The following is a 574,199-nucleotide window of genomic DNA, read 5'->3' as shown; positions in this document are numbered from 1 at the left end:
TGCATTAAATCTGTAGATTGCTTTAGGCAGGATGGCCATTTTGACAATATTAATTCTTCCTAGCCAAGAGCATGGGATGAGTTTAGATTTGTTAGTATCCTCTTTAATTTCTCTTAAGAGTGTCTTGTAGTTTTCAGGGTATAGGTCTTTCACTTCCTTGGTTAGGTTTATTCCTAGGTATTTTATTCTTTTTGATGCAATTGTGAATGGGATTGTTTTCCTGATTTCTCTTTCTGGAAGTTCATCGTTAGTGTATAGGAAAGCAAAAGATTTCTGTGTATTAATTTTATATCCTGCAACTTTGCTGAATTCAGATATTCTAGTAGTTTTGGAGTGGAGTCTTTAGGGTTTTTTATGTACAATATCATGTCATCTGCAAATAGTGACAGTTTGAATTCTTCTTTACCAGTCTGGATGCCTTGTATTTCTTTGCTTTGTCTGATTGCCATGGCTAGGACCTCCAGTACTATGTTGAATAGCAGTGAGGAGAGTGGGCATCCCTGTCTTCTTCCGGATCTTAGGTGAAAAGCTTTCAGCTTCTTGCTGTTAAGTATGATGTTGGCAGTGGGTTTGTCATATATGGCCTTTATTGTGTTCAGGTACTTGCCCTCTATACCCATTTTATTAAGAGTTTTTATCCTGAATGGATGTTGAATTTTGTGGAATGCTTTTTCAGTGCCTATGGAGACGATTATGGCTTTTGTCCTTCTCTTTGTTGATGTGGTGGATGATGTTGATGGATTTTCAAATATTGTACCATCCTTGCATCCCTGGGATGAATCACACTTGATCATGGTGTATGATCCTCTTGGTGTATTTTTGAATTCGGTTTGCTAATATTTTGTTGAGTATTTTTGCATCTATGTTCATCAGGATATTGGTCTGTAATTTTCTTTTTTTGTGTTGTCTTTGCTGGATTTTGGTATTAGAGTGATGCTGGCTGTATAGAATGAGTTTGGAAGTATTCCATCCTGTTCTATTTTTTGGAAAACTTTAAGGAGTATGGCCATTATGTTTCTCTATGTGTCTGATAAAATTCAGCGGTGAATCCATCTGGCCTGGGGGTTTTTTTGTTGGATAGTTTTTTGATTACTAATTCAATTTTGTTGTTGGTAATTGGTTTGTTTAGATTTTGTGTTTTGTCCTTGGTCAGTCTTGGAAGGTTGTATTTTTCTAGGAAGTTATCCATTTCTTCTAGGTTATCCAGTTTGTTAGCATATGGATTTTCATAGTATTCTCTTATAATTCTTTGTATTTCTGTGGGGCCCATTGAGATTTTTCCTTTTCTTGTTTCTGATTCTGTCTATGTGTATAGATTCTCTTTTTCTCTTGGTAAGTCTGGCTAGAGGTTTATGTATTTTGTTTATTTTCTCAAAGAACCAGCTCTTGGTTTCATTGATTTTTTTCTATTTTATTCTTCTCAATTTTATTTATTTCTTCTCTTATCTTTATTATGTCCCTTCTTCTGCTGATTTTGGGGCTCATTTGTTCTTCTTTTTACAGTTTCAATAATTGTGACTTTAGACTATTGATTTGGGATTATTCTTCCTTCTTTAAATAGGCCTGGATTGGTATATACTTTCCTCTTAGAACTGCCTTCACTGTGTCCCACAGAAGGTGGGGCTTTGTGCTGTTGTTGTCATTTGTCTCCATGTATTGCTTGATCTCTGTTTTAATTTGGTCATTGATCCATTGATTATTTAGGAGCATGTTGTTAAGCCTCCATGTGTTTGTGGACCTTTTTGCTTTCTTTGTACAATTTAGTTCTAGTTTTATACCTTTGTGATCTGAGAAGTTGGTTGGCAGAATTTCAATCTTTTTGAATTTACTGAGGCTCTTTTTATGGCCTAGTATATGGTCTATTCTGGAAAATGTTCCATGTGCAATTGAGAAGAATGTGTATCCTGCTGCTTTTGGGTATAGAGTTCTGTAGATGTCTATTAGGTCCATCTGTTTTAGCGTGTTGTTCAGTGCCTCTGTGTCCTTACCTATTTTGTCTCTGGTAGATCTGTCCTTTGAAGTGAGTGGTGTGCTGAAGTCTCTTAGAACTAATGCATTGCATTCTATTTCCTCCTTTAATTCTGTTAGTATTTGTTTCACATATGTTGGTGCTCCTATATTGGGTGCATATATATTTATAATGGTTATATCCTCTTTGTGGACTGTTCCCTTTATCATTATGTAGTGTCTTTCTTTATCTCTTGTTACTTTCTTTGTTTTGAAGTCTATTTTGTCTCATACAAGTACTGCAACACCTGCTTTTTTCTCACTATTGTTTGCATGAAATATCTTTTTCCACCCCTTGACTTTTAGTCTGTGTATGTCTTTGGGTTTGAGATGAGTTCTTGTAAGCATCATATATATGGGTCTTGCTTTTTTACCCATTCTGTTACTTTGTGTCTTTTGATTGGTGCATTCAGTCCATTTACATTTAGGGTGATTATCGCTAGCTATGTACTTATTGTCATTGCAGGCTTTGGATTTGTGGTTACCAAAGGTTCAAGGGTAGCTTCTTTACTATATAACAACCTAACTTAACTCTCTTATTAAGCTATTATAAACACAGTCTGATGATTCTTTATTTCTCTCCCTTCTTATTATTCCTCCTCCATTCTTTATATGTTAGTTGTTTGATTCTGTATTCTTTTGTGTTTCCTTTGACTGCTTTTGTGGATAGTTGATTTTATTTTTTTGCCTTTATTTAGTATTTGGTTGGTCTGCCTTCTTTGCTGTGGTTTTACTTTCTCTGGTGCCATCTATTTAGCCTCAGGAGTGCTTCTATCTAGAGCAGTCCATTTAAAATACCCTGTAGAGGTGGTTTGTGGGAGGCAAATTCCTACAACTTTTGCTTGTTTGGAGATTATTTAATCCCTCCTTCAAATTTAAATGATAATCGTCCCTGATACAGTATTCTTGGTTCAAGGCCCTTGTGTTTTATTGCATTAAATATATCATGCCATTCTCTTCTGGCCTTTATGGTTTCTGTTGAGAAGTCTGATGATAGCCTGATGGGTTTTCCTTTGTAGGTAATCTTTTCTCTCTCTCTGGCTGCCTTTAATACTGTCTCCTTGTCTTTGGTCTTTGCCATTTTAATTATTATGTCTTGGTGTTGTCCTCCTTGGGTCCCTGTGTTGGGAGTTCTGTGGTCTTCCATGGTCTGAGAGACTATTTCCTTCCCCAGCTTGGGGAAGTTTTCAGCAGTTATTTCTTCAAAGACACTCTCTATCCCTTTTTCTCTCTCTTTTTCTTCTGGTACCCCTATAATGCGACTGTTGTTCTGTTTGGATTGGTCACACAGTTCTCTTAATATTCTTTCATTTCTAGAGATCCTTTTATCCCTCTTTGACTCGGCTTCTCTGTATTCCTGTTCTCTGATTTCTATTCCATAAACAGTGTCTTGCACCTCGTCCAGTCTGCTCTTAAGACCTTCTATCGATTGTTTCATTTCTGTTGTCTCCCTCTAGACTTCATCCCTTAGCTCTTGCATATTTCTCTGAAGGTCCATCAGCATGGTTATAACCTTTATTTTGAATTATTTTTCAGGAAGATTGGTTATATCTATATCACCAGGCCCTCTCTCTGGGGTTCTCTGAGTGATTTTTGACTGGACCATGTTCTTCTGCTTTTTTGTGATGATAGAAGTGGTTGCAGGCAAGTGGTGTGTGTGTGTCACATGGGAGAACACCATCCCTTCCTACTTGCTGGTCACCTTGCCCTTCTCCGCTGCCTGTGTCAGTTATCTGCACACAGGGAGCATTCTCTGGGATAATCTCCTGAGCTGCTGTGGGCAGGGCAGCCCTCAGGATAGCCTAGAGCCATGCAGGGTGTCACAGGCTCACCAATTGTGTTCTCCTGTGAGAACAGCACCCCTTCATGCCTTCTGGACCTTGCTCCAGCTTCCTCTGTCTGTGCCAGGCAGTTGCATGCCGGCAGCATCCTCTGGGTCTGTCCTGGTTAGGTGCATCCTGCAAGAAGACTTTGTGTGGTTGCTGTGAAGGGGCTGTTCTCCAGCTGCTCTGCAGCTGTGGTGGGTCAGCTACAGCACCTGCTGGGGGCAATGAATGGTAGGCTGCTTATTCCTGTGAGGGGCTTCAGGGGTGCATTACTCCCCAGGGGTTGGGTTCCTGAAGTTCCTTAAGATTCCCAGCCTGCTGGGGTGAGTGTGCCAGGAAAATTTTGTCCAGCTGTTAAGCCCTTGTCCCTTAAGACTTTTAAAAAGTGCCTGCTTTTCTTTTGTCCCAGGGGAGCTGGCCAGGGGGACCCGCTCACAGTCTCCTTGGATTTTACCTTTCCATTTCTCTAATATCCAGCACACCATGCAATGTGTGTCTGTGCTCCCAGGGCAGATTACTAGGGCTGAGTATTTGGCAGTCCTTTGCTTCCACGTCCTCTCCACTCTGATTCTTTTCCTCCCACTGAAGGTCTGGGGTGGGGGAGTGCTCAGGTCCCTCTGGATCATGGTTTTGGATCTTACCCTGTTCGTGAGGTGCTGAGTTCTTGCAGATGTAGATGTAGCCTGGCTGTTGTACTGTATCTTCTGGTCTCTCTTCTAGGAGTAGTTGTATTTGTTGTATTTTCAAAAACATATATGGTTTTAAGAGGGAATTTCCACTGCCCTACTCATGCTGCTATCTTGAGCCCCTGTCTGAATTTTTCATTTTTATAGAGTCCATTTCTGATTTAATTATAAAGTTATATTGGCTTTATAGCATGAACTATGAGTATTTCCTCTTTCTCTGTTTTCTGGAAAAAGTTTTTAAAGTTGGAACAATCTACTCTTTGAAAGTTTGTAGAACACTTCTGGAAGATATTTTGAACCTGTTGTTTTATTTGTTGGAATATTTTTAAATGTAGTTTAATTTCTTTATATATACAGGAATACTAAGATCTTCTATTTCATCTTCAAACAATTTTGGTTACTTAGAAGTTCCCCTTGCCTGTAGAGATGTATCCATAAAGAAATTTTTCATGTTGATGTTCATGTGAGTTTTGCTTATATTTTCTTCTTAGAGTTTTATGACATCATGTCTTACATTTAGGTCTTTAACCCATTTAAGAGTATACTTCTGTGTATGGAGTTAGACAGCCCTCTAGTTTCATTCTATTACATGTAGCTGCCCAGTTTCCCCAACATCACTTATTGAAAAGGCTGTCTTTTCTCCACTGTATATTCATGACTCCTTTGTCATATATTAATTGACTGTGGATGTGTGGGGTTCTTTTGGGCTCTCTAGTCTGTTCCATTGACTTATGGGTCTGTTCTTGTGCTAGTATAATACTGTTTTAATCATTGTAACTTTGTAGTGTAGCTTGAAATCAGAATCTTTGTTCTTTTTCAAGATTGCTTTCACTATTCAGGATCTTTTGTGGATCCATATAATTTTAGGATTGTTTGTTCTAGTATACTGGAAAATGCTGTTGGTATTTTGATAAGGATTGCATTAAATATATAAATTGCTTTAGGCAGGATGGCCATTTTGAAAATATTAATTTTCCTATGCATGAGCATGGGATAGATGTCTATAGATGTCTTCCTCAATTTCTTTCACCAGTATCTTATAGTTTTTAGAGCACAGGTCTTTCACTTCCTCTATTAGGTTTATTCCTAGGTATTTTATTCTTTTTGATGCAATTGTAAAAGAAATTTTTTCTTGATTTTTATTTCTGCTAGTTTGTTATATGTAGGAATGCAGCAGATTTCTGTATATTGAGTTTGTATCCTGCAACTTTGCTGAATCCAGTTATTAGCTCTAATAGGTTTTGGTGGAGTCTTAGGGTTTTATGTATGTAATATCATGCCATCTGCAAATAGTGACAGTTTTACTTCTTCCTTACCAATTTGGATGCCTTTTATCTCTTTATCTTGTCTGATGGCCATGGCTAGGGCTTTTAGTACTATGTTGAATAAAAGTGGTGAGAGTGGGCATCCTTGTCTCGTTCCTGATCTTAGAGGAAAAGCTTTCAGCTTCTTGCTATTGAGTATGGTGCTGGCTGTGGGTTTGTCATAAATGGCCTTTATAATAATGATGTTGTTCCCTTTATACCCATTGCCTTGAGAGTTTTTCTTTATATCATGAATGGATGTTGAATTTTGTCAAATGCTTTTTTGGCATCTATTGAGATGATCATGTTGCTTTTATCCTTCCTTTTGTTAATGTGGTGTATCACATTGGTTGATTTGTGGATATTGTACCATCCTCGCATCCCTGAGTTAAATAAATCCCACCTGGTCGTATGAGTGATCTTTTTGATGTATTTTTTAATTCAGTCTGCTAAAATTTTGTTGAGTATTTTTGCATTTATGTTCATCAGGGATATTGCTCTGTAGTTCTCTTTTTTCGTAGTATCTTTTTTTTGTTTGTTTGTGTGTGTGTATATTCTACTCTGTCCTCGGACCTGTGTCACACCACCTGGGGTAGCGAAATGTTACCAAAGGGGCATATGTGTGTGGTAGTGGCTGAGTGGCATTGCTGGGATGCCATGAGATATTTTTCCCGGACCATCCTCTCAACCTGTTTTGTATCTGTGCCCCTGGGTAGAACACAACTTATGGTGTCCAAGGAAACTTTTCATGAAATAGAGGATGTAGTGGGTTTGGAGATCTAATGCTTCTAAAGACAATAAGGTTAATTCCAGAACAGTTAAGCCACTAGACCAGGTTTGGAATTATTTGTGATTCTTTCCTCCCCAAGAGAAGTATCCTGTAATGAAACTTCAGATATGAAAAAAAAAGGCTCTCAATGAATCTAACGAATCTAACTTATCTCAAATTAGTAACCCAGAAAATGAAACTTTCATCATTAAAACCAGTCAGAGATTAATGAGTAGAATAATTGCTACTTGGGATAATGGAAATATTTTGGAAATAGGTGGTGGTGGTGGTTTTATAACATTATAAATATAGTCAGTATCACTGAATTATGTATGTAAAAATAGTTGAACAGGCAAATTTTATTTTTTACATGTATATAACCACAATTTAAAAAGTCAGTAATAGTGACCTTCTCAAATTCTTAGAAACAAAACTAAGCAGATACTAGAATGTGCTTTAGTTCTGCTCAGGGCATTTCAAAAACTAGACGGACAGAACAGTAAGGTAAAAGTGTGAGATCTAGGATGGGCTGTACTCCTGGAGGAGGCCCCAAGAGTCCACTCATTTAAGATCATTTTGCATTAAATCTTCTACTGGCATTCTGGGAGTGGCAGCAAGCTCTTGGCTTTAGTGTTGACTGGGTTGTGGATGGTTGTGTCACCTATGGGGAATGGAGAGAAAAGCTTCAGTTGGGTGAATGTAGCTAATGAGTAGCATCAATCTGCACTTAAAGGTCAGCTTTTGTCATGGAAGATACTTAGGAAGATGGAAGCCTAAACACACATGTATAACATTATCTGTTAGACTCTGTGCTTGCACAAGCAACACACCTGGAGGGTAAAATTGTGGCCAAGAGCTCCAGGGGATCTGTGGTCCCAGGATACAAACTTGGGCCCAAGAGTCAGGGAGAAAGAAGGTTTGTCTCAGGGGAGACCCTGGGAAGGCTCATATTTTAGGGATACCCAAGATTTCTTGACCAGTAGACTGGCTGGGGAAAGGGTGTGTGTTAGGGAAAGTGATCCCCTTATGCTGATGACGTTACCAGATTAAAGGGAAATATAGCATTCAGCTGAGTTCTTATTTGTTAGGCGATTATCAGAGGATTGTCTCTCTATGTCCAGAAAGCCTAAGAACCAACCCTCCCCACATTTATCCAAACACCTATGTTTTTGAGCTCCTTGCTGGCGTTTTACCCCTTCAGAGATGCCAAAATTCTGACCTATACAGGTAGAGAGAAAATAAATTTGAATGGATGGGCAACAAAAGAAAATTGGAACACAAATGAAGAGTCTCTGAACAGAGGGTCTTATGAACAAAACTAATGAAAGAGACAGAAGAGAACCTTAATAATAATATCTCAGATTTGTTCTGGAAAACATTCCAAATAGCCTAGAAGATTGTGTGGGTATAAGAAGCCCTGGAAAGACTGTTTACAGGAATAATTCCTCTAGTTCAATACCAGAGAAGTTTTTCTTAGAAATAAATTGTAGGGAATGTAATGCGCAGCATGATGACTATAGCCGACACTGCTGTATGATATAAAAGAAAGGTATTAAATTCTAAGACTTTTCATCACAAGGAGAAAAAAACTTTTTCCTTTGTTTTGCTTTTTCTTTTTATTGCCTCTATATGAGATGATGGATGCTAACTAAACTTACTGCAGTAATCATTCACAATATTTGAAAGTCAAACCGTTATGCTGTACACCTTAAACTTACATAGTGAAGTATATCAATTATATCACAATAAAATTGGGAGAAAAAAAGAAGCCCTGGAAGAGGAAAAAAATCAAATCAACTCCTGTGATATTGTGCTTGATCAAGTTTTACTCCCGTTTTGAAAAATTGGATTTCTGTGAACAACTATTGGCTTATAGTTCCTTATACAATGTGGATACAGGTCTTTATGGGAAATATGTAATACAAACATCTTCTGCATTCTCTGTAGCTTTCATTTCCATTCCCTTAATTCTGTCTTTGATGAATATATTTCCTGTTTTGTACAAATACTTAGAATTGGAATTTCTAATTTATAAAACCTGCCAGAAATTTTCCCATGGATTTTTGTATATTGACATTGTATTCAGAGATGCTAATGTAATTTATTAAATATAATAGTTATATATAATATAAATATTTGCCTGTAAATAATGACATTTTATTTCTTGCCTGTAAATAATGACATTTTATTTCTTCCTCTATTATATTTTTACATTTTATTGCTTTGTCTTGTCTGGCTAGAATCTCCATTCAGTATTTAACAGAAGAAGTGATTGTGGTCATCTTTGTCTTATTTCTGATTTCAGGGGGAAACTTTGCAATAATTTATTATTAAGTATGATGAATGAAGGTGGTCAAAAGGTACAATCTTCCAATTATAAAATGAGTAAGTTCTGGGGATGTCATGTGCAGCATGTAACAATCTGTATTGTATTCTTGAAAGTTGCTAAGAGAATAGGTCTTAAATTTCTCACCCCCCTGTACAAGGTAACTATGTGAGACAAAAGATGTGTTAACTAACCTTGTTGTGGTAGTAATTTGGAACATATACATATATCCAATCATACACGTTAAACTTACACAGTGTTACATGCCAATTATATTTCAATAAATCCAGAAAAAAGTTCATCTTGAATTTTTTTAAAAAGCATGATGTTTGTTCTTTTCTATTTCATGTTTGCTAAGACTTTTGAAAAATCATTAATGGGTACTGATTTTATTAAACGCTTTTTCTATATTTGTTGTAATGATTCTGTATGTATTTTTTCTCTTCTGTAAATTATTATGGTGTATAAGTTTATCTATTGCCATGTGACAAATTACCCCAAAATTTAGCACCTTAAAACAACACTTACTTATTTTCTCACACAATTTCTGAGAGTTAGAAAACCAGGAACGGCCCTGGGTGGTGATTCTGACTCAGGGTCTCCCAGGAGGTTGCAGAAAAGATGAGGCCACAGTCACTGTCATCTGTGGTCTTGCCTGGAAGACGTACTTCCCAGGTGGCTGACTCCCAGGGCCATGGGCAGGGGGCCTCAGTTTCCCAACAGTGGGGATTTTCACATCTGCTTGAGTATCACCACTGCAAAGCGATGAGTGATTGCACAGAGCTTCTTACCACCCAGTCTCCACAGTCAGATGCTATCATTTTCCCCACTGATTAGAAGGGAGTTTAAGTCCAGCCCAAGCTAAGGGGGAGGAGAATCATGCTTTACTGTTAAAGCATTTGTGATCATGTTTTAAAACCCCAGTGATGTTGAATATTTTAAAAACATGTTTAGAACAACCAATGATGTTGAATATTTTTCGAATATGAATATTAAGCTGCACTTAATTTCTAGGAATAAATTTAATTGGCAATAATACTTTATTCTTTTTTTATATCTCTATACTTGATTGCTAGTTTTTTTTGTTTTTATTTTTTATTTTTTATTTTTATTTTTTTTTGAGAGGGCATCTCTCATATTTATTGATCAAATCATTGTTAAAAACAATAAAATTCAGTATAGAGAGGTCAATGCTCAATGTACAATCATTAATCCATCTCAAGTCTAATTCTTGTCAGTCTCCAATCTTCTGAAGCATAACCAAGAAGTTCTTACATGGTGAACGAATTCTTACATAGTGAATAAATTCTTACATGGTGAACAGTAAAAGGGCATTCATCACAGAAACTTTCGGTTTTGATCACGCATTATGACTTATAAACAATCAGGTCAAATATGAATATTCATTTGATTTTTGTACTTGATTTATATGTTGATCCCACATTTCTCCCTTTATTATTATTATTATTTTTATTTTGAATAAAATGCTGAAGTGGTAGGTAGATGCAATATAAAGGTAGAAAACATAGTTTAGTGCTGTAAGAGGGCAAATGTAGATGATCAGATGATCAGGTGTGTGCCTATGGACTAAGTATTAATCCAGGCTAGACAAGGGCAGCAAGACATCCACGGATGCAGAAGATTTCTCTCAAAGCAGGGGGGGTGAGGTTCTGAGACTCACCTCTGTTGATCCCCAAATTCTGACCTGATGGCCCCCCTGTGACTGTGCCTGTCTTAGGTTGTTCCTCCCTTGAGGAATCTTACCCGTCTCTGGCTAACCAGTCATCTTCCGGGGCCATCCAGGGAAATGTAAAGTTGGTAAGTGAGAGAGAAGCCATATTGTTTGAAATGTTTAGCTTTTTACTTCTTTGCAGATTTATGCCCTGTGGCTTCTATGCCCAGCACTTGTCTTGAGGTATCTTTACCACCTGGAGGAATTATGATACTCGGTAAATTCGATATGAGGCACGAATTCTATTTAAGGGTTGTAATTAGGAAGAAAGAAGAAAAGCTACAGATGTAGCATATGGAAGGAAACATGGGAGGATTGATTATTTCTTTGACATATCTTCTTGTAGAGTACCTTAAGTATGTATAGGTTTTAAACTACTAACTAATTTGCACACACATATTAATATAATAGGAATACGGTGACATAAACAAAGCAAATCTATAATTACCATCCATCTCCAGTGAAGCCAAGAAAACCATTTAGGCACCCTAGGCATTTGTGAAAATTTGTCTATGATATGATGGATATTGTCCAACTGTACTTGAACAGTCTGAGAGAAATCAGACAAATTAAAGCAGCCCATTTCTGGGATCTGTTCACATCCCATATGTTCTTTTAACCGTAGATAGTCTAGTCATAAGATTTTGGAGTGCTACACCTTGCACCCCTCCCAACTCCTGGTTGAGTTCCAACAGTACAGATCCGGTCAAATTCGTTGTCTCACTGTATGCACATGGCAGCCTAGACATCTCCCTTCTCATTCCCATGGCAAGTCCAGGAGACAGTGGGGTGGATGCAGCCACGACCGCAGCATCGCCTAGATCCCTGTGGAGGCTTTTTGATGATCAATCCCCGGCACAAGTCCTCCAGAGAGTGCTGATGCCAGAAGCTCCTCCTCATATCGTATCTTAGTTCATTTTCTGGGTATCCAAGCTAGGCCTTGATCTTCTGCATAGAAATAAACAGACTCTTTGCCCACACTTTGACATGCCCTCTATATCACTGTGCAGAACTCATTGGAGGTCAGCACACAGTAACTGCTTTTTTTTTTTTATTAAGAGAAAGGAATATTATCAGAAAAGAGTACGTCCATAGCTGATCATCTGACACCCTTTAAGTGATCAACATTAAGGATATTTAAAGCATGCGTTGATCTTTGATTTACCAATAGTTTTATCCTTTCAAGGAGTAATCCCCCTTTTCTTTCTTTCTTTCTTTCTTTTTTTTTTTTTTTAATTTTTAATCTACACTTACATGAAGAATACTATGTATACTATGCTCTCCCCTATATCAGGTCCCCCCTAACAACCACATTACGGTTACTGTCCATCAGCTTAGCAAAATGTTGTAGAGTCACTACTTGTCCTCTCTGTGTTGTGCAGCCCACCCTCCCCTTTCTCCCTCCCCCCCATGCATGCTAATCTTAATACCCCCCTTCTTCGCAACCCCCCTCTTATCCCTCCCTGCCCACCCATCCTCCCCATTTCCTTTCCCTTTGGTACCTGTTAGTCCATTTTTGGGTTCTGTAATTCCGCTGCTGTTTTGTTCCTTCAGTTTTTCCTTTGTTCCTATAATCCTCAGATGAGTGAAATCATTTGGTATTTCTCTTTCTCCGCTTGGCTTATTTCACTGAGCATAATACTCTCCAGCTCCATCCATGTTGCTGCAAATGGTTGGATTTTTCCACTTCTTATGGCTGAGTAGTATTCCATTGTGTATATGTACCACATCTTCTTTATCCGTTCATCTACCTATGGACATTTAGGTTGCTTCCAATTCTTGGCTATTGTAAATAGTGCTGCGATAAACATAGGGGTGCATCTGTCTTTCTCAAACTTGATTGCTGCGTTCTTAGGGTAAATTCCTAGGAGTGGAATTCCTGGGTCAAATGCTAGGTCTGTTTTGAGCATTTTGATGAGCCTCCATACTGCTTTCCACAATGGTTGAACTAATTTACATTCCCACCAGCAGTGTAGGAGGGTTCCCCTTTCTCCACAGCCTCGCCAATATTTGTTCTGTTTGTCTTTTGGATGGCAGCTATCCTTACTGGTGTGAGGTGATGCCTCATTGTAGTTTTAATTTGCATTTCTCTGATAATTAGCGATGTGGAGCATCTTTTCATGTGTCTCTTGGCCATCTGTATTTCTTTTTTAGAGAACTGTCTGTTCAGTTCCTCTGCCCATTTTTTAATTGGGTTATTTGTTTTTTGTTTGTTGAGGCGTGTGAGCTCTTTATATATGCTGGATGTCAAGCCTTTATCGGATGTGTCATTTTCAAATATATTCTCCCATACTGTAGGGTTCCTTTTTGTTCTATTGATGGTGTCTTTCGCTGTACAGAAGCTTTTCAGCTTAATGTAGTCACACTTGCTGATTTTTTCTGTTGTTTTCCTTGCCCGGGGAGATATGTTCAAGAAGAGGTCACTCATGTTTATGTCCAAGAGGTTTTTGCCTATGTTTTTTTCTGACGAGTTTAATGGTTTCATGACTTACATTCAGGTCTTTGATCCATTTTGAGTTTACCTTTGTATATGGGGTTAGACAATGGTCCAGTTTCATTCTCCTACATGTAGCTGTCCAGTTTTGCCGGCACCATCTGTTGAAGAGACTGTCATTTTGCCATTGTATGTCCATGGCTCCTTTATCAAATATTAATTGACCATATATGTTTGGGTTAATTTCTGGGGTCTCTAATCTGTTCCACTGGTCTGTGGCTCTGTTCTTGTGCCAGTACCAAATTGTCTTGATTACTATGGCTTTGTAATAGAGCTTGAAATTGGGGAGTGAGATCCCCCCTACTTTATTCTTCTTTTTCAGAATTGCTTTGGCTATTCGGGGTCTTTGGTGTTTCCATATGAATTTTTGAATTATTTGTTCCAGTTCATTGAAGAATGTGCTGGTAATTTGAGAGGGATTGCATCAAATCTGTATATTGCTTTGGGCAGGATGGCCATTTTGATGATATTAATTCTTCCTAGCCATGAGCATGGGATGAGTTTCCATTTATTAGTGTCCCCTTTAATTTCTCTTAAGAGTGACTTGTAGTTTTCAGAGTATAAGTCTTTCACTTCTTTGGTTAGGTTTATTCCTAGGTATTTTATTCTTTTTGATGCAATGGTGAATGGAATTGTTTTCCTGATTTCTCTTTCTATTGATTCATTGTTAGTGTATAGGAAAGCTACAGATTTCTGTGTGTTAATTTTGTATCCTGCAACTTTGCTGTATTCCAGTATCAGTTCTAGTAGTTTTGGAGTGGAGTCTTTAGGGTTTTTTATGTAGAGTATCATATCATCTGCAAATAGTGACAGTTTAACTTCTTCTTTACCAATCTGGATTTCCTTGTATTTCTTTGTTTTGTCTGATTGCCATGGCTAGGACCTCCAGTACTATGTTAAATAACAGTGGGGAGAGTGGGCATCCCTGTCTGGTTCCCGATCACAGAGGAAATGCTTTCAGCTTCTCGCTGTTCAGTATAATGCTGGCTGTGGGTTAATCATATATGGCCTTTATTATGTTGAGGTACTTGCCCTCTATTCCCATTTTGGTGAGAGTTTTTATCATGAATGGATGTTGAATTTTGTCAAATGCTTTTTCAGCATCTATGGAGATGATCATGTGGTTTTTGTCTTTCTTTTTGTTGATGTGGTGGATGATGTTGATGGATTTTCGAATGTTGTACCATCCTTGCATCCCTGGGATGAATCCCACTTGGTCATGGTGTATGATCCTTTTGATATACTGTTGAATTCTGTTTGCTAGTATTTTATTGAGCATTTTTGCATCTACATTCATCAGGGATATTGGTCTGTAATTTTCTTTTTTGGTGGGGTCTTTGCCTGGTTTTGGTATTAGGGTGACGATGGCTTCATAGAATGAGTTTGGGAATATTCCCTCTTCTCCTATTTATTGGAACACTTTAAGGAGAATGGGTATTATGTCTTCTCTGTGTGTCTGATAAAATTCCGAGGTAAATCCGTCCGGCCCCGGGGTTTTGTTCTTGGGTAGTTTTTTGATTACCATTTCAATTTCTTTGCTCGTAATTGGTTTGTTTAACTTCTGTGTTTCTTCCTTGGTCAGTCTTGGGAGGTTGTATTTTTCTAGGAAGTTGTCCATTTCTTCTAGGTTTTCCAGCTTGTTGGCATATAGATTTTCATAGTAGTCTTTAATAATTCTTTGTATTTCTGTGGAGTCTGTCGTGATTTTTCCATTCTCATTTCTGATTATGTTGATTTGTGTTGATTCTCTTTTTCTCTTAATAAGTTGGGCTAGATTTTTATCTATTTTGTTTATTTTCTCAAAGAACCAGCTCTTGGTTTCGTTGATTTTTGCTATTGTTTTATTCTTCTCAATTTTGTTTATTTCTTCTCTGATCTTTATTATGTCCTTCCTTTTGCTGACTTTAGCCCTCATTTGTTCTTCTTTTTCCAGTTTTGATAATTGTGATGTTAGACTTTTCATTTGGGATTGTTCTTCCTTCTTCAAGTGTGCCTGGATTGCTATATACTTTCCTCTTAAGACTGCTTTCGTTGCGTCCCACAGAAGTTGGGGCTTTGTGTTGTTGTTGTCATTTGTTTCGATATATTCCTTGATCTGTATTTTAATTTTTTCATTGATCCATTGATTATTTAGTAGCATGTTATTAAGCCTCCATGTGTTTGTGAGCCTTTTTGTTTTCTTTGTAGAATTTATTTCTACTTTTATACCTTTGTGTTCTGAAAAATTGGTTGGTAGAATTTCAATATTTTGGAGTTTACTGAGGCTCTTTTTGTGAGCTAATATGTGGTCTATTCTGGAGAATGTTCCATGTGCACTTGAGAAGAATGTATGTCCTGTTGCTTTTGGATGTAGAGTTCTATAGATGTCTATTAGGTCCATCTGTTCTAGGGTGTTGTTCAGTGCCTGTGTGTCCTTACTTATTTTCTGCCCAGTGGATCTATCCTTCGGGGTGAGTGGTGTGTTGAAGTCTCCTAAAATGAATGCATTGCAGTCTATTTCCCTCTTTAGTTCTGTTAGTATTTGCTTCACATATGCTGGTGCTCCTGTATTGGGTGCATATATATTTAGAATGGTTATATCCTCTTCTTGAACTGAGCCCTTTATCATTATGTAGTGTCCTTCTTTATCTCTTGTTACTTTCTTTGTTTTGAAGTCTATTTTGTCTGATATTAGTACTGCAACCCCTGCTTTCTTCTCACTGTTGTTTGCCTGAAATATGTTTTTCCATCCCTTGGCTTTTAGTCTATGCTTGTCTTTGGGTTTAAGGTGAGTTTCTTGTAAGCAGCATATAGATGGGTCTTGCTTTTTTATCCATTCTATTACTCTGTGTCTTTTGATTGGTGCATTAAGTCCATTTGCTTTCAGGGTGACTATCGAGAGATATGTACTTATTGCCATTGCAGGCTTTAGATTCGTGGTTACCAAAGGTTCAAGGTTAGCTTCTTTAGTATCTTACTGCCTAACTTAGCTCGCTTATTGAGCTGTTATATACACTGTCTGGAGATTCTTTTCTTCTCTCCCTTCTTATTGCTCCTCCTCCCTTCTTCATATGTTGTGTGTTTTGTTCTGTGCTCTTTTTAGGGGTGCTTCCATTTAGAGCAGTCTGTAGAGGTGGTTTGTGGGAAGCAATTTCCCTCAGCTTTTGCTTGTCTGGGAATTGTTTAATCCCACCATCATATTTAAATGATAGTCATGCTGGATACAGTATCTTTGGTTCAAGGCCCTTCTGTTTCATTGCATTAAGTATATCATGCCATTCTCTTCTGGCCTGTAGGGTTTCTGTCGAGAAGTCTGATGTTAGCCTGATGGGTTTTTCTTTATAGGTGACCTTTTTCTCTCTAGCTGCCTTTAAAACTCTTTCCTTGTCCTTGATCCTTGCCATTTTAATTACTATGTGTCTTGGTGTTGTTCTCCTTGGATCCTTTCTGTTGAGGGTTCTGTGTAATTCCATGGTCTGTTCAATTATTTCCTCCCCAAGTTTGGGGAAGTTTTCAGCAATTATTTCTTCAAAGAGACTTTCTATCCCTTTTCTCTTCTTCTTCTGGTATCCCTATAATACGAATATTATTCCTTTTGGTTTGGTCACATAGTTCTCTTAGTGTTGTTTCATTCCTGGAGATCCTTTTATCTCTCTCTATGTCAGCTTCTATACATTCCTGTTCTCTGGCTTCTATTCCTTCAATGGCCTCTTGCATCTTATCCATTCTGCTTATAAATCCTTCCAGGGATTGTTTCACTTCTGTGATCTCCTTCCTGACATCTGTGATCTCCCTCCGGACTTCATCCCAATGCTCTTGCATTTTTCTCTGCATCTCATCCCATTGCTCTTGCATTTTTCTCTGCATCTCTGTCAGCATGTTCATGATTTTTATTTTGAATTCTTTTTCAGGAGGACTGGTTAGGTCTGTCTCCTTCTCAGGTGTTGTCTCTGTGATCTTTGTCTGCCTGTAGTTTTGTCTTTTCATGGTGATAGAGATAGTGTGCAGAGCTGGTACAAGTGACCACTGGAAGAGCTTCCCTTCTTGTTGGTTTGTGGCCTTTCTCACCCCCTTCGCAAGGCGCTGGGTTGTTGCAGGTGTGGATGTGGTCTGGATGTTGTCCTGTGTCCTGTGGTCTCTATTTTAGGAAGATTTTTCTTTGTTATATTTTCATAGCTCTATGTGCTTTTGGAAGGAGATTTCCACTGCTCTACTCGCACCGCCATCTTGGCTCCGCCTCCCCTAGTTTTTATTTAATATTTTTGCATGCATTTATTTTGTAATGTGTTTGTGAAGCTTTGGTATCTAAGCTATTCTGGCCTTTAAAATATGTAAGATTTTTGATTTCTTGTATTATTTTTGGTAAGCAGCATTTTTCAAGGAATTTTTCTATTCCATATAAATTTTCAGAATTAGGGTTGTAGAGTTGTTTGTATTTTTCTCATTACCTTTACAATATCTGTAGGATATATGGCAATGTTTCCTTTTTCATTCCTGATATTGGTAATTTGAGTTTTTTTCTGTTTTTTTTCTTCATCAGTCTTGCTAATGTTTATTGACTTAATTAATCTTTAAAAAATAACTTTGCCTTGTTTTTCTCTTTTTAAACAGCTTAACTGGGATATAATTTACATATTGTAAAATTTGCCCACAGAAATTATACCATTCAATTTTCAGTAAATTTTAACCAACCTTGTAATCCAGTTTTGACATTAGCAAAACATCCATTTTCCTCCAATATTCTGATAGTTCTGGTTGACTTTTTTACTGCAATCTCATGAATGACCTTGAACCAAAACCATCAAGCTAAGCCACTCCCAAATTCCTTATCCCCAGAGATTATGAGACGATGAGTGTTTATTTTAAATTTTAGGGTAACATCTTATGCAGCAGTACATAACACACATCACCCTTTTCTAACACTTCTGCTTATGTTTCCAGATGAGTTTCAAAATCATTTAAACAAATTGCTCTCAAAATTCCATTGTTATTTTAAATTAAGGTTTCCATATTGAGTAGTGATAGGAGATGTAGCTACAAGTATGCTCAGTGGAAAGTCCTACGGTCTGCAGTCCGCAAGCTGGAGGCTCAGGAGGGAAAGTCAGGTGTGTAGGCTCTAGTTCACAGAAGTCTGAAGGCAGGAGACCGATGTGCCAACATAAGGGCGTTCGGGCAGAGAGGAGGAATTCTCCCTTACTTGGCCTACATCTTCTCTTCAAACTTGTCATGGAGCAGATGAGGCCAACCCACATTAGGAAGAGCAACCTGCTTTATTCAGTCTACCATTCATCTCATTTAGGAACACTCTCAGAGACATACCCAGAAATGTTTAACCAAATAGCTGTTCACCCCATGACCCAGTAAAGTGGACACGTAAAATTAATCATCATAAGTGATAAGAGCACAGACTTTGGAAATGAAGTAAACAGAATTCAAATTCCTGCTCTGCCAGTTATTAGCTGTGAGGCATAATAGTTATCCATATTTGCTTTACAGACAAACTTTTATCAAGAACCTTATCCATAGTCATATTTTGTTGGGTTTTAACTCCCACCCTGAGATTTTAATTACTGGTGTTCCTTTCACACCAGGATCCCTATTGCTATAAGAATTCTGACAAAGTCCAAAATATTTGGGAAGAATTTATTACCTCTTTGAACATACCAGGTCCTACCGCTTTAGAAATTTCTTGACTTACTCTTTACCTACTTCCTGGCAAATACCTTGGGGATAATGTCCAGATTGGTGCATGACTTCCAAAAACAGTATGAATACTGAGGAAAAAGCTGGCCAAAGCCCTTTAGTTGCTCTCTGGTTTGAGGTTTCTAGATGGCCCCGGTGCTGATCAGAGAGCAGGCAGGCTCCATGAAGAGAATGAATGGTTTCCCTTTGTTTGCTTTGATCCTTTTGCAATGAGTCTCTCTTAGAGCTTGAGGTGGGAAAGTGCTAGTTTTGCACAACTCACTTTCATGCTGGTGAGAGGTTTCCAGGGCCCTAGGTATTGCCCAGAAGCAGGGCAGTTTGTGTATTGTTTGTGCCCTAACACTGAGCCTCGTGGGCAAGGGGATCTCAGCACCAGGGCTAGGTACCCAGTCTGCTCAGCACCAAGGCATTACCTGTTGTGTGACAGTAGGACTGGTTGTGTGAACTTTTTAAAGGTCTAGGATAAGATTTTTTATTTTGCTGTACTCCTTTACAGTCTAAAAATATAGCTACTCCCACGTATATACCTGAATTTCAGATACAGACTACGAGATGGGAAATGCCATCTTGACAGGACTTATGCAAAAACAAAAACAAAAACACACCAAACCCAAAATACCAAAGACCCTAACTCAGGTCTTAATGTAATTTGCCTTAGTTCATTATTTGGCAAAAAGCAGAGTTGGAACTGAAACCCATGTCTTTATTCAGTCTGTGTTTAATGTGGGAAAATATCCACATTGTTGCTCTGGATTTTCTAGATTTGTTAATGGGATTTTTGTTACCTTTGATCTTTTCTGCCACACAACTGCTTTTCAACAGGTGATCTTGGAGCTGCATGGCACGGCCCACAACCCACCTCTCCCCCGATAACCCTGCCGGAGCCTGTGCCAAAGTGGCCATGTCTGCATGCTTGGTGCCCAGCCTTCACCAGCACCCCTTCTCCACAGCCAACCATGTCTCAACCTCAGCTTTCTCAGCCACCCCGGCCTGCTTGCCAGCGGACTCCTCCCTCATCTGGGACTCTAGTATTCAGTGTCCGGGTCATTTGCAATCATGCCACCTGCCTGTGGTGTTCTCCACTTGGCCACTTTCAGGCGGCTCACCTGGTTCCACAGTGGGGACAGGTTACACACAGTCCCAGTCATGGATTCATCACAGAGAAGCTAGGAAACATTTTCCAGCCCCCAACTGAACCTCTGGGACTGAATGCACCAAACTTATCCACCAGCCTGACCAGTCAACTTGCGCTTGTGGTAGAGGCCCTCACATGGAAATCAATTTTGGGGTGGGAGGTGTCATACCAGGTGCTAAGTAAATGTGAACCTGCTTTCTTTCCTTTAAACACAATAATGAAAACTACAGGAAAGACCATAATTTCATGCTGTTGTTTCTGGGTGACTTTTTTCTATCCTTTATCTTCTTTGATACTGTTGTGACATCTGGTCCTGTGGGCTCCTTGTTTCTTGAAGAGTCTCTTCTATCTATATTGGTTCCTTTGATGGCTTCTCCTCACTTTCAGGACTTTTATTTTGGGGTTTCTTTTTCAGCAACTCTTCTTATTTCTCTTGAAATGCTGATATTCTCCAGGGCTCTCTCTATATCCTGAATGACCTCATCCAAACTTGGCATAACTCTTTCTTGACTTCTTATTTCTTCCAGCTAAGAAAACATGCGGAAGATTGATAGAGCTGAATATCAACATCTTTTCAGCACTAATGAAATAATAAATATAAACACTGCTGGATCTATTAATGGCTGCTAATATAAAAAGAGAGGCAATAAAACATGTACATATATTTTACCAGTTTCCAGGAAACACAGAGGATAGTCTACAATCAGCAAAGTCTAGAATCTGTAAAATTCTACAGGACAAGCTACTTACTTTCTTTAAAAAAGAAATTAGGAAAGAGGTGAGAAGGAAGAAAGGAAGAGACAGAGAGAGACAGAGAGAGAGAGAGGAAATGGAGAATAGATTTAAAAAGAGCCTCAAGAGAGATTTTTGTTGGATCCTGATTCAAACAAATCAAAAAAAATATTTACTGGTCATTGAGAAAATTTGTAGCTCGATATTGGATAACATTAAGAAATTATTATTAATTTTTTACATGTGATAAAGGCATTGTGGTTGTTTTTTGAAAAACAAAAAAAATCTTACTTTTGACTCGTTTGTGGGTGAAAAGAGAATGTCTGATACCTAGTTCAGAATAATCCAGGTTGGAGCACTGGTGGGGACATGGATAAAGCGAGACTGGCAGTGAGATGGGAAATGTTGAAGGTCTCAGAGGAGGCCTCTGGTGAAAGTGGTATTGGAGCACAAACTTAAGCCAGTTGACGTGGTGACCTGTGTGCCATCTGAGAAATTCCAGGCTGGCGACAGCAAGTTCAGAGGCTCCAGGAGTTCGCCCGGGAGGGACTTGCTGAAGGACAGCAAGGAGGCAGCGGGCGCTGGCTGGAGGGAGGAGGGGCAGAGGCAAAAGAGCCGGTGGGTCATGTGGCCGCAGTTGGTGAGGCTTCCTGGGCTATCGAGGAGACTGGCTTTTACTTCTCACCTGCTTAGGAGTCACTGAAGTGTTCTGGGAGGGGTCATCCCATTAGTGACTCATATTTAAAAGAGCCACTCTGGGCTGTTGTGTGGAGAACAGACAGAGGTGCAGTAGGAGCAGGTGATCCCTGGAGCGTTCTTTCAATAATTCATGGAGGAGATGGTGATGGCTTGAGGCAGGTGCTGGTGTCATGATGAGAAGTGGTAGATTCTGAATACATATTGAAGGTAGAGCTGAAGGGATTTGAAAAAGATAGGATGTGGATGTTAGAGAAAAATGGCAGTCAAGGATGAGATGAGTTATCATAGGTCTGGCATGTACACAATACACATTTGTTCATTGAGTGAGTGAATATCATATTCTAATATATTCTTCTTCATTAAATTGAAATATCCTTGTGAGAGAATGAAACTGGATCACTGTCTAACCCCATACACAAAAGTAAACTCGAAATGGATCAAAGACCTGAATGTAAGACATGAAACCATAAAACTCTCAGAAGAAAACATAGGCAAAAATCTCTTGAACATAAGCATGAGCAATATTTTTCCTGGACACATCTCCTCTGGCAAGGGAAACAAAATAAAAAATGAACAAGTGGGACTACATCAAACTGAAAATTTTCTGTACAGTGAAGGACACCACAACAAAACAAAAAGGCAACCTATATTATAGGGGAATATATTAGTAAATGATTTATCCAATAAGGGGTTAACACCCAAAATATATAGAGAACTCATATTCCTCAACACCAAAAATGCAAATAACCTGGTTAAAAAATGGGCAGAGGACCTGAAAAAACATTTTTCCGAAGAAGAAATTCAGATGGCCAACAGGCACATGAAAAGATGCTCCACATCGCTAATTATCAGGGAAATGCAAATCAAAACCACAATGAGCTATCACTTCACACCAGTCAGAATGGCCACCATCCAAAAAACAAGAAACCACAAGTGCTGGCGAGAATGTGGAGAAATGGGAACCCTCTACATTGTTGGTGGGAATGTAAATTGGTGCAGCCACTATGGAAAGCAGTACAGAGGTTCCTCAAAAACTAAAAACAGAAATACCATAGAGCCCAGTAATCACATTTCTAGGAATTAATACCAAGAAAACAAAACCCTTGATTTGAAAAGAAATATGAATCCCTATGTCTATTGCCACATTATTTACAATAGCCGAGATATGGAAGCATAAATAGATGAATGGATGAAAGAGATGTGGTACATATACACAATGGAATGTTAAAAAAGAAAGAAATCCTGCCGTTTGCAACATGGATGGCCCTAGAAGATATTATGCTAACTGAATTAAGCCAGGTGGGGAAAGACAAATACTGTATGATTCACTTATTTGTGGAATCTAAAAACAAAACAAAACAAAATGAACAAAACAACAGTAGACTCACAGGCATTGAGTAGTGACTGGTGATTACCATGGGGGAGGTGTTGGGGCATGTGGGTGGGGAGGATGAGGGGGATTATGAGGCACAAAAATTCTCAATCACAGTATAAGTTTGTCACGGGGAGAGTAGTGCAGCATACAGAATACAGTCAATGATTCTGTAACATTTTCCTATACTGACAGATAGTAACTGCACTAGTGGGGGTGAGGATTCAATAACATGGGTAACTGCTAAACCACTGTGTTGAAACCTTGAAATCAATATAATATTGCATATCAACTACAGTTCAATAAACACACTTAAAAAAAGACATTTTTAGACAAAAAATCAGGAGTTTATCACCAACAGAAAATAATCCTTAATGCAGGAAAAAATGGTAAGCAAAGAAACTGGTAAATAAGTGTTTAAAGCTAAAAAGTATTTACCATATAAAGTAGTGATAATACATAATTTGTGTGGTTAGTAAAGTAAAGCAAGGTAGAACTAAAAAAAAGTACACTTAAGGCTGGGGATGAAGTCTCACTTGGCCTGACAGCACTGCCACCTGACTTATCCTGACTCATCAGGAGCCCACCAAATATTTCCTCTGTAATCAAATGTTCACATTATCCAGGTTGGGTGGATAGAACAATTGCTGCAGGAGGGACTGGCAGATGTAGACTGTCTGCTGGTCGGACTTCCTGCTTCGGGGCCTGCCTGCCCCCTGTGATGCCTCTACGCCACGGTCCCCAGTACCCAGACTCCACTGGTGGGGGACATGCCTGTCAGCTGTGAAGCTCATAGCATGCAGTCAAGAGCTACAAACATCCTTCAGACGTACTTGGAGACCTGATGTGGGAAGAACAAAGTGAGTTCAGTGGGAAATTAAGACCACAGAGACAGATGCCCTGCTTTTTGTAGGTTGCCAAGAGTTCAACTGAGAGGAAAAGGAGCACAGCCATTGTTGCTGGAGAAACAAAGAGGAATCTTGCCCAAAGGGAAGAATGGGCAGGGCCCTGCTTCTGAAGGTCTCATTCAAACGGCCCCTGGTGTGTGGTGGGTGCAGATGAAGGGCTGAGTGGGAATGGCCAGGATTCTAGCCTGACCTACTAAGCCCCATCTGGGAGGCCAGCTGCCGGGTTTGACTAGAGTCCAAGGTGCTGGACCCAGAGAAAAGGAAATCACAGGGGCCAGGACTGGCCTTTTTAATTTTCTATTTCGGCATCCCAGAGTGGCAGAACCCAGGACTGGCAAGACTCGCGATGTCCTGCCCCTCCTGTTTCTCTGTGCTGTGGTGAGTGCAGCTTCCTTCAAGCTTCCTGACTGATGTTAACAGTTACCCCGGAAATTAGCTCTTAGAGGGGGAGGCTGGTGTGGCTACTTCCAAGTCTCCCGAAATAAAATAAAATAAAATAAACGTGTTCTATCCACACCAAAGTACATTGTCAGGCAGTATAAATATCACCGTGAAAGGGCTCAGTTTGGTGGAATGACTGACAGAGCGGGAGAAAAGTGCTTTATATGCCGCGTGCGGCCCATGTGGGAGCCTGACTGTGGCAGATAACAAACCATGCCGGGAGCGCACTTGTGGAATCTCTGTCACCCTCCCTCTCACACGCACAAACTCTTATTGTAACATCACACAGAGTCGGAAGCTATTCTCGGGGCTTTTAGTTTATTTAGATGAGTAAACAACTAGGATTGTGAATAATAAGTCACCAGTGAAAAAAACTAATTTGACAGGCCCAGGACAATGGAGTATTCAGTTCAGATTCAGCAACAACCAGATACTTACTGACAATTTCCTTTCTCTTTGCTAAGATTAATTAGTATTAAGGAAATAAATGAAAATAATGTTGAAACATGTTAACCTATGTGACAAAGTGCAACTAATAAATTTAAAGGCATTTGAATAGATTTCAAGTCAATTCTATGCACACTGTTTTATTCAAGGATCTTCGTGGTTCATTTCATTTGGTCGGTTTCCATCGTGAGACCTCACAGTCATAACACCTAGAGATCTGTTGACCAATGTGCATGACACCCTCTAAAACGCGAATTACAGTGAGCGCAATCAAAGCCTCAACCAAAAGCCTTTCTGGGAAGAATTGAGCCATGAGCATTCTCGTGCATCTGTAGGACGTCCGTGGGACCGACCCCAAGGGCTCACGGCTCTATCAGAGCACCGAGTGTCCACTCAGACAGTATCTTGAATCCCTGGACCACGTACCTTACTCACTGGACCCATTATGATCTGTCAGAGAGAAGCTCTACTGAGATAAACCTCTCAATGCACTCTGCTGCTTCAGGAACCTGTGGGTGCCCAGGACGTGCCTCCTCCCGAGCCTTCTGCTGTTGGGCTGGGGTTAGAAATGTGGGGATCTGACGGCTTTTTATGTGGCCCTTAACTAATTCCGTATCTGCAGCCGCACTGTGAACCTGGCCTTGGGAGGCAGCTCTGCTGCCGGCCGCGGAGCCTTCCAGGGCTCCCAGGCGCAGACCAGCTTGTTCCTGGTTGGTGCCTCCACCTGCCCCCACTGCCGGTGGCCTCCACCTCCTCCGTCCTGCTAAGCCACTCGCCGCCGCCCTCCAGCCTTCTTCCTTCTGACAGGCCGCAGCAGCCCTTATCTACTTTCTTCCCTCTCTCATTTCCTTTTCCTTTTGGAGAGATTTAGATAGATACATTTTCCAATTTCTTAAAAACTTTTTTGGTATTTCAGGAAGTCCTGGAGATAAATTTATGGTTCCAATCTGCCAGGTTTAACCGGAGTATGTGTGCTGAGCTCCTTTTCCTTCTGTAGGTCCAGTTTATCAAGCTTGGATACTAAGCCACATTGCTGTGCATCCGCAGGCAGAGACCCTGGGCAGGCTCCTCCCCGACCAACGAACACACACTCTGCCTCTAAGTGACCCATGTCACAGTCTCAGGTAACGGAGGTGAGTGAGTTTGATCAGGTTACACAGGCTGTATAAACGACTTTGGGGAGATCACTGTCCCATTAATTATTTTGGCATTTCTCTGTAGATTGATACTGTTTGTTCAGTCCCTGCAATACTGTAGAACTAAAAGAATTTAGTTTTATAATATGACAAGGACACACAGACATAACACAGCTTGCAAATCTGAGTGAAGTATTTTGTTTGTAGCTGGAAGAGAAAACTTCAGCTGTGGTTGCCATCGTCACTGTTATTTGATTTTATGTTCAGTTAATAGTTTCTTAATGCTTTTGTAAGCTGTTTATTTGAAATTTTTGTCTCCAGTGATTTTTATCAAACCGTTTCCCTGATGATTCTATTTTCATTTCTCAATACAAAGTTTTCTGTTATTCAACAGATACATTCCTAAATTTTCCTTTATATTTTTGCTCCTGTGTCTTCCTTTGCCCACGCTCTCTGCCTGCACTCATCCCAGGGGGCTCTCATTCATTCACAGGCTCTCTGTCACATGTGTAGGCCACATGTCTCTCGTTTATGACTCTAGTAAAGCCTTTCTCCCACACTCCAGGCTGTATAACCAGCTGCTCATTTGATATTTGATAGCCCCTCTTGATGTCCAATAGGCATTTTATATTTAGAATGCCTGATACTGTGGTACTCCTGATCTTCCCACTGCAGCCAGCTCCACCTGCTGCTTCCTTGTCTCGATTGCTCAGGCCCAAACACTGCGGCATCCTTTACTCATCTTTGTCTCTTAAACCCCAATCCAATCTTTCTGGAGATCTGCTGGGTCTCTCTTCAGTCATTTCTGGAGATGCCCCTCTTCTCTGTCTCCTCCTTCCTGTCTTGAGCTGCACCTTTGCTCACCTGGGACACTCACCAGCCCCTCACAGGCTCCCTCCTGCCACTCCTACCCTCTTGCCTCTGGGTTGATCCAGTGCAGCAGCCAGAGTGGTCCCTTTGGATCTGCTTAGAACAGACCCCATCTGCTCAGAGTAAAAGCCAAACTCCTTGCAGTGGCCTACTGCGCCTTTGATTTTTCCCCCTGCATCTCTGGCCCTACATCCTGCCATCTCCCTCCATCTCCCTCCCTCCCAGCAACCCTGGCCTCTTTTCTACCTAACACACCAGGGACATTCTTGCCTGAGGGTCTTTGCCACAGCAGTTTCCTTTGCCTGTTAGGCCCTTTTCCCTGCATTATCCCATACTTGACCCTTGCCTCCTTCAGCTCTGCTTAAATATCACCTTCTTCTGGTGCCTGAGTGCTAGATTCCCAAATCACATCTCATCTCCTGACACACTGCAAAACTTAGCTATTTTGTCTGTTCTTTTAATCATGCATTTGCCTGATATAATGTAAGCTCCACTATCAGGGCAGGATTTTGGCATTATTTACAGATGTATCCCACATAACTAGAAAGTTCCTGACATTAAGAGGATATTCAATAGATATGTATTGACTCAATGAGCCCTTAGAAAGTTCTCCATGCTAAGGCTATAATTTCATTTATTTTTTATTATAATTTTGGTTTCATATGGCATATTTGGTTCAAGAAGTGAATAGAAATTTCTAGCTTTTTTTCCTTTTGTCAGATAACTATTTCTATCAGCAGCATTAATTTTACTTCTAGCCATTCCCCATTTGTTAGGAATACTAGTTTTATGATTTGCTTAACTCTTACATGCAGCTGGTTTTGTTTCTAGAATCTTATATATTTCACTTTTAGTCTATCCAAACTCTAAGTATGATGATACAAATCATCATGGCCTTGTTAATTCCACATAGATATTTGCCTAACACCCCATTCCTCTGTCTCGAATTCAGAAGCCGTAATTTCAGTAGAGGACCCCATGCCGTATGTTTGGTTAGGCTCGATCTTTCTTCCACTTGCCCAGCCTCTAGAAGCTACTGGTAGCTGTGGCATCCCTCCCTTTGGCTCTGGGGGTTCAGCTTTAGTCAGGTGACTCCGAGTGGGCCATCAGGAGGGATGAAGCATTGCCGTCCCGAGAGTGGGCCTGTCTCTGGGGTCCCGACCTGGGAGGATGGTGTAGGTGTGGGGCTGCGGAAGCCCTCTTCCTGCCATGTGGAGAAAGCCTGTCTGAGAATGAAGGCAAGCAGAGCAAAGGACAGAGATGAGAAGACGGTGCTCAAATCCTTAGATCCAGCTGTGCTTTTATTTCCCAGTCATGTGAGTAAATGAATCTGCCCAACCTCCACTTTCTTTTCTAAAACTAGTGCATGGCTGTTACTTTCACTCGAAGGAACCTTGTCCAACAGCAGGAGGCCACGTGAAAGGCTGGGAACTCGGAATTTGCGGATAGTAGACATGGCACATGTGTTCCCACAAATGAAATAAAAATTTAAATGAAATGAAAATGTACCTATTCCAGAAAACATGAAAGATGACATGTGCACATCAGAAATTTTGACATATCCCAGAGAAACAGAAAGAAATGAGGTAGAAATGGTATATAAATCAGAGTAGTTTCACTGATTAACACACTAGAGGCTTCCTGGATACTCTCAAGAGAGCTGTAGAGAAACCCAACGCTCACAAAGGTAGAAAGCTGGTGGGGCCCAGAGACTGTTCAAAACTGCCTTGGCAATAAATAGATGGGGTAGTTCCTGTGCACATGCAGGCCGTATTAATCATTGCGCTAAAGTGTGTGAATTGTACCTAAATAAGTGGGCATCTGCTTTGGGAGGGGCTTCCTAGCAATGGAGTCAAGCCTGAACAATGAGCAAAGCAGAGCTTGAAGTTACCTTTGGATTTCTACAAGCAGAGGCATTTCCTTCAAGTGGAAAGAATAGCTTTGAATAAAGGGAGGTTCACCTAAACCAAAGGTGTTAACCCAGTTTGTGAATGGATATTTTTAATGGCTGTATATGAAAGAAAAATGGTAAGTGGGCCTTCATCACAATTTAAATATTCTGCTCTTCAAAAGAGACTAATAAGAATGCCAAGATATAAAAAGACAAATATATCATGGGAAAGATGATTTGCAAATTGTGTATCTGATAAAAGACTTGTATCCAGAGTACTGACAAAATGGGAGGTTGTGTAAGTGTGCTAATCTCTCTTTTTTTTTTAGAAGGATCAGGTGACTTTGTTGTAAGTAAAGTCTGGATGAGATCTTGGTGCAAAAAATGGTATTAGTGGAAAATCCAGTGAAATCTGAATTAATTCTGTAGTTAGTTAATAATATAGTACTGATGTTAATTCCTTAGTTTTGATAATTGTTCTATGGTTATGTAAGATGGCAATATAAGTGAAAGCTGAGTGAAAGGTATTTTTTTTTGCAATTTCTCTGTAAGTATAATTACCTCAATATTGTTTTAAAAGTTGATAAATCAAGTAATAGAGCTATAAATTTATTATTAAAACTCATACTGCCACTCATCAGAAGAAATTAAAGCAAAATCTTAACAGTGGTCACCCTAGGAAATGGAATTGGGGTACAGGTGCCTTCATGTCAACCCATGTGTATAAGTTATTTTAAAGTAATTTTAATTTTAAAATGTTTTTAAAACTTTACTAGTCTGCAAAATGTGGCAAATAATTTAAAGAATATGTTGTATGTATAATTGATATTATATATATTTATTTTTGTTCTGTCTTGTTAGACAATTTAGGTTGCTTGCAAATGAGTTGAAGATCTATCACGGCTTTTGTTTGTCATGTATTGTTGAATTAGACTCTTTCATATATTTAAAGGATGAGAAAGAAAAATTCATGGGATAACTTGGGTAAAGGTTTTATGAAATATTTCACATTACCTCCTACAGTCTAATTTTCCAGGCCTGTGCTCTTCAAAATATTAATGACTTATTATTATACTATCACGGAGATTCCTAAACTAGGTAAATAACATGTATTCTATTCCTACGCTGGCATGTTACCACCATAATTTTTTTTTTCAAGAGTACTGTTAAGTTTTCTCCTTAAGGTGAGACAAATTGTTAAATAAAAGAATTTAATGCCATATTTCCAGGCTTTTAATTTCTGAAACTTACAATTTACTAATGGTGGATTTTTAAGTGCAGTGGTTGTGATTGCATGGACTTGTTACTTTCTCTTTGCCTGGGCAGCACCTCTCTTCCTCTACAAAATGATTACATTTTAAACCATAATCTGTCCTTAAAACTAGACTTGATGATGGCCTCAGAAGGCGCTTGTGCATGTAAATGTCAGCTGGGGGTTGGGAGAAAAGGAAAGTCTTCTACAAGTCAGACTGAAAATACATTTAGAAAAAAGTTGATTCAAATTCAAGAGACATTTTTTTCTTCTGAGATCTTCTTACAAAGCCACAGATGCAGGACCAGATCTATACAGTTAAGGAAACCCAACAAATAGATGAGAAAAATGTAAGTTTGTGGATTTGAGAAACCACCTTTTTTTTTTTACTTACCTTCTCAAAGGAAAGAAAATAAATAGGGTAAAGAGAATGCTGACTCTAAAATATGAGGCCAAATACACCAGTAGTCATTTTAGTCATGGTTTGAGAAATAATTTAAAATATTTTAACCCAAAGAATTTCACTTGGATGCCTTTACCTATCCAGCTGGCAAATGTACTTTTCAGTGTTAAAATAGAATCAGAGACCCAAGATTGGTGAAAAGAAGTTGCCTGTCCAGGGATAAAGATTGTGCCTAGGAATTGGTTTTAGCTGGAGGTGACTATAATTTAAAGAGCAAAACAAAGTGTAGCACTTTTTTGGAAGTATTTTTAACATAGTTGGCACATTTTAAAAGGTAAACTCATCTTAAAATTGAGGTAGAAGTCACATGTCATAAAATTCAACGCTTCAAAATGTACAATTCAGTGGTTTTTTAGTACATTCCCAAAGCTTTGCAGCCATCACCAATATTTGCTCTGAGAATGCCTTCATCATCCCTTCAACATCTATTAGCAGTTTCTATCAGTTCCTCCCCCACCTCTAGCCCATAGCAAACACTAATCTGTTTTCTGTCTGTAAGGATTTGCCTATTCTGAACATTTCATACAAATTAAATCATAAAATATGTGTCCTTTTGTGTCTGGACTTTTTCATTTAGCAGTAATGTTTTTAGAGTTCATGCATGTTGTTGCATGAATCAAAATGTCAGTCCTTTTCATGGCTGAATAATAATCCAGCATATGGATATACCATGGTTTGAGTGGATATATATTCTATTTGAGATGCTTTCAATTTTGAGCTATTAGGAACAATGCTGCTATGCTTATTTGTGTACAAGTTTTTGTGTAAACATTTGTTTTCTATTCTTTTGTGTACATCCTTAGAAGTGGAATTGCTGAGTCATATGATAAGTTTATATGTAATCTTTTGAGTAACTGCCAAACTGTTTTCCAAAGAGACTGCACTGTTTTACACTTCGACCAGCAATACATAAAGATCCAATTTCTCCATATCCTTGCCAACAGTTGTTATTTTCCATTATTTTTTTTATTATAGTCATCCTACTGGGTATGAAGTGGTATCCCATTGTGATTTTGGTTTGTATTTCCTTAATGACTAATGATGTTGATCATTTCTGCATGTGCCTTTTTGGACATTTGTATATTTATTTTTTTTGTTTTGCCTATTTTATTTTATCAAATGTACATCACAGTGGTTTAGTATGTCCCCTAGTCCTCCCCTTGTATATCTTTTTTGGAGAGATGTCTCTGTAAGTTTTTTCCCAGTTTTTAATTGAGTTGTCTTTTTGTTGTTAAATTGAAGGAATTCTGTGTTCTGGATACTGGGTCCTTATCTGATATATTATTTGCAAATACTTTCTCCCATCCTGTGGGTTGCTTTTCACTTTCTTGATCATATATTTGATGCACAAAAGCTTTACATTTTAATGGTACAATTTATCTTTTTTTACTTTTGTTTTGGGTATTGCATTTACTAAACCATTCTCACAGATGAGTTAATGAAGATTTGCCCCTAAGTTTTCTTCTAAGAGTTTTGTAGTTTCATATCTTACATTTAGGTCTTCCATAAGTTTTGCATTAATTTTTGTATATAGTGTGAGATAAGAATCCAACTTAATTTTTTTTGCATGTGGATACTTATTTCTTCAAGAGATTATTCTTTCTCCATTGAATCATTTTGGTACTCTTGTCAAAAATCAATTGGGCAAAGACACCCAGGTTTATTGGTGGGCTCTCAGTTCTAACACACAGATCTACATGTCTGTCCTCATGCCAGTATCACATCACCTGTTTACCACTGCTTTGTACAAGTATGCCTTCAAGATATTCTGGGTTTGGTTCCAGACAATTGCAATAAAATGAATATCACATTAAAGTAAATCAAATGAATTTTTGGTTTCCCAAAGCATGTAAAAGTTGTACTGTAGTGTGTTAAACATACAATAGTATTGTGTCTAAAATAAATGTACATACCTCAATTAAGAAACACTTCTTTGCTAAAAAAATTCTAACCATCACCTGAGCTTTCAGCAAGTCATAATTTTTCAGCTGATGGAGGATCTTCCCTTAGTGTTGCTGGCTGCTGACTGATCAGGGTGGTGGTGCTGAAGGTTGAGTTGGCTGTAGCATTTTCTTAAAATAAGACAACAGTGATGTTTCCTTCCTTTCGTGAATAATTTCTCCATACCATGTGGTGCTATTTGAAATCATGTTATCCACAGCAGAGCTGCTTTCAAAATTGGGCTCAGTCCCCTCCAGCCCTGCCACCGCTTCCCCAACTAGGTCTATGCCACATTCCAAATCCCTTGTTGTCGTCTCAGCAGTCCTCACAGCAACTTCACCTGGAGGAGATTCCTTCTCAAGAAACCACTTTCTTTGCTCATCCGTGAGAAGCAGCTCCTCATCCATTCAGTTTTCATCATGAGATGCAGCAATTCAGTGACATCTTCAGGCTCTACTTCTATTTCTAGTTCACCTACTGTTTCCACTCCATCTGCAGTGACTTCTTCCCCTGAAGTCTTGAACCCCCTCAAAGTCATCCATGAGGACTGGAAAACACATCTTCCAAACTCCTGTTCGTGTTGATATTTTGGCTTCTTCCCATGAATCATGAATGTTCTTAATGATGTTTAGAATGGTGAATCCTTTCCAGAAGGTTTCCATTTACTTTGCCCAGATCCATCAGAGGAATTGTTACCTATGGCAGCTTTAGCTTTATGAAATGTATTTCTTAAATAATAAGACTTGAAAGTCAAGATTACTTCATGATCCATGGGACACAGAATGAATGTTGTGTGAGCAGGCATGAAACAACATGCATTTCCATCAGAGCTCTTGGCTGACTAGATGCACTGTCAATGAGAAGTAATATTTTAAAAGGAATCATTTTTTCTGATTTTTGCAGTAGGTCTCAAAAGTGGACTTAAATATACAGCAAGGCAGGTTTAGACAGATGTACTGTTATCCAGGCTTTGTTGCATTTATAGAACATCATAATATAATAATGAAAAGTTTGAAATATTGTGAGAATTGCCAAAACATGACAGACACAAAGTGAAAAAATGCTGCTGGAAAGATGGTATTGATAGACTTGCTGGATGCAGTGTTGCCACAAACCTTCAATTTGTAAAAAATGCAGTACCTGTGACATGCATTAAAGTAAAGGGCAATAGAACAAGTATGCCCCAAGGAGTCTGAAAATCGTGGGAGTCCTCCTGCTTTGTCCTGGTTGTTCGGCCGTTCTGCAGCACTTGCAATCCCGTATGAATTTCAGAATCAGCTTGTCAATTTCTACAAAGGAGTCAACCAGAATTCTGAGAGAGATTAAAACTGAATCTGCAGATTATTTGGGGGAGTGTTTCTTTCTTAAAAATGTTAAGTCTTCTGATCCAGGAATGTGTGATGTTTTTCACTTTATCTAGATATTCTTTATTTTTGTTCAATGATGTTTTGTGTCAGTGCAAACTTGGCACTTATTTGGCAAATTTAATCCTAAGTATTTTGTACTTTTTGATGCTACTGTAAAAAGGATTGTTTCCCTATTTTCAATTTTGATTGTTTATCGCAAGTGTATAGAAATACAATTGATTTTTGTGTATTAATTTTGTATCCTCTATGCTGAACTCATTTATTAGCTCTAATTATTTTGTAGTTGATTCCTGAGGATCTTCTACATACAAGTATACGTCATTTGTGTTGTGAGTACAGATAGTTTTACTTCTTCCTTTCCAATCTGGGTGCCTTTTATTTCTTTTTCTTTGTAGTGTATTGACTGGAACCCCTCTAGGACAATGTTGAATAGAAGTGGCAAGAACTGACATCCTTGTCTTGCTCCTGCTATTAAAAGTATCCAGTCCCTCACCATAAAGTATGATGTTGGGTGTGAGTTTTTTTAGATGCCCTTTATTGGGATATGGATGTTCCCTTCTACCTTAATTTGTTGGTCACTAACTGGCCTCACACACAGAGGGCAGGATGAGACCAAAGAGAAGGCAGGGCACTTCCCATCGGTAGGTGGCAGTTCTAAGAACTAACTTACTTATGAGACCTGTCTTTTTAAAAAGAATTATTGGTATGTGTCTCCCATTTGTTGATTTCTAGGTGTCAAGCCAGTCTTACACACCTTGGGCAAACCACACGTTGGCATGGTACGTAACACCTTTCATATGTTGCTGGATTTCATTTGTTACTATTTTGGTGAATATTTTTGCATCCATATTCATAAGAGATATTGGTCTGAAGTTTCCTTGTGATTTCTTTGCCTGGTTTTGATATGAGGGTAATACTGGCCTTATAGGATGAGTTGAAAAGTATTCACTGTCGCATTTTTTTGGAAGACTTTTTGGAGAATCCATACTAATTCTTCTTCACCTGTTTGATAAAATTCAGCAGTGAAGCAAACTAGATGTAGGATTTTCTTCTTGTGTAGTTTTTTATGACTCATTTCATCTTTTTACTTGTTATAAGTCTCTTCAGATTATCTATTTCTTTTAAAGGCAAGTTTGTGTTTTTCTATGAATCTTTCCATTTCATCAAATTATCTCATTTTTTGGCATGCAGTTGTTTATAGCATTCCTTTATAATCCTTTTTCTCCCCCCTCTAGGTTACCTACTAATGTCCCCTCTTTCATTTCTTGGTCTAGTAATTTGAGTCTTCTCTCTCTTTAGTTTGGTTAATTTATTTAAAGGTTTGTTGATTTTGGTCTTTTTAATGAGCCAGCTTTTGTTTTTGTCAATCTTCTCCTCTGGTTTTCTCTTTTATATTTCATTAATTTCCATTCTAATCTTTATTATTTCCTTCCTTCTGTTTGCTTCTTTTTCCCAATGTCTTAGGTGGTCAGTGTTTGGCTATTGACTTGAAATCCTTTTTCTTTTTTATTTAAAGCTATAAATTTCTCTCTGAGCACTACTTTAGATTCATTCCATGAGTTTTGTATGATATGTCTTTACTTGAGATGTGTTCATCTCAAAGTATTTGCTAATTTCCTTTTTTATTTTTGTCTAGTTTTTGACAATTTGAATGTGATTTGTGTAGGTGTGGATCTCTTTGTATTTATTCTTGTTAAAGCTCATTCAGCTTCTTGAATGTGTAATGTTTTTAAAATCAAATTTGGGAAGTTTTGGCAATTATTTTTTTCAAATATTCTTTATGCCTCTTTTTCTTCTTTCTGTGGATTTTCCTTTATGTATATGTTCCTATGCTTGATGGTGTCCTGCTCTCCAAGGTTCTGTTTTTATTCATTGTTTTTCCTTTCTGTTCTTCAGGCCAACCAATTTCATTTGATGTATGTTCAAATTTGCTGGTCACACCTGGCTTGAAACTACTGTTGAGCCCATCTGATGAACTTTTCATTTTCGTTATTGTAGTTTTCAGCTCTAGAATTTCTATTAGGTTGTTTTTAATAATTTCAATAATGATACTCTCTATTTGGGGATATATTATTTTCATACTTTAGTTCTTTAGTTTTTTTGAGTATATTTAAAATAGCTGATTTAATGTTTTTTCTAGCAAGTACAATGTATGTGCTTCTTCAAGAAAGTTTCTATTAATTGCTTTTTCCTTTGTCTATAAGCCATGCTTTCATGTTTCTTTGCATGTCTCAGAAATTTTAGTTGGAAATTGGATGTTTTAAGCAACATATGTGGGACTTTTAGATATCAGATTCTCTTTCCTTGGGCCTGTGATTATTGCTGTTCGTTGCTATTGTTTGTTTAGTTCCTTTTATGAATTAATTCTGTAAAATCTATATTCTGCTCAGTTGGCCTAGTGGTCAGCTAATGGTTGGACAAAGATTTCCCCAAATGCTGGAACTTGTACATTTCCCAGTCTTTTCCAAGGGGCCGTGTGTGTAGGGGCTCACCTTCCACACTCAGCTGGCACCGTACGACTCTCCTTAGCCTTTACCTCCAGCTTGGCAGAGCTTCAGATGTAGCCTGAGATGGGCACTTGGAGGCCTTCACAAATCTTTTCTGAGCATGTGCATGACTATCTTGTTTCTCTGGAATTTGTAGGAGCTTTTCAAATCTCCTATGGACATATCCTCCCCAACTTTACCTTTCAAGCTCCTTGATTATCCTATTGTTTACCCCAACTGTTTTCTACTGTCTCATCATCCACAGTGTTAAAGTATTGACTGATTGTTTTTGACAGACATCTGTGGAGAAAAGCTGCTCTGCACTGGGCAATCTCCACATCAAGCAAAATAAAGACAGCCTGTGAGTGGGGTTTTTCGAAGGAGCCCGTAGGCAGGTCAAATAATGATAATCTGGAAATGGAGGTGGACATTTAAAGGAGATCCAAACATTTTCTTTTTCCACGGGCTGCCAGACGGCTTGCTCCACCTATTACTGCAGGCTCCTGACTTCCAGGCTGCTGCGGAGTTCAGGAAGTGTGATGGGAAGAGGGCATGTTAGAATGCCGTATACCTGCTGTTCTTGCTGGGATTGAACAGTCTAAGAGATGTTTCCTAGATTGCTGAAAGATTTTGGTTAATTTCCAGAGTGCTGAAAATGTTAATTCTGGCAATTTTTGCCAGTGTTCTCATTGCTTTTATGGGGAAGAGGATTTTAGGATTTCCTTACTCTGCCATTTTCACTGACATCACTCACTAAATTAATTTTTTAGTATAAAAATATACACTTAATTACATATCTTTAATGCCACGGATTACTACATTAGACTAATATTTGTAGGAAGCCAAATAGTTTTAGAGGCTGTGTTTATGAAGTCTGGTGTTTGAAGCATTAGAGCAACATAATAAATGCTAATTTTGACAACTTATATGGACACTCGAAATGCTGGGTCCAAATCAGTGAGCTAGAAACTGCACACCACCTATTCATGTGCTCCTCCCCTAACCCCTTCAGAATGGGTACATTCCAAAGATGCAGATGCAGGCTGCAAGGAAGAGGCTGTGACCCTGCTCCTACCAGTACAGCATGAGCTTCAGAATCTGAGAAGCCACGAAAGGCCAGGACTCTTTGGTGACCTGGTTACTGCCTCTCATTTTTATGTGACTCTGGACAAGAGAGAATTTTCAAAATTTCATTCCTTCATTTATATACACACACAAACACACATGCACACACACGGATGAAAATAAAGGATAAATAGTAGATGTCTATATATTCAAGCAGGAAAATAGGAAATGCATTTCTATCTGGTTTCCAGTTCTAAGAACCTACTTTTTAATTACATCTGTCAAATCATTTTGATTTGTTCAAATAAAAGGCTTAACTCCTTGGATATGAACAACAAAACACAGGCATCTTTCCTTGTCACCTTTATGCCCTGCCTACAGCTCCCTTCCTAGACACACCCAGAAATTATATATAATATTTTTTTCCCATCCATTCTTCTTTGAGCCATTGAGGAGAATGGGGAAAACTGAATACCATGTGTTGAATGAAATCTTTCTTTCAGGGGTTTTGGCTTAAACCCCACTTTTTTGAGCAGTAAAATTGACAGGGATTCAGGAAGAGTCTTTGTCTAGACTCATCCTGGAACACTTGGTGCCACACCTATTTCAGAACTATACAGCCCAGGTATGCATGAGGTGCGGCATGCAGGACTGACCTCAGCTGAAGTTAAGGGACATGATCCCAGCCTCCTCTTTGCTGCATGATTTTCTTCTAATTATAGCTTCTCTGTGATCTAGCATTTCTACCCTCTCTTTTTAATAAAACTGCTTCCAGTAAAAAGATTTGAGAAATTCATCAGCTCCACAGAAGGTGAGGGATCTGGTAGAATGAGTATTTTAAGTAACAGAAAGTCAAACCTTAAGCTAAAGAATAAAGGTTTCCTGGTAGATTTGCTAGACAAGTATGACAGGCTAGAGAAATGTGGTTGTGAGCTAGCGTGTCCTGCCTGTCATCCTTCTGCCCAGATGCCTTTCTAAGGCAAATACAAGTGGTTGTATACCTCCTGCCTCAGTGAGGGCCTCCTCTCCCACCCTCCTTCCAAAAGAGCAGCAGGTGACTTAGTTTATGACACACCCTATCTACTAATCAGCAGAAAGCTCCTCAAAATTCCCTAAGGGCTTTAGCACTGGATTTCTTTCCTCGTCAGTACCTCATACCTTTCCACCACTTTTTGATCAGCTCCATTATTTTTGTATTTTAATTTAACCTTACTTCAGTTCTAATCAATAACTTATATACTAGAGCAGGCATTGATCCTTCCCTGAAGTGCTTTGCTCCCTCTGACATAATAATCTCTCCTATTGTTACCATTCCCCCAATTTCCTTGATCAACTCTGCCATTTTTATAATTTCTAGGAACATGATCTCTTTCTATTATCCCACGATATCATCTACATCCTGAGTTCCTCCTTCAAGCCTGATTTAACTCACACCCTAAATGTTGTCTATGGATGAACCTTCTATGAAATTGGCCTTGCCCATATTAAATCTGGTGCAGAAAGTCATGTAATATGTTGACTTTTTCTGCTAGAAATTAACATCTCTGTAGTTCATTTCCTTAATTTCATCTTATACTTATTGTTCTGTCCTTTCATTTGCTTCTAAGTCCTCACATGCACTTTATTCCACTTAATTCCAGCAGGTTTCTTTCCCCCAATTTTACCATGAAACTTCCCATATTCAGAACAGTCCATTTGAGATGAATTTTCTTGCTGTTTCTTGGATACAATCACATTTTTTTCCCATTGCTATCCATTCTATCCTCTTGTCCTTTAGAGTTAGAGGAATAAATGTTTCCCATTTTAGTGTTTAATCCCCACCTTGACCAGGTACATTCATCTCTCCCTCCTGTATGCATCAACCTCCTTCAACTCCATGATGTTAATCTCAGTCTAGTTTGCTGCTTGTCATGTTCGTGTTTTCTTTCAAAAATCTGACGCAATTGTTGTTTTATTTTTTATTTTATTTTTTTCAAGAAAATGAACATTTTTATTACCTAAAAAGTTCTCCTGTGCCCCTGCAATTGTTGTTTTAAAACCCTTATCTGTCAGTTCCAGCCTCTGGCCCTTCTGGATCTGTTTTCATTCACTGTGTTTCTGCTGGTTATGGGTCATAGTTTTTCCATTTTATTCATGTTTACTGCTTTTAAGTTAAATGCTGTACAATGAATGCCACAATGTTAACATCTGATTTTGTAATCTTTTTAAACAGGCACTGAATTTTTTTTGGCATGCAGTTAAATTCCTTTTGGATCAGCTGTATCTCCATAAGGCTTTTTGGCATGTTCTGTTAGGGCAGGTGTACAGTAACCCCATGCTACGGACAGTTTCCTTCTACTATTAACTCTTGACTTTCTGGGTTCTCTACTGGATACCTTTGGTGTTCAGTGGGCTTTCTGCCCTGCACACGCACCAGTGATTGTTCAGTTTCAGTTCCTAGTAGTTCTTTCTGCAGTAGTGTTTGGTCTAGTCTCATGGAATCATGCTCTCTGAAGGCACAGTCTTTGGCTGCAGGATTCAGCCAAAGAATGAAGGGGACCATATGCAGACTTCTGGGGACTTTTCTCCAAATTTTTCCTCCCTTCTTGTACATTTTGCACATTCCAGATGTTTCAGATTTTCTGAATTCCAATCTCTGTCTCCTCACCCAAACAGAGCTATTGTGCTCTGTTCGGGTTCTCTTGTCTCATACTCTGTGACTTTATGTTAAACCTGTCTATTCATGGATATGGTATATCCCTCCATTTCCTAAGTCTTATTTAATGTCTTTAATAAAGGGTTATAATTTATCTCCCCCAAATTTCTGTATCTCTTGTTAGACTTATTCCTGTATTTTCTGTAGATATCGTATGTTGTATCTTTATTTTTCAATTTTTTTCTAATAATTTCAAACTTAAAGAAAATTTCAAATTACAGAAAAGTTACAAGAATAGTGAAAAGAATGCTCATACAATCTAGACTTGACAATTTTAAACATTTTACCACATTTTAAATTCATCTCTATCTATATCTAGACATGTAGTAATGCTGAAAACTTGAGCCATTTGAGAGTAAATTGCATACGTCATGTACCTTCATTCCATAAAAATTCAATGTTTATTTCTTAAGAACAATAGTATCTTTTTTTTTTACTGAAGTATATTGACACACAACCTTATATTTGTTTAAAGTGTATAACACAGTAGATCAAAAGTTACCCATATTACTAAATACTCCCACTAGTGCAGTTACTGTCAACATAGAAAGATGTTGTAGAATCATTGGCTATATTCTCCATGCTGTACTACTATCACTGTGACCAACTTATATTATGATTGAGATTTCTGCCTCTTTATTCCCCTCACCCTTCCCACACACCATCCCACTCCTTCTTCCATGGTAACTACTAGTCACTTCTCAGTGTCTATAAGTCTACTGCTTCATTTTGCTTTGTTTTGCTTTGTTTTTATATTCCACAAGCAGCTGAAATCATATGGTATTTGTCTTTCTCCACCTAGCTTATTTAACTGAGCATAATACCATCTAGGTCCATCCATGTTTTTGAAAATGGTAGGATTTCTTTTTTTATGGCTGAATAGTATTCTACTGTCTATATATATCACCTCTTCTTTATCCATTCATCTATTGATGGAAGCTTAGTTGCATCCATATCTTGGCTATTGTAAATAATGTGGCAATAAACATAGGGGGCATGTATCTTTTTGAATTGGGGGTTTTATTTTCTTTGGGTAAATTCTCAGGAGTGGAATTACTGGGTTGAATGGTATTTCTATTTTTAGTTTTTTGAGGAACCTCCATACTGCTTTCCACAGTGGTTGCACCAATTTACTTTCCCACCAATAGTGTGGGAGTGTTCCTATTTCTTCACATCCTTGCCAACACATTATTTATCTTTTGGATAATGGCCATTCTAACTGGTGTGAAATGATATCTCATTGTTTGGTCTGCATTTTCCTGATAATTAGTGATGTGGAGCATCTTTTTATGTACCTCTTGGCCATCTGAATTTATTCCTTGGAGAAGTATCTGTTTATATCCTCCACCCATGTTTTAATCTGATTATTTGCTTTTTGGGTGTTCAGCATGTGAGTTCTTTATATGTTTTGGATGTTAACACCTTGTCAGATGTCATTTATGAATATTTTCTATTTTGGATATTAACGCCTTGTCAGATATGTCATTTATGAATATTTTCTCCCATCCTGTAGGATGCCTTTTTATTTTACTGATGGTGTCCTTTGTTGCACAGAGCACTTCAGTTTGAAGTAGTCCCACTTGTTCATTTTTTATTTTGCTTCCTTTGCTGGGGAGAAGCGTCCAGTAAAAAGTTGTGCATGCTTATGTTCAAGAGATGTTTGCCTATGTTTTCTTCTAAGAGTTTTATGGTTTCATGACTTACATTTCAGGTCTTTGATCCATTTCGAGTTCATTTTTGTGTATGGAATCACACAGTAATCCAGTTTCATTCTCTTGCATGTAGCTGTTCAGTTTTCCCAACAACAATTACTGAAGAGGCTGTCTTTTCCCCATTGTACATTCATGGCTCCTTTATTGTATTTTAATTACCATATTTGTGTGCGTTTATATCTGGGCTCTATTCTGTTCTATTGATCCATGGGTCTGTTCTTGTGCCAGTACCATACTGTTTTGATTACTGTAGCTTTGTAGTAGAGCTTGAAGCCAGGGATCTCACAAATTTTGGACTATTGAACCCGTAGCTTTGTTCTTCTTTCTCAGGATTGGTTTGGCTATTTGGGTTCTTTTGTGTTTCCAAATGAATTTTAAAATTATTTGCTATAGTTCATTGAAAAGTGCCATTGGTATTTTGATAGGGATTACATTGAATCTGTACATTGCTTTGTGAAGGATGGCCATTTTGACAATATTAATTATTCTTATTCATGAGCATAGGATAGATTTCTTTTTATTTGTGTCTTTTTAAATTTTTCTCATGCATGTCTTGTAGTTTTCAGAGTTCATGTCTTTCACCTCCTTGGTTGGGTTTATTCCTAGGTATTTTTATTCTTTCTGGTGTAACTGTAAATGGAACTGTTTTCCTGATTTCTCTTTCTATTAGTTTGTTGTTAGTGTATAGGAGTGCAACAGATTTCTGTGCATTAATGTTGTATCTGCAACTTTTCTGAATGCAATTTTTAATTTTAATAGTTTTTGGGGGGAGTCTTTAGAATTTTCTACATATAATATCATCTTACCTGCAAATAGTGGCAGTTTAACTTCTTTCTTACCAATTTGGATGACTTTTATCTCTTTATCTTCACTGATTGCTGTGGCTAGGACCTCCAGTACCATGTTGAATAAAAGAGGTGAGATTGATCATCCTTGTCTTGTTCCTGATCTTAGAGGAAAAGTTTTCAACCTTTTGCTATTAAGTATGATGTTAGTTGTGGATTTGTCATATATGGCCTTTATTATACTGAGGTGTGTACCCTCTATTCCCATTTTGTTCAGTTTTTATCATGAATGAATGTCGAATTTTGTCAAATGTTTTTCAGCATCTATTGAAATGATCATATTTTTTTATCCTTCTTTTTGTTAATGTGGTGTATTACATTGATTGATTTATGAATATTGTACCATCCTTACAACCCTGGAATAAATCCCACTTGATCACAATGTATGATCCTTTGATGTATATTTGAATTTGGTTTACTAATATTTTATTGACGATTTTTGCATCTATCTTCATAGGGGATATTGGACTATAATTTTCTTTTTATTGTTGTGTGGTTTTGATATTAGAGTGATCCTGGCCTCATAGAATGAATTTGGAAGTATTCCCTTCTTTTCTACCTTTTGGAATATTTTAAAAAGTATGAATATTATCTCTTCTTTAAATGTTTGGTAGAATTAAGCTGTGAAACCTCTGGTACTAGAACTTTCTTTGTTGAGAGTTTTTAAATTACCAATTCAATTTCATTGCTAGTAACCGGTCTGTACAGATTTTCTGTTTCTTCCTGAGTCAGTCTTGGAAGGTTGTGTTTTTCTAGAAATTTGTCCATTTCTCCTTTTGTATACTTTTTCATAGAATTCTCTAATAATTCTTTGTATTTCTGTGGTATCCATTGTGACTACTCCTTTTTTGTTTCTGATTTTGTTTATTTGTGCACTCTCTCTTTCTCTTGATAAGTCTGCCTGGGGGTTTGTCTATTTTGTTTATCTTCTCAAAGAACCAGCTCTTGGTTTCATTGATTTTTTCCTATTGTTTATTCTTCTTTATTTTATTCATTTCTGCTTCAATCTTTATTATGTCCCTCCTTCTACTAACTTTTGGTTTCATGTATTCTTCTTTTCCTAGTTTCTTTAATTGTGAGTTCAGACTGTTTATTTGGGATTGTTCTTATGTCTAGAAGTAGGCCTATATCACTACACAGTTCCCTCTTAAAGCCAATTTTGTGGGATCTCACAAATTTTGGACTATTTAATATTTTATTTCTTTGGTCTCCATGTATTACTTGATTTCTGTTTTAATCTGTTCATTGATCCATTGATTATTTAGAAGCATGCTATTTAACCTCCATGTGTTTGTGGGTCTTCTGGTTTTCTTTGTGTAATTTATTTCTAGTTTCATACCATTGTGGTCTGAGACATTATTTGATACAATTTGAATCTTTTTGAATTTGTTGAGGCTCTTTTTGTGGCCTAGTATGTGATCTATTCTGGAGAATGTTCTGCATACACTTGAGAAAATATACATCTTGCTGCTTTTGGGTGGAATGTTCTGTAGATATCTGTTAAAGCCATCTGATCTAATGGACTGTTCAGTGCCTCTCTTTATTTATTGTCTTTCTGGTTGATCTGTGTATTGATGTGAGTGGTATATTGAAGTCTCCTAAAATAAATGTGTTGCCATCTATTTTCCCCATTAGTTCTGTTAGTATTTGTGTTATATATTTGGTTTCCCCTATGTTTTAATGGTTATATCTTCTTGTTGGATTGTCTCCTTTATCATTATGTAATATCCTTGTTTGGCTCTTGTTATTTCTTTGGTTTGAAATATATTTTGTCTGATGTAAATACTGCAACTCCTGCTTTTTTCTCCCTATTATTTGCATGAAATATCTTTTCCCATCGCCTCACTTTCATGTATGTCTTTGGGGCCAAATGAGTCTCTTGTAGGCAACATATGGATGGGTCTTGTTTCTTTGTCCATTCTGCCATGCTGTGTCTTTTGATTGGTGCATTCAGTCCATTTACATTTAAGGTAATTATTGATAACAATACACTGAAAAATGTAATTGACTATGAAGTGATGACATTTCCAACGCTAGCTGGCAGGTGTTGGTTTTTCCTGGTTAGACTTGGGCACCCATAAAGGGATTAGTGTCCTTATGGGAATAGGAAACGATACCAAAGCTTTCTCTTTCCTGGAGCCCAGAAAGAAGAGGCCATGTAAGCACACAGAGAGATGGTGGCTGCCAATAAGCCAAGAGAAGAGGCCTTAGAATGAAACCCTTTCTACTGTGGTTAAAATGCTATCAAACAGCATCACATGCTATGGAGAAAATCAGTCATGAAAGGAAGAATTAATTGACATGGAAAACATCACTGTTGTCTTATTTTAAGAAACTGCCACAGCCAATCCCAGCCTTCAGCAACCACCACCCCAATCAGTCAGCAGCCATCAACACTGAGGCAAGATCCTCCATCCCCTGAAATTATGAGTTGCTGAAAGCTCAGGTGATGGTTAGAATTTTTTAGCAATAAAGTATTTCTTAATTGAGATATGTACATTTATTTTAGATACAATACTATTGCACATATGACACACTAAATGTGATATTGGCATGAAGATAAGCACATAGATCAGTATGTTAGAGATGAGAGTCCACAAATGAAACTGTGAATCTTTGTTCAATTGATTTTTGACAAGAGTACCAAAATGATTCAATGGGGAAAGAATGAGCTTTTGAACAAATAGCTGTCAACATGAAAAAGAAAATTAAGTTAGATTCTTATCTCACACTATGTAGAAAAATTAATGCAAAATTCATAAAAGACCTAAGTGTAAGATACAGTACTATAAAACTCTTAGATGAAAACTTAGGAGTAAATCTTCATTAGCTCATCTTTGAGAACGAACTCATCATCTTTTGAATTTCCTAAATGCAATACCAAAAACACTTGCATTAAAAGTCCTTGTTGACTCAGAGAATCACTACTGTTTCATCATCATCTGTTAACCTTTAACTCTTTTTACATCAGTTATTCTAGAATTAAGCCAATGTATTTTTTCTCTTTACATTTTGATTTGGTAACCTGTATTGCACAATTAATTTTGCTAATTCTGCACTGATAGCTTCATGTGGCTTCTCTCAGCACTATTGTTGGTTTTTGGTCTCTGTCCGGAAGGGCATTCAGTGTGCTGGGAAGTCCACTGTTCCAAGGCTTCTTAGACCTTCTCGGCACAGTTGGCAGCAGTGATCTGTGTTCTCACCTGGTGTCACTGGAGGGTTTGCAGGATAGCAGGAACTGCAGGGTCGAGATGGTCCAGCTTCATGACTAAGACCTGTGTTTGTGACTCAGTGTTCGGAACATTGCTGTGTCACCACACATTAAAATGACCCTGATTTTTTTTCAGTTTTCTGATTGTGAAGAAAGAAACTCCCTAGCAATAGAGACACATTTGAGGTTTCTCCCCCAAATTCCTGCAGCTACTATGAAGTTCTTCCAAGACCAGATGAAGAAGCCATTTCTGCTGGCAATCCACACTCACCATGGGCTTGTGCCCATGGAGCAGGTGCACAATCAGACTCAGAAGTTATAGTTTTTCTGCATCAGATAAAGCCATTTTTTCCACATGTCTGATATCCAGAGGGTTTGTCATACAGTTAAAGGTCTACTCAGGTCTCTCTCAGGAGGATATGATGGAACTCATCTGAGAAGGGGGTGTTTTGTGAAACTTAGAATGAGGGTTTTTACTCCAGAATGATGTAATTTTAGGAAGTGATGGACTGTTTGATGGACCAAGCCCTTCCTGGAAAGTTACAAGTGTCACACACCTAAAACTTCTTGCTTTGAAGTAAACTCGTACACCATTGAAGTGGCCAATGACCTGTAAAACCATCCCAGTAGGCAGAGACATGACAAGAGGCTGATGCCATTTATAATGCCGTCTACACACATTTCCTAATGGCTGTCTTTCCTGTTACATCTGTCTTTGAGAAAAGACCACCTTCACCATTGCACCATCTTTAAACTGAACAAAGAATATGATAATATGGAAAAATCCATATCAGCACTGGAAACATTTCAGGAAATAAAAGGAAACTCTCTCAATATAGAACAGCTTTAATAAATTGAGCCAAGAACCTAGTAACTATAAAGATGAATGTTGCTTTGTAAGTAAATGGAAAATATCTCAAACCTTCTTAGGACTTTCAGTCTGAACTTCAGAAGGAGGAGACACAGCAGCCATGGATCAATTTTTGCAGGGTATGTCTTGATTATATCAAAATTCTTGAGAAGAGCTTCAGGTGTCAGAGCCCACACAGAACAAGGAATCTTCAAACAAACAATGGCACTGTGATTTGAGGGTTGAAAAAAAATTTCCATTTCAAGATTTCCATTTTGGAGCATGAAATAAATAAATGTGATAATTAACTGGAATGCATGTTCAGGGCTCCTGGTGGCTTGTTGGCCCGCTTTGGATGAATTGGCTCACAGCCACAGCGCTCCAGTCTCTGTCTGTCAGCACCTGACATCCCCCCTCATGTGTCTGTGTGCCTGTGTCTCTCCTTTTCTCTAAGAACACCAGTCACACTGGACTAAAAGGCCATTATACTCCAATATGAACTCAGTTTAGGTCAATGTATCTTCAACACCTCTTTCCAAGAAAGATCATAGTCTGAGGTTCTGGAGTTTATGACTCCCACATATCTTTTGGTGAGAGAGGTGGAGGGATACATATGTGACCTTGGAAAAAAAATACCTAAAAATTTGTCTTGCAAAGAGATAATCACAGTAATTTATTATAGGAAATAGATTTAAAGGAAATGATGGTAAACAATTAGACCTGGCACAGCTAAGTAATTGTCCATGTTGTTATAAAGCAACATACATTAAAGTAACGTAAAAGTAAAGATGTATGATATAAAAAATAAAAATTCTATACATGACATCGGAGAAAATGCCTGAAAAATATCAGAAGGTATATTAGAAAACAGAGATATAAAAGCATCCTAAGACTCTCATCTTTCACAGCCAGGGATATTGATTTTTACCTTCTTCACATTGACATCATTTTTCAAAATTTATAAAAAATATTTAAAGTTAACTACAAGTAGCATAAAGATAAGAATTTTTAACTTTCAAATCAGAAAAAGAACTTAAAAGTGCAGAATGATTGGTATAATGACAGATAAAGAGAAACAAAATGAGAAAAAGTAGGAAAAAGTAAACATAATTCACAAGACTAAACACACCAATATACATACAAATACACGTTAATGTATGCATTAGTATATGCTGATGAAATTCATATTAAAAGACAAATATTGAAAAACAATACAAATTTGACTTATATACGAGAAGCACATAACAAAATAATAGAGAATTAAACAAAAATGATGTGTGAGAATATACTGGAAAAGTACAATGTAGAGAGAGCAAGTGGGGAGTCTTGGTGCTAATGGAGGTAATTTTAAAATCAGATTAGAACTTATTGGGGTAGCACAGACAATTCAATGGCACCAACACAGGATTAGGTTATATTAATAAAAGATGGTCAACTCTACAGTGGAATTATGATATTAACAGGTTTTTATGAGAAATGTTACAGCATCAAAATAAAACTAAAACTCTTAGAAAAATAAGAAGAAATTGATGAAGTAGCAATTGCAGTGTGGCACTCTAATATTTCTTTAACAGACAAATAGGTAATAATAAGTAAAGATAGAACAGATTTGAAAAATATAATCATTAAGTTTATTAATCATTAAATTCCTTTAGTAGGCATATTAGAATTTAGTATCTGATAAGCAGAAAGTACACTTATTTTGCAATACGTAGGAAATAATTATAAAGACAGATCAAAGATTTTAATGAATTTAAAAATACAGAAGTATCACTGGTCACATTCAACAGCAATGAAAAAATTTTAATATTAATAACAAAAGTTTAGCCAACCCCAAACAAACCCCAAACCATTGGAAGTTTTAAAATAAAAACACCACCATTAGTAACAGTTGTCATATGTAAATGTTAAGTAGAAGACATAATTAAAACTCCATTTCCAGACTCTTTAGGAAATACCATTTTAAAAATATTAAATATTCAATATTGAATGTAACATGCATGTGTGAAGAATCTTCTTACGGTTTTATTTAAGGAATGAATGTAAGTCAACTAAGTGTTCATCTCAAGTGAGAAAAGGATAAAATCAACGTAAGGCAAGAAGGTAAAAGGGATTAAAATTACAAAACAAAGTAATTAATTTGAAAGGAAAAACTGAACTTAAAATTTAAATTTAAAATAAAAATGAACTCATAAACCTTTGTCCCAGGGTGAGGAGGTATCACTGTGAATTTGGTCACAGACTCACTCACAATGCTTTAAAAGACACATTCCTAGGTTCCCCTCCAGGAAAGCCTGACTTATAGGGTCAGAGCTACAATGTTCGCTATTTTTAAAAAAAGCTTTTAACAAAGAGTTGATGTTGATGTTTTTCTCAAAAGACAGTAAATGTGGATCTCCTTGAAAAGGAAAGGTATTGATATATCCTATGTTGATACATTATTTCTGTTCTGTTATTTTCATATGCACAAGTTCTTACACATCTGTAAACCAAACACATTACCAGGTAGGATAACTGGGAAAGGAACTTAACTCATAGTGACTAGTAATGTTTGCTAAAGCTGGAACATTGTTGGAATTCTTAGTTGGAAGATTTGTAATATTTTGTGTTTTATATTTTCCTCTTTTAACTCTTAATTTTGAGCATGCAACACCTTCACACAAGTTATCATCCTCATTTAACCACTGTTACATTATTTAGATGTGGTCAACAGTTGTTGCAATTTAAAATGCATCATTCATTTTTAAAAGCCCTATTAATACAAATCATTGCTCAGTAACTAGTATCCCTACTGGCACAAAGATGACTAAATTCTGCACCAGCACAGTGAGGCTCGGACTGCTCATTTTCTCTGGCCTCATTATGCTGGCCCACTCGGCATGCTAACACAGTTTTCCCACAGCATTGTTTTATTCTAGCAGCTTCACAACCTTCATTAGCCCACTGTGCTGTGACATCACTTAGCCTGCACTTGGCTCAAGGGCATTGTTCTGCAGGAAGATCACCTCTGTTCTTTTCGCTTTAGTTCACAACAGTGACAGCCGCACGTCACACCGCTGCAGTAAGGGCTCTCCTGATGTCAAGTGAGGGTCTCAGCTGAGGAAGCTCAAGTCTTACATCCCGATAAGGCTTTTCCCTGGCACGAGTCTGTTTTCATAACTAGTAGCCTGGGTACATCTGGGATGGGGTTAATTATTGGCATTTTAACATTAGGCCTTTATCCTCTGAATGGGATCTACATATATTTCTTTATCAAGATATTCATTTTAAATAATGCATCTTTACATTATCTCTTGGTAGTGAAATAATTGTAAGCACAAATGTACATTCAGATGTTGAATTACAAGGCAGTTCTTGGTTTTAAGTTGATCCGGGATAAACCAACATTATTTTTCTTTCTGGCATTAACAATATAATCAATAAATAAAATTTAAAATGAAATCACTTTACAAACTTAAACTTTATTCATTCAGTGAACCCAAATTCAGCACAGAGGCTTTAAGAATGTTTCTGTCATAAACACACAACATAGGCAAGACAGACAAAGATTCAGATTGCTTTCGTGTGTCCACGTGTGAGGGCTGGTTCACCTCGCCGGACCCGTGCCTGCTCTTACGCCTGGATAGTCAAGGAACAGGAAAGGAGAGAACAGACTTTAAATTGTCCAGTTCTTGTCAAAAAACACTACGAGAGGCAATGTTTAGGGTATCATCTCAAAGCTTGTAAAAAGAACGAATTAAATGCTTCTCTCAAAAAGGAAGGAAAATACGAAGATAAAAACTGAATTTAATTAAATAGGAAATTAATGTATGATAAAGAACGTAAGGAAAACACTGGGATACTTTTTTGGAAAAATGTATTAAATTGATTGGTTTTGTTAGGAAGTTATCATTTTTTTTCAGTCCAGATTGACAATTTTGCATATTACTTGAAATAATTTATCCACTTACATTGAATGTTATCATATATATACTTAAGTTGAAATCCATTTTCTTATGAATTGAAATAGCTGAAACCCATTTTTTTCCTACTTGTCCTCCTGTTTTGTTTCCTTTTCTTTCTTCTTTTGCCTCCCACGGATGATTAGCATGTTTTACTATTTCATCTCTCTAACCATTAACTTGTTAGGTATACTTTTCGGATTCTTTTAGTGGCACCCCAGAGATCACCACATATATATCTTTGTCTTATAAGCATAACAGAAAGTAAATCCTTTTATTACTTCTTAGGCAGTGTAAGGACTTTACATTTGCTCCATTTAGCCTACCATCTCTTGTGTTATTTTCATATATTTTTATTTACAAGTATTTTACACAACACAAGGTATTATTGCTGCTATTTTATAAAACTGACATTCATTTGGTTTATCCATATATTTTTTCTTCCCTTTGATTTTCATTCCTTTATGCATTTCGGTTCTGATTGGAATCATGTTCCTTCTGTACCAAGAGTTGCTTTTACTAATTATGCTGACATTGGTATGTTAATATTAAACCCCAGACTTTATTCAGATTTCATCCGTTTTTTCAGCGATGTCATTTTCTGTTTCAGGACTGCACATTGGATTTCATGCCATGTTTCTTGACTTTCCTCTGGTCTGTGACAATTTCTCAGTTTCTCTTATCGTTCATGACCTTGGTACATTTGAAAAATACTTGGTATTTTCAGTTTTTATGTGTATGAATAATAGCTGTGTAATGGTATTCATTATGATTTTAGTTTACATTTCTTAATGAATAATCATGCTGAGCATCTTTTCATGAGCTTATTTGCCATCTATACATCTTCTGTTATGTTTTTGCATAAATCTTTTGCTCATTTTTAGAAACTGGTTTTTTGCTTTTCTAAATGTTAAGTTTTGAAGAGTTCTATATATATTTTGATTACAAGCTCTTTGTCAGAAATGTGATTTGTAAATATTTTATCTATTTCTCTGGCTTGTGGTTTTATTCTCCTAATAGCATCTTTTTAAGAGCAAAAGATTTTAATATTGATGAATCTAATTTATTGTTTTTTGATGTCATATCTAAAAACTCTAACTCAATATAGCAAAGATTTTCTCCTGTATTTTTTTTGTAGTTTTGCATTTTAAATTGAGGTCTATGATTCACTTTGAAGTAAACTATATATGAGACATGAGATACATGTCAATTTGTTCTTTTGCATATGGTCATGTTTGTTGAGAAGACTGTTCTCCAGCAAATTACCTTCATAACTTCGACAAAAGTCAGTTGAGTACATTTGTGTTCTGTTCCTTTGATCTATGTGTCTGTCCCTTTGATGTCATCACACTCTTGACTGATGTAGTTTTACATTAGGTCAGAAACTAAGGTAGTATGCATTGTCTAATTTCAAAATTGTATTGGCTATTCTGGTTCCTTTGAATTATTCCACAAATTTTAGAATCACTTTGTCAATACCTATAAAAAACTGTGCTGGAATATTAACAGCCATTGTAGTGGATAGATAAATGTGGGGAAAACTGACAGATTTCATAGTATTGAGTCTTTCAATTGATTCTGTCTTTCCATTATTTAGGTTTTCCTTCATTTCTTTCATTAGAGGTTTGTGGTTTTCAACATGCAGAACCAGAATACTTATTAGATGCATATCTAACCTTGAATGTGGTCTAACTTGGTGATTGTTCCGTATATACTTGAAATATTCTTCTCTGGTTTTTAGTGGATTGTTCTGTGTGTCAGAGTGGTTGATAGTGTAGATCAGCTTGTCTACATCCTAACTTTCTCTGTGTTTGTTCTATCAACTACAGACAGAGACGAAGTCTCAAACTGTAATTGTGGATCTTCATTTCACCTTTCATTTCTGTCAGATTTGCTTCATATATTTTAAAGACTGTTAGTTGTTAGGTGTATAGACAATAAGGAATTTTATATCTTTTTACAGAATTAACTTATTTATCACTATCTAATGCTCTTCTTTATCCCTGGTAATGCTGGTAGTATTACTTACTCTGAATCTACTCAGTGTTGTTACAGTACCCACTCCAGCGTTGTTCTGTGTGATGTGTCGCACGGTATCTCAGTTTTCATTCTTTTAGTGTTAGCTCCTGTAAGCATGCATGTTCTAGGTGGCTGTCTTATAGATGGAATATAGTTGGATCTTGTTTTTTTACACAATTAAAAGAAATAAAAAACTAACACAGCTCTGGGAAATTTAAACATGATAGCAGAAATGAACAACTCAAGAGAAAGTTTGGAATTTGAAGTTGAGAAAATAACCTGAGATGGAAAATCGGACAGAAAAATAAATCAGAGAACCAGGACACTATGGGTCAACATCTGAATAAGCGTTTCAGAAAGAAAGAACAAATGTAAGAGGGCAGAAAGAGTTCACCAATGAAACAAGCCTAAACTTTTTCTAGAATGAGGTTGAGTAGCGAAACTGAAAAGTCCCACCAAGTGTCTAAACAAAAGTAAACAAAAACCAGAAGGAAAAACACAGACCATGCCCATTTTAGTGGCGCTACAGAATACTTGGAGCAGACATATCGTTATATTATTTTTCAGGGAGAAATAAGGTCATAATTAAATAATGAGGAATAATAATGTTTCAGAATTCGAAATAATAACACTAGAAGCTAGAATATGATGAAGAAATGCCTCATTGCTCTGAAGGAAAATTATTTACAGCCTGGAAATCTATTTCTGGGCAAACAATCGTGTAAATCTGGGAGGGAGCCCAGCAGCCCCCATCCTTCCGGATTCCGTATTTGCGCGCTCGCCCGCTCTGGTCCCCCCGCCGCCGCGGGCGGTGTGCGCGCACAGGTGGAGCCTGAGCTGCCTGCAGTCCGCGGTGCCAGCGGAGGTTGAACAAGGTAACGTTGTTTTCTTCTTTAGCTCTCATTCTGCAAATAAGCATCCTTTTCATGATCTCTTGAGCGACCCACTTTTCACATTTTTGTGTTTTTCTGGTGACTTTGTTGCTTAAAATGGTCCCAAACACAATGTCGTGCCTTCTAATTTCCTAAGCAAGAAGGCTGCAGTGTGCCTGCCTCCGGGGGGAAACACATACAAGCGGATGAGCTGTGTTGGACGTGAGCTCTTGTACTCTTGGCCCTGACGGCAGTGTCACTGAATTAGCTGCGTACTAAGCAGGATGTTTTTAAACAGAAACACCTGTCAAACAAGGTAAGGATGGAGAGGTAGACAGACCTACTGCAAACAGACCTCACGGGAAACTGACCCTGGGCCTCCTCCAGGAGCGGTTGTTCAGTATTTGCTGGTGGAGTGTTTGTGGCAGCTTTACACAACAGCTACTGCCGAGAAGGAGAGTCAACTGTGACTATTTTCAGCCTGTCTGCTCCCAGGCAAACTTTTTTCAGAAGTTATCAGATGGGTTCCACCAAAATGGGTGAGAGAAAATGCAGGGAAGATGGAGGAAATGGGAAAGGGCCGGTGCAGCAGGAGGGGAGCAGCAGGGATTTCACGGTGATTGTGAGGATGAGTTTGAACTCTAAAACAGGGCCGGAGAGCAAAGAGGTGGAGATTGTTCCTGGAGGTTGGCTGTGCCACGCTTAGAAGAACACATACCCCATTCCCACTCCCTTTCCCACCCTGTTCCTGTGGGACCACACCATAGCCTTTCGAAAGGTTCCAACTTTTCCATAGGTTTCCTCTCTGACCTTGCCCACTGATTTTCCAAAATAGGGTTTTTGTAATGTCTTAGGCAAACTGAAACCACACTGTGATCCTGGGAGGCGTGCAGGTCAGCCTCACCTCCTGGAGCCTTTACTGACAGTGGCAGAATTAGCCTTTCCTTAGAAAACAACCCTTAAAGTATCTGAGCAACATATTATGTACACACATACACATGGAAAAATTACAAATAAAACCGTGAGGAGGATCAACGATGCATTCAGCAGAGTGGTACCCTTCGGAGGAGAGAGAGGAGCAGGGTAACATGAGGGAGGCATTTCTAAGGTCTGGGTAATGTTCTGTTTCTTAAACTGAGTGATGTGTCCATGGTATCTGTTTTATTGCTACTCGAACTATACACAGGAAGACACACGAACACAAGCAAATATGCAGCACTGTACACTTTTCTGTATATATTATACATTTAAGAGCATAATTTTAGAATTGCAGTCTTTTTAAAATCCTCAGAGAAGTCAAGAAGTCCTAGTTGTCCCTGGACTCCCCGAGGGCCCGCTGTGGCCGGCATTGTCGGCTGCCCCGGGACAAACGCTGTCCAGCTGTTCCTGTGGCACCTGGGTTGACATCGATCCCCTGTTTTTACACATAAAGCCTTTCTGTGCAAAAGGTTAAACTGTTCATGTAAAGTAGAGGGAAAAGCAGGTCAGAATCTGAGCAGCATTTGATTTCAAAATAAATCAGGCTACTGGCCTCATCCTAAGGACTCTTACCAGCATCCCTTTCCACCAGGGACCTATTCTATATTTTCTTCCATTTTCTGTGCTGGTTTTATGGCTCTTTGCTTACTGTAGCAGTTTCTTCCACATACAGATTTGCTTCCATGTGATCAAAATCTATTTTTTTTCTGTAGAAGGAGGTAAAGGAGAAATGTTTCAAAGAAAAGAAATAATATAGATGATAAACCAATCATCTAATTGCAGAGTATAGGAAACTTAATCTAAATGGGCACGTGTGTATGATGGAACACACCAAAAATGATGGAACACATTGAACTAATTATTTAGAAAGTTCCAATTATTCAAGATAGAACAAAATGGCCATTCGCTGAAATTGTGAAATACTCTATGTGCTCACCATTCCTGACAGTCTTCCCGAATTCAATTCTCATGAGATATTTTTGTTTTCTTTCTTTGCATGTGGAATTCATTTTAATTTTGTACAAATAGGAAGCCAAGACTGTGTCAGGCAAATCTTTTATTCCCTAAGTTACTGCACGTGTGCAACTTCTGTTCTAGGGTCCTATTCTGTCAATGAGTAAGGAAACAATATTCCATTATTCAGAAATGAAATAAGTTCAGGAGTATTGCCCAAATACTGGAAATTAGTCTCTTGAGAGCTAGGTCAGTGGGATGTGTTTACTGATAAATCAGCTGAATTCAGTTTAGGAATAAACTCATTTGCTCAGGAGGTCGATGAGTGGATTTGCAGTAGATTTTCTGCAGTTTTTCTGTCTTCCCAATTGTGAAAAGACCACCGTGTTCAGCGTCATTATTATCACGTTTCCACATTGAAAAGACATAGCTTGGTTGGTGGGCCAAGTGATTGTGAAATTTCTAGAATTCCAGGAAAAAGGCAAATATTTGAATGACACCTCTGAAAAGAGATTCATTAGAATCTTTCCCTGGCCTTTCTTGCTTACACCACCATTTATATGGGTGAGGTGTAGGTATGATGATTTAGAGAAAAGTCTAGCTGGCTTCAAAAAGATAAAGAAAAAGTTTCCAAATTCTACAAGCCAAATTGATCTTTTTCTTTACTTCATTATCTTGGAACATTAAGTAGATCAATATTAGAGAAATGGGGATTTGTCTGTGCCCTGATATAAGTATTCATATATGCTTAAACTTTGTAGAATGTATGTTATTTTCAATAAACAATCCTGATAATTTTCTAGTTATCTTAGCATTAGCACTTGCCTTCCATCCTTCAAGCATCCTCTTAAGGGATGCCAGGCATGCCCTTTGGAACACTTGAGTTTGCTGTTAATTGTGTGCCTAGTCTATGATTTCTATGCAATCGGGACCTGACTCTCACATCCCCAATTTCCAGCCATTAGTGAATGCTGCAAGTACATCTACTGAACATATGAATGAATATTGAATAAGACTTACCAAATTCACCATGACAATATTATGTATGTTTTATAAATGAATCATTGGAGTGTGCAGTGTTTCTGAAAATATGTTTCACAGAAAATTGATTCTCTGAGATTTCAACAGATACTCTCTCCTCTTATTTTATAATTAAAGCAATTTGGAGAATTGTAAATTGCTGCATTAAGCAAAATTAAAAAGCTTACCTTTTTATGGAACACAGGAATGCATTTCATAGGTGCAAATCTATTAAATACAGCACAGATCTAAAAGGACAGAGTGTACATCACATCTAAGACTATGTCACTGGAAATGGCCTTATCAATAAGATTCCTGCAGGAATAATATTCCACTTTGGGAACTGCTGTGTTATAACATGGTGTCCATTCTTGTTTAATTGATGCCATGTTAATTCATCCGCACTTTGGCCTCATTATTATGTATGATCACATAGGTAGCAGATGTAGGAGGGGGACACAGACTGACGGAGAATCCATTATGAATGATGTCTGGTGGGACTTCAGCACTTGCAGCAACTCCATGAGGAAGGCTTCACGACCCCTACCTTGCAGGTGAGGAAACGGAGGCCCAGAGAGGGCAATAACCTTTTCCATGTCAGTTCAGCCAATGTGCGAGAGGGGACAGGTGTCTGACTCAAGTTCACCCGATTCCAGCACCATTTCATGAAGTTTAAGCCTTGGGCCTTTCCATGACGACTGTCCTCATGACAGTGACAAGAGCCTTCCATGGCACCAGTAGTATCCCTGAGAGGCATCTGGGAGTGTCCCCTGTCAGAGACCCTGTACCTTTGCTGCTCCGCAGGGAGGTCTCCTGCTTTCCTGTTTTCAGTTCCAGTTGTCTGCAAGACTGGCTGTATTTCCTGTCCTTAAATTCTTTGAGATATACCCACTTCCTTGGGATGCCTCCTTAAACCAGCTCCTGTGGATTTCTCCTTTCTGAAGTAGCATTACTGCCGTCTAAGACAGAGCCTGAAAGAAGGAGGGATCTTACTTGAGCCCATGCCAGGTATATACAGCACTAGGCTTATTATGGGCACACACAGGAGGGCATGAGCCTTGCAATCCCCTTGTGAGATCATGTGACAGAGTCATGGCCAGTGACGGACCTGCAGTCTGGCAGGGGTGGCCCTGGACATGGAGGGAGCTTCCTCGCCACAGGGATGAGCAGTCACAAGTCAGTCATCTGTATGAGATTGGATGGGACGAGCCTGGCAGGCAAGCAGAAATCAGGGGAGAAAACTGTATTGAGCAAGCTGACACCAGGGGTGGAGGTCACCCCACATAAGCTAATGGCTTCTTTCATACCCCTGTCTCAGTTGTCTGTCTCCTGCACATCATTTGAAGGGGAGTGATCACCTTTCTCTTACTAGTTGCAACAGGTTTTTAACTACAAAGAATATTAACTTGTATTTTATATGGATTACATATCTTTTCCCTGTCATTTTTCCCTTTTAATTTTGTGAATGGATTTTTACAGTGAATGTATGATTTACATTATAATTAGATTATATATATTCCCTAACAGTTTCTTCTAGGATGTTTTATTCTTATGTTTTTTTCTTAGAAAATTTCAGTCTATTTGACATTTGTTTAGAATCATATATTCCTTATTTATTTCTTGATGTATTTTATCATATGGTAATATATACCAAATGCGGCTTTAAGTACATTTTGGAACAAATCTGAAAAACATAAATAATATGTTATCCCAGATGTCAGACTCTTTTCTATGTCCTTGGCACCTAGAGGGGGGCCGAGCCTGCCTCAGAAGCTCTATAGTAGCTGCGGAGTCAATGGCTGGCGAATAACAGACTATAAGGTTTACCTTCTTTTACACTGGAGAGGCAACCTTCTTTTTACACTATTGTTTGTGTACAAGGGCCTCAGTAGAAAAGATTTTGTTGGCTTTTCCTGGGACTCGTTTCTTACCTAGAAGAATCATATAGAAATGAAGGTTTCAGTCCTATTCAGATATCCAAAAATCAAAAGTTGTCAAATTTAGCAGATAAAAATACAAGATGCCCAGATAAATATGAAAAACAGCTCTAACTGGTGAAGTTTTGCAATTTATTAACAGAAGCTGAATACAGGACATTTAGGGCACCCTGATTAAATCCATACAGATGCAAGAGGAACACATAGGATGCTTGGTAAACCCACCATGACTGTCATCTCCCCCATCCCTGCCCTCTCCCTGCACCAAGTACCACCACATGGTCTCACCAACCCTGCTTCTCCTGCACGCTGGGGCATGCACTGCTCATGCCTACTCTAGATGCTCCAAAATGGTTCTCTGTGAAACAGTACGTTCAGTCACATTTACTGAGGACTTACTACATGGGAAGCATCTGCAGAACATGAAGAGACATGAAAATGGTTGAGAGACAGTATTGCTATGGATTGAATATTTGTATCTCCCCACCACAAATTCCTATGTTGAAGCCCTGCTCCAGTGAGATGGTATTTGGAAGTGAGGCTTTTGAGAGGGGATTAGGTTTAGACATGGCCATGAGAGTAGGGTGCACATGATTAGTATCCTTTTAGGAACAGGAAGAGATACCAAAGCTTCCTCTTTCCTGGAGCACAGAGAGAAGGGGCCATGTAAGCACCCAGAGAGATGGTGGCTGCCTACGAGTCAAGAGGCCTCAGAATGAAACCTAACTTGCTGACATCTTGAATTTGGACATCTAGCCCCCAGGACTGTGAGAAATAAATTTCTCTTGTTTAAGCCACCCAGTTATGGTATTTTGTTATGGTGGCCAGAAGAGACTAATACTAAGTTTGAAAGGAGACAAATGTTTAACCTCCCTATGATGTTATAAAGACACCATGTAAGAGATGAAGTGTTGTATTGGAGAGGTGCTCAGTGACTTTCAGATTTTCCTCCTTTCTTACTTCTCCATGCTCACAGGAGTGTAAGCTCCGTGGACCAGTGATTTTTATTTCATTGACAGTTGTATCCCCGGTACCCAGAGTAGTACCTGGCACATAGTAGGCACTTTCCATATATTTGTCAAATAGAAGAGAGAGTTACTGAATGATAAAAAAGGAAAGATAAGTGAATTCCAATGCAAAGGATGAGAGATAATTCCATAAAGAAAGGTTATGAAGTTCTGCATAGTGGAGACGGAAACATAGTCCAAGCCTGGGAAAAGAGCGTATGCAAATATGGGAAGCAGTGAATTTTATGGAAAGTCTGAGAACAGAGGAAGCTGATAAGTGGAGCAGAAAGATTTAAAAGGTAATTTGGATTCATATTGTATAGAAACTAAAAAGTCACAGTGAAGCATTTTGAACTTCATGTTAATGTAATATTTTTTTACTCTGTGCTCCATGGAATTAAGAGAGTAACTGATGTTACGTGAAAAGGATGCTCTATAGCCACAAAAATTAATTACATATTGTTTATTTACATACCCTTAGAGATCAACGCTTGTTTAAGGGCCCTACAGACTCCTACAGTAAAGCCGACTAAGCTTCCCAGCCAATCACACACACAATCTGTTGCCTCTGGGTGTTTCAGTCAATTCTCACCTTATTTGCCTATGGGATCTTTTTCTCAAGGGCAGTCTTTTAACTTGTGATCAAATGATCTGTTGAGCTCAGTTTATCTCAGGTTACTGGAAACTGTGGAGATCTGAACTGTCATGTGGCATTGCCCATTCAATGGTGAGCTCAAAGAGCCGGGTTTAAGGCAGAGATCTGCCTTCTAGTCTAGCTTGCAACTGATTCAGGCTATTTATTCAACTTCCATGAATACTCTTTTGCAGTTGTAAAATGAAGAGATTGAATGAGACCATCTTTCATTTCTATGAGTTTATGCTCAACTATTCCCTCAGGAAGCCTAGACTTCAGCTCAGAAAGAAAAATGTCCTTGAGTTTCAAGGACAAGATGACCTCAGATACGGCATGATGTTACAATTTCCTTAGAGGCCATTTCCAGGTTTTTACACTTCTTCCTCTATGGGCACATTATTTATATCCTGAAATCTAATGGTTGAATGTAAAGGCCATCCTGGCCCTATTTCTCAGGAGAAGCAAATGGGGCTCTCTAGTATTGGCTTGGTCATAAAATTTTGCCAATTAATTTTAGAATAAAACTATTAAGGTCAAAACTCTTCTCCAGATGATAAAGTTTTTCCACACTGCAATCCAATTTTTGGAATCTGTGAGGTTGTTCAATCCTGATTATTATGATTAACATATAAATATTTTAAACATTTTAAGAAGTAGAATAAACATTTTAAGAAGTAGAACTAGACAGTTTGGTCAATTGTTTAAAAGGTGACTGACCTAAGTTACCTAAAGGAAATAATTATGCTTGATATTATATTCAGAGGACATACAATAATGCAAGAGCCCTGATTCTGAATATCATTGAACAGATAATTATTCTCTGCTCCTTTTACCCCACCAACCTAGCAAAGTGTGAATTTTGTATTTGTATATGCGGTTAAGTAATATTTCCTACCAAAGTTGAAAATGTATGAAAGGGAAGACACTGATAAATCAAGGCCTGATAAATGCAAGATTGTTCAAAAAATAGTTGGTGATTGAATAAATGGAAATAGAAAATATCAGTGAAGAAAACAGATCACACAATAAACTTACTTGTGTCTAAACCCAAGATTTGTAAGGAAAATAAGCATGCACATCACACAACCACACAGTTCACCTGACCAGCCTCAGCCCCCATGCCTTATTGTGAATTAGAGTAAGAATAGCCCCTAATTCGTAAGGTACTCGTGAAGAAAAAATGAGTATATACGTATATATGTCACATTTAAAACAGGTCTTGAAGAAGAATGTAACAAATGTTAATTATTATTTACTGAACATTGATAGAGATTTGGAATCTGGAGTAATCCGGTTCAATTTGACATCATTAACAAATTCATGTATAAATAAATAAATAAATAAATAACTACTTTTAAACCTGTCATTTCCATACTTCAATGAAAAGGTCATAACTTACCCATTTTCTCAAGGCAAAAACTTGGGAGTTGTCCTTGATTCCTCTAGTGTCTCATCTGCCCCCTCCCTCCATCTAATGTCACTTAATTGAGATGATTCCATCTTCTAAATGTGTCTCAAATCTGTTCACTTCTTTCCAACCCCCTGCCAGCTGCCCTATTCAAGGACACAGTATGTCCTCTGGACCACTTTAGAAACCCCTAGTCTAATCTTGCTCTTTCCAGGCTTGTTCCTTTTCTACTCCATTTCTAGACTGCAGCAAGATTAAGTTTCCAAAGACGCTTTTTTTAAAAATGATATCCTTCTCCACATGAAAACCCTTCTGTGGCTCTCCTGAGGTTTGAGTTCCTTAAATTGTATTAACAACTGGCAAAATATGTGGTCTCTGCCAATCCCTCCCATTTTCTGTCATTTCCAATCTTCTACTCTACATTTCATCCATACTGTGAGTTCTTACAATGGGTTAGGGCTCCTCTTGAGTCTAGTACTCTGCTGAAACAGTTTATTTTTTCTCCTTCACTCCCTATTCTTCAAATCTCTTTGGAGTCCTCAATAATTTTTAACAAGGGCAAAGAGATCCTCATTCCAAAAACCCAGAGAGCTGCTGCCCTAGGTCAGTGACGTGGTCTGGGCAGCCTAGGGTGAACTCACAGCCAGTAAGCCTGCCGATACCCCAGGGCTTCTAGTCAGGAGGAAGGAGACTTCAAAGGCAGTTACCACCAATATCCTGAGCAAGGAGAAAGTTACTGAAAGCATGAGATGCATGAAAAGAGATACTATTAAAATAAAGAGAAGAAGACAGAGGAGGTTCAAAGTACCAAAAGAGCTCTTTAAAGTTAAAAATGTCACAAAAAATGAATGATAGAAAGATTGAAAGACACAGCAGAGGAACTCTCCAAGAGAGCAGAATATAAAGAAGAGAGAATGTCAGAGGCCACAAATTCAAAGACTTTTCTGAGTTACCCAACAACTGAACAGAAATTCCAAAAAGGAAGAAGAGAGGAAATAATGAAAACAGTAATAAAAGAAATTTCTCAGAACTGAAAGTCATGAGTTTCCATCTAAAGACACACTGTCACCAATCTTTGCATCACTGTGAGTTACGCATCACTACAAAACTCAAAAATGCTATGAACAGAGGGAAAGATGCTAACTGCTCTCAAAGAAGGTTCCCAAAGAACTAAGGATCAAAATAGCTTTGGCCTTGTCAACAGCAACACTGAAAGAAAGAAGATCATGGAATGATGTCTGCAGGGAACATCCACATATTGAGACAATGTTTTCCAACATGAATTTGTACAACCAGACTCTCAATTACTGTAAACATAGAATAAAGACATACATAGACAGCAAATTCTTAAAATTTGGTCCCATGTATCCTTTCTTAGGAAGTGAGTAGAGGATGTGCTGTGCCAAAAGAAGAAGACACCCAAGGAAGATGAATTCCTGAGGCCCAGGAAATAGAAAACCCGTATTAAAGAAGGGTAAGAGATGTCCCCGCAATGAAGGCAAGGAGCGGGGAGCCTCGGGTGACTGCTGGGCGACCAGGCTGGAGTTCACCTGGGGCCACGTGGACTGGGGCGGACTGTCGCGACCCTTCAGGGACTGAAGCAACACACCCAAGGTCTTGATTCTTCTCTAGGCTTTATTGTCTAATCTCTCGCGGCGGTTACAGCAGTTGTCGGGAAGCTTCTCTCCCTCCTGGTGGGCTCCCTTATATTCAGTCACCCAACCAATCCGGGACAGTATCATGCGTGACCTTTAAGCGGATAGGTGTCACGCGCCACTCTAAGCGGGCAGCACGAGCTGTGCACGGGTACGGAAGTCTGCTGGGCCAATCCCCAACAGGGAAGAGGGGAAAGAGTGGTGAGCAGGAAGCAGGCGCCATCTTTAGGGCGTTGTCCAGCTAGAGTGGGGCTCAGCCTTGGCCATAGGCCGGGCCCCCACACGGACGCTCACAGACCTCCTCAGGGTGGTGGAGTTGACAAGAGTAGCTAGTGGAGGTCCCGTGATATGGGAGGTAGGAGTGCAGACTCCGGGATCAGATCGCATGGATTTGAACAGGCTCTTTCACTAATCAGCTGTAAGGTGGTTCTCTTTATACCTCCCATTAAGTATGGGAATAATAATATATCTACCTGGTAGCGCTGTTGTGAACTTTAAATGAATCTATAAGTGCTTAGAATAGTTCCTGACACAAAGTAAATACAAGACTTCTTATGTCACCTTAAGAAGAAGTAGATAGACAGATGATAGATGATAGATAAATTGATTGGTAGACAGAGATAGATAGATAGAAGGAATAAAAACATTATATATCAGGAGCTAGACTGAAGGATGAATTAATGAGAATTATATAGAAAACTGGGAAAAAATAAGAAAGACTCCAAGGAAAATAAAAGTTGTGTACCAAAGGAAAAGTAATCAAATTATAAGGCTTAGCTGTTGATAGCATTTACCTAATAATTGCAATATAAACCATAAATATAGGGCTAACTAAAACTATGGAATAACTGTTTGGGGAATAGGGGACAGGAAATTGAGTAAATTGATGGTGTGGTGTGTGCACAGAAGAGCTACATCTTACTCTTCCATAATGGGATGTTATTTAGCAATATGAAAATAAAAACCAAAATAATACATTGAAGAATTTGAAGTAGTTGTATCTGGCAAGTAAAATATCAGAGTATACTATTTTTTTCTAACAAGCATTGTATAACTATTTGACTATTTAAAATATGTATATTATTTTATAAAATATGTATTTTATTTAGGAAATTAAAAGTGCAAGAGAGAAAAAGAACAAGATTAATCAGAAGAGCAGGAAGAGAAGACTACTCTAGAAGAAAGAGACATAATGAAAGAGAGAGAGAGGACTTAAAAACAAGCTCCAATAATACCCATAGAGATATTTTCAAGCTTAATGAGCTAATTTGTAACATGAAAACAATTTGCAATGAAAATGGAGCAAAGAGAATTTCTGGTAATTAAACAAGCAATACACATGAATGCTGAAATAAAATATTCAGTGGTAAGGGTGGGTAATTGAAAGCCAATCTAGTAAACTGGAAATAAAGATAGATGAAATCTCCCAAGGTGTGGATTAAAAAGTCAAATTTAAAAGATTAGAAAGATATAAAGGATTACAGAAAAGTTTCAGGAGATCCAATATCTGTCTCTTAGTTTGAAAAAGAACAGAAGAAACTAATCCAAGAAGTAATCAAATAAAAATATCCTGGATCAAAGAAGTGATGCCTCCAGCTGGAAGAGGAAATGAAATGCTGAGGAACAATAGTGAGTCCAGACAAATCCTGATATTTCCAATCTTCAGTGATAGAAAAATCTAATAGCTTTCCTATAGGATGACAGTGGCTATCATAGGAAAACAAACAGAGAAGACTGAAGACCTAGGATGAGACAGTTGCCAGAGCTCCGACGGCAAGACAGCCCCGCAGGGCTTTCAGAGGGCTTAAGGAGAGGAATTTTCACTCCTCTGTAACACTCTGCAAAGCCGGCCATCATTATTATTTCAAGCATGGAACACTCAGCTACTCCTCTCCGAGAAGGGAAAAAATTACTTAGGGATAGAGGCAAAATAAAAGGTAAACCCAGTGGAGAAAGTTAGATATGAAATATAAGAAAGATTGTTGAAATAAGAAACCAATAAAACTTGAAGTTCAAGTGATTGCTAATAATTAGGCTGGAACTTTTGATACAATGGCAGGGAATGGATTGTTACAGAGAAAAAGGATATGATGTAAACAAATGAAACTAATATTCCACATGTTTTTAACAAGTTCTGATTGGTGTCAGAGGAGAGCTAAGAAACAAGAATACAGATTCTCACCTGGTTTGTGTGGGTGATCAGCTATTGGCTCATTCCCAATGCTAACTGACCAGCAGGTATTTACTGACAGCTGAGGTCAACTATTAGAAGAAACAGAAGTAGGATTTATGACTGCAAAAATCACTGGAGGGAAAAAGAAAGTCATAAAGGAAAAAAAACACTCTATCCAGCAAAAAGAAGAAAAAGAAAGAAAAAGGAACATTTTTAGCTCGTAGAAGAGGATTAATGTTCAGTCACAAAAATATTAGAAGTTATTTTAGTTTCAACAGCAATACATGAAGAAATAATTCACATCTGTCTTTATGTAATGTTAGATATTTCTTATTATTTCCTGGTTCTTTGGTTACAGTTAGTCTATCTTACTGCTGTATCTTTATACAATTTATAAGACTGTCCTGAGTTAAGAGTATGGCCACCCTGGATGACGGTTGCTGTCATCTTCCCCGTCCCCTCCTGTGTCTTCATCCATTGGTCTCAATTCTATTGCCTGGATTTGTTGCTTCATCCTATTCACTCCCAGCTGGGATTGGCACTTCCTCTTTGTTCATCAATGAATCTCTGTTTAATTCTTTATTCTGCTAGGGGTGGTCATGCATGATTAATTTTTTATTACCTAATAGTTGATAACAACAAAAACACATGCAAATAATGAAGCATAGCAATGAGATGAAAAGCTGGGAACCCAACTACTAACTTGAAATTGAGTATTACTGACTCTGTTGCATCAACTTTCTTAACTCAGTCCCATTCCCCTGATACCACATGGAGGCAACCACTGCCCTGCACTGTTTTTCTTACTCCTTAGATTTAAGAAATCTATTGAAAGACTATTTAAATACCCATATGACACAACTAAAGCATTTTTGCTTTAAATATTTCTAAAATCAATTAAAATTAAAAAGAATGCAAATACAGGAGGAAAAAAACTTCTCTTTAATAAAACAAAGAAATAGATACTAATACAACCTTAACCACAAATTATGAAGCTAAATAATGTGAAATCATAGAGTAGAAGGAGTTGCAAGCTAGCACTACTGATTTATACTTGAAGCAGAAGGCAGTTTCTTTAAGGGTGTTATCTAAAAATAGCTAGAAAAGCTCATCCAACCATCTTCTTAAAAATTTTTTTATTTTGGTATCATTAGTGTACAATTACATGAGAAACATTATGGTTACTAGACTCACCCTATTATCAGGTCCCCACCACATACCCCACTACAGTCACTGTCTATCAGCATAGAAAGATGCTATAGAATCACTACTTGTCTGTCCTGTTATACCGCCTTCCCTGTGTCCCCCTCCTACATTATGTGTGCTAATCGTAATGCCCCTTCTTCCTCCTTTTCCCTTCCCACCCAACCTCCCCAATCCCTTTTCCTTTGGTAACTGTTAGTTCATTTTTGGGTTCTGTGAGTCTGCTGCTGTTCTGTTCCTTCAGTTTTTGCTTTGTTCCTATACTCCACAGATGAGTGAAATCATTTGATACTTGTCTTTCTCCACCTGGCTTATTCCACTGAACATAATACCCTCTAGTTTCATCCATGTTGTTGCAAATGGTAGGATTTGTTTTCTTCTTATGGCTGAATAATATTCCATTGTGTATATGTACCACATCTTCTTTATCCATTCATCTACTGATGGACACTTAGGTTGCTTCCATTTCTTGGCTATTGTAAATAGTGCTGCAATAAACATAGGGGTGCATCTGTCTTTTTCAAACTGGGCTGCTGCATTCTTAGTGTAAATTCCTAGAAGTGGAATTCCTGGGTCAAATGGATTTCTATTTTGAGCATTTTGAGGAACCTCCATACTGCTTTCCACAATGGTTGAACTAATTTACATTCCCACCAGCAGTGTAGGAGGGTTCCCCTTTCTCCACAACCTCGCCAACATTTGTTGTTGTTTGTCTTTTGGATGGTGGCCATCCTAACTGGTGTGAGGTGATATCTCATTGTGGTTTTAATTTGCATTTCTCTGATGACTAGCGATGTGGAACATCTTTTCATGTGCCTGTTGGCCATCTGAATTTCTTCTTTGGAGAAGTGTCTGTTCAGCTCCTCTGCCCATGTTTTAATTGGCTTATTTGCTTTTGGTTTGTTGAGGTGCATGAGCTCTTCATATAATTTGGATGTGAACTCTTTGTTGCATATGTCATTTATGAATATATTCTCCCATACTGTAGGATGTCTTTTTGTTCTACTGATGGTGTCCTTTGCTGTACAGAAGGTTTTTGGTTTGATATAGTCCCACTTGTTCATTTTTGCTTTTGTTCCCCCTGCCTGGGGAGATATGTTCATTTAGAAGTTGTTTGTTTATTTCTAAGAGATATTTGCCTATGTTTTTTTCCAAGAGTTTTATGATTTCACAACTTACATTCAGTTCTTTGACCTATTTGGAGTTTACTTTTGGGTATGGGGTTAGACAATAATTCAGTTTCATTCTCTTACATGTAGCTGTCCAGTTTTGCCAACACCAGCTGTTGAAGAGGCTGTCATTTCCCCATTGTATGTCCATGTCTCCTTTATCATATATTAATTGACCATGTATGTTGGGTTTATATCTGGCCTCTGTAGTCTGTTCCACTGGTCTATGGGTCTGGTCTTGTGCCAGTACCAAATTGTCTTGATTACTGTGGCTTTGTAGTAGAGCTTTAAGTCAGGGAGTGTAATTCTCCCCTGCTTTATTCTTCCTTCTCAGGATTCCTTTGACTATTCAGGGTCTTTGGTGGTTCCATATGAATTTTAGAACTATTTGCTCTAATTCATTGAAAAATGCTGTTGGTATTTTGACAGGGATTGCATTGAATCTGTAGATTCCTTTAGGCAGGATGGCCATTTTGATAATATCAATTCTTCCTATCCATGAGCACAGGATGTGTTTCCATTTATTGGTATCTTCTTTAATTTGTCTCATGAGTGTCTTGTAGTTTTCAGAATATAGGTCTTTCACTTCCATGGTTAGGTTTATTCCTAGGTATTTTATTCTTTTTGATGCAATTGTGAATGGAATTGTTTTCATGATTTCTCTTTCTGCTAGTTCACTGTTAGTGTATAGGAATGCCACAGATTTCTGTTTATTAGTTTTGTATCCTGCAACTTTGCTGAATTCAGATATTAGATCTAGTAGTTTTGGAGTGGATTCTTTAGGGTTTTTTATGTACAGTATCATGTCATCTGCAAACAGGGACAATTTGACTTCTTCCTTGCCAATCTGGATACCTTTTATTTCTTTGTGTTGTCTCATTGCCGTGGCTAGGATCTCCAGAGCTATGTTGAATAAAAGTGGGGAAAGTGGGCATCATTGTCTTGTTTCTGATCTTAAAGGAAAAGCTTTCAGCTTCTCATGTTTAAGTATAATGTTGGCTGTGGGTTTGTCATATACAGCCTTTATTATGTTGAGGTATTTGCCCTCTATACCCATTTTGTTGAGAATTTTTATCATGAATGGATGTTGAATTTTGTTGAATGCTTTTTTTAGCATTTATGGAGATGATTATGTGGTTTTTGTCCTTCTTTCTGTTGATGTGGTGGATGATGTTAATGGATTTTCGAATGTGATGAATCTCACTTGATCATGATGGATGATCCTTCTGATGTATTTTTTAATTCAGTCTGCTAAAATTTTGTTGAGTATTTTTGCATCTATATTCATCAGGGATATTGGTTTGTAATTTTCTTTTTTTGTGGTGTCTTTGCCTTGTTTGAGTATTAGAGTGATGTTGGCCTTGTAGAATGAGTTTGGGAGTATTCCCTCCTCTTCTACATTTTGGAAAACTTTAAGGAGGATCAACAATCTTTTGATTAGACAGAGGTGTGAAGGCATGAATAGGCCATGGAAGGTGGAGAACCAACCTGTAGAAATAGTACTAGTATTGATGTCAAAGTAAAAATAAAACTGACACAATAATATAGCGCAGGAGGTGAGCTGGATTGAGGTAAATTGCTCTATATAACCTACCAGTGACATAAACACCCAAACTGGAAGGAGATGCCCTCCAAAGGGAAAGGAAATAACAGACCTGAAGAGAATGAGTTTCAGAAGAAAATAGCTGAATCAAAGTTCCAATTTATCCCAGCCTCATCTCTTGCTAATTATCAGCTGCCCCATTAAAGAGGTGTGTCACAGTGAAGAAATGCAGACAGGGCCTATGCAGAGATGCTGCAAAGAAAAGGAGGCAATAAACAAAAGGCATACAAAAAAGCATGCATTGAATGAAAAATGACCTGGTCAAAAAAAACTTAATACGTGGTCTCCTAGAATGAAAGGAAGGAAGGGAGGAAGGGAAGAAGGGAGGGAGGAAGGAAAAAGGAAGAAAAGAAAGACATTCAAAGTGGAGACTGTAAAAGAGTGGGAGGAGATAAAAGTGAGCTGGCTGCTTAACATTGCTAGTAACCTGGGAAATGCAAATGAAAATACAGATAAGACACCATTTCACAATCAGATTTGTCAAGAACTAGAAATCAGACACTGTTTAGTGTTCTCACTGAGAGCAGAAAAAAGTTGTATCACTTTCCTAAGACAAGAGGAAACTGCTACACGCACTTGGGGAGCACACTCGGATCACAATGCACAAACCTCAAGATCCTGCCATTTCATTCCCAGATCTACACACTGGGGAAACTTCCTGAGCTGTACAAAGATGTGGATTCATATGTGTGTGTGTGTGACTCTTAATGGCAACACTGTAACACCAAAAAATAGAAATAACCATAATGTTTTTGATAGGAGAAAGGAAAGATATACTATGGTATGTTCTTAAAATGGAATTATATATAGCAGTAAAATGCAACAAACTGGAGGTATATGTATCATGTAAATATCACAAACAAAATTTAGTTAAAAATTACATATAGATACATATAGATTTGTACACTTGCAAAAAATTATATATTCATTTATTTATTTAGAAAATTAACCAAGTGTTCTAGACTCTAGAGATAGAACAGTGAACAGGACACACAAAAATTTTTTTACCTCATGGGGCTTCCATTCTAGGAGAGGATGACAGATAATAACCAAAATATATGTGAGTGATACAGCCTAAGAAAATGAGTGATATGGGGAAAAAACAAGCCGAGCAGGGGGCCAGGGAGAGCTGAGAGTGTTGCCATTGTAAACAGTTGGTCAGGGCAGGCTGGGGCCAAGGCTCAAGGATGTGAACGAGTTGGCTCTGCAGATACCTGAGGGAAGAGGGCTCCAGGCAAAAGGAACAGTAAGTACAAAGCCCAGAGGCAGGTGCCCAGCAGGCTGTGTCAGTAAATAACAAGGTCCTCAGCACAGCAGGAAGGGAGGAAATGGTAAGGAGTCTAAGAGTAGGACAGGGTGTCTAAAGGTAGGCGCTGGGGAGGGTGGGCACGGCTGGCAGGCCTTTCAGGCACCCTGGCTTGGCCTGGCAGGGACCCTAAGATGTGCACCTTGGAAGGTTGTGTACAAAGGAATGACATAATCTGATTTACAAAAAGTTTTGTTTGGAAATAATTTCAATTTACAGAACAGATGCAAGAATAGGACTGGTATAAAATACTTCACTGTAGATATTGGAGAAGAGAATTTTCTTTTTTTGTTGTCTAGAGTTCAACAGTAACAGCATTCAGCTAACAGACAGAGGTGTAGAATCTGTATGAACATGTTATATCAAAATTTAAAGTTTGAGAGCAAAAAAAATACTTCACTATATCCTTCAACCTGATTCATCTACTGCCGACAGTTTCCCTCATTAGCTTTTTCATTTATGTGATTGATCTCTCTGTTTCTCTACACACACACACACACACACACACACACACACACACACACACACACACTTCCTAAAAAATAAAAGAAAAAGAGATGCTTGTTTAAAATGGCGCTTATAAAACTGCAAAAGAAGTTAATGTGAGCTGGAATGTTCAACTTCTCTAGTAATGAAGGAAATTCAAATTAAACAAAAATGCGATTCCATTCAAGTATTAACAGATTTGGAAAAACTACATCTGACAGTAGCAAATGTTAGTGATGTAGAGTAAGGGAAATTCATATATAATCTGTTTTCTGTACATTCAAAATATGTTATATACATCACGACCCTTTACCCCTAAATCTTCAATGTCTACTTTCTAACTCTAGTGTCTATTCCTATAGATATATTCTCTTACATAACCACAGTACATTTATTAATTTCAGTAAATTTGACAGTGATACAATACCTTAATCTTATGTACATACTACAACCTGTCAATTGATCCAATAATATTCTTTATAGCATTTATTCCCTACTCATACAAGATTCACTCTAGGATCAGCATTGACTTAGCTGTTAGGCATCTTTAGTCTCATTTAATCTAGAATATTTCCATTGCTTTACTTTCTGTTTATAACATAAACATACAAATGGCTTGTGTTTTAAAAGGATCATTCTGGGGCTACTATGCCAAGAACAGATCATAAGTAATAAAAATGGAAAAAAGAAACTTTAGAAGTTATTGAGAAATATTTCAAATGTAGATTTGAAGGTCTGAATGTACAGTGTTAAAAAAAGGTTGAGGAGTCAAAAGCAACTTGAAAGAGTTTGACTGGAGCCACTGGGAGTCACTGGGAGCCATTGGGAGCCTTTGGGAATCTAGAGTTGCTGTTACCTGTAATGGAGAAGAGGGTGAGTCAGTTTCAAGACTTGGAACTTGCAGTGAAATCATCAGTGTATAGATGATATTATGAAACAGAGATGGGGTAGAATAATTAAGGGAATAAATGTAGGCAAAAAACATAGAGGTTTAAAGGTTTAAAGATTGAGCCCAGTACTGACAGTTTGGTGACATAAAGAGGGACAAAAAAAAAAAAGTGGGGGAGAGACAGAGATATAGCTCTTATTGGAACCAAACCATCCTGGCACCTTGATCTTGGACTCCCAGTCTTGAGAACTATGAGAAAAATTTCTGTTGTTTATGCCCCCTGGCTGATAGAATTTTTGGTATGTCTGAGTCACCTGCCTCATAGCCAGACACATGATAGAGAGCACAGAAGATAAAAGAAACAATGGAATAGAAATTAGTAAGGAATAATTTCAAACAGATAAACAAACACAACATATATAAATGGATTAACTTTCCTACTTAAAATACAGAGACTCTCAGATTGAGTTAAAAAATATTATGAAAGCTAACATCAGGAAAAACACTGTACATAGGAAGTGCATGTTAAAAAAATTAAAAGATGAGAAAGGATGAGTAATATACCAAGTAAAGTATAACAGAATAAAATGAGTGCCAATATTAAGATAAACAGAATCAAGATGAAAAATATAAAATATGAGAAAATGGGATATTATTTATTTACAAAAATCATCAAGAAGATATTAGTAATCAACTTTTGTGTCCTCAAAAAAAATTAGCATGTATAAGGAAATACTACTAGCAACACAAGGAATTATTAACAAACCCAGTCAGAATGTAGAGAAAAACTCAGAAACACAACTCAAGTATAAAAAAAACCTACAAGAAGAAATTAAAGAAGACAGAAATAAATGAAAATCTATTCCATGCTCATGGATAGAAAGAACTGATATTGTCAAAATGACTATCCTGCCAAAACGAATTTACAGATTCAGTGCAGTCCTTATCAAAATACCAAAGGTATTTTTCAATGAACTAGAGCAAATAATCCTAAAATTCATATGGAACCAGAAAAGATCCCCCAAAAGCCAAAAACAATTCTGAGAAAGAAGAACAAAGCTGTTGTGGGTATTATGTCCCTGACCTCAAGCTATACTACAAAGCTGTGTAATCAAAACAGTATGGTACTGGCGCAAGAACAGGCCCATATATCAATGGAACAGCATAGAGAGCCCAGATATAAACCCACACATATATGGTCAATTAATATACAATAAAGGAGCCATGAATACACAATGGGGAAAAACAGCCTCTTCAATAACTAGTGTTGGGGAAACTGGACAGCTACATGTAAGAGAATGAAACTGGATTACTGTCTAAGTCCATACACAAAAGTAAACTCAAAACAAATTAACGACTTAAATATAAGACATGAAACCATAAAACTTTTAGAAGAATACATAGGCAAAAATCTCTTGAACATAAGTATGAGCAATTTTTTTTCTGGACATACCCCCCAGGCAAGAAAAACAAAATAAAAAAATGAATATGTGGGACTACATCAAACTAAAAAGCTTCTGTACAGCAAAGGACACCATTGGCAGAACAAAAAGGCAACCTACAAGTAAGGGAGAATATACTTGTAAATGACTCATCTGATTAGGGGTTAAAATCCAAAATATATAAAGAACTCATATGCCTCAACACCAAAAAAACAACCCAATTAAAAAATGGGTGAAGAACCTGAAAAGACATTTTTGCAAAGAAGAAAGACAGATGGCCAACAGGTCCATGAAAAGATGCTCCATATCACTAATCATCAGGGAAATGCAAATTAAAACCACAGTGAGATATCACCCCACACCAGTTAGAATGGCCACTATCTAAAAGACAAGAAATAATAAGTATTGGCCAGAATGTGGAGAAAAGGGAGCCCTCCTACACTGTTGGTGGAAATGTAAATTGGTGCAGCCACTATAAAAAGCAGTATGGAGGGTACTCAAAAAATTAGAAATAGAAATACCATGCGACCAGTAATCCCACTTCTATAATTTACGCAAAGAAAACAAAATTTCTGATTTGAAAGAACATATGCACCCCTATGTTTATCACTGCATTATTTACAATAGCCAAGATATGGAAGCAACCAAAGTGTCCATCAACAGATGAATGGACAAGAAGAGGTGGTACAATGGAATATTATTCAGCCACAGAAAAGAAAGAAATCCTGCCATTTGGGACAACATGGATGGACCTAGAGGATATTATGCTAACTGAAATAAGCCAGGCAGAGAAAGACAAATATCATATCATTTCACTTTTTTGTGGCATCTAAAAACAAAACAACCCAAATGAACAAAATAGCAGTAGAGTCAGAGACACTGAGAAGTGACTGGTGGTTACCACAGTGAAGAGGTTGGGGTGGGTGTGGGGGAGGGTAAGAGGATAAAAGGACACAAAAATCTCAATCATAATATTAGTTGGCCATGGGGACGGTAGTGCAGCATGGAGAATATAGTCAATGATTCTGTAACATTTTCCTGTGCAAACAGATGTTAACTGCACACTATTGGGTGTGAGGATTTAATAATGTGGGAAACTGTTGATCCACTCTGCTGTACACTAGAAATCAATATAAGATTGTATATCAATGATACTCCAATAAAAAAAATGAGGATGATAGTGTCTACCTCATAGGATTGTTGTTACAATTAAATAAGAGAATATGTATAAAATTCATTGAACAGTGCTCAGTAGATGTTAAAGTCTGTTTCCCTTTTCTTTGTGTGCAATAATGTATACATTTTTAGGTGAAGTACTTACTACTTCAGTAACGTAAAATTAATGAGAAGAAGGGTTCCCTATAAGAAGAGAGGAGAAACCATTACTGACCTTTGCTATGGACCAGCTGTGTGCAATGCCTGGGTTGGCTTCCAATATATTTTCTATGGCCTCAGGCTTGCAGGGGAAGCCAGGAAGGTGGGGCATCATTGGGGGAATTTGCTCTCTTGCCTTACAGATTCTTTCAGGATGTTCTTTAAAGGAAAAGAAATATGATTTTCTTGTAAACAATACAAAAAGTGTAAAAATAAAATAATACAAAATAGTGCTTTTCTTTTGAAACATAATTTGATGCTTTATCATGCAATAGAGTGGGAATTTTTATCATGTCATTTATTTATTGCCTTAGATGAAATATTCTTTCTTGCTACACAGAGCCACTGCAATTTCATAAATGTTATAATACGTATTTTAAGTCGTAGTTAGCTTAGTCTGCCACCTAATACACAACCTCTATGAATCCTGTTGGTGTATATTTTCACCTTATTTGCACATAAACATTTCATTTAATGTTATTCAGAGTGAGCTATATCATTTTATACCTTAATTTTGAAATTTAACAAGACATTGTGAGCATATTTATATGTTCCTATATGATGTTTAAAGCTGCAATATTGCAGTGCTGTATTCCAGGTTATATTGATCAGTCGGGGTTACAGGGAGCTCCCCGCGTTCAACCGCACTTTGGTCCTCCCTGCCTGCGCCTGGGAGAGGGTGAGCGGAAAAACCTGCTGAGACGTTTCCAAGACACCAGGAGACACCACTGCCCCAGAGTGTGCTGATGGATGCTTGCTCTGATTTGGGTTCTCTCGCAGGGAAGTAAGGGATCGAGTCCAGGGCCAAGGACAAGGCTTCCCTCGCTCGGTAGGCAGCTAGATCGCCGGTCTGGAGGCGGCTCGGCGCGGAGGGGCCGCGTAGTAGGGCGCGTCGGCAGCCCCGAGCCCCCTCCCCGCGCTCCCGCCGGTCCCTTTGTGCGCCCTCTTTGGGACTGCACAAGGCCCGGTGCAGCTGCTCATGGTGTGTCAAAACTGAAGCGACGACTCCATAGTGATTCGAGGAGGCTGCCAGAGAACCTGCGGGGCGAGATCCCGCCTGAAAGAACAGGAAAGTGACACTAACAAGTTCGTGCCCAAATACCCGTTGAGTAGAAGACTGAGTGTGTTACAGAGCAATATAAAGAGAGAAAATGCAAATCAGTCTTCCTCGAGTGACTACACAAATTATATTAAACCAACAAATAGCTACGGGCCCCCAGGACTCCAGCAGTCTGGGCTGGAGGCTGGAGAGCCGCCCGGGGAGTGGGCTGAGCGCAGGCCCGGTGCAAGTCCCAGCCCCAGGGTTTGGTGCAGACGTCGGCTGTTCTGTGGATCTGTGATGCATTTGTGAAGTAAATACAGTAATGTTTGCCTTAAATGAAATATGGAGAAAATTAATGAAAAAAACCAGGTGTAAAGTGCTGGAGGCATAAGGAACAGGGGTACTTCCTTAGGGAGAAAAAATGTTAATTAAGGGATCATTGGTAATTGTGGCCCCCAAAAGTGCAAAAGCTGAAATGCCTTGTGAATTATGAGAGAAACGCTAATTTCTGTGTGTGTAGTTTGGATGTTGGGCTTATTTTATTATGTATTCTTGAAAGGCACTCTGTTTAGAGTATGCATCAGAAGTATTTAATTATCTGAAAATTAAACTAACCAGTATTCTCTATCTTATTCTAGATAAGTAATTTACTATTATTAATTCTAACATAAAAGCCACATCCTTTCTTTCCTGGTTATTTCTAACAATAAAGGAATTGCATACTCAGTGGAATATTGGAAGCAGTTGAAACTGCAGAGAAAAAAAATCTATAGCTCCACACCCAGGAAACCAATAGTAATATCTGGAATATTTTTTTAAGAGTTTTCCCTACACATTTTTTTTAGAGTAACTGGAGTCTTTAAATTTTGCTTTTGAAACTTGGTGTTATTTAAAAGCATTTTCCCCCTCAGAGGGATGCTTGACAAATGCAATTTTAAGCATTGTATAATGTTTTATTTTATTGGTATATTATGATTTAATTGTCTATGCTCATATTATAGGGAATTTTTAATGTTTGCTTCATTAAGACTAATCCTAGATTATATGTATTTGGCTTAAGTGTTTTTCCACATTTCAGATCGTTTCTCTAGAATAAATAGACACCTCTGAAGTGAAATAAACATGCCAATAGGCATAAAAACTAACACCATTTTTGTTGACATCACCAAAATTCTTTTCAGAAAGCTTCTTGACGCTCCCTTGCAGGACCTGAGGGCCACTCCCTCTGTCATCCTCATTGCTTTAATCTGTGTCTGAACATATGAAATCTTACTCTTAATTAGAATTATTTTATAGTTAGGAAGCTGATATATTTCAAATGCTTACCAACTATTTATAATTTATTTTATATTGTGGTTTATTAGCTCATGATCTTCGTTTAAAAGATGACTTTGCTTATGTGAAAAGGATGGGTAAGTAATTCAGACCAACTTGTACACTAAAGGCAACTAGAAAATCTGACACAGTATCTGCCACATAGCATTGGAGAGTTAATGATTCAGTGAGAGACTGTGGGGGAGTGAGGTCAGCCAGATAACCTTAGAACTTAGGGGTCTTTATCTCAGGAATCCTTTGCTAGTTTCAGAGGAGCAGCTGAGAAGTCAAGCTGTCATTTGGGTAGGCTCATGAGACAGAGGAACCAATACCTACCAACGGGAAGGATGTATCTGGTGAACTCTTGCCACTTTTTTTTTATTAAGGTATGATTGATATACACTCTTATGAAGGTTTCACATGAAAAAACAATGTGATTACTACATTTACCCATATTATCAAGTCCCCACCCATACCCCAGTGCAGTCACTGTCCATCAGTGCAGCAAGTTGCCAGAGATCCACTATGTGCCTTCTCTGTGCTACACTGTTCTCCCCATGATCCCCCACTCCATGTGTACTAAACATAATACCCCTCAGTCCCCTTCTCTCTCCCTCCCCACCCGCCCTCCCACACCCCTCCCCTTTGGTAACCACTAGTTCATTCTTGGAGTCTCTGAGTCTGCTGCCATTTTGTTCCTTCAGTTTTGCTTCATTGTTATACTCCACAAATGAGGGGAATCATTTGGCATTTGTCTTTCTCTGCCTGGCTTATTTTACTGAGCATAATGTCCTCCAGCTCCATCCATGTTGTTGCAAATGGTAGGATTTGTTTCTTTCTTATGGCTGAATAGTATTCCATTGTATATATGTACCACATCTTCTTTATCCACTCATCTACTGATGGACACTTAGGTTGCTTCCATATCTTGGCTATTGCAAAAAGTGCTGTGATAAACATAGGGGTGCATATGTCTGAGGAGTTGTATTCTTTGGGTATATTCCAAAAAGTGGCATTCCTGGGTCACATGGTATTTCTATTTTTCATTTTTTGAGGAACCTCCATATTGCTTTCCACAATGGTTAAACTAGCTTATATTCCCACCAGTAGTGTAGGAGGGTTCCCCTTTCTCCGCATCCTCACCAACATTTGTTGTTCTTAGTCTTTTTGATGCTGACTATTCTTACTGGTGTGAGGTGATATCTCATTGAGATTTTAATTTGCATTTCCCTGATGATTAGTGATGTGGAGCATCTTTTCATGTGTCTGTTGGCCATCTGAATTTCTTCTTTGGAGAAATGTCTCTTCATATCCTCTGCCCATTTGTTAACCGGGTTATTTGCTTTTTGGGTGTTGAGATGTGTAAGTTCTTTATATATTTTGGATGTTAACCCCTTGTCTGATATGTCATTTATAAATATATTCTCCCATGTTGTAGGATGGCTTTTTGTTCTATTGATGGTGTCCTTTGTCACACAGAAACTTTTTAGTTTGATGTAGTCCCATGAGTTCATTTTTGCTTTTGTTTCCCTTTCTCAAGGAGATGGGTTCAGGAAGAAGTTGTTCATGCTTATATTCAGGAGATGTTTGCCTATGTTATTTTCTAAGGAACTCCTGTCACTTTTAACTGGGACCCTAAAAAGCTGCTCCCAAGGAAGACTTATCGGGGACTCATCCCAATTTTTGACATTGGACTAAGGTCATCAAGAGCTAATGCCACCAGCCATCTTGCAAAAACAAATGTAAATCACCCTAGTTCTGACCTTATTTCTATAAGGAACTGTTCAAGTACAATTTGAATTAGATGCTTATTTTATGTCACTCACATTTTCTCAGGCCCACCTCTTACCTGAGCCACAGGTAAAGCTGTCATTTCCACCTGGGCTACTGCCAGGTTCCTACAGGTGCAGCCTGGTAGTACCCCACTTGGGGCTTCTCACTTCGTGCCTGGGCTTCTCCACTGATGTGGTATAACCCACAGAGGACTCACCCCGCACAACCCAGAAATGGAGGAGGCGATGCCTTCGGAGCCTTCACTGAACATGGACATTAAGGAGCTGGACATTGCTACTCACATTCCTTCCTCAGAAATGCATTTCACAAAGCTCTTCGGGAGCTCTGATGGGCCTGAGCACCAGACATTCACACCAGGTGCGAGGATGGCAGGGCACCTTGCATCGGCTACCAGCCTGCCCTGTTTCACCTCCTATACCTCATTCTTGCTTCTTGGGCTCACTCCCCAAATAAAGCTCTACTGTGAAAGCTACAGTCTCAGGCTCTGCTTAGGAGGGAACCTGAATCAATATGGTATCAAAAGGAACCTCAGAAAACAGAGCCTCAGGGTGGGTTTACCTGATCTGTGTGGTCAGATGGAATTAAAGGCACCCTTTCTGGTTGCAAATGTAGTGGCAGCCCCCAGCATGTAGTGCCATCACAAGTAGTATTGTCCTCTCTGCAACACTGGGTTGAAGTACATTTGGAAAGGGAAGCCATGGGTTAAGTGCTTGCTGTGGCCTTTGAATGTTATGGAAAAATGGCAATTAAAGCCTGGCTTTTGTTAACTGCCTTGAAAGCCTTGAAAACAATGGAGTGACACTCTGTACCAAACCAGTTCTGAGCACTGTCACATTCAGAGGGTCTCTGAGGCAGTCTTTGTGGGGTCACTTATTTCCTGCAGACACATGGGCCCAGCATCTAACTGCTAAGGTTGTAGAGCTGTAAAGGAGAATAAATGAACACACAGCTATAACAGGATTTTGTAATTATAGATTATAAATCTAATTTATGATGTCAGAAGTCAGGATAGTAATTACCTGGGAGTGAGTATAGAAGTAGATTGCAAGGGGGTTATAGCCGCACCCGCAGGGCTGCCGTGCCCTGACTCTTGACCTGGGTTCTGATTTCATGATGTGATCATTCATCATGCTGTGCACCTACATAATTTACTTTTCTGAATGTATGCTATTCTTTAATACAGGTGGTTTTAAGACAGGAAAGAAAAGAAGTAATTTGCTGGTGGGTAAAGTTTAAACATTCAGGGGTAGAACTAGCTTTAAGCTCAGTTAAATCTTGTTGCTAAGAAATTGTAATTCCGGGGAGAGAAAACCCTGGGGCAAAATACCTAGCTGAAACTGAAATCAGTCAAAGGGAGATATAAAGTTTAAAACCTGTTTATTGCTTATAAGCAGTCGTCCTGCATCTCTCTCCCCTGCTGCAGCAGAAGCGAGCAAAAAACCTCCCCTCAACCTCTCTGGTCCAGATAAGCCCCACTTGCCCATGTAATTACCCATTGATATGGAGATGGACTACTTCTCTGCATCCCTTGGAAACACCTGTTGAAATGGGGATGAACTAAAGTCAGGTGAGAGATTCTGGAAATATTGCAATTTACCCACAGAAATCTTTATTAAATGTGCAAGTGTAATATTAGCAATGATGTTAGGATGATGAGCCAGGATATGGTAGGTGTTTTGCATTTATACAGTTGTCTATCTTGACCTTCCTTCTTCCACCTTTACTTACACCCCATGGGTATTCTCATCTAAGCCTATGGTGTTAACTACTGCCTACATGTCTAAGTCTGCGTAGCAGGTATAAAAACAGTAGTTAGAACAACTGTTTAGCTGCTTTTAGTCAAGGGTAACATTTTCACTTTTATAGGATATATTTTCTTGTGCTCACATAAAGTCACATAAAAGATAGTTTGGTTGATGAATGGTCCCAAAGTAATGGCCCCAGAAATTTAGTTACGATATTTAGTTAATAATGAACTATGCCACCTTCACCCAGGATTGATCAGAGCTGCTTCTGTCATCCCTGGAGGACCCTTCTTCTAAGTAGTGTAGTGCCCAAACTATCTTCTAAAGGATGTTTTATAGCAAATAGCCAGACTGGGTACACACAGGTCTCTTTCTGGAGCAGAGGGAAGATTTGTTTAACGTCCAGTATGATAGCGATGATGTCTCCCTTGGGGAAAAGGGCAGGTAGATTTGTTTGCTGTCCCCTTATACAAGACTGGGGTTTCCTAAGCTTGCTGTTCTTTTGCTATTATGTGACCCCACAGCAATACAGCATCCATTTGTCCCCTCCTCATTACCTACATGACTTATGGAGAGAGTGGAACTGATACAAGACTGAGGTTCATGTTGCCTGATGTGCCCTGAATAATAAAGTTCAAAGTTCTTTGTCTTTGACCCAGAAGTCTCACATCTTCTGCCAGCATCCATCAAACTGTGGCTGGTCAACTTGATAGCTTTTAAGTAGTATAAATCCTCAGATGCTTTGTAATTCTTGAAAGATATCCTTGGCTTCATCTAGTATTGCTACAATGTTTGCAATGTAATCCAAGAGAGATTTTGAATTTAATAGTATCCTGAATAAGTTCCCAAATACAGTCGATATAAATTGCATAAATTAGACAGTGACAAAATGGTTCCATTTACTTTTCCTTTGGTCGGGGCTGTGGGCTTAACACCATCACCTCTCAAGTGGTCCAGGAGCCCTCATCTTCTGTTTGGGGTCAAGAATCCCTATTCTGGCCAGTGGTTGTCTGTGGGAGAGGAGACTGTGCTTCCTCCCCAGTGCGACTCCAGCTCAGGCGCTCAGTGCTTGATGAGTGAGCTGCTGGGGGTCCTCTGGAGATGGTAACACAAGGGTAACTCAGCACTTCCAATAGGCCTCCCAGTCTTTGCTGTTTCCTTTGATCTTTCTCCTCAGGTTTGATCTAACTCAAATCAGAGAACAAACCCCCACCCCCCCCTCCCAGGATGTATGTCAACAACAGGTTTCTGTTTTCACACAATAGACTCACTTCCTGGGCATGTCATGGGGAGTGATGGGAGAGGACTCTTAGGAAGTTCATCCCCAAAAATATATTAAAGAAATATCTGCATTGATTTGAGTTCTTGCTATGAATTCTCATTTCTGAATGTGATCAACAACAGATTGGTTTCTGTTTTCACACAATAGACTCACTTCCTGGGCATGTCATGGGGAGTGATGGGAGAGGAGGGCCTGCAGCATAGTTGAAAGAATTTAATGTATTTGTGTAGAAAGGATACACATTAATTTTCAGACATATTTTCCAGTCACAATTGTATTTCCAATCCAGAATTTTCTTCTGACCTTTAGAACCATTTACTCAACTGTGTGACGCATATTTTCTCTGGACTGCTCTACAGGAATCTAAAGCTCCACATGTTGGAAATGCCACTCATTGTTTTCACTCCAGTCCTACTCCTCTCTTTGTGGTCCCTGTCCCAGTGATTGACATTTAGGCCGATTCAAAATAGACTGTGTGCCAGCTCTTACTGAAGAGGGTGATTAGAATGCTAATGTCAAGGTCTCTTTGAATCTAATGAGTGCAAAAGGGAACAAAACAACAAATGTAGTACTTGGAGCCCAGAATTTTGTTTTAAATTACTGAAATGAAAGTCACCCCAGTGACTATTTTTCCACTTGAGAGAATATGTTCATATTTCACTTTTATCAAGTTGCTACTAACACTGTTAATGGTTCTTACTGTAACTCTCTTCAGTGACTAAAGTCAGGATTATAGTATGAGACTGTTTTAATTTTTAGAAGTAAAAGGAAAAGACTTGCCATCACACACAGGTTTCATTACCTATGTTCACCTGTGACTCGTGCCATTGACATTACTAAGTAACGTGTGCTTGCAGGTTTCAGGCAAGGGAGAGACTCTTAGGAAGTTCATCCCCAAAAATATATTAAAGAAATATCTGCATTGATTTGAGTTCTTGCTATGAATTCTCATTTCTGAATGTGATCAGCACAGTATAAATTACGCAGCCTATTTGACCTTTGCCTTGTCAACACTGGCTGATGGACGTTGTTTTTGGTTCTGATAAAATAACCATTTGCAAACAAGATACTGTGATTTAAAAAGCCATAGTAAAGGTGTGCTGCTGGCCCCAGTGTAAAAGTGATAAAACAGAGGAGTTTGGAGACACACTCGGTCAGAAACTTGTTTGACTTCGCTCTTCAGGGACAAACTGCTATCACAGGAAAAAAAAGTAAAAAGAATTGAATAAAAGTAAGTTCTAAATGGTGATTCTCCTTCTTTCCTTAATGCTAGAAAAACCACTTTAAAAATTTTGTTCAAATGTCATTTGATAAAAGTTGATACCTCTACTCAAACACATGTTTTTACTGCATGGAGCTCTCTATACTGGTCTTCAAGATAAGTTTTACAAGAACAGGACTGGAATAAAAACACAAGTGATATCCCTCCAATGTCATTCTCAATACCACAGCACTGTCTACTACACTGTCACAAGATTGGGTTCTGGTCTCATTACCCAGTTTTAAATCCCTTCAGTTCTTTCTCTGTTTGATCAAAGAATTATTATGCAGAATTTATTATGTCATTCCTCTGCTTACAAGCTGCAGCAAATCTTCAGTTGCAAATTAAGTAACATCTCCTTGGTATGTCATTTCAAATAATGCATAGTCCAGGCCCCACCTATTCTCAGTCTCATCTCCTGACACTGCTGTCATTTCCCACCCCTGCCGCATTGTACCCCACAGTTGTGCAGCACTGCCTAACCTTCCCTGAACCTCCCCACCTAGTTTTCCAATTCTCTGCCTCTGTGGCCTTTTTCTATGGACCTGGATTGCTCTTACCTCCTTTCTTTAGGTACAAACTATCACTGGAGATCTAATAAGGCTCAATTCAAATGTTACCTTTCAGCTAGGCCCCCAAGGAAGGATAAATTGCTTCATCTTTTAGCTTCCTTTGAAACTTTGCATTTCTTACTAGTGAAATGCACATATTATGTAGCATTATTATAATTTCTAATTTGCCTGTACTGTGATTTGTGTTTCCTGCTAGCTCACAGTCTATCTCCTAGAAGGAATTTTTGTTTCTTCTTCACAAGGTATAATAAGTTCATTTTTATGTAAAAATTTTAATCAATTATCATAATGACATTTATTGAATATTTTCAAAGTAATTATTCAATCATTGTTCTGCTCCTACTATGCTTAGTAAAGCAAGGTAAGCCATAGAATATGCATTGGACTACAAGTTCACAAATAGAGAATATTAAGAGTTTGATAAATTGATGAATGACATACAAAGTGTGATCAGACCATGGGTGGAAGCAAAGGAGCTGTTCGAATGCTAGAGTCCCGAGATAACAGAACACACAGGGAGAGAAAACTAAAACAGATAAATAAAAATTAAAGGACAACACTGTAAGAAACAGTAAGCTGCTTCCTGAAAAACAATTAACCATAAAATTAAAATATGACACAATTTTAATTCTGATTATGTACCCCAAATAAGTGAAAGTGGAATCTTTTGTACACCAATTGTACAGTCATTTGTACACCAATGTTTATAGTGGCATTTTTCACAATAGCCAAAAAATGGAAACATCCTGTCCATTGATGGTTGCATGGATAAAGAAGATTTTGTATATAATGCAGTGGAATATTACATAGCATTGAAAATGAATGTAATTCTGACACATTACAACATAGATGAACCTTGAAAACATTTTGCTAGGTGAAATAAGCCAGACGCAAAAAGACAGCTATGATATAATTACATTTATGTAAGGTACCTAGAATAGGCAAATTAATAGATAAGGAAAGTAGAATAGTGGTTACCAGGGGCTCGGACTGGGGGGATGGGGAGCTTAATGGAGCACTACAGAGGTTCATTTTGGGATATGAAACAGTTCTGAAGATAAATAATGTTAATGGTTGCACAATAATGTGACTGTACATAATACTTTTACATATGGTTAAAATGGTATATTTTTTGTTATATTTTTCTTTACCATAATAAAAAAAATTGACACAGAGTCCTTCTAATATCTAGAAGCATAACCTAGGAACCTACTCTGTTTAATACACTTCTGCTTCTGCTGAATATTAATAGTCTCTTCAGAAATGTTGGTTTCACTCACTTTATTTTCACTGACATACATCTTTATCATTTCACTTTCTTCTGTAACAAGCAAACTTTCACACCAAATAGCATCCAACATTCAAGTTGAAAATGTTAGGGGGGCGTTGTTTATTATCCTTGGTTCCTGTCTTGCTGCAACAAAGAATTGAAGGGCAGAGACACAGTAATGAAGTGGAATAAAAGTTTTATTTAAAGTTATGCATAAAGAGAAAGTGCCGGCAACCTCAGAGAGAAGGCAGGCTGAAAGATTGGGGGTTTCCCCTTTTAAGGATTCTTCAGGAATGTGACAAACGGCTAGAGGGTATAGGGTGTGTGACAAAGAGCTAGGGTGAGTGGCCTCAAGATGTTTATCTTTGATGAGAGACATTGCTTCCCTCTCTTGTATTATCAGTCCTCCAGGTAATTCTGCAAAATTAACACAAGAAATTTACTGATGCAATTTCTTCCCAGGATAGCAGCTTCCCTCTGGGATCATATCAATCAAGACCACCTGCCCTGCCCCCAAGGTTGGCTGAGTTATTGACTATTTGCTAAAGAATATGTTAGGAATCTTACTTCTTAACTTCCTGGATTTTAAAATGTAATCTTAGCTTTAAGATGAAATGTTTCCTGTTTTTAGTATGCTCTTTATAGCTGGGCTTGTTTGGAAATTAATCATGTTTGTCTCCTGCCCAGGTTGCAACTTGATTAGGGGCTGGAGGAGGAGGAAAAAACAGCAGACAGGTTAAGTTAAAGAATAAGCTGGGCCATTTAGCAGGCTAAAGTAAATCTGACAATGGCATGATCTAATCAGTCTGATGAAGACAAGGGCTGTGCAGGGATACTTTTCTTTATCTGGAGAATATTCACACATTCCAGGGCAAGTTGCTCCTGGCCTTTCCAGCTTCAACTGATTAACTCATTAACTCTGTGAGTCTTTTCTAGCACTCCAGTTTTATCTGGTTCACTCTTTGAGTCCCTTTTAGTGGGCTTACTGGCATTATTCTGTCTCCACCCCATTCATATCTATTTTTCTGTCTAACAAAACGACCGTTTTTTGTCAATATGAGCAGTTCCTTTGCTGAATTAGGAACTAATCTGGCATTTATTTATTATCTGATTTTGTTACACTATTCTTTAACAGTAGAAGTATTAGATTAGTTTTTACAAGAAATAGCAAGTCACACTGAAGTTATAGGTGTATGGAATTAAGGTAAAGAATATATATCTTTTATTATATTTGTAAATTATTTGACATTTCCTTTATATTAGTAAAATTTTAACAAATGTATGTGAATGTACTCTTGCCTATATTTCCTTTTTGGGGAACTTGTTAAACATTTCCCAGCATACCACTGCTTTGGGCTCTAAACAGACTTCTCCATAGACACACACTGAAAAGGCCACATATAAAAGGCTCATTTCTCTGTTTGGTAGGTTAAGAGTATGGGCTCTGGAGTTCAGCTGTCATACATTCTGGGTGACGTACCTGGTCAAGCTTCAGTTTCCTATTCTGTAAAATAAGGACAATAAATATCTAGTTTGTATAGTTATTGTGAGAATTAAATGTAAATCTTATGAGTGTGTATGTAGTTATCTTGCCAATGGGTTTCAGCCCATGGCAAGTTCGCTATGGATTCAATGTGACCAAAGAAATAGACAGCAAAACGTTCTTTGGGGTGAAAGGGTTTATTACCCGGCTTGTTCTCCTGGTGGTAGGTCAAGCGCTAGCGTCTCTGCCTTTGCCCAGAGCACTGGGCAAAGCTCTCTATATAGTGCAGTAATAACTTATTGCCTAAAGGTGTGGAAGCGGTAGCCTAGCAACAGGCCACTTACATCATCAGGTGATTTAAGTTCAGTGAGGATACTGGCCATAGGAACCCCAACTTCTCCATACTCTACCCCTCCAGGATTCTTGCCTTACAATCTACATGCTTTCAATCTTCCATGAAGGTCCCTGTGTGAGAAAGCTGGAGCACTGTAACCAGATTCCACAATACCAACAGAGGATAACAATAACTTAGAGATAATAACAAAAAGTAAGATACAACAAGATTTTGATACAGGTGAAAAAACTATAGTAAACCTCAAGCCAGAGGAAGTTCCCGATCCACAAAGACTTTAGGGGCAATAAGACACATTTTAATGACATCAACATAGGCAAATCTTGTCCATTAGCTAGGATGCATGCAAGAGAGTGGTCCTGCGATAGGACTGTCGCAGGAAGGGGGTTCCTTCCAGGTCTAGTATACCATACTTTTACTCCTTTCCCCATGGGGGTTACTGAAGGGTCTATATATAGTGCTACTGGAGGTGCATGCACTGGCCATAATGATAAAACAAAACTCCCAGTAAGATGCTCCTACCTTCTGGCCATTCAGGATATACTTCTAAGACCTTTGGCAGCCACTCTGCTGTTACTCCAGGAATACACAGGAGGCCATCTTCCAGGCCTTGTCCCCAAGGTGCCAGGAGAGCCACCTATCGTTGGTCCATGTGTCAAAAGGTCCAAGGCCACATCCACTCAATGGAGTCTCCAGGGTTCAGTGCAGTTGGTGCTGGCAGCAAGATGTTATTCTGGTGACTGAACCTCAGCTTCAGTGATTCTTCTTGGTTTGTACTTGCAGTTGTATAGGGGAGGCAGCCATATGTGTTAACATGTCTATGGGGCTCAGGACTCCCTTTCAGAGTCTCTCGTTCAAACACTGTAGCACGGTCCATAAGTGGACTGACCATCCCCACAGACTATTCATATCTGACTTTAGTCTGGATTTTAACAAGCTATTGTGCCTATCATGCCTGCTGTGGTAGGATTGTATGGCACAAGAAACTTCCATTTGATTCCCAGCTGTCACACCCATTCTTATAGTGTATGTCCAGTAAAATGGGTGCCCTGATCACTCTCAATTACCTGTGGTCGACCATAGGCAGCAAAGAGACGCTCCAGGCCTCTTTTGGTCATCTGCCGGTCTGCACAATGGGTAGGAAAAGCAACCAGAAGTCCAGTAGCTGTGTCCACACAAGTCATGGCATACCGATATCCTTCTGACACAGGTAGAGGCCCAATATAGTCTATCTGCCACCTGATGAGGGGTATGGGCCCCTTAGCTATTGTCCCACATTGCTGTGGAACTTGGTGTAAGTCTCTTTTGGAGAACACGACACACTCCTGCTAGGCTCTGCTAACTTCTTCGAAGGTCAAAGGCAAGCCCCACTGATGGGCTACAGCCCACATTGTCTTTTGCCCCACATGCAACAAACGCTGATGTAACTATTGGGCTACATTAGAGGCAGGCTTTCCTTCTAACCAACGTATCTGGGCCAATTTATCTGCCTCATCATTTCCTGGGGATGCTAGTGGCAAATGGCCTGTCACATGGTGTACTGTATTTTAGTCTGACCACAGGCCCATAAGTCTTGCCACAATCCTTGCCATCAAAGGGGTCATGACCAAATAGCCAGTTGGCATTTGGTAGCCACAGGGTCAATTCCCAATAGACAGCCCAGCTGTCAGTAAAGACAACTATAGGGGAGGGCTCCTGGCTGATTACAAGCCACACAGCCCAGAACTCTGCCCATTGGCTGCTCTTCCCCTCACCGTCTTCTATCCATATTGTCTCAGTCTTAGGATGGAAAGCTATGGCCCTCCATTTTAGGGGCTGCCCATGGCTGGAGCCATCTGTGCACCATGCATCTTTGGGTATAGGGGCTCTTCCCTCCCGATAGGGACTCTCTGCTACTAATGCTTCAAAAGGAAGTTCTTCCTGCTTTTCACTAGTATGTGTCACTGGCTCCAATAAGCGCTGGAGTTCTTCACTCAAGGGGCTACTAGAGAGAGCACTATGCTGCTGTAGGTAAGCACCCCACTTGGCTAGTGTGGGCGTTTGTGCCACACCACTCCTTGGCTTTTGGGTCCAGTTTCATACCCACCCCAAGGTTGGATAGGTGGTTATAACCTTTATCAGGGCCATTCCAGTGATGGGTTCTGTAGACAGCAAGGCATGATACATGGCAGCCAGTTGTTTTTCTATCAAAGTGTATCGTACCTCTGCCCCCTTCCAGAGTTGTGACCAGAATCTAACAGGTTGGGGAGTTCATTCAAGCTGCTGCCAGAGACCCAAACCATAACTGTCTTGTCACATGAACATCCAGCTCACAGGGCCTTGATGGGTCTATCACACTCAAGGCCTGCACAGCCTTGACTACCCGTTTTGCTGTAGTAAAGGCGGATGCACATGTCTCATCCCACTTCTACCTGACGCCCTTTTGTAACAACCAGTATAAGGGCTTCAGAATTCATGCCAAGTGAGGGATAAACACTGTCCCGTAGCCTAGAAGACCTAGAAACTCCTGTAGCAATGCTACAGTTGTGGGGGTAGGAAAGGCCTGGACTCTATCTATACCTGTTTCTGATATAACTGGTCTTACCTGACCAGACGACCCCCAAGAATTTGACAGACAAAACAGGTCCCTGAACCTTGGTGCTGTTCACAGCCCATCCTTTCTCCTGTAAATGTTGCAGCAGTATAAGTGCTGCACCTTCTAGATCTGAAAGAGAATTGGACGTGAGCATGACATCATCAATATAATGGTACAACCGCACTGCTGGCAGTTTCTCCCATGTAGCCAAGTCCTGGGCTACAAGTCCATGACAAATGGTGGGGCTGGGGAGGTATCCCTGTGGGAGGATGGTGAAAGTCCATTGCCATCCTTCTCACGTGAAGGTAAACTGTTCCTGACTTTCCTGCTCAATGTCAATGGAAAAGAGGCATTATTTAGCAAGATGTCCCACATCATGGTATGTTCCTAGTTCATGGCTGAGGGTCCATCAATAGAGGGGACTGCAATAGAGGGGACAGCAGCATGCATAGGGGGTATGACTTTATTCAGTTCTCTGTAATCCACAGTCATACGCCAGGAGCCATCTGGCTTTTTTACTGGCCATACTGGGGAATTGGAAGGACTATGGGTGTGCTTTATAATACCTACCTTTTCCAGTTCCTGGAGAGTTTCTCAAATCTCTTTATGCCCTCCAGGCAGTTTGTATTGTTTGGTATTAGTCACCCGCTGAGGCACAGGCAAAGCTATGGGCGGGTGCCTAGCACATCCCCTCAGAACTGCCTTCACCACACGTATTCTCAGTCTGAACTCACCTGCAGTGATCTGCAACCATAGACCCTGTAGGATATCAATTCCCAAAATATACTCAGGGATAGGATATATTTACACAGTATACTCTTTTGGGGGTAGATGTTCTATTCCCAAAGGGATGTGGGCTTTTTTCACTCTGATAGCCTAACCCCCATATCTATCTATGATAGCGGGCGTCCCGGGGAACCGCTCAGAGTTACCATGGATCAGTGAACATTCAGCCCCTGTGTCCAGCAGAGCCAGGACATGTTGTATGTTCACTGGGGACCAATGGATAGCTATTTCAACATGTGGCCTCTGGTCCCTCAGAGCAGGTACCTCAACCTTCCCCTCAAACCTTGTTCCCCAATCACCTTCCTGTATGGGTTCAACTGAGGTTGGCTTGCTTTCCAGCAGGAAGTCTTGCAAATACACAGGCTGGACTTGTGGCTCTGTCTCCAACCTCTGCCTCATTGGTCTTAATGGCTGGAACTGCTGCTCTGGTTTCAGCTGTTGCCATAGCCCAGTAAGATCCTATTTGACTTCCCATCTAATTTCCTTCTATCTTCTCCTGCCCATATTAAATCAACTCACATCTGGGTCCTTGTAACTTTCACGGTGCCCTGTAAATTCTTCTTGTGAGTAACAGATCTTATTTATTTGTGGGTTTTCATTGCTTCAGCCTCTCCTAAGTCTGCTACTGTGCATGTCATCTCGCTTATGGGTTGCCTAAGTGAGGGGAAAGAATGGCCACTAGAGACCCAAAGAGGGATGTGGGAGCCTTTTGAAGTACAGTATTTCTCATTCCAGTAGAGAAAATCTCTTCATCTGGGCCATAATTCTCTGGACTATACATGGCATTTCTTATGCCTAGCTCTCATAGCACCTGTTGGAGTTCAGCATATGTCTGCCATTAACAGGAGAGGATGGAAGATCACCTGGATTGGGCCACACAGCACGAAGTGCAGCCATAAGGCTGTCGAGGAGGGAGTGACTCCCTGGAGTCTGATGTGCATTTTGTAATTGCTACCTCAGGGAAGACAGCTTTCCCATCTCTGATCCAAACAAACAATTCCATCCATCCCTAATTCCCACAGACGCAGGAGCTGAAAGCTGATATTGATTCCGAGGGGTTCTACCTAAACTGGGAGCCCAAATCCACTAGCTCAACCTGAGTAAAGGGACGGAGCATAGAGTGCTCCATGACCTGGCGTGGGGGCTGCTCCTCTCCTTGGGGAACTTTCAGCTTCTGGGTCTTTATTTTCTTTACAACCACTGTGCATGCTTTCAGTACAGGAGGGGCCAGAGCCTCCAGCACCACCCCTTCATCCTTCCCCAGCTCCTCCATTTCTGGGGCTGATGGCACCTTTCTCTCCCCTCCTCTGAGTGCCTCCTCTGCTACAGCCTTTACCTTTTCTAATGTGTCTTGCAGCAATGCTACCTCAGTCTTCAGAAGCTCTCTTACCTTCACCTCAATGCTTCGCAGCTGATGTTCTTGTGCCACCTCCTCCTGTGCTTCCCTCAGGAGTTCGTCTTTTTCCTTTATGGCTTCTTCCTCCTTCAGAACACCTGGCAGTACAGCCATCTCATTCTGTAAGGAAATTTTTACCTCTTCAATGGCACCTTGCTGCTGGCGTTCTCATGCTGCCTCCTCCCGCATCAATGCCATCTCCTTCTTCAGGGAATACACATAAGTTTGCAACTTGCAATCTTGTGCTGCCATTTCTTGGGTCTCTTCTGTAGACCTTTTTTAATACTGTGAGAAGCAGCCAACCCACAGTCCCCACTGCCTCACAGGCACTGTTTCTCAAAAAACATACTTACTATACCAAGGGCCACCCCTACAGCCTTAGGTGTCACCTCCACTTGCCTCCAGTCCTGGGATGGGGCCCAGTCCTCTAGGAGGCAAGCCACCTCACACCACATGCCCATTGGGGGACTATCCACTGTCTCCCCATTCACAGGGGCAGCCCGCTGAAGCACCCCTCCCATAAGGGCAGCCTTTTTCCTTGGTCAACAATGAACCCTGCCAACTTTCGCCAATTGTCTTGCCAATAGGTTTCAGCCCTGGGCAAGGTTACTATGGTATCAATGTGGCCAAAGAAACTGACAGCAAAATGTTCTTTGGAGTGAAAGGGTTTATTACCCGGCTTGTTCTCCCAGCGGTATGTTGAGCACTAGTATATCTGCCTTTGCCCAGTGCACTGGGCTGACCTCTCTATATACAGCAATAATAGCTTATTGCCTAAAGGTGTGGAAGTGGTAGCCTAGCAACAGCCCAGTTACATCATCAGGTGGTTTAAGTTCAGAGAGAATGCTGGCCATAGGAACCCCAACTTCCCCACAGTAATATATATAAAATTCATAGGCCTATGCTGAACACATAAGATGTTCTTAGCAGATGCTAATTATTATTATAATTCTGTTCCAGTGGTTTTTGTTTTATACTCATTTGGAAGTTATCACAAATAACTTTTTAATAACACATGTCAATGTAATGCTGAAAGAATCATTCAATCTGATTTTGAATTCCTGTATGAGAATTTTCCAATTTCTTTTAGTAATATAAGCCATTATTAAAAACAATTTGAATATAATCCCAATACATAACTACTTATAAACTACATATTCTACTGAATTATGCCTACCTTATAAAAGATATAGAAAGCAGAATTTTAAAAAGAGCTAAAGACTGAATTACAGTTTAGATCGTTTTAAATTTTTGTATATTCTAATGATAAATAGCAACATTTTAGCTTTCACCCTGTTGCAGGTAGTATCTTCCAAAGGTAGTCATAGCATATCATCCCCTCCCATGCATTCTTCTTCAGTTGTATTGACACTCCTTCCATGAGCAGTAGAGTCTATGTCCCCCTAGTGAATCAGGTGGGCCTCTCACTACAGTCTAAATGATACTGCATAATTTTCAAAGCTAAGTTATAAAAGGTAGCTCATAAAGCTTCTACCTTGTACTCTTAAGACATGTCTTGGAAGACCTGAGGTGACATTTGAAAGGTCAGAAACCCAGAGCATATTAAGCATATATGGACAGGCCACAAAAAGATAGACTGAAGGATCCCAAGTTATTTTAGTCTCCAACATCATTCATCACAAATATGAATGAGTGAGCCTTCAGATTATTCCAGTTCCAACCTTTAAGAAACCCACCTGACTTGGAATAATGCAGAATCAGTCCTATGGAGCCCTGCCAAATTGCAGATTCATAACCAGAATGACATTGTTATAAGACATTAAGTTCTGTTGTGATTTTTTAATACCCTGATAACTAAATACAACCCTCTAAAACTATTATACAATCTGCATTTTTTATTGAGAGCAATGAATATGCTTCATTAATTTTGAAACTTTTGATTTAAAATCATATAATATTGGGGGATAATTTCCAGCATGGTGGCAGAAGTGCCTCCAAGAACCCTTATGCCAGTAAAATAACCTAACTGGAAAACGTTAGAAAATAAACCCAATCTTCAAAAACTCCGTAAATCATTCTAAGTCCATACAGAAAAAGAAGCAGCTGTATTTAAGAAAATCTACTAATCTTGGTAAGAATAGAGAGAGTCTGTGGCATTTAAGCTATGACTCACTCTTTTTCCACTCTAGTTCAGCAAAAATGAAATATTCACTCAGCAGTGAAGTCAAGATCATAGGGCCCTATTGCCCATCAGTTCCCAGTTAAGGGCTATGATATCTCTATGAGAAGGGCAGGCCACCAGCTCAATGTTGTAGAGGCTTTATTTGAAGCAAGAGCAGGGAGAGGTCTGTGGATCTATTTTTCCACCTGGTCCCCATTCACAGGGCAGAAACTATACCACAATCATGGCAGGCCAAGAATACTGGGGTCCCAACTGTACTCACCTCAGCTTACAAGTCAGAGGTCCACACTAGGGGAGGAAAGCCAAGACCACAGGCTGCTCCCTAACCCCATGCCCTGTTTGTGGAGATGTGTCACCCTGAGGGAAGTGAGCCACTTGCCTGGTCTACACCTCCAGAGCAGTAGTACAGAGGTCTTGCCCTGTAGGCTATGTAGGTAATGAGAACACAGAGCTTTAAAGCCCTATCCAAGGAAACTACTTGTAATAGAGTGTGGGGAATTTCAAGCCTAAGAGCGCTCTGGGAAACAATGGAGGTTTGCAATGATGATAAACAATTAAGTTGAAGCTTGTGGCTCCATGAGACCAACATACTACAGAGTAAACAAGCAAGGAGTTTATCAGACAACCAGAGAAAGAGATTGCTAAAAAGAGTCCTCCTGTGGCCAGAGCAAACCTCAACAAATGGATTCAAAGATTTGGATCAGCCTAGGTAGCAATTTATGTCCAGGGACATTACTGAACACAATAGAACAAACAGCCAGCAATTAAGGTAGGCAGTCATCTTAGCATAATCACAAGGAAACAGAAAGTCAGAGAGTTCTGTGAAATCCACTATCATTGCAGAGTAATGGCACAGGCCCAAGGCTGCACCCCCTGAGAAGTGACAATTAAAGCTGCACACTAGTTTTCAACAAAATTTACAATATATGCAAAGAAAAAGAAAAAATGTTACCTATATATAAGAAGAAAAGCAGGCAACAGAAACTGCATTTGAGAGAGCCCTGATACCAAACTTGGCAGACAAAGACTTCAAATAAGCTATTATAAATATGTTCAATGAGTAATGTAAGCAACGCTTAACGAAGTAAATGAAGGTAATAATGACAATGTTTAATCAAATAAAGATACCAATTAAGAGAAAAAATGATAAAAAAGAACCAAATGGAAATTCTGAACTTGAAAAATATAACTGAAATGAAAAGTTAAATTGGCTCAAAGTAAATTTGAGCTGGTAGAACTAAGAATCACTGAGTTCTAGAGTAATAGAAATTATATAATCTGAACAAAAGGGAGAAAAAGGAATGAAAATAAAATAATCAGAAAAAAATTTTATTAAGCACACCGACATATGTGTAATGGGAGTATCATAAGTAGATGAAAGATAAAAAGGAACAGAAAACGTGTTCAAAGATATAATGGCTGAAAATTCAAGATTTGGTGAAAAACAATCTACAAATTCCAAGAAACCCAACTAACTACAAGCATGATAAATCCAAAGAAATCCACACCCAAACATACAGTAAAAATGTTAGAGACAAAGAGAAACTCTTGAAAGCAGTAAGATTTATGTTTTAGGGAATCCCAGTAAGATTAGGAGCTGACTGTTCATCAGAAACAATGGAGGGCAGAAGACAGTGGTAAGACATTCAAAATCCTAAAAGAAAATTGCCAACCAAGGATCTGTTATCTATAGAAACCATTTCAAAAATGAAGATGACATGACATTCCAAGATATACAAAAACTGAGAGAGTTCAAACTTAGCAGGCTCGCCTTATAAGACCTAAAGCGATTGACTCCAGACAGTAACTCAAATCTGTATAAAGAAACAAAGGGCACCAGTAAAGAAAACTAAGCAATTGTGAAAGACTGTATAATACACATTTATTTCCTTTTCCTCTTTTAACGTATAAAAATCAGCTGTACAAAGCAATATGCATATATTTGGATTACTGGGCCTAAACATACAGAAATATATTTGACAATACCAGTACAAAAGAAATGGATGAGAGCAAAGCTATATTGCAGTAAGAAAACAGCAGCAGATAGAAACTCAAATCTACAGGAAAAAATGGAGAGAAGCAGAAATAGTAAAAAAGAAAGTTAACATAACAAACAATATAAAATACGTATTTTCTTTCCTTTGTTAGCATTTGAAAATGACATAAATTAATGATAACAATGCAAGATTTATGGCATACACAAAGGTAATAGCAGCACAAGAGATGAGAAGAGGGAAAAAAGGCAAACAAAAATGACATTTCAGTATCTCATGGAATTAAGTTAGTATAAACCTGAAATATACTCTGATAACATAAGATATATATGGTAAGCCCAACATACAGAGAATAACAAAATAACAATATAATAAAAGGATTTTACTTATTTAGTTTAATTTTATTTTTTTATTGAAGTATTGTTGATATACAATCATCTTATATTGGTTTCAAATATACAGCACAGTGGTTCAACAGTTACCCACATTATTAAATCCTCACCCCCGCTAGTGCCGTTACCATCTGTCAGCACAGGAAGATGTTACAGAACCACTGACTATACTCTCCATGCTGCACTTCCATCCCTGTGACAGAAGTTCTTTAAAGGAATTAAAAGTTACACTGGAGAACATTTGTTTAATACCAAAGGGAGCAGTAAATGAGAAAGAGTCGAGAAATAATGGAAAGAAATATATAGAAAAAAAGTAAAATGTCAGATATAAATGCAACTGTATCACTAGTAACATTAGATGTAAATGGATTAAACAAGTCATTATCTTTATCCAGAACAATATTCAACTTTATGCTGCCTATAGGAAACACACTTTAGATTCAAAGATGCAATTACAAAAAAGTAAAATAATGGAAAACAATATATAAACAGCAACCGTAAGAAAGCAGAAGTGGTATACTAATACCAGAAACAGACTTTAAAACAAAAATGTGTTACTAGACATAGAGAGATGTTTTATATATATTATAATTCTATGAATTTTATAAAAGGGCCAATCTCTCAGGAAGATCTAACAATTATAAACATATATGCACCAAACAAGAGTTCCAGAGTACATGAAACAAAATTAGTAACAGAATTGATTGGAGAAATCAACAATTCAATTGGAGACTTTAATACTCTAGTTTAAATAATGGGTGGAAACCAGGAGAAGAACAGGGAAATAAAAGACTTAAAGTCTAGTCAACTAGACCAAACAGGCATCTGTAGAATACTCCATCCAACAGTAAAGAATACACATTTTCCTCAAGAGCATATGGAATGTTCTCCAGGGTAGACCCAAATGCTAGTCCATAAAAAAAAGCCTCAATAAACATAAAAGTAAAATAAAACAAAGTATGTTTTCTAACTAGAGTGAAATGAAATTAGAAATCAAAATGGAAATAAATTTAGGAAATTCAAAAATATGTGGACTTTAAACAACACACTCTTATATAACAATCAAAGAAGAGATCACAAAGGAAATTCAAAAATAATTTGAGATGATTGAAAATTAAGACATAAGATACCAAAACTATGGAATGTAGTTACCATATAAAACAGAAAGATTTCAATTCATTAACCTAATTTTCCAGCTTGGAATACTGGTAAAAGAAGAGCAGTCTAAACCCAATGCATGAAGAAGAATAGGAAATAACAAAGAGTAGTTTAAATTCATTATTTAGAAAATAGAAAACAATAGAAAAAGGGTTAGTTCATTGAAAAGATCAACACAAATGACAACCTTTTAGCTAGACTGGCCAAAAAAAGAAAAAGAGGGAGAAATTCATTATAGAAATTAGGGGTGAGAGAGAGGGAATTACTGCCAATCTTAAAGAAATAAAAAAGGATTATAAGGGAATATTATGAATAACTGTATACCAACAAATCAGATAATTTGGATGAAAGGGAAAAAATTCCAAGTAAGACAAGCAATCAAAACTCTCTCGAGAAAAAGAAAATCTAAATGAAGCTATAACTAGTAAAAAGATTGAATACATATATGGGTGAAAGTTGAAACTTGTGTGCTGTTTATGTGAAACCATCCTTTTTGTATATTGGTGATACTGTAATAGAAAAAAGATAGAATTAATAATTGAAATTCTCCCCCAAATGAAGTCCGAGATAGATGCTTTTACTGATGAATTCTACAAAACCCTAAAAGTATAGAATAAATCAATTCTTCACAAACTCTTTTGAAAAACAGAAGAGGAGGGAGCACTTAGAAACTCCTTCTATGATGTCAATATTACTCCGGTACTGTAACCAGACAAAGATACCACAGAAAAGAAAATTACAGGTCTTCATTTATGATGAATATATAATGCAAAAAATATTAACAAAATACTAGCAGAGTGAATTCAAGCAACATACAAAAAGGATTATGCACCATGACCAAGTGTATATTTATCTCCAAAATACAATGTTTAACATCCAAAAATCAATTAACATATTCAGTAGGATAAAGGAAATACCACATGCTATTTCAGTAGATACAGCAAAAAAGTGTGATAAAATATTACACCTTTTTATGATAAAAAGCACTCAACAAAGAAAAGAAACGAACTTCTTAAACTGATGAAGGCTTCAAATAGTAAGATTACATGGTAAAAGATCTCTATGGACTTGTATTTATATACCCAAGAACCATATGAACATGAAATTAAGAAAATAATTCCATTGATAGAACATCAACTCAAATACTTAGGAATAAGTTTAACATAAGACTGTAAGATTTTTCTACTCAATAACACAAAACAACTTACTAAAACATTTTAAATTTAAAACATTAAAACATTCCCTATTACAACTCAGCAATAAAAATACAAATGACCCAATTTAAAAATTGGCAAAGGATATGAATACTCATTTCTTGAAAGAAGAGACACTAATGTCCAAAAAATATGTGAAAAGATTCTTATCATTAGCCATCAGGGAAATACAAACAAAACTTTGTTGAGATGCCACCTCATGCTCAAAGGATGGCTATGATTTTTAAAAAAACATGACATTTGTTGGTGAGGATGTGGAGAAACAGCAGCCCTCCTACACTGCTCATGAGAATGTTAAATAGTGCAGCTGCTTTGGGAAAGAGTCTGGAAGTATCTCAAAAGGTTGAAATTGAGTACATGACTCGGCAATTACACTCCTGCGTATATATACAAATTTTAAAAAATGTGCACACAAAAACTTGCACACAAATGTTTATATATTTCTTTGTGTTATTTTTATTATTTTATTTTATCTCTACTATTGGCTTAATATTTACAAATATTTTTTAACTTAAATTTTTTCCAGGTTTATTAAGGTATAGTTGACAAATTATGTATATTTAAGGAATACAACCTGATGGTTGTATACACATATTCTTTTTTTTGTTATATTAATTCTATTTTTATTTTTTTATTTTTTATTTTTGAGAGGGCATCTCTCATATTTATTGATCAAATGGTTGTTAACAACAATAAAATTCTGTATAGGGAACTCAATGCACAATCATTAATCAACCCCAAGCCTAATTCTCAACAGTCTCCAATCTTCTGAAGCATAACGAACAAGTTCTTACATCGTGAACAAATTCCTACATAGTGAATAAGTTCTTACATGGTGAACAGTGCAAGGGCAGTCATCAGAGAAACTTTTGGTTTTGATCACGCATTATGAACTATAAACAATCAGGTCAAATATGAATACTTGTGTGACTTTTATACTTGATTTATATGTGAATCCCACATTTCTTCCTTATTATTATTATTATTATTATTATTATTATTATTATTACTTTTAATAAAATGCTGAACTGGTAGGAAGATGCAAGATAAAGGTAGAAAACATAGTTTAGTGTTGTAAGAGGGCAAATGTAGATGATCAGGTGTGTGCCTATAGACTAAGTATTAATCCAAGCTAGACAAGGGCAACAAAATATCCACGGATGCAGAAGATTTCTCTCAAAACAGGGGGGTGAGGTTCTAAGCCTCACCTCTGTTGATCCCCAATTTCTCACCTGATGGCCCCCCTGCGACTGTGCCTGTCTTAGGTTGTTCCGCCCTTGAGGAATCATACCAGTCTCTGGTTAACCAGTCCTCTTCCGGGGCCATACAGGTAAATGTAAAGTTGGTAAGTGAGAGAGAAGCAATATTGTTTGAAAAGGTTAGCTTTTTACTTCTTTGCAGATTTCTGCCCTGTGGCTTCTATGCCCAGCATTTGTCTTGAGGTAACTTTACCACTTGGAAGAATTATGATACTCAGTAATTTCGATATGAGGCACGAATTCTACTTTTAAACTACTAATTAAATTGTGTACACACATTAACATAATAGGAATACAGCTACATAACCAAAGCAGACCTACAATTACCAGCCATCTCCAGTGAAACCAAGAAAACCAGTTAGGCACCCTAGGCATTTGTGAAAACTTATCAATGATATGATGGATATTGTCTAACTGAATTTGAGTAGTTTGAGAAAAATCACACAAATTAAAACAACACATTCCTGGGAACTGTTCACATCCCATATGTTCTTTTAACAGTAGATAGTCTATAGTCACAAGATTTTGGAGCGCTGCAACTTGCACTTCTCCTAATTCTTGGTTGAGTTCCGACAGTAGAGATCCAGTGAAATTTGTTGTTTTACTGTATGCACAGGCCAGCTTAGATATCTCCTTCTTCATTCCAATGGCAAGTCCAGGAACCGGTGGGATGAATGCAGCTACAACTGCAACAGCGCCAGGATCTTTGTTGAAGTTTTTTGATGATCATCATCTGGAATGAGTCTTCCAGAGAATGTTGATGTTGGAAGTTCTACTTCATATCGTATCTTCATTCGTTTTCTGGGTAGCCAAATTAGGCTTTCATCCTCTGTATAAACACAAACAAACCCTTTGCCCACACTTTGATATGCCCTTCAAACCATTGTGAAGAACTTATTGGAGATCACCACACAGGAACAGCTTTTTTTTTTCTTAAGAGAAAGGAATATTATCAGAATAATGTATTTCCATAGCTGATCATCTGACACCCTTTAAATGATCAAAATTAAGGATATTTAAAGCATGCATTAATCGTTGACTTACAGTTAGTTTTATCCTATCAGGGAATAATCCCCCTTTTCTTTTTTTTTTTGTTATCATTAATCTACAATTACATGAAGAATATTATGTTTACTAGGGTCTCCCCTATACAAGGTCCCCCCCAAAAACCCCTTTACAGTCACTGTCCATCAGCATAGCAAAATGTTGTAGAATCACTACTTGCCTTCTCTGTCTTGTACAGCCCTCCCCTTTCTCCCATCCCCACATTATGCATGCTAATCATAATACTGCCTTTCTTCTCCCCCCCCGCCTTATTCCTCACTACCCACCAATCCACCCCAGTCCCTTTCCCTTTGGTACCTGTGAGTCCATTCTTGGGTTCTGTAATTCTGCTGCTGTTTTGTTCCTTCAGTTTTTCCTTTGTTTTTATACTCCACAGATGAGTGAAATCATTTGGTATTTCTCTTTCTCCACTTGGCTTATTTCACTGAGCATAATACCCTCTAGCTCCGTCCATGTTGTTGCAAATGGTAGGATTTGTTTTCTTCTTATGGCTGTGTAATATTCCATTGTGTATATGTACCACATCTTCTTTATCAATTCATCCATTGATGGACACTTAGGTTGCTTCCAATTCTTGGCTATTGTAAATAGTGCTGCGATAAACATAGGGGTGAATCTGTCTTTCTCAAACTTGATTGCTGCATTCTTAGGGTAAATTCCTAGGAGTGGAATTCCTGGGTCAAATGGTAAGTCTGTTTTGAGCATTTTGATGAGCCTCCATACTGCTTTCCACAATGGTTGAACTAATTTACATTCCCGTCAGCAGTGTAGGAGGGTTCCCCTTTCTCCACAGCCTCGCCAACATTTGTTGTTGTTTGTCTTTTGGATGGCAGCCATCCTTACTGGTGTGAGGTGATACCTCATTGTAGTTTTAATTTGCATTTCTCTGATAATTAGTGATGTGGAGCATCTTTTCATGTGTCTGTTGGCCATCTGTATTTCTTTTTTGGAGAACTGTCTGTTCAGTTCCTCTGCCCATTTTTTAATTGGATTATTTGATTTTTGTTTGTTGAGGCATGTGAGCTCTTTATATATTTTGGATGTCAAGCCTTTATCAGATCTGTCATTTACAAATATATTCTCCCATACTGTAGGGTTCCTTTTTGTTCTATTGATGGTGTCTTTTGCTGTACAGAAGCTTTTCAGCTTAATATAGTCCCACTTGTTCATTTTTGCTGTTGTTTTCCTTGCCCGGGGAGATATGTTCAAGAAGAGGTCACTCATGTTTATGTCTAAGAGGTTTTTGCCTGTGTTTTTTTCCACGAGTTTAATGGTTTCATGACTTACATTCAGGTCTTTGATCCATTTTGAATTTACTTTTATATATGGGGTTAGACAATGGTCCAGTTTCATTCTCCTACATGTAGCTGTCCAGTTTTGACAGTACCATCTTTTGAAGAGACTGTCATTTCCCCATTGTATGTCCATGGCTCCTTTATCAAATATTAATTGACCATATATGTTTGGGTTAATGTCTGGAGTCTCTAGTCTGTTCCACTGGTCTGTGGCTCTGTTCTTGTGCCAGTACCAAATTGTCTTGATTACTATGGCTTTATAGTAGAGCTTGAAGTTGGGGAGTGAAATCCCCCCTACTTTATTCTTCTTTCTCAGGATTGCTTTGGCTATTTGGGGTCTTTGGTGTTTCCATGTGAATTTTTGAACTATTTGTTTCAGTTCATTGAAGAATGTTGCTGGTAATTTGAGAGGGATTGCATCAAATCTGTATATTGCTTTGGGCAGTATGGCCATTTTGACGATATTAATTCTTCCTAGCCACAAACATGGGATGAGTTTCTATTTGTTAGTGTCCCCTTTAATTTTTCTTAAGAGTGACTTATAGTTTTCAAGGTATAGGTCTTTCACTTCTTTGGTTAGATTTATTCCTAGGTATTTTATTCTTTTTGATGTCATTGTGAATGGAATTGTTTTCCTGATTTCTCTTTCTATTGGTTCATTGTTAGTGTATAGGAAAGCCACAGATTTCTGTGTGTTAATTTTGTATCCTGCAACTTTGCTGTATTCCGATATCAGTTCTAGTAGTTTTGGGGTGGAGTCTTTAGGGTTTTTTATGTACAATATCATGTCATTTGCAAATAGTGACAGTTTAACTTCTTTACCAATCTGGATTCCTTGTATTTCTTTGTTTTGTCTGATTGCCGGGGCTAGGACCTCCAGTACTATGTTAAATCACAGTGGAGAGAGAGGGCATCCCTGTCTTGTTCTCAATCTCAGAGGAAAAGCTTTCAGCTTCTCGCTGTTCAGTATAATGTTGGCTGTGGGTTTATCATATATGGCCTTTATTATGTTGAGGTACTTGCCCTCTATTCCTATTTTGCTGAGAGTTTTTATCATGAATGGATGTTGAATTTTGTCAAATGCTTTTTCAGCATCTATGGAGATGATCATGTGGTTTTTGTCTTTCTTTTTGTTGATGTGGTGGTTGATGTTGATGGATTTTTGAATGTTTTATCATCCTTGCATCACTGGGGTGAATCCCACTTGGTCATGGTGTATGATCCTTTTGATATACTGTTGAATTCTGTTTGCTAATATTTTATTGAGTATTTTTGCATCTACATTCATCATGGATATTGGTTTGTAATTTTCTTTTTTGGTGGGGTCTTTGCTTGGTTTTGGTATTAGGGTGATGTTGACTTCATAGAATGAGTTTGGGAGTATTCCCTCCTCTTCTATTTTTTGGAAAACTTTAAGGAGAATGGGTATCATGTCTTCTCTGTGTGTCTGATAAAATTCCGAGGTAAATCCGTCCAGCCCTGGGGTTTTGTTCTTGGGTAGTTTTTTGATTACCATTTCAATTTCTTTGCTCATAATTGGTTTGTTTAACTTTGGGTTTCTTCCTTGGTCAGTCTTGGAAGGTTGTATGTTTCTAGGAAGTTGCCCATTTCTTCTAGGTTTTCCAGCTTGTTGGCATATAAGTTTTCATAGTAGTCTTTAATAATTCTTTGTATTTCTGTGGAGTCTGTCGTGATTTTTCCATTCTCATTTCTGATTCTCTTGATTTGTGTGCTCTTTTTCTCTTAATGTTTGGCTAGAGGCTTAACTATTTTGTTTATTTTCTCAAAGAACCAGCTCTTGGTTTCATTGATTTTTGCTATTGTTTTATTCTTCTCAATTTTGTTTATTTCTTCTCTGAATCTTTATTATGTCCCTCCTTCTGCTGCCTTTAGGCCTCATTTGTTCTTCTTTTTCCAGTTTCAATAATTGTGATGTTAGACTATTCATTTGGTATTGTTCTTCCTTCTTCAAGTGTGCCTGGATCACTATATACTTTCCTTGTAAGACTGCTTTCGCTGCGTCCCACAGAAGTTGGGGCTTTGTGTTGCTGTTGTCATTTGTTTCCATATATTCCTTGACTCTTTTTTTGTTCGTTGATCCATTGATTATTTAGGAGCATGTTGTTAAGCCTCCATGTGTTTGTGAGCCTTTTTGTTTTGTTTGTAGAATTTATTTCTAGTTTTATGCTTTGTGGTCTGAAAAGTTGGTTTGTAGAATTTCAATATTTTGGAATTTACTGAGGCTCTTTTTGTGAGCTAGTTTGTGGTCTATTCTGGAGAATGTTCCATGTGCACTTGAGAAGAATGTGTATATCCTGTTGCTTTTGGATGTAGAGTTCTATAGATGTCTATTCGGTCCATCAGTTCTACTGTGTTGTTCAGTGCCTCCGTGTCCTTACTTATTTTCTGCCCGGTGGATCTATCCTTTGGGGTGAGTGGTGTGTTGAAGTCTCCTAAAATGAATTGCAGCCTATTTCCCCCTTTAGTTCGGTTAGTATTTGTTTCACATATGCTGTGCTCCTGTGTTGGGTGCATATATATTTAGAATGGTTATATCCTCTTGTTGGACTGAGCCCTTTATCATTATGTAGTGTCCTTCTTTATCTCTTGTTACATTCTTTGTTTTGAAGTCTATTTTGTCTGATACTAGTACTTCAACCCCTGCTTTCTTCTCTCTGTTGTTTGCCTGAAATATGTTTTTTCATCCCTTGACTTTTAGTCTGTGCATGTCTTTGGGTTTCAGGTGAGTTTCTTGTAAACAGCATATACATGGGTCTTGCTTTTTTATCCATTCTATTACTCTGTGTCTTTTGATTGGTGCATTAAGTCCATTTACATTTAGGGTGAATATTGAAAGAAATGTACTTATTGCCATTGCAGGCTTTAAATTCGTGGTTACCAAAGGTTCAAGGTTAGCCTCTTTAGTATCTTACTGCCTAACTTAGCTCGCTTATTGAGCCATTATATACACTGTTTGGAGATTCTTTTCTTCTCTCCCTTCTTATTCCTCCTCCTCCCTTCTTTATATGTTGGGTGTTTTGTTCTGTGCTCTTTTTCAGAGTGCTTCCATCTAGAGCAGTCCCTGTAAGATGCCCCGGAGAGGTGGTCTGTGGGAGGCAAATTCCCTCAACTTTTGCTTGTCTGGGAATTGTTTAATCCCTCCATCATAATTAAATGATAATCTTGATGGATACAGTATCCTTGGTTTAAGGCCCTTCTGTTTCATTGTATTAAATATATCATGCCATTCTCTTCTGGCCTGTAAGGTTTCTTTCAAGATGTCTGATGATAGCCTGATGGGTTTTCCTTTATAGGTGACCTTTTTCTCTATTCTGCCTTTAAAACTCTTTCCTTGTCCTTGATCTTTGCCATTTTAATTATGTGTCTTGGTGTTGTCCTCTTGGGTCCTTTCTGTTGGGTGTTCTGTGTATTTCTGTGGTCTGTTAGATTATTTCCTCCCCCAGTTTGGGGAAGTTTTCAGCAATTATTTCTTCAAAGACACTTTCTATCTCTTTTTCTCTCTCTTCTTCTTCTGGTACCCCTATAATACGGATATTGTTTCTTTTGGATTGGTCACACAGTTCTCTTAATATTTTTTCATTCCTGGAGATCCTTTTATCTCTCTCTATGTCAGCTTCTATGTGTTCCTGTTCTCTGATTTCTATTCCATCAATGGCCTCTTGCATCTTATCCATTCTGCTTATTAATCCTTCCAGAGTTTGTTTCATGTCTTTAATCTCCCTCCTGGCATCTGTGATCTCCCTCCGGAGTTCATCCCTTGGCTCTTGTATATTTCTCTGCATCTCCGTCAGTATGTTTATGATTTTTATTTTGAATTCTTTTTCAGGAAGACTGGTTAGGTCTGTTTCCTTCTCTGGTGTTGTCTCTGTGATCTTGGTTTGCCTGTAATTTTGCCTTTTCATGGTGATAGAAATAGTTTGCAGAGCTGGGACAAGTGATGGCTGGAAGAACTTCCCTTCTTGTTGGTTTTTGGCCTTCTTCTCCTGGGAGAATAGCGACCTCTAGTGGCTTGTGCTGGGCAGCTGCGTGCAGACAGGGCTTCTGATTCTTTCCAGGCTGCTATGGGGTTTATCTCCACTGTTGCTCTGGGTGTGGCCTGCCTTGTGCTGGTATTCCAAAATGGTGGAGCCGCATTGGAGGGGGAGCAGCTGGGAGGCTATTTATCTCTGTGAGGGGCCTCCGTGCTCCCTGCTGCCCAGGGGGTTAGAGTGCTCAGAGATCCCCCAGCTTCCCTGCCTCTGGACTAAGTGTCCTGGGATGCTTCCGTCTGGTTTTGAGGTCCCTGTCCCTTTAAGACTTCCAAAAAGCACTCTCCAAAAAAAAAAAAAATTAAATAAATAATGAGAGAAAAAAAAACTTCTCGCTTTTCTTTGTCCTAAGGCGCAGGCCTCAGGAACCCACTCACCAGTCTTGCTGACCTGTTTCCCTAGTATCCAGGACTCCCCGCATGCACTGTGACTGCGCTCTGGTGCGGATGGCTGGGGCTGGGTGTTCAGCAGTCCTGGGCTCCCTCTCCCTCCCCACTCTGACTCCTCTCCTCCCACCGGGACCTGGGGGGAGGGGCGCTTGGGTCCCACCAGGCCACAGCTTATATCTTACCCCCTTCATGAGGCACTGGGTTCTCACAGGTGTGGATGTGGTCTGGCTGTTGTCCTGTGTCCTCTGGTCTCTATTCTAGGAAGAGTTGTCTTTGTTATATTTTCATAAATATATGTGGTTTTGGAAGGAGATTTCTGCTGCTCTACTCATGCCGCCATCTTGGCTCTTCCTCTTATACACATATTCTTGTGAAATAATTACCACAACCAAGTTAATGAACACATTCATCACCTCACATAGTTAGCTTTGACTTTTTTAATGGTGGCAATATACTTAAGGCCCTACAAATATCTTAACAAATTTCAAATATATATTATTGCTAATAGTTGTCATCATCTGTATCTTAGATCTCCAGAACTTACTTTTCTTATAAATGAAAGTGTGTACTCTTTGACCAACATCTCCCCACCCACCCCACACTTGACCACTGGGAAACACCTTTCTATTGTTTCTATGAGTTCAACTTTTTTAGATTCCACATGTGAGATTATGTGGTACTTGTCTTTTGGTATCTGGTTTACTTCACTCAGTATAATGTCCTCCAGATTCATCCATGTTATTGCAAATGGAAGGATTTCCTTCTTTTTTAAGTCTGAAAGTACTCCACTGTGTATATATGTGTGACAGTTTTTTTTAATCCATTCATCCATCAATGGACATGTAAGTTGTTTCCATATCCTAACTATTGTGAATAATGTTGCAATGAACACAGAGATTTCTTTGAAATAATGATTTTATTTCCTTTGGATATATACCAAGAGGTGGGATTGTTGTGCAATAAGTTCTTTCTTAAACTTTTGAGGAAACTCTATACTCTTTTCCATTGTGGCTACAGCAATTAATATTCCTATCAACAGCATAGGTATTCATTTTGCTCCACATCTTCACCAATACTCTTTATCTTTTGACTTTTTTATAAACAGCTATCTGAACAAGTATGAAATGATACCTCATTGTGGTTCTGACTCACATTTCTTTGATGACAGTGATGTTCAGTACCTTTTTTATGTATCTGATGGCCATCTGTATGTCTCTTTTGAAAAACTTTTTTTTCAGTCCTTTGCCTATTTTTTAATTGGGTCATTTGGTTTTTTTGCTATTGAGTTGTATGAGTTGCCTATATATTTTACATATTAACTCCTCATCAAATCTATGGTCTGCAAATATTCTATTAATCTGTAGGTTGGCTTTTCCTCTCATAGATGGTTTCTTTTGTTGTGCAGAAAATTTTTAGTTTGATGTGGTCCCATTTGTTTACTTTTACAAAGTGTCATATTCAAGAAAATTATTTCCAAGACTAATGTCAAGGAAGCATTCTGCTATGTTTTCTTCTATGAGTTCTGTTTTTTAGGTCTTATATTTGTCATTAATTCACTTTGAGTTGACTTCTGTGTATGGTGTAAGATAAGGATCCAATTACATTTTTTTTTGCATGTGAATATCTATATTCCAACACTGTTTATTGAAGAGACTGTCTTTTCCATATCATCTATTTTTGGAGCCTTTGTGGAAGATTAGTTGACTATGTATATGTGGCCTTATTTCTGGGATTTCTATTCTTTCCATTGGTCTATGTGTCTGTTTTTATGCCAATACTATATTGCTTTGATTCCTATACCTTTGTAATATATTTTGAATTAAGGAAGTATGATGCCTCCAGTTATGTTCTTGCTCAAGAATGCTTTAGCTATTTGGGATTTTTTTGTAGTAGGTCCATATAAATTTTAGGATTTTTTTTTCTGTGAAAAAAAGCTGTTGGAATATTGATAGGGATTGTGCTGATTCTGCAGATCAGTTTGTGTAGTACAGACATTTTGAAAATATTAAGTCCTCTGATCAATGAACATGGTATATCTTTCCACTTATTTGCATCTTTCTTAATTTCTTTCTTCAATGTTTTATAATTTTCAGGATACATGTCTTTAAACTCCTTGGTTAAATTTCTTCCTAAGTACTTTAGACCTTTTTCTATGCTATGGTAAATGGGATTATTTTCTTAACTTCTTTTTTGGATAGCTTGTTGCAAATGTATAAAAATGCAACTGATTTTTGTATATTTATTTTGTATCCTGCAACTTTCCCAAATTCATATATTAGTTCTAGCAAGGCTTTGGTAAAGTCTTTAGGGTTTTCTATATATATGATCACATCATCTGCACACTGAGACAATTTTACTTCTTCCTTTCCAATTTGGATGTCTTTTTATTTATTTTTCTTGACTATTGTCTGGCTGGCACTTCCTCCTGTAAGTATGTTAAAGTACTGGTAAAAGTAGGCATCCTTGTCTTGTTCATGATATGAGAGGAAAAGTTTTCAGATTTCACTATTGAGTATGATATTGCTGTGGGCTTCCTATACATGGCTTTCATTATGTTCAGGTACATTACTTCTATACACAATTTGTTAAGAGTGTTCATCATGAAAGGAAGTTGAATTTTGTAAAATACTTTTTCTGCATTTATTGAAATGGTGATGTGATTTTTATCTTCCATTTTGTTAGTGTCATGCATCACACTGTTTGATTTGTGTATGTTGACCTACTACATCCCAAGGAAAAAATCTCACTTGGTCATGATACACGATCCTTTTAATGTGTTACTGAATTTGGATTGCTAATATCTTGATTAACTAGGGATAGTGACCTGTACTTTTCTTTTCTTCTAGTGTCCTTTTTTGGCTTGGTATCAGTGAAATGCTGGCCTTACAAAGTGAGTTTTGAATTGTTCATTCTTCTTCTATTTTTTGTAATTGGTTGAGAAAGATATTATTTTCTTCCTTAAATGTCTGGTAGAATTCACCAGTGAAGCCATTTTCTTTGTTGGGAGATTTTTCAACCTCCTGATTTAATCTCTTTCCTTGTTATTTGTGTGTTCAGATTCTCTATTTTTTCATGACTCAGCCTTGATAGATTGTATGTGTCTAAAAACTTATCCCTTTCTTCTAGGTTATTCAATTTTGTGGCATTTAATTGCTCATAATAGTCCCTTTTGATCATTTGTGTTTCTGTGGTGTCAGTTGTACTCTTCCAATTCTGATTTATTTGAATCCTCTCTCCCTTTCTTAGTCTTACTAAAGGTTTGTCAATTTGTTTATCTTCTCAATAAACCAACTCAATTTCTTTGATATTTTCTTTAGTTTTCTAGTTTCTGTATTATCTATTTTCACTATGATCTTTGTTATTTCCTTCCTCATAGTAACTTCAGGCTTGCTTCATTCTTCTTCTGGTTTATGATGGTGTAAAGGTAGGTTGTTTATTTGAGAACATTCTTTTTACTCCATGTAGATACTTATTAGTAAGCCTTCCTCTTAGAACTTTTTCTGCTACCTCCCGTAAGTTTTGGTATGTTGTTTTCATTTTTATTTGTCTCAAGATATTTTTTGATTTCCCTTTTAATTTATTTTACCATTGATGATCAAGAGTGTGTTGCTTAATTATCACATATTTGTGAATTTTCCAGTTTTCTCCTCTTATTGATTTCTAGTGTTATAGCATTAGTCACTATACAAGATGCTCAATGGTCAGAAAAGATGCTCAATGTTCTTATATTTGTTAAGACTTGTTTGTGATATGACATATAATCAATCCCAGAGAAAATTTAGCACTGGAGAAATATACGTTTTTCTGCTATTAGATGGAATGTTTTGTTTATGTCTCCTATATATATTTGGTCTCATGGATAGTTCAAGTCCAAAATTTCCTTATGGGTTTTCCATCTGGATTTTGTATCCATTGTTGAACATGGGATATTGAAGTTCCATACTATTGTTATATTGCTTTCTTTCTTCAGATTTGTAGTGTTTGTTTTATAAATTTGGATGCTCCAATATTTGGTGCTTATATTTTTACAGTTGTTATATTTTCTTGAGGAATTGACTAGTTTATCATTTGTAATAGCCTTTTTGCTTCGTGACAATTTTTTACTATGTCCATTTTGTCTAATATATGTATATTTACCCTGCTTTCTCCTGGTTTCCACTTTCATAGAGTATCTTTCCCAGACCTTCACTTTCAGTCTATGTGTATTCTTAAAGCTGAAGTGATGCTTTCTTGGGCTGCATACAGTTGGATCTTTTTTATCTTTGTGTGTTTGGGGTGGAGGGCCCATGGTTGGTGTATTAAGTTAAGAATAGGGAGATTATAAATTGCTGACTTAGGATGCATAAGCCACCCATACTGGGTCTGCAAGTAGCTCCTTCAGCATCTGAGCTCCCACTTTGGAGAAGTGAAAACCCCAGGGTTTTTTTGATTGAAGACACAATTTCAATACATTCACATGAAGGAAGTAATGTTATAAGATGTATTACAAATCCTAGAATGGAGGTAGGGGTTCATGAGCTGATGGAAGGATAGTCTTCCACCTGAGGTCACAGGCAAGCAGGAGATAGACAGCAGGGTAACAAGAACCTATTACTTATAAGGTACTTAAAAGTTAAAGTCATTAATTTTTTTCAGATTCTACATTAAATAGTTATTTTAAAAGGTGCCCTGGGAAGAGGAAAGTGGGAATTTGGGACAGGAATCCTAAGCTCATGTCCTTATCTAAATGTGCAGACTATGGGTGTGAGGAAAGTTGTCATACTGTAAAATGCCTAAGCAGCAACTCAAAACTGTTTTATCATCACATATTAATTAGAGAATTTAAAGATTTACATTTAAAGTAATTACTGACAGGTATGGACTTAACTCTTGCCATTTTCTTCATTGTTTTCTCTTTTGCAATTCTTTTGTTCCTTTCTTCCTTTCTTTATGTCTTCCTTTGTGATGTGATGATTTTCAATAATGGTATGTTTTCATTTCTTTCTCTTTAATTTTTTAAATATCTACTATAGGTTTTTTTCTTTGTGGTTACTACGAGGCTTTCATAAAATATCTTATAGTTATTACAGTCTACATTGAGCTGACAATAACTTTGATCACATACAAAAATTCTGCAGTTTTACTCTCCCTTCTGCATTTTACGTTTTAATGTCACAATTTAAAATTTTAATATTACATATCCATGAAATTATTGTAGCTATAGTTGTTTTTAACATTTTTCTCTTTCCCCTTATACTAGAGTTATAAATGAATCTTTCACATAGTTTTATATATTTTGAATTTGACTATATACTTTCCTTCACCAGCAAATTTTATATTTTCATATGTTTGTCATGTTACTAATTAGTGTGCTTTTGTTTCAGTTTGAAGAACTCCATTCACCATTTCTTGAACAGCAGGGCTAGTGATGAGCTACTCAGCTTTTTAAATGGCTTGGTTGGGAGCATTTTCATCTCCCCTTCGTTTCTGAAGCTTTGTTGGGTGACATGCTCTTGGTCAGCAGTTTTTTGTTTTTGTTTTCTGGCACTTTGAATATATCATGCTGCTCTGTTCTGGTCTGCAAAGTTTCTGCTGAGAAATCTGCTGATAGATTTCAGGGGCTTATCTTGTATGTGATGAGGCTCTTTTCTCTTGCTGCTTTGAAAATTCTCTCTCTGATATTTGACAGTTTGATTGTAATGTGTCTTACTGAAGTCTTCTTTGGGTTGAAACTGTATGGAGATGCTTGAATTTCATGTGCCTGATATTCTTATGTCTCCTCATATTCGGGAAGCTTTCAGCCATTGGTTCTTTAAAATCTGCTTTCTGTTTTCTCTCTTCTCCTTCTCAGACTCCCATGATGTGGATTTACTCTTTCTGACGGTGTCTCACTAGCCACGTAGGCTTTCATTTCTTCCCATTCTTTTTCCTTTTATCTTCAATTTCAAATGACTTGCCTCTAATTCACAGATTATTATTTTTTGCTTATTCAAGTCTGCCATCATGCTCTCTACTGCATTTTTCACTTCATTCATTATCATCTTCAGCTACTTAATTTCCATTTGGTTCTTTTTCATGATTTCAACTTCTTTAGTAAACTTATTATGTTCATGTATTGTTTTTCTGAGTTTTTTCTGAGTTTTCTATGTTCTCTTGTAGCTCACTGAACTTCCTTAAAATAATTATTTTGAATTCATAGACCTCCATTTTGGGCCAGTCTCAGCCTATCAATAACAATGGTATCAGAGGCCCTTGTGGGCGTCCCACAGATATGTCCCCTTTCTGAACCAATGGTATATCTGGGCCAACCCTGTGGCTCTTACTATGACTGCAAGACTCTCTTCAGCAAAAGCCTTTAGAAAACTTTGAAGAAAAAAAGTTTATTACTTAACTAGCCCTGGAGCATTAAAGTCATGCTAGGGTGCACATGGCGACGTCATGGGGAAAGAGAGAAGATGGGCCTGGGATTCTGCCTTTATGGAAGTCAAGGTCAGGGGCCTGGGTCCTCATTTACTGACTCTTCATTGGTGAATTTAAGATAAAAGAGCAGGAATGTGGAGGGTGAGAAGAGAAAAAAACCAATTGGCCCAAATGATCAGTTATCAAATTACCAATGAAGATCTCTAAAACAAAGGGCCTTCTGTGGGTGAAGGCAGCCTGGCCCTTTATCCAGCTGTGTGGCTGGCAATGTATTTATTCAAGATAGCGTCTGTTGATGTATAAGCCTCTTCAGAACGGATGCCTCTTTGAAGTGGATGTCTTGGCAGTCAAAGCTTAACTCAGGCACTTGTATTACAAAAAGAAAAGCCAGCTGTAGGGGCTTATGCGACATCAGAGTCAATGGTGAGGATGCTAATGGCCTGGGTAAAAAGTCAAGCGTAGAGCACATTGTAACCCAGAAAGTGTACATACAAAGAAGATTGTAATAGCAAATCCTATGATAATTATACAGGCAATAATCTGAAATTCAGTTCCTAGCCATTTTCCAAAACTTGAAGAGTCCAGTCATGAAAATAGGTCAGTGATCTTGGGGCCTCTAGGAATCTGTTCAAAGATTTGGGTAAGATTGTGGATTATTTTAACATCTTGGGTCAACTGATACAAGTAGGTTTGAACCTGTCCTGAGTTGCTGATGTAGATGCAGCAGGAGGTCCCAGGGAGAGTACAAACCCTTCTTCTTTGGCCAGCAGATAATCTTGGGCCAAGTGCTCATCTAAAACCATTTGGACAGGAGACTCATGAGACTGTTGGGACCATGCCCAGTGTTTTATGGCGTCATTGCACATGTTGGTTTAAGGTGGCCCATAACTGTTGGTTGGCCTCAGCAACCCGACTCTGGGTGGCTAGGGCCATTGCATTTGTGCCCAGTCCAGCTGGTCCTAGTAGAATTGAAATGTCCATGACTCAGGGTTGGGAGTAGGTCGGAGAGTAATAAATGCAGGGGATGTGTGACCTGCAGGAAAAGTTTCCAGTGGCAAGTCAGGGAAGACAATGGCACATTGTAATATGCAGTCCAGGGAAGCCAATCAGAAGAGAATAAGACACTAGTTGCTCTCACTGGTTGGTCCCAAGAATGCCTAAATATAGACCCACAATAAAATCCAAAGGCAGAGTTTCCCAGTGTTAAGTATTCATTAGAGCCTCCAATGAGAAACTCAGGATCTCATACCCATTTGTTGTCTATACACTGCTATATGAGTCCTACTGGTACAATAAAAAAGGTCTACGGGCCAAGAACTGTTTGTGCCTGGGTATAGAATGACCAAGGTGGCCTCAAAGGCTACTCCAAAATTATTCCTCGAGGAGCAACTGGGGCAGGACACATTGAGCATCTAATTGAAGGGAAGCCCAGGACAATGATATTGTTCATTGGAGTTGGCTGGAATTGAATATATCAGTTGAGTAAGCATTTACAGCGAGGTACATGTGACTGGAGACAAGATGACAAGTCCAGCAATTTCTGACACCTAAGGTATGAGCAGCCTTCTCAGCCCACTGGATGAAAAAAGGTTAGTGGAATCAACAAAAAGAAAGACAAAAACCACATGATCATCTCCATAGATGCTGAAAAAGCATTTGACAAAATTCAACATCCATTCATGGTAAAAACTCTCAGCAAAATGGGAATAGAGGGTAAGTACCTCAACATAATAAAGACCATATATCATAAACCCACAGTCAACATTATACTGAACAGCGAGAAGCTGAAGCTTTTCCTCTGAGATTGGCAACTAGACAGGGATGCCCTCTCTCCCCACTGCTATTTAACATAGTACTGGAGGTCCTAGCCACAGCAATCTAACAAAACAAAGAAATACAAGGAATCCAGGTTGGTAAATAAGAAGTTAAACTGTCACTATCTGCAGATGACATGATATTGTACATAAAAAACCCTAAAGACTCCACCCCAAAACTACTAGAACTGATATCAGAATATAGCAAAGTTGCAGGATACAAAATTAACACACAGAAATCTGTGGCTTTCCTATACACTGATAATAAACCAATACAAAGAGAAATTAGGAAAACAATTCCATTCACAATTGCATCAAAAAGAATAAAATGCCTAGGAATAAATGTAACCAAAGAAGTGAATGACCTATACTCTGAAAACTACAAGTCACTCTTAAGAGAAATTAAAGGGGACACTAACAAATGGAAATGCATCCCATGCTCGTGGCTAGGAAAAATTAATATTGTCAAAATGGCCATACTTCCCAAAGCAATATACAGATTTGATGCAATCCCTATTAAATTACCAGCAACATTCTTCAATGAACTGGAACAAATAATTCAAAAATTCATATGGAAACACCAAAGACCCCGAATAGCCAAAGCAATCCTGAGAAAGAAGAATAAAGTAGGGGGGATCTCACTCCCCAACTTCAAGCTCTACTATAAAGCCATAGTAATCAAGACAATTTGATACTGGCACAAGAACAGAGCCACAGACCAGTGGAACAGACTAGAGACTCCAGACATTAACCCAAACATATATGGTCAATTAATATTTGATAAAGGAGCCATGGACATACAATGGGGAAATGACAGTCTCTTCAAAAGATGGTGCTGTCAAAACTGGACAGCTACATGTAGGAGAATGAAACTGGACCATTGTCTAACCCCATATATAAAAGTAAATTCAAAATGGATCAAAGACCTGAATGTAAGTCATGAAACCATTAAACTCGTGGAAAAAAACATAGGCAAAAACCTCTTAGACATAAACATGAGTGACCTCTTCTTGAACATATCTCCCCGGGCAAGGAAAACAACAGCAAAAATGAACAAGTGGGACTATATTAAGCTGAAAAGCTTCTGTACAGCAAAAGACACCATCAATAGAACAAAAAGGAACCCTACAGTATGGGAGAATATATTTGTAAATGACAGATCTGATAAAGGCTTGACATCCAAAATATATAAAGAGCTCACATGCCTCAACAAACAAAAATCAAATAATCCAATTAAAAAATGGGCAGAGGAACTGAACAGACAGTTCTCCAAAAAAGAAATACAGATGGCCAACAGACACATGAAAAGATGCTCCACATCACTAATTATCAGAGAAATGCAAATTAAAACTACAATGAGGTATCACCTCACACCAGTAAGGATGGCTGCCATCCAAAAGACAAACAACAACAAATGTTGGCGAGGCTGTGGAGAAAGGGGAACCCTCCTACACTGCTGGCGGGAACGTAAATTAGTTCAACCATTGTGGAAAGCAGTATGGAGGCTCATCAAAATGCTCAAAACAGACTTACCATTTGACCCAGGAATTCCACTCCTAGGAATTTACCCTAAGAATGCAGCAATCAAGTTTGAGAAAGACAGATTCACCCCTATGTTTATCGCAGCACTATTTACAATAGCCAAGAATTGGAAGCAACCTAAATATCCATCGGTAAATGAATGGATAAAGAAGATGTGGTATATATACACAATGCAATACTACTCAGCCATAAGAAGAGGGAAAATCCTACCATTTGCAGCAACATGGATGGACCTGGAGGGTATTATGCTCAGTGAAATAAGCCAAGTGGAGAAAGAGAAATACCAAATGATTTCACTCATCTGTGGAGTATAAGAACAAAGGAAAAACTAAAGGAACAAAACGGCAGCGGAATCACAGAACCCAAGAATGGACTCACAAGTACCAAAGGGAAAGGGACTGGGGAGGATGGGTGGGTAGGGAGGGATAAAGGGGGGGAAGAAGAAGAGGGGTATTAAGATTAGCATGCATCATGGGGGGTGGGAGAAAGGGGAGGGCTGTACAAGACAGAGAAGACAAGTAGTGATTCTACAACATTTTGCTATGCTCATGGACAGTGACTGTAAAGGGGTTTATAGGGGGGACCTGGTATAGGGGAGAGCCTAGTAAACATAATATTCTTCATGTAATTATAGATTAATGATAACAAAAAAAAAGAAAAGGGGGATTATTCCCTGATAGGATAAAACTAACTGTAAGTCAACGATTAATGCATGCATTAAATATCCTTAATTTTGATCACTTAAAGGGTGTCAGATGATCGGCTATGGATGTACACGTTTCTGATAATATTCCTTTCTCTACACAATGTTATAAAGGGCATATCAAAGTGTGGGCAAAGGGTCTGTTTGTGTTTATACAGAGGATCAAAGCCTAATTTGGCTACCCAGAAAACGAATTAAGATACGATATGAAGAAGATCTTCCAACTTCAGCACTCTCTGGAAGAGACATACCAGCAGATGATCATCAAAAAAACTCAACAAAGATCCAGGCAATGCTGCAGTTGTAGCTGCATTCATCCCACCGGTTCCTGGACTTGCCATTGGAATGAAGCAGGAGATATCTAAGCTGGCCTGTGCATACAGTAAAACAACAAATTTGACTGGGTCTATACTGTTGGAACTCAACCAAGAATTAGGAGAAGTGCAAGTTGTAGTGCTCCAAAATCTTACGACTACAGACTATCTACTGTTAAAAGAACATATGGGATGTGAACAGTTTCCAGGAATGGGTTGTTTTAATTTGTCTAATTTCCCTCAGACTGTTCAAGTACAGTTGGACAATATCCATTATATCATAGACAAATTTTCACAAATGCCTAGGGTGCCTAACTGGTTTTCTTGGCTTCACTGTAGATAGCTGGTAATTATAGATCTGCTTTGGTTATGTAACTGTATTTCTATTATATTAATGTGTGTGTGCAATTTAATTAGGAGTTTAAAACCTATACATGCTTAAGTTACTCTACAAGAAGATATGTCAAAGAATTAATCAATCTTCCCATGTTTTCTTCCATCTGCTACTTCTATAGCTTTTCTTCTTCCTGCCTAATTACAAGCCTTAAAAATAATTCATGCCTCATATCGAATTCACCAAGTATCATAACTCCTCCAAGTGGTAAAGATACCTCAAGACAAATGCTGGGCATAGAAGCCACAGGGCAGAAATCTGCAAAGTAAAAAGCTAAGCTTTTCAAACAATATGGCTTCTCTCTCACTTACCAACTTTACATTTCCCTGTATGGCCCCGAAAGATGACTGGTTATCCAGAGACGGGTAAGATTCCACAAGGGAGGAACAACCTAAGACAGGCACAGTCGCAGGGTTCCATCAGGTGAGAAATTGGGGATCAACAGAGGTGAGGCTTAGAACCTCACCCCCCCTGTTTTGAGAGAAATCTTCTCCATCCATGGATGTTTTATTGCCCTTGCCTAGCTTGGAGTAACACTTAGTCTACAGGCACACACCTGATCATCTACATTTGCTCTCTTACAACACTGAACTATGTTTTCTCCCTTTATCTCACATCTACCTAGCACTTCAGCATTTTATTTAAAAAAAAATAATAACAATAAAGGGAGAAATGTGGGATTCACATATAAATCAAGTATAAAAATCAAATGAATATTCATATTTGACCTGATTGTTTATAGTTCATAATGAGTGATCAAAACCAAAAGTTTTTGTGATGACTGCCCTTGTACTGTTCACCATGTAAGAACTTATTCAGTATGTAAGAATTTGTTCACCATGTAAGAACTTGTTTGTTATGCTTCAGAAGATTGGAGACTGACGAGAATTAGGCTGGGGGTGGATTAATGATTGTGCATTGTGCATTGACTCCCCTATACAGAATTTTATTGTTGTTAACAACCATTTGATCAATAAATATGAGATGCCCTCTCAAAAAAAAAAAAAGGTTAGTGGAGTTTGTGAAGCATCTGTCCAGTGTCATGGCAGGTTTAGGGGAAAGTGTGGTGGAAGACGTCATAGCGGCACTTGGGGGAACTGTGGAAGAGATCATGCTAGAGTTGGAGGAAAGCAAGATGAGGGTTTGTGACCGCCAAAGGTTGGGAATTCCCATGTAAGCACATACAATTAGAAGGTAAAGGGGAGCTGGTGAGGGCAGTCTTGTTGGGCTGTGCATGTAGGCAGGGGAACTGTCTGGTTGTGGATGCACATTTTGGCCTGCAACAATGGAGAAATGTGGTACAATGTTGCCCCGTAGCCAAGAGAAAATACTCATGGTCTGACTGGCATTTGGTACAGGGTAAGGTCATCCAGCCAGTACCAGGAAAATTCTGTAAAATAATATTCCAGTGAGGGTCATTCCCTGATTCCACGAGGGCACTACATCTAACCAGTGTTTCCAGAGAATCTTAGTCTGCATTTGGGAGTTCTGCTGAGTTCACCATTAACAGGGAAATAGATCCATCTGGGTGTGCAGTGAGGTCTCTGATGTAGTGATGCATACCTGGTGTGTCATCTCTAGTGCAGGGGCATACTTATCTCCAGTGGCAAGTTCTCGGGTTGAAGTGATATCATCTGAAATGGTGTCCTCTCCTGCACTAAGTCTGTCTCTCTAGGAGATGCGGTCCTCTACATTGGTGGCCACCCTGGGAGTGGGTGACCCTTCCACATCACTATCCAGTTAAGGTATTGGTCATGGGCTGGGGTATTGGTTACCAGTCAGTTATACCTTGATATAACTTGATGGCTTCCCTAAAAATTGAGCTGCATATCTGATGCCTACTGCTACTGGAGTATATTGTTAAGAGTTCTCTGGGTCATTAGGGATACATTTAGCAACAGAATGGTGGCTGCTCTTTCATTTCTTGCAGTCTTCATACAAAGCACATAAGGCTTCTGGGTACATTTATATCCCAAGGTAAGGGAAATTTATGAATGCTATTTAGGCATTCTTGAGACCAACCAGTGAGGGCAATAGACAAATCATGGGAGCATAGTCCCTATAGCCAGATGGATTTTATGTGTCAGCAATCGTAGGGCCAGGTAGCTTGTAGCAATATTCAATGCACAGAGGTTGGAAGTAGGGAGGGGTGAGTGTGATTTAGACATGGCCCATTCCCTGTTAAGGGATTCAGCCCCTTTGTTGCCCCCTTGTTAGCATGCTGGCCCGAGTCTCTCCAACAGGGCTTTCCAACATTCCCCGCCTTGTTACCCTGTGGCGCAACTGCAAGCTGGAGCAGTATGTTCTAGCATTGCATCTGTACGATGGTTAAGCCCAAGGGGTCTGCCAGTAATCTTCATCACGCAGTCTGTACAAAGCAATAGGAATGATCATAGCCAGATAGAGCAGGGACATACAATGAGCTTGGATTTGGCTCCTTCTGGCTGCTGTAGGTATATTGATTGATGACTGAGGGGAGCTGCTCTCTGAAAGAAAACATGGGTCACCTCCTCAAGTGTGGGTAAGGTCAGACCTGCAGCTTTCTCGCCATGCTCTCATCTCCAAATCTGCCAAGTGGAGGACTTCTTTCCTTCTTTCAGAAACCCAAATTCTTCCACTGGTTTGGTCCTGGGGTGATGATCTCTTTCCTGTAAATCAGGAGCGGACGTTAGTTCCATCAGCCAGGCCTCACAGCTGCAGCTGGGGAATCGTGGCTGGCATGGAGGCCTGGCCACTGTCAGTGCTTCCAGAGGAACTCTCTCACTGACTCTGGGCTTTTGGCCTGGGCATTCAGTGGTGAGAGGGTCATACTGATCCTTGATCAGGTCACCAGTGTGAAGCAGAAGCTCTTCTATGTCTGGCAACCATTTCAATGTCCTTCAGTGCCTTTTGGATGGTTTATCCCAATAAACTGTAGTAGTGTTGTCCTATAAATTAAGGGGAATGCCCTCTAAAAAATGCCCTCTGGACTCGGGGTCAAATAGGGCCTTTTCAGGGTTGGACTTGAAGAGGGGCTCCGTGGGTCACTGTGGCCATGGAAACGACAGACCCAGTGGACCACACCGGTTTGTGCCACGGGGGACGGGCCTTGTCTGATGTCTCCTGCTCGCTGGGCCTTTGCAGTGATCACCATATGGATGAATGGGCACAGCTCCAGGCAGTAAACGCCCACCAGGAGTGGCAGGGCCTGGTGTGAATGCCAGTGGCTCCAGGGGCTGCTGCCTACTCTGCTCCCTCTTTTCCCTTGCTAGTGGCCTCAGTATCCCTGTGAGTTTTACCCTTGGAAATCAGGACACCTTGTGAGGTATGTTCCTCGATTCTGTCCCTTTCAGGGGAAAGCAGAGGGCGCTAGGGATCTGTGGTATCACAGAGAAAACGAGCATGTAGCCCAGAAGGTTATTTAAGAAGGTAATGGATTTTAGGGTCTGTAGGGATACAGTGATTTGACACATTTTGGCCACCACAAATGACAATTCAGAGCCCATTCCCAAAACCTGCAATAGCCAGTCTGGTCCCCTCTCTTCCTGTTGCATAAAATGTTTAAGAAACGTTTGAATTTTAGTTAAGGTACAGTTTCTGATTTCTGTGTTATGATCCTTGATTTTCCCCCATTACCTTAATCTTACATATTGTTGCTGGAAAAATTTGTGGATGATACCCCTGTGAGTGCCCTTCATAGGCGGCCGCTCTTCTCCCCAGGGTGTGCCGACCCACCTCTCTGGCAGGGGGACTCGCCTCTGCTAGGGTGACCCACACAGGGTCTCTGGGAAAGCTCCTGGGCCTCTGCAGCACACTCCCAGACCCTGGCATGTTGCTGGGCTGCAGAACGTAGCAGGACACAGGGAGCTTTCCTGCGGCTTCACACTCATCCAGGAGTTGGGATACCTGCTCAGGTTTTTAGGAGGCAAGGCCTAGATGTTCGGGATAGTTATATTTGTCCATTAACATTTTTAGTAACATCACACCAAGAATTGGACCTGTGATATATTATCAAATCAGGGGACAAAGAGTGATGGCAGTGAGTGAAATGGTGGCACAGAGACTGTAGGCCTCTGATGCATGTCCCTTTCATGGTGCCACTGGTTTCCACAGTGCCACTGGTTTCCAAATGGAAGGCAATTTCACTCTTTTACATTAGGACACGTAGTCCAGGGACAACCCACCAACTCAGTGGTCTCAGGCAGAGGTCTCCTGTTCTCCTGTCTAGCAGAATCTTTTCTCACACCTTTAGTCCACAGCCTCTCCTTGGTGGGTGACAATAGCCTCGTGATCCAATCCACTCTTCTTAGCTCTCCTTGGCCTGGAGGCACAGTGGGCCCTCATGCATATTAATAGACAGTTAAGACCCTTACAGTTAGTGACGTAGTTGTGTCTGTAGGTCAGGTGGCCTTGATCTCAGTACTCTGGGGAGACCATTGGGTCATTATGGGAGCTGGGACATGTGGGTGGGATACTGCAGACAACATGACAGAGGTGATCTGAGAAAGCACAGCAGCAGGACAGACCCCAGCAAGTGGTTCTCCTTGTCCCAGTGATGTTACCACTTGAATTAGTAAGCCAGGTGCAGCTACAGTGTGTTCCCTGGGCTAATTGTGAGGACAATCATGCACTCAGGCCAGCTATGCCAACTGGTCTATATTAATCTCAGCCCATTGAGAGTACTGCTATCAGTTATGCATGGCGGCAGCACCTGAGCCCAAGTGAGCTTCCCAGATGTCTCCCCTTTCCATACCAACGTTACAACTGGACGAAGCCTTGTGGTTCTTATTTTGATGGCAAGATGCCCTTTAGCAACAACCATCAAGAAACTGAAAACAAGAGCGTTATTATTTACGAGACCCAGAAACTACACTGCAAACCTGGGTCCACACAGCAAGGTCACAGGTAGAAAGAGAGAGCACACAGGCCTGGGTTACTGATTCTATTAGGGTTGAGAGTGGGGACATAGGGTTTTGTGGACTTGCTCTTTATTGGTGAATTCAAAACATAAGAGCAGGAGTTTGAACCTCAAGAAAAGAAAAAAAAAAGCCTTCCAAATAGTCAGTTATTGAAACCAACCAAGATTTCTAAAACAAAGGAGTCTTAGTTCTAGGAGGTAGCCTGGTTCTTTATCTACACTTGTATTTCCATTTTCACTTCTCTCAAGATATTTTTTTCTCTTTTGATTTCTTTGTTGACCTATTGGTTGTTCAGAAACATGTTGTTTAATCTCTACATACTTGTGAATTTTCCAGTTTTCTTCTTGTGAGTGATTTCTAGTTTCAACCATTGCAGTAGGAAAGTTGTTTTATATGTAACCCTACTTTAAATTGTTAAGACCTGTTTTGTGGCCAAACGTATGATCTATTCTGAGAATGTTCCATGTGCATTGAGAATAATGGGTATTCTGTTGTCTTTGGATGGAATGTTCTATATATATCTGTTAAGTCCATGTGGTATAATGTGCTGTTTAAGGCAAATGTTTCCTTATTGACATTCTGTCTGGATGGTCCACCCACTGATGTAAGTGGGGGTATTAAAGTCCCCTACTATTGCTGCACTGCTGTGCATTTCTCCTTTTATGTCTATTATTATTATTTGCTTTGTATATTTAGGTGCTCCTATATTGGGTGCATAAATATTTACAAAAGTTATATCCTCTTGTTGGATTGACCCCTTTATCATTACGCAATGGCTTTTCTGGAAAACTCTCTTCTTCAATTGTGGATGATGATTGTTCCAGGTAGAGTATTCTTGATTAGGAGTTTTCTTTTTTTTTCAGCACTGTGAATATATTGTGCCACTTGCCTTTGGCCTACAAAGTTACTGGTGAAAAATGTGCTGATAGTCTTAGGGGACTTCTTTTGTATGTAATAGTTTGTTTTTCTCTGGCTCCTTTTAAGATTCACTCCTTATCTTTACCTTTTGACACTTTAATTATGATGTACCTTGGTGTGAGTCTCTTTGGGTTCAGCTGTTTGAGAACTCTCTCAGCTTCCTGGACCTGCATGCCTGCGAGGGGAGTTTTTAGCCATTATATCTTCAAATAAGCTTTTTACACCTTTCTCTTTCTCTTCTTCTGGGACTCCCATAATGCAAATATTACCCCCTACATGTTGTCGCATAAGTTCCTTAAGCTATCTTCACTGTTTTTCATTCTTTTTTCTTTTTGCTATTCTGGATTAAGTTCCTCTATCCTGTCCTTTAGTTCACTCATCCTTTCTTCTGCATCATCTGCTCTGCTGTTGAACCCCTCTAGCATATTTTTCGGTTCAGGTTTTGTATGTACTTTTCACCCTGTGACTTCTGTTTGGTGCTTTTCCTACTGTGCTCATTCATTCTTCTCCCAAGTCTCATGAACATCCTTATGACCATTACTTTGAATTTTTTATCAGAAAAATTACTTATTGTCATTTCATTAAAGTGTTTTTCTTACGGTTTATATTGTTCTTTCTTTGAAACATATTCTTTCTTTGAGTGGCTTGACTCTCTGTGTTAGTTTCTATGCTGCATTAGATGAAAGCCACTTTAAGTGTAAATGTAAGGTTAGGATAACAGTTGAAGTTTTGTAAAGATATACCATGCAAATAATTAAAAAAAAAAAAGAAGCTGGAAAGCGGGAATGGCTATACAATATCAGACAAAGCAGACTTCTGAGCAAGGACTGTGACCAGTGATAAAGAGAGATATTACAGAATGATTAAATACTTAATTCACCAAGAATATATAACTATTTTAAACATGTATTCTCCTAAAAATAGCTCTTCCAAATATGTGATTAACATAGATGCAAAATTTCTAGAGAAAATAGTAACAATTCAAATTTAGCAGTATATAAAACAGATAACACATCTTGAACAAATGAAGTTTATCCCAGGAATGCAAGCCTAGTTTAAAATTCAAAAATCAATTAATGCAACTTATCATATCAGGAGACTGATGAAGAAAGAATTATGTGATTATTTCATCAGATGCAGGACAGATATCTGACAAAATTCATAAATGGTAAATGATGATGTTAAAACTCTCAGTTAACTAGGATAAAAAGGGAACCTGATAATGGGCATCAACAAATACTGAATATTTCTCCTTAAGATCAGGAACAGATAGCAATGTCCACTCTCAATACACTTATTTAACATTGTACTGAAAGTTCTAGTCAAAGCAAGAAAAATAAATAGAAGGCATACTGGCAACTGGAAAGGAAGAACTAAAACTGTTTCTATTTACAGATGACATGAATGTCTCTGAAGGCAATCCGGAGAACTCACAAAAAATAAAAATGCTCCTAGAACTAATAAATGATTTAGCAAGGTTGTAGCATCAATACACTAACATCAACAGCATTTCTACATATTTGTGTATTACTTACCTACTGCTGTGTGACAAATTATCTAAAATATTGTGTCTTAAAATAACAAACTTTCATTATCTCTCAGTTTTTATAGGCTAAAATGTGCATAGTTTATTGGCTCTGGCTCAGGGCTTCTTGTGAGGTCACAGTCAAGATGCTGGCTTCATGGGGACCAGAGGGTCCGCTTCTAGACTCAGTCACATGGTTTTGGCAGGAGGCCCCAGTTCCTTTTTGGCCACTGGCCAGAGGCTCTAGTTCCTCACTGTTCCTCATGGCATAGCATCTGGTTTATCCTAGAGTGAGTGACATGAGGGACAAGGAGAGACACAGGGAGAACTCCGTATTACTTTTTATGGTCTGGTCTCTGCAGTTACATGTTCTCATTTTCACTTTGTTTTGCTCATTAGAAATGAATCACTAAGTGCAGCTCACATTCGAAGGGAGAGAAATTAGTCTCCACTTCTTGAAGTGATGAATGTCAGAGAATCTGTGGGAATATTTTAAAGCCATGATAACTGACAATGAACAACTGGAAATTGATATTTTTAAAAGGCATCATTTAAAATAGCAACAGAAATGTTTAAATACCAAGTAGCAAATATAACAAAACCTGTGCAGGAGCTGTATGCTAAATAGTATAAAACACTGATGAAATAAACCAAAGAAGACTGACCTAAATAAATGGAGAGATGTGCCATGGTTATAGCTTGGAAGAATCAGTGTTTTTGTGATGTCAATTCTCAGACTCACCTATTGACTCAACTCCACCACAGTCAAAATCATAACAGGAATTTTTTGTTGCCATTGACAGGCTGGTTCTGAAATTTATTTGGCATGGCAAAGGAAACAAACAGCCAAAATAATTTTGAAAAAGAACACAGTTTGAAAAATCAAACTGATTTGGGGGATTACTATAAACTACAATAGCGGAGACAGTGTGCTATTGACAAAAGGGGATACACACACATCAATGGGACAGAATCAACTGGCTTGGCAAAGTACAAAGACAATTAAATGGAAAAATGATATTCTTTAAATAATAAGTTAAACTAGAACAATCCATAGACAAAAAGAAATGAACTTCAACCTTATTTAAAAATTAACTCAAAATAGATCATAGAATCAAACTAAAACAGTTAGTTGGATAAACAAACTTTTTTATCATTACAATAGAATACTATTCACCAAAGAAACAAAAGACAAAAGGAACAAACCATTGCTACACACAACAAATATACAAAGCTCAAATAGTTTCTGGAAAGGACAAGAAGTCAGACTTACAAGGCTGCAGAGCAGGATTTCATTTATACGCATTTGGGTGAACATAGATTATAGGAACAGAAAATAGATTGGTGGGTTGCCAGGAGTTGAACTTGAGGTCAATTACAAAGGTGCAGTATGAAGGAAGTTTTTGGGATAATGCAACTATTTCTGTATCTTGACTTTGATAGTGATCACATGACTATGCATTTGTGCAAATTCACAGAAATGTACACTAGAAATAGTGATTTTATTGTGTATAAATTTAAAAAAGTGAATAATAAATAAAACAAAGGAAACACATTCTTAAAAATACAAAGAGGTACACACAAAAGAAATTCCCTTTGCTTCTCTGGATGCAATCATCTCTTTATAAGATGCCTCCAGCTGCCTGGCTCCATGCTCACTGATTAGATAGTTTCCCAAACTCTGGAACTGGCCTGTACCTAATCTTTTGCTTTGAAAGATAATAAATAAATTTGCTTAAGAATTTGAAATCATGAAAAGAAAAATCTGTTTGTTGAAAGGTAATACTTTGGGGGAATGTGCTAGGGAGAATAGTTTCACCAAGCATGCATGGGGACAGGGAGATGGGTCAAAAGGCATGGGAGTTACCATGAAGGAAGGCAGGTAACTAGGCTTGACAGGGCATATGGAAGGCCTGTGAACACTACGATGCTGGTTGGACGATACTTCAGATATGATCTGGTAGTCACTGAGTTGGGTAATTAGAGATGGATGGACTTTCTGTTATGACTGATGGGGGCATTTCTCCTTCCAAAGCAAATCTCTAAACTGGGGAAAAGTGTTGGCAGGACTAAGCAGTCATACCCATCTTCCAGACTATTTTTGAGAATCCAGGGCCCTGAGTACCCAGGACACCAATTCCAGGGTATGGACAGGTCCATTATAGGAGGTTCCCCCAACCTACCCACCAGGGCTGGCTGAGGGTGGCCATGAATGCAGCAGGCACAGAGCTTGGAACGGCAGACCTGTGTCCCCACAATGACCGCAAGGCCTGTTTTTGAGTTTGGGCCAGGGGCAAGGGGCCAGGGAAGATGAGGGCATATGCTTCTGCCTCTGCTGCCGAGTCCCATGGAGTCCCAGATTCCTGAGGAATCCTCAGATTCTAAATTCTATCCTGGCCTTCAGGTAATTATGGAGGCACACCTCTCCACACAGGAGACTGAAACAGATCTTATTGAATAGTTAGCTTGACTTATCTCTTCAAAACATTTAGAGACATGCTACGTGGCCTCCCTTTGCAATTCTGCCCTAGGCCTGGTTGTACGCGATCCAAGTCCTAAGGTACGTTACATGTTACTCTCTTAGTCGGTCCGCTGTAATAATCGTACTGAGCGGCAACCACGTCTGATGGACCCTGTCCTCACCGTGAGGCTCTCTAGTGAAATTGGACCCTGCTTAATACAGAAACCAGTTTACTGGACCTTACTGGCCCTGCTCGCCTTTAGCAGAAAAGGGTGGAAGGCATTTTAAACATACTTTTTTATTTTCCTGGTTATAAAAATAATTGTAGTCAATTTTGAATTTTAGGAATGTATATATAGGGAAATGGGATAAAATGGCCCATAAATTCACAACCCAGATAATGTGAAGGTTTAGACATTTCTTCTGGGGACTATTTTTATGTACATATACATATATGTACACGAAGCATAAACACACTGGCCACCTCCTCTTCAATTAAATTTTACTATATGTCAAATCTGTTATGGAGTTTTACATTCAAATGTCTATTTCAAAATAAAAATTTCCTTATGTCATTATTTGTATTTAAAAACGACCTTTGATGTAGCTGCTTAAAATATTTTAATGAATAATAATATATTCTGTATGGTAGGATATTTGATGCAAATTATTCATTATTATAAATACACTGTAATGAAGACCTTGGTTCACAGACGTTGGCAACTCCTTAATATCAGGATTTAAAGGTGAAGGCTTTTCTCATCTACCAACTTTAGACGGGAGGAAGCCCGAGCCTGCTCTGTGCCACAGCAAACATCACGCCACAGCTTCCCTGCTTAGTTTCACTTCACCTGAACCGAGACGGTAAAGCATCCATGCACTGATTTCATGTGGACTTACTTGAAAAGCTATCTGCTGGAAAAGAAGGTTGCGCAGGGCTGAGACGTCTTTGCCCAGGCGGGCATGAGTTTGGCAGTCCAGTCTGCGGTAATGGACAGTTCTAGGAGGGGTGCAAAAAAATTATCTCACCAAACTATAAGTAACATTCAAACACACACAAAACTTCTAAACTTAAGCCATGGGGCAATATATTTACCAGTAATATCATATGATAATGTGTAAAATATGTATTCTTTTAAACAAGGGAAAACTGAAAAATATGAGTGGCTACTTTCTTGAGGCAGAAGGATCATAAGATATTAAAATGCTCTAACAATATTCCTTGTAATAAGTACAATATACATTATTGTGATGTACTGTTAATTGTTGGTAAATTAATTTTCTTTCTTAATAGATGTTAAAAAATATATACCTTCTTTTTTTCTGTTGCATCTGCCAGTTGGAGGCGGAGTAGCCTCTTAGTTTAAAGGAAACCACATATTAACTTTTAATGATACAAGGTTTACACTAACAACACAGGCCTACCTTATCTCCATGCTCAGGTTCAAGCAGCTGTGTACACAGAATCAATCAGTCACTGCCAATGGTAGTGCAATTAGGTCACTGCAGCTTCTAATTCTGTCCCTTTCCTGCTGTCAGAGCTTTGTTGTCCTCAAAATATTTGCGGTAGACCTTGAAATGTATTCTTTTACTTAATTACTGAATTAAGTTTACTAAATTACTGAATTATTTTACTTAATTACTGAAACCCAAGATGCCTGAAGTTCTCAGTAATCAAGAAAAGAAATTCCAGCTGCTGTCTGCAACATCTTAATTCATGTTTGATGACTCACTCAAAGAATGTGTCACATTCCCAGCGATCCATGAGACATACATTAAAATGAACAGCACCGTTATTTTGGGATGTCTCTGAGTTACCTCTTTGAGCCTGTCTGACCTGTTTGCTGAGGGAAGCCATATGGGACACCAAATGCGTGAAGCAGTGGACTAATAGTCAAGGAGAAGGCCTGATTCATGGTCCACAAAGAGGAAGCTGCGAGATCTCGGTGAATAACCTCACCTCACCTCACTTTGGCCTCAGTACTTTCATCTAGAAATAAGCTGATTATACTAGATGGCCTCTAAGAGTAGTCTTTTTAGATTGGCTAGCTTTTTGTAAAGAATGGTGCAGTCCCCAGCTTGTCACCATCGGTCACCTCAGTCGGCTGTCACAGGTGAGCACCCCAGCTATGAGGCAGGCCGGAGGAAGGGGGCAACAGGCTGGGAATGCGCCTGCCTCAAAAACAGCCTGCAGCACAGGTCCCAGCACGAAGGAATAGCTGTGTCCCTTAAGCGCAGAAGAAAGGGCGCGCTCACTGTCTGGAACCTTGCCTAAAGGAATCTTTGTGTTTCTTTTGAATTAAAGATGGAAGAAAGAAGGCACTAAGGTGAACCCAGAAGAAATTTACTCACGAATACATTTCTAAAGAACACTTGCAGTTTAAAAAAAGAAAAAAAGGGATTTATTTGTCCTACTAGATATTGACATAGTATCAGATCACTGCACTACTGGCACAGGAACAAAGTGGACTTGACTTGAAAACAGGTCTGGGAAACGGAAGCTATGTGAATAGGAACTTAATATACCAAGAATCAAACAGATAAAAAACTGGATTGTTTCATAGATTCCACTGGGAAAACTGGCTCCCTGTATGGAGAAAAACAAAACTGAGTAATTCCTCAACAACATTCAAAAAGGTGGATTCCACATGAATTGAGACCTAAGTGGTAAAGTTAAAATTACAAAATCAATAGAAAAAAATATGGAAGAATATCTTTTCAACTGAGGACAGGAAAATCTTCTTGAACAAAATTTTAAGAGGATAAATCCAAAGGGAAAAATAGTGGTGATGTTTTGACACAGATTAAGGATTTCTGTTCAATGAAGGGTGATTACTGGTAATTGAAAGACGTTCACATGAGAAAAGGTATTGACGATATCTATGTGTGACATGCAACTTCTGGTTTCTGACCCAATATATAAAGATGTTGGAAATCATAACTCCTCTCCTCAGAAGGAGAAAAACTGCAGAAGAAACTAAAAATCAACAACTTTTCTTAGATCACTCAGAGAACTGAGGTCGCAGTGAAACGAGTATCCCCCAAACTGGAGAGACAGCCAGGCAGACACAGAGACTCACAGCTCCTGGGGGGCAGAAGCTGCTGCCAGAGCCAGCAACTGGTAGCCCAGAGCTTGAGCATGGGGCAGCGTGACAGGTAAGAGCTCCTGGGGACCCAGCCTTCCTTTACCTCCAGAAGCCCCACCAGGTTCTCACAGTGAAGACCAGAGAAAAATCCCTGTCATGCTTCTGGTAGGGGCAAGGGAAAAATTACTACTGTAAAACACAGTCAGAACATTCTGTTCTTTTTAACAAAGACACACCTCAAGGAAAACTTTATTTAGAGAGCCACAACTTGGATTCTACCAGAGCCTAAGCAATGTGCAGGGAAGGAAAAACCCAACTCCATCTCCTTCTCGCTTTCCCATCTCACTTAAGATTTCACAGGTAGGAAGGGGAAGGGAAGCTGAGAAGCATTGGTGAAGGTCACAGCCCAGGAGCACAGGTTCAGTGAAAGACCGAGACCAAACAATAGTATTACAGAGTGCTTCTCCTCCCCTCCACCATGCTGCCACATCAACAGGACTCCTGTGTAATGACAGCGAATTAAAATTGAAACCACCACACAGGGCTCTGACTCTACTTCAGGAGCAGCGTCTAGGAAAAACCAAAGACAACAGGGGAGATAAAAGCAAAAGCACTAGAGGAAATTTTACCTCTGATCTCTACAGCTACAGCAAACATTAAATACAGACTAACTCCTTTCCCAGGAAAAGAAAACCTCACACTACAGACCTGTCTACCCAGCTTTTTCATGTCCAGCTTTCAACAAAACATTACACACCATGCCAAAAGGCAAGAAACACAGTCTAACATTACCAGAGACGGGTTCTTGGTTTCATCACAAGAACGAATCCAAGGACAGACACAAAAGTGGTTGAGTTTTAGGAGTTTATTGGAGAACAGGAGTTTAAAGAAAAGAGAATTACACATTGAGAGTTGAGCGGAGGAAGACAAGTGAGTGAGTTTTCCTGAGGACAAAATAAGGAGCTTTTTTATGTAAAGGAAGATAATATTTAGTAAGTGGGAATAGATTTCCAAGGGAACAGGTGGAGTCTTCTTGGAGTTTGGGCTTACTCCACACTCACTCTGGGCAGAGGAGTTTTTGGCTGTGTTTGGTTCTCCCTGGAAGTGTCATAGTACAGAGGCGTGACCTTCACTATGTTAATGGTGGAGGGGTGTGATTTTTCTAAGTTAAAGAGTGTGTGATGTACTTGGGGGTCAATATCTCCATGTTGGAACCAGCTGGTGTCAGCTGGTCTGTTCGCTCCATTCTCACTCTCCCCCACCCTGACAGAATAGTTTACATGGAATGTGTAGAATGTAAACCACCAGCCAGGGTCCCTGCTCCTCCCCCTGCTTATATCTGGCTGTCTACCTACCCTATCTCAAAGAGACAAAGCAAACATCAGAACCAGATTCAGATATGGTAGGGATTTTAGAATTATCAGACTGAGAATTTAAAATGACTGATTAATATGCTAAGAGCTCTAGTGGAAAAAAAAAAAAGGTCTGCACATAAGAATAGGTGAGTAACATAAGGAGAGAAATGGAAACTTTCAGAAAGAATCAAAAGGAAATTTTAGAGTCAAAAACACTGTAGCAGACAAAGGACACCATCAAGAGAACAAAGAGGCATCCTACAGTATGGGAGAATATATTCATAAATGACAGATCCGATAAAGGGTTGACATCCAAAATATATAGAGCTCACACACCTCAACAAACAAAAAGCGAACAATCCAATTAAAAAATGGGCAGAGGAGCTGAACAGACAGTTCTCCAAAGAAATTCACATGGCAAACAGACACATGAAAAGATGTTCCACATCACTAGTCATCAGAGAAATGCAAATTAAAACCACAATGAGATATCACCTCATACCAGTAAGAATCGCCACCATCCAAAAGACAAACAACAACAAATGTTGGTGAGGTTGTGGAGAAAGGGGAACCCTCCTACACTGCTGGTGGGAATGTAAATTAGTTCAGCCATTGTGGAAAGCAGTATGGAGGTTCCTCAAATAGCTCAAAATAGAAATGCCATTGACCTAGGAATCCCTCTAGGAATTCACACTAAGAATGCAGCAGCCCAATTTGAAAAGACAGATGCACCCCTATGTTTATCACTGCACTATTTACAATAGGCAAAAAATGGAAGCAACCTAAGTGTCCATCATTAGATGAGTGGATAAAGAAGATGTGGTACATATACACAATGGAATATTATTCAGCCATAAGAAGAAAACAAATCCTACCACTTGCAACAACATGGACGGAGCTAGAGGGTATTATGCTCAGTGAAATAAGCCAGGCAGAGAAAGACAAGTACCAAATGATTTCACTCATTTGTGGAGTATAAAAACAAAGGAAAAACTGAAGGAAAAAAACAGCAGCAGAATCACAGAACCCAAGAATGGACTAATAGTTACGAAAGGGAAAGGGACTGGTGAGGATGGGTGAGAAGGGAGGGAGAAGGGGGGGAAGAAGAAAGGGGGCCTTACGATTATCATGTATAATGTTGGGGGGCAACAGGGGTGCTGTGCAACACAGAGAAGACAAGTAGTGATTCTACAGCATCTCACTATGCTGATGGACAGCGACTAATGGATTATGTGGGGGGGGGGACATAGTGAAGGGGGGAGTCTAGTAAACATAATGTTCCTCATGTAATTGTAGATTAATGATACCAAAATAAAAACAAACAAAAAAAAAACACTGTAGCAGAAATGAAGAATGCCGTTGCCAGGCTCCTCAGGAGACTGGACATGTCTGGGGAAAATCAGTGCAACAGAAACTTCCAAAGCTCAAAAGCAGAGGAAAAATATACCCAGAATATTCCAGAACTGTGGGACAAAAGGTATAAAAGTGACATAGAACAGCTATCCAGAATACAAAAGAAAATCCTGCCAATCAGTAAAAGCAACAGTAATAAAACATTAATCTCTATTTTCAAGAAACCAGTACATTCCAGGAACTAGAAATGGATGAGGAGGAAAACAAAGTCGACCAAGCAGATGGAAAGATCCTCAAACTCATCAGTGATCATTCAAATAGAAACTAAAAAAAAATTAGGTATCATTTAATGCTTCCTAGATGGGCAAATATTAGAAAGCTTTGAAATGCCACGTGTTGGCAGAGATGGAGGATTTAGGAATTTCACGTATAAGTGAACGGAGGGGTAAGCTGGGCAACCAACCATTGGGGAGTCATCTGTTAAGTCAGATGAAGAATATGTATTTTCTCTATTTTACTCCTCAACGTATACATTTCAAAGAAGTTACTGCAAAAGGGTACAAGACAAATGCAGGTGGATGTTCACTGCAGCATCACTGTGATGAGAAGTAAGGAGTCACCCTGGGTGACATCACCAAAAAGCGGATAGGAAAGCTGTCCCTGTGCCATAGAGAATGGAGTGTGAAACACGATGACATATAACAATACTGCTTACCTAGATAAAGAATCAGGAACTACTCCCCTGCTACCAAATGTACATTTTTAAGAACATATCGAACAAAATGTACATATTAAACACATTAGAAAGGTTGATTGTGGGTAAAGTGGGAGCTGGAAGTGGAGAATGGATATGAAAGAAAAATTTTAAACACAACAAAAGGGGACTTTGAAGGGTCAATCATGACAATGTGGACTAAGGCTAGGAAAAAGCTAACAAAAAGTTCATAAATGAGGCCAATAAATGTAGGGAAAGCCTGTACAAATTACTGGGGCCCTATGCTAGGGGTGTATCAATTCACTTCCCTTCCCATTTCTTTTATTGGCCAAACTTACAGTGGCCATATTGGGAAAAGGAAAAGATTATAAGTCTCTTAAAAGTCAGCTATGGAAGTAACTCAGTGCAGTGTTGTCTGAACTCCAAACACATATTTCCAAGAACCTACTGCATGTTGCCACATCGATGTCCTGAAGGAACTTTAAGTTTAATGTTCCCCAAATCAAACACCCTCAGCTGTCCTGAGAGCGGCTCTCTCTGGGCACTGGCCCGCCACCCTCGCTCCTTCCTAACTCTTCCTTTCCCACCTAAGATCTACCTTCTGGAGGCCCCTGAAATCCACTGCTTTCCTCTGTGCCCACTGCTGCTCACTGAATTAGCCCTGAGACTCTTCTCTGGATAACTCTAAGGGCATCTGCATGGGCAGCCTCAGCACACTTTATAAAACAGATCTGCTTCTATCTTCCCTTCTTAAAAAGCCCTCAGTGGGATTCCATTGCCTGTGGATTACTCAGCGTATCTGTAACGTGTGAGAAAGACTCTTCTATACAATTAATTCTACCTCCATTGCACCCATCACAGAGCCTACACACTCCAGCCAATGGGCTGAGGGGCTGGGGGGATTCTCTGAAAGCCGGATGCTGTTTCTTGTCCCCGTGCCTTCGGTACACATGGTGGTGTCAGTCAGAGTGGGCTGGGGTGCTAGCTTCTGCTGTGGTCAGGAATTGTGGTGGCTTGTGAAAACAGAGGTTTATTTCCCACTCATGCCGCATGTCCCTTACCGGCCAGCTGCTGCTCCTATCCGCATTGCCTTCCCTCGGGACTGCAGGCTGATGGGTGCCCCTCTGGGTCCTTTCTAGTCAGAGAAAACAGGAAGCATGGCAGACCAGAGGCCGGCTACCAAAGCTTCCCCATGAGTGCTGTGGGCCATTTCTGCTCACACTCCGCGTAGCCACGTCTACCAATGAGATGGGGTGGCAAATATTTGAGATGAATCCTCACAGCCTGTCACACCTCGGCGATCTCCTTTTTCCCGGACACCTGCCCGGCAGTCCCTAGGCATTCTTCACATTTCTTAACCTTCACTTCCTCTGCTGTTGTACTGCCAACTTTGCAGGTAGAGTTGTTTCATTGCTCTGTGTTCCTGGAGCACAGGGACAAGCCGCACTAACACTTCTGCAGTAAATTGTATAATAATAAACAATTAGTTGTATAGTAAGTGTATAGTAATTGTGTATTTCCATGTTTTCTTCCCCATTAAATTTTGAGCTCTGCAGGAGTAAGGGTACAGTCTTCACCATGTTGCCTTCTGTGCATGTGCATGTTTTTATGTGCTGTGAGCCTGGTACTTGGTGCCCAGTGGCTTGGTATTTGATTGTAGAATTCATATTTATTGAGTACATAATTAACCCAAGGGCTTTAGCTGCTGTGCTCTGAAATTCATTGTTGAGTTTACATGGAAGCATACCTCCTGTGTACCACGACTTCCAGTCCATGACCTAGTGCAGCAAGGATTCTAAGGCAGGCTGGCTCCTGAAGGATGCAGAACCCCTCTACTAGCCAGTGTTGGCTCTAGGACTCCCCTGCAGCCTTATAAATCCCTCTTTCCCTTGCTCTTTCACTGGGGGTGAGACTTGCATCATAGTCTGCCTGCAGTCCCAGCTGCCTTGGCCCCTTCCCTAATTTCTCTCACAGGTGTTTCTCCATAATTCTATTTATTGCATATTTAATCCCTTTCTCGCATCTGCTTCGTAGAGGATCTGGACAAACACAAGGAGGTTCCATTATTATAATCGACACGGAAGAATATTAAAATGTCACTGGAGTTTAAAAGACAGTTGTAACTGGTAAGAAAGTCAAGAGATTACTTCATGGCAGAGGTAGATTTGAATCAGACTTTGTAACTCGGGTTTGTGTGTTGGTGGGAGGTATGTTGGGAGGAGGACAAGTATGGGAATCGTCTAGACTGATGTCTTCATCCATGCATAATGTGGCAATTTTACTTTTTAAATCTTGCCTCAGATTTGTTTTTACTATTGGAGAAAGACTCTTCTTGTACACAGCTTCTTTTCTTTATTTTCCCCTGAATTATTTCTTCTGTTCCTTTTGTCCAGCTTTCTCCTTTGGGAAGACTGTTCATCATTTGCATTTGTATGAATGTTATTTTCCTTCTGATATCTTTCTCTATTATCATTTCATTCTTCACTCTATATTCTGGGATCACTTCTCACATTTCTTCTCTATATTAACAATCTGACCGAATACTATATCAAATTTGCTATTCTCTCCAACAAACATTTAAATTTGGCTCTTGTGATTCTGGTATCCATGCAATCTCTTCTTGTCTCAGCTCAAATTTGTCTTTTTTAAGAGTATAGAACAAATATAATTTAAAACATTCTTCTGTTTCCTGCAGCAAACCTATTTGAGGGAGTTTTCCCTCCAAGTTCTGAAAATGTTCTCCTTCTCTCTCTGTGCATTATTCTGCCCCTGCCTTCCCACTAATTGGGGTCTACAGCTTGGGTGTGGGGCTGAATGCTGATGGGAGTCTGTGAGCATCCCTGGGATGGAGCCCCTCTTGCTTACAGACATTAGTATATCAAGCTAAGGAAGCCATTTGGGAGCAAACGTGAGAAGCAGATGAGGAAATTGCTCACTCATACCATGGATGAAGACGGAGGAGTATCTGATTGTGAGTCCATGGGACAGAAACCAGAGAAACCAGATGAAAGAGTAGCAAGGAGTGGGAGGTGGGGCCTGGAGAGCTCCTGAGCCAAGGTTTGTCAATAGTGACTTTCCATACAGGGCAGGCAGCCCTGGCATGGGCAGCAAGGACACTATTAGGAATACCAGGCTGGTCTAGATGTGCTTGTTGATTATTTATTTATACTAGAATGGAGAAAAACTCTTCCAGACCCCTTTTTAAAACAGGCACCATACAGGGAGTCTCTTTAGCTCCCTTACAGACCACTCAGGTGTGGCTGAGGCCCTGACAAGTATTAATCAAGTGTCAAAGGCTCCTTTAAGGCATACAGACAGGTTCACTCAGGCCTAAGCAGAGAAAAGACGGAGCTCACTGCAATGCAGTTGGACTGTGGTTCAGAGAGACAAGGCAGGGAACACGTTATCCAGGCTATAGCCAGGTTGGATAACGAGAGCCTAACTTCTGCACACTCCTACCTCCCGCCTCCAGATGCACAAAGGCAAAGGTGAGCTTTACAGGATTTTCCGGGATCCTTTCACCACTCATCTCCCACCCCCACCTTCTACCTCCTGTTAGTTCAGCTCCAGTGATCTACACCCTGGCTTCTCTTTAGACCCACTGCTTAGTTCTCAGATTGCCTCAGCTCTTTCTGTTTTAAGGGAGCTCCACAAATTTTGTTTTTTAAAAAGTTTGCTGCATTTATATTTACAGCAGGGTTTTATAACACTAAGTTCCAGGGGCTGATGCTGGGACACAGGCAGGAACTGAGGCCGGGACCAGCGGTGAGTCAGGCCCCATGTCCGGGCTACATGGCTTTGACTCGGGAGCAAAGTACGCGTTGTCCATTATTTATGTTCTAAAATCTGATCCAATTGGTGATTTATTTAGTAAAATGACCTCCAGTTTTTTGTATATGTTGACTATTATCCTTAATTCTAATAACTGGTGCAGGGCTTCTCCTATTTGTTTTCATGGGTATATTGGTCAAAATTGGTTGCCATCTTTTATTTTGTTCCCTAGAGTTTTTTTAAAATGATAACTGAGAAAAAAACTACTGTTTTCAATTTTTTAAAAATGTATTTTCAAAGAACCCTCAGGCCTTCCTACAATGATATTACAGACTGTTGAGGCTAGGGCTGAATCCTGAACAACTGATGTGCGGTAGAGAGACTTCTGCTCATTACAAAGACTAATTCTAACTAATTATTTGTAATAACTAAGAGTGGGATGTTTCTTCTTTCAGATAGTACTGAGGCACTCTATATTTAAAAAGTTATGTTTATTCTTACTACCACTAACAGTTATTATTTAAGTGAATAATTTATATTAAGCATTTTATGAACACATTCATCTTCATGGCAACCCTCTGAAGTGAGCTCCCCAGCAGTCCCTGTTTCCCTGTGGGAGAACCAAGGGTTCGAATGTTCAATAACTTGCCTGAGGTCCCTGGCCAGTAAATAGTGGAACAGGGGTGCCAACTAAGGTTTAGCCACCTTCAGAGCCAGTTCCCATTTCTACCATCACACCCTCTTTAAGGCCACCAATGCTGACTCTAAAGACCAGCTCATTGTCTATGGTCGTCGTCTGCCTTTAGATCAATGCTTTGCACAAATATTGATTGAACTGAATGTTCATGTTGTACCACAGAAGCATGAGCTGGCTGTTAGCTTAAGTCATTCATTCACCCATTCGTTCATTCAATATATATTTATTCAGTGCCTACAATTTGCCAGGCACTGTTCTATTTTGTTAAAAACAAAGCAGACAATAATCTCTGCTTGCTGAGACCTTACATTCTAATCAGGTAGATAATAAACAAAAGATAATAAGTGATTAATGAGAAATAATAAAATGCATCAGTTATATAGGATGTTGGATGTTAAAATTCTATGGAAACAACAGCAGACTAAAGGGGACTTATGTACGGGAGTAGGGGGTGGTGAAGTAACCCTGCATATTTAGCAGCAACAAGAAGCCCATGGGTCAGAGTGGAATGAGCAAGGTGGGGAATGGGAGGAGACAGAGTCAGAGATGTTAACAGGGAACCAGACCACCCACTGACTCACAGCCATAGTAGGTCCTTTGGGTGAGATAAGAGCAGGATTTTGAGAAAAGGAATGACTTGAGTTACGTTTTCTAGGGATCCCACTGGCTGCAGTGTTGAGAATATCATGGATGGGGTGGCAATCTAGGAGACAGTTTCAGAAGCTATTGCCAAAACCCAGGTGAGGCAAGATGTTGGCGTGGACCAGGATTCCAGTTCACAGCCAAGGGCTTGATTTCAGAAATGGTGAAGAGTGGTTGAACACTGGATATGCATTAAAGGTAGAAGCCATTTAAGCCATTGGTGCTAAGTTTTACCAAGGACAATTCCAGGTACCATAAGGTAATTGCTGTGACTAGAGTCATTCTTGTATTATATCATCTCCAGAAAAAGGTGAAATGTCTTCTTTCCTTTTGCATTTTTTTACTTTTAGAAATGCTATACTTAGAATCAGTTGAAAGTAGCATGTCTGAAAATGATAGGTATTGGTAAATTGCTATCACTTGAGTAACACTACATTATGCATAGATTAAATTACACTAAATATGCAGCAGCTGAGTAGTAATCAATGACTAAATGAATACAAGCATGTGATTGCCAACTTCTTAGGAAATGCTTCAATCGGATACAGTATTTTTCCTAGGACTTTAAATTCAATTGTCAGTGATTTTACATCTACTCAAATCCAAGTACAATTGTTCTAAAGAAAGGTCGATTTCTCAATGTCAAAAGTAAGTAAATACATAATTTAATTGTTCATCTTTGCTCTGAATGTTCTTAAAAGAGAGCCCCATATGTATATTCAGATTAAATTGATGAACATTTTCACATGGAAAGAAGACCTATAGTGTTTCAGGAAATTTTTAGCTTACCAGGAGATAAACCACCACAGTCTGAATCATTACACCATTTTTACTAGTTGTGACCTCCTCTGTGTTGATGTCCTCTTCTGAGAAAGGAAATGCTAATGCTGTGCCTATGCTTTCACTGAGGTCATGGGAGCTTGTCCCTGCACCGGTTGGTACAGAGCATGATGTATGGGAAATCCACCGTCAGTGCTGTATTCAAACCATTCTGAGAGTTTCAAGGACCGCATCTCATCAATGCACAATGTGACAGCAACAGCTCAGTTACTTCTTCTAATTATCATTAGTGCCATAAGCCAAGAAACTTCTGGCTAAGCACTCAGCAGTACTTTGTCTAAAGCAAGGAAAACAACAGTTTGGTACTTAATTTATTGATACCTGAAAAATTTCCCTACCACTGAGACTATTTCATACATATACTGGAGTAAAAGTACTATTCCAGTCATAACTATACCGAATGTCAAGGCAAGTATTCCTTCCAAAGGAGGAAAAAATTCCTTATGGGAAGTGGTTAGAAAAAATTCAGGAGAACTTGCAGATGCCACATCATTTCCTAAGTCATTCCTTTCTACCTTGCTCTGCATTTGCCTTCCCTGAAAATGCTCTTCCCTAAAACCCTGTCAGCTCAGAGTAATATTTCTAGTGAAAATACATCTTTACAAAGCAAAAACAGATTCTTCTTCATTATTAGATTTAGTTGTAATTTTTTTAGTTTTTGTTATGGTTGCATAAATATTGTTCACTCAAACTAATAAGAGAAAAGTCTTAAGGAGACCATATATTTACATTTGTTTGAAAATTTTAAATTCCCTGGAATTTCCTAAGTATATATTTATGACTGTGTATGTTTCTGCTATAAATAACTAGATATAACATATACATTATGTTGGCATGTTTATATGTCATTATGTATGTAGCAATATTATGTAAGTTTTTCTTGAAAAATAAAAAAGCAAAATAGCCAAACAAAAACAAAAGTGATGATCATGAATGATTCACACACTCACATTGGGCCAAAGAAAACTGCGGCACAGTAAAACCATGATCAGGGAGGAAACACATGCACCTTGTGGAGAACAGCTAATGCAGAGCATGGGGGTGAGGCGGCTGGTGTCTTCTTTCAGTCACCGCCAGTGCCGGGAGCCAAGAGGTCCAAGTCTGTTTGAACAAAGCCACAGAGCAACTGCTGGTGGGAACCAACTTCAGGCTCCGGAGAAAGCCCTTCAAAAGCAAAGGATCTGCTCTCATGCGGGGCATGGGATTTTGAAGGCATATTTTGGCTGTGCAATGGTTTTGTATTGACATGAAGGAAAAGGGGAGTAAGAAGAGGGTATTTTTCCAGAGCACCAGCTAAAACATCAGTAGCCTGATGCTTTTACAAACCAATCAGACACAGCGTCCTGTTCCTTCACAAAACGGTTTCTCTTAGATGATTAGGCCGCCTTACGAAATGGATTTGAGGTTTAAAATGCAGTAAAATCTAAGTGGGCTTGGTCGCAACAGCCAGACTTCTGTGTCTGTCTGGGCCCTGCCATTCGTTCATCCTGGTTTTCCTTGGATTTGCTGCGGCCAGGCTTTCCCACTGTGAAAAGGAAGCTCATAGAGTATTTTCTTTGCCTAGGTGCTTATCCTTCGAAAAAATCAGTTCCATTTCCAAGAACAACCTTTCCCCTGGATGAGGGGAAGCCTGTAGTTTTTGAGACTCTCCTGGCTTCCTTTAAGTTTTGGCAGACATCCTGGTGTGCTTTGAGGCCCCAGTGCACTGAAGAAGTGGAGAAGACAGAGATGAAAGTGTTTTGTTAAGGCCGTGGCAAACTAAGGCCAATGACCCACTGTACGTGGTCCTGCAGCCCTCCAGTGGGTGTGACGTGCAAATTTCAGTGTTCATGGCTGATTTGCCATGGATATAATTTAAAATCTCCCAAGTGCATGGCATGTGTATGACAGATATAAAAACTATCTCTAAATGGAATGAAAACTAATTGAGATATTCAAAATGATCATAAAATATTATACCGGTGATTCTATTTTTTTCCTCTATATAAGTCCTCAGCAAAAGTTGCAACAATCCAAAGGAGAATTTTCAGTGTTTCCCCAAAACCACAGCTCCTTCTTTCATGGAACATAATGAAGGCAAATGTCCGAGGATTATTCTCTGGGAAACACTATTAGAATGGATGACCTTAAACACAAATAAATACCAATGTAAAAATGTTTCTATGAATTAATGTTTCAAGAAATTAGATAACATCTCCAAGTGAAACAGTCAACGCAAGACATACAAGAAAGCCTCACAGTAACTGTGTGAAAAACTCACTTAGAATATCTCTTTCCCTTGTGATCCTCCAGAGAACTTAATCCATATGTCTATCAATTTTCCATTAAATCCTTCCTCTAATATCACAAAACCTTTGTATCTTTTTGTCCTGAGTTAAGAAGGAAAGTAGAATTTTATCAGGTGATGTAAGCTGGAGCATCTTAAAGTGTCTCTATCAACACTAAATCCACTGAAATTCTAAGTAAAATGTCTGAAAGCACATCTTCAATGATAATATAAAACCACAAAATACAAAAACTTCAATGTGAAGGAGGGAAACCAAGAAAGCACAGCGTGAACAGTGTCCCTCTTTCCCTTGCATATATACAGATGCTCTCAGGTTCCTATAATCTCGTGGCATAGAGTTTATAATCTCGAAGTACTGAAAGATTTTCACTTCTTCCTATGTTTTATGTCAGTTTTTCAATGAATATGCATTCTATACAATCATATGTAGATTATATTTCTAAGCATCATTACATAAAATGTGCACTAATAATTTTGTATATCTCAATTGGATACCATGTAATATTCCAAAAAGTGATAGTATCTCTCTGGGGGTTGGGGATACGGCTGAATTTTGTGAAAAAGTTTTTGTTCTTTTTTTTCATACTTCATATTTTACATCCTTGTTCACATTAACTTTTTAACAGAAAGACATCTTTTAGTTTTTATATATATCATAATCATTGTGTGAATTACTGTGAGACCCAGATTGCCAGGGTTTGAATCCTGGTTTCTGCACTTCTTTCTTGTATGATCCTGACCCTTCTGTTTCTGTTTTAACAACTGTAAAATGAGGGAAAATAATACAATCAACTTCCATAGCTGGTGTGTGGGATAAATGAATCAACATGTTGAAAGCACCTGGAACATGGTCAGTAGTCTGAAAATGTTAGCTATGACGAGGACGACTCCTTTTAAATTACCAAAGTGTTTTTGTGGTGACCTTGCAAGTGCACTGTCACTGTGAGGACTTTTCGAAGAAACACAATTTAATCCTGGAGGGGCCCAATCCCTCAGAAGAACCATTTTGGGGCTTAGAGTTCTAATTCTGCCTGAACTTTGCTCGTTTTTTTTTATAAGACAACTACTTTTTCAAAAAGTGTTTTTGTAAGACAAATTCTTTCTTTAGTCAACTACACTATATTGTGTTACCTTGCATACCGTCTGGAAACATATATATATACATATATGTATGTATATATATAAAACAGCTGTAAAAGAGTTTCCACAATCCCGACTTTCTGAGAGTGCCTCATGGAGAATTCCCTGCTTCAGATCTTAACCTAGAAATGAATTCCTGCAGAAGACCACCCCTGACTCCCCAGGTTTGGGTCAGTTGCCACCCCCAGCGGCCCCATTTCCTATAGCACAGTTCAGCATGTTGGAGTTGCCTACTTAATGACTGTAACACACGCTGACTGTGGGTCCAAGAGAGTTGGTCATGATCCCTGGTGGCTGCTGAGCTGCACCTAGCATTGTGTACATAGTAACTATATTAAACAAACAGCTGCCTTTAGCTTAACCTTTAGAGAATCCTAGGCTACTTAATCAATGTCTCAGGGAAATGAGACTTAAGCCTCCACCCTCATACTCTTAAATATTCCCACCACAGACCCTTTCTGTCAGTGGGTGTTTTCAAAGTGTGGTCTCTACCCAGCAGTGGTTGCATCTGGGAACTTGTTAGAAAGACAGATGTTCAGGTGGCACCCCCGACTACCTGCCACAAAAACTCTGGGGGTGAGGTTGGCCATCTACAGTTTAACAAGCCCCACAGCTGATTCTGATCCACCTTAGGTGCTAGGAAGTCTGACTCAGCAGGTCTGCTTGGGGCCCTGCCAGGCCCAGCTGGGGGAGATGTACCCCTTGCCACCAGAGGGAGTAAAGGGCAGAGGGGGCAGAGGCCGGCGAGTGGAAAGGGAACACCCAGCAGGCTCTGGCCAACGACATCCCAGGCCAAGTGCAGAGGCAGCTTACAGAGGAGGTGACCCCCACGGTGGAGGAAGCCCAAGTTACTCATGCTGGGGCAAGCTGGGGACATAGGGTGTGGGTAGACCGTGGAAGGACTGAACGAAAGATGAGCTAAAAGGAAACCAAATTTGACATAGAAGTCAGCTAATCGAGCAAAGCATGGTAAAGCTGGGAGGATGCATCTGGGACCCACGTTGGATCTGCCAGAGATTTTTTCTCAGTTGTCACCCAGAGAGGCTCATAAGCCCACCTGTGGGACTTGTATTTCCAATTCTTAAGTTGACAGTAATACTGGAGCAGGGTTTCCTGTACTTCTGTCTCCTGTTCTTTGTCCCTGAGTCCTTTACTTGTCCCTTACTGTATCAGCACTTAAATTTGTAAAGGTTATAAAGAATAAAGAGTAATGGTGATCTGAAATTTGGCATTCTATATTTTAGCAAGTCAGTCTTCTGAGTTCTCTACTGCTTTCACTACTGTTGTGCTTATCAAATGATGTTAGGGGATGTGGAAACTCTTTGCAAACTGTGTGCACTATATAAATGTGATCTGCTGTTTTTATGAGGGCTCCAGTGACTAGTTTTGTGTACCTAAATCCCCATGATTGGTCCATCCTCTGAAAGATTCATTTATTTTGTGAAACGTGGTATGGTTATTAGATCGAAGGTGGGTTCAACCCTCCACCAGTTTACTTTCTACAGGACTCTGTGGACAAGTTGTTTAGTCTTGTTAGTCTCTAGAATAAAACTGAGATCATAAAATCCATCGCTGGAATTAAGTGGGATGCTGCCCTGGTAGGCCTGGCATGAGATAGGCACACCGTCACATTAACTGGCTTTCTCTTTTCATGACAACTCAGGCCAAGAAAGGGCTCCAAACAGCAGACAAAGTGAGAAAGCTAAAATTCATGCCATTCTTCTGTTCAGAATCCTGCAGTGATTGCCCATCCTAGTAAGAATAAAGGCCAAAGCCCTTAAAAGATCATCTATAGCCATATCCTTACCTAATTTGGCCTGTTGCCCTCCCACTCTCACAAAACATGCACACTTAGATGGTTGCACTACCCTGGCCCCTCCACTTTACTCAGCTGTCACTGCCTGTGGAAGGCCTTCTCTGCCACCTTACCTAAAATTCCAGTCCTCCCATACTGTCAGCCCCTCTTTGGGGCTTTATTTTTTTCCTTGAACATCTTACCACCTAACACAAAATGTTTTTTTCCCTTCACCTTACTAGTCTCTTGCTCTCTCATTAGAAGATCCAAGAGGTTAGGAATTTTGTCTCTGTTCACTGTTCTATCCATGGGGCCGGCAACACTGTCTGGTATGTGGTAAGTGTTTATTTTGTAGAATAAAAGAATGAAATGCAGTTCTTATGCCTAAAGACCAGAATTCTGCTGATCATAATCATAACTAAGATTATATAGGGCTAGGCATTGAAAAGTGTTTTACATGCATTACCTTGTTTTATCCAAGGGCAGATGTGCAATGGTTTCTGTACAATTGTGGGCTAATTCAGTCTGCATTTTTCTTACAAAAAAACAACAACAACCCTACTGGAGATGCCTGGCATTGTATTGGTTGTTTCGATGGAGGGCCATGTTTGAGTGTTCAGGGATAATTTGCAATGGTTCCTGGCATCTTAATTTGTACTGTACCCCCAGGATGTCGGTGTTGACCAAGGACAGGCACCTGGACCCAATGTGTGAGTTGGTGTCACTTGTGAGTGGGTTCAGTTAGCCTCATCCCAAATTCCCGAGGTCTGCAGTAACTTCGGTGTGACATCAGGGACACACTGGAAGCTGGGACAGCAGCTCTTCCCTCCCTAAAACCCTCGTCTAACTCAGGACACTCTACTCCACACCAACAATTCAGCTTGTTGTTGGTAACATGCATTTCAACTTGGCAAGGACGCTTTTCCAGTCTCTCAGGATCTCTAACACCCACTCCATAAAGAGGAAAGCAGGGCAGGGCTGTTTGCTGGGAGGCAGTCTTTAGGCAAGGATGGACAAGCTCACTCCAACTGGCAAAAAATAAGTATATATGTTTTTTGTTTTGAAACATAGAGATTTGTTCCATTGCCAGAATAGTTGGGTGGTTTTGTTCCTTAGCATTATAAAAAAGGCAAAGAAAACAACTATAGCAAGTCAGACCTCATAACTCTAAGCTGCTCCCACATTTGATAGTAGAAATGTAAAATTCATCTGTGCTTAGAAAAGTTGGGTAAAGCTCCTAAACTGGAGTTCCCTTGCCAGAGGCAATTTCCTGAGAAATATTTTCAAAATTTACATTGCTTGTTGCTATTGTGGAAGTCCCACACAGTGATGTTCCTTGGACGGACTGCCATAAATGCATTTGGGGTTATCTCTAATATAGTTCCCTGGGCCAAATCAACGCTCCCAGGCAGGCTTGAAAAGTCAGCTGCCCCATTAAAAGGGACGATCCTGGGCATGTTGACTCTGACCCACTGCCCTTGGTATTGCACATCATCAGTAGACAAAGGTGAAGATCCTTTCTCTCACGGAGGTTGGGGTCTAGTGAAGCAGAAGCTCTGTGGCCTTTAAAAAAAAATACTTTCAGGCAAAGAGTCTTGCTTAGTGAGTGCCTTGTGCAAATTTCATTCCGCACCTCTTTTTGAAGACCTACTCTGTTGATGCTGGGTGTGAAAGGCAAGCAGAGGCACAGACACGCCCCTTGGGGCTTAGGGTCTAGTAAAGGGGCAAAGAAATCTCCTAAGTACAGCGTAAACTTCCGTAACTTACATCTGTGATAAACATTACCGGGTGGCCGCGCAGGGTCCGAGTCCCCGGCTGCCTCAACCACAAGAAACGGCCCTCTGGGGAGAGGCCCCTGGGCGTGCGCTGAGCCTTTGCTTAGAAATGCCTGCCGACTGCCCCTCGGCCCGGCCTGTACGCCCAGAAATCTCCGCGGGCTCAGCCCAGGGCTGAGGACAAATAAAGCCCACGCTTTGCAGCAAAGAAGTTCTCAGGGTCAGCAGCGTCGCCAAACCAGGAGCTTCCGGAAACCCAGGCAGCCGCTCCACGGCGCTGACCACCTTGATCCCACAGAGCACGGGGGTCAACCTGCGGCTGAACTCAGGCGACCGGGCCGGTCTCGCGGGCCACCCGCAAGCGCAGCCGCTACGCGACGTCAGCTTCGCGCCGCCGCACAGCGGCCCCGCAGCCCCGGCGGCTCTTCCCCTAGAGCCCCGCGCCTCGCGGTCCTCCCCGTGCGCCGCCCCCGTCGCCGCCGCTCCGCCGGCTGCCTGGTCTTGGAAGCCCGACCCGGGAGGGGGCGCACAGCCACCCGGTCCTCAGAGCTGGCTCACCCCTCACCGTGACGAGTCAGCGTCCCGCGCCCGGCGCCCCGCTTGTAAACCTGCGGCAGCACCGCTGTCGTGGCCCGGCGGCGGGAAGGGCCCGGGGTGCGCGGGAGTCCTGCCTGGGCTGCGCCCATCGCCGCGCCCCGGAGGCAGATGTGAAAATCATCTTCCTCTGCGGCTTTCCTAGGAAAGCACCGCGGTGGGGAGCTTTTTCTCCTTTCTTTGAAATAACATTACAGCTTTCCCGAATTTGAAAGTAATGCATTATCAGTACTAAAAACTCAAGAAATATGAGGAGGAAAAGAGTGTATGTATAACCAGGAAATAATTTCTATAATCTTAACTCCTAAAGACAATTTCTGATACTTCTGAGAATGTATTTCCTTTCAGATACATATATATTATAGAGAGAATAAGGTACATTTTAATAATGGTTTAATCATTTTTTGATAATGTTTAATTGCCGTGACTGATTCCATCTGCTATAATCTTTTAAATATTGTTTTGCAAAAAACTCAGAATAACTCCTAACTCTTTTCTCTTTTATACCTTCTTTTCTATTTCTTTGGATCTTTCAAACTTGTGGGATGAATTCTGAGGGACATGGACTTTTTAAGAACATACGTATCTGAACAAATAGCTTCCACAGTTTACTGTGTTCCTGCTCAGATTGTTTGCTGGTCAAGAAGTTTGCTTTTTTTCTCCTCTTTAATGCAGTACACGTGCCCCACTGATCAACTTAAGGCCACTGAGGCAACCTTTCTCTAAATTAAAAATCGGAGTGGTTTCCTTGTTTTTCTGCTCCCTCATCTCTCCCTTCCTGAGAGCTCATTAGTTCCACTGCACTTAGTTTTGAGCTATCTGTGACTTGTATTCCCCACAATCAGAAAATCAAAGAGCAAAGGGAGTTTGTTCATATGACCTTGGGTATTTCAGCCTTTTAAACAGGCTTATCACCTACGTTCCCCTCTCCCTCCATGTTTTTGTTTTCTTTTTTTTAATCTTGGTTAAAATGGGCATAACAAAAATTGCCATCTTAACCATTTTTAAGTGTACAGTTGAGTGGCATTAAATACATTCACATTGTTGTGCAACCATCACCACTATCCATCTCTAGAATTTTTTCATATAGAACGGAAACTCTGTTCGCTTGAAACACCAACGCCACATTCTCCCTCTCCAGCCCCTGCCACCACCATTCTACCTTCTGTCTCTGAGAGTCTGACTGCTCTCTGTACCTTGTGTAACTGGAATCACATGACATCTCATCTCTCCTTTGTGACTGGTTTATTTCATTTAGCATAATGTTTCTAGGGTTCATTCATGTTTCAGCATGTATCAGAATGTCCTTCCTTTTAAAGGCTGAATAATACTCCATTGTTGTATTGACCACATTTTTATTTATATCCATTCATCCCTCAATGGACCCTTGGGTTTCTCGCATCTTTTGGCTAGTCTGAATAGCACTGTTAGTGAGCACTGGTGTGTACATACCTGTTGGGTACCTGCTTTCACTTCCTTTGGGTATATACCCAGACGTGAAATTGCTGGATCATATGGTAATTCTATGTTTAATTTTTTGAGGAACTGCCATACTGTTTTCCATAGTGGCTGCACCATTCTACATTCCCACCAACAGTGTACAAGTTTTTAAATCTCTCTACATCCTTACAACACTTCTTTTCTATTTTTTGTTGCTTATTTTTGATAATTGTCATGCGAATGGGTGTGGTGGTAGATGATGTTTTAAGAAAAACCAGCCTTATTTGTGGAAGATAGCAGAACATAGCTGTCTAGGGGCTGATATTAAAGTCCCAAAACCTGCCATGTTTTCCTCCTGACACTGTACTGGAGACTCCAACCAGGGAGATCAGGCAAGAGAAAGAAAGAAGAGGCATCCAGACTGAAAAAGAAGTAAAATTACCTCTGTTTGCAGATGCTATGATCTTGTACATAGAAAATAATAAGAAACCCACTAAAAAGCTATTAAGAGGAAATGACGAACTTAGGCAAAGTTGCAAAATATAAGATAAGTATACAAAAACAAGGTATTACGATACATCAGCAATGAACAATCTGAAAATGAAACTAAGAAAACAATAGCATCTAAAAATAATGAAATAGGGATAAATTTAACAATAAAAACCCCCACAAGACTGGTACAGTGAAAACTATAAAACATTGTTCAGTAGAAAAATATTACATGTTCACAGACTGTAAAACTTAACAGTTAAAATGGCAATACTCCCCAAACTGATCTATCTATTCGGTGCAATCCCTGTCATATCTCAAACAAATCTCAGATAACTTTCTTGTTAGTCACAAGCTATATGTTATCCACAAACAGGATAATTATGTCTTCATTCACAAGTAGATTTTGTTCTCATCTGAGAAACTGGTCATTGACAGCTAGTATTTCATATTGTTTTTTTCTTACCAAAAAATAAAAAATTGATCCTAAAACTCATGTGGTAATGCATGAGTCCAGAATAGACAAGACACTCCTAAAAAAGGACAGAAATTGGAAGATGCACACTACCCAAATCACATTTTACTACAATGCTCCAGTGATCAAATAGTATGGCCCTGACATAAAGAGAGACATGTAGATAAATGGAATAGAACTCAAAGCCCAGAACTTCTATATTTATGACCAATTAGTTTTCAACTTATGGGATGCCACAAGCAAAAGAATGAAGGTTAGTATCTTAACATACACTGTGTACAAAAACGAAGTCAAAATGGATCACAGACACAAATGAAGAGCTAAAACCCTAAAACTCTTAGGAGAAAACAAGCATAAATCTTTGTGACATTGGGACTAGGCAACAGTTTATTAGATATGATCCAAAAGCACCACAACAAAAGAAACAAACAGATACACTGGACTACATCAAAATAAAAAACCTAGGCTCTTCCAAATACACCACTAAGAAAGAAAACACAACACAGAGAATAGGAGAAAATACATGCAAATCATGTACCTCACAAGGGAATTGTATCTGGAATAAGTAAAGAACTCTTGCAATTCAACAATAAAAAGACACCCAATTAAGAAATGGATAAGGTACTGAAAACACATTTCTCTAGAAAAGATACACACATGACCAATAAGTACATGAAAAGATATTCGACATTATTAACCATTCCGGAAATCCAAATCAAAGCCACAGTGAGTTACCATTTCACATGCACCAGGATGACTATAATCAGAAACACCATCCCAAATACAGGTCAGGATGTTAAGTCACTGAAGTCCTCAACACCTTGCTGATGGGAATGTAAAATGCGAAAGCCACTTTGGAAAAGTTTGGTAGTTGCTCAAAATGTTAAATCACAGAATTACCATATCATCCAGCAATCCCACTACTAAGTGGAAATGCAAAGAGATGTCCACAAAAATTTACACAGGAATGTTCTAAGCAGCACTGTTACAGTATCCAAAAAGTGGAAACAACCCAAATGTTGTGGAAACAACAATGAACAGATAAACACAATGTGGAATATCCATACAATGGAATGAATGATTCAGCCATAACAAGAAATGAAGTACTGATACATGCTACAACATAGATTAATCTTGAAAACATCATGCTAAGTGAAGGAAGTCACAAATGCCACTATATGATTTCTTTATATGAAATGTCCACAGTATACAAATCTATTAAGTAGAAAAATAGGTCTTATTTTGAACGAAGGGAAAGTGTGAGAATGGAAAGTCAGTGCTAAAGAGGACAGGGTTTCTTTTTTGGATTGATAAAAATGCTCTAAAATTGGATTGTGGTGATGGTTGCACAACTTTGCAAATATGCTAAAAACTGTACATTTTGAATTTTAGGGTATGTGGATGATACCTCAGTAACTATTTAAAAATAAATATATCTATCTCAATAAACATATCTTCATCAATATATAATTCACTGCCATAAAATATACGAAAATTTATTTTTAAAACATGAGGGAAAAAACATGAAAGAAATCAACCTGTCTGAAAAGAAAAGCGAGGATATGTACTAAGTCCAGCTAGCAGGCCTCTACAGCAGTCCACTTTAGACATGATGCTGGCTTGGACAAGAGTGGTGCTGGTAAAGAAAATGAAGGAGAGTAAAACAATTTCAGAGACACTCAGGAAGACTTACTAATCTAGATGTGAATGCTGAGAAGCAGCAGGTATCAAGGAAGATCTGCCCTACTATGCATTTGCTTGTGTGTTCTATTTCTGCCTGGTCTTCTGACCTGGTTCACAAAGATGATCTTTGCAGTGGGTCACAATTACGAGTAGAATCTTCCCAGACTTGGGAGAAGGTTGGTAGGGAAGGGAGAGGTGCGACTGCAGGAAGACGGGCAGACTGAAGGCCTGCCAGCTGTACGGGAGGCTTACAGAAACAGGGAGCCACTAGAGGTTTTCCACAGAGCATGGAAGTCTAGGCCTTGAAAAAAGGTAACCCCAGCACTGCGTGAAGATTAAAGCAGGAAGGATCGTGATTAGAGAGCAGTTGACCTATAAAGGAGGCCACTCATTCACTGTAAGACACCAGGAAAAACCTTTAAACCATGCCCAGGACTGCGGCCATGAAACTCCAACTAGGCTGGGTAACACTGCAAGAATAACCACTAAATAAACTTTAGTGATTATATAACTAAATCACTTTGTTGCCTCCACAACAAATTACAAATATGGAACCCAGGCAACGGATGAGGGCTGATGTGGTTCTGCACTCACCTACATCCACCAGCCTAAAGAGGCCTAGGGAGCAGAGGGCAGTTTGGGGCTCCTCTGACCCGGGACAGTTCTCATCTTCTCGGCAGGCTGCTGAGAGCACTGAAGTTTGGACCCGCCTGTGTGAGAAGCAAAGGCTCAGGGAGACGCCTCCATCTGCGGTATCCTTGACACCTCATGTTTTCCTTTGCACTGCTTACTGCTGGTTAGGTAACAAAGCAAAGCACGTTCATAATGTTAGCCAAGCCTCAGCTGTCATTCTTGATGATCCTCAGAGGAAGCTGGGTCAATTTCCTTATGAAATGAGGATATCCTAACAGATGATTTTTACATTTCAGGTAACTGAAAACATCTGAATTTAATTAAACTGTTTTGTATGCTCTGATTTCTTCTCTTTCCATTTGGATCCTAACTTAAGGACTTTCCAGATACTTTATGAAAATTTTCTTTCAATCTGTACTTAGATCATAACGACAACAAAACTGAGTATGTGCACATTACCAACTGTACTTGCGTTCCCTTTGTATCTAATGTACTGTTGATACACCTAATATAATTGAAATCCCAGCAAGACCAAGCTTAGCCAAAAGATGATGGCATTCACGTCTCTAATCACCCCAGTGCCCACCTGCTTTCTGCTTGCATTTCTCACTATTCTGCTTGTCATGCCGCACTACAGCTACACTCCCCTTAGGTTATTTTCCAGAAATGTCACACATATTCACATGCCATGCCTTTGACCATGCTCTGGTCTCTGTCTGAAATAAATAAATAATGAAGTGACATACTCTGGAGTACCCACTATGATCTAAACCTAGAGAGCAATTTATATTTATGTTCTCATCTAATCGTCACAGCAACCATACAAAGTTGGTGATATTTTTCCTATTTCACACATGAGAAAGTGAGGCAAAACTAGTTTAAAAACCCTCACTGATGTCAAATTCCAGTGCCTAAGTAAGCAGTGCCTTGGAACCCATTTCATCTGGCAAAACCCTAACCTGACCCTCAGCATCTCCTTTCCTGTTCCAGTCTCCCCAAATATAAATGATCACGTGCTCTCAACGAATCTTTAAAGTTAGCATAGCCTTTTGGTGACCATTATATGCTTCACTATACTCACAGATGCTTAAGGACAGCAATCATGACCTAACACATTTCGCACTTCGGCCTAACAGATCATAGGTGCTCAATTAACTGCATGTCAAATTAAATGACTGGTCTAATGGCAAAATGTTACTTCTATTTTCAGGATCCCTTTAGCTTTTCCCAATGCGTCAAGTGAAAAGGAATGAAGGTCAATGATCTTTCCCAAAGGGCAAGCACCCTCCTTCCCAAGTTTTTCTCCTGTATTGTGTTGCTAATTCCTCGGTCTCCTCCCAATGTACATTGCTCAAAGGCAAGATCAGTATCATCCACAATAACATCTCCAGGGCTAAGAGAGGAAACTCAAAGAGAAAAAAAGTTTCAAAATTTTTTAACAAGAGGCAGAGCCAGGATGGCGGCGTGAGTAGAGCAGTGGAAATCTCCTCCCAAAAACACATAGAGCTATGAAAATATAACAAAGAAAAATCTTCCTAAAATAGAGACCACAGGACACAGGACAACATCCAGACCACATCCACACCTGCAAGAACCCAGCGCCTTGCGAAGGGGATAAGATACACGCCCCGGCCCAGCAGGACTTGAGCGCCCCTCCCCCTGGCTCCCGGCGGACTGAAAGAAACCAGAGCGGATTTTATATTTTTTTGGCGAATGCTTTTTGGAAGCCTTAAAGGGACAGGGACCCCGTTGCTAGGGAGGCAGGGTGGCAGGACCAGTGAGCGGGTGCCTGGGACTGATGCCTGAGGACGAAGAATATCCTGCATTTTTCCCTGCGTGACCGGTGGGCGGGTGCCTGAGACCGGCGCCTGAGGACGGAGGAAATCGCGCATTTTTCCCCCCTTTTTTTTTTCTTTCTCTTTTTGGCGAGTGCTTTTTGGAAGCCTTAAAGGGACAGGGACCCCGGTGCTAGGGAGGCAGTGTGGCGGGACTGGTGAGCGGGTGCCTGGGACAGGCACCTGAGGACAAAGAATATCCCCCATTTTTCCCTGCGGGACCGGTGGGCGGGTGCCTGAGACCGACACTTGAGGAAGGAGGAAATCGCGCATTTTCCCCCTTTCTTTTCCTCTTTTCAGCGAGTGCTTTTTGGAAGTCTTAAAGGGACAGGGACCCCGGTGCTAGGGAGGCAGGGCGGCGGGTCTGGTGAGCCGGTGCCTGGGACTAGTGCCTGAGGACAAAGAATATCCTGCATTTTTATCTGCAGGAACGGTGGGTGGGTGCCTGAGACCGGAACCTGAAGACGGAGGAAATCGTGCGTTTTCCCCCCCCTTTGTTTTTTCTCTCTTTTTGGTGAGTGCTTTTTGGAAGCCTTAAAGGGACAGGGACCCTGGTGCTAGGGAGGCAGAGCAGCAGGACCGGTGAGCGGGTGCCTGGGACCGGCAACTGAGGACAAAGAATATCGAGGGTTTTTCCCTGCGGGACCGGTGGACAGGTGCTTTTTGGAAGCCTTGAAGGGACAGGGACCCTGGTGCTAGGGAGACAGGGCAGCAGGACCAGGGAGCGGGTGCGTGGGACCGGAGCCTGAGGACAAAAAAAATCGAGTTTCTTTTCCTTTTTTTTTTTTCTGTTCCCTCTCTCATTGTTGCTATTGTTGTTTTGGTTTGGAGAGTGCTTTTTGGAAGTCTTAAAGGGGCAGGACAGGTCACTTAGACCAGAGGCAGGGAATCTGGGGATCTCTGGGCACTCTAACCCCCTGGGCAGCAGGGAGCACAGAGGCCCCTTACAAAGATAAATAGCCTCCCGGCCACTCACCCTCAAACGGGACTCCACCATTTTGGAGGAACAGCCCCAGCCAGGCCCCGCCCACAGCAACAGCAGAGATAAACCCTATAGCAATCGGGCAGGAAGCAGAAGCCCTGTCTGCACACAGCTGCACAGCATAAGCCACTAGAGGTCACTATTCTCCAGGAGAGGAAGGACACAAACCAACAAGAAGGGAAGCTCTTCCAGCGGTCACTTGTACCAGCTCTGCACACTATCTTTATCACCATGAAAAGGCAAAACTACAGGCAGACAAAGATCACAGAGACAACACCTGAGAAGGAGACAGACCTAACCAGTCCTCCTGAAAAAGAATTCAAAATAAAAATTATGAACATGCTGACAGAGATGCAGAGAGAAATGCAAGAGCACTGAGATGAGATGCAGAGAAAAACGCAAGAGCAGTGGGATGAAGTCCGGAGAGAGATCACAGATATCAGGAAGGAGATCACAGAAGTGAAACAATCCCTGGAAGGATTTATAAGCAGAATGGATAAGATGCAAGAGGCCATTGAAGGAATAGAAACCAGAGAATAGGAACGTATAGAAGCTGACATAGAGAGAGATAAAAGGATCTCCAGGAATGAAACAACACTAAGAGAACTATGTGACCAAGCTAAAAGGAATAATATTCGTATTATAGGGGTACCAGAAGAAGAAGAAAGAGGAAAAGGGATAGAAACTCTCTTTGAAGAAATAATTGCTGAAAACGTCCCCAAACTGGGGGAGGAAATAATCGAACAGACAATGGAATTACACAGAACCCCAACAGAAAGGATCCAAGGAGGACAACACCAAGACACATAGTAATTAAAATGGCAAGGATCAAGGACAAGGAAAGAGTTTTAAAGGCAGCTAGAGAGAAAAAGGTCACCTATAAAGGAAAACCCATCAGGCTAACATCAGACTTCTCGACAGAAACCCTACAGGCCAGAAGAGAATGGCATGATATACTTAATGCAATGAAACAGAAGGGCCTTGAACCAAGGATACTGTATCCAGCACGACTATCATTTAAATATGATGGCGGGATTAAACAATTCCCAGACAAGCAAAAGCTGAGGGAATTTGCTTCCCACAAACCACCTCTACAGGGCATCCTATAGGGACTGCTCTAGATGGGAGTACTCCTAAAAAGAGCACAGAACAAAACACACAACATATGAAGAATGGAGGAGGAGGAATAAGAAGGGAGAGAAGAAAAGACTCTCCAGACGGTGTATATAACAGCTCAATAAGCGAGCTAAGTTAGGCAGTAAGATACTAAAGAAGCTAACCTTGAACCTTTGATAACCACGAATCTAAAGCCTACAATGGCAATAAGTACATATCTCTCAATAGTCACCCTAAATGTAAATGGACTTAACGCACCAATCAAAAGACACAGAGTAACAGAATGGATAAAAAAGCAAGACCCATCTATATGCTGCTTACAAGAAACTCACCTTAAACCCAAAGACAAGCATAGACTAAAAGCCAAGGGATGGAAAAACATATTTCAGGCAAACAACAGTGAGAAGAAAGCAGGGGTTGCAGTACTAATATCAGACAAAATAGAATTCAAAACAAAGAATGTAACAAGAGATAAAGAAGGATACTACATAATGATAAAGGACTCAGTCCAACAAGAGGATATAACCATTCTAAATATATATGTACTCAATACAGGAGCACCAGCATATGTTAAGCAAATACTAACAGAACTAAAGAGGGAAATAGACTGCAATACATTCATTTTAGGAGACTTCAACACACCACTCACCCCAAAGGATTGATCCACCAGGCAGAAAATAAGTACGGACACAGGCACTGAACAACACACTACAACAGATGGACCTAATAGACATCTATAGAACTCTACATCCAAAAGCAACAGGATATACATTCTTCTCAAGTGCACATGGAACATTCTCCAGAATAGACCACATACTAGCTCACAAAAAGAGCCTCAAGAAATTCCAAAATATTGAAATTCTACCAACCAATATTTCAGACCACAAAGGTATAAAGGTAGAAATAAATTCTACAAAGAAAACAAAAAGGCTCACAAACACATGGAAGCTTCACAAAATGCTACTAAATAATCAATGGATCAATGAACAAATCAAAATAGAGATCAAGGAATATATAGAAACAAATGACAACAACACTAAGCCCCAACTTCTGTGGGACGCAGCGAAAGCAGTCTTAAGAGGAAAGTATATAGCAATCCAGGCACACTTGAAGAAGGAAGAACAATCCCAAATGAATAGTCTAACATCATAATTATCAAAACTGGAAAAAGAAGAACAAATGAGGCGTAAAGTCAGCAAAAGGAGGGACATAATAAAGATCAGAGAAGAAATAAACAAAATTGAGAAGAATAAAACAATAGCAAAAATCAACGAAACCAAGAGCTGGTTCTTTGAGAAAATAAACAAAATGGATAAGCCTCTAGCCAAACTTATTAAGAGAAAAAGAGAATCAACACAAATCAACATAATCAGAAATGAGAATGGAAAAATCACGACAGACTCCACAGAAATACAAAGAATTATTAAAGACTACTATGAAAACCTAAATGCCAACAAGCTGGAAAACCTAGAAGAAATGGACAACTTCCTAGAAAAATACAACCTCCCAAGACTGACCAAGGAAGAAACACAAAAGTTAAACAAACCAATTACGAGCAAAGAAATTGAAACGGTAATCAAAAAACTACCCAAGAACAAAACCCCGGGGCCGGACGGATTTACCTCGGAATTTTATCAGACACACAGAGAAGACATAATACCCATTCTCCTTAAAGTGTTCCAAAAAATAGAAGAAGAGGGAATACTCCCAAACTCATTCTATGAAGCCAACATCACCCTAATACCAAAACCAGGCAAAGACTCCACCAAAAAAGAAAATTACAGACCAATATCCCTGATGAATGTAGATGCAAAAATGCTCAATAAAATATTAGCAAACAGAATTCAACAGTATATCAAAAGGATCATACACCATGACCAAGTGGGGTTCATCCCAGGGATGCAAGGATGGTACAACATTCGAAAATCCATCAACATCATCCACCACATCAACAAAAAGAAAGACAAAAACCACATGATCATCTCCATAGATGCTGAAAAAGCATTTGACAAAATTCAACATCCATTCATGATAAAAACTCTCAGCAAAATGGGAATAGAGGGCAAGTTCCTCAACATAATAAAGGCCATATATGATAAACCCACAGCCAGCATTATACTGAACAGCGAGAAGCTGAAAGCATTTTCTCTGAGATCGGGAACCAGACAGGGATGCCCACTCTCCCCACTGTTATTTAACATAGTACTGGAGATCCTAGCCACGGCAATCAGACAAAACAAAGAAATACAAGGAATCCAGATTGGTAAAGAAGAAGTTAAACTGTCACTATTTGCAGATGATATGCTACTGTACATAAAAAACCCTAAAGACTCCACTCCAAAACTACTAAAACTGATATCGGAACACATTAAAGTTGCAGGATACAAAATTAACACACAGAAATCTGTAGCTTTCCTATACACTAACAATGAATCAATAGAAAGAGAAATCAGGAAAACAATTCCATTCACCATTACATCAAAAAGAATAAAATACCTAGGAATAAACCTAACCAAAGAAGTGAAAGACTTATACTCTGTAAACTACAAGTCACTCTTAAGACAAATTAAAGGGGACACTAATAAATGGAAACTCATCCCATGCTCATGGCTAGGAAGAATTAATATCATCAAAATGACCATCCTGCCCAAAGCAATATACAGATTTGATGCCATCCCTCTCAAATTACCAGCAACATTCTTCAATGAATTGGAACAAATAATTCAAAAATTCATATGGAATCACCAAAGACCAAGAATAGCCAAAGCAATCCAGAAAAAGAAGAATAAAGTAGGGGGGATCTCACTCGCCAACTTCAAGCTCTACTACAAAGCCATAGTAATCAAGACAATTTGGTACTGACACAAGAACAGAGCCACAGACCAGTGGAACATATTAGAGACTCCAGAAATTAACCCAAACATATATGGTCAATTAATATTTGATAAAGGAGCCATGGACATACAATGGCAAAAGGACAGTCTCTTCAACAGATAGTGCTGGCAAAACTGGACAGCTACATGTAGGAGAATGAAAGTGGACCATTGTCTAACCCCATATACAAAGGTAAACTCAAAATGGATCAAAGACCTGAATGTAAGTCATGAAACCACTAAATTCTTGGAAAAATACATAGGCAAAATCCTCTTAGACATAAACATGAGTGACCTCTTCTTGAACATATCTCCCTGGGCAAGTAAAATAACAGCAAAAATGAGCAAGTGGGACTACATAAAGCTGAAAAGCTTCTGCACAGCAAAAGACAGCATCAATAGAACAAAAAGGAACCCTACAGTACGGGAGAATATATTTGAAAATGACAGATCCGATAAAGGCTTGACGTCCAGAATATATAAAGAGCTCACACGCCTCAACAAACAAAAAACAAATAACCCAATTAAAAAATGGGCAGAGGAACTGAACAGACAGTTCTCTAAAAAAGAAATACAGATGGCCAAGAGACACATGAAAAGATGCTCCACATCGCTAATTATCAGAGAAATGCAAATTAAAACTACAATGAGGCATCACCTCACACCAGTAAGGATAGCTGCCATCCAAAAGCAAACAACAACAAATGTTGGTGAGGCTGTGGAGAAAGGGGAACCCTCCTACACTGCTGGTGGGAATGTAAATTAGTTCAACCATTGTGGAAAGCGGTATGGAGGTTCATCAAAATGCTCAAAACAGACCTACCATTTGACCCAGGAATTCCACTACTAGGAATTTACCCTAAGAACGCAGCAATCAAGTTTGAGAAAGACAGATGCACCCCTATGTTTATCGCAGCACTATTTACAATAGCCAAGAATTGGAAGCAACCCAAATGTCCATCGGTAGATGAATGGATAAAGAAGATGTGGAACATATACACAATGGAATACTACTCAGCCATAAGAAGTGGAAAAATCCAACCATTTGCAGCAACATTGATGGAGCTGGAGAGTATTATGCTCAGTGAAATAAGCCAAGCAGAGAAAGAGAAATACCAAATGATTTCACTCATCTGAGGAGTATAGGAACAAAGGAAAAACTGAAGGAACAAAACAGCAGCGGAATTACAGAACCCAAAAATGGACTAACAGGTACCAAAGGGAAAGGAACTGGGGAGGATGGGTGGGCAGGGAGGGATAAGGGGCGGGGAAGAAGAAGGGGGTATTAAGATTAGCATGCATGGGGGGGAGGGAGAAAGGGGAGGGTGGGCTGTACAACATAAAGAGGACAAGTAGTGACTCTACAACATTTTGCTAAGCTGATGGACAGTAACCGTAATGTGGTTGTTAGGGGGGACCTGATATAGGGGAGAGCATAGTAAACATAGTATTCTTCATGTAAGTATAGATTAAAAATTAAAAAAAAAAAGAAAGAAAGAAAGAAAAGGGGGATTACTCGTTGATAGGATAAAACTATTGGTAAATCAAAGATCAACGCATGCTTTAAATATCCTTCATGTTGATCACTTAAAGGGTGTCAGATGATCAGCTATGGAGGTACTCTTTTCTGATAATATTCCTTTCTCTTAATAAAAAAAAAAAAAGTTCCTTTGTGCTGACCTCCAATGAGTTCTGCACAGTGGTGTAGAGGGCATGTCAAAGTGTGGGCAAAGGTTCTGTTTGTTTCTATGCAGAAGATCAAGGCCTAGCTTGGATACCCAGAAAATGAACTAAGATACGATATGAGGAGGAGCTTGTGGCATCAGCACTCTCTGGAGGACTTGTGCCGGGGGATGATCAACAAACAGCCTCCACAGGGATCTGGGCGATGCTGCGGTTGTGGCTGCATCCACCCCACCTTTTCCTGGACTTGCCATTGGAATGAGGAGGGAGATGTCTAGGCTGGCATGTGCATACAGTGAGACAATGAATTTGACCAGATCTGTACTGTTGGAACTCAACCAGGAGTTGGGAGGGGTGCAAGTTGTAGCGCTCCAAAATCTTATGACTATAGACTATCTACGGTTAAAAGAAAATATGGGATGTGAACAGATCCCAGAAATGGGCTGCTTTAATTTGTCTGATTTCTCTCAGACTGTTCAAGTACAGTTGGACAATATCCATCATTCCATAGACAAATTTTCACAAATGCCTAGGGTGCCTAAATGGTTTTCTTGGCTTCACTGGAGATGGATGGTAATTATAGATTTGCTTTGTTTATGTCACCATATTCCTATTATGTTAATATGTGTGTGCAAATTAGTAGTTTAAAACCTATACATACTTAAGGTACTCTACAAGAAGATATGTCAAAGAAATAATCAATCCTCCCATGTTTTCTTCCATATGCTACCTCTATAGCTTTTCTTCTTCCTTCCTAATTACAACCCTTAAATAAAAATCGTGCCTCATACCGAATTTACCGAGTATCATAATTCCTCCAGGTGGTAAAGATACCTCGAGACAAGTACTGGGCATAGAAGCCACAGGGCATAAATCTGCAAAGAAGGAAAAAGCTAAACTTTTCAAACAATATGGCTTCTCTCTCACTTACCAACTTTACATTTCCCTGTATGGCCCCGGAAGATGGCAGTTAGCCAGAGACGGGTAAGATTCCTCAAGGGAGGAACAACCTAAGACAGGCACAGTCGCAGGGGGGCCATCAGGTGAGAAATTGGGGATCAACAGAGGTGAGGCTCAGAACCTCACCCCCCCTGCTTTGAGAGAAATCTTCTGCATCCGTGGATGTTTTGCTGCCCTTGTCTAGCTTGGATTAATACTTAGTCCATAGGCACACACCTGATCATCTACATTTGCCCTCTTAAAGCACTAAACTATGTTTTCTACCTTTATCTTGCGTCTACCTACCACTTCAGCATTTTATTAAAAATAATAATAATAATAATAATAATAATAATAATAAAGGGAGAAATGTGGGATCAACATATAAATCAAGTATAAAAATCAAATGAATATTCATATTTGACCTGATTGTTTATAGTTCATAATGCGTTATCAAAACCGAAAGTTTCTGTGATGAATGCCCTTGTACTGTTCACCATGTAAGAATTTATTCACTATGTAAGAATTCGTTCACCATCTAAAAACTTGTTCATTATGCTTCAGAAGATTGGAGACTGATGACAATTAGGCTTGAGATGAATTAATGATTGTGCATTGAGCATTGACTCCCCTATACAGAGTTTTATTGTTAACAACCATTTGATCAATAAATATGAGAGATGCCCTCTAAAAAAAAAAAAAAAAGTTGTGCTTTGCAAGTGAATGAAGACCTGTGAAACAATTCATTTTGCAACTCTACACGTGGAATCTGCAGCTTTGTTCAGATGCAATGCCATTACAGAAGAACAAAAATTCCCAGCCATTTCTCCCAAGCAGAGAGCCGTGCTGAGTGCCGTGCTGACGTCGGAGCATCTCACGGATCTGCAGTTTGCTGGGGAGGTTCCCATTTCTGAAGCAGGTCTTGGCAGTGGATTCTAAATAATGGACGCAAGTCTCTGTGCACATTGTGTTCTGACTTTCTGTGCGATAGTGCATCTACATATTCCACCCCTGGATGAGGTTTCTGTGAAGCCATGTGAGGTATCTGGGGGAGCTCTCTGGATGAGGTCTAAGTGAAGGCTTTGAGAGGTTTGCTGACAGATCTCTGTGGGAAATGAGGTTTCTGTCTAAGGATCTGTGATGCACCGTAACGGCCCTGTGTGAGGTTTAAAGTCTCTGGGAGACACGTGGCCTCTGTGGAAGGTGTCTGAGTGAGAGGTCTCTGTGGAGAACTGTCTCTGTGTGGTCTGTGCGATCCCTGTGTGCATCCCGCCTTTCCACTTCTGGCCGTACTGCATGGTGTGGAAGCCTGAGCTGAGAGGGCAAAGGGGTTTCCCCTTCCTGTTGCTGCACTATCAGCATCACCATCTGTGCTACGTCTCCCTCCTGTGTCCATGTGCAGTGCCCCCACCTATGTGTAACTATCTTTTCTAGAATGAAGAGAATTCAAGGATTGATGGGCAAGCTTGGAATACTTTGTCAAGGGATGAACTTGCTCTGATTTGCTTTCCTCCTGGATGTTTGGTCCCCTGCCTGTGAGCCAATGGCTTAGCTAGGCCTGTGATCTCAGAGCTGGAACAGTATGGAGACCACAGGGTGGGGCCGGGATGAGCCACTAGGCTCTTAAATTTTCCTTCTGCAGATGGCGGGAGGACCCCAGGGGGCTCCTTGTTCTCTGCACATTCATGGGCACCTCCTTCCTCCAATCCCAACTTTTCAATTCTTCACTCCCAGAGATTCACAGTGTACAGCTGTCAGATAATCACTACATGGTGAAGCTGTGGGGGGTCAGTGTTCCTGGCCCGGGATGAATAAACCAGTGTGACTGAAAGGCTAGACTCTCAGCGTCAATGGTAGAAACATGTTTATCGCTCACAGTGAGGCTGGCTCCGTTTGTCCCTTTGGGCTGCTGCTCTCACTCTCCTCCTCGGTGGGCTCTCTGCCCCACCCTCCCCTTTCAGGAGAAACTCTGAGAACAGGTCCCTGGCTACTGAAAGGTGCCAGACCAGTTACACAATGGGAAGAGAGAACAGCCTCTCTCCACGCCTTCCCCCAGAGTCTGCGAGAAGCTGAGCGGTGTATGTAAAGAGACTAATGCCAGGGGAGAGATTCTTGAAATACTGCAATTTTACACCACACCACACTCAAGGCCCTCTTTAATTCATTCCAGAACTCCTTCTCTAGGACTAACAAGGGAAGGTGGGTGATCCCTGAGCATGGCCGTTCATTTATTTGGGACAGGGGTGACCAGGGCCCTGCAGCCTTCCTGATGCTCCACCCCCCACTGTGCACCAGGTGACGGTGCCATCCTAGCTGAGGCTGCTCTAAAGTGTGGGAAAGAGGGGTGGGGCTGGGTGCACGTCCATTTCTTTAAGGCTATGCCAAGTCAGTTTCACAGGGCACCTCCCAATCCAGGCTTCATCAGAGAGAAAAGGGGCCCCAGGGGGCTGGTGTCATCTGTTCCCTCCAAGAGATCCAGGTGCCAGATTTCTCCTGCTTCTGACCTCAGGACCCAGCACCCCCTCCCAGACATGCACTCTTGTGGCTCTAATACTTTCTGGAGCCTGAGAGGGATGCCCAGCTCTGTAATGCCTCCACACACCTGCCCTCCACAGCCGCCTGGAGTTCAAAGTGGCATGGAAGCAGGAGAAATGCAGTCAAATAGACCCTGCAGAGAATGAGACCTTCATAGGGTAGTTGCCTCATTTTCAGTTTTTTGTTGTTTGTGTAATAACAGTGGTATGAAAATATGGGCAAGGAAGAGACGTGGGGTAAGGAGCGATCCTGCAGAATCCCACATCCCTCTCTCCCTGCCCTCCCTTCTGCAAGCCAAAGCACATCATGAGCACAGGAGCCAATACACAATCCTTTTATGAGGGAAAAAAACATGTTTATTGGGGAGCTTAAATATGTTGGATGTGCTAATGAGAAAAAGGTTTGCATTTTTTCTTGGAGACTTGAATGAGGAAAGGTTAGAGCACCTTGGGGTTGCCCAGACTAGACACCTCTGCAAAGAGGACAGTGCCGCAGGTAGTGTATCATCTGTTGGCCTGGGACGCATGGCACAGCCAATCCACCCTGGCAGTGACTGACTGGAGAAGACAGAGTCTTCTTGTGGTACAAGGACGTGGAGCTCCTCAGGTCCAGCTGCTTGTTGAATATGACTCTTTTCAAGGACTCTTGGTGTTTGACTTGACTTTCCTTGACAGGACAAGTCTGGCCCTGCTGGGTGGCTTGGTGACCACAGTGTGTATGACTAATTTTCACTGGCTCTCAGTAGCCAGGCTGCCGGAGGAAGTGGCAACACCCACGTACTGGGGCTTAGAATTGACCATGGGAGTGGCAGCCCCCATGTACTGGGGCTTGGAATTGCCCATGGGAGTGGCAACACGCACAGACTGGGGCCTGATATTGCCCATGTGAGTGGTAAAACCCACAGACTGGGGCTTGGAATTGCCCATGGAAGTGGCAACACCCACGTACTGGGGCTTGGAATTGCCCATGGGAGTGGTAACACCCACGTACTGGGGCTTGGAATTGCCCATGGGAGTGGTAACACCCACGTACTGGGGCTTGGAATTCCTGTTGATGTTTACTTAACTTTGTGGAATGAAGTCCACGGAGAATTGCCCTTTTCTCATCTAAAGTCTGTCCGACTGCTCTCATCAGCTCCTTAGCATCAGGATCCGCGTTCTTCAAAATTGATCTTCTTGGGCGTGATCCCTGGCTCTGGGCGGTGGCTGATGAGAGTTTAGATTTGCACAGAGTATCCTGATGTTCGTTGTTTTTATGGTGAAACTTCTTATGGAAGAAGAGCCTCAACCTTCCTCCAAAGGAGCTTTCTGGAGGCCTCCATTCCTCCCCTGGTGGGCACTGAGGGCATCTCTTCCCAGCAGGGTGTACTGCTTCCCGGACCCGGGCAGGCTGGCCCGTAGTCACAGCCTGACGTGGGCCCAGTGCTCCAGACCCCTCTCTGTGCTTTCCCGTAGGCCCTCTCTGGGGACAGCACAGGGGTGCCCGAGAAGCCACGTGGCCTCTGATGAGCAGTGTGTGTTGGGGACAGTCTGGGAGATGGTTCCCTGACTGTACCTTCACCTGGGGCTTCAGCTCACTCACAGCCTCTGTGCTGGGAAATGGTTGTACTGGGCACAGGGTAACAGACTTTCTATGGATGGGTGGACTTTGACTGGTCCCTGGAGCTTCTGAAATCCTTGTATGCACGTTTAAGGTCTGCGGTTTTGTTTGCAAGCTGACTCTAGATGGTGGCTGGAGAGCTGGGAACCCTGTGGCCTCCCACGCCTCTGCGGCCCTCAAAGACCGTGATGTTGAGCTCACCTCCAGTACTGTCACGTTCCTGCAGGGGTCCTGTGAGGACCGGCTCCCACCGTCCTTTCTCAGCTCATCCCTGGCCTTTGCTGAACTGGGACACAGCTCTGGGCCGCCCCTCTGGGCCTGCTCCCCAGTCCCATTATGCCAGATTCTGCCCATGGCACTGAGCGTGCGGCGCTGAATAGGCGGCCTGCTCTCCTGCCCAGTTGGACAGGATTTGGGCCGCCTTTGGTCATCACTGAATGGGCTTCCTCCCCAGACCTTTTCTGCACACACATGTGGGGGACTGAGGGGTGGCCTCCCCATGGTGGAAGCTGACTCCCCTGTTTCCACCATCTCTTCCGCAAAGGCCTGAAGGGGTTTTCTCACAAAGTCAGGAAACTTGACTATCGCAGGCATGCCAGACACACAGGTGCCTGGGGGTGATGAGGTCAAGTGCAGAATGGGCAAGGGTAGAGCCTTTTTGAGGTTGAAGATGTTTACGGTCTTCAGGACCTTAAAGAGTACCCGCCACCTGTGCTTAGCCTGAAACCTTGTGGTATGTGCTTCCAGCATCTGTCGCTTGTCCAGCTCAAGAAAGGGGGTCCCATGGCAGGTGTTCATATGGGGTTTCCAGCCCTTTAAGACTCCTCGATTCCCGGTTTCTGAGTGGGTGTCCAACTTCGGATAAGCAAAGCTGTCAGCAAGCCGGGATGTGTGCCCACTCATTGAGCTCAGACCTTCACCGGTCTTCCTCAATGTCCTTCTTGGGTGTCTTTTCGGGATGTTTTCTACACTCTTATCTAATTCCCCTAGTATATCGTGACTCGGGAGACTCAAGTCACTTTCTGACTCCTCTGAGCTCACCACTGGCAACCTCAATAGGGGGCTTCCTGAGTCCCTGGGGAGATCTTCTGGGACACACACCATGAAGCCCCTTGGCCCTCTGCCCAGGTCTTGGCTGTGCCACAGTCCCACCTTCTGGGAATCCGGGCTGCTTTCACGAGGGAACGTGATGGTCCGTGAGGGTCGGTGAGGCTCCTGTGTCTGACTTGTGGCTGGTAACTCACCCTGGAGCCGAACTTGTTCCAGAGTCTCCCAGATCTTGCCAGGCAGCTCCCATGGGGGGTGAATGAACTGCTCTTGGAGGTGCTGCTCCAGTACCTTCCGCATCTCAGGACTGATGGGCAAATTCTCAGGAAGCATCGCAGTCACCCTGCTGTCCTCAGGACGGGTGGAAGTAGGGACACTGCAGACTTCCTGAGGCCTTTTGACTCCAGAGGATAGAGCCCGCTGTCTTTCTAGTTGCTTCTGCAATGTGGGCCGTTCTGGGTGTCGAATCTCAGTCCAGATGAGAGATTGTGGCTTATTCTGCAAAGTAGAACAAGTTACTCGACAGGCCCTAATGTGGTGTGGACAAGGTGGTATGTTTGGGAGAGGGGATAGGAGATAGGCTGGGATATGGACATGAACCAGAACTGGTGGTTCAAATTGAGGTAAGCTTGGAATCGAGTGTGGAGACTGGAACTCCAGTTGGGACAGAGGCTGGGACTGGAAAGATGATGGAGAAATTTTAGCCTGCATTTGAATTGGGTAACGTTTTGAGATTACATTGAATAAAAAAGATGGAGACTGTAGTGCTGAAGGGCTCTCAGAGGTCCAGGCAGTGGCCCCAAGGGATTCACTATGTAGGGAAGGGAGACCCCAGAAAAGCTGGTTAGTTGTGTGCTGTAGGTGGCCCTCCAAGACTTTTGGATCTGACAGCTGCTCAGGACCAGGCAGCTGTTCTGGTTGGCCTTTTGTGCTGCAGGAGAGCTGGGGGTTGTGGTGTCCTGCTCAGCACCCAGTGGATTCAATGTGCTCCCCAAAGAATTCAGGTTGTAGGCTGAGCCCATTTGTTTTGGATGTGATATGTCTTTTTCTTTCTCCTTGCAGATCTTGATCTTGACTCTCTTTGTAATTTCTATTTCCAGGAGATTCTGGTCATCACATCTTAGCAAAGAGGGGATACCAGCCACTACCTGTAGGCCTGGGTCTCCCCAAAATGACGCCACTGCCTGGGACCCATGCTGTGAGGAGGTGGACGGGCTTTAGGCTTTGGCAGCCACCTGCCACCAGGACAGGGCCAAAATTGGGTGACCAAGGCCCAAGGTGGCTGGGGCAGGAGAAGCTGCTCCAGGGGTGTGTGAGGACGGACTCTGTGGGACAGTGCGCAGTGGGTGTGCTATTGGGTCACACTGAGGAAGCGTCAGGGAGGAGTCTGGTTGGGGGGGTGGGGCAAAGGAGGCTGTCAGAGATGGAGGGTGCAATTCCAAATCAGAGGGAAATAGGGGTGCAGGGGAAGAAGGGGCGGGGATGAAAGGCTGTCCAGGAGAAGAAAGAACTCTGATGGTGGAGAGGCACTCAGGGAGGAGTTTGGATGAACAGAACATGTGGAGGCAGGTGGGCCTGGTGAAGCAGTGGAGGCCAGGGTCAGTGTTTGCTTCAGGAGGGGGGTCTGGAGGCTGAAGGGGACATGGTGGGAGGAACACTGCCTACGAGCTCCCTGCATGGCAGACGGGCTCCACTACTGTATGCTTTGCATACCTCACCAGTGGTGTCCTGATGTGATCGATGATCGTCGCTCCTGTCAGGGGTCCTGCTCTGGTGGCTGAAGAAGACAGGAGGCCCAAGCTGCAGCCAGGAGCAGACGGGGCCAGGAGCGCCAAGGCGGCCAGGCAGAGGTGGGCATCTGGGGCCCATGGCCCTCTGCAGCCCCCACACTGACTTCATGGTGCTCCTGCTGTCCCCACCCCAGGACTTTACCCACCCCTGGGCCCATGGCTGCCCCTCCCAGGTCAGCCCCAGGCTGCAGCAGCCCTGGAGTCCCATTACAGGCTCTGGGAGGAAGGACCCGAGAGAGATAAGGGTAAGCTTCATTACCATTCTACGTGTGATATCAGGCTGCTTGCCACCTCCTGTTCTCGCAGGCGACCTCTGCAAACTGGGAAGTGGAAGACAGGATTGTGGTAGTGAAAGCACGGACCTAGGGGTCTTACAGCAGTCTAGTGCCATGTCCATGTCACTTTAGGGGAGACTTTGGGGAGCTTAGAGTCTGGAGCCCAAGCCTCCGTGCCCAAGGCCACAGGATCCCTGATGTCGATAGCAAGACTCATGACGGGGAACGCTTTCTCATTTGGTAGGGGCTTCCACATCCATTACCCTCTGCGGCCCTCACAGCTACCCTCAAAACCATTCTTTGTGGGGGACAGGGCAAGGGCCACTTAGAGAAGCTCCTGAGGGAAGTTTAACACGTCCACACGTGGACCTGGCACTCTTGGGCCACTCTAGCCCACCCCATCTGTGCTGGGTGACACCCACTTCTGGCCCCTCCCAGCTTTGTTCCAGCCCAGAATCTGGGGAGCTTCCAGGCTCAGATCTCCTGCCCAGCAGCCTCCCCATGGGCTCCCTTTCTGGATGGACAGTCCCTGCCATGGGGACCCTCAGGGGTGTTGTGGAGCTGGACCCTCGGGCGGCAGCGATGGAGGCTGCCTCTGGTGGGCAGGGACGGCGGGCATGCACTCACCTCTCAGAGCTGCCCCTCTCTTCCTCCTCCTGTTCTTCTCCCTGGGCTGCAGGTGACACTGAGAGACCAAAAACCCAAAATCACAACGAGGTGGTGCCAAGTCCCACTCAGCTCCCTAGATGAGCTGCAGATCTCAGTCTCTGAGCATTACTGTCTACATGTAACTAATGGGCCTTGGGGTTTCCTTTCTTGTACTCTTTTAAAGTAGATAAAAATATTTTCAGTTTTACTTCCTTGAAGAACTTAAAGAAGGATTTTCTATGTGAGATCTGCCCTGGATTTCTTGCATCAGTGTATTTCTCTGCCCAGGAAACACACACGTGCTCAGACCCACAGGCCCCTCTCGCTCTGTCAGGCCGCACGCTGCCTCCCCAGGCCTGCGCCCCGCTGCAGCCCCTGCTCAGAGGCGCTGCGGGCTCAGCACTGCCCTTGGTTTGGCCTGGAGGAAGCCCCACCCCAGACCCCTACCCCAGGACCCTCCCCCAGGAAGGCAGCTGGGGGATCAGTGCTCAGGGGCCTGTCCTCCTGCAGGCATCAAATTCTTAGGATCCCGGCTGCAGCTACAGGCCCCTGGGTTTGGCATTTAGGCCTGGAGCCCTTTAGCCCACCTGCATCCTGTCTGGGATCTTCAGAAAGATTCTCCTGCCAGAACTCGTGCAGGGCCTGGCTTATGCCTAGAAGGAGGATCTTGTATTCTCTCCTGAGAATAAATGTTCTCTTCTTTCCCATCCCAGGAGCCTCTACAGCTGACTCCAAAAAGCAGCAGTAATCATAGAAGAGAGAGACTCATATTCTGTCAGGCCTTTGCTAAGGGCGCCTTACCTTCCTGATGTTTCTAGGTGGTGGTGAGTATAGATCACTTGGGTGGAAGTGGAGTGACAGGAGGAGGAGCCCCACTCCGCACAGGATGCCAGTGATGATGGCAGACCCCCAGGAAGTGGAGCTGAAGCTCAGCCAGGTATCTAGAATGCTTTTCAGAGATAGGAGAGGATACTCCATAATCTGATCCGCACTGCTGCCCTCAGGCAACTGACCACTGGGCTGGTGCTTGGGCACAGCACAGCAGGCCTGCATCACAGAGGGTGGCCTGGTCACAAAGGGCTCCTGTGGGTGGGGGAGGGGACAGAGGAGGAGCAGGGTGGACCACAGCCCCTCCCCCACCGTCCAGTCCCTCAGGGCTCTGCACCCTAATGGGCCTTCTGGGTCCTTCTTTCCAACCCTAATCACCTTGTCAGGGAGCCGGTTTTTCCATTCATCCAGACATTATCTGATTCACGTTGTCCTTTAGAGATCTTGACTAGAGGCACACCAATATCATAAACCTTGAAATTCTAAAGTTGACCCTGGAATTTTAGCTATTTCCCAAGGATTTTACTCAGTATTTCCTCTGTCCACCTTCCCCACATAATGTTTGTCTGGTATAAACCAAGGCATAGAACTTAAATTTATTTTACACTTACTTAGATTTTGAATTATGAACAGTGCTTTGTCCCATTTTCAGTCAGGTGAACTGACACAAAAAATTAAAATAATTATTCAAAATTCATAAATCTGTGTATGAAAGAATTATAAGTAGTTAATTCTTGAAATGATATTTTTGTAAGTTTGTAGCATTTAAAATTATGGAGTTAATAAAGCTTTAAATTGTGTACTCTTGGCACTTGCTGGACACACACACACACACACACACACACACACACACACAGACAAACATGTCTTTTCACAATCCAATCTGGTATTTTCAAATCCAAGAATCCATAATTATCTACTTAGAAATGTTTTTTCCTATGTTGTCTTGATGGGTCTTATTATTCTTATTCTGCCAAAAGATAGTCCTAACTTTCCGTGTATGTTTGAAGCATGTTGTCTTAGTAAGTCGGGCTGCCATCACAACACGCCACAGACTGGATCAATTAAAAACAACAGAAATGCACTTTTCACAGCTCTGAGGCAGGAAGTCCAAGATCAAGGCCCCTGTATGGTCACCTCTAGTGACGGCCCTCTTCCTGGTTCATAGCCAGAGTCTCCTCACTCTGTTCCCAGTGGGAGGGGGTTAGGGACCTCCTGGGGCCTCTTTTATGAGGCACTCTTCCCCTGAATAAGGGCTGAGAATCACCTGCCTATGGCCCCACATCTCAACATCTTGAGGAGTTAGAATTTCAACCTGGGAATCCTGGGAGGTCACAAACCTTCAGACACGCACATGTGCTACACCCAGAAGCCGGGAATGGGTGAGGGCGAGCTAAGAGGAATGGGTAAGTACAGACCCTTAAGGTCTGCGTGGTGGAGGATGAGACTAGGAGTCAAACCCCGGGGCTGAGTCAGGTCTTGAGCAGCCTCATCAGATATCCCTAGTGTGCATATTTTTTTCTGGATGAGCCTTGCTTCCCTTCCCCTCCCCTCCATACCACTGGAGCCTCAAGGCCAACCTGAACCACAGAGAGAGGGAGCTTCGAGTCATCTGTGTGTTCCCTTATGGTACCATCCTCCGTCCCCTCTGGGGCAGTAAGTCAGGAGTCACTGAGGGATTCACGTGGTGAATGTGTCTTGATGCTCCATGTGGACTTAATGTGTATCCCCAGCTCGGTGCTCATAATGTTTTTCTACAGCTCTGGTGGGAATGGTATTCAAGTTTATTTGGTTTTATTGTCATGAATGTGCAGAGTCATTAGCACATTCTGCACCTACTGTTGATTCTGTGGCCTATAGATCATTTATTTCCTCCTTTATGATGTTCTCATCTTGAATTTAACCTTTTGTCAAAATTTGGACTTAGGTCTTTTTTGTATGCATATTTGACCTCTTTATTTTTTCCATAACTCTATTTTCAATATATTTTATCTGATTTTTTTATGCAACTTAAAAATCTTGCCCAGCTATCTTCCCCTTTAACTTGTTCTATTATAATTTATTTCTATCACCTTATTTGATGCTTTATTTTCCAAACTTTAGTCTTTTTTCCTGCACCTTTTGCATGTTCCCTTTTACAGATCAACTATTTTTCTGTTTAAATTTGGAAACTTTTAGTATTGTAATGGTTTTATATCATTATTATGTGAATTTCCTCCTCAGTTTCTTACATGTGTCAATTTTAGCATCATCTCAGCAAACCAAGAAAGTATTCTTACCTCCTCTCACCTCTTCTCACCTCCTCTATCCATCATCATGGCCCTTATTTCAAGGGGATATTTTGTGAAGCTGTACTTGTGAACTGTTTTGGATATGCTACATTTTGTTGTATTTTTTAAATTATACAACAAACATCACTAACATCAATCCTTATTTCCACAAACCTAATGGCATATTCCTAGGTTTATTTTTTTTCCTACTGGAATATTTCCTCTATGAAAATGTTCAAACTGATTTCTGTGAGATAATACTTTTGAGGTCTTATTTTCTGATAACATGTTTTTCTGTGTCCTCATGTTTAAAAGACCTTGGCTGAATGTAAAGGCTTAAAACTTCTTTCCTTTCAATTTTTTAAACATGTATTGCCTTGTCTTCTGATCTCCAGTGTTGCTGTTGAAAACCCAGATGTCAATAAAAATCAATTTTTCTTTAAAGGATGATCTAACATTTTATCATTTCATCAGGATGTTACAAAACACAGTGTAAATCATTTTACAGCTATAAAGTTAACCAAAATATCAATGCAGTATGAAAGGAATTAAAACCTTCTTGAGGCATTGAAGTATACAGGAAAATTAAGTATCACACACTGAAAAAAAAAAATGAAGGAGACAGTCATTAGAACCAAGTATGGTTTATACTTGGAACTTCCAAGGAATGAATGCTGACAGCTGGCAGCCAGCCTAGAAGCTATCTGTCCAAAATTAATCATTTGTTAAGGAGAATAAGAGGAATTAGGTTTTGTTGGTGATGAGAGATGTCTTATATTTCTTTTTAATAATTAAAAATAAAGGTAAGTAAAACTGGAGAGTAAGAAATAATGTACCTTTTATGTACTAAATTTGAGGAGAACTACCACATTTTTATGAATTTGAAATGATATCTATTGTAAGTTGCATCCCTTTTCAGAAGTGTATTTTAGAATTGATGGTATGTTATTTAAAAATGACATGATTCCAAACAGTTAATGGAAAGAAGATAATTATCTTCTTAATTCTTAGAACCTGGATTTTTGGAAGCTTAGGTGTATTCACACGATTTGTATTCATAAAAACTGCATCGTAACACCTGCACCTGTCGTTAAAAAGCAGACAAACAAACAAACATGCTGCAGATTCATTGGAGATTCCATGATCAAAATCAACCTATCAACAAAGTATGGAAGACTATGATAATTTCAAAAGAGAATATAAATAACATAAGGCGAAAAAATAATTCAACCAAGTAAATCTGAAGATCTAAAAGGCTTTATTAAGTGATTCATGAATTGGGCAGCAGCCCATCTTGCAAGTAGAGGGGAGCTCTGAGGAGTTGTACAAAATGGAAGGTGTTTATAGGAAGGACGATGGGATGTAAAGTTATTAAGGAAAGAAAGGAAGGGTCTGTTGCAGGCGAGGACCTGTTTTTGGTGGAAAAGGAATGACAGGGTTTTATCATGCAGGTCACCTCATTAGCACTGGTCAGGAAATTTCAGATTGTGAATCAGGGAAATACGTCGTAACTAATTGTCTTGCTTTGTTTTTGTGATGTGGGTGGCAAAAGACTTCATTTGGGGCTTTCTTGTTTTTAAACAATCTCCTTTGTAATCACACTCTCAGCCTAATAGTTGTGTTTAAAAAAATAAGGCATAGGTACAGCGGGCAGCAGGAATGCGCGGTGGGCGCGGCAGCGGGGCGGCGGCGAGGCCCTCGCTCCCCTCGTGGCTTTGCCCTGCGGGGTCCTCGCGCGCTCCCGCCGGCTCCCGCTTCGACGGCGCAGATGCGAGTCCCGTTGCCGTAGAAACGCCGGGGCCCTGGGTGGCGCGGGGGCGCACGGGGCGGCCGTTAGGAGCGGCGGCTGCGGGGTCCTCGCTCCCCTCGCGGCTTTGCCCTGCAGGCGCCCACGCGCGCTCTCCTTGGCTCCCGATTTGACGGCGCGGATGCGCATCCCGTTGCCGTAGGAACGCCGGGGCCCTGGCAGGCTGGGCGGCGGCGGCGGCGGAGACTAGCGCCCTAGCACTCGTTCAGGCGGCGCGGAGCCCCAGTCCTTGGGCCTCAACCTGGGGTCCCTAGCTGTGCGCGAGGCAGGATATTGAGGCGCAGCTTGGAAAACCGGGATGCCCAAAGCAGACAACGCCCACATGCCCTCACAAATGTGGACTGGACACCTCTGCCAAATCTTTGCTGCTTCTCTGCCGAAAACTGCCAGACTTCGAGACAAAGCCGACCTCCTGGTGGTATCACAGGCTAAAATTGCACCTGCTGTCATTTTGGTTTCTCTCCGTCTTGCACTTGGGTATCCCGGAGACTCCTCAAGAAGCATCTGAGGCCTGCAGTTCTTCTGTCTGCTATTCCCTGTTATTCTACAAGGGTCCTGTTGACATGCTGGGAAGGTGCAGGAATACATGAAGCACTCCTTACTTACATCACGTCATGGGCTCTTAGCGAACCTCTTTTCCTGGGCTGTGACCTTCACAAGTGCTTTGCACCTTCCTTCCTCTCCCTTCAAGGAGATAGAAAGACTATGAGGGTAGTTGTTCAGTATTTCCCTTCCCCTCTGTGGTTTAGGCTTTAATAAACAAATTTCCCTCCAGGTCAGGATGTTCTTAAGGAGAATAGAGGGGTCTAGGCTCATTTCAAAAGAGTAACTTTTCACTTCTTCCTGCTGGGAACAGGACAGCATTTTTCTCCTCCCTTTACCCTGATAGGACTCCCCAGGTAAGACCCATGAAAGTGTGCTGGCCTCCCTAAGGTGACCTAAGGGGAGGTTTCTTTATCTAATTTTTCAAATTGAGGTATAACTGATATATAACACTGTATTAGTTTCCGGGGTACAACTCAATGATTTGATATTTCGATATACTGGGGAATGATAACTACATTAAGTCTAAACACCCATCCCTCTACATAGTTATAAAATCATTTTTAGTATATGAAACTTTTAATACTTATTTTCTTAGCAACTTTTAAATATATAATACAGTATTATTAACTCAGTCACCATTCTGTACATTATATCCACATAACTTATTTATTTTATAATTGAAAGTTTGTACTTTTTGACCCCCTTGGCGCATTTCACCTTGTGAAAACAAAACAATTTCACAGGTATCCATCAATCTGTATCTGCGAATTTGTTTTGTTTCGTAGATTCCACATATAAGTGATATATGCAGTATCTATCTGTCTTCCTCTGACATTTCACTCAGCATAATGCCCTCATCCGTGTTCATCCGTGTGGTCACAGATGGCAAGATTTCATTCTTTTTATGTCTGAATAGTATTCCATTGTATATATGAACCACATCTTCTATATCTGTTTATCCATGTATGGACAGTTAGGTTGTTTCCGTGTTTTAGTTATTGTAAATAATACTGCAGTGAACATGGGAATACAAATATCTTTTCAAACTGGTGTTAATGTTTTCTCTGGATAAATACCAAGAAGTGGAATTTCTGGATCATGTAATAATTCTATTTTTAATTTTTGAAGGAACCTCCATTCTGTTTTCCATATGCCTGTACAATTTACACACCCACCAGCAGTGCACAAGACTTGTTATTTCTTGTCTTTATGATAATAACCATTCGAACAGGTTTGAGGTATGAGGTGATACCTCCTTATGGTTTTGAGCTACATTCCCCTGATGATTACTGATGCTGAGCACCTTTTCATGTACCTGCTGGCCATCTGTATGTCTTGTTTGAAAAAATGTCTGTCATATCTGCCTATTTTGTAATTGGATTGTTTGGCAGGTTTTAGTTATTGAGGTGTGTGAGTTATTTATGTATTTTGGGTATTTACCTCTTGTGAGATACATGATTGGCACATTTTTTTCCTTCAATCAGTAGGTTGCCTTTTTATTTTCTTGAGCTGAGGAGTGCTGACTTCATGCCCCACGAGTTCAGATCAGGTCCCACACTCACAGAGGTGAGCAGTGCTGCCTCAATTCTTCACTTTCAACCATACCTTGGGGCACTTCCATCTGTTCTCTGTTCCTTTTTCACAGAAACTGCTCTACCCAGGATGATTAACCTGCTCCCTGAAGCTTAATCCAATAGATCATTTTAAGCTGTTTTATGACTTCTAGGTAGTATTTGATAGCACTGAACATTATCTTCTAGTAATCCTCTCTTCCTTCTAATTCCACATCCCATTCGTGCCACTGTGACCTCTAGGTCACCTCGTTGGGCACCTTTCTCAGACTCCCCTTCTTTGAGCTGTCCAGAAATGTTGATGTCCAACAAACTTCCATCTTGAGTTGTCTTCCTGTGCACTCCACCTAGCACACCTCAGTTGTTTCCTCTATTCGCATGGCTTTGATCATCATACATAATCTGAGGTTTCTTCTGTCTGTCCTAAGCCTAGATCTCCTTCCTGAGCCACAAAGCCCTGCAGACCCTGTGCTGGGTGCGTCCCCAGAGCTCTCCTGGGGAGAGAGCTTTGGCCTTGCTCCCTCTGGAGGCAGAGCACGAGCTTCGGACCTGCAACCAAAGAGGAAGCTGGTATCTGGTGATCTCAGATACTTTGAATGCTTGGAGGCCATTGCCAGGAGGAGTCTTTGCATACTTGCCATACAAGGTCCAGAGAAGGCCACCGCGTCCTAAATTACCTTACTGAAAGAGAAACAATTCAGCCCTGTTTAGGGAAATAAAAAAAGCATAGTGGAATAAGATGCTCTTTATAAGAATCACACATAAAATAGACAAAGTAACATTGAAATTGGACAAAGATAAACACATACCATTTAAAAGAAAATGAAAAGAAAGTAGAGTGTACAATGTTAATATTTCATCGATTGGCCTGAAGAACTGAGATATATAATAACAAGATGCATAATTAACAGAGAAGATCCATCAAAACATCATGAACTTTACAATGGAGCAAATTAGCAAATACACAAATACTTAAGTGCAAATAGATCTTGAGACAAAAATTGTAGCATGAAATGTTAATATACATTTTTTCAGAAACATCTTAAGTAGGAAAGAAATAAGCATGCATGGTAAGGATTCAAATCATTTAATCAGCAAGTCCCAATTAATGAAGATATAACAGATAGTACTCTTTAAAAGAGAATATATATTATTTATGTCCATAGGGTATTTATAAAAGTCCATCATTTATCTTGATACAAATAGAAGTCTTGCTAAATGCCAAAGCAGAAATTCTAACAAATAAATTATCATAAAATGTGGTAACAGGAGGATACATGTAATAGTTGAAAATACAATTAATAGAACGGTAATTATAACCGAAATTTGGATCTCTGAAAACATCCTGGAAGTAAATAAAACTCTGATTTGCTTAGCAAGAAACATATGATGAGAGGAAAATATTTTTAGAAATTAATAAGAATAAGAAATGAGATAGAAATGAAATAATTAAGAATATCTTATGACAATACAATATAAATTTTGGAGACAGTAATGTGGTAATATGTGAATGTATATAATAAACATTACCCAGAGGAGAAAATCTGAAAAGGTCACTACTATCAGAATACAATATAAAGGTAATTAGAGATCTGCTGGGCTTACTTTCCAGCTTAGCAGTGTAAGAAGGCTGTCATGTCTAAGAGGGTCGCACAGATGTTCACAATTGTGTCTGATTTTGCCAGATTCTTGGTGTGACCCTCCCAAGCTGGATCTTCCTTCACTATCCGGGGCAGTGGTTGATTGTTTGGTATTTCTCCTTTCTCCACTTTATAATTCTAACTAAACCAAACAAAATCATCCTGAATGGAAGAATCAGATTAGGACTTGGAACCTGGATGAGTTGAGACAGATGTTTCCCCTCATGTTGCTGATATAGCATTTTAGGAAACCTGAATGCAAAATGCAAGAAAAAATATCACAAACGCAATGTAAGAGGCAAGTTCCAAGTGAGGCTGGTATCACTCTTTCTGGCTTCCTAAGTTCATCAGCAAATCAAGAATGCACTGTGCATCCTGGCTAGTTATGCCCAAGGCTGGCAGAGATGGTTTTCTATGCCATTTGTAATGTTGTTAAGTAGAGGAGCTAACTACATCAGCTAAAATATGGGTGAAGACGTGAGTAAAGTTTTCTCTGCATTTATCTCTATCAGCAATGCCAGGTTTGGTAATCATTTCTGATTGTATATAAATTTGGAGATGGATTTTTCCATTTACTTGAGCACATCTATCCATCCAGCTAATGGCCTTTCAGGACAGAATTCATGTGCTACTCTATTTGTTTTTAAATTTTGTTTTTATATTGGTATCATTAATATAAAATCACATGAGCAATACTGTGGTTACTAGATTTCACCAATATCCAGTCCCCACCACATACCCCATTACAGTCACTGTCCATCAGTGTAGTAAGATGCTATAGAGTCACTACTTGTCTTCTCTGTGCTCTACTGCCTTGCCCGTGCCCCCGACCCCACGTAATGTGTGCTAATTGTGATGCCCCTTATTTCCCTTCAACCTTCCTTTCCACCCACCCTCCCCACTTCCTTTCTCTTTGGTAACTGTTAGTCCATTCTTGGGTTCTGTGAGTCTGCTACTGTTTTGTTCCTTCGGTTTTTGCTTTGTTGTTCTTATACTCCAGAGGTGAGTGAAATCATTTGGTACTTGTCTTTCTCCACCTGGCTTATTTCACTGAGCATAATACCTCTAGCTCCATCCATGTTGTTGCAAATGGTAGGATTTGTTTTCTTCTTATGGCTGAATAATATTCCATCGTGTATATGTACCACATATTCTTTATCCGTTCATCTACTGATGGACACTTAGGTTGCTTCCATTTCTTGGCTATTGTAAATAGTTCTGCGATAAACATAGGTGTGCGTATGTTTTTTTGAAACTGGGATCTTACATTCTTAGGGTAAATTCCTAGGAGTAGAATTCCTGGATCAAACGATATTCTATTTTGAGCTTTTTGAGGAACCTCCATACTGCTTATCACAATGGTTGAACTCATTTACATTCCCACCAGCAGTGTAGGAGGGTTCCCCTTTCTCCGTATCCTTGCCAGCATTTGTTGTTCTTAGTCTTTTCTATGTTGGCCATCCTAACTCGTTCGAGGTGACATCTCATTGTGGTTTTAATTTGCATTTCCCTGATAATTAGGGATGTGGAGCATCTTTTCATGTGCCTGTTGGTCATTTGAAGTTTTTCTTTGTAGAAGTGTCTATTCAAATCCTCCACCCATTTTTTAATAGGGTCATTTGCTTTTTGGGTGTCGAGGCCTATGAGTTCCTTATATATTTTGGATATTAAACCCTTGTCAGATACGTTGTTTACAAATATATTCTCCCATACTATAGGATGCTTTTTCATTCTGCTGATGGTGTCTTTTTCTGTATGGAAGCTTTTTAGCATAATGTAGTCCCATTTGTTCATTTTTGATAGGATGCCTTTTTGTTCTGCTGATGGTGTGTTTTGCTGTACAGAAGATTTTTAGCATAATGTAGTCCCATTTGTTCATTTTTTATTTTGTTTCCCTTGCCCAAGGAGATGCGTTCAGGAAAAAGTTGCTCATGTTTATATTCAAGAGATTTTTGCATACGTTTTCTTCTAAGAGTTTTACGGTTCATGACTTAGATTCAGGTCTTTGATCCATTTTGAGTCTACTTTTGTCTATGGGGTTAGGCAAGAATCCAGTTCTCTTTCATGTAGCTGTCCAGTTTTGCCAATACCAGTTGTTGATGAGGTTGTCATTTCCCCATTGTATGTCCATGGCTTCTTAATCATATATTAATTGAGCATATATGCTTGGGTTTTTATCTGGGCTCCCTAGTCTGTTCCATTGGTCTACGGTGTGTTCTTACAGTACCAAATTGCCTTGATTACTGTGGTTTGTAGTAGAGCTTGAAGTTGGGGAGCATGTGCTACTCTTTAATTTAGGTTACTAGACATATATTTTTCTGCTATTGAAACAGGAAAGGTAACTGTGACCTTGAGAACATGGTCTCTCAGTCTCATTTATAAAATGTGGATACAGTTTGCAGAATTGGAATTAAGAAGGCGAAGCATCTAACACATAGAGTGAAATCAATAAACTACAGATGCATTGTACACACACCATGATCCTTTGTAAATCTTTAGAACTGGAACCTCATAGATATCCATTTGTATAGCTTAAGTATAGCTTTCATATGTTATATTAAATGATAGAGGATTTCTTTGTTTTTAGCCAAAAATGTTTGTATTTTAAATGGTATTTAAAAAACATCCTTTCTCATAAATGTTAAAAGTATTTAAAACATTGACATTAAATGTGTTCCCCTTTGAATAGGGAATAAAACATGTTACTAACATATATACATCATCTTTGTAATAATTTTATACTATCCCAATTATTAAATATTTTTTATCTTAACTTTTATCAACGTATTTGCATTTCACATTTCTGGAGTTTTGAATTCTTTTTTCAGCTATACTGAGGTACAATTGACAAATGAAATTGGAAAGTATTTAACATATACAATATGATAATTTGATGTCCCATACATATTGCAGGAGGCTCCCCACCACCAAGTTAGTTAATACATCCACCACCTCACTAATTAATTTATTTATTTAGGTGGGTACACTTAAATTCTCCTATCTTCCTGAAGGTTTCAGCCCCAGGCAAGTTCACTATGGATTTAGTGAGATAGAGAAATGACAACACAACAATTTTGAGGTAAAAGGGCTTATGCCTGGTTTTGTTCTCAGGCGGTAGGTTGAGTGCTAGAATCACACCAGCATCCACAGTCTGCATGTCTGTAATCTGCCTCCATCACTGCCTCCACCCAGTGTACTGGGTAGATTTCCTTCTATAGTGACTCAGTCAATAATAGCTCATTGCTTAGAGTGTTCAAGCAGTAGCCTAGCAACAAGCCAGCTACATCATCAAGGAGTTTAGGGTCAGGAAAGGATTCTGGCCATAGGAACTTCCCCACATCTACTCCCTTAGAAGGTTTCAATTATGTAGTGAGACATTATCCAATTATAGCTACTATGTTATAATTAGATCTTCAGACCTTATTCATCTTAGACATATCTTCCTCAAGTTACAATAGCATTCGTTATGCCTTGGTAAACCCATCGTAAGTTGAAAATATGTCAAAATGCATTTTATAGACATAACCTGTTGACATCATAACTTGTGTACCCTACTTGAATGTGCTTAAAACATGTATATGAGTCTACAGTTGGGCATAGTCATCCAATATAGAGCCTACTTTATAATAAAATATTGAATATTTCATGTAATTTATTGAATATTGTGCTGACATGGTTACATGGGCACCGCACGAATGTGAGTGTATTGGTTGTTTACCTCATGACCGCATGACTGACTGGGAGCTGTGGCTCATTGCCATTGCCCAGTGTCACATATTGTTGGTCTAGGAAAAGATCAAAATTTGATATTTGAAGTAAGGTTTCTGCTGAATTCTTTCACACCAACATAACATTGCAAGTTTGTAAGTCAAGCATCCTAAGTCAGGGCCCATCTGTAACTGAAAGTTTGTGTTCTTTTACCAGTTTCTCCCTATTTCCCTTGGCAACCACCCTTCTAGAAGCTGTTTCTATGAGGTTGACTTCTTTTTTAATTGCCATATAGGTGATACCATGCATTATTTGTTTTTCTCTGTCTGGCTTGTTTCACTTAGCATAATGCCTTTCAGTTTCATTCACATTGTTCCAGGTGGCAGGATTTTCTTCTTTTTTAAGGTGAATGTATTTCAGTGGGGATATGTACCACCTCTTCTTTATGCATTCATCTGTCAGTGGTCACTTAGGTTTTTTCCATGTCTTGGCTATTGTGAGTAATGCTGTAGTGAACATGAACATACACGTATCTGTTCAAGATAGTGAGCTCATTTCCTCTGGATAAATATCCAGAAGTGGGATTGTTGGGTCATATACTCATTCCATTTTCAATCTTTTGAGGACCCATCTATACTCCTTTTCATAGTGGCTGCACCAATTTACATTCCCACCAACAGTGTACAAGTGTTCCCTTTTCTCCAAACCCTCACCAACACTTACTTTTTGTCTTTGTGGTAATAACCATTCTCACTGGTGTGAGGTGATACCTCCTTCTGGTTTTGATTTGCATTTCCCTGATGATTAGTGATGTTGAGCATCTTTCCATGTACCTATTGGCCATTTGTATGTCTTCTTCTTTGATCTTTTCAAGTCTTTTGATCATTTTTTTACCTGAGTTGTTTGTTTTTTTTGCTATTGAGTTGTATGAGTTCCTTGTATATTTTGGGTATTAACCCCTTCTTGGATGTGTGGTTTGCATGTATGTTCTTCCATTTCATAGGCTGCCTTTTCATTGTAGTGATGGCTTCCTTCACTGCACAGAAGCTTTTTAGTTTGATGGAGTCCCATGTGTTTATTTTTGCTTTCATTGCTTTTGTTTCTGATGTTAAATCCCAAAAACCATTGCTAAAACCAATGTCAAGAAGCTTACTTTATGTTTCTTCTAGGAGATTTATGGTTTTAGTTGTTCTTTAATCAATTTTGAGTTGATTTTTGTGAATGGCATAACAGAGGGGTCTAGTTTCATTCTTTTACGAGTGGCTCTCCAGTTTCCCCATACCATTTACTGAAGAGTCTATCCTTTGGGGTTTTTGTTTTTTATACTTTAGTGGATTGTCTTCTTTCAAACACATGAACCCATTCCATGTCGAAGCTTAGGGTAGTTGTAACTTCAACAACCACACAAGTTGTATTGCCAACGGGTTTCAGCCCCTGGGAAGTTCACTATGGACTCAGTGTGACCAAAGAAATGACAGTAGAATGCTTCTTTGGGGTTTATTACCTGGCTTGTTCTCCTGGCAGTAGGTCGAGCACTGGTGTCTCTACCTCTGTCCAGAGCACTGGGCCAAGCTCTCTATACAGCGCAATAATAGCTTATTGCCTATGGGTGTGGAAGAAGTAGCCTAGCAACAGGCCAGTTATGTCATCAAGTAGTTTAAGTTCAGTGAGGATCCTGGCCATAGGAACCCCAAGTTCCCCACACTCTATCCCTCCAGGATTCTCACCTTACAATTTACATGCTTTCAATCTTCCATGAAGGTCCCTGTGTGAGAAAAGTGGAGCACTGTAACCAGATTCCACAACAGTAACAAAGGATAACAACTCAGAGACTATAACAAAAATTAAGATACAACAAGATTTTGATACAGGTAACAAAAATTATAATAATCCTCAAGCCAGAGGAGGTTCCCAATCCACAAAGACCTTAAGGGCAATAAGACACATGTTTTAATGACATCAGCATAGGCAGATCTTGTCCATCAGGTAGGATGCATGCAAGAGAGTGGTCCTGTGATAGGACTGTCGCACGAAGGGGGTCCCTTCCAGGTCTAGTATACCATACTTTTACTCCTTTCCCCATGGAGGTTACTGAAGGGTCTATATATAGTCCTACTGGAGGTGCAAGCACTGGCCATAATGATAAAACAAAACTCCCGGTAACATGCTCCTACCTTCTGGCCATTCAGGATATACTTCTAAGACCTTTGGCGGCCACTCTGCTGTTTCTCCAGGAATACACAGGAGGCTAGCTTCCAGGCCTTGTCCCCAAGGTGCCAGGAGAGCCACCTATCGTTGGTCCATGTGTCAAAATGTCCAAGGCCACATCCACTCAATGGAGTCTCCAGGGTTCAGTGCAGTTGGTGCTGGCAGCAAGATGTTATTCTGGTGACTGAACCTCAGCTTCAGTGATTCTTCTTGGTTTGTACTTGCAGTTGTATAAGGGAGGCAGCCATATGTGTTAACATGTCTACGGGGCACAGGGCTCCCTTTTGGGGTCTCTTGTTCAAATGCCGTAGCATGGTCCATAAGCGAACTGACCATCCCCGCAGACGATTGGTATTTGACTTTAGTTCAGATTTTAACAAGCTATTGTGCCTCTCTATCATGCCTGCTGCAGTAGGATTGTATGGCACATGAAATTTCCATTTGATTCCCAGCTGTCACACCCATTCTTGCAGTGTATGTCTAGTGAAATGGGTGCCCTGATCATTCTCAATCACCTGTGGTCGGCCATAGGCAGCAAAGAGACCCTCCTGGCCTCCTTTGGTCAGCTGCTGGTCTGCACAACGGGTAGGAAAAACAGCCAGAAGTCCAGTAGCTGAGTCCACCCAAGTCATGGCATGATATCCTTCTGACACAGGTAGAGTCCTAATATAGTCTATCTGTCAAGTGACGAGGGGTATAGGCCCCTTAGCTCTTGTCCCATGTTGCTGAGGAACACAGTGTAAGTCCATTTTAGAGCATATGGCACACTCCTGCCAGGTTCTACTAACTTCTTCAAAGTTCAAAGGCAAGCCCCACCAACGGGTTACAGCCCACATTGTCTTCTGCCCCACATGCAACAAATGCTGATGTAACCATTGGGGTATATCAGAGGCAGTCTTTCCTTTTAACCAATATATCTGGGCCAATTTATCTGCTTCATCATTTCCTGGGGTTGCCAGTGGTAAATAGCCTGTCACATGATGTACTATAATTGTCATCATTTCCTGGGGATGCCAGTGGCAAATGGCCTGTCACATGGTGTTCTGTAATTGTTTTAGTCTGACCACAGCCCATAAGTCTTGCCGCAATCCTTCCCCCCAAAGGGGTCGGGGGCCAACCAGCCAGTTGGCATGGTACCAGGTTGATAGCCACAGGGTCAGACCCCAATAGACAGCCCAGCTGTCAGTGCAAACAACTATAGGGGAGAGCTCCTGGCTGATCACAAGCCACAGGGCCCACAACTCTGCCCATTGGCTACTCTTCCCCTCACCATCTTCCATCCATGTTGTCTCAGTCTGAGGATGGAAAGCTATGGCCCTCCATTTTGGGCGCTGCCCATGGCTGGAGACATTTGTGTACCATGCATCTTCGGGTGTAGGGACTCTTACCTCCCAACAGGGGTCTCTGATACTAATGCTTCAAAAGCAAGTTCTTCTGGCTTTTCACTACTATGTGTCACTGGCCCCAGTAAGCACGGGACTTACTTCTAGAGAGGCACTATGCTACTGTAGGTAAGCACCCCACTTGGCCAGTGTGGGAGTTTGTGCCACACCACTCTGGCTTTTGGGTTCAGTCTCATACCCACCCCAAGATGGGATAGGTGATTATTGCCTTTATCAGGGCCATTCCAGTGATGGGTTCTGTAACCAACAAGGTGTGATACATGGCAGCCAGTTGTATATCAAAGTGTATCGTACTTCTTCCCCTTTCCAGAGCTGTGAGCAGAATCGAACAGGTTGGCGAGTTTGTTCAAGCCACTGCCCGAGACCCCAGCCATAACCGTCTTGTCGCATGAACATCCAGCTCACAGGGCCTTGATGGGTCTATCACACTCAAGGATCTGCATGGCCTTGACTGCCCATTTTGCTGTAGTAAAGGCAGATGCACATGTCTCATCCCAGTCCCACCTGATGCCCTTTTGTACCAACCGGTATGAGGGCTTCAGAATTCATGCCAAGTGAGGGATAAACACTCTCCAGTAGCCTAGAAGACCCAGAAACTCCTGTAACAATGCTACAGTTGTGGGGGTAGGAAAGGCCTGAACTCTATCTATAACTGCTTCTAGTATAACTTTGATCTTACCTGACCAGACGACCCCCAAGAATTTGACAGACAAAACAGGTCCCTGAACCTTGGTGCTGTTCACAGCCCATCCTTTCTCCTGTAGATGTTGCAGCAGTCTAGGTGCTTCACCTTCTAGATCTTAAAGAGAATCAGATGTGAGCATGACATCATCAGTATAAGGGTACAGCCACACCGTTGGCGGTTTCTCCCATGTAGCCAAGTCCTGGGCTACAAGTCCATGACATGGTGGGGCTGTGGATGTATCCCTGTGGAAGGATGGCGAAAGTCCATTGCCGTCCTTCCCATGTGAAGGCAAACTGTTCCTGACTTTCCTGCTCAATGTCAATGGAAAAGAAGGCATTAGCAAGATGTCCCACATAATGGTATGTTCCTGGTTCATGGCTGAGGGTATCCATCAGCCCTGCAATAGTGGGGACAGCAGCATCCATAGGGGGTATGACTTTATTCAGTTCTCTGTAATCCACAGTCATACACCAGGAGCCATCCGGCTTTTTTACTGGCCACACTGGGGAATTGGAAGGACTATGGGTGTGCTTTATAATACCCACCTTTTCCAGTTCCTGGAGAGTTTCTCCAATCTTTTTATGCCCTCCAGGCAGTTTGTATTGTTTGGTATTAGTCACCTGCGGAGGCACAGGAAAAGCTATGGGCGGGTGCCTAGCATGTCCCCTCAGAACTGCCTTCACCACACGTATTCTCAGTCTGAACTCACCTGCAGTGATCTGCAACCATAGAACCTGCAGGATATCAATCCCCAAAATATACCCAGGGATAGGAGATATATACTCAGTATACTCTTTTGGGGGTAGGTGCCCTATTCCCAAAGGGATTTTGGCTTGCTTCACTCTGATAGCCTAACCCCCATATCCATCTGTGATAGTGGGGGTCCTGGGGAACCACTAAGGGTTACCATGGATCAGTGAACATTCAGCCCTGTGTCTAGCAGTGACAGGGCATGTTGTATGTTCACTGGGGACCAATGGATAGCTGTTTCAACGTGTGGCTTCTGGTCTCGCCTGGTCCCTCAGGGCAGGTGCCTTGACCTTCCCCTCAGTCAAACCATGTTCCCCAATGACCTTCCTGTGTGGGCTCGAGTGAGGTTGGCTCGTTCTCCAGCAGGATCTTTTGCAAACACATGGGCCAGACTTGTGGCTCTGTCTCTGACCTCTGCCTCTTTGGTCTTAATGGCTGGAACTGCTGCTCAGGTTTCAGTTGTTGCCATAGCCCAGTAAGAGCCTATCTGACTTCCCTTCTAATTTCCTTCTGTCTGCTCCTGCCCATATTAAATCAACCCACACCTGGGTCCTTGTAACCTTCATGGGGCCCTTCTTGTGAGTAGCAGACCTTATTTCTTTCCTTGCTCTCATTGCTTCAGCCTCTCCTAAGTCTGCTACTGTACATATCACCTCACTTATGGGCTGCCCTAAGTGAGGGGAAAGAATGGCCCCTAGAGACCCAAAGAGGGATATGGGAGCTGTTTGAAGCACAATATTTCTCATCCCAGTACTGAAAGGCTCTTTACCTGGGCCATGATTCTATGGACTATAAATGCCATTTCTTATGCGTAGCTCTCATAACACCTGTTGGAGCTCAGCATATGTCTGTCGTCCAGCAGGACAGGAGGGTATATCATCCTGATTGGGCAACACAGCATGAAGTGCAGCTAAAGGCCAATTCAGGAGGCAGTGATTTTCTGGAGTCTTCGTAACTGCTGCCTCAAGGCGGGCTGAACCATCAGGGAAACCAGCTTTCCCATCTCTGATGCTGACAGAACAATTCCATCCACCTCTAAGTCCCACAGATGCAAGAGCCAAGCTGGTATTGATTCTGAGGGCTTCTGCCTAAACCAGGAGCCCAAATCCACCGGCACAGCCTGAGTGTAGGGGTGGACCATAGAGTGCTGCACGACCTGGGGAGGGGGCTGTGCCTCTCCCTGGGGAACCCTCGGCTGCTGGGTCTTTATTTTCTTTACAACCACTGGGTATTCTTTCAACACAGGAGGTGCCAGTGCCCCTGGCACCGCCTCTTCATCCTTCCCCACCTCCTCCATTTCTGAGAAAGATGACACCTTTCTCTCCCCTCCCCTGAGTGCCTCCTCTGCTACAACCTTTACCTTTTCTACTGTGCCTCGCAGCATTGCTACCTCAGTCTTCAGAAGGTCTCTTACCTTCACCTCAATGCTTCACAGCTGATGTTCTCGTGTCACCTCCCCCTGTGCCTCCCTCAGGAGTCATTTTTTTCCTTGCTGGCCTCTTCCTCCTTCAGAGCACCTGGCAGCACTGCCATCTCATTCTGTAAGGAATCTTTTACTTCTTCAATGGCACCTCGCTGCTGCCATTCTCGTGCTACCTCCTCTCACATCGATGCCATTTCCTTCTTCAGGGAATCCATATAAGTTTGCAGCTCATGTTCTTGTGCCACCATTTCTTGGGTCTTTTTCAGAAGTGTGTCCTTCTCTTCTGTAGACATTTTTAATACTGTGAGAAGCAGCCAACCCACAGTCCCTGCTGCCTCATTGGCACTCTGTCTCTCAAAAGAATGCATTTTAGGAGATAAAAAGTCAGTAGCCACAGCATGGGACAGTAGAACTGGGAATTTAGCATCTCCAAACTCCATAATGATAATATCCATGTGTTACCTACCCCTAAGCCCCAGGTAATGGAGCTACAATCTGAATCACATCGATGTGCTGTCTTTCAAGTGCAGCTTCAATAAAAGTCTTCTGATAGCAGCCATGAGCCCTCCCAAACTGAGGGCTGTTCCAGAGTCCCTGCTTTATAGAAATTTTGGAACAGCTAATGAACAAGCAGGAATACTTGAAGACAAAGGTCCTGAAATTGCAATTTGGAGGGTAGTGAATAGATAACAGTGGTAAAATAGGTTGAGAGCCTTAAACTTTGAGAGGGACGTGAGCGGAGCTGTGCTTTAGGAGGTTCACTTTGCATCAGAGGGAGTTCGGGATGTGATAGAGACTGAAATCACGTTAAGGGGTATGAGGTTTCCTGGAACAATCTATGTGGTTAGGACATAAGCAAGGGTGGGAAAAGAAAGCTCTGACCAGGGAGGCCTGTTGTGGTCATGTTGTGGTCGTGTAGCTGTGAACTGAGAAGGCCTACCACTTAGCCATGCTACCACTTGGCATTGAGTTTTCCTTTAAGAGAAATGCTCTGTTGACTCCTGCTTTATGGGGGCAATGGTGTGTGCAGAGCATGGGATTTGCTCCTTCAGAACAAGCTCATTTCTATAAGGAATTTATTTTAGAGTTTAAAGGAGTATTTTGCACCATAATGAAATCCTTTATAACACTGCTGAACTGGAGGACAGTGGTAAAAATCAATTCATTTTGCTTCAGAATCACTGTGAATTATTTAGAATATAACTGTGTGTTATTAACTTTTGAATTTCTTGCCAGATTTTAAGACTGAATTCTGCCTTTGAATAATAGACTGCTATTTGTTTTTCAAGGATGAAGACTGAAAGAACACTACACAAACATTTTCAGAGTTTTTTTTATCAACTGTGTAGACTGTGCTTTTCTTTAATTTTGAAACTGTGTCCCATCATGCCCATACTGACTTTCATTTCTGAGCTAAAGAGAAACGTGTAGTCTACGGTGTGGTGTGAGAGGAGAGGAAACAGCCGTGGAGACTGTTCTGAGTGACCCTAGAAAAGAAGCTGAAAAGTGTCAGCTGGCAAGAGCTAGTGTGTTAGAATCACCTGGAGAGTTTTAAAAAATAATGATTCACAGAGATCCCGTCTCAGACAGAGTGAGACAAAGAGACGAGGAACAGAGAAGAAATGACCGTGAAGGCGGTATATGGCTCAGGGAGGATTATTTTCAAAGGAAGTGTCTACTGAAGTGTGTGTCTGAGAGAAGTGTGTTTGTGCGGTATCCCAGAGCTGAGGAGTCTCATTCTTACCACACAGAGGCCTGTAGGAATGGAGGGACTGCATGGACACCTGAATCCAGATAGAAACAGGATCCTGCACAGTTAGCCATTTTCAAAGGGCCAGTGGCCTTAGGTAGGACACAGCCAGGTGTAAACTGGGAAAAATGTTCTGAACACACATATTTGACAAAGGATGTGTATCTAGAATATACAAAGAATGCTTCCAACTCAATAATGAGAAAACAAATGACCTCTAAAAATGGGCAAAACACTTAACTGATAATAAATTAGTACACGAACAGATGCTTACCATGATTACTCATCAGACAAATGAAACTATAATTATTCTTTACCTACTGGAATGGCGAAAATTTTTGTTTGACTGACAATTGGTAGGATGTGGAGCAAGAGGAACCTCACTGTGGCTGGTGGGGACCTAAAATGCCACAGTCACTTAGGAAAGCAGTTTCTGTGTTTCTTAAACAGTTCAATATACACTTAGTGAAAGACCCAGCAATTCCTTGACAAAGCATTAACCCTCATCTCCAAAATGAAAACTAAGTCTACATAAAGCATTAGCTTGAATGTTTATATAGCTTTCTTTTTAACAGCCCCAGACTGAACGTAACCCAAATGTCCACCACTAGGTGATTAAATAAATTTGTAGTATAGTCAAACAATGTAATACTAGCCAGAAATAAAAATGGAAAAAATGTGAATACTTGTAATCCCACGGATGAACTTCAAAAACATTTTATTCACTTAGTGAAATAAGCCAGACTTAAAAAGCCTATCGATGGATTTTAATCCTCAGGACAGGATAAAGTCTTGAAGGGGCTTCCGTAAAGAAGAAAACGACTCCGTATTACGTCTGGCATTCTCTGGTGCTGTCAGCCAAGGGGAGGCGATCCGAGAAGGAGCAGCCGCACAGAAGGAAGCCCGGAGCCGGTGGGACGGAAATCCCAGGAGAGCAGTTCGGGGAAGGAGGCGGTGCTCGTCTTTACCTGTCGCTGCTGAGACAGCAAGTGAGCCTGGAAGCCAAAGGGACCGCCGGACACGACACAACGGAGCCCATCGGTGGCCTGCACGCGAGCTGCCGTGACGAGAAGCTGGGGCCCGAAGCCTGGCTGGAGACGCTTGCAGAGGAAACACGAGAGGGAGAGGGAAGGGGAGACGTCAGTTCTCGGCAACACCAGCAAGGCCGTGGCTCTGAAAGACGGCATGAAAATGGAGAAGAGCTGATGCGAGATCGAGGAGGTTAAGTTCTTTTTTATTCGTTTGTGTTTTGTTTGTTCATTTTAGGATTGGGGATACCAGTTCGTGTTTGTAGGTTGGGAATAAACTAGTAAAGAGAGGGGAAATAGGTGACTCAGAAGAGATTAATTGCAGGAGAAATGGAATGAAACTGCTACAGTTTGAAGCGATTTAAAAATACATGTGCAATGCCCACCATGTCCTTATTAATAAAAGTATTATATCAAGATTCCCCTCATTACCCATTTGCCAGGAAACTGGGATTCCAGGTACTCCTGTTGCATTCATTCTACAAACACCAATTTGATTTTACTTGCTGAGATAGTCAGTCACACAGTCTCTCATACTCATTCTGGTATATTCTGAGTATAATATGAATATCAGACAGCAGATAACAACAGATACTTACAAAACTAAAAATGTTCTCAACACTTAAGACCACGACATTCCAGGTAACTGTAATATTTTATGATTCTATAAGAGACTTTGATTATTGTAGTAAGAAACATCGAGCTGTTATCGAACTGTTTACTTGAGAACAAGAGAGCAAGAGAGCCAGAAAAGATGCATGGAAGTGAGGGATCTAAGGGGCTTCGGCCGGGAATTACAACCCTGCCCAGGTTTACTGAGAAATGATGAACATGCATCACTGCACAAGTTTAAAGCATACAGCATGACGGTTTGCTTTACACATATGGTGAAATGATTACCACAGTATGTGCAGCTAACATCCATCATTCATATAGATACAATAAAAAGAAAAGAAAGAAGAAAAAAAATTCTCCTTATTATGAGAACACTTAGGATTAACTAATAATTTTCCTAATATCATACAGCAGTGTGTAACAGTCATCATGTTGTACATTATGTCCCCAGCACTTATTTGTCTTATAACTAGAAGTTTGTACCTTTTGATCACCTTCCTTCCCTCCTTCCCCATCCTCCACCTCTGGTAACCACAAGTCTGATCTCTTTTTCTATGAATTTTGTTTTGTTTTGTTTTGTTTCATTTTCCATGCATGAGATCATAGTGTATTTGTCTTTCTGTGTTTGACTTATTTCACTTAGCATAATGCCTTCAGGGGCCATCCATATTGTTGCAAATGGTAGGGATTTCCTGTATGGATGAATAATATTCCATTGTTTATTATACCACAATGTCTTTATCCATTCAGCCATTGATGGACACTGAGGTTGTTTCTGTATCTTGACTACTATAAATAATGCTGCAATGAGCATAGAGGTGCATATGTCTTTTAGAATTTGTATTTTCATTGAATATGTTCCCAGAAGTGGAATTGCTGGATCATATAGTAGTTCTATTTTAGATATTTATAATTTGCATTTCCACCAAAAGTGCACAAGGGTTCCCTTTCCTCCACTTCCACACCAGCATTTGTTATCGCTCATCTTTTTTGATGATAGCCATTCTAACACGTGTGAGGTGATATCTCACTGTGATTTTAATTTGCATTTCCTTAAGGACTAGTGATGTTGAGTATCTTTCATGTACCTCTTGGCCTTACATGTATCTTCTTGGGAAAATTGTCTGTCAGGGCCTTTGCCCATTTTTTAATTGAGCTGTTTGTTTTCTTTGCTATTGACTTATATGAGTTCCTTATATGTTTTCTATATTAATCCCTGATCAGATACATGGCTGCAAGTGTTTCTTCCCACCCCACAGACTGTCTTTCTGCTTTGCTGATGGTCTCTTTTGCCCCTTAGTTGGATGTTGTTTCACTTGTTTTATTTTAATATTGTTGCTTGTGCTTTATGTGTCATATCCAAAAAATCCTTAACAAGACCCATGTCAAGGAACTTTATTTATAGGTTCTTTCCTAGGAGTTTCATGGTTTCAGGCCTTACAGGTAAGTCTTGAATCCATTTTGAGCTAATGTTTGTGAGGGTGCCAAACAGGAGTCCAGTTTCATTCTTTTACATGTGAATATACAATAATCCCAGCACCATTTATTGAAGAGACTGTCTTTTTTCCATCGAGTGTTCCTGGCTCCCTTGTCAAATATTTGCTGACCATGTATGCTTGGGTTTGTCTCTGAGTTCTTAATTTTGTTCCACTGGTGTATTTTTCTGTTTTTATGCCAGTGCGATACTGTTTTGGTGACTGTAGCTTTATAGTATAGCTTTAAGTCAGGGAGTGTGATGCCTCCTGATTTTGTTGGTTATTTGTATGTGTGGAGGTTTATTTTTGTGTGAATGTCATTCCATATACATTTTAGGGGTGTTTTCTCTACTTCCAAATACCACTGGAATCTTTAAAGGGGTTGTGTTGACTCTATAGATAGCTTTTGGTAGTATCAACATTTTAACAATGTTAATTTCTCCAGTCCATGAACACAAAATACCTTTCCATTTATTTGTGTCTTTTTTTATTTCTTTGTGTCTTTTTGTTTTTACTTCCCTGGTTAAATTTATTCCTAAGTACTTTATTGTTTTTGAGGCTATTGTAAAGGGATCAATTTCTTTCTCTCTTTTTCAGAAAATGTGTTGTTAGTTATAGAACTGCTGGTTTCGTTCTCTCCCCAAGTGAGGCTCGTTAGAGAACCATCCTAAGCTTCTACGGTTGCCAGGAGTCTCTGGCAGGCTTACTAGATGGTCAGGATTGGGTACCATATTCAGTAGAACAAGAGACTATGAATGAGCCTCCCTGCTCTGGCAGGGCAGCAGGATGGGACCCAAGGCTAGTATGGCTCATTGTTTGCACACCCAGATGCAGGTAAGAGTGTGTGCTGAATTCCCTGGTCAGGTGGAGCCACTGGTTTTGCTCTGCAGATGGGAAAGCCACAGGCTGTGCTCTCTGTTCAGGTGTCACTGTGAGCAGAACTATTGCACGGGCTACACAGCTTCGTGTGTGCTCTGGTTAGACAGGCTGGAGGCCGTACTCAGCAGTGAGCAAGGCTGTGAATGCTTCCCTGCCTGGGCACAGAGGGAGAAGCTGCTCTGCAGCTGATAAGACTTTGTTGTCTAGATTCAAGCTGACCTGTGCCCTGAGTTCCCTGGCCAAACAGGTCCGCTGGTTTGCTCTGCAGACTTTAGCTATGTCTGCCTTTCTTGCCAATGGGTTTCAGCCCTGGACAAGTTCACTATGGAGTCAATGAGACCAAAGAAATGACAATGGAATGTTCTTGGGGTGAAAGGGTTTATACCCAACTTTATTCCCATGGTGGCAGGTCAGTCACTAGAATCCTGTCCCCTCAGAGTAAGGCTACATGCAGCAAGCCAGTCTCTGCCTCCGGTCCTCTCTGCCCCCGCAGCCGTCTCAGTCTCTGTCCTCGGTGCTGCCACCACTCCAGTCTCATCTCTGCTCCCCTGCAGCCTTACAGCCCGGCCACCTTGTCACCCAGAGGGCTGGGTGGAGCTCTTTCTATAGAGTCAGTAACAACGTACTGCCCACACATGTGCAGTGAGCTAGCCAACCAGGGCCAGGTGAGAATCCTGTCTACAGGAACCTTCACTTTATCCACACTCCATCCCTCCAGGATTCTCACCCCTCAATCTCTGAGCCCTCAATACTCTGCAGTGGGCCCTGTGCAAGGCAGCTGGAACATTGTAAAGAACCGTGGTTGGGCTTACCCACCTTCTCCAGTCTCTCCAGCAGACACACAGGCCGATCTTGTTGCTTTATCTCTGGCTTCTGCTTCCTTCTCAGCAGCTGGAGCCACTGCTCCAGTTCAGTTGTTGCCACAGCTCCAGTCATTCAGCTTCTGTCTGCTCCTGCCATTTCAAACCAACCCACATCTGGGTCCTCGTGCCCTTCATGGGGCCCTTTAAATTCTTCCTTCCTGAAGCAGACTGTATTTCCTTCTGTGCTTGAGCCTGGGGATGGAAGCAGAGCACAGAGAGCCCCACAACCTGAAGAGGGGGCTGTGCCTCTCCTGGAAGAACCCATGGTTGCTGAGTCCCTCTGGTTTTCCACCAGCTTTCAGCCAGGTGGGGTTCCAACTGAGGAGGGGCCGATGCCTTCGACACCGGCAGGGCTTCCTCCCGACCTGTTCATAAACCTCCGCTCCTCCATTTCTGGGGCTGACGGCTCCACTACATCCTTCGCCTGCCCCACAGTGCCTGGCTGCTGGCTTTCCTGTGCTGCTGCTTCTCGGGCCACTGCTCCTTCTCCTGCTGCTTCCTGTCGGGCCACCACAACATCCTTTACCATTTCCACAGCACTTCGTAGTGAGGCCATTTCAGTCAGCAATGAATTTTCTTTCTCTTGGAGTGGAGCCCAGTCCACCCCTTCCCAGTACCACATGCCCACGGGGGACACTCGAATGTCCCCCCATCCATAGGTGTAGCCGCTGAAACACTCCTCCCGTGAGTGCAGCCTGTCCTTTTCCTTGGTCAACAATGAATATATATATTTATATTCATCACTTCTTTATAAGGGAAAAACTATCTTTCTATGATACTGATACACAAGCAGAAGGAATAAATAATACTATTCCTTTAAAATAAAATGTGGCTACTATTGTCAAGATTTTGTTCATTTCCACAAAAGCTATGTTTATATATATGTGCAGTTAGTATTGGTGGTAGAGGCTCTCCAACTTTCAAGAAGTAAATGATCCTAATTCCATATAAATATATCCACAGTATAGAAAAAGTTACAAGAGCATGCAATTCAGTATTTTCCCCTTGTTCCCAAGCTCTATTTGAGTTATTTATTTTTATTGAAGTATAGTTGATATACACTATTATATTGGTTTCAAGTATACAACACAATGATTCAACAGTTATCTAAACTATTAAATGCTCACCCCAACCAGTTTACTATCAACATAGAAAGATGTTACACTACTACTAACTATATCCTCTATGCTGTAGTTTCACCCCATGATTAATTTATGTTATAATCGAGATTTTGTGACTCTTTATCCCCTTCACCTATTTCACCCATCCAACCCCCATGGTAACCATTACTCTCTTCTCAGTATCTACAAGTCCATTTCTCTTTTGATCATTTGTTTTGTTTTCAGTTTTAGCAAGAAAATGTCACAGACATAAATCCCAGCTCATAACCTGGACCCTGCCAGAAGTGTACATTTCTTTGTTTTTGCTTTCCTTTTTCAATTCAGGTTGGCTGAATTTTAATCCAGGTTTGTGTTGCCATTCTGGGAGTTTACCTGGTGCCACAGTGTCACGGGTGACCATCTGATGCTCCCTGACATTCATTCACTCACACATCCTCGGCTTCATCCCAGGCATCTTCAGGTGTGTCAATCACTCCAGCTGACCAGGGGTCCAGACAGTTAGTTCCCACAGGGGGCCGCCCCTCGTCTCCACCCTCAGGATCTCCCTGGGCTCTGAGGTGCTGCCACTCCATGCTGCTCCTGTGTGCTTGGGAGTCATTGTGTTCTCCCTGTCTCTCCAGGAAACCCCGAGGGTCTGAGACCCACAGATCAGAGTGTTTTTCTGTCTCCCCCATGGGCCATGGTCTGGGAGCAAAGTGCCAGGTTGCTCTTTCTGAGAGCGACTCATATTTTCATTTTCATAGTAACCCTTCAGCTCAAATATACCTCCAGCCCATGGAATCATTTTATAATCTTGGTAAAGAAGGTTCGCTGTTAATAATTTCCTTACCATCTCATAAGGACTCTCCTCTTGAAATAATCTTTCTTTTTGGCTATCACATGCCTTTCCTGGGGCAAAGAGCACAGGTGGCTTGGATGCGTGGATGCAGGAGACAGCCAAGGGAAAGGCTAGAGGAGTTTCCACATTTAAAAAAGAGTTCTGGTCCCCAAACTGGAGCTGAGATGGCACACATAAAACTGAAGTAGTCGGCACTCAGGCTGGCTGCCCCATGCCAACTCTCCTCTGAAAACTGTCCCCCACAGTCATTACTGCCAACTGTCCTGTCATGTTAAGTGACCCTATCCCCAGGCCAGTCAGTAGATATTTGACTCAGACTGGGCCAGTCAGATTTTGTGCCAGGAATGTGTAAATTTGGGGCTGAGAGTCTAGAGACTTGTTGTACACAGTGGATGCTGCTGACCCCACGCCACCTATCGGGAAGCGCTCTGGAGAGAGAGCCTTTAACCCTGCTGCCCAGGCCTCAGGGCTTCCCAGGCTTCCTTTCCTCAAGTCTCAGTCCTAGAGCTCTTCTCTGGTTCTGTGAGATAATCCAGGATCTTTCACATAAATTCCACTTCTGCCCCAGCCCATGTCAGTTTCTATTACATACCATGTAAACAGCGTTGATTAAAAATCATAGAACCACCTAGCATCTGAATACAGAATAACAAATCTTAATGAAATATTGGAGAATGTTACTCAACCAAGTATTAATTGAGTTGGGAATTTGGGGTGAACTTGGAGCCAATTTCCTGGTGTTTTATTTATCCTCTACTATCGTCTCATGGAAAGATGAATGAATGGCCATGAGCAGGCACAAGAGAAAAATCAGCAACATCCCTGGAAAAGGGAGGCTATCTTATGCCCCAATGAGAATTCTTACTAACTGCATCATGAATGAGGATATATAAAAAAATACATGTTGGAGTTACACACTGAACTCTTGGAACAAGTATAACATGGGGGGTGGCAAAGCTGATGAAAAATGTGACTATGTCTTTCAGGCCAAAATGTTTCAGCTTCACTGAACATAAAATGAAGCAGCCACCCTGTACTAAGAGCAGTGCTCAGGGTTGGCCATACTGTGACTTCTTCCAATCACGTCACCCCCATTGGCTTAGATCTGCGTAAGGCCAAAGAAGTGCCAGTATTCAGGAAGCCGGACTGGCAGGGAGTGGAGGGGGTGTGAGTCCTGCCCGAGAATGTGTAGCTGGGAAGTGCGCTTGTGGACAGCAAACACTGTGTGCTGGGCCATGCAGGCTTTCCCCTCTGATACGGCAGGGCACTGCAGGCTCCTTGGCAGCAGCAGCAGGGAGAGGCACCCCGGCAAAGGGGGACTGGCAGAGATCCCACTGAATGGCAGCACACTCCGGGCAGGGAAAGAAATGAGAAGAGAAACAGAGTCAGGGGGCTGCAAAGCAACCTATTCTTCCGAGTCCTGTCTGGTTAAGAAGGAAAGAGGCTCTGAGGAGCAATGGTACAACTGAGGACTTTATGCACAGCCCGAGACACAGGGCTGGGATGCAGGTGGACCGTGTTGCTTTTTCTAAACTGGATCACTTTGCAAGTGAGAGGGTGCTCTTAACTCTACACGGAACAAGAGGTGTCATCTGGCATGCCATGAGAGGCGGTCGCCCTGCCAAGACTGTGCCTGACTTAATTCCCTCAGAGCAAAATCGGTGACACAGATAAGCCAGTCTGGACCCATCCAAAAGGAGCAGGAGAACAGAGGAAAGGGAAGAGCTACAAGTCATCTGATCCAGGAAAACTTACCTCTGAGGAAAACAGAAAATTCTGGAGCATACCTGCCTGGAGTTGTCAAGAAGATGCAGGAGAATATAACTTCCGTGATAATAGAGGACAAGTGCACCTGGGCCAAGCCGAAGGCAGATATGAACAGGGAGTTGGATGTTTTAAGCGTTTTTGGCAGGAAGAGCTGCTTCCTCCTTGGCATCAGAGCTGAAAGTGGATACACCATCGTTCAGCACTGCTTTGCTTCCTATAAACACAGTGCGCTTTCCTTGGCAGCAGAGTTCTGGTAGTGACGTTTCCCACTTCACATCCAATGTTCTGTGGTCTGCACATGCCCTGGAACAGGTGAAGTTTAGGACTGTAGACGCAGGGACAAAAACAGAGCAAGGCTGTAGGAAGGGCATGTATGACTTGGAGCTGCTGTTTGACCGCCTGCTGAAGACGCTTAACTTCTATCTGCTCCATGAAAAGGGAAAACCTTCTCCCTGGAGGAAGGGCACTTACAAAGACCCGTGTCATTAGCAAAACAGAAGTGGGCTTACGATAATTACAGTGAAGATGACAGAATAAAGGGACATGGCTATGCTTTCCTTGTAAATCATTCTCACTCAAGGATTCCTACTTACAATCCCACAGTAGATTATTACAATGGCATATATTTGGTGATAACAGTAATTGCAATACTAAATACTGTCTGTTGAACAAAAATTGCATGCCAAATACCTCACTAAGCACTCTACTTTTGTTGCTCACAGAGATGTTGAGAAGGCAGAGCATCCGTTTTACAAATGAGTTGACGTGAAGCTACCTGCCCAAGAGCCCATAGGTAGTGAAAAATAGAACTGGTTTGAATCCACGTCCGGCTAGTCTAAAGGGCATGTTAATCATCATGGCAAACTGCAAGAGGAGTTCTTAGCTCAGACAAGCATCGAAAGGGAAGCTTCTTAGTCCCCCAGGCATACACTGAGTACAGAAGTCTACTGGGAGAACTTGTTATCTACACAGTACACATTACGCGACACTGTGAGGAGGACTACTAATTGGGGAGTAACTCCAAAAGCAATGTCCACATTATGTCAATTAATCAGAATACTATTTACCATAATTAACCCAGCGCATATCCATTGCTAGCTAATTTGCAGAGAAAGATCATTTCACAAGGTTTTATTTTTCATGAATACACAATTTTTTTCTAGGTGACTATATCTAATGTTAAAATATTTTTAAGCAGCTGCCATGCAGTAGCTTAATAAAACTTTAATTTAGAGATGGGGTAGAACTTTCTCTGTATTCAGCATAAATAAACTAAATACAATCTTCCCATTTGGCATTGAAAATGGCTGTCCCTGCTTTCATGGAACAAGTAGAGAAGTGATAAACATGCCACTAACAGCCACTTCGTGTGTTAGACCCAGGAGCTAAAGCTCCCATCCATGGAATGCATACATGTTCTCATTCAGTCAGTGCAGTGTGGTAAAGGTATACTGCTCTGACCCCAGTCTGCGCCCCCAGAAACATGTTTACACAGAGCATTGTAAGGAATGATGGAGGTCACTCAGAAGTTCTGCCTTTTCCTTTCTTTGGTGGTGGGAGGCAGTGGGATCTGAAGTTCTCACGAACAGAAGTATGGCAATCCTCCCTGGGCTTGACAGACTAGAAGCAGATGCGGCACAGGCTTCCCCAAACAGCCTCTGCTCGCTTGTTCATGTGGGCTCGCAGCCCACCGACGGGGGGGTTTCCTGAGCTAAGGGACAGCGAGGCAAAAATCACAGGCCTCCTTCTTTCAACTTACTAAACAATAGGGATGATATAACTTGATGGGGTAGCTCCAAGTCAAGGTCACTCACTTTTAAAATGTGACTTTTTAAAGGGAAGGTGAATTTGAACATCTGGAAATCTTTTTTGAAAATAAATTACTTCTTAACTGAAACATTAAATGGCAATGTTTTTGGCAACTGTTCTATCACTGATACTTAGATATGAATTCTTGGCAAACCACGAACTTAATGCTCCATGTATGAGATCAACACATAATTTGTTGGATTCTCAGAAGTGTTTTGCTTGAAGTATTTCAAGAGTTGTGCTGAGCAGGAAATGAACTCGGGGAGAAGTGGAGATGACAAGCACTGCTGTTTTCCATGGCTGACTTACCAGCTGATACTCATATGTATGGCTGCATGGAGTCATGACATGGTGCAGGAAATTGTCTCTAAATGCGTGGTTAAGAATCTTTTTCCCACAAAACCACAAAGCCAGAATCTGCGAAAAACCTTATCTAATGGTAATAGAGAAAGAGGAAAACACTAGAGTTGAATTACACACACAGATTTTTTATTTGAAAGAAAACAGGATAGCTCGAGTTTTCAGAGGGTAGGAACCACCTCTTTGAAGCAAAACAATGCTTCCTGTTTTAAATGAAACAAACTTGCATTATTTATTCTGCATATTTCTGACAGAAGGCACAGCATCTGTGTTTGTGTGTATGTGTGTGTGTGGCAAGAGGAATAAATAATGAGAAATTATAAACAAACTGATATTAATTATAGTAACAATGATAAACAATACAATTTAATAGCGTAAGGTGGGTAAAATTGTAATATTTCCAGAATATCCTGCCTGACCTTAGTACATCTGCATATCAACAGGTGCTCAAGGGTGGAGAGAAGTATGGCTTTAGTGCATTTGCATATCCTCAGGGATGGACAGAAGTTCATCTCCATACCAATAGGTAATTACCTGGGCAAGGAGGATCTATTTGTTACTGAGAGGTGAGGGGTAGTGCTGGTTTTGCTTCTGCTGGAGAGAAGGCCTTGGACTGCAGTTTGTAAGCAATAAATGGGTTTTAAACATTATTTCTCCCTTTGACTCATTTTGGATTTTAGAGGTATTTTGCTCCAGGATTTCCTCTCCCTGGACTTAAATCTGGCATTAGTTGAGAGGATTCCTCTGAACCCAAAATCTGTCATAATTAAGGTGACCTTTGGGAGGACCACCGCTGGAAATTATGGGGAAAGTGGCGCTTGTGCTCAGGGACGTGTGTTTACACTCCAGTGGTTGTGACCCCAGCATGTGACCTGAGCCTAAGGCTAATGTTTCTGCCACTGCTGCTGCTCCTGCTGCTCTCTGGTGCCTGGTCACAACTATTGAAAGGAGCGGAGGTCTGGTACATCTTGATGGAGAAGCAACTGGCTGCTGTGTACCGGAGTGCATTGCTGGAACAGCCCTGACCAAAGTAATAACCACCTATCCCATCACAGGGTGGGTGAGAGAATGCACCCAAACACCATGTAATGGTGTGGCACAGATACCTACCATATATCATGTGACTGGCCATTTGCCTTTGGCATCCCCAGGGAATGATGATGCAGATGCATTGGCCAAGGTGCGCTGGCTAGAAGGAAAGTCAGCCTCTGATGTGGCCCAATGGCTACATCAGTGTTTGTTGCACGCAGGGCAAAAGGCAATGTGGGATGTAGCCCATGAGTAGGGCTTGCCATTGACCTTTGAAGAAATCAGTCAAGCCCAGAAGGAGTGCCCTGCACATTGTGCAGATCAGCAACCTCCAAGAGGGGCCTAGAGGGTCTCTTTGCAACGTATAGCTGATTGCCAGTGATTGAGAGTGATCAAGGCACCCACTTTATTGAAAATGTGTTGCAAGGATGGGTGCAGCAATTAGAAATAAAATGGACGTGGCCCTGGACATTTTGACACATGGACCGGTGATGGCTGGCTCTTCTGGCATCTTGGGGAAAAGTCCTGGAAGCTGGCCTCCTGTGTATTCCTGGAATAACAGCAAAATGGTCCCTCAAAATCACAGTTATTTGCTTCTATAGTCCTTGTGTCCTGGATGCACCCCCTGGCTGCAGCTGCCCTGTGATGGCTGGAATGGATGAGCTTTGGACTTAATCTGCATGGGACTTTGAACCTAGCTGAATGCTCTGGCTTGAGAATTATCATGATTGTCTTGCTGTTTCCAAGAAAAAAATGCTTAAAGAGAAGCATGACTCTGTCTAATGTTTGATGAAAGTTTTGTAAGTAATCCAGCATGGTTGTTAGGAATGAGTAAACAAATGTAGAAGCATATTTTGTGCTTAGTGACACATTGTGTTGTAAAGTACATTTACTTAATCTGCATAGGCTGAATCCTCTGACTTGAGGATTATCATGGTATTATTGCTGTTGCTATTGTATGTCATTAGTTTGGGCAGAAGAGGGGGAACGAGTGAATTGTAAGATGAGATTCCTGGAAGGGTGGCCTGTGGGTAAAATTGTAATATTTCCAGAATATCTTGCTTGGATATCAACAGATTCTCAAGGGTGGAGAGAAGTATGGCTTTAGTGCATTTGCATCATTCCTCAGGGGTGCAGAGAAGTTCGTCTCCGTATCAGTGGGTGATTACCTGGACAATGGGGGTGTGGGGCTTATCTGTACCTGAGAGGTGAGGGTTAGTGCCGGTTTTGCTTCTGCTGTAGCAGGAAAGAGAGAAGGCCTCAGACTGCAGTTTGTAAGAAATAGATGGATTTTAAACTTTATTTCTCCCTTTGACTCATTTTGGTTTTTAGAGGTGTTTTGCCCTGGGATTTCCTCTCCCCAGACTTACACATAAGCATAGCAGTGAAAAGGCAAACAAATGAACCAAGGGAACTGTAAGAGCAACTGAATCCCTTTATTAGCTTTGTTTTGTTTATGTATTTTATTTTATTAATTGCTCTTTGGAAGACCTTAGGAATACTCTTTAGACTAATGCATTCTGGGACTTCCTCTGAAAAAGAACTCTGATAAACAAGAATTATAGGTGTCTTCTGTCTGCACAGCAGCCTGTTCTCCAGGGGTTCACTCTGATGCTTTGGTAGCTACTCTGGATTGGTAAAAAAGATGATAAGATGGGTAAGAAGGCATCTTCTCAGGAAGAAAGAAACGTTTCCCTAAACTTGGAAATAGCCATTAGGCGTGTGTAAGGAAGCCAAATAGTCTTTTACTACATTTTATCCCAGAGTACCTCACACTCCAAATATCTGTCCTCCTCAGTAGAATATTCAGCGGTAAAAAATGATTTGGTACCAACCCTTTGCATGATAATGTAACTCCTGAGAATGGTGAAATTTTATTTGTGTCCCTAAGATTATCTTTAATTCAGATATTATAGCAATAACATGCATGGGTTTTCTCCTTCTGATTCCTGGGATTGCAGAGTCCACTCACAGGTGTAGGGACGGTGTGTCAGGCAGTGTTTGGCTATGCAAAGTTTCTGCGTCTGTCCCTGGTCTCTCACCAAAGACTGTTAACACTAAGACAAAAATATATCCTAATACACCAAAGAAAAATGATTTTGACATAGTCTCTCTCATTAAAATCTTAGTGTTTTATCTTATTTGTTGGTTCTCAAACTTCCTGTGCATCCAAATTACCTGGAGGGTTTAGTAAAATACAGATCACTGGGTCCATTAGAGTTTCTGATTCAGCAGCTGGGAGGTGGGGCCCAAGAATATTCATTCCTGAGCAGCCCCTGGGGCTCGCTGAAGGTGCTTATCTTATAGGCACCAGGCTTTGAGACCCACTGAGCTAATTTAATTCTTAGCTTCTTGAAAAGGGAATAGTAAGTTTTAGTGATCACAATGTTACCTGTTTCAGTTGGACTTCTTTTCTGTCTAGAATCAGCTACTTCATTCCTTGAAAATCTTTGTCAATAGAAATATTAACTAGCATTTAGCCAATACTTAAACAAAGAATAATGAAATTACTTCATTTGAGTATTGAATTTAGCCAAGGCAAAAAAGATACCACAACAAATTTATAATGTTCATTGAACGGTTAAGAAAATGTGTCTTAAAGGGGAAAAGAATTTTCTCGGTCATATCCTTTAGTCAAACATTGCCATATACATTTTGCATTTCAACAAACATTTGAGTGCCTCTTTGTACCAGTTGCTGTTGTAGGCAAAGGAGGCCATATCAGTACACAAAACAGGTAACTCCAGCCCTCTTGGGTTTTTGCAAAGGGAGAGAGACGACAAACAAACTAATAAAATAAGATGTCTGATGGTGACTAGTTGTAAGTCTGTGAGAAAGGAAATCCTGGGGAGAAAGGAAAGTCTTCTAAAAACCAAAATGAGTCAAAGGGAGACATAAAGTTTAAAATCCATTTATAGCTGACAAACTGAGTCCAGCCCATCTCTCTCTCCTGCTCCAGCAGCAGCAAAACTGGCCTCCCCTCCCCTCCCCTCTCAGGTACAGATAAGCCCTCCTTGCCCAGGTAAGTACCCACTGATGTGAAGATGAACTTCTCTCCACCCCTGAGGAATGATGCAAATGCACTAAAGCCATATTTCTTTCCACCTCCGAATGCCTATTGATATGCAGATGTACTAAAGCCAGGTGAGATATTCTGGAAATACTACAATTTTACCCACAACCTCTGAAAACCGAAATCAGTCAGAGGGAGAAATAAAGTTTAAAACCAGGCATCTTCAGTATCGGGACTTTTCCCTCCCGATAAGGACTCTTGGATACCAATGGCTCAAAAGGAAATTCTTCCTGCTTTCCACTGGATTAGGTCACTGGCCCCAATAAGCATTGGAGTTCTCCACTTAAGGTGCTAGTAGAGAGGGCACTGCACTGCTGTAATTATGTGCCCCATTTGGCCGGTGTAGGTGTCTGTACCACACCACTCCGTGGCCTTTGGGTCCAGTCTCTTACCCACCCCACAATGGAATAGTTGTTTATTACCTTGGTCAGAGCTGTTGTGATGATGGGCTCCATAACAAGCTCCATAACAAGGTATGGTACACAGCAGCTGGTTGCTTCTCTATCAAGGTGTACCTTGAAAGTCATCATGGGGTTTTAAATAAAAAATATCCCTCAGAATAATGGGAAACATCATGTAGAAACAAAACTGTTTAAAAAAGATGCAAAAACAGAAAAACTGAATGTTAAGATACACCTTGTATCTTCAATTACTTAAATCTACTTAGTCAACAGTGTTTATTAGGTGAAATTAGACTGAGGCAAGATAGGATGTGTTAAAGATTCAGTGCAAGTGGCTCTTGCTTCCATTTGTAAACTTTTTAATGGGCTGAGTTTATTGGAAATATGTCCATCCATGCTTCTTCTTTGACTCCCACTTTGCCAAATTATGTAATTTTTTCATAATTGATTCATAGCTAAAAACATGCTAATAGCTATTTCGTCCTTTTATCTGATTGTTTTTCTTTTATCTGGGGTTATCTCCAAAACACTAACATGCCTGATACATAAGTAAGAATTCCTCTGTCTTACCCACCAAGAATGTTCTGAATAAGTGGCGAATGTGTTCAACCTACTTTGATAAACCTGAATAAGAATGTAAAACATCTTCTAGCCATTTATCCATATTGCTATAATCTAATTCAAGCCATTTAATATTTTGTGGGCTGTGGTTACACAACACAATAACAATCTATTTGACTTAGAAGTTCAAGAAAACTTTGAGGTCAGCGATTCCTTTTGTTTTTCAGTCCTTAAATCCAGGTCTGAGTAAAGCTCAGAACAGCAGTCACTAGGGAAGAGAGTAAATCAAGTTTCGAGTTCAAAGAGTGACTGAGAAAATAGCCTAGATTCCGTAGATTCTAGATTCCCAGACCTACATGAGCAACTTTTCAGACTTCCACCCTAAGGTGCTCGCTTCTGCCCTTGCATGTGAGAAACAGGCATGGCCTGGGAGATGTTCTTCCCGGAAATATCCCCTCAAATTCTTGCACTAATTCAGGCATTCACTAAAGGGTAGATATTGTTTAAATATGAAAATCTTGCCCGTAACTTTAAACCTGAGTTATTCCCACTTCAGTGTGAATCAATCAATTAGAAATATGAACTTTCTTTCTTCCTTAACAACTGTTTGAGACTCAAGAGACACAAGGCAGAGAAGTCACCTTTTTCTGTAGCACACCGAGGACAGACCTGGCTAAGGGGAGGCTGAGTCCTTGAAAGGTAGGGAGTGATTGGAAATGGGAGAAGGGTACAGAAGTGAGGAGGAAGGGGGCTAAAAACGTTTTCTATAATTTGCAATCCTGACCCAGGACCATGCTGGCCACATGTGTGACTCAATACTGGAGTTGTACTTTTTTGTAAAAAACAATCCATTGTTTATTCAAGTGATTTTGGACTTTTGACAGGACAAAGCTGAATTATAAGAAGTGAAAATGCATTGAACTCCTGAGTGTCTGGCCTGCTGAGCTTGTGAAGAGTTCTCCAACTCTCTTCCATGAGTCTCTGACTTTGCACTGGCCCAGGTACCCACACACCAGCCTTTCTCCTGCTGGCATCAGGACCGTGGGCAAAAGCCTAAAACACTGGAACACTGCCCCTAATACTTGTAGACTCCTAATCCTTCTCTTGCCATCTGGGGAAACTTCCAGCAGCTTTTGGCCTAGGGCCTTCTTATCTCTTGACCTGGATTTCAGTGGTTGGTATTGCCCGGGATCAAGTGCAGACGCCTCTCCTGCCTTGATGCCAGGATGTCCGTCCAGGGTTGGCAGGCCTTCTGTTGGCGACCTTCCAGTCAGCTACTCCCTGAAATCTCTGGCCACCCTTGGCAAGGTCATACAGACCTTGGTAAGGTACACTACCTAGACCCAATCTTTGCAAATGGCTTGTTCACTCATTCATTCGATTTGAAAACGTTGCCTGAACTTGAGCATTGTGCCAAGTGCGGTACCTGGTGTCAGGAAGATTCACAGACAGTGGTCACTGCCTTGGAAGGTATCAGTCTTTTCAGGGGCAAAGACAGAGGCAATAACCCGTATTTGCATTGTGAGTGCCTCGGGTGGCCCTGGATGGGGGCACTGATATTCTTCCTAAAGCTTCAGAACAGATGTTTGTGGCAGCGGGAGGGCGTTCACACAGTGAGTGGAGGCAGGGATGTCAGCAGAAAGGGGAGAACCTTCGTATTCCAGCACTGCTCTGACCTCACCTCCCTGGTGCTCAGGACATCAGGTGGTAAGAGCGAGAGGCAGACTGTGCCTCTGCTGGGAGAGGGGGAATAGAACTGCAGCTTTTTTTTTTTAATTGCTGATGGGAAATGGAAAAAGAGAGTCTTTGGAATGCAATTCTGGCTTGTACCGTTTTGGAAAACAAGAAGTTTCTGTGTCTAGTCCAAATACAAAACAGTGTTTTGACATATTTCCTTAATAACACAATCTTATCCATGAAGAGTGTTTCAGATCCAACCTAGACCCTAGAGCAAAGTATAAGGAGTGAACGAATGTAATTACTGGCATGCCTACTCAAAATATTTTGTATAATGCTATTGGTCAAATATACATCTTAATATTACAATACTGTTTCTGTGGGAAAATTCAATTTTACCTTTATCAAATCAAATGTGGACTTTTTCCCCATGTGTAAATGTAAGGTGTTATACTCAGGCTCAACTAGCCTTGCTGAGACAGAACTCGACAAGGGGTACCGCTTCCTTGGTCTGTCCTTTCTGGACTCTGGGGGCACCTTGTCCAGATGCCACAGCCAGTGAAACACTTGTGCTTGGCTCCGTCTCCCAGGGGGCAAAGGAGGATTAGTGTCCTGGAGTGGGTATCACCTTTGTTCATGCCCTTCTGGAGAACAAACCTCAGCACTGTTGGGGAAAGAATGGAGAAGAGTGGAAACCCCCCGGGGCCAGACCTGCCTCCCCAGTGGCACATTAGGGATCTGTTGTCACCAGAACTTGTCCCTTGAAGACCCCACCCCACGGGCCTATCAAAGTATTTCTGCCAACTACATAAGAAATGTCCTGAATGAATATTACTCAGCCATAAGTAAAGAACAGATCCTCCCATTTGCAACAACATGGATGGAGATAGAGGGTATTATGCTCAGTGAAATAAGCCAGGCGGGAAAGACAAGTTCCAAATGATTTCACTCATATGTGGAGTATAAGAACAAAAGAAAACTGAAGGAACAAAACAGCAGCAGAAGCACAGAACCCAAGAATGGACTAACAGTTACCAAAGGGAAAGGGACTGGGGAGGACAAGAGGGAAGGGAGGGATAAGGGCAGGAAAAAAGAAAGGGGGCATTACGATTAACATGTATAGTGGTGGGGGGCACGGGGAGGTCTGTGCAACACAGAGAAGACAAGTAGTGATTTTATAGCATCTTACTATGTTGATGGACAGTGACTGTGTGGGGGGGACTTGGTGAAGGAGGGATCCTAGTAAACATAATGTCCTTCATGTAATTGTAGATTAATGATACCAAAATAAAAATAAAAAGTAAAAAAATAAAAAAATTAAAAAATTAAAAAAAAATAAAATAAAAAAAAAGAAATGTCCTGAATGGCTTCTGATTATCCCACTAAAGAAGCATTTTGCCAGCTTCCCAGTGATGTGTGATTTCTCACTGATGTTTCAGTGGCCCAAAGGGATGGGTCAAGCTGTTTAATACATGTGTGACCATACGCCCAGGTTGGCGAGTTGCTATGGGAAAGTGCTCAAAAGACGGAAGGAGAGACCCAGCGATGCCATAGAGAGAGATGAGGGTTTGTTGGGCCTATACATACAGGCAGTCCAGGAGCGGCTGGCTGGATGAGGTTGCGCACGGCTGTTGTGGAAAGTGAGGGAACTGCTTGTATGGGGTGAGGGGGCAGACTGCATGCTTTGCTAGAAGGATCTTTCTGGTGCAACCACCCCTGTGAGATTAATATATAAATCCAGTATAGAAATCAAATGTATAATCATATAGGACTTGATTATTTTTCCTGTAATTCCTGATACATGATCAAGAACGGAACAAACAAGACCAAAACAGTTTCTGTGACCTAATTGCCCTTGCTATTGTTTCAATACCACGTAAGACATTGTGCCTCAGAATACTGGAGACTGCAGAGGATTAAGTTTAGAGTTAGTTAATGGTTGTGTATTAAGTCCCCCACAGAGAATTCTATTGTTGTTAACATGTATGTGCTCAGTAAATACGAAGGGTGCCCTCTCAGCACTACTCTTGCGCTTTTATGCCTCAAGGCCCCTGGCTGGTCCTTTCAGGTCTTTGATATCTCATAGCATCTCCCCTCTGTCTGCGGATCAGAGGCAGGGAGGGACCAACACACCCCCAAGTCATAAAACCTTGGTCTGAGGGGTCTACCCCTCAACAAGATGTTTCCATGGATTAAGCGGGCCTGGGTTTTAGCCAGCCCCAGGCCATCAACGTACTGTATTCTTAGCATACAGCCCCAAGGAAGGGCCATGTGGTTATTCTGGGACAAAAGGTTATAAGCAGGCAGTGCTTTTTCCCGCAGTCCAATACTGATGTGGACAGTGATTCTCTGCTTGGAGACAAAGCTGAAAACAGGCGTCCTGCCTTCTCAGTGCCTTGGTGGGTCTCAGGTCACACCGCTAGGTCACCTCCTCTCCCTAGTAAATAGCCATACAGAAACAGCTCTGGGAATTATTCTTTAACCATGCCACACTCAGGTTAGCAAACATGAGCTAAGTGAATTTTCATGGTGCAGTTAGCACTTTTAATATTTTTTTATTTCAAGAACTATATTGCATTTAGTAGACTCTCCAGAAACATTTGCACATGGGTTGGTTATTGAGGTTAGAATTAGGTTTGCTACTTGTCGCGTGCCCTGTCCTCGCCGGCAAGAACAGCATGCAACAACAGCAGGATTCTTCTGCAGAAAGCTTTATTCTTCAGCTCTTTGTGAAACAAATGAGTTGGGCAGGACCCAGAGGGGAAGGAGAGGCTTGCTTATATAGTTCTCATGCTCTGACCTGGTTGGTGCGGCTCCATATGCCTTATTAGCATAACCATTTGGTGGGTCTCATTGGTCCTTATGCCAAGGCGCAATTAGCATGTAGTTTAGTGGTGTGGGATGATTTGTCATTAGGAAGTTCGGGGCCTTCCGGCTGCCCTGCATTGGGCGCTATTTTCTGAGCGCGGCTGCCAACATCTCCCCCTTTTTTGTCTCAAGGCGGAACTTGCCAGCAGAGGCGGAGACAGAGGCCTGACCTCCATCATACTTCCTGTTGCCCCCTTTTTGGAGAGGGGTTCTGGGCATCTACCCCTATGCAGTCAGGCATGCCTCTCAGAGGGGTCCAAGACCTCTTGCAGTGCTTTGCCTCGCATCCTCTGGCTGGCGTTGGGACCGCTTGGTACAAAGGGTTTGGACCCTTTTTCTCAACCCTCTTGCACCATGAGCTTCTTAAAGAAAGCTGTGATTAAGCATTGAGGTACTCGGGCCTGGTGCAGTGCCACATGGGCTCAGGGTGCAAGAGCTACCTCAAGCTAAAGCCGAGCTTCCTTCTTAAGCATGTTGAGCCACACTTGGGGAGAGGCGCCAACGTCTATCGCCATTAGGGCTTGAGCAAGGATCACCTTGTCCTGCTTATGTTGGTTGCGGAGTCTGCATAACAACCAGAGTAAGAGCATGAGACCTCCAAGCAGGAACACGCCCATCCCAGCCATGCCCGCCCACTCCTTGACGTGGGAGAGAGCTCTGAGGAACCAGGAAGAGAGTCCTTCCGCTACGGAGATATCTAGACGGGTGGAGTTGATGTGGATAATTTCTCGCCGCAGCTCTTCTAGTGTCCCATCGAAGTCTTGGGACCAGTTTCCTGAAAGATACTGGGACAGGTCTCGTGACAGATTAGCTGCCCGTGTAAAATTTTTATATTGAATGCTAGTGATGCAGAGGGCACGATATTTCCGCTCGCATCCCAATTGGGCCATTTGCCAGAGCACCTCTATTTGTTCCTCCACGAGATCTATGCGTTGATTGAGGATCATTATTCCTCCTTTCAGTTTGCCATCAAGTGTGGACTGTTGGTCCAGGGCAGAAGCTACTGAGGCTGCAAGGTTATTGAGCTCTGTAGCCGATTTGATGTAGGTGTCTAAAGCTATACCAGCGGCGGTGGCTGCGACCGCGGTCGCGGAGATCAGGAGCACTATGGCGGCTGTAACACCGAAATCGCGCTTTTCTCGAAACAGAGTCATGGTGTTAGGGGCGTCTACGGGAACAGGGACCCAACGGGGGATGCGGACTACCAAAGCATTGGTAAAGTTACGCGCATCCCAACACTGAGACAGAAAGCAGGTTTCATTGGAGCAGGAGTCAAAGCTACTATTGGATAAGATAAACAGAAATGGGGGGTATACGCATACTGGAGAAGGTGGAAAAAGGGAATTAGGTGACTCTGGACCTGATTTTGCTGAACACGTGTAGTTCTCGTTGTTATGGGTCATGATCATGTTCCAGTGTGCGCGCATGTGGTTATTCTCGCACCAAAAGGTGATATTTTTTACACCGATTCCCCCACCCTGGAGGGTGGAAAAGGGGGAGAGGTCGGTACACGAGCCATTGACTCCACACAGCATCCATTTATGGAAGGGGTTCATGCTCAGCTGCTGACGAAACTCGCCTTCGAGCACCTTTACTGGCCACCAAGCCTCATTGGCTGGCCGTCCCTCCATATCTGGGGAGATGGTAAACTCCTGCCTCTCAGTTGCCCACGTTACTACAGTTGACTGACAGTCAGTCCAGGGCCACAGCTCTCCCTCATAGTCGCCCACACAATGGGAGGCATATTTGGGTTGACGAGGCCTGTCGGTGGAATTGTTCCTGGGAGAGTGTACAAATGTGCCATTGATCCAGAGAACCATCTGGTGGATAGTCATGTTCTTATAGGGCGGGCTCCCTTCCTTATTAGGCCCTTCAAATTTAGCTGTCATAACGGGGAGGCTACTGGCCTCTAGAATTATGTCACTGAACCATCCGTATTTCCTCCGTTTCAGGGAGATACAGCCAGCTAGATTCTGAGTGGTGAAGCATAATGACCCATTAGTTACGAAGGATCGGTTTTCTCCCAGGGGAGCTACTAGGGTGTCTTTAACTAAGTAGGGCAAGTTCATACTAGCATTGGTAGTGAAAAAGCGCGAAAAAACGGCTGCACTGAAACGGACAGGCATAGGCTTAGGAAAGGCAGACAGGATTCCCCATCTCAATACTCCCTGAGTCGGGGTCTCCAGTGTCAGGAGCAGGGTCAGGAGGTATAGCGAAGTCATCTCCTTTGTTTAGGACTTTCCTCGTTAGGCGCTCCGGGATCCAGAAGGGATTTTCTTCACCCTGGGGGAAAACACACACAGCTCCCCTGGATCTGATTATGATTGGATCCGGGCCCTTCCATTGGTTAGATAACACGTCCTTCCATTTTACTAGTTCTTGTGGGTCTTTTGGCCACTGCTTATGGCGATCCGCTGCTGTATGGCCTTGAGCATCCAGATTCAAAAAATTTATAGTGAAAAGTGCTAGGGCTATGGCAGTTTTTGGTGTGGGGGGTATATCTTCAATTCCCCCTTTTTGTTTAAGTAAATAGGATTTGAGCGTGCGGTTCGCGCGTTCCACAATCCCTTGACCCTGTGGGTTGTAGGGAAGGCCAGTGATATGTTTTATCCCCATGTGATGACAAAATTGAGCAAATTTTGTAGAGGTATAGGCTGGGCCATTGTCTATTTTCAGAATCTGTGGTAACCCCCATGCGCTCCAAGCCTCAAGGCAGTGCTGGATGACATGGGAAGCTTTCTCTCCTGACAATGGGGAGGCAAAGATGACTCCTGAACAAGTATCCACGGATACATGTACATATTTCAGTTTCCCAAAAGACGAAATATGCGTCACATCCATTTGCCAAACTTGTAAAGGCCTAATACCTCTGGGGTTGATCCCAACATGAGGTGTGGGAAGGAAGCTGCAGCAATGTTGGCAGCTAAGGACAATGTTCCTAGCTTCGGCCCTGGTTATGCTAAACCGCTTGCGCAGTGTTTCGGCAGTGACATGAAATTGTGTATGGAATTTTGAAGCTGTGGTGATAGGGTCTAGCAGGGGGAAAGCTATATTTCTGGTTGCGAGGTCTGCCAGGTGGTTGCCTTGGGTCATAGGCCCGGGAAGGCCTGAATGTGCTCTGATATGAGTTATATACAAAGGAGATTGCCTATGAAGTAGTGCTGATTGTATCTGTTTGAACAAAGTGGCTACTGGGCTGGACGCTTTGATTAGCCCGGCCACTTCTAGAGATTTGACTGCATTAACTACATAACAGGAGTCAGACACAATATTTAAAGGTTCAGGAAAGATTTGTAGGACCTCTAAGACTATGCGACATTCCACTATTTGTGGAGTGTCAGGCGTGTAGCCTTTTGTCACAACTTTGCCATCATGGACATAGGCACCTGTGCCCGTCTTAGACCCGTCCGTGTAAACTGTTTTTCCATGAGGCAGCGGGGTTAGGCTAGTGACCCGAGGAAATACTAGGAGATGATTTTTGGCGAAGTTGATGAGGGGATGTTTAGGGAAATGATTATCAAAGGTTCCTGAGAAACTGTAAGCAAGTATGGCCCAATCATCGTTCATAGCACATAATACTTGTATCTGTTCTACGCTGTAAGGGGTTATAATTTTAGCTGGAGCCTCTCCGAAATGTGTCATGGAGGTTTTTACTCCTCTCAAAGCAAGTTTGGCCACGGCTGCCAGATAGTACTCTATTGTCCTAGCCTGAGAGGCTTGGGGATGGATCCAGATCAGTGGGCCGTGCTGCCATAAAACTGCTGTTGGCAGCTCCGGGGTGGGAAGCACACACAACTCAAAGGGTTCATTCGATTGCACTCTATTTAATTGTGCTGTCATCAAAGCCTGTTCTACTTTGCGAATGGCTTGTAATGCCTCAGGTGTGAGGGAGCGCGGTGACGTTAGTTGTGGGTCTCCTTCTAGGGTTTTAAATAGTGGAGTTAATTCAGTGGTGGGTATCTTTAAGTATGGGCGCAACCAATTAATATCCCCTAGGAGTTTTTGGAAGTCATTCAAATTTCGCAATTGATTATGTCTTATCTCAAGCTTTTGGGGGCAAATTACATCTGTGTAAATGGTTGCTCCTAGGAATTTGCTAACACTAGATTTTTGGACCTTCTCGCTTGCTATATTCAGTCTCCAATTTTCTAGGGATCTAGTGAGATCTATATATGCTTCTTCTATTTCCGCTGGTTGTGGGGAGCAAAGAAGGATGTCATCCATGTAATGGATGATCTTTAGCATGGGATAGGTCTTACGAATTGGGTCTAGCGCTCGCTGAACGTACAGTTGACATATGGTGGGGCTATTTGCCATTCCTTGAGGGAGGACCTTCCACTGAAATCTGGCATCGGGTTGTTCATGGTTAATAGCTGGCAAAGTAAAAGCAAATCTTTCCCTGTCCTTGGAGCTTAGAGGTATAGAAAAGAAACAATCTTTAATATCTATTATGAGCACTTTCCATTCTTTGGGTAAGGCAGAGAGGAGTGGCAGTCCCCGTTGTACGGGTCCAAGCATTCTCATTTGAGCATTTACTGCTCTCAGATCATGAAGCAACCTCCATGATCCTGACTTTTTCCTGATTACAAATATGGGTGTGTTCCATGGGGACACAGAGGGTTCTAGGTGTCCCACTTGGAGCTGCTCTTGCACTAAGCAATGAGCTGCTTCTAATTTTTCAGAGGATAGGGGCCACTGAGGAACCCATACGGCCTCCTCTGTGAGCCAAGGTATGGGCATGGCATCTTCAATGGCCCCTATGAAAAACCCAGGCCGTGACGGTCATTCTTTACTTTGGGCAGGATGGGCTCTATGTGTCCCTGTTGGTGTTTCCCCAGCCCCTTGCCAGGGATGTATCCCATGTCCATCATCATGCCTTGGGCGGGGGTGGAGTATTCATTAATGAGTTTGAGGCCTAAGTCTCTCATGACATCCCTCCCCCATAAATTGACCGGTAGAGGGAGTACATAAGGGGTGACTGTACCCTCTTGTCCTTCAGGGGCTCGCCATTTCAATGGTTTGGCACTAATTGAAGGGCTTGACTCATATCCTAAACCTTGTAATGAATGTGAGGATTGGGTCACAGGCCACTTGGAGGGCCACCAGGTTGCAGAGATAATACTTTTATCTGCTCCAGTGTCTAGGATTCCCTCAAAGCTCTTTCCCTCTATTTGAAGAGTTAATTTTGGTCTGTCTGCTAAATCTAATACTATGAAGGCTGAATCCCAGTCAGAGGAGCCGAAGCCCCTTTCTCCCCTCTCCGTGTTGGTAGCAGGATAATTGGCGTGGAGACTAGGTAAAACTAAGAGCTGGGCTATGCGGTCTCCCGGGGATATAGGATAGATTCCTCTGGGAGCCGAACACATGATTTTTACTTGTCCTTCATAATCTTGATCTATAACTCCTGGATGAACTACCAGGCCTTTCAATGCAGCAGAAGAGCGCCCTAGGAGTAACCCAATGGTATTTGGTGGTAGGGGGCCTTTAAAGTCTGAAGGGATAGGCTGAACTCCCATCTGTGGAGTTAACACTATTCTGGTGGTGGCACGGATGTCCAATCCTGCGGAACTTGAAGTGGCTCTCCTTGGGGGGCCTGGTTGTTCCCGAATGACACTTGCGTGCTGGTTGCCCCATATATTTGCGGGCCCTGGTGACGGGGGCCCCTCTGGGCGTTTTTTGGCAGTTCTAAGGGTTTCCCTTCTATATCTTTAATAGACCGGCACTCATTGGCCCAATGCCTGCCTTTCTTACACTTAGGGCACAACCCAGGGGTCTTTTGGGTTGTTTGTTCTGAAGCTGGGCTCCTATACTCTCTCTTTATATGTCCTAATTTCCCGCATTGAAAGCATTTGATACTTCTGTTAGTGATCCTGGCTTGTTTGTGGCTCTGTAATATGGCCGCGGCTAGGCCCGCATTGGTGAGTGGCCCTCCTATTTCTCTACAGGCTTTCAACCAGGCATGTATCCCTTTTTGTTTCCAGGGTGTTATCGCCTGTCTGCATTCCTTGGTACATTGTTCAAATACTAATTGCTCCACTAGGGGCATTGCTTGTTCCTGATCTCCAAATATTCTGCCTGCGGCCTCCATCATACGAGCGACAAAGTCAGAAAATGGCTCGCTCAGCCCCTGAATAATTTTTGTCAAATTGCCTGATACTTCTCCTTTGTTGGTGAGGGCTTTCCATGCCTTGGCGGCGCACGTGTTTATTTGTGCGTATACCTGTAAGGGGAAGGCGGTCTGGTTGGCTACCCACTGTCCTTGGCCCGTCAGCATATCATATGACCACGCAGGCTGTCCTTCGGCCGCGTTTGCGCGTGCCTGGGTCATGCTGATATCATGCCACAATGCCTTCCATTCTATGTATTGCCCCATACTAGAAAGGCATGCCTTAGTTACATATTGCCAGTCTGCGGGTGTCATGGCTGTCTCTGTTAATCTCTCAACTTGTGCTATGGTATAGTTGGCACTGACCCCATACGCTTGGACGGATTCCGCTAAGTCTTTAACTTGTTTATGGCTCAGGGGCTGGTGAGAGCATACACCGTTATCCTCAAATACAGGAAACATTTGTCTAATTGCCTGAAGAGTATCTGGGTGGCAAAAGGAGAGTGCGCCACTCACGTAAGGTGGCGGGGCAACGGGCGTCGGGGGACACCCTGCTTTCATTTTTTCCTTGGTCCGCTTTTCAACTTTGCTGGTTCCCTTACTTCTACACTCTGCGGTTCTATTTCCTTCCCCTTCCTCTGCGGACGCTAATTCCTCCTCAGATTCCCTGTTGGAGAGTTGGAGGTCCCTCAACTCTTTCCAGGGGTATTTACTATTTTCTCCGAGGCGATCGTCACTCGCTTCTCGGGGCTCTTTCGCTTTTGCCCTAGGCGGGCTTTCTCCCTCACTCTGAGGTTTCTTTACCTTCGTTTTTGTGGCCTTTTTTCGGCCGCGCGCGCTCTCTGTTTCCCGTTCCGTTTCTGACATGCTCTCTTGGATATCTGTCAATGCTGTCTGACCTTCTTTTATTACCTTTTCACATCTCTCATCTTGCAGACAAGCTCTAATCAGTTTCCAGAGGGGCCTGGTGCCTCCCCTCAGGCTACCCTCCTCCTCCTCTCTATCAAGATCTTTCCCCAGTTTGTCCCAGCTTGGGATTGAGAGGGACCCTGAACAAATGAACCAGGGGGCCACACGGTCTATCTCCTTCACAAAAGATCCTAAGACTTTGCTGGAGACCTTCAAGTTTCGCTCTTTGAGAGCTGTCTGCAGCGCCATGACTAATGACGGTGCATTCCCCATGGTGCCTCCTTATTTACAGAGAACCATCAACCATCATCCTAAAAGGCAGGGGCCTCTCGGAACTTACCCCTCCGGGCTTTCTTCTGACCTGCAGTTCTGAATCCTCTCCAGATGTCTGAAGGGTCCTCCCTGTGCCGGTGATGTTCTGGTTCCTGGGATTCGGCACCACTTGTCGCGTGCCCTGTCCTCGCCGGCAAGAACAGCATGCAACAACAGCAGGATTCTTCTGCAGAAAGCTTTATTCTTCAGCTCTTTGTGAAACAAATGAGTTGGGCAGGACCCAGAGGGGAAGGAGAGGCTTGCTTATATAGTTCTCATGCTCTGACCTGGTTGGTGCGGCTCCATATGCCTTATTAGCATAACCATTTGGTGGGTCTCATTGGTCCTTATGCCAAGGCGCAATTAGCATGTAGTTTAGTGGTGTGGGATGATTTGTCATTAGGAAGTTCGGGGCCTTCCGGCTGCCCTGCATTGGGCGCTATTTTCTGAGCGCGGCTGCCAACAGCTACTGCTTTAAAAGATGTTTCCATGACTGTGGAAGATGATAATAAAAGCACCAGCAAGCCAGCAGGACCACTAGCAGAGGAGCACACAAGGAAGTGCACCTCACAGGAAGCCTCAGCACCAGTGCACAGTGGAGGCGGCCCGACTGAACCCAGAGAAGGGAGGGTAGGCGTGGAGGCCAGAGGCACCCACGCTGACCTGCAGGGTGTGCAGCTGACGGCGGCACAACTCCTCCGTGTGACAGTGTTGATAAAGTTATTGCTGTTGTTACTCGAGTCTTTATCCACAAAGCCCACATCAGAGTCCACTGAGGAAAGGACCAATGTGTTTTTCAGAGAAGTCCTTTCCTGCGATTCTCGGTGTTCACAGAGAGCTAAGGAAGAAAGAGTGGCTTCAGACACAAAGGACATTTTTTCATTTAATGAAATTTACCTTGAGAAATACTGGAGCATGAGCTTCCTGGCTCAGGATGTCTTTGAAGATGTCTGTCCGTCTGCAGTGGTTCGGGACAAAACAGTCTGCCCAGGGAGCAAGAGGCCGCAGGAGTTCATCTCCTGGGGTTCTTCTGGTATTAAAGTGACCTCACTCCTTTTTCAGTTGGACTTACATCAATCAGGCTTTCAGTGGTGACAAGCACCTCCTCAGGTGGTGAGCGAGCCCCCACACAGCACAGGTCTTCAGGCCCCAGCTCGGCTCCTGGAGGGCCATGACCCCGCCCCAGGTCGGTGCCCTGGGAGCACAGCCAGGTGCACAGGACAGGGTCTTTCCACACATCTGGCAACCCAGGAACTGTTCACAAGCTGCAGTGTCTTTGCATGCGCACATTTTCAAGGGAGAGGATTCATCTCTAAACCCACTGCTTCAGGGAATTTTGCTGTGTTCTAAGTATCTGATGGCTCCCCAAGCATGATGCCCTCTTAAACTTCCATCTGGTGAGCTTGCAAGGACCTCCCAGAATCCTCCAGTGTGCCTTCTCCATGAAATAAACCCCAGCACTGTCTCTGCTCACAGCACATCTTTGCTCTTCAGGTGTTGGGCATTTACCCACCTTGTGGTGGGATTCCTGAACAAACCAGTACGTTCCCCCAGGCAGGCCCAGCCTCTTCCCCCTCTGTGTCCCAGCATTTGGCATCATTCTGAATTGTGGCCAAATAATATATATAAAGCTGAATGGTTCCAATGTCCCTGATCTTCCCTCACTCCTTCCACATGCAACACCCCCATTCCTGATGCGACTTGTCACCTGCCAGGCAAATGCTGGAATTCCCTCTGTCTCCTCAAGTCCCTCACATAGTGACTTTTTCCTCAGGCTCTTTAAACTACCATTCTGGGTAATTTCAAGAAAATACAGGAGTTGTACAGGATGAAAATGGCCAGTAACTCTGTATTAACACAAGCTCAGCTTCGTGTTACAGTGTTTTTCTCTCTTGATTATTCTGGCACAATAGACTGAACAAGTAAAGGATTTTAGAGCATGAAATGATGTAATGGTGTTTTGCCAAGAGACTAGAGGGCAACACTGTAACACATTCATATTAATGGGATATGAAGCAGAAGATGGTGCCTCTGCCGATGTTTGATATTTTGTTAGTATGTAGAAACTAATTACACTGATTGCATTATGAGCCCGTCTTGTTTCTATGTACTATGCTCAGAGAGGGTGTCAAGCATAAAGAATGACTCTAAATGGAGGCTTGCAGTGAGATGTACTTTCCTAACCTGCATAGCCAAGTTAAAGTGTATATAGTTCTCCCCTGAAGCCAAATGAAATACGGGTTTGAGTCAAAATTGCCTTTATGACTCTTGCACGAGGAGCCCCGGCCGAGTTTACAGAGCCGTGCTGTGTGCGGGGCTCTGCTCTTTGCAGGGACATCACCCTCCTGATACAGGGCTTCCATCTCGTGAGATCTCGCTGGGCATCAGAAAACAAGGCGTGGGGGCCTGGCATCTTCAAGCGGGGACGTCCATCTATAGGCCTGTAGTTGTTTTTCTACCTGAGTTTCTGTTTCTGTAAAAATAACAGAGCATGAATTTAGGAGTATCAGTCAGGGGAAATACTGGATAATTTGGGCCTCAGAAAATGAAGGGATAATCAGCCATCAGTTAAGGCCCTGGGCAGCTTAGTTTCAGAAAAGAACCAGGAATGTTTCTCAGGAGCTTTGCGCACTGGGCTCTGGCTGGGAGTCAACTGAAGAAGTGACTCAGGAGGTCAGGAGGAACTGCAGGGTGGGACAGCTGGGCTCCACAGAGCATCGGGCCTCTGGAGGGAGGCAAGGGCCTGGGTCTGCATGGCAAACTGAAGGGCCCTGGGCCCTGAAGGCCGCTTCGCTGGAGGTCACAGGAGGAGCTGGAGCTGGGGCGGGGGGACACAGCACACCCTCCCCTAAACACAGGGGCGCCAGAGGGGCATCTGCCTCTCACAGGGGAGGCTGCAGCCCACAATACAGGTGGTGTTCGCGCTTAAGGATTTTAAAAATCAACTTAAGAAAATAAAATCAGCTTCAGGTACCTTCAAAAGTATCTTATGATATTTCAGACATAGAATACATGGGTTACTGGGCTCAATTTCAAGGTTGTTTTAGAAAGTTTCTACTCAGAATATTTCTTGACTGGAAACTTTTAGAATAAAGTTCCTGTAGGGTGTGCTTAGGGACTCCCAGGAATGGGGAGTCCTGACACTATAGACTGTCACGTGGCCACTGTCTCCTGCTCCTTGATGGGAGGACAACAAGCAGGGTGGGGGTCCTGAGCATGCTCTCAAAACCTGGGATCCATCCAAGGCTACTTCTAGCCTGTGCTCCTAGTTCCGTTGCTCCTGGCCCTGCAGGCTGGGACCGCCCCACTTCCCGGTGACTCTGCTGACACTTCCTGGTGACTCCGCTGACACTGCTGAGGACATCCGTCGGAGCCTCTGAGCTCTCTCTCTTCTGCAGGCAGAACATGTGCAGCACCTTCGGTGTTTCCTCAGGACTCTGAGTCCTTCAGTCATCTTGGCTGCTTCTATCCTGGGTGTGCTAGTTTATCAAGAAATACTGGGCTCAGAATTTAACCCATTTATTCCTTGATAAATAACCATGACAAGTATCAAAGGGCTGGTCTGAAGTCTGCAGAGGAGGGTGAACCCACAGTGTGCAGATGCTTCTCCTCCTCATCTCTAATGGGCCGGCAGTCACAGTGCTCCATGAACAGTGTCCTGTGGCTGATACGCATGTGTTTCCTATTCACAACTGCCCAGAACTGGAAACAACCAAAGTGTCCTTCAGTGGTGGTGGGTAAACAAACTGTGGTACCATCACACAAGGGAGTATTATTCAATGATAAGAAAGAGCTATCAAGCCACAGAGACATGGAGAAACCTTAAACGCATTCTGCTAAGGAAAAGAAACCAATCTGAGTGGGTGCCAGAGGCAGGGTATGAGGAGTGGGCAAAATGGGTGAAGATCAAAAGGTACAGACTTCCAGTTAGAAGTCCTGGGGATGTCGTGTTGGCATGGTGACTATGGTTAAAAATACTGTATTGTATGTTTGACAGTTGCTAAGTGTTATCTTAAAAGTTCTCATCACAAGAAAAAAATGTGTAACTATGTGTGACAATGGATGTTAACTTATTGTGGCAATCATTTCCCAGTGTATACACACATCATTATGTTGTGCACCAAACACCAATACCATGTCACATGTCAATTATATCTCAATAGAAAAAAGCAGCCAATCTGAAATGTCTCTATTCTATATGAATCCAACTACGTGCCATTCCAAAAAAGGCAAAACTATAGACACAGAGAAAAGGTCACTAGTTGCCATCATCTGTGGGGGTGGGGGGTCAGAACAGGGCAGTAGAGGTGATGCACAGGGCCTTTTAGGTCAGTGGGACTGTGCTGCATGGACTGTGATGAAGGATCCATGACATGTATTTGTCAAAACCCACTGAACCATACAGCACAAAGAGTAAACCCTAATACACTATGGATGTTAGGTAATAATAAGGTATCAATATTGATTCATTGATTGTAACAAATGTACCACACAAATCCTAAATGTTAATAAAATAGAAAAATCTCCTCAAACTTCAAACAAACATAAAGTAGTTTTCATAATCCTTTTTACTGTATTTTCATTCCATTATCCTGTTTTTCTGTTCTCTTTTGGACCCAGAGGCATGCTTACTTTCAGTCTCTATTAAACTGCACTGTTTATTTATTAGTCTGATAGTGTTCGACCCTGATTCTATCATCCAACATAAACCCTATTCTCTCTCTCTCTCTCTTTTTTTTTTTTGGTATCATTAATCTACAATTACATGAGCAACATTATGTTTACTAGTCACCCCCCACCACATACCCCATTGCAGTCCCTGTCCATCAGCGTAGTAAGATGCTGTAGAATCACTACTTGTCTGCTCTGGGTTGTTTAAGCCCTATTCTTTTGTAGATACATGGGTACTTGCTATCCAGAAATCTGGTGGGCATGTTCTTTATTCATCTAGTGCAGGGAAACAGGCAGCAATGACATTGTAAATGACTTCCAAAACAGGTCAGAATCGCTAAGTACTACAGGGACAAACAGAATAGGATGAGAGATGATTAGTTATTCAAAGGCCTGAATCTGAGGGAAGGAGTCCAGTGAGTGGAGGCAGTGCGCAGAGGCTAGTCTGAGATGGGCATGGGTGGTGGCAAGGGAGCCAGGGCATGGTGGCAGGAGGTGGGGTCACAGGGTGGGGGTGGGGAGAGCGCCCACTGGGCTCTGCAGGCTGAGGATTTGGAACTTTACATCATTCTTCCTCCCAAAATAGATAGCCTTCTCATCATTTGGAAGAACAGAGATGAAATGAGCCTTTTAACAATAGAACTGACAGGAAGGTGGTAAGAGATGTGGTGAGGCACAAGGGCCACACAGAGGCTCAGGGCAGGAGAGTGGCAGAGAAGGGGGGGCAGGGGCTGCTGTGGGGAAGGGCCATGTCCTGGCATCTGACTCCACCATCAGGCAGATGCAGGAGGCCCTTGAGACAGCACACCCTGCAGAGGAGGAGCCGTTGGGGGCAGGGCTATGGAGTCTGAGGTGGCTGTGTGACAGTCACGGGCTGTAGAAAAGGCAGATAGGCGGGTGAAATCGTGGATTTGCAGATCAGAAATAGGGAAGCAAAAGCACGCATTCATTCAGGACACGGATTTACAGAGCCAGAGTAATATTTTCCAGTATTTAGAGTAATACTGAAATGCTTGCAAAAATATCACAAGGGTAAGTTGGAGCAGACAAAGAGCAGGGTTTCAGCACACAGACCCTCAGAGTTGAGCTGGGATCCTGCTTCCAGCACCACTGGCTTCCTGAGATGCTGATTAGCCTCTCTGGCATTACCCCCTCTGCTGCCAGCTGGCATCATTGTTTCTGTGAACCACTTGCAGGCTTGGGAAAGAAAATGTGTGAACACACCAGCAGATGGGCATTTTTGGAGATATGATCCTCAGCTCTCTCCTCTGTGTCCCTCTCTTTCTCCCTCCTCCCTTCTATATTTTCCTGTTTTAACTAATATTTCTTTCAAACAGGACATTTGTTCTTATGGACCTTGCCCCTAGTGTACCTGTGTGGTCTCCTAGTTGGGGATGGTCATGCCTCCAATAATCTGCTCTAGAATTTTTTAACAGTGACTATAAGAAAGTTATAGTCTTAAGAATGTACTGTGTTTTCTGCAGTCAAGGCTATGCATACATCAGCCAACTCCATCTTCCACCACCCTTACACAAATCCTACAGGCTCAGTAACAGCGATTCATCGTGATGTCAGTCAGCAGTCACTCCATTTCCTGTAGCTGCACTAGGAAGCTGAGGAAGAGAAATGGAGAACATACAGAGATGGTTCCATCAGGGCTGGAAATGGCAACACAGCTTTGGAGGAAAGATAACAAAGTGAGAAAAGTGAAATGCTGATGGCACTATTATAAAATGATCAGTCATTTTGCTCAGGCTGATAAAGACTGAACTGAGAAACTAGGAAATGCTCCCAATGATACAAAAATCATTGGAACAGAAGAGAAGGGAAAAGGAAAGGATGGGAGGCTCAGTGGGATATGAGCTTGTGATTTCAGAGGCGGGATAATTAGAACGCTGGCACGACTTTGGGTGTGACCAAGAGAAGGAACTGCCCATATGGCAGGAAGTGAAGGTTGCAGGATATAAGAGAAGAATATTTTGAGAAAAATTATAACAAGAGGAAAAGTATCTATACCAGATACCCAAAAACGCCAAAAAGTTTCATGTTGAAAGCAAAGAAATCTTGGATGAAAAAATAGGAACATATATGAGGGGAAAAGCATAGGAGCCCAGAAACTGACCTAGGTTAGTGTGGGATTATTGAAACATTGCTGGACAATGATGGCAAAGAGCAAAAGCTTAATGAATGACATTGAGTTAAATTTAGACAATGTTTTAGAAAAAATATATATAACCATATTCAAATTATCTCCAAATATATTAAAATGTAATTTGAAATACAATACAATGATGTGAAAAATGTCTGAGATAATACTTGAAGGCCATGGTTACAATTATTCGTATGGTTATGGACAAACACTAACATAGCACACTGAAAAGTCAACACAATTCTTTTAGAGTGCTAGGATTATAGGCAACTATTTTTTAAATTTCAGAGATTGAACTATGATATGGAAAATTCAAACAGAAGGAACGGGAAGAAGGACACAGGAGGAAGGACTAGGTCTTGCTGAAGCCAGGATGGTTAAGTCACCCAGCCTGAGGGCGCAGGGTCTGCGAGAGCTCCCCCCAGACCGCCTCCCCGTCCCCTGGCTCCCTGAGCGGCACTGAGGTCTCTCTGTGCTACGTGCAGGAAGTGGCTTGCTGAGATCGCTTCCTCCTTCCAGCAGATGTGTCTCCTCCCTTCTGCGTGCTCTCCTACTAACTTCATGCCACCATCATTTTCTGGGCAATAATAATTTAGGACAGTCAACTTGAATCTTCTTAAATGCATAGAAACTAGTATTTAAAAAATTTTGGCTTTTAAAAACTTCCTGAATCTTCTCAAAGCAAAATGAACTCCTAAGAACCAACTCTACTGGTACATCACTTTCTCTGAGACCAGACAGGGCAAGATTTCTGTGTGCCTTCTTCATTTTAATGTACTTCCTCCACCACACAATTTCAGGGTCGTCTTTCTGGTGATCATCAAAAATGGGAGAAATAGAGAGAAACTAGGCCTGAGGGGGTAGGAACAGTGGGGAGGAAGAGGAGACGCTACCGGGCTCCCAGATGCAGACTGGGAAGAGGAAGGGGTAGGGGCCTGAGGGAGGCATTGCCACAGGACAGCAGCTGCAGCGCTCGGCACTGGGGACTGAAGGGACTGGGGAGAGGCACTGCCCTGGGTTTGAATCTACCACTTAAAGTCTTTGCAAGATGCCTTTTCAATTAGTTTGATGGGTGAACTGTGCTTTTACACATGAGCCATTAATTTCAGAAAAGGAGCCACATAGGATCTAAGAATTTATGAGTGCCTCCCTTCTCTTCCAGTGGGTGAATAGTGGGATACCCTGACGCCACTCTAGAGAAGAGGATGAGGTTTCCTCCCATGGGGCAGGCCCTGCTGAACGGCTGAGGACAATCTGAGCTGAGAGTTCTCGCTACTGGGTGTTTCTGCCAAAGGAGGAGAGTAAGTGTAGAAGCTTCAGTATCTGAGTTAAGTGACAAAAGGTGCCAGCTAGACCTGTGTTTCCATATAGAGATAGCGCCTCATGGAAATTCCTCTCTGCAGTAAATGACAGGAAGGTGGAAGTCTGTGCTTCTGCCACATTTTCAGTATTAGCTCTTTTAAGGGCTAATATTTAAAGTATTAATCAACGGCCTAGGGCACTGACACTAATCATGAAAACTAAACCCATTGGCCTTTAGTTGCTGGAAGGAGGGAAGGAGGTGGCGGAGGGACAGGGCAGGGTGAGGGGGTGGGCCTGGAGTCGTGGCCGTGACCAGCCAGCAGAAGGTGCTTCAGTACTGGTCCTCGCTGCTGTCAGTCTTGGCCCTCCCTCTTTTCCCTTCCCCTTGGAAGCTGCCGCCGTTTTTGTCTCCTCTGCTCTCTAGCTGGGTGTGATTCCCTCTCACTCTGCTCTTAAGTTACTCTGTGTGCTGCATGTTCTGAGTGACTCTGTGTGTGTGGGCCCAGAAGCCTACGGGAACTTTCTCATTAGATGAGCATGAGGGCAAATGGCATCCTTGCCGTCCCTTCCCTGGAAGCCATGGGGGGTCTCTGTCCTGGGCAGGAAGCCTTGGAGTACCCGTGTTGGCACAGTGGTGGTAATGGGGGTATTGCTGGCGTGGCGAAGCATCTCTCTGACAGGCGTATGTGTTCAGGCCCTCAGTGTGGGCCCCTTACAACAACGGCCCTCCTGGATCATCAGCAGGGGGGCGTCACCAAGTCTAGTCCAACAATACCGAACCAGCTTCCTCAACACGGTACAACCGAGGCGGGCAGCTCAAGTACAAGGAAAACTGATTTCACAGGTGGTCTGGCGTGTTGCTAATGCCTGGATGTGGGCTCTGGAGCGGAAGGTCTGGGTGGAGGACTGATTCTCCACTTACTGCCCAGGAGCCTAGTGGTTTCCTCACTGCTCTGCAAGGACGATCTAACAGGAGGACATCAACTGCTCCTACCTCCCAGGGCTGCTGTGAAGATAATGAATTAGTATTTGTTAACACCCAGCATGGTGCTTGGGGCTTAGTAAGGACTCAATTTAAAAAATCACTTTCCTGCTTTTCCTCTATGCAGCTGCTGAGATGAGCTTGGCTCCCTGACTCCCATCCTGCTTCTCATTTATACTCATATATAAATTTTGAAAATAGCTTAGTTTGTGCTAAGACATTCTTCTCAGCCTTTTTTGGCTCATGCATTCGTTGATAAGCAAAAAAAATTATCCCTAGTTCTTCAAGGAGATTTTGATACACTCCTTAATGGGACATGCATCTACTAGCATTTGCCTTAATTCCTTACTGCTTCTCATAATACTCTGTGCACTACAGCATGGTGTTTTCATCACAAAATGATCACTTATACAATTTTTCTATGTCCACAAAATTGCCAAGTCGTTAAATGATCTTTCAATATTGGCTCTTCCTCCTCTGGAGGGAAAATATTAGGGAATGCCTCAGCATATGTGGGGGATTTGCAGAGCTGGACCTAGAAGACGGAATGCAGCTAAAGGCAGTGATGCACTGCAAACTCAGGGGACTGAGCAGAGCTGAGAATCAAGAAGGTCAAGTTTAGTAAACCGAAGAGGAGAGACAATGGGGCACCAAACCAAAAAGAGGCAAAGCCTGGAATAAACATAGGGGTGCATATGTCTTTTTGAATCTGAGAAGTTCTATTCTTTGGGTATATTCCAAGGAGTGGCATTTCGGGGTCAAATGGTATTTCTATTTTTAGTTTTTGAAGAACCTCCATACTACTTTCCACAATGGCTGAACTAGCTTACATTCCCACCAGCAGTGTAGGAGGGTTCCCCTTTCTTCACATCCTCGCCAGCATTTGTTGTTCTTAGTCTTTTCGAAGCTGGCCATCCTTACTGATGTGAGGTGATATTCTCAGTGTGGTTTTAATTTGCATTTCCTTGATGATTAGTGATGTGGAGCAACTTTTCATGTGTCTGTTGGCCATCTGAATTTCTTCTTTGGAGAACTGTCTCTTCATATCCTCTGTCCATTTGTTAATTGGGTTATTTGCTTTTTGGGTGTTGAGGTGTGTAAGTTCTTTATATATTTTGGATGTTAAACCCTTGTCAGATATGTCATTTACAAATATATTCTCCCATACTATAGGATGCCTTTTTGTTTTGTTGATGATGTCCTTTGCCATACAAAAACATTTTAGTTTGATATAGTCCCATGAGTTCATTTTTGCTCTTGTTTCCCTTTCTCGAGGACGTGGGTTCAGGAAGAAGTTGCTCATGCTTATATTCAGGAGATGTTTGCCTATGTTCTCTTCTAAGTGTTTTATGGTTTCATGACTTACATTCAAGTCTTTAATCCATTTTGAATGTACTTTTGTGTATGGGGTTAGACAATGATCCAGTTTCATTCTCTTACATGTAGCTGTCCAGTTTTGCAAATACCAGCTGTTGAAGAGGCTGTCATTTCCCCATTGTATGTCCATGGCTCCTTTATCTTATATTAATTGACCATATATGGTTGGGAATCCCCCCAATCTTATAAGTGACTACTAGCAAGCTTGTCCAACCTCCTCCTGCAGGGACACATGACCTTTATTATCCTGGTCAGGAAACAAATCTGCCCTTTGCCTTACAGGGAGACACTCTGTCTTCCAAGGTCATTTGCTGTGCAAACATCCTTGGAAAGAGAGTCCAGGAAAAAAGGCACCAAGTATTCTACTGAGAAGATGTGCCGAAATACTGGGGCACCCATGGAGAATTGTCTTTAACACAGTGATCCGCACATGGGCCTTGGTCCTTAACCCAAAGGCAGATAGCTGTGCTCCTCTCATGGGCAGCAAACCCATTTCTACAACCCTCCCTGACTCCTACCGACTGTTTAAATCTTACACCGTGTTTCTAATAAGCTGCTCAGATCTATATAATAGCGACCAGCCATGTGTGTGGCCACAGAGCACGTGAAATGTAACTGAGAAGTGATGGAAGTGTAAAACACACACTAGAATTTGAACACTTATTAAGGAAAAAAGGCCTCATTAATATTTTTATTAGTAATATTTGGTATAAAATTTTGGCTATATTGGGTTCAGTGAAACATATGATTAAAATTTTTCTCCCCTCTTCATTTTTTTGCCCTTTTAAATGTGACTACTAGGAAACTGAAATTTGCAATTTGGGGTTCACATTGTATTTTCACTGGACAGCATTGCTTTATAGAAAATGATTGCCAGATTATTTTTGTATGAAAAGATGCCAAAGTATGCAGGCAAATATATAGGAAAATATATTACTCTTTTCTGAATCTTGTAATGCTTGCAGATTTTTCAGCTTTTAAAATTTTGTAATTTGTTGTGTAACATCATTTAAAATAAACATTTACTGTCATAACAATTTTTGTCTTTATAATTCTGCATTCTCTTTATTAAAGAAGTAGCCCAAAGTGTATTAGCTTCATGCCCCACCAAACCTGGACCTGCCCTGGGGTCAGGCACAACACTTTACAAACGGGCCGAAGAACATTAGTTAGCGCAAGGGTGGACCGTCGTGATAGAAAGACCTGCTCGGTACCCTGCAGGCTGCCCCACGCAGTGCGAAGTCTTTCCTCTCCTCAGCAGTGATGGTAAAGAGGAAGGAACAAATGAGTTAACAAAATTCAGTTTATACAAATGAACAAGAAGCAAGCACCTCTGGGAAGAAAGGACAACTCTGTTACAAAAAGGGCTGAGTGAACCTGTGGGCAGAGGTAGGAATGAGGCAAGTCAGACTTGGCTCATTTGTGAGTCCAAGTTTATGCTGCAGGACACAATTGGAATCCTCCAGTAACTGCATTTAAGGACAATGAAAAAAGCAGGAATTTAAAGAGAGCCGGGTGACCCTGAATCAGAGACTCTCTTAGACTTCAAATTTGAAGCCCTGGGGACTGGAGCTATGTTTGAGTCCACCACAGCATCGAACAGGAGAAAACTGCAAAACCGGAGTCAGCATTTCCTGGCATATTAGTTAGCCTAGTGATGTAGTGTACAGTGTATAAGAGTGTATAGTAGGAATGTGTAATATAGTGTGTAATATGCATGTAGAGTGGGTGTGTACAGAACCAGTGTATAGGATGTATATGTAGCTCAATGTACACTAAGTGTATTTAGCATAGTGTATAAAACGTGTATATAGTACATAGTAGATTTATATCATACAGTGTGTAGTATGTGTCTATAGCATATTGTATAACATTTGTATGTAGCACAGTGAATATATAGCATATAGTATATACATAGTCTATCTAATATACATGCTATATACATTGTACAATGTACAGTATGTGTATACAGCATACTATATACAGTGTGTATGTAGCACAGTGCCCTACAGAGAATGTAGCATATACTGTGTAGTTAGTAAGTGCATATAGCATAGTGAATATAGTATGGTGTACAGTAAGTATATATAGCATTGTGTGTAGTATGTGTACATAGTACACAGTATATATACATAGCACAGTGTGTAGTATGTATCTACAGCATAGTATTCATAGCAGTGTATAATATTCCTTTAAAAGACTGAAGGAAAGAAAGGAGAAAGATGGACAGCTTTATGGCAGTTAAGTAATTTCTCCACTTGTGGGGACTCAGGACATCACAACCCTCATCTTCGCTGTCTGCTCATCAGAGGGAACAACTTAGCGGCACATCACGCAATATTCCAGTTACAATAATCATACTTGACCCTGGTAATGACTTGCCAGTCACTGAACATTATTCTGGCTCCAAGCATGGGCATATTTTATAAATCGTTAATGATGAGCAATAAGCAGAAGCCCAGATGAAGTTATCTTGCAGGTCCTGTGTAGTCAGGGCTCCACTGCGTCTGACAAGATGAAAGGCTGATGCATGAACGCTGCACTCATTAGTTGCAATTAAGGAGGTCTTAGGTTTGATGCAGTTTATTAATTTTAGAGTATTTCCCTCATGCAATTTGAAGAATTGCATAGAAGAGTAGGTAGTTCTTGTGAACAACAGTCTGGAGGCAGAAGCTACCATTTTTTATCTGGTATAATAAAAAGAAAATTCAGCCACAGAGGGAATCCTTACAAGGGATATAAAGTGAAGTGAGTTCACTATAAGTACGTAAGGAGATTGATAAGCAATAGGCATTTCCTGGCTTAGGTTGAATGCTAAACATCTAATTTTTTCCAAAAGTTATGTTTCTAAAGAGCATCTATATTGGAAAAGTCTTTGGTCATAGCAGATACAATGTCTTCAATAGCAAATGGCACATGGGTTTTTTGACAGCAGGCTCGGTGGGGACGGGATTGTGTGGTGCAGAGGAAAGGGTGGATGGAGCCGTGGCCCAGACTGGACACAATGAGCCCCTCTACTCGCCAAGTCCCTCGGCATCTCTCTGTTCCCACCTGTCTTCATTCATTGATCTCATTCTCAAGACTAGATAGTCTCCGGGAACACTTCAGGGCTTGTAATCATCTCATGATTTTTTTGTAAGTATATCACTTTAAAAATGTATCTTATGTGTAGAATATTTTGCGTTTTTAAACAGGATATTATTAATGATTTTATTCAAATTTATTTTAGTACAATTTAGAACATGTCTGGCTCCTTCCCATTTAGCAAGAGGAGCATAGTTTTCACATTCCTTAAAATTATTTGTATAAGGGAAAGCACGATTTGGTGAAGATTAATTTTAATTTAGTGGTGTCATGTTTGGGTTGGCAACCAAAAATGTACATTGAAACATGTGCTGATTGCTGACTCCATGTGCTGGCCGCACTCCTTGGAGATGACCAGCTTTGACCTTCCCACCCAGAAGGGGGAGATTGGGAACCCCTCTTCCTGGCTCTGGTAGCAGAAGCTCCTCCCAGCCCTGGCCTTCAACTCTACCAAGAGCCTTTACTCCGCACATCCTTACCTTTGCCCTACTGATACGTTGGCAGGAAATTCCTTCCTGTGGAGCTACCTGCTCTCTGCCCATGAGACACTGACAGCACTTCCTGCACCCAGGTTGCGACAGCCAGGAATGTCTCCAGGTATGGCCACCACCTCATTGGGGGCAAGATCCCTCAGGGCTGGGGACCCATGTTTAACACCATCACCGCCTCTGCTCTCCAGCTGGCCCCCTAGTTATGACCCACTGACATCCCTAATGTGGGGAGAGAAAATTTCATTTCTGAAAGTTATGTAACTACAAACAGGCTAAAATTTTGTTTTAAAAATTATTTGTTTAAAAGATTCAACCCCAAATATTTTCAAATCGAATGAACAAGTGTTTACTTCACCCTTTGCAAAGCATCGAGCTGGTCCATTTTTCTCTTTCGTCAGAGTTTTTCAAGTTCTTTCCATGCTCCTTTATCAAACAATTTCCAAGGCCAGAGACAGCCAAGAGAAGAATATCTTATTTTGTCTTTAATACTTCATTTTCCTTTGCAAAACCATTCTTTTTGTAAGAGGAGGCAAGGAACTGAAATGCCAGTTTATTTTAATTCCAGTTTCTTTGTATTCACATTGACATTATAAAAATTTGATTTTGTAAAGTTTGGAGAGACTTTGCTCCACAAATTTCCACGGAAGGTGCAGAGCTATAAATCTCAGAGAAGTGGGACATACACAGAAGTCGCTTTCCTATCTGTCACTTGTGCCCTGGGAGTATCAGCATAGGCAGTGAGCAAAGCACACGTGGCTAATGATGTGGTGAGCGATTTCACACAGACCTTCGTCTGAATTTGCCTCATAGAGATAGGACACTCGATGCATAATTTAACTAGTAAGACCAAGAAAGAAATGTCATTTGCTTCAAAATAACCCACAAATTCAGCTTGCCTTCCTTATAAAATCCTAAGAATTAAAATGAAAGTCTTCTTTTGCTAGCATTTTTACGAAAGCAAAGTTAGGAATGTGGGTAGTCAAACAAAATCTTTTTATTTTATCCAGCTATTTAAAAATAAGAAAGCCCTCCTTCATAATTAAATCTGCAAAATCAGGAAAGAACCAGTTCACAGGAACACTTCTAAGACAGACAGATCTTTAAGCTTGAGCTCTTCCCATAAGCAACTGGCTCTGAAAATTTTTCAGAATTGGTTACTTCGCTGGGTCTTTTTTTCTGGCCACATGTCTACCAAGGCTTCTTTGGAGACAGGCTTTTCCTTGGGCTTGGAACAGACTTTGCTGTGCAGTGAAAACTCAGTTTTGTTTCTTGTTGGACACTGTCTTATCCATCCTCTCATCCACTCTCCACCTACTCACCTGATCCATTTGTTTATCAGGAATTAGTTGAGCAACTTCTCTGCGTTTGTGTGATTTCTCTATGCCAGGCACTATACTAGGTCTAGAGATTCAGAGATGAAATAGATCTAGTCCTGCTATCCCAGACCTCACAGTCCGAGTGAGGGATGCTGTCTGCGTGCGCTGGCTTTTTAAAGCTGGCAGAGCCATGTCTCCATCAGGAGAATTAGCTGCACATCTAGTGACTGTGGTTTATGTAGAACTGGGTAATTTAGAATCTTTTCCAATGCATTTAGGAGGGGCTATCTATACTTAATGATTAGACACCCACCATCCTCAGGGTCAAAATTAACTGCAATGGCAGCAATAGAAAGTGATTTCTTCTGGACTTAACCCCTGAACTTTGTTTCCATGCCCTCTTGAACACTTGTTCAAAGGTCAAGAATCTGTTATTTCAGGACTGTAATAAACAATATCAACCCTGCTACTTTTCATGCCCCCGAATTCCTCTGGTATTTCAATGGCTTGTTCAATGGAATCAAATTTGGCAAAGGGAGGAAAGTATTAGTATTTATTTTCAAAATTCAGTTTAACTTTCTAGTCTAGAAGTAGCCTCTATCTATCTAACAGAGCAACCAACTGAAAGAAAATCTTCCTTCTTAAAAAGATAGCTCACTAGAGTTCAGTAAAACCTAAAAACCTAAATTGATGTGAAGACAATTTATCTCATGCAAGTTAGTAACCTAACTAGTTTCCAAAACATTTCCTGGTTACCCAGGGAACCACATCCTCACTAGCATGGGATATTGTCTTTTATTTTATCTTGGCCAATCTGATTGGAAAGAAATGCATGCCATTAATGTTCTACATGATTTTTTTTCTGATTATGAGGCTACATTTTTCCCCCTTGCTTGGCTGCCCATTCATACTTCTTTATCAATTAATTGCCTGTTAGAATTCTTTCCTTATTTTAATTTTGGGTTGTTTAGCTTTTCTTTTAATGTGGAGATTTTTGTTGTTATTATACATTTTCTAAATTTCCCCTGACTGAATTTCCATTCCTCCCCTCTCCCCACCAATTTGCTTGACCCATAATTTCCCACACCTTGGTAATGACAACTCCATCCTTCCAATTGCTTATCAAAATACACCCATTTTTCAGTCGTGTATAATGTTCCTAGTAGCTTTTATAAGTTTATCCTAATGGAAATTTTACTTACTATAAAAAAAAAAACAAAGTTGTATTTGCACCACAGTGCCACTGCCTCCCTACCCACTGTCAGAATGAAATACAGGGGAGAGTCTGCACTTGTTAGAACCCAGGAGGCCAACGCTAGAATCACAGCCAAACACTCCCAGTTTTGGATCAGAGGGAATGTGGCATCTGTAAGGCCCCCGGAGAGCCAGCCCTTCTGTGATTTAGTTTCCACAACCGCCCTGTGTCCGGAGGCCCCATCCCTCTCCTCTCTTCCTGTTCCCACACAGGAATCTTCTCTCCACTCCTCTGCGACTGACCCCACACACACCCAGGACCACCCCTCCAACCCACCTCCTCTCTCCTGATCAGCACACCCCTGGGCCATCCCCTGATGCACAGACGCCAGACACACGGGACATTCCGTCATTCAGAAAATAAACAAAACAACCCAAACAACAAAACCATTTCCTTTTCTAGCACCTTCTGGCACATTCCTTGGGCTATTTAGACCCCCGTTAGCCTTCAGGATGCTAAGAACCCTGGAGGGTAAAGAGGATGAGCCGCAGGCTATCTGGAAACCAGCCCTGGTAAGGGAGGGTGAGGCGCAGGGAATTCTCCCGGGAGGTGGCCGCCTGGGATGCACCACCAAGCTTGTGGATTTGTCGTAGTTTTGGCAATGGGGACTTGGAGTCTTCCTTACATGAAAAGATGTCACTAAAAATGTATAGGTCTCATTACACTGAAGGACAGTGACTTCAGTGGGGTCTTGATAACATGGGTGAATGTAGTAACCACATTGTTTTTCATGTGAAACCTTCATAAGAGTGTGTATCAATGATACCTTAATAAAAAAATTTTTTTTAAGTAAAGGTCTTTCCTCCATCTGGATTCGCCCTAAGACACCCAGACTCTGGTCAGAGGTCCTCCACAAACCAAGCAGGCTGGGAGCTGTGAGTGCCCAGCAGAGCTCACCGCCTGCCCTGCGCCACAGGCCCAGTGGGGATGACGGAGCAGACCGATGCGCTGCCTTGGAAGTATTTCCAAACGTAAGAAGCCGATCCAGGTAGAGTCTAACAGCAAAACTACTTGTTCAAGTTCCTGGTTAGTCATTATTTGCATAGTGAGATTTTAAGTCTGGAGAGAGGAAATTCTGGGGCAAAATACCTCTAAACACCGAAATCAGTCAAAGGGAGAAATAAAGTTCAAAACCTGTTTATTGCTTACAAACTGCAGTCCAGGGACGGCTCTCCCCTCTGCTCCTGAAGAAGCAATTAAGCAAGCAAGCAAGCCGGCCCCTCCCTTTAAACTCTAAGGTTCAGACTCATTCTGGGTTGCCCAGGTAATTACCCATTGACATGGTGTGAACTTCTCTCCACCCCTGAGGATGATGCAAATGCACTAAAGCCATACTTCTTTCTACCTCTGAATGACTATTGATATGCAGATCTACTTAAGCCAGGTGAGATATTCTGGAAATACTATAATTTTACCCACAGGGATGTTTTTGGTTCCCCCAAAACAGATGGGCAGAGCACAAGCCTCTTTTTTCTGAAGTAAGTTGAGTTTTCTGAACTTTGCTGATTGGCATGGCCCTGGAACCCACTGCTGCATGTAAATTTGGACAGTGAGCTCATTGGAGCATTGACAGTAGTTAAAAAGGTACCCAATAGATGGCCCAATTGGTTCACATTAGAAATAGACAGTGCTGGGAGAATTCTCACCGAGTGTCAGTGATTTACCAGTCTGAACTCCAGAGGGTAGAAGGTGGCTGCTCATTGCCAAACCTGCTTTGCCTTCTTTACAGGGAGCCCTGGCAGGGTGTCCAGAGAACAGCATGGATGAAGCAGGAGCTGCGAGAATCAGCTTCTCATATCTACTGGGGCTTAGCACATGCCTATTGCACAGTGGGTGCTGAAGAAGAGGTCAAAACTGGGTTTCTCCATGCTGGTGATGCAGTTTCCTTAAGGTGCGGAATCTTAGTCTTGTGTTTTGGGGGATAACGGCATGGCTCATGGTGGAAGTGGGGTCAACCCCATGTACAGACAGTCCTCAATAGATAGTACTTTTACTCCAGCTCTTTCCACCGTTGGCCTACATGCTATCCACCGGGAAGACTCATTGCTCCTGGATTCCAGTTCCTGGGCGCATGTCCTAAGGGAAGCCCCTCCAGCTGGGGTTGACCTGAAGTTTCCAAGTTCTGATCCACCAAATATCCTTTGAATGTATTCCTGCTGGTAATCTTTCCCTATCAGTTCAATGTGTTCCCCCCTAGAGGTAGGCCAATGGCCAATGTGTGGCTCACGGCCCACCTTGAACTGAGAGGTGAGGTTTGGGGAGCAATGAGATTGTGTTGATGAGCTGGTGTTAAATTGAGAAAATGTCACTCGTTCCTGTTGATCAGTTCACCTCCTTGTAAATGCTTTGTTTACAGAAAAACAAGGCTTAGCTAAGGGTCAGCCATGGAGAGTTCCCTGATAAAATTAGCATACTAATTTTTTTAATGGGTTTTATGAGTTCCCATCATTCTTCATTTGCTACTCCAAGGTATAGTAATATTTTCATGAATTTTTTCCCTGTTGTGTTTTTTTGTTTGTTTGTTTTTACTGTGACTGGAGGTCTATTTTGAGGAAGTAAAAACATGTCCTCAGTGCAAAGTTTTGAACTGGAAGCCATTTCCACGTGCATGTGTTACTTCCTAAGCCAGGGTTTGATGACATAAAGTAAAATTGGCCTGCAGAAGCCCCTTTACCTTCCTGACATTGTGTTGGCTTGAGCACTTTTTTATCAAAATGCAGCGTTTGACAAACTGCAATGGTTCCAGCGCAATGAATTCTCATGACAGAAAGGGTGGCAGGGCCGGCTGCCCCTGAGTTAGTGCTGTTCTCCCTCTGGCCCGTTAAGGCGTTAGGATTTAAGAATTGTATTTTCTACTGGGAACGTGAAACACGTTACTTTCTAAATAGAAAGGCAGAAGCCTAAGCCTGAAATGAGCAAAAATATACCACATAATGAAGATATGTAGAGCTTTCTGGAATCACTGAGGATTGAGACAGATGCACCTCTGAGGCTTCTGACCTTGAACTTGACATAGCAGAATTTGGTTCAAGCATAGCCAGCATACCAGAAATTAGTGACATCAGCTGAAGTAAAAGGTATTGATGTTTGTTCTTAGAAAGTTACTTCAAAGATGAATATTATAATTGTGGCAGAGCAAATATGCTTAAATCTTAATTTCACCTGTTCAAGAAACCAATACATTGCATAAAACCAAGGTCATAATGAGATATTTAATAGCCAACTTGCAAACTTTTGAGAAAATCTGTGACTATTTTTCTTCACTTGACTCTTCCATCAAGCTTAGTTTCAGAAATCACTTGAATGGTGAAATTCACATTACAGGAGAAAAGTCGTTAAAGCCCCACCCTGTCACTATGACTGACTATAGTTTTAAACCAGTACAAGTAGCTTTGCTGAAAAATATACCCTTCTCAAATGGCATGATGAGAATGCATTTTATTGCAATTAAAAAGTAATCCTGTGCTTAAATACATGGTTAAGAGACTTGAGTTTAACTCCAGTCTTTACTTGCAGTTGGTCATAGTATATTGATCTGTGTTCACAATGCTTATGATGATGGTATCTATAAACACTAATTATGCCACAAAGCACCTGAGGGCTTAGATATGGCGCAGAAATTTTCAACCATGTGTGAGTACTTTTTTAGTAATTGCTGGATTGACTAGGGAAAAAATTGTACATTTGGATGCCCTGATAAAGTTAAAATGATGACATCTGATACTTAGTTTGGGTTCCTGAGAAGCACCCCTGAGATGCAGATATATGTAAAGTCATTTATTAAGTGATCCCAGGAGAACCGGTAGAGGAATGAGGAGACAGGACTGGAAGGGCAGGGGCAGCAAGTGAGGGTAAACGTCAGGCAGAGGCTCCAGAGCGCAGCTTCGGCTGGCTTCACCACCAGGGAAGCTAGGGTCTGAGTGGCGCCCACGTCAAAGTCCTTCCTATCAGTGAAGGAGAAATGAAGACTTCAGTTGCAATTGGTCAAGTTCTGATCCTGTGGGGCAAACTCCCCAGTGCTCCCCTTCTCTCCCTGGAAGTAGCTGCTCTGAGGCCCATTCCCCACGCCCTCCTCCTTGTCTGCCTCCTTCCCAATGCCAGGCAACATGGGTTACCCTGTGACAGGAGATGGCAAGCAGACAAGGAGGGCTGCTGTAAGGCACGGAGTGCAAAGATGGTCCTGTGGAATGGCCGTTTCTGGGGCCCCTGTACCAGCTCTACATGGCCACCTCCTGAATTCCTAAATTCTTGTGCTGTGGGTCAAATATATCATAAGCTAAGCTGTTGCTAGTCAGAGTGCTGTTTGTAGCTGAAATCGTTCCTAACCAATGCAGTGTTGAGTGGAATGGTAAAAACACATTGAATAAAAGAGATAATAATTTATTGTTAATTTTTGTTCAAATGTTAATAAAGCAGGAAGTTTCCTTCAGTGTTTGTTGTGCTCCGTGGATACTAGCTGACTAGGCTGGAAGCAGGCACTGGTCTGGGTTTTCCAGTTTGTGGTCAAATCGCTGTTTTTCTTCAAGGAGGAAAAATAACAGACATCACTTGGATAAGGGGGATGAATTTATTGTTCATTCAGACGATGAACAGTGAGATCTGGTTTGTTTCAGCAGACGCTTAACACTCAATCAACAATCGCAAGACAAAATGGAATGTGTTCACTGCAGATGACAAGGTCGTTGGAATGAAGATGAGCTTGGGAATTGGTGAAGACAATGGATCAGGAAGACGATTTATCACTGGAGACCTTTGGCTCATGTACTTGTGATGAGATTTACTGCATTTGTTGCAAAATGAGGTCCATCATTAACCACCTTTCCCCACAAATCGCCGTGAGGACCATGGAAGAACTGACCAGGGGGCTCCCAGGCTTCTGGCCCCAGAGCCCCTCGTGTATGAGGGGCAGCAGGCACCATGACCTGCTTCTCCCACTTGGCCTTGAGCTCCAGGACAGTAGGACACCTCTCTTGTTCTTTGTTTAACCTCTTCCCTTGGCTCCATGGTGGTCTTTGAAATATTACAGAATGAATAATTACAGAGAGCGTCAGAGACACCTTCAATGCACCGCATGCCCAAGCCGTTAGCCTCCCGATTCAGTGCATTCACTTAGACTGTGTTCACTGGTGGGGACTAACAAGAGCATAGACGCTGCACCTGGCCATGCCCTGGGGAGAGTTAGGGGCGTCTCTCATCAGAACCACTCTCACATTGATGGTAGAAAAGTGATAAACATGGATGCCATTGATATCCACACATTTATGCTAGCTAACAAGTCAGAAAGAAGGGCCTGAATATTGAATCTGCAATGCAGAGACAGCTTTTTGTGATTCAGCCCAATTTTTGGAAACTGGCAGACTCAGCACCAGCATTTCATCTGCTAAACAACGGAGCAGGAAGGAAATCTCTTGTCCCTTCATGGTATATTTAAACTATTATTTTTCACGTTAAGGCATGCATAAATACTGAATAAGAATACAGAATTTACTTGTGATTGAAAGGCAACAAGAAAGTCCCTGGGGAAAAAAAACAACTGGAAAAAAAAATCAAAACCAGTTTGCATTTTGTTTTCATGTAATTATCCCGTATGGTACAGAGAATAAACTGGAGGCCCCAGGGGTATATGGTGAAGTGCAAAGAGAGCTTATGAACATAAAGTTTTCCTTAAAGTCTAATAAGTATGAAAAATTAGCATTTTCTGTATCTTAAATTTCTTTTGATCTATAAAACCAGAATAACAGCACAAATATTTTGAAGAAACAAGAGTTATATAAAGGCTTATTAATTTTGTGACATAACATTAAATTCTAGTATGTAAGGAAGGGCAGTTAAATGCCCTTTTTATCCAAACTCTTTATCAAGCAAATGTGCACCTTAAAGACTGTATCCTTGGGCCCTTAGTATTACACTCATAGCCTTCATCAGCCAAAGCCTCAATCAGTTCCTATATATATATATATATATATATATATATATATATATATATATATATACTATGAAATCTAATAGCTCATAGTCAATAGCACTTACATAGTCTTTGCTCTTAAATACTTTTGTTTATAAAGTAGATTAGTCCAATGGAGGAAGAATACTCTTCAAAGAACAACCCTGGAATAACTGGACATTTATATTCAAAACAATAAACATTGACTCACTCCTCATACCATATGAAAATTTAGCTTGGTGTGGATAGTTCTAAATGTAAAACCTAAAATTATAAAACCACTAGAAGAAAACAGGAGAAAACCTTTGTGACCTTAAGTCACATTTTATCATCTCACATCCTCACAAGAAGGTAAATACAGTACAATAAGATATTTTGAGAGAGAGAAACCACATTCATGTAACTTTTATGACAACATACCATCATAACTGTTCTATTTTTGTTATTGTTGTTACTCTTTTACTGTGCCTAATTTATAAGTTAAACTTTATCATAGGTATGTGTGTATAAGAAAAAACAGAATGTATAGGGTTTGGTGATATGCATGGTCTCAGACATCCACTGGGGGTCTTTGAACATATCTTCTACAGATAAGGAGGAACTACTGTATTGAGAAAATGAGAAGGCAAGCCACAGAATGGAAAGACATATTTGAAAAACCCATAACTGATAAAGAACTTATGCCCAGAGTATATAAAGAGTTCTCAAAACCCAATATTAAGAAAACAAACAACCTCTATGGGCAAAAGTTTTGAATAGACATTCAGACACTCTACCAAAGAAGAGGAATGGATAGAAAGTAAAAATATGAAAAGATGGCAAACTTCATTAAGGAAAAGCCAATTGAAATTATAAGATCCATGACAAACCTTACAAAAAGACAAAATCAAGTGTTGACTAGGATACAGAGCAACTGGAACTCTCATACACACCTGAGGGGGAAGCAAATGGTGCAGTCACTTTGAAAAACAGTTTGGTCCTCTTTCATAAAACTAAACACACACTTAATATTGGACCCAGTGACCCCACCCCCTATATATTTACCTAAAAGAACTTAAGTGCACAAATCCCCACATACAAATGTTTACAGCAGCTTTATTCATCATGCCAAAAACTGGAAACATGTCAAATGGCCATCAACTGGCAAATGGATGAACAAATGGTGTTACATCCATGTGATGGATGCTACTCAGTGATCAAAATGAACGAACTACTGATACAGGCAGGGACATAGGTAACTCCCAAAGCTTTATGCTAAATGAAAGAAGTCAAACTCAAAAGGCTACATCCTTTATGGGTCCTTTTATATGACATTCTGGAAAAGGCAAAGACTTAGGAATAGAAATCAAATTAGTGGTTTCCAGGAAAGGAGACTGATTTATAAGCTATAGGGAACTCTTTGCCATAAGGGAAATATTCTATACTTTGAAACTACCAACAAAGTAGTTTCATTACTATATAAATTTGTTAAAATTTATAGAATTCTACACCTAGAAAGAGTGCATTTTACTCAGTGTAAGTTATACTACACTAAACCTGGGGTTGAGGGAGGAACAAGATATTATAACCAAGGGCACAAACAAAACAACATTGTAAAAACTAACATCTGTAGAGGACATTAGGGGGCCAGTTGGACACTAGTTAGGGAAAAATCAGTGCACTATATATTGGTTAATGTTACTGCATAAATGGTAACTTTCTGGGACATGATGAAAGTACCATGATTGCATGAGAATGTATGAGACTATTCTTTCTTTGGTGATACAGGCTGAAGTGTTTAGGAGCGAGTATAATGTCATGACATCGGCAAGTTACTTTCCAAAGGTTAGATTTGTTCAAGAAAAAGATTGTCTGTGTGTGTGTGTATGTGTATATGTGTGGAGAGAGAGAAAAAATGAGCAAACTATTCACAATTGGTGAATCTAAACAAAATGCTTATTAAACTATTCTACTTCTCTCTAGGATTGAAAATTTTCAAATAAAAGTTGGCTCAAAACATGTGCTGACCCTTTTTTATCGAAACCTTTGAAGAAGTTTACCCTAATAAAATAACTACAGCTGTACACATAGATGTAAGGAAAATATACTCAACACTCTGAAGTTCATAAAGCTAAAAATTTTAAAAGTACACAGGTATCCAACACCACATGACCCCTGACTCAGAGTGGCATTCAATATATTTTTTTATTTAAAAAACAAGCATTTGCATTAAAGGATAAGGATTATAGGTAAATAAGTTACAGTATAATAATATGATGGAATATTATGCAAACATTAAATGTGTTTTTCTAAATTTTTAATAACACAAGAAACATTTGTGCTACATAAAATGAAAAAAATCAGGATAGAAAACCTGTATGTATGAGGCTATTTTCTAAAAACACATTTAAAAAAAAAGTTGGAGAGAGAACTAAATAAACTAAAGAAAATAGTTTTATAAACTAAAATAAACTAAAGAAGTTAATAAACTAAAAAGAAAATAAACTAAGAAGTTAAAGGAGGTTGTCTGTGGTGATGATTTATTTTTTGCTTATATTTTCTCCTATTTTCCAATTTTCTACACTAACTGTATTACTTTTATTATATTTTATGTTCCCAACATCTGAAGTGTTTGAGGCAAGCAATCCAATGCACTGGAAAGGAAACAAAATATATCTAGAAGAATCTCTTGAAACAAGTATCCACAGATAATGTGACAACAGGAACGAGACCATAGCAGCACCGTGAGTTCAATAAATGCTTAAGGGGTTAATTGATTTACAATCACTTAGCCTATTATGGCAAAGCCTCTGGACTTAAATCAAACTGTTCTTTTTACTGAGGAAACATTTTCAAATATGCTTTAATAAAATGATAGCATTTCTAATGTGCATTAATCCTACAATGTCAAAACAGAATGAAATAAAACCTTACACCAGATGAAGTGGAAAAAATGCAGTCTGTCTTCCAGAATTTTCCTGTTAACCCCCTTTGCCCCCAGCCAGGTTCTGCTATAAGCTGGTGGAGGTCGGGGGGACACAGAAAGAGGTTCCTTGCGCTTTGCTTCCACCTCTGGATTGTGCCTATGCCAGCTGAGTGATGTTCAAATAGTGAGAAGTTGTTTCTTTTTGAAATCACACAGCTTGAGGGAGTGAACACAAAACAGTAGAGAAACCATGTAAAGGCCAAGTGGAAATGTGTGGAAATGCAGGGCTCTTTGTCAAAATCTTGCAGCCAGGGGCAGTCCTGGCGCCTGGAACTTGTCCCCCCAGATCAAGTCTGGGTCACTGCGTGGAAGCCCACGGCCCTTGGATGCACAGTGGAGGTTACTGCGTCTTCTGGAAGGGGGAGGGCTGTACGGAGTGACGGGACGACCTTCTCAGACACGAAGCACAGCAGGGCGCTGCTTCCGATTTGCTCGAGCTTTGAGCCAGGAGATCGAGGTCCTGGGACGCTGAAGCCAAGAGCATGCAATTTGGGGAAATAGCTCTTCGGGGGAGTGTCGGGGCTGTGTTTGCTTTGGGGGATCCTCTAAATGCAGGATGTGGTTGCTGGAGCTGGGAGAAGCCCCAGCACGCAGCCGCATATGGGCAGAGTCAGGGAGGTCAAGCTCGTCCTGCGTCTGGTAGGATCCGCTGGCAGAGTCGGGGGGCCCGCGGCAGGGAGGACTGGGGAGGATGTGGAGGAGCTGGAGCCGCTTAATGATTGATCGCCATCTCTTGCTAAAATCAATACCGTGAGTTCCTTTAGGCCTTGATATTATTAAAGTGTCAGACTCACTGGGTGCTAAGAGCAAAGATTGGCAGAAGCCCAGCAAGAATTTTTCAAGCAAATTTTCTTTTTAAAAAATTAAAAAGCCTCATTTTTTTTAATAAAAATTTTTCAGTAGACATTTCTGAATAAAACATGTTTTTCTCTGCTTTATTTCTAGGGATCACTATGAAGACCTGAGGGAAACTCAAAATGTCTGCTTTGTACCTTATTTTAATATTAACTCTACCACCAATTTCAAGTGCCCCCAGTCACTGGTAACATCCTGAAGTGGGCACTTGTCCTTCAATAATATAACCGTGTTGCATAAATACTTTTTCTGCCTGTGAACACAATGGAGTTAAATATTAAGTGTAAAGAGTTCTACAAAACCATGCAGTTATTAAATGATGTTACTGCTAATGGAACCTTTGAGAGTTCTTATCTTCATATTTTAAATTCTCACTGATCCCTCCCCCTTTCTTACTAGAGCCTTTTGGAGAAATGAAGCTTTTTCTTCAGTAAATCCTTAACATTTTCCTCATTAACTGGAAGGTCTGGGACTCCAGCAGGGTAGGAGTGTGGGGTACAGAGTCGTGGGTGTGGAAGGCTGAGAAGGTGAGACTGGCTGAAGTCCTCAAGGGATCGCTCAGGCCCAACACCTTGTTTTTCTGGTCAGAAAACTGAGGTTCAGAGAGGGCGGCAAAGTGCTCAAGGCCACCAGCAGGCTGTAGGCAGCCCCAAGGTCACTGCCCAGCCTCCTGTTCTTCAGTCCCTCCCATGGTGAGGAAGGAGCAGGAACCCACCAGCGGGAATATCTGGACTGTCAGGCCTGTCGCCTGCCCTGAAGCCATGACCGTTTACCTTCTCCTCTGAGCTCATGTCTTGTTCCTGCAGTGGGGCTGCCCTCCCCTACCCCACAGGCTGGGAGGGGAGACGGGGTAATGTATCCGACAAGCTTTTGATGGCACCCCCACTGGAAGCAGATTCTGGGAAACGTTAGCCTCCTCACCTGGCCCCTGACTCTCAGGTCCCCTGCCACTGCTGCCCTAGGTGGGGAAGATACCGCTGGCACTGCTGGCCTTCCGGTGTGTCCCTCAGGCGCAATCCCACCCCATGTTCAGTAAAAAGGGCCCTCGTAATGGAATGCATTTAGGGAACACTACACCTTGTTGCGCTTTGGTTAATTCAGCAGCTGCTAGAATGACTGGACCCCACCCACCAGCATCCTGCTACAGGAGGGTAGAGGTACCTAGGCATTGCCACTCCAGCCGTAGGCAGTTAGAATCAAACCAAACCTCAAGGGAACAAAGCAAAAACCACTTTCATGGCTGTGATCCTCCAGCCTGGGCAGCCCCGTGTCGCCTCCCTGCCCACAGTTGCTGGGGCTGCGGGCTGCTGTGTCCTGTGCACACACTCCCTCTGCCCTGCCTGGCCCCTGCCCTTTCCGTGCTCATCTGAACCTGGTTTCAGTGGGCCACTACATCAGAGGGGTTCCCAGGGTAATGCTTCTTACTCCCCTGCTTGGAGCCCAGCACTTCCCGACCTTGAAGAGCTTACTCTGCCCTCTGTGAGGAGGGGCCTGGAACGTGCCTGGCACTTGGACGTGCTCAGTGTGTGTCTTGAACCGTGAGCTTCCCCCAAGCTTCCTCCAGCTTCCCTGGAAGGCTCCCAGCCCTCCTCCGCGAAGGACATTCTGAACAAAGTGGCAGGCCCGGCTCCTGCTCCTGGGACCGTGGTTGACCTGGAGAAGTACACGTGAGTATTGAGATAACAGCTCGGATTATGAAATTTTTAAATAAAATTTTAAATAAAAATTTGATCATGTCTGGAGTTCTGTTTCATGCTTGACAGGTGTAGCTGTTGGCTTTTCCCCCCTCTTTTTCTGTAGTTCTGGGTCTTAACATCTGAAGAACTCTTAGGCCATTTAAAGATGTTCTAAAGCCAAAGTAAGTTCTTTGGGACATGTCATGTACAAATGCAGAGATAAAGCCTGACCCCATCTCGGTGGAACGAAGGCCACCCACCAAATCCGGAGGCACCTGGGGGCTGAGGGAGGAAGGACATCTGCCATGATGGGCAGGCCCTCACCCGGTTCTCCCTCCTTCTGTGGGATGGAGGCCAGCTGTCCCGTGTGCCAGGTGAACTACACTGTGTGCTTCACTAGACTGAAATCACAAAATTCAGCAATTGTCCCTGTAAACCAGCAGTGCCCTCAAAAAGGCTTCCCATTGTCACCCGAGGAATGGCAAGCACAGGCCTTTTTCAGATGATTTCACTCTGCAAATTACTGAAGACAGACAGGCATTAATGAGGTGCTATTAATTTTTATGAAAAGAGGAAAAATTACCTTGACTAGACATTGGGATTTCTTTTTAAAAGAAGGGTAAATGACTTGCTTATTTCTCTCAATAAAAAAAGAAAAAGAGTCAAATCCATTTATTAACCAGCTGGTGGCAATGTTTTCATTAAGAAAAGATAAAGTGATTATTACACAGACTTGATTTCTGATCCATTTCATCAAATGTTTAAGGGCATAAGTTTCAGGTCCTTCTCACTAAAATGCTTAAAATTCCAGTGAAACAATGGGGATCAAAGTAGTCAATAGTCCCTGAATAAGTCTCTACCACCAGGAAATTACATAAATTTTATGAGGCCAAATGGAAATCCTTGGTGCCTTTTCTGTTGCTAGCCCCTTTTTTTATGGTTTATTATGAATTATATGAATGGACAGCAGTCCTGACTGGCAGGCTAACTGGTTTACCAGTGGACTTGAGCTCTATGGCTAAGGTGCATTTTTGACAGGTTAACTGTTCCCCTTTCCAGAGTTCTGTCAAAGAGAAGAAGACAGTTGTATTCAGCTCTCTTCTCTAAAATTATCCAATGAATCCTTTCCTCATGCACTCCCTGCAGACAGCATCCTGAATCATACGTCACAGACAAGCAGATCACCAGAGTGTTATTTCTGTCTCACAATCAGGTAATAAACAAGCCCGCATCTCTGCCAACGGTTAAATTCCATTATGCCAAAAAGGGTTGCCAATCATGTCTGGGAATAACGTTGTCCTCCCACTGAAAGGCACCAAAATATCCACAGCCTTGACCTCTCCATCTGGGACTATGATTTTACTCCTTCCCCACTGGGCTGAATCATCCCACCGGTATGTGCTGCTGGCACCATCTGCAGCGTCTCCATCTGGGAATCGGATCCTAAGCCCACACAGATGTACTCAAACCAGTGCCTGTGCCCAGCAGACCCCAGGGCCCACTGGGCAACAGTGAGCAGCACAGAGCAAACTGCCAGTCTGCATTGTAACTCCTAATCTAGAATCTGTGCCTTCGTACTCTCCTGGGATCAGAATTGGTTTAGTTTGTCTTCAGAGTTTTACTTCCAAGGATATGCTGTTCTAACTCGCATTTAGGTTCATCGTTACTAATGGGTTTTGCAACGTTTCCTTACCGTCTGCTGCTGCCGTGATACAAAGGCTTCCATACAGACAGAAGACTGGGGTCACCTGCCCAGGCCTGCACAGCAATTATAGGAAGATGAAGCCGGCAGCCTCACATCTGCAGTTTTCAGTCCATGAACACTACTGTGTGGGAGTGAAATGTGCTCTGCTGATTCAGTTAAGTAGGAGTCCAAAACCTGCCCCAAGAGCAACGGCAGCATGGTCCAGAGCGAATGCACCTTGAATAATTTCTAGCGGGTGGCTACACCAATCTTCACACTGCTCAGTCTCACCTCAGCTGGCAAAGATGACTAATAAGTCTAATGTTCAGAACAAATGCTGTTACAAAGAGGTTTCTGGCAAGGCCGTCTGTAGACCTGAGAACCCAGTATCCTGCAGGATTCACAATATGACCACCAGCACGGAGGATGCTTCCAAATGCCCTTGAAAGAGACCTTGGCCAGTGATCCAGACACCCACATCCTCATGGGTGTTGATGCCTGGAGGAAGCTTGGCATTTGACGTAGAAATGATGATAATGCAGTGAATCTTAGCTTCAAACCATTGAGCAGAGAGTCGGGGAGCCATGTGGTCAGGAGTAGGTGTTTTCAAGTGTCTACAGGCCATCATATCAAAGAAAGGACTTGACTTCGATGAGTGGCTGATTCCAGCTCAGTGTAAGAGCTTCCTAAGAATTCCAAGTGCTCAAGTGAAAGCATTCCTACATATGTGGCATTAGAAAGATGCAAGCTTCTGGGTTCAACTCTAGTTACTTACTTCAATGACCACTTGGAGGTTATTGAAGTCTTCTGTTCCTGTTTTCCTGCTCACACTACTTCTTAGTGTTGTGAGGCTGGCCAAATAAGAATGTGTGTGATGGATCCCAATTTTAACTTAAGTGGTATTGCCTGAAGTGGGCATCTTCTTAAAAATGAAATGGAGCCAGTGGCTACCAAGGTTAAAGATGAGGCAATGCATTGGTTAATTACGGTTTCACTGATTGAACATCTAATACGATAGGCACTGTGCTAAGTCTTTGTTTCCATGATGTCAGATAATCCTCTCAGGAACATTTGGAAGAATGCTGGAATCCCCATCTCACAGGTAGGAAGCTGGAGCTTAGACTCAGTTGCCCTCCCACTCGGCTGCTCTCAGCCTCCCAAGTGCCCCTTTTAGTCGAGATCCAGCAACCCTGACAGGGTCACTCATTTGCAGTATAAACTAGAAAGAGGACGGTACAAAGGTGTGCACGCATTACGACAAGTCTCCTCCCACTGAAGTCAAATAACACCCAGGGAATCAGCATCAGTTTAAAGGTCGTTTGCCTCCAACTACTCCACAGAGCTGCCTGCTCCTCGTTCCACACAGCAGCCAAACCTGCAAGTATATAAGTCTTGGGAAGATCAAAGGACTGTCTTTAGGAATCTATTCTAAATAGCTGTAAAATTCTCCTTCAACCTGAATTGTAAATTCTACAAACATAGCCGTGATCTCCCAAGTGTACCACCAATGTTGTGAACATATGGGCAAAAGCAACATTGGTGTTATTTGACTCACCTCAGACATATCCGTCTTAGCCCAGCCTAAATTGGGAGAATTTTCCTGTGATATTCATTTGGGTTGTTAATGAATGATTATAGTCAGTTCAAGAGTGAGCTAAATCCTACAATTAGTATCGTGGAGAAAGGAGGGGGAAATGGGCACACACGGTAGCCCAAACCATGCATTCTGAGGTCCAGAAGCCTGTGCACCACCACGACCATGTGTCAGTCAGCCAAGGTCTCAGCTGTCAGGAAAAGAGTCTACATCGGCTCCTCGCCCGTCGTTCTTCATCCTTGTCTTTCATTCTTTCCTCTCTCTCTCCTTTTCTTTTCCCAACTTCCTCCCTTCATTCTTTCCTTTCTTTCTTCTTCTTTCCTCCCTCCTTCCCTCCCTTCTTTCCTCCTTCTCTTTTTCTTTTTCTTCTTTCCATGAGTTTTTAGTTTTATCGAACTCATACATGTGCATAAAGAGTCAAATAATCATACAAATTTCCTTTAAAAAATGCAATCTCCCCTTCACTCCCATTTCAGGCAAACACTTTCAACAACTTCAGCTGATCATTGTGGTGCTCACTTCCAGAGCTCCAAAAATAGGCTTGTATTATTCCTCATTTTCCAGTCTTAGCCATTATATAATTAAATCATGATTTTGGTGAAGTCAATATTTATTATTATGTAGTATGACTTTGTAACACTATTCACAGGTTAGTCACAGCATAAGCTAAGCTTCTTTTTCTTTTCTTGCATGACCTTGAGTTTGTATTTTCTCTCTCTAATATGCCTAATCTTCTACACACTTATCATTAATCCAACCATGAAAGCTTCATTAGTGCCTATAATCTCCTCTCAAGAAATTCAGACACATCAAGACTTTTCAGTTTAAACTTCCTGAGGAATCCTCTCCCAGGGCCTTCTAACTTGCCCTGATCTGGATCAGCTGCCCTTTATGCTTAGCAACAACTGCCCCCTGGATCTTCCTTCACTGTCCCTCTCAGGATTCCCTTCATTTACTTCTAACTGAATCACCTGCATTTTTATCACTTGAATCTCTTTTTTGATCTATATTCTAGTACGAATCACACCCTTCTATAGTGTCCTGGGAAAGTTTATAAGCAGCATATTTATGAGATTGTATGTCTCTGAAAATATCTTTATTTCATTGTTGATAGATTGGTTGGGTATAGAATTCTCTACAGGAAAACATTCTCTTTGGAATTACAAAGATCTTAAATCCACTGGCTCTCAGCTATTTGTACTACTATTGAGAGGTCTGAAGCCTTTCTGATTCTGGATCCTATCCTTTGCATATGACCTTTTTTCTTTCTTTCTAGAATATTTAGGGATCTTTTTTTTTTTTTGTCCTGAATGTTCTGAAACATCATCATGTATGCCTTGGTGAGGCCTACTTTCAACTATTATTCTGCATGCTGGGTGTATCCCTTAGAACTAGAAACAGATCCTTCAGTTATGGGAATTTTTCTTGAACTAGTTCATTATTTCTTTCTCTCCGTTTTTTGTTTTTGGGACTACCATTATGTAAGTGTTGAACCTGCTGGAGTGGTCCTCTAATTATTTTCTCCTATGTGACATTTTCTTATCTTTTGGCTTTACTTTCTTGGAGACTTTCTTGACTTATATTCAAAACTTTCTATTGACTTGTTATCTCTACTGCTGTATTTTTTGTCCCCAATGATTTTTGTTGTTGCTGTTGTTTGAATGTTCCTTTTCAACAGCATCCAGTTCTTGTTTTGTGGTTTCATTCTATTTTCTTCTCTCTGTGAGGATATTACTGTGTTTTTGGTGTTTTGGTTTGCTTTGGCTTTTGATGCTGTTGTTTACCTCTTCCTGCATAGTTCCATTTCCTCCAAGTGGTTTTTTCCTACTTGTAAGTGTTGGCATCTATCTTCCATGCTAGGGGCATTCCTCAGATGTCTGTTAATCTTTGGTTGTCTGCTCCTGTTAAGTAGAGGGCATTGCAAGCTCACTGGAGGTTGTCTCCTGAGCCCTGCTGTTGGGTGATCTGGCTGCTCAGCCAGGTAAACTCCAATGTTACCATTTTTTGGGTCACCAAATAACTGAGGGACAAGTCTCCCAGTTTCCTGACTGGAGGGTGAAGCTCATCCTTGTAGTTGGTGATGAAAGTAGAGGGTTTGAGTGAGGTTTTCAGAATCCAGGGTGTCTACATTGACCTGACCCCTAAGTTCTCCATAGAGCACTCTTGTATTCAATCATGCATAGTTCCTCCAATCCAGAGGCCCTCCCTTTTATTCTTGCCAAAGAATGGATTTCCCTTCTTGGACCGTGCAAGGGGGACAGGTAAGAGGTGGTCACCTAGAATGGGAGAGGAAATCTAGAGATCCAATTGCCTCTTGGACTTCTTATTTTAGTAACCCTATTTTTAACTTTCTTGTGCCACTACTTTCTAGGCTTTTTGAGGATTCTTTGGTGTAAATCCACTTCATTCTGAATTGTTTTATGCTGCCAGTTTAGGAGTAAGTTTTCTACAGTCTATTAAGTCATTTATCTTTTTCTATCTTCTTTCCAACTTCCCAGATTTGGTTGCTGTTGTTTTTTTTCTCATTCTCCATAGCCTTGTGGGTTGATGTCTATTTTAAAAATCCCTTTGTTATGATTTTAGGCCAGGATATACACATAGACACATGTGTTTCCTCTTCCATTTTTACCTGGAAGGCCAACCAACATTTCTTGGGTGAGGGCTTTAAAGATGCATGTCATCAGAAATCACTTTCTTAAGTCTACCTCAAATATCACATTTTAATGTTTAACTTATTTTTTCTTGCTCCATTTTCCATGAAGATGAAAGACAGCTAATCAATGTCTTCCTTGTTCACATTTCCAAGTACTCTATTAAGCCACTATCAAACATAAATGGAAATGACTTCTGTCTTTCATTAGAAACCATCTTAATTTTTAATTTGTCCTTAAGTGCAGTGTATGATCCATTGTGATTCCTTAGGTCTCTATGTATTCCTAACAGGTGGTTATTATTTTCTAGTCACTGTGTTATACACCCTTTCCACAGGGACTTTACCCTATTACAGCAGAGCATAAATTCTAGTGGTCATTTTCTAAACTGACTATTGGAATTTGGCATGACCTATATTCTTCTGATGGGCTGTTTCTCAAATGTATTTGTGGTCACTTTACATTCTCTTCTGAGGTTTTCTTCTGCAGTGTAGCAATCCCACTAACATCTCAAAAACTTCACACAAAAACTGAGAAATCATTTTGGATGCCATTTTATTTTTTTCAGTTCCCATCCACCGGCAATGAGCACAGCACTGTTCTTCTTGGCAAGCTAGGTATCTTTATATGTAATGTGGCAATGCCTCTTCACACATGTCTCCATCTTTCCCAAGTTCCAATGGGTACCCAAGGGGAGAAAGTAACATCTCCTTATATTCTTCTGTGATATATTGATTCTAAGTTTTAGCTTAAACATTTTATGTAATATATTTAGTTTTGCCTGCCATTAAAATTATGTTAAAATTTATAATACATGGTTATTATGAGGATATAAAATAAAAATTGAGACTATAGTGTATGAAACAAGACAACTACAACTGCTGTATTTTTTGCATCAGGCTAGAAAACTGGTATAAAATGTGCACGTAGCAAGAACTAAGAGAACCATGGTGAAATGTAGGAATAAGTGTGCACCTGTGCAGGCTCCATGGATATATTTAGCTGTGAAATTACCTAGGATGTCCTAATAACCCTGTGGAAGTGGCTACCCATGCTAAATGTGCCCACTGCTATACGTGGCCAGGAAACCAGACAAAGTCGTATTCTCTGAGGCAAGCAACCCTGAGTGATTCCTCTTCTGCCTGAAAACATCTGGTATTAGTCAATTCTCCACAGAATTAGGATACATATACATACATACATATATGTATATATATGTAAATGCACAAGAGGAAATTTATTATAGGAATTTCTCACATGGTCATGGAAGCTGAAAAGTCTCATCATCTGTCATCTGCAGGCTGGTGGTCCAAGAAAGCCAGGGGTATAATTCAGCCCAAGACAGAAGGCCCGAGTCTGAGGTCAAAGGGCAGGAAAGATGGACATCCTACCTCAAGAAGAGAGAGAGCGAATTCACCCTTCCTTCACTATTGTTTTTTCTATAATGTTCCTTAAGGGATTGGATGATGCCAGTGCACACTGATGAGGTGGGATGTCTTTATTCAGTCTACTGATGCAAATGCTAATCTCTTCCAGAAACACCCTCGCAGACTCACTCAGAAATGATGTTTCTCCAGCTCTGTGAGCCTCCCTGAGCCCAGTCACTGGGACACGTAAGATCAGCTGTCACACCTCCTTTCTCTAATGAAGGATAGCGTGTCTGTGCCCCAGGAAGGGCTCTGAAAGGATGCTGGCCCAGGGCACTGTGGAGGGCACACGGTCATCTCGTACCACTCAGGTCCCTGTCCTATTCCAAAAAGCTGAGGCAAGGTACTGAGACCTTGAGAATGACCGGAGCTGATGATCAAGGCCAGTCTACATATCAAAGCACCTGGCTGGCTTAATTGTTTTCTCTACCCATTCCTCCTGGTGTTTTGGTGTTTTGCAGGCCCTCCTGAAAACTCAAGGAAAGGCCTTCTCGGGATGAAGGACAAACGGGCCTCATCCTATGGCGACTCTGATGGGACCGCCTGCCCTGTGTGCCTCCTCCACGTCATGGCTGTCACCAGGAGTGCTATTCACCTGTACATACGCGTGGTTCGTCCGTGGGGTCCTGCATGTCATTGTCACAGAGGGGTCTTGACTCCTGGCCACAGGCAATTGATCCAGGGGAGGGCACTTCTCTCTGAGTGGCTGACCTAGTAGGTGAGCTCCAGCTGGCCCCACGTCCACCTGTGTGAAAGAAGCTCTTGTATGGAAAGAGAACAAGGCCAACACAGAGAGAGAGTGGAGGAGAACCCTGCAGACAGTGGGCCTGGCGAGGGGGAGCCCTGCTTCCAGGGGCTTCTGAGGTCCAGCCACTTGCCCTGCTCCACGTGCTTGGGTCACGCTCCTTTTTCCTGAAGCTCATTTGGGGTGAATTTTTGCTCCCTGCCGCCAAAAGAGCCTTACCCAGTACTCCCACCAACCCCCAGCAAAGGCCATTGTGTTTCCCTCAGAAGCAAGCCTCGCTGATCTCCTGTGGTTCTCCCGCCTCCAGCACGCAGAGCCAAAGCATCCAGGGAGGCTGCGCACCTCTCGGGCTCCTGCTGCTCCTTTCCTGGAGCCCCCTGGACGTGGTGTTTCAAATCTGAGTGAAGAAGGGAAGAGAACAGGGAAGGAGACCGTCTGCTGGTATCAAAGTTTCTACAGTGAAGGACCATCTCCTGGAGGCTCGTGCCACCCTCACAGGGGAAGCTTCCTCCTCTGCGTGCAGGGCAGCTGCTTGTAGGGGCATGGGGCCAAGTGGGGGTGATGGGCTACAGTCCTTTCTCTGCTGGGTTTACTGGCACACTTGCTTTGCTCGCACCATGTTTCAGTAAGCCTCCTAATCAGTGGCAGCTGCTTGGAGGCAGGGAATGTGTGTCCTCCTCCTCCTGCTCCTTTCCCTCCTCTGACAGCAGGACAGGCGCGCACAGACCCTTTGCACATTAGATCTTCATGTGTCTTCCTTCACCAAGGACCGATTGCCAGGCAATAAGCCAAATGTTTTTCCTCATGCCCAATAATATGAAAAATGTGTTGTATGATTGCTTAGCTCCCAAGAGACCAGTATTATTATGTTTCAGTGTTTTGTATTACTGGTTGCTCCAGCTTCAAATCCCAAAACCAATTATATTACAATAAAACAAACAAACAAGCAAACAAACAAAATCACTAACAACAGGTCAGAAGGCCGTGTGTTCAGGTTCACATGTGTTAGAATGTTGGGTTTGATACTCCCAAAGAAACACTGTCAACAGTGTCAACAGGATCCAGGATTAATACTAGTGCAATACATGCTTAGTTTTCTATGTGTAAATATTTTCTGAAAACTGGAGTGCCATCCTAAAATTAAATGTGGAAAAAGAAACTTATGCACATAACTTAAGCCAAAAAAATGTAGCTGAAAGTAAATAGACATCCCACACAAGCACTCTACTCTAAGGATTTGAAACCCTTATGATTTTGTACAACATGAAGTCTAAATCTTAGAACTACTTATATTCTTTCCAGAAACTGAATACCTTTTGCTGGAGGAAGCAGGGGGGATAAAACAGATTTTTAAAATCTATTTGTGTCAGTTGTTAGCATATTTTGTTCCAACATCTGTCTCACATCATTTCACCGAGGAGGAAGACTTTCTTATCTGTCATTAAGGCAAATTATATTTTGGGAGCTTGCAGGTCTTAGCAGCATTTTTCAGTAATGTTTTCCTAGTGAAAATACCCAGGTGAAGCATTTTCCCAACAGCAAATGATTTTCCCAGGCTTAGCTGTTTTGTTTTTTTTAAGGCATATCTAATTCTTACAGGGAGGACTTAATCAACAGCACCATGGTGAATGGGTGAACGAAGCCTTAAAATGTAGACCTGGAAGCAGCTTCAGGTAAAACAAACCCCTTGAATGTCCAGGGTTCTAATACAGAGTCCTAAATTTCTACCTGGGCTGTGCAGTATTCAAGCCCCGTGAGAGGCAGAGGAAGAGAAAAGCAGAGAGGTGACAACAGACAGCAAGGGAGGCCAATTTCAACCACGTATCATTCTGGCTGTGAGGTGGAAAGCACCACACAGCCCTGTAATTTGTTAGTGGAGTATTTGTAGAGCGACTGAGAAATCCAGCTTGAACGACATAAGACACAACGTTAGTGTGAAAAATTATATCCCTTGTCACATTTGATTCTGACTCCTGTGTGTGATGGTTCAAGCGAGATATGTAAAACACATCTTTCCATCATGAGCAGACAAGCAAGGAGCGCTCAAGTCTCCGTGGACTGCTGGAATCAGGACACTACACTGGGGTGGATCAGAGGGAGAGTAGAGCTGGTTTCCCCCGAGAGACATCCCATGGTCTTGATGACGATGATGGTGATGGCGCTATTCCAAGATAGATGCCAAAGGCAGCAGGGACATTTTTAGAGCACCCACTGGGTGTCAGGCCTCGGACTCAGTTTTTACATGTATGACTTTTTTTATTCGTTATAAAACCCAATAGTTACTAGTATCAAGGACATTTACAGATTAAAAAACTAAATCCCATAGAAAGAAGCAACATGCCCAAGGCTGCCAGCTCATCTATAGCAAGCTGGGATTGCCAGCGGGTCTACGAGGCAGAGTCTCTGATGCTGAAGGGGATTGGGAGCGACCCAGTGCGTTCCAGTCCCACCTGATTTTGCTCACTGATCTGAGGCCGGGAGCCCAGGGAGGTCCACCTGCATGTTCTGGATTTGCAACGATGTAGCGGTTTCTATGTCGTAACTGATGTTCACTTGCACATTAACTGTCATAGTGCAAATGTCTGTCCCTCCTACCTGATAGGATTTGCTGCTTCTGAAATAACTCTAAAGAGCCATTAAAAAATTGGATAATTATTTAAACCTTCTTCTAAAATATTGAAGGTAGCCTTTAAAATGAACTAGTTTTAGAAGTTACTAATGAAACCATAACAACAACTGTAATATGGCTTTTTGAAAAATTCCTTATATAAATTTGACATTTCTGGGATCACTGGCAAGAGATTCTGTGTCCTCAGAGGCAAGCCATGCATAAAATACTTTTGCCATGTAACATGCTAATATATCTTCTGTAAATCAGAAAACAGAGATAGAGCTTAGCTTGAGAACCCACCAAGTTAGATATTCAAATGGTTTAGTTTAATAATTAGTTGTATGCCCTTGTTATTCCTATGTAATCTGATTCATCAGCTGTAAAGGATTTGAAACCCTTATAATTTTGTACAGTATGAAGTCTAAATCTTATATTTACTTTTCTTCTTTCCAGAAACTGAATATCTTATGCTGGAGGAGGGGGGGAGGGATAAAATATATTTTTAGAAATCTATTTGTATTAATTAGATTTTCTTCTCTGTTTCTGTCAATTTAGATATGGGTGTGAACTTTCTTAAAGAAATATAAATGAAAAAGCCTTAACCAAAAGGAATCCATTATTTTTCATGGTTATATCCACAAAATAAAACTAAGGAATTCTAAAACCTCATCCACGCCCTCCCTTCCCATTCCTCTCTTACACGCCTTTCCTCACGCTCACTGGCAGGAGCTCGGAGGGGAAGACGCCACTGCCTTTGTCATGTCTCACTGCCCCCAGTTTATCGGGGGCTGACATTCAGTGCACATCTGAGCTGGAGGGTGATGCAGAGCCTTCCCGTGCCCACTCTCGCCCCTGAAGCATATTGACATTCACTCCACAGCTGAGGAAAGGAAGTTTCCCATCTAAGAAGAGGATAACTTTGTATTAATTTTCCTTCATGAACACTTCCTGTAATCATTGTAGTGAAACAGCACCCCAAGGCAGGTTCCTTGGGCAAATGAAACACTATGGCCAAGTTATTAGAGAACATCAAAGTTATTTAGGAGAAACCAAGACCTGGGAAGAAGAGCTGATGTCTGACTTCAGCGGAAGTAGGAAACAGTGGAGGCCTTGGTCAGGAGTCCATGCCGCAGAGGCCCCAGGGTGGGGTGGAAGCTCTTGTGGGCAGGCTGCAGAAAACTCAGCTCAAAGCTGTTTAAATAAAGGGGGCTTTGGTTGGCTCACGTCAAGGGAAGGGCTGGGGTGGATATGGCTGCAGGCATGACAGACCCCAGGGCCCTAGCCCTTGCTTGCAAGCCTGGCATCTCCCGTGACCTGGTCTCACTCACCACCATTGAGAGCCTTCCCTCATGGTGGAAAATGGCTGGCAATAGCACCTGTCTTCACAGCTCCAGGGCCATGGAAAAAAGAGAATTTTCCTTTGAGGCAGGTTTAGCAAAGGGCTAATCCCTGCCCCTCTCCTGTGGAGGGGAAGGGATGGAGTGGGCTGACTGATGAGCCCTGGAACCAAAGACAAGCCCCATGGGGTCACCAGGGCCCAGAGTAAGGGAGTGAGTCCCCAAGAGCAATCCTCTGTTATGTTGCCAGAAGAAGGAACCTGTTTCAGTTTATTGAGCGCTTACTGCATGTGAGCACCTTCTCTACCTTCCCAGAGAGGCCACACGCTGCCTTTTCACCCTTGTTTGTTCATCAGATTAGCTGTAGATTGTGGTGACAGTCAGCCAGTGTCCATCGTGCAAACCTGGGACATCATGACCAAGTCACTTCATAACATCTCTTTGATTTCTGGAAATGGAATCCAAATACTGGACTTTGTGGTTAAAAGTCAGGCATCTTCCTGACCCTGGTGGGGATCCAGTCTTATTGGCTCTGTGTCCTCAAATGTCACCACCTCTTAAAAACTGGAAGAAACTGCCAATGAAAAGTTTCCAAATTTTTAATTTTAATCTGCAAAGAAGTATACTCTCTCCATGGGACATGTTATGTCATTACAAGAGCACTCACCATCCTGGTCTGAAGAGTGTGGACTGGGCTTTTCATCCAGCCGGGGTCTGGAGCCATGCTGGGGACATGGAGTGAGTACTTGACCTGCCCCTGGTGGTCAGGAGGCCTTCCTGAAGGGATCCTCCTGGGAACAAAGAAAACGTCTGGGCACCAAGGTGTGTTCCACCCTCTGAGCTCTGAAAGGCAACCTTCTAGATTTTTCTCTCTTCTAGTGATGACTAGTTCATTGCGCTCTGTTAGCCAAGCAAGAAAATGTTGCAGGAAGAAGGCCTGGCATTTGTGTCTTATTTTTAAAGCTTCTTTCTTTAGCAGATGAGGAGTTAAGATTGTTAACTTTGTTTCAGTCGTGGGCTACTAGCAGCCCAAACTCAGAGTCTGGACTGGGGTCTCCAACCCCCAGGCAGTGCCGAATGTGGAGAACACAGAGCCGAGAGGCTCAGAGCTGCAGAGAACACACTTCAAACTGTGTCCCGGATGGGGACGCTGAGCATGAGCAATGCGATTGCCTGGCCATGATCTACACCTAATCTGATGAATAAACAAGGGTGAAAAGGCACCGTTGTGGCCTTTCTGGGAAGGCAGAGTACGTGCTCACACGCAGTAAGCACTCAGTAAACAGTAACAGGTTTAGAGTCAAGCGCAGCTGGTGTGAGCTTGGCTCCTGTGTGTTCAGCCGTGTGACCCTGGGCAATTTAATTACTCCTGCCTCGCCTCCCTGAGATAATACTATAATGTCATCCTTCTGTTGGGAGGATTAAGAGATAACTTACACTAAATGGTTAACAAAATATTTGCCATTGTAAGTGCTCAAAAGGGATGATTGCTCTGAAATGTATTTTTTAAAAATAAAAGAAGAGAGAATAAGTATCCCAAAGTGGTCATTTTTGGAAAACAAATAAATCGGAAAATTTTCTTCACATTCTTAGAAAATATAAAGAACAAAAGATAAAAAGAATGAAAGAATAAGATAAAAATAGAGTTGGTGGGCCTAATAAAGATAAAGAGAAAAACAGTATCACTGCAGAAATGAAAAACGTCTTAGAAGTTGCCATTATCAAAATCGATACTGCACCTTCTGGACTAACTGAAGTCACGGACAACAGAGACGAAAGGCAAAGGAACAGAAGACGGACAGGGAAAATGGTTGTACCAAACCCAGCAATTTCTGGGCTGCACACACTGGGGCCGCTTGGGAAGCCCCAGCTAGGCATGCTGCCCTCACCCGGAGCCAACAGCCTAGACCAGGACTGCAGAGGCACTGCCAGCTCGGCAGCCAACACACACCTGGTTTCAGGCCCACCCTGAGCCACTTCTAATACCACCAGCTGCCTGCATCTGCGTCCAACCCAGCAGGACCAGGGCTCCACCCCTCCCACCATTCAAGTGCTCAGATGAGGCTCCACCCAGTGGGACAGGTGCACCCTCCCCCATCAGCTGCCTGCGGGCCTGGGCGACACCACCCGGAGGTAAGAGGAGGGAGTTCCCATGGGGATAACTTGGCTGGAAAGGAGCAAGAAGACCAATTTGACCAAGGACGTGGTAGACAAATGATTTGCACCTCTACGCTTCTGAGACCAGTGCTTCACGCAGCCTCAGAACACCAGCTCTGCTCCCTGGTGACAGTGCGCCAGGCTCACATTGCACAGCCCCAGGTTTGCTTTCCCTCCTTCTCTGCCTCACCCCCACTTTTCTGTCATCCTCTCTGTCCCAGGATGGTACTCCAAACCAAGGGTTGCCATGAAGTTTTGCCTATATCCTGTGTTCTGGGGAATTCATATAAAATAGGGACCAAAACGTGGTAGACATTGGAGATGACATGGCTACTGTGTTCCATGAAGTATGGATAAGAATAGAATTAAATGATAATAAAAATGTAAGAGGAGAGAACTTTCCTGGAAGCACCATGACCTGGAAAATTGCTAGAGAATAATAGAAGCTGAGTGGTTTTTAGTGATAATGATCTTGGTAAGATTACTAAACTTTGGAGCAACTAAAGGAATCTCACAAATATTCTGTAAGAAGAAACAGCTGATTTTTATAAGCCAAAAAATTAAAGACTGACTTGAACTTCCCAACAGCATAAAATTTCAGGAGAAAATGGAGCAATCAAATGTTTATAAAATTTTCATAGAAAAAAATGCTAACCTCAAAATGGCATCCTCAGCATACTGTTATTTATGTGAGAAGTCAGTAGAAGGACATTCTAAATATGCAAAGAGGATTAATGTACCTTTATGGAAATACACTTGAGGTTGTAATCTAACTCAGCAAGAGACGATGTCCTGGGTCAAAGATTGAAATAAAACCTTAAAACCTTTTATTATCTTGGAATGGGAACATGTTCTCTCCCAGTAGCCAGAAACTGTGAAGGAGAAAAACAAAAGAAATTTTCAAACTAAATGCAAATATAACAAAAAATGTAATTAAAAATATTACAAAAATGCTTAATATCCTATTACCTAAGGGAGTTTTCACATCAATAAGAATATCCAATTGAAAATGGACCAAGTACATGAAAAGGTAATTTATAAAAGAATTCCAAATGCATCTGTGTGTATATAGATAGATACATTCATGCATACATACATATTTATCCTTACCAGTAATTAAAAAACAAAACACACACAATTTAACAGTGTGATACTGCTTTTAAACCTATCTTACCAGTAAAACCGAGAAAGACAGTGTCCAGTGTTCCCATAGTGATACGACTGCTCTGGAGGGCAATTTAGCAACACATGTTGAAATCTTGTATGTGCGGACTAACTGACCAGCTTTCCCACTTCTAGCATTTTATCATCACAAAGCAATTGGCCAAATGTATAGAAATATATGTTATAACATTTTTTCATTGATGCAATACTGAATGATGTAAATGCCCTTTAATAAGGGATGGTTTGATTAATTGTGACATGCATACAATTGAATACCATACAGACATTAAGCCCAATGGTATATTTCAGCACTCACTGACATGGAAAGCTATCCGTGAATATTGTAGAACTGCAAAAACAGATTTCAGAAGGAGAATTGTGTGATCCCATGTGTGTGTGTGTGTGTGTGTGTGTGCGTGCACACGCATGCACATGCACACACCTATCCACATCACATAGAGAACTGAAAACATTGAGAGTCGTCACCCAAGAGTAGTGAGATTAGGGTTTTATTTTTGCTTTTCTGTCTTGTCTTTGCCTAAATTTTCTAAATGTCTGGTTTTTAAATTGCAGCAAGATAAAAGAATTAAGGTGTCTATTTTTTTTTCAAAAAAGGAGAGATTTTTTTTTGGTATCATTAATCTACAATTACATGAGGAACATTATATTTACTAGACTCACCCCATCACCAAGTCCCCCCAGCAAACCCCATTACAGTCACTGTCCATCACCGTAGTAAGGTACTGTAGAATCTCTACTTGTCTTCTCTGTGTTGCACAGCCCTCCCCATGCCCTCCCCCCACATGCTAATCATAATGCCCCCTTTCTTTCCCCCTTTGTCCCTCCCTTCCCACCCATCCTCCCCAGTCCCTTTCCCCTTGGTAACTGTTAGTCCATTCTTGGGTTCTGTGATTCTGCTGCTGTTTTGCTCCTTCAGTTTTTTCTTTGTTCTTATACTCCACGGATGAGTGAAATCATTTGGTACTTGTCTTTCTCTGCCTGGCTTATTTCACTGAGCATAATACCCTCTAGCTCCATCCATGTTGTTGCAAATGGTAGGATCTGTTTTCTTCTTATGGCTGAGTAATATTCCATCGTGTCTATGTACCACATCTTCTTTATCCATTCATCTACTGATGGACATAAAGTGTCTATTTTTAAAACTACTTTAAAAAGTGTATGCCCACAGATATTTTTTACTGTCAAACCAACAATGTAGACTTCCTGTGAAGTTTTTCTTGAAGTATGACACCTTGGTTGTATGAGTGTTTGCAGATAAACAGACCACCACAAAAAGGGTATTCGTTCAGAGCTTGCTAGAGCGAGGAGTCAGCTACCATCACTTGGCATTTGGCAGAGACCCAAAAGCAGGTGGAGGAGCAGGGAAGCTGTAGAGTGTGGGAAAGGAAAGTTTCCTGCGTACTGGGATTGGATGCTGTAGCTGGGGGAGCTGGAGGTGGGCTAACCAGAAATGGGGCACCCTATGTGATTGGTTTCTGAGCATGTCTGGCTTTCTCTGTAGGTTCTGAGTTGGAAGTGGAGGCAAAAAGAAGAAAAAGTGACCACTGTGATTGTAAGTGGGAGTTATACACCCAGTTTTCTAGGCGGTGTTAAACAGGGATGGTCTGCTGCAGGTGGCCACCAAGTACAGCACACTTGCAAGACTGAGCGGTATGTTAGGTTCATAATGGATTATTTCACTTCTCTCTCACTACAACTCTAGCGCGATGTCACTGTGAGTTCCATCTTACAGATGAGGAAACCAAGGCTTGGAGGAACCCAGGATCCCACCAGAGTCACAGAGTTTGTTAAGTGGACTGTTGTTGGGGCTCACATATGTCTAAACCCAAAGCCTGTACCTATGAATCTCAAGCAATATGAGACCTCTCAGAACTGATTTGGCCACACACTTGGCCTGGGTTAACCAGAGTCCAGAGCAGCCTGGAGAGATAACATGATGCACCAGTTCTGAGCTGAACATCTTGTTTCTTAAAGGCTATAAAAGAACCTTAACCCATAATTCTTTTAGGTACCAGGATGGTTTCCATCCTGATAGCAGGAAGCAGGGTTCTAGCTGATGCCGTCCTTTGGCTGTGACCATAATTCACTTTGATAAGCGTTGATCTGCTTACTCAAAGATGAAAGAAGTCCCATCATGGACAGCATGACAGTTACAAACCTCCCATCTTCTCCAGTAAAAACCTGTCTCCTCCAGTAAAACTTGGAGCCCTTTTACTGTTGCAGATGGAAAACACTGTCTCTCCCTGATTTACAGACAGGTTACCTCATAGTTTGTGTCTGTGCATGGGCAGTGCCTTTATCACTTCAGAACTTTCTATTTGAACTGGATCTAGTCATTTTCTAATTGCTTCTTTGCTCTCTCTCATAGGAACACATTTCACCCTGGGAAACGTATCTTGGAAATTTCAACTATATCTTCATTTCCTCTCACAGTACCCTTTTTGCCTTCTTTACCTACTTTCTACAATGTCTCTCCTGCACTCCAGCTGCATCCAGCTTTTCTTAAGTGGCCTGTGCCATTAAAAACTGCTGGAACACTCCCGGGAGATGGTGTCCTTCTGACACCAGTGGATTCAGATGCTGGGGCAGGGGGGCAGTGCTCCATCTCTGCAGCCAGGCACCTGGGTTCCCACATTGACTCTACTGCTTACAGGCTATGTGACCTTTGGCAGGTTACTTAACCTCTCTGCCCCTAGTGCCTTACCTGTAAAATGAGGCTAATAAGAGCATCTACCTTAGAGTTGTTCTGCTATATTTTTAAGGTAGTTATAGGAACTGAATGATCTGAGACATGCAGACTTTTCAGCCAGCACCTGGTGTACAGTAGGACTCCAGTAACTCAATTTTCACTATGTGTTTAAGCCTTAAAATTAATCTACCTCTCAGATGAATGGATAAAGAAGATGTGGTACATATACACAATGGAATACTACTCAGCCATAAGAAGAGGGAAAATCCTACCATTTGCAGCAACATGGATGGAGCTGGAGAGTATTATGCTCAGTGAAATAAGCCAAGCGGAGAAAGAGAAATACCAAATGATTTCACTCATCTGAGGAGTATAAGAACAAAGGAAAAACTGAAGGAACAAAACAGCAGTGGAATTACAGAATCCAAAAATGGACTAACAGGTACCAAAGGGAAAGGAACTGGGGAGGATGGGTGGGTTGGGAGGGATAGGGGGGGGGGAAGAAGAAAGGGGGTATTAAGATTAGCATGCATAGTGGGGGGAGGGGGAAAGGGGAGGGAGGGCTGTACAACACAGAGAGGACAAGTAGTGATTCTACAACATTTTGCTATGCTGATAGACAGTGACTGTAATGTGGTTTTTACGGGGGACTTGGTATAGGGGAGAGCACAGTAAACATAGTATTCTTCATGTAAGTGTAGATTAAAGATTTAAAAAAAAAGGAAAAAAAAGAAAGAAAGAAAGGAAAGGGAGATTACTCCTTGATAGGATAAAACTATTGGTAAATCAAAGATTAACGCATGCTTTAAATATCCTTCATGTTGATCACTTAAAGGGTGTCAGATGATCAGCTATGGAGGTACTCTTTTCTGATAATATTCCTTTCTCTTAATAAAAATAAAAAAATAAAAAATAAAAAATAAATAAATAAATAAGCAGTTCCTGTGTGCTGACCTCCAATGAGTTCTACACAGTGGTATAGAGGACATGTCAAAGTGTGGGCAAAGGGTCTGTTTGTTTTTATGCAGAAGATCAAGGCCTAGCTTGGCTACCCAGAAAATGAACTAAGATACGGTATGATGAGGAGCTTCCGGCATCAGGACTCTCTGGAGGACTCGTGCCGGGGGATGATCATCAAAAAGCCTCCACAGGGATCTGGGCAATGCTGCAGTCATGGCTGCGTCCACCCCATCGTTTCCTGGACTTGCCACTGGAATGAGGAGGGAGATGTCTAGGCTGGCATGTGCATACAGTGAGACAACAAATTTGAGTGGATCTGTACTGTTGGAACTCAACCAGGAGTTGGGAGGGGTGCAAGTTGTAGCGCTCCAAAATCTTATGATTATAGACTATCTACAGTTAAAAGAACATATGGGATGTGAACAGATCCCAGAAATGGGTTGCTTTAATTTGTCTGATTTCTCTCAGACTGTTCAAGTACAGTTGGACAGTATCCATCATATCATAGAGAAATTCTCACAAATGCCTAGGGTGCCTAAATGGTTTTCTTGGCTTTACTGGAGATGGCTGGTAATTATAGATTTGCTTAGTTTATGTCACCGTATTCCTATTATGTTAATATGTGTGCGCAAGGTAGTTAGTAGTTTAAAACCTATACATGCTTAAGGTACTCTACAAGAAGATATGGCAAGGAAATAATCAATCCTCCCATGTTTTCTTCCATATGCTACCTCTATAGCTTTTCTTCTTCCTTCCTAATTACAACCCTTAAATAGAATTCGTGCCTCATATCGAAGTTACCGAGTATCATAATTCCTCCAGGTGGTAAAGATACCTCGAGACAAATGCTGGGCATAGAAGCCACAGGGCATAAATCTGCGAAGAAGTAAAAAGCTAACCTTCTCAAACAATATGGCTTCTCTCTCACTTACCAACTTTACATCTCCCTGTATGGCCCTGGAAGATGACAGGTTAGCCAGAGACGGGTAAGATTCCTCAAGGGAGGAACAACCTAAGATAGGCACAATCGCAGGGGGGCCATCAGGTGAGAAATTGGGGATCAACAGTGGTGAGGCTTCGAACCTCACCCCCCCCCGTTTTAAGGCCCTTGTCTAGCTTGGATTAACACATAGTCTACAGGCACACACCTGATCATCTACAATTGTTCTCTTACAACACTAAACTATGTTTTCTACCTTTATCTTGCATCTACCTACCACTTCAGCATTTTATTAAAAATAAAAATAAAATAAAAATAATAATAATAAGGGAGAAATGTGGGATCCACATATAAATCAAGTATAAAAATCAAACGAATATTCATATCTGACCTGATTGTTTATAATTCATAATGCGTGATCAAAACTGAAAATTTCTGTGATGAATGCCCTTGTACTGTTCACCATGTAAGAACTTGTTTGTTATGCTTCAGAAGATTGGAGACTGATGAGAATTAGGCTTGAGATGGATTAATGATTGTGCATTGAGCATTGACCCCCCTATACAGAATTTTATTGTTGTTAACAACCATTTGATCAATAAATATGAGAGATGCCCTCTCAAAAAAAAAATTAATCTACCTCTCAGCTCCAAGGTTGTTCCAAAGGTCATAGGGGTGCTGGCCAGCTTGCCTGATACGCATGAACTTGCTGATAAGGCACATCACAGACTTCCTGCAGGTGTTGCTCCGTAGAGTCCGTCACATTTGGTGTGATTCCTACTCCTTCTTAGGACTCCATCTGAGACAGATGGTCATCTCCCATGGCCGGGGCTGTCACCCATAATGTCTGTGGTGGACAGACTCTTAAGTGGTCCTCAAGCTCCCCAGCTCCTGGTGTTCAGGTCCTGTGCAAACCCGTGAGTGTGGGCAGAACCTTTGACTTGCTTTCAGCTGACAACACAGCAAAGGTGATGGAATGCCACTTTCATGATTACATTACCTAAGATTGCAATGTCCACTGGCTGGAAGATTCTCCCCCTTGCGGGGATCCATGGAGGGGCACCCACAGGCAAAGAACTGACGGCAGTCTCAGGAGCTGTGGGTGGTCGCCCACCAGGAGGCAGCGAGAAATGGAAGTCCTCAGGTTTTTGGCCACAAAAGTGAATACTGCCAACAATAACATAAGCATGGAAGTGGATCTTTCCCCGGTTGAACCTGGGCATGTGGCCATAGCCCTGGATGGCCCTTGCATGTGGCCTTGGAGACCCTGAATTGGAGGACCCAGGTAAGCTACATCTGGGCTCCTGACCTTCAGAAATAACAACTGTGTGTTGCTTTGAGTCACTAAATTTCTGGTAAGTTGATGTGTAGCAAGAGAATACTAATGTGCTGTATTAGTCAGGCTTCTCCGGAGAAACAGAACCAATAGGATGTATATGGAGAGAAAAAGAGAGAGAGAGATTTATTATAAGCAACTGGCTCAGGCAACGATGAAGGCTGAGAAGCCCAGACCCAGGGCAGCTGACAGGACAGCTCTAGGCTGAGTCTGAAGGCCTGAGAGGCAGGAGGGCCAAGGAGTGAGTGTCAGTCTGAGCTTGCATCCAAGGGCAGAAGACGGATGTCCCCAGCTCAGCTGACAGTGAGGCAGAGAAAGTTTTTTCTTACCCTGGCTTTTGTTCTGTTCAGGCCTTCAGTGAATTGATAAAGGCTGTCTACCCTGGGAGAGCACCCTGCTTTACTCAGTCTGCTGCTTTAAATGCTAATCTCATCCAAAAACATCCTCACAGACACACCCAGAATAATGTTTAAGCAAGTATCTGGGCACCCTGTGGCCCATTGAAGTTGATACAAAAAATTAACTGTCACATACATCTCCTTTGATTTTTTATTTCCTTTCTTCATTCATTGCCTGGCATCATACTGTGAGCAGCTGGACATCACAGGTCATGGGACACCTTCTCTGAAGTCAGGAAGACCTGCCATTTACCAAGTATTTGACCTTGATCGTCCCATGAGGAAAGATTGCTGGATCTGTCTAAGCTTCTGTCTGGGCGTGAGGATAGCAGCACTCCAGGGCATTCCTGCAGGGCTGTGAAGGCTGTAAATGGGACACAACATGGGCAGCACTTGGCCTGAAGCCCCAAGCCTGCTAAACAGGAGTTTCCTTATTACTGTGGAGGAGCCTGTGTGTAACCACACATTGAGACCCACTTAGCAAAGATAACTTGACATTGGATTTTTTTTGCAAGTTTTCTCCATCTAGGGCATTAGCCCTTGATGAGCAGAGGTCAGCAAGGAAGGTGTCAGCCAGAGGCCTGACTCAGTCTCAGTAGCACACCGTGGAAGGCAGAGCTCAGGAGCAGAAGGCTCAGCAGCTGGACAGTGCCTGCAGGATCCAGTCTGGGTCTTTGTTATCCCACAGAGGTGTGCTTGCACCTGCCCGGCTGGATACATCACAGTTAATGCTACAGGAGAGATCCTGCCAGCTGTCTCACTTTTGGCAGGGCAAGCAGGAGAACGGATTTGTTAGCCAGAGAAAAACAGACAGAACTGGAGTGTCAGCTGCCCAGGAAAGCTACATACCCCAGCCTGGAGGGAGTTGAAAGTGTGCACCGTGCTTGTGATGAGGAAGCACGGGCCACAGAGTTCATCTCACAGCAGCCCAGAGGGAGCTGTTGGGCCACCAAAAGATAGTCTCTGCTCCATGGAGAAGTAAAGCAACAATTTTCCATCAACAGAGAAACCTGTCTCTACCCTTACCGTGGAAGTCTGCATGCAGATGAGCAGAGAGAAAAGCATCCTGAGTGGGGGCAGAGAAGAACCTCTGGATGTTTTCATTTTGCTGTTATTGTCTGAAGGGCCAGGAAGAGATGGGATTTTTGATTGTAGAAATGAGACTTAGATGTCAAATTGCTGCATTCTGGTCTTACACTCTGTGGGGAATGAAATACAATTGTGTTCAGATTTTCCTTCCCTAAAACTTTTCTCCTTCTAATGACTGCTCAAAAATGAATGAGGTTGAGTGTTTGGAGTAGAAATTTTGTAGCAGACACCGTATTTTGCTTTTTAATGTCTGTGCATTAGAAATAAATTATCAGCAGAAAGGAAATGGGATAAGCATCCTAAAATTCACATGTGTGAGTTGAAATCTTAATTCTTGTATTTCTTTGCTCGGATTTTTCTACCCACAAATTTACACACTCCTGCATCCCACCATCAAAATTTGGAATGCTTCTATAGAAATCTCAGTAAATGCTTGTGATTTGCAAAATACACCTCATTCTTACATGGAAGTGAGGTCAGGGGAATAGAATTTCATGTTTAAGACAAGTTTGAGTTGATGGGACAGGTATTCGACCTCTCCTGCAAGTGCTCTCAGCACCTTGGAGAGTGACAGCTTCGGCTTCCCAGGGTCCTTGGCCAGTCAAGGGCTCTGGCTCGCAGTGTAATTGTTTCCTAGGGCAGAATTGTGAAACAGACAAGGAAGGAAGGGCACCCGAGTTCCCACGTGTCAACCACAGAATGAATTTCTGCTGCTATTATTGAGGCCTGCTAGGTATGTAGTCCTCAATATCTCTTTCGTTCTTACAAATAAATGAAGGCTAAAAGATGTATTTGATAATGTCACCTCTCTGCTCAAAACTCTCCAGTGGCTTCCCATGTCATTCACAGGAAAAGCAGAAGTCTCACAAGACCCTGAAGAAACTCCCTACCTGTCGGTCCCATTTGCTTCACCCTCACCCTGCTCACCCCACTCTAGGAATTTTGTAATTCTCAAATTAGGTCTGTTCTCTTAACTGCATTCTCATTGCCTAGAACATTTCCTGGAATATAGTAGGTGCTCAATAAATAATTTTCAAATGGAGGAGGGAGTGGACAGTCCTGCATGGTGAGTAGTATGAGCACTTTTCAGAGGTGATAATCCCTGAGCTCCAAAAGATTCTAGACACTTGAGCAAAGTCATGCCACTGAGGAAACACTGGCACCAGGGTCCAAGCACGGTTGGGTGGCCCCAGGTCCTGCTTTGTGACCACCTCCTTGACACCAGCATTCTCTCTGCCCTCATGGGCTCTTTTTCTTCCCCTCCAACAAACTCTCTCCTGATAAGAAATGATACTTAATCAAGTTAAGATACAGTTGGCCAAAATTAACTGGCAGCATTACCCATCCCCTGGGATGCTTGCATTTTGAGGGCTTCCAAATCCTTGCCCGAGGCCACTGGCTCTAAAGGTGAAACTCAGGCCTCCACCAACACTCCCTGGTGGCAAGGGGGGCACGGTGAAAGGTCACTATCATTTGCTGACCCCCCTCATCAACTCCCCACATCACCGCAGGCTGTTCCTTCCTCCCGCAGCCTTGGCAGCAGGGAGGCCCTCTCAGGAACCCTACAGAAACTGGCACCAGTGACTGAATACAGTCCACAGGCCCTGCAGAGGCTATATCGTCTGGGATCACTTGCCCCAAAGGTCTACATAGTCTCCTCCCTAATGACACTATTTAAACATCACGTGGAGGTACTTTTCATCGTAAGCACTTTATTCCTAAAACCTTAACAAGAGGTACAATTTTTTCCCCAGAAAGCAAATCTTCCTGACTGCCAGCTTTTCCTTTGCTACAATTTTTGGAGTGCAAATACATTTTCATAAGCTTTATCCCCTGAGGTTAGAATGATACTTTAGATCCAGAAAAGGGAAGAGAATTTTTCGGATTGTGTTTTTGGTGTTTAAATATTCCAACCAACCCATATAAATGCAAATAGAAAATTAGGAAGATTCCCCACAATAACAATCTTTTCTCTTCTCCATGCAAGACACCAGGTCAACACCATACGTATCATGAGCATAAGAATACAGTCAGTGTTTTTCAACTTTGAGGGAGTAAATGCCTATTGGCCTACCTTTAGCTCTGCTGCCAATATGCCAGACAGATAAAAAAAAAATAAGTTTCCCTGACAATCTTGTCAGATTTTCCACAGTTTATTGGCAGCGCTTTATGTCTCACCCTCTAGGCCTCACGGAGCTGCAGATCCTGTGAGCAGGCAGGACGTCGTGGCTAAGAGATGAATTTCTCCACGGAGTCCCACCCACTCCAGAAGAGTCCAGTGTTGGAGTGTAGCTGCCACTGGTTAGATTTCGTTGTTCCTGCCCCTACGGGAACAACGGCCAGAACCACTGTGACAGAGTACACAAGGACAGATGGATCCTGGTGCTAAACTGCCTTGGACTTTTTCATGTCCTCTGTGTCTGCACACACAGGAGAACGTGGGGAGCATGATTTTCTTGGTTAAGGGATGCCCTTGGTGTGTTGCAGGAGCAAACATGCACATAAGCACTTATTTAAGTTATGCTTTTGAAACTAATAACACATTATCTAATGCTGCATTTTCCTTTTTAATAAAGTAATATCAGGAGTTTCAGGGGAAGGGGTGCCAGGTCTTTCCTGGAGCAGGAGTGAGTGAGGCTTTCATCAGCACAGATTTGGGAGCCAGTTCACAAACGAGTCCCCGCACCACAGGGCAACAGCATTCTCCCTGTTGTCATGACTGTCACCAGCAGTTCTCCTGGGTCCTAAGACTTTTAAAAAGGTGACACATTTCCAAAGCAAAACAATAGTCCAGGTCTAAGCATACTTGATGGTAAAGGGCAGCAAGAGTTATACCCCAAGGGCTTTGGTAACCTTTGTTTCTGGGATCAACTGATTGATTGAAGAAAACATGGGGTTACCATCAATCTTAACTGTGGCTTGTTTCCTAAGACTCTCTCAGAAACTGAAATAGCACATCCCAAAAGAATTGGCCTTGTGAAGTCATTTCAGAAAACTGTATTTAAAAGAAAAAACCGGAGGCGGAGCCAAGATGGCGGCGTGAGTAGAGCAGTGGAAATCTCCTCCCAAAAACACATAGAGCTATGAAACTATAACAAACAAAACTCTTCCTAAAATAGAGACCAGAGGACACAGGACAACATCCAGACCACATCCACACCTGCAAGAACCCAGCACCTTGCGAAGGGGGTAAGATACAAGCCCCGGCCCGGCGGGATCCGAGCGCCCCTCCCCCCGGCTCCCGGCGGGTAGAAAGAAACCGGAGCGGTTTTTTTTTTTTTTTTTGGCGAGTGCTTTTTGGAAGCCTTAAAGGGACAGGGACCCTGTTGCTAGGGAGGCAGGGCGGCGGGAGGTGTGAGCGGTGCCTGGGACCGGAGCCTGCCTGAGGACAAAGATCGTGCGTTTTTCCCTACGGGACCGGTGGGCGGGTGCCTGAGACCGGCGCCTGAGGATGGAGGAAATCGCACGCTTTTCCCCCTTTTTCTTTTTTTCTCTTTTTGGTGAGTGCTTTTTGGAAGCCTTAAAGGGACAGGGACCCCATTGCTAGGGAGGCAGGGTGGCGGGACCAGTGAGGGGGTGCCTGGGACTGGCGCCTGAGGACAAATATTACCACATGTTTTTCCCTACGGGACCGGTGGGCGGGTGCCTGAGACTGGTGCCTGAGGATGGAGGAAATCTCGCTCTTTTCCTCTTTTTTTTTCTCTCTTTTTGGCGAGTGCTTTTTGGAAGCCTTAAAGGGACAGGGACCCCGGTGCTAGGGAGGCAGGGCGCCCGGACTGGTGTGCGGGTGCCTGGGACTCGCGCATGAGGACAAAAACTATCCCGTGTTTTTCCCTGCGGGACCGGAGGGTGGGTGCATGAGACAGGTGCCTGAGGACGGAGGAAATCGCGCGTTTTTCCCCTTTTTTTTTCTCTTTTTGGCGAGTGCTTTTGGAAGCCTTAAAGGGACCAGGACCCTGGTGCTAGGGAGGCAGAGCAGCAGGATAGGTGGGCAGGTACCTGGGACCGGTGCCTGAGGACAGAGGAAATCACGTGTTTTTCCCCGTTTTCTTTTTCTCTTTTTGGCGAGTGCTTTTTGGAAGCCTTAAAGGGACAGGGACCCCGGTGCTAGGGAAGCAGAGCAGCAGGACCGGTGAGAGGGTGCCTGGGACGGGTGCCTGAAGACAAAGAATATGGCACGTTTTTCCCTGTGGGACCTGTGGGCAGGGGCTTTTTGGAAGCCTTGAAGGGACAGGAACCTCGGCGCTAGGGAGGCAGGGCAACAGGACCAGTGAGCGGGTGCCTGGGACCAGCGCCTGAGGAAAGAAAAAAAAATCACGTGTTTTTTTCTTTTTTTTTTTTCTGTTCCCTCTCTCATTGTTGCTGTTGTTGTTTTGGTTTGGAGAGCCCTTTTGGAAGTCTTAAAGGGGCAGGACAGGACACTTAGACCAGAGGCAGGGAATCTGGGAATCTCTGAGCACTCTAACCCCCTGAGCAACAGGGAGCACAGAGGCCCCTTATGGAGAAAAATAGCCTCCCGGCCACTCCCCCTCCAACGGGGCTCCACCACTTTGAAGGAGCAGCCCCAGCCAGGCCACGCCCACACCAAAAGCGGAGATAAACTCCATAGCAAACGGGCAGGTAGCAGAAGCCCTGTCTGCACACAGCTGACAAGCATAAGCCACTAGAGGTTGCTATTCTCCCAGGAGAGGAAGGCCACAAACCAACAAGAAGGGAAGCTCTTACAGCGGTCACTCATACCAGGTCTGCAAACTATCTCTATCACCATGAAAAGGCAAAACTACAGGCAGACAAAGATCACAGAGACAACACCTGAGAAGGAGACAGACCTAACCAGTCCTCCTGAAAAAGAATTCAAAATAAAAATCATGAACATGCTGACAAAGATGCAGAGAAAAATGCAAGAGCAATGGGATGAGATGCAGAGAAAAATGCAAGGGCAATGGGATGAAGTATGGAGGGAGATCACAGATGTCAGGAAGGAGATCACAGAAGTGAAACAATCCCTGGAAGGATTTATAAGCAAATAGATAAGATGCAAGAGGGCACTGAAAGAATAGAAGCCAGAGAGCAGAAACGTATAGAAGCTGACATAGAGAGAGATAAAAGGATCTCCAGGAATGAAACGACACTAACAGAACTATGTGACCAAACCAAAGGGAACAATATTCGTATTATAGGGGTACCAGAAGAAGAAGAAAGAGGAAAAAGGATAGAAAGTCTCTTTGAAGAAATAATTCCTGAAAACTTCCCCAAACTGAGGGAGGAAATAATCGAACAGACCATGGAATTACACAGAACCCCCAACAGAAAGGATCCAAGGAGGACAACACCAAGACACATAGTAATTGAAATGGCAAGGATCAAGGACAAGGAAAGAGTTTTAAAGGAAGCTAGAGAGAAAAAGGTCACCTATAAAGGAAAACCCATCAGGCTAACATCAGACTTCTCTACAGAAACCCTACAGGCCAGAAGAGAATGGCATGATATACTTAATGCAATGAAACAGAAGGGCCTTGAACCAAGGATACCGTATCCAGCACGACTATCATTTAAATATGATGGCGGGATTAAACAATTCCCAGACAAGCAAAAGCTGAGGGAATTTGCTTCCCATAAACCACCTCTACAGGGCATCCTACAGGGACTGCTCTAGATGGGAGCACCCCTAAAAAGAGCACAGAACAAAACACACAACATATGAAGAATGGAGGAGGAGGAATAAGAAGGGAGAGAAGAAAAGAATCTCCAGACAGTGTATATAACAGCTCAATAAGCGAGCTAAGTTAGGCAGTAAGATACTAAAGAAGCTAACCTTGAACCTTTGGTAACCACGAATCTAAAGCCTGCAATGGCAATAAGTACATATCTCTCAATAGTCACCCTAAATGTAAATGGACTTAATGCACCAATCAAAAGACACAGAATAATAGAATGGATAAAAAAGCAGGACCCATCTATATGCTGCTTACAAGAAACTCACCTTAAACCCAAAGACAAGCATAGACTAAAAGCCAAGGGATGGAAAAACATATTTCAGGCAAACAATAGTGAGAAGAAAGCAGGGGTTGCAGTACTAATATCAGACAAAATAGACTTCAAAACAAAGAAAGTGACAAGAGATAAAGAAGGATACTACATAATGATAAAGGGCTCAGTCCATCAAGAGGATATAACCATTCTAAATATATATGCACCCAATACAGGAGCACCAGCATATGTGAAGCAAATACTAACAGAATTAAAGAGGGAAATAGACTGCAATGCATTCATTCTAGGAGACTTCAACACACCACTCACCCCAAAGGATACATCCACCGGGCAGAAAATAAGTAAGGACACACAGGCACTGAACAACACACTAGAACAGATGGACCTAATAGACATCTATAGAACTCTACATCCAAAAGCAACAGGATATACATTCTTCTCAAGTGCACATGGAACATTCTCCAGAATAGACCACATACTAGCTCACAAAAAGAGCCTCAGGAAATTCCAAAGTATTGAAATTCTACCAACCAATTTTTCAGACCACAAAGGTATAAAAGTAGAAATAAATTCTACAAAGAAAAAAAAAAGGCTCACAAACAATGGAGGCTTAACAACATGCTACTAAATAATCAATGGATCAATGAACAAATCAAAATAGAGATCAAGGAATATATAGAAACAAATGACAACAACAACACAAAGCCCCAACTTCTGTGGGACGCAGCGAAAGCAGTCTTAAGAGGAAAGTATATAGCAATCCAGGCACACTTGAAGAAGGAAGAACAATCCCAAATGAATAGTCTAACATCACAATTATCAAAACTGGAAAAAGAAGAACAAATGAGGCCTAAAGTCAGCAAAAGGAGGGACATAATAAAGATCAGAGAAGAAATAAACAAAATTGAGAAGAATAAAACAATAGCAAAAATCAACGAAACCAAGAGCTGGTTCTTCGAGAAAATAAACAAAATAGATAAGCCTCTATCCCAACTTATTAAGAGAAAAAGAGAATCAACACAAATCAACATAATCAGAAATGAGAATGGAAAAATCACGACAGACTCCACAGAAATACAAAGAATTATTAAAGACTACTATGAAAATCTATATGCCAACAAGCTGGAAAACCTAGAAGAAATGGACAACTTCCCAGAAAAATACAACCTCCCAAGACTGACCAAGGAAGAAAAACAAAAGTTAAACAAACCAATTATGAGCAAAGAAATTGAAACGGTAATCAAAAAACTACCCAAAACAAAACCCCAGGGCTGGACGGATTTACCTTGGAATTTTATCAGACACACAGAGAAGACATAATACCCATTCTCCTTAAAGTGTTCCAAAAAATAGAAGAAGAGGGAATACTCCCAAACTCATTCTATGACGCCTAATTACAATATACCAAAACCAGGCAAAGACCCCACTAAAAAAGAAAAGTACAGACCAATATCCCTGATGAATGTAGATGCAAAAATACTCAATAAAATATTAGCAAACAGAATTCAACAGTGTATCAAAAGGATCATACACCATGAACAAGTGGGGTTCATCCCAGGGATGCAAGGATAGTACAACATTCGAAAATACATCAACATCATCCACCACATCAACAAAAAGAAAGACAAAACCACATGATCATCTCCATAGATGCTGAAAAATCATTTGACAAAATTCAACATCCATTCATGATAAAAACTCTCACCAAAATGGGAATAGAGGGCAAGTACCTCAACATAATAAAGGTCATATATGATAAACCCACAGCCAGCATTATACTGAACAGCGACAAGCTGAAAGCATTTCCTCTGAGATCGGGAACCAGACAGGGATGCCCACTCTCCCCACTGTTATTTAACATAGTACTGGAGGACCTAGCCACGGCAATCAGACAAAACAAAGAAATACAAGGAATCCAGATTGGTAAAGAAGAAGTTAAACTGTCACTATTTGCAGATTATATGATACTGTACATAAAAAACCCTAAAGACTCCACCCCAAAACTACTAGAACTGATATCGAAATACAGCAAAGTTGCAGGATACAAAATTAACACACAGAAATCTGTAGCTTTCCTGTACACTAACAATGAATCAATAGAAAGAGAAATCAGGAAAACAATTCCATTCACCATTACATCAAAAAGAATAAAATACCTAGGAATAAACCTAACCAAAGAAGTGAAAGACTTATACTCTGAAAACTACAAGTCACTCTTAAGAGAAATTAAAGGGGACACTAATAAATGGAAACTCATCCCATGCTCATAGCTAGGAAGAATTAATATCGCCAAATGGCCATCCTGCCCAAAGCAATATACTGATTTGATGCAATCCCTCTCAAATTACCAGCAACGTTCTTCAATGAATTGGAACAAATAATTCAAAAATTCATATGGAAACACCAAAGACCCCGAATAGCCAAGGCAATCCTGAAAAAGAAGAATAAAGTAGGGGGGATCTCACTCGCCAACTTCAAGCTCTACTACAAAGCCATAGTAATCAAGACAATTTGGTACTGGCACAAGAACAGAACCACAGACCAGTGGAACAGATTAGAGACTCCAGGTATTAACCCAAACAAATATGGTCAATTAATATTTGATAAAGGAGCCATGGACATACAATGGCAAAATGACAGTCTCTTCAACAGATGGTGTTGGCAAAAGTGGACAGCTACATGTAGGAGAATGAAACTGGACCATTGTCTAACCCCACATACAAAGGTAAACTCAAAATGGATCAAAGACCTGAATGTAAGTCATGAAACCATTAAACTCTTGGAAAAATACATAGGCAAAAACCTCTTAGACATAAACATGAGTGACCTCTTCTTGAACATATCTCCCAGGGCAAGGAAAACAACAGCAAAAATGAGCAAGTGGGACTACATTAAGCTGAAAAGTTTCTGTACAGCGAAGGACACCATCAATAGAACAAAAAGGAACCCTACAGTATGGGAGAATATATTTGAAAATGACAGATCCGATAAAGGCTTGACATCCAGAATATTTAAAGAGCTCACACGCCTCAACAAACAAAAAACAAATAACCCAATTAAAAAATGGGCAGAGGAACTGAACAGACAGTTCTCTAAAAAAGAAATACAGATGGCCAAGAGACACATGAAAAGATGCTCCACATCGCTAATTATCAGAGAAATGCAAATTAAAACTCCAATGAGGTATCACCTCACACCAGTAAGGATAGCTGCCATCCAAAAGACAAACAACAACAAATGTTGGCGAGGCTGTGGAGAAAGGGGAACCCTCCTACACTGCTGGTGGGAATGTAAATTAGTTCAACCATTGTGGAAAGCAGTATGGAGGTTCATCAAAATGCTCAAAACAGACCTACCATTTGACCCAGGAATTCCACTCCTAGGAATTTACCCTAAGAACGCAGCAATCAAGTTTGAGAAAGACAGATGCACACCTATGTTTATCGCAGCACTATTTACAATAGCCAAGAATTGGAAGCAACCTAAATGTCCATCGGTAGATGAATGGATAAAGAAGATGTGGTACATATACACAATGGAATACTACTCAGCCATAAGAAGTGGAAAAATCCAACCATTTGCAGCAACATGGATGGAGCTGGAGAGTATTATGCTCAGTGAAATAAGCCAAGCGGAGAAAGAGAAATACCAAATTATTTCACTCATCTGAGGACTATAAAAACAAAGGAAAAACTGAAGGAACAAAACAGCAGCGGAATTACAGAACCCAAAAATGGACTAACAGGTACCAAAGGGAAAGGAACTGGGGAGGATGGGTAGGCAGAGAGGGATAAGAGGGGGGAAGAAGAAAGGGGGTATTAAGACTAGCATGCATGGGGGGGGAGAAAGGGGAGGGTGGGCTGCACAACACAAAGAGGACAAGTAGGGATTCTACATTTTGCTAAGCTGATGGACAGTAATGTGGTTGTTAGGGGGGACCTGATATAGGGGAGAACATAGTAAACATAGTACTCTTCATGTAAGTGTAGATTAAAGATTTAAAAAAAATGAAAGGAAGAAAGAAAAGGGGGATTACTCCTTGATAGGATAAAACTATTGGTAAATCAAAGATCAACGCATGCTTTAAATATCCTTCATGTTGATCACTTAAAGGGTGTCAGATGATCAGCTATGGAGGTACTCTTTTCTGATAATATTCCTTTCTCTTAATAAAAAAAAAAAAAGCAGTCCCTGTGTGCTAACCTCCAATGAGTTCCGCACTGTGGTATAGAGGGCATGTCAAAGTGTGGGCAAAGGGTCTGTTTGTTTCTATGCAGAAGATCAAGGCCTAGCTTGGATACCCAGAAAATGAACTAATATACGATATGAGGAGGAGCTTCCGGCATCAGCGCTCTCTGGAGGACTCGTGCCCGGGGATGATCATCAAAAAGCCTCCACAGGGATCTGGGCAATGCTGCGGTCGTGGCTGCATCCACCCCACCGTTACCTGGACTTGCCACTGCAATGAGGAGGGAGATGTCTAGGCTGACATGTTCATACAGTGAGACAACGAATTTGACCGGATCTGTACTGTTGGAACTCAACCAGGAGTTGGGAGGGGGCAATCTTATGACTATAGACTATCTATGGTTAAAAGGACATATGGGAGGTGAACAGATCTCAGAAATGGGCTGCTTTAATTTGTGTGATTTCTCTCAGACTGTTCAAGTACAATTGGACAATATCCATCATATCATAGATAAATTTTCACAAGTGCCTAGGGTGCCTAAATGGTTTTCTTGGCTTCACTGGAGATGGATGGTAATTATAGATTTGCTTTGTTTATGTCACCGTATTCCTATTATGTTAATATGTGTGTACAAATTAGTAGTTTAAAACCTATACATACATAAGATACTCTACAAGAAGATATGTCAAAGAAATAATCAATCCTCCCATGTTTTCTTCCATATGCTACCTCTATAGCTTTTCTTCTTCCTTCCTAATTACAACCCTTAAATAGAATTTGTGCCTCATATCGAAGTTACCAAGTATCATAATTCCTCCAGGTGGTAAAGATACCTCCACACAAGTGCTGGGCATAGAAGCCACAGGGCATAAATCTGCAAAGAAGTAAAAAGCTAACCTTTTCAAACAATATGGCTTCTCTCTCACTTACCAACTTTACATTTCCCTGTATGGCCCTGGAAGATGACTGGTTAGCCAGAGACGGGTAAGATTCCTCAAGGGAGGAACAACCTAAGACAGGCACAGTTGCATGGGGGACATCAGGTGAGAAATTGGGGATCAACAGAGGTGAGGCTCAGAACCTCACCCCCCCTGCTTTGAGAGAAATCTTCTGCATCCGTGGATGGTTTATTGCCCTTGTCTAGCTTGGATTAACACATATTCTACAGGCACACACCTGATCATCTACAATTGCTCTCCTACAACACTAAACTATGTTTTCTACCTTTATCTTGCATCTACCTACCACTTCAGCATTTTATTGAAAATAAAAATAATAATAATAATAGAGGGAGAAATGTGGGATCAACATATAAATCAAGTATAAAAATCAAAAAAAAAATTGTTTTCTAAGGTTTATTTTGCAAAGATGATTTTCCCATGGCTGGACGTACTACTTGCGACTATAAATAAGGTCATGTAACAGTTAAAGAAAAAAAACCCATCAGTATTATGATAGTACAGTACTACAGACAGGGCAAAAATTGTCATTCCAATAAAAATGCTCATACTTTCTGGCCAATTTAAGATCATAGCAAATGTGTCCATCCCTACCCGTGAAAGTTACTAACTGATCACATCAGCAGTTTATTCTCTTACAGTAGAAGTTTCAGTCAGGCTTACATTTTTTAAAACTCCATTACACCAGCTAAGAGAGAAAAGGTACTTAAGAACTGAGAGCACACAGATATTAATGATGAAGATATACCTGACTTTCAGCACAGGAGACACACTCTACAACATTCAAAATTAATTCCCAGAGTTCTTCGCACACTTATTCATGATTTTGCTCTTGGAAAGGGAGTTTTTTCATCCCCATGCCAACCCCATTGCGAAAGGACCTTTTCATAAACGTCTTCTCCAAAACCGGCTTTAGAAAATCTCGTCTTTCGCTCCTCTCCATCCTAGTTGGGCAGCTGTTCGGCAGGACGAGAAAGGAATCAGGTTTTCCAGATACCTGGTAATTCATATGGGAAAGGAGGAAGAGAATATAGCTTTAGTGTTAAAGGTTTATTTCAAGGAACAATTTTCAAAATCTTACAGCAAAAACCCAATGTACCCAGTCTTTTTAGGGCAAAATTTTGCTAAAACCCAATATATAATTTATCTAAATACAAAATACAATCTGGAGCTGTCTACCTCTTGTCTCTCATTTATACACTACTTCCGCAATTGCTGCTCTCCTGTATTTGCACCATACACTGTACATAGTTATCTTGTTGCTATTACTTTACAAAGAATCTTTCAAGTGGCACTAATTAATCCTGGGAATAAATTTTTAAACTCACTAAGAATGACAACCCCTGATAACCAAACTGCAAGTTTCAGTTGGAACCAGTTTCCTTCCGGGGCCTGTCCTGAGCCATTTGCCTAGGTTCTCCTCGAATGCCAGCAACTTCTTCTTTTGACTTTGGTTGAGCTCCTTCTCAGTGGCTCTAAGGTCTGTATGACGTAGGACAGTGCAGGGAGTGCCTACTTGTGAAAGAAATAAGTTTGGAATCCTAGAGCTCCAACTGGCCCTCAAGGACCTGAAATTCAACCCATACTTTAAAGATAAAGAATTCAGGTGCGGAGGAAAGAAGGGCGTCCAAAGACACAGAGCCGGTGAGTCCAAGAGATGGGCCCTACAGAGGAAGTACAGCATTGACAGGGTACAAACTACAAATGCCATCACTAGGGAGAGCAAAGATTCACCGAGGATCTCTGTGCATCAGGGCATCCCCTCAAAAAGCTCCATGATGAAGGGACTATCATTTCACCAGTTTTAAAGGAGGAAATTAAATGGCAAGTAGGTGAAGCTGAAGCAAGTGTGGGGTTGAGGCGTCTGACACCACTTGAGGCATGTGTCCCAAGTATACGAGGGCTAAAGAGGACAAGAGGGCTGAACACTACTTGTATTATAAATAAACATACCACAAAGTAAAAGTTGCACATTTTTCTTTCCTAGTGCAGGAAAACAAGTTTGGTTTGGGGTTTCTTTGGAAGGTGAAATGGGGCCAGAGAGCAAGAAAGCCTCTCTGGGATCCTTCACCCACCCCTGAGTGGTTTGTTGACACTTCCAGGAGTCAGAGCTCCCAGGCAGATCATTCCCACAAGCCTCTGGAAGAAAAACGGGCTTTTTCTGTTCTTCTTGGACCTCGGAACAGTCAAAGAGAGTTTCAGAAATATTGGTCTTGGGAAATCAATCAAAAACTCTGATTTGAACACCCACTGTGTGTTTGTCCCTGTGTCAACAAAGGAAATCTAAGCATGATATAATGCCATCTATTTTAAATTCCCCAGCAAGGAGTGACCCATTTCAGGAAGGGAAGCATTCCAGTTCTTTCCAGAAATACTCATGATGCCACCACCTTTATATTGCAAAAGAAATGCATCAGTTCTAGAGATCCCAAAAACATCCTTAAAAGATACTGATGCTCTTTGCTGATCACTGAAGGGAGCCCCTCCCAGAGGTAACAGAAAAATACAGTATATTTGCCCAGTTGATGGGCTTTATGAAGTTCACAACAAATATTACAACAGCCGGTATGTCATTCATCTGCACAATCACTCACCCTAAACAAATTGGTAGGTACCATTACTACACAATGGAGTATAATAAGAATGAAATAGTCATGTGCAAAAATAGCAATAGGGAAAATGCAGTGAAAGAATAAACATTTCATGGACAAGGAGATCTCATAAGTACTTTAGAAGAAAGTACATTCTTAATTTTTTTTAAAGTTTGCACACAAGTGCCTCTTGTTCAACAGAAATGTCATGAACAAACCTTTGGGGAAAGAATCGAAGGTGATTAGGAAGACACTTCAGAAAAATATACCAATTTGTGGACTGTGACTCATCAACTTGATCAATGTGGTGCCTTACAGAATCAATGACTAAATTAGTGTTGAATGCTCATAGGAATAAAACAGGAAAAATGAAGCTAGGTTAAGTAAACAAGTAATGGAAAAATGACAGATGCAAAGATTAGTGAGAAGAGCATTAATACACATATGAGATCATTAAGTTTAGACATTTATTTATTATTTAGGACTTATGCAGCATCTCATTATTTTAAAAGTAATTTCATAAATTACACTGATTTCAGTAATTACAGTATGCCAGGTTATGTTTTAGCAGAGCGAAGTTAAAGTACCAAAAGCTACCAGTGACAAAAGATATTTAAAATTTTAAACACAGTATTGACATAAATGAACTGAGATATCATGTCGAAATAGTATTCAAAAATCCAAAGAAAAATGTTCATTTTTCTGAATGTCTTGAACAGTTCAATGAATATAGTTAGGAGTTCAATCAATATTCTTGAATAAATATAAAATTTATTCTGACATGTTATCTATATGCTTCTACATCTGAAAAACCTGCCATTTTTGTGAACTTGGGAAATTCAGTGTTTGAAAAATAATTCATTGTATTTTTAATGCAGTTTCAATGGTTAAATGTTGACCTTGACTATGAGGGGATGAATGTGAAATAAATAAATGATCATGGGCTAAACAATTTATATGTTACATTGAAATGAATATGTTCCTACGCAGAGGTCAAGTCTGAAATAATTCAAAACAAATTTTGATACTCCAGTTTTATCTATTGTCAAAATGTGTTTCTTTTTACTAATACCAATACTCTACTTGTATCTATTTTCATTGAAATCTCTAGTAATAAGGGAAATTCTTTTTCTGCTGCATATTCCTTGAGATTATTTTGAATTTATCTGTAACTCTAGTTATCTAGTCAAGCATCAAAAACAGAGGCAAAGCTCTTACCTTAGAAGGTGGAAGCAGATAACCCCAAAACACATGCATTGTAGAAATCAACAGAACTACAATAAGACTAAATTTTAATGAGCTGCAAAGAAAGGGGGAAAAAACCTCAGGTTAGTCTCATTTAGGCAAGTATAAATGAAAAGGACTACATAAATTCGACATCTTTCTTTGTGGAAAAATGCAGTCTTTTACCTAATCATTGTGGATTTTCCAAACTCCCTGCAGGTCGGTAGTTTTATGGTCAAATTCCTCACACAACTGTCAGATCCTCCTTGGGTGACCCTTTTATACCAGAAAAGTTCAGGAGTAAAAATGTCATCACGGCCCATCATTGGTGACTAATTGGTTCTTTTTTTGTTCTTGTTAAGTTGGAAAAGGACGATAACATATAGGCATTGTCACTGAGCTATCAAGATTGACTTAATTTAAAGTTTGCCATTAAAAATGTCCTTCAAAGACATTGGTCTTCTAAGCAGCAGCATGGTGACATAGACGGCCAGAGGTCTCAAAAGAAACCAAAAGTTTGTTTAGGGTTTAAAAACTTAAGAAGGGTGACATTATTCCTTTGAAATGTCCCGGGCATCTTGTATCAGAGACTAACACGGAAGGAATCCTTACAAGAATAAAGAACACCTACCTGAACAATACACACAGATTATTCAAGCTCTCTACAATAGATTTCCTTCCTTTAGGACTTCTGAGATTAAAGCAGGGAAACAAGTACCCGGCTTTGACACTAGTCATTCAAATAAAAGAAGGATGACATGTCTACCCCTTGCCATGTGCATCCCCAAGTCCCAGGCTCAGAGTTCTGGGAAGGCCTGGCTACGATGGCCTCCTTTTTCTCTGCAGGGTATAGAATTCCTCCAGGAAGCCTCTGCTGTCCTTACATTCCAGTGGGCTTCTGCATTAATAAATTGATTCAGAAACACTGTGTGAACAGATGTGGCTGAGGCTCACAACGGAGGAAATCCTCAAGCGAGGTGCTTTCTGCTCGGATAGCCAGTGTTTCTGAGATGGAGCCAACATTTTTTGAATGCAAAGCAATCGAGAAAAATCCTTGCCTCCACAGGATCAGCCCCTTTGGGAGGACAAAGCTGCCCTGTGTCTGGGGTATCTGCTGCCCATCTGTCAGTGCTACATTCCTTTATTGTGGGACCTGCCACTTGGTATGAGTCTCAGGTAGTTGTCGATCTCATAGACATGCTTTGCCTACCCCAAGGGGAGCTAGGTGACCTGGACTCTCCAGGGAACCCAGGTCACAGGGATCAGTGCCAAGTTAGGAGCCAGGGCATGTGATCCAACACCTTTGAGCATAGTCCTTCTGGGGACATTAGGTGGAGGTTGGGAGGTAAAGAACTTTAAGAGCACCAAGGAATTGAACACACATTTACTTATGTCTCTCATGAACCCAGCTTAAATAAACACATAAGAAAAAAAATATGGAGAGGCGATGATGGCAACACTGTTTTGAGTGATGAGCAATTGATCAAGTAGATCTGGGAAAGGTGCTTATGAAACTAGTAGTTCAGTGACAGACCCCGAGCAGCCTCAACTACTCTTAGATCCAGTTCCTTTGGGATGTGTCAAACATGGCATTAAAAAAGGAAGATCTGGGGGATGGAGCCAGGATGGCGGCGTGAGTAGAGCAGTGGAAATCTCCTCCCAAAAACACATAGAGCTATGAAAATATAACAAAGAAAAATCTTCCTAAAATAGAGACCACAGGACACAGGACAACATCCAGACCACATCCACACCTGCAAGAACCCAGCACCTTGCGAAGGGGGTAAGATACAAGCCCCGGCCCGGCGGGACCCGAGCGCCCCTCCCCCCAGCTCCTGGCGGGTGGAAAGAAACCGGAGCAGTTTTTTTGGGGGGGAGTGCTTTTTGGAAGCCTTAAAGGGACAGGGACCCCATTGCTAGGGAGGCAGGGTGGCGGGACCAGTGAGCGGGTGCCTGGGACCAGCGCCTGAGGACAAAGAATATAACGCATTTTTCCCTGCGGGACCGGTGGGCGGGTGCCTGAGACCGGCGCCTGAGGACGGAGGAAATCGCGCGTTTTTCCCAGTTGTTTTTTTTTTCTCTTTTTGGCAAGTGCTTTTTGGAAGCCTTAAAGGGACAGGGACCCCGGTGCTAGGGAGGCAGGGCGGCGGGACTGGTGAGCGGGTGCCTGGGACTGGCACCCGAGGACAAAGATTATCCTGGGTTTTTCCCTGCGGGACGGGTGAGCGAGTGCCTGAGACCGGCACTTGAGAACGGAGGAAATCGCGCGTTTTTCCCTTTTTTTTTCTCTTTTCGGTGAGTGCTTCTTGGAAGTCTTAAAGGGACAGGGACCCCGGTGCTAGGGAGGCAGGGCGGCGGGACTGGTAAGCGGGTGCCTGGGACCAGCGCCTGAGGACAAAGAATATCTCGCGTTTTTCCCTGCAGGACTGGTGGGCGGGTGCTTTTTGGAAGCGTTGAAGGGACAGGGACCCTGGGGCTAGGGAGACAGGGCAGCAGGACCAGTGAGCGGGTGCCTGGGACAGGAGCCTGAGGAAAAAAAAAAAATCGCGTGTTTTTTCTTTCTTTTATTTTTTTTTTTCCTGTTCCCTCTCTCATTGTTGCTGTTGTTGTTTTGGTTTGGAGAGTGCTTTTTGGAAGTCTTAAAGGGGCAGGATAGGTAACTTAGACCAGAGGCAGGGAATCTGGGGATCTCTGGGCACTCTAACCCCCTGGGCAGCAGGGAGCACAGAGGATCCTTATGGAGATAAATAGCCTCCCAGCCGCTCCCCCTCCAATGGGGCTCCACCACTTTGGAGGAGCAGCCCCAGCCAGGCCACGCCCACACCAAAAGCGGAGATAAACAACATAGCAAACGGGCAGGTAGCAGAAGCCCTGTCTGCGCACAGCTGACAAGCATAAGCCACTAGAGGTTGCTATTCTCCCAGGAGGAAGGCCACAAACCAACAAGAAGGGAAGCTCTTACAGCGGTCACTCATACCAGGTCTGCAAACTATCTCTATCACCATGAAAAGGCAAAACTACAGGCAGACAAAGATCACAGAGACAACACCTGAGAAGGAGACAGACCTAACCAGTCCTCCTGAAAAAGAATTCAAAATAAAAATCATGAACATGCTGACAGAGATGCAGAGAAAAATGCAAGAGCAATGGGATGAGATGCAGAGAAAAATGCAAGAGCAATGGGATGAAGTCCGGAAGGAGATCACAGATGTCAGGAAGGAGGTCACAGAAGTGAAACAATCCCTGGAAGGATTTATAGGCAGAATGGATGAGATGCAAGAGGCCATTGAAGGAATAGAAGTCAGAGAACAGGAACATATAGAAGTTGACATAGAAAGAGATAAAAGGATCTCCAGGAATGAAACAACACTAAGAGAACTATGTGACCAAACCAAAGGGAATAATATTCGTATGATAGGGGTACCAGAAGAAGAAGAAAGAGGAAAAGGGATAGAAAGTCTCTTTGAAGAAATAATTGCTGAAAACTTCCCCAAACTGGGGGAGGAAATAATCAAACAGACCATGGAATTACACAGAACTCCCAACAGAAAGGATCCAAGGAGGACAACACCAAGACACATAGTAATTAAAATGGCAAGGATCAAGGACAAGGAAAGAGTTTTAAAGGCAGCTAGAGAGAAAAAGGTCACCTATAAAGGAAAACCCATCAGGCTAACATCAGACTTCTCGACAGAAACCCTACAGGCCAGAAGAGAATGGCATGATATACTTAATGCAATGAAGCAGAAGGGCCTTGAACCAAGGATACTGTATCCAGCACGACTATCATTTAAATATGATGGCGGGATTAAACAATTCCCAGACAAGCAAAAGCTGAGGGAATTTGCTTCCCACAAAGCACCTCTACAGGGCATCCTACCAGGACTGCTCTAGATGGGAGCACCCCTAAAAAGAGCACAGAACAAAACACACAACATATGAAGAATGGAGGAGGAGGAATAAGAAGGGAGAGAAGAAAAGAATCTCCAGACAGTGTATATAACAGCTCAATAAGCGAGCTAAGTTAGGCAGTAAGATACTAAAGAAGCTAACCTTGAACCTTTGGTAACCACGAATCTAAAGCCTGCAATGGCAGTAAGTACATATCTCTCAATAGTCACCCTAAATGTAAATGGATGTAATGAACCAATCAAAAGACATAGAGTAACAGAATGGATAAAAAAGCAAGACCCATCTATATGCTGCTTACAAGAAACTCACCTTAAACCCAAAGACAAGCATAGACTAAAAGCCAAGGGATGGAAAAACATATTTCAGGCAAACAACAGTGAGAAGAAAGCAGGGGTTGCAGTACTAATATCAGACAAAATAGACTTCAAAACAAAGAAAGTGACAAGAGATAAAGAAGGATACTACATAATGATAAAGGGCTCAGTCCATCAAGAGGATATAACCATTCTAAATATATATGCACCCAATACAGGAGCACCAGCATATGTGAAGCAAATACTAACAGAACTAAAGAGGGAAATAGACTGCAATGCATTCATTCTAGAAGACTTCAACACACTACTCACCCCAAAGGATACATCCACCGGGCAGAAAATAAGTAAGGACACACAGGCACTGAACAACACACTAGAACAGATGGACCTAATAGACATCTATAGAACTCTACATCCAAAAGCAACAGGATATACATTCTTCTCAAGTGCACATGGAACATTCTCCAGAATAGACCACATACTAGCTCACAAAAAGAGCCTCAGGAAATTCCAAAGTATTGAAATTCTACCAACCAATTTTTCAGACCACAAAGGTATAAAAGTAGAAATAAATTCTACAAAGAAAACAAAAAGGCTCACAAACACATGGAGGCTTAACAACATTCTACTAAATAATCAATGGATCAATGAACAAATCAAAATAGAGATCAAGGAATATATAGAAACAAATGACAACAGCAACACTAAGCCCCAACTTCTGTGGGACGCAGCGAAAGCAGTCTTAAGAGGAAAGTATATAGCAATCCAGGCACACTTGAAGAAGGAAGAACAATCCCAAATGAATAGTCTAACATCACAATTATCAAAACTGGAAAAAGAAGAACAAATGAGGCCTAAAGTCAGCAGAAGGAGGGACATAATAAAGATCAGAGAAGAAATAAACAAAATTGAGAAGAATAAAACAATAGCAAAAATCAACGAACCAAGAGCTGGTTCTTCGAGAAAATAAACAAAATAGATAAGCCTCTAGCCCAATTTATAAAGAGAAAAAGAGAATCAACACAAATCAACATAATCAGAAATGAGAATGGAAAAATCACGACAGACTCCACAGAAATACAAAGAATTATTAAAGACTACTGTGAAAACCTATATTCCAACAAGCTGGAAAACCTAGAAGAAATGGACAACTTCCTAGAAAAATACAACTTCCCAAGACTGACTAAGGAAGAAACACAAAAGTTAAACAAACCAATTACGAGCAAAGAAATTGAAATCGTAATCAAAAAACTACCCAAGAACAAAACCCCGGGGCCGGATGGATTTACCTCAGAATTTTATCAGACACACAGAGAAGACGTAATACCCATTCTCCTTAAAGTGTTCCACAAAATAGAAGAAAACGGAATACTCCCAAACTCATTCTATGAAGCCAACATCACCCTAATACCAAAACCAGGCAAAGACCCCATCAAAAAAGAAAATTACAGACCAATATCCCTGATGAATGTAGATGCAAAAACACTCAATAAAATATTAGCAAACAGAATTCAACAGTATATCAAAAGGATCATACATCATGACCAAGTGGGGTTCATCCCAGGGATGCAAGGATAGTACAACATTCGAAAATCCATCAACATCATCCACCACATCAACAAAAAGAAAGACAAAAACCACATGATCATCTCCATAGATGCTGAAAAAGCATTTGACAAAATTCAACATCCATTCATGATAAAAACTCTCAGCAAAATGGGAATAGAGGGCAAGTACCTCAACATAATAAAGGCCATATATGATAAACCGACAGCCAGCATTATACTGAACAGCAAGAAGCTGAAAGCATTTCCTCTGAGATCGGGAACCAGACAGGGATGCCCACTCTCCCCACTGTTATTTAACATAGTACTGGAGGTCCTAGCCATGGCAATCAGACAAAACAAAGAAATACAAGGAATCCAGATTGGTAAAGAAGAAGTTAAACTGTCACTATTTGCAGATGATATGATACTGTACATAAAAAACCCTAAAGACTCCACTCCAAAACTACTAGATATGATATCAGAATACAGCAAAGTTGCAGGATACAAAATTAACACACAGAAATCTGTAGCTTTCCTATACACTAACAATGAATCAATAGAAAGAGAAATCAGGAAAACAATTCCATTCACCATTGCATCAAAAGGAATAAAATACCTAGGAATAAACCTAACCAAAGAAGTGAAAGACTTATACTCTGAAAACTACAAGTCACTCTTAAGAGAAATTAAAGGGGACACTAATAAATGGAAACTCATCCCATGCTCATGGCTAGAAAGAATTAATATCATCAAAATGGCCATCCTGCCCAAATCAATATACAGATTTGATGCAATCCTTCTCAAATTACCAGAACATTCTTCAATGAATTGGAACAAATAATTCAAAAATTCATATGGAAACACCAAAGACCCTGAATAGCCAAGGCAATCCTGAAAAAGAAGAATAAAGTAGGGGGGATCTCACTCCCCAACGTCAAGCTCTACTACAAAGCCATAGTAATCAAGACAATTTGGTACTGGCACAAGAACAGAGCCAAAGACCCGTGGAACAAATTAGAGACTCCAGAGATTAACCCAAACATATATGGTCAATTAATATTTGATAAAGGAGTCAAGGACATACAATGGCAAAATGACAGTCTCTTCAACAGATGGTGTTGGCAAAAGTGGACAGCTGCATGTAGGAGAATGAAACTGGACCATTGTCTAACCCCACATACAAAGGTAAACTCAAAATGGATCAAAGACCTGAATGTAAGTCATGAAGCCATTAAACTCTTGGAAAAATACATAGGCAAAAACCTCTTAGACATAAACATGAGTGATCTCTTCTTGAACATATCTCCCAGGGCAAGGAAAAGAACAGCAAAAATGAGCAAGTGGGACTACATTAAGCTGAAAAGCTTCTGTACAGCAAAAGACACCATTAATAGAACAAAAAGGAACCCTACAGTATGGGACAATATATTTGAAAATGACACATCCGATAAAGGCCTGACGTCCAGAATATATAAAGAGCTCACACGCCTCAACAAACAAAAAACAAATAACCCAATTAAAAAATGGGCAGAGGAACTGAACAGACAGTTCTCTAAAAAAGAAATACAGATGGCCAAGAGACACATGAAAAGATGCTCCACATCGCTAATTATCAGAGAAATGCAAATTAAAACTCCAATGAGGTATCACCTCACACCAGTAAGGATAGCTGCCATCCAAAAGACAAACAACAACAAATGTTGGCGAGGCTGTGGAGAAAGGGGAACCCTCCTACACTGCTGGTGGGAATGTAAATTAGTTCAACCATTGTGGAAAGCAGTATGGAGGTTCATCAAAATGCTCAAAACAGACCTACCATTTGACCCAGGAATTCCACTCCTAGGAATTTACCCTAAGAACGCAGCAATCAAGTTTGAGAAAGACAGATGCACACCTATGTTTATCGCAGCACTATTTACAATAGCCAAGAATTGGAAGCAACCTAAATGTCCATCGGTAGATGAATGGATAAAGAAGATGTGGTACATACACACAATGGAATACTACTCAGCCATAAGAAGTGGAAAAATCCAACCATTTGCAGCAACATGGATGGAGCTGGAGAGTATTATGCTCAGTGAAATAAGCCAAGCGGAGAAAGAGAAATACCAAATGATTTCACTCACCTGAGGAGTATAAGAACAAAGGAAAAACTGAAGGAACAAAACAGCAGCGGAATTACAGAACCCAAAAATGGACTGACAGGTACCAAAGGGAAAGGAACTGGGGAGGATGGGTGGGCAGGGAGGGACAAGAGGGGGGAAGAAGAAGGGGGGTATTAAGATTAGCATGCATGGGGGGGAGGGAGAAAGGGGAGGGTGGGCTGCACAACACAGAGAGGACAAGTAGTGACTCTACAACATTTTGCTAAGCTGATGGACAGTAACCGTAATGTGGTTGTTAGGGGGAACCTGATATAGGGGAGAGCATAGTAAACATAGTATTCTTCATGTAAGTGTAGATTAAAAATAAAAAAAAAAAGAAAGAAAGAAAGAAAAGGGGAATTACTCCTTGATAGGATAAAACTATTGGTAAATCAAAGATCAACGCATGCTGTAAATATCTTTAATTTTGATCACTTAAAGGGTGTCAGATGATCAGCTATGGAGGTACTCTTTTCTGATAATATTCCTTTCTCTTAATAAAAAAAAAAAATCAGTTACTGTGTGCTGACCTCCAATGAGTTCCGCACAGTGGTATAGAGGGCATGTCCAAGTGTGGGCAAAGGGTCTGTTTGTTTCTATGCAGAAGATCAAGGCCTAGCTTGGATACCAGCACTCTCTGGAGGACTTGTGCCGGGGTATGATCATCAAAAAGCCTCCACAGGGATCCGGACGATGCTGCAGTTGTGGCTGCATCCAGCCCACCGTCTCCTGGACTTGCCATAGGAATGAGGAGGGAAATGTCTAGGCTGGCATGTGCATACAGTGAGACAACGAATTTGACCGGATCTGTACTGTTGGAACTCAACCAGGAGTTGGGAGGGGTGCAAGGTGTAGCACTCCAAAATCTCATGACTATAGACTATCTATGGTTAAAAGAACATATGGGATGTGAACAGATCCCAGAAATGGGCTGCTTTAATTTGTCTGATTTCTCTCAGACTGTTCAAGTACAATTGGACAATATCCATCATATCATAGATAAATTTTCACAAGTGCCTAGGGTGCCTAAATGGTTTTCTTGGCTTCACTGGAGATGGATGGTAATTATAGATTTGCTTTGTTTATGTCACCGTATTCCTATTATGTTAATATGTGTGTGCAAATTAGTTAGTAGTTTAAAACCTATACATACTTAAGGTACTCTACAAGAAGATATGTCAAAGTAATTATCAATCCTCCCATGTTTCCTTCCATATGCTACATCTATAGCTCTTCTCCATCCTTCCTAATTACAACGCTTAAATAGAATTCGTGCCTCATATCGAATTTACCGAGTATCATAATTCCTCCAGGTGGTAAAGATACCTCGAGACAAGTGCTGGGCATAGAAGCCACAGGGCATAAATCTGCAAAGAAGTAAAAAGCTAACCTTTTCAAACAATATGGCTTCTCTCTCACTTACCAACTTTACATTTCCCTGTATGGCCCCGGAAGACGACTGGTTAGCCAGAGATGGGTAAGATTCCTCAAGGGAGGAACAACCTAAGACAGGCACAGTTGCAGGGGGGCCATCAGGTGAGAATTTGGGGATCAACAGAGGTGAGGCTCAGAACCTCACCCCCCCTGCTTTGAGAGAAATCTTCTGCATCCGTGGATGTCTTGCTGCCCTTGTCTAGCCTGGATTAATACTTAGTCCATAGGCACACACCTGATTATCTGATCATCTACATTTGCCCTCTTACAGCACTAAACTATGTTTTCTACCTTTATCTTGCATCTACCTACCACTTCAGCATTTTATTAAAAATAAAAATAGTAATAATAATAGAGGGAGAAATGTGGGATCAACATATAAATCAAGTACAAAAATCAAACGAATATTCATATTTGACCTGATTGTTTATAGGTCATAATGCGTGATCAAAACCAAAAGTTTCTGTGATGAATGCCCTTGTACTGTTCACCATGTAAGAATTTATTCACTATGTAAGAATTCGTTCACCATGTAAGAACTTGTTCGTTATGCTTCAGAAGATTGGAGACTGATGAGAATTAGGATTGAGATGGATTAATGATTGTACATTGAGCATTGACCCCCCTATACTGAATTTTATTGTTGTTAACAACAATTTGATCAATAAATATGAGAGATGCCCTCTCAAAAAAAAAAAAAAAAAGGAAGATCCATTGAAAGTTTACGAGCCAGTTCAGCCCCACATCCCCTCCCCACCTCCCACGTCCAGACAATTTCTGCTTCGGCAGAAGACTATAGGTTTATTCTAAGGAGTAGGTAAAGCAAAGCATCTCCTAACTGGGGTCAGGCACAGATGGCATGGGGAGGCATACTTGTCTGGAAACAAAGATTGAACAAGTATTATATTCAGGGTGGAGACCTGTGGATCTTATCCCTGATGTACTGTTAGACAGGTCTTTGCCTGCAAGATAAGTGGATGGAAGACCCACAGACCCCAGGCTTCCCTAACACAAACAGCCCAGCTAAGTGCAATCCACTGAAGTCCAGGGATAACCAAACCCCATAACACACACACAAAAAAATTTATAGACTTTTTAAAACTTCTCTACTCTTAATAATAAACAGGTAACTCAGAAATGCAACTGAAAAGAGTAAGGGATATTTATAAAGGCAGAACCCAGTAAGAACAATGAAAATGGAAGAGAAGTCTACAGCAACAGTATCTTATCCTTAAAGACAGAGACCAAAACAAACAGAAAGTATTTTGAAGGAAACAAGAGAAAATATAAGAGAAGAAGACTTAAGATGAGTATCTAATATTCTTCCAGACAGAAGATACTGTATCTATAAAATAAGAAAAGAAAGCTATATAAGGCAAAATATTTAGAGGACAAAAAAAAGAGCTAATGAGAATTAAAAGCATTAAAGAAAATACTCAGTAGGAGGATTGAAAGACAGGGTTAAATAAATTTCCTGGACATTTCAGAAAAAAGGCCAGGGAGAAAAATTAAAGTAATTAAAGAATAGTAGTCATCCAACTTATAAATAATAGGAGTCCTAGAAAAGAGAATAGAAAATGGGAGTGGAGAGGGAATCGTCAATAAAAAGATTTAAGAACATTTCCCCTCACAGAACGTCACTATTTTCCAGAAGGGCAGGAGTCAGCGAGTGCCTGACACTGTGGGTAAATCTGACCCATGCCAAGATACATCACAGAATGTCATCATGTTGCATCCCAGCAGCTTCCAGATTACTTACAAAGACTCAAGCGTCAGAAATACTTCGGACTGCACTAAAAGTACTAAGAGCTTAGAAGACAATGGAGTGGTACCTTTAAAATTCTAGAGAAAAAATGATATCCAGTCTAGGATTTATTTCCAATCAAACTATTCATTAACTGGAAGCTCTAATAAACATGCTCAAAGGATGTAGATCTCAAAATTGTAAGTCCCTTTCTCAGGAAGCACTTCAGGGCGTGTTCCACCAAAATAAGTGCACGGACCAATGGAGAGGAAAAGCTGAGACACGGGTAACTGAGATCAGTAGTGGAGACAAAGAGAATTCCCACCGTGCCAGCAGTGAGCACTTTCCGGTCAGATCTGCGGATCAGCCTTCGAGGGCAGGAAGGCCAGATGGCTGTATGTTAGGAGCCTCCGGGAGAGGCTTGGGCGAGAAGGTGAAAGCCGAACAGTACCTACTGCTCTCAAAGAATGAGGCAGCTGGAGGGTTTGGGTTTGAATTAGTAACAAATCGATAAAAAACTGAGCAAAGGTAGAGAAAAAGAGAGATGCATATTCATTCCAATGTAAACAAAGTGATATAAGAAACCAAAGAAGTCGCAGGTAACTACTTGACTCAGCTGGGAGTACCATTTGCATAGTCATCGTCATGCAGTTTTTGAGTAATGCTGTAGCCAAAGGATAATTTAACTATACCGGGAGCTAGGTGTTGGGAATGGCGCATTTCTGCAGTTGGACGAATTGCCTAATTTGTATAGAGAGAACTCAAGCTACAGAGCTGAAAAAAGAAAAATCAAAATGCATCGTGTTATTAAGAGATAAACAGAAAGATTCAGCTAAGTAGATTGAAAGTGGTGACTCTGGGACAGGAAACTGGATAGGAGACAGAAACTGCCATTTTCATAGAAGTGCCCCTTAGAATTATTTGCTTCTTTACTAGGGTGCATTGCTAACTGTGAGAAAGTAAAGCTTTTAAAAATTATGTCCCTGCGGACTAGGTATATCTGAAGATGCCAGGGAACATCTTGACTAGTGCCAATAGAAGGCTGGCCTGAGAAGGAGCCCACACCCGAAATCAGAGCCTGGAGACGAGAAGGCAGAGGGGAGGGGAAGGAGGGAGAGAGAATGACCGGGGGACACTAGTGAACTTGAGGATCCATGCTTGAAACTACACTCTCTCCTTTGACACCCATTTATGTAGGCCAACTCCCCTTTTTATGCAAATTAGGCACTGTAATTAAGAAAATTTGACTAACACACCCTAGGCCCTGTTTATCTGCGAGTTGTCCGCTGTGGTCAGCGCACAGTCCTCGTCCCGTTGCAGAAAGGCCCCTACTCGCCCCTCTCAGCTGAGGAGACTGAGCCCACGGGGTGAACAAATGAGCCGGCGGCACCCAGCCTGGGAAGGACAGAGCCGGGTCTGGCTCCCAGTTCTGGATGCTCCACGACGGCGCCAGCGGGTCGACCACCCTCCTGGTTCTCTGGCCTGCGCGTGGTTCACCCGCTCGGCGCGGGAGAGACAGCTCCTGTGAGATTCAAGCCCCCTCTACTGACCACCCCATACGCGTGTGCACATGCAGACACTCACTCATCCTGCAGAAATGTGAGCAATGCTAAATCGTCATTGTTTTAAGCCATTCACTGTGTTTGGGGGTGCTTTGTTAAACAGCGAATTAGTACAGGCCGTTCAATAAACATCCACTGAGGGGGATAAATCCCAAAAAAGCCTTGCATATTGGCTTTCCCTCCCCTAACCGGAAAGGTCACCTGACAAGACCGCCCGGCACCATGACTGGGGGTAGGGTCCTCTCTTCCCACCCTGACAAGTGGCCACAGGCGATCACCTCTCACACACCATAGTCAAAATTATTCAGTGGACAGCCTTTTAAATAAACTTTTCAACCCCTGGATATATCCATAGGAAAGAATGCTGCCCTCAAAAGCAACTTCATGAATCGAACACAATGCTTAGCCTAAGAGGTATTCCAACCCCCAGTTGTTCCCTGGATACGTATCTTTCCATCGTCTACCCCAGTACTCAGTACTGTGTACTGTGCCCAGGGGACCCAGAGTGAGCAAGACACCCCCTGTCTCGTCTACACTGAGTTCTCAGCACAGGATCAATAGCAGGATATGCTTTCGGATTTTGAGCTTATTAAAACAGGACCAGGCGGCAGGTGGGCAGGTGCCATAAGGGCCTGGGGCTGAGGTCACACACGGTGTTGACGTCTGAGGCAGGGCCGGAGCTCTGGCCTCTTGGCTTCCCTTCCAAACTGCTGACCAAGGCCTGACTGCCTAGGAACACAAAGAAGAGCCTTCACAACTTGAGGTCTAGGATCAAAATGCTCCAGCCCAGCAGAATTACCATGCTCACCTGCAAACATCTCGCACAAGGGCTTCCTTTCAATCAGGTTTTGATGGTGGGGAGGGGAAGGAATGCTGAGCATCGGGTACCTGAAAATGTGGGCCGGCTTCTGGGTGCATCTGGGAGGGGGAGCGGGACTGGAGTCAGGAGCCTGCACAGACCTCTGCCCCGGGTTTGCCTGGAACCGGCCCCTCTCTCGTGGTGACTGTGGTAGTGTGATGTCCATGGCGTGTGTCTGTGGCTCGGTTACAGCACACAAAGACCCACTGCCAACTCCTAAAGGGCAGGTTAGCACTCAAGTCAGTCTTGGAATTTAATGGACTTCTCACTGAAAGTTTACCCTTTTATTTGTCACAATGACTCTCCACCGAAGCCCTTTTCACACATTTCCTCATGACATCAGTGTGGAAGCAGAGAGAAAGAGGAAACAAATTCTCTTTGACTTTTGTTTCTCATTGGTCAACCCTAAAGTTGAGAGACATTTTCTGAATCATGCTTCAGAAGTTCAAGGGCATCAAGTCAGGCACATTTTGGACTGCAAACATCAAAAAAGGCCTTTTATTTCTAATGTCCAGAGCTTTCTGTTATAATGCCAGGAAACTGCCCCCACGTACCAACTGTATTGCTCCTGTGTTTAGCTTCTTGGTAAAATTAGGACTTGTAACTGTGTTAAAATGATTTTTAGGAAATAAGGGACAAGCTAGAAAGAGTGATCAGTTCGGTGTTAAGTTAGGTTTTGGTGTCCTTAAAAAACTTCTACAATGGCGTCCATTGTCCCTAATTATAACATACATAATGTCCTGACTCTTCCAACATATATGGAAAAATCAATTTAATTTTACTGCTTCTTAATTCATACAACTGTTTTATCTTCTGAAAGTATAGTTAAAACGCAGGATGTGGCTGAGGGTAGTTCCTGGTTTTTATTTTAGAGCAGGAGAAATAAGGAGCTGTACAGAGCTCAGGTTAATTCACTGAAACAAATCGTTGCTCCAATTCATGGTTGACCCTGAAATACTTGGTTATAATTTTCATATACGTATTCAGAATGGGCCCAGTGCATGAGATCAATGTCTATGGAAGCAAAAGACAAAGAAAACCCAGAAGGTGACAGCGAAATGTAAAACACACCGGCAGCTCTCCTTGCCTGTTCTAGAACACAGTTTCACAGCACCGACACCACCAACATTTGGGGTGATGGTTCTTGGCCTGCCCTGCACCTATAGGCTGTTTAGGGACATCCTCTGCTCAGTAAACACTGGTAATGCCACCACCCTAGCTCTTTCCCCTGAGAATGTCTCTGGACACTATCAAATGTCCCCTGGGGGAGGGCACCCCAGTTACCCCGGGGAGACAACCACTGTTGAGAAATAAACAAGCCCTACGCACTCTCTTTCTCCTGCTGAAGGTAGATATGTGGGGCAAATACATACCTTAGAATCGTGGTATCACAGTTAATCAGCATTGTATTTTTCTTTCTTAGTGGTGCATAAAATAGTAGTCTATCTTCTGATTGATAACATCTTACATTCAATGAATACGGTATTTATTTTTAGAAATCACTGAAAGCAGTATTTGAGATAAATAACTATCATGCTAATGTTGATTTCAATAATTAATAATAAAGTATGCTACTAGATTTTTTGTTGCTCCCACTGGCATATGTTCTTAGTTACAAACTTCTACACATGGCCCTGTTTTTCCTCACTTGGTTTTATTTTAATGATACTTTGAATTTGTCTTTAAGACGGCAGATGTTGTATTAGGTGTAGTTTCATCATATCATGAATGGTGTTCTGTTTAGTTTAATAAACCCCATTAGTCACTGATGTGGTCTGCACAGTGTACCACTCAGGTGCCAGATGAAAGGCAGGGGGAGATGGCCCTTCTAAGGAATCACCGTGAGGGGGGAATCCTCCTGGAAAGCCCTGACTCTGCCCAGGAAAGCCCTGACCAGGCAGCCCCCTGAAGCCATGGCGGGGAATAGACTCAGCAGCAGACATTTTCTGTATGGATTTGCCAGTGGCAGTGAGGGCCCACTATATGCAGGGACTGTGGGAGGCTCTGCGGACACAGTGGTAAGGAAGCCCCACAGAGAATAAAATGGAGGGAGAAATGGGTACCACGAGGTCAGGGTGCGGGCAGGATAGCACCCAACAGGGCTCAGCCTTGACTGGGGGTGGGGCAGAGCTGTGCCTGAAGCCAAGACAGGGGCGGAGCCCACAGTCACGTGGAGGCCCCGACAAGTGGCTCAGGCTGGCTGCTGCAAGGACCATTCAGGAGGGCACAGCAGGATCCCCCACGTGCACATCATGCATGCCTGGACTGGAGTCTCAGGCCAGCCCACAGACGTCCTCAAAGGCCTGTGGGCAGCACCGCGACCCATCAGATCTATGTCTCTAATTAGTGGCCCAGCTGCCAGAAGCTACTGGAAGGAGCATCTGCCACAGCGGCAGAGAGACCCCTCCATGGACTGTGGTCAGGGGCCAGGCGAGAAGATGTGGCCAGGCATCAGGTTGGCAGTGATGGAGGCGGAGAGAGGCAGATAAAATCGAGGGGTTTTAGAGACAGAAAGTAACTGGCACGCTTACTCATCAGATGCGGGTGGGGAAATGACAGGGGCCGATCTTCCTCCCAGCTCACCGAGGCCACCAAATGCAGCACCTCCACGAGGTCAACTCCAGTCCAGCGTGACCGTGGCCTCTGCCTTCCCTCCCCATCACACGGCCCTCCCTCTCCAGAGACTTCAGTCCCTTGAGCCTGCCCGTCTGCCTGGCCGCATCCTTGCGCCCATCCCCTGTTGGTGGCCTCTCTTGACCACCACCCAGGGCAGAGCCCGCAGTGCATCCTCGTAATTATGCCCCTGGAAGCGCTTCCCTCATCCTCCATAGAGCACAAGTGGCAAAACTCCCACCTTGAGCAAATCCAAGGGACCCCACCTCTGATCCTCACTCAGGTGTGACCATATCAAGAAAAAAACAGTATATTCCCCAGTCTCCTGTAAAAGATCATGACCGCAAATCTCCGGTGGCCCCCACCTGGCACAGTGAGCATGATGCTTCTCATCAGTAGGTCCATTCTCCTGGCCTACAACAGGGGTGTTCGTGCCTCTCCCCCTGCAGTCCTTCCGCAGCCCCACGCACCCCCTCCTCCCATCTGAGCTCATGTCTTTGCCTCTTACTTTGCTGAGAAAGCATGAACTCTTCCATCTTTTCACTGTAAAAACAACAACCGCTTGTGTCTGTTCCACATACCGGCCCCTGCCTTGTGGATGGAAGTCCCTGCTTCTATCAGGGACTAGCAACCCCCCTATTTCTCAAGAACTTTGTGCCCAGTTATCTCCCCACTTTCTCTGACAGATTATGACCATCAGCTTACAAATATGTTGTTATAGTTTGTATCAGAAAAATACACTTGTATGTTTTTAAAAATAGCCCACATGAGTTCAGTCAGTTCCATGCTGGGACCTCCACCGAGACTCCTGCTAAGGTCAACGAAAATCTTCCAAACACGAGGTCACCTTTCTGTTCCTGCATCACTTCGTCTCTCAGAGGCACTGCACAGATGACCCAATCTCCCCTTTCACCGTCCATGACAGCACACTCTCCTGGTTTTTACCTCCCTCGCTGACCATTCCTTCACCACTTCCTCCCCTCATCAAACTCTCAGTGCCCCAAGTGCCCAGGCTCCATCCTGGACCCCCTTCTCCCCTCTGTACAAACTCCCTGAAGAACCTCATGGACGCCTGAGGCTTTCCCCTGCTCCCAGGTTGTGCCTTCTCTTAACACTCCTTGTGGCACCATAAGTATAGGGCCACCATATGTGACACAGCCCCCACTGCTCATCTGAAAGTCTTCTCCAGGCTTCTCCATCTCTATAAATAATGAAATGACCCCAAAATTCTTTGCATTATCTTAGAACTCTTCCTTTCTCACAGCCTTCATAACAGCAGGTCCTTCCAACTCCTCCTCCAGTACACAGTCTGAATCCATTCATCTCTTCCACCCTCTCACCATCGTTGGTCACTGGAATGCCCACAAGGGCCTCTGACCTGACTTAACCTTTCTTCACTCCCTAGGACCTGCGACACATAATAGCCAGAGTAACAATCTTTAATGATGTAAGCTGGACAGTCACTGCTATGTCTTCCATTGCACAGAGAATAAAGTCCAAACTCTTGTCCCTAGCCCAAAAGCCTTCTCCAGGGTGCTGGCCCACTAAAGGGGTTGGAGATTAAGAAGTGTGCCCTTTTGCTTCCCACAATTACTTGCAGGTACGATTTGCATTTAATGTCTGAAGCCTGGATGCAGTCCCCCACAGTGAGTGACTGACCTGGCCAAATGCCAACCTTGCCCCACCAGGGAGAGAGCTGGCTCAGCCTAGATCCCAGCTTCATTTACCCCGCCTCCCAGCCACGCTGGCCTCGCCCTCTCTCCTTTGCCCCTGGACTGCAGTTCTCTATCGAGGACGTAGCTCCCTCTGACTTTGCTGGCTTCACTTGCATTAGATCTTGGCCTAAAGGTCACTTCCTCAGTGAGGACGTCCCTGAGCCCCACTAACCCACCTGGGGCCCCTCCACTACATCACCACGACCATTGATCCCTTTGCCACTTTTGTCTATTTTTGGCACACTGCACGCATCCCAACAGGACTGAGTTTACCCTTGTGTTCACTGCCTCATTCTCCCCACCAAGAACCGTGAGGACTCAACAATTGTTTGCTGAATGAATGCATAAATGAGTGAATGCAGAAATAAAGAAGAATGAATATATTCTGAGAAGCAAAGGGATTGCAGCAAAGCTTTGTTTTAAAAGGAGAATATCCTGCTCAGTTTTATTCCAGAGGAACAATGTGTTTATCAAAGCAATACTTTTTCTCCTCCCTGGCTGTGTTCCATCCTCATCAATCACAGGGTGGGCTGTGGGGAAACACAAGCCATAAGTGTGCCAGGGGCTATCTTCTGCCTGCCTTTCCTGCCTGAAAGGCCACCAGTCACCCCCACACACTCTCCTGTACAGCCTGATGGGGGCAGGGCAGAGGCAAGGTTGACAGGGCTGCCTACCAGTGGTAAAAGCATGTGTGGTATTATCAGTGTGCACCAGTGTGTGACAGACCAAGTCCCCATGTTACATCCAGCAAAGAGAAATGCAGGGAGCTACCCCAAAGCCACCAAATATGCCTGGGTTCCTTGACTGTGGCTGTCCCAAGAGACTCGAGGGGCGACTGAGGGCACCTTTGAGGCCCTTTCTCGGATGGCTGACCAGATGGTTGACCAGGCAATACAGGGAGTCATGGCCAAGTGGAGCCAGAAGAGGCTAATTGATTAAGTGTGGCAGTGGGCTTGGTGGAGGGGAAAGCATTGTGATATGGAAAAAGCAGCATGTGGGAGGCAGGCAGAGGAAGAAGGACAGGAGACAAGATGAGAGGAAGCCCCTAGAGCCCCTTTCCCTGGTGGGCGTGGTGATGCTGGAGAAGCCAAGTGGAGAAGATGGTGCAGAGAGGCCAGGACGATCTGTGCCTCTCTCTCTTCCTTACTCCCTCCCAGAGGAGGTGGGATGAGGGTGGCCTGGAAAAAACAGAACTGTGTGTGCCAGCTATTGTAATAAGCATCTTACAGGCACCACCTCTTTGCAACCTCACCCAGCCTCACGAGGCAGGGCCGTTCCGGTCTTCACTAACAGGTGTGCACCCAGAGATGCCACGTGGTTGGGACACCCTGAGTCACTCCTATGATGCTCCAGCCAGGGTACACCCCTACATAGCGGTGTCCCAGGAAGACTAGACTGCAAAGGGGTGCCCAGCCTTGCCCCTCTTTCCTGCTCACTTGTCCACACTTCAGAGGCATTTCCCAGTTGTCTCTGAGAGCCACAGAGAGCAGGTGCAAAGGAAAGGAACAGCCTTTGCCCAGGCCACTGCAGTCCCACCCACCCCCAGGGTGGGTCACAGCCCCAACAGAACTCTGCCTGGGCTCCCCAGCCTAAAGCCTCAGGGTGAAAAAATCCTCAACCCCCTGGGGCTGCCAAGGGGAGAAGCAGGCTGCTAGGTCTGTGGAGTGAAGGCTCTTCCCGGAGGGCAGCAGCCTTCCGGGGAGCCCTCCAGGGCTCAGAAATGCTGGTAAATCCTAATTCTCAGATAAACCTGCTGAGTATGCTGGCTTTTAATCTCTTTCCACATCTTTTTTCCCCTTGGTTTAGACTTCTCATCCATAGACTCTACAGTCTAGTTTTTATGAGCACCATAGTTATTTTTCAACTACATACCCATTTAAACTTTACAGTCTTTTATTAGGGTTGTATTCACAGACAAATAAATACAAGGCACTTGAAGCTTTATCTACTGGAAGCTTCTGCCTTGGCCTACACAATGATCTTGATCTCCCAGCTAAACTAATTTCATGCCATTATCTCTGAAAGAGGGAGCTTCTGCACTTCCAAAGCTGAAGCAGGATGAAGATAAGTTTCTATCTAACTGAAACATTTGTTGTGTGAATTTTTTTCTACCATTTGTATAATTATTTTATTAAGAATTGTGAAGCTGGAGTGGCAGGAAGATGGCAGCGTGAGTAGTTCAGAGGAAATCTCCTCCCCAAAGCATATATATTTATGAAAATACAATAAATACAACTACTCCTAAAAGAGACACCAGTGGATGCAGTACAACAGCCAGGATACATCTACATCTGTGAGAACTCAACATCACATGAAGGGGGTGAGATACAAGCCTTGGCCAGGCGGGACCCGAAGACTCCCCCACCCCAGAATTCAGTGGGAAGAAAGGAGTTGGAGTAGGGAGGGAGTGAAAGCCCAGGACTGCTAAACAACCAGCTCTAGAAATTCACACCCGGAGTGCAGATACAAGGTGCACAGGGTGCTGGATATTAGAGAAACGGAAAAGCAAAATCTGCGGGCAGGTCCCCGCAACTGGCGCCCCTGAGACAAAAGAAAAGCGAGTGCTTTCTGCAAGTCTTAAAGAGACAGGGACCCCATAGCTGGACGAATTCATCACGGCACACTTAGTCAGCAGCTGGGAATCCTCGGGAACCTTAGACGCTCTAAAATCCCAGGGAGGCAGCGCAGCTCTGAAGCCCCTCACGGCACTAAGCAGCCTTCCAGTCATTCCTCCAACTGGTGCAAACCCCTACACACCAGCCCAGTAGCGGGAGAGTGGTAGTGTGTTCCAGGGGCAGCTGCACCGGAAGGGACCGGGAACAGATTGCATGTGCCAATGGCGCCAGAGGAGACCAGGAGAGGCTTGTGCAAGCTGCAGCAGGGGCAATCAAACAGCCCGGGTACAGCTCACACGTACCAGCGGCAGTGGAGCCAGAGGAGCCCAGTAGAGGCCCGCACAGGAAAGCTCTGCATGCACCTGCAGTGGAGCCAGAGGGAACAGGTGCGCTAACAGCAGCCGACCGGAATCCCAGCCCAATGCACAACTGCACGGGCCAGACCCAAAAGCCGCTGCTGAAACACAGCTGCCCAGCAGGGGCGCCGCTATCATGGAGGAGCACACCTGGTGTGCCTGCCACTCCCTGCAGGGCTCCACGCTGCTCTGACAGAGACCCCACCCACAGCAGCTTAGGGGACTAACCAAGTGGCTGCTCCAGGAGCGTGGGTGTCCGACACAGGCAGCAGAGAAGGGCAAGGCATCCAGCAAGCAGGAAAGGACTTTCTTCTCCCAGCTGACACATGTGGAACCTGCCTACAGCCACTGCTATCACCATGAAAAGGCAAAAAAATTTAGTCCAGTCCAAGATAGTTCAGACAACACCTGAGAGAGGAGCTGCAGAGACAGACCTAACCAATCTCTCTGAAAAAGAATTCAAAATAAAAATCATAAACATGCTGACAGAGCTGCAGAGAAACATGCAAGAGCTAAGGGATGAAGTCTGGAGGGAGATTACAGACATCGGAGGGAGATTACAGAAGTGAAACAAACTCTGGAAGGATTTATAAGCACAATGGATAAGATGCAAGAGGCCATTGATGGAATAGAAACCAGAGAAGAGGAACGCATAGAAGCTGATGCAGAGAGAGATAAAAGGATCTCCAGGAATGAAACAATATTAAGAGAACTGTGTGACCAATCCAAAAGGAACAATATCCACATTAGAGGGGTACCAGAGGAAGAAGAGAGAGAAAAAGGGATAGAAAGTGTCTTTGAAATAATTGCTGAGAACTTCCCCAAACTAGGGGAGGAAATAGTTGCTCAGACTACGGAGGCACACAGAAATCCCGAGAGATGGGACCCAAAGAGGACAACACCAAGACACATAATAATTAAAATGGCAAAGATCAAGGACAAGGATGGAGTATTAAAGGCAGACAGAGAGAGAAAAAAGTTCACCTACAAAGGAAAACCCGTCAGGCTATCATCAGATGTCTCAACAGAAACCTTATAGGCCAGAAGAGAATGGCATGATATATTTAATGCAATGAAACAGAAGGGCCTTGAACCAAGGATACTGTATCCAGCACGACTATCATTTAAATATGAAGGAGGGATTAAACAATTCCCAGACAAGCAAAAGTTGAGGGAATTTGCCTCCCACAAACCACCTCTACAGGGCATCTTAGAGGGACTGCTCTAGATGGGAGCACTCCTAAAAAGAGTACAGAACAAAACACCCAACATATAAAGAATGGAGGAGGAGGAATAAGAAGGGAGAGAAATAATCATCAGACTGTGTTTATAATAGCTCAATAAGCGAGTTAAGTTAGACAGTAAGGTAGTAAACAAGCCACCCTTGAACCTTTGGTAACCATGAATCTAAAGCCTGCAATGGCAATAAGTACATATCTTCCAATAATCACCCTAAATGGAAATGGACTAAATGCACCAATCAAAAGACACAGAGTAATAGAATGGATAAAAAAGCAAGACCTATCTATATGCTGCCTACAAGAGCCTCACCTCAAACCCAAAGACATGCGCAGATTAAAAGTCAAGGGATGGAAAAAGATATTTCATGCAAACGACAGAGAGAGAAAAGCAGGTGTTGCAATACTAGTATCAGATAAAATAGACTTCAAAACAAAGAAAGTAACAAGAGATAAAGAAGGACATTACATAATGATAAAGGGCTCAGTCCAACAAGAGGATATAACCATTATAAACATATATGCACCCAATACAGGAACACCAATATATGTGAAACAAATACTAACAGAATTAAAGGAGGAAATAGAATGCAATGCATTCATTTTGGGAGACTTTAACACACAACTCACTCCAAAGGATAGATCCACCGGACAGTAATAAGTAAGGACACAGAGGCACTGAACAACACACTAGAACAGATGGACCTAATAGACATCTCTAGAACTCTACACCCAAAAGCAACAGGATACACATTCTTATCAAGTGCACATGGAACATTCTCCAGAATAGACCACATACTAGGCTGCAAAAAGAGCTTCAGTAAATTCCAAAATACTGAAATCCTACCAACCAACCTTTCAGACCACAAAGGTATAAAACTAGAAATAAATTGTACAAAGAAAGCAAAAAGGCTTACAAACACATGGAGGCTTAACAACATGCTCCTAAATAATCAATGGGTCAATGACCAAATTAAAATGGAGAGCCAGCAATATATGGAAACAAATGACAACAACAACACAAAGCCCCAACTTCTGTGGGACGCAGTGAAAGCAGTCTTAGGAGGACAGTATATAGCAATCCAGGCACACTTAAAGAAGGAAGAACAATCCCAAATGAATAGTCTAATGTCACAATTATTGAAATTGGAAAAAGAAAAACAAATGAGGCCTAAGGTCAGCAGATGGAGAGACATAATAAAGATCAGAGAAGAAATAAATAAAATTGAGAAGAATAAAACAATAGAAAAAATCAATGAAACCAAGAGCTGGTTCTTTGAGAAAATAAACAAAATAGATAAGCCTCTGGCCAGACTTAATAAGAGAAAAAGAGAGTCAACACACATCAACAGAATCAGAAATGAGAATAGAAAAATCATGACAGACCCCACAGAAATACAAAGAATTATTAGAGAATACTATGAAAACCTATATGATAACAAGCTGGAAAACCTAGGAGAAATGGACAACTTCCTAAAAAAATACAACCTTCCAAGGCTGACCCAGAAAGAAACATAAAATCTAAACAGACCAATTCCAGCAACAAAATTGAATCAGTAATCAAAAAAACTACTCAAGAACAAAACCCCTGGGCCAGACAGATTTACCTCGGAATTTTATCAGACATACAGAGAAGACATAATACCCATCCTCCTTAAAGTTTTCCAAAAAATAGAAGAGGAGGGAATACTCCCAAACTCACTCTATGAAGCCAACATCACCCTAATACAAAAACCAGGCAAAGACCCCACCAAAAAAGAAAACTACAGACCAATATCCCTGATGAACATAGATGCAAAAATACTCAATAAAATATTAGCAAACCGAATTCAAAAATATATCAAGAGGATCATACACCATGACCAAGTGGGATTCATCTCAGGGATGCAAGGATGGTTCAACATTAGAAAATCCATCAACATCATCCACCACATCAACAAAAAGGACAAAAACCACATAATCATCTCCATAGATGCTGAAAAAGCATTCGACAAAATTCAGCATCCATTCATGATAAAAACTCTCAACAAAATGGGCATAGAGGGGAAGTACCTCAACATAATAAAGGCCATATATGATAAACCCACAGCTAACATCATACTGAACAGCAAGAGGCTGAAAGCTTTTCCTCTGAGATCGGGAACAAGACAGGGATACCCACTCTCCCCACTGTTATTCAACATAGTACTGGAGGTCCTAGCCACGGCAACCAGACAAAACAAAGAAACACAAGGAATCCAGATTGGTAAAGAAGAAGTCAAACTGTCACTATTTGCAGATGACATGATATTGTACATAAAAAACCCTAAAGACTCCACAGAAAAACTACAAGAACTAATATGGGAATTCATCAAAGTTACAGGATACAGAATTAACACACAGAAATCTGTAGCTTTCCTAAACACTAACAATGAACTAATAGAAAGAGAAATCAGGAAAACAATTCCATTCACAATAGCATCAGAAAGAACAAAATACCTAGGAATAAACCTAACCAAGGAAGTGAAAGACCTATACCCTGAAAACTATAAGACACTCTTAAGAGAAATTAAAGAGGTCACTAACAAATGGAAACTCATCCTGTGCTCGTGGCTAGGAAGAATTAATATCATCAAAATGGCCATCCTACCCAAAGCAATATACAGATTCGATGCAATCCCTATAAAATTACCAACAGCATTCTTCAATGAACTGAAACAAATAGTTCAAAAATTCATATGGAACCACCAAAGACCCCAAATAGCCAAAGCAATCCTGAGAAGGAAGAATAAAGTGGGGGGGGGGATCTCGCTTCCCAACTTCAAGCTCTACTACAAAGCCACAGTAATCAAGACAATTTGGTACTGGCACAAGAACAGAGCCACAGACCAGTGGAACAGAATAGAGATGCCAGACATTAACCCAAACATATATGGTCAATTAATATATGATAAAGGAGCCATGGACATACAATGGGGAAATGACAGTTTCTTCAACAGATGGTGCTGGCAGAACTGAACAGCTACATATAAGAGAATGAAACTGGATCACTGTCTAACCCCATACACAAAAGAAAATTCTAAATGGATCAAAGACCTGAATGGAAGTCATGAAACCATAAAACTCTTAGAAAAAAACATAGGCAAAAATCTCATGGACATAAACATGAGTGACTTCTTCCTGAACATATCCCCCCGGGCTAGGGGAAAAAAATCATAAATGAACACGTGGGACTATATAAAGCTAAAAAGCTTCTGTAAAGCAAAGGACGTCATCAATAGAACAAAAAGGTATCCTACAGTATGGGAGAATATATTCATAAATGACAGATCCGATAAAGGGTTGACATCCAAAATATATAAAAAGCTCACACACCTCAACAAACAAAAAGCAAATAATCCAATTAAAAATGGGCATAGGACCTGAATAGACAGTTCTCTAAAGAAGAAATTCAGATGGCCAACAGACACATGAAAATATGCTCCACATCGCTTGTCATCAGAGAAATTCAAATTAAAACCACAATGAGATATCACCTCACACCAGTAAGGATCGCCATCATCGAAAAGATAGACAACAAATGTTGGCGAGGTTGTGGAGAAAGGGGAACCCTCCTACACTGCTGGTGGGAATGTAAATTAGTTCAACCATTGTGGAAAGCAGTATGGAGGTTCCTCAAAATGCTCAAAATAGACTTACCATTTGACCCAGGTATTTCACTTCTAGAAATTTACCCTAAGAATGCAGCACTCTAGTTTGAAAAAGACAGATGCACCCCTATGTTTATCACTGCACTATTTACAATAGCTAAGATATGGAAGCAACCTAAATGTCCATCAGTAGATGAATGGATAAAGAAGATGTGGTACATATACACAATGGAATATTATTCAGCCATAAGAAAAAAACAGATCCTACCATTTGCAACAACATGGATGGAGCTAGAGGGTATTATGCTCAGTGAAATAAGCCAGGCAGAGAAAGACAAGTACCAAATGATTTCACTCATATGTGGAGTATAAGAACAAAGGAAAACTGAAAGAACAAAACAGCAGCAGAATCACAGAACCCAAGAATGGACTAATAGTTACCAAAGGGAAAGGGACTGAGGAGGATGGGTGGGAAGGGTGGGATAAGGGTGGGGAATAAGAAAGGGGGCATTACGTTTAGCATGTATAGTGTGGGGGGCACGGGGAGGGCTGTGCAACACAGAAAAGAAAAGTAGTGATTTTACAACATCTTACTACGCTGATGGACAGTGACTGTGAAGGGGGATATGTGGGGGACTTGGTGAAGGGGGGAGCCTAGTAAACATAATGTTTGTCATGTAATTGTAGATTAATGACCCCAAAATAAAAAAATTAATTAAAAAAAAAAGAGAAAGGAAACTTGACATTTTTCTGATGGGTCTTTCTGGATGGGTCTCATTTACCCAATGGCCCATCAGATAAAAAGGCCTTCATTAGGAAAATGCTTCTTAGGAAGAGTTGTGTAGTTTTATGAGGATGCCTTGCTGTTGCATCCAGGGGAAGGCTTCTGACTGACAGTAGGCCTCATGGCTGGCTGGTTGGTGACCTGTTTTCCTTGTGGCAAAATACATGTAACGTAACATTTGCATTTTTAGGCAGGCAAATCAGTGGCACTGATTACATTCCACATGTGCAACCATCACCTTACCTCCAAACTTAATTTTCAAAGAAATACCTGCCTCCCCCAGCCCCTGGTAACCTCTGATCTACTTTCTCTCTCTATGAATTTGCTCATTTTAGGTAGTTCATGTAAGTGTAATCATATAATATTTGTCTTCGTGTCTGGCTTAATTCACTTAAAATGATGTTTTTGAGGCTCGTCCATGTAGTAGCATGCATCAGAACTGCATTCCTTTCTATGGCTGCATTAATATTCCATTGTGTGGGTATTTCCTCAGAGCATGTTTTGTTTATCAGCTCATCAGCTGATGAGCACCTGGGTTGTTTCCACCTTTGGCTATTGTCGATACTATTGCTACCTTCCCGTGCAAGTGTCCATTGAGCCCCTGTTTTCAATTTTTTGGGGATATGCCCCGGAGCGGACTTGCTGGGGTGACTCTGTGTCGATCTTCATGTTCTACAGAAGTGTTTTCCACATCAGCAGCAAAGGGGTTTAGTTGCAAAAATTTGAACTATTTAAAAAATAATGATAAAATAATTTTATGAAAACAATTATGAGGTAATTGTGTAAGGATATGAAAGCATAATCCTGAAAAACCATGTCCCTTCCAGCACCCAGAAAACTCTTTGCTCACTCAATTAGGCTCACCCGTGGCTGCAATCCTGATTCACCCCGAGTACCCAGAATCCTACCTGTTCTGCTTCCAGCAAGGAGAAAACCACCTCATTCACCCCTAATTCATGGTGAGCCCTAATTCCAACAACTGGTGACTTTTTCAGAAGGGGAGAGGACAGAGGACAGCCCCACATGCTGACGGAGGCAGGGACTGGAGAGAGGTGTCCATGAGCTGAGGGGTGCCAAGGAGTGAGGGAGGCATGGGGCAGAGGCTCCCCCAGAGCGTCCAGAAGGAGGCGGCCCTGCCCACACCTTCATTTCACACACTTATGGCCCCAGAGCTGGAAGAGACTACATTTCTATTGCTTTGAGTCACCAAGTTCGTGGAAATATGTTAGGGCAGTCCTAGAAACTGGGGAAAACTGGAAGAATAAACCCTACCCTTTGCTCTTCCCAAAAGCTAGAAGCGCTTCTGCACTTTAATATCCTCCCAGACTCAGGAAGGCTACGGCCCTTCCAGGGCTCTCCATCAAATGATACAAAACCGGGGAGCATCCCATGTGCCCCTCCAGCCTCCCCCAGCAGGCAGGTGGTTCCAAGACCCTGCGTTGGGGGCCCCATAAGTTCCACCAGGGAACTCGGGAAGCCCAGGACTGTGCCTCGGCCCCATGTGCTGAATCTCGAGGGCGGGAGGTACCTGGTAATGGGGGGCTCATGGGACACTCCTCGTCTGCTTCAAGGACAGGAAGTGGGTTTAATGGCAGAGCCGCCGGTCGTGAGGGATGTCACAGAATGATGTCAGGAATCCCCATGGGGAGCAAGTCCTACTGACTGGGCTGCAGACTGAAGCTGAGCTTGGCCCTCGGCGTGACCGGAGGGGGCGTTGCCTGGGAGGACGGGGATGGGGACTCTGAGAAACGCCTTTCACTGCCGATGATGTTGATCACCTGGCTTTTTGGTCTCTGGGGCCGTAGGGGACTTATCTACATTGGAAGGACAGAAAGAGTGTAGTTAGGATCTGTCATTGGCTGAGTTGTGTCCCCTAAAAAGTATGTTGAAGTCCTAACCCCCAGTAACTGTGAATGTGACCTAATCTGGAAATAAGATCTTTGCAGATGAGGTCACAAGTGGGTGGGAGTAGGGGGTCCTAATCCAGCATGACCAGTGCTCCTATAGAAAGGGGAAATCTGGGTGCAGACATGTGTACACCGGGAGAAGGCCGTGTGAACATGAAGGCAGAGGGCAGGGTGACGTTTCTACAAGCCAAAGGACACTGAAGACTGCTGGTAAACCATCAGAGAGCAGGGCTGGGGCAAGAACGGATCCTCCCTCCCAGGTTTCCCAGGGTGCCGGCCCTGCTGACACCCTGATCTCAGACTTCTGGCCTACAGAGCTATGAAACAATACATTCTGGCTATTTAAGCCCCTAGCCCATGGTACTTGCAAAGGCAAGCCTGTACACCTGTGAGCCTTGTACTCACAGACCTTGCTGGCACTGTAACCTAAAGGAAGAGGCCCCTTGATAGCTGGGCGGGACCAAGAATGGTAAGTCTGCCCCTGGGGAGAAGGCAGGACTCCTGGCCTCTGGGGCTGCAGCCGTGGTTCTGAGGCTCATAGGAGGCCGACGGGGGGTCAAGGTTCTGTGCGCCGACCTTGGTGTGATCCTGTGGATTTGCTGAGGGTACTGTGCACGGGCTGTGGGGAGGCCCATTTTGGTTGAACTCAGCCTGTCTTTGCTGATATCCTTGCAGGCAAACGGCCACAGAGGGAGGGATAGAACTTGTGCTGTGACGGCCAAGTGTCTGGCATGGCCTTTGGCTTCTTTTCACACAGCTTAATTCTGATCGGCTCTGCCATTTGGCTTAACTTCTCCGAAGCTCTCAGCTTAAAATGGAGCTTAAATAAAAATATATGAAAGGTCTTACAGTGTCTGGCATTTGGTCAATATACAGAATATGTTTCTGTTAATTCCCCCACCCAGGTGTGCTGACCTGAGGACTCTATCTGGACTTGAGAGAAGGCGAGCTCGGCCAGTGGCAGCAGGGCCCAGGCTTCCGAGCATTCCCAACAGCAGACAGATAACAAGGGGTGGTTCATCAGAAACCTCTTAACCCCAGCGCCTGGGCACTTAATGCAAGCGTCTGGCCAGTTCCTCCCCTGGGCCCTGCCACACTTGGCCACTCATGCTGCAGCGAAACAGCGAAGCTGCAGTCCGTGCCGTGTCCAAAGGGCTCAGAAGAGCATTCGCCTTCCTGAAGGCATTCACCTTCAGGAGGGCTCTCAGGTCTGCCCTCCTCCTTTAAGACAGCCAAGCAACGTGTGGCCGCTGGTCTTAGTGGCACAGTCTGGATGAAACATATCCTCTGGTGTTCGAGATAGAAACAAGCTGGAAAGGATGTCTTATTAAAAGGTGGCCCCTTCTCAGCCTTTTGATCAAGCAATGCTTCAGTCGTGGCCACTGGCTGGCAAATGCCTGTCCCTTTCTGGGGTGGGGACAGTGGCTCTAAGCCTGACTTAGCCTTAGAAGCTGACAGCCTGTGTGAGCTGCTTCTTTATTTTGTTTCCAGTCTACAAATAGCACTTTCTGAATAAAGTTCACCGGAGAAGCTGGGCCTCATTTTGCCCCCAAACTGCAGACGCCACTGTGCACTTCTGGCGGCAGCAGCCCCCCAGGCCCAGCCCTGGGACTAGAGTGAGCTACACAGGTGTTTGCTGCCACTGTCACATGCAGGGGACTCTGGAATGAATGAGGTTCCTGGGGATCTGTTTCTAATGTCAACCAGCCAGCATGTGCTGGGTGAAGTCCTTGGAACTCCTTCTGAAAGCTGGCCATGAGATGTAAATGGGCAACAGATGAGGCGGAGGGATGACAGGAGCCGTGTGCCTGGCAGAGCCCAGCGGGAAGGGGCTTCTGGACTCCAGGCAAGCATAACACTCAGGCAGTCACTGCGGCTGAGCATTCCGGTCAGCAAGGGGGGAGGGAGAGGCTTCAGTTAACGTGGAATACTTGGTTCTAACAATGAAAGCACTCCTTGTCCATCTTCTGCGATATCAGGAGGTGCTGGAGGCAAGTTCAGCAGTGGTGCAGAGAGCCTGGAATCTGTGGTCCTGCTGACGGCTGGCCCACCAGCACATGCACAGAGCATGGGTGCTGAGACAGGCTGGCCTTGGAGAAAAGCTGCTCTAGCTGTGCTCTGGGGGCCTGGCGGCAGTGGGTCATATGAGGCGAGGGCTAAAGGAGACCCCAGATTGTCATGTGGCTACTTTAGAGCAAATTCACTGAAACCCAACTGACAGCCCATTGAAGAGACATGGAGCGAAGTGGGTCCCAACTGCCGCCGCACGGTGGGGAAGGCCCCCTGTAGAATTACTGTTTCTGAGAGGATCACGGCCTCAGACTGCTGCAGGGGAATGTCAGTGGGTTTGAATTCCTTATCGAATATCTCCTGATGTTTGCTGTTCCTTTTTTTCCTTCTTCTTCTCCTTCTTCTCCCTCTCTGGGCCATCCTTGTCCAGCTTGTCCTGGGACCTGGCGTGCATTTTCTTTGGCAGGAGAGGCTCCAGAGCAAACTTTAAGTCACTGACGTCTGACTGGGAGAACAATTGCTTTCCACCCTGCAGGTGTGTGTAAACACATTCACCACGAATCTGAGTGCTGACTGGGAACCACCAAATCTTACAGAAAAGGAATGATTTTAAGAGGGAGGCCAAAGGAGAGTTAAGATACCCATTAGCCAATTGCAATGGATGGACTGTGCTTGCAACCCAATAACAACAATCTGGAAAAAAATAGGACACTTTACAGGACAAGGGATGAAATGTGATCTCTGAGGGATTATAATAGTGATATTAAGGGATTCCTGTAGATTCATTATGGGAGAGAGGATTTGGGATATATTTCAAAAGGGGAGCCCTTGCCTTTTAAAGATTCATACTAAAGTACTCACAAATACGACGGTGAGAAATAGGCAGAGGCAAATACGTTTCTGGTATCTTGAGCCTGACCAAGTCTCTACAGCCAGTTTAAGATGACAGATACGCCAGCTGCTGCAGCTGGAAGGCCTTTGAGAGAATTCTGCAAGCTGATTCCAGGTCAGAGGTACGTGGATGTGCCCTTAGTTTTTCAGCAGATAAGGGAGCTGGAGCTGGAGGACCTGGGTCCCAGCTCTGTCCCCCACTGCTGAGTCTTGATGTCCTCCCACCACGGGCTGGATGTCACTAGTCTCAAAATGAAATTGACAAATACCCTTTCGCCTACTGGCACTAACCAGTTGGTGTAAAACCACGTTAATGGTTAGTTTACTGAGTAAACAGATCTTGGACTAGTTTCTGAGGCATGGCTCAAAGAGGAGCATGCATACACATCTCCATACAATTGTGGTTTGTGATTTAATATCGTACTGAGGGAGGAGTCCATCCTGTTTCTCTCCTGGTAGGTCATATCAGGAGAGGCAGAAGTGGGTTCAATTCTAAGATTGGAATTTCAGCCTCTGCAGCAGGAAGGAGTTAGGAAAGAGGCCAAAACAGAGACAGGTATAAAAATGTCTTAAAAACTTTATAGTGCAACTCACACACAAGGTATTATGGGATCCTATATTTTCAAAATATAACACATGATAACAAAGTAAAATAAAAGAGAAATTGTCTCTTAAAAAGAGTCATTTATATAGGAGAAATAACCTATACTCTGATTTCTAATAAACGAGTCTTTTAAGCTGTGGTTGACACATCATTTCCATATGGCCAGGAGATGCAAAACAGGAAGCCAAGGGGATTTACAACAACTCCCGGCCTCTAGCTGCCTAACATCCAGGTAGTGCCCGAGTCCAGTGGCAGGACCAGCCACAGCCCCCATAATGCAGGCTGCCTGGACAGGGAGCCAGGCCCAGAGCTTGCCCCTGAGGCCCCAGTCCTCCGGGCAACCTTCCAAGCCTGACCTCCTTGACCACATGGAGAATAAACTGATTTCTTCAAGGGGGGATTGATTGCAAGAGAAATTAATTCCAAAAGTCAGTTGCATTTTCATCCCAGCTATAGTTTCTTTTAAACTTATTTGTGAATGGGCGCATTTAGAATGAAACCACTGCTCTGATCAAATAAGCCATTAGAGCCACCTTGCTCTCCACTACGGGAGAGGTAACATGGAAGACATCATTCAGATAGATCATTCACAAGAATCTCATTACAAATCCATTGAAGATACAGACTGCTGAGAACAAGAACCATGTCCCGTACTTTCCGTTTCTCCCTGCATGACTAGGGGTGCAGCAGGATTTGTTGTTAAGGCACATTCTGTTTAACAGTAAAGATATTGAATGTACGCATTGATTGTCAGTAGCTGCTAATGCCACTGAGAGATAAGCAGACACAATGTGCTCCTGCTTGGAAGAACTATAAAGCCATCTGTCCCCAAATCAAGCCTGAACCTAATCAAGCCTCTAGATGCAACAGCCAATATGGAGGAAACGTGGAGGATAGAGACACACACCAAACACCACTGCAGGGAATGCAATCGGCAAAATTCAGATACAGACAAGCAACGTAAATTTTTGATAAATTGTAAGAAAAAGCAAAGATAAGAAGGAGAAATCTATTGATTAAAAGAGAACTAAAGAGATGTTTCAACCAATAACTCAGTCTCAAGAAAAGTAATAAAAAATGATATTTGTGGCACAATTGGAAATTAACACCAATATCTGATAATATAGAAGTGTTAATGTTAATTTTTTACACAGGATAAAGGTAGTATGTATTTGTAAAGGCAGTATGTTTCTCTAACTATTTACCTTTTAGAAATTCACACTGCTGTGTTTATGGGTGAAATGACATGATGTTCAAAATTTGCTTCAGAATAATAAGGCGTTGGGAGAGGGTAGGGTAGAGCTTGAAATAAGACTGGCTAGGAGTTGATAACTGAGGCTGGCTCATGGGCACAGGGCCTCAAAACATTCTGTCCCCTTTGTATATGTCTGAAATTTTTCCATAGCAAAAACTTAAAAATGATTGATGAAAGTATACACTAGTGTTAACTTTGATCATTAAGGCATTTTGGGACACCTGGGCTTTTCCAACTGGATACACAATAACCAATACATCAATATCCATTATGTGTCAGATATTCTATTATAAACAACAATAAAAATTTCCATGATTTTATTCTAGGTTTGTAGTGCTTGAGACAATTAACACAGGGGAAAAAGCAGACATCTTTCAGCTTAGGGGAGAGACCTGAGCTGTGAAATCCACACATATCCACAAATAACCAAAAGAAAGACAGGTTGCATTTAAAATTTGTCACATTATGAGCAGGACCTGCCTACAAATGGAACCTTATTCTGTGCACAACCTGTGCCATTTGAGACCAAAGCCTTATTTTCTCCACATTAGATACACAGCTAAGGTTGGCAACCCCAAGAATGAACAAAAATCTGGACTCTATTAATAAAGATGCCTTCTAGTTAGTTCAAGGTTAAACAAATTCTCCTGGGAGAAGGAGCCCACGGCCCGTGCTCATGTATTCACGCACACGATATTCCTCCATCTAAAATGTCCAGATCAATTTCCACCCTCATCCCATGTTACTGGAAGTATAAAATCCTTTTCATAACTAGCCTGGGGATTTTCTTGGGGAGAAGCTGAATTAACTTCTTTAGCAGTCTTGTGCTAAATGACAAGCACACATGATTTAAATACTTCTAAATTGAGGATTTCCATATGGACTTGGCCTTATAAGAGGCAGACACTGAAAAAAACTACTGTTAAGAAAAAAATGTTGGTACAGTTTTCAATCCTCCATTAGGCACATCAGTCATTGGCAAAAAAAGACACATAGATCTGAGCTGTCCCTTGGGGTGTCCTGGACGTTCATGTCTGCATGTCGCAGGAGCCAGGAGGGAGCCTCTGGGTTTGATAGGTCGATGGATCGTAAACCAAATGGGGCTGCCCAAGCACAGCTGTGCAGACTCCACAGTAAAACTCTTCTGATAATTAAATTACAAGAGACACTTTTTTGTTTAATAAGAAAAGAACAACTTTACATATTTGCTCCTCAAAAACACAAAAAAAGATCAATGCTGAGGCTCTTTCTGAATGCTCTGAGTTGATGCAGGAGACCTCATGGAAGCTCTGCTAGTATTTCCTGGTCTCCTAGGTTCCCCTCTAGCCCACTTGTGCTTTTGGGTGCCCAAGAGCAGAAATGAATCTCCCAGGAAGCCCTCGGGAAGGAAGGGGGCCCCGCTGTGACAGTCCTTCATTGGTGTGACACCATGGTAGTAAGCAAGGGATGGAAAAGTGCAAGCATGCGGCCAGAAGGGACCAGCATGCTCTTCTGGGATAGGCCGAGGAGGGCTGAACACTCACTGGAGATTTTAAAGTTCACGGAAAACTTACCCAAAGGATTTTTTCTCAAAAACTCACAAGACCCTGAAAGTCATATCAGCATGATTGTAAAGCCTCAGTCTCAGCGTTGTAGAGGATTTCAAAACATCCTCTTAGTTGTGATGAAACAAACCCTGGGCTTTCCCTGACCCCTCTAAGCCCGTGCCCTTCAGGTGAGCCCAACTCACCCATCAGAGCCTGGCCTACAAGGGGTGCTGTTAGATGACAGGGATGAGATGGAAGCCACAGACAGGGGCCGGGGGGAGACAGGCATCGTGAAGGACCGGACCATGGACCGGGGACAGCTGCCCCTTCTGTCATCCAGATTTGAGGGTTAAGAAAGGGAGAGACATTGAGAAGGACAGGTTGTTTGATGTTTATGCCAAAGACTTCCGGCCGGCCCTGCCTGGTATGGTCAGACTCTTGGGACCACATGGTCTTAGCAGTCTGGAATCTAGACTAAAACTGTCCAAACTTTATAAACAGTACATTCTCAAGTTCAAAGTCAAGGGCGAAAGTGATGATTATTTTAGAGTTTTGTAAAACATTACCTGATCCTGTGAAAAAAAAACAGAAAGAATGTTAATTTAAAAAATTTTAAATGCAATTTTCTTTACCAAGACCACAAAACATCAATCTATTCCAAAGTCATAGAAGAATGTACTGACCAGAAAATCTAATTTACAGAGTAACACCTAAAATGTGATGAAAGAAGTTACAAGGTCTTTAGATGAACTTGATCCATCTCCACATGCTGACACATTGTACAGATCACCAGAACAAACAGGCATGAAACGACTGAACTTCTCTACACTAAAATAACATGCTCCTTGCTGCTTAATGAAAGGTGGGCATCCTCCCTGGCCCGTGGCTGGCACCGTGAACTAAATGCAGCCTCGGCAGACCTGCTCAGGCCCCTCCCCTCCTGGCCAGGTTACAGGCTAGTGATGCATTCCTGAGAAAAACGCACTGGATGGAGTTTTCCATCCTCTCCTGGGAATATTACTGTATAATACCAAGACTAGTGCCATCGAAACACAGCACGTGTCAACACCTAATCGGCTAGAAAATGCTAGTGTACCTGTAGCCCCAGCCAGATGTTGGCACATCTGGGACTGCAGCTGCTGCAAAAGCTCTTTTCTTTAACCTGAGGTTGTGGAAACCAAATTCCCATGGGCACTTCCTCTCTGTATGGCCTCCAGCTCTCCATCCCAAACACCACCCCACTGAAGCCGGCATCACACTCGGTCAGTCACCTAAGAGACCTGCTTGGGGCCACAGCTGATTACAAACTGCAGAACTCTGCTTCCACATCTGAAAAGTGGGCCTGTTTCTAAACTATGGGTTTCGCATGTGAAATACCACTTGACTGGTATACTATCTCTTTAATAATAAAAGGTTCAATATTGCCAAAGAACAGTTTAAAGCAGGAGTTGGTAAACAGCAGTTTTCTGTAAAGGGCCAGATAATAAATATTTCAGGCTTGCAGGCCATTAGGTCTCTGCCCCTGCTACTCAACTCCGCTGTTGTAGCATGAAAACAGCCACAGACAATACAGAAACGAGTGTGTGTGGCTCTGTTCCAGTAAAACTTCATTTATAAAAAGGGTTGTGGACCTTCGTGGCAACAAGAGGCTCAAGGCCCTATGCAGCTGGCATTGGTCAGCAGACAGGTTGGTCAGTTTGGGTTTGGTACCAGTGACGGTGCCATTGTATGTCTCCAAGGAGATGAACATTGTCATTAACTGCCCTTTATGAGGAAACCAAAAAGGAGATAGCTGCCAATCAGTCCAAACTGAAAACACTTCCTATATGACATCTGGAGACTCAAAGCCTATCCTACCTGCTTCTCAGCTTTGTCGAATCATATTCAGGCAGCAGCGCAAGGCCTGGCCCTCCAGAGTGTTCCTCCAGGCCAGGCTCCCGGCTGGGCCTCGGGGCTCTGCTCTGTGTCCCCTGCTCCTGACCACCCGCAACTCTTGGCCTGCCCTCACCAACTCATCTACCCCCGGCCCCCAGCTCGGACATTGCTCTTTTCTGGCATCTCTGTGGGACTCGGCCCTCTTTACATTGTTTTTTAAATTGCTAACTGACCATAATTGACATGCAATATTATATTAGTTTCAGGTGTACAACACAGTGGTTCCGTTTTTATAAACATTATGATATTATCACCATAAATATAGTTACCATTTGTCATTGAGCAAAGTTTATACAATATTATTGACTATATTCCCTATACTGTACATTGTATCCCATGTTTGTTTATTTTATAACTGGAAGTTTGTATTTCTTAATCCCTTTCACCGATTTCTTCCATCCCACCCACTCTCCTTCCCCTCTGGCAACCATCACTTGTTCGGTGTCTTTGAGTTCATTTGTTTTGTTCTGTTTGTTCATTTGTTGTTTTTTTAGATTTTATACATAAGTGAGATCATACAGCATTTGTCTTTTTCTATATGACTTATTTTACTTAGCATAATGCCTTCTAGGTCCATCCATGTTGTAACAAATGGGAAAATTTCATTCTTTTTTATGGGTGAGTAGTATTCCATCATATATATGTACCACTTCTTCTTTATCCATTCATCTGTTAATGCACACTTAGTTAGGTTGCCTTGGTATCTTGGCTATGTGTAAATTATGCTGCCATGAACATGGGGGTGCATATGTCTTTTCAAATTAGTGTTTTAGTTTTCTTTGGGTAAATGCCCAGGAATGGGATTGCTGGATCATATGGTTATTTTGAATTTTTTAAAGAACCTCCATACTGTTTTCCACATTAGCTGTACCAGTTAACACTCCCACCAACAGTGCACAAGGGTTCCCTTTCCTCCACATCCTCGCCAACGCTTATTTCTTGTCTTGTTGATATCAACCATTCTGACCGGCATGTGGGGATATCTCATTATGGTTCTGATTTGCCTTTCCATGATGATTAGCGATGCTGAGCACCTTTTCATGTGTCTGTTGGCCATCTGTATGTCTTTGAAAAAATGTCCAGGTCTTCTGCCCACTTTTTAATCAGAGTTTGTTTTTTTGATATTGGGTTGTATGAGTTCTTCACATGTTTTGGATGTTAGCCATTACCAGCTATGTCATTTGTGAGTTTCTTCTCCCATACAGCGGCTGCCTTTTTGTTTTGTTGTTTCCTGCACTGTGCAGGGGCTTTTTAGTTTAATGGAGACTGACCCTCTTCACATTTTGAATGAGGTCTCTTGGCAGCCTCTGCCTTTCAAAATCCATGCTCTCTCTTGGCATTTCTTCCACAGCCATGGTTTCTGAGAATGGCTCAGAGGTAGGGCATCAGCTCTGTGGAAGCCACGGGTTTGTCGCTATGAGCACCCACTTACTCAAGCTGTACCACCTACCAGTCTGGGAGGGGCCCTTCCCACCTCTGCCCTGCAAATGCCTTGGCTTGGCTTCCACCCAAGCCTCTCTGGATCCAGGTGAGGGGCAGAAGGATGACAGCCAGAAACCTCATGCTCAGGTGATTTTTTTGGTTGGAGGGTGCTGCCTCTTATAGTCTACCGTCTCCTGGGCACATGGGGATGCAGTTAAGGACATGCAGCTGAGCATACAGTGGGGAAGAAGCGTGGCCTGCCTGACATTTGGGTGCTGTGCACCCCATTCCTAAGAGCGCCTAACAGGATGGTTTCTATTTCTCTGATGAAATGATCCTCACAGCAGCCACGGGGACCTGAGCCCTGAATGTGCGGGTGCACAAGAGGGAGTCAGCCATGGACCCCAAGGCGAGAGGGCCAGTGGGACGACCTCACTCCAGCTCTCAGAAGGCCCAGGAAGCAGCCCTTGAATGATGTATAGCTGACCACAGAGGGCTGGCAGGGGCAGGGCTCCGGCTGAGGAGGGGCAGAAGCCAGTCTTGGCTCCCACACTTGGCAGGACACCCAAGGGGGTGGCTCAACTGGGCCGTGGCCTCTACAGGGCCACTTACCTCACAATTCCTTCTTGACTGAGCAGAGCCTCTGGAAATTGAGCAATCAGGATTTCTATCCTTTTCCTCAGAAGCGCTTGGCATCTCTCCCAGACCTGAGAGGCACAGCACAGCTACAGCTTCAGGACACTGTGAATGAACTGCTGTCCCCGTGTCCCAGCCCCAGGGCTGGCCGGGGGTGGGGATGGGGAGTTAGAACTGGGCTAGAATTCTGGCTGTGGCACCGACAATGGGACTTGCATCCGACATGAAACCACCCTGAGCCTCAGCTCCCCCACAAGCATGCAGGGAATAATCAATCACCCCACCTTGAGAGGCAGCATGAGGATAACGTGGAGACAGGTGAAGCTTGGAGGGTCTGGCACACCCCCAGTGGCAGCTCCAACGCCCCTGCTGATGGTGTTATGGCCTGAGGCAAATTCTCGGGTGGGCTCCCTTCCCAGGAGCGAGTCCTGCCCTGCCCAGTGTGACTGACACATTCTGCATGGCCGTCTCCCCACTGAGCTGGAACACCCCATCCTGACCCACCACAGGAGTCGTGGGTGGGGTGTGTTAGATGAACTTAACTGAGGTCACTGGTATTTCATGGGATAGCGTGCGAAGCAGGTGCATATCACAGTTTTCTGGAAATGTTCCATTCCAAGTGCCACACAAATGCTAGCTGCAGATGGAAACCCAGAGGCAGTATGCTGGTCCCTGGGAGGGAGTGCTGGGGATGGTTCGTCTGGGCAGGCACGTGGGAGAGGTGGGCAGGGCTGGGTGGGTGAGTGAGGCTGCAGGTGTGAGTGGAGATGGGGAACTGAGGATGCCCCTCCCAGAGAGGACCAGCACCCTGACTGCACCCCTCCGCTTGGGAAATGTCCCACTGAGTTCCAGCATACGGAACAGGTGGAGTCGGACTTCTCCACAGAAGCAGGACCTAGCAGCACGACCTCCCAATCAGCGACCTTCCCAGTGTCCTCAGGGGCACCCCAGGGTCCCAGTAAGAAAACCACCGGAAGGCTGTGGACGGAGGACCGGGGAGGAGAAATCCTGAAAGTAGGGGGCCTGCTGGGCTGGCAGGGTGATAGAGTGAACCAGTCCCCTGGGGGAGACCACAGCTAAAGTTGGGGTGACCAGGGAGGGTGTGATCCCATCCAGGGAAGGAGGAGACGGGAGTCAGCCCTGCATTTTCTACAGGCTGGGCTGAGAGGTGGGAGGGGCACCCGGGAGGAGTCTGTTTGGAGACCATTCACAAGAAGCCTGAACTCAGCACCCAGATGTAGGTGCTGGGAAAAGTGACGGGGAGGATGGGCGTGCCGAGAGCACAGAACAGGTACAGTTGCCCCACTCTGCACCAGGCTCGGAGGAAGGGTTAAATGAAGACCTGGATGAGAAACAGGGAAATCTTTCTCATGACTGTGAAGACAAACAGACGCCCCTGTGGGCCTGTGGGCCAGCAGAGGCCTGGGCAACAGGTGCCAAAAGCAAGAGCAGCAGCATCTCTTTCCCGGGAACCCAGGGTCTGTGCACCTTGTACCACAAGCATCAGGAGGAGCTGGGATGCAAGCAGCGGGGATCTTCAGAGCCCCAGGACTGGCCAGATGAAGCCAGAGCAGTAAGACAGGGGCTCTGACGGAGTCTCCTGTGGATTAGGGAGTCAGAGTGTTCTAGGGGTCCCTTACTATGGCTTAGGCTGGCTCAGAAAAATTGACGAAATGGTTCGTGTCCTTTTGATGGGGTTTTTATTTTTAAATCCATCTTTTTAAAACTAGGATAATACTATACTGCTTTTTAAAGTATTCTGAGATGCTTGCAAGTTTCCAAAGTAGAGAAGATGACAAAGACTCATCCAGATGCTTTTTACTGTCACATTTCTCCTAGAATGACAGGGGCATTGCCTATCCCTCAGCCTGCTCAAGAGAGGCTGGCTGTACAGCCTGCCTCTGGGGTCCCAGGATGGAGGCAGGAAGGCAGTTTCATGAGAAAAAGCATCTCAGGGCGGGAAACGCACCCTGAATTCTATATCTGGACTGCCCTCCCAATAAGCTCGACCAGCCCCTGCTGGGCTCCGGGATGCCCTGGCTGCCCCTGCAGACAAAGTGGGAAGTTTGGAGGACATGATGCTATCTCAGGATGCAGTGGGAATTGCTAACTGCCAGCCAAGGACGGCTGGCTTGGAACAGGGGAAACCTGTCCTTGAGAGTGGGACAACCCCGACCCCCTCACAACACCCCTACCTTCCTGCCTTTTCCCTGTGCCCAACACAAGCATTCCCAGAAAGCATGAATCCCAGCAGTAAAAGGAATATGAAGGGAGTTTGCTGAGCCAGACAGGTTTCTGTCATTCTCAAATACACTAAGCGATTGACCAAAGAGGAGGCTTTTCACTTGGAAAGAAAACTTGGAGATTTCACAAGTGTTTATTTCTTAGAAAGAATTAAAAGTGGTGTCAAACTTTGGAAGAGCTGCACTCTGATGCACTCCGAAACTCTTCTTGCCACTCAACTCTGATTGTAATGAGCTGCCAGCTCCAAAGCCATCAAGCACTGCTCAAGGATTCTGCCTTGCAAGAAGGGCCCTCCAGCGCCGCCCAGCAGGAGAGCACCCTGATTCCCAAGCCCTCTCACCTGCAGCAGCTTCCGGGGAGGCAGGACAGGCAGCCCCGGATTTCCGCCTGCTGCATTTTCAGACCACAGCCCAGCAGCATGTTATTCTTGGCTTAGGTTCATGCCCTCCTGCTGGGCCCAGGGCCAAACACACCCTCATCTGATGAACACCAGGCTCTGGGCTTCCAGGCACTGGGGCCCAGCCTTGGCTGGCAGGTGTAGGGATGGTGGGAGAGCATGGACTGTAATCACAGCTGACTGACCCTCCCCCGGGGGCATCCCAGCCTCTTAGGTGTCTCCAAGCATGCGGGAAAAGAAGGGCCAGCTCTGCTGTGTAAACTGCAGAGCAGGGGCTATAAGTACAGGCTCTGGAGGTCGACTGATAGGGTTCAGACTCAGGCTCTGCCACTTGCTAGTGCATGACCCTGGACTAGTTGGCCTTCCCGCATCATTTCCCCATCTGCAAAGTGGGGACGGCCATGGTGCCTCCTTCACAGTGTTGCACAGGTTAAGCAAGTTCATATCTGCAAAACGCTTGGAAAGGTCTCTGGCACATGGTAAGCACTCATTTAGTGTTTGCTAAATGAGATAAGTTTGTGAAAAATAGAAGTGAGTTCACCAGACAGAACACCAGAGCATGCCAAAGAACAATAAACTGATGGAATTGGGTACAAAAAGACAAAAAATGGCACACCACATTGGCCACCTGGTTCCTTAGCAAGTAGAGACAAGTGTTATGAGAAGCAGATTAACTTCGGGCAGCACACCTTCCTTTCGCAGGATAACAGAAGACTGCACACACACTCCCTCTGTGCCAGCAGGAATGGAGTCCTGGTAGGTTAGAAGAGGCCTTGCTGCCTCCTTTGCCCTCTGCTGCCGATCTCTGAACAATGGGGAGGAGGCCTTGCACGTCTGCTGTGCCTGACACCTCCGGGGTCCACAGGCAGTCAAGGTCAGGCCCCATCAGGGCTCCCAGAGACCGTAAGGATAGAGCTGCACACTACCGTGGCAATCTGATTTATCGTGCCTGGCCTTGCCCCTGGAGCCGCTAAGACATGGCTCATGAAGATTCTGTCAAGCCTGCCGTTAAGTCCTAAACCATCCAGTATTGTGCATCATCAAGAATCCCAAGCTGTGCTTTCATCATGCTCTTGGCAAAAACCCACTTCTGCCCTGTATCCAGACTGGCATTCCAGGCTTTCAGAGACTGGGTGCCTCCAGCTCCTCCTGACAGTTTCTCCTCTGCCCAGGTCACAGCTATGTTTGCCCTGGCCTCTGGCCTACCATTCAAATTCCTGCCTCCTGACCTCCTTCTCCAGGTAGGGTCCTCTCCATGGCCTTCTCAGGCCATCTCCAGTGAACGTGGGGTGGACGGAGCAGTGACCACTTCCTCCAACAGAGAAGTCTTGGCTAACAGATTCCAATCTCAGGAATCGGTCGCAACTCCCCTCAATGACTCGGACCTCGGACTGGGCACGGGTGCCACCTCTCTCGGGGACACCATGAGTGCTCTTGCCCCGGGTGTCACTTGACCCCATGAGTGTGTATGACTGTAGGTGTGGTTTCGGTAAACCAGCCTGAGGTGCATAGGGCCCTGCCAGATTTTCCGGCTGTCCCACCACACTAATGGTAGACTGTGCTTACCCCAGGTGAGCGTGGTATTTGGTGACCAAGCAAATTCATGAATGCTATGCACCCCAACGCTGTTAATTATTGAAAGGCTGCTGGTTTGCTGGCAGATGACTTATGAGGAGCGAAGGTCCCTTAAATCCCACTTCCCAAGAAGACATGTACATGTCCCAGTCACTCTGACCTGTGAGCCTGTCACAGTCAATGTGACTCAAAGACAATCCCCGCCCTGACTTCTGCAGAGCTGTCTACTTCCCATGATTCACACACCATATTGCTTTTCTACTTTTTCCTTTAGCTGTTTGAAACAGGCTTCCATTCTCTTATGAAACGGCCTCAAGGCTTCAGTAACTTTGCCTCCATGAATTCTGATCCCTTCGGCAAAAAACAGAATCTGAAAAATGCAGAGGTCAACATTTCTTGGTTAGTGCTGTCTAGGGGGAGGAGCGCACACGAGCCAGCGTGGCACTGTGCAGAAAGCAACTGGTTTGTTCCCCAATCAAACAGCTGATTGAATTCATCAGCAGGCATATTACCCCCAAACACCAAAATGTTTAAATTCAAATTGTTTGTGTTTTTTTTTTTTGAGAGGGCATCTCTCATATTTATTTATCATATGGTTGTTAACAATAAAATTCTGTATAGGGGACTCAATGCACAATCATTAATCAACCCCAAGCCTAATTCTCAATAGTCTCCAATCTTCTGAAGCATAATGAACAAGTTTTTACATGGTGAAAAGTTCTTACATAGTAAATAAGTTCTTACATGGTGAACAGTGCAAGGGCAGTCATCACAGAAACTTTCGGTTTTGATCACGCATCATGAACTATAAACAATCAGGTCAATTATGATTATTCATTTGATTTTTATACTTGATTTATATGTGAATCCCACATTCCTCCCTTATTATTATTATTATTACTTTTTTAAATAAAATGCTGAAGTGGTACGTAGATGCAAGATAAAGGTAGAAAACATAGTTTATTGCTGTAAGAGGGCAAATGTAGATGATCAGGTGTGTGCCTATAGACTAAGTATTAATACAAGCTAGACATGGGCAACAAAACATCCACGGATGCAGATTTCTCTCAAAACAGGGGGGGGGGTGACGTTCTAAGCCTCTCATCTGCTGATCCCCAATTTCTCACCTGATGGCCCCCCTGCGACTGTGCCTGTCTTAGGTTGTTCCTCCCTTGAGGAATCTTACCCGTCTCTGGCTAACCAGTCATCTTCCAGGGCCATACAGGGAAATGTAAAATTGGTAAGTGACAGAAAAGCAATATTCTTTGAAAAGGTTAGCTTTTTACTTCTTCGCAGATTTATGCCCTGTGACTTCTATGCCCAGCATTTGTCTTGGCGTATCTTTACCACTTGGAAGAATTATGATACTCGGTAATTTCGATATGAGGCACGAATTCTACTTAGGGGTTGGAATTATGAAGGAAGAAGAAAAGCTATAGAAGTAGCAGACAGAAGAAAACATGGGAAGATTGATTATTTCTTTGACATATCTTCTTGTAGTGTAACATAAGCGTGTATAGGTTTTAAATTACTAACCAAAGTGCATGCACACATTAACATAATAGAAATACAGCTACATAACCAAAGCCGAACTACAACTACCAGCCATATCCAGTGAAATCAAGAAAACCAGTTAGGAACTCTAGGCATTTGTGAAAACTTATCAATGACATGATGGATATTGTCTAACTGAATTTGAATATTTTGAGAAAAATCAGACAAATTAAAACAACACATTCCTGGGAACTGTTGACATCCCATATGTTCTTTTAACAGTAGATAGTCTATAGTCGCAAGATTTTGGAGCACTGCAACTTGTACTTCTCCTAATTCTTGGTTGAGTTCCGACAGTATAGATCCAGTCAAATTTGTTGTTTTACTGTATGCACAGGCCAGCTTAGATATCTCCTTCTTCATTCCAATGGCAAGTCCAGGAACTGGTGGGATGAATGCAGCTACAACTGAAACAGCACCAGGATCTTTGTTGAAGTCTTTTGATGATCATTTTCTGAAATGAGTCTTCCAGAGAATGTTGATGTTGGAAGTTCTTCTTCATATCGTATCTTAATTCATTTTCTGGGTAGCCAAATTACACTTTGATACTCTGTATAAACACAAACAAAACCTTTGCCAAAACTTTGATATGCCCTTTATACCACTGTGAAGAACGTATTGGAGATCACCACAAAGGAAATGCTTTTTTTTTTTAAGAGAAAGGAATATTATTAGAAAAATGTACTTCCATATCTGATCATCTGACACCCTTTAAATGATCAAAATCAAGGATATTTAAAGCATGCATTAATGGGTGATTTGCAGTTAGTTTTATCCTATCAGGGAGTAATCCCCCTTTTCTTTCTTTTTTTTCTTAGTTTTTTTGTTATCATTAATTTACAATTACATGAAGAACATTGTTTACTAGGCTCTCCCCTATAAAAGGTTCCCCCCCCCACAAACCCCATTACAGTCACTGTCCATTAGCATAGCAAAATGTTGTAGACTCACTACTTGTCTTCTCTGTGTTGCACAGCACTCCCATTTCTCCCACCCCCGCATTATGCATACTAATCATAATACCCCTTTTCTTCTTCCCACCCCCTATCCGTACCTACCCACCCATCCTCCCCAGTCCCTTTCCCTTTGGTACCTGTTGGTCCATTCTTGGGGTCTGTGATTCTGCTGCTCTTTTGTATCTTCAGTTTTTCCTTTGTTCTTATAATCCCCAGATGAGTGAAATCATTTGGTATTTCTCTTTCTCCGTTTGGCTTATTTCACTGAGCATAATACCCTCCAGCTCCAACCATGTTGCTGCAAATGGTAGGATTTGCCCTCTTCTTATGGCTGAGTAGTATTCCATTGTGTGTATGTACCATATCTTCTTTATCCATTCATTTACCTATGGACATTTAGGTTGCTTCCAATTCTTGGTTATTGTAAATAGTGCTGCAATAAACATAGGGGTTCATCTGTCTTTCTCAAACTTGATTGCTGCATTCTTAGGGTAAATTCCTAGGAGTGGAATTCCTGGGTCAAATGGTAGGTCTGTTTTGAGCATTTTGATGAACCTCCATACTGCATTCCACAATGGTTGAACTAATTTACATTCACACCAGCAGTGCAGGAGGATTCCCCTTTATCCGCAACCTCGCCAACATTTGTTGTTGTTTGTCTTTTGGATGGTAGCGATCCTTACTGGTGTGAAGTGATACCTCATTGTGGTTTTAATTTGCATTTCCCTGATAATTAGCGATGTGGAGCATCTTTTCATGTGTCTCTTGGCCATCTGTATTTCTTTTTTAGAGAACTGTCTGTTCAGTTCCTCTGCCCATTTTTTAATTGGGTTATTTGTTTTTTGTTTGTTAGGCATGTGAGCTCTTAATATATTCTGGACGTCAAGCCTTTATCGGATGTGTCATTTTCAAATATATTCTCCCATACTGTAGGGTTCCTTTTTGTTCTATTGATGGTGTCCTTCGCTGTACAGAAACTTTTCAGCTTAATCTAGACCCACTTGCTCATTTTTGCTGTTGTTTTCCTTACCCGGGGAGATATGTTCAAGAAGAGGTCACTCATGTTTATGTCTAAGAGGTTTTTGCCTATGTATTTTTCCAAGAGTTTAATGGTTTCATGACTTACATTCAGGTATTTGATCCATTTTGAGTTTACCTTTGTATATGGGGTTAGACAAAGGACCAGTTTCATTCTCCTACATGTAGCTGTCCAGTTTTGCCAGCACCATCTGTTGAAGAGACTGTCATTTTGCCATGGTATGTCCATGGCTCCTTTATCAAATATTAATTGACCATATATGTTTGGGTTAATTTCTGGAGTCTCTAATCTGTTCCACTGGTCTGTGGCTCTGTTCTTGTGCCAGTACCAAATTGTCTTGATTACTATGGCTTTGCAGTAGAGCTTGAAGTTGGGGAGTGAGATCCCCCCTACTTTATTCTTCTTTCTCAGGATTGCTTTGGCTATTCGGGGTCTTTGGTGTTTCCATATGAATTTTTGAATTATTTGTTCCAATTCATTGAAGAATGTTGCTGGTAATTTGAGAGGGATTGCATCAAATGTGCATATTGCTTTAAGCAGGATGGCCATTTTAAAGATATTACTTCTTCCTAGCCATGAGCAGGGGATGAGTTCCCATTTGTTAGTGTCCCCATTAATTTCTCTTAAGAATGACTTGTAGTTTTCAGAGTATAAGTCTTTCACTTCTTTGGTTAGGTTTATTCCTAGGTATTTTATTCTTTTTGACGCAATTGTGAATGGAATTGTTTTCCTGATTTCTCTTTCTATTGGTTCATTGTTACTGTATAGGAGAGCTACAGATTTCTGTGTGTTAATTTTGTATCCTGCAACTTTGCTGTATTCCGATATCAGTTCTAGTAATTTTGGGGTGGAGTCTTTAGGGTTTTTTATGTACAGTATCATATAATCTGCAAATAGTGACAGTTTAACTTCTTCTTTACCAATCTGGATTCCTTGTATTTCTTTGTTTTGTCTGATTGCCGTGGCTAGGTCCTCCAGTACTATGTTAAATAACAGTGGGGAGAGTGGGCATCCCTGTCTGGTTCCCGATCTCAGAGGAAATGCTTTCAGCTTCTCGCTGTTCAGTATAATGCTGGCTGTGGGTTTATCATATATGACCTTTATTATGTTGAGGTACTTGCCCTCTATTCCCATTTTGGTGAGAGTTTTTATCATGAATGGATGTTGAATTTTGTCAAATGATTTTTCAGCATCTATGGAGATGATCATGTGGTTTTGTCTTTCTTTTTGTTGATGTGGTGGATGATGTTGATGGATTTTCGAATGTTGTACTATCCTTGCATCCCTGGGATGAACCCCACTTGTTCATGGTGTATGATCCTTTTGATACACTGTTGAATTCTGTTTGCTAATATTTTATTGAGTATTTTTGCATCTACATTCATCAGGGATATTGCTCTGTACTTTTCTTTTTTAGTGGGGTCTTTGCCTGGTTTTGGTATATTGTAATTAGGTGTCATAGAATGAGTTTGGGAGTATTCCCTCTTCTTCTATTTTTTGGAACACTTTAAGGAGAATGGGTATTATGTCTTCTCTGTGTGTCTGATAAAATTCTGAGGTAAATCCGTCCAGCCCCGGGGTTTTGTTCTCGGGTAGTTTTTTGATTACCGTTTCAATTTCTTTGCTCATAATTGGTTTGTTTAACTTTTGTGTTTATTCCTTGGTCAGTTTTGGGAGGTTGTATTTTTCTAGGAAGTTGTCCATTTCTTCTAGGTTTTCCAGCTTGTTGGCATACAGGTTTTCATAGTAGTCTTTAATAATTCTTCCTATTTCTGTGGAGTCTGTCGTGATTTTTCCATTCTCATTTCTGACTGTGTTGATTTGTGTTGATTCTCTTTTTCTCTTAATAAGTTTGGCTAGAGGCTGATCTATTTTGTTTATTTTCTCAAAGAACCAGCTCTTGGTTTCGTTGATTTTTGCTATTGTTTTATTCTTCTCAATTTTGTTTATTTCTTCTCTGATCTTTATTATGTCTCTCCTTCTGCTGACTTCAGGCCTCATTTGTTCTTCTTTTTCCAGTTTCGATAACTGTGATGTTAGACTATTCATTTGGAATTGTTCTTCCTTCTTCAAGTGTTCCTGGATTGCTATATACTTTCCTCTTAAGACTGCTTTCGCTGCGTCCCACAGAAGTTGGGGCTTAGTGTTGCTGTTGTCATTTGTTTCTATATATTCCTTGATCTCTATTTTGATTTGTTCATTGATCCATTGATTATTTAGTAGAATGTTGTTAAGCCTCCATGTGTTTGTGAGCCTTTTTGTTTTCTTTGTAGAATTTATTTCTACTTTTATACCTTTGTAGTCTGAAAAATTGGTTTGTAGAATTTCAATATTTTGGAATTTACTGAGACTCTTTTTGTGAGCTAGTATGTGGTCTATTCTGGAGAATGTTCCATGTGCACTTGAGAAGAATGTATATCCTGTTGCTTTTGGATGCAGAGTTCTATAGATGTCTATTAGGTCCATCTGTTCTAGTGTGTTGTTCAGTGCCTGTGTGTCCTTACTTATTTTCTGCCCTGTGGATGTATCCTTTGGGGTGAGTGGTGTGTTGAATTCTCCTAAAATGAATGCATTGCAGTCTATTTCCCTCTTTAGTTCTGTTAGTATTTGCTTCACATATGCTGGTGCTCCTGTATTGGGTGCATATATATTTAGAATGGTTATATCCTCTTGTTGGGCTGAGCCCTTTATGATTATGTAGTATCCTTCTTTATCTCTTGTTACTTTCTTTGTTTTGAAGTCTATTTTGTCTAATATTAGTACTGCAACCCCTGCTTTCTTCTCATTGTTGTTTGCCTGAAATATGTTTTTCCATCCCTTGACTTTTAGTCTATGCTTGTCTTTGGGTTTAAGGTGAGTTTCTTGTAAGCAGCATATAGATGGGTCTTGCTTTTTTATCCATTCTATTACTGTGTGTCTTTTGATTGGTGCATTAAGTCCATTTACATTTAGGGTGACTATTGAGAGATATGTACTTATTGCCATTGCAGGCTTTAGATTCGTGGTTACCAAAGGTTCAAGGTTAGCTTCTTTAGTATCTTACTGCCTAACTTAGCTCGCTTATTTAGCTGTTATATACACTTTCTGGAGATTCTTTTCTTCTCTCCCTTCTTATTCCTCCTCCTCCACTCTTCATATGTTGTGTGTTTTGTTCTGTGCTCTTTTTAGGAGTGCTCCCATCTAGAGCAGTCCCTGTAAGATGCCCTATAGAGGTGGTTTGTGGGAAGCAAATTCCCTCAGCTTTTGCTTGTCTGGGAATTGTTTAATCCCGCCATCATATTTAAATGATAGTCGTGCTGGATACAGTATCCTTGGTTCAAGGCCCTTCTGTTTCATTGCATTAAGTATATCATGCCATTCTCTTCTGGCCTGTAGGGTTTCTGTCGAGAAGTGTGATGTTAGCCTGATGGGTTTTCCTTTATAGGTGACCTTTTTCTCTCTAGCTGCCTTTAAAACTCTTTCCTTGTCCTTGATCCTTGCCATTTCAATTACTATGTGTCTTGGTGTTGTCCTCCTTGGATCCTTTCTGTTGGGGGTTCTGTGTAATTCCATGGTCTGTTAGATTATTTCCTCCCCCAGTTTTGGGAGGTTTTCAGCAATTATTTCTTCAAAGAGACTTTCTATCCCTTTTCCTCTTTCTTCTTCTTCTGGTACCCCTATAATACTAGTATTATTCCTTTTGGATTGGTCACATAGTTCTCTTAGTGTTGTTTCATTCCTGGAGATCCTTTTATCTCTCTCTATGTCAGCTTCTACATGTTCCTGTTCTCTGTTTTCTATTCCTTCAATGGCCTCTTGCATCTTATCCATTCTGCTTATAAATCCTTCCAGGGATTGTTTCACTTCTGTGATCTCCTTCCTGACATCTGTTATCTCCCTCCGGACTTCATCCCATTGCTCTTGCATTTTTCTCTGCATCTCTATCAGCATGTTCATGATTTTTATTTTGAATTCTTTTTCAGGAGGACTGGTCAGGTCTGTCTCCTTCTCAGGTGTTGTCTCTGTGATCTTTGCCTGTAGTTTTGCCTTTTCATGGTGATAGAGATAGTTTGCAGAGCTGGTATGAGTGACCGCTGGAAGAGCTTCCCTTCTTGTTGGTTTGTGGCCTTCCTCTCCTGGGAGAATAACGACCTCTAGTGGCTTATGCTTGTCAGCTGTGCGCAGACAGGGCTTCTGCTACCTGCCCGTTTGCTATGGAGTTTATCTCTGCTGTTGCTGTTGGCATGGCTTGGCTGGGGCTGCTCCTCCAAAGTGGTGGAGCCCCATTGGAAGGGGAGCGGCCGGGAGGCTATTTATCTCCATAAGGGGCCTCTGTGATACCTGTTGCCCAGGGGGTTAGAGTGCCCAGAGATCCCCAGATTCCCTGCCTCTGGTCTTAGTGTCCTGTCCTGCCCCTTTAAGACTTCCAAAAAGCACTCTCCAAACCAAAACAACAGCAACAATGAGAGAGGAAACAGCAAAAAAAAAAAAAAAAAAAAAGGAAAAAACACGTGTTTTTTTTTCCTCAGGTGCCAGTTCCAGGCACCCACTCACCGTTCCTGCTGCTCTGCCTCCCTAGCACCAGGGGCCCTGGCCCTTCAAGGCTTCCAAAAAGTACCTGCCCACCGGTCCCGCAGGTAAAAACGCGCGATATACTTTGTCCTCAGGCGCCGGTCCAAGGCACCTACTCACCGGTCTTGCTGCTCTACCTCCCTAGCCCCGGGGTCCCTGTCCCTTTAAGGTTTCCAAAAATCACTCACCAAAAAGAGAAAAAAAAAGGGGAGAAATGCGCGATTTCCTCCGTCCTCAGGCACCGGTCCCAGGCACCCGCTCACCGGTCCTGCTGCTCTGCCTCCCTAGCACCAGGGTCCCTGTCCCTTTGAGACTTCCAAAAAGCACTCGCCAAAAAGAGTAAAAAAAGGGGAAAAACGTGCGATTTCCTCCGTCCTCAGGCTCCAGTCTTAGGCACCCACCCTCCGGTCCCGCAGGGAAAAATGCTGGATATTCTTTGTCCTCAGGTGCCGGTCCCAGGCACCTGCTCACCGGTCCTGCTGCTCTGCCTCCCTAGCACCGGGGGCCCTGTCCCTTTAAGGCTTCCATAAAGCACTCACAAAAAAGAAAAAAAAATAAAGGGGAAAAACACGCGATTTCCTCCGTCCTCAGGTGCCGTTCTCAGGCACCCACCCACCAATCCCACAGGGAAAAACGCGTGATATTCTTTGTCCTCAGGTGCCGGTCCCAGGCACGCGCTCACCGGTCCTGCTGCTCTGCCTCCCTAGCAGGGGTGTCCCTGTCCCTTTAAGGCTTCCAAAAAGCACTCGCCAAAAAGAGAAAAAAAAAGGGGAAAAACGCACGATTTCCTCCGTCCTCAGGCGCTGGTCTCAGGCACCTGCCCTCTGGTTCCGCAGGGAAAAATGCGGGATATTCTTTGTCCTCAGGCGCCGGTCCCAGGCACCCGCTCACCGGTCCCGCAGCCCTGTCTCCCTAGCACCGGGATCCCTATCCCTTTAAGGCTTCCAAAAAGCACTTGCCAAAAAGAGAAAGAAAAAAAAAAGGGGAAAAACTCATGACTTCCTCTGTCCTCAGGCGCCGGTCTCAGGCACCTGGTCACTGGTCCTCCTGCCCTGCCTCCCTAGAACCGGGGTCCCTGTCCCTTCAAGGCTTCCAAAAAGCACCCGCCCACCGGTCCCACAGGGAAATGTGCACAATATTCTTTGTCCTCAGGCGCAGGTCCCAGGAACCCGCTCACCGGTCCTGCTGCTCTGCCTCCCTAGCACCGGGGTCCCTGTCCCTTTAAGGCTTCCAAAAAGCACTCACCAAAAAAAAAAAAAAACTGCTCCGGTTTCTTTCCACCGGCCAGGAGCCGGGGGGAGGGGCGCTCGGGTCCCGCCGGGCCGGGGCTTCTAACTTACCCACTTCGCAAAGCGCTGGGTTCTTGCAGGTGTGGATGTGGTCTGGATGTTGTCCTGTGTCCTCTGGTCTCTATTTTAGGAAGGGTTTTCTTTGTTATATTTTCATAGCTCTATGTGTTTTTGGGAGGAGATTTCCACTGCTCTACTCACGCCGCCATCCTGGCTCCGCCCGTTCGCAAAGCACAACTTTTAAACACAACTAAAACACTCAGTCGCCAATGAGAAAAAATATCTTACTTGTCCAGTTTTAGTTATTCCGCCCAATGTCAACACTGTCATATTTTTCATTTTTGGGGCTCAGGGCTTGAGACACATTTATTAAATTAGTTACTAATATAAAATTGTTTACTTTGGAAGCTTTAAAAAGATGCACAGCAAATTGACTCTAAGAATGAAATGAACCAGGAAAGAAGCATCTCGACTCACACTGGCTTCCCAGAGGCTACATAACTATCATGTTGTTCAGCTCAGAACACCGGGCATCAGACTTGTGGGGTTTATTTTGGAACAAGTGAACAATTGTGAGGATTTTTCATGAATAAGACAAATTCCTGATAATATTCCTATTGGATCATTTGGCAAAATTATACTTATTATTATTCCTTAAAATGTAGTCATGAGTGCAAATGACACTACCATTCATATTTCCAGGATATGACACAGTCTTAATGCTCAACTAACATACTTAAACTCGCAAGCTGGTAAGACGGGTTCATTTTTTAATCACTCTATGAAATGTATGTTTTCTAACAAAAGCAGTCATCCCTTTTATGTTATTACATGGCTAATAAGGACACACTGTTCTAAAATAGTTTTGAAATATTACAAAACATATCAGTTAATATATGCTTGAGATATTAATATGGCCTAATAAAATTATTGAGAAAGGAATATCTTATTATCTGAATTGAAGACAGCATACATTTAATCAATGTATGTATTATAATAATGAATGTAAGGCCCCACTTATATGTCTGCCAGTTTCCAAAGGGTGCACTTTGACGAAACTACATATTTCTCACTGCTCATCAGCAGCCTGCTATCCTTGCCATTATAAAATCTCCGCTAATGATGACTGGCCGACAAGCCTGGGTCACACGTAGGTCTCTCAGGTTACCCACTGGTATGACAGCACCCATCACAGCCCTTTCCCTAAGAAGAACAGTGCTAACTGAGCTCTTTTGGCCTATTCAACAATAAATTCAATTTTTCTATTTCCCCATCACTTAAAAAAATTATAACTATTCATTTTACTCCTTTACTGTTTTATGATTCAGTGACATCATAAGGGAATAAAAGTATGGTCATGGATCCATCTAATATTCTACCAGATCTTTTCTTTAGAGTGCTACTAATGCAGGTAGACTGATCAGAACAAAAAGGAAAATAGGAAAAAGTTCATGCAGAAATATCCTTTGCAAGGTGACTATTTTAACAGGATTTAAAAAAATGATTCTTCTTCACTCTTTTGAGGTAAAGTCACTTAAGGTGACCAGAAAGTCTGGAAACATGAAAATGTCCATAATTCACTTATTGCTATACCACATTGAATGTGCTGTTCCTCACTAGCAAGTGATACTGCAGTAAGCAGTGCAGAACTACACTGAACCATGTGCATTAAAGCAGTATTCCCACCAGTCATAGCACATTCGTCAGTCATACATTGCCTCAGATGATTGGTGCATTTAATTTTCATGGAATAAGCTTGCACCTTTAGAGGGATCAATCTATTAAAAAGATACTACTACTATTTCCAGACTCTGTGGGCATCTGTATTTTATTCTTCGTAAGATTCACAAGTGCAAATGTTATGAAAAAATTTTTACCATTTAGATATACTCAGACAAAATGCATATCACAACCTAGATCCCTCTTGTCTTAAAAAATGTTTACATCAAAACATTTTGCTGAAAAGGAAATGATTTTTAATCTATAGATAAAATACTCTCTACATGATATTTGGGATATATAACAAATTTGGATTTAAAGTAGATTTTTACTTAAAACAGGTCTCACACTGATTATAACAAACTAGGAGCTGTGGAACCCAGTCCAGAGGGAATGATCCCGTCACTTCCTAGCACGGAAGTTGTCCAACACTATATTTGAGGACAAAATATGTATCTGGAAGAATTTTCAAAGATGAGCACTAATGGGAGAAAATCATGCTTCTGGGCCTGGCTAATAATACTCGTCCTTCACGACTTTGTTGTGGGCCCTCCAGGCCTTGTGGCTGCTGCCATCCTGTCCCCAGGTCCCCAGGCTGTGGCCTTTGGTGTCAGGCTCAGGGCACTCATGAAGCTGCTTCTCTGATGTACGTGCTCCCATCCGCTCCAGTCCTGACTACCCAGGTGTACACACAGCATCATCTCCAGCTGACAGGTGTTTATGAACTAGCTGTGTTTCATAGAGCACAATGTGCACACTAGGGTAACGCTTATGCCTGCCTTCTATAAACTCAAGGGAGAAGCAATCAGTATTAAAATCACCTACTTGAAAAGCAAAGTGTGTGAGTTTTTCTCCCTCAGAGAAGTTCCACCGGTCTGCTGGGGCTGCTGTAACTAAACCCCGCAGAACGAGTGGCTTACAGAGCAGAAACGTACATGCTCATGGTGTTGAAGCCTGGAAGTCCGAGGCCAAGGTGTCAGCAGCCTGGTTTCCCTGAGGCCTCCCTCCAGGGTCCTGCTCAGTCTGTCTCATCTCCTCCTATAAGGATTCCAGTCATACTGGATTAGGGCCCAGCTACACTGACTTCATTTTACTCTAATTACCTCTTCCAAAAACCTCTTTTCAAATGCACTGACATTCTGAATTACTGGGAATTAGGGATTCAACATAAGAAATTTGGGGGTGGTGACAAAATTCAGCCATAACAGTGATCTGCCTGAGTTCACTAGTGAGCTGAGTTTGTCAGAGAGACTCCACGCAAGGACACAGGCCTTAAGAACTAAACAGTGAGGGCAGGGAGCTAACCTTCCACTGTTAGGGTCCAGGCTTCCGAGGCTTCCCCAGAGAACAAACTACACAGGCATAGAGATGTAAATTCAAGCAAAGTCTTTATTCAGCTAGCTAGCTGAGGTCCAAGTCAGCCCGATGCAGCGGGTCTCAACAAGGACCCCGAGCACTCAGAGCCAAGGGTTTATATAGCAATTTCAAAGCACTTAACTCATAGCAATTTTCTATAACTATACATTATTCTTGCAAGACATATATCCTGGGGTTAAGCAAGGGCAGGGTAAGACTACTCCTCAATGGTTAGGGAGGTTCTGCACGATAAGCTTGGTATGTAAGATTTACTGACCAAGGTTAGCTGACCAAGGGTCACAGCTGCCCACCACCCGGTGCTCATGATTAACTTGTTTTTCAAGGCCTTACCCAGGCCCAGGGTTTGTTTTTTTTGTTTTTTTTGTTTTTTCCTCTGAGTCACACTCTCAGAAAATGGTTTCTAGGTTTCTAAGATGGCTATGCTTATGCTAATTTACTAATCTTACTAATGCTTAGATTCTACACCACTCTCATCGCAGAAAGGAGCAAAGCCCCTGAGTTTCAGGAAGGCCCAGAGGTTGCTGCTCAGAACCATGGCGTTTAAGAACACCTCCTCCAATCTGAGGGACCTTGAAAGGAAACTCTAACATCTAAGCTCCTAGTGTAGCAAATATGCACTGTGTTGTTCTCATGACAATAAATATGGGAAATAGCTTAAAAGTGGAATTATTGTGAAGGTAGGTAGGCTTATTTATTTAAAAGTAACATAACCTGACAAATGTGTAGAATCTAAAAAGTAAACATCTGTCGACTTTCATTCTCTTTACACGGATGTGAATCTTCATTTTATGATCTTCCAGCTAACAGGTGACAGTGACTTGGTGATGCTGGACTGCGATCTATGTAGAGTGACATCAAAGTGCTCAATAAAGAATACTGTCTTTCCAAAAGATTCTGAGGTCAAAGAGCTTTGACAAACTTTGGGTTAAGCCAAACAAATAACATTTTATTTACCTTTTGCTAGCTAGACATTGTCGGAGGCTTCATGATATATGAGATGGACATATGTGTCATAATATTCCTTAAACCTGTTTAAACCAGAAGACCTTGTTTTGCTTTACGTAGAAACTGTGAAACTTTATGGAAACGCTTTTCTTGAGCTTCACTGTCCTGGCACAGGCTTTCTCTTGGCTGTCTGGGAGGGCAGCTCAGTGCTAAGGACTGGCTCATGTGTATGTGCTCTGTTTCTGGCCACACCGTTCTCCTCCCTGGCTTCTAGGATCACTTTACTGTTCAGCGGAGGGCCCTGCAGGGAGAGTGAATGCAGGCTCAGCTCCAGGGCCAACCGTGCCCTGGTCACATGGTCCTCAGCAGGCACCCGAGGCCAAGACAGTCATGCATTCCCTGACTCCCCTGGGAGAGGGTTTTGTTCAATTTTTTTTAGTTCAGCATACAGGGAGGAAGCCTGAAATAGCTTCTGAATGGCTCGGGGCTATGCCGCAGGTCAGGGTCAAGTCTCTTTCCCATGGGCCTTCAAGCCAGGGAGGCAGCCTGTCATAAGAGCCAGAGACCCTGCCTCTGGAGTCCTGGAGTTGATGGCTGGAGGGAGGGCTGCAGCTCTGACTCAGGGGAATTCAAGGCCGGCAGACCCCAGCTTCTCCAAGGGTCTTTGGTAATCTTCTGCAATGCATGCCAGTTAAAACAGTATTTCTTTACCCTGTTCACTCATTCTTGTCATTTCTCATTTTGCTTCATGACCCAATTATTATTTTTGATGATTATGGAAATCCAATGCTTTCAAAGATTCACCCTCAAGGACTGTCCCATTAACATTTTCCATGAACAGAAATGCCGTCTGTTCCAATCTTTTGTCCTCCATCATTTCCTGTTCTTCTCCAGGTCTTGACTTTGCTGCCTAGGACACTGTCAGGGATGTTTCCAAGAGTGCGTGAATATTTGGCTCAGGGGTTCTTCTGAATGAAGTATAATCTCTGGTGTCTTTCTCTTCTCAAACAATTTAGGAATAAAATGAAAATATGGGCAATATAAAATCAAAATATATTTTAATTGCCTATTCTATTAACAGTCCTTTTATATTTCCATAGAGCTAAATTAGTGTCTCCTGATGACTACATGTTGCCTTTATGGGTAAGTACAAAAGAAATCACCTTGACAAAAATGCTCACGTATTTCTCTAGTGTGAGGGAACAATCTTCCGTCCTTCCACTGGCAAGGACAGTTCACAGGGAGCACGACAAAGGAACTTCTCACCATATACTTGTTCTTATGCATAATCAAGGAATGATGCTATCACAGGGATCCAGTGTAGCTTCACTATAAAAGAGCACAGCCACCAGGACATAGCACTCAGCCAGGATACAAGAGGGAGGGAGATGGGGCACTATTACAGAGATCACCTTAGTGTAATCATCACTCAAATTAAAACTACACTAGCCTAAGAGCTCTGTGTTCATTTCTGGATTCTCACCAACTAGTCCAATTTCTGGCTTATGAAAGCCCTTTAGTAAATATTTACTTACTTACTAAAATGAATGGGTGATAATCTAATGATTCTGACAATAACCTCACGATTCCAATGTATTATATTTTTACTAATATCATGAAGTAAATATTGAGGAATCTGAGACGCTTGGAGTTCTTTAAACGAACGAGACAAAGGTCTCTGTGACAATATTGGTATGAAATTACACATCAATTACAAGCATACTGGAAAGTTTACAAATATTTGAAAATTAAACAATTCTGAACAACTAGGGGTCAATAAAATGAAAAGAGAATTAAGAAATACCTTGGAGAAAATTTAAATGGAAACAACATACTCAAATTTGTGAGATGCAGCAAAAGCAGTTCTAAGAGGGAAGTTCATACACACCTACATTAAGAAAAAAGAAAGATCACAAATAAGAGATCTCACTGTACATGTTAAGGAACTAGATAAACTGAGACTGTTGGCTATTCTAATACTAAGCTAGATGGTATATATAGAGGATATATGAACCCAGTGTACTTAGTCTATTTAGTTTGTTCATTACTTTAAATCCTAGCGTAATTTTTGGGAGAAAGAAAGCTTTTCAAGTCTGTCTCCTTTTCCTGAAAGTGAAATTAATATTACTGAAAAATTAAAATAGCAGGTCACCATATAAAGGTCTGAGTTTTCAGAAAAACATCTGATGAACAGAGCTGGTATTCTTTTGGCTGTAAATGGAAAAGACACAAATCAAACATGCTTTCACTCATATAATGGAAATGATCAAGCACAGGTGTCAGTCACAGCTGAACCCCAGGGACAAACCATAGCTCTAGGACTGGGTCTGTGGGTAAAATTGTAACATTTCCAGAATATCTCCGCTTGGCTTTGATGCATTTGCATATCCTCAGGGGTGGAGAGAAGTTCATCTCCATGTCAATGGGTAATAACCAGGGCAACTGAGGGCATTTACCCTGAGAGGTTAAGGGGAGGGACTTGCTTGTTTGCTTGGTTCTTCTGGAGTAGGGGAGAGAGATGCGCTGGACTGCAGTTTGTAAGCAATAAATGGGTTTTAAACTTTATTCCTCCCTTTGACTGTTTTTAGAGGTATTTTGCCACAGGATTTCCTGTCCCTACACTTACAGGTCTTATCCCTTCCATCCCTGCCTCCTCTGGCTTGGTTCTATTTTGTTTGTTTCTTACAGTGATTCACATCTTCTGATAAAAGGAAGGAATCCTGGTGGACACTGGCTTGTGCAGGAACACCCAGGGGGCTCTATCCCTAGAGATCTCTGCGGGGTATGGGTTTGCCCCTCTAGACAATGAGAATCACATCTCTCTCCCCAAAGCTTTTTTGTTTCTGAATCTCATCAAAGATGGTCCATTTTTTCTGATCTGAGTTGTTGCTCAATGAAGAGTTGCAGATACATACAGGGTCTGGTGGTATAATTGAAAAAGATTTTCTAGGGTGTCCATATTTTCTACGCGATAGTACAGGCATTAGTCAATCTTCCTCCATTCACCTACATGCAGAGTGGAGATAGCCTAATTTTTAAAGACTGTGGTTTACTTCTTCCTCACATAATAAACATTTTTAGTGCTTGCAAAAGATGGGTATCGTAGCCATGTTGCATCCACCCAGCTGTTCAATGAAAGTAGTGACTTTCAAAAAATGATACATATAAAACAACTGCACTGAATTCCAAAGGTGTATGGGAAACCATTAGAGTTTCTGAAGGAGCTGGGGTAGGTCGGTCTCAGATGGCAGAGTGGCAGAGCTCCCATGGACTCCATGCCTGAGCGGCGCGGGTGCTGGAAGCGCTGCCCCACACCCTCCGCTCCCCTCAGTCTGAGCCTGGGAAGGCCTGCCGCCCGGGGAGGAGAATTCTCTCCTGGATCTGGAGACTGTCCAAACACTGGGAGCTCATTGCTGCTGGGCGGGAACACGCGGGCAAGCCTCCCATCCTTTACGGACTCCCTGTGAATGAAGCTGTACGTACATCTCCAACACAGGAAGTGATGCAGAAGAGACAATTTCCCAGTGTGTGGTACTGGTGGCAGAGAAGCTCTTCGTTCTTCAGAGCACTTTCTATACTATTTTGTGATAGTTGTGTGGGTGGTCTGGACATAAAATGATTTGCGTAACTAGGTGTAATTCTGGGGAGAGGAATTTCCAGGGCAAAATACCTCTGAAAACTGAAATCAGTCAAAGGGAGAAATAAAGTTTAAAATCTGTTTATTGCTTACAAACTGCAGTCCAGTGCCATCCCTCTCCCCTGCTCCACAAGAAGCAAGCAAGCTAGCCCCTCCTCTTAACTTCTCATGTTCTGACATGCCTTTAGTTGCCCACGTAATTACCCATTGACATGCAGATGAACTTCTCTCTACCCATGAAGATACGCAAATGCACCAACCAAAACCAGGAGAGATATTCTGGAAATACTGCAATTTTACCCACAGGCCACCCCTCCAGAAATCTCACCTTATAATCTACTTGTTCCCTTTTTCTGCAATAGTCCCTGGGCAAGAAAACTGGAGCACTGTGAGCAGACTAATGACATAACAATAGCAACAGCAATAAAATCATGACAATCCTCAAGCTGGAGGATTCAGCTAGGTTCAAAGTCCTATGCAGATTCAGTCCATAGCTGGTCCATTCCATAGGCAGGCAGTAGCCGAGGGTTCAGAGCAATCATCATGCAGCAGCTGCGCAGGGGGAGCCATTCAGGCCACGAGGACTGTAGGAGAAAATAGCATTAAGGGTGATAAGATACACGTTTTAATGACACCAGCATAGGCAAATCTTGTCCATCAGGTAGGATACATGCATGAGAGTGGTCTTGTGATAGGACAGTGTCAGGAATGGGATCTTGTCCTGGTCTAGTATATGACACGTTCACCCCTCTCCTGTGAGAGTTACCGATGGGTCGATATATAGGGCTAGTGGAGGTACACGTGCTGGCCATAAAGATAAAACTTCCCCGCAAGATGCTCTTACCTTCTGGATGTTTTGGGTACACTACCATAAGCTTTGGGGCCATTCAGCTGTTATTCCAGGAATACACAGGGGGCCAGCTTCCAGGCCTTTCTCCCAAGGTGCCAGAAGGGCCAGCCATCACTGCTCCATGTCTCGAAATGTCCAGGGCCATGCCCATTCAACAGTGTCTCAAGGACTTAATGAAGTTGGAGCTGGCAGCAGGATGTTGCTCCACTGGCCATATCTTGGCTTCAATAACTTCTTTCGTTTGGATGTACAATTGTATAGGAGAGGCAGCAAGGTATGTGAGCATATACACAGGGCTCAAAGCTCCTTTACGTGGCTTCTCATTCAAACGCCGCAGCACTGTTCATAGACGAACTGACCAACCCCGTAGGCTATTGCTGTTTGACTTCAGGCCAGATTTCAACAAACCGTTGTACCTCTCTATCGCCTGCCCCAGCAAGATTATATGGTACATGAAATTTCCACTTTATTCCTAATTGCTGCACCCATTCTTGTAATGCATATCCAGAAAAATGGGTGCCTTGATCTCTTTCAATCACCTCCATCCGGCTATTGGCTGCAACGAGAAGCTCTAGACCTCTCTTGGTGGTGTGCTGGTATGCACAATGTTCAGGAAAAGCAACCAATAATCGAGTAGTCATGTCCACACAAGATATGGCATACTGATATTCTTCTGATATGGGCAGAGGCCCAATATAGTCTATTTGCCACCTGACAAGGGATATTGGCCCCATTACTATTGCCCCATGTTGCTGTGGGACTCGGTGTAAGTCCCTCTTGGAGCACACAAGGCACTCCTTCCGGGATCTGTTTGACTTCTTCAGAGGTCAGTAGCAAGCCCCCTGACGCGCTACAGCCCACATTGTCTTTTGCCCCATGTACAACAAACGCTGGTGTAGCCATTGGGCCACATCAGAGGCAGGCTTTCCTTCTAGCCAGAGAGCTGGCCAGAGGCCAGAGTCCCAAATCTTACTAGAGTACCCCCAACAACAGTCTTAATTCTTTTCCCAAATTGATACTCAGTGTTCCTGGCTTACACTCTTTGTTCCTGGCTCACATCTTTTACTGAAAAGTAGAATAAAACCAAATGGAATTAAATTTATTGGACTTTAGATTTATTCAAAGTCTGTGCAAAACAGCGATTAAGAACATGGGGATTGCAGTCAGATATATCAGGGTGTAAATTCCTGCTTAGCACTTAACTGCTGCAGTTTGGTAAGTAACTTAATCTCACTGTCCTCATCTGCAAAATGGGGGTAATAATACCCCTTTCAAGTTTTCTGACAATTAAGTAATAAATCGTAATGTCTGTAACAGACTAAGAAGGAAGTTTATACAGTAGTTAATATTATCAAGTCTCTTCCCATTTTCCTGGGGCCAAGTGCTTTACACACTTATCAACCCTACACAATGAATTTAGGACTGAAAAATGTAGTCAGTGTACAATAGCAGAAATTTATGTAACAGTGGGCCGTCTAGAGGTGAGGGCGCAAAGCGTAACAACAGTGTAACAAAAGGCTCTGATGAGCACCTTAAGCTGATACTCCTCGTTTCTGGATGAGGGAGGAGCACACCTCAGCATATGGTTTGGCCCAGGAGCCCCTTTGGCAGGACGCTGGCGCCTTTCTGGGACAGTTGGCTGGGAAGGGCCATCCACCTGCTGGAGCTGGAGGGCTGAGGACCATTTATTGACTGTTGCCCTCTTGCTGAACTCCGTGCAGTAAGCACCGCGTAGACACTTTAGCGGATAGCCTGTGGCGCCTCTGTACGAGAGGAAAGCGGGGTCCCACGCACAGGTGCCACTGTCAGTCCGACCTGATACCTCACATTCTCGTTCAGCTTTGTAGCTAACGCTGGACCCGAGGACACAGCAGCCAGTAAGGGGAGGCGCCTCCCTGTGGGGATTCTTGCAGAACCGAAGCCATTCCACAGCCTTGGAGGACTGCTTTCTCCTGCCTTTGCTGGACAGCCAATAGATGCCTTGCCAGGTAAGGGTCGCCGGGGCCTGGGAACCTGCCACAGGGCCTGAAGGGGGGTGGGGAGGGTTGCGGGGGGCGGGGCCCGGTGTGGTCTGTCGGGGTGGCTCCGGGCCCTTCGGGGGCGGGACCTGGAGCGATCGCGAGCCCCGGGGGGCGGGGCTGGGCGTGCGCGCAGCGGCGTGCTCGAGACGGGGGCGGGGCAATAGCAGCAGGCTCACCCCGTTAACAGACGCCGCGGCGGTGGTTGCCGCCGTTCCTTAGTGGTCGCTTTCTGTGCGCGGCTCGGCCCCGGGTGGAGGTTGCCGGGCTCTTGGACGAGTCCGCGCGCGATGTGGGCCCGGCGCTGTGTGTCTGCGGGCCAGGGGGTGGCGGCTCCGCGAAGGAGCTACAGCCCTGAGGTGAAGACCGCAGACGAGCTGCGGGTGCGGCACCTGGAGGAGACCCGAAGTGAGGGGCGCGGCGCTGGCGGCCGCCGGTCGTAGGAAGGGGTCGCGAGGTCGAGTGTCGGGCTGCTTTCAGGGTCCGCCGGGCTGCCCGGTGGAGGCCGCTCCCCTCCCCCAGCCGCCTCGTGCCCCTTTAGCGCTTCCTGTGCCTAAAGGGGTGCTACGGGGCAGCCCGCCTGCTTGCCGGTGCGGCCTCACTCCGCGCCGAGGACAGAAATGCGCTTTGCGCCCTCACCTCTAGACGGCCAAGGTCAGTCAACCGGTGTGTGATATTTGCTTCCAGGCTTTGTTCTTTTTGTCATTGTTTTCTGTCAACTCGTATCAGGGCGAGAGTTTTAGAAGCTGCAGAGAGAATGCACTTCATGATTCCGTACAATCGTACACTGAAAGCTGCTTTTCCCCCTCGTTTAGCGGGAAGAAGTTTTTCCCTTGTGCATTTCATATTAGAAAGTTAGTTTTGAGAGAATATTCCACTTAAGTTAAAAAATTTTGAAACTTTTTCTCTTTGAGTTTCCTCTCTGAGCCCTGAAGATGTTGTTGTGGATGATATTGATCTTGCCTTTGAGCAACGTACATTGGGAGGAGACCGAGGAATTAGCAACACAATACAGGAGAAAAACTTGGGAAGGAGGGTGCTCGACATAAAATGAAGGAAGAAGTGAAAATCTTTCAGTACTTCGAGATTATAAACTCTATGCCATGAGATTATAGGAACCTGAGAGCATCTGTATATATGCAAGGGAAAGAGGGACACTGTTCACGCTGTGCGTTCTTGGTTTCTCTCCTTCACATTGAAATTTTTGTATTTTGTGGGGTTTTTTTTTTTTTCCAGAGGGCATTCTCTCATATTTATTGATCAAATGGTTGTTAACAACAGTAAAATTCTGTATAGGGGGGTCAATGCTCAATGCACAATCATTAATCCATCTCAAGCCTAATTCTCGTCTGTCTCCAATCTTCTGAAGCATAACGAACAAGTTCTTACATGGTGAACGAATTCTTACATAGTGAATAAGTTCTTACATGGTGAACAGTGCAAGGGCATTCATCACAGAAACTTTCGGTTTTGATCACTATTTTGTGGTTTTATATTATCACTGAAGATGTGCTTTCAGACATTTTACTTAGAATTTCTATGGATTTGGTGTTGATAGAGACACTTTAAGATGCTCCAGCTTACATCACCTGATAATATTCTACTTTCCTTCTTAACTTAGGAACAAAAGATACAAAGGTTTTGTGATTTTAGAGGAAGGATTTAATGGAAAATTAATAGACGTATGGATTAAGTTCTCTGGAGGATCACTAGGGAAAGAGATATTCTAAGTGAGTTTTTCACACAGTTACCGCGAGGCTTTCTTGTATGTCTTGCGTTGACTGTTTCACTTGGAGATGTTATCTAATTTCTTGAAACATTAACTCAGAGAAACATTTTTACATCGGTATTTATTTGTGTTTAAGGTCATCCAGTCTAAAAGTGTTTCCCAGAGAATAATCCCCGGACATTTGTCCTTCATTATGCTCCACGAAAGAAGGAGCTGTGGTTTTGGGGAAACACTGAAAATTCTCCTTTGGATTGTTGCAACTTTTGCTGAGAACTTATACAGAGGTAAAAAATAGAAGCACCGGTATGATATTTTATGATCATTTTGAATATCTCAATTAGTTTTCATTCCATTTAGAGATAGTTTTTATATCTGTCATACACATGCCATGCACTTGGGAGATTTTAAATTATATCCATGGCACATCAGCCATGAACACTGAAATTTGCACGTCACACCCACTGGAGGGCTGCAGGACCACGTACAGGGGGTCATTGGCCTTAGTTTGCCAAGGCCTTAACAAAACACTTTCATCTCTCTCTTCTCCACTTCTTCAGTGCACTGGGGCCTCAAAGCACACCAGGATGTCTGCCAAAACTTAAAGGAAGCCAGGAGAGTCTCAAAAACTACAGGCTTCCCCTCATCCGGGGGAAAGGTTGTTCTTGGAAATGGAACTGCCTTTACGAAGGATAAGCACCTAGGCAAAGAAAATACTCTGTGAGCTTCCTTTTCACAGTGGGAAAGCCTGGCCGCAGCAAATCCAAGGAAAACCAGCGTGAACGGCAGGGCCCAGACGGACAGAGAAGTCTGGCTGTTGCGAGTGAGCCCACTTAGATTTTACTGCATTTTAAACGTCAAATCCATTTCGTAAGGTGGCCTAATCATCTAAGAGAAACTTTTTTGTGAAGGAACAGGACACTGTGTCTGATTGGTTTGTAAAAGCATCAGGTTACTGAAATTTTAGCTGGTACTCTGGAAAAATACCCTCTTCTTACTCCCCTTTTCCTTCATGTCAATAGAAAACCATTGCCACAGCCAAAATATGCCTTCAAAGTCCCATGCCCTGCATGAGAGCAAATCCTTTGCTTTTGAAGGGCTTTCTCCAGAGCCTGAAGTTGGTTCCCACCAGCAGTTGCTCTGTGGCTTTGTTCAAACAGACTTGGACCTCTTGGCTCCCGGCACTGGCGGTGACTGAAAGAAGACACCAGCCCCCTCACCCCCATGCTCTGCATTAGCTGGTCTCCACAAGGTGCATGTGTTTCCTCCCTGATGATGGTTTTACTGTGCCACAGTTTTCTTTGGCCCAATGTGAGTGTGTTAATCATTCATAATCATCACTTTTGTTTTTGTTTGGCAAAAAATAACAAGTGTTGGCAAGGATATGGAGAAAGCTGAAGAGTTTTACAGGGTTGGTGGGAATGTAAAATGATGCATCCATTTAGGAAAGCAGTATGGTGTTTCCTCCCGAAATTAAAAATTTGAGAACTACCATATGATCCAGCCATCTCAATCCTGGGTCTATATCCAAATGAGTTGAAATGAGGATCTCAATGACATATCTTCACTCCCATGCTCACTGCAGCATTATTTACAATAGCCAAGATATGGAAACCATCTAAATGTCCATTGATGGATGAGTGGATAAAGAAAACATGGAGTGTGCATATATATGCAATGAAATGTTATTCAGCCTTTAAAAAAGAAATCCTGCATATGCAAAAACATGGAATAACCCAGAAAACATTCTGCTAAGTAAAATAAGTCAGTCATAGAGACAAATACTGCAATGTTCCAGGTATCTGAAGTTGTCAGACTCGTAGAAGTAGAGTGTGGAATGGTGGCTGCTAGGTGCAGGGGTTGGGGGCAGGGAAGAAGTGGGAAAGCACATGCTGGTCGGAGAGTCATGGTTCAGCTATGCAGGATGAGTAAGTCCTAGAGGTCTGCTGCACACTGTGACCCCTAGGGTTTTTAATCCTCTATTGTTTAAAAGTTTGGTAAGATGGTAGTTCTCATCTTAAGTTTCTCATCTTAACCACAATAAACAAGAAAAGGAGAACAAAAGATAACATAATTAACACCACCTTTTTAATATATTAATTAGAGTGATACAGAATTCTCTATGAAAATGTTTGTCGCTATGCCATGTGGTTCTATAGGTAACCACCTTATAGAAATAAATAATCTGATGGTAATTCAGTATCCTTTCATGATCTTTAATGTGGCCTCAGTGAACCTGGCCGCTCTCCTAGTTGAGATTAAGCTCTTCCTGGCCCCTGTCCTCTCCCTCAGCTGGCATTGTGGCACAGTGTCCTGGGCATCTTTCTCCAGCACTACAGATGGGCCTGAGCAAGGCTTCTCTCGCATCGCTTGGGTGCTCCTTCCTTCCCGCAGGCTGGCCCACGAAGTTTACAGTGGCTTTTGTGAGAGGTCTCTGCTCTCGCCGCCTCCAGGGACTCTACTCCCCTCTGCAAGGCGGCAGTCATCTGTCTGCTTCTCTCTGTAGTTACCCCAGGGCTGAGTCAGCTTCATTGCATCCCAACCTGCTTGCTTCTTAAATAGGTTCCTGATCTTTATGAGTAGTGGTGGGAGAGCATGGCTAAGAAGGTATACTCATGGACCTTTAGTTCTGGGCAGAATAAAACAAGGTGATAAAAACTAAATGTGGTTTTTGATGAAGGATGAAATGACTGCATCACCCTCCTGAGGACCCCTACAGCAGGTAGAGACAGGGTTTTGAGGGTCACTCCTGCAATTTGGCTTTTTGAGTAGCAAGTTCATGGCCACCTGCTTTCAGCTGTAGCCAGATTTCCTCAGAGGATTTGACTCCTGATCCTTCTGAATTCCCGGATGTCAGCAAACATGTGTACAGGAAGGCTTTGTCACTTCTGTGGGAAAAATTACAGTTTTCAGATAGTCTTTGTCTGTTCATACAAAGGATGTAATCTTTCAAATGAGTCTTTACAGAGACAAATAAATGCAAAACACCTTGGGGGAAAAAAAGGCTTTACGGTACTCTATGGATAACACTAACAACACGTAAAGCAAGAAGCTTGGTTTGACATGAGGTGCCAGCTGGATTCTCAGGAGTAAAAATCCAGTGCAGAAGCTCCCAGGTGGAGATGAATTGCTGGTCGGAATGGCTCTGTCTGCTTTGCTCTCTGTAGAAGCAGAAGCTGGATGCAGCATGCTGTTCGGGTAGCAGTCCTGGGGGCAGCTGAGGACCCCTTCTGGCTAAAAGCAAAGAAATCCTCTATCATTTAATATAACATATGAAAGCTATACTTAAGCTATACAAACTGATATCTATGAGGTTCCAGTTCTAAAGATTTACGAAGGATCATGGTGTGTGTACAATGCATCTGTACTTTATTGATTTTACTCTATGTGTCAGATGCTTCGCCTTCTTAATTCCAATTCTGCAAACTGTATCCACATTTTATAAATGAGACTGAGAGACCATGTTCTCAACGTCACAGTTACCTTTCCTGTTTCAGTAGCAGAAATATATATGTCTAGTAACCTAAATTAAAGAGTAGCACATGCTCCCCAACTTCAAGCTCTACTACAAAGCCACAGTAATCAAAGCAATTTGGTACTGTAAGAACACACCGTAGACCAATGGAACAGACTAGGGAGCCCAGATATAAACCCAAGCATATATGCTCAATTAATATATGATTAAGAAGCCATGGACATAAAATGGGGAAATGACAGCCTCTTCTACAACTGGTATTGGCAAAACTGGACAGCTACATGAAAGAGAACTGGATTCTTGCCTAACCCCATAGACAAAAGTAGACTCAAAATGGATCAAAGACCTGAATCTAAGTCATGAACCATAAAACTCTTAGAAGAAAACATACGCAAAAATCTCTTGAATATAAACATGAGCAACTTTTTCCTGAACGCATCTCCATGGGCAAGGGAAACAAAATAAAAAATGAACAAATGGGACTACATTATGCTAAAAATCTTCTGTACAGCAAAACACACCATCAGCAGAGCAAAAAGGCATCCTATCAAAAATGAACAAATGGGACTACATTATGCTAAAAAGCTTCTATACAGAAAAAGACACCATCAGCAGAACGAAAAAGCATCCTAGAGTATGGGAGAATATATTTGTAAACAACATATCTGACAAGGGTTTAACATCCAAAATATATAAGGAACTCATAGACCTTGACACCCAAATAGGAAATAACCCTATTAAAAAATGGGTGGAGGATTTGAATAGACACTTCTACAAAGAAAAACTTCAGATGGCCAACAGGCACATGAAAAGATGCTCCACATCCCTAATTATCAGGGAAATGCAAATTAAAACCATAATGAAATGTCACCCCGAACGAGTTAGTATGGCCAACATAGAAAAGACTAAGAACAACAAATGCTGGCAAGGATACGGAGAAAGGGGTACCCTCCTACACTGCTGGTGGGAATGTAAATGAGTTCAACCATTGTGGTAAGCAGTATGGAGGTTCCTCAAAAAGGTCAAAATAGAATATCATTTGATCCAGGAATTCCACTCCTAGGAATTTACCCTAAGAAAGTAGGATCCCAGTTTCAAAAAGACATATGCACACCTATGATTATAGCAGAACTATTTACAATAACCAAGAAATGGATGCAACCTAAGTGTCCATCAGTAGATGAATGGATAAAGAATATGTGGTACATATACACGATGGAATATTATTCAGCCATAAGAAGAAAACAAATCTTACCATTTGCAACAACATGGATGGAGCTAGAGGGTATTATGCTCAGTGAAATAAGCCAGGTGGAGAAAGACAAGTACCAAATGATTTCACTCACCTCTGGAGTATAAGAACAACAAAGCAAAAACCGAAGGAACCAAACAGTAGCAGACTCACAGAACCCAAGAATGGACTAACAGTTACCAAAGGCAAAGGAAGTTGGGAGGGTGGGTAGAAAGGAAGGTTGAAGGGAAATAAGGGGCATCACAATTAGCACACATTACGTGGGGTCGGGGGCACAGGGAAGGCAGTAGAGCACAGAGAAGACAAGTAGTAACTCTATAGCATCTTACTACACTGATGGACAGTGACTGTAATGGGGTATGTGGTGGGGACTGGATATTGGTGAAATCTAGTAACCACAGTATTGCTCATGTGATTTTATATTAATGATACCAATATAAAAAACAAAATTTAAAAACAAATAGAGTAGCACATGAATTCTGTCCTGAAAGGCCATTAGCTGGATGGATAGATGTGCTCAAGTAAATGGAAAAATCGATCTCCAAATTTATATACAATCAGAAATGATTACCAAACCTGGCATTGCTGATAGAGATAAGTGCAGAGAAAACTTTACTCACGTCTTCACCCATATTTTAGCTGATGTAGTTAGCTCCTCTACTTAACAACATTCCAAATGGCATAGAAAACCATCTCTGCCAGCCTTGGGCATAACTAGCCAGGATGCACAGTGCATTCTTGATTTGCTGATGAACTTAGGCAGCCAGAAAGAGTGATACCAGCCTCACTTGGAACTTGCCTCTTACATTGCGTTTGTGATATTTTTTCTTGCATTTTGCAGGTTTCCTAAAATGCTATATCAGCAACATGAGGGGAAACATCTGTCTCAACTCATCCAGGTTCCAAGTCCTAATCTCATTCTTCCATTCAGGATGATTTTGTTTGGTTTAGTTAGAATTATAAAGTGGAGAAAGGAGAAATACCAAACAATGAACCACTGGCCTGGATAGTGAAGGAAGATCCAGCTTGGGAGGGTCACACCAAGAATCTGGCAAAATCAGACACAATTGTGAACATCTGTGCGACCCTCTTAGACATGGCAGCCTTCTTACACTGCTAAGCTGGAAATTAAGCCCAGCAGATCTCTAATTACCTTTATATTATATTCTAACAGTAGTGATCTTTTCAGATTTCCTCCCCTGGGTAATGTTTATTATATACATTCACATATTACCACATTACAGTCTCCAAAATTTATATTGTATTGTCATAAGATATTCTTAATTCTTTCATTTCTATCTCATTTCTTATTCTTATTAATTTCTAAAAACATTTTCCTCTCATCATATAATTTTTGCTAAGCAAATCAGAGTTTTATTTACTTCCTAGATGTTTTCAGCGATCCAAATTTCAGTTATAATTACCGTTCTATTAATTGTATTTTCAACTATTACATGTATCCTCCTGTTACCACATTTTATGATAATTTATTTGTTGGAATTTCTGCTTTGGCATTTAGCAAGACTTCTATTTGTATCAAGATAAATGATGGACTTTTATAAATACCCTATGGACATAAATAATATATATTCTCTTTTAAAGAGAACTATCTGTTATATCTTCTTTAATTGAGACTTGCTGATTAAATGATTTGAATCCTTACCATGCATGCTTATTTCTTTCCTACTTAAGATGTTTCTGAAAAAATGTATATTAACATTTCATGTTACAATTTTTGTCTCAAGATCTATTTGCACTTAAGTATTTGTGTATTTGCTAATTTGCTCCATTGTAAAGTTCATGATGTTTTGATGGATCTTCTCTGTTAATTATGCATCTTGTTATTATATGTCTCAGTTCTTCAGGCCAATCTATGAAATATTAACATTGTACACTCTACTTTCTTTTTCTTTTAAATGGTATGTGTTTATCTTTGTCCAATTTCAATGTTACTTTGTCTATTTTATGTGTGATTCTTATAAAGACCATCTTACTCCACTATGCTATTTTTATTTCCCTAAAACAGGGCTGAATTGTTTCTCTTTCAGTAAGGTAACTTAGGACACGGTGGCCTTCTCTGGACCTCGTATGGCGAGTATGCAAAGTCTCCTCCTGGCATTGGCCTCCAAGCATTCAAAGTATCTGAGATCACTGGATACCAGCTTCCTCTTTGGTTACAGGTCCGAAGCTCACGCTGTGTCTCCAGAGGGAGCAAGGCCAAAGCTCTCTTCCCAGGAGTGCTCTGGGGATGCGCCCTGCACAGGGTCTGCAGGGCTTTGTGGCTCAGGAAGGAGATCTAGGCTTAGGACAGACACAAGAAACCTCAGATTATGTGTGATGATCAAAGCCATGCAAATAGAGGAAACAACCGAGGTGTGCTATGCGGAGTGCACAGGAAGACAACTCAAGATGGAAGTTTGTTGGACATCAACATTTCTGGACAGCTCAAAGAAGGGGAGTCTGAGAAAGGTGCCCAATGAGGTGACCTATAGGTCACAGTGGCACCAATGGGATGTGGAATCAGAAGGAAGAGAGGATTACTAGAAGATAATGTTTGGTGCTATCAAATACTACCTAGAAGTCATAAAACAGCTTAAAATTATCTACTGGATTAAGCTTCAGAGAGCAGGTTAATCATCCTGGGTAGAGCAGTTTCTGTGAAAAAGGAACAGAGAGCAGATGGAAGTACCCCCAAGGTATGGTTGAAAGTGAAGAATTGAGGCAGCACTGCTCACCTCTGTGAGTGTGGGACCTGATCTGAACTCGGGCATGAAGTCAGCACTCCTCAGCTCAAGAAAATAAAAAGGCAACCTACTGACTGGAAGAAAAAATGTGCCAATCATGTATCTCACAAGAGGTAAATATCCAAAATACATAAATAACTCACACAACTCAATAACTAAAACCTGCCAAACAATCCAATTACAAAATAGGCAGATATGACAGACATTTTTTCAAATAAGACATACAGATGGCCAGCAGGTACATGAAAAGGTGCTCAGCATCAGTAATCATCAGGGGAATGTAGTTCAAAACCATAAGGAGGTATCACCTCATACCTCACACCTGTTCGAATGGTTACTATCAAAAAGACAAGAAATAACAAGTCTTGTGCACTGCTGGTGGGTGTGTAAATTGTACAGGCATATGGAAAACAGAATGGAGGTTCCTTCAAAAATTAAAAATAGAATTATTGCATGATCCAGAAATTCCACTTCTTGGTATTTATCCAGAGAAAACATTAACCCTAGTTTGAAAAGATATTTGTATTCCCATGTTCACTGCAGTATTATTTACAATAACTAAAACAGGGAAACAACCTAACTGTCCATCCATGGATAAACAGATATAGAAGATGTGGTTCATATATACAATGGAATACTATTCAGACATAAAAAGAATGAAATCTTGCCATCTGTGACCACACGGATGAACACGGATGAGGGCATTATGCTGAATGAAATGTCCGAGGAAGACAGATACTGCATATGTCACTTATATGTGGAATCTACGAAACAAAACAAATTCACAGATACAGATTGATGGATACCTGTGAAGTTGTTTTCTTTTCACAAGGTGAAATGCATCAAGGGGGTCAAAAAGTACAAACTTTCAATTATAAAATAAATAAGTTATGGGGATATAATGTACAGAATGGTGACTGAGTTAATAATACTGTATTATATATTTCAATGTTGCTAAGAAAATAAGTATTAAAAGTTTCATATACTAAAAATGATTTTATAATTGTGTAGAGGGATGGGTGTTTAGACTTAATGTAGTTATCATTCCCCAGTATATTGAAATATCAAATCTTTGAGTTGTACCCCTGAAACTAATACAGTGTTATATATCAGTTATACCTCAATTTGAAAAATTAGATAAAGAAACCTCCCCTTAGGTCACCTTAGGGAGGCCAGCACACTTTCATGGGTCTTACCTGGGGAGTCCTATCAGGGTAAAGGGAGGAGAAAAATGCCGTCCTGTTCCCAGCAGGAAGAAGTGAAAAGTTATGCTTTTGAAATGAGCCTAGACCACTCTGTTCTCCTTAAGAACATCCTGACCTGGAGGGAAATTTGTTTATTAAAGCCTAAACCACAGAGGGGAAGGGAAATACTGAACAACTTACCCTCATAGTCTTTCTATCTCCTTGAAGGGAGAGGAAGGAAGCTGCAAAGCACTTGTGAAGGTCACAGCCCAGGAAAAGAGGTTCGCTAAGAGCCCATGACGTGATGTAAGTAAGGAGTGCTTCATGTATTCCTGCACCTTCCCAGCATGTCAACAGGACCCTTGTAGAATAACAGGGAATAGCAGACAGAAGAACTGCAGGCCTCAGATGCTTCTTGAGGAGTCTCCGGGATACCCAAGTGCAAAACGGAGAGAAACCAAAATGACAGCAGGTGCAATTTTAGCCTGTGATACCACCAGGAGGTCGGCTTTGTCTCGCAGTCTGGCAGTTTTCGGCAGAGAAGCAGCAAAGATTTGGCAGAGGTGTCCAGTCCACATTTGTGAGGGCATGTGGGCGTTGTCTGCTTTGGGCATCCCGGTTTTCCAAGGTGCGCCTCAATATCCTGCCTCGCGCACAGCTAGGGACCCCAGGTTGAGGCCCAAGGACTGGGGCTCCGCGCTACCTGAACGAGCGCTAGGGCGCTAGTAGCCTTCCCCGCCGCCCCGCCTGCCAGGGCCCCGGCGTTCCTACCGCAATGGGACGCGCATCTGCGCTGTCAAATCGGGAGCCAAGGGGAGCGCGCGTGGGCGCCTGCAGGGCAAAGCCGCGAGGGGAGCGAGGGCTCTGCCGCCGCCACCACGAGGGGAGCGAGGACCCCGCAGCCGCTGCTCCTAACGTCCGCCCCGTGCGCCCCCGCGCCAGTCGGGGCTCCGGCGTTCCTACGGCAACGGGACGCGCATCCGCGCCGTCCAAGCGGGAGCTGGCGGGAGCGCGGGACTACCCCGCAGGGCAAAGCCACGAGGGGAGCGAGGGCCCCGCCGCCGCCGTGCTCACCGCGCGTTCCTGCTGCCCGCTGTACCTATGCCTTATTTTTTAAAACACAACTATTAGGCTGAGAGTGTGATCACAAAGGGGATTGTTTAAAAACAAGAAAGCCCCAAATGAAGTCTTTTGCCACCCACATCACAAAAGCAAAGCAAGACAATTAGTTACGGCGTATTTCACTGGTTCACAATCTGAAATTTCCTGACCAGTGCTAATGAGGTGACCTGCATGATAAAACCCTGTCATTCCTTTTCCACCAAAAACAGGTCCTCGCCTGCAACAAATCCCTCCTTTCTTTCGTTAATAACTTTACATCCCATCGTCCTTCCTATAAACACCTTCCATTTTGTACAACTCCTCAGAGCTCCCCTCTACTTGCATGATGGGCTGCTGCCCAATTCATGAATCACTTAATAAAGCCTTTTAGATCTTCAGATTTACTTGGTTGAATTATTTTTTCGCCTTATGTTATTTATATTCTCTTTTGAAATTATCATAGTCTTCCATACTTTGTTGATAGGTTGATTTTGATCACGGAATCTCCAATGAATCTGCAGCATGTTTGTTTGTTTGTTTGCTTTTTAACCACAGGTGCAGGTGGCATGATGCAGTTTTTATGAATACAAATCGTGTGAATACACCTAAGCTTCCAAAAATCCAGGTTCTAAGAATTAAGAAGATAATTATCTTCTTTCCATTAACTGCTTGGAATCATGCCATTTTTAAATAACATACCATCAATTCTAAAATACACTTCTGAAAAGGGATGCAACTTACAATAGATATCATTTCAAATTCATAAAAATGTGGTAGTTCTCCTCAAATTTAGTACATAAAAGGTACATTATTTCTTACTCTCCAGTTTTACTTACCTTTATTTTTCATTATTAAAAAGAAACATAAGACATCTCTCATCACCAACAAAACCTAATTCCTCTTATTCTCCTTGACAAATGATTAATTTTGGACAGATAGCTTGCTAGGCTGGCTGCCAGCTGTCAGCATTCATTCCTTGGAAGTTCCAAGTATAAACCATACTTGGTTCTAATGACTGTCTCCTTCATTTTTTTTTTTTTTTCAGTGTGTGATACTTAATTTTCCTGTATGCTTCAATGTCTCAAGAAGGTTTTAATTCCTTTCATACTGCATTGATATTTTGGTTAACTTTATAGTTGTAAAATGATTTATACTGTGTTTTGTATCATCCTGATGAAATGATAAAATGTTAGATCATCCTTTAAAGAAAAATTGATTTTGGTTGACATCTGGGTTTTCAACAGCAACACTGGAGATCAGAAGACAAGGCAATACATGTTTAAAAAATTGAAAGGAAAGAAGTTTTAAGCCTTTACATTCAGCCAAGGTCTTTTAAGCATGAGGACACAGAAAAACATGTTATCAGAAAATAAGACCTCAAAAGTATTATCTCACAGAAATCAGTTTGAACATTTTCATAGAGTAAATATTCCAGTAGGAAACAAAATAAACCTAGGAATATGCCATTAGGTTTGTGGAAATAAGGATTGATGTTAGTGATGTTTGTTGTATAATTTAAAAAATACAACAAAATGTAGCATATCCAAAACAGTTCACAAGTACAGCTTCACAAAATATCCCCTTGAAATAAGGGCCATGATGATGGATAGAGCAAAATCAGAGGTTAGAAGAGGTGAGAGGAGGTAAGAATACTTTCTTGGTTTGCTGAGATGATGCTAAAATTGAAATCATCTGAGGAGGAAATTCACATAATAATGATATAAAACCATTACAATACTAAAAGTTTCCCAATTCAAACAGAAAAATACTTGATCTGTAAAAGGGAACATACAAGTTAAAGGGAAAGATAGCTGGGCAAGATTTTTAAGTGGCATAAAAAATCCGATAAAATATATTGAAAATAGAGTTATGGAAAAAATAAAGAGGTCAAATATGCATACAAAAAAGACCTAAGTCCAAATTTTGACAAAAGGTTAAATTCAAGATGAGAACGTCATAAAGGAGGAAATAAATGATGTATAGGCCACAGAATCAACAGTAGGTGCAGAATGTGCTAATGACTGTGCATATTCATGACAATAAAACCAAATAAACTTGAATGCCATTCCCACCAGAGCTGTAGAAAAACATTATGAGCACCGAGCTGGGGATACACATTAAGTCCACATGGAGCATCAAGACACATTCACCACGTGAATCCCTCAGTGACTCCTGACTTACTGCCGCAGAGGGGACAGAGGATGGTACCATAAGGGAACACACAGATGACTCGAAGCTCCCTCTCTCTGTGGTTCAGGTTGGCCTTGAGGCTCCAGTGGTATGGAGGGGAGGGGAAGGGAAGCAAGGCTCACCCAGAAAAAAATATGCACACTAGGGATATCTGATGAGGCTGCTCAAGACCTGACTCAGCCCCGGGGTTTGATTCCTAGTCTCATCCTCCACCCTCCAGATCTTAAGGGTCTGCACTTACCCATTCCCCTTAGCTCGCCCTCACCCATTCCCGGCTTCTGGGTGTAGCACATGTGCGTGTCTGAAGGTTTGTGTCGTCCCAGGATTCCCAGGTCGAAATTCTCACTCCTCAAGATGTTGAGATGTGGGGCCATAGGCAGGTGATTCTCAGCCCTTATTCAGGGGAAGAGTGCCTCATAAAAGATGCCCCAGGAGGTCCCTAACCCCCTCCCACTGGGAACAGAGTGAGGAGACTCTGGCTATGAACCAGGAAGAGGGCCGTCACTAGAGGTGACCATACTGGGGCCTTGATCTTGGACTTCCTGCCTCAGAGCTGTGAAAAGTGCATTTCTGTTGTTTTTAATTGATCCAGTCTGTGGCGTGTTGTGATGGCAGCCCCACTGTACTAAGACAACATGCTTCAAACTTACATGGAAGGTGAGGACTATCTTTTGGCAGAATAAGAATAATAATACCCATCAAGACAAGATAGAAAAAACATTTCTAAGTAGATAATTATGGATTCTTGGATTTGAAAAAACCGGAGTATTTTGTGAAAAGAAAAGTTTGTGTGTGTGTGTGTGTGTGTCTGCGCATGTGCGTGTACAGCAAGTGCCAAGAGTACACAATTTAAAGCTTTATTAACTCCATAATTTTAAATGCTACAAACTTACTAAAATATCATTTCAAGAATTAACTACTTATAATACTTTCATACATGGATTTATGAATTTTAAATAATTATTTTAATTTTTTGTGTCAGTTCATCTGACTGAAAATGGGACAAAGCACTGTTCATAATTCAAAATCTAAATAAGTGTAAAATAAATTTAAGTTCTTTGCCTTGGTTGATACCAGACAAACATTGTGTGGGGAAGGGGGACAGAGGAAATCCTGAGTAAAATCCTTGGGAAATAGCTAAAATTCCAGGATCAACTTTAGAATTTCAAGGCTTATGAAATTGGTGGGCCTCTAGTCAAGATCTCTAAAGGACAACGTGAATCAGATAATGTCTGGATGAATGGAAAAACCGGCTCCCTGACAAGGTGATTAGGGTTGGAAAGAAGGTCCCAGAAGGCCCATTAGGGTGCAGAGCCCTGAGGGACTGGATGGCGAAGGAGGGGCTGTGTTCCCTGCTGCTCCTCCTCTGTCCCCTCTCTCGCCCTCAGGAGCCCTTTGTGACCAGGCCCCCCTCTGTGATGCGGGCCTGCTGTGCTGTGCCCAAGCACAGGCCCAGTGGTCAGTTGCCTGAGGGCAGCAGTGCGGATCAGACTATGCAGTATCCTCTCCTCTCTCTGAAAAGCATTCTAGATACCTGGCTGAGCTTCACCTCCACTTCCTGGGGGTCTGCCATCATCGCTGGCATCCTGTGTTCAGTGGGGCTCTTCCTCCTGTCACTCCACTTCCACCCAAGTGATCTATACTCACCATCATCTAGAAACATCAGGAAGGTAAGGAGCCCTTGGCCCAGGCCTGACAGAATATGAGTCTCTCTCTTCTATGATTACTGCTGCTTTTTGGAGTCAGCTGTAGAGGCTCCTGGGATTAGAAAGAAGAGAACATTTATTCTCAGGAGAGAATACAAAATCCTCCTTCTAGGCATAAGCCAGGCCCTGCACGAGTTCTGGCAGGAGGATCTTTCTGAAGATCCCAGACAGGATGCAGGTGGGCTAAAGGGCTCCAGGCCGAAATGCCAAACCCAGAGGCCAGCGGCTGCAGCCGGGATCCTAAGAATTTGCTGCCTGCAGGAGGACAGGCGCCTGAGCACTGATCCCCCAGCTGCCTTCCTGGGGCAGGGGTCTGGGGTAGGGGTCTGGGGTGGGGCTTCCTCCAGGCCAAACCAAGGGCAGTGCTGAGCCCGCAGCGCCTCTGAGCAGGGGCTGAAGCAGGGCGCAGCCTGGGGAGGCAGCGTGCGGCCTGACAGAGCTCAGAGGGGCCTGTGGGTCTGAGCACGTGTGTATTTCCTGGGCAGAGAAATACACTGATGCAAGAAATCCAGGGCAGGTCTCACATAGAAAATCGTTCTTTAAGTTTTTCAAGGAAGTAAAACTGAAAATATTTTTATCTACTTTAAAAGAGTACAAGAAAGGAAACCCCAAGGCCCATTAGTTACATGTAGACAGTAATGCTCATGGACTCTGAGATCAGCAGCTCATCTAGGGATTTGAGTGGGACTTGGCCCCACCTCGTCGTGATTTTGGGTTTTTGGTCCCTCAGTGTCACCTGCAGCCCAGGGAGAAGAACAGGAGGAGGAAGAGAGGGGCAGCTCTGAGAGGTGAGTGCATGCCCACCGTCCCTGCCCACAAGAGGCAGCCTCCATCGCTGCCGCCCGAGGGCCCAGCTCCACAACACCCCTGAGGGTGCCCATGGCAGGGCCTGTCCGTCCAGAAAGGGAGCCCGTGGGGAGGCTGCTGGGCAGGAGATCTGAGCCTGGAAGCTCCCCAGATTCTGGGCTGGAACAAAGCTGGGAGGGGCCAGAAGTGGGTGTCACCCAGCACGGATGGGGTGGGCTAGAGTGGCCCAAGAGTGCCAGGTCCACGTGTGGACGTGTTAAACTTCCCTCAGGAGCTTCTCTAAGTGGCCCTTGCCCTGTCCCCCACAACGAATGGTTATGAGGGTAGCTGTGAGGGCCGCAGAGGGTAATGGATGTGGATGCCCCTTCCAAATGAGAAAGCGTTCCCCGTCATGAGTCTTGCTATCGACATCAGGCATCCTGTGGCCTTGGGCACAGAGGCTTGGACTCCACACACTAAGCTCCCCAAAGTCTCCCCTAAAGTGACATGGACATGGCACTAGACTCCTGTAAGACCCCTAGGTCCCTGCTTTCACTACCACGATCCTGTCTCCCACTTCCCAGGTTGCAGAGGTCGCCTGCGAGAACAGGAGCTGGCAAGCAGCCTGATATCACACGTAGAATGGTAATGAAGCTTAGCCTTCTCTCTCTGGGGTCCTTCCTCCCAGAGCCTATAATGGAACTCCAGGGCTGCCGCAGCCTGGGGCTGACCTGGGAGGGGCAGCCATGGGCACAGGGGTGGGTAAAGCCTGGGGTCGGGACAGCAGGACCACCATGAAGTCAGTGTGGGGGCTGCAGAGGGCCATGGGCCCCAGATGCCCACCTCTGCCTGGCCGCCTTGGCGCTCCTGGCCCCGTCTGCTCCTGGCTGCAGCTTGGGCCTCCTATGTTCTTCAGCCACCAGAGCAGGACCCCTGACAGGAGCCACGATCATCGATCACATCAGGATACCCTTGGTGAGGTATGCAAAGCACACACTACTGGAGCCCGTCTGCCATGCAGGGAGCTCGTAGGCAGTGTTCCTCCCGCCATGTCCCCTTCAGCCTCCAGACCCCCCTCCTGAAGCAACCACTGCGCCTGGCCTCCACTGCTTCACCAGGCTCACCCGCCTCCACATGTTCTGTTCATCCACACTCCTCCCTGAGTGCCTCTCCACCATCAGAGCTCTTCCTTCCCCTGGACAGCCTTTCATCCCCTCCCCTTCTTCCCCTGCACCCCTATTTCCCTCTGATTTGGAATTGCACCCTCCATCTCTGACAGCCTCCTTTGCCCCACCCTCTGCAACCAGACTCCTCCCTGACGCTTCCTCAGTGTGACCCAACGGCACACCCACTGGGCACTGTCCCACAGAGCCCGTCCCCACACACCCCTGGAGCAGCTTCTCCTGCCCCAGCCACCTTGGGCCTTGGTCACCCCATTTTGGCCCTGTCCTGGTGGCAGTCGGCTGCAAAGACTAAAGCCCGTCCACCTCCTCACACGGTGGGTCCCAGGCAGTGGCGTCATTCTGGGGAGACCCAGGCCTACAGGTAGTGGCTGGTACCCCCTCTTTGCTAAGATGTGATGACCAGAATCTACTGGAAATAGAAATTACGAAGAGAGTCAAGATCAAGATCTACAAGGAGAAAGAAAAAGACATATCTCATCCAAAACAAATGGGCTCAGCCTACAACCTGAATTCTTTGGGGAGCACATTGAAACCACTGGGTGCTGAGCAGGACACCACAACCCCCAGCTCTCCTGAAGCACAAAAGGCCAACCAGAACAGCTGCCTGGTCCTCAGCAGCTGTCAGATCCCAACGTCTTGGAGGGCCACCTACAGCACACAACTAACCAGCTTTTCTGGGGTCTCCCTTCCGTAATAGTGAATCCCTTGGGGCCACTGCCTGGACCTCTGAGAGCCCTTCGGCACTACAGTCTCCATCTTTTATACTCAATGTAATCTCAAAACGTTACCCAGTTCAAATGCAGGCTAAAATTTCTCCACCGTCTTTCCAGTCCCAGCCTCTGTCCCAACTGGAGTTCCAGTCTCCACACTCGATTCCAAGCTTACCTCAATTTGAGCCACCAGTTCTGGTTCATGTCCATATCCAAGCCTATCTCCAATCCCCTCTCCCAAACATACCACCTTGTCCACACCACATTAGGGCCTGTCGAGTAACTTGTTCTACTTTGCAGAATAAGCCACAATCTCTCATCCGGACTGAGATTCGACACCCAGAACGGCCCACATTGCAGAAGCAACTAGAAAGACAGCGGGCTCTATCCTCTGGAGTCAAAAGGCCTCAGGAAGTCTGCAGTGTCCCTACTTCCACCCGTCCTGAGGACAGCAGGGTGGCTGCGATGCTTCCTGAGAATTTGCCCATCAGTCCTGAGATGCGGAAGGTACTGGAGCAGCACCTCCAAGAGCAGTTCATTCGCCCCCCATGGGAGCTGCCTGGCAAGATCCGGAAGACTCTGGAACAAGTTCGGCTCCAGGGTGAGTTACCAGCCACAAGTCAGGCACAGGAGCCTCACCGACCCTCACGGACTGTCACGTTCCCTCGTGAAAGCAGCCCGGATTCCCAGAAGGTGGGACTGTGGCACAGCCAAGACCTGGGCAGAGGCCCAAGGGGCTTCACGGTGTGTGTCCCATAAGAACTACTCAAGGACTCGGGAAGCCCCCTATTGAGGTTGCCAGTGGTGAGCTCAGAGGTGTCAGAAAGTGACTTGAGTCTCCCGAGTCACGATATACTAGGGGAATTAGATCAGAATGTAGAAAACATCCCGAAAAGACACCCAAGAAGGACATTGAGGAAGACCGGTGAAGGTCTGTGCTCGATGAGTGGGCACACATCCCGGCTTGCTGACAGCTTTGCTTTTCCGAAGTTGGACACCCACTCAGAAACCGGGAATCGAGGAGTCTTAAAGGGCTGGAAACCCCGTATGAACACCTGCCATGGGACCCCCTTTCTTGAGCTGGACACACGACAGATGCTGGAAGCACATACCACAAGGTTCCGGGCGAAGCACAGGTGGCGGGTACTCTTTAAGGTCCTGAAGACCGTAAATATCTTCAACCTCAAAAAGGCTCTACCCTTGCCCATTCTGCACTTGACCTCATCACCCCCAGGCACCTGTGTGTCTGGCATGCCTGCGATAGTCAAGTTTCCTGACTTTGTGAGAAAACCCCTTCAGGCCTTTGCAGAAGAGATGGGTGAAACAGGGGAGTCAGCTTCCACCATGGGGAGGCCTCCCCTCACTCCCCCACATGTGTGTGTGGAAAAGGTCTGGGGAGGAAGCCCATTCAGTGATGACCACAGGCGGCCCAAATCCTGTCCGACTGGGCAGGAGAGCAGGCCGCCTATTCAGCGCCGCCCACTCAGCGCCATGGGCAGAATCTGGTGTAATGGGACTGGGTAGCAGGCCCAGAGGGGCGGCCCAGAGCTGTGTCCCTGTTCAGCAAAGGCCAGGGATGAGCTGAGAAATGACGGTGGGAGCCGGTCCTCACAGGACGCCTGCAGGAACGTGACAGTACTGGAGGTGAGCTCAACGTCACGGTCTTTGAGGGCCGCAGAGGCGTGGGAGGCCACAGGGTTTCCAGCTCTCCAGCCACCATCTAGAGTCAGCTTGCAAACAATACCGCTGACCTTAAACGTGCATACAAGGATTTCAGAAGCTCCAGGGACCAGTCAAAGTCCCCCCATCCATAGAAAGTCTGTTACCCTGTGCCCAGTACAACCGTTTCCCAGCACAGAGGCTGTGAGTGAGCTGAAGCCCCAGGTGAAGGTACAGTCGGGGAACCATCTCCCGGACTGTCCCCAACACACACTGCTCATCAGAGGCCACGTGGCTTCTCGGGAACCCCTGTGCCGTCCCCAGAGAGTGCCTACGGGAAAGCACAGAGAGGGGTCTGGAGCACTGGGCCCACGTCAGGCTGTGACTACGGGCCAGCCTGCCCGGGTCCGGGGAGCAGTACAACCTGCTGGGAAGAGATTCCCCCAGTGCCCACCAGGGGAGGAACGGAGGCCTCCAGAAAGCTCCTTTGGAGGAAGGTTGAGGCTCTTCTTCCATAAGAAGTTTCACCATAAAAACAATGAACATCAGGATACTCTGCGCAAATCTAAACTCTCATCGGCCACGGCGCAGAGCCAGGGATCACGCCCAAGAAGATGAATTTTGAAGAACGCGGATCCTGAGGCTAAGGAGCTGATGAGAGCAGTCGGACAGACTTTAGACGAGAAAAGGGCAGTTCTCCGTGGACTTCACTCCACAAAGTTAAGTAAACATCAACAGGAATTCCAAGCCCCAGTACGTGGGTGTTACCACCCCCATGGGCAATTCCAAGCCCCAGTACGTGGGTGTTGCCACTTCCGTGGGCAATTCCAAGCCCCAGTCTGTGGGTTTTACCACTCACATGGGCAATTTCAGGCCCCAGTCTGTGCGTGTTGCCACTCCCATGGGGAATTCCAAGCCCCAGAACATGGGGGTTGCCACTCCCTTGGGCAATTCTAAGCCCCAGTACGTGGGTGTTGCCACTTCCTTCGGCAGCCTGGCTACTGAGAGCCAGTGAAAATTAGTCATACACACTGTGGTCACCAAGCTACCCAGCAGGGCCAGACTTGTCCTGTCAAGGAAAGTCAAGTCAAACACCAAGAGTCCTTGAAAAGAGTCATATTCAACAAGCAGCTGGACCTGAGGAGCTCCACGTCCTTGTACCACAAGAAGACTCTGTCTTCTCCAGTCAGTCACTGCCAGGGTGGATCGGCTGTGCCACGCGTCCCAGGCCAACAGACACACTACCTGCGGCACTGTCCTCTTTGCAGAGGTTTCTAGTCTGGGCAACCCCAAGGTGCTCTAACCTTTCCTCATTCAAGTCTCCAAGAAAAAATGCAAACCTTTTTCTCATTAGCACATCCAACATATTTAAGCTCCCCAATAAACATGTTTTTTTCCCTCATAAAAGGATTGTGTATTGGCTCCTGTGCTCATGATGTGCTTTGGCTTGCAGAAGGGAGGGCAGGGAGAGAGGGATGTGGGATTCTGCAGGATCGCTCCTTACCCCACGTCTCTTCCTTGCCCATATTTTCATACCACTGTTATTACACAAACAACAAAAAACTGAAAATGAGGCAACTACCCTATGAAGGTCTCATTCTCTGCAGGGTCTATTTGACTGCATTTCTCCTGCTTCCATGCCACTTTGAACTCCAGGCGGCTGTGGAGGGCAGGTGTGTGGAGGCATTACAGAGCTGGGCATCCCTCTCAGGCTCCAGAAAGTATTAGAGCCACAAGAGTGCATGTCTGGGAGGGGGTGCTGGGTCCTGAGGTCAGAAGCAGGAGAAATCTGGCACCTGGATCTCTTGGAGGGAACAGATGAAACCAGCCCCCTGGAGCCCCTTTTCTCTCTGATGAAGCCTGGATTGGGAGGTGCCCTGTGAAACTGACTTGGCATAGCCTTAAAGAAATGGACGTGCACCCAATCCCACCTCTCTTTCCCACACTTTAGAGCAGCCTCAGCTAGGATGGCACCGTCACCTGGTGCACAGTGGGGGGTGGAGCATCAGGAAGGCTGCAGGGCCCTGGTCACCCCTGTCCGAAATGAATGAACGGCCATGCTCAGGGGTCACCCACCTTCCCTTGTTAGTCCTAGAGAAGGAGTTCTGGAATGAATTAAAGAGGGCCTTGAGTGTGTTGTGGGGTAAAATTGCAGTATTTCAAGAATCTCTTCCCTGGCATTAGTCTCTTTACATACACCGCTCAGCTTCTCGCAGACTCTGGGCGAAGGTGTGGAGAGAGGCTGTTCTCTCTTCCCGTTGTGTAACTGGTCTGGCACCTGTCTGTAGCCAGGGACCTGTTCTCAGAGTTTCTCCTGAAAGGGGAGGGTGGGGCAGAGAGCCCACCGAGGAGGAGAGTGAAAGCAGCAGCCCGAAGGGACAAACGGAGCCAGCCTCACTGTGAGCGATAAACATGTTTCTACCATTGACGCTGAGAGTCTATCCTTTCAGTCACACTGGTTTATTCATCCCGGGCCAGGAACACTGTCCCCCCACAGCTTCACCATGTAGTTATTATCTGACAGCTGTACACTGTGAATCTCTGGGAGTGAAGATTTGAAAAGTTGGTATTGGAGGAAGGAGGTGCCCATGAATGTGCAGAGAACAAGGAGACCCCTGGGGTCCTCCTGCCATCTGCAGAAGGAAAAGTTAAGAGCTCAGTGGCTCATCCCGGCCCCACCCTGTGGTCTCCACACTGCTCCAGCTCTGAGATCACAGGCCTAGCTAAGCCATTGGCTCACAGGCAGGGGAACAAACATCCAGGAGGAAAGCAAATCAGAGCAAGTTCATCCCTTGACAAAGTATTCCAAGCTTGCCCATCAATCCTTGAATTCTCTTGATTCAAGAAAAGATAGTTACACATAGGTGGAGGCACTGCACATGGACCCAGGAGGGAGACGTAGCACAGATGGTGATGCTGATAGAGCAGCAACAGGAAGGGGAAACCCCTTTGCCCTCCCAGCTCAGGCTTCCACACCATGTAGTACAGCCAGAAGTGCAGAGGCGGGATGCACACAGGGATCGCACAGACCACACCGAGAAAGTTCTCCACAGAGACCTCTCACACAGACACCTTCCACAGAGGCCACGTGTCTCCCAGAGACCTTAAACCTCACACAGGGCCCTCACGGTGCATCACAGATCCTTAGACAGAAACCTCATGCAGATTTCCCACAGAGATCTGTCAGCAAACCTCTCAAAGCCTTCACTGAGACCTCATCCAGAGAGCTCACCCAGATACCTCACATGGCTTCACAGAAACCTCATCCAGGGGTGGAATACGGAGACGCACTATCGCACAGAAAGTCAGAACACAATGTGCACAGAGACTTGCGTCCATCTAACGGCATCACCGAGCCCAGTAGACGGGTGGCCAGCACCAAGACATGCAAGGTACACCAGGACCAAGAAGGGACCCCAGTGTAGCCAAAATGTTTTATATTAGAAAAACAATTACTATGATCTACCTTATCAACAGATACTATGAGGAAAAATTGTAAGTTCACCGTAACACACACTGGAAAAACAGTGGATACTTTGACATTCACTTATGATAAAATGAATACACTTAGCAACCTAGAAATCAAAGTGAATTTTTTGAACCTCACAGTGCATCTACCAAAGAGCCCCAGAAATTAGTGTACTTGATATTAGAGTGGTTGAAGCATTCCCTTCCAAGTCAGGGATAACTCAAGGACCCTGCTAACAGTGCTTAGCAGGTATGAAAATGAATAAGAGGTTTACAATGATAAAGGAAGAAACAAGTTGCTATTTGCAGATAATTACAGACTGATTACAAAGAAAATCAAAGATACCCCATGGAAAAATTACTAGGAAGAAGTTATTAAAACTTTAACAAGCAATAACTTTAACAAGTCAAGGATCAATATATAAAACTTAATAGCTTGTCTATGTACCAAAATAACCAATTATAAAAAGTATTCTCAATAAAATACATTCCCAATGGGAAAAAAAAATGGAATACCTGGGAATACTGAACACCTAAGAATATATCTAGAAGAAATGTAAAGCTGTTCAAGAGAAAATTATGAAACATTTTATTACAAAACATAAAACAAGATCTTAAAAATGCAAAGAGATTTATTCTGTGTTCATGGATGGAAAGACTAAATATTGTAAAGATGTCAATGCATCCCAAATTAATGTATAAATTCAATGAAGTTATCATAAAAATCTCAATAGAGCTTTTCACAGAACTTGACCAGATTGAAATGAATGAAAACAGAACCACATGAAGGATCATGATTGTGAAATTTCAGAACATCAAAGATAAAGAACAAACCTTAAAAGTCCCCAGAAAGAAAAACAGGTCCTTTGACAAGGACTGGTAATTGTTAGGGCATGAATTCCTGGCAGCATGTTGGAAGCCAGAAAACAATGCAGCAAATGAGTTCAAAGTTGAAAAATCTCAAAAAAGAAGAGGAGGAGGAGGAGAGAGAAGAAAGATGGCCGTCTACCCACTCCTTCTCTTCTGCTAGAGAACGGACTCCACTGAAGAAAAGTAGCAGAAAGACAAAGAAACAGGAAGACCTGGGATTCCGGGGCGGGAAGGGAAGGACAATCTCAGAGGAGCAGCTATGAGCACTGCCATAATTATTGCTGCCAAGAAAGGGCCTCATGACCACTGTGCCTTATCAGTAGTCAGAGTAGCCACCAATTCACCAGACAACTTGTTAAAAAGATAAATTCCTGGCTTTGCTCTGGATCAAAATCCCTGGGGTCAGGGGCTCAGCCATCCACGTTCGCCAGGCCCTCTACATGCTTCTGGAGCTGCAAAGTATGAGAGCCACAGGTCAGTGCACCTCGTGCTCAGCTGTCCTGCAGGTCACAGCTACTTTCCTAAATTCTGCCAGAGGCATCAAACATGGACCTTTATTTTTGAATGAGTTTCATTCATATTTTTAAAATAATACAAACTCTGTGTTGACATCTTGAAAACCAGAGAAAATAATCAATGAGAAAGGAAAAGCATCTACCATTCCACAATCCAGAAAAATGTGGTATATTTCTTTGTACATGTTATTCTTACATACACATACATGTATACATGTACATTTGGACTTGTGGAATGTACATTTTTATATTCTTTTAATCTAATACTATATCATGAGTACATCCCATGTTATTGAAATAGCTTCCAAAACCCTGTTTTACTGATGGCATGTTTCATAAGGTAATGGCAGTATGATTTATAAAGCTGTGAATCCAAGGGAAATTGAAGGTTTCTCTAATTCTTTGAAAAAAAATCACTAATGCTGCAACAAATTTCATCCCAGTTCCTTCTCGCAGTTTTGTGTCACGGCTGCAAGCACAGACCTTGTTGCCCGAGAGCCCTCAGCGTCGCTCCTGGGTATGCGCACACTGGGGCGTGGCGTACACAGACTGTCCGTTTCCTCGTTTGGAGTGGTGATATTAATCCTCTTCGTACAGAGTTGTTGCAAGTGTTACGGAAAATACTGGAAAACCTGGACTGGATCTGATGGAAAAACCAAGTGACACTGGGAGGTCTTGGAGTGTTGAGGTTTCAGTTTACACCGGCGGGCTCAGAGCGGAGTAGTCTCCCAAGGACTGAGACCTGAGCACAAGCAAGGGGAGCAATTTATATTATTTTGATATGTGACATTATGGCATGCAGAGGGCAAAAGGGGAGCCCAGAGGGAGCTGGGAGGGCTTTGCCAACCAGAGGAAAAAAGCGGTTTGCTGACCTGGACGGCTGTGTTGAATATTTTCCTTATCACAAGGACTGAGCAGAATAATATGTGTGAAGCACTTGGTACAGTGCCCATCCACACCTAGGCTGTAACTAGCCCTTGATCACTGCTGGCAAAAACAGTAGCTTGTTACAGCCTCTGTAGTAAACAGTGTGGCGCTATGTTGTGAAGTTGAACGTGTGTATGCCCTGCAGGCCCACAATTCTGCTTCTGAAGCCCCATCTCACACATGCACATGATGAAACATGTATGAGAATGTTCATAGCAGTGCTTTTATAACACAAAAACTAGAAACAATCCAAAATCTGTCAACTGAAGAACAGATGAACTGTTACTTTTGCCTAACAGGACACTAAGCAGTAGTAATAGGGAATAAATTATAACTAAACATAGGAATATGGATTAATATTAAAACTTAAGAGAAATGAAAAAATTCACTACATACTATAAAAATAATGCTAAATGAAAGGGAAGTTGCAGGATAGCACAGCGATTTCAAGAGTATGTGTTTCTTATTATTGGGTCTTAAAATTCTCAAAACCAAACATACTGAGTCAACATTAGATTGGTTAAGTCTTCTGCTTTCCCTTTAAAAAAAGGTTTATTGATTTATTATCTAACATTAACTTATGGAAGTGGCCATTCAGCCACACCCCTCCCAGCACAGCACTTCTGCATGACCATATAATAGGTTTTAATTTCATTTTAATTTAACCACAGTGTTTTAATTTGATTTTTTTATGTTAACAGTGTTGAATGTTTTTAGTGTGTTTGTTCCATTTCTGAGCACTGATTCTACCCAAATACTTTGGTTACATTTTCAGTGAAGACTGGTGGTTGGGTTGACTTTTGAAACTCAATTGCTAATCTTTCCATGGGAAGCATGAGGGGTGGTTAGGTCAGGGCACGGGACGGTCTTCCAGGTAGAGTAAGTAGTGCGCAAATGCAGAGGCGCCCCACGACCAGGACTCAGAGCACGGTGATTTGTTTCACATGACCTGGGAATATATGGGTAGAATTTAAGGAGACAAGAATGGTCAAAAAGTTTGAAAGCAGGTTCATTATAAGCTACATAAGTGTTAAACATTTTGTCTGTAAGTAATAGAAAACATTGAGAATTATTTAATCAGTTAATTTGCATTATTAGATTTCATTTTAGAATAATAAGTGATGGTGTAAAGAGAACAAGCTGGAAAAGAGAAAGCCAACATGAAGTATCAGGCCTTCAAAATCATCTAGGAGAAAGAAGGCCTTGGCTGAACAAAGCCAGTGGCAGTGGAGAAGTGATGGGAACGGGTTCCAGGCCACTTCAGATGCAAAATCAATAGGATGGTGAGCATTAGACTTCAGTGCTAAGTGGAAGTTCAGGACTGAAATTTTTACCTTTATCAAGCAAAATGGGAATTTGCAATAATTATTTGGAGACTATAAAGGAGGGAAGAGAAACACACATGTACACGTGGCTTTTTATAATAATCCTTTATTTGGGCGACTTTTGCTGTCATTTCCAAGTTGCCCTAGTTTTCATTCTTTCTTCAGTCTGTAGTGGTACTGATAATCTTCTCAAAAAAATGTCTGAAAATTTCTTGTTTCCATTGTTGGAAACACAGCTCATACGCTTCATGCCTCCCTTTTGCCTTCCTGCATTGTCCTCATCTTTCTCCACCATGTGTTCCAGAAGCATGTATCAATCAGTATGGGGCCATCAAAGGCACCCTCATCAAGGGGTTGCATCCAGGTGCTTCCCTGCTCCCTGTATTTCAGGTGAGCTCTTCCAGCAGGGATCAGCAGAAGGAGCAGATAGGATGGGGGTAAATATCCTATCCCCCCACCAATTACAGAGAGCTACTGGAGGGAGACCTCAGCCACCCCATCTCTCGAGTAGCTCACTTGCTCTCTCTTTCCAGGTTGGTTCTGAGATCCTGGGAACTTCTCTTCCCCTTCTGCCATTGCCTCCTTGGGTCTAGAGGTAAGAATGGAGCCCCCATTAGCATTACTAGCTCAGGGTCCTACACTCTCCCTTTTGATTTCCCTACAGTCTGCCCATATCCATGTAAATAGTGCCTTGATTAAACTGTCGTCAATTGCTCAAATTGAGTGTAGCATCTGTTTCCTGCTGGGATATTAACTGATGCAGAAATTGGTACTGAAAATAGCTCTAGGAAACAGACCTTCAACTTGGGGTTCTGGGATCAGGAAAGGGGGCATGAGTAACTAACTGCATCTGGGGATTGTGATTATTCAAATTAAAGTAGAATACAATGAAGGGCAGGTGGAGGACAAGTTGTTGGAAAATCAATTCACTGTAGCAATTAGTTTCTATGGTAATAATGTGAATTAAAAGATCGTGGCATCGGGTGGCTTCTTCTGATAGCTCTAGAGCAGAGGTTCTCCATTAGTGCAATTCTGTCCCCCAGGGAACTTTGGCAATGTCTGGAAACGTTTTGATTGGCACAATGTGGGAGTGAGAGTTGCTGTTGGTACGTGAAGGTAGAAGCCAGGGATGGTGCTAAGCTGTCAGAGTGCAGAGTCTATCACTCTGCAGTGATGAGTTGAGAAACCTGCATGAAAAGCAGTAAGAACATGAGTAGAAATCAGAGAGTCTCCACGATGGATGGAGAGCTCCTCATCTCCTGGAGTTTGGGTCCAGGAAGGCTGGAGACCACGCAGTGGTGTGGTCATAAGGATGGCAGACAAACACTTACCCTGCCCAGTCTCACACATACCAAGAAGAGGGGCCTTCTGAAGAGGCACGGAGCCCTGAGGCATGGGACAAGAATGTTTGTGCCGAAACAGACAAGACAGGGAAGACTGAACTCTCAAATCCTTCTGAAACTCATGCAAGGGGAGAGAGCCCCTTGACTTTCCCCTCAGAAGGAGCTGGTCTCCCCTAGTATGAAAGCTTATGAATGACTTCAACTAAGCCAGGAGCCACTCCACCTGCTAATACCCTTCATGATACACTGTGGATAAAGTGAAGGTCCCTATGGCCAGGATTGTCACCTGGCCCTGGTCGGCTAGCTCACTACACGTGTGTGGGCAATATGTTGCTATTCACTCTATATTAAGAGCTCCACCCAGTGCTCTGGGCAACACGGTGGCACGGCTGCAAGGCTGCAGGAGAGCAGAGCAGAAGCTGGAGTGGTGGCAGTGCCGAGGACAGAGACTGAGACAACTGCGGTGGCAGAGAGGCCCAGAGAATGGCTGTGTGGGCAGAAGAGCCCAGAGACAGAGACCAGCTTGCTGCATGCAGACTCGCTCTGAGTGGACGGGATTCTAGTGATTGACCTGCCACTGTGGAAATAAAGTTGGGTAGAAACCCTTTCACTCCAAGAACGTTCCACTGTCATTTTTTTGGTCTCGTTGACAGTGAACTTGTCTGGGGCTGAAAACCCACTAGCAAGACACATACACTGTACCCATGCCTAGAGGGTTCTAATTAGAGTTTGACTCCAACATCGACAGGAAAAGAAGTACCAGTTCGGTTGTGGAAGCAGATATACACCAAATTATATATATGAAGCCAATCTCTCCTGGCAAGAGCCCAGGGAGCATGTGAAAGAGCAGATGCTAAGTGGTCAGACCAAGGAGGATTAGACATAAGGTTTGAGCAGGCCATGTTCAATAAAACACCTGTACTCACTGCAGGATTCGGGTCTAATGTGTTACCCCAGACACCTGGGGGACAGGGGTCTAAATCACCCTCTAGGTTAACTAATTAAAGTGGAACTCCATAGCAGTTTACTGTATGTGAAGTGCAAATGCTACAACTCCCCTGGCATGTTCTAGCAGAGGCTTTCTGGGTCTATCAGAATCACCTGGGTACTTGGTAAATATTCCAAACCTTCTCTACTGCCACTCCACTCTACTTCTCTAGAGCAGGGACTCTCAGACCTCAGACACATCAGAAGCACTTGGGAAGCTTTCAAAATCTGTAAAGCCTAGGCCACATGCTAGACCAAGCAAATCAGACTCTGAGGCAGGGACTCAGGCGTCAGTAACTTTTGAAGCTTCCCAGGTGATTGTAATATGCAGACAAGATTGACAGTCAGTAGATAAAGGGTGCTGAAGGTCCAGAAGAGAAGGTTTTTCCTGCAGAGCAATCCCAGGAAAATGTCATGATCTTCCCCATTCTTTCTAGAGTTGTCAATGGATGTTAGCAGTATAATTATGCAATGAAAAGAAGGATATCCCAAGGTTTTTAGACATGAGCTGTGACTGGGTTCTAACCCTTGGAGACCTAGGATGTGGCTTTGGCCCACTGGCCGGATCGGCGTGGGGGAGGCCAAGTGGTAGATGGAGCCCTGACCAGAGCTCCTCCCTCAGTTGGGCTCGTGGGATGGTGACTGCACCCTGTGGTGTTCCCCAGACCCAGAAAATATGGTGATGATAAATATACTTACTCACTGAGAGAATTTCCTCATTTATTTCCTGGCCAGTGGAATAAAGACTATTATAGTAGACAAAGCCAGATGGAAACCCCTGGAAACTCTCCCCCTCCACTAACCTCACTGAGAGAGTGAACCAAGGTCAAACACCACCTCTCTAAGGAAGGTAGGAGACCAAAGCCTCCACGGCATACTTGAAAGATGCTTGGGTCACCTGTTAATCCCTGTTCACCTCGCCTGTTCGGCTGATACAAAAGTAAGATGGGCCATGGATTTCCCCTCACCAAAGGTGGACACTGAGCCCTTAATGTGACGTCCGTCTTCAGGGTGACCAAGCTGCTAACTGATGGAAGTCGTTACCTTGGGCCCCTCTCATAAGGAAGGGAATGGTGACTGGTCCTCACAGGGGGAGACATGCTTGGCAGAAAGCAGTCTTCCTTCCCCCACTTCTGCCAGTGCTGCTACAAATGGACTGACAGGTGCCTTTTCCACCATCATGTTGGCCTGCACATATTGCTTCTGTTCGAGGAAGTCGTTTCATGGTGAGGGATGTATGGCAATGCGATTCTGTTATTGGCCCCTGTTCGTCATCTCAGAAGCTGAAAGCTCAGTTACTATACCAGTTGGGAGACAGTATTCTGCTAGACTAGACACTATCCTAGAATGACCTGCAGTACATTCCCTAACCAGTGGCTCACATGCGGTGTCATCTTACCTGTGCCTGGGTTCAGAACCAAGGCGTGCAGGTAGCAGTGGCCTTAGTTACTAAACTCTTGATGAGTGTTTGCTTTCAGTCTCACAATCTCAGCTTCATTGTCCTTACAGGTCTTATGCCCAGGCAAGGATGCTTCACTGGAGAACAGAGTCCTGATTGCAAGACTGGAAAGCTGACACTCAGCCTTCGCCATCTTGAACCCCTCTTATCACCAAGCCGACAAAGAAGGGGGTGACTCCATCATCAGAACTGATCCCGTGGGGGCCGCTACTACCCTGAGAACACGGGGTTCCCCAGAGTCAGGGAACCGTGACCACCCCGTGACAGTAGGCTGTCGGGCCCAACTAAGTGAATATCTCGGTCAGCCCACCAAGCAGAGAGCCCTGCCCAGACGAGCGCCGGCAGAGTGTAAGGAGAGCATAGGACAGGCGGGGAAGGGGACTGCGTGACCAGCACAGGTGAGCCGCGCAGCTTGAGACCTTAGCAGTTCTTATTTATAGTCACTGTGTATTCCTTCCTTTTTATTATCTGCTACATTATGTACAGACCCCAAGTTGTAGCTAATGTCTTACGCTTCAGGCAAAAAAGGGTGTCTGTCTCGGTATCTCCCATGATCGTATGTCAGCTTTGGGGATTTTCTGTGTTTCCTATATTAAGGACATGGATTTCTCACTGGGTGAAGTTCCAGGGTGGAGGCGAAGGGACCAAAGGAACAGATTGTATGGAGACCCTCCAATGCCACTCCAGAACCACTGTCTGCCCTTCTCCCCCTGCTGCATGCCCTAAGAGCCTGACCCATAGCACTGAGCCTTTGACCTCTGGCTTCCAGTTGAGTTTACACAAGAGGGAGCATTAACAATAAATCAGAGAGAGAGGGGGAGGGCAGCAAGGGAGGCACGTCTTTATTCTTCCGGTTTCTCCCTGCAGGGCTGCCGGGACTAGCAACCTACCTTCCTGGGGTGACGGGCCCCTCCAGACAGCCCACTTCTCCCAATTCTGGTTAGTTGCTTTCTGCATTTGCCCTGTCAGGCCCAGGAGTTCTCCAAGACACCGGCACCAGCCTCTACCCTGCCCACACATATAACAAATCTCTTTATTAAAATTGCCTCAAATTACCCAATCTGAGTGTGCCATCTGTTTTTGCCAGGACCCTGACTGATACAGTTCTCTTAAATAGATTTTTTTCTTTATATGCTTTTGCTACCTAAAAAGATTTAGGAATTTTTAATTAAAAGAAAAGTTTCCAAAAAGAAAAACTCATTTTGGATGATTTTTTTTTTTTTTTTTTACATTTTGGGATGAAGAAATTCTAAATGGCCCTGATTTTGGATTGCAGTCTGCCAAACTGCACTGTAAATAGCTTTGATTTGGAATTGTATGCCCCAGACTCAAGGTTATTTGCAAATTTATTTTACCAAAATCAGAAACCAGGTTTGAGAATCCCAGTCCTCTTATTTAAGGGAAATATTGTAACAAACTGAGCATAATTGAAGAAGGAAAGTATAGAAACATTTTTCTAGCCCGTGTATATCTAATTTGCAAACCACAAACAGTATTTAAGCCATTCATTTGAGCTCATTTGCTCAGTTATTGCAGCTACTTCAATCAGAACCATAGTTCTCTCTCTGTGCTGCCCAGCTGAGGATGTCAATTCAGCACCCTGTTATTAGTACGCTGAGTCAGAATTTCTAAAGATTCTTTAACAAGCTAGCCAAAGAAATTAACACATTTTATTTCTCTTCAAAAATATTCAAAATCTGAATATAGGCAAAAATAAATGCATCTCAGGATGGGTTATAAAATAAGCACTCAGAATAATGTGACAATTAGTAAGAACAGGACTAAAATTATTTCTATTTTTCCAGGTAGCAGTGTACTTACTTCAATAGTTGGTTCTTGTGATTATACATATATGAGAACTGCATAATCACTAACTTCATCTCTTTGTACTCATAATTTCAGGAGGGTTTTTCTAACATCTGGATGTTAAATGTGATTCTTTTAGACTCAGATTTAATTAAGCCCCCAAACTTTATGACAAGATGACAGGTGCTCCGTACTTCCACAGCCCGAAGTGACTTAGGCAGTGGGTCACTTCAGAGGATGGTCAGAGAGAGTTGCCAGTAACTGGGGTGAGGGCCTTTGCATGCACTTTAAGCCCATGAGGGGGGGTCACAAGATGACCACTCTAATATACTGACACTCATACCCCCAGAGCAACGGATGTAACCTTTGCTGCATATTCGATTCACTGAGGACCTTTAAAAATGTCCATTAGCTCAGAATGTCTGGAAGTAGGAGTGGTTTTTAAGCTCCCAGGTAATTTTCAGTGCAACAAAATTTGGGAACTGCTACCCTAAGGTTTGAGGGAGCATGAGAATCAGTTATGACCCTCCTTGGAAAGAGTAAAGATGCAACTGACTAAATAACTGAAGGGAGGCGGCTGGAGGAGACAGGAATGCCTGTGTTTCCTTCTGGGTCAAGAAAAGCTGCTGCCCAGGGAGGAGCCTGTCTTAGGCCCAACTTGTCTTGTCCTTACCAGGCCAGAAAGGCTCCAGCCAGGGCTGAGGCAACCCTGAGGAGAAAGATACCATCAGTTATTGAATGCAGAGGCTAAGGGGGGAGCAATTCAGTGGCTCCCAGAGCAGATGTGTCAAGAGGGCTCCCCAGAGCAGCCCATGAGCTAGCAAGGACGCCAGCTCTGGCTCTCACCAGATCACTGCAGTGCCAGGAGGCAAGACTGTCCTCACCCCTTCGCCTCTTCGCCCTCTCCACCTCTTTTGTAGAGTCCAAGAAATGAGCAAGCAATGGAAAAGTTACAGAAAAGCTAGCAGAGAAGGAAGCTGAGCACCGCCTGCCCCCAGTCACGGGCTCTGTGTGAAGCAGTGTGGAGTGTGAAGTGGACGTCAAAGGACATTTGGAGCTTCGATTTACAGGGGTGGGTGTTTTATTACTACTGGGCAAGGGCTGTCTTTGGGATTAAAGACATAGAAGGGAATTTTATTATCTGAAAGTAACCAAAGTTTGGGGTTCTGTCCAAAATTTCATCTAGGGGCAAGAAAAAATGACCCCAAATTTGGGGGTTGAAAGACAACAGGCAAAGAATAAAGTTTTTTTCTGCTTTGCACACTTTCAAGCTACAATGGCTCAGTAAAATGTCCATTGTATTTGGTCGTGCACCAGATGGAAAGATGACAGAAGGACCCTGGGCCTGCGACCAGAGCCCCAAATTGGGGCATTTGTCTCAACTGCATGGCAGGTACTTACTCAGAGAGCCAGAGTCCTGATCTCTCTACTCGATGGCCATGAACAGCAGGTCACCCACTCAGGAACTGGAGCTCACAGCAAACAACAAAAAGAATAGGACTGACAACAGGACTTTGCACCCTAAGAGAGAGAAGCTCCCCAGGGCAGCACTAAGGCAGAACCAGAGAGGAGACGCCCCTGCTGAAAGTGCACAGTGCCCGTGAGTCCCATCAATCTGTGACCATGATGGCTCAGCAATAGTCCATCAGAGCCCCACTAAATGAAGGTCTTTATGAACCATGAGTCCAGATGTGCATGCAGATCGAATACTAATAACAGAAAAAGCGTTTAATAAGAGGATCCACATTTGTTTCTGGAAAGAAAGAAAAAACCCTTTGCAAATGAAGAAAAAAAGGTAAATTGTTAAACCTGATCAGCTACAAAACATGTAAAGCAGACGTCATAGAAATAGTAAAATAATGAAAACATTCCTACTAAAATACAGAACCAAAGGAGGATCACATTTCTATTCAATACTGCTGCTATGGACAGAACTGTGTTCCCCAATGCACACTTGTTGAAGCCCTGATCCCTGGAACTGAGAGAGGGTCTTTAAGGAGACAATTAAGGTTTAATGAGGTCTAGGGTAGAGCCCTAATCCAATAGGACTGGTGTCCAAAGAGGAAGAGAGAGAATGACATGGGATGTGTGCACACAGAGTCAAGTCCACGCGAGAGTACAGTGAGAAGGAGTCCCTGCCAGCCAAGGAGGGAGGCCCAGAGGAACCCGCCCTGCGGGCTCCTTGATCCCGACTTCCCGACTGTAGGATGGTCACAGAAGAACTTCCTGTCATTCAAGCTGCCCAGTCAGCACAAGCAGACTAATATATTTGCCTTAGAGATTTCTAGCTGCTCCATAAGAGAAAAAAAATGTATCAGGAGATGAAAAAAAGAAACAACTATCATTATTCTTAGGTTATCTCTTTGTCTATGTAAATGCCCCAAAATCAACAATGGAGAAATTACTAGACTCAATAAGAGTTTGAAATTATAAGTTATTCATTTAGTTGCTTAATACAAAAACAATATTCCTGTGAGTGCACTTGTGCACTCACCCTCCCGGTGATTGGATTTGCACTGCCAGGTATCAGGAATTATGATAAACCTCTAAAATTAACACAGTGCAAATTTGGTACAGGCAGCTGCCTATAGATGTATAGTCATGCATCTGTTAATGTACAGGAAAGCATGGTTTAGCATACAGGAATTATGTAATAGCAGAACCAGCTTTCAAGAAAAAGTTGAAGTAGAAACATTTCCAGGAATATGAGAACTGGAAGAGATGACTACCCATCATGCTTCATTTTAAAAGTGTGTGTGTTTTAGCAGGTGAAAAATAACCTAGGAATCATAGATTGAATGCAAGGGAAAGTGGAGTGGAGCGTAGGAGACATATGTATAAATTAAGCTACTTTAATCATATAAAACACTAAAAATAACTTCTAATAAATTCCTAATTTAAGGTTAAATAAAGATAAAATACTGGACAAAATAGCATATTAAAGTGGACAGAATCCAAGTATTCCAATATCCTTGTATTTGAGGAGTGGAGGGTAAGCTATTACTTATCCCTAATCTTTGGGGCTAAATTTCTAGGTAACCTAAGAATATGAAATATTTAATTTACATATTAGTAGAATATTTAAATGGAATAAAGGGGTTACTTTTTTTCAAAGAAGACAGGAAAGGAAAAAATTAAACACACAAAAGAGAGAAAACTTCAAACCATAAGATCTTATAAATAAATAAATACAAATGTGATGTATTTATTGTAATCACAATAAACAGAAATAACTAAGCTTATCAGTTAAATACAGAGATTACCAACTATATTAAAATTTTTTTAATACAGTTATATGCCATTCACTAGAACATGTCACTGCAAAGCAGAATTGATCCAGACAGCATTAGTAGTGCTTGGAGAGCATTATGTGTTGATAAAGGCTTAAAACACCAGGATAATACACAAATTTGAAATTTGTTTAATTTGAAAGTTGTTTAATAACTTCAAATATATATATATACACACATAAAACAATGGCCAGAACTACAAAGAGAAATTAGTGGAAGATTTTAACACACTTTTCTTTACAATGTATAAATCAGTAAGAATATTGAAGATTTAGTCAAAGCAATTAAAAAGCATTGCCTAATGGACATGTATAGAATACTACACCAAAAATACTGGAGAATATGTGTTTTCACATATAATAAACACATAAAATTAAGCAAAGCACTTTCCTGAGCTCTGTGAGTTCTAGTGAATTATCAAATCCAAAAAGAGGGTCAGATTTTTAGCCAGTCAGTCAGAAATGCAGATTGTTCTGGGACTTGCGATGTCACCTGAAGTGGGGGCGGTCTTGTGAAAGCAAGCCTTTCGCAGGTGGTATGGGTCTGCACTGACTCCAGAGAGTTAGTGTCAGAATTCAATTGAATTAGACAGTGAGTGTTGGAGGGTTGGAGGATTGGTTGCTCATGTCAGGAAAAGACAACAGTTATATGTAGTTTTCTATCATACATTCTCATTGCTGTTCAGCATTCCATTGTGAGAATATTCATGCTTTATTATATTTTTATTGAAGTATAGTTGATATACAATATTGTGTTGGTTGCAAGTATACAACATACTGATTTGACAGTTATGTATGTTATTAAATATATTTAATCTATTGTGTCTGTGTTGGACATTTGGGTAGTTTTCCATCTGGGGCTAATATTACTAGTACAGCTGTGAACAACATTCCAGTACACATTTCTTTGGGTATATACATCAGGGTGCAACTTCCAGGCACAGGGTATGCTTTATTCAGGGTTATTAGGTACTGTCAAACATTTTCCAAAGTGGTTATACCAGTTTACATGTTCACTGGCAATATATGAGAGTTCCAGTTGTTTCTCATTCTCAGCAACTTTTAAACATAAAGCAATATACTGATCAAAACCTTACACCATCTTCCTTATCATGAAAGATGTTAAAACTTCATTTTAAAATCAAGATCAAGAGTTCATTTTTCATTGCTGAGCAGTATTTCACTGTGGGAATGTCCCATAGCAGGTTAATCCATTCACTAACTGGTAAACATTTGAGTTGTTTCTAGTTTGGGGCTATTATAAATAAATCTGTTGTGACTATTTGCCTACAAATCTTGTGTTAACATATATTTTCTTTCTCTTAAATAAATACCTAGGAATGGGATTTCTGAATTTTATGGAAGGTGGATGTTTTCTAATTAATGCAGCAATATAGATTAATCTCAAAAGCATTAGGCTGAGTGTAAAAAAAAAGAGGCATAAAGGCTACATATTTTATAATCCTGTTGATACATCATTCTAGACCACTGAACAGAATCAGACTGAAGGCTGCTTGGAGGTGAGAGAGAGGTTTGGGTAACTTGATGAGGTAATAAATATGTTCTATGTATTTTTATATGGTGGTAGAGTTTGTCAAATACATACATTTGTCAAAACTCATTGAAGTGTACATCTGAAAAGGGTGAATTTTACTGCAGATAAAATACACCTCAATAAACCTGACTTTAAAATAAAACAATGTACATATGAATAGCAAGACCATCTTAGAATCCTGTTCTCCAGTGTTCTAGAAGATCCAGCCCATAGGGTAAATTTGTAAATGAAACAATAAGTATAAGACTTAGAAAAAAAGAAATTTCCATTATTTACACTTCATGATTATGTAAAAACTGTGTAAAAATGGAAACTATTAAAACTGATTGGAATTACTAGCAAAGCTAAATGGCATTGCCAGATCTCAAATCAATATAAAAATATCATGTGCATTTTACATGTTAGAAATAAACAGAAAATTTTTTAAAGATTGATATAGTGACAAAAATTAAAACTGCTTAATGAAGGGTGACATTAACATTTATATAGAAAATTTAAAAATGTCATTAAGTTATTTTATAAATACTAAAGAATTAAAGAGACATACCATGTTTTTGGACAGGAAGATATATCATGTAACAGTTATATGATATTACTTCATATTCATGAAATAAAACCTAAATTTTTCATGATAAATTCAACCTACTTTCACATGGAAGACAAAATATATAGGAAAAGCTAAGACATTCCTGAATAGTAAACTTATGTGAGAGCCTGTGTCCTACTGTTCTTCAAGACTGGTTATAAAACAGTTGTCATTAAGAGAGTGTGAAGTTATGTCCTGGGATAGGTAAATAAACAAAAGAGAAAGAACACAGATCTTAGAAACAATCCCAGGCAGAAATAAAAAGCTAGAGTATGTGATGGGCAGCATGCCGACTTCCACTGTACACTTTTCACAAATTCTAAGTAAATTAAGTATTTAAACTTCAAAGTGAAACCTTAAATTATTAGAAGAAAATAGAGCAGGAAATCTTTAAGAAATTAAAATTTATTTCTTAAATAAGACACTAAAAAGGTAATTCAAAAGTAGAAAATTGATAAATTTGACAATATAATTGAGAACTTCTGTTCATAAAAAGACACCAGAGAAAGAATGAAAAACAAATCCTAAACTGGAATGTATTTATAACAAATATAACTGGCAAAAAAAATGAGTAGCTAAATTATACCATAATTTATCTTAGTCTGATATTGACAAACTGTTTTTCTTTCATTTCTACCCTCTCTAATACATGGTGATGTTACAAACATTGTACTCTTTTTGCTAAGAGTAGTATTGCTATGTCAAAAAGACAGATTTTGGGGGCGGAGCCAAGATGGCGGCGTGAGTAGAGCAGTGGAAATCTCCTCCCAAAAACACATAGAGCTATGAAAATATAACAAAGAAAAATCTTCCTAAAATAGAGACCACAGGACACAGGACAACATCCAGACCACATCCACACCTGCAAGAACCCAGCGCCTTGTGAAGGGGGTAAGATACAAGCCCCAGCCCGGCGGGACCCGAGCGCCCCTCCCCTCGGCTCCCGGCGGGTGGAGAGAAACCGGAGCGGTTTTTTTTTTTTTTTGGCGAGCGCTTTTTGGAAGCCTTAGAGGGACGGGCCCCCGTTGCTGGGGAGGCAGGGTGGCGGGACCCGTGAGGAGGTGCCTGGGAACGGCGCCGGAGGACAAAGAATATCCCGCGTTTCTCCCTGCGAGACCTGGGGGCGGGTGCCTGAGACTGGTGCCTGAGGACGGAGGAGGTCGCGCGTTTTTCCCCTTTTTTTTTTTTTTTTCTCTTTTTGGCGAGCGCTTTTTGGAAGCCTTGAAGGGACGGGGACGCCAGTGCTAGGGAGGCACGGTGGCGGGACTGGTGAGCGGGTGGCTGGGACCGGCGCCTGAGGACAAAGAATATCCCCCATTTTTCCCTGCGGGACCAGTGGGCGGGTGCCTGAGACCGGCACTTGAGGACAGAGGAAATCGCGCGTTTTTCCCCTTTTTTTTTTTTCTCTTTTCTGCGAGTGCTTTTTGGAAGCCTAAAAGGGACAGGGACCCCGGTGCTAGGGAGGCAGGGCGGCGGGACTGGTGAGCGGGTGCCTGGGACCGGCACCTGAGGACAAAGAATATCCCGCATTTTTCCCTGTGGGACCGGTGGGTGGGTGCCTGAGACCAGCACCTGAGGACGGAAGAAATCGCGCGTTTTTCCCCTTTTTTTTTCTCTCTTTTTGCCGAGTGCTTTTTGGAAGCCTTGAAGGGACAGGGACCCCGGTGCTAGGGAGGCAGGGCGGCGGGACTGGTGAGCGGGTGCGTGGGACCAGTGCCTGAGGACAAAGAATATTGAGCGTTCCTTCCCTGCGGGACCGGTGGGTGGGTGCTTTTTGGAAGCCTTGAAAGGACAGGGACCCTGGTGCTAGGGAGACAGGGCAGCAGGACCAGTGAGCGGGTGCCTGGGACCGGCACCTGAGGACAAAAAAAAAAAAAAAAAAAAATCGCTTGTTTTTTCCTTTTTTTTCCTTTTTTTTTTCTCTTTGTTTCTGTTCCCTCTCTCATTGTTGCTGCTGTTGTTTTGGTTTGGAGAGTGCTTTTTGGAAATCTTAAAGGGGCAGGACAGGTCACTTAGACCAGAAGCAGGGAATCTGGGGATCTCTGGGCACTCTAACCCCCTGGGCAGCAGGGAGCACAGAGGCCCCTTACGGAGATAAATAGTCTCCTGGCTGCTCCCCCTCCAACGGGGCTCCACCATTTTGGAGGACAGCCCCAGCCAGGCCACGCCCATGGCAACAGCGGAGATAAACCCTAAAGCAACTGGGCAGGAAGCAGAAGCCCTGTCTGCGCACAGCTGCCCAGCACAAGCCACTAGAGGTCGCTATTCTCCCAGGAAAAGGCTACAAACCAACAAGAAGGGAAGCTCTTCCAGCGGTCACTTGTACCAGCTCTGCAAACTATCTCTATCACCATGAAAAGGCAAAACTACAGGCAGACAAAGATCACAGAGACAACACCTGAGAAGGAGACAGACCTAACTAGTCTTCCTGAAAAAGAATTCAAAATAAAAATCATGAACATGCTGACAGAGATGCAGAAAAAAATGCAAGAGCAATGGGATGAGATGCAGAGAAAAATGCAAGAGCAGTGGGATGAAGTCCGGAAGGAGATCACAGATGTCAGGAAAGAGATCACAGAAGTGAAACAATCCCTGGAAGGATTTATAAGCAGAATGGATAAGATGCAAGAGGCCATTGAAGGAATAGAAGCCAGAGAACAGGAACGTATAGAAGCTGACATAGAGAGAGATAAAAGGATCTCCAGGAATGAAACAACACTAAGAGAAATATGTGACCAATACAAAAGGAAAAACATTCGTATTATAGGGATACCAGAAGAGGAAGAAAGAGGAAAAGGGATAGAAAGTGTCTTTGAAGAAATAATTGCTGAAAACTTCCCCAAACTGGGGGAGGAAATAATCGAACAGACCATGGAATTATACAGAACCCCCAACAGAAAGGATCCAAGGAGGACAACACCAAGACACATAATAATTAAAATGGCAAGGATCAAGGACAAGGAAAGAGTTTTAAAGGCAGCTAGAGAGAAAAAGGTCACCTATAAAGGAAAACCAATCAGGCTAACATCAGACTTCTCAACAGAAACCCTACAGGCCAGAAGAGAATGGCATGATATACTTAATGCAATGAAACAGAAGGGCCTTGAACCAAGGATACTGTATCCAGCACGACTATCATTTAAATATGATGGTGGGATCAAACAATTCCCAGACAAGCAAAAGCTGAGGGAATTTGCTTCCCACAAACCACCTCTACAGGGCATCCTACAGGGACTGCTCTAGATGGGAGCACCCCTAAAAAGAGCACAGAACAAAACACACAACATATGAAGAATGGAGGAGGAGGAATAAGAAGGGAGAGAAGAAAAGACTCTCCAGACAGTGTCTATAACAGCTCAATAAGCGAGCTAAGTTAGGCAGTAAGATACTAAAGAAGCTAACCTTGAACCTTTGGTAACCACGAATCTAAAGCCTGCAATGGCAATAAGTACATATCTTTCAATAGTCACCCTAAATGTAAATGGACTTAATGCACCAATCAAAAGACATAGAGTAATAGAATGGATAAAAAAGCAAGACCCATCTATATGCTGCTTACAAGAAACTCACCTTAAACCCAAAGATAAGCACAGACTAAAAGTCAAGGGATGGAAAAACATATTTCAGGCAAACAACAGTGAGAAGAAAGCAGGGGTTGCAGTACTAATATCAGACAAAAAAAACTTCAAAACAAAGAAAGTAACAAGAGATAAAGAAGGCCACTACATAATGATAAAGGGCTTAGTCCAACAAGAGGATATAACCATTCTAAATATATATGTACCCAATACAGGAGCACCAGCATATGTGAAGCAAATACTAACAGAACTAAAGAGGGAAATAGACTGCAATGCATTCATTGTAGGAGACTTCAACACACCACTCACCCCAAAGGATAGATCCACCGGGCAGAAAATAAGTAAAGACACACAGGCACTGAACAACACACTAGAACAGATGGACCTAATAGACATCTATAGAACTTTACATCCAAAAGCAACAGGATATACATTCTTCTCAAGTGCACATGGAACATTCTCCAGAATAGACCACATACTAGCTCACAAAAAGAGCCTCAGTAAATTCCACAATATTGAAATTCTACCAACCAATTTTTCAGACCACAAAGGTATGAAAGTAGAAATAAATTCTACAAAGAAAACAAAAAGGCTCACAAACACATGGAGGCTTAACAACATGCTACTAAATAATCAATGGATCAATGAACAAATCAAAATAGAGATCAAGGAATATATAGAAACAAATGACAACAACAACACTAAGCCCCAACTTCTGTGGGATGCAGCGAAAGCAGTCTTAAGAGGAAAGTATATAGCAATCCAGGCACACTTGAAGAAGGAAGAACAATCCCAAATGAATAGTCTAACATCACAACTATTAAAACTGGAAAAAGAAGAACAAATGAGGCCTAAAGTCAGCAGAAGGAGGGACATAATAAAGATCAGAGAAGAAATAAACAAAATTGAGAAGAATAAAACAATAGCAAAAATCAACAAAACCAAGAGCTGGTTCTTTGAGAAAATAAACAAAATAGATAAGCCTCTAGCCCAACTTATTAAGAGAAAAAGAGAGTCAACACAAATCAACATAATCAGAAATGAGAATGGAAAAATCACGACAGACTCCACAGAAATACAAAGAATTATTAAAGACTACTATGAAAACCTATATGCCAACAAGCTGGAAAACCTAGAAGAAATGGACAACTTCCTAGAAAAATACAACCTCCCAAGACTGACCAAGGAAGAAACACAAAAGTTAAACAAACCAATTACAAGCAAAGAAATTGAAACAGTAATCAAAAAACTACCCAAGAACAAAACCCCAGGGCCGGACGGATTTACCTCGGAATTTTATCAGACACACAGAGAAGACATAATACCCATTCTCCTTAAAGTGTTCCAAAAAATAGAAGAAGAGGGAATACTCCCAAACTCATTCTATGAAGCCAACATCACCCTAATACCAAAACCAGGCAAAGACCCCACCAAAAAAGAAAATTACAGACCAATATCCCTGATGAATGTAGATGCAAAAATACTCAATAAAATATTAGCAAACAGAATTCAACAGTATATCAAAAGGATCATACACCATGACCAAGTGGGGTTCATCCCAGGGATGCAAGGATGGTACAACATTCGAAAATCCATCAACATCATCCACCACATCAACAAAAAGAAAGACAAAAACCACATGATCATCTCCATAGATGCTGAAAAAGCATTTGACAAAATTCAACATCCATTCATGATAAAAACTCTCAGCAAAATGGGAATAGAGGGCAAGTACCTCAACATAATAAAGGCCATATATGATAAACCCACAGCCAGCATTATACTGAACAGCGAGAAGCTGAAAGCATTTCCACTGAGATCGGGAACCAGACAGGGATGCCCACTCTCCCCACTGTTATTTAACATAGTACTGGAGGTCCTAGCCACAGCAATCAGACAAAACAAAGAAATACAAGGAATCCAGATTGGTAAAGAAGAAGTTAAACTGTCACTATTTGCAGATGATATGATACTGTACATAAAAAACCCTAAAGACTCCACTCCAAAACTACTAGAACTGATATCGGAATACAGCAAAGTTGCAGGATACAAAATCAACACACAGAAATCTGTAGCTTTCCTATACACTAACAACGAATCAATAGAAAGAGAAATCAGGAAAACAATTCCATTCACCATTGCATCAAAAAGAATAAAATACCTAGGAATAAACCTAACCAAGGAAGTGAAAGACTTATACTCTGAAAACTACAAGTCACTCTTAAGAGAAATTAAAGGGGACACTAATAAATGGAAACTCATCACATGCTCATGGCTAGGAAGAATTAATATCATCAAAATGGCCATCCTGCCGAAAGCAATATACAAATTTTATGCAATCCCTCTCAAATTACCAGCAACATTCTTCAATGAATTGGAACAAATAATTCAAAAATTCATATGGAAACACCAAAGACCCCGAATAGCCAAAGCAATCCTGAAAAAGAAGAATAAAGTAGGGGGGATCTCACTCCCCAACTTCAAGCTCTACTACAAAGCCATAGTAATCAAGACAATTTGGTACTGGCACAAGAACAGAGCCACAGACCAGTGGAACAGATTAGAGACCCCAGAAATTAACCCAAACATATATGGTCAATTAATATTTGATAAAGGAGCCATGGACATACAATGGCAAAATGACAGTCTCTTCAACAGATGGTGCTGGCAAAACTGGACAGCTACATGTAGGAGAATGAAACTGGACCATTGTCTAACCCCATATACAAAGGTAAACTCAAAATGGATCAAAGACCTGAATGTAAGTCACGAAACCATTAAACTCTTGGAAAAAAACATAGGCAAAAACCTCTTAGACATAAACATGAGTGATCTCTTCTTGAACATATCTCCCCGGGCAAGGAAAACAACAGCAAAAATGAGCAAGTGGGACTACATTAAGCTGAAAAGCTTCTGTACAGCGAAAGACACCATCAATAGAACAAAAAGGAACCCTACAGTATGGGAGAATATATTTGAAAATGACAGATCCGATAAAGGCTTGACGTCCAAAATATATAAAGAGCTCACACGCCTCAACAAACAAAAAACAAATAACCCAATTAAAAAATGGGCAGAGGAACTGAACAGACAGTTCTCCAAAAAAGAAATACAGATGGCCAAGAGACACATGAAAAGATGCTCCACATCGCTAATTATCAGAGAAATGCAAATTAAAACTACAATGAGGTATCACCTCACACCAGTAAGGATAGCTGCCATCCAAAAGACAAACAACAACAAATGTTGGCGAGGCTGTGGAGAAAGGGGAACCCTCCTACACTGCTGGTGGGAATGTAAATTAGTTCAACCATTGTGGAAAGCAGTATGGAGGTGCATCAAAATGCTCAAAACAGACCTACCATTTGACCCAGGAATTCCACTCCTAGGAATTTACCCTAAGAACGCAGCAATCAAGTTTGAGAAAGACAGATGCACTCCTATGTTTATCGCAGCACTATTTACAATAGCCAAGAATTGGAAGCAACCTAAATGTCCATCTGTAGATGAATGGATAAAGAAGATGTGGTACATATACACAATGGAATACTACTCAGCCATAAGAAGTGGAAAAATCCAACCATTTGCAGCAACATGGATGGAGCTGGAGAGTATTATGCTCAGTGAAATAAGCCAAGCGGAGAAAGAGAAATACCAAATGATTTCACTCATCTGAGGAGTATAGGAACAAAGGAAAAACTGAAGGAACAAAACAGCAGCAGAATTACAGAACCCAAAAATGGACTAACAGGTACCAAAGGGAAAGGAACTGGGGAGGATGGGTGGGCAGGGAGGGATAAGGGGGGGGAAGACGAAGGGGGGTATTAAGATTAGCATGCATGGGGGGGAGGGAGAAAGGGGAGGGTGGGCTGCACAACACAGAGAGGACAAGTAGTGACTCTACCACATTTTGCTAAGCTGATGGACAGTAACCGTAATGTGGTTGTTAGGGGGGACCTGATATAGGGGAGAGCATAGTAAACATAGTATTCTTCAGGTAAGTGTAGATTAAAAATTTAAAAAAAAAAGAAAGAAAGAAAGAAAAGGGGGATTACTCCTTAACAGGATAAAACTATTGGTAAATCAAAGATCAACGCATGCTTTAAATATCCTTAATGTTGATCACTTAAAGGGTGTCAAATGATCAGCTATGGAGGTACTCTTTTCTGATAATATTCCTTTCTCTTAATTAAAAAAAAAAAAAAAAAAAAAAGCAGTTACTGTGTGCTGACCTCCAATGAGTTCTGCACAGTGGTATAGAGGGCATGTCAAAGTGTGGGCAAAGGGTCTGTTTGTTTCTACGCAGAAGATCAAGGCCTAGCTTGGATACCCAGAAAATGAACTAAGATACGATATGAGGAGGAGCTTCCGGCATCAGCACTCTCTGGAGGACTCGTGCCGGGGGATGATCATCAAAAAGCCTCCACAGGGATCCGGCCGATGCTGCGGTTGTGGCTGCATCCAGCCCACCGTCTCCTGGACTTGCCATAAGAAGGAGGAGGGAGATGTCTAGGCTGGCATGTGCATACAGTGAGACAACGAATTTGACTGGATCTGTACTGTTGGAACTCAACCAGGAGTTGGGAGGGGTGCAAGTTGTAGCACCCCAAAATCTCATGACTATAGACTATCTATGGTTAAAAGAACATATGGGATGTGAACAGATCCCAGAAATGGGCTGCTTTAATTTGTCTGATGGTTCAAGTACAGTTGGACAATATCCATCATATCATAGATAAATTTTCACAAATGCCTAGGGTGCCTAAATGGTTTTCTTGGCTTCACTGGAGATGGATGGTAATTATAGATTTGCTTTGTTTATGTCACCGTATTCCTATTATGTTAATATGTGTGTGCAAATTAGTTAGTAGTTTAAAACCTATACATACTTAAGGTACTATACAAGAAGATATGTCAAAGAAATAATCAATCCTCCCAAGTTTCCTTCATATGCTACGTCTATAGCTTTTCTTCTTCCTTCCTAATTACAAACCTTAAATAGAATTCGTGCCTCATATCGAATTTACCGAGTATCATAATTCCTCCAGGTGGTAAAGATACCTCGAGACAAGTGCTGGGCATAGAAGCCACAGGGCATAAATCTGCAAAGAAGTAAAAAGCTAACCTTTGCAAACAATATGGCTTCTCTCTCACTTACCAACTTTACATTTCCCTGTATGGCCCCGGAAGATGACTGGTTAGCCAGAGACGGGTAAGATTCCTCAAGGGAGGAACAACCTAAGACAGGCACAGTCGCAGGGGGGCCATCAGGTGAGAATTTGGGGATCAACAGAGGTGAGGCTCAGAACCTCACCCCCCCTGCTTTGAGAGAAATCTTCTGCATCCGTGGATGTCTTGCTGCCCTTGTCTAGCCTGGATTAATACTTAGTCCATAGGCACACACCTGATCATCTGATCATCTATATTTGCCTTCTTACAGCACTAAACTATGTTTTCTACCTTTATCTTGCATCTACCTACCACTTCAGCATTTTATTAAAAATAAAAATAATAATAATAATAGGAGAAATGTGGGATCAACATATAAATCAAGTACAAAAATCAAATGAATATTCATATTTGACCTGATGGTTTATAGGTCATATTGCATGATCAAAACCGAAAGTTTCTGTGATGAATGCCCTTGTACTGTTCACCATGTAAGAATTTATTCACTCTGTAAGAATTCGTTCACCATGTAAGAACTTGTTCGTTATGCTTCAGAAGATTGGAGACTGACGAGAATTAGGCTTGAGATGGATTAATGATTGTACATTGAGCATTGACCCCCCTATACTGAATTTTAGTGTTGTTAACCATTTGATCAATAAATATGAGAGATGCCCTCTCAAAAAAAAAAAAAAAAAAAAAAAAAGACAGATTTTTAATTTATTTACATATCGCCCTACAAAGATGATTTTCAAGTAAAACTTTGTGGTAGACCTAAAATGGTTCCCAAAGACATTTCCTCATATTAATCCCCAGACCTGTGATTGTTATCGTATTTGGAGAAAGGGTCTTTGCAGATGTGATTAAGTTAAGGATTTTGAGATGAGATGGTCCTGGAATGTCCAAGAGGGCCCTAAATGCCATCACAAGTGCCCAAGGCCAAAGGAGATCAGAGTCACAGAGGAGGGGACACGCGGGACCCTGGAGGCAGGGAGTGAGAGATGAGGCCACCAGTCCCAATATTACAGGGGGCGCCAGAAGCTGAGGACAAGAGGAACTGGTTCTCCCTTGTAGCCTCCAGAGGGAGTGCCATCCTCAGACACCTTGATTTCGGCTCGTGAAATTAATTTTTGACTTGTGCCCTCCAGAAATGTGAGAGCATACATTTCTGTCATTTAAGCCACCACGTTCTGGTAATTTGTTGCAGCAGTCACCAGTAATGCACGCCCCCACAGCTGCACAGGGCGGAGCTTTTCACCCAAAAACTCTGCCAACAAAACACACGTTTCAGTAGGAAAAGTGCACTCCATAGATTTAATTTGCATTATTGTTATCACAAAAACGTTGATTGTCATACTTGAGATTCATTGATATTTCCTTATTCTGAACTACTTGTTTATTCTTAACTATCTGTCTTTGTCCAGATTTTTTATTGGGTACTATTATTTTCCTAATAGGTCTGTGGGCCCTTTTCATATCCTACAGAAAAATCACCCTTTTATGGTATGTGTAGCAAATACGTTCCCCTTACTTTCTTTGGGTTTGATACTAATTCATTAATTTCTGCTGATACATTTATTATTTCATTCCCTGGTTTATTCTATTGTTCTTACAGAGAGATTTTTAAATTGAAAGATTAGCTCCTTATATTGTAGTATTTCTTTTCTAATATAAGAATTTACAACCAGAAATTTCTAACTGTACCCTTAGCTGCATCCCATGAAACTTATTTTTATATATCACATATTTTTATTGAAGTGTCATTGACATACAATATTGTATTGGTTTCAGGTGTACAACATAATGATTTGACAGTTATGTATATTACATGTTCACCATTATTAAGTGTAGTTACTGTCACCATATAAAGATACTATAATATTATTTTCTATATTCCCTATGTTGTACTTTTCACCCTGTGATCTATTTATTTTGTAATTGGAAGTTTGTGTTTCTTTAACCCTTTCACCTATCTCATCCATGCCCCACCACTAGCTTGTTCTCCATGTTTATGAGTCTATTTTGTTTTGTTTGTTAATTTGTTTTATTTTGTAAATTCCACATATAAGTGAAATATATAATATTTGTTGTATTTTTAGATTCCACATATAAATAAAATCATATATTTGTTTTATTTTTTAGATTCCACATACAAATGAAATCATATAATATTTGTCTTCCTCTTACTTATTTCACTTAGCATAATACCCTCTAGGTCCATCCATATTGTCCCAACTGGCAAGATTTTATTCTTTTTTTTATGACTAATATTCCATTGTATATTTGTACCACCACTTCTTTACCAATTCACCTATTAATGGACACAGGTTGCCTCCATATCTTGGCTTTTGTAAATAATGCTGCAATAAACAATAAACATACTTTATGAATTGATCTTTTTTTCTTTTGATAAATTCTCAGAATTGTAATTACTGGGTCATATGGTATTGCTATTTTTAATTTTTTGAGGAAACGCCATACTGTTTTCCATAGTGGCTGCACCAATTTACAAATCCCCGAACAATGTGCATGGAAGTTCCCTTTTCTCTACCTCCTTAGCCACATTGGTTATTTCTTGTCTTCCTGATACTAGCATCCCACAAGGTTTAATAAAAAGTATTTTGAAAATCTTTCAGATCTAATAATATTCTATTTTACTTTTGTTTTTCCTCATGAGATGTTGAGAAGTTCTAGTTGTCTGGAAACTTAAAATCAATCCTTTGGCGGTTGTTTTCCAGCCTAATTTCACTATAGTCAGGAAATGATTCTATTACCGGTTCCTAAAAATGTATTAAACACAGCTCTTTGGCCTATATTTTGGTGACATTCCATACATGCTTTATGTGCATTTTCTAGTTCTTGGGCATAATAGCCTAAATGTTTTCATTAGTAAGCCATCTTAATCACCCTAATAATAATTCTGTTTTTAGACTGCTTGGAATCTTGTCAGTTTTCAATAATAATAATATTCAATAAAAAATAATAATCTATTATTCTTGTTAGGTCTATAAATATCTATAAATAATATATTAATAATCATATAAAAAAGCTTATTATATGTAACTTTTTTCTATTTATACTTTATATACATTGAAGTTATGTTTTTAGTTATATACATGTTTACCTTTATCAAGTAGTAAACATTTTAATCTCTAGTAATGATTTTTGATTAAAAAACTATTTTGTATGATATCACAATTGTACCTAGTTTCTTTTATTAATATCTGCATGGTATACTACTTCTCAGTCCATAACTCTCAATCTTCCTTTTCCCTTATGTTTTAGATGTATTATTTGGAAATGTCATGAAGATTTTTTTAACTCATCTTCACAATGTGTATTTCAGCTAGGGATTCTAGTTCGCATACATTTAACATCAACATTGATATATTTGGATTTACTTTGGCCCTCTTATTACATATATTTGTCCCACTTTTTTAACTCCTGTATGTCCCCCGTATGTCTTCTTTCACCTTGACTAAGAATTTTTGTAATATTGTTTATTTTATTGCAATTATATTTTTTCCTTACACTGTTACAAGAATTTCTAGGACGGACATAAAAGAAACACCTTCCCCCTGAATTGTGAGGGAACCCACCGGGCCAAAGAACGACTCCAAGGCCAGCTTGGAGAGTCAGTGAGTTCTATGAAGGGGTTACCATGGGGCAGTTGCGGACACTCGGGAGCAGCCCTACAAAAGTCGCCACCCCGACTGCTGCTAGGCTAGCCTTTATCAGGAAACAGGACGACAATGCTACCTGCAGGAAGGCAATCACTGTGTGTAGGCAAGCAGGCAAGCGTGCAGTTCCTTCGTCCTATCTCGACGTTTCTCTTCAGACACAAAGCAGTTCATTCTCTGTGTCTTGCCCCAGCATAGTGAGAACAGAAGTTCTTCCCTATTCCTGGAACTGCAGTCCAGGAGTGCAGCCCAGAAACTTACTCTAAAATGGTGTCTTTCAACAAGATGGCTTTGCTTTGCCTAGGTTTCAGAGGATCACCTGTACTACAACACAGTGTAGTTCTTCATTCTGCTTCTAAAAGTTTAGTGATTACCCTGAACTTAATCAATACTTTTATCTTCTTTTTAAATTACGTAAAAGAGGTTTAACAACAATCATCTCCTCTCAACTTGTATGCTGTATTGCCAGCAGCATATCATTTGTTCATGATTTCCCCACTCTATAATTAGTCATTTTATTTTTGTTTACTTAATTTTATTTAATTTTACCAATATCTTTGTTCATTATTCTGTTTTGCATCTTACAGACTGTCAAGGAGATTTTCTGGAGTACATTCTTCAGAATTTCCTCTAACGGTCATCTGATAGTGAACTCTCAGCTTTTTTTTTCTGAAAACGCATTTATTTTACACCAGTTCTAGAAATATACTTTTATTCAGTGCAGAAATTTGATATAGTTATTTCCTTTACATAGAAGAGATATTATTTTGTTCATTTCTATTGTTGTTTGCTGGAAGTGGGTCACTCTTTAGTAGGCAATCTTTATTGCCTTTCCAGCTGCTTTTAAGATTTTTTTCTCTTTGATGTTCTATAGTTTCAATGTCAGCACGGTGATATTGGGCTTACTTTTCACTGTAAGCCCCATTTTGAGGAGGTGTGAATTCATTACCTATGCCATTGCTTTAATTTTAGAAAAAAAAGTAATGGTTTATAAATTTTATGAGATACCATTTCAGCATCATTGGATATGATTGTATTTTTTCTCCTATAATTTATTGATGTAGTGGATTATTTGATCATACTTTCATATTTAACTACTCTTTTATTTCCGTATTAAAATCTACTCAGTCATAGCTCATTTTATGTATTTCTGGCTTCTTTTGCTAACATTTTATTTAAAAACAATTTGGTTTTTACTTATTATTTTCTATAATTTTACTTTAGATGCTATCACACTAAAGTTTTATTATTAAAATTTTACTGGCTTTGTAAAAGGAAAGATTTATATCTTCATTATGGCCAAGGATAGTTTCAAAGGCATTGTCAGTCTTTAATAGGTTATTAAAAACTTAGCTGTAAAGAGACCTAGTCCAGATGTCCTATCAGTGGGATATATTTTATTACCTCCTGAATTTCTTCCAATTTGAATTTTCCACTTCTGCTTAGGTAATTTTGGTAGTTTGCATTTTTCAAGGAAATTGTTCAATTTAGCTGGATTTTCAGAATTATTCTTTTCACTTTTAAGCAGCAGTGTTCCAAGGTTTTTAAAATTCTCCCTTTATATTGCATTACCTTTTTCATTTCTCATGGAGTGTACATGTCTGCTTTTGTCTCTTTTTGGTCTCCTCAATAACTGTCTACTTGTGATTCTATTTTACCACTCTTTTCAAAGAAAAATCTTGTGACTCATTACAAATGAATGTAGTGGATACTTGCAATTTTTTCAATATTTGCTTATTCTATCATAATTCCCACATCCTGAGTTATTTTGGTAAATTATATTGTTCCTTCAAATTTTTTTTCCTTTATTGAGGTGTAGTAAGTGTAAAATATTATATTGATTCCAGGTATACAACAGTGATTTGCCAGTTATCTAACAGCATTAAGTGCTCACCCCAATAAATATAATTATTATCTGTCAACTACAAAGATGTTAAAGTATTATTGACTAGATTCCCTATGCTATGCTTTCATCCTCATGACAAATTTATATTACAATTGACTTTTGTACTCTTTATCCCCTTCACCTATTTCATCCACCCTCGTCAACCCCTCCCATATATGCTTGGGTTGAATATTAATTTTTCCTATCCATGAGCATGGGAGAGCTTTGCATTTATTTCTGTCTTCTTTAATTTCTCTCATGAGTGTCTTATAGTTTTCAGAGTACATGTCTTGCATCTCCTTGGTTAGGTTTATTACTAGGTATTTTATTCTTTTTGATGTACTTGTAAATGGAATTCTTTCCTAAGTTTTCCCTTTAGCTAATTTGTAACTATTATACAGAAATGCAACACATTTCTGTATATTGATTTTGTATCCTGCAACTACTGAATTCATTTATTAGTTCCAATAGTTTTTTGATGTAGTCCTTAGGGTTTTCTTTATATAGTATCATGTCATCAGTGAATAGTGACAGTTTTACCTCTTCTTTACTATTTTTGATGCCTTTTATTTCCTTTTCTTGTCTGATTGCCATGGTTAGGACTTCCAGTACTATATCAAATAAAAATGGTGAGAGTGGGTCCCTGATCTTAGAGGAAAAGCCTTCACCTTTTACCATTAAATATGATGTTACCTGCAGGTTTGTCATATATGGCCTTTATTATGTTAAGGTATGTTCCCTCTGTTTCCACTTTGTTGAGCATGGATGTTAAATTTTGGCAAATGGGTTTTCAACATCTATTCAGATGATCATATGGTTTTTATCCTTCCTTTGGTTAATGTGGTATATCACATTGATTGATTTGTAGATATTAAACCATCCTTGCATCCCTGGAATAAGTCCTAATGATGGATGATCCTTTTGATGTATTTCTTTATTTAGTTTGTTAATATTTTACTGAGGATTTATGCATCTATGTTCATCAGGGATACTGGTTTGTAATTTTCTTAAAGTCTGTCTGGTTTTGGTGGTAAACTAATACTAGCCTTTACAATGAGTTTGGAAGTATTCCCTCCTCTTCTATTTTTTTGGAATACTTTAAGAAGTATGGGTATTTTCTCTTCTTTAAGAGTTTGGTAGAATTTACCCATGAGGTCACCTGATGATAGACTTTTGTTTGTTGGAAGTTTTTGATTTTCAATTAATTGTTGTTACTAGTAATTGGTCTGTTCAGATTTCTTCCTTCTTCCTGGATCATTCTTGTATGACTGTATGGTTCTAGGAATTTATCCATTTCTTCTAGGTTGTCCAATTTATTGGTATATATTTTTTCATAAAATTCCCATAATTATTTGAATTTCTATAGTGTCAGTTTTTCTCCTTTCTCCTTTCTGATTTTGTTTGTGTACCCCCTCCTTTATTTTTTTTTTAATAAATTTGGCTAGGGGTTTGTCTACTTTGTTAATCTTCTCAAGAAACCAGGCCTTGATTTCACTGACTTTTTTCTATTTTTTTTATTATTTTCTATTTTATTTATTTCTGATCTGATCTTTATCATGTCCTTCCTTCTACTAACTTTGTTCTTCTTTTGCTAGTTTCTTTAGTTGTTAATTTTCAGTTAATTTGGGATTGTTCTTGTTCTTGAGGTAGGCCTATATTGCTATGTATGTTCCTGTTAGAACCACTTTTGAGGCATCCCACATATTTTAAACCATTGTATTTTTTTTCATTTGTCTCTATGTAATTTGATTTCCTCTTTGATTGGTTCATTGATTCATTGATTATTCACAAGCATATTGTTTAGCCTCCATGTGTGTTTGTGGGGGGTTTTATTGTTGTTTTCTTTATATAATTGATTTCTCTTTTCATACCATCGTGATCTGAAAAGATGCTTGATAGAATTTCAATCTTTTTTAATTTATTGAGGCTCTTTTTGTGTCCTAATATGTGATCTATTCTGGAGAAGGTCCTATGTGCACTTGAGAAGAATGTGTATGTTGCTGCTTTTGGGTGGAATGTTCTGTATATACCTGTTAAGTCTATCTAGTCTAATGTGTTGTTCAATGCTTCTGTTTCCTTATTTATTTTCTGTTTGGATGATCTATCAATTGATGTAAATGCGGTGTTAAAGTCTCCTAATATGTTTGTGTTGCTGTCTACTTCCCCCTTTAGGTCTGTTAGCATTTGTTCTATACATTTAGGTGCTCCTATATTGGATCAATAGATATTTACAGTTATCATGTCCTCTTGTTGGACTGATCCCATTATCATTGTATAATGTCCTTCTTTGTGTCTTGTTATTTTCTTTGCTTTAAAGCCTATTATGTCTGATATATGTATTGTTACTCTTGTTTTTTATCACTTGTATTTGTGTAGATTATCCTTTTCCATCCCTTCACTTTTAGTCTATATGTGTCTTTAGATCTCTAGCAAATCTCTAGCAGGAGGCATATAGATGGATCTTGTTTTTTTATCCATACAGCCACCCTGTCATTTCAATGGAGCATTTAGTACATTTGCATTTAAAGTAGATATTGATAGATATGGACTTATTGCCATTTTGTTGATTGTTTTCTGATTGTTTTTGTAGTTCTTTTCTGTTCTTCTTCTCTTTCTCTATTTTCTTCTGATTTGATTTTCTTTAGTATTATGCTTGGATTCCTTTCTCTTTATTTCTTGAGTATCTAAGAGAGGCTTTTGGTTTGTTGTTACCATAAAAGTCACACATAGCTTTATATATACACAAAACAGTTTATGTTAGGTTAATGGTAAATTAATATTGTACACTTTTAGAATATTATTATTCTAAAAGTAATATTTTTGTAATTATTTCCCCTCCTAATTTGATGTATGTGATTTATAATTTACATCTTTTTATTTTGTGTATCACTTGACTAATATTGTGTAAAACTGATTTTACTCTTTTTTTTTTTGAACTTGTGACTGATCTACTCTACTGTCTTTACTGTAGGTTTTTTTTTCACTGATAAAAAACATCTAAATTTATAAAAAGTTCCATCTGAAGAAGTTCACTTAACATATTCTGTACAGCCAATTTACTGGTGATGAATTCTTTTAACCATTGTTTGCCTGGAAAACTTCTAACCTCTCCAATACTGAAAGATGAGCTTGCTGGGTAAAGTACTGTTGGTTGTATATTTTTCCTTTCAGCCCTTTGACAAGTTCATGGAAATTTCTTCTGGCTTGTAAAGTCTCTGCTAAAAATTCTGCTGCTAGGCTCATGGAGTTTCCCTTGTAGATAACTCTCTGATTTTCTCTTGCTGCTTTTAATATTCTCTCTTAATCATTAATCTTTGCCATTTTAATTGCTATGAGTCTTGGTATGGACTCCTTGGATTCATCATGTTAGTGTTTCTCTGTGCTTCCAAGATTTGGATGCCTGTTTTCTTCTCCAGATTAGAATTCTCAGCTATTATTTCTTTAAATACACTTTCTAGCCCTTTCTCTCTCTTCTCCTTCTGGGAGCCCATAAAGCAAATTTTGTTTCCTGTGGCATTGTCACAGAGCTCTCTTAACATCTTTTCATTTTTAAACATTGTTTTTTCATTTTTAAACATTGTTTTTTCTCTTTGTTCCTCAGCATGGTTACTTTTCATCACCCTGTCTTCCAGCTTGCTGATTCATTCTTTCCCTCTATTATATTTTTCACTTGGTTTGTATTATCCAGCTCTGACTGGCCCGTTTTTATATTTTCTGTCTCTTTGCTGAAGTCCTCCCTGAGACCGTTTGTTTTCTCCCAATTCAGTGAGCATCTCTGTGATCATCACAATGAATTCTTCAGCAATAAGATTGCTTATCTTCATTTCACTTAACACTTTTTCTGGTGTTTTGTTTTGTTCTTTTTTCTTCTTTTTTGGAACATTTTCCTCTACCTCCTCTTCTTGTCTGGCTGTCTGGTGTTTGTTTCTCTCTGTTAGGTAGTTCAGCTATGCCTCCTGGTCTTGAAAGTAGTGGCCTTGTATGGTAGGCAAACCGTGGTGCCCAGAAGCACAAAAACCCCTTTTATCCAGATCCAGATGCCCCAGTGGTGTTCCCTTTGTGGCAGAGGTGGAACTGTTGTTGGTGCATTGTGTGGGGGACCCACTTTCTCACAAACCCCACTGCTAGCTCTTCTGCCATGCACTATGGGTGGCACTATACTAGCCTTTACAATGAGTTTGGAAGTATTCCCTCCTCTTCTATGTATTACACACTTGCAAAGCATTCATATTTCTATTGGATCCATAGAGCTGTGCTGATTGCTCATATGTTTTGTAATACAAGAAGATTGCCTCTTCTATAATGCATTAATTATGGGAAGCTATTTTTGTGCTTTTCTCTGTGTTTTAATTTTATATGAAGCTCCCCTGTTTTAATCATTTTTATCCTTCCACATATGTTCATCAAAATGATTGCTGTAATGTGAGATGCTGATCACATTTGCTGTTATTTCTTAATACATGTAAGACATTTTTAGATAAATATCATGAAAATCAAATCCTTACATTATAAGAAGAAAGGTATGTAATGGGCTGTGACTTGCCAAAAATGGGTTCTAAGTTTTATAACAAGAATCTATGAGCAGATAGGAAATTGCATCTGGACAAAAACCAATTGCCTGGAGTTAGCACACAAGCTAATTTTAGACCATTTAATTTTTTTCCTCCTGAATGACATGAACAATATGATTGAGTCATTTTGCTGAAAACAATTGAACAAAACTGACAAATGCATAACTCTTCAGACTATGAAATCTCAGCTGGTCCATCACAGATAAATTCATCATACCTACAGGGATGTTATTATAACTGAAAGTCATGTTCTCCCCACTGTGATAACTGGTGAATGGAAGTGGGCCAGGCTTTCAGTGTAATCTACTCACGCATGTGTCTTCAGATAATTTTTTGAATCAGAAGATTCTTCTGTAATTTAATTTTTTTGTCTTAATACTCTTGATAAATGCCATTATAGTCTCCTGACAAGAGATTTTATGTATTATTTGGAAGTGTTTCTGCAATGATTGTGAATAGTGGTATAGCAATAAGAAACTCAGGTTCTCCTCCGAGTGAGCAGGAAGAGGTCAGCCATAACCCCAGCTTGTAACTACAGTAATACTGTGTATCAAACTTGCACCAAATCCTTTAAGGATGTGCTTCAGAAGCAGGGGTCAAATAGAAGGTTGACACATGGAGGCTGAGAGCCATTTCAAGGTAGATTCAGAAGTCAGACAACCAAGTTGAGAAACTGAGTCAAAAAAACAGGCTGTAGTTGGAAATCGCAGATGTAATCATAGAATTTAAATAAAAGTGAGTAACTCTGGGTTAAAAATCTGCAATTTTTCACTCCAGCTGAATATGTAGTTCTCATAGCTTCCCCATCCCCCTAACAAAGCCTGCTTGTTACTGAAAATGGAACCTGGCCTCAAAGCTAGACCCTTTTCTTCAAACATGCATATTTTTCAAAACAATTACTCTTTGGAGGATGGCAGTATGGATTGGAAAACCTGTGAGATTGCTGTCATTAATTCTGTGTGCAATAGGAAAAAAGCTGAGAGGAGTGTCAGTTGGGTCCTTGCTGGGACAAGCATAAGTGACAATAAGACTTTCAAGTTGTACCTCCCAAATGACCAGGAACTTTTGGGTTTCAATGGCACCAATGGGGTTGAGGGCAGAGGAGGGGATCTGAGAAAGATCTCCAGGTTCTACATGTTGAAGTCCTTGCAGGCCAAGTAAGAAGAGATGGTTTTTTAAAAGTCGCATGTGGAAATTTCTCTAAGTGTGATTTTATCATTATGACATCGTTTCACTTTTTTTCTTATAAGAAACAGGTGAGCAGTTGAAAGTGTGGGATATATTTTAAAAGTATTGAAAAGATAGTTAATAGTCATTAATAAAGCTCCAATCTAGACGTGATCTCTTCATTGACTTCACCATTCCTGAGGAAAAACAAGACTGTCATGATCAAAAGTCAGGAGCCAGCTTTGTGAGAATCCACAACCTCTCCTACACACAGGTGGCCCCTCCTGTAGCTTTAGGATCTGGCTAGAAGGTACCATTCCCAGCTCTAATACTCCTACTTTGAGAAGAGTAAGAGTGTGACTATTGAGTAACATTTGTAAAAAAATGCATTCTTAGAGAAGTAATCTTTGGGGATACAGTCATGATGTGAAGCCCAGAGCTGAGGAACCAAAATGCAGATAGAACATAACCAAGACTACTTTTCTCTGTCTGATCCTTTCTATCTCTCTTGCCCACATGGTACTTTTTGAGTCAAAATGAGTAAAGAACAATTCTAGCCCACAGGCCTTTAACTTTAACAAACCTTGCATACTTATACTTACAAGTGGAGATATTTCATAATAATCATGGTTATTAGTTATCAAGTGTTTTGTATCAGTCAAGTGTGGTTTTATATGTATTCCCTCCTTAGTCTTCACAACAGACTATGAAATATGAATTATTATCACTTCTCTATAAATGGAGAGGAGGAGGAACAGAAGACTAACTTGCTCAAGGTCCCACAGGTAGTACGTTTTACAGCTAGAATTCAACTCCTGACAGTTCACTTTCAGAGCCCAAGCTCTTAACTGGGGTAAACACACTTTCAGCAAAAATGTTCTTGAGCACCCTCATGCTTTAGAAATTTAAAGTCTTGTATAATGTGAGTTGTTTTGCTTCTGTAACAATTACGTATCTATCTCTCAACACAATTTATCTCTAAGAACACATATTTATTTCTTTGACCTACTCTCTAAATTGTTGACAATAACTTTCTTTAGAATTTTACATCCAACAGTTCTATCTACATTTTATTGTGATGGATAATTTTTCTCTTTCAAGGAAATGATATGCTTCCCACTTTTATTACCAATTTCATTTTTATAGTTTGTACATGGCTCTTTGTTCAATTAACAGTTAGGATCTTACTGGTTTACTTCTCTTTTTCATGAATTCTTTATAAATTAGTATGTAGTTATTAACTTTTCAGAACATTTGAGGCATATCTTTTTCTAAATGATTCTTTGCCTTCAGTGTTTGGATGATTTCATAAATGAATGGTTTTAGTATTTAGTCCAAACAATCTTAGTAATCTTAGTAATTTCTTCTTTTGCTCTTATGAGTCTTTGCAATTCAGAGGACAGATAATCATTAATCTAGACTAGTCAAAGTGTGGTCTGCTGACCAATGTCAGGCTGAGCACTAGTAGTTACCGGTCAGTAACAGAAATTGAGAAGAACTATTTAGAAACTTCTATAGTAATATGAGAGTAATTTTATAGTTATGGAGCCTAATAGAAAATGGGATTTTGTGTGTCTTTTTAATCCATTTTTCTAATAATTCCTTTTTCCTGCATTTTTTAATAGAATTATCCATGATATGTTGGGAAGTTTGACAGTTGTTTATATTTTCTCTCCATTTTCCACACTGGGAGAAGGAGGCAACAGAGGTTTGTTTTTGTTTTCATTTTTGTCTGTTCTATTTGTGCACCTACATAATTTAAATCTCGAAAAAGTTATTTTGATATGTGTTTTAAAATTATTTATAACAATTTTCAGAGCAACAAAATGGTGGACTAGGAAAACAAGCTCTCAGTCCCCCACAGAAACAACCAGAAAAACAGTTTGTCAGAACCAACTGTACAGGTTCTCTGGAAAATAGTCAGAGGCTCCCAGGGAGCATGCAAATGCCCAGTCAAGGAGAGCCATCGTCAAGTAGTACGTAGGTTTCGTGGCACTGCTACTCGTCCTTGCACCACACCCTTCCCCGTGCAGTGGCAATCTTGGCCTTGAGTAGATGGCAGCCCAGTCCCCAGATCTACCCCTCCCTTGAACCGGAGGCACCTGAGCAGATGTTATTTACAAATTATTGTGCACACCTGGTCTAAATCGTCTGGGGATTCCTAAAGGAATGACAAGGTACTCACTCTGTTACATGACTTGGAAAGGTGAAGGGCAATGTTTGTAAAAGCTACAAGGTCACTACATCTCACAAACACCTGGGGCAAGAGATGGTGAGTGGACATACAACGGGCCATCAGAGGCACAGAAGAGAGGCTGGGACAAGATACTGTGGGAAATATTTAGGACACTCAAAGACATCCAAGTATACAGAGTAATTTAGAAAACCGCTTGCATGACCTTAGAAGACATGCTCAGGAAAGTGCTGGGAAGACTTTCAGCTTTCAGCTTTGGGTGAGCCCTGACCTCAGAGTGAGCTTCCCTGAGTGATTAAGGAATGTCCCAGCACAGTCAGTCTTCAAAGACTGGAAAGTTGACTGTTTTCTTTCTTTTTATTATTTGGTGTTTTTTGTTTATTTATTTCAGCTCCTGGCATTCAAGAAAATCTCTTTCAAAACATTAGCAGAACATGAGTGAAAGAAACAGAAACTTCAATGATCACCCAGGACAAGAAACAGTCTTTGTAAAAATAGTCTGGAAAAGTCTTAAATGGACTTTTGGATTGATGGACAACTGTAGCCATCAATTACTAAATACAGCCACAACAAAGCAGATCCTGGGAAACAGGGAGAACCTAATTTCCAGAATTACCACATTGTGACACTAGAGTCCAATTTTTGACTAAAAAATCACAAGACATACAAAGAAAAAGGATAAGATGACTCATTCAAAACTTTAATTCAAGTAAATTCAAAGAAACCATGCCTGAGGAAGCCTATTGGTACCATATATATTAGAAAGAGACTTTAAAACAATATCTCAAATACGTTCAAAGAGCTAAGGTAAAATATGGGAAGAGAAATAGAGGAAATAAGGAAGACAATATATTAAGGAATTGAGAATATAAACAGATATACAAGTTATTAAAAAGAACCAAATAGAAATTGTGAACCTGAAATTATAACTACAGTGAAAAAATTATTATAGGGGTTCAACAGAAGAATGAGGAAAGAAGAGTCAGTTAACCCGAAGATAGGCAATTGAAATTATCAAGTCTCAGAAACAGAAAACACAGAATAAAGAAAAATGAACAAAGCCAAAGGGACTTGTGGGACACTATAAAGTAGATCAATGATAGTCTCAGAAGAAGGAAATAGAAAAAGACACAAAGATTATTTGAAGAAATGATGAAAAACTTCTCAAATTTGATCACTTGCATGAATCTACAGAGCTCAATGAACCCCTCCAAAAAAAACTTGCACTAAGCAACACTACAATTGACATGTCAAAAGACAAAGACAAAGGGAGTGTCCTAAAAACAGCAAGAAAGAGGTGACTTGTAATATAAAAGGAATCCTCAGTAAACTTATTAGCAGATTTCTCATCAGAAATCATCTTTGAGGTCAAAAGCAGATGGATGATATATTTGAAGAGATGAAAAAAAAGGCGTCATCTGAGAACCCAGTATCTGACAAAATAGTCCTTCAAAAATGATGAAGAAATTAAGATATTCCCAGATTAACAAAAATTGAGTTGAGTTCAGGTTTACTACTAAACCTACCCTACACAGAATACTAAAGGGAGTACTTAAGGTTGAAATGAAAGGAGGCTAGACAATAACTTGCAAGTATATGGAGATATAAATACCTCCAGTAAAGGTAAATACATAGGCAATATAAAATGAGTATTATTATAATTTTCCTTTGTTTAACTCTTTGCATTTTACTTTGTGCAGTACTTAAAAGATAAATCTATAAAAATAATCATAAATCTATGCCTTTGGGCACACACTGTATGAAGATATAATTTGTGATATCAATAACATAAAAGGAGAGGGTTGGAGCTATGTAACAGTAGAATTTTATATGCGATTGAAATTAAGATGGTGTCAATTCAATTTAGATTGGTATAATTTTACAATGTTATATGTAATCTCCATATTAACCACAAGGAAAATATCCATAGAAGGGAGTCAAAGCATGTCACTACAAAAAAATCAAGTAAACAGAAGATAGGAAGGTAAGAAATAAGATTCAAAAAGACTATTAGAGTAATACAGAAAACCATAAAATGGCAGAAGTCCTTCCTTATCAGCAACTAGTTTTTCTTTTATTGATGTATCACTTATATACAATCTTACATTGCTTTCAAATATATAACGCAATGATTCAATAGTTACCCAAATTATTAAATCCTCAACCCCATTAGTGTAGTTACTATCTGTCAACATAGGAAGATATTACAAAATCATTGGCTATACTCTTCATGCTGTACTACCACCCCATGACAAACTTATACTGTGATTGAGGATTTTTGTGCCCTTTTATCCCCCTCACCCTCTCCATCCATCTACCTCAACACCTCCCCCACGATAACCATGAATAACTTCTCAGTGTCTGTTAGTCTACAAATATTACCTTAAATATAAGCAATTTAAACTCTCTCAAGAAGCAGAAACTAGCAAAAATATTTTAAATATATGATCCAACTATATGCTGTCTACAGTGGAGTCACTCTAGATTTAGAGACACAGATAGGCTGAATGTGAAAGCACAGAAGAAGAAACCTCATGCAAATAGTAATCAAAAGAGTAATGGAATAGCTATACTAATATCAGACAAAATAGACTTTAAATGTAAAACTGCTACAAGAGACAAATAGGACACTGTATGTTGATAAAAGGGTCAATTCACCAAGAAGCCATAAGAAACAAACAAACAAAAAAGCATACACACAGTGAACATCAGAGTCCCAAAATACATGATGTAAACACTGACAAAACTGATGGGACAAGTGAGCAGTTCTACAGTAGCTTGGAGACATCAATATCCCACTTCTGATAATGGATAGAACAACCAGGCATAAGAGCTAAAAGGAAATAGAGGACTTGAATAACATTTGGACCCAACAAATACAGACCCCTCACTCAATGATAGAATATACATTTTTCTCAAGGGCACATAGAACATTATCCAAGGTAAACACTTGTGAGACCACAAAACAAGTCTGAATATATATAGGAAGATTGAAATCATACAAAGTTAGTCTTGTATTTCATCAGATCACAATAGGATTCAACTAAAAATCAATAAAAGGAGAAAAACAGGAAAACTCACAAATATGTGAAAATTAAACAACACAATGGGTCAAATACTGGTTAACAAACCAATGGGTCAAAGAAGAATCACAAAGGAAATTAGAAAATACCTTGGGGAGATGAAAACAAAAAATACCAAACCTTGTGGAATGCAGTGAAAATGTGCTAATAAGGAAATTTATAGCTTAAACATATACACTACACAAGAAGATCTCAAATCAATAACCTAACTTTACATCTTAAGGAACTAGGAAAATAAAAGCAAACTAACCACAAAGCTAGAAGAAAGAAGGAAATAAAGATTAGAGTGGCAAAAAATATAATACAGAATGGAAAAACAATAGAGAAAATCAATGAAACCAAAAATTGGTTCTTTGAAAAGATTTTAAAACTTGACATGGCTTTAGCTATGGGGACTAAAAAGAAAACAAGACTCAAATTATTCAATTCAGAAATGTAAGTGGAGATATTACTACAAATTTTACAAAAATAAAAACATTATGAGTACTATGAACAGTTATACATCAACAAATTTGACAACCCACATAAAATCTACCAAACACACCATCTACCAAATCTGAGTCACAAACCTCTTTACAAACAAAAGTCTTGGACCAAATAGCTTTATTGGTGAGTTCTACTAAACATTTATTAATGAAATAAAACCAGTCCTTCTCAAACATGTACAAAAAAAACTGGAGAAAGGAGCACTTCCAAATTCATTCTCAAGACCAGCATTACCCCTTTACCAAATCCAGACAAAGATACTACAAGAAAAGAAGAGTACACACCAATATGTCTTATAAATATTGATGTGGAAATCCTGAACAAATACTAGCAAACAAAATTCAGCAACATATTAAAACAATTATAAACCATGACTAATAGGATTTATTACTAGTTTGCAAGGATGGTTCAAAAATGAAAATCAGTGTAATATATCACATTCATAGAATAAAGGGGAAAAAGTCACATGGTCATCTCAACAGACAAAAGAAAAAGGTTCAATTAACAAAATTCCAGTTTCTCATTATAAAAACTCTGAATTAACTAGAAAAAGAAGGGAACATCCTCAAAATAATAAGGGCCATATGTAAACAACTCACAGCTAAGATCAGACTCAATGGTGAAAAACCAAATGTTTTTCCTCTAAAATCACAAACAAAATTAAGATGCCTGCTTTCACTACTTCTATTCAACAGTTTTAGAAGTTCTAGCCAAAACTAGACAAGAAAAGGCTTACAAGTACGAAAAGAAGTAAGATTATCTCCCCCTACTTCTGACAACTACTGATCCTTTTACTGTCTCCAAAATTTAGTTTTTTCTTTTCCAGAATGTCATATAGTTGGAATCATAAGTATCGTAGTCTTTCAGACTGAGTTCTTTTACTAAGCACTATGCATTTAAGGCTCCTCCTTATCTTTTCATGGCTTCATAGTTCATTTCTTTTTAGTGCCAAATAATATTCCACTGTCTGGATGTACCACAGTTTATCTATTCACCTACTGAAGGACATCTTGCTTCCTTCCAAGTTTCAGCAGTTATTAATAAAGCTACTACTAATGTCTGCATGCAGTATTTTTGTGCAGACATTACTCCTTTGGGTAAATACCAAGGAGTGTGATCGCTGGCTTGTATGGTTAAGAGTATGCTTAGTTTTGTAGGAAACCATGATGCAGTATACCAAAGTGGGTATAACTTGGTGTATTCCTTAAACCAGTGAACTCATCTGATCTTGGTGCTTTCTGTTTTGGAAGGTTACTAATTATTGATTCAATTTCTTTAATAGATACAGTTGTATTCAGAACTATTTCTATTTCTAACCAGTTCTGTTCCTTTTGTGTGTCTTGAAAAATTATCTTTCATGGAATTGGTCCATTTCATCTAGATTATCAAATTTGTGGGCATAAAGTTGTTCATAGTATTCCTTTATTTTGTACACATATTAATATTTACAGGGTCTGTCTTGATGTCCCCATGTTTCATTTCTGTTGTTAATAATTTGTATCCTCTCAGTTAGCCTGGCTAGAAACTTGTCTGTGTCACTGATATTTTTAAAGTGGCATCTTTGGGTTTTGTTGATTTACTCTATTGTTTTCCTGTCATCAGTTTTGTTGATTTCAGCTCTAATTCTTTTTTTTTATTTCTGCTTATTTTGATTTAATTTACTCTACTTTTTTTAGTTTCTTAAAAAACAAAGGTGAAAACTTACATATAGATTAAGATCTTTCCTCTTTTCTAATATATGAACTTGTCACAGAATTATTATTAACAATAGCCAAAAGGTGGAATCAACTGATGAATATATAAATAAAATGTGAAATATACTTATACTGGAATATTATTCAGCCTTTAAAAAGAATGAAACTCTGAGACATGATAAAACATGGAGGAACCTTGGAACATTATTCTAAGTGAAATACACCAGACACAAAAGGACAAATATTGTATGATTTTGAATATAAGCCTTGCATCGGACTCAACTTCTTGACAGTAATGTCATCAGCAGTCATGCCTAAAGCACTCACCTGGGTCCATACCACTGTGGCAAAGCCCCCACAGACACTTCCCCAACCAGAGCCAGTATTGTAGCTGGACTGCCCTGTCCTTATTATGAATGCAGGACACAACTCAGCAACAACCATCAGGGAATTTGAAACACAAGATTAATTACCCACAAGTCACACATAGCATGCCCAAAGGCCACTGGGAAAGGTCATGGGTAAAGACAGAAGGAGGAAGCACAGACCAGGGGTTCTCCTTCACTGGAGTCTGAATGTGGAGTGTTTAGAATTTCATGGGTTCACTCTTGATTGGTGAATTTAAAACACAATAACAGAAATTAAGGTATGGGGAGGGAAAAGCAGGGTCTTTCAAAAGGTCAGTTATCTAGGTCACCCAAGGCTTTCTAAGAGGGGAGCTAATGGGTAGGGGAAGGCCTGGTTTCTTATCTAGTTGTTTTACTAGTAACTGTAGCATGCAGCTGTCACTGTGTTTACTCAAGCCAGGAGTTGGAAGTGGAGACTATGCAATCAGAAGCTTAATGTCAGGCATTTTCATTATAATAAGGTACATAGAAAAGGCAAATTTATAGAGATTTACGGCTGAATAGAGATTACCAGGGTTTCGGAGGAGGGAGGAATGAGGAGTTTGAATGGGTAGTTTCTGTTTGAGATGATGAAGAAACTCTAGAAATGGATGGTGATATGATTACACAACATTGTGAATACACTTAATACCCTTAATGCACACCCACAAGGGGTTAAAGTGGTACATTTTATGTTACATATATTTTACTACAACAAAAATGAATAAAAACTTTTTCAAAAACATGTAGACATTTCATTCATTTCATCCAAACTGATTTATCCTTTGTCACATATTATTCTTGATTACCTTCCAATTTTAAGCTCTTATGACCCCTTATTCTGATCATCCATTGTGGCATCGATGCTAGTCTTTCCTTTTTATGATAGCTCTTTTTCTTATGAAGATGATTATTCTACAACATGATTTTAATGGCTACATAGTAGGGAATTATACAGATGTAGTCTATTTCTTCAATGTAGGTCATTTGGGTTATTTCTAAGTTTTAATATTATACATAGTATTGTAGTGAATATTCTTAGTCCAGGATTTGTTGGAATACCTAATTATTTCCCAATGTAATTTAAATGAATTTCAATTGTTCCAGAAGTAGAAAAATTACATTTATATATATCTTCTTACCTTAATCTATATGCATATCCATGTCCATATCTCCATATCTATCATGACAGAGAAAGAGACATACAAGAAAATTGTGCTGATTTATACTCCTAGAAGTCCAAGGAAGTACAAATTTCCCAGCACTATTAGCAACACTAGGGAATATCATGTTTAAAAAAAACCTAATTTGAAGCACTTGATTTATATACCTCCTATTTCTGGCAAGATGGAAATATTTCTATACTTGTACTAGACATTGATATATTTAAAATTCGTTTATTGTCTATCCATGTGTTTTATCATGCTTGTATTAAAAAATTGGCCTTTTTAAAACTAACCTGAAGAATTATCTTAAAATATAAATTGTGTATTGTGCAGAAAAGAGTTATAATAGCAGGTTTGAGACTGCAATCCTTAAGAGAGGCCAGCTTGTAAGGAAGGCCATTGGCGGGCACCTGGGAACTTATACTTCTGGGATTTTCTCACCATTCCCTAACTGATGAGAGTGTCTCACCGCACTGAAAATGTTTATACAAGACTGTGGTTTATGCTGCCCACCTGCTTTTCTTCTGAGGGTTTGGAATATTGGTACATACTAGGCAGAGGGTGCCCTCAGGACCAGCACCAATAAAACCCTTGGGTACTGAGTCTCCAGCAAGTTTACCAGGTAGAAAACATTTCACATGTGCTGTCACAATTTTATGCTGTTTGGGATTAGCAAGGCTTCTATGACTCTATTAGGAAAGAGTCTTAAAAGCTGGCACTTGGTCTCCTCTGGCTTTACGCACACACATTTCCCCTTTGCTGATGTTGTTCACTATCTTTTCTTGGTAATCATCTCAGCCGTAAGTGTGACTAAATGCCAGTTCTCCAGAGAAACAACACCCATGGGAGTAGAATAGGGGACCCCTACAAAGTGATCATTAATCTTGGAATTCATGGACATATTGTTTCCAAGATTTACATTTTTATATTACTTTTTATATTCTTTATGGTGTTTTTTGGTCCAAAGAAGGTTGGATATGTGCAAATCAAAACCTCAATCCCAGGTTTGCCCTTTCTTAAACACTTCCTGCCAAGATCCTTCCTACTCCCGGCTTCATGTGCACCATCACTGTCATGCTGCGCACAATCCTGGTAGTACTTAAAGGCTAGTCTGGAAGGAAATTATTAATACAGGTGCTTTTTTAGACAGTACCTGCTATATTGTTCAAGTTTCTAAGTATTACATATTTTTAGTCTCTGTACCTATGAAGAAGACAAATTCTTTAAATAATTCGGGCATGAAATATTTGTCAAGATCAGCTGTGGACTGTGAATTCCAACTCAACTCCATAAGTGGTGTAAATTCCTCCCAGCTCCTTAAAATAGTTTATAGCTTCTACTTTTCAATGTTATGAATTTTCTTCTTTTCCTGGTTTTTGTAAGTAGGTTCTTAAATGAGGGGATGGGGAACTGAAGCATGGGCTCCAAGCCAGACAGGAATTTTTAAATGGCAAATATTTTAATATATTTCCTACCAAAGATGTTTTCCATGCAAAATCGTTAACAGAAATCTTCCACAGCAATCTTTAAAAAATCTTTAACAGAGAATGTAAATTCTAGATTGTAACTGTTAATACAGGAACATTCATACACCTCAGAAGGAAAAGATACAAAGAAGGGCTTTTAGGAGATTTTGTCCCTTTTTTTAAAGTGACTCAGGTAATTTAGTGGAAACTCTTAAAAGACAGGAAAATTATTCCAATTAATTAGAAGTAAAAATGGCTTTTATGTTTTTTTATTTGATTCTGCTTCTGCAGAGTAAAATTAAATATCTTTATACAATTAAGTCTCCTGGTACAAGCTGCCAAGTATGCAAATAATCTTGTCCTTTTTAGAACATGCTGAAGAGCGCCATTTGTGTATTAAATGGACAAGAGAGGGCTTCAGAACTGACAAGTGAGGGTCATGACAGGAAAAACAGAACCTAGTGCCCCAGGGAAGGGGCAAAGTCAACACAGGTAAAAACCGTATGAAGGAAGCACTGCAGGCAGCAACCCAAAACCCCCCGAGGAAAATAGCCCATGAGACAGGCCATGATAACACCTAATCTCTGAATCTGATTTCTGAACAAAATAAGAAAGAACTGCAAGTCTTTCTTTCATGATGTCTCTGTTCTTGAGTTCTAAATTTTGATCTCTCTTTTGGCTGGAATCTTTCCTCAGGGCGTGTGTTAAATAATGATACATAGGCAGTTTATTTTATGACTCATTTTCAAGGTATGTCTTCTGTTCATTTTCAGATGTTTTTAAAAAAGTGCCATGTTATAAAATTCTTGCTTCACAGTTCTGATTCCCAGCATGGTGGAATATGGAAGTCAACAAATCCTATCTCCAAAAAGCTACTCTAAAGTGGCTAAAACTGTCAAAAAACATCACTGGATTCAACACTGGAAATTGACCAAAGGCACACACCAAACCAAAAAGAATATTGAATTTCAGGCTGGAACAGCATGAGTCTTTTGCATTCTCACCTGGAGTTCCTCCCATCCGTTTCCCAGCACCACTGCCAGTGGGCACTCGACCAGGACAGGACACTCTGAAAACCAGCCCCTTTGATGGCACTGGTAAAGGACACTCTCTTGACTGTGAGTATTGTCAGCTACAGTCAGGATTTCTGTGGCAAGCACATGGGGAAAACTAGCAGCTTGCCTGGGTTGTAGTTCTCTTTGGAGCACGCAGTGGCCCAGACTAGCATTGGCTTAAAAAGGAAGTTTGGGAAGGTAAGATGGCCACTGGGGGTCTGATAAACTGTACATATGTACTGGTTGACTGGAGACTTGCACACGCCCAGCAGAGATCAGAGCGCACCCAAGACAACAGACAGGGCTGGCCAGCGGAGCCTGGATACTGAAGACTATAGACAAGATGAAGGGAGTAAAATGAAAGTAAAATTTGGGGCAGGCTTAAAAATAACTGGATTTACCCAAAAATGAGTCCATCAACACTGAGCAAAAGCCTTACTGGTTTGAGGTCTGTGAGCCCATCTCCAACAAATTAAGTTCCATATCCACAGGTCATATCACATATCCCTGAACAGCCAATCTTTAAAAAACAAATTAAGCAGAGATATGAAAATGTACATTGTGGAAGAACAAAGCCTTTATAATTTAGTCCAGCCATGTAACCAAAAACAAAAACAAGAAGTATAAAACAGTAAGTGTCAGGGAGAAAAAATGTATGAATATTGGATTGTGACAAAATGCTATCTAACATGTCTAATACTCAACCAAATATTATAGCACATGCAAAGAAAGAAAAATTTGCCAAATATTCAGGAGAAAAAGCAGTCAAAAGGAAATGTCCTGAGTGCCATTAGATAATGGATTCATTAAAGCTTTCAAAGTAGCTATTGTAAATATATAAGGAATGAAAAGGAAACCTTGTTAGAAAAAGAGAACCAAGGGTGAAGACAAGAAATCCATAAAAATAGAAACTCAGTGAAGAACATAGAAATATATTTTTTAAAGAATCAAATGGAAATTCTGGAATTGAAAGGTACAATAATTAAAATGAAAAATTTTGCCAAGGGATTGAGTGACCGATTTGAGATGGCAGAAAAAACATCAGTGAGCTTGAAGATAAATCAACAGACCATCCAATCTGAAGGACAGAAAGAAAAAAGGCAGTGGGATGACATTGAAAATATTGAAAGAAAAAGTTGTGAAATGAAGGCAAACCTAAGAGATTAGTAGTTGTGTGGAGGTGAGGGTGAAAGGGGAGATGGAAAACATAATCATAATTCATGTTTTCTCAAATACTAACAAGTTTGATTAGCTTTTCATACATTTATTGGCCATCTCTGGGTAAAATTGCAATATTTCCAGAATCTTTCACCTGGCCTTGTTGCATCTCCATATCAATAGGTTTTTCCAAGGGGTAGAAAGATCAAGGCACCCACTTTACTGGATGTGCATTACAGGAATGGGTGCAGCAATTAGGAATGAAGTAGAAGTTTCCTGTACCATATAACCCTACCAGGTCAGTCATGATAGAGAGGTACAATGGTTTGTTGAAATGTGGCCTGAAATCAGACACCAATAGTCTACGGAGCTGTTCAGTTCGCCTATGGACAGTGCTATGATGTTTGAATGAGAAGCCCCAAAAAGGAGCCTTGATCCCTTTGGACATGCTAACACACTTTGCTGCCTCTCCTATACAATTGTATGTCCAAACCAAAGAGGAGTTGTTGGCAGCAGAGCAACATCCTGCTGCCAGCCCCAACTTCATTAAACCCTAGAGACACTGTTGAGTGGACATGGCCCTGGATATTTCAATACATGGACCAGTGATGGCTGGCCCTTCTGGCACCTTGGGGAAAAGGCCTGGAAGCTGGCCTCATGTGTATTCCTGGAGTGGCAACAGAGTGGCCCCCAAAGATCATGGTAGTGCATCCCAAATGTCCAGGAGGTAAGAGCATCTTATAGGGAAGTTTTGTTTTATGTTTATGGCCAGTGCGTGTACCTTCTGTAGCTCTCTATATTGACCCACCTGTAACTCCCACAGGGAGGGGGGTGAAGATCTGGTATACTAGACCAGGATGAGATCCCATTCCTGCCACTGTTCTATCACAGGATAAATTTCTTGCATGCATCCTACCTGATGGACAAGATTTGCCTATCCTGGTGTCATTAAAACTTATCTTACTGTCCTTAGTGTTATTTTCTTCTATAGTCCCTGTGGTCTGGACCAGCTCCGTGGCTGCAGCTGCTGCATGATGATTGCTCTGAACTCCCCACCCTCCCCATTCAGCTACTGCCTGCCTGTGGAATGGGCAAGCTATGGATTTACTCTGCATAGGACTTCAATCCTAGCTGAATCCTCCAGCTTGAGGATTGTCATGATTTTATTGCTGTTGTTACTGTATATTACGAGTTTGGTTGCAGTGCCCCAGTTTTCTCACACAGAGGCCATTGTGGAAAATGGGGAATGAGTAGATTGTGATGCAAAATTTCTGGAGAGGTGGGCTGTGGGTAAAATTGCAAATATTTTCAGAATCTTTAGCCTGGCCTTAGTTCATCTCCGTATCAATAGGTGTTTCCAAGGAGTGGAGAAAAGTAGCCCATCTCCATATCAATGTGATTACATGGGGAAGTGAGGGCATATCTAGACTGGAGAGGTTGGGTGGGGTCCCTTTTTTGCAGCTGGGTTATGAAAGACATGGGCAAGCAAAAATGGATGACTGCTTGTAAGCAATATATACGGTTCTGCCACTTTATCTCTGCCTTTGACTGATCTTGGTTTCAAAGGCAGTTTGCCCAGGGCTGGGAAAATATTTTCCCCCCAGAGTCACACCATTTATGTAATGAATTTTTAAAACTCTTGGGTATTCTACCAAGTTTCCTCCTGATTAGAAACTTCCTGCTTCATAGAAGGTGGTCTGTATAAATTCTGTAATCTAAGTCTCTGAGAGAATTGTTACTCAGAACATCTCTCACCTTGGGGCTTATCATTTATGAATCATAAGCTCTTAATTTTTTTTATTTTGAGATAATTATAGCTTCCAATGCAGTTGTAAGCAATAATACAAGAAGACACCATTTATCTTTTACCCAGTTCCCCCAGTGGTAGTCATCGGCAAACTCTAGTATAACATACAACGGAAACACGGCCACTGACCCGCAAGGCCCATCAGGTTGCCGTAGAGACGCACCTGCCTCCTCCTGCTCCCGCCCTTTCCGTAATCTCTGGAAACCATTAGTTTGTTTGACATTTCTAATATTTGCTATCTTTAGAATATTACGTAAGGGAAATCATTGAGTATGTAACTTTTGGATTGGCTGTTTTGACCCAACAAAATTCTCAGGACCTTCATCGAGGTGGTTATGTGTACCAACAGTTCAATCCATTTCACTGTTGAATAGTAATCCATGGTGTGAATGGGCCCATTTATTTAATCACCTAATTATTGAAGGACATGTGGGCTGTTTACATTTTTGGCTATTAAAAATCAAGCTGCTATAAATATTGGTGTAGAAGTTTTGTGTGAACATAACTTTTTATTTCTCTGGGATAAAGGCCCAGGGGTGCAGTTAATGGGCTTTATGGTAGTTGCATATTTACTATATAAAGAAACTTTCACACTTTTTCAGAAATGACTCTACTATTTTACATTGCCAACAGCAAAGTATTAGTAATCCACTTTCTCCATATTCTCTACCACCATTTGGTGGTGTCAGTATTTTTATTTTAACCATTTGATAGGTGTGTAGTGATGTCTCATTGTGGTTTTAATTTACATTTCCTTAATGGTGTTGAACATCTTTCACATGCTTACTTTACCATCTTTAAGTCCTCATGACATTTTCAGTAAAATGTTTTTCAATGTCTTTTGCCCATTTTCTACTTGAATTGTTTCATTACTGTTAATTTGGGAGAGTGCTTGATTTTATATACAATAATTCTTTGTTGGATGTGTGGGTTGGGAATATTTTTTCTCCCATTCTGTAGCTTGTCATTTCATACTCTTAACAGGGTCTTTTAATTTTAATGAAATCCAATTTACCAATTTTTCCTTTTATGGATAATGCTTTTGGTGTCATATCTACCCCTAGATCTGCAAGATTTTTCTGCTATTTCTTTTCAAAATTTTCTTATAATTTTGCACTTATATTCATGACCCATATTAAGTTAATTTTTTTTAAAAGTATTAGACCTTGTTTGAAGTTCATTTTAATTCCTATGAATGTCTACTTTTTCTGGCATCATTTGTTTAAAAAATCTATCTTTTAATTGCTTTTGCACCTTTATCAATAGTCAGTTGGTAATATTTGTGTGGGGCTGTTTCTGGATTCACAATTCTGTCCCATTGCTCTGTGTGTATCCCTCTCTAATACCACACAGTCTGATTACTGTAGCTATAAAACAAGTCTTGAAATTGGGTAAACTGATTCCCCTCACTTTATTCTTCTTTTTCAAAATTCAGAATAAATAAAAATTCTTTTTGCTTCTACATGCAAATATTTCTTATCTGTGTCTAAATATTAATAATCTTGTTTATGCCTACAAAAAAAGCTTACTGTGAATTTGGTAAGAATTGGATTAAACTTGTATATCAGTTCAGGGGGAATTGACATCTTTACTATGTTTTGTCTCCAAAACAATGAAAATGATATGTCCCTCTCTTCTTTAAGCCTTCTTTCATTTATTTCAAATGAGTGTACATGTGAAGAGAGTGGATGAAAGTCCTAGTTCCCTACACAGAGGGAGAGGGGAAGGTTCCATCATGGCCTGGTGAGCTAGGAGCCCCACTGCTTTGCTGATACGAGTGGAAATAGGATCACCATTTTTTCTGCAGTATTAAGCTGGAGTTAGAGGCATTCGCAAAAAGTTTTCTCTTAGTAGTGAGACAGGGACCATGGGCCTAGACAGAGTAGGGTGATGGCCTCTGGAAAAAAACAAAAGCAAGATAATCCATTGTGAGATTTGCTTTGGCCTGCTGGGGGGCCAAAAGTTATTTCTTTTCAAAATTTTCTTATAATTTTGAAAGTTATTTTTCTAACTTTACCCAAGTGCTGCTTTTCTTCCTCCAGCCCTAAACAAATGATTTGTTGCAACTTGGGCAATGTAGCAAGCAAGCCCAAAACACCATAGTAAAAACAAGAAGGATTCCATCTTAAAACCTAATTAGTTAAAAAGTAAGTTTCTTAACAAACAGACAATAATTCAGCCCACCTTGGGAGCAAGCAGGCAGCCTTGAGTGGTAACGCTCCAGACCAAGAAGCTGCTAGCCTGGGAGGAAATCAGAGCAGTAAGATTCTTGTAAATAACCAGGGAGACTAATAAGAAACTTAGTATTTCTTCAGAGGTATTTGGGACCACTTAGCAGGTGTGCATCCCTAGCCCTTTGTCTCTCAACCGTTATAAATCCCCTAAACAATGCACCAGCGGCTCTCTTGTCCCCTCCTGGCCTGAGCCAGGAGCTCTGTCCTCTTGCTTTCTCTCTAAATAAAAGCCTCTGTCTTGCTCTCCTACCTTGAGTGTTTGGGAAGTTCATTCTTCGGCTCCGTGAACAAGAACCCCGGCATCAGAAGGCTGCACCTTTCCGGGTCCTTTCAGTAGAGAAAGCAGACTTCCTGGGGCTTTTTATGTCTGCACCTGTCAGCACTTCTGGGTCTCCAGCCTCTTCATCTCCAAGTCTCCAATGCATGAGGCAAAAAGACAACCTGGGAACTCGACATTGTTTCATCGCTTGGGTCCCAGTGTCACCTGCCAGTCTGCCTTCCTCTCTCTACCTTTCAAAGTTTTATGTTTCTTTTATATAAAATATCCAAGATTTTTAGCTGTTTTAAACAGGAGGAATAGGGGAAAGTATACCTACCCCGTCTTCCCATAAGTGAAACATGAAATCTTAATGTAATATCCATTTTATTCTTTTATGTGATTGCTTTATGTTCCACTTAACAAGCCTCTTAAGGTCACAGTAATCATTTTCTGCATTAATTTATTATTACTGCCTAACAAATTACCAAATTAATTGACTTAAAACAGCATGCATTTATGTTTTTCAGTTTCCATGGGGCAGGAGTCTTGGCACAGCTTAGCTGGGTCCTCTGCTCAGAGTCCCACAGAGCTGAAATCAGGGCTGGAGCTGGGGGTCTCCATCGAGGGTTATTCAGGTTGCTGACAGAATTCAGTTCCTTTCGGTTGTAGGACTGGGACCTTTGGCTCCAAGAGGCTGGCCTCTCCGTGGTCAGTCCACAGATGGCTGTTTGCCTCTCCAGGACCAGCAGGAGGCTGTCTCTGTGTTTTGAACCTCTCCCTGAGGAGGCCTGGGCCTTCTCTTAGAGGGCTTGCTCATCTGGTTAGGTGAGGCCTAAGCAAGATAATCTTCCTTCTGATTAACTTTAGTCAACTGATTAAGGAACTCAATTACGCCTTAAAAAGTCTCTCACCTGTCAGATAAGCTAATCAGGAGGGTAAAATCCCCTCATTTCATTAGTCCCACCCACATTCAAGGAGAGGGACTTAAGCAGGGCGGGAAGGCGGGAGTCTTGAGGGTCACTGTAGAATTCTTCCTGTCACATTTCCTGTGTTTTCCTTAAGGTTTAAGTTCACACATCAGACTTCAATCAGAAAGTGATATTTATATATCACATGATGTAGACATACAACTTCATTCATTCTTCCCCGTGGGGAGCTGTGCCTGCCCCGTTGTAGGGTGGCTCTCCCCCCGCGGTTATCTGCACTAACACATCTGAGATGAATCACATGGAGCCGTACGTGCATGCTTGTGTTTCTGTGGTCTACTTAGTCCACTGGTCAATTTGCCTGTATCTATCCCTGTCCACATTATCTTAATTTCTATCCACATGAGCTCTGATGATCTGGAAAAACGACTTCTTTTTTTTGCTTGAGGAGTACTTTGGTTATTTTCAGGCCTTTGATTTTTCATATTAATTTTAGAATCAGTTTGTCAAGTGACAAACTCTCTGAGGGCTCTTGTTAGAGGCAGTTTATCTGTAGATGAAACTGTGAAAATTTTTATCTTTATTAGCACATCTTCCTATTTATAAATACAGTAAACACCTCCATTTATTTAAACCTTCTTTAATCTTAAATTATATATGATGTGCTTCTCACAAAACTGGAAATAGATTATTTTTTTCCTTAAGTAATTGTTTCTGTTCTAATTGTTGCTGCTATTATAAATGGCAGCCTTAAAGAATAAATTTCTAACTGTGGCATGCAGAAGTACAATTGATTTTTTAATATCTTATATTGGACCAATAATGAAATTCTTATTAATGTTAATGTGTCTAAAGATTATTTTTAAATAAACATACCATCTAACAATAGTGACAACTTCATGTCTTTTCAAGACTCATACCCTTTATTTACTTCTTTTTATCTTAATGTACTGAGTAGTGTTTCCAATAAAATTTGGAATAGTACTGGTGATAGTGGACACTGTTGTCTCATCCCTGTAATGTCACAGAATAATTTTTTGTGAGTTTTTAAATATCCTTTTCAAATTAAGGAAAAGTCCTTCTTTTTCTAGCTTGCAAAGAGTTCTTTTTTGATGATATACACATTCTGAACTTGACCAAATACTTTTTTCACATGTATTTATAAATATTTTCTCCTTTACATCTTTAATTTTGATGCATTATTTAATTAATTTTCTGACATTAAATAATCTTTGCTTTCAAAAACACAAACAATTTGGTGACAGATTTCATTTTATATATTTTGGATGTTTTGTTCTCAATGTTATTAATGTTGGACAATTTTGCATTTATGTTTATTAATAAAATTGGTCTCTACTATTCTTTTTATGGATTTCATGGTTTGATATAAAGTTAAGCTCAACTCTTAGGATGAATTATGGTATAGTCTCTGTTTTCCATTTTCTAAAGTGTTGTAAGACACTGAATTATCTGTTCTTGGAACACTTGATAGACCTCTCCTATAAAGCATCTTGAATTTTTGGATTCTTTTTAGGAAGATTTTTCAAACACTGATGCAATATTGTTAATGCTTTTTAACCATTTCAGATTTTATCTTTATAGCTTACATTTTCCAGGAATTTGTCTTACTTTGTCTGTTTTAGTTTTTAATTCACCTCTCTTCAATATCCTCACATAATTAAAAATGAGGCACAGGTTAATAAAAGTCAGGCATGGAGACGCCTATTCTCACTCCTTTCTCAGTCATCATTCTTTATTCCTTGCTCCCAAATACAATTATTTTTATTAGTTGTTTTTTAATTTGCCCAGGGTTTCCTTTTGCAAACACAACATACACAAATTTATTTTTATTGTATCTGTTTCTTCAAAAGGTGTTTATGAACCCTACACTGTTGAGCTGTGTTACCGGCAGCAGTCTGAAGGCAGATGAGGGGAGAGGGAATGGCTAGAAGATATGCAAAGGGTCGGCTCCATGCAAAGATCATCAGCCCAGGAAGGGCAGGTAAGGCACAGAGAATGGGTGTAGTCTCGGTGGGGCCACCACACTGACCTGTGTAAATAGCTATTTTAAAACATAAATAACTATTTTAACTCTATACAATGCAAGCATCAGCAGCCGTGTGGGATCTAAGTGGTGATTTGGAGCCAGGGGACTACCACACATTACTTGGGAGGTCATGCCCCGTACAAGATGAAGCAGCCACCTCAGGCTTCCTCTTATTTGGGAGATCTTGCAAATTTTTGAATTTGTGTGAGAAGTGATGTAATGAAGGAGATGTTAGAGGAGAAAGAAATCATTGGTCAGGGATGACATCCTCAAAGAGCAATTGCTGCAGAGGAGGGAAGCTCCCAGCTTCCTGTTACCATTAACCTTGTGGTGTTGTGAGTTGTAAAGAGTCAGGGGCAAAAAATGAAAAGTGCACAATCAGATACTTTTAAAAAAACTTACAAGTCTATGGTAGGCAGAACAATGCCTTTCTCCCCCCTCAAAATATCTGCATATCTATAAATATCTGGAATCTGTAAATACTTTAGGTTGCATGGCATGGGGGAAATAAGATTGCAGATGGAATTAAGATTGCTGGTCAGCTGACTTATTATCAGATTTTCCTGGGTTATCTGTGTGAGTCTACAGTAATCAGAAGACTCCTTAGAAGTGGAAGAGGGAAGCAGAGGAGATTCAAAGGGAGATATGACCACAGAAGATCAGAGAAATGCAACGTGAGGGGCCTCAAAGGGCCATTGCTGGTTTTGAAGAGGAGGAAGGGCCGCCACCAGCCCAGGACTGTGGACAGCCTGTAGAAACTCAGACGGCAAGGAAACACGCTCTCCCAAAGAGCCTCCAGAGTGAGACCAGCCCAGCTGACCTCTTGATTATAGCCCAGAAAGAACTGTTTTGGACTTCCGCAGAAATGTAACATAATAAATTTGTTTTGTTTTAAGACATTAAGTCTGGGATAACTTGCTACAGCAACATGGGAAACTAATGCAAAGTCCTCTTTACATGTACTTGTATCTTAAAATAAACTTCTTTGCTTTGCATTTGAATTTTAACTTGTATTTCTGATTTACCAAAAAAGTATCAATCTAAAACTGTATCTGGGTATGATTAAGAAGTACACAGCATGAAAATGTGGATTTGGGGCCTAATGCTATGTTTTAGGATTATAAATTTGAATCAAAGCTGAGTCCCCACATAGTTAATACTAGTGAGGGTCCCCACCCAGAGTCTATTCACAAAGGAGGTTTCCTAGGACAAAATTAATTCTATAAAAAGAAGTTGGTCAGAAAAGTCTACAAATAAAATCATAGCAGGTGGTGAAGAAAGGCAATTTTGAGTATTGTGTAGCCTACATCACAATAATTTACTCAGCCTGGTCTATTGAGGGCTCCTATCTGATTTCCAGCGAGAAGGGGAAATGTAATTGAAAATGTAAATAGCTATTTTAACTATACAATGCAAGCATCAGTGTTCAAGCCAATATCACTTAGCTACCCCTCGAATTAAGCACAGCATAAAGGCAAGAGAAAATTCTTCCCCATTCCGTATAGAGCACATCATGTGTTCATTTGCAAATTCATTCAACTTTATTGAAAGTTCCAGTAATACAGTAACACTGTTTACACTTTGGCAAGTTTTAGCACATTGTGATATTTAGCACTTCTACAGGGCCAGTGGAGGTTGCAGGTAGCAGGGCAGAGGTGCCTGGCAGTAACAGAAGGACACAGACAATACTAGAAGACTGAGAAATGGGCAGCAACAGGATGTGGGCTCAGGACATTTCCACACACTGGGATGCAGTGTCCATGGCAGGAGTGGTCAGTGGGGCCAGAAAGGAGAGTGACACATTATACTCTTCCTTGACTGAGCAATTAATAACACCCTGGAACTGGAGAGAAACAACTGGATGATACTCTGATGCATCTGGATGATGCAGAGGGGTAGGGGAGCAAAGCTGAGGGGAGAATGTAGATGCCATGCAGCATCATATGGACACAACAGGTAAGTAACGTAGCTCAGTACTATCACTTATGTACTTCCTAGCCTTAAGCATGGATGAGGAAACATAGGTTGCATAGGTTTCTGGTTTTGTAGTGAATTTTAGTAATTATTTCATATTGTCCAAACCTGTGACAAACAGTTAGCTTTAAGGACTTTTGTCTCAATCTACCATTTTCCTTTGTCAAATCATGAAAGAATGGATTTAAATGTTTAAAGACTTTCCTATGAGCAGAGTAATATTTCCTTAGAAGCAGAGAAGTGGAAGAGCTGGTCAACAGCGCATATGTACAGATGCCTGTCAGTCAATCACAACAAAGATGATGTTCCCTCCTGCAGCTTTACCAATTGCTTTTCATGAATCTTAATGCTGTATATAGTTTATCTTTATTAAAATATTTCTCCTGATCTTTGTGGGCAGAAAAAGAAATTGCCAGGTTAAATTCCACCACCTAAGTGTCACTGCGTTATTTGTTTGTGGGTATTGCACCCTCCAGCATTCAGAACCTCAGGAAGGTTTTATGCCTACATATTAACAATTTTACTCTTGACTTTGCACAGACACATCACACCAGTTTTCTGAATTAGTTCTGCAGGTTAAAAAAACAAATTCAAAGACACAGAATCTGAGGATGTGTGAGGTGTTTTTTTGCACATCACCAAATACTACGTTTTTGAAGAAAACTTCATGAAAAAAAAAGGCACTTGGTCAAATAAAAATCCAAAGATCCAGAAAAATCAGATTGCTAAATTAAATTTTCTTTAAAAATTTTTTTCTGTCTTACCAATTTTGTATATTTAAATTATCCACCTTTTATTTGCATTTCTCATTATAAATAAATGTATTTTCTTTAATTTCAAATTTGAGCCACGCAAGTGGAAACAGAGATACACTCAGCAGCTATGACAAAAAATCAAACATTTTCAACATTTTGGCACATTTCTTTTAAATATTTTCCTGTACTGTTTACATAGCTAAACTCTATATTTAATGTATGTCCATGTATGTTATTGGCTCTGTTATTTTTAGCTAAATGTTATAAAACAGAATTTCTCCATGTTACTATAAATTCTTTATAAGCATGCTAGGTGCAATAATATCTTCAACAACTAGAATTCATTTCATTTTAATTTGTCAAACATACAATGTTCGGCCCCCTTATATTATATGTCTGCTAATAATTATGCTGAAATGTACTTTTTCTGCATCAAGATTTTTTTGCATTATTTACTTAGAATACTTTCTAGGATGTGGAATTATGGGGGGAAAGACAGAAATGTTTCTAAATTTCTTGCCAAATTGTTTTCTAATAAATTGAAATTAATTGGCATGCACATGAATGCCCACCCCCCACATCTTTTATGATCATCTCTTACCTTTTCATCATCATTTAAGGGGAAAACAATACTTTGCCAGTTTAATAGAGTCAAGATAGTTATGATTATTTTGTAACTTGATTAATTATCTGTTTCAAAAATTGCCAATGAGGACAACTATTTCCATTACATTTTTCACTAGCAGTTTGGCCTCCTGAGGCAAGGATGAAGGTTCTCCCAGGCTTCTTGGAAGGCACAGGCTCCGGGCAGCAAGTGGGAGACCTGAGGAGTATGAGGCCAGGGAAGATGCAAAGCAATGCCAGTGCTTGTCTGAAACACAGAAGCTGCCCATTGCAAGGAGGAAATCCACTTGTCATCCGTGGAAGAGAGAAAAGACAGAGGACTTGGCAGAAAGCCAGCACCCATGCGCCCACAGTTCCTGAGGCTGAAGGCGTGGACCAGGAGCTGGGAGGCAGCCTGCAGGAGGGAAGGTGCGGAGCAGGGACTCGGGCTCCCCAGGAGACACACCAGTATGTTGATGAATTTATGTGCCTGCCAATCACCTTATATTCTTTCACACTTCACCTGTTTGAATGTTTAGTGGGGGGAATGGATTGATGAAAAATGTTTAAGAATGAGACTCACTTCCATGTTTACTTTCCTCAGTCTAGACACCAGAAGACAATAGGTAATTTTACTGAGTTCTGAAGTGAAAGTCATGTAAACCTGGAGCTCTTTACCCAGGCCAAATGGAACCATCATGTCAAGGTGATAGGCAAATATTCTGAGATCCGAAAGAGTCAGAAAATGTATCAGACTCAAGCCCTTCCTGAAAACTTGGTGTGATCACCTTAAAGGGAACAGCACACAAATGTTAATTTTGACTATTTGGACTTATTTTCAGTTTTGTGGATCTGTACAGGCTTTTCTGCTAGGTGTCATTTTTTGGAATAATATTAAGATCAGATTTCTAAGTCTAATAGGATTTACCTACCCAGTGCCTCAGTCATTTTTTAAATGTTATTTTCAAAGATGAGCTATTAGACACTCTCTCTTCTAGTATCCTAATTTTTAAACATTTCATCTGTGCTTATACACCCTTATTTCAAACAAAATAACATTTTATAATCAGTCCTGTAGCTATATTGAGGATGATTCTTTGACATTTCTGCATTTTCATTGATTTCAATGTTTTTGGCTTTTCTTTTCCAATTATAATTTTCTCTTTCTTTTGTCGACATTGACTAATTTTTATTGTTCTGGAGAAAATGCTTCAGTCACTTGTTCATGAAGTACAGTTGTGTATTTGATACTCAACATCTGAAAACATTGTAGTTTTCTCCACAAACAAAGGTCTCTCGGCTACTACCTGGCTGACACTTGCTCCTTCTCAGATGTTGGCTTTCTCTCCAGTGCAACCCAGTTGCTGTTTTGGGGAGTTATGAGAACAATTTGCTTTCTGTTCCTTTATATGTAACCTGATTGTGTTTCTCTTTTTTAGAAGACTTTCTTAGATTTTTCTAATGTGTTCAGTGTACAAATACAATGCCTGTAGCTTCCATTACAACTGTAAATTCAAGAATCATATTCTTTAACTCTGTGGCTATAACAGCCATACCATTCATTCCTTTTTAGGTGCTCCTCACTGAGCCCAGACAATGTGCTGAGGGATATGTACCCAAGATCACAGAGACAGTGAGGAAAACTGAACCAATACGCTTAAACCAATCTGTCCAACTCAGAAGCCTGTGCCAAGATTAGCTTCCCTTGGATCATGGTATATTCATGGCATCTTTCTCTAGATCAGAGGTTCTGGTTTATTCTATGTAGCACTTGAACAGGGCCACAAGGTGCCCAGGTATTCGGTTACACATTATTCTGGGGTATCTGTGAAGATGCTTCTGGATGGGAGTAACCTTTGAATTGGTGAACTAATTACTGCAGATGGCCTTTCCCCGTGTGGGTGGGCCTCCCGCAGTGAGATGAGGTCTGAATAGAACAATAAGGAATTAAGGAAGAATTCTTTCTCTCTGTCTTCAGGCTGAGATATTGATCTTCTCCTGACTTTGGCCAGGGACTCAGACTGGCACTAACACTGCAGGGTCCCCTGGGTCTCCACTGTGCATATTTCAGAACTTGGGACTTCTCAGGCTCCATAATTGCATTAGTCAATTCATATATATGGGAATTAGTTCTGTTTCTCTGGAGGGCACAGACTAATACTGAGGTAATCTGGGATCAGTAGGTGAATTTTATGGAGGCTATAAAGGCCCATGTAATTTTATTCAAATATTTCTTGGGTAAATGTCATATGTATTTTTCTGGTTGAATATCCATAATTTTCATAAAATTCTCAAAGGATTCTCCTATTTAATAAATACTAAGAAACAATGCTGTAGATTCTATTTCCTTTTAAATCTGATTGAAGGCATAAATCTTGTGTTTTCTACACTTCCCTTTTCCTTTGAACAACCTGAGCCTACTGAAGACGCTGGCATTACAGAGGCAGTGTCCTATTTGAATCTGTAGCACTGTGTGCTTTTTCCCTTTAATCTATTGTCAAAAATATAGATTTACACTTATCCAGTTTGGACTTATATGTAACAGGAATTTAAAAGTGCTCTAAGGTCGTTTTAATGGTTACTCTACAGATTTTCATAGTGTTCATGTTGTTTCTTCTTGATATGGGTAGGAGGAATATAGAAAAATAAGTGGAGGCAGGCTCCCGTCTCAGTCCTGGGGTCCGAGGGGACTAAGGAGGGTTTCTCTAGGTGTTTTCCCTCCATGACAACCTAAGTGTGATACAGGTAAAGGCGCCACACTCCTGTGGTTTCTGCACTATTTATATAGACGCTTCTCTCAGAGTCTGCATACTGTCGCCGTACAATGTGCGCCCCGTCCCCCCTGCCCCCAGCTAGGCCCTGCCAGGGGCTTCCTCGGGGGCCGTCTTTTTCTTCCACTTCCTCCTCAGGCTTGTTATTTATTTCCCTTAGAGGGGCTTGTTCCTCAGCTTTGCATACCCTCAATTTTTAATTAATTTATTATTTTGTTGCAGTATATTTGACAGAATTTTATTAGTTTCACATGTACCACATACTGATTCAACATTTATATACATTATAAAATGCTCACCACTGTAAGTGTGGTCACCACCTGTCACCAATGTTATCACGGTATTATTGACTTTATTCCATATGCTGTTCTTTTCATCCTCATTACTTATCTATTTTATGCTGTAACTGAAAGTTATGTTCTTCATGATCCCTTTCACCTATTCCACCCATCCCCCAACCCTCTCCTCCCTGGTAACCTGTTCCTAAATACAGTCTACTCTCTGTATTTATGAGTCTGTTTCTGGGTTTGTATTTGTTTGCACATTTGCTTTGTTTTTTCAGTTCCACATCTAAGTGAAATCATATGGTATTTGTCTTTCTTTGACCTATTGTTTACCTCCAGTTTGACTCCATTGGCAGTAAAGGTAGCAGAAATGCTTTCTCCTTCCTGAAACAAGATGACAACTATTCCTGATGGCCGAAGTTGCTGAAGATTTTCCACCAAACAAATCTGTCTGTCATTTTAGTAAGCATTTGGGGGAAGACAGTAGCTGAGACATAGTCACACTCACTTTCACTGGTCCCCCCTCCTACTGCTGTGGAATCAAGAAGCCCATAGAATATACATTGCGTTTATTCAACAGTATTCCACCTTTGTGGGAGAGAAAAGTAAGCATTCCCTTGTCACTGTGAAGTACCCCTACACAATGCTTTTTTCAGTTCATATTTCTTTCCTAGTACTTGACCTCTAAGCAGAAAGACACTCATAAAGCTGGTTTTCCTCACCTTTGCTCAAGAGCAGTAGCTGTCTGAGTTAGGATTTGTTCAAGTAATGGAATCTTGACTGCCTTTTATGTTATCTTTGGTACACAGGCTGAAGGCTTTATCTTTATCTGTGTCATGATTCTAACAACAAAGTATCTCTAACTAACATATATTGACAGGTAAATCATTTAAAAACAATCAAACAAGAAGCTCTTTTCCACAGTGATTACCTTTCTTAATAGTAATTCCTAAACCTGTCCATTTTAATGATTCATGAAATCACTCCCTAATAGTATATAAAACATGTACCTTCAAGATTTTCAAATTTTATTGTGGTTATAAAACTGAAAAAAAAAATGTTTCCATCTCTCCTCTCACCTGGTAAAGAAATAACAGTTCGAGTTTATGCTGCCCATAAAATAAATAAAAACAGAAACCCACACACAACAGGAATCGATTCTTTTGTCATTTCAAGAGTAGCAATAATGCCTGAATTCAGGAAGGATATCTTACAACATCTGTTTGAGAAGATGCAGTCAGAATAAGTTAAGAATATAAATGATTTTCTCATCCTTGCAATAGTTTTACATAATTTTGTATATTTATCCTAATTTTTTCTTTGGGAAGACATGACTGGAAATGCATATTGGGCTAACAAATGCTGAGTACAATCATTCATAATTATTGTCTAAGATCAGAGAAGACGAAAATCTAAATGCTTGCTAAAGAAGGTCTTCCTGTCTCTCAAACCAAAGGTCATTAGCTCAATCAATCCTTATTCTGAGTTCATTATGTATCAGTTGTTCTTTTAGATTCTGTAGATTTAAAGACAGTAAGATTCTTGGCTGGGATGAAGGCAGATTAAAGAAGAGAAGCAATGACAGACTTGTGGCTAAATAATTGTACCAGAATATGGTGACTAAAATAATGGAAGTATGCAAATCCCATAGCAATACTACGCGGAAGTGCAAGTGATCATCACTTGAAGTGGTGAGTTGATATGACTACACAGAAGATCATTTCGTAAGTGTGAAGTTCTGAGACTTTCATTTTGAGGAAAGAGGGCAGGGATGACAGGCAATGTTTACAGGCAGATAGGCAAGGTCAGGTCATGAAAGTCATGTCAGAAGGCATCTAAGCGCTGGGAGCCATCAACTGGCTTTAAGCATGACATTGATTTAGTCATATGTGCATTTTATTGTAGTACGGAGATTGAATTAAAGGCCAAAGAAGTTAAACAAAAGGCAAAAGAATAACTTAATAGAGCATTGCTGTAGACAGGTAGGAAAAGATGAGATTTTGCAATAAAGTAATGACTGAGAATTAAAGACAAAATTGAATCAGCGATGGAAAGGCATTATAAACACAAGGAAGAAACTAACATTTCTATGATTGTGCAAACAATCTTTATTCAGAAAGAAAATACAGTAACTTGGGAATTACATTAAGAAATCTGTGGCACAACCAGGTCCAGATATGTTTTGCTTTGTTTTTATTTATAAATCCGAATGAGTGTGTTAATTTTCTGCAAACTTACACTTTGAGAAAAATAATAAAATTATTTAAAGCATCAATTTATGAATCCTAGCATACACTTTTTCATCTTTTCTGTGGAAATGTATGACCACTTCTTACAATAATAAAACACTAACCTAATTTTAACTGCATTAATTCAACTCAGCAAACATTTATTACAAACTTCCTGTGTTGTAGGGAATATGCTAGGGTAAAGAGATGCAGAGATAATTAAGAAATAGTCCTTCTCCCCAGAGAACATTTTGTCTAGTGGGGAGAAAAAAAACATAAAAACAACCAGCAATACAATGTGTTAAGATCTGTAGGAAAATGCAAAGGGATCACAAAGGCATAGGCCCAGGGGAGGTCGTGGGTCGTAGGTGACCTGGATTCCCTCTGGCCATGCAGAGATGTGCACGCAATTTTCTGAGTGACTTAGATTCCAAGTCTCTTTATCAGGAAGCAGAGAGTGGAGCAATTGTGAAGCCTCTTGCTCTTGACTCCAAGTTCTCTCTTCATGAGGGAGCCAGGCTGCGCCAAGAGACGTGAGTACAGTAGGTTTGTTTAGGATCCATGTCCAGCTGGGAGGCTTTTTCCCACAATCTGGCATCAAGTTCCCCATTAGCCTGAGGCAGTAATGAGTTTGCATCTGTTTTCTTGTTTTCACAAGTATTTTAATGGAAGGCTTGTAAAGGCTGCTTTAAAAATATTTTTACACTGAATACATAATGTTTTTTTCCTAACATTTATTGAAGTATAATTTTCATATAAAATTGTAGGATATTTAAACTGTACATGGTGGTGATTTGATATACATATACATTGTGAAAGGATTTTCACCATCTAGGTAATTAAGACATCTATCACCTCTCCTATTTATCTTTTTTCTTTTGATGATAATATTTAAGTTCTACCCATTTGGTAAATTTTAATTATTTAATACAGTGTTATTAACTATCATCCCCTGCTTTACGTAAGATCCTTAGACCTTACTCATCCTAATAGCTAAAAGTTTATGTCATTTTACCAAACTTTTTCTGCTTGCACCCCACCTGTTCCAGTTCCTGACAACCATCTTTCTACTCTGTTTCTATGAGTCTGACTTTTTAAAATTACACATACAATGTATAGCATGTAGCATTTGTCTTTCTGATTTACTGATTATACTGATACCATGATATCTTTCTCCGTCTAGATTATTTCACTGAGCGTAATACCCTCAAGGTCCATCCATGTTGTCACAAATTGTAGGATTTCCTTTTCTCCATTTCTAAATAATACACCATTTTGTATAAATACTACATCTTTTTTATTCATTCTTCCACTGTAGACAGTTTGTTCCCATATTTTAGCCATTGCTAATAATGCTGCAATGAACATCAGAGCACAGAGAACTCTCCGATGTCCCGTTTTCATTTGCTTTGGATATATACCCAGAAGTGAGATTGCTGGATCATATGATAATTCTATTTTTAATTTTGGGGGTAACCTCCATACTGTTTCCCATAAAGGCTGTACCAGTTTATATTCCCACCAACAGTGTCCAAGGGTTCCTTTACTCCATATCCTCACCAATACTTGTTATCTCTTGTCTTTTTGATGATGGCCATTCTAAGAGTTGAAGGGGATATCTCACTGTGGTTTTGATTTACATTTCCCTGGTGATTAGGGATGTTTGTTTGGCACTTTCCATTTTCTTCTTGCCATTTGTATGTCTTCTTTGGAAAAATATCTGTTTCATTCCTCTGCCATTTACATTTTTTATTTGGATTGTTTGTGTTTTCTTATCCTGAGTTGTATGAGCTCTTCATATATGTTGGATATTTAGCCCTTATTAAATATGTGGTTTGCAAATATTTTCCCCCATTCTTTATGAATTTTCATTTTGTTGGTGTTTTCCTTGGCTGAAAAGAATCTTTTAACTTTGATGTCGCCCCACATGTTTATTTTTTCTTTTGTTGCCTTTGCTTTTGGTGTCAAATCCAAGAACATAATTGGCAACACCTATGTCAAGGAGTTTGCCCCCATGTGTTTTCTTGTAGGAGTTCTACAATATCAGGCATTATGTTTAACTTTTTAATCCATTTTGAGTTCATTTTTATTTATAGTGTAAGATAGTGGTCCAGTTTCATTCTTTTGTATGTAATATCTGATTTTCCCAACATCAATTATTGAAAAGACTATCCTTTTCCTATTACATATTTTTGTCTCCTTTGTCACAAATCAATTGACCATGTATTTATGGATTTAATTCTGTGCTCTCTATTCTTTCCATTGATCTATGGGTCTGTTTTCTGTGAATACCATACTGCTTGTCTATTTTGTTTATCTTTTTAAAAAACCACCTTTTAGTTTCAAGTTTCATTCATCTTTCTATTGTCTTTTATTCTGTGTCATTCTTGTCTTTGTTATTTCTTTCCTTCAACCAGTTTTGGATGTAGTTTGTTTTTTTTTATTTCCTTGAGGTATAAAGTTAGATTGTTTATCTGAATTTATTTTTTCTTAATACAGGTGTTTATCACTATGAACTTCCCTCTTAGAACTACTTTTGTGGCCGCCCATAATTTTTGGTATGTTGTATTTCTATTTTCATTTGCAATATGACATTCTTTTATTTCCCTTTTGATTTTTTTTCTTTGACCCATTTGTTGTTCAAGAACATGTTGTTTAATCTCTACATGTTTGTGTATTTTCCAGTTTCTTTCTTGTAAGTGGTTTCTAGTTTCATACCACTGTGGTCAGAAACAATGCTTGATATGATTTCAATTTCTTATATTTATTAGGTCTTGTTTTGTGACCTAATGTATGATTTATCTGAAGGATGTTCCATGCGCACTTGAGAAGAAGGTGCTGTTGGATGGACTGTTCTGTGAATGTCTGCTGAGTCCATCTGATCCACCGTGCAGTTTATATCCAATGTTTCCATACTGATCTTTCTGTCTGGATGATCTAGCCAATTTGAAAATGAGGTAGTGAAGTTCCCTAGGATTATTGTGTTGCTATCTTTTTCTTCCTTTAAGTCTGCTAGTATTTGCTTTATATATTTAAATGCTCCTATGTTGGAAGCATAAGTATTTACAAATATTATATCTTCTGCTGTACAGACCCATTTATCATTTTATAATGTCTTTCTTTGTCTATTGTTACAGTCTTTGACTGCTTAAGTCTCTTTTGTCTGATGTAAGTATAGCTACCCCTGTTTTATTGGTTTCCATTATTTTCCCCCTTTCACGTTCAGTCTGTGTGCTCCCAAAGCTGAAGTGAGTCTTTACTAGGCAGCCTATAGTTGGGTCTTGTTTTTTTATCCATTTAGTCACTCAATGTCTTTTGATTGGAGAATTTAGTCTACTTATACTGAAAATAGTTATTAATAAGTATGGAATTATTATGATGATTTTGTTAATTATTTTCTGACTGTTTTGTAGTTCCTTTGTTCCTTCCTTTTTCTCTTTGTCTCTTCCTTTGTGATTTGATGATTTTCTGCAGTGGTATGCTAAGATTCCTTTCTCTGTATCTTTTTTGTATCTGTTATGTTTTTGCTTTGTGGTTACCACAAGGCTTACGTAAAACACCTTCTATTTACAAGAGTCAATTTTAACCTGATAATCACTTCAAATTCATACTAAAGCTCTATACTTTACTCTTTCCCTCCTCACATTTTATATTTTTATGTCACAACTTACATTTTTATCCTGTGTGTTCACTCAAAATTATTATAGTTACAGTTATTTCTATTGCTTTAGTCTTTTAACCATGATGCTAGATTAATAAGTGATTTACCCACCACCATTACAATCTTAAAGTATTCTGAATGTAACTATATTGTTACCTTTACTGGTGATATTTATATTTTCATACTTTTTTGTTACTAAATAGTGTCTTTTTCTTTCAGCTTAAAGAAGTCTTGTTAACATGTCTTGTAAGGCCAGTCTAGAGGTGATGAACGCCTTAGCTTTTGCTTGTCTGGAAAACTTCTTATTTCCTCTTCAGTTCTGAAGGACAACTGTTCTGGGTAGAGTTAGTTGGCAGGTTTGTTTTCTTTCAGCATTTAAGTATGTCATGCTACTCCCTTCTGGCCTACAAAGTTTCTGCTGAAATATCTGCTGATAGTGTATCATGTACATGGGGAGTCCCCATGTACAAGTTGTTTCAGTTGCTGCTTGTAAGACTCTCTCCTCATCTTTCACTTTTGACAATTTAATGATAATGTGTATTGGTGTGGGTCTTTGCATTCATCTTATTTGTACTCTCTAGCTTTCTTGAACTGGATTTTTTTCCTTTCCCAGGTTAGGAAAGTTTCAAACACAATTTCTTCAAATAACTTTTCTGCCCTTCTCTCCTCTTATCTCCTTCTGGGACCCCTATATCAAATGTTGGTCCACTTGATATTGTTCCATAAACTAGACTCACTCTTTTGTCATCTTTTTCCTTTTTGCTGCTCTGCTTAGATGAATTCCACTGCCTGTCTTTGAGTTCACTGCTCCTTTCTCCCACTTCTTCTAATTTGCTATTGAATATCTCAATTGTGTTTTTCAGTGCAGTTATTGTATTCTTCAGCTCTGTGGTTTTTTGCTTGTTACTTTTTCATATTTTCCATGTTTTTGCAGAAATTCTTACTTTGCTCATACAATATCCTCCTTGCCTCACAGCATCTCTATGACCATTATTTTGAAACTTTTATCAGTTAAATCACTTAAGTCTGTTTCTGAAGATTTTTTCTTGTTCTTTGGTTTAGAACAGATTCCTCTACTTTTTTCATTTTCCTCAGCTTTCTGTGGTGGCTTCTGTGCATTAGTTAAAACAGCTGCCTTTCCCAGGCTTGAGGGACTGGTCTCATGTAGACGGTGAACATTATCTTTCAGCCTGGCCCTTGCTTTTGGTTTCTTTTAAACCTTTGTGATTATCCAAGCTGTCCATTTTGTTCTTAGTGGTTCCCAGCAGTTAAGAGTGTGCCAAGATCTGTCAGTGTCTTAAAAAGGAGGATCTCAGTCAGCAGTTTATGCAGATTGATGGAAGCTGGACCCTCAGACAGCAGATTTTTAAAGTATATGAATACATCTCCTTCAGGGGAAGTCTGGGAGATGGCATTTCTGTCTGCTCCCTCAGTGCTGAGTCCTTGAGGAGGATGTCTGGCTAAAAAGTCTTTCTCTGTTTGTCCTCTGGGTCCCACAAAAGCAAGCCCTGTTGGCCACCAGAAACAGGCAAGAAGTTTCTTACCGAGAAGGTCAGGGTACCAGATATGTGCTCAAGCCCTTTCCAGGGAGATAATGGTGACCTGAAGCTGACCAGAGGGAGAACAACAAGACGGAGCCAACAGGCGCCCCTGTCTTCCAGAGTGGGACAGGGAGACGTTACAGATGTGGCTCCTGTCAGCCTCCTCGTGCTCCAGGGACACTGTAGTCATCTCCTAGATGGATGCTAAATTAGGAGACTGACCCCAGGCTACAACTTTTAAGATATGTAAATAGGCCCTTTCAGGGAAAGACTGAAGAGGAACATTTCTGTCTGCAGCCTCTGCACTGGGACCCTCAGGGGACAGCCGCACAGAGCCCTCATGAGCCCATCAAGAACTCTTTCTCTGCTATAGTCTCACAGGACTCATGGGCACACACTCCACAGCTTTAAGAGCTAAGTGTTTCGGGGACCGATCCATCATGTAGAATTCTTAAAGGTTGGGACACTAGAAGTTGGATCTAAATCTTCTCCTCCTCAGGAAGAAGCTGGGATGTGTGAGTTCCCCCTTGATCCCACATCACTGTGCCAGGTGTAAGGTTTACCGTGAAGTGAAGCTCAGCCTCTCCTACCCATTCTGATGGGGATCTTGCTCTGCTTTGCCCAAGTAGGAGTAGGAGCCTAAGAGTCACTCAACCAGCTTCTGGATCTCTTTCAGAGGGAGTTTTCCATGTACAGCTGTAGAATTCTGCTTATTTGTGGGAGGAAGTGAGTTCAAGAGCCTCCTATGTCACTAACTTGGACCAGATCCCTCATAACCTTTGATTTTAAAATACTCTTAATCAGAAAAAAATTTTTAAATGTTAAATTCAATGCAAAAAACATAAAAGATTAACATGTGGTTACATTAGCATGAAACATGTTCATGCCATTGGTTAAAGAGTACAGATATTTTTTAAAAATATGTTAGTATCACTTATAAATAATATTCTCTTAAATCAACAAGAAAGCACTAAGTATTCTTATAATGTTTCAAAGGAGAAGACTCATGTCCAGGTTTCTGTCATGGAAAACTGGATGAATAATGGAGTCACATATCTAGATGGAGATTATAAGGGGGGAACAAAACTTGCATGAGGGAATGATAAATTCAGGTTTGATGATAAATTCAGGTTTGTTTAGGTTGAACGTGAAGATGTGAGCTTCTTCAGTTACAGATGAATTCTTAACCTGGATCCATACATCTCCAGAGGCTGAGAGCCCCTGTGCAGATGAGAGAAATCAGAAAATTGCGTGGATGTAAAATAGAACAAGGACAGAACACTAACACTGAAAATGCCAGGAAGAATTTGAGAACTTCATGGACATAAGGAGAAACAGAAAGAGCAAAGTCATGGGGCCCAGAGACACCCAGGAAGGGGTGACTGATGACAACACATGTATCAGAGAATTCGAGTGGAAAAGGCCCCCAAAATACCCAAGACATGTGAGAGTGAGGAAGCCCTTGATGACCTCAGTGAGTGTGATTTTAAAGAGATGCTATGATTATGATAACTGTAAGTTGAAATCCAGTCTGAATACATGCTATAAACAGCGTGATTTCAAATAGATATAGAAAAATGACTGAGAAAGAAAGCTATGTCATTAAGTAGTAATGCTTACCAAGTCTGAAATTAAGAGAATTTTGCTTCTTTACATTTTCTTTACATTCATAAATTCCACAAAACATATGAAATAGTTTAAAAACCATGACTCCTTTACAAAGAGGAAAAATAAAACAACAGTCCTGTGGACTGGGAATCACCAGTTAGAAATCATTGCCAACAACAGAAGACAAAAAATAGTTAATAAACCAAATAAATGGTGCATTGCTGCATTAGAAAATTAAACATCTTACTAAAAATAGATGGATTACTTGAATAAGAGAAAAGTTAATAAATAATCAAATAATACTTGGTCAAAGAATCAATAGTAATTATAAAACTGGAGTATTTGTGATTGAAATAACAACATATTCTATAAAATTAGGAAACGTGAAGACAGGCAAAACATTGATAATTGTTGCAACTAGGCTCAGGGTGCCTTAGCCCTTGATTTATGATTCTCTCTATTACTATGTAAACTATGCATGAAATTCCTATTATTAAAAGTAAAAATTTTAATATATGTTACGTTGCAAGAAGAAGAAATTGAGACCATGACAACTCAGACTCTCTAGGCTAGTCAAAGTGAATATATATTATTTTAAATAGCATTATTTAAACAAATTAATAAAAAAACTATTCAACACAAGAATACACAAAAACAAAAAATCCTGAGGTGATTAGAAAGAAGTAAACAATGTCTAAGCACAAAAAATGAAATAGACTGTAGACCTAAACACTATTTTGTAGAGAACCAGTTTTGGGTCAGTGAACCCAAAACTGGTTCTCTACAAAATAGAAAAACATCTGGGAAATGTATAAAATAAAAACAAAGCATTTTAAATAATGCAGATATTTTTTAACGAATTACACTCCACATTTGCATGCAGTTTACCTGGATATTAACAGCACACGGGAGAAAAACAATGTAATGAGACTGAAGCGATCACTGATCCTTACAGCAGAGCTCTTTCATCGGGCAGTTATGTCCTCTCCTTTCATCTCTCAACATGCAAAACACATCAGTCAGTCTGCTCAGACTTCATAAAAAGGGGTTCATTATCTGTTCTATTAATAGTTGCCAGGTTTTTTGAATCAAGAGTTGGTTGCTCAGAATAATAAATATTTAAATATGTTGTTTTCTCCCAGTTGAAACCAAGTTTGGAATAATAAATGCAGAGAAAGTATGCAGAAAAGCACACGGAAATGACCACTTTTCTTCAGTCATGTCCAAGAGTGTTTCTAGCTCTCCCTTGAGCAATGTGATTCTGAGTCATTTTAAATATGTTCCCAATTAACTCAATCTCTCTCCCTGTCAGCCCCCTAACCCCTTCCCTAGTATGCTGAGGCTTCATTTCCTTTTGTCACCTATGTAACGAGTACTGCCATCTGCACAGGGCCTATTTCTACCTGGCTATTGCTCTGTCTCCCTGAATATTCTGAAAACATCATGTAATTACCATTAAAGTAATAAAGTCCATAATTTGACAGTTGTCAATGTCCTCCCTCCCCCAGTGAATCTGTCCGCAGGGATGGCTTGTGTTCCTTCTGTGGCTTTATCTCATTAATTAGCCAGTAAAAATGAGGTAATATTTAATGGGGGATGATTATAGTGGTTTTTGTCACTTTACAGTAAATCTTCAAATTGCTTTTAGCAATGATACTACTGACATGTAATGACGTTGAAGAAATGCAGGAAGTATTGATTTGTCTTCTTTGATTTTGTTATGTATGACTTCTCTTTGTCTGCTGACAGATGAAAATAAACAGTAGTAATGCATATACACCAGGCTCCCATTCTAGAACATCCCAACTCCTTCGAAGACTCACTTGCTACCTCTCCTTCTTTGGTGGTACCAACTAAGGGAGAATCTAAGAATACAGAGTCAATCCCCAATAGTTACACTTAGATCCATTAACATCTTGGGTGTCTGAATCTTGAAGCCACAAGTCCAGTACAAAGTTAAGGGAATTCACATATCACTGGAGCTTGTAGAAGAAGAAGGATGCCTGGTGGGACTGGTCCTAGGCTGCCACTCCCCTATATGTAGTGCACCTGAACTAGCCCTGCTTTAGGTACTCCCAGGGCCAGGATTGGTGTAAGAAGACAAAAAAAGGAAAACAGGAGTCCCATGACTTTACTTTTTTTTTTCTCCCCTCTCTGATTCAGCAGGCAGAGGAGCTGCAATTCCAGATGCCATTCTTCCTGGACCCTTTCCCTTACCTGGGTCACCAACACAGGCAGGGTATTGTTTTCTTCTGCAGCGTGGTTACTCAACTTCCGCATTGTGACAGTATGGGGCACACGGTGGCATATTTGTTGATGGGACATCTAGCAGTATCCCTGGCCTCTGCCCATTAGATACCTGGAGCACCTCTTACCTCCCTCCCAACTTACCTGTAACACCAAAAACATCTCCAGATGTCTCCATCTTCCCCTGGGGGCAAAATTGTCTGTGGTGACACACTACTTTCTACAGCATGATGGAAACATGTCCCATTTTTCCCTTCTCATTTTGATTGTTCTCCTGTATCTTTCACCACTTTCAGTATATCAGTAATACCTGAAAATCTAATCAAGACTAAGGAAATGAAAAGCATCTTTTCATGGATGCCTGGGTGGATGAGCACAGGAACCCAGTACAACTGGCTCTGTAAATCTAAATCCTGGGGTCACCAAGGAGAATTTGAATGAAGAATTCCAACTATTGGAGAGTGAGGAGTCAATCTTTTGTGAGAAAAAGACAAATTTTAGCAAATATTTAAAAATACCTGATACCATAGCCATTTGAAGCTGATGAAAATTCTAAAAATATAAGCCAAGTAGGGAGGAAAATATGTGCTATGACTCTACAATTAACACTTACTGTAATTCCTTGATTATTTGTCTCTAATTACTTGCTACAAAATAATTATTTTATACATTATTACATATATTTCAAAACAACTTTTTGCTGATTAATTAATTTTAATACAAGTATTCTTAATCTTCACAGTTCATGGCTCTGATATAAGGCTTAAAGTGACTAAGTAGTGACATGAAGTGGTGCCTCTCTGTTTTTAAATACATACAAATCACCTAATGATCTTGTCTATTCTGCTTCTGTACATTGGGGGGGGCTTAAGATACTGAATTTCTAAGAAGCTCCCAGGTGAGGCCACGCGGCTGGTCCAAGCACGGCTCTGCAAAGCTCTCAGAACCTTTGACCTGAGGACCACATCCTCAGTTTTGTGTGGGCATCATATATTGTGCCAGTGTAGAGAAAGGAAGACTTCATTTTTAAATTCAGATTTCAACTGTTAAAACTCTCTTTTCAGCAAAAGATGCTGCAAACTCTGCCCATATTTAAAGAAAATACCAAGAGAAGGCAGCTTCCAGAGCTTAAGAACCCTGACAGAAGAGAGCCGTGGTCGGGCTCCAGGATGGCAGAGCCTGGGCGCTGCGCCCTGATGAGCCCCTTCAAGGGTAAACAAGCCACAGCCCCAGGACTCTTTGTTCCAGGTTAGAATAAGGCCACAACGCAAGCAGCCAATGTGCTAGCGAAGCTGGAAAAGAGAACACCCGAGGGGCTTCAAGAAGGCGATCCCGTTAGACCAGCAGAGGAGCTGACCACACCTGCCAATCGCCAAGGAGCCACTATCCATTCTTTATATTTCACTGTAGTCAACCAAATACAGAAAATTAGAATTCACATTCCACGGTGCAGATGCAAATGATTTCAGCAAAAGCCATTTTCACAAAGTTCTAAGATAAGCAGCTACAATAACTGCAAAAAATGTTTACTGAAATAAATGAAATGATATAAAACATAAAATATGTAATTGTAACTATTAACATATACAGTATATATATAATATATAATAAAATACTTTTAAAATAATGTTTGTATTCTTTTATGAGATGATCAGTCAGCTTCAGTCACAAAAGAGGCTCAGAAAGACATACCCACAGGTCCCAGAGACAGGAGGTGGCAGGCCTGCAGGGCCACAGGGGAGAGGCCCTGGGTGTACAGAGCAGAGCACAGGGGCAAAGGGAAAGGGTAGGCCATGTCCTATCTTGGGGTTTTTGCAGGAAAGGCAAGCAGGTCGAACAGCCTAGGACTGGCCAGTTGAATAATTTTGGTGGCCTCAGAGCTATACGAGGGTCTTTAGTTGCCTGGCACCTGGCCCTGGGATAACAAAAGCAGAGGAAATCCTGCCTCGTGGGGCCACCTGGCCAGGCAGGGAAGATCTGGCTCTGAGTTATGCACATATCAAACACATGGTCCTGTCTGGTTGCTTTGCCATTTCTAAGAATTGGCTAGCCCATGGAGGGCATATCTCTCCCCAGCCCAGAGAGGTTTTTTTAAGATGTCAACACATCACACTACAGAGAAATTAAAAATATTTACAATACAAATAATGCCTGGATTGTCCAGCTCCTTCCTTATCTGTTGGGCCAGAATTTGGTGTTCAGAACCTCCTAGATACATTCTTTAACAAAGTTCAGTATTAATGTAGCTCATTTTTTACTAAGAATTCTCAGTGACACTCTCAATACACTCCATAAATACACAAAGGACATCTTATTCCCAGATGTCCATATCCCATTTTTCCTGTTATTTGTTATTAATATGCAGCGAAATAACCTTTAACATAAAACATGTCAGATTAATTCTGGTGTCACTTTGATAGAACTGTACAATTGTAGACCAGTTTTTGTTTGTTTGTTTTCTTACCTGCTTTTATATTTCTACAGTTAGGGCTAGAGGTGCATGTGTACATGCACAGGGGCCGGGAACAGCAGGGCACAGGACTGGAAAAGGTGGAGGGGAGCAGTCAACAGAGCATGCAGGGCGTGCAAACACAAGTGAATTCTGTAATCTGACCTACGCTACTGTTTCCAGGAATTAGTCAAGTGAAAACAGTGGGCTGGTTTTCCAAAGAAGGGTGGCTGGTGTTGGAAAGGCTCCCCTGTTGCTCAGGTCCTGATGCTGGTCGGCCATCGCATCTCTGAGCCTCTGAGGGCATTTGACAAGATGATTCTTAAAGTACCTCTCAATTCTATGATTCTATGACTTTAATGCTTTTAATATTGAGAAAATGTATATGATAATGTTTCCTCTCAGCACATCACCTAAAATAGGGCATGATTAAATTACAAAATGCCAGTTTTCACCTGCATGGTGTAATTTTTTTAATGTACTTTGAGACTAGATAATTGTTCTAAGATTTCATAGACATTAGTGTTTAAAAAAATTATTTTTTCTCACATGGTGCCCTTTGGAATAATTTATTCCTGGACTTCTTCTGTCATCATCTATCTGTGATCTTGTTCCAAAATATCACATTATCAGCACATAGATACAAGTATCCTGAACTCAGAAATCCAAAAATTACAATTAGTACTGAAATGGAAAATCAAGAAAACAATATATAAGTTCAAATTTCTATCACCTTACTGAAGAAAATTTTCTTCAAAATATTTAAATTGATTTTTGGAAGTATAAACTATCCTTTCATTGACTTATTTTTAATTTTCTGCCATGTCATCACAACTCTGAGAGTTGACCATAAGGCATTATTCAAATGAATTAAGTCAGAAGGTCGAACTCCAGCTGTGCCTGATTTACCTCCACTACAAGTAAACTTATGTTGGGACATTTCCATCTTCCTATGCACATTGTCATGCTGTTAATACTTTAACACACCATTCTGTGCTCTAAGTTTTCATTAATACATCACAAAGTATCTGTGTAATCAAGAAGCTGGGTTGAGCTTTTATCAAGTTGTCACTGCAGTCATATCCAATAGATTAGGACACACCAGCCTATTTGCCTTCTTCCATCTTGAGGGAAATTTAAAGTCACAGGGGTCCAAACTGGTCAGGTATTTTAGCAGAAAATGGGCGTGTTCTCCTCAAACAGCTGCCCCGCCACTCTGACCCACCCAGGGAGCATGGGCTCTCTGCAGTCTATAATGCTGCGTTCCATCGGCACTGGGGAAAAAACAGTTTCTCCTGAATATTGAACTAATTCTTATAAGGCGACCCTTATTTACAGTCACAGATTAGGGCGATTCCCTATTTTAAACTAAACTATTGGGAGTTTTATTTTTCTTTTTGTTGTCCCCATCCTACACCTCTGCTCCTAAAGCCCTCAGGCAGGGCTGATTTCTAAAGTAACTAGCATGCATTTTCAACATGGAGAGAGAAGTATTACACAATAGAGAATAGAAATAACGAGCATTGTTGACTTTTATACTTAACACGAATTGTAGGGGAAATAGCTGCTTCCAACAAGCAGATTTCTGCTATCACCACAAACTCAATTTCTACTTCAAATGTATAATAACTAACAAATAATACTGCTAAATGTTGGCTTTAAATCATCATTTGCCTATGTGAATCATGATGAATTCAGTGATCAGCAATGGCACTATCTATTGATTATTAAATGTCAGAATAAATATACGAATGGAGTCATGGAGAGAAATATCATAAGGGTGATTATTATGATTAGTTTGGCCAAATGCAGTCAAAAATCCAAAAGGCTCTGAAAATAAAGAAGGAAGCACCCATGACTACATCCATCATAATAATTCATCATAATCTTGACTCCGCTCAAAATGCATTTCCATGATAATACTGTGGGTATAAAATGCAATTTGTCATTCAAAAAGACACCCGGTGAACCTGCTGCTGAGCAGAAAAGAAGTTTGCTCCCCAGAAGCCTGGCGAATGATTCACAAGAACCAGAAAGTAAAACTTCTTCTCTGGGCAGTTTGTCTTGAGCACTTTCTCCAGGCATCAGACCAGCCTGCAAAGGAAGGTTTAAGGAAGCAGGTCTCCATTTTCATAGGTCAGGCAATGAAGGGTGAATTTGGAGCCAGGTCAATAAACTGAAAACTGGCAAAAGACAGTCTATGACTGACTCACAAAACATTTCCTGAGACCTTATCTATAATGCATGAAAAAATTTTTCTTCAAAGACAGGAGAAGGATTCCTTGGTTAATTATCCTTTCTATGTAAGAAATAATTCTGTCAATGTCATCTTGCCACTAGTAAGTTCTCAACAGAGCAGTCTGAGCTAAATCTGTACAAGCAAGAAGATGCACTTACAAATGTTTCCCTGCCTAGGGAGCTTGGCTCAGAAATTTAACAGACCCAACTTATCCCAAGGTCAAAATATACCCTGTAGTGGACCACAGTAACCCAAGACTAAATGTCTCCGAATGAAAGATTAATTATTTTTCTATATGGTATAAGGAGTAGGTACAAAGATTAGCAGTACTGTGGAAACTATTGCAAAGTCATTGAAATCAGTGAAACTACACAGTCTATAAAATATTGCATCTATATTTGGGCTTATTCTCTCACATTTTCTTCTTCCTTGAATAAGTAAGACAAATATCACAGTTTCTCCAAAGTAAAAGGAATCCAATAAATAAGTAAATAACATTACTATCATGTCTCAAAAACATTTTGGGGTAAAAATGTACTAATGAATATTCATAGAAGTTGTTTTTCTTGCACCTTTAGCAACATTAAATATGTAAAAAATTACACCTCTGTTTTCTTTTCCTATATTTCTTCCTGTTTCATTTCTAAGTCATCAACTTTTCCACCTTTTCCTCTTCAGTTATTTAAATAGTACAGTATGCTTGTTTTCAGCTAGTTTTAATTAAAATATTATCTATGAACAGTTTCTAGCTAGATTGTCATCATCACAACAAAGAACTGAAGCAATTTTTGAGAAAATTCAGTGCCAAATCAAATTACTTAGATGAATGGTTTAATTTTACTATTTTTCTTCAACTAACTTTAAAATACGTGGGTGACTATTCTATATAGGGATTCACGGGGTACAAAACAAATGAATAGCCAAATAAAATGCTGAGAGAAGATGGGGGAGAGAGCCCTGAGCCCCCGCACTCTCAACTCAATCAGGTGGGAGGTTTTCAGCACCTACTGTGTGCCCAGCATTGCCCCAGTTCTGCCAGAAACAAGACATCCAACACCCTTGCATGGCCTGCTTTGTAAAGGAGAAGACTATGGATAAAGATATAAATGATCAGTGAATAAACTTCAGGGAATGAGTGTTATGGATAAAATCAAACAGCGCAGGAGGGGGAGGAAAGGGATGGCCCTTTATTAATGATCGGGGCCCAGGTATCTGAATAACTTGAGACATTCCAAGACACTCAAAATGCTAGCAGCTCCCAGGCTAGGAGGCCTTGGGGCTCCGGACTCCTCAAGGAGTCCATGTGACTGGATCTCAGCAGGGAGGAGAGACCTCTATGCCAGGCGAGGTCAGGGAAGTAAACCTGGGGGCCTGCTCTGGCCAACTCCAGCTGTGCCCCATGATTGAAGCAGGTGGCCCTTGAGGCCAAAGGAAGGGGCCCACCCTGATCTTGTGGACATCCTTCTAGAGCACGCTGCAGTCCCTGGTCTTGAGAATTCCTGATCCAAAGAGGCAGTGGTGGAAGGAGTGGGTGGCAACGTGGTCGGAGTCTAGACAACAGACTGTTTCTAGACTGCCCATGAACTCCCAGCTAAGGATGTAGCTGGGGGCAGTGGGAGCTCTCTCTGCACACTTGCCCTCCCTCCCCCCAGCCCCTGCCAATGTGAGGTGCAGGCTTGGGGGCCCTGATCTCTTAGGACCTCGAAGGAGGGAACAGGAGTATGCCTGTATCCCTAGGGCAGTGGGAGGCCATAGTACTTATGCAGCAGGGGGACATGGGCTACCTTGACCTTGACTTCATACATTCATTCTGCAAACATGGTTTGCATGCCTGGCAAGTAGGAAGCACTGGAAACACAGCAGTGAGCATAGAATCACACCCTGGGCTCCCAGAGTTTACCACCGAGCAGGGAAGACAGGCTTAAAAAATGATTTCAAGTGTGGTGATCACTGTAGAAAAGATTGATTTAAAAGCACAGGGGATCTGACTGTGGCGGTGAGGGTGGGGGTGCCGTTCAGGAATAATGCACTGGGTAAAGGGTTAGGGTAGTGCCAGTCAAGCAGGACATTCCAGGTCTAGACAACAGCCTGGAAGCAGGAAGAACCTGGAGATTTCCAGAACCCAAAAACAACCCTCAACCAGGAATGTGGAGCATGAACTAAAGGAATCATGAGTATGTGAACCTGAAAGTGTATGTCAGACCAAAGCCCACACCCCTGCAGAGCACACCACGGATTCCATTTCATTCTAAAGGCAACAGAAAGAGTGATAAAAGGGCTTAACTGAGAATAACATGGTCAGGTTCCATTTTGAAAAGGTCACTGACTATAGTGTGGAAACAGATGCAGAAAGACAGGGTAGAAAGCTGCAGGAGGTAAAAGACAGGATGACTTAGGGTATGGCAAGGAAGTTGGGGAGGGAAGTAAGTTTCTCAGCAGTGTGTCTGGACATAAAGGAGACTCCATAAATACGTCTGAATGCTTTGATCCTCCCCACCATTGAAATCCAGGCCTTATTTTCCATTTTGCAATTTAGGAAACGAAGATTTCTAGGAGCAGCACAATGCCTGGGTTTGCAGAGCTGGTGATCCTAAAGGCCGGTATCTGAAAACCTGCAGCGAGATGTGCATGCCCTACCAGGATGCCCCATTCACAGCCCTGGAAAAGAGGGTGAATGATAAGAGCTAACCTTCCTGAGTGCTGTGTTTCCCAGGCACAGGGCACTTGGCATGCCTGATAGGGTTCTGCCTACTGCCTATTGTGCACAGGAGATTTCAAATACAGAGAACCTCTGCCCAAGAATGCAGGCAGGGATTCCGTGCAGGAACTCCAGCAGAAGGGCGCCTGGCCCCTTAACGGCTCTGCAATACCGCCACCTGCTGTCCTGACAAACCAGACTGCACGGAGCAGTGCTGGGCCCTCCCGGCTCAGACGTGGTTTGAATGGGGTTGAGAGCCTCTTCCACGAACAAGATTGTATCTGAACTCGGACGAGGGCGATCAGTAAATAGTGAAGAGGCAGTTGAGGGAAGAAATCAAACCAGAAAGCGTTCAGTCGGCAGAGTGCAGTGCCGGCGAGGAGGCTGAGACCATCACAGTTCTCAGCCCCTGAGGAAGGGGTGGCCTCCCTCCCCAAATAAGATCCGCTGGCCAGTTGTGCTAAGTCCCTGGTCTGCCCGGGCCTGTGACCAATATGGTGACATATCTGCCACAAGTGTCGACTGGGGTCCGTTGGCCAACACGCTTGGGCTCATTTCTGAAGCAGAAAAGTGCAGACTTCAGCGGCCTGACAGCACATTTACTTCTCACTCTAACGCACCCAAGTCGGGTCACAGGATATTCCAGGAAATGATTAGGAACCCAGGCTCCTTCCATCTTTGTACCACCTTCAAACCGTGGCCTCCAAGTTCACCACCTAAGGAAAAAAGAATCCGGAAGCGTGAGTGAGATGTGGTGGCCGGGCCACGAACACGCTTCAGCGGCAGGGCCTCGCTCACGCACAAGTGTTGGGAGGTCTGTTAGCTCTGTGCCTCTGGTGCCCATAAGGGACTGTGGAACGCCAGGCGGCTTGGCCACACGCTCAGACACCTGGACGTTTTTCCCATGCATAGAACAGATCAGTCTCCCAAGAGAAGCCACCCAGGGTCCCACCAGCTGCTGCATCCAATTCAGCAGCCAAGACCTCTAGGCAATCCTGCTCCATCAGTCCTGCTGGGCCGGTCTTGGGGCTGCAGCCCACAAACTGGAGAAGCTCCCAGTCTGGGCAGCTCACCCCAGCTCAGGGCACAAGGACAGGGCAGCCAGTCAGAGGAAAGAGGGACACGCAGCCGCCGACCCGTGAGCATACCAGGCCTGCGAGCAGGCACCTTCAGGCCTCTCTCTGTGGCTTGGGGGACCCCTGGTCAGGCCCTCGTGCTGCCCTCTGGGAGGAGTCCGAGGTCTGGTTTTCTCAAACCCCTGTATCCTCCCTCCTGGGAGTTTTTCCTTTTCAGTTTTGCTCCCTTACATAATTGGGTGTCGGGCAGTTTTCTTTTATAGGATATATACAGCTCTGATCCCACGTTCTGCTCAAGACCCAGTCAAAGACCTCTTAGACTATGTTTGTAGTTTCTTTAGAAATGTAGTACCTCCCAGCTTTAGAAGGATCCTGGTCTATTTGCTTTCTAGCAGTTTCCTATGGCTCTCACCACACCCAAAGCATTTCTAGACAGTTGTCAAATTTTCTTTTTTCTTTTGTTTTTTTTTCTTTTTTCTTTCTCAAGCCCTTGCCTGTAACAGCTTAACAGTGAGGAAACAACTCTTTAACCTGAGCATTGTCATGAGGCTGAGTCATCATGTAGCTTATAACTCGAAGTCTTTTTATGTCATTGGCTCATTTCCTACTGTTTGTGTTCCAGAAGAGTTGGAATTTCCAACTCTTCACAGACCCAAATTCCTGGACTTTTTGTTTGCAAACTAGCCAGTTTTCTTCTGAGCTCTTCTCATTCTTTTAACAGCATGCCAACACAGTCAATTGTAGTAGAAACATTAACACTGATATTTTTCCAACTGCTTTTGCTAGAGGTGCAGAATACAATTGTTTCCAAAGATACTACAGGTAATAACTGCTAACTATTTCCTAGGCATAGATCACCAACTTCCTAGCCACCCAACTCTTTAAGTTGATGTCAGACATCAGACTTCTGTGACTACAGCCTTTCAAAGTGCCAATTATTTTTTATGTTAGTTTAATTGTTGTGACAATTCTAAAATCTCGGTGGCTTAACACAGTAAATGTTTCTTCTTCATATCATAGTCCAGTGAGAGTTGGCTATTCATCCTCCAAGCAGTGACTCAGGTACCCAAGTTCCTTCTACCTGTGGCATGTCCATATTTGACATGCAGCCTCAAGCTTGCTGCTGAGGGGAAAGAGCTGTCCTTGTGCAGGACAGAAGTGCTAACCCCTCACCCACCAGCCCCAGACAGGACAGTAAGATGGCCCAACTCACTGTAAGGGCTCCTTGAATCCATTTATCTGTGTTTCTAGAAACAGGGAAAAAAACAATATTGGAAAGCTCTGGCAATCTTGGCCATAATGTTTATAATAATCACAGATTGTTATTTTAGTCCTTTCCCTAGAAATTTGAAGAAGAAATATAATAAGCAAATAAAATTAAGAAGGGAGTGAGAATTTTGTACTCTCAAGATGCCATTTATATTTCAGGAAAAGTACCTGTCAATAGAATTGGTAGAATGTAGAACTAACGGTGTATGTGTGTGTTGCAAGGCAGGCAGGGAGAAGGATGGATACATTGATGCTCATACATCGCTGGTACTCGTATATGTTATTCATATTACAAACATTTCCTGAGTGACTGCTAAAGGCCAGTACAAACCTCCGAAAAGGGGGAGTGAATTGTTTCAGTCCCTGCTTTTGTGGTACTTACATTCTAATATAGGAAAGACAGATACACAGATAATCACCCACTTAGATAATAAATGATTGATTTAAAAAATGAACTGCATAACAAGTACAGGACAATGTAAGAAGGCAAAAAGATAGACCAATCTTGGGAATCCTAAGAGGTTCTAAAGCATGCAGCTGGGACCTGAAAGGTTAGGGATTAGTCAGATGAAGAGATAGGGAAGAAATACCAAGGTTTCTGGCTTTTGTGATTGGCTAGGGGATGGCACCACCCTGAGATAGGGAACACTGTGTTTGTGCACAGCAGCTCTGAATGGGAAGATCATAGTTTCATTTTAGGATACATTGAGGCCAAAGTCCCTTGAGATCTCCAAGTGGAGAAGTCAAGTAGGCAGTTGATATTCACGTGAAGAGCTAATCTGACAGTCTGGAGAAGCACTGTAACCTTGGGATATGTCTTAACTGATGTCAGAATTGATACTTTATTCTGTCCTCAAAGATGTGCCTTACTACCCTTTCCCTGAGTTCATTATCCATGGGGGAAGTGCCCAGTGGTTGCTACCTCCCATGCAGACCCTGTCATCTTAGCACTATGTGTCTCTAGAAGGATGAATTTTAAATGGAAGCATTTTCACAGTGAGACAGGGACCGTGGGCTTAGACAGAGTAGGGTGAGGGCCTCCAGACAAAGCAAGGCAAGATATTTACAAAGCAATATAACAATGTAAAGTCCCTGTCAAAACTCTTGTGCTCAGCATTATGCAAAGTCAAGGAGACTTTTTCTCTAATTCTCTAGAGTAAAGATACTAGACTAGGAATACAGACATCTTCAGTGAGATCAGTTAAAGGCCAAAAGGCCAGGAGCAACTTGGCCTGGAATATTTGAGTGTTCCACAAATAAAAAAGGGTAACTCAGCATAACCCATGACTTCACTGTAAACAGCCCTGGCAAACAGACAATAACCCAGGCCACCTTACGGTCATGGCAGGTGGTACAAGTCCCCACCCTAAGCCCTCAATTCTCAAAAATCCTCAACTGCCTATAAATTCCCTAGACAGTGCACCACCCTGGGCTCTCTTGTCCCCTCCTGGCTCACGCCAGGAGCTCTGTTTGCCCTCTCACTGTATCTCTCAGTAAAAGTCTCCCTGGCTCCCCTACCTTGACTGTTTGCTAAATTCATTCTTCAACTCCGCAAACAAGGACCTCAGCATCAACAGGAAGCTCAAAGATTTTGACAAATAGTAAATTAAGGCACAGTAACAAAGGTTTCTCATTTTGAAGTATCACTTCTCAGACCAGGATGGAGGAAAGCAACAGCATTACGGGCATCAGCCACAGAGTGCAACTCGCTATTGTAGAAGCCAGGATTCCACATTAACAAGAAAACACCCAGTGAGGGAAGAAGACAAGGAAAGGGACTTGCTTTTCTATTTTCCTTTTGCCTAGTTTGTTCAATACCTCAGGCAGTGAACACTGATTTAAAATTCACCTCTGAGTTGTTTTAAATGCGTATCTTTGCTTAAGAAATGAATTTTCATTGTATGTTCTGAATATGAATACATTAGTAAGAATACATTTATTTTAACTTATTTGGTGATGACTTTGCTAAAGCTTAGGATCTAGTGTCTCTGAAACTGTAGAAAATTATTTGCAGTGACTATTCAGATGAATGCAAATGCATGAAAAGAAAACTGGTTGAAGGTCATAATACAAAGAGGCCACACAAGCAGCAATAATTAAGAACAGGCATCTATTTTAATTTCTCAGGTGTGTGTTGATGAGGAGAATTAGAACTGTTTTAATTGTTAATCTCTGAAAGGAAGGAACACACCATGTTAATTAAATTCACCGATGATAGAAAAATTGGGGGTGGAATAATCACTTCTAAAGGCAGAACAATTTTCTTTAAAACCTAGTTTTACAAATAAGAACTGGAATTCACCAAAAGAGAACTCTGTGCTTAGGGAATGCACACATGCAAACACACACACACACACACCCTAACTCTCCCCAGTGCATAGACTGCAGTCTTTACAATTTTAAAGTTGTTTCAGAAGATGCAGCAATCACCGAAAAATGGCATCTCCAATTCACTCTCTGAACAAAAATGCACCAAGTACCTGATGTACACATAAAACCGTGGCTTGACTAGTGAAATAAATTAAATAAATGAACCTTAAATAAATGAACCTCTTCAACTACATGTTGGATCAGGAATGTTTCTATACAGTCTGTATATCAATCATTAGACACCAAATTCACTTTTCTGTGACATCTCAATAAGGTGGTACATCAAAAAAGCTTAAGGGAATGAAGAGCTGGATGTATCATTTTACTGACTAAAAATGTTAAGCTATAATCTCTAGGGAGGCTCAGATTTTTGTCTTATAAACAAAGATGAAAAAATAAGTAAAATACAAGAATTACGCAATCAAGTGCTAAACAGCAAAATGACTGGCTCTCCAGACTCCAATACTAGAAATATTACAATTATCAAAATCTAGACACAGAGCAAGCAGATACCCAGCTAGACTGGGAAGCAAGACTGCCACAGAGGTGAGAGGGGCTGAGAGGTGAAGCTATGGTGTGGTTAAGGGCTCCTACCACATTCCTTTGGGAGTACAGAATTTCTGTAAATTCTGTGTCCAAATTAGCAACTGGGACAGGTGATACAACTGACCCCACTGAACCGATCATGACCGCGAGAACCAGCCACTACCTGTGGCTTCAGATGAAAATTGCTTTGTTGGTGATCTCCCAGGTGGAGGCCAGGGTGCCTAACTGGAAGCAGCACCATAAAAAGAAAGCCACCAATGGAGGATGGAGTCTCATGGCCTCCTCAGTCCCTCCTGGCATCCGTGTATCTGCAGTTACCTGTCGCCTCCTGCTCCCCCTTCTCCTCCCTCTTTCCCAAGCATAAAAAGGAGATTGAAATCAACCCTGAGTTAAGATGGGCCTATCATCAAATAGTCTCTCATCTTCCAACCTGCTGACTGGTTGTATAAAGCTCTTCTTCTACTTGACACTGTTTCTGGGTTTACTGGCTGAATCGGGGGTCAAGGAGTCCAACATTCACAATTACAATATCCGCCCTGCAATCTTGACTTAGGAAGATAGTTTACCAGCCCTCTCAGCAACCCCTCAGACTGGAGAGCTCTATTTGTATAAGAATGACTGCATAGGTAAAACTTTTTTTTAAAATTAGGACACAAAACTCTATCTGCAGAATGACCCTATTTTATAAAAAACTAGAATGAAAACTTTTGTGCCTTAGCAATGACTATCTTTAAGTAGTAGATTTTAAACCATATATTTTTTTAATTCACATTACAAATTTTCCACATAGAACTTGCAATTGTTAGAGGGGGACATGTTGCTATTTTTTAAGAAGTGCAAAGCTTTCTGACACACAGGCATTATGTTTTTCCTTTCTCCAGACCTCGTTTTACCAAGTGAGGTGCTGTTTTTTCCAGGATTGTGTCTTAGAGGTGAAAAGGAATACAGCTAGCAGACTAGACTATGGAGCAACCAGCAAAGCTTTTAATGAGGAGTAAAAAGAAAAGGATTCCTGCTAATCAGGTGGAGCTCCAAAGAAGGATGTGATGAGGGCAGCAGTGTCTAGGGATTTATATAGCTTCTTGAAAGGAGGGAGTCTGGCCCCACAGACCTAATAGACAACTGAACTAATGACATCACAACTCATTTCTGATTGGCTGAAAAGTACAATGCTTCATTTGCACCCAGCATAACCAATCAGAGCTGAGGTCTAAGTGTACTATCAAATGGCTGAGTTGAGTGCAGCTTTAACGAAAGGAAGAAGCCCACATGATTGGCTAGGGTGGGGAGCTTATTGTAGGGCTGATCTGGGTTCAAAAACACAACCCCCTTATTTTTTCAGGCTGAATTTTCCAGATGTCCAGGTTGTGGCTTCTTGTTTGTGAAGCCTTGACCCTAGGTTCTCTCCTGACTGCAACTTACTGGGGCCTTGAACTCTTATCTGCCTCACTGGCATTGCTGCTGCTGTGAGTCAGAATAGCATTGTCCAATAGAACAACAAAATTTAGCCACACTTGGAGGGCATGTTCTCTTTTTCTGCTCTAGCAAATCAGCTGTCATAGATAAAATATGTTTGAGTCCAAAGAAGATAGTCAAACAATAGCCTTTCTTGTAAAGAGAAGCAGGAATTAAAAAACAAACCAAACAATAAAGGAGCTCATTGAGCCTTCTGCCTCTGGGGTAAGAAGAACTCATTGTGTGTGAGGTTGTGCTAAGTTTTCATATTTTCTCTCTGTCTTTGATTAGTTTCCTGGCTTTGCCTAACATATTAGTGCTTAGAACACAAGGGAATTTTGTTGTTTCCACAGATCTGTAACTGCCAGATTTATACTTTATACATAATTTGAATAATTGGAAATCTCTTTGAAATACATGTATGTTTATCTTTAGGAAACTACACTGGAGATCGGGAAAATCAAATTATATGCACAATGAAGAAGTGGCAATGATTTTCTTACACGTGATTGTCAATTTACTGCCCAAGGTAGAGGCTCTGGTCACCTCACTGACCCAGGACAGAATGTGTAAAATGAGCACAGGCACTTTTAAATTCACCCCAACTACTGAAATCTCCGATCAGGGGCTTATACTTTATCCTTTTCTTTTTTTCATTAAGCTTCCCTGTTTGCAAAACCATCCACATATTCTGACACAGAAGCCTACTGGAGGCCAGGGAGGTCAGTGGGTGTAGGGAAGCCCCCCCAACACTGCTTCACCCTGGATATGTCTGGCCTTGAGAAACCTTGAAAACACAGCGTGTCGTACCCAGGAGTAAGGAGCTAGATAAGGGCCGTGAAGGCCGGATCCCTGGCCATGAAGGCCACATGCATGTGCATCTTCAATACTCATGTAACCAAGAATTAGCACTATAGCAGTATAAAAAGCACAGCTTTATGCAGAATAAAGTGGCTTCTTTTAAACACCCTCCGTGACGACTCCCGCTGCCTTCTTTGCTCTTCATGCTGTCCCAAAACCTCACTGGGAACCCCGGAACCCATCAGCGGGATCCAAAGCCTAGCAGCTCTTGCGAAGTAGTGTACGCTCACAGGCATCGTGGCCTTCAGACAGAATCCACCCTCAACGATAAAATCAAAAAGAGGAGGCCAACTAGCAGAGTATCAGAGAGTGTATCATTTGGCAAGTGAATCAGGGAACTAAGCTAAAAGCCTGAGTTGAAATTAAAACACACACAAGAAGCCTGCCTCTCCATTCCCCCCTGGCATGAGAAGGCTGCAGCACACGGGTTCCAGCAACTTTCCTCTCTGGAGCACAGAACTGGCAACAGCTCTTGGCTATGAACACCGGTCATGGGGCCGAAGAGTGGGGTGTCCCTTCCAGGCTGGCCTGGGAAAGCCTTCCCCACAGGATCCTCCATGTCCTTCTCCCCATCCCCACCCCCATGCCCGCACCTCGGTGAACACGAACAGCTGACTGCAGAAGGCTGCTGAAGATGGCAGGTGCTCCTCCAGCCAATACTCCGAACCTCTGGGCCACAGAGACCCCTTTCTGGATTCTCTAAAAACAAAGAGCCATGCTTCTGAGCCACCATACATCTTGGAGACAGTTAGCATCCCTTACTAATTGAAGTATTTACACAGAAAGAACAGTTTGGTTTGTTTGGTGATTCAGCATGTTTAATAAGCTGTTGACCAAATAAAGGCAAAGCTGTAAAACAATTATTTGCTTTTATTTGACGTCCTAGGAATTACAATCTGGAAACAGATTCAGAAGGAAACTCAAATGTATGCTCTGAGGCAAGGAAAGGGTTTAGGGATTTTAAAGTCAAAATGGGGAATTTTGAGGCCACTTACTTGAGTTGCTTTGAAAGAACTACAATTTGCTGAAGGTTTTGTAACCTACACATAAGTGGTTGCTAAGGATGTTCACTAAGCCAAACGTCCACTTAGCTGCAGGTAGCAGATGTTCAGCCAGGACGTTTATGGTTTGACAGAATACAAAGTTTAACCTTCTTCTGAGAAGAGTCAGTCCCAGAGAAGATGGCCGGCATACACCCCGTTTCTGTAGTGACCCCCAAGTCTTTTACTTTACTCTCGTTGTCATTGTTAACTCCATTTTGTCTACATTTATAAAACCAAGTTCACTTTTTAGAAAAGTCATTAAATAGAGGCAGAATATGGATATTTTATAGGGTCAGTAAAAATATTAGCTGTAAGTTCCTAATATGTTGTTTGACAGTATTTTCAAGCCCCAGTTCTGAACTCAGTTGAACATGCCTACCTACACACTTGCATTTGTGTAAATACAGCCTAACCTTGAAAAATATGAGTTTGAACTGCCTGGGGGACACTGTGCGTAAATGGAAGTTTTTATTCAGAGTTTCCAGATCTCCCAACCTGGCCTTAGTCCATTACATACCAACGGATGTTTATCACAGCAGAGCCTCTGGTAGATCTGCGGCAAGGGATGGAGGGAAAATGGCCATTCTCTCCTGCTCTCTATTCCTGGTACATGATTGGTCCGGTGTTTGCTAGTCACCAAGGACCTGCCCATGGAGTTCTTCCAGGAGACAGAGTGCATGCTGCAGCCTGAGGGGACAAACAGTGTGGGACCCGGCTAGCAAACCTGAGCAGGCTGTGAGAAATAAACCCCTTTAACCCAACCTGTCCTTCCTCTTGTCTTCCTTCAGTTTCACCATGTTCACTGGGAACTTGTCCTGGGCAGGGAACGCCCCCTTATTCCTGGAGCTACACGTGGATCTTCTTCAATAAATACAGTATAGGACTGTAAATGTATTTTCTCTTCCTTATCATTTTCTTAATAACATTTTCTTTTCTGTAGCTTACTTTAGTGTAAGAATACAGTATATAATACATACAACATACAAAATATGTGTTAATCAAATGTTTATGTTATCAGTAATTCTTCCAATCAACAGTAGGCTATTAGTTAAGTTTTGGGGGGGTCAAAAGTTACATAAGGGTTTTGACTGTGCACCCTAACCCCTGCATTGTTCAAGGTCAACTATATATTTAAATACTATTCATCTAAAACAGTTTTGTTATGTGGTTGGTGGTGATTTGACAAGAGACCAATTCAGTTTTTAACCTATTTCACATAGCTTTCACTGAAAGTTTTGTGTATAACAAGTTTGCTACATTTCACATTTGTTTTTAATGTTTTCTCCCTCTATTCAGATTTCTTTCACTCTTATTTTTGGCAGGAACAAGATTTTTTCTACCTGTGCAAGCCCCCTTTCCCTTCCTCTCCCACTTCCCCTTGGACACACCTCACACTTTTCACTTGCAGGATCTTTTGTGATGTGGAACTGGAAAATAAAGGGGGAAGTGGCCTGAGAGGCTGGAGGAGGTAGTAGCATCTTTATGTGTGTTTATATATTTTAATTTTATTAATACTTGGATAATCCTATACTTCATGTGAAGCTGGGCAGTTGAGTTGGATGGGGAAAGAATGTCTTCATACTGACCTATCTCCTTTAAGTTCATCACAACTAGCTCCCAGTGAGTCCTTAAAATGCATAACTTTCTTAAACCACTTACTCTCCCACTCTGCCGGTTGACTATTACTCTTTTCTCTGTCTCTTCATACCTCACACACTTTCCTCCCATCCTTCTTCTCTGCTAATCTGACTTTTCCACTCAAAAAGTAGAAACAATTAAAGGGATGTATCCATAGCTCCCTTTCTCACACTTACCACCTACCTGAATCTATGGTGAGTCCCTTCCTTCTCCCTGATTATGAGGGATGAAACACTGCAGCCAGTTGCTCACCTCGCTCACTAGATCTCATTCCCTCAAGCCTACTCTCTCTCTGTTGCTCATTCCCCCCTGCATCAGTAGTTTTTCACATGCTGCTGGGTCACTCCCATCACTGTGTAAACAGTGTACTTCTCCCATCAAAAGAAATCCTTCTTTCAGTGCCACTGTGCCCTCCACCTGCTGCCTGACTTCTCAGCTCCCCTTTGAAGAAAATCTTCTCCAGGGCATTATCTTTACTATACACTTATTATTTCCAACTTTTCCCCTCCATTCTTTCCAAAATCCAGTCCAATCAGATTTTCATACTTTCTTCATCACCAGTGACCTCTATGTGGCTATAGGTTTTGAGTAAATCCTATAGCAGTTGACCCTACAGATCTTATACAATTGAGATTCTTTTCAAGTTCTGAAAATGAGCTTTCTGTGGTTCTTAATTTTTAGTGTGGTGCGTTTAGGAATTTTAGGGGGAAATTAAGGGAGTTTTCCTTGGCAGCTATACCTTAGGTGCTATTTTGAAACAAACCTTTTAGGTTATATCTATCTTTTTTCTTACTTTGCATTTAAGCATTTCATGGATTGTTTTATCAAATTACTTTATGGACACTGTTGCTTTAATTTTAAGCAACAAGTTAATTTCAAGATTTTTTAAACATTTATAATATTCTAAGACTATAAAATATTTAGGAAAATTTAATTATACTCAGAAAAAATGGATATAGATCAATTGTTATTTAGGAAAATAACTACAGGTGGTTATTTAAGTTTGACTTATGATTTTTCAGTTTTACAATGGAGCAAAAACAATATGCATTCAATAGAAGCCATACTATGAATTCCGCATTTTGCTCTGTTCCTGGGTCAGTAACATGAAGTGCAATACTCCCTGGTGATGCTGGCCGTGAGCCCCAGCTCCCAGTCAGCCACGGGATCAGGAGGGTAAACAACTGATAGACTTGCAACCATTCTGTGCTCAAACAACCATCCTGTTTGTTCACTTTCAGTACAGTATTCAATAAGTTACATGAGTTGTTTGACACTTTATTATAAATTAGGCTTTGGGTCAGATGATTTTGCCTAGCTGTAAGCTCATGTAATTGTTCTGAACACATTTAAAGGAACCTAGCTGAGCTATGTTTCACAGTTTAGATGTATTAAATGCATCTTTTACTTATGATATTTCCAACTTGCAGTGGATATATCAGGACTTAACCCAATTATAAGTCATGGAAAATCCATGTAGCCTATCAAAATGCACATCATCTATTACCCTTTGGGTGTCTCTGATGAATATTAAGACACAGGGACAAAAGAGAACAAATTTGACAATATAAATACATACACTTCCTCTGCTCACTACTGATACTGTTAGTTTATATTATTCAGGAAGTTCTAGCTAATAGAAAACATCCCATCACGTAAGTATAAATGTCATCAAAGAGAAAAATTTACAATATTTTCAAGATGACTTATTACTTTGAGTAGTCTTTGAGGCACTGTGCCAGGAGCCTCATTACCCCATCTCATCCATCTCATTACCCCAAAAGGATGAAGTGAAACTTTGGAGGTACTTTAGTGGGTTAGGCGGTGACAAGATAGGAAATAAATGCACAGACATCAATTGGTTTCATATTAATGTTCCAACAAAATAGCCCAGTCAGAAAACAGAGTGGGAAAATGGGAAAAGCTACGGTTCACATTCCCCACAGCTCAGCGCATGCTTCCTGTGCTCCTCGATGTGCAGACCACACACCATCCTCACCAGGATCAGAGAGCAGGGACTTGCGACACCCAGCCAAGACTTACTTGCTAACTAAAAGTCCAGGACCACAGGCCAAGGATCTCAAATGTGACCACTTTAGACCCCAGGTAGTTCTTTTGTTCTCTCAAATTGGAGCTCCCTGATATAAATGAGGAGACGTTGTGTGGATTTGAGCAAATCATTAATACACTTAAGCTTCAGTTTCTTTATCTCAACAAAGGGATAATGTTAATACCAACATCATAAGGACTTCAGAAGAATAAGTGAAATAATGTGGATGACGGGTTTAGGACACAGTAAGTACTCAGTTATTATTAAATACTGAAACAGGAATATAAAATATGTAGAAATAAGCTTTGAAAAGAGAGGTGCAGGCCTTAAGTGAAGAAAACAAACAAAACAGCTTAGCAATACTTTCTAAGCCATACAGATTGAGAGGCATACTATGTTTCTATTTTGGCAGAAATGGGGAAAAGGAGAATGCAATATTGTAAAAAAATCATTTTTCCAAAATTAATTTTTAGATGTCAAGTAGCTCTACACAAAATACCAAATAGACCCTTTTTATAATTCAACAAAATGAAACTGAGAGTCACCTTAAAGAACATGTAGTATAGAAAATATTACCCAGTCCTCCCATTACACACATATGAAAGAAAGAATATTTTGGGCCACTTTCATTGCCAGACAGCAAAATGTACTGTTACAATACTTTTAACTGTATAGTATCATTATCAAAATGGGCAGATACATTAATGAAACTGAAGAAAAAATACAGAAACTTAATTAAGGACAAAACTTAGAATTTCAGGTAGAGAAAATGGGAATTAGTCTATACATGGTAATTGGATTACTGATTAACTAATTAGAAAAAATAAGTTCACTCCAAATTCATTTCAAAATGGGTTAAAGAGTAAAATTAAACCATAAAAAAGAAAATTGGAGTATACAGAATAATTGTGTATCTGGAAGTGTTTTGTATATTATATTTATAGAAACAATATATAAGATTAGGGAGTTTAGGAAGCCATGCTTGATTAGAGATTTGTTCCATTCCCAATGCTCTTATTATGATGTCTAGCTTTGAGAAAGTAGCAATCCCCAGGAACCCACCATCCTACTTTCTATCTCTAGTAGAGAATTTGGTTGCTCTCGGTACCACTTATCTTTTTGTGACTGGCTGGTTTCACTCAGCATAATTTCCTCGATGTTCATCCATATTTTAACATGTCAGAATTAAGCTTCCTCCAGTTTTGTTCTTTTTTGAGATTGTTTTGGCTATTCAATTTCCCTTGAGATTCCATATGAATTTTAGGATGGGTTTTCCCATTTCTGATTAATATTCAGAAATATTACAAGCCAAGCACTACTGCATTGTGAGTGCACACCACATTTTGCTTCTCCAGTCATCCAGTGATGGACTCGGGTTGCCTCTACGTCTTAGTCATGGTGAGTACTGCTACGATGAAACTGTGAACAAACAACTCTTAAAGACCTTACTTTCAATTACTTTCAATATAGAGACAGAAAAGGGATAGTGGAACCATAGAAATTCCATTTTAATTTCTCAGAGAAGCACCAGACTGTTTTCCACAGTAGGTCTCCACTTTACATCCCCACTACAAGGCACAAGGACTCCCCATTTCTCCATATCCTCACTACAACTTGTTTTCTGATTTTTTTTATAATAACCATCCTAGCAGGTGTGAGGTGATATCTCATCACAGTCTTCATTTGCATTTCCCTAATGATTAGTGAGCATTTTTTCATGTGCTTATTGGCCATTTGTATCTTTGGAGAAATGTCTGTTGAGGTCCTTTGCTTATTTTTGAATCAGGTTGTTTTGTTGTTCTTGTTGTTGAGTTTTAAGAGTTCTTTATATATTCTGGATTCCTTACCAGATATGTAGTTAGAATATTTTTTTTCTCCCATTCTGTTGGTTGCCTTTTTACTTCACTGATTGTGCCAAAAATTTTAAATATTCAATAAATTCAATTTGTCTCTGTCTTGGTACCTGTGCCTTTGGCATCATCCCCAAGAAATCATTGCCAAATCCATTGTCCTGAAGCTTCTATCCTGCGTATTTTTCCAAGAGTTTTATTATCCTAAGGTCTTATGTTTAGGTCTGTGATCTATTCTAAGTTACTTTTGTATAGGATTTTTGGTAGAAGTCCAACTTCATTCTTTTGAATGTGGATATCCAGTATTTCCTGCACCATTTGTTGAAAAGATTGTCCTTCCCCACTCCTGCCCCTGTATAGTCTTGACACCCTTGTCAAAAATCATTCATGAGGGTTTATTTCTGGATTCTCTATTCTATTTCATTGTTCTAGATGTCAGTCTTTATGTCAACACCACGTTGTTTTGATTGCTTTGTAGTAAGTTTGGCAATCAGAAAGTGTGAGTCCTTCAGTTTTGATCTTTTTTTAAAGATTGTTTTGATTATTGAAAGTTCTTCGAGATTCCATATGAACTTTAGGATGGGTTTTTCTATTTCTGCAAAAACATCATTGAGATTTTGATAGGAACTACTCTCTTAGTAGACTTATAATCTGATCATATGTTTCTATCCATTCTGTCAATCTCTATCTGTTGATTGGAGAGTTTAATCCATTTATATTTAGTAATTACTGATAAAAAAGGAGTTCTGTCATTTTGCTATATTTTTTTCTATATGGCTTATAGCTTTTTTGTCCCTCTTTGCCTACATTACTGTCTTCTTTTGTATGCAGTTGGTTTTTTGTTGTGAAATGTTGACATTTCTCACTCCCTTTTGTGTATATTCTATAACTATTTTCTTTGTGTTTTCCATGGGGATCCATTGAAGATCCTGAAGTTATAACACTTTAATTTGAATATATATCACTTAACTTCAATAACATACAAAAACTGTGCTCTGTTACAGCTCCATCCACATGTCTTTCAGTTTTGATGTCACAAAATTGCATCTTTATACACTGTGTGCCCAAAAACATACTGCCAATTATTTTAAATTCACTAGTCTCTCAAATTATACAGAAAACAAGATTTAGAGTTATACACCAAAGTTATAATAATACTAGATTTTAGATGAACTTTTTTCTTTAAATATATTAGTCTCTTGAATCGTGTACAATATGAAATGTGAAGTTATAATCCATTGTTACAATAATGTTGGCTTTTATAATTTCCCATATATTTACCTTTATTTAAATCTTGATTTCTCCATATGACTTTGAATCACTGTCTAGTGTCCTTTCATTTCACCTCATGAAACTCACTTGAGCATTTCTTGCAGGGCAAGTCTTGTGGTCACAAACTCTTATTTATATGAGAATGACTTAATTTCTCCCTCAGTTTTGAAAGAAAGTTTTTTTGGATATAGGATTCTTGATTGACATTTATTTTTCTTTTTGAACTTTGAACATATCATTCAAATGGCTTCTGGTTGAGTGTCTGATGAGAAAACTACTAATAACCATATAGAACAACTCTTGCATGTGACATTTTATTCTCGTTGCTTTCAAGATTCTCTTCGTGTTTGGCTTCAGAAACTTTGATTATAATGTGTCCCAGTGTAGGCCTCTTTTAATAACCTTGTTTTCTGAGCCTTTCCCTAGGCATGTACAGTCACTTCCCAATTTTTCTCTTTACTCAGTTGTTTTTGAATGCGCTAATCTTTACTGTGTGGCTCCCAAAAGGAAAAGAGAAAAGCTAGGGGAGGGAGGAGGGTGCTGGCCCTTTAAATCTCCTGGGAGTCACCTCAGTGAGAGAGGAAGAGATACGCAACAATGAGGGAAGATGCAAAGACTGCCCACCTCTCTGTCTGCACCTCTGTGACTGCAAGCAGCAATCAGCAATCAGAGCTGAACCCTGATATTTAGAGTACCTGTCCTTTTTTGCCCACTGGCTCTGCAAGCTTTGTGCAAGCTGCTCTAGGAACATGTACACAGATGCCTGCCATGTGGATGGGAGTGGATAATGAGTAGCTACTGTTGAGAGCTGAAACTGACTAAAATTAACTACACTTTAAGGTACAAGTCTTCCCCTGGAAGTTACAAGCCTTCAACATGCTCCAAATTCCAAAATAGTTATATCAGATAGATTCTGCCAGTGCAATTATTGTCTAGGTGGAGAGACAGATGCCTGGTGCTTCCTACTTCACCATCTTCCCAGAATTCTCTGTTGCAATTTCACTTTTAGTAATTTTTTAAAGATATCATTGCAGATATTTTAAAAGGTGGTTGTAGAAGACTGGGCATAATAGTACAAAAAAATACAAGTGAAGCAAACTGTGCTTTCAATATTAGAAAATGGTTCTAATTATGATACAACAATATAATACTGTGACATTGAAAATTATGCTAAAAATCAAGGCATTTTATACAGAAAAATACATCATGTGCATTCTAATTTTACAAAAAATAGGGTTAACTGGTTTACAAAACATTAAAAATAGTATGACTGAGCTCTTGTAAAATGAATGTGTACCACAAAACCAGTAAATTGTAACCTTTGTGCATAAGAAAAGCCAAAGTCTGACTGTAATCATAGTGCATGAGACATTACCGTGCACTGAGAGCCAATTGCCTTTCCCTATTTATTACATAGATGCAATTCAAGTTCTTACTTTAGAGGAAGGCCAGAAAATAACTTTTGTGTATGGCTTGGTACAGGCTAAGAAATAAAGACCTCTAAAGTATTTTAGGGAATCTCGACCATAACAATTGAAAAGTTATAGGAGAAGGGTGGGCAAATGTGTAAGGAGCCAAGAGAATTTTGTGAGACAGCAGAAGAAAATTTCTTCCATTTGTTTTGAAATTCAGCGTTATGAGAAAATTCCCAGTGGGCCGAAGTAGCTCTGCAGGCAGCCTCCCAGAGCCCCTCAGAGGATGCTCACCATGTGAGAGGGAGGAAAACACTCTTGTAAATTGGACTGAACATGCAGGCAGAGCACACAGTGATGCTAACACTCCTGACCAGACCTACTTCTAATGCCTGTCCTCTGGACCCAAACTTATTGTTTGGGGAAGGTGCTGTTCTAAGTGCTGGAGAGGCAGCAAAACCTATGTGGATACTACTCTGAGTGTGTGTGTGTGTGTGTGTGTGTGTGTGTGTGTGTCTGTGTGTGTTTGCATGCTCATGGTGGTGTTTATGTTTATACATTTAAGGAGTTCTGTGGTGAAGCCTAACATGACAGAACAAAAGAGAAAGAAACAAAATGTACTGACAGTAATTTTCTTGAAGTAGTTAAATTATTGGTGAATTTGCTTGCTTTTAAGAACTTACTTTTCTGTGTGTTTGGAGAAAATTTTGGAGTAATGCCAGTTACACTGTGGATTACTCTCCCTCTTCATAACTTACAAGAAATAACATTCACAGTAATATTTTAATAATGAGCTCACAGAATGACTGAAGAAGCTTTTGGGCAAAGAGTTTTACTGTTTGGCTGACTGGTTTCTTTCCTCTCATTTCCACATTTTGAGAGTATTATTCTTCCTGCAGAACTGCTTTGGGAGAACAGTCATCATTTCTACTGACTGCTTTTTAGAACTGAATGCTTTGGGAGCAATACTAGAGAGAGAGAAGCTTCCAGGTTTCCATTTCAATAAATTGTGCAGACTTTGTAAAAACAGTCAGGATACCTACCACACACCTGCTTCCATGAATGTGGGAGTGTAATGCAGGGAAAAGGTCCCCTGGCAATGTGTGGTGGCCCTGGTCACTGCCCATTCCCTGGTCTGAGGAAGGCGGGGGAGACTCCCACCCGGGACACAGCAATAAGGGAAGGATTCCTGTCTCTTCCGGTCATGCAAATCCTCACTTTCCTTCTGTGCTTATTTATTTATTTTGTTTTTATGTTGGTTTTTCACCTTTTGTTGAGAATTTGGAAGTTATGTGCCAAACAGTAAAAGGTAAAGATAAAGTGAAACAAAATTCGATTGTGAAAGTGTTTACTCCTACTCATATCAGCCCTGGGTCTTTAAAATAAAACAAAATCAGGAGAATTCTGGTTAAAGTGGCAGACCACATATATGTTTTACTTTTCTCTCTCTCCAAAGTCTGCTAAAATGATGATAAAGGATGTTTTACAGGATCTTAACCCACAAAGACAAACATTACAAGAGAAGAGAACAGTAGGCAAGAGGTTTCAATTAATATTTTGAAAACCAAAAGTGGATGGAATTGGGGTAGCAGCTAAGGTGATCGATGGTGTACAGCTGAGCGCTTGCAAAGGGCACCGTGGAGATGACTACAGCCCCTCGTCTCCACAGAAACCCCAGGGCTGCAGCTCCTGGGGTAGCCAGGGACATATAAAGGATGAGCAAGGGCCTGACAAAGAGGAACCTGAAAGAGCAATCCCAGCCAATCCCACAGCAGCTTCAGCCTATCCCCACGCAGTAAGGCTGGGACCGAAAGTGTGCTACCTGAAAACACTCCAAACCACGGAACTGAAAGGAACTGGGGAACATGCACAAATGGAACCACAGAAACCTCAGCCAGCCAGAAGCCTCTCTGGCCCACCCCATCTCCACCCCTCCCCATTCCACAAGACACAGGCGTCTGAAGACAGTGAGCAGCCCTACAGAAAATGCCTTTGGGCACTGAAAATTCAGGGCCCCAGAGAAAAGCACTTCCCACCACTTAATCACCCAGTGTTTCCTTGTAGGTGCTGATGAATAACTGCATAATGAGCTTATTCATCCAGCAAGCATTAAATGGTCGCCTGCACGTCCTGTGTGCTGAGAATGAGGCAGTAACAAAGCCTCTCTTGGTGTAGCTTATGCTCTTGTAAGGGGATGACGGAACAAACCTACAAGTAGACACAGGGCAAATGATAGGCGGGTATAGAGGGAGCCATGGCAGGGCGCAGGCAGGCAGTGTCGGGGTGAAGAGCCCATCAGGACAGCATAGGGAGCTCCGGCCATGTGTGGTCTTTTTGGCAGGAGAAGCATTTTGCTTCCTGGGGTAGCAGGGAAGCTAGGTCTCCCACTCTCTCAGTGGTGCCAGGACCCCCTGTGCCGATTATAGGTTCTCCCGTGAGACACAGTCATCTGGGCTGGAACATCACCCCACTAGTATCTCCTGGGGGACAACTTCCCACAGCTCCCGCACTCTCCCATCACTAAGAACCTATTTCCAGTAGGGAAGCCCCTCTGTTTGAAATACCCAGAGTAGTTATGTTAGAGTAGGCAGTTAGTAAGACAGGAGTGGCAGAAAGAAAGGGAGATGTGGAAGCCAGTCACCTTTCTAGGTGGGTTTACACCCGTTCTTTACACCCATTCCTTGCCTAAAATGAGAAATAAGACAGAGCTAGGAAATCCCCCATGCTAATGCCTGCACAAAGGACACCAAGACATGTGTGAGGACTTTGGCCCATTCACGTGATCATTAGACTCCCCCTTCATGTTTCTCCTTCTGTATGCATTATGAGTAAGAGCATGCACAGAACCAGGACAGTTATATAATCTGAACCTGTCAATCAGCTAGCCCCACCTTAACCCACCCCTCTCACTTTCCTATAAACCAACAAGTATTCAGATAAGCAGGGCTGGTCCTGACATCTCAGGCTGCCTGCTCTCTCTTAGAAAGTGTGCTTCTGCCTTGCTAAATAAAGCTGTCTGCTAGCGTTCTCATCTTGCTGCATATTCCTTGTCCCCGTGTGCTGAAGGAGGGGTGAGAAAGAGCCCTCTCTGGAACAGTTACCACTGTCCTAACTGCACCTTGATTGAGACACAGGCAATTGCCAAAATCCAGGCAGGAAAACTGTCAAGGTCTGGGCTAGATTCCATGATTACAGAGCAAAACCAAAAAACAGAAAAACAGAGACTACCTGAGCACTGAGGGGAAAATTTCCAAAAAGTTATAATTACCCTCAGAGAGATACAGAAATATATATATATAAACAATAAAGAAGAACCCAATGCATGACAGGAAAGAAAAAGTAACATTTAAAATTAAAAATATAATAGATAAAACAAAAAATCAACAGGAGGGTGCAAAGTACTACATGTTTGTATCCTCCCCAAAATTCGTATGTTGAAGCTCTAACCCCCAATAAGATGGTAAAAGGAGGTGGGCCCTTGGGAGGCAAACAGATTGAGATGAGGTCCTGCTGGTAGGGTCTCCATGACAGGATTTAGTGCTCTTATAAGAAGAGGGAGACCAGAGACTTCTCTCTTGTGCAGAATAAGATCATTAACTGTCATAAGGGTAATAAGTAGGAGTCAAGGTTGCCTCTACAACTGGCAGTTGAACAGTAAAAAGTAAGGAAGTAGAATTAGGCATCCTATAAAGGAAACTTCAGGAATGATAAGACAAATTTTGGTAAACACAAAATTATTTTTCAAAAACAAAAAAAGACATATCAAAGAAAGAATATCACAGTAAAACACACACCCACATAACTGAATTCTGCCGACACATGAGCCTAAAAGAGGAGCCCACACCCTAGAAAGGAGCACAGCCTGGGAAACTGAAAGGAGGACCCAGCTGTGCCAGGACTGAACTGAACCACAGAAACCATGAGGTAATAAATGTGGTTGTTTTAGAGCACAAACTCTGTGGTAACTTGCTATACAGCAATAGAAAAAGAATACAGAAGTCTATAGAAAAATAAAATAAAATTGAACTGATTTTTATCAAGTGCCCAGAGAATACTAATATGCTTGAAGTAAAAATATTGGAATATGTGGGAGAAAATTGTATAAACAGAGAAATCAGCCAGTCAAAGGTGAGGGATATTAATACTAAGAATATAGTAAAGATTTTATAAGGAGAAATGTTAACCATGTGGCTCAAAACTACACTTTTGTACTGTTATAAATACTGATGTTGATTTAATCATAAATTATAATGCAACTATGTTAGGTGATGTGGATTGTAGGAGACCAATGCAGGATGTCAATATACTATGTCTGATATGAACAAATCAAGAAATAAAATAATACAGCCTTTTTTATTTTAAATGAGGAGCTGTACTAGTGGAGTCAAAGGAGTCAAAGCTGGCTGCCCCCTGGGAGTGGCGGAGCGGCAGGAAGAGTGGAATGAAGCATTGCTGTTCTCTGATAAGACATTAACACTTTTGCTTGAACTATAGTCATTACGCTTGGGATCTACCTCCAGTGCATAATAGTTCATTTTCAGGGTTTACATTTTCAGGCTTTTACATTTCACGGGGTATACATTTTCAGGAATCTTGCATGCCAGTTAGTAAACAAAGTGTCATTAAAAATTGAATTGTATAAACTTACAATTAAATAGATCATATTTAAAAGGTAATAAACACTCAAAATTCATCACTTCCTTATTATTTTATTGCATTTTAGTACCGGTATACTTTTCAGGTCACCTCTGTCCACCGCATTTATGCTGAAAACATGATATAACGCGGTGTGCTGCTATGCAGTTCCTCCCAATCCATGCCCACCAGTGTCACAGTGGTAGCCTGAACTGGCCATGGTGGAACTATTTACAGCATGGAAATAAGCACATGTCTCAATTCAGAGGTTAATTAATGCATTTTTAGTGTCTAAATTCATAAACTGATAAACAAAATGTTAATAATGGAGACTAAAATTAAAATTGTGCCATAGTCATACCTGCTATATTGTGAATAGCACAAAAAATCTTAAGAAATAGCCTTCCAGTGTTTGAAAACTATTATTCAGTTCAGCAGAGAAGCTCACCTACATGTGGAACGAACTTCTTCACTGTTTAACTTTTGTCTCACTTGTTACCACAAATGAAAACATCAACCAACATTCATGACAGAACTCTACTCTCTCATCAGTTGCAACCACAGATTGGCTACAGATACAAGAGTTTGGCAAAATATTCATGAAAGCCTTCTGTGAGCACCAACTGAGAATCTGGGATTTGCAATAAAGAATATTGTGTATTGTATTACTATTTGTAAATTAATGATACACATGTATATATGTACCTTATGTACATATATAATACATACATTTTTATCCACAACACCAGTAGGATAACTAACTGAGCTCTGTTCCAAGAACTCCATGTTCCCGCGTTTTCCTGTCTGCAATTATGTATAATTTTAAATAAATAAATTGGCACTGCCCTTTCCAGAATTAAAAATCATGAGACTTTAGATTGAAAGGGACCTACCAAAGATGAAACACAATAGTAATAAATGCAGAAACAAAGTTGCCTTATGTTTCCAGATCCTTAAAAATACTCAAAATTTTACCAAGTAACTATATATTTACATATAACTCATACTGGAAATTATTAGAAATATGAACAGTATCAGTATAATAAAATACTATCATTATTTACAAAAGTAAAATTGTGAAAAATTAAATATTTACATCTAAGTAAAGGCTAAAGTAATTATAATACATCTATGTGGTAAAGATTTTGTAATTAATAATGAGACTTACATATACTTTTTATGAAATTAGATACATTTACAATAAAATACTAAGAATGCATAAAGTGATATGAAAAAATCTTAAATATTCAAAAAAAGTGGACAGAAAGTTTTTTGGAAAAAATACCAGCATGTTTATTATTATTAGTGGGAGGAATTGTTATTTTTATTTTTGCATCTTTTCACATATCAGTGATTACCCAATTTCTCCAAAAGCACTTTCATAATGAAAAAAATATAAGGGTAACATAGAAAACTGCAAAAGGAAATTGAATAGAACATTATTTGACCCTTGGTGACAGAAGAATTTAGCTCTATTTAGAAACCATGAAGGGATGAAATTAGATAAACAGGCAAAGGACATAAACTAGTGATTCATTTTTTATAAGAATATGATTCAGTAAACAAACACATGGGAAAAAACCCAATCTCAGTAGCAAGGAGGAAAACAGTATATAATTAGTCTAATTAAGAATAAGACAATGTACGGACAAATGGAAATGAAACAGTAACAAAAATATTTGGACTATAAATTGGAATGAGGCCTTTTGAAAGTTTATATTTGCATTAATTTGTGTGTGTGTATGTAAATGTACACATCCACATAGACATACGTACACCTTTAATCATTATTTCTAATCACTGATTGAACAATTTCAGTTCTAGATTCTATACTAAGAAACCAATTCCAAAGCAGATAAAGCTTTCTCACAGCACAAACTACAAGACAAAAAACAATGGTAGGCTGGGTCACATGCACCCAAACATACTCATACAACAGATACATTATACACCTAGCTAAATTATATTTAAATTTTTTCATTAAAATATTTATATATGAATGGGTAAAAAATATAGTGTCATGTGAAAAAAATACAAAATTGTGTAACCAAATAAAAAATAATAACCATTAAATACTGTATGTTGAACACTATGCTCATTGCTTCACACATTTAATTTTGTTTAATCTTCAGAACTGTGTAAGTAGATATAAGTATTACCCCAATTCTGTAAATGATGGAACTTCACAAACTAAAAATTACACATGATAAAAACTGAGATTAAGTATAACAAATGTTAATTGAGGATTATGTTCCAGATTATGAGTGAGTTCTTCTTATTTAATGTCCCTGTTTTTTTTCTGTGTCCTAGAAATGGAAATCTGTTCTATTTATACCTGGGATAAAAGCAATGCACGTAATTTTTAAAAATTGGTTATTTGACAATAAAAGCATAGATCTAATGAATATAGTATACAAGCGATAGGGAAATGTTGGATCTCTAGCAACAAAGGAAAACAAGTAGAGATCATAAACAGTGTAAGTGCATATTAAGATGTATGATTTGACCAATAGAATGTGGAGAACAAGTATACATTGAAATATCATTTAATAAGATAGTATTTTTAATGCCTAGCAATTGTGTAAGAATATTTAAGGTAAATTCAAACAAAATAACTTACAGACCAAACAAAAAAATAAAACTTTAAAAATCTAAAAAGAAAATCTACAAATAATAGAATATTTCTCAGATCCGTATCGAGAGCAATCTCAACTTTGAAGCAGTATAACAAAATCACAAAGGGAGAAACAAACATCTGAATATAAAATATTTACCACCTGCAGAAGGAAGAAAAAACAACTTAAAAAGCAACAACTAGAAAATAAATTTTTAAATATTACTATTGGGAAATAATCATATTTTTCGATTTGATTTTGCATTTCAACTGATCTTTATATTAACATCCCATTAGATATCTGAAAAAAAATTAGACTATCTCTCATTCAAAACTATACAGAGGTTTGCAAATAGTAAACAAGAGAAAATATAATCCTGAGTAATAACCAAAATGCAAATTAGAGCAAAAACTGTGTCTTTCACTTCATAGCAAAAAACATAAAGACGATGTAAGCACCCAGCAGGTGCGATCACCATGAGGCCATCATGGCTCGCTTTAAATCTTACAGCCTTTTATAAGACATTTTAGGCACAAAACAGTCTCACATTATTTCACTCCCCACCTCCAGTACGGGACTTTGATTTTCTGATTTTATCCTCAGCCCAGGGAATCTAGTACCTCATGCTGTTCTCACAGCCGCGCTGAGGAGCAGATGCCAGAGCCCCCGAGCGCGGCGCAGGAGAGGGCAGAGCTCGGGCCGGGTGGCGGCCGTCGGCGCGGTTCCCAGGCCTCCCGCTCGGAGTCTGGCGCGTCACTGCCGCGCCGTCAGGAGCCAGTGAGCGCCGCCACAGCCCCCTTTCGGTAGGCCTGCTGGACCCCCGAGGTCCGTCTGCAGGAGACACCACACCTGAGTGGGTTCGAGTGGTTTGTCGCTTACAGCAAAAGCAGAACAGCCTGAGCCCAGCTCCACTGCTCGGTTCCACGGGGGAGGCTGCGCCCGGGGTTGCGAGTGACAAGCAGCCTGGGTAGAGGGTCCTCAGCTTCTGAGGAGCTGACCCACTACAGCCCTGTGGCTGTATAGCCTGCAGCTGTCCCAAAGGGACATAAAGTTGATGACCCATGCTTTACTGATGCAGTGGCAGCCTCTGTGAGACGGGTGGGGTAAGCAAGCCGTCCTGACAGAGCACGCGGGGCAGCTGATACCTGCGCCCCAGTCATCACAGGCCGTTCTACAAAGACCTGGGCCTCTGTGGCTAAGCCTTTCCCTACCTGGCCTGTGTGGAGACCTGCAAGATCATCAGGGCACTGTGTGGAGCTAATCCCCACGTTGCTTTTTCCATGTTCCATATTCTGCAGTTGTTTCCCCAGAAGGACTATCTTTCCAGTATGTCCCCCAAATGGGGAGTGGGATCTGCATCCACTTGGGACCTCTGGGCCTGTCTCCATGCAGTGTAAGTGTTGCAGGGGAGGCATGCGTCTGCTTCTGGCAAGGCTGGCAGGCGTTGCTGAGGTCGGAGTGCAGGTTGGATGAGGTGGGTTAAATAGAATCACCGAACTGAGTAGGGCCTCTCCACCTGGAATATAGTTCGCTGTTCCAGTGGAAGAGACCCCATTACCACCACCACCACCACCACATTCCACAACTCCAGCCCCATCCACGGGGCGGGACGGGCTTTACCCAGGCACTGCTGGGTTCTCTTCGTCAGCAGCCCGTAAGGCAGGAGGACTTCAGACTCCGTGTGCGGGAAGGTCTCTTATGGTAGGTGTCCCTAACACCTCCTAATGAGGCATATGTGACACTTCTCTAGATGTTTTGTGTCCCGACACCTGGGAGGTAGAAATATCAAACAGTTCAGGGCAAAAAGGCCTTGGACTTCCCATGTTTTTCACATGTGGGTTCCAATGATCAAACTATATTAACAGCAGTTCACTGGACAAAGGTACTGTGTTAGTTTCCTAGAGCTGTGTAATGAATTATCACAAACTGGGGGACTTAAATGACAGAAATGTATTCTCTCACAGCGCTGGAGACTGGAAGTCTGAGATCCAGGTGTAGGCCAGTCTGGTTCCTTCTGGAGGTTCGGAGGCCCTAGGGAAGACCTGGTTAAATGCCTCTCACCTAACTTCTGGTGGCTGCCAACAATTTTGGGCATTTTTTTCCCCTGTAGACACATCACTCCAATCTCTGGTTCCATCTTCACATGGTGAATTAGCTAGGGTATGCCTGAGAAACAGAAATAGGGCATATATATGAAAGAAGATGTGACACACATGTTCTTTCTATTACCCAGCCATAAAAAATAATGAAATCTTGCCATTTACTACAATATGGATGGACCTAGAGGGTATTATGCTATGTGACATAAGTCAGATAAAGAAACACAAATAGCATATGATTTCACTTATATGTGTAATCTAAAAAGAAAACAAATGAACAAACAAAACAAAACAGAAAGACCCACAGATACAGGAAACAAACTGTTGGGTACCAGGGTGGGGAGAGTTTGGGGGAGTGGACAAAATAAGTGAAGGGGCACAAATTTTCAGTTATAAAATAAGTAAATCACAACAGTGTTGTGTAGCATAGGGAATATAGTCAATAACATTGTAATAATTAGTATGGTGACAGATGGTGATGACTTATCACCAGGTTTGTTTTATAACAATGTATATTTTGAATCACGATGATGTACACCTGAAACTAATAGGATATTGTATGTCAATTATACCTCAATAATAAAAAATGACCCAGAATAATTTTTTTAAAGCCCCAACATAGTATTGAAGAAGAAGAACGAAGCTGGAACACGGATAGTACACAACCTCAAGACTTACAATAAAGCTAAGTAATCAAGATTGTATGGTACTGGCAAAAGAATAGACAAGTAGGTCAATGGGACAGAATAGTGAGCTTATAAACAGATCAACTATATAAATATAGTCAACTGATCACTGACAAAGGAACAAAGGCAACACAATGCAGCCAAGATGGTCTGTCTTTTCAACAAATGCTTTTGAACAACTGGCCATCCACATGCAAAAATACCCTAGACATAGACTTTACATAATCTGAAAAACTAACTCAAATGGACCACAGAACTATATATAAAATGCAAAGCTATAAAACTCCTAGAAGATACCATAGAAAATGAGTTTGGTGATGACTTTTTAGATATACCAAAAGTTCAATCTATGGAAAAAAATAACTTATAAGCTGGACTTCATTAAAATTAAAACTTTCTGTTTTAGTAGATATTGTCAAGAAAATAAAAAGACAAGACACAGCTTGAAAGAAAATACCTGCAAAGACATCTGATAAAAGATGAAAATCCAAAATATGCAAAGAAATCTTAAAATTCAACAATAAGAAAATAAACAATCACACTTAAAATGAGACAAAGGCATTTAACTGACACCCCACAAAAGGAGATACGCAGATGGCATAGAAGCATGTGAAAAGGTGCTCCATATCGTATGTCATCAGGGAAATGCAAATTTACAAAAACAATGGGCTACAGCTCTGCATCTATTAGAATAGCCAAAATCTGGAACACTGATACCAAATGCTGGCAAAGATGTTAGCAACAAGAACAAGAACTCCTATTCACTGCTAGTGGGAGTACAAAATGGAAGGCCACTGTGGCAGACAATTTGGCTGTTTCTTACAAAACTGAGCATAGTCTTACCATATGTTCAGCTACAGCACTCCATGGTATTTATGCAAAGGTGTTGAAATCATGTCCACCCAAAAACCTGTGCATGGATGTTTATAGCAGCTTTATTTATAAGTGCCAAAACTTGGAGGCAACCAAGATGGATCTGTAGATGATAGGTAAATCAACTGTCATATAACAAGACAATGCACTAAAAAGAAATGAACTAGCAAGCCATGAAAAGACATGGAGGAAACTTAAGTGCATATTACCAAGTAAAAGAAGCCAATATGAGAAGGTCACATATTATCTGAGTCCAACTATACAGTAGCCTAGAAAAGGCAAAACTATGGAGACAGTAAAAAGAAAGTCAGTGGTTGCCAGGGGTTGGAGAGCGAGATGAGCAGGCAGAGCGCAGAGGGATTTTAGGGCAGTGAAAATGTTCTGTATGTTACTACAATGATGGATACTTGCCATTATACATTTGTCAAGACCCACAGAATGTACAAGAGTGAATGTTAATGTAAACTATGGACTTTGGATGATAATGTAGCAATGTAGGCTTATCAATGTGACAAATGTAGCACTCTGTTGGAGGACGTTGATAATGGGGGATGCTGTGCCTGTGTCAGGAGACATGATATATGGGAATCTCTGTACCTTCTTCTCAATTTTTCTGTGAACCTAAAACTGCTCTAAAAATAACAGTCTTAAAATATAAAAAACAAAACGAGCATTTTAGGTTTTAGAGTTTGACCAAATCCCATAAGTTTTTATACAGCTTTTCATTAATTTCATTTTCTCAGTAAGCTATCATTACATTTTTTCATTCCCTTTCTGGCCTAAGAGCTATTTAGAATTTGCTGCGGGGTGGGGGGATTGCACCAGAAATATGAATCAGTGAATAAATCACCTGTTTTTCTAGTTTTAAACCTCATTTTCAGCTGTTCTGTATATACATTTACAACTATATGAACCATGAAAGAAAAGCCCCAACTCATCAGAGTCCCTATTTATCTGTCCTCAGGAAGAAACAAAAAATCCTACCTCAGCATGCTTCATAGCTGTTTCCTGTCTTTCACTGCTGATGAGTTCTTGGCTAAAATTCTCCATAGCTGTGAATACAACCAATAAAGTAATATGAGATTTTTTTAGTAATACATGCCTCCATTCCATAAGGTTCCTTTTATGCTATTTTTTTCTCCATCTTATATGTACTCTAACAATTCAAATTGAGAGGAGAAATAAAAGCACTTTGGGAAACTTATTTATATCTGTTTTATTAAATTCAAACTCAATCCACAAATGCAGTCAACAGTGTGCATCAGAGCCAGAAGCTACTTGGGGAAAATTTCTTCATTTTATCCTACTCCACATTGTTAGATTCACTAAAAATGTGTTGAAGAAACAGGCAGGAACACTGAATGAATTTAAATCTATTTCAGCTGCTGATTTAATCTGATAAATATGTACGTCTCTTTAGAGAGTGAACTAAAAAATAGGTTCCACAATATGTGAAGTAAAAGGATAAAAGAAAAATGCCAACATGAATGTCAGTCATTACAGCCCTTCTACCAGCAGCCTTTTGTGAGCCATTTGGTGTAGAGGGCCCTCAGTGACTAAAATGAGCTGATAAGAAGGAAAAGTTAAAAATGGGCTTAATAGAGGTTTGGAAGAAAACCAAGCAGGTATCAGGGAGGTCTTCCCTCCAGACACGGTTTGATTTAAAACACTTGTTCTCAAAACTGGCCAAAAGCATCAGTTCTACCTGTGAGCTTGTTAGAAATGCAAATTCATGAGCCCCTCTGTGACTCAGAATCCCTGGGGATAGAGCCCAGAAAACTGTGTTTAAAGCTCTGCAGGATGAAACCATAAAACTCCTAGAAGAAAACACAGGCAGTAAACTTGAGCGTCAGCATTAGTGACTCTTCCTGGATATGTTTCCCCAGGCAAGGGAAACAAACACAAAAATAAAAGCAGGAGTACATCAAACTGAAAAGCTTTCGCACAGCAAAGGATGGCAGAATTAAAAAGCAACCTAAAGAGTGGGAGGATATATTTCCAAATGATGTTAAGGGGATAATATCCAAAGTATATAATGTACTCATACACCTCAACATCAAAAAATAAAGAATCTGACTTAAAAATGGGAAAGGATCTCAATAGACATTTTTCCAAAGAAGAGATACAGATAGCCAGCAGACATATGAAAAGACACTCCACATAACTAATTACCAGGGAAATACAAATGAAAACCACAGTGAGATATCACCTCACACCAGTCAGAATGGCCACCATCCAAAAGATGAGAAATAACAAGTGCTGGCAAGGATGCGGAGGAAAGGGAGTCTCCTGCACTGCTTCTCAGTTGAAAATCGGTGCAGCCACTATGGAAAGCTGTATGGAGTGTTCTCAAAAAACTAAAAATAAAAATACCATGTGGCCCAGCAATTCCATTTCTGGAAATTTACCAAAGAAAACAAAATCACTAATCTAGAAAGATACATAAACTCCTATGTTTATGGCAGCATTATTTACAATGGCCAAATATGGAAATAACATAAATGTTCAGATAGATAAATGGAAATAAAAGATGTACATATATACAATGGAAAATATTTAGCCATAAAAAAGAATGAAATCCTGCCATTTGTGACAGGGATGGACCTAGAGGGTATTATGCTCAGTTTAATAAATCAGACAGAGAAAGACAAATACGGTTTGATTTCACTTATATGTGGAATCTAAAAAGCAAAACAAATGAACAAACAAAAGCAAAACAGACACATAAGCAAAGAGAACAAACTGGTGGTTACCAAAGGGATGGGGATGAAGGAGTAGGGGAAATAGGTGAAGGGCAAAATATTAGTGAGAATGTTAAATATCTTGATCTGAGTGATGGTTACATGAAGGTATACACATGTCAAAAGCCATCAAGCTCTATGCTAAGATTTGCACATTTTATTGTGCATACTTCAGTATAAAATTTTTTAATTTAAAAAATAAAGTAAAAATAATTACAAAAATAAATTAAGATCTCCCAGAGATTCTTATGCATATTAAAGTTTGGGAACCACTGAGTAGAGGAAGAGTTTAAATTAGACAAATTTGGTAGAAGAAGAAATTCAAGGGGTCAGAACTAATTGGGAAAACACCTGGAAATAGTGACCTGGCTTCTGGGATTGGTATAGCCAGAGCAAGACCACAGCCCACAGATGGTAGAGAAAAGGCCCGGAGAGGAGGTATAGACTTTTGATTGGCAGAATTATTTGCAGGAATTATACAGGATTTGGGATCCTAGAAAAGCTAGGTGGTTTTAACAACTTTATTCTACTCTCAACAGGAAACTGAATTGTGAAATAGGTAAACCAAAATTTAAGTCCAGTCATAAAGGTCAGAAACAAATTAGAGTCTAATAGAATCGTTAGATAAATAGGGCAGGGAAAAAAATGAACACTGCTAAGACACATACTCTACAGGCATCTAGAGCTGATCTGCTATGTATACACAGCAGGTCCATTGTCAGCAACAGCTCAGGTCCTACTGCAAGAACAGGCTGAGGGCCGTGATGTGGTGCCTGCTTTGGGCTGCACTGACTTGAAGACTATTTCCATCGAGACAGTGGCAAGTGGAAGAAGGAGACAGCTGTAGAGGAAATAGAAAACTAACCTTCCTAATTTTAGCACTGAAAATCAAGATTCTGCCAAAACTCTCAGTTGTAGGAAAACTGAGGAGTTTGGTCACCCTACAGCCAAGTAAATTTCTAATTTTCAAAGGTAAATGTAGCATTTATAATGTAGTCTTCGGTATCTTGGCACCTTGTTAAGTTAAAAATATTACTTCAATAATAACTTTAATAATAATTCAAGAGATTCATGTGGCCAGGAAGTATGCATTTCCAAATTACATAACTATTGATGTTTTGTAAATGATGGACCAAAAAAGAATTGTAGGTGCACATTATGTGCAATAGATTTTCTTTGCAACACCACTATTCAAAAAAATGAACAGGTCATATTTTTAGCTCTTAATTAATGCTCACTAGGTGGGTGGGGCATTGAAGAGCTATGGGACACCTGGCCAGGCAATGCCACTGAAACTCAAGGACAAAACCTCGGAGCAGATGTGTTGTAAATTAATTACAAGTGGATGATCAAAATCACTGAATCACAAAGTACTGGGTACATAAAGGAGATTCCAAACAGGTGCAGGGTAAGACAACCAACTCTATAATCTATCACATTAAATTTGAGGGCTTATGTCATGTTATTAGAACCTTGTAAAGCAAACCAATTCCACTTAACTTGAAAAGAACATTTCAGCTCTTGTCTTATACCTTTGATATAAATCATTAATATTAGAATGGTTTCTGGAAAATCCTTCTGAAAATTACCAGATCTTTAAATTAATTAATTATATAAAATCTATTGATATATGTAGAGGACTTGGGACCCATTCCTCTGAATCATGAATGTGTAATTATGCACTCTAGTTCCTAAGTTACATAAACAAAATGCAAAAGCTAATTGGAACTAAAAGATGGTATTATCTCTTGCAGAGAATTCAGCTGCATGGACTCAGGAATACAATGATTTGAGGTCCTCTGAAAGGCAAAGAACTTTATAAGGATGGTGTTCAAAAGCACCCCTTTACCCCCCAACTCAACTTTGTGCAGTCTGTGAGAAAAAGAGAGTGAATAAAGATGACTTCTAGAGGAGACAATTGTCCTGATAATTTGTAGTCTAATTGTTTGGATATTCTTAAGCTATCTATTTACATAGCCCAAAAGTCTTTAGGAAAGGAATAAATGGGAAATCAGTAAATTTATTCTAAAATAGCCAGGGAAAAGTATGAAAGAAAAATCTGTTTTTAATGTCTGGGTCATGTTATTTTACTTTAAAACAACAATTCCTGGGGAAGGGAGAGAGACTGCCTGGGCTCTTCCACCCCTTAAATTGATTTCAGGCCTCTGAATGATTCTTAACAACACATTTCAACAATATGTCTTGGAACAGACAAAGAAATAACCAATAATTTTTTAAAGCAAGTTTTTTCAGTTTTTTTTAACATGACAAAGAATGTTTTGTAATGCTAAATGATTTTCAACATGGACTTATTAAAGTTTCTTACTATTGATGACTTGTGGTCACTACATATCCAATATGTGAATCTCCATCAGTCATAAGATCCTGGCTCTGCCCACAGGCTGAGTGTGTGTGCACAAGATTTACACAGGATAGAAGAAGAAAGAGCACTTCTTGAATGTGAGACTTTAAACTCTCTGATATGAGAGAGTCTCCAGGGTCAGTTACAGCAGTTTTAAATAAATAAGTAGAGGATGGGTGCTTTGGATTTAGATGGTGAATAGCTAACAAAGTCAATTTGTTAAATTGTTAGCTCTTGGTTAAATTGTTAAGGAAGGATGGATGAGTGCATGGATGGATGGATGGTTGGATGAGACAGATGGTAGATAATAGGTAGGTAGGTAGATAGATGATAGATGATTGAAAATTATTCAATGGGTGAAGAATTATTGATAAGAAACTTTAAGTTGTGAGTGGGTTTAGAGCAGGGAGCAGGTAATGCACGGGTAGTGAATGGATGTGCAGTGAGGGTTGGTAGTGAGTGGATAGAGTGAAGAATAGGTGCTGAGTAGTAAGGTTGGGGAATGATGAGTGAGCATGGGGTGTGAAGTAGATTGTGGATGGAATAGTAATGAGTAGGTATGGGGCAGGGGTAGGTATGAAAGGGTATGGAGAAGGAAGGCAGTAGAGGTGGAGGTGGGACAGGAAGTAGTTAATGAGTCTGTGTGGTTAGAAGGTAAATACCTTTAACCCTTTAACCTTGAGTGAGTTGTTGAGGGGGCTAAGGAAGTAAGTAGGTAAGGAGCGAATGTAGATTGTGAGTGGTTAGGCAGTTTGTATGATACACCGTACAGTTTTTAAGTGGATGTGAGGCAAGGTATTAAAAGCAAATAAGCAGGTAATGAGGGGTTTGGAGCAGGATGCAGATAGTAAGTAGTAAGTAGTGAACAGATATGGATACTGGACCTGGTCCTTGTGAGGAGATGTATCTAGTCCATTGGACCTGACCTTGGACATGAATTTGGTTTTGGAACTGTACTTTGGACATGAATCATAAACAAAAACTTTCAGTCTAAAGCTTTAACCTCTTCACTGGACATGGACTTTGGTGCTGAGTATTGGAACAGGCCTTTTACCTCAGGCCTGAACTTCAGCCTTGTCATTATACCTGGACTTAAACCAAATTTTTCATGGATGCCGGACCTGGGCCTTGAACCTAGACCTTTAATAACCATGTCTTGGACCTAGACCTTAAAAGTGGAAATTGGACCTTGTACCTGCACTTTGGGTGCAAACCTCAAACTTGGACTTTTGACCTAAATCTTGTGCTTGGGCCTGAACTCAGACCTTAGATCTGGACTTGTTTCTTGGATCTAGAAATTGAACCAAAATATGGATGTTTAACTTAGATCTTGAACCTTACTATGATCCTGACCTTAGGCATGAAAATAGGAAATGGACATGGATCTTGGACTTAGATCTTGGATCTAGACTTGGACTTTCGAATTAGATTTTTGGCCTTGGACCTGAACATCAAATTTCAGGTTTGATAAATCATGCTTTCATACCATGGATCTGACATGGAGGGTGGAGATTGGGCCTGGATATGTCCAGGATTTTAGATTTGAAATTAGTTCTTGATCTTGGACCCTGGTATTTTCCTTTTAGCTAGAGTTTACACCTTATCCTGTGGTTTTCTCATGTAAGGATCAACTGCCCACAAAATCAGTTCAGATGTCAAGACTGATTATGCCATGCATGCACCAAAAATGTACAAAAGGTTTATTACTCACATAGTAAGGCTTTCTAGAGAAAGCAGGGAGGTTCTCCAGGATGGTCTGAATGGCTCAGAAAGCAAGGAAGTGCAAATGGATTTGGATTTTACTTGACTACTGTCAGTAAAGGGATGGGGCCAGGGTGAGGGCGTGAGCCAGGACTTGCATTGTTTAAACTTACTGCTAGTGTCAAAGGAGGGAACACATGGACTCCCTTGTAGTCTTTCCAAATTATGGGGCAAGAGAGAAAGAGAGAGGTGGAACTTGAAAGCCATCACTATTCAAATGCTAAAGATGATGTCAGAATCTGTATCAATTCAACCTCAGTAATTGACTGATGGCTGAAACATGCTATATTTCACAAAACTGAATTTGAATTTGTTCAAGTAAGCCAATATGATGTTCTCTAAAGCCTATAGTTGGAGTCAAATAAGGGAAGTGAAATTTCCATTGAATACGTGCTCAGGAACCCAACATTGTGTATTTTGAGAAGTGAAATGAGTGTCTTGACTACTGTCAGTAATACCTAAGACTTTGAGAGGATGAGAAGTACTTTAGACGGGCTCTGCATTGCAGATTTAGTATATGCTGACACATGTGTGATCTTGATTCATGTTTTGGGTAGCTCTGAGGCAAGAAATCCCAAGAGTTCTTTACACTAAGATATTGGTCTTTGAAAAGGAAATGTTGCCATTGGCTAAACCTAATGGTCAGATTATGGATGGTTTCCAAGGGTCTATAAAATGTGTAGATATGACTAATTGTTGGGCAGGACACCCAGGGCTAATATGACTGCCTAAAGTTCAGCCTCTTGCACTGAACCTTGCCTCTGGACTTTACCAGGGGCATCTAGTTAAGGGATGGTCAGCAGCAGCTCTGCAGCAGACTCCCCCATATGTAATGCTGGTAGTGCCATCCATAGAGTGTACCGACTTACTTTACTCAGTTGTTACCAGTGGGGTTCTCAGGTAACCAATGAGTCCAGAAGAGGGGTACCTTCCTCCAAGACAATATAGCAAGGGACTGAGGACGATGGGAAGACACTTTCTCCGGCAAAGTAGATATGCCAGATGGCCTATATCTTGCTTTAGCCTAAAAATTTCATCTTGACTTTAGCAAGTTTTCAGTAGCCATGACAAATGTGCAGGCTGCTGCCTCCAAGACCAAAGATATGAAGGCAGCTGGGCACACAAGAGTCCAGACTCAAGGCACATGAGAGACTCCATTTGTAGGATCCAGTATATAATGATCAGTTTTCACTCAACCGGCATATAACATGGGACCTGGGAAGGCAGAAGCCCTTGGGCAATTTATGGTTATCCTGAGTTGTCCACAGACTCAAAGAGGCAGTAGAAGAGGTTACAAAAGCCTCTACAATAAAGGAATCTCTGAGGGAAATAATGGGAGTGTGTGTTATATTGCAATTTAGATAGATTTTAAAGTCTTTTGTTGTAGGGGACCCTATTCATAACATGTCAATTAGTGAGTAACAGAATAAATGGTCTAAAGTAAAATTATAAGTGGGTAAAATTTAAGTAAAACTGTAGATCTGTAATTATAAATTATAAATGTTACCTCCAAAACCCAAAATAACGTAAAAAATGCCATGCTGTTTAAATGTTGTAGGTGATGGCAGAGTGAATAGTTATTTGTTGACAGTGTCAGGAGTAGAATGGCCTTCAGTTGACCAAATAATGCCTAGAAAACTTGCTGAGATGGTGGGGCCATGTGCTATTTGTAGGACATCCCTTTCTCACGAGTGCCTTTGTGGATATCTGTATGCCTTGAATGAGTGTGCCAGAGGGAGATGTCATCAATGTAATGTCACACCTATGTTCCTGGAGAAAACTGGATGAGGTTAGGGTCTCTCCTGCAAAGATGTATAAAGGCAGGGCTGTTGAGGTACCCGATGGGTAGCAGGTTAAGGTGCACTGTGTTCCTTCAAAGGTAAAGGCAAATTAATACTGAGTCTGTTGAAATAGGCATTGAACAGAACATATTAGGCAAATATATGACTGCGAAGTAATTGCCAGTTTCTGGGGTAGAATCAATAATTTCAATATAACTGGGTACTGGAGACCTTGATATTGGGACCATAACATTAAATAATTCATTGTGAGGCATTATTCCTTCTTTCCATATTTAAGTACAAGCCAAAGGTGCCTAAATAATCTTTATAGAATAGGTTTCGATCCTTGAAATGTAATGAGCAGTTTTAATTTATTTTGGGCTGGGTCAACAATTATAATGTGTTGGGACAAATCTACAGAGTCCTGTGATGTCAAGACAATTTTAAATACCAAAGACTTAATTTAATTTTGATATTCATGAGGTCAGAACATCCATGCCTACTGTGGGATATTTTAGGTAAAATGGAATTATGACCATGGAGAATTTAGGCAAGGCAATAGTTCTTGTTATTAAGGAGAGGCATACCTATATTTCCTCAAATTTATATATATAGAGAGAGAGAGAGACAGAGACAGAGACAGAGAGAGACAGAGAGACAGAGAGAGGCAGAGAGAGAGAGTTTATATTTACAACTCCTCTAAGAGTATAGAAGATACCTTATTTAAACTTAGTGAGATTCCCCAGCTAGGAAAACTTATTTAAATTTAGTGTGGTCCCCAGGTATACCTCTCTAATTTGAGCTCCAATATAGATTAAAGTTATAAAGGTTTATGAGTTGTAGCAATTAAGCAGATATTAAAGTTAATTTAGAACTTATACTGTAGAGACACAAAAGGAAATCAGCACCTTTTTAATGTCCTTATCACATAATATGTTTAGTACATTTTCTATTTCCAATTAGGCCAAACTGTGGTTCAGAGGTTTTCTGTCCAAAGTATGAGTACAGGTCTAGTTCCAAGTCCAAAATCCAAATGCAAGGAATGGATCTAAGTGTAAGGTTAAGGTGATGTCCAAGAAAGTGGAAAAATTCCAGGTTCAAGTTTCATGTCCAACAGACATGTCCAAAGTTAGGCCCAGTTCCAAGTCTAACATCCAGATCTGAGTACCTGGCCTAAGACAAGAGAACCAGTTACAAGGTTTACCTCCATGGTCCTAGGAATAGTTCCAAAGTTTAGGTCTTGGTCCAGTTCCAAAGGCCAGGTCAAATCATTTACAAACCCATGTTTAACATCTAGTCCTAGTTCAGGTGCATAGTATAGGTCAAGGATGGAGGTGCCGGTGCAAGTTCCAGGTCCAAAGTTATGTTCAGATCCAGGTGTAAGATCCAAAATAGACTGCATAAGACCAGGTCCATGGTACAAGTCCATGACAATAACCAAGTCGAAGGTCAGACCCAAGGTTCTGGACATATCCAAGCCCAAGGTCGATGTCCTATATCCAAAGTCAAAGTCAAGGTCCATTGTTCAAACTGGAGTCTGACGTCCAGGTCTAAGTTTCATTTTCCAGATCATGGTCCATATCAGAAATACAGTCCAGGCAAAAGAAACAATATTTTCATGAGTTTCAGTTCTATTCCCTGAGTTCTATTTCTAAGAAATATCTCTACATCTGAAGTCCAGGAATAGGTCTGAATTCCATTATCAAAGCCCAAGTACAAAATCCAAAATCCAGTCTAAAGGTTTATTCCGATCTGAAATTTAAGTCCAAAATCCACGTCTATAGTCATGTCCAGGTCATAAATTCAGATCTGAGGCCCAATTATGAGATTAGAGGCTCAGTGCCAAGGATCAGATAAAAGGTCCAAGCATCCCTTCCAGCCGCCGCCGCCCGTCAAAGCGGGAACGAGCGAGGGAGCCCATCGGTCAAAGCCGCAGGGGAGCTAGGGCCCCGCAGCCGCCCCCCCCCCCCCCCCCCCCCCCCCCCCCCCCCCGCCGCGCTCACCACGGGTTCCTGCTCCCCGCTGTATCTATTCCTTATTTTTTTTAAACACACCTCTTAGTTAGGCTGAGTGTGATCACAAAGGGGATTGTTTAAAAACTAGAAAGCCCCAAATGAGTCTTTTGCCATGCACATCACAACAGCAAAGCAAGACAATTAGAGTTCCGACGTATTTCACGGATTCACCTTTTGACAATCTGAAATTTCCTGACCAGTGCTAATGAGGTGATCTGCATGATAAAAACCTGCCATTCCTTTTCCACCAAAAACAGGTCCTCGCCTGAAACAAACCCCTCCTTTCTTTTGTTAATAACTTTACATCCCATCGTTCTTCTTATAAACACCTTCTATTTTGTACAACTCCTCAGTGAATCACTTAATAAAGCCAATTAGATCTTAAGATTTAATGGGTTGAATTATTTTTTAGCCTTATGTTATTTATATTCTCTTTTGCAATTATCATAGTCTTCCATACTTTGTTGATAGGTTGATTTTGATCATGGAATCCCCAATGAATCTACAGCATGTTTGTTTGTTTGTTTGCTTTTTAACCACAGGTCAGGTGGCATGATGCAGTTTTTATGAATACAAATCGTGTGAATACACCTAAGCTTCCAAAAATCCAGGTTCTAAGAATTAAGAAGATAATTATCTTCTTTCCATTAACTGTTTGGAATCATGTCATTTTTAAATAACATACCATCAACTCTAAAATACACTTCTGAAAAGGGATGCAACTTACAATAGATATCATTTCAAATTCATAAAAATGTGGTAGTTCTCCTCAAATTTAGTACATAAAAGGTACATTATTTCTTACTCTCCAGTTTTACTTACCTTTATTTTTAATCATTAAAAAGAAATATAAGACATTTCTCATCACCAACAAAACCTAATTCCTCTTATTCTCCTTGACAAATGATTAATTTTGGACAGATAGCTTGCTAGGCTGGCTGCCAGCTGTCAGCATTCATTCCTTGGAAGTTCCAAGTATAAACCATACTTGGTTCTAATGACTGTCTCTTTCATTGTTTTCTTTCTTTTTTTTCAGTATGTGATACTTAATTTTCCTGTATACTTCAATGTCTCAAGAAGGTTTTAATTCCTTTCATACTGCACTGATATTTTAGTTAACTTTATAGTTGTAAAATGATTTATACTCTGTTTTGTAACATCCTAATGAAATGATGAAACGTCAGGTCATCCTTTAAAGAAAAATTGATTTTGATTGACATCTGGGTTTTCAACAGCAACATTGCAGATAAGAATACAAGGCAATAACATGTTTAAAAAATTGAAAGGAAAGAAGTTTTAAGCCTTTACATTTAGCCAAGGTCTTTTAAACATGAGGACACAGGAAAAAATGTCATCAGAAAATAAGACCTCAAAAGCATTATCTCACAGAAATCAGTTTGAACATTTTCTTACAGGAAATATTGCAGTAGGAAAAAAAATAAACCTAGGAATATGTTAATAGATTTGTGGAAATAAGGATTGATGTTAGTGATGTTTGTTGTATAATTTAAAAAATACATGAAAATGTAGCGTAGCCAAAATAACCCAGAAGTACAGCTTCAGGAAATATCCCCTTGAAATAAGGGCCATGATGATGGATAGAGCAAAATCAGAGGAGGTGAGAGGAGGTAAGAATACTTTCTTGGTTTGCTAAGATGATGCTAAAATTGACACATGTAAGAAACTGAGGAGGAAATTCACATAATAATGATATAGAACCATTACAATACTAAAAGTTTCCCAATTCAAACAGAAAAATACTTGATCTGTAAAAGGGAACATGCAAAAGGTGCAGGAAAAAAGACTAAAGTTTGGAAAATAAAGCATCAAATGAGGTGATAGAAATAAATCATAATAGAACAAGATAAAGGGAAAGATAGCTGGGCAAGATTTTTAAGTGGCATAAAAAATCCGATAAAACATATTAAAAATAGAGTTATGGAAAAAATAAAGAAGACAAATATGCATATAAAAAAGACCTAAGTCCAAATTTTGACAAAAGGTTAAATTCAAGATGAGAACGTCATAAAGGAGGAAATAAATGATGAATAGGCCACAGAATCAACAGTAGGTGCAGAATGTGCTAATGACTGTGCACATTCATGACAATAAAACCAAATAAACTTGAATGCCATTCCCACCAGAGCTGTAGAAAAACATTATGAGCACCGAGCTGGGGATACCCATTAAGTCCTCATGGAGCATCAAGACACATTCACCACGTGAATCCCTCGGTGACTCCTGACTTACTGCCGCAGAGGGGACAGAGGATGGTACCATAAGGGAACACACAGATGACTCGAAGCTCCCTCTCTCTGTGGTTCAGGTTGGCCTTGAGGCTCCAGTGGTATGGAGGGGAGGGGAAGGGAAGCAAGGCTCATCCAGAAAAAAATATGCACACTAGGGATATCTGATGAGGCTGCTCAAGACCTGACTCAGCCCCGGGGTTTGACTCCTAGTCTCATCCTCCACCCCGCAGACCTTAAGGGTCTGTACTTACCCATTCCCCTTAGCTCGCCCTCACCCATTCCCGGCTTCTGGGTGTAGCACATGTGCGTGTCTGAAGGTTTGTGACCTCCCAGGATTCCCAGGTTGAAATTCTAACTCCTCAAGATGTTGAGATGTGGGGCCATAGGCAGGTGATTCTCAGCCCTTATTCAGGGGAAGAGTGCCTCATAAAAGAGGCCCCAGGAGGTCCCTAACCCCCTCCCACTGGGAACACAGTGAGGAGACTCTGGCTATGAACCAGGAAGAGGGCTGTCACTAGAGGTGACCATACTGGGGCCTTGATCTTGGACTTCCTGCCTCAGAGCTGTGAAAAGTGCATTTCTGTTGTTTTTAATTGATCCAGTCTGTGGCGTGTTGTGATGGCAGCCCCACTGTACTAAGACAACATGCTTCGAACTTGTATGGAAGGTGAGGACTATCTTTTGGCAGAATAAGAATAATAATACCCATCAAGACAAGATAGGAAAAAACATTTCTAAGTAGATAATTATGGATTCTTGGATTTGAAAAAACCGGATTAGTTTGTGAAAAGAAAAGTTTGTGTGTGTGTGTGTGTGTGTGTGTGTGTGTGTGTGTCTGCGCGTGTGCGTGTATTGCAAGTGCCAAGAGTACACATTTTAAAGCTTTATTAACACCATAATTTTAAATGCTACAAACTTACAAAAAAATCATTTCAAGAATTAACTACTTGTAATTCTTTCATGCGTAGATTTATGAATTTTGAATAATTATTTAATTTTTTGTGTCAGTCCATCTGATTGAAAATGGGACAACGCACTGTTCATAATTCAAAAACTAAATAAGTGTAAAATAAATTTAAGTTCTGTGCCTTGGTTTATACAAGACATAAACATTATGTGGGGAAGGTGGACAGAGGAAATCCTGAGTAAGGTGATTAGGGTTGGAAAGAAGAACCTAGAAGGCCCATTAGGGTGCAGAGCCCTGAGGGACTGAATGGCGAGGGAGGGGCTGTGGTCCCCGCTGCTCCTCCTCTGTCCCCTCCCCTGCCCTCAGGAGCCCTTTGTGACCAGGCCACCCTCTGTGATGCGGGCCTACTGTGCTGTGCCCAAGCACAGGCCCAGTGGTCAGTTGCCTGAGGGCAGCAGTGCGGATCAGACTATGGAGTATCCTCTCCTATCTCTGAAAAGCATTCTAGATACCTGGCTGAGCTTCAGCTCCACTTCCTCGGGGTCTGCCATCATCACTGGCATCCTGTGCGGAGTGGGGCTCCTCCTCCTGTCACTCCACTTCCACCCAAGTGATCTATACTCACCACCACCTAGAAACATCAGGAAGGTAAGGCGCCCTTGGCCCAGGCCTGACAGAATGTGAGTCTCTCTCTTCTATGATTACTGCTGCTTTTTGGAGTCAGCTGTGGAGGCTCCTGGGATGGGAAAGAAGAGAACATCTATTCTCAGGAGAGAATAAAAGATCCTCCTTCTAGGCATAAGCCAGGCCCTGCATGAGTTCTCGCAGGAGGATCTTTCTGAAGATCCCAGACAGGATGCAGGTGGGCTAAAGGGCTCCAGGCCAAAATGCCAAACCCAGGGGCCAGCGGCTGCAGCAGGGATCCTAAGAATTTGATGCCTGCAGAAGGACAGGCCCCTGAGCACTGATCCCCCAGCTGCCTTCCTGGGGCAGGGGTCTGGGGTAGGGGTCTGGGGTGGGGCTTCCTCCAGGCCAAACCAAGGGCAGTGCTGAGCCCGCAGCACCTCTGAGCAGGGGCTGAAGCGGGGCGCAGCCTGGGGAGGCAGCGTGCAGCCTGACGGAGCTCAGAGGGGCCTGTGGGTGTAAGCACGTGTGTGTTTCCTGGGCAGAGAAATACACTGACGCAAGAAATCCAGGGCAGGTCTCACATAGAAAATCCTTCTTTAAGTTCTTCAAGGAAGTAAAACTGAAAATATTTTTATCAACTTTAAAAGAGTACAAGAAAGGAAACCCCAAGGCCCATTAGTTACATGTAGACAGTAATGCTCATGGACTCTGAGATCCGCAGCTCATCTAGGGATTTGAGTGGGACTTGGCCCCAACTCGTCGTGATTTTGGGTTTTTGGTCCCTCAGTGTCACCTGCAGCCCAGGGAGAAGAACAGGAGGAGGAAGAGAGGGGCAGCTCTGAGAGGTGAGTGCATGCCCGCCGTCCCTGCCCACCAGAGGCAGCTTCCATCGCTGCCGCCCGAGGGCCCAGCTCCACAACACCCCTGAGGGTGCCCATGGCAGGGACTGTCCGTCCAGAAAGGGAGCCCGTGGGGAGGCTGCTGGGCAGGAGATCTGAGCCTGGAAGCTCCCCAGATTCTGGGCTGGAACAAAGCTGGGAGGGGCCAGAAGTGGGTGTCACCCAGCACGGATGGGGTGGGCTAGAGTGGCCCAAGAGTGCCAGGTCCACGTGTGGACGTGTTAAACTTCCCTCAGGAGCTTCTCTAAGTGACCCTTGCCCTGTCCCCCAAAAAGAATGGTTATGAGGGTAGCTGTGAGGGCAGCAGATGGTAATGGATATGGAAGCCCCTTACAAATGAGAAAGCGATCCCCGTCATGAGTCTTGCTATCGACATCAGGGATCCTGTGGCCTTGGGCATGGAGGCTTGGGCTCCAGACTCTAAGCTCCCCAAAGTCTCCCCTAAAGTGACATGGACATGGCACTAGACTCCTGTAAGACCCCTAGGTCGCTGCTTTCACTACCACAAACCTGTCTGCCACTTCCCAGTTTGCAGAGGTCGCCTGCGAGAACAGGAGCTGGCAAGCAGCCTGATATTAAACGTAGAATGGTAATGAAGCTTACCCTTCTCTCTCTCGGGTCCTTCCTCCCAGAGCCTGTAATGGGACTCCAGGGTTGCCGCAGCCTGGGTCTGACTTGGGAGGGGCAGCCATGGGCACACGGGTGGGTAAAGTCCTGGGGTGGGGACAGCAGGAGCACCATGAAGTCAGTGTGAGAGCTGCAGAGGGCCATGGGCCCCAGATGCCCACCTCTGCCTGGCCGCCTTGGCGCTCCTGGCCCCGTCTGCTTCTGGCTGCAGCTTGGGCCTCCTGTCTTCTTCAGCCACCAGAGCAGGACCCCTGACAGAAGCCACGATCATCGATCACATCAGGACACCCCTGGTGAGGTATGCAAAGCACACACTACTGGAGCCCGTCTGCCATGCAGGGAGCTCGTAGGCAGTGTTCCTCCCACCATGTCCCCTTCAGCCTCCAGACCCCCCTCCTGAAGCAAACACTGACCCTAGCCTCCACTGCTTCACCAGGCCCACCCGCCTCCACATGTTCTGTTCATCCACACTCCTCCCTGAGTGCCTCTCCACCATCAGAGCTCTTCCTTCCCCTGGACAGCCTTTCATCCCGCCCCTTCTTCCCCTGCACCCCTATTTCCCTCTGATTTGGAATTGCACCCTCCATCTCTAACAGCCTCCTTTGCCCCACCCCCCCAACCAGACTCCTCCCTGACGCTTCCACAGTGTGACCCAACGGCACACCCACTGGGCACTGTCCCACAGAGCCCGTCCCCACACACCCCTGGAGCAGCTTCTCCTGCCACAGTCACCTTGGGCCTTGGTCACCCCATTTTCGCCCTGTCCTGGTGGCAGGCGGCTGCCAAAGACTAAAGCCCCTCCACCTCCTCACAGGGTGGGTCCCAGGCAGTGGCCTCATTCTGGGGAGACCCAGGCCTACAGGTAGTGGCTGGTACCCCCTTTTTGCTAAGATGTGATGACCAGAATCTCCTGGAAATAGAAATTACAAAGAGAGTCAAGATCAAGATCTGCAAAGAGAAAGAAAAAGACATATCACATCCAAAACAAATGGGCTCAGCGTACAACCTGAATTCTTTGGGGAGCACATTGAAACCACTGGGTGCTGAGCAGGACACCACAACCCCCAGCTCTCCTGCAGCACAAAAGGCCAACCAGAACAGCTGCCTGGTCCTCAGCAGCTGTCAGATCCCAAAGTCTTGGAGGGCCACCTACAGCACACAACAAACCAGCTTTTCTGGGGTCTCCCTTCCCTACATAGTGAATCCCTTGGGGACACTGCCTGGACCTCTGAGAGCCCTTCGGCACTACAGTCGCCATCTTTTTTATTCAATGTAATCTCAAAACGTTACCCAGTTCAAATGCAGGCTAAAATTTCTCCACCGTCTTTCCAGTCCCAGCCTCTGTCCCAACTGGAGTTCCAGTCTCCACACTCAATTCCAAGCTTACCTCAATTTGAGCCACCAGTTCTGGTTCATGTCCATATCCCAGCCTATCTCCAATCCCCTCTCCCAAACATACCACCTTGTCCACACCACATTAGGGCCTGTCGAGTAACTTGTTCTACTTTGCAGAATAAGCCACAATCTCTCATCCAGACTGAGATTCGACACCCAGAACGGCCCACATTGCAGAAGCAACTAGAAAGACAGCGGGCTCTATCCTCTGGAGTCAAAAGGCCTCAGGAAGTCTGCAGTGTCCCTACTTCCACCCGTCCTGAGGACAGCAGGGTGGCTGCGATGCTTCCTGAGAATTTGCCCATCAGGCCTGAGATGCAGAAGGTACTGGAGCAGCACCTACAAGAGCAGTTCATTCGCCCCCCATGGGAGCTGCCTGGCAAGATCCGGAAGACTCTGGAACAAGTTCGGCTCCAGGGTGAGTTACCAGCCACAAGTCAGACACAGGAGCCTCACCGACCCTCACGGACCGTCACGTTCCCTCGTGAAAGCAACCCGGATTCCCAGAAGGTGGGACTATGGCACAGCCAAGACCTGGGCAGAGGCCCAAGGGGCTTCACGGTGTGTGTCCCAGAAGATCTCTCCAGGGACTCAGGAAGCCCCCTATTGAGGTTGCAAGTGGTGAGCTCAGAGGAGTCAGAAAGTGACTTGAGTCTCCCGAGTCACGATTTACTAGGGGAATTAGATAAGAGTGTAGAAAACATCCCGAAAAGACACCCAAGAAGGACATTGAGGAAGACCGGTGAAGGTCTGAGCTTGATGAGTGGGCACACATCCCGGCTTGCTGACAGCTTTGCTTTTCCGAACTTGGACACACACTCAGAAACCGGGAATCAAGGAGTCTTAAAGGGCTGGAAACCCCGTATGAACACCTGCCACGGGACCCCCTTCCTTGAGCGGGACACACGACAGATGCTGGAAGCACATACCACAAGGTTCCGGGCGAAGCACAGGTGGCGGGTACTCTTTAAGGTCCTGAAGACCGTAAATATCTTCAACCTCAAAAAGGCTCTACCCTTGCCCATTCTGCACTTGACCTCATCACCCCCAGGCACCTGTGTGTCTGGCATGCCTGCGATAGTCAAGTTTCCTGACTTTGTGAGAAAACCCCATCAGGCCTTTGCAGAAGAGATGGTGGAAACAGGGGAGTCAGCTTCCACCATGGGGAGGACTCCCCTCACTCCCCCACATGTGTGTGTGGAAAAGGTCTGGGGAGGAAGCCCATTCAGTGATGACCACAGGCGGCCCAAATCTTGTCCGACTGGGCAGGAGAGCAGGCCGCCTATTCAGCGTCGGCCACTCAGCGCCATGGGCAGAATCTGGCCTAATGGGACTGGGGAGCAGGCCGAGAGGGGCGGCCCAGAGCTGTGTCCCTGTTCAGCTAAGGCCAGGGATGAGCTGAGAAAGGACAGTGGGAGCCGGTCCTCACAGGACCCCTGCAGGAACGTGACAGTACTGGAGGTGAGCTCAACATCACGGTCTTTGAGGGCCGCAGAGGCGTGGGAGGCCACAGGGTTCCCAGCTCTCCAGCCACCATCTAGAGTCAGCTTGCAAACAAAACCGCAGACTTTAAACGTGCATACAAGGATTTCAGAAGCTCCAGGGAGCAGTCAAAGTCCCCACATGTATAGAAAGTCTGTTACCCTGTGCCCAGTACAACCGTTTCCCACCACAGACGCTGTGAGTGAGCTGAAGCCCCAGGTGAAGGTACAGTCGGCGAGCCATCTAACAGACTGTCCCCAACATACACTGCTCATCAGAGGCCACGTGGCTTCTCGGGCACCCCTGTGCCATCCCCAGAGAGGGCCTACGGGAAAGCACAGAGAGGGGTCTGGAGCACTGGGCCCACGTCAGGCTGTGACTACGGGCCAGCCTGCCCGGGTCCGGGGAGCAGTACACCCTGCTGGGAAGAGATGCCCCCAGTGCCCACCAGGGGAGGAATGGAGGCCTCCAGAAAGCTCCTTTGGAGGAAGGTTGAGGCTCTTCTTCCATAAGAAGTTTCACCATAAAAACAACGAACATCAGGATACTCTGCGCAAATCTAAACTCTCATCAGCCACCGCCCAGAGCCAGGGATCACGCCCAAGAAGATCAATTTTGAAGAACGTGGATCCTGAGGCTAAGGAGCTGATGAGAGCAGTTGGACAGACTTTAGATGAGAAAAGGGCAGTTCTCCGTGGACTTCACTCCACAAAGTTAAGTAAACATCAACAGGAATTCCAAGCCCCAGTACGTGGGTGTTGCCACTTCCGTGGGCAATTCCAAGCCCCAGTCTGTGGGTTTTACCACTCACATGGGCAATTTCAGGCCCCAGTCTGTGTGTGTTGCCACTCCCATGGGCAATTCCAAGCCCCAGTACATGGGGGTTGCCACTCCCATGGGCAATTCTAAGCCCCAGTACGTGGGTGTTGCCACTTCCTTCGGCAGCCTGGCTACTGAGAGCCAGTGAAAATTAGTCATACACACTGTGGTCACCAAGCCACCCAGTAGGGCCAGACTTGTCCTGTCAAAGAAAGTCAAGTCAAACACCAAGAGTCCTTGAAAAGAGTCATATTCAACAAGCAGCTGGACTTGAGGAGCTCCACGTCCTTGTACCACAAGAAGACTCTTTCTTCTCCAGTCTGTCACTGCCAGGGTGGATCGGCTGTGCCACGCGTCCCAGGCCAACAGACACACTACCTGCGGCACTGTCCTCTTTGCAGAGGTGTCTAGTCTGGGCAACCCCAAGGTGCTCTAACCTTTCCTCATTCAAGTCTCCAAGAAAAAATGCAAACCTTTTTCTCATTAGCACATCCAACATATTTAAGCTCCCCAATAAACATGTTTTTTTCCCTTATAAAAGTATTGTGTATTGGCTCCTGTGCTCATGATGTGCTTTGGCTTGCAGAAGGGAGGGCAGGGAGAGAGGGATGTGGGATTCTGCAGGATCGCTCCTTACCCCACGTCTCTTCCTTGCCCATATTTTCATACCACTGTTATTACACAAACAACAAAAAACTGAAAATGAGGCAACTACCCTATGAAGGTCTCATTCTCTGCAGGGTCTATTTGACTGCATTTCTCCTGCTTCCATGCCACTTTGAACTCCAGGCGGCTGTGGAGGGCAGGTGTGTGGAGGCATTACAGAGCTGGGCATCCCTCTCAGGCTCCAGAAAGTATTAGAGCCACAAGAGTGCATGTCTGGGAGGGGGTGCTGGGTCCTGAGGTCAGAAGCAGGAGAAATCTGGCACCTGGATCTCTTGGAGGGAACAGATGAAACCAGCCCCCTGGAGCCCCTTTTCTCTCTGATGAAGCCTGGATTGGGAGGTGCCCTGTGAAACTGACTTGGCATAGCCTTAAAGAAATGAACGTGCACCCAACCCCACCCCTCTTTCCCACACTTTAGAGCAGCCTCAGCTAGGATGGCACCGTCACCTGGTGCACAGTGGGGGGTGGAGCATCAGGAAGGCTGCAGGGCCCTGGTCACCCCTGTCCGAAATGAATGAACGGCCATGCTCAGGGGTCACCCACCTTCCCTTGTTAGTCCTAGAGAAGGAGCTCTGGAATGAATTAAAGAGGGCCTTGAGTGTGGTGTGGGGTAAAATTGCAGTATTTCAAGAATCTCTCCCCTGGCATTAGTCTCTTTACATACACCGCTCAGCTTCTCGCAGACTCTGGGGGAAGGTGTGGAGAGAGGCTGTTCTCTCCTCCTGTTGTGTAACTGGTCTGGCACCTGTCTGTAGCCAGGGACCTGTTCTCAAAGTTTCTCCTGAAAGGGGAGGGTGGGGCAGAGAGCCCACCGAGGAGGAGAGTGAGAGCAGCAGCCCAAAGGGACAAACGGAGCCAGCCTCACTGTGAGCGATAAACATGTTTCTACCATTGATGCTGAGAGTCTAGCCTTTCAGTCACACTGGTTTATTCATCCCGGGCCAGGAACACTGTCCCCCCACAGCTTCACCATGTAGTTATTATCTGACAGCTGTACACTGTGAATCTCTGGGAGTGAAGATTTGAAAAGTTGGTATTGGAGGAAGGAGGTGCCCATGAATGTGCAGAGAACAAGGAGACCCCTGGGGTCCTCCTGCCATCTGCAGAAGGAAAAGATAAGAGCTCAGTGGCTCATCCCAGCCCCACCCTGGGGTCTCCACACTGCTCCAGCTCTGAGATCACAGGCCTAGCTAAGCCATTGGCTCACAGGCAGGGGAACAAACATCCAGGAGGAAAGCAAATCAGAGCAAGTTCATCCCTTGACAAAGTATTCCAAGCTTGCCCATCAATCCTTGAATTCTCTTCATTCTAGAAAAGATAGTTACACATAGGTGGGGGCACTGCACATGGACCCAGGAGGGAGACGTAGCACAGATGGTGATGCTGATAGAGCAGCAACAGGAAGGGGAAACCCCTTTGCCCTCTCAGCTCAGGCTTCCACACCATGCAGTACAGCCAGAAGTGCAGAGGTGGGATGCACACAGGGATCGAACAGACCACACAGAGAAAGTTCTCCAGAGACCTCTCACACAGACACCTTCCACAGAGGCCACGTGTCTCCCAGAGACCTTAAACCTCACACAGGGCCCTCACGGTGCATCACAGATCCTTAGACAGAAACCTCATGCAGATTTCCCACAGAGATCTGTCAGCAAACCTCACAAAGCCTTCACTTAGACCTCATCTATAGAGCCCCCCCAGATACCTCACATGGCTTCACAGAAACCTCATCCAGGGGTGGAATACGGAGACGCACTATCGCACAGAAAGTCAGAACACAATGTGCACAGAGACTTGCGTCCATTATTTCGAATCCACTGCCAAGACCTGCTTCAGAAATGGGAACCTCCCCAGCAAACTGCAGATCCCTAAGATGCTCCGACGACAGCACGGCACTCAGTACGGCTCTCTGCTTGGGAGAAATGGCTGGGAATTTTTGTTCTTCTGTAATGTCATTGCATCTGAACAAAACTGCAGATTCCATGTGTAGAGTTGCAAAATGAATTGTTTCACAGGTCTTCATTCACTTGCAAAGCACAACTTTTTTTTTTTTTTTTGAGAGGGCATCTCTCCTATTTGTTGATCAAATGGTTGTTAACAACAGTAAAACTCTGTATAGGGGAGTCAATGCTCAATGCACAATCATTAATCCATCTCAAGCCTAAAATCTCGTCAGTCTCCAATCTTCTGAAGCATAATGAACAAGTTTTTAGATGGTGAACGAATTCTTACATAGTGAATAAATTCTTACATGGTGAACAGTACAAGGGCATTCATCACAGAAACTTTTGGTTTTGATCACGCATTATGAACTATAAACAATCAGGTCAAATATGAATATTCGTTTGATTTTTTTACTTGATTTATATGTTGATCCCACATTTCTCCCTTTATTATTATTATTATTATTATTTTTAATAAAATGCTGAAGTGGTAGGTACATGCAAGATAAAAGTAGAAAACATAGTTTAGTGGGGTAAGAGGGCAAATGTAGATGATCAGGTGTGTGCCTATGGAGTAAGTATTAATCCAAGCTAGACAAGGGCAGCAAAACATCCATGGATGCAGAAGATTTCTCCCAAAGCAGGGGGGGTGAGGTTCTGAGCCTCACCTCTGTTGATCCCCAATTTCTCACCTGATGGCCCCCCTGTGACTGTGCCTGTCTTAGGTTGTTCCTCCCTTGAGGAATCTTACCCGTCTCTGGCTAACCAGTCATCTTCCGGGGCCATACAGGGAAATGTAAAATTGGTAAGTGAGAGAGAAGCCATATTGTTTGCAAAGGTTAGCTTTTTACTTCTTTACAGATTTATGCCCTGCGGCTTCTATGCCCAGCACTTGTCTCGAGGTATCTTTACCACCTGGAGGAATTATGATACTCGGTAAATTCGATATGAGTCATGAATTCTATTTAAGGGTTGTAATTAGGAAGGAAGAAGAAAAGCTATAGATGTAGCATATGAAGGAAACATGGGAGGATTGATTATTTCTTTGACATATCTTCTTGTATAGTACTTTAAGTATGTATAGGTTTTAAACTACTAATTTGTACACACATATTAACATAATAGGAATACGGTGACATAAACAAAGCAAATCTATAATTACCATCCATCTCCAGTGAAGCCAAGAAAACCATTTAGGCACCCTAGGCATTTGTGAAAATTTGTCTATGGTATGATGGATATTGTCCAACTGTACTTGAACAGTTTGAGAGAAATCAGACAAATTGAAGCAGCCCATTTCTGGGGACTGTTCACATCGCATATGTTCTTTTAACCATAGATAGTCTATAGTCATAAGATTTTGGAGTGCTACAACTTGCACCCCTCCAAACTCCTGGTTGAGTTTCAACAGTACAGATCTGGTCAAATTCATTGTCTTACTGTATGCACATGCCAGCCTAGACATCTCCGTCCTCATTCCAATGGCAAGTCCAGGAAAAGGTGGGGTGGATGCAGCCACAACCGCAGCATCGCCCAGATCCCTGTGGAGGCTGTTTGTTGATCATCCCCCTGGCACAAGTCCTCCAGAGAGTGCTGATGCGGGAAGCTCCTCCTCATATCGTATCTTAGTTCATTTTCTGGGTATCCAAGCTAGGCCTTGATCTTCTGCATAGAAACAAACAGACCCTATGCCCACACTTTGACATGCACTCTATACCAATGTGCAGAACTCATTGGAGGTCAACACACGAACTGCTTTTTTTTTTTTATTATTAAGAGAAAGGAATATTATCAGAAAAGAGTACCTCCATAGCGGATCATCTGACACCCTTTAAGTGATCAACATGAAGGATATTTAAAGCATGCGTTGATCTTTGATTTACCAATAGTTTTATCCTATCAAGGAGTAATCCCCCTGTTCTTTCTTTTTTTTTTTAATCTTTAATCTACACTTACATGAACAATACTATGTTTACTATGCTCTCCCCTATATCAGGTCCCCCCTAACAACCACATTACGGTTACTGTCCATCAGCTAAGCCAAATGTTGTAGAATCACTACTTGTCCTCTCTGTGTTGTGCAGCCCACCCCCCCCTTTCTCCCTCCCCCCCATGCATGCTAATCTTAATACCCCCCTTCTTCTTCCCCCCACTTATCCCTCCCTGCCCACCCAACCTCCCCAGTTCCTTTCCCTTTGGTACCTGTTAGTCCATTTTTGGGTTCTGTAATTCCGCTGCTGTTTTGTTCCTTCAGTTTTTCCTTTGTTTTTATAGTCCTCAGATGAGTGAAATAATTTGGTATTTCTCTTTCTCTGCTTGGCTTATTTCACTGAGCATAATACTCTCCAGCTCCATCCATGTTGCTGCAAATGGTTGGATTTTTCCACTTCTTATGGCTGAGTAGTATTCCATTGTGTATATGTACCACATCTTCTTTATCCATTCATCTACCGATGGACATTAAGGTTGCTTCCAATTCTTGGCTATTGTAAATAGTGCTGCAATAAACATAGGGGTGCATCTGTCTTTCTCAAACTTGATTGCTGCGTTCTTAGGGTAAATTCCTAGGAGTGGAATTCCTGGGTCAAATGGTAGGTCTGTATTGAGCATTTTGATGAACCTCCATACTGTTTTCCACAAACCTCCATACTACATTCACACCAGCAGTGTAGGAGGGTACCCCTTTCTCCACAGCCTCGCCAACATTTGTTGTTGTTTGTCTTTTGGATGGCAGCTATCCTTACTGGTGTGAGGTGATACCTCATTGTAGTTTTAATTTGCATTTCTCTGATAATTAGTGATGTGGAGCATCTTTTCATGTGTCTCTTGGCCATCTGTATTTCTTTTTTAGAGAACTGTCTGTTCAGTTCCTCTGCCCATTTTTTAATTGGGTTATTTGTTTTTTGTTTGTTGAGGCGTGTGAGCTCTTTATATATTCTGGAGGTCAGGCCTTTATCGGATGTGTCATTTTCAAATATATTCTCCCATACTGTAGGGTTCCTTTTTGTTCTATTGATGATGTCTTTCGCTGTACCGAAGCTTTTCAGCTTAATGTAGTCCCACTTGCTTATTTTTGCTGTTGTTTTCCTTGCCCGGGGAGATATGTTCAAGAAGAGGTCACTCATGTTTATGTCTAAGAGGTTTTTGCCTATGTTTTTTCCAAGAGTTTAATGGTTTCATGACTTACATTCAGGTCTTTGATCCATTTTGAGTTTACCTTTGTATATGGGGTTAGACAATGGTCCACTTTCATTCTCCTACATGTAGCTGCCCAGTTTTGCCAGCACCATCTGTTGAAGAGACTGTCATTTTGCCATTATATGTCCTAGGCTCCTTTATCAAATATTAATTGACCATATTTGTTTGGGTTAATACCTGGAGTCTCTAATCTGTTCCACTGGTCTGTGGCTCTGTTCTTGTGCCAGTACCAAATTGTCTTGATTACTATGGCTTTGTAATAGAGCTTGAAGTTGGGGAGTGAGATCCCCCCTACTTTATTCTTCTTTTTCAGGATTGCTTTAGCTATTTGGTGTCTTTGGTGTTTCCATATGAATTTTTGAATTATTTGTTCCAATTCATTGAAGAATGTTGCTGGTAATTTTAGAGGGATTGCATCAAATCTGTATATTACTTTGGGCAGGATGGCCATTTTGACGATATTAATTCTTCCTAGCCATGAGCATGGGATGAGTTTCCATTTATTAGTGTCCCCTTTAATTTGGCTTAAGAGTGACTTGTAGTTTTCAGTGTATAAGTCTTTCACTTCTTTGGTTAGGTTTATTCCTAGGTATTTTATTCTTTTTGATGCAATGGTGAATGGAATTGTTTTCCTGATTTCTCTTTCTATTGATTCATTGTTAGTGTATAGGAAAGCTACAGATTTCTGTGTGTTAATTTTGTATCCTGCAACTTTGCTGTATTCCGATATCAGTTCTAGTACTTTTGGAGTGGAGTCTTTAGGGTTTTTTATGTACAGTATCATATCATCTGCAAAAAGTGACAGTTTAACTTCTTCTTTACCAATCTGGATTCCTTGTATTTCTTTGTTTTGTCTGATTCCCGTGGCTAGGACCTCCAGTACTATGTTAAATAACAGTGGGGAGAGTGCACATCCCTGTCTGGTTCCCGATCTCAGAGGAAATGCTTTCAGCTTCTCGCTGTTCAGTATAATGCTGGCTGTGGGTTTATCATATATGGCCTTTATTATGTTGAGGTACTTGCCCTCTATTCCCATTTTGCTGGGAGTTTTTATCATGAATGGATGTTGAATTTTGTCAAATGCTTTTTCAGCATCTATGGAGCTGATCATGTGGTTTCTGTCTTTCTTTTTGGTGATGTGGTGGATGATGTTGATGGATTTTCGAATGTTGTACCATCCTTGCATCCCTGGGATGAATCCCACTTGGTCATGGTGTATGATCCTTCTGATATACTGTTGAATTCTATTTGCTAATATTTTATTGAGTGTTTTTGCATCTACATGCATTAGGGATATTGGTGTGTAATTTTCTTTTTTGGTGGGTCTTTGCCTGGTTTTGCTATTAGGGTGATGTTGGCTTCATAGAATGAGTTTGGGAGTATTCCCTACTCTTCTATTTTTTGGAACACTTTAAGGAGAATGGGTATTATGTCTTCCCGGTGTGTCTGATAAAATTCCGAGGTAAATCCATCTGGCCCCGGGGTTTTGTTATTGGGTAGTTTTTGGTTACCATTTCAATTTCTTTGCTCATAATAGGTTTGTTTAACTTTTGTGTTTCTTCCTTTGTCAGTCTTGGGAGGTTGTATTTTTCTAGGCAGTTGTCCATTTTTTCTAGGTTTTCCAGCTTGTTGGCATATAGGTTTTCATAGTAGTCTTTAATAATTCCTTGTATTTCTGTGGAGTCTGTCGTGATTTTTCCATTCTAATTTCTGATTCTGTTCATTTGTGTTGATTCTCTTTTTCTCTTAATAAGTTTGGTTAGAGGCTTATCTACTTTGTTTATTTTCTCAAAGAACCAGCTCTTGGTTTCGTTGATTTTTGCTATTGTTTTATTCTTCTCAATTTTGTTTATTTCTTCTCTGATCTTTATTATGTCCCTCCTTCTGCTGACTTTAGGCCTCATTTGTTCTTCTTTTTCCAGTTTCGATAATTGTGATGTTAGACTATTCATTTGGGATTGTTCTTCCTTCTTCAAGTGTGCCTGGATTGCTATATACTTTCCTCTTAAGACTGCTTTCGCTGCGTCCCACAGAAGTTGGGGCTTAGTGTTGTTGTTGTCATTTGTTTCAATATATTCCTTGATCTCTGTTTTGATTTGTTCATTGATCCATTGATTATTTAGAAGCATGTTGTTAAGCCTCCATGTGTTTGTGAGCCTTTTTGTTTTCTTTGTAGAATTTATTTCTACCTTTATACCTTTGTGGTCTGAAAAATTGGTTGGTAGAATTTCAATATTTTGGAATTTACTGAGGGTCTTTTTGTGAGCTAGTATGTGGTCTATTCTGGAGAATGTTCCATGTGCACTTGAGAAGAATGTATATCCTGTTGCTTTTGGATGTAGAGTTCTATAGATGTCTGTTAGGTCCATCTATTCTAGTGCGCTGTTCAATGCCTGTGGGTCCTTACTTATTTTCTGCCCGGTGGATCTATCCTTTGGGGTGAGCGGTGTGTTTAAGTCTCCTAAGATGAATGCGTTGCAGTCTATTTCCCTCTTTAGTTCTGTTAGTATTTGTTTCACAAGTGCTGGCGCTCCTGTGTTGGGTGCATATATATTTAGAATGGTTATATCCTCTTGTTGGACTGAGCCCTTTATCATTATGCAGTGTCTTTCTTTATCTCTTGTTACTTTCTTTGTTTTGAACTCTATTTTGTCTGATATTAGTACTGCAACCCCTGCTTTCTTCTCACTGTTGTTTGCCTGAAATATGTTTTTCCATCCCTTGAGTTTTAGTCTGTGCTTGTCTTTAGGTTTGAGGTGAGTTTCTTGTAAGCAGCATATAGATGGGTCTTGCTTTTTTATCCATTCTATTACTCTATGTCTTTTGATTGGTGCATTAAGTCCATTTACATTTAGGGTGACTATTGAGAGATATGTACTTATTGCCATTGCAGGCTTTAGATTCGTGGTTACCAAAGGTTCAAGGTTAGCTTCTTTAGTATCTTACTGCCTAACTTAGCTCGCTTATTGAGCTGTTATATACACTGTCTGGAGATTCTTTTCTTCTCTCCCTTCTTATTCCTCCTCCTCCATTCTTCATATGTTGGGTGTTTTGTTCTGTGCTCTTTTTAGGAGTGCTCCCATCTAGAGCAGTCCCTGTAAGATGCCCTGTAGAGGTGGTTTGTGGGAAGCAAATTCCCTCAGCTTTTGCTTGTCTGGGAATTGCTTTATCCCGCCATCATATTTAAATGATAGTCGTGCTGGATACAGTATCCTTGGTTCAAGGCCCTTCTGTTTCATTGCATTAAGTATATCATGCCATTCTCTTCTGGCCTGTAGGGTTTCTGTCGAGAAGTCTGATGTTAGCCTGATGGGTTTTCCTTTATAGGTGACCTTTTTCTCTCTAGCTGCCTTTAAAACTCTTTCCTTGTCCTTGATCTTTGCCATTTTAATTATTATGTGTCTTGGTGTTGTCCTCCTTGGATCCTTTCTGTTGGGGGTTCTGTGTATTTCCGTGGTCTGTTCGATTATGTCCTCCCCTAGTTTGGGGAAGTTTTCAGCAATTATTTCTTCAAAGAGACTTTCTATTCCTTTTCCTCTTTCTTCTCCTTCTGGTACCCCTATGAGTATTATTCCTTTTGGATTGGTCACATAGTTCTTTTAGTGTTGTTTCATTCCTGGAGATCCTTTTATCTCTCTCTATGTCAGCTTCTATACGTTCCTGTTCTCTGGCTTCTATTCCTTCTATGGCCTCTTGCATCTTATCCATTCTGCTTATAAATCCTTCCAGGGATTGTTTCACTTTTGTGATCTCCTTCCTGACATCTGTGATCTCCCTCCAGACTTCATCCCATTGCTCTTGCATTTTTCTCTGCATCTCTGTCAGCATATTTATGATTTTTATTTTGAATTCTTTTTCAGGAGGACTGGTTAGGTCTGTCTCCTTCTCAGGTGTTGTCTCTGTGATCTTTGTCTGCCTGTAGTTTTGCCTTTTCATGGTGATAGAGATACTTTGCAGAGCTGGTACGAGTGACAGCTGGAAGAGCTTTCCTTCTTGTTGGTTTGTGGCCTTCCTCTCCTGGGAGAATAGCAACCTCTAGTGGCTTATGCTTGGCAGCTGTGCACAGACAGGGTTCTGCTACCTGCCCGGTTGCTATGGAGTTTATATCTGCTGTTGCTGTGGGTGTGACCTGGCTGGGGCTCCTCCTCCAAAATGGTGGAGCCCCATTGGAGGGGGACCAGCCGGGAGGCTATTTATCTCTGTAATGGGCCTCTGTGCTCCCTGTTGCCCACGGGGTTAGAGTACCCAGAGATCCCCAGATATCCTGCCTCTGGGCTAAGTGTCCTGTCCTGCCCCTTTAAGACTTCCAAAAAGCACTCTCCAAACCAAAACAACAACAGCAACAACGAAAGAGAAAAAAAAAAAAAAAAGGAAAGAACGTGTGATATTCTTTGTCCCCAGGTGCTGGTCTCAGGCACCCACTCACCGGCCTTACTGCCCTGTTTCCCTGGTATTGGGGTCCCAAAAAGCACTCGCCAAAAAAAAGAAAAAAACTGCTGCAGTTTCTTTCCACCTGCCGGGAGCCGGGGGGAGGGGCACTCGGGTCCCGCGGGGCTGGGGCTTGTATCTTACCCCCTTTGCGAGGCACTGGGTTCTCGCAGGTGTAGATGTGGTCTGGATGTTGTCCTGTGTCTGCTGGTCTCTATTTTACGAAGTTGTCTTTGTTATATTTTCATAATTCTATGTGGTTTTGGGAGGAGAGCTCCTCTGCTCCTCTCACGCCGCCATCTTGGCTCTGCCCCCGGGGAAGTTCTCATTCTAAGATGTAACAGGTCTGATTACATGGAGACGGATTTAACCAGTGTGTTCTGAGTGCCAGCTGAGTCATACAGAGATGGCAGTGGGTGGTGGGGTACCACTGCTGGTTCCTGAAGCCTACTGCCCACACCCCCAGCTGTTTTGCCCCGTCACAGGGCTGTGTGAACCTACATGAAACTGTAATAAGGAAATGACAATGAACAGAAGCCACAGGACCTGAAAAAGAGGATGCTGGGAGCTGACGCTTCCCCTCCTGGGGCTTGGCTGCACGGACATATCTATCGTTGTAATCAGGGACACTAGGCATAAGGCTCCAGGCTTGCTGGTCACGGGTGAGGTGCCGCCCTGTCATCTGTCATGAGCCTGGGCAGATGCCAGAGAGGAGAGACAGAGGAAACAGCATTTCACTGCATATTTTTACTTTCATCTCCTAGAGATTCAGCTCCAAGTCACATTAAACTTGGTCTAATTAATGAATTCTCAAAAGATAAAGAGGGATCCTATGGTACTCAATTTATCACCTTCTCTACTTCCCAACTTATTCTCAGTTCCTGTAAATCACTAAGGAAGGAACAGTTTAAGAATTGAGTATTTTTTACACTTTGTGCTTAGGTATGTCTAAAAGTACCCATTTTGGAAGAAAAACATCCTCTTTATCTAAAAAAAATAATGTCAAACAGAAACCAAAGTAATATGTAGTCTTAAGAAGAAATATAAATACACAGTGTGGGCATATTTTTAGGCTATATGAAGCCAAACATTTCAGAAATTCAGGAAGATTTAATGTATCAGTCTCCTATGAAACTCCCATGCATTTATTATGCTTTATACTAGAAGACATAATAATAAAAATGTACATAAAGGCTTTACTAGAAAAACACCGGTGAGTTATAGATGAAAACACTAATAACCATTTTCCAAACATGTCAATTACTTTGCATTCTGAAGTCATCCCTTCAAACATGAAAACAAGGAGGAAATGTCCATAGAGTCAAGGTTATTTATTCCCTGTAAGAACCATAAACATCCATATGAATGCCAAAGAGAGAGAGAGACCAGTGTCTAAGGACAATAAAGCAAAGGGACAGGTGACGAGCGCTTGGACGCTGCTCTCTCTGCTCTGCATTAAGGAGTTAAACCTTCCACCCACTTTTTTGTAACTGCTGACCTCACTGTCAGATTGACCCGACAGGTGATCTCTGAAGCATAATAAATATATTGCTATAGCCCCACAAAATTATTCAGGTGTGGCAGGAAAGTCAGTTCAACATAAATCAAGCCTGTTAAACCCTTTACTCATATTTTGCATTCTGTCCTTTGATGGTGGAGAGGACCCAGGGGGGTCCTGGAGTCCACATCCTGTGTACCCTCCCAGCACATCCCTGGCTTCAACTGGTTCAGAGAATGCAAAATGCCTGCCCCGCTGGCGCCTCAGGATGCCAGGACAGAGCTGTAGTCAGAGGCCTTAAGTCATGGCACTGTCCACTCTGACATCTCAGCACAGCCCAGGCCAGCCATGACCTAGGGCCAGTCTGTATCTTCCTTGGAGACACGTACCCACGGGGTACACACACAGATTCACAACTGATCATTAAAGCCTTCAACAACATCAAGTGACTTCGACTCCAAGCTCATTATACCCTTTGGCTTGGTTTTTTAAATTTAAAATAAAGTTAATTAAAAATTCTCCCTAATTTAGGGCTTCTAACAGAACATCCTCTATTCACTTTTTGTAAAGGAAGACTTTCTCCAGAATCTGTGTTTCTGATCAACTGTTGTCTTGAACGTTGACTGCCACAGCTGCACAATGAAAGTGATAGTGTCAGGGAGAGATGGACCAGTGGTGACAGGACAGGGCCAGATGCCCCAGTCACTCAGGCAGGACCCTGAGCGAGCGGATCAACCAAGCAGTCACCTCTCAGGAACAGGCCAGCCCTGTGAGGGTCACTTGCTGACGTCAATAGAGATGGCAGGTTCTCACCCAGTAAGCCCTTCCGGGGCCAGCACAAAGGCTGTCTCCTATCCTAGGGTGTCCGGGGGTCAGAAACACCGGGGCCAAAGGAACAACCCTCTGGGGCTAGGAGAAGGCCCTAACTGGATCTAACTGCCCAAAGGCTGTGCCCAGGCAGCATTTATTTACACAGTTTCTCCTCTGGTCCGGTGAGTATTGAGGGAAATGGGTGTTTGGCTGATGAGCACAGCACTTTTTCAATCATGTGTCAAATGGTAGACACCTGTCTAAGAGACAAATGAAGTGAGATATAGAATTTTCAGCACTGTGGCCATAAAAATCCATTTCTGATTTCTCATGTAATTAAAAATATGTATGTTCATAGCGGTATTATTCACAATAGCCGAAACCATCCTAATGTTCACTGAAGGATGAATGGATAAATAAAATGTGGTCCACTTGTACAGAGGAATATTATTCAGTCATAAAAAGGCATGCGGTTCTGACACAGGCTACAACATGGATGCAGCTTGAAGACGCTGTGCCAAGAGGAATGAGCCAGACACACAAAGACAGACCCTGCAGGCTTCCGCTTATAAATAAGAGGTCCCTAGAGTATGTAGATTCAATGAGACAGAAGGGAGAATGGTGGCTGACAGGGACTGCAGAAGGGAAGAAGGGATGATTGGCGTTGGGGACAGAATTCCAGTTTGGGAAGATGAGAAGTTCTGGAGACGGATGGTGGCAATAGTTGTGTACGGTGTCAATGTGTCAATGTATTTAACACCACTGAACTCGACACTTAAAAATGGTTAAGTTGGTAAAGTTTGTGTTACATATACTTGATCACAATTTTTAAGACACACATAAATCTCTGAAGGAGAGTTCTCTTTAGGAAAAAATCAGATGGCAAATCAAAGAAAACATAATCAGTCCCTGTCTGGCACCCTAAGCTAACCCAGAGCTATAGAGAACAGAGAGTCAGGCTTTGACCCAAGGCTGCTAAGTCCAAATCCCTCCCTAGAATGGGCAGGGGATTGCTGCCTGGGAAGCACCCTCGGCTCAGGTTAAACAGGATCAAAACTTACCCGAAGGAACATGGGGAACCTTTCTCTGTAGTAGCCAACAGCAAAATAGTCAGGCTTGGGTCTTAGCACTTTGACAATGTTTTCATAAAATTGAGCCTGTTTTCTCTGAAAGGAAGAAAGAAAATGCATTTCAGGTTTAAATAGCATATCTAGGCATCTGTTCCACAGGCTCCTTCCATGGGGCCTCCCACGCTCTGGCAAGGAAGTAGGGTTGGGAGGGGGTGCTGGGGCGAGCACCCGAGCCTGTGTCACACGTCCCCTTGCCTGGCACACAGCAGGGGCTCCAACCCAAACTGCCACATTCAGCAGCCGGCTGTAACGTACTCATGCTCCCAGTAACCAAAGAGGTGCCACAGAAATATTTGTCCTTCTGATTAAATGGCTGGTCTTTAGTATTCCTTAAGTGACATCGGTCAGACACTAGGATACATTTAAGAAGAATTTAAAAGGGTGGAATTCTGCCCTAAGTTACTGATAAACATCGTAGCATTATCAAGGTGATTTGCTACATAAAGAAAGGTTTTGGAAGAGAAGAAAGTAATTTTAAGCCAGCAGAGCTTCTGTAGCAGGAGAAAGGTCTGGGCTTCCATCCAGCCACCCCCTTCTTATAGATGAGGAGAGACTCTGAGAGACCCATGAGGGTCAAGAGCACTGTACACATGGGGTCAGAAGATGTTCACATACAAACGTTCATGGACTTTAGTAAGTCTTAGAGTTTGGTTACACAAGCTTAGTTGGGGATAAAAAGTGAATACTTGTGGGCCAGCATCTACCAGCAACTACATCAAAACCATCCTCCTGGACAAGATGAGGCTTTGAAGAGAATCCCAAAACTAAAATGGAACAGGAAATTCCAGAAAAATAAGTTTAGTTTAGCTTGCATTCAGTAAAAAGACCGACCAGCAATTCACTGAGTTGTTCATAATCAAACATTTCATTTTCATACTGTTCAGCAAGTTCCTTGCCCAGAGCAATGGCTTTTTCCCACATCGGTGAGGAAAAAGAGAAAAAAGAGGAAGAGAAAAGCAAATCTGAATCGCGTGATCAGAGAGGGAAACAGTGTTACAACTGTTCATAATACAGTAATTTGGAAATAGGCTTGCTTACTCTGAAAGCATGATGCAAATAATGTTGGAAAAACACAAATATTTTCTAGAGGCTCATGTCGTTTGTCTCCTGTCTGGGTGCCAGTTGACTGAACTGGTCAACGGCTGGTTCATCTGTCATGCTGGCCTCTGCAAAGGGTCAGGGCCGTTTGCTGGCCCGGGCCTCCCTCTGCTGCTGGTCACAGTCGCGCAGCCCATCTGTCAAGCAGCCATGGAGCCGGGACAAGCAGCTGCAGGGTGGCAAGAGGCTAGGAGAGGCATGGAGGAAGGAACCACGGGCCTGATTTTGCCCCTTTCCCAAACACTCCCATTTAATAAGCAATGTTTCTACTGTCAGAAAGACCAGGATATATTTCAACTCTAACCTAAGGCTCACGAGACGTTCACTTTATGTGGGCAACTGCTGTGGCTTTCCCAATCAGGTAACTGACTTAAAAAATGCTGATAAATGATTTGTTGATACCTACATACAGCAGGCTTAAATTTTCCTTGGGAAAAATTAAGTGCTTTATGTGAGATTGTTCCCTATGGAGGAATCATCTCCTCCAGGAAGCCTTTTTCAGTGCTGCCCACCCTCCTCTCTTTGCTCCCACAATGACCCTGGATTCCCCTTCATCTAACCTGTAGTAGCAAAGCCCTGAAACTGGAGCGCTCTTCTGTCATTTCTCCTTGGAGGCTGTAAGTCCCTCAAGCCTAGGGACTAAGCATAATTAAAACCTCTGGACCGTAGCCTGGCCTGCTCAACAATGTTTGTTAACCAGAACCAAGGGTGTGGACTTAAATAAGCCCAGAATAGGAAAAGATTTCCAAGATAGGGCCTGTGCCCAGGAAGCGAGGTGGGCACAGTGCCCTTCCCACAGCCCACGCTGATCCTGTCCCAGACCCTCACCTATCTCCTCAATCCCACTGAAGCATTCAGAATCACCTCGTGTTCTGTGAATATCTTAATCTGTGGCTGCAGATCTTTCTCAGGTGTTTGCCAGGGCCCAACCTCACATCTCTAGGAAGGGGAGGTTTCTTGCACTTACTTAAATGTTTCTCATAAAGCTCCAGTGACCAACTGTTCCCTCAGAGTATTTCCATTTCAGAGGAAACATTACTTTCACCTGTGGTTCTCTTGCACCAGATTTTTCTTAAGTTTTCTGCGAGCTAATACGCATGCTTTCATCTGCCTAGAAATGTTAGGGCTTCTCATTCATTGCTGAGAAAAAGCTTAATCTGTTTTTATCCTAAATGACAGGTGAGATGCTTTAGATACATATCAAAAGTAATTTTTTTAAAAGACATGTAAGTCTTGAATAAATTTCTTATCCAACTCCTCCTGAGGTTCCATGGTTGTGTTTTCTATCAGATTTTCTATAAATACATACCTCCTACTTCCCCCAGCATTTTAAAGCATTCTGCATTAAGGAGATTTTCATCTACTTTTAATTGGATAGGGCTCTAAAGAGCAGAATAATTCATATTTCCAAGGTGAAACCTTGCTTACAAGGTTTACCACAGCCCTAAATGAAAAAGCATCAAGTCAATGCACAACTTTATTTTCCTACTTGAAATCCCTAATCCAGTTTATAGCCTTCTTGGTACCATGAATTCACTCGCAGCACAGAGCACATTCCTCCAGCCAGCTCTTTTCATCAGATGATCTCAGCTACACTCTCTTGCGACAATAATCTTTTCCCCAGCATGTGAACCTCCCGGTCTAGGGAAGTTCCACATCTTCATTTCATAAATAGAAAACTTTTTTTTCTGCTGAAACTCCTTCCTTAGTTCCAAGACTGTGGCTGCAGAGAACATACCAGCTATTGATTTCCTACAGAGAACTATAAGGTTGATGACTGAGCTGTTTGACAGGGTGACAACATTGATCTCCCAGGATGAGAGCAGTGGCAAATGAAAGAGAAGATGCCAGCCAGGACAGCCATCCTTGCTAAGAATTCTAGCTGGTGATGACTCACCAGGATATCAGTAGACCCCTCTGGTTTAATTTGCTTCTAGCTATAGGCAACTCACCAGTGACGACATTTTACAGGATGCCTGAATTTCAGCCATTCTGAAATTTATCTGTTTTCCTGGGCAGTTGTTGGGAAAAGAGTCATAGGCAACAATTCTCTGAATTTCCAGTGCCCCACACAGGTCCCTGATGCTTGAATGGTGTGGAAGAAGCCAGGCACTGGCTGAGGTCCCTCTGCACCAGAGCTGGCCCAGGCTGGCCCAGGACTAGCGTTAGGCTCCGAACCATCAGAGTTTCAGCCGGGAGTGCGGTGAGCAAGCCTCTCTCAAGTCTCTTCAGGATAAGGGGCTGGAGTCCCAGGAAAGATGTGTGTCATGAGGAGGACATGGTGACTCCAGAACTGTGGCCCAGCTGCAAGAGGCCCCAGCTACCCTCAGTGTTGCCTGCACCCTCTCCCTACAGAGTGGAGGTCCCTGCACACTCTCTAGGACCCTACCTGTCCTTGAGCCACATCCCATCCTCAGCCTCCCAGTGTGTTCAGCTGGCTGCCAATGATCCAATCAAAGGATGAACATTATTCTAAAGCCATTTCTGAGAGAGTCAGGCCTCCCTCCCCAGACCCGGTGGGTGCATTCTCTCTGGGGTCTGCAGCTCAAAGCTGCCCTGTCTCGTGGGAGCAATGCCCTCCTCTCCTGGATTGTGCACAAGACCGAGATAGTTGCCTGAGAAAGGTGGTCAGATGGGACTCCTCGTCCACAGGGAGCAAAGGACAATGGTGGCCAGGCTTAGAGGTCTTCACAGAAAGGCCGAAAGAAATGGGGCCTCAGAGGCAGTCCAGCACGCAAGGACTCACTGCCCATCAAAGTCATGTCCACCAATTTGGCTTCTGTTCCCCACAGCCAGCCATTCTTTGTCAAGACAGAAAACTGTGTGCTCTGTTCATCATGCTCTGGAAGAGAACACGAGGAAAGAAAAAATTTTCCAAAACAGAGACTTTGCATTTTTTCTTCAGGCCAGGACACGGGTGCTTCTGCAGGACCACGACAAGCCCAGGCCAGGCTGTAAAGGAGATGGGACCCATGTCGTCGCTCACTCCTTCACTCCGCAGGTGATTTTTGGTCGCCTATGATGAGAGCAGGCTCCGGAGAGCACGGGGCAGGGAGGAGAAACAGGAGCTGGGAGTTCACACCAGGGTACTGTGGAGGAAGGCAGTAGCTGCAGAGAGGATTCAGAGCAAGAGCTAACTTTGTGAAGATGGGAGAAATATTGGCATGGTTGTAGGTGAATGTGTATCAGCTGACAGGGAGCAAAACACTGCCGCTGTGGGAGAGGGAGGATGGACTGCATGGTGTCCCGGAATGAAGAGGGGTTCCAGGGCCCACAGGGATAGAAGTGGGGAGAGCCCACCCCTAGGAGAGGAGCAGCACAGAATATATAGGCACAGATGCAGACCCGTGGATGAGCGTGTAGAGGTCAAAGCTGAGTCTCACAGCCTGGGTAACTGCTTGATGGAAAGTCAATTACTTTTAAAAAGAATTAACACCTGGCAGGAATGGCGCCTAATCATTCAGAACCCCCTTGTAGGAAGTAAAATCTCACTGGATTTATCGGAAAGCTTCTCTGCGCTGCTCTGGCAGCTTTGCAGCCACGTGAGGGCGCTGCCCTCGCTCTGCTCCCAGTGCCGAGCTATGCTGAGTGCCCCCACCCCACACACAGCATTCACTCTTCTGACATTGACCCATTTAAGGGACGCTGTGATCAGCTGACTCTGGGTCTTGGAGACACATCACCTCCCTCCCTTCCTCGGCGCTGCTGCCACCGCCTTGCCCAGGGCCCCACTGTCTTGGGCCTGGACAACTGCCCCAGCTCCTGTGGGGTCTCTGGGCCCACTCCCCACACATACCCAGGTTTTCCGCCACCACACAGCTAGAAGTGCCCTCTGGAAAGAGGAAAATGAAGTCATTGTACCCATGGAGTGAATCATCTCTTCAAGATATACAAAACCATGGGCACACTGACTCCCAAGTTGTCCAGATCTGGATCTTTCAGGACTGCAACCTCCAGCCCCCCACCACGGACAGACTCCCCAACTTCCCCAGAAAAGTGAGATGGCGCTACCTGTGCTATTCCTCCTCTTTGGAATCCTGGCCCCTCCCAGCTATTCCTTGGGGCTGGCTAACCTTATCTTATTTTTCAGGAACCAGTTTCAATGTCACCTCCTCCATGAAGACCTCCCTTTCTCCCCAGAAGTAACCAGTTCTGTATCTGTTAAGTAGGTAGACCCTGCATGCACCACTGAGACAGACCAGGGCAGGGATTTGTGATTCGTCTACTTACATGTGAGCCTAGTGGGAGACCTGCATTCCCAAAGGCAGGCTTCTGTCTCCCCCACCCCTGTGTTGTTTTCCTGGGTGCAGATGGAGCCTGGCACACGGTAGGCATGTCAGTGGAAACTCTTGTGAAGGATCCTGCAGAGAGCGGGGACAAAGTGTGGATGACAACTTGATCAATTAATTTCCTCATGCTTTGATAATAAATTATTCTTTTCTGTAAGAGCAAATCATAATTAACATATATCTCTTTGGACACTCAGGCCAAATACTTGCTAATTGAAGACAGTCTGGCAAATACCAGGATTTTCAAAAATTTTGGAAAAGCTGAGAATAAACCAAGAAGAGGGTGTTATTTTGCTGGTACCCGCAATTCCTCTTACTTAACAGCACCTGGGTCTTTACAGGGAAACTCATCAGATGAGAAAGTTCCACCCCAAATACTTAGAAATGAAATCCAACCATTTCACCAAAAGCAGAAACTGGCCCCCAAGTCCCTATTTTTAGTTCACAAGATGATGCAAGATGCCTCATTTTTTGACTTGGGCACAAGGCAAAGTGCAAACTTTGTCAAGACAAGGTTATTTTAGGGAGAAAGGAAACAGCATTCCAGTTGACAGTAGTCACAGAGCTATCAGTTATGAACCCCTGTCAATGCTGTCAGGCTGTTCCCGGGTTCTAGAGGTGGTTTAATGCTGGTTAGTACCAACTTCCTCATTTGAAGTTTTCCTAATAGCGCGGTTTCTATTGCACGCTCACCCTCCATAGAGAAGCCTGGTAATTTCCAGTGACATACTCGGAGTAAGGGCTTAATTGAAAATGTTTAAGCCTCAGTGCAATACAGTAAGACAGTCAATTCAGAGCCTCTTCGGGAAAGGATGCTCGTCTGCCACGAGAAAACCTGACAGGTGGCTTTTGGGGCGATGCTCACACGGGAGGTAAAAACAGAAGGGAAGAGGATCTGGAGTAAGGAGCCCAAATCAAGTTTCAGTGACCTCAGTCACTCGTCTCACTCCTCAGCTTTCAGAAAAGGTACAAAGACGTTATTTCTCAGATCACTGCACACACCCACACGGCAGCAACAGCCCGGTCTCAGTCTTACTTCCTACATGAAAGTGACTCAGAATCTGGCACAAAGTGCCAAACTTTGATCTTCTGCTGTGACCTCTCCCCTCCACTGCCTGGTGAGATTTCCAGCATCCCAGGCAGATGGGACAGGAGCCTGTGTTCTCATGCCACACGGGCCTGCCTGTCCATGCCGTCCCCAAGCAAGAAAGAGAGTCAGCTATGAGAATGCAGGGCCAAGCCCACACTGAGATAGCTCTGTCTCCCGTCTGCCCTGGGCAGCCGTGGGGAGCTGCACTGTCTGGGAGAGGAGCGTGAATATTATCTTTCTCAGAACATATGTACTCAGGTGACTTCCATGGGCTTGAGAGCCCTTGATTTGACCCCGGACTTGCCCATCTGATTAAATGCCCTGACAGAGAGGCAAGCGCTGTCCCCACCACAGAGGTTCGTTGTGGCCGCGTGATTTGGCTGTAGCCAAAGATGGGAGCAGAAATGCACATGACATTTCTGGGCACAGCATGTAAGGGCTGGGCTGGCAACTCATCGTCCCCCTGGCTGCACTGTTGTGTGGTGGCAGCTCTGCTCCCCCTGGGTTCTGGGAGAGGAGGATGGACACATGGCATGAGTGAAAGACAAACTCCGCTTGCGTACAACCACTGAGATTCGAGTGATCAAAACTCAAGCATATTCCAGCCCATCCTGCCTGATACCAAAGATAAATAATAATTTTTTTTCCAGGATATTCAATGCTGGTTGGTGTTAAAATGATTTTCTTTTCTGCCTCAGAGCAAATTACTTAGATACTTCAAATTTCATTTGATGGCCTCTTCTCCCTCGCCTGTACTCACTCTCACTGTAGCTTGAGACAGATGAGAGGACTTGGTTTCTTTTTAATTTTCTTGTAGAAAAGTTACAGGTACTCAGAAATGGCCTTTCCACCTGGTTTGCCAATCTGGCTCTCACAGCTGCTGTGAAGACATCCTCAGAAACTGAATTACCTAGCATGCTCTTCTGACCCCAGGCAGCTGACTGACGGCTTCACCACAATCATCTCTGTGAACTGATGGCTTTGCCACAATCATCTCCATGTGTTTGCCACAATCATCTCTGTGAACTGATGGCTTTGCCACGATCATCTCCGTGCACTGATGGCTTCGCCACGATCATCTCCGTGTGTTTGCCACAATCATCTCTGTGAACTGATGGCTTTGCCACAATCATCTCCGTGTCTTCGCCAAACAGGGACTCGTGAGGACGCTCCTTCAGCATATTTCTCTTTTTGCCTGTAATACTCTATCACCAGAATTAGGTTTTTCAAAACCAGGACTGCTCAGTCCGGGTACCACCGGCCTTCTGGGCAGGGCACTTCTTGGTGCCGGGGACTGTCTGTCATGTCGGATACTGAGCAGCATCTTGGCCTCAACCCCTACATGCCAGCAGCGTCCCCTCCTCTGGTTATGACAACCTAAACTGCCTCCAGGGCTCCCAGCTGTGGTCCACTGCTCTAAACGAACATCCCCCCCAAGACGGGGATACCTTTGCTTAAAAAAGGCGGGGTCTTTGTTCTTCAATGTATTATTTATTGAAGGCCAATTGTTCTGCTCTCAGTGAGCATTTCCCATGTATCAGGAGTGGCTCTTAAATGCTGCGAATTCAGTCACTTGTGGGCTGGCCATTCTTTTGCTGATTTCCTTGGTCAGCCAAGTGCCCTCTGTGTTATAGGCCAGGCACTGCCCTGAGAATTAGACAGTGTGGAATAAACCTGCATGGCCTCTACCTACAGGGACTTGTTAAGGAAATATACATGCAAATCTATTGTTTGCAAATTGAGGTTAAGAGTTACCAAGGAAAAGAAGAGGACATGGAGCCAGGTGGGTGGGGGTGGGGGTGCAGATCGGAGAAGAGGAACATTTCAGCTGAGATGGGGAGGAACAAGCCAAGGACAGGGGCAGCGGAAGGTGCCTGGCAGAGGCAGGAAGGGCTGCTGTGTTTGAGGACCCAAAGGGGGTGGTTTGGTGGGAACACAGAGAGCGAGGGGGCAGAGGGTGAGATGTGGCTGGACAGGGCTCGGGGTCCCAGGATGTGCGGGGAGCCCAGAACGGCATCAGCAAAGGCACACGTCCCATTGGCCCTGAGGACCCTGGGCTTCCGGGGGTTCCCCCTCCTGTTCCACCCACTCCACAGCCCCTGGCCACCCTTCTCTAGAACCAGTAAGACCAGAAGTTATTATCATCAGATGGAATGGTTCAATCAGCCCTATTTCCAAGCAGTTTGCTGAGGAACAGGATTGCCATGGATAAGCTAATAACATTTTAGTAATTGGCCTTAGTGGTGAAAGCATCTCATTTTGGTGGAGAAATATATTCTGCTTCACTACAGGACCTGGTGTAATCCACAGGGTATTTCTGATCATTCCATCCATCCAAACGGCCCTCGGTGAACCCACATTGCTATTGTGAATGTTTTGAGTAGGGAATGAATGAAACATACATGACCTTTTCACCTGGGTTTGTGTCCCCAGCCACAAAAAGACAGACATCATCCTTTTTGGATATAGGTGGTATTTTGGGTAGTGCTGTGTCCCCTCAAAGATGTGTTCAACTCCTAACCCCTGGTATCTACAAATGTGACATTGGGAAATAGGGTCTTTGGATGTAATCAAGTTAATAGAGGTCATACAGGATTGAGTGGTCCCTAAATCCAAGCACTGGTGTTCACAAAAGAGGGAAATCTGGACACAGAGACACACACAGGGAGAGCACCATGGATGGCGGCGGACTGGGGTGATGCGTCTGCAAGCCAGAGGTGCCGAGGATTGCCGGCCACACCAGCAACTACGGGACAGGCACAGGACAGCCTCCCCTCAGTCATGCCCTCACAGAGTGGGGCCCTGACACGTGCTCATTTCAGGCTCATGGCCTCGGGAGGTGAGAGGGAACCCCTTTCTGTTGCTGAAAGCCACCCAGCTCTGGTACTTGATCACAGCAGCCATAGGCAACTAGCAGCACCTTCACAAAATCCCCTAGAATACTTCTCTCAAAATGAAAAAAAAGCAGCTACAGAGATGAGTTGAGAATCCTGATTAAGCCACAGGAGATCTGAAATCACTGCGGTGGTAGATTTTAAGAACTTCTGAAGCTCAAGTATCACCCTCTCTCTTTTGTTAACAGTTACCGCTTATCTGAATCACATGAACTACATGGATGAGATCCATTACCAGCTGGTTAAAACAGTGGCAGGTTTCCTTTCATCAGATGTCAATGGAATGAATAATTTTGCTTGAGCCAATGAACCTAGCAGCTGCCAAGATGGAGCAATACTGGTCTTACCATTGGGTTACTTTTTCAGCAACAACAGAAAAATGCAAACCATCAAAGGAAATCATTAGCTCTCAGTGCCCAGAAATGCCTCCAACAGTGCCCCAGACTTGGTTGTCTCTGGCAAAGACCATAAAAATACTGGTGCATTTTTAGTCCTTAGTTTCGGCAGAGCATCTATAAAAAGGCGACTGACTTCTTTTTGATCAGAGTGCTACTTAGCAGGGCCAACTGGTAGACCATGCATAAAACCTTCCAGGACACAATTTGTAACACGTTTCTGGTGCCACAGACATCATGTGTTAAAAATGTGTTTGTGATGCTGCAGGGAAGCCCACGAGAGGAGGCGCGGGACATGCCACCTTTTTACCTTGCCTTTGTCGAAGTAGTGGATGATTTCTTGGTAGAGGTGCTCTTTCAGCTGCCCTTAAGTTGTTGCCTGGTACTCATCCCGCTGGGTGAGGTGGGCCATGCACACATCCTCCGACCACTATGGCAGAAGCAAAGTGTGAGAGGCCAGGTGAGGATGCGTCCAACACTGCCACCTGCTGCCCTCAGATCAGCTCCGCATTTGGTGCACACGGGCCCTGATTCCAGGGACACTCAGGCTGCCAGGGCCTGGAAATGAGGGCAGGGCCTCTGTGCAAAGGCCCCAAGAGGAATGAAAGACAAGAGGGAGGCAGAGCTGTGGCCACATTCAGGCCGAAGAGAAACCTGGCGGGTTCTGGGAAGTACAGAATGGTCATTTTGCTGATAATGCCCTGTAACCTCTGAGATGCATTATGAACCATGTGATTTGTGGCTGTCTCAAGTGGGGCACCCCGGGGCTCTGGCCTCAGTCCCGTGCTGCTCGTGATTTTAACAGCAAGGAGACACATGGTTCTCACATGAGTCCTGAAACATGGGGCTAGATGGGCGCTCAAGCTCCTTACAGTCAGGGCTGTGCCTTTATGCCGCTGGCGTCAGGCACAATACCTGTCCCCTGGCAGGGCTCAGCCAGTATGTGGTTATTTTATGACAAAAGATTCTATTTGAGGCTTTTTAGTTAATGAACAAAAATATATTTGTCACACTGAGGAGAAATTTTCATAGCAATACAAATAGTATTCTTTAGTGAGTTGGTTTACCAGTGTGAATTCACATTTACAGAAATATCAAAACATATTTAAGAAACATTGCAAAACGTAATGCTGTACAAGACATTGAGAGAGATTATAAAGCATTCACCATTTAACTGTAAAATTCAGAGCCCTGATGGAAAAGATAATGCAATCGGGCCATTTGATTTGAGTCTGAAACGCCTCCTGTGGTCTGTGACAGACCCATCTGTACTCAGTAATTTCGATGAGTGAACAAATGATAGTTTACATACATGTGTTTTACATGCACACGCATATGTATTTACGGACTCTGAGAGAGATGGAGGTTGAGTGAGCAGTCTGTCAACCCCATTTTAATTTCCCTGGCGTAGAAGAAATAACCTCATATTTGCAACAAACATCTTGTTACTGAAATTAGGGTCTCCGACAACTGCAGGCCATTACAATTCATGTGGCATGGCAGGTGTAAGAGGCCCTAACTGAAATCTCTATGTTCCTAAACTGCATCCCTTGGGAGAGCTTTATATGGTGTGAAGCCGAAGGGGGACGACTGATGACTATCAGTGAGGCAGCCAGATTGAGCCATCTCCACTCTCTGCTGTCTCTGGAGCAGCCTGTGTGTATCTGTGGCACCAGAGCTCATGGAGATTTCAGGACTGGGCCAAAGGCCAGAGATTCTTGCTGGAGTTTCACTCCCTAACACACTGTCTTCTCATCACCCACTAGACATTGCTTGATGCCCTTTTAACATAATCTTTTCTGGTTTTCTTTCATTCAGTTTGTGGTGTTCAGGGGGCTGGCCTGAGTTTGGAAACAGGGTTACTTGAATGAGCAATCTTTGTGTAGAGTCACTCAACTACACTCTAATTCTCATTACTTGTTCTTGTTTATCCAGTTTTTCAGTTTTTTTCAATTTTTTTATAAGAGTATCATGGGCAAGATGATCTAATGACTTGCTGAAGTCTTAAAATATAAAACTAGAGGTCGTATAGTAATTCCTTCATTCAGTTACCCATCCACCCATCCATCCATCTGTCCAGCTACCCTCCCACCCCCGCCCAGTTCCTCCCCTTTGTCATGCACACCCACCCACGCACCTACCCATGCATCCACCTAGTTATTTGCTGAGGGTCCACTCTGTCTGACTAACTGGGCTGACGAGACATGGGGAAGAGCATTGAGTATATTACTGCAAACAAACAAAACAGCCAAGGTCGAAAGCTAGCTGCCCAACAAAAGAACTACTGGGAGCTGAAAGTCGTCAGGCCAGACCTGTGCGCAGGAGCAACACCCTCCAGGAGAGCCAGCCAGGAGGTGCGGTGGGAACTGGGGACTAATAGGAGATCTCAGTGTGGAATCACGGACAGGACAGTCATGATGGGGTCCCTATACTCAGTGCTAAGATAATCAGGGGTCTATCTCATCCTATGTCTTAGCTGTTTGACCACAGAAATTCCTTCTTGTTGATGTCATTCTACACCATGACTGACACCTGTTGGCATGAATAAGGAATTGGAGAATCTCTCATCCACTGCCACTTTACAGTCCAGTGACCGGCTGTTCACGATGCTTAGTGATAACTTGCTATGACAGCTTGTTAAATCTGCACTCAGTGGGGCCAGATCTATAATCAAAGTACTTCCTAAATATCTTTGTTTTTACCATTTCATTCATTCAATATCCATAAAAGCCTAAGTCATAAGTTTACTAAAATTTATCATGGAAAAATACAAGTTTAAATGATCTTAGACTTTATAACAGAATCATAAAAGTGTATGGCAATATTTATTACCTTCAGAAGCTTTGCATGGAGAAGCAGAGTGTAAATGGCTTCAGTGTAGTTATCACACTCTTTGTGCAGGTCACACAACTTGTACAAATACCTGAGATGACAAAACAGAGGTACCTTCGTAAAATGTCAGCAGATCATTTGTACTGAGGGTTCCAAGAGCTAAATTCCACCTTCAACAATAAATCATATCTATGCTTTCTTTTTACAGTGTTCACAATCCATAGGCCTTGAAAACTTTGGTGCAGAAGCACCAAGAGAAGTCAACTACAGCAACAACAATAATACATATTTTTTTAAGTCCTCTTTTCAGGACAAAAATCAAGATGGTGCAAGAAAACAGAATTACTCCTCAAGGTTTCTCATTCTTTCTCATCTTTTCCAGTTTTCCTCTTACATTTGAAATGAAATGATGCAATGTTTGATTGTGATTTCTTATGTTTGTATTGAATCCAAATGCATCAAAAATATCCATGAAAATATAAATCCATAAGAATAAAAGAGCTCCAGTGATCACAGGAATGTTGGTCAAAAGAATTTCTCTACCATAAAGAAATAAAAGTTGTTTTAATACAAAGCTATCTGCATTTGGGATACAAGAAGCTGTTTTCCCAAAAGCTCATTAGATTTATATGGTATATTTTTGAAGGAGAAAGTTAAAAAAAAATTAGAAACCAGAAGTTAGAAAATCATACTTGATATGATAAATACATCATTAAACACTAATGTCATGTGGATTACATCTTTATTCTATTCTTGCCCAATATTTGACACTGGCTCCTAGAAAAGACCAAGAAAGAGAGGGGCTCAATCACAGCCCATCACTTTGAAGGAAAGGCAAGTGAGAGAGAAAAATGTAAAACATGAGAATATGATGTCAGTTAAAGAACAGACTGAAAAACTATAATATTGTCTATTTCTAAGAAAGTTAAAACTGGATTTCTCATTTCATCATCTGGTTTACTGTGAAACATTAAAATTGTGGTGATGTCTCTTTTCAAAAGGGCCACGTGAGTCAGTTAAGTGATACAAACCCTGTGAAATAATTTATGGCTTTATTTCTGAGCTAAGTGTAACCCCCCATCTCTGCATGGACGTCGGCAGCCGCACAAGGGCTGAGGATCTATCTGGGCGCTCCACAAAACTCAGTCTCTAGGATTCACAATCTCCTGTAAGACAAACCTCCGTGGTTATACAGCATTTCTTTGCATGGACTTGACAAGAGCAATTATAATATACCAGGAGACAGTGCAGACAAGTGTGATGGCTACGTACCTTATACACATTTCTTCTCTTTCAATTTCTTTGTAGAAATTCTGAAAGATCAAACCACAACACTGTTTTAAGAAACCTGTTTTATAAAAGGTATCACATGTATATTAAAAAACTCAAGGTTCTTCAACTTGGGTCAAACATAAGACAAATGGACCCTGGCTCTTTCGATGAGAACCAGAGTCACATAAAATAAAAATCCATTTTACATCCCCTTCTTCATCTTTTTGGAGGACAATTCTAATAATCACATTTCCTACACTGTGATGACTAAAATCTACTTCTGTTATTTGAAAGTCATCTGTCTTCGATTAAAATAAGGTACTATTCAAATATGATTTCTTAACTATTGTAAACTCATTATAAGTAAAAATAAATAAGCTCAAGACCGTAAATTTGGGAGTAAGCATCACCAACAGGATTTAAACATGCTAGAGCAAGCCCTGACAAGAGCGACAAGAAGCACGGTGGTATTCCACACCTGAGGTGCCTGAAACTGTAGCACCACCACGTGTTCAAATGTAACATAAATTCAATTAAAATTAAAGGAACTTAAAAATCCACTTCCTCAGTTGCACTTGCCATACTGTGAGTGCTCAGTAGCCACATGGAGCTAGTGCTCTTGAACCGAACTGTGCAGACACAGAACATTTCCATCGTCACAGAAATTCCCAGTGGACAGTGTGGGTCTAGACAGAGACATCTGACCAGAGTAGGAAAACGGGTTGCCACTTTATAGGCACTTTGTAAGTACTGATGGAGGAGAGTGAATTAGTAGATTATAAGTGATGGACTGTTTCTATAAATTATAAAATATCTTCAGGATGAGCATAAGAATGTGTATCAAAAATACACTTTAATGTGAGATCTCTATAAAACACTTTTAAAAATCTCACCTAATCAGGCCTCAGGATAGAAACACCAGAACTACTTTCAAATGTGAAACTCAGCACCTGAACACAACGTTAGAACTCTGGAATCAGTGCCTGAGATTAATCACCATTGTGAAGGTACTCAATTATCCAATAAGATGAAATAAGTTGTTTAATTTCATTAGCAAAAAGACCCACACAGCTGCCAAAATTGATCCCTTTTGAGCAAATATAGAAAGAGGGGGCACTGTTAGAAAAACGCACCAAAGATTTCCCTATTTCTGCTGCCTCTGAGATTTTAATGTCCTCTAGTTGGAAAGATACAGCTCACTAATGAGGATATTTTCAGCTTACTCAGAGCCATGTAACAGAGAACCTGCAACAAAGGTAGAGAATAAGCCCTCCACTTCCACCTCGAACTGGCCAGTATTTTACCAGCTATGATTTCACATCATTTTCTTCTGCACTCATATTTTTAATCCTTTCCTAAGTGTTTGATCATTCTCCCTTACAATTTCACAATAGGGATATCGTACGACTTTCATTCCTCTCTCGGAGACACGGATCTGGTTCTATTTCTTGCCTGTGCTGAGTTCTGTTCCCTTCCTAAGACTTCAAAACCTCTCTAGAACTGAAGGACACTCATCTCAAATACCAGTTTCTATATAAAACCTTTGCGTTTCTTAGGTAAATGTTGACGCTGCTCTGGTGCTCTGCAAGCAGCACCCCCCCCCACCCCGCCCCATCCTCTCTCAATGCCCCTGGCACCAGAGCTGACCTCTGTGGGAGCTCTCCATGCGGCCCCATCAGGACAGGCCCTCAACTCCAATCCACCACTACCCATTGGTCTTTCAGAACTTACACATTGGCATTACATTGCAATTTTGTACTCCTTTATGACTAAAGCAGAAACTCAAATTTTTTAGATTCCAATCATAACCCCCTTAATTAGTCTTGTAAAGGGGCCCTGAAGAAAGTAAACATCTGTATGTTAACAAAGATTCTACCAGTCTTAGATAGGGATATGTTAATGACTGCTTAGAATTAGGTGACTTGATTATGAGGTGACAATGAATTCTACTCAATTACAGATGTGCGTTTTGTTGGGGAACCATGATCTAATATACCAAGTAAATGTCCTTGCAGGGGCATATGTAGGAGGCTTAGGTGGCTAGAAAGAGTGACTGACTGCTTATGTCCCTTAAATTTTCATTTTTTCTTTCTTTAAATGCAAGGGAGAGTAGGATATTAATGAGCCCACTCAACTTAATATGTTCCACTAACTTCATTAAAAAAAAAAACCAGCAACACTGGTTCTAATGGAAACTTGGTAATGGGATTTACAGGGCATCATTAAATTTCATGTTATGTTTTAACATTAGGATTTCAAGAGGACTTCTGCTTAGTGATAAATGGCACACATTTTTTATATTTCTAGCTTATGTTTATATACCATGTTCATCTAGAGATGGATAGTCATATTCATCTCTATGAAACCCCATTTGTTTTATAACAAAAGTACCAGGAGAAAAGGTAAAAATGGACTGAGAGATTAGAAGCAGATTTATATTTTTATTTATATCATTAAATGTGATCTGGGCAGTGAACATTTAGAGCCAGGACACCTACCTGTAAAAATCCAGTTTCTTGTTTCTCTTTACTCCCTAGGATACATTTTATTTTTTAAATGCAAGCATCATGATAGGTTGGTATCCATCTTATCCCCAGGAAATGCTAAGAAGGGAACACTTCACTCTGCGTGGGGTGACTCCAAATGTGCAAGTTGGAAGAAGTTTAATGAGGTCAGAAATCCTGGATGTGTTTCTTAGCTAATGCCCCGCTAGTGCTGACAGCAGTAACAATAGGGAGGGACCGAGCAAGGCTCCGTGTGACGTTAACACATGTTAACGTCAGAAACTCTGGCTGCATGTGTCATTACAAGAGCTTGTTCTCCGACCCTGGTCCTGGAGATAGAAGGCCATGTTCAAAGCACATCACCACTTCTCTGCTAGGTTTCATACCCAGTGAACATGAGAGGTCTTGCTTAAAACAAATAGCGTTCTCAATTACCAAAGCTGAAAAGCTAACAAACATTAGTAATTCTTCCTCTGGACACCATCTGGCCACTCAGGTCCCCTTCAAGATCAGAAGGAGCACTAGAAAAAGTATGTCTCCAGTAGGGAATGATTCTGAAAAGGTTTCCATTTCTCATCTGCAGAAAAAGACTGTTTTCTATTTCATGTTAACCACACTGGCACCACCAAAGTAAATTACTTTGAACCGAGGCAAGAATGCAGGAAGACAGTGAAGCAAGGGCCAGGCTCATTTCCGTGCGAAAGATGGAGGCCCTTACCCAGGGCAGGGCTCGCTGCTGTGCTCCGCTGACACTACAGGTGAATGTGAAGGCGAGCACAGCGGCGGACAGGCCTCAGGCATTGATGCCAGAAGCCAGGAATTCCCATAGCTGCCCAGACTCACAGAACGCATGCAAATGTATATGGACGGCTGAAGCCCATTCTTTCCTCAACTGTGTCCCATCTATTAACAAGAACAAAAGTACTCTTCACTGTTAGTGTTGTGGATTTCTTGATTCTTCCTTACACTTTCCACCTCTCTGCTTATGCTACTCATCTGATTTTGCATAATGTCTCCTTTTACATTAGTGCTCTTACCATATTAATCACGGTTATTTAAAATCCCAGTCTGATAATTCCAAAACCTCTTGCCATATCTGAATCTGGATCTGATGGCTGCTCTGTCTCTTCAAACTGTGTTTCGTGCCTTATAATCTTACAGTGACCGTGGACACAATGTACTGGGTAATGGGAATCCAGTACTGCCTCTGGCAGCTGATTCTGCTCCTGGGCTTCTGCTCCGGTAAGCTGTGATTCTCTTTAACCTCCTGTCTCTCCAATTTGGGAGGCAGCAGTTTTCCCTGCGAAGCTAAGAATTGTTTACTTTCAGTAACAAGAATTGTTTACAGCCAGCTTTTTCCCCGTGGTGAGGATGGGAGTGAAACTTCCAAGCTTCTTTTACAAATTGGACCAGAAATCAGAAGTCCCCCATACTTGGATTTTCAAGGAGAGGAAAACTTGCTACAGAAAATGCTTATCACTAGATGAAACAGATTGCCCCATCATAGAATGCAGGGGCTGAGGAGGCCACATGGTTCTAGCTGCAAGTTCCTGGTGGCAAAGCACAGATACAATACTGATGCCAGGGTGGATGGAAGGTGTAAATAGTGCCTTCTGTTTATCTTTTCAATCCAAACATCTTTTTGATTTTCTATAGAATGAATGAATGTGTCATATTTCTCCAAACACTAAAGTCTGTCACCATGAGCTCAAAGTGCCTCTAAGTCCATACAAATCGTGGACACAGAAGACCAAGGATCCATATGCTGCCCAATGACCAGGTGGCGATATGGAAAATCCAGAGAAATGCATTAAGTAGAACAAAGTAGGTGTAGTGTTTTCCTGCAGCCCCACCTTGGGGCAGGCAGGGAAGGTTAGAAAACCCCTTCCAGGGCCAGGAGTTGGCTTCTCTGGCTCCTCTGAGAGCAGGGGGAGGATGCAGGGAGATGCACAGAGCTCTGGGCTAGAAGCGGCGGTCCTGTGGTTCCAGCAGTCCCTGTCACTGAGCTTGTCCTAAAACTTCTGAAAAGCCCGTTTCACCTACAGCACTAGCCGATGCCACAATGACATGAGGAAGGCCGTGTCCACAGTACCCAGCCGAGTCACAGTGTCAGAAGCGGTGCAAGAGGGCCAACTCGGCCCCAGCCATCTGCTGTCCCTGAGGCCATGCACTGGCTTCTTGTGGCTGCCGTGACAAATGGCCACACACTGGGGTTAAGACAACAGATCTGTACTCTCTCACAGGCTGGAGCCCAGAGTCTGAAGTCAAGGCGTCAGCAGAACCAAGGTTCCTCTGACGGCTCTGGGGGAGAATCCCACTCTGCCTCTTCCAGGTCCTGGCAGGCCCAGGGCTCCCTTGGCTTGTGGCCATACCACCCCGACTCGAGCTCCATCCTTAGATGGCCCCCTCCTTCTCTGTCTCTTAAAAGGACACTCATCATCGGATTTAGGGCCCTGGGTAATCCAAGGTGACCTCACCCTGAGATCCTTAATTCAGTCAATCTGCAAAGAGCCTTTTTTCCATATAAGGTCACGTTCACAGGTTCTGAGGATTAGGATGTGGACACACCTTTCAGGGACTGCCATTCAACCCGCTACAGGACATGCTCACAATCTCCTAATACTGAAGCCCTTTGCCCCTGTTACCAACACAGGTGCTACTGTGGTTACAAAATAAGATGGTGCAGCATTCTCAGCCACATGGAAGAGCTGTGTGGTAACATCCAGAGGGGACATGATTTTGCCACCTTCTTCAGAGCAGACAGTTCGTTGTTATCCCTCCCACGAAACAGATGAGGAAATATGCAAACAATGCTACACTGCATGGAAAGCTCTGTGGCCAGCTGGCAAGAGGCCTCTGAACTTCCTACTTCCATTGCTGGCTTCCTGGGAAGACTGGAAGTTAAATGAACTTTTCACTCACCAGCACATTGACAGTACAGCTCATCCTGTTTTCTTTGTTCTCATCATGCATGATGGTTCTATAATCCAGAAGTCTTTCCATCAGGCGCACAAGAAGTTTTACAAAAGTTTCTCCCGTTTTGGCCAGGTATTTGTGCTTCCTGCAGTGTTCCAAGAGGCTGAAAAATAATTATACACACCTTGTTGATCACACTCAGAAAAAGAAACTTGTCTGAGGTGCAATTTAAAATATTTTCCATTATTAACACATTTTAATTATTTCTGGGCTACAAAGTTCACTGTAGTCTAATTACAATCTCTCTGTCTCTATTATAACATAAGCCCCACTGTTAATCAACACTTACATTTTCTCAAATAACACCTTGTACTGCTCATCTCCTCTGCCTCCTTCCACTTCATGATCCAGCTTGGTGATGATCTCATTTGCAAACTATAATTAAACAGAGGAAGCGTAAATAATCAGCATGGAGGATATTTCATTGTGTAACGGAACGTCAATAGTACACAAGCTGACGAGATGATCACCACACAGTCACTCTCTATGCCTCTGAAGCCGGATTTCACTTAAGAGTTGCCACCCCTGAGTCCCTGGGGACTTCTGATGACCCCCCCACCCCCCTACCATCACTGGGGGAATCTTTCATGTCCTTTCCTGGTTAATGGAGCCTAAACATGTGTATTTTGATAGCAGAAGCCAGAGGAAGACAAGGAAACCGGAGAAAAAAAATTGAGGAGCGACGCTAAAACAGCCCCAAGCTTCATCTCTACAAACAAGTAACACTGAAAATAGCTCATGGGTTCCCAGAATTGAACAGATGGCTCTTTACCTGCCAGCAGAGTTCTCGGCAATCTGAAAACATATGAGGGGCCACTTCACTACCATCCCTTGATGGCTCCTCGTGAAGTACCTCACTGTGGTTGAAAAAAATACTATAAAAATAAGAGCGGAAATGTCTCTAAAAGACTAGCAGGCATCTCAAGAAGGTCCACCTCCAGGCCCTTCTTTGAACTCCCAGAGCTTCTGTTTGGATTTCCAGAGCACAGGGCTGGGACAGGATCCTTAGAACTGACTTGTCTCTCGGACACAAGCTTTTGGGAAAACTAAATTCTGGAGAGGTGCAACTCTCCCAAGTGTTTTCACAGCAGCTGCCTGAACCCTGTGGCTGATGGGGCTGCACAAAACCACCTCAACAATGGTGGGCATGCATCCCCATCCTTCTTACCCAATGCCGCAGCCCTCGCAGGACTCGGAGCCACCTCAGTGCCGGGACTCTAGCTGGGGGCTCTGAGGCTTCCCGCTGGCTTGGGCCAGGGGGTAAGGAGGGGCTGTGAGCATGTCAGCCCCTGCAGAGCTGGAGACAGCTGAATTCAAGGTTCAGAAAGCAAGCACACCATGGCACATGGGCAAGGGTCTTGGGGATCCCGGGATGATAATACGCTCAGACACTGCTCTCCCAGCAACAATCCCCAAATGCCCTGCTATTCCCAAGAAGCCATAAGGATTTAAGCTGGGTGAGAAAGAATTTTCATCTCTCTTGGTCATGTTGTATCCCCAACCCCAAGAACAGTGGCTGGAGAGGGTGTTCTAGTGGGATGAAGGTGCTACATGCATGCCAATTACTGGACAGACTTGGTATGAAACATGAGCTGGGGAGGGCTTAGTATGTCAGCAGAGGGGACTAGCAGGATGCCCAGACACGACCTGCTCTCCTGGCCATGCAAGCCAAGTGGTGAGCACACTCGTGCGTGTGCCTGATACGGGCACTGCCAGCTCCATCTATGGTGCTGGGGACTCAGTGGCAGTGGACTGTGGTCTCCTGTGAGGCAGAGGAGAGGGCCTCATGAGACCCAGGGAAGAGCCTCAGAGAAAAGCAGGCAGAGACCTGCCTGATCTTGATCGGGACACGCGGCCTAACACAGCAATTTTTTCATGCTACAGATGAAACGAAGGTGTAAAACAGGACTGGAGAGAGGTATTGATTCTTGCTTGACATCAAGGACTCGGCAACATCTCATAAACCTGGACATGATGAGTCCCTGCAGTTCCCTTTGTGATTCTCTCCACTGCTTCCTCTCCAAATATATGCCTTCCTTCTCACTCTGTTTGTTCCGAGTCATTCAGGGAGTTTGAGAAACAGAGAGAGAGATGGTTCCACTGAACAAGAGAGAATGACTCGCTTTGTTTTATTCATCTTTAGTCTCTTGAGAGTGACTTTTACTGTAAAGTAACAATCTCTTGATACTAACCCACTATTATTCTGCTCTTTACAGACAATTCCACAAAAGGCGGTTCTTTTAGGGAACTGATGTGAGGGGGACGGGTTGCCGCTAGCCCGGAAGCTGGCGTTTCCAGGCCGTCCAATCTCCCAGATGGTCCCATGATGGGACCACCAAAAACTAAGTGTCTGGTGAGTGCTAAGTCTTCAGAACAAATAATTGAGATACATACAAAGCTAGATGTAATCAAACCACACAATTCAACTCCACGCCGGAGCACACAATAAGGAAGGCATACAGAATGCAGAAAAACATGCCTCATCCTAACAGGCAAAACAGCACACAGGCTTTTGAAATTGCTCATCACTAGTTAATCAGAAGGTATTTGAACTTGGAATGTGCTTTATGGAAATGCCATGTTTTCTCTGCTTCCACATAAACCTAGCTGTCACAAACAAGGGCAATAAGGAAGCACCAGCTCCTTAAGTATGCTGCTTATCAAATTTTTTTTTTGAGAGGGCATCTCTCATATTTATTGATCAAATGGTTGTTAACAACAATAAAATTCTGTATAGGGGACTCAATGCTCAATGCACAATCATTAATCCACCCCAAGCCTAATTCTTGTCAGTCTCCAATCTTCTGAAACATAGCGAACAAGTTCTTACATGGTGAACAAATTCTTACATAGTGAATAAGTTCTTACATGGTGAACAGTACAAGGGCAGTCATCACAGAAACTTTCGGTTTTGATCACGCATTATGAACTATAAGCAATCAGGTCAAATATGAATATTCGTTTGATTTTTATACTTGATTTATATGTGAATCCCACATTTCTCTCTTATTATTATTATTATTTTTAATAAAATGCTGAAGTGGTAGGTAGATGCAAGATAAAGGTAGAAAACATAGTTTAGTGTTGTAAGATGCTTATCAAATTTTGACTGATGAATTTAATGTTTTCTAAAATGAGTGGATGGATAAGGAAATCAGAAGAACACAGCTGATTCTAATTTTACTAACTTCTAGTCTAAACTAAGTAATTTGCACAAACACCTGGCAACCCTGCTCTGTTTCTCAGCAAGGATTCAATACCACAGATCTGCAGCTCGCCTCTGCTTCCAGGGTCTTCATTAGTTTTTACAGAATATACTAGAATCAATTTGCTAGTGTGCTTATGAACTGTTATCATAATCAGAATTAAACAGTCCTGTCCAAATAAATGGGAGGAAGTACATTTGCTCATACAGCAGAGCTGGTTTGATAAAAATCATGTTTATTATCTTACTCATAAATGTATGCTATCTGGTAATTTGCAACAGGGTTCTCTACGGTTAGGATAAAATTAGCAAGGGTTTACTGTGTTGCTCAAAGGTGACAGAGACTCACTCATGTGACAAGCAAAATCATTTTATTTTCCTGTCTTTTCTGAATCACCAATACTACTACAAAAATACCCACAGGGTGTCCACCTTAAAATATTGAACAGAGCATATCTAAGCATTCCAGTATGGGCAATCCAAAAGCCAATCCTGCTTGGTTTGTAATGCATCATTTTTGGTGGGGGTTAGATTTACCATTCTCTATAATGCATTTACAAACGGATAAAAGCAGGCCTGCATTTTCCAGGGACGCATTTACAGAAGGGATCTGGCATTACGCTAGAAGAAGAGAGGAAGCTGGACCAGGATGGAAAGGTTTGCACAAATAACTCATCACATTGATGAAATGCTTAGAGGTTATCAAGAGCAGGGTAAAGTCCGAAATCTAGGAACACGGTCTCCTGAGTTTGTTAGAAAAAGGTTATCTTTGACCCGTGTACAGATAATGCTTAGTGCACTTGCTGGTTGCCCTGCAGTGCACTGCTTCCTTCCATTACTCAGGGGGAACTGCTTACACAATACCAGAAGCAGGACCACGGTTTGAGACCACCCACCGGGATCCAAGAGCTCCAAAGAATCAGATCCTCTGCTTCTGAACTTCCAGATGGAAACGGGCCAATACAGTGGCATTGCAGAACCATGTCCCTGCTCTGCAGCAGTGACAGGAGAGGTGGGCGAGAGAAAGTGGCTGACTGTATCTGCGTGGAACACATGGCCAGGAAGAAGGAGCTGGCATGGCTTGGGAGAGCAGCCTGGCTCTGAACCACCCCTGGGGCTCCATACTAACATGTGGCCACTCTAAAAGTAACTGACCCCAACCACCCACAATCTCTCACTCACACTTTAATCCCTCTGCCCAGGCATGTTTTTAGGTGTACCGCGTAACTCTTGCTTAACCACTCTGCAGACTTACTTACACAATCTCTAGCACACCATATCCCAAATTCTAAAATCCCCACTTCCTTCTATATCCAGGCTGCTCACTGACCCTGAAGCTTCTATGAAATTTCCAAAGGCCTAGAGACCCACAAGTCCCGCACAGGTGTAGCCTGGCTGGGGAACTGTCTGCTGCCTAGTGCACCCTGGGTGACCTCAGGCAGGTGCAGCTGCACCCCATTTCCACATCGCGCACACTGAGGCGTGACTCTGGGTTGTAGACAATGACGATGGGCTCCAGGAACATGCCCTCAGAGTGAGTCCTGTTTAATTTGGTTAAAAGCCATTTATGGGGGTTTGGGCATCTCTTTGCTGAAGGGCTTTGAAGAACAGAATGCAGTGTAATCAGAACTCTTGGAATCAAGAGTATTAGTTTACATGACTTCTCAGACCGCTTTCAGGCCTGGGATTCAATTAGATAAAAGCCTAATTCTTGGGCACTGTATTTCCTCGTTAAGCATCCAACATAATAAAATCAAGTGTTATTTTGAAATTGAAGGCAAAAATAAGCAAACCAACAAACGAAATCCCAAAGAATGAAGAAACATGATAAAATTGCCACCAAACGTACTCACATTCATATTACAGTACAAAATACACTGGCTTTCCCACCGAGTGGCAGAAGCTGCCCACCACCACTTGGGTTATTCACTTATTTCCTTATGGTTACCAGCATGAGTAGGACAAAGAGATTATTCAAGCAGGAACCCAGAAACAAAGACACAAAGATTACTCATGTTCTAATATTGTTACAACTAAATGGGAATTTCTGGAAACTGGGGCATTTTACTGACCCTCACACAGCTGACAGAAAGCAGCTCCATAACTGAAAATATTATTTTACTGCAGAGCCTTCTGCATTCCACTTTTATTAATGGTATGTAGCTCATACAGTCATTTGCTGCAATTCTCAGCTGTTAGTTCTGTATTTTCCAAAGACATAACAAATGGAATTCTTTACAAAGGTGCCAGGAGAGAATTTAAAGGTATGCTTTTTCTTATGAAGCAAAACCCTGTGAAGCTGAGACTGGGAATATTACTCATTTGGGAGCAGGGGTCTTAGTGAGATGGAGGAGAGGTTTGTTTCAGGCACAGAAAAGGTTCCTATCATCGTAATGTGGCCCACTAGGGCTACGTGGATGATACGAGGAGCACTAAGCCACTGATGCCTCCAAGCCCCTCTGTGCTAGCTTAGCAAATGCTGAAATCTTCTCATGTAGGATTTCACCTTTGGAAAACATGAAGATTTCCCAAAGTCCTCGGTTTCAGTGTAAACATGCTACTCTTGGACTGGGAAAGGCACAGGTGGGCACAGGACAGTGAAACCCAGTAGCCAACGTTAAGGAGAAAGAGCAGAGGACGTGTCCTCTGAGCCTAATGGGCCACAGAAGCAGTAGAAGGGGACAATTTATGAGTCTAGGTGGGGCATCCTACCTGTAAGAACCTGGGCAGCTAGCCAAGGGCACCTGGAGTGCTAGAGGTGCTCAGAGGAAATGGAAGTGGGAGAAAGAAGAGAACAGGCTTTGCTGAGTGGAGACACAGAATGGCCACCTGGACAGGACAGAGAAATCACAGCAGCCACACAGACAGGGCTAATAATGGAGGGTGGCTGTTATCATCGATGGCTGCCTCGGGCAGGGGGGCCCTGTGAGGGCACAGCTGGCGTGGACGTCTAGCTGAGGCCCCTGGGTGGACCCTTGCCTTCCTGCTGATGGGGCATCCGCAGTGCAAGCCCCAAGGGGGAAAAGGACAACCTCAGCAGAAGGTGCCACCCCTGCCTCACCACTACACCAACCAGACAGAGGATGAACTGGCCTAGCGGCATCTGGGGATGGGAGGCAGTGTTCATTTCACAAACGTTACACACCACCAGTCTCTTGGAATGTCTTCCTTTCACTGGATGATTGGTCCAGAGCGGTGCACACCAGCCCACAGGAAGCAGGGTATTGTGGGTGGTGGGGATTTCTAGAAGTACTGAAGGCCACTCGACATACGTGGCTTCCTTGTCCATATACTTCTGTCCCATCTAAGCTCCTCTATCGGATCAGATCAACTTCCTCCTTGGCCTCAGGTCCCTGCACAACATGTCCTCTTCTAGGGAGCTTCCGTGGGCATTAGAGAATCTCTGTCAGCAGCTTTGCAGAGCATCTGCACCACCTGTGACACAGACTACCCAGCGCACATGGTATCAGGCTGACTTGAGGCGCTGCCCACAACCCTGGAAAGAGTTCCTGGGCCACCAGGAGGGCAAAGCATGTGGACCAATTAATTCCATGCCACCCATGCCACAAGCAAGTAACCCATTTGGCACTCGGGCCCTGGATAGGCTCGACTTGTAACACAGGACAAGGACACACCTATTCTGAAAGAAGACTCATGCTCTTTCTTGCATAAGTGGGGACCTGGAAAGAAACAGACTCTCGGGAAGGGTGTGGACAAGAACATTCTAATGAAATACCTCCTCGGCAGCCAAGGAGCACAGGAGAAGCAACGCTGGGGACTGCAGGGCAGCTGATCTGCAAGACATGCTGCTGAAATTCCAATGGCCTGATGCAGTTGAATCCTGAGTAAAATTGCAGGTTTTTCTCCTGAATCCAGCAGGCCCCCCTCTCCGTTCCAACTGGAAGAGCAGAGCACAGCCTGGACATGGTGTATTTCCCAAATAGCGTATCAACCACCCCACTCAGAAAAACCTTAAAAAAAAAAAAAGCTACATCCCAGGTTCAAAGCTGAAGTTCTGTGGAAATGAGAACAGCGTACTGTCTTCCCCTAACTCCATTAGGTTTGCACATCTGCTATCAAAGTACAGCCAATATAAGCCCTTGTTGATGTGACTAATAAGGTTAGGTAATTGGATTGGTGGCAGATTAGTTAAATAGCAGCCAGCCAGCCCCATCCTAGAGATCCCTGGGATGCAGGCAGGTGGCTGTGCACAGCTGTTCTGTGCATGTGCCAGTCACTACCAAGTGACCAGCAGCAAGAACAGATGGTGGGCCCACCACTTCAACAGCGTGGTAGGGTAGGGGCTGAACTGAGAACAGAAAGAAGTCAGAGAAGACAGAGCAGGCCCAGAGGCAAGCAGTGGTCCCAGAGAGCCCTGGGCCAAGGGCTGGGAGGAGCACAGGGGCTGAGATGGGCAGAGGAAGGACTGGCCAGTCTCTGTGACCAGCCACACAGGCCCACAGAGCAAGCGTGGCAGGGCCAGAGCAGCCTGACCCCCACCCAGGAAGCCAAGCGACAAGAGGCCTGGCCAACATGGGGACAATGAGGAAGCAGGTTTGGGAAGGGTAACCTTCCACCCGGGAGGCTGAGACAGGCCAAGAGAAAAAAATAAGGGTGATATCCCAGCAGAAAAGGAAATGGACCTTTTCCAAATTCCAAACAGATTAACAGAGAGACTTCTTTCACTAGCTTTGTTTTTTTGGCCTTTAGTTGAAAAACCCTTGGTGAGTCCCACCACTTGTCTGTGAAGGGACAAACAGGAGACAACACAGACGAATGAAGGGACACTGGATACCAGTCAAAAAATGCAAGTAGCTGAGCATGCTCAGCCTGACTGAGTTCTGGGGACCTGCATCTCCCTGCTTATGCTTTCACTGGCCTGCACTCACTGGGGACACAGTATATGGCAGTGCAATTGCAAAACAGAAGTCAGTTTAGTTTTCTGGAAAGATGTTCCCCGGTAGTGAAAATTCCGAAGTCAGCCCCGGGGGCAAACGGCCGGGAATAGAGGCAAAACCGCCATGGCTCTCATTAGCTTTGTGCCACTCACAGACAAACCTGAGAGCCTGAGAGCCCCAGAAAAGGAAGCACCTGCTCAGAAGACTGTCTTAAGATACGTTAAACTTCTAGCAAGACAGGAATGAGGCAAAAAGAAGGGCCAACAGAAGAGGAACACTCAAAGCTGACCTCTCATTCGCCTCTTTACTCCAACTGCCCTTGACCTTATTTTGACACAAAACTGCTTAAAAGAATGACAAGTGACCATGTTTGAAAGGTCTTTGATCTTAGTTTCCTGGGCTAGTAACATTTATCTATATAAATTCATTTTTCTCCTTTACCTGATTCTCTAATTTAATAGCATTTTTTTCATAAGGTCCATCTTTGAAGACTGATTCATATACAATTCAAAATGTCAGATGTATTTTCAGCCTAGGATAAAGCATTTTAAATTACAATTCCTAGTTCTGGTGAGGTAGTAATGAGACTGGAGCACGATGTGGTGCCAGCAGCAGTGGAGATGGGTCAGATCTTATGACAACAGCATAAAAAATTTGGCAATGCTGTCAAAAGCTCTAAAAATACTTTGAATCAGCAATTCCATTTTGAAGAATGTATACCAGGAAAACATTCACAAGAAATTCAGGCTATATGCATGAGTATGTTCACTGCACAATGATAGTAGTACAATATAATAGTAGTAATAAGAGTAGGAAGAAAAATCTGTAGACAACCTGTAAGTTCAACTAAAGGGGATAGGTAAGAAAAGACTAACCAACTCATTTTCTGAAATGTCATACCATCATCAAAATCATGGTCATTACATTTTAACCAAGGAAAATGTCTTTGACATATCGTCCAACAAAAGGAGCAACAAAAAACATGGGCATCCTTTACAACATTACATTACATATGTACAAAAACTGAGAGAGGACCAGAGAAACAAAAACAGCTGTTCTTTTAAGATAGTCTCTATAAATTTTTAAATGAATAAATGTTAGGAAACCCTCTTCCCCTTTGGGAAGGGAGGGAAGGGAGGAAAGGGAGGGAAGGGAGGGAAGGGAGGAAGGGAGGAAGGGAGGAAGGGAGGAAGGGAGGAAGGGAGGAAGGAAGGAAGGGCTTCATGAGTTTATTTTATTCGCTTCTCATAACATCCCTTTCAAGCAGATTCTACCAATGTTACAGCTCTGAATCGGAGACTTAAAGATGTTCAGTAATTTGTTCAAAACCCAGGTGGTACCAGGCTAAGCTGCAAATCATGGTCTACCTGACTTCAGTATCTGAACTCAACTCTTATTCACAGAACAGAGGTTCTTTTAGCTTTGTGTCTGTTTTTGTTCTAGAAATAGCAACATTATTATTCTTCATGGCTATTACCTTCATGCAGTAATGGTGAAGACTGACCAATGGAAACCTAGAAACTATTCAAAGCTCCTTTAAACTACAAAGTACAAAGGTGGGGAAGGAAAATCTACTCTTTTAAATAACAGATCCCACTAAAACCACGCTGCCTTGATTGATACAGTTTTGCTTTCTCTTCAATGTAGGAATTTTCTTCAAAATCCCTCAAAAACCTACATAAAACAAATATTCCCTTACTTGAAATACTATAGTACTTTAACAATGGTTGTGCTGTGTAGAAGAACCCCTATCGTTTGGGTTCTTTTCCTGCCTCCTGCAAAAAGCATGTGGGCAAACCAGTAGCACACTAGGGAGAAAACCATGGTGTTCCTGCTTGGGGGCGTGTGCCCACCATGAGCACTGAAAAGGTCAACACTGTGCTTATGTTTCAGGGAGTCCAGGTAAGGAGACTTTGCTCTTCTCAAACATAAATTATTCAGATCCTGCTCTTCCTGGTGCTAAAGCATGTTTGGAGCACTTTACATACTTTCTCTGTGGCATTCTCATCAGTACCACTGCACAAGTAAAAAGATCGAGCCACACATTTCAAAGACTAGAAAGCAAAGCATGTAGACTTCACGATAACATGAATCGGCAATAAGCAGCCAGTCCCAGAGAACACAGTAACATCTGACTACACGCTCCAAGACTGCTCGTACCAAGGAGGGTGAAGAAGACACTTTTATTCAGAGTTTAATGTGTAAGGCAATCCAGATAAAAGTTAACAAGGAAAAGCCAAAAACAGAGCAAAATTCCCTTAAAGATGAGTAAAGGATGATAGGCTTCTTTAAAAAGGAAAAGTCCTTGGATTTTTACCTCTTAGCCTATTGGGAATTATGTTTTCCATATGCAACAACGTTAGCTCTAGAACCACCTAAAAGTCTTTTTCATGGTTTCAGTCTTGTGGTCCATCTTCTCCACTTACCGCACACCTATGTCCTTACCACCTGGAAGCTTCGGGTGGAGTGGAATTCGAACTGCATCATATCAAAGAAGATGGGGAGGGTAGCTTTGCGCAGCTCCATCTCAGGTATCAGTGTCATTTCTAATATTGGACCAACCATTTCTGGAATGAACTTTATCTTGTGTTGACCTTGAATAAAGAAATGCATTATTCAGAAATAAAACAATAACTCTAAAATGGGTTTTCATGGACAAATCAGAACCCAAATCACTGTGAGTCTAAATGTTAGGCTCTTGGTAATATGCATCCATTTCTTATTTGCAAGCATTTTGAATGTGTCCAGCCTTTAGCATAAGAAGTGAACTATATTCTAAATGTCCTAAGTGAAACCATTAAAAAATCCATCCAATATAAGGCCTGTAGCCATGACTTCTCTGTTACAGAAGGTAAATAAATGTTTTTGTTTCACAAATAGGCAATTACACCACACAGAGCAAAGCCATGAGTGGCTAACAGGCACCCAGTTTTGGACAGACATGGGCTGGGAGATGGAACACATGTTGTCTCAGTTTTAGACAACAAACAACAGTTGGCAAAGCAAGGGAGTACAGTTCATGGTCTCTTGGGTCCTCTGTGTCTCTCCAACATCTGAGGGAGAAGAACATACTATTTGGAACCTTTGTAAACAGTGCAGAGTGATTTCGGTAGCATTCTGAATGACTGCAATCAAAGAAATCAAAGCAATTTATTCAGTTAATTAATCCTACTAACATTGGCCTCAGAATATGAAGTTGTGAATATAGAAATAATTCTGCCTTCTTTGGCTAAGGCTTGTTTATTTAAATAACTTACTTATATATGCTTATTTAAATAACTACTTCATTGATCTCATCACGCCTATCTTCCCAGATACGATTTTTAAAGAATTCAGGATAAGTTTCTCAAAAGTTGTACTACTGCCATTGTGAGTGATAATGAATACTATATCAGCTAACACCTACCAAGTACTTACTGAGTGACAAGCCTCATAGAAAAAGTCTCACTGGACTCATACTAACTTTGTGAGGTGGCTACTATTCCTCTCTTTTTAAAAAAGAGACTTTATTTTTTACAGCAAAACTGAGAAGCAACAGAGATTGACCTTCGACCCGCTGCCCCATATATACATAGCCCCCTCAGTATCAGCATTCCCCCTAGGGTGGGTGCCATTCTTATCTCATTGCGCAGATGAGGAAACAGGGCCATTTTCAAGGCTGCAGCCCTGCTCAGTGGAAACAGGAGCAGGACCGGAATGTGGGTCTGTGATTCTGAAATACCTGCTGTGTCCCTGACTCCCTGCCTGCTTGTCACAGATCTTCCCACCTTCCCTGAATAGAAATGGTGCTGATTGTCCACACCACTCCCTTCTCTCTCTGCTGTTCAGTCACCCAAACGCCAAGGACAGTAACCTGTCATTTTATAGAGTATTACTGGGGAATCGTAATTCTAAACTGTGTGCCCCAGAAAGTAGACTGGATTCTTGCAGGCACTAAACCTTGTTTTTTTCCTTTCTATTTCAATTATTTTCTTTTCCTGAAGTCTTGGTGTCCCACCTTTCGAGGCTCTGCCTTTCACTCAGATGCTGCTAACTCAGAGTCTCCTTTTACCCACATTTTGCTGCAACCATGCCCCACCCCTGCAGTGGCCTCCATACCCTTGGGGTGTGCTGGCTCTAAATCCCTGCGGGCTGGAGCGTCATGGGTGAGCTTAGAGAGAGTGTCCAAAATGAACAGGAAAGATCTGGGGGAAGGCAGTGGAAAGATCGACAGCAACCACCTCCCTATTTCACTGCCTGGATGGAGCTGCTGGAAAACTCATTTCTAAAAAAGTGGGGAGAGTGCCTTCTCTAAGGTGATACGGTTACATTTAAATATAGGTCCCATCAAGAAAGCAGTCTTTTAAAAATCCTTCCCTCCTGTCTTATATTTCAAGAATCTTGATTTGATTTCATTTCACCCCATTATAATTTCTATCATTTCATTTCCAACACAGAAGAAGGCACAAGAATTAAATGCTTGAGTAGATTATTGTGAAATTTTGTTATTAACACCAGCAATTTATTCAGTTAATTGATCCTACTAACATTTTTATACAACCAGGAAACAGAATGGATGCTAAAGAATTTCATTTTCTTCAAATCTCAGATCATACACATTTTTTAAAAACAACCATTAAACAAATTTGACTATTACAAATAACTACACTTAACAAAATACACAATCCTCATAAATAACACATTTCTAAAATTTGTAAGGGTGCACAAACACACCAATAAAATATTCAGTAAGGAACCTGAATATAATTAAAATCTTACTTTGAAGTTTTACTAAATGAGAAAAAGTGTTTTTGACCAAGGCTATAATACAATTCTCATTAACTTCCCAAATGCTTAATATTTCTGAAAGGCATGTAACTACTGCAAAGCATTCTCTTAAAAATGCTGTTATATTCAGCCTCTCAGGTGACATTTTTCTTGTATTATGCTTAAAAATGTCAGAGCCAGTGTTTCAGAAAACAGATGACAGTGACAGCGAGTTGTTCGTCAACCACAGCGGAGTGTCACAGAGTGCCCTGTCTGTCACCGACAGCTCTGTGCCAAGCAGGAGACACATTAAAGCAGTAACAAGTGGTTGCAGGTGCAGGGATTGGGAAGTAAGTTATAAAAAAAATGATCGCTTCCTGATCTTCGATTATCAATCCTCCCATTAATACAGAAACCGTTGGCCTGAGGCCAGCATGGAGCTCTACTTCTAGTGACATCCCTGGAGATTTAACCTTTGCAAAGGAATGGTCTTCAAGGTGACCCAGGGCTGGGTGGCTCTCCACTATTCATCTATTTTTTTGACATTTGCATTATGGATTTCCCCTGGAGCATATCTTGCTCAAACTTAATGATGAACCCTGGTTTGGAATCAATGAAAATCAAGGTGACTCTGCAGTGTAGACTTCCAGGAAAAGAGGACGCTTGTTTTTTTTTGAGACAAAGGAAGGACCGGGTTATGACTGGATCACAATGGAAATGTTTCACCTCCAGTCTCCTGGTTACCACTCCCTAATTGTTCAAACCCCTCCCTGGAGTCCTACTTCTAGTTTACACAAGCTGGAGCCTCTCTCTAGGAAACCAAACTGTGCCCTTTCGGGGAAGCCCGATCCCCCATCAGCATCCTCTCCCTGGGCATTCAGATGATCGCTTTACAATCACAAACCCTCGGAAATCTGGGACATTTTAAACCATGTCTTACCCCAGGAAATCTCCACACAAGGGTAGACACAGCAAAAGTTTCCATTATTCAGTCTGATGAGGCCTGACTGTGTAAGGGTTTTAATGAAAAGCACACAGTTTGTTCAGTCCTCCCAATTACCCACGAAGGGAATCCCTGCTTGAAAAAATATCCCAGCCTGAACCTGGCCCCCAAAGAGATCTTGCTGCGCGCCCATTTGTTCTGGCCACATTGGCTGTGCTGTGCCGGCTCCAGTCCTCTGTATGTAACAAACAAAATGTAAATCGAGGCAGCAAGAGTGACAGTGAGATGGGGCGCTCCAGGAGGCTGCGGCATGGAGCACGCTTTGATAAATAACTGAAGAGCTGGGTAAATAAGCACATCCCCCCTATACCACCTTTTTGTAGAGAGAGACTGCTTTTCATTTCTCCTTTCAGACTCAAAATATGACAGGTTTGGGAGGAAAAAAAAAAAAACCCAACACACTACTCTGTCCCACAGGGCCGGGCTGTGTTTGCACTCTCACATTAAATTGAGTAAAACAGACCCCAGATCCTTGCTCTGAAGCTGTGCTTAGAGGTGAGATATCAGACACTCATCTCAATGTAGCACACACATTATTGGAAAGACTCAAGGAAGAAATAGTGTCATGGAGCATTTGGCTTGTTAAAATAAAAATCAGAGGGGAGCCAAGATGGCGGCGTGAGTAGAGCAGTGGAAATCTCCTCCCAAAAACACATAGAGCTATGAAAATATAACAAAGAAAAATCTTCCTAAAATAGAGACCACAGGACACAGGACAACATCCAGACCACATCCACACCTGCAAGAACCCAGCGCCTTGTGAAGGGGGTAAGATACAAGCCCCAGCCCGGCGGGACCCGAGCGCCCCTCCCCCCGGCTCCCGGCGGGTGGAGAGAAACCGGAGCAGTTTTTTTTTTGGCGAGCGCTTTTTGGAAGCCTTAGAGGGACGGGCCCCCGTTGCTGGGGAGGCAGGGTGGCGGGACCGGTGAGGAGGTGCCTGGGAACGGCGCCGGAGGACAAAGAATATCCCGCGTTTCTCCCTGCGAGACCTGGGGGCGGGTGCCTGAGACCGGTGCCTGAGGACGGAGGAGGTCACGCGTTTTTCCCCTTTTTTTTTTTTCTCTTTTTGGCAAGCGCTTTTTGGAAGCCTTGAAGGGACGGGGACCCCAGTGCTAGGGAGGCACGGTGGCGGGACTGGTGAGCGGGTGGCTGGGACCGGCGCCTGAGGACAAAGAATATCCCCCGTTTTTCCCTGCGGGACCGGTGGGCGGGTGCTTGAGACCGGCACTTGAGGACAGAGGAAATCGCGCGTTTTTCCCCTTTTTTTTTTCTCTTTTCTGCGAGTGCTTTTTGGAAGCCTAAAAGGGACAGGGACCCCGGTGCTAGGGAGGCAGGGCGGCGGGACTGGTGAGCGGGTGCCTGGGACCGGCACCTGAGGACAAAGAATATCCTGCATTTTTCCCTGTGGGACCGGTGGGTGGGTGCCTGAGACCAGCACCTGAGGACGGAAGAAATCGCGCGTTTTTCCCCTTTTTTTTTCTCTCTTTTTGCCAAGTGCTTTTTGGAAGCCTTGAAGGGACAGGGACCCCGGTGCTAGGGAGGCAGGGCGGCGGGACTGGTGAGCGGGTGCGTGGGACCAGTGCCTGAGGACCAAGAATATTGAGCGTTCCTTCCCTGCGGGACCGGTGGGTGGGTGCTTTTTGGAAGCCTTGAAAGGACAGGGACCCTGGTGCTAGGGAGACAGGGCAGCAGGACCAGTGCGCGGGTGCCTGGGACCGGCACCTGAGGAAAAAAAAAAAAAAAATCGCGTGTTTTTTCTTTTTTTTTCCTTTCTGTTCCCTCTCTCATTGTTGCTGTTGTTGTTTTGGTTTGGAGAGTGCTTTTTGGAAATCTTAAAGGGGCAGGACAGGTCACTTAGACCAGAAGCAGGGAATCTGGGGATCTCTGGGCACTCTAACCCCTTGGGCAGCAGGGAGCACAGAGGCCCCTTACGGAGATAAATAGTCTCCTGGCTGCTCCCCCTCTAACGGGGCTCCACCATTTTGGAGGAACAGCCCCAGCCAGGCCAAGCCCACAGCAACAGTGGAGATAAACCCCAAAGCAACTGGGCAGGAAGCAGAAGCCCTGTCTGCGCACAGCTGCCCAGCACAAGCCACTAGAGGTCGCTATTCTCCCAGGAAAAGGCTACAAACCAACAAGAAGGGAAGCTCTTCCAGCGGTCACTTGTACCAGCTCTGCAGACTATCTCTATCACCATGAAAAGGCAAAACTACAGGCAGACAAAGATCACAGAGACAACACCTGAGAAGGAGACAGACCTAACTAGTCCTCCTGAAAAAGAATTCAAAATAAAAATCATGAACATGCTGACAGAGATGCAGAAAAAAATGCAAGAGCAATGGGATGAGATGCAGAGAAAAATGCAAGAGCAGTGGGATGAGATGCAGAGAAAAATGCAAGAGCAGTGGGATGAAGTCCGGAAGGAGATCACAGATGTCAGGAAAGAGATCACAGAAGTGAAACAATCCCTGGAAGGATTTATAAGCAGAATGGATAAGATGCAAGAGGCCATTGAAGGAATAGAAGCCAGAGAACAGGAACGTATAGAAGCTGACATAGAGAGAGATAAAAGGATCTCCAGGAATGAAACAACACTAAGAGAAATATGTGACCAATACAAAAGGAAAAACATTCGTATTATAGGGATACCAGAAGAGGAAGAAAGAGGAAAAGGGATAGAAAGTGTCTTTGAAGAAATAATTGCTGAAAACTTCCCCAAACTGGGGGAGGAAATAATCGAACAGACCATGGAATTATACAGAACCCCCAACAGAAAGGATCCAAGGAGGACAACACCAAGACACATAATAATTAAAATGGCAAGGATCAAGGACAAGGAAAGAGTTTTAAAGGCAGCTAGAGAGAAAAAGGTCACCTATAAAGGAAAACCAATCAGGCTAACATCAGACTTCTCAACAGAAACCCTACAGGCCAGAAGAGAATGGCATGATATACTTAATGCAATGAAACAGAAGGGCCTTGAACCAAGGATACTGTATCCAGCACGACTATCATTTAAATATGATGGTGGGATCAAACAATTCCCAGACAAGCAAAAGCTGAGGGAATTTGCTTCCCACAAACCACCTCTACAGGGCATCCTACAGGGACTGCTCTAGATGGGAACACCCCTAAAAAGAGCACAGAACAAAACACACAACATATGAAGAAGGGAGGAGGAGGAATAAGAAGGGAGAGAAGAAAAGACTCTCCAGACAGTGTATATAACAGCTCAATAAGCGAGCTAAGTTAGGCAGTAAGATACTAAAGAAGCTAACCTTGAACCTTTGGTAACCACGAATCTAAAGCCTGCAATGGCAATAAGTACATATCTTTCAATAGTCACCCTAAATGTAAATGGACTTAATGCACCAATCAAAAGACATAGAGTAATAGAATGGATAAAAAAGCAAGACCCATCTATATGCTGCTTACAAGAAACTCACCTTAAACCCAAAGATAAGCATAGACTAAAAGTCAAGGGATGGAAAAACATATTTCAGGCAAACAACAGTGAGAAGAAAGCAGGGGTTGCAGTACTAATATCAGACAAAATAGACTTCAAAACAAAGAAAGTAACAAGAGATAAAGAAGGCCACTACATAATGATAAAGGGCTTAGTCCAACAAGAGGATATAACCATTCTAAATATATATGCACCCAATACAGGAGCACCAGCATATGTGAAGCAAATACTAACAGAACTAAAGAGGGAAATAGACTGCAATGCATTCATTGTAGGAGACTTCAACACACCACTCACCCCAAAGGATAGATCCACCGGGCAGAAAATAAGTAAAGACACACAGGCACTGAACAACACACTAGAACAGATGGACCTAATAGACATCTATAGAACTTTACATCCAAAAGCAACAGGATATACATTCTTCTCAAGTGCACATGGAACATTCTCCAGAATAGACCACATACTAGCTCACAAAAAGAGCCTCAGTAAATTCCACAATATTGAAATTCTACCAACCAATTTTTCAGACCACAAAGGTATGAAAGTAGAAATAAATTCTACAAAGAAAACAAAAAGGCTCACAAACACATGGAGGCTTAACAACATGCTACTAAATAATCAATGGATCAATGAACAAATCAAAATAGAGATCAAGGAATATATAGAAACAAATGACAACAACAACACTAAGCCCCAACTTCTGTGGGATGCAGCGAAAGCAGTCTTAAGAGGAAAGTATATAGCAATCCAGGCACACTTGAAGAAGGAAGAACAATCCCAAATGAATAGTCTAACATCACAATTATTAAAACTGGAAAAAGAAGAACAAATGAGGCCTAAAGTCAGCAGAAGGAGGGACATAATAAAGATCAGAGAAGAAATAAACAAAATTGAGAAGAATAAAACAATAGCAAAAATCAACGAAACCAAGAGCTGGTTCTTTGAGAAAATAAACAAAATAGATAAGCCTCTAGCCCAACTTATTAAGAGAAAAAGAGAGTCAACACAAATCAACATAATCAGAAATGAGAATGGAAAAATCACGACAGACTCCACAGAAATACAAAGAATTATTAAAGACTACTATGAAAACCTATATGCCAACAAGCTGGAAAACCTAGAAGAAATGGACAACTTCCTAGAAAAATACAACCTCCCAAGACTGACCAAGGAAGAAACACAAAAGTTAAACAAACCAATTACAAGCAAAGAAATTGAAACAGTAATCAAAAAACTACCCAAGAACAAAACCCCGGGGCCGGACGGATTTACCTCGGAATTTTATCAGACACACAGAGAAGACATAATACCCATTCTCCTTAAAGTGTTCCACAAAATAGAAGAAGAGGGAATACTCCCAAACTCATTCTATGAAGCCAACATCACCCTAATACCAAAACCAGGCAAAGACCCCACCAAAAAAGAAAATTACAGACCAATATCCCTGATGAACGTAGATGCAAAAATACTCAATAAAATATTAGCAAACAGAATTCAACAGTATATCAAAAGGATCATACACCATGACCAAGTGGGGTTCATCCCAGGGATGCAAGGATGGTACAACATTCGAAAATCCATCAACATCATCCACCACATCAACAAAAAGAAAGACAAAAACCACATGATCATCTCCATAGATGCTGAAAAAGCATTTGACAAAATTCAACATCCATTCATGATAAAAACTCTCAGCAAAATGGGAATAGAGGGCAAGTACCTCAACATAATAAAGGCCATATATGATAAACCCACAGCCAGCATTATACTGAACAGCGAGAAGCTGAAAGCATTTCCACTGAGATCGGGAACCAGACAGGGATGCCCACTCTCCCCACTGTTATTTAACATAGTACTGGAGGTCCTAGCCACGGCAATCAGACAAAACAAAGAAATACAAGGAATCCAGATTGGTAAAGAAGAAGTTAAACTGTCACTATTTGCAGATGATATGATACTGTACATAAAAAACCCTAAAGACTCCACTCCAAAACTACTAGAACTGATATCGGAATACAGCAAAGTTGCAGGATACAAAATCAACACACAGAAATCTGTAGCTTTCCTATACACTAACAACGAATCAATAGAAAGAGAAATCAGGAAAACAATTCCATTCACCATTGCATCTAAAAGAATAAAATACCTAGGAATAAACCTAACCAAGGAAGTGAAAGACTTATACTCTGAAAACTACAAGTCACTCTTAAGAGAAATTAAAGGGGACACTAATAAATGGAAACTCATCCCATGCTCATGGCTAGGAAGAATTAATATCGTCAAAATGGCCATCCTGCCAAAAGCAATATACAAATTTGATGCAATCCCTCTCAAATTACCAGCAACATTCTTCAATGAATTGGAACAAATAATTCAAAAATTCATATGGAAACACCAAAGACCCCGAATAGCCAAAGCAATCCTGAAAAAGAAGAATAAAGTAGGGGGGATCTCACTCCCCAACTTCAAGCTCTACTACAAAGCCATAGTAATCAAGACAATTTGGTACTGGCACAAGAACAGAGCCACAGACCAGTGGAACAGATTAGAGACCCCAGAAATTAACCCAAACATATATGGTCAATTAATATTTGATAAAGGAGCCATGGACATACAATGGCAAAATGACAGTCTCTTCAACAGATGGTGCTGGCAAAACTGGACAGCTACATGTAGGAGAATGAAACTGGACCATTGTCTAACCCCATATACAAAGGTAAACTCAAAATGGATCAAAGACCTGAATGTAAGTCACGAAACCATTAAACTCTTGGAAAAAAACATAGGCAAAAACCTCTTAGACATAAACATGAGTGATCTCTTCTTGAACATATCTCCCCGGGCAAGGAAAACAACAGCAAAAATGAGCAAGTGGGACTACATTAAGCTGAAAAGCTTCTGTACAGCGAAAGACACCATCAATAGAACAAAAAGGAACCCTACAGTATGGGAGAATATATTTGAAAATGACAGATCTGATAAAGGCTTGACGTCCAGAATATATAAAGAGCTCACACGCCTCAACAAACAAAAAACAAATAACCCAATTAAAAAATGGGCAGAGGAACTGAACAGACAGTTCTCCAAAAAAGAAATACAGATGGCCAAGAGACACATGAAAAGATGCTCCACATCGCTAATTATCAGAGAAATGCAAATTAAAACTACAATGAGGTATCACCTCACACCAGTAAGGATAGCTGCCATCCAAAAGACAAACAACAACAAATGTTGGCGGGGCTGTGGAGAAAGGGGAACCCTCCTACACTGCTGGTGGGAATGTAAATTAGTTCAACCATTGTGGAAAGCAGTATGGAGGTGCATCAAAATGCTCAAAACAGACCTACCATTTGACCCAGGAATTCCACTCCTAGGAATTTACCCTAAGAACGCAGCAATCAAGTTTGAGAAAGACAGATGCACTCCTATGTTTATCGCAGCACTATTTACAATAGCCAAGAATTGGAAGCAACCTAAATGTCCATCTGTAGATGAATGGATAAAGAAGATGTGGTACATATACACAATGGAATACTACTCAGCCATAAGAAGTGGAAAAATCCAACCATTTGCAGCAACATGGATGGAGCTGGAGAGTATTATGCTCAGTGAAATAAGCCAAGCGGAGAAAGAGAAATACCAAATGATTTCACTCATCTGAGGAGTATAGGAACAAAGGAAAAACTGAAGGAACAAAACAGCAGCAGAATTACAGAACCCAAAAATGGACTAACAGGTACCAAAGGGAAAGGAACTGGGGAGGATGGGTGGGCAGGGAGGGATAAGGGGGGGGAAGAAGAAGGGGGGTATTAAGATTAGCATGCATGGGGGGGAGGGAGAAAGGGGAGGGTGGGCTGCACAACACAGAGAGGACAAGTAGTGACTCTACAACATTTTGCTAAGCTGATGGACAGTAACCGTAATGTGGTTGTTAGGGGGGACCTGATATAGGGGAGAGCATAGTAAACATAGTATTCTTCAGGTAAGTGTAGATTAAAAATTTAAAAAAAAAAAAAAGAAAGAAAGAAAGAAAAGGGGGATTACTCCTTAACAGGATAAAACTATTGGTAAATCAAAGATCAACGCATGCTTTAAATATCCTTAATGTTGATCACTTAAAGGGTGTCAGATGATCAGCTATGGAGGTACTCTTTTCTGATAATATTCCTTTCTCTTAATTAAAAAAAAAAAAAAAAAAAGCAGTTACTGTGTGCTGACCTCCAATGAGTTCTGCACAGTGGTATAGAGGGCATGTCAAAGTGTGGGCAAAGGGTCTGTTTGTTTCTATGCAGAAGATCAAGGCCTAGCTTGGATACCCAGAAAATGAACTAAGATACGATATGAGGAGGAGCTTCCGGCATCAGCACTCTCTGGAGGACTCGTGCCGGGGGATGATCATCAAAAAGCCTCCACAGGGATCCGGACGATGCTGCGGTTGTGGCTGCATCCAGCCCACCATCTCCTGGACTTGCCATAAGAAGGAGGAGGGAGATGTCTAGGCTGGCATGTGCATACAGTGAGACAACGAATTTGACTGGATCTGTACTGTTGGAACTCAACCAGGAGTTGGGAGGGGTGCAAGTTGTAGCACCCCAAAATCTCATGACTATAGACTATCTATGGTTAAAAGAACATATGGGATGTGAACAGATCCCAGAAATGGGCTGCTTTAATTTGTCTGATGGTTCAAGTACAGTTGGAAAATATCCATCATATCATAGATAAATTTTCACAAATGCCTAGGGTGCCTAAATGGTTTTCTTGGCTTCACTGGAGATGGCTGGTAATTATAGATTTGCTTTGTTTATGTCACCGTATTCCTATTATGTCAATATGTGTGTGCAAATTAGTTAGTAGTTTAAAACCTATACATACTTAAGGTACTATACAAGAAGATATGTCAAAGAAATAATCAATCCTCCCAAGTTTCCTTCATATGCTACATCTATAGCTTTTCTTCTTCCTTCCTAATTACAAACTTTAAATAGAATTCGTGCCTCATATCGAATTTACCGAGTATCATAATTCCTCCAGGTGGTAAAGATACCTCGAGACAAGTGCTGGGCATAGAAGCCACAGGGCATAAATCTGCAAAGAAGTAAAAAGCTAACCTTTGCAAACAATATGGCTTCTCTCTCACTTACCAACTTTACATTTCCCTGTATGGCCCCGGAAGATGACTGGTTAGCCAGAGACGGGTAAGATTCCTCAAGGGAGGAACAACCTAAGACAGGCACAGTCGCAGGGGGGCCATCAGGTGAGAATTTGGGGATCAACAGAGGTGAGGCTCAGAACCTCACCCCCCCTGCTTTGAGAGAAATCTTCTGCATCCGTGGATGTCTTGCTGCCCTTGTCTAGCCTGGATTAATACTTAGTCCATAGGCACACACCTGATCATCTGATCATCTACATTTGCCTTCTTACAGCACTAAACTATGTTTTCTACCTTTATCTTGCATCTACCTACCACTTCAGCATTTTATTAAAAATAAAAATAATAATAATAATAGGAGAAATGTGGGATCAACATATAAATCAAGTACAAAAATCAAATGAATATTCATATTTGACCTGATGGTTTATAGGTCATATTGCATGATCAAAACCGAAAGTTTCTGTGATGACTGCCCTTGTACTGTTCACCATGTAAGAATTTATTCACTCTGTAAGAATTCGTTCACCATGTAAGAACTTGTTCGTTATGCTTCAGAAGATTGGAGACTGACGAGAATTAGGCTTGAGATGGATTAATGATTGTACATTGAGCATTGACCCCCCTATACTGAATTTTATTGTTGTTAACAACCATTTGATCAATAAATATGAGAGATGCCCTCTCAAAAAAAAAAAAAATAAAAATAAAAATAAAAATCAAATGGAGACCAGCTTTGAAAATTCCCTGAGCACACAAAACCAGTTTAGTCATACAAATAAAGCTTAAATTTAGCTTATTCTCTGCAAGGCTAACTCGACCTGGGTCATTTCTTGCGGGAGCCTCCCGAAATACTAAGCACAACTTAAAACCATTTTCCAAGGTTGATATAAGGTAATCACGGACCAATTCCTTATCACTTGAGAAAATTCTAATAATGCCACCAATCACCGTGAAGAACTAACACTGGCTGCCTCCCCAGTGCACAGCTGTTCATGACAACACGCCCCTGAACTTCCTTCTAGACTGTGGTCTGAGAGCTCCTGGCTCACAAACTGTCTTTGGGGCATGTGCCGCGTACACTTCTCCTAATTACTACTTCAGTGACTCACTGGTGTTACTTTACTTCTGTTATTGGTGAACTTCTGACAGGCTCATGGCCTGATTGAGTGATAGGTGACTAATTGTAAGATGATAAATCTATCTCACTTCTATTTATATTTTCTTGGCAGAGTTGCCAGATCAGCCTGCCAACATGTTCCCAAATGTGAGCCCATTAAAGGAAAAAAAGCTGTGTAGAAAATAGGTTGTGTCCATCCTGGGAACCTGAGAGGTGCTGTCATAAACCGCTAGAGTGGCAGCCTCGGCAACGACATTCCTGAGCCATCCCAACACCTGAGATCCGCAGCAGCAGAGCCAGGCCGCCTGAGACCACCCCACCAAGGTATTCTTGGCTACTTTGAGGGGCTGCTTGGGGCTGAGCCTATGGGCAGCTGATACTTTAACTAATTTTTTTAATTAAAAAAATAATAATTTAATTGTTTTACAAGCAAGGAACCTAGTCATGTTGGTAGATGGCTCTTGCTGCTCCCAGGTGCATGCCCTTCATCAACCATGGTTTACCTTTGACTTCTTGGCTGCTTCTCATGCCAAGAGTCCAGCTTCCAGGCTAAGAAGCTGCATAACAGATCTTACGCATTAATCACCATATTCAAATCAGCAACTGACAGGATGAAATGAGACATTTGCTCTCTTAACTGCATCCTTTATGTTGCAAATCAAATGTTTCCATTGCCTGACTCAGCCTATTTGGAGCATCATGACAAGGTAATGTCGACAGAACCAATGACTCCAAACTAGCTTTAAAGATCTGATTGACCCAAAGGGTGCACCCTCAGATGGTCAGGCCATCACGAGGGCCTGGAGGTGGTATCACAGAGAAGCTTCCACCTTGCTGGGGCCCATCTCACCTGCCTTCACAGCAATCTTGGAAATGGACAGAATGAAATGGAGCCAAGTTCCAAATGGCAGCCAGTCTCAGGAGCTACAGAGCTGACTATGAAGATTTTAATAAAAATAATTAAAAGAAAACCAAAAAGGCAAGAGCACCCATCAGTCACGCCAGCTGAGGTCTCAGATGAGTTTCGGAGGCTCCATGCCTGGCAGGGACCCGTCAGTGGAGAGGCCACAGGAAGGAGGGGGAGGGCAGGGTGCACTAAGGGGCCAGGAAGACTTGGGCAGCAGCTATTTATCAAGCAAGAAAGAAGCATTTTAATATGGTAGTGATCAGCCTGAATTATGTTCCCAGGTGGATGTCTCCGGTTATCCTAAATGATGCAAAAATTATTATCAAGCCATTTCAGAATGAAGCACTGCCATTTGAAAACACACTTCAAACTGTAATTTTTGGGGAATACACAACTCAGTTTGTACTTTAGAGGTGAGACTGAACAACACCTAAAAATGTGTTGCCACTCTCTTAGAAAGGGCCAGGGTGAAAGCTGGCCTCAGAGAGGACCTTGCGCAGAGCAGCAGATTCAGGCGGAGGGCTGGCCACGGCAGGTGGAGCTCACATCACCTCCACCAAGGATGCTGGAGCCTGGGAAAGCACTGGACTCTCTCCTGTCCAGCAGAGAACAACTCCCTTCATGTCCTCTCTCTGAGCCTCCCTTCCTGCCCTTTCCTGCCCGCTCTCTAGTGGAGCTGTATTCAGTCCCTTCCTGTTGTGTCCTGAAATGACAGGGTTGCCAGGACAAATGCCAGGACAAATACTGCACCTGTCAGTATGATCAATAAGAATGAATCACGAATGGCCCCGTCCCTGGTCTAGAAACCTTAGCATTTCATTACTGAGCCACCATAAATATATATTTGTGTATATATGTATATATATATACACACACACACACACATATATTAATATATATAATAAATGAAAAACACATACATGTGAAATGATTGAGCTTTGGGATTGGAAGGCTCTTAAAAAAATCTCAGTCCAACCTCTTTATCTTACAAATACAGATGGAAGCCCAGAAATACTGGGTCACATGACTGAGACCATAGCCAGGCAGGGGCAAGGTGGGATGAGATCACAGTGGGGTCCATGAAGTCCCTTCACTCAGAGCATGGACTCATTCCAGGGAAGGCAGGAAGGCCAGAGACAGGGCAGTGCCTGGAAGGTTCTGGGCTGGGGATGGAGCAAGCCCTTTGATGGCCAAGAGCCAGTGCTCAGGTTCTGGGCATTGGAACTGCTGCAGCCAAGTCCCTGGTAATGAACGAGCACAGAGTTTCCTTAAGGGGTCCTCAGCTGCCCCCAGGACTGCTACCCAAACAGCATGCAGCATGCAGCTTCTGCTTCTACAGAGAGCAAAGCAGACAGAGCCATTCCGACCAGCAATTCATGTCCACCTGGGAGCTTCTGCACTGGATTTTTACTCCTGAGAATCCAGCTGGCACCTCATGTCAAACCAAGCTTCTTGCTTTACGTGTTGTTAGTGTTATCCATAGAGTACCGTAAAGCCTTTTTCTCCCCCAAGGTTTTTGCATTTATTTGTCTCTGTAAAGACTCATTTGAAAGATTCCATCCTTTGTATGAACAGACAAAGACTATCTGAAAACTGTAATTTTTCCTAGAGAGGCGACAAAGCCTTCCTGTACACATGTTTGCTGACATCCGGGAATTCAGAAGGATCAGGAGTCAAATCCTCTGAGGAAATCTGGCTACAGCTGAAAGCAGGTGGCCATGAACTTGCTGATGAAAAAGCCAAATTGCAGGAGTGACCCTCAAAACCCTGTCTCTACCTGCTGTAGGGGTCCTCAGGAGGGCGATGCAGTCATTTCATCCTTCATCAAAAACCACATTTAGTTTTTATCACCTTGTTTTATTCTGCCCAGAACTAAAGGTCCATGAGTACACCTTCTTAGCCATGCTCTCCCACCACTACTCATAAAGATCAGGAACCTATTTAAGAAGCAAGCAGGTTGGGATGCAATGAAGCTGACTCAGCCCTGGGGTAACTACAGAGAGAAGCAGACAGATGACTGCCGCCTTGCAGAGGGGAGTAGAGTCCCTGGAGGCGGCGAGAGCAGAGACCTCTCACAAAAGCCACTGTAAACTTCGTGGGCCAGCCTGCGGGAAGGAAGGAGCACCCAAGCGATGCGAGAGAAGCCTTGCTCAGGCCCATCTGTAGTGCTGGAGAAAGATGCCCAGGACACTGTGCCACAATGCCAGCTGAGGGAGAGGACAGGGGCCAGGAAGAGCTTAATCTCAACTAGGAGAGCGGCCAGGTTCACTGAGGCCACATTAAAGATCATGAAAGGATACTGAATTACCATCAGATTATTTATTTCTATAAGGTGGTTACCTATAGAACCACATGGCATAGCGACAAACATTTTCATAGAGAATTCTGTATCACTCTAATTAATATATTAAAAAGGTGGTGTTAATTATGTTATCTTTTGTTCTCCTTTTCTTGTTTATTGTGGTTAAGATGAGAAACTTAAGATGAGAACTACCATCTTACCAAACTTTTAAACAATAGAGGATTAAAAACCCTAGGGGTCACAGTGTGCAGCAGACCTCTAGGACTTACTCATCCTGCATAGCTGAACCATGACTCTCCGACCAGCATGTGCTTTCCCACTTCTTCCCTGCCCCCAACCCCTGCACCTAGCAGCCACCATTCCACACTCTACTTCTACGAGTCTGACAACTTCAGATACCTGGAACATTGCAGTATTTGTCTCTATGACTGACTTATTTTACTTAGCAGAATGTTTTCTGGGTTATTCCATGTTTTTGCATATGCAGGATTTCTTTTTTAAAGGCTGAATAACATTTCATTGCATATATATGCACACTCCATGTTTTCTTTATCCACTCATCCATCAATGGACATTTAGATGGTTTCCATATCTTGGCTATTGTAAATAATGCTGCAGTGAGCATGGGAGTGAAGATATGTCATTGAGATCCTCATTTCAACTCATTTGGATATAGACCCAGGATTGAGATGGCTGGATCATATGGTAGTTCTCAAATTTTTAATTTCGGGAGGAAACACCATACTGCTTTCCTAAATGGATGCATCATTTTACATTCCCACCAACCCTGTAAAACTCTTCAGCTTTCTCCATATCCTTGCCAACACTTGTTATTTTTTGCCAAACAAAAACAAAAGTGATGATTATGAATGATTAACACACTCACATTGGGCCAAAGAAAACTGTGGCACAGTAAAACCATCATCAGGGAGGAAACACATGCACCTTGTGGAGACCAGCTAATGCAGAGCATGGGGGTGAGGGGGCTGGTGTCTTCTTTCAGTCACCGCCAGTGCCGGGAGCCAAGAGGTCCAAGTCTGTTTGAACAAAGCCACAGAGCAACTGCTGGTGGGAACCAACTTCAGGCTCTGGAGAAAGCCCTTCAAAAGCAAAGGATCTGCTCTCATGCAGGGCATGGGACTTTGAAGGCATATTTTGGCTGTGGCAATGGTTTTCTATTGACATGAAGGAAAAGGGGAGTAAGAAGAGGGTATTTTTCCAGAGTACCAGCTAAAATTTCAGTAACCTGATGCTTTTACAAACCAATCAGACACAGTGTCCTGTTCCTTCACAAAAAAGTTTCTCTTAGATGATTAGGCCACCTTACGAAATGGATTTGACGTTTAAAATGCAGTAAAATCTAAGTGGGCTCACTCGCAACAGCCAGACTTCTCTGTCCGTCTGGGCCCTGCCGTTCACGCTGGTTTTCCTTGGATTTGCTGCGGCCAGGCTTTCCCACTGTGAAAAGGAAGCTCACAGAGTATTTTCTTTGCCTAGGTGCTTATCCTTCGTAAAGGCAGTTCCATTTCCAAGAACAACCTTTCCCCCGGATGAGGGGAAGCCTGTAGTTTTTGAGACTCTCCTGGCTTCCTTTAAGTTTTGGCAGACATCCTGGTGTGCTTTGAGGCCCCAGTGCACTGAAGAAGTGGAGAAGAGAGAGACGAAAGTGTTTTGTTAAGGCCTTGGCAAACTAAGGCCAATGACCCCCTGTACGTGGTCCTGCAGCCCTCCAGTGGGTGTGACGTGCAAATTTCAGTGTTCATGGCTGATGTGCCGTGGATATAATTTAAAATCTCCCAAGTGCATGGCATGTGTATGACAGATATAAAAACTATCTCTAAATGGAATGAAAACTAATTGAGATATTCAAAATGATCATAAAATATCATACCGGTGCTTCTATTTTTTACCTCTGTATAAGTTCTCAGCAAAAGTTGCAACAATCCAAAGGAGAATTTTCAGTGTTTCCCCAAAACCACAGCTCCTTCTTTCGTGGAGCATAATGAAGGACAAATGTCCGGGGATTATTCTCTGGGAAACACTTTTAGACTGGATGACCTTAAACACAAATAAATACCGATGTAAAAATGTTTCTCTGAGTTAATGTTTCAAGAAATTAGATAACATCTCCAAGTGAAACAGTCAACGCAAGACATACAAGAAAGCCTCGCGGTAACTGTGTGAAAAACTCACTTAGAATATCTCTTTCCCTAGTGATCCTCCAGAGAACTTAATCCATACGTCTATTAATTTTCCATTAAATCCTTCCTCTAAAATCACAAAACCTTTGTATCTTTTGTTCCTAAGTTAAGAAGGAAAGTAGAATATTATCAGGTGATGTAAGCTGGAGCATCTTAAAGTGTCTCTATCAACACCAAATCCATAGAAATTCTAAGTAAAATGTCTGAAAGCACATCTTCAGTGATAATATAAAACCACAAAATAGTGATCAAAACCGAAAGTTTCTGTGATGAATGCCCTTGCACTGTTCACCATGTAAGAACTTATTCACTATGTAAGAATTCGTTCACCATGTAAGAACTTGTTCGTTATGCTTCAGAAGATTGGAGACAGACGAGAATTAGGCTTGAGATGGATTAATGATTGTGCATTGAGCATTGACCCCCCTATACAGAATTTTACTGTTGTTAACAACCATTTGATCAATAAATATGAGAGATGCCCTCTGGAAAAAAAAAAAACCCCACAAAATACAAAAATTTCAATGTGAAGGAGAGAAACCAAGAAAGCACAGCGTGAACAGTGTCCCTCTTTCCCTTGCATATACACAGATGCTCTCAGGTTCCTATAATCTCGTGGCATAGAGTTTATAATCTCGAAGTACTGAAAGATTTTCACTTCTTCCTCCATTTTATGTCGAGCACCCTCCTTCCCAAGTTTTTCTCCTGTATTGTGTTGCTAATTCCTCGGTCTCCTCCCAATGTACGTTGCTCAAAGGCAAGATCAATATCATCCACAACAACATCTTCAGGGCTCAGAGAGGAAACTCAAAGAGAAAAAGTTTCAAAATTTTTTAACTTAAGTGGAATATTCTCTCAAAACTAACTTTCTAATATGAAATGCACAAGGGAAAAACTTCTTCCCGCTAAACGAGGGGGAAAAGCAGCTTTCAGTGTACGATTGTACGGAATCATGAAGTGCATTCTCTCTGCAGCTTCTAAAACTCTCGCCCTGATACGAGTTGACAGAAAACAATGACAAAAAGAACAAAGCCTGGAAGCAAATATCACACACCGGTTGACTGACCTTGGCCGTCTAGAGGTGAGGGCGCAAAGCGCATTTCTGTCCTCGGCGCGGAGTGAGGCCGCACCGGCAAGCAGGCGGGCTGCCCCGTAGCACCCCTTTAGGCACAGGAAGCGCTAAAGGGGCACGAGGCGGCTGGGGGAGGGGAGCGGCCTCCACCGGGCAGCCCGGCGGACCCTGAAAGCAGCCCGACACTCGACCTCGCGACCCCTTCCTACGACCGGCGGCCGCCAGCGCCGCGCCCCTCACTTCGGGTCTCCTCCAGGTGCCGCACCCGCAGCTCGTCTGCGGTCTTCACCTCAGGGCTGTAGCTCCTTCGCGGAGCCGCCACCCCCTGGCCCGCAGACACACAGCGCCGGGCCCACATCGCGCGCGGACTCGTCCAAGAGCCCGGCAACCTCCACCCGGGGCCGAGCCGCGCACAGAAAGCGACCACTAAGGAACGGCGGCAACCACCGCCGCGGCGTCTGTTAACGGGGTGAGCCTGCTGCTATTGCCCCGCCCCCGTCTCGAGCACGCCGCTGCGCGCACGCCCAGCCCCGCCCCCGGGCCTAGCGATCGCTCCAGGTCCCGCCCCCGAAGGGCCCGGAGCCACCCCGACAGACCACACCGGGCCCCGCCCCCCGCAACCCTCCCCACCCCCCTTCAGGCCCTGTGGCAGGTTCCCAGGCCCCGGCGACCCTTACCTGGCAAGGCATCTATTGGCTGTCCAGCAAAGGCAGGAGAAAGCAGTCCTCCAAGGCTGTGGAATGGCTTCGGTTCTGCAAGAATCCCCACAGGGAGGCGCCTCCCCTTACTGGCTGCTGTGTCCTCGGGTCCAGCGTTAGCTACAAAGCTGAACGAGAATGTGAGGTATCAGGTCGGACTGACAGTGGCACCTGTGCGTGGGACCCCGCTTTCCTCTCGTACAGAGGCGCCACAGGCTATCCGCTAAAGTGTCTACGCGGTGCTTACTGCACGGAGTTCAGCAAGAGGGCAACAGTCAATAAATGGTCCTCAGCCCTCCAGCTCCAGCAGGTGGATGGCCCTTCCCAGCCAACTGTCCCAGAAAGGCGCCAGCGTCCTGCCAAAGGGGCTCCTGGGCCAAACCATATGCTGAGGTGTGCTCCTCCCTCATCCAGAAACGAGGAGTATCAGCTTAAGGTGCTCATCAGAGCCTTTTGTTACACTGTTGTTACGCTTTGCGCCCTCACCTCTAGACGGCCCACTGTTACATAAATTTCTGCTATTGTACACTGACTACATTTTTCAGTCCTAAATTCATTGTGTAGGGTTGATAAGTGTGTAAAGCACTTGGCCCCAGGAAAATGGGAAGAGACTTGATAATATTAACTACTGTATAAACTTCCTTCTTAGTCTGTTACAGACATTACGATTTATTACTTAATTGTCAGAAAACTTGAAAGGGGTATTATTACCCCCATTTTGCAGATGAGGACAGTGAGATTAAGTTACTTACCAAACTGCAGCAGTTAAGTGCTAAGCAGGAATTTACACCCTGATATATCTGACTGCAATCCCCATGTTCTTAATCGCTGTTTTGCACAGACTTTGAATAAATCTAAAGTCCAATAAATTTAATTCCATTTGGTTTTATTCTACTTTTCAGTAAAAGATGTGAGCCAGGAACAAAGAGTGTAAGCCAGGAACACTGAGTATCAATTTGGGAAAAGAATTAAGACTGTTGTTGGGGGTACTCTAGTAAGATTTGGGACTCTGGCCTCTGGCCAGCTCTCTGGCTAGAAGGAAAGCCTGCCTCTGATGTGGCCCAATGGCTACACCAGCGTTTGTTGTACATGGGGCAAAAGACAATGTGGGCTGTAGCGCGTCAGGGGGCTTGCTACTGACCTCTGAAGAAGTCAAACAGATCCCGGAAGGAGTGCCTTGTGTGCTCCAAGAGGGACTTACACCGAGTCCCACAGCAACATGGGGCAATAGTAATGGGGCCAATATCACTTGTCAGGTGGCAAATAGACTATATTGGGCCTCTGCCCATATCAGAAGAATATCAGTATGCCATATCTTGTGTGGACATGACTACTCGATTATTGGTTGCTTTTCCTGAACATTGTGCATACCAGCACACCACCAAGAGAGGTCTAGAGCTTCTCGTTGCAGCCAATAGCCGGATGGAGGTGATTGAAAGAGATCAAGGCACCCATTTTTCTGGATATGCATTACAAGAATGGGTGCAGCAATTAGGAATAAAGTGGAAATTTCATGTACCATATAATCTTGCTGGGGCAGGCGATAGAGAGGTACAACGGTTTGTTGAAATCTGGCCTGAAGTCAAACAGCAATAGCCTACGGGGTTGGTCAGTTCGTCTATGAACAGTGCTGCGGCGTTTGAATGAGAAGCCACGTAAAGGAGCTTTGAGCCCTGTGTATATGCTCACATACCTTGCTGCCTCTCCTATACAATTGTACATCCAAACGAAAGAAGTTATTGAAGCCAAGATATGGCCAGTGGAGCAACATCCTGCTGCCAGCTCCAACTTCATTAAGTCCTTGAGACACTGTTGAATGGGCATGGCCCTGGACATTTCGAGACATGGAGCAGTGATGGCTGGCCCTTCTGGCACCTTGGGAGAAAGGCCTGGAAGCTGGCCCCCTGTGTATTCCTGGAATAACAGCTGAATGGCCCCAAAGCTTATGGTAGTGTACCCAAAACATCCAGAAGGTAAGAGCATCTTGCGGGGAAGTTTTATCTTTATGGCCAGCACGTGTACCTCCACTAGCCCTATATATCGACCCATCGGTAACTCTCACAGGAGAGGGGTGAACGTGTCATATACTAGACCAGGACAAGATCCCATTCCTGACACAGTCCTATCACAAGACCACTCTCATGCATGTATCCTACCTGATGGACAAGATTTGCCTATGCTGGTGTCATTAAAACGTGTATCTTATCACCCTTAATGCTATTTTCTCCTACAGTCCTCGTGGCCTGAATGGCTCCCCCTGCGCAGCTGCTGCATGATGATTGCTCTGAACCCTCGGCTACTGCCTGCCTATGGAATGGACCAGCTATGGACTGAATCTGCATAGGACTTTGAACCTAGCTGAATCCTCCAGCTTGAGGATTGTCATGATTTTATTGCTGTTGCTATTGTTATGTCATTAGTCTGCTCACAGTGCTCCAGTTTTCTTGCCCAGGGACTATTGCAGAAAAAGGGAACAAGTAGATTATAAGGTGAGATTTCTGGAGGGGTGGCCTGTGGGTAAAATTGCAGTATTTCCAGAATATCTCTCCTGGTTTTGGTTGGTGCATTTGCGTATCTTCATGGGTAGAGAGAAGTTCATCTGCATGTCAATGGGTAATTACGTGGGCAACTAAAGGCATGTCAGAACATGAGAAGTTAAGAGGAGGGGCTAGCTTGCTTGCTTCTTGTGGAGCAGGGGAGAGGGATGGCACTGGACTGCAGTTTGTAAGCAATAAACAGATTTTAAACTTTATTTCTCCCTTTGACTGATTTCAGTTTTCAGAGGTATTTTGCCCTGGAAATTCCTCTCCCCAGAATTACACCTAGTTACGCAAATCATTTTATGTCCAGACCACCCACACAACTATCACAAAATAGTATAGAAAGTGCTCTGAAGAACGAAGAGCTTCTCTGCCACCAGTACCACACACTGGGAAATTGTCTCTTCTGCATCACTTCCTGTGTTGGAGATGTACGTACAGCTTCATTCACAGGGAGTCCGTAAAGGATGGGAGGCTTGCCCGCGTGTTCCCGCCCAGCAGCAATGAGCTCCCAGTGTTTGGACAGTCTCCAGATCCAGGAGAGAATTCTCCTCCCCGGGCGGCAGGCCTTCCCAGGCTCAGACTGAGGGGAGCGGAGGGTGTGGGGCAGCGCTTCCAGCACCCGCGCCGCTCAGGCATGGAGTCCATGGGAGCTCTGCCACTCTGCCATCTGAGACCGACCTACCCCAGCTCCTTCAGAAACTCTAATGGTTTCCCATACACCTTTGGAATTCAGTGCAGTTGTTTTATATGTATCATTTTTTGAAAGTCACTACTTTCATTGAACAGCTGGGTGGATGCAACATGGCTACGATACCCATCTTTTGCAAGCACTAAAAATGTTTATTATGTGAGGAAGAAGTAAACCACAGTCTTTAAAAATTAGGCTATCTCCACTCTGCATGTAGGTGAATGGAGGAAGATTGACTAATGCCTGTACTATCGCGTAGAAAATATGGACACCCTAGAAAATCTTTTTCAATTATACCACCAGACCCTGTATGTATCTGCAACTCTTCATTGAGCAACAACTCAGATCAGAAAAAATGGACCATCTTTGATGAGATTCAGAAACAAAAAAGCTTTGGGGAGAGAGATGTGATTCTCATTGTCTAGAGGGGCAAACCCATACCCCGCAGAGATCTCTAGGGATAGAGCCCCCTGGGTGTTCCTGCACAAGCCAGTGTCCACCAGGATTCCTTCCTTTTATCAGAAGATGTGAATCACTGTAAGAAACAAACAAAATAGAACCAAGCCAGAGGAGGCAGGGATGGAAGGGATAAGACCTGTAAGTGTAGGGACAGGAAATCCTGTGGCAAAATACCTCTAAAAACAGTCAAAGGGAGGAATAAAGTTTAAAACCCATTTATTGCTTACAAACTGCAGTCCAGCGCATCTCTCTCCCCTACTCCAGAAGAACCAAGCAAACAAGCAAGTCCCTCCCCTTAACCTCTCAGGGTAAATGCCCTCAGTTGCCCTGGTTATTACCCATTGACATGGAGATGAACTTCTCTCCACCCCTGAGGATATGCAAATGCATCAAAGCCAAGCGGAGATATTCTGGAAATGTTACAATTTTACCCACAGACCCAGTCCTAGAGCTATGGTTTGTCCCTGGGGTTCAGCTGTGACTGACACCTGTGCTTGATCATTTCCATTATATGAGTGAAAGCATGTTTGATTTGTGTCTTTTCCATTTACAGCCAAAAGAATACCAGCTCTGTTCATCAGATGTTTTTCTGAAAACTCAGACCTTTATATGGTGACCTGCTATTTTAATTTTTCAGTAATATTAATTTCACTTTCAGGAAAAGGAGACAGACTTGAAAAGCTTTCTTTCTCCCAAAAATTACGCTAGGATTTAAAGTAATGAACAAACTCAATAGACTAAGTACACTGGGTTCATATATCCTCTATATATACCATCTAGCTTAGTATTAGAATAGCCAACAGTCTCAGTTTATCTAGTTCCTTAACATGTACAGTGAGATCTCTTATTTGTGATCTTTCTTTTTTCTTAATGTAGGTGTGTATGAACTTCCCTCTTAGAACTGCTTTTGCTGCATCTCACAAATTTGAGTATGTTGTTTCCATTTAAATTTTCTCCAAGGTATTTCTTAATTCTCTTTTCATTTTTTTGACCCACTAGTTGTTCAGAATTGTTTAATTTTCAAATATTTGTAAACTTTCCAGTATGCTTGTAATTGATGTGTAATTTCATACCAATATTGTCACAGAGACCTTTGTCTCGTTCGTTTAAAGAACTCCAAGCGTCTCAGATTCCTCAATATTTACTTCATGATATTAGTAAAAATATAATACATTGGAATCGTGAGGTTATTGTCAGAATCATTAGATTATCACCCATTCATTTTAGTAAGTAAGTAAATATTTACTAAAGGGCTTTCATAAGCCAGAAATTGGACTAGTTGGTGAGAATCCAGAAATGAACACAGAGCTCTTAGGCTAGTGTAGTTTTAATTTGAGTGATGATTACACTAAGGTGATCTCTGTAATAGTGCCCCATCTCCCTCCCTCTTGTATCCTGGCTGAGTGCTATGTCCTGGTGGCTGTGCTCTTTTATAGTGAAGCTACACTGGATCCCTGTGATAGCATCATTCCTTGATTATGCATAAGAACAAGTATATGGTGAGAAGTTCCTTTGTCGTGCTCCCTGTGAACTGTCCTTGCCAGTGGAAGGACGGAAGATTGTTCCCTCACACTAGAGAAATACGTGAGCATTTTTGTCAAGGTGATTTCTTTTGTACTTACCCATAAAGGCAACATGTAGTCATCAGGAGACACTAATTTAGCTCTATGGAAATATAAAAGGACTGTTAATAGAATAGGCAATTAAAATATATTTTGATTTTATATTGCCCATATTTTCATTTTATTCCTAAATTGTTTGAGAAGAGAAAGACACCAGAGATTATACTTCATTCAGAAGAACCCCTGAGCCAAATATTCACGCACTCTTGGAAACATCCCTGACAGTGTCCTAGGCAGCAAAGTCAAGACCTGGAGAAGAACAGGAAATGATGGAGGACAAAAGATTGGAACAGACGGCATTTCTGTTCATGGAAAATGTTAATGGGACAGTCCTTGAGGGTGAATCTTTGAAAGCATTGGATTTCCATAATCATCAAAAATAATAATTGGGTCATGAAGCAAAATGAGAAATGACAAGAATGAGTGAACAGGGTAAAGAAATACTGTTTTAACTGGCATGCATTGCAGAAGATTACCAAAGACCCTTGGAGAAGCTGGGGTCTGCCGGCCTTGAATTCCCCTGAGTCAGAGCTGCAGCCCTCCCTCCAGCCATCAACTCCAGGACTCCAGAGGCAGGGTCTCTGGCTCTTATGACAGGCTGCCTCCCTGGCTTGAAGGCCCATGGGAAAGAGACTTGACCCTGACCTGCGGCATAGCCCCGAGCCATTCAGAAGCTATTTCAGGCTTCCTCCCTGTATGCTGAACTAAAAAAAATTGAACAAAACCCTCTCCCAGGGGAGTCAGGGAATGCATGACTGTCTTGGCCTCGGGTGCCTGCTGAGGACCATGTGACCAGGGCACGGTTGGCCCTGGAGCTGAGCCTGCATTCACTCTCCCTGCAGGGCCCTCCGCTGAACAGTAAAGTGATCCTAGAAGCCAGGGAGGAGAACGGTGTGGCCAGAAACAGAGCACATACACATGAGCCAGTCCTTAGCACTGAGCTGCCCTCCCAGACAGCCAAGAGAAAGCCTGTGCCAGGACAGTGAAGCTCAAGAAAAGCGTTTCCATAAAGTTTCACAGTTTCTACGTAAAGCAAAACAAGGTCTTCTGGTTTAAACAGGTTTAAGGAATATTATGACACATATGTCCATCTCATATATCATGAAGCCTCCGACAATGTCTAGCTAGCAAAAGGTAAATAAAATGTTATTTGTTTGGCTTAACCCAAAGTTTGTCAAAGCTCTTTGACCTCAGAATCTTTTGGAAAGACAGTATTCTTTATTGAGCACTTTGATGTCACTCTACATAGATCGCAGTCCAGCATCACCAAGTCACTGTCACCTGTTAGCTGGAAGATCATAAAATGAAGATTCACATCCGTGTAAAGAGAATGAAAGTCGACAGATGTTTACTTTTTAGATTCTACACATTTGTCAGGTTATGTTACTTTTAAATAAATAAGCCTACCTACCTTCACAATAATTCCACTTTTAAGCTATTTCCCATATTTATTGTCATGAGAACAACACAGTGCATATTTGCTACACTAGGAGCTTAGATGTTAGAGTTTCCTTTCAAGGTCCCTCAGATTGGAGGAGGTGTTCTTAAACGCCATGGTTCTGAGCAGCAACCTCTGGGCCTTCCTGAAACTCAGGGGCTTTGCTCCTTTCTGCGATGAGAGTGGTGTAGAATCTAAGCATTAGTAAGATTAGTAAATTAGCATAAGCATAGCCATCTTAGAAACCTAGAAACCATTTTCTGAGAGTGTGACTCAGAGGAAAAAACAAAAAAAACAAAAAAAACAAACCCTGGGCCTGGGTAAGGCCTTGAAAAACAAGTTAATCATGAGCACCGGGTGGTGGGCAGCTGTGACCCTTGGTCAGCTAACCTTGGTCAGTAAATCTTACATACCAAGCTTATCGTGCAGAACCTCCCTAACCATTGAGGAGTAGTCTTACCCTGCCCTTGCTTAACCCCAGGATATATGTCTTGCAAGAATAATGTATAGTTATAGAAAATTGCTATGAGTTAAGTGCTTTGAAATTGCTATATAAACCCTTGGCTCTGAGTGCTCGGGGTCCTTGTTGAGACCTGCTGCATCGGGCTGACTTGGACCTCAGCTAGCTAGCTGAATAAAGACTTTGCTTGAATTTACATCTCTATGCCTGTGTAGTTTGTTCTCTGGGGAAGCCTCGGAAGCCTGGACCCTAACAGTGGAAGGTTAGCTCCCTGCCCTCACTGTTTAGTTCTTAAGGCCTGTGTCCTTGCGTGGAGTCTCTCTGACAAACTCAGCTCACTAGTGAACTCAGGCAGATCACTGTTATGGCTGAATTTTGTCACCACCCCCAAATTTCTTATGTTGAATCCCTAATTCCCAGTAATTCAGAATGTCAGTGCATTTGAAAAGAGGTTTTTGGAAGAGGTAATTAGAGTAAAATGAAGTCAGTGTAGCTGGGCCCTAATCCAGTATGACTGGAATCCTTATAGGAGGAGATGAGACAGACTGAGCAGGACCCTGGAGGGAGGCCTCAGGGAAACCAGGCTGCTGACACCTTGGCCTCGGACTTCCAGGCTTCAACACCATGAGCATGTACGTTTCTGCTCTGTAAGCCACTCGTTCTGCGGGGTTTAGTTACAGCAGCCCCAGCAGACCGGTGGAACTTCTCTGAGGGAGAAAAACTCACACACTTTGCTTTTCAAGTAGGTGATTTTAATACTGATTGCCTCTCCCTTGAGTTTATAGAAGGCAGGCATAAGCGTTACCCTAGTGTGCACATTGTGCTCTATGAAACACAGCTTGTTCATAAACACCTGTCAGCTGGAGATGATGCTGTGTGTACACCTGGGTAGTCAGGACTGGAGCAGATGGGAGCACGTACATCAGAGAAGCAGCTTCATGAGTGCCCTGAGCCTGACACCAAAGGCCACAGCCTGGGGACCTGGGGACAGGATGGCAGCAGCCACAAGGCCTGGAGGGCCCACAACAAAGTCGTGAAGGACGAGTATTATTAGCCAGGCCCAGAAGCATGATTTTCTCCCATTAGTGCTCATCTTTGAAAATTCTTCCAGATACATATTTTGTCCTCAAATATAGTGTTGGACAACTTCCGTGCTAGGAAGTGACGGGATCATTCCCTCTGGACTGGGTTCCACAGCTCCTAGTTTGTTATAATCAGTGTGAGACCTGTTTTAAGTAAAAATCTACTTTAAATCCAAATTTGTTATATATCCCAAATATCATGTAGAGAGTATTTTATCTATAGATTAAAAATCATTTCCTTTTCAGCAAAATGTTTTGATGTAAACATTTTTTAAGACAAGAGGGATCTAGGTTGTGATATGCATTTTGTCTGAGTATATCTAAATGGTAAAAATTTTTTCATAACATTTGCACTTGTGAATCTTACGAAGAATAAAATACAGATGCCCACAGAGTCTGGAAATAGTAGTAGTATCTTTTTAATAGATTGATCCCTCTAAAGGTGCAAGCTTATTCCATGAAAATTAAATGCACCAATCATCTGAGGCAATGTATGACTGACGAATGTGCTATGACTGGTGGGAATACTGCTTTAATGCACACGGTTCAGTGTAGTTCTGCACTGCTTACTGCAGTATCACTTGCTAGTGAGGAACAGCACATTCAATGTGGTATAGCAATAAGTGAATTATGGACATTTTCATGTTTCCAGACTTTCTGGTCACCTTAAGTGACTTTACTTCAAAAGAGTGAAGAAGAATCATTTTTTTAAATCCTGTTAAAATAGTCACCTTGCAAAGGATATTTCTGCATGACCTTTTTCCTTTTTCCTTTTTGTTCTGATCAGTCTACCTGCATTAGTAGCACTCTAAAGAAAAGATCTGGTAGAATATTAGATGGATCCATGACCATACTTTTATTCCCTTATGATGTCACTGAATCATAAAACAGTAAAGGAGTAAAATGAATAGTTATAATTTTTTTAAGTGATGGGGAAATAGAAAAATTGAATTTATTGTTGAATAGGCCAAAAGAGCTCAGTTAGCACTGTTCTTCTTAGGGAAAGGGCTGTGATGGGTGCTGTCATACCAGTGGGTAACCTGAGAGACCTACATGTGACCCAGGCTTGTCGGCCAGTCATCATTAGCGGAGATTTTATAATGGCAAGGATAGCAGGCTGCTGATGAGCAGTGAGAAATATGTAGTTTCGTCAAAGTGCACCCTTTGGAAACTGGCAGACATATAAGTGGGGCCTTACATTCATTATTATAATACATACATTGATTAAATGTATGCTGTCTTCAATTCAGATAATAAGATATCCCTTTCTCAATAATTTTATTAGGCCATATTAATATCTCAAGCATATATTAACTGATATGTTTTGTAATATTTCAAAACTATTTTAAAACAGTGTGTCCTTATTAGCCATGTAATAACATAAAAGGGATGACTGCTTTTGTTAGAAAACATACATTTCATAGAGTGATTAAAAAATGAACCCGTCTTACCAGCTTGCGAGTTTAAGTATGTTAGTTGAGCATTAAGACTGTGTCATATCCTGGAAATATGAATGGTAGTGTCATTTGCACTCATGACTACATTTTAAGGAATAATAATAAGTATAATTTTGCCAAATGATCCAATAGGAATATTTTCAGGAATTTATCTTATTCATGAAAAATCCTCACAATTGTTCACTTGTTCCAAAATAAACCCCACAATTCTGATGCCAGGTGTTCTGAGATGAACAACATGATAGTTATGTAGCCTCCGGGAAGCCAGTGTGAGTCGAGATGCTTCTTTCCTGGTTCATTTCATTCTTAGAGTCAATTAGCTGTGCATCTTTTTAAAGCTTCCAAAGTAAACAATTTTATATTAGTAACTAATTTAATAAATGTGTCTCAAGCCCTGACTCCCCAAAAATGAAAAATATGACAGTGTTGACATTGGGCGGAATAACTAAAACTGGACAAGTAAGATATTTTTTCTCATTGGCGACTGAGTGTTTTAGTTGTGTTTAAAAGTTGTGCTTTGCGAATGGGCGGAGCCAGGATGGCGGCGTGAGTAGAGCAGTGGAAATCTCCTCCCAAAAACCCATAGAGCTATGAAAACATAACAAAGAAAACCCTTCCTAAAATAGAGACCAGAGGACACAGGACAACATCCAGACCACATCCACACCTGCAAGAACCCAGCACTTTCGGAAGGGGGTAAGATAGAAGCCCCGGCCCGGCAGGACCCAAGTGCCCTTCCCCCCGGCTCCTGGCGGGTGGAATGAAACTGGAGTGGTTTTTTTTTTTTTTTTTGGCGAGTGCTTTTTGGAAGCCTTAAAGGGACAGGGACCCCGGTGCTAGATAGGCAGAGCAGCAGGACCTGTGAGCGGGTGCCTGGGACTGGTGCCTGAGGACAATGAATATCGCGCGTTTTTCCCTACTGGACCAGTGGGCGGGTGCCTGAGACCGGCGCCTGAGGACTGAGGAAATCGCGTGTTTTCCCCCTTTTTTTTCTCTGTTGGGCGAGTGCTTTTTGGAAGCCTTAAAGGGACAGGGACCCCCGTGCTAGGGAGGCAGAGCAGCAGGACCAGTGAGTGGGTTCCTGGGACTGGCGCCTGAGGACAAAGAATATCGTGCGCATTTCCCTGTGGGACCGGTGGGCGGGTGCTTTTTGGAAGACTTGAAGGGACAGGGACCCCGGTGCTAGGGAGGCAGGGCAGCAGGACCAGTGACCAGGTGCCTGAGACCGGCGCCTGAGGACAGAGGAAATCATGAGTTTTTCCCCTTTTTTTTTTTTTCTCTTTTTGGCAAGTGCTTTTTGGAAGCCTTAAAGAGACAGGGACCCCGGTGCAGGGGAGACAGGGCTGTGGGACCGGTGAGCGGGTGCCTGGTACCGGCGCATGAGGACAAAGAATATCCCGCATATTTCCCTGCGGAACCAGAGGGTGGGTGCCTGAGACCGGCGCCTGAGGACGGAAGAAATCGTGCGTTTTTCCCCTTTTTTTTCTCTTTTTGGCGAGTGCTTTTTGGAAGCCTTAAAGGGACAGGGACCCTGGTGCTAGGGAGGCAGAGCAGCAGGACTGGTGAGCGGGTGCCTGGGACCGGGACCTGAGGACAAAGAATGTCGCACGTTTTGCCCTGCAGGATCGGTGGGTGGGTGCCTGAGAACAGCACCTGAGGACGGAGGAAATCGCGTGTTTTTCCCCTTTATTTTTTTCCTCTTTTTCGTGAGTGCTTTATGGAAGCCTTAAAGGGACAGGGCCCCCAGTGCTATGGAGGCAGAGCAGCAGGACCGGTGAACAGGTGCCAGGGACTGGCGCCTGAGGATGGAGGAAATCGTGAGTTTTTTAACTTTTTTTTTCTCTCTTTTTGGCGAGTGCTTTTTGGAAGCCTTAAAGGGAGAGGGACCCCGGTGCAATGGAGGCAGGGCGGCAGGACTGGTGAGCGGGTGCCTGGGACCTGCGCCTGAGGACGGAGGAAATCTCGCATTTTTCCCTTTTTTTTTCTCTTTTTGGTGAGTGCTTTTTGGAAGCCTTAAAGGGACAGGGGCCCCGAGGCTAGGGATGCAGAGCAGCAGGACCAGTGAGCAGGTGCCTTGGACCGGCGCCTGAGGACAAAGAATATCGCACGTTTTTACCTGACGGACCAGTGGGCGGGTGCTTTCTGGAAGCGTTGAAGGGCCAGGGACCCCGGTACTGGTGAGGCAGAGCAGCAGGACCAGTGAGCGGGTGCCTGGGACGGGCACCTGAGGACAAAAAAAACACGTGTTTTTCCTTTTTTTTTTTTTTTTTTTTTGCTGTTTCCTCTCTCACTGTTGCTGTTGTTGTTTTGGTTTGGAGAGTGCTTTTTGGAAGTCTTAAAGGGGCAGGACAGGACACTTAGACCAGAGGCAGGGAATCTGGGGATCTCTGGGCACTCTAACCCACTGGGCAACAGAGAGCACAGAGGCCCATTATGGAGATAAATAGCCTCCCGGCCACTCCCCTTCCAACGGGGCTCCACCACTTTGGAGGAGCAGCCCCAGCCAAGCCATGCCAACAGCAACAGCGGAGATAAACTCCATAGCAAACGGGCAGGTAGCAGAAACCCTGTCTGTTCACAGCTGAAAAGCATAAGCCACTAGAGGTCGCTATTCTCCCAGGAGAGGAAGGCCAGAAACCAACAAGAAGGGAAGCTTTTCTAGCGGTCACTTGTAACAGTTCTGCAAACTATCTCTATCACCATGAAAAGGCAAAACTACAGGCAGACAAAGATCACAGAGACAACACCTGAGAAGGAGACAGACCTGACCAGTCCTCCTGAAAAAGAATTCAAAATAAAAATCATGAACATGCTGTCAGAGATGCAGAGAAAAATGCAAGAGCAATGGGATGAAGTCCGGAGGGAGATCACAGATGTCAGGAAGGAGATCACAGAAGTGAAACAATCCCTGGAAGGATTTATAAGCAGAATGGATAAGATGCAAGAGGACATTGAAGGAATAGAAGCCAGAGAACAGGAACGTATAGAAGCTGACATAGAGAGAGATAAAAGGATCTCCAGGAATGAAACAACACTAAGAGAACTATGTGACCAATCCAAAAGGAATAATACTCGTATTATAGGGGTACCAGAAGAAGAAGAAAGAGGAAGAGGGATAGAAAGTCTCTTTGAAGTAATAATTGCTGAAAACTTCCCCAAACTGGGGGAGGAAATAATCGAACAGACGATGGAATTACACAGAACCCCCAACAGAAAGGATCCAAGGAGGACAACACCAAGACACATAGTAATTAAAATGGCAAGGATCAAGGACAAGGAAAGAGTTTTAAAGGCAGCTAGAGAGAAAAAGGTCACCTATAAAGGAAAACCCATTAGGCCAACATCAGACTTCTCGACAGAAACCCTACAGGCCAGAAGAGAATGGCAAGATATACTTAATGCAATGAAACAGAAGGGCCTTGAACCAAGGATACTGTATCCAGCACGACTATCATTTAAATATGATGGCGGGATTAAACAATTCCCAGACAAGCAAAAGCTAAGGGAATTTGCTTCCCACAAACCACCTCTACAGGGCATCTTACAGGGACTGCTCTAGATGGGAGCACTCCTAAAAAGAGCACAGAACAAAACACACAACATATGAAGAGTTGAGGAGGAGGAATAAGAAGGGAGAGAAGAAAACAATCTCCAGACAGTGTATATAACAGCTCAATAAGCGAGCTAAGTTAGGCAGTAAGATACTAAAGAAGCTAACCTTGAACCTTTGGTAACCACGAATCTAAAGCCTGCAATGGCAATAAGTACATATCTCTCAGTAGTCACTCTAAATGTAAAAGAACTTAATGCACCAATCATAAGACACAGAGTAATAGAATGGATAAAAAAGCAAGACCCATCTATGCTGCTTACAAGAAACTCACCTTAAACCCAAAGACAAGCATAGACTAAAAGTCAAGGGATGGAAAAACATATTTCAGGCAAACAACAGTGAGAAGAAAGCAGGGGTTGCAGTACTAATAACAGACAAAATAGACTTCAAAACAAAGAAAGTAACAAGAGATAAAGAAGGATACTACATAATGATAAAGGGCTCAGTCCAACAAGAGGATTTAACCATTCTAAATATATATGCACCCAACACAGGAGCG

General features: G+C 41.9%; 4 protein-coding genes and 2 long non-coding RNA genes across 24 annotated transcripts; 4 read left to right on the top strand and 2 right to left on the bottom strand.

Annotated features, from left to right (window-relative positions):
* Positions 1–124,116: 124,116 nt before the first annotated feature.
* On the bottom strand, positions 124,117–560,153 carry LOC108400750 (dedicator of cytokinesis protein 1-like). Of its 18 annotated transcripts, none has more exons than XR_012132450.1 (15): positions 559,635–560,153; positions 557,254–558,004; positions 540,095–540,262; positions 529,855–529,940; positions 529,512–529,668; positions 524,086–524,126; positions 522,814–522,904; positions 520,292–520,411; positions 515,544–515,674; positions 510,147–510,251; positions 493,008–493,136; positions 491,319–491,429; positions 477,862–477,929; positions 476,848–476,980; positions 470,237–475,385 (listed from the first exon to the last, which is right to left on the bottom strand). XR_012132450.1 is itself a non-coding variant. In XM_073239166.1 (10 exons), exons 4-7 carry the CDS (start codon positions 529,590–529,592, stop codon positions 520,349–520,351), a joined length of 276 nt encoding a protein of 91 aa, XP_073095267.1. In that variant the 5' UTR covers positions 529,593–529,668; positions 529,855–529,940; positions 540,095–540,262; positions 559,635–560,151; the 3' UTR covers positions 493,008–493,136; positions 510,147–510,251; positions 515,544–515,674; positions 520,292–520,348. The 18 variants fall into 18 exon arrangements, 3 of the variants coding, with proteins under 3 accessions (XP_073095269.1, XP_073095267.1, XP_073095268.1); XR_012132455.1 differs by lacking the exon at positions 557,254–558,004 and adding an exon at positions 492,823–492,933 and having other exon boundaries at positions 470,238–475,385; positions 493,008–493,097; XR_012132454.1 differs by lacking the exon at positions 557,254–558,004 and having other exon boundaries at positions 470,238–475,385; positions 493,008–493,097.
* LOC140849959 (spermatogenesis-associated protein 31A6-like) lies at positions 164,245–168,481 on the bottom strand. Its single transcript, XM_073239164.1, has 2 exons — positions 168,305–168,481; positions 164,245–167,089 (listed from the first exon to the last, which is right to left on the bottom strand). The coding sequence occupies exons 1-2, from the start codon at positions 168,458–168,460 to the stop codon at positions 164,732–164,734; spliced, it is 2,514 nt and encodes an 837-aa protein (XP_073095265.1). The 5' UTR covers positions 168,461–168,481; the 3' UTR covers positions 164,245–164,731.
* Positions 346,349–377,937, top strand: LOC140849957 (uncharacterized). Of its 2 annotated transcripts, none has more exons than XR_012132446.1 (3): positions 346,349–346,865; positions 373,567–373,628; positions 376,873–377,936. It is a non-coding gene; the product is annotated as an uncharacterized lncRNA (long non-coding RNA). The 2 variants fall into 2 exon arrangements; XR_012132447.1 differs by lacking the exon at positions 346,349–346,865 and adding an exon at positions 372,361–372,991 and having other exon boundaries at positions 376,873–377,937.
* On the top strand, positions 361,212–367,352 carry LOC140850046 (uncharacterized). Its single transcript, XM_073239846.1, has 5 exons — positions 361,212–361,553; positions 362,320–362,377; positions 362,960–363,020; positions 363,292–363,355; positions 364,570–367,352. The coding sequence occupies exons 1-5, from the start codon at positions 361,212–361,214 to the stop codon at positions 365,026–365,028; spliced, it is 984 nt and encodes a 327-aa protein (XP_073095947.1). The 3' UTR covers positions 365,029–367,352.
* LOC140849958 (uncharacterized) lies at positions 405,797–424,966 on the top strand. The gene is made up of 3 exons (XR_012132448.1): positions 405,797–405,816; positions 423,894–424,024; positions 424,627–424,966. It is a non-coding gene; the product is annotated as an uncharacterized lncRNA (long non-coding RNA).
* On the top strand, positions 492,940–497,367 carry LOC140849960 (putative spermatogenesis-associated protein 31C2). The gene is made up of 2 exons (XM_073239165.1): positions 492,940–493,144; positions 494,359–497,367. Exons 1-2 carry the CDS (start codon positions 492,989–492,991, stop codon positions 496,630–496,632), a joined length of 2,430 nt encoding a protein of 809 aa, XP_073095266.1. The 5' UTR covers positions 492,940–492,988; the 3' UTR covers positions 496,633–497,367.
* Positions 560,154–574,199: the final 14,046 nt, after the last annotated feature.

This window comes from Manis javanica, chromosome 6 (genome assembly GCF_040802235.1).
Source record: "Manis javanica isolate MJ-LG chromosome 6, MJ_LKY, whole genome shotgun sequence".
Lineage (NCBI taxonomy): Eukaryota > Metazoa > Chordata > Mammalia > Pholidota > Manidae > Manis > Manis javanica.
The sequence above is the reverse complement of the archived record's forward strand: the minus strand, read 5'-3'. Positions and strand labels throughout refer to the sequence as shown.

Excerpts from the sequence above, each read along its gene's own strand:
- LOC108400750 (XM_073239166.1), bottom strand. The coding sequence starts at position 529,592 with ATGGAAAGACTTCTGGATTATAGAACCATCATGCATGATGAGAACAAA. Across the intron at positions 524,127-529,511 it reads GCTGTACTGTCAATGTGCTG|AATTTCTACAAAGAAATTGA; the intron begins GTGAGTGAAAAG and ends TTGATCTTTCAG. Across the intron at positions 522,905-524,085 it reads AGAGAAGAAATGTGTATAAG|GTATTTGTACAAGTTGTGTG; the intron begins GTACGTAGCCAT and ends TTGTCATCTCAG.
- LOC140850046 (XM_073239846.1), top strand. The coding sequence starts at position 361,212 with ATGGCGAAGGAGGGGCTGTGTTCCCTGCTGCTCCTCCTCTGTCCCCTC. Across the intron at positions 362,378-362,959 it reads GAGAGGGGCAGCTCTGAGAG|GTTGCAGAGGTCGCCTGCGA; the intron begins GTGAGTGCATGC and ends CCCACTTCCCAG. Across the intron at positions 363,356-364,569 it reads ATCAGGATACCCTTGGTGAG|AATAAGCCACAATCTCTCAT; the intron begins GTATGCAAAGCA and ends TCTACTTTGCAG.
- LOC140849959 (XM_073239164.1), bottom strand. The coding sequence starts at position 168,460 with ATGGGCCCCAGATGCCCACCTCTGCCTGGCCGCCTTGGCGCTCCTGGC. Across the intron at positions 167,090-168,304 it reads ATCAGGACACCACTGGTGAG|AATAAGCCACAATCTCTCAT; the intron begins GTATGCAAAGCA and ends TCTACTTTGCAG.
- LOC140849960 (XM_073239165.1), top strand. The coding sequence starts at position 492,989 with ATGGGCCCCAGATGCCCACCTCTGCCTGGCCGCCTTGGCGCTCCTGGC. Across the intron at positions 493,145-494,358 it reads ATCAGGACACCCCTGGTGAG|AATAAGCCACAATCTCTCAT; the intron begins GTATGCAAAGCA and ends TCTACTTTGCAG.